Consider the following 576,716-nt stretch of genomic DNA (forward strand, 5'->3'; position numbering starts at 1 on the left):
ATTTTAATATTTCAAGCTTTTCCAGGCAAGGGATTTTTCTCTGTGTTACTTGATTTGAAACAAGAAGCTAACACAAATACCGAATCACCAAGTTGAAAACTGAATTCCCTCCAATCATTTGTATTTCCTAGATGTTTAATGCAGTTCTAGAGGAGAAAATGGCCATAGAAGTTCCTGAGTGAGTGGGCTTCTGGAATTTATGTCGAGTAGAGATTTTTGTTAGGCAAGATTTATTGAGATATGATTCACATGCCAGTACGATCCACCCATTTAAAGTGCATGCTTGAGCCCTGGCTGGCGTAGCTCAGTGGATTGAGCACAGGGCTGCAAACCAAAGGATCGTGGTTCGATTCCCAGTCAGGGCACATGACTGGGTTGCAGGCCAGTTCCCAGCAGGGGACACATGAAAGGCAACCATACATTGATATTTCTCTCCCTCTCTCCTTCTCTTCCCCTCTAAAGATAAATTTTAAAAAACTTTAAAGTGCATGCTTGAGTAGGTTTTAGTGTATTCATAGATCTGTGCAACCATCACCACAGTCTGCTTCAGAACTGCCGTATCACCTCTGGAAGAAACCCCATACCTTTAGCGGCCGCCCTCCCACTTATTCCCCTATACCTACCCCTCCAGCTCTAAGTCACCACTGATGTACTTTCTGTCTGTATAAATTTCCCTGTTCTGGGCTTTAATAGGAATAGAGTCATATAGTATGTAGTCTTTTGCAACTGACTTCTTTCACTTAGTACAATGTTCTCAAGATTCATCCATGTTGTGGCATGTATTAGCACTTTACCCATTTTAACAGCTAAATAATATTCCATTGTATGTATGTATGTGTAATACACCTTAGACATATGCCTGGGAGTGGAACTGCTGGGTCATAGAGTAACCTGTGTTTAACTATCTGTGGAACTGCCAGATTCTTTTCTAAAGCAGCTGAATCATGTCACAATCCTACCAGCAATATATGAGGGATGGAAACAGAAAATGAGGTGCACCTAAATGCATGTATTTTATTTTATTTTTTTAAGATTTTATTTTCAGAGAGAGGGGAAGGGAAGGACAATGAAAGAGAGAAAAACATCTACTGGTTGCCTCTTACATGCTCCCGACTGGGGACCCCGCCTGCAACCCCAGTGACTTTTGGTTTGTGGGCTGAGGTTCAATCCACTGAGCCACACTAACCAGAGCGGAATATACATATTTTAGTGTAGCTATGGATAAAACTCTGCAAAAGCCAAACGTATCAAGTCACTTTTTTGAGATCTAATTAATCCATGTAGGTTTAAATTCAAGCTACTAAGTGGGTAAGACTGAAATGTTTAATATTGGCTTTATAAAGAGGCTTTCTGGAAACACAATGGCTTTCAGAGCAGTTTATGAGCCCACTCGTGTTTGGAAAATACTTCTGGATTTCAGAATTGTCTTTGAGTTCCAACTATTTCAATAGGTCAACTCTATGGATTTGTGTCTGTTGTGCAGGATAAATAAGTTGATTGGTGAAAACAGAACATCTGGCGACTTTGGAAATCCAGGTACTAAAATAAATCTCATATTTTACCTAGACCTTAACAATCCCATGACATTGATTTTTGCGTTTCCTGTTTATCAGAACCAATTGCTTACATTTGGTCTCTTCTCCCAGCAGTCCCAGCCCACTCATTCCCCCTGGTCGATTCCTCTATCATTATTTTGTGGGGGGTTCTGGACCTTCTGGGCTGTGCCTTTGTCCCAGAGCCCAGGGCTGCACTGGAGAAAGTTACCCTCCGGGTGGCAGCCCCTGTTGGCTCAGATGCGTTTAAAATGCACTGGGCTTTTTGTGGACTTCAGGAGCATTTTCTCACCTTCCTTTTCCCTCTAGAGTAGAATAAACATGGAGTTGAGATCCTTTTGCAGCTATGCAGGCCAGAGTTCATTGCCTCAAGCTGTCAGAGAACAGAAAACATCTGCTGCAATTCAGCAGGCCTGGGTCCTCCTCTTTGCCAGAGTGTGGGACATTGTAGGTCCTGTGGCTTCTGTCCTGCTTGTGGACACCTATTTTTATAGGGTGGTGTAACTGTCTGCAGAACAACCAGACTTAACATGCTCTCCTGCCTTTGGCTCTTAGAATTCTCCTGGATGTGTCCTGCCTAATAACAGAGTAGAAGCCCGAGGTCATGTAAATGGCGTGAGTGAGGGAAACAGGTGTCTCCTCTGTCACCGCACTTAAAGCAATAGCCCACAGAAAGCCCTCTTTGGGGGCCCTCAGGCGGTCACTTTTTGCAGAGTAAAAGACATTTCTTTATCCAGGATATGGTTGTGAGGGCGAATTGATTTCTGCGCAGGTTGATACAGTTTTAAGGGAAACCGGTTTATGTTTGTCTTGTTCCAAACCTGGCTCTTGCCACTCCCCAGGATGGGAATGGTGGCAGGTGTCTTCTTCCTGCTCCGTTCTGTCCCTCTCTGCAGGACAACCTTGCCAGTTGCTTTGACGGAGGCTGCAGGAGCTGCCGGGGGTTCAGAAATGATGTCCACGTGGATATGCTGAGGGAGGACTTAGAAAACTTGGACTTGGCAGGTAGCAGAGTGTAGGAGAGAGAAGTCAGCTATCTTTGAGAAACAGACACGTCGAGAGCTCTGTAAGCAGTGGCTCTATCAGTAGGAAGAACCCAGGCCCACTTATGATTGTCTGGTATTAGTGAGGGAGGAATGGGGCAGGGGCCAGACCTCGGAGTAGACAGATTACTTCGTGTGATATGAGTGGTGAAAGCTCTCGTATAAAAATACCTTATCTGCTGCCTTTCCCGGTGCCGGAGATTCTAATCGAGCCACTGCTTCTGCATGCCTCTGTGTGTGTGTGTGTGTGTGTGTGTGTGTGTGTGTGTGTACCGTGTGTATCATGAAGTCTTGATCCCTCCCTTGTGAAGATTTTGGGGTGTCCTAGAATCCCACCTATCCAGGAGGGAGACTCCTTTAAGCCAATTCAGCACATGCCTTGAGCCAATGGGTAGGGATTAGCAGGAAAGGATTCGGAAGAAGCCCTTGATGGAAGATGGAGTCCATAGAGAAAGGAAGAGCCTGAGGAGGGGGGCTTAAGAGAATCCTAGCCTAGGTCACTGTTTTCCCAAGGGAAGAGATTTAGTTGGGGGATTCAGGTCTTCTGGTAAGGCAAGTCCCTCTCTGACAACAGAATGTTCCAGGGCTTCATTGGCCTTCAGTCTTCAGGCCTTGGCCTTGACTTCATGTTTCTCCAATCAAGTGGAGCCCACTAATGTCATTTCCAGGAGCTAGAAACCTGGTATCATCCCGGGCCTCTCCCATCTCCCTCAAGCCCACAGTGAGCCAGCCACTGAGTCCTGCAGGTTTTACTTCCTTAGAAATCACTAATTCTGCCCTGGCTGGCGTGGCTCAGTGGATTGAGTGCTGGCCTGCAAACCAAAAGGTTGCTGGTTTGAATCCCCAATCAGGGCAAATGTCTGGGTTGAGGGCCAGGTCTCCAGTAAGGGGCATGTCAGAGGCAACCGATGGATGTATCTCTCACACGTGGGATGTTTTTCTCCTTCTTCTCCCTCCTTTCACCTCTCTCTAAAAATAAATAAATAAAATCTTCAAAAAAGAATAAAAGAAATTACTAATTCTGCTTCTTAGCGGGTTTTCAGACCTCCAGCTCAGCCTCCCTCCAGTCCATGGCCACCCTGCTGTTGAGATGGGCTTTCTGGAAAGTCAGCCTCTTCATTTTCACCCCTAGCGAAAAATCCTCCCGTGTTGCCTGGCTGCCACTCAGATGAAACTCCACATCTCTTACACTGACGTTCTTTTCTGGCCTCTCTGTTTTTTTGGTCTGACCTGTCCCCCTGCAGCTAACCACCTTCCTTCCAAAGGGATTCCCTGAAATCATGATCACCTGTCTCATGTCCCCAGAGGCTCGTATAGATGCTGCCACCTCTGCAGGGACATCTTTCCTCCTACAGCCATTCAAGACTCAGCTTAGGCATCACCTTCTCCAAGAAGAAAACCCTGACCTTCCTGACTGGTTGGTGTGCTCATTCAAGCCCACAGTGCCCCACGTTCCTCTGTCTCGTGGCCCTGCATTGTCACTCTCTGCTTCCCCCCTCCCCCACCTTTCCAATATGAGTTCTTGAAAAGTGGGGACTGTCTTAGGTCTCCCTGTACCCCATGGTCCAGCAGGTGATGCTGGTACAGAAGAGGGAATCTACAAATACTGGCTGTATAACTTAGCTACTCTTAGGTTATGCTTTGGGTCTCAAAGGCTTTTAACCCTTTGTCTCATTTGTAAAATCTACCCAACCAAGACCAAGTTAAATGTGTCCTCTTTTTTTATGAAGCCTTTCCCTCCTGCAATGTTAGGGGTACTTGCTCCCTCCGTGGAGGGAGCCACTTCTCCCCTGTTTAATAACAGTTTATGAAAACCTTGTTACACGAAACCTTGAAAACTCAAAGCAATGAATGTACTCCATGAACACTCAAAGATGCATCCACTGGGGTTATGAGCACCACGCCAGGAAAGGAGAGACTCGCTGGGCAGGCTGCTTTTCCCTTCTAAGTCACATCGAGCAATTACTCTGCTTGCTTGTAGGGTAGGCCCACTGTCTTTATTCTCTCTTACGATGGGTGGGAATTGTTTTCTGAGGATCGTGTCTATGCCTGGTGTGTTTTATTTTACCACCTATGCCTAGCACAATGCCTCCCTTCTAGAGAGTTTCCAATGAATGGGAGCATGAATGAACGGAGCTGGTGGGAAGCAGCAAACGTCGGTTTCCATTTGACTCTAGCCTGATGTTCAAAGTTTCAGAGGTCTGGCCCCGGGAGCACCTCATGTGCCCAGAACTTCATTTCATGGAGTAAAACCCACTCCACCCACGTCCCCAAGAAGAGAGAAAACCAGACTGCAGTTCTGATGCCCCCTTTCAGCTCAGTGCCTAGAACACCCGAGAGCGGGTTCTGGATCTCGGGGTGCCAGCATGGCCAACCAGCTGAGAGGCTGTGACTGGCAGTGCTGTGGATGAAGGGAAGGACTGAGGCTGAGCTTGTTCTTATTTTTAAAATACCTACAGGACTTAAAACTCCTTCAACTCCCAGAGCCCGCTAGGAATTGCATCTATTTTGGATGGCTTATGTGGCCCCCTCCCTATTTCAAATGAGCTCTGGCTGTTTGTGCGGCCTGCATCTCCTTCCCTAGCTTCTCTCTCATATCCCAAGTGCCTTAAAAAGTCATCTGGAAAGGCTGACACTTGCCACAGAAGTCCCAAATGTCTCTGCATCTAAATGGGCATCTCCTCACAGCTTTGATTTGTGGTCTGCTGAAACAGTCTGCAGACTTTTTCAGATGTGAACAGACTTGGGTGCCCTTTGTGGTTCAGATTCTTGGGTCCTTGGTTGCACCCTAAATGTTGGCTAGGTGGCATTGAACACATACTTGAGCTGTACCAGAAAGTTTTGCTAACTGATGTCAAGGCTGAATTTGAGAAACCTGCACAAAATGGATTAACATGATTGAGAAAGGCTTCTCCTGTTCTTCCCCTGGTCTCACACACACACACACACACACACACACACACTCTCTCTCTCTCTCTCTCTCAAGAGCAATGCTGTAGAATAGAAACACAACAGGAACCACAGTTTTTAATTTCCTAGTAGTCACATTTAAACTGTTGAAAAGAGACAGGCAAAATTACTTTTAACATTTAAATTTAACCCAGTAAATAAAAATGCTGTCATTTCAATGTGTAGTCAACGTGAAAATTAATGAGATATATTACATATTTTTGTACTCAGTCTAAGAAATCTGGTATACGTTTCACACTTGCAGCACATCTCAGTTCAGACTAGCCACATTTCAAGTGCTCGGGAACCACAGGGAACTCGTGGCTCTGTGTCGGACGGCGTGGCTCTAGAATGTACAGGTGGTGTGAGGAAATGGTGATTCTGGGCCTGCCCTGCCTTCCAATTAAGGTGTCTGACCAGCTATATCCAGGTAAAAGAGATGAGGAGAGATGAGTATGTACAAATATACAGATATTTAGTTATTTATTTTTAAAAGATTTTACTTATTTATCTTTAGAGGGGAAGGGAAAGAGAGAAGGAGAGAAATATCAATGTATGATTGCATTTCGTGGGTCTCCTGCTGGGAACTGGCCTGCAACCCAGACATGTGCCCCGACTGGGAATCAAACTGTGATCCTTTGGTTCGCAGGCCTGTGCTCAATCCACTGGGCTACACCAGCCAGGGCCAAATACACAAATATTTATAGAGCTTTAGAGATTTTATCTTAAAAGCATGTTAATATTATAATTAGTCAGAGAATATTTTGGGGGTATAAGTAGTTATATGACCCCTACCTGAAATAGTCTTAATTATTGGGGTTGGCCAAAAAGTGCATTTGTTTTTTCCTGTAAGATAGCTGTAGTAGTGCTTAGTTGTCTTTTACTTCATTCAAAACAATTTTGTTAGATTGTATTGTGATGGGTGTCATATCAGCTTGCATTTAAAAAAACAGTTATCAAAATTGGTGAATTTTTGTAGCCATTTAATGTTGAAGATGGAAGAAAATATGCAACATTTTTGGCATATTATGCTTTATTGTTTCAAGAAAGGTAAACATGCAACTGCAATGCAGAAAAAGACTTGTGCAGTGTATGGAGAAGGTGCTGTGACTGATCGAACATGCCGAAAGTGGTTCCGGAAATTTTGAGCTGATTTCTTGCTGGACGATGCTCCATGGTGGGGTAGACAGTTGAAGTTGATAGTGATCAAACTGAGACAACAATTGAGAACAATCTATGTTATACCACACAGGAAATAGCTGACATACTCAAAATATCCAAATCAATGAAGTTATTGGTGAAAATGAAAAATGTGCCTTATTTTATGGAAAAAATAAACAGACTTTGGCCAACCAAATACTATTTTGTTCTCAACAAAGTATTCTTTGTTCATTTTTCTGGGATTAGTGAGTTTAAACAGAGAGACTTCCGGCCAAGATGGAGGAGGTATAGGTGGAAACACTGTGCCTCCTCGCACAACCAAGTTTAAAGACAACAAAGTTTTAGTAACAAAAACACAACCAAAACACAGAAAATTGAACTGTACGGAAGTCCAACAACAAAAAACCATTCATCAGACCAGTAAAAGGGGCAGAGTCAGTGGCTGGTGGAGTGGGGTTGTGCAGGAAAAATCAGCCAGACCGACCCAGGAGCGCAGGCGGCGGTTGGCAGATCCCAGGCGTGGGGTGGCAATAGGTAGACCCAGTGAGGGCATAGGGCGGCTGGCTGACAGTGGTCACACATTCACGCATGCAGATAAACCAGGCAGAGGAGCAAGCTGTGAGACAGACTGCGCAGGCTAGGGCCCCAGCAACGGGAATTAAAGCCTAAAAGCACCAATTGGCAAAACTCTCGGGGTTGAGGTGCTGGGAGAAGCTCCCAGGCTCGCAGAGAGTTTGTTGGAGAGACCCACAGGGTCCTGGAGAGTGCACAGGCCCACATACCTGGGAGCTGGCACCAGGGGGGCCAGGTTTGCTTGTGGGAAGCAGCAGAGGGGAACAAAATCAGAGAGAGAGAGTGGAACAAACGCCATTGCCCCTCTCTGACCCCACCCCCACATAGAGTGTCACAACCCAACAACTGAGTTGCCCCGCCCTGGTGAACACCTAGGGCTCCACTTCTCATATGTAACAGGTGTGAACAGACCAAAAGATTATGGCTCAAGAACAGCTCAAAGTCCCAGAGCCAATAATTCTAAGTGACCAAGAAATAGCCAAGCTATCAGATGCACAGCTCAAAATACTGGTGATCAGGATGCTCACAGATCTGGTTGATTTTAGTCACAAATTGGAGGAACAAATGAAGGCTAAACTAATTGAAATGAAGGGAAATGCACAGGAAACCAATAGTGATGGAAAGGAAACTGGGACCCAAATCAAGGGAGTGGACCAGAAGGAAGGAAAAAAATGACCAAATAGAAAACAATGAAGGAACAAGAATTCAAAAAACTGAGGAGAGGCTTAGGAACCTCCAGGACATCTTTAAACATTCCAACATTCTAATTATAGGGGTACCAGAAGAGGAAGAGGAAGAGCAACAGGTGGAAAACGTATTTGAACAAATAATAAAGGAGAACTTCCCCAGTCTGGCAAAGGAAATAGACTTCCAGGAAATCCAGGAAGCTCAGAGAGTCCCAAAGAAGGTGGACACAAGGAAGAACACACCAAGACACATCATAATTACATTGCCCAAGATTAAAATGAAGGAGAGAATCCTAGAAGCAGCAAGAGATAAGGGGACAGTCACCTACAAAGGAGCTCCCATCAGACTGTCAGCTAACTTCTCAAAAGAGACCTTATAGGCAATAAGAGGCTGGAAAGAAGTATTCCAAGTCAGGAAATCCAAAGACCTACATCCAAGATTGCTCTATCCAGCAAAGCTTTCATTTGGAATGGAAGGGCAGATAAAGTGCTTCTCAGATAAGATCAAATTCAAGGAGTTCATCATCATCAAGCCCTTATTATATGAAATGTTAAAGGGGCTTATCTAAGAAAAACAAGATAAAAATATGAACAGTGAAAGGACAGTAAACTCACAGTTATTAGCAACCACACCTAAAACAAAAGCAAACCAAGAGGACAGCTAGATCAGGAGTGGAACCATAGAAATGGAGATCACATGGAGGGTTAGCAAGAGGGGAGTGGGAGGAGGAGAAGGGGGAGAAGGTACAGAAAATAAGTAGCATAGATGGTAGGTAGAAAATAGGGGGCAGGGCAAGAACAGTATGGGAAAGATAGAATCTAAAGAACTTGAGATGCGTGGACATAAACTAAGGGGGGGGATGGTGGGGGAGGGGGTGTGCAGGGTGGAGGGGAATGAGGGGGGGGAAATAGCATATCTAATACCATATGTAATGGCATAATCAATAAAATATATTTTTAAAATGAGTTTAAACACACTAAATCTAATAGACAATTTCACTTTCTTTTTTTTCATATTTTCAAAATTGTAATTAGGTGATAACAAATAAAGTAGATACACGGCTCTTAAGTTGGAATGCAAAATGAAAGCCCCTTACTGTTTTAAAGGGGCAAAAGCAAGAAAATACAACCTAAACGTATCCACTTTCTAAATAGTTGTTTGAGGGGTGAGTACATGACATTTAAAGACATTTTTCAATAGAAAAGTGGTTTATGAATGAGTTCATAGAAGATGTAAAACATCAGGGTTTAATAAAAAGCACAGAATTCTGCACAAATTTGCATGCCATCCTGGCACAGGGGCCACGCCAACCTTCTCCATGTTCTTCCAACTGCAGCGCATGTGCCACCGAATCCAGGGCAACCATTTCATTTTGTTGACGTGTCATTTCGCTTAGATGCCCCACATGGTTTATGTCAACAGGAAAGAAGTAAATGTATTTATAAAAAAACAGATAATTAGCATATATTTAGAGCTTGGTCACTTGACATGTGTTACCTCATTCTATCCTGGAAAGAGTCACCTGAACTAGGTTCTATGATTATTGCCATTTTTTGGATGAGAAAACATTCACATTGCTGTGTAAACTTGCCCAAGGTCACCCAGTTCACAGTGTACTCTGGCAGGTGGATTCCGCAATGCACTCTTCTAACCGTATAGGGCACTTCCTTGCATGAGTCATGTAAAATTTACCGTTCTCCAAAACTATCCAAAGTCCCTGTCTCCTTTTAACATGCCCAAGCTAGGCCTTCTTGCTTCTAGGCAGTCTGGCAAAACAAAACAAACCAACCAAACAAACAGAAAAGTGCCTTTTGGAGGAGTGAAATCAGTACATTTTAAGGATTATTTGAAAAATTTGGCCTCATTGCACATGGATCAGGCCATCTGTAAATTAAGAGGTAGAACCTGCTTTGGCATAGAAAGAAAGAAAGGAAAGAAAGAAAGAGAGGGAGGGAGGGAGGGAAATCCTGATCTAAGATACAAAGTTATTAAAAAAGAAGTTAAAGTAATAGTAGCTATTGTATGTCTTAAAATTGATAAAAAGTGAATTCACAACATTATTTAGAAGTCACACCTATGTTGGTAGAGTTAAAATGACATTCCATCAGCTTATAAAAGGCAAGGCTACCCTACTTTTAAAAAATCCCGTCTTTGCCCTGACTAGGTAGCTAAGTTGGTTAGAGCATTGTCCCAAAATGCCAAGGTTATGGGTTTGATTCCTGACCTGATCAGGCACATACAAGAATCAACCAATAATGAAGGTATCAATAAGTGGAACAACAAATAGATGTTCCTCTCTCTCTCTCTAAAATCAATCAATAAAAATTTAAACAAAAGATCATCTTTAATTCATTACTTTTTAAATTCAACCATTATAAAATGTAACTTAAATGTTCAAGTTTGGGATTAAAATTTCTCAAAGTAAAGACAGACCTGGTCTGCCATATTCCAGTGTGACAGGTATTTATGAATTATGCTGGTTTCTGCATCTGGACCTTAATGCAATAAGTGGCTATGTAGGCTTAAAGTACTGTGTATATTTTTGCTTTAACATATAATATAAATTTATCCCCCTCTCATTAAATTGTAAGCCTCGTTCGAGGCAGACTCTACATTTCCTGCTTACCTTATCGAACTGCAGATATTAAAATATGCTGTTGTTGCCCTGGCTGGTGTAGCTCAGTGGATTGAGCATGGGCCTGTGAATCAGAGGATCGTGGTTCGATTCCCAGTCAGGGCACATGCCTGGGTTGCAGGCCAGTTCCCGGCAGGGGACACAATACATTGTGTGTCCTCGGCAGAGGCAACCATACATTGATATTTCTCTCCCTCTCTCCTTCCCTTCCCCTCTAAAGATAAATAAATAAAATTAAAAAAAAAATGCTGTTGTTGCCCTGGCTGGTGTAGCTCAGTGGATTGAGCACAGGTCTGTGAAACAAAGGGTCGCTGGTTCAATTCCCATTCGGGGCACATGCCTGGGTTGTGGGCTGGGTCGCGAGTGGGGGACACATGAGGGGTGGCCACACATTGATGTTTCTCTCCCACTTTCTCCTTCCTGTCCCCTCTCTCTAAAAATAAATAAATAAAATATTTAAAAAATAAATAAATAAAATATTTAAAAAATATGCTGTTGTTTTCCAATTGGAATTGCTGTAATTTAAATATGTCAAAGAGGTTGATGGGAGTTCAGACTGATACTTCAAACTCATCCTTAAAAAAAATTCTCATCCTAGGATATGCTCATTGATTTTAGAGAGAGGGGAAGGGTGAGAAAGAGGAGAGAAACATTGATGCGAGGGAGAAATCAACCTCCTACTTTTTGCATAGGAATACAATGCTTGCTTTTTAATGTTGTCAAGACCCATCCTAGGCAAAGTACTAACTTTTGAACAAATCCTTTGACAAGTTAATAGGAAAGGGATTTTTCCAACCTCAATTTTAGAAAAGAGGATCACTTCAAATGGCAAGATGCTGTGCAAAGCAATCTATAGAACTTGATTCGGCTATTCACTAGGTGGAATGAAGGGGTTAAAATATTTTTTTAAGACTTTAAATTTATTTTTAGAGAGAGGGGAAGGGAGGGAGAGAAACATCGATGTGCAAGAGAAACATTAATTGGTTGCCTTTCACACATCCTTCACTGGGGCCCTGCCTGCAACCTAGGCGTGTGCCCTGGCTGGGAATTACACCGGGACGGCGTCCTTTCAGTTTGCAGGCCCGTGCTCAATCCACTCAATCCACTCAGCCACACCAGCCAAGGCTGAAGCAGTTAAAACTGCGAAGTCTGACAGATATACTGATTCAGCCCTGTTCTATCCAGTAGTGTATGGAGCTGAAGTCTGAAAGTTTTGGAAGTTTTAAAAAAATTAAATTGCATTTAATGCCTTGAGAAGAGCGCTGAGAAAGCAAGTGAGAGGGCACAGCTTTGAAGAACTGCCCATTTGGCCTCTCCTCTCCCCTCTTCCCACCCCTCTCCCACTATTTTAGCTGTTTGACCCGATTAGACAACTTTGGGATGGTAGCCAGATTTCTGCATGCTAACGAGGCCCCTGTTCAGGATTTAGTGCGATTGCATCCACCCCGAGCTTCCTAACCGCCCAGAGGAAGGCTGGCTTCACAGAAATCTCTCAATTTTTGTCAGAGGTTCGCCAGCGAGGAGTTCACACTTGCTTGAAGCCGATGCAGACTCTGAACACCTCTGGACATCAGATTATTCATTAGCAAATTCTTTTCGCCTTCTATCCAAGTATTGAAAGGTGACGCCAGAATCGCGTGTACTACTCACAGAAAGAGACTCTGGCAATACCCAGCCTAGGTCCTACAACTTCAGTCTAGTTACTAGCAGTGGTCTAACCCATTTCTAGAATTTCCTTAAATCTCCCCTACTCCAGGGGCAGGTCTAAGAGCCAGGTCCCACTCGACTCTCCAGCCTCCCTGAGTCTGATTACTACAGAAGTTTCTGGTGTATGTGTGTAACAGAAGGGGTTGTAGTGGGGAACTGCGCAGAGTGACCACCGTGCATTACGTAACGAAAGCCCTGGCTACGGGAGGGAGCGGGCCTGACATTGAGACATTCCAGGGGGGAGGGGAGTCGCTGTCCTGGAGTCGCCAGGAACGGTGGCGGCAGTTCCAAGAAACTGAGAGAGAGAGAGAGAGAGAGAGAGAGAGGAAGGTGGCCGAGATAAAACATTTAGGGAATGAGAATGTTAAAAAGCCGCAGGATTGACAGCATTAGCAAACAGCTGGGCACGTGTAGTAATTTGTTAGACGAAACGGCAGCCTTCCAACTTTTGCACGGGAACAAGGGATTTGCTCTTTGGGGATTATAAACGTAATAGAAAAGCCAAAAGCTAATGAATGAAGTTCAACGGTTTGTTGAAAATACTTAAATATTTATGTCCGGAAGCGCAAACTCTCTGCATTTATTTGGAAAGTAGAAACTCCAAACTAGAATACTCTGCCGTGCGTCTCCACTGTCCTCAGTCCGAAAAAAGAGCTGCTCGCGCAGTACTGCCCCTTTAAGACCTGCTCGCACTCGGGCTCTACAAAAGGGAGTGACCTCTGGGCTTTGACAGCTCCCCTAATAACTACCACCGCGCAGGCCCCGCCCACCTGGCGACCAGTCGCGTCGATTGGCCGGCGGGCCGGTATCCCGTGCTCTGATTGGCTCGCTGCTTCCCCTGAGCGAACCTTTAGAACTCTGAGACAGACAATATTCTGTTACATTGTAGCAAAATGGCGACTGTCATTCACAACCCCCTGAAAGCGTAAGTAAGACTAAAAAATGTACATATTCCGCGTGGTTTCAATATGAAAAAAAAGGCGCCTTCTGCGTGCCGAGCGCTGCCAATGCACTGCGCTTGCAGGCGCCTGCAGCCGCTGCGGGGCTTCTCTCTTTTCTTTCTGCTCTTACTTCTTCACCTTCTCTTTTTCCCCACAACACGCAGAAATGTCAGGAGATGCAATTAACAAGAAGAAAATTGTTACGTTTGTGTTCTGCTTAATTGGCGGACGGAGAGAGAGAAGGGATACCGGCAGCAGAGCCTGGCGCTCGAGCGCTCTGCAGCTGGGGGTTCGTGGGCAGCTCGGGGACAACACGGTCCCCCGAGCGCCCGGCTTCTCCGGGCGGTGAGCGCGGCGCTGGGGGCGGCCGAGCGGGGAGCGAGCGCCGGGCAGGGGCCGCCTGGGTGCACTTGGCTGAGCCTCGTACCTCCGGAGCCCGCGGCCCCCGCCCCGCGGCTCAGTCCGCCAGGGCGAGCGGACCGCCGCAGCTCCGGAGTTTGCAAGGAGCTCTCCTCCTTCCGATCGCTGGCGGGGAGTTAGTTTGTGCAAACCTTCCGGAGTTGGGAGGACTGCAGGGGGAGCAGCGGGTCCCGGGAGCCCTGGGGTCCAGGTGGTTGCCCGGGGCTTTCCTGCCGGGGCACCCCCGGAGCGTGACGGCGCTCCGGGCGGTCGCTGGTGTGTCTGCGGGTGTGTTTGTGGGCGAAATGGCTACAGTAAATTAACGACGCAGGTTAACTTGGGGTTGATTTGGAGGCAGGGAAGCTGCAGGTCTCGTAAATGGTGTTCTCGCCTCCTCTGGGTGAAAAGCCGTGGCTGGCGAAGAGGCAGCTTGGAGCTCCCCGCCTGAGCGGGCAGCGTCTGCTCCCGGCCCGAGCGAGGGGCAGGTGCCTCTGGCCGCCGCTGGGAGACTTTGAGCGGACGCCCAGATCCGGGACGGAGGGGGGCGGGCTGCACGAGGACACGCGGGGGCCAGTCCCTGGGTCCAACAGCCAATTCCTGCCTGCCTGCCTTCCTCCTCCTTTTCATCTTGGCTTCCTTCCTTCCTTCCTTCCTTCCTTCCTTCCTTCCTTCCTTCCTTCCTTCCTTCCTTCCTTCCAGTCCGTGGAACTGTTAAGCCGCCAAGTCCGCTCGCGATCGCGGAGCCGGGGGTGGCTTCGGAAAACTAGCGTCGCTCTGAAAGGGGTGCTATTGGCAGTGATGTTGGCAGACGGGAGCTCTCTCCGGATCACGGCGCTACGTGGGCGGGAGCCCGCGCCAGGGGAGTCGGGTCTTCCTAGTCGGCCCGGAAGCCGCGGGCGAGGGGAGGGGGCCTTGCGGGTGGGGGGCGCGTTTCGTGCGGAATTCTCGCGGGCGCGTGGCATATACCTATCCAGGTTCTTTCAACTCCGCGCACCGTTGTCCGCGCCCCCACCATCTCTTAGAGTTGAAATCCAGGTTTGCACCTTGAAGGAGGGACGGTTGCGGGGGGCGGGGCGCGGTAGGGAGATTCCTGTTGCGAAGGAACGCTCGGCGAGGGTGGAATGCTTTTGCATCAGCTTGTCTCCCTCCCGTCAGTAATAGGAAAAAGGGTAAGAACGTCCCAGGTCTCGGAGTTTTAAATATATACATATATATTAAAGCTACTGTTAAGAGGACATTTGAAGCTGAGGCTGATGAAGGAGCAGCAACCCGGGCATCAGTTCTCGCTCTGAACCGCTAATATACTGCACTTCAACGCCACAGCCTTTACCCAAGAAAGAAATTGTTTTATGGCAGAATAAATGGGCGTAACTTCGCCGCATCCTCGCTTTCCTTGTCGCTCGCGCTGTTACACCGCTGATGCTGTGGGGTTCTACCGAGCCCACAGCTGACTTGCAGCTTACACATTTCCAGCCGAAATCACACAATCAGGTTGATGGCACCTGGTAAACTCAAGTTAGAGAAATCTCACATGTGCGCGGGGTTTGCTTCCTACTGGGAAAGCGGTACCCTGGTTACCCTGGAGCCCGCTTACGCGCGGGCGGGCGCGATGTCTCTACGCTCCAGGGTTCCCCTGCTCGCACCGGCTTTTTGTTTTTGTTTTTAGACTGCAGAAGCGTACGTGTTTGATAAGGATTTCTGTGTAGGGTTGGGTTAGAGGTGGGGGGAGGGACAGAAAGCGTTCTGGTTAGTGGAATTAGTTATGAATTTTTGTACTTGAACTTTGATTAGTAACAGTTACAATGTGATGTTTGTAGTTCTGTGGCATCATACAATCACACACCAGCCTACGCACAACACTCCTGCTGGCTTTTTCTAGGTGGGAGTGGAGTGGTCCTTTGTAATTAGCTGCGCCTTTCTTGCACCCTAACCCCTTTCGCCTGGGGATAAGAGGGTGTGAACAATAACCCCGGCCACCCGAGTCCTCTGCGGTCCTCGGCGCCCAGGACGGTTTTTAAACTCCTATGGCGGGAGCATACGCGTTGTTATTGGGAGACCAACACCATCTGCCTTTATTTTTAAAAACAACTTGTTTAATAAAACATCTTATTTTTCATTTGTTTTTAAAAGTTGCTGATCAGGAAACAATACACACGTGAATAAATTATGCATGGACTAAATTAGAACAAAGCGCAGAGACTCATCAAGCCGAAAGGATGGATGGATGGTGGCTGGGAGGAGGGGAGCAGGGAATATGGTTTGGAGAGTGATGTTTTCTTTTTCATCCTCATGTGTTTCTCCTGACAATGAAACGGAGCCGAATGACATTAGCATTTTCTCTGTGCGCTCTGAGTCTCTTCTCCGCACTTAAAAAAAAAAAAAAAAAGCCAATCCCACTAACGCCCCCTACTGAAACTGGTTACACAAAGGTTTGGGGAATAAAGTGATGGTAGGTAATGTTCTGAGAGGAAAGATCAGGTTTCATGTAACACCTGTGTAGAGCCCTATGTACCCTCAATATGGACCGTTTCTCACTTGTACTAGCTCTTTGCAAGTAGGACATTCGATAATTCAATAGCTCAGGTAACTGGATGGCATACTTCGAATCTCATTGCTTTGGGGTCTTTTTAGGGGCCCAAGCTCCCAGAGCCACCTCTCGGCTTAGCACTTTGGCTTTCTTTCTGCCTGTCTTTGATCTCCCCTCAACTCTCTTTCCTATTCCTCCTCCTTGTACCTTTCACCCTCTTCTCTCTGAAGCTGACAGCCTGGCTTCTCTCTCTGTTGTTGCCTTTAACATCTTATTACTGCCCAACAGGGTGTTAGAGGCAGAAACAGGAGCTGCCTGGACTGATCAGATCACAAAGGGGACTTGGCAGGTGGCCATGCAACCAAGCAGGCACATCTGGACAGATAGAATTTAAAGCATCAAAGAACATGTATGAAGTGTAAATGGGTATTACACAGTATTTTATTTAGCAGCTACACTGTCTGAACCTAGATGTGTGAGTCACTCATTGATTACACTTACAAGCAAGATAAAGGCCGTGTTGTGAAGTAATTACACATGTAGGTAATATAAATATGGATTAGATAAAGGTCTGTGTGTTGGTCACATTACATATTGTGTTCTGGTTGCTATCTATATACCTAGGAAACAATGCTTCTAATATAAATTGTAATCTTACTTGCTATTCTAGTTCAGGTAAACCATGCTTCCCAAATCTGCTATCAACACTTTAAACAGCTTACTTTTATTAAGTTATCAAAACCCTGGTTAGTATGCACTTAACTGGGAATGTCTGCCACCTTCTGCCAGACTTGATTATGCACATATGAATCTATTATTATAACTGCCTGCTTAGAAAAGAATAACTTATTATTGTTTAATTATTCCATGTAAACCAACAGAGCTTTACCTCAAGTAACTATGTGTTTGTAAAGAATGCGACCAGTAAACTATTGTCTCATGCTTACAACTGTGAACATACATAATTGTACTGAAATTTTTTTTTGTAAGGAGCTTCACTTGCCTAGAGGCATTTGTTTATATCTGTTTAGTTATGAAGGACACAATTCTGGAAGAAGTAAATATACTTACTTAGCTGAGGTCAGTCAGCAGGTCATGTGTATAGATGGACCTCAGATCTTCATCTCTATACATTCTATGATCTGGATACATTGCATTCTAATCTAAAGTGGCTTTGTGCCTGTGAAAGTTGTGTAATTGTCAGCCACTTAGAAGCCAGACCTTGCTCTTGCTGTGGCAGGTCAGATATCAGAAACGAAAAGGTAGGGGGGAACACATTCCTGGTTCTAATCTCTTCTTAGCTCTTTGTGAATGAGAATAGGATGGGAACGTTGGGGTTGGGACTTTGCGAACTTGCAGCCTTTTATGGACATTACTTTAGTCCTAACGAAAAATGACCCTCAGGCATTTTAAGCCTACAGATGCCTAAGAACCACCTTCTCCATCTGCTTCTGGTTGCCACTGGGGAAAAAAAGAAAAAAGAAAAAGCCCTAAATTCTCCAAACTTCATTAGCACACATTATTTTTCAGCGGGATGAATGTCTGGTTTTGATGAGATACCCATAAAGGAGATTGATTTCTGCCAGAACCCAAGTGGAGGCATTGTCACAGGGTAAACCTCTGTTAGGAGTGGGGCCTGCAGACCACCTGGGAGACAGCCAGAGAGCACCGTGGAGGGCAGCCACTCAGAACCATAAGTGGACTGAAATTCAGAGGCGGCTTGTGGGAGGAGACTTTTCGTCTTCCTCCGTCTTTTGGGGATAGTGCAGGTAGCTGGAATTTGGATACATCTGAAAAAGATCATCATATCTAAAGCTGTTTAAGAGCCATCTGCTCAGATCAATGCAATAAATAGAACGTCACGGTCGGCATGCTTTGTTTTGAGCAGGCACCAGAAAGGGAAAGGAAACTGAGGCTGATGTTTCAGTTTTTAAAGTACAGCCACACTGATGGTAGTGGCAGTGGGGGCTGGGTCCTAAAGAGGCACCAGAATCCAGGCCTGTTTATTATTCCAATCTCTTGCAAAGTACCTTGTGGCTTTTTGAGTGTACTGAAAGTCACTAGAAGACAGAAATGTAGCCAAATGTGGCAAGCCCCCTGCCAAAGAAATGCCACAACCACTGAAAATAGTTTTTTGCCTAGGCAGGTTTCCCTGAAGGGCCCTGTGTAAAAGCATGACCCTAGGTTTAAGTAGTCTTTAAATATGTAGATACTTCAATATCTACATATTTAAAGATGAAAGATAAAGTGGGCATAGGTGAGTGGATAAAACCATTGTGTGGCCTGGAACTGAAAAGCTGATTGTTTAACACCCAGAGAAACTGATATTATGATTGCAAGTTCCAAAGTTTTCTTTGGTTGTATGAGTGACTGGGGAGAGATGAGGTGCCGTGTTTTTGTAATTTGTTTTTCTTATTGGTCCGGTTACTAGTGTTTCACAGTCTGTCAAACCATATGGATGAATGGAGCTAGCATCATAAAACTGTCACCAGAGGAAGGTTTTTGAAGCCTGTGATTTGCATTAGTTTTAAAGGCAGTGGTTGGAAGGTGCTGGGCGGGGGTGGGGTGGGGAAAGGGGCAGACTTGAGAATTTCTAGGTAGAGTGTTTGTGAATGGTAGTGTGTTGGGGAGATTAGGCTCAGAGCTTCTAATAGCGGGGTTCAAATGGCGCACACGGAGTCCTCCACCACCCAGGCCTCCGTTCTGAGCCTGGCGAACAATGATGGCACATGTCTAATCCTGCTGCAGCCTCCCCACCGTCCCTGAATCCAGAGACTGTGGTCATCTCAGGTTGCTGTGAAATGAGGGAGGTTTTTGCTGTTGTTGTTATTACTCGCTTCGAAAACCTGCTCTTTTTATTAACTGTAATTGGAAGCTCCACCAGAAAAGGTTTTGCAGCCCCCAAACTTTCACCTGCCGTTGGTGTGACCCTGTCTCAAACTCTGACCCTCTTCTGTGTGATTCATTTCTCACCAGTGGCCCGTCTGTGGCAGTTATGATGACTTCAGAGTAATGGAAGAGAAAAGGCTCCGGGAAAGGAAGCTTTGAGCTCTGCTCCCAGCCCTACCACCAACTACCTATGTGATGTTGTACACAAAAAGTCTCTGAGCTGCATATTTCTTGACGTTAAGGTGAAGATAATACGTTAAGTCAGAAACTTTTTGTGGTTCTTATTATGATCAGTTAGGACAGGAAGAGGACAGTCGGGCCAGAGCTCAAACTCTTCCTTGTTTTAAAAGTGTGGTTCTAGCCCTGGCTGATGTAGCTCAGTGGATTGAGCGCGGGCCTGCGAACCACATGATCGCGGTTCAATTCCCAGTCGGGGCACATGCCTGGGTTGCAGGCCAGTTCCCAGCAGGGGACTCACGAGAGGCAACCATACATTGATATTTCTCTCCTTCTGTCCTTCCCTGCCCCTCTAAAGATAAATAAATAAATCTTAAAAATAAATAAATTATACCTTTTTTAAAAAAGTGTGGCTCTAAAGTGGCATTGCTAAGATGGGAGACTCTTCTGCAGTCTCACCCTCTCCGGGCCAGCCCACTTGGGCTTCTAGTCCACAGGGAAAGTGGTCTCCCTTCTCAGGGCCTGGGGCTGAGGACCAGGGGGCGTGGCTCATGTAGAACACGATTTTCTCTTCTGAACACTTTTCTTCTCATTAGCACCCCAACCAGAGAATGGAAAGAGGAAAGAGAAGTGGGAAGACTAATTGGCCTATTTTGCTATTTATAAGCACTCAGATAAAGTTTTGGGTTGTGTAATTACTGAGAATACCTGTCTTTTTCTCACTCCTTTCTTTAAATGTGTCCAGGGAGTAGGGGGGGAACCCAGCAAAAGATTTTTTGTCTCTAGATTTTATTTTTCCCCATCTTCCTGGACCTTTCCTCTCTTCCACTCTGGCACCCATCCCAATTAACATGGAAATAAAGTGCTTATTTCGTTTCCATTTGGGCAGCTGCAGACACCTGGCTGCTCAATGAGCTGACATGGTGGACCTGTACTGATGTCTCACTGAGTTTCCTCTGGAGTACCTGAGTTACTGCTGAGGAAATGGAGGTGCCTAGCAGACCCCCCACAGAAGCTGGCATACCCTGGTGGGTATCAGCAGGTATCAGGAGTGTCTTGATTGGAATTCGCTGCTTCTCCTTCCTTGATATGCCTTTGGAACATCCCAGATTCTTCTGGGGTCACTATGATTAGGCTTTCCTTTGGCTGAAACCTTTCTATAGGCCTAAGGGACGAAGAGGGAGTTGTAAAACCTGTCAGAGAATTCACGGAAGCTTAACTTGTGAGACTTTGGCCAAATGAAAGACAAAACAAAATGGTTACCTTGAACTCCACCAGACAGAGGCAGCCCCTTAGTTTTTTTTCTCTAATTGCAGTAAAATATACATAACATAATCTAACACTGATGACATGTACCATTTTAATGATTTTTAAGTATATAATTCAGAGGCATTAAGTACATTCATAATGTTGTACAACCATTGATACTGTCCAATTCCAGACTTTTCTAAAAAAAGATTTTCATTTGTTTATTTTTAGAGAGGGGGGAAGGGAAGGAGAAAGAAAGGGAGGGAAACATCAATGTGTGGTTGCCTTTCACATGGCCCCCAGTAGGGACCTGGTCTGCAACCCAGGCATGTGCCCTGACTGGGAATCGAACCAGCAACCCTTTGGTTTGCAGGTCGGCACTCAATCCATTGAGCTACACCAGCCAGGGCCAATTCCAGAATTTTTAAAATCATCCTAAGCCCTGGCTGGTGTAACTCAGTGGACTGAGCGCGGGCCTGCGAACCAGATAATCGCGGTTCAATTCCCAGTCAGGGCACATGCCTGGGTTGCAGGCCAGTTCCCAGCAGGGGCCAATTCCCAGCAGGGGATGCACGAGAAACAACCATACATTGATGTTTCTCTTCCTCTCTCCTTCCCTTCCCCTCCCCTCCCCTCTAAAGATAAATAAATATTTTTAAAAAATCATTCTAAACAGAGGTTCTCCCACTTGTAGACCCTGGTCACCCACATTCTAGTTTCTGTCTTTATAAATTTGTCTATTCTAAGCATTTCATACTCATATAAGCAGAAGCATACAATATTTGCCCTTTCGTGACTGGTTCATTTCACTTACATAATGTTCCCAAAGTTCATCTATATTACAGCATGTGTCAGGGTTCTCTTCCTTTTAATGGTTGAATAATATTCCACCGTGTCACCACATTTTATTTATTCATTCAATGATGGACACAAGTTATTTTGCTATTGTGAATAATGCAGTTATGAATATGGGTATATAAGTAGCTGTTTGAGACCCTGCTTTTAGTTCTTTTGGATATATGTTTAGATCTCCTTAATTTTTAGACTTTTAAAAAAGTCTACTTAGTAGTCCTTACTACATTTCTAGTTACTACAGGCAACCCCACCTTATAAATGTAGAGACAAATACTGTCATAGAATTCAACCAATATATTCCCCTCCTTCTGTAGGAATACCATTATTTTGGAGGGAGAATGCCCTGGGAACCCAGGGACTCACTTCTCTCCTCCCCAGCCACAGAGATTGCCTTCGCACTGCCCCCCTCCCTCCCCTGACATCTGGAACGCGGTGGGGGCCAGGGTCCGGAGTCGGAGAGGTTGCAGGAGCTTAGCAGTCCTGGTTACCTGGTGAGTCTTGGAGTGAAGGTCTCCTAGGCAGAGAGGTTTCATCAGGCGACAGGGGGTTGAGGGAGTACCTAGGATGACTGGACAGGCTGAACGTCAAGAGCTAGTAAATCAGGCTTTTCTCCTTACACAGGGAGAAGCGCTTGAGTCTCCTCTCTCCTCCTCCCCCTACACCCAGCCCTGCTGACCCTCAGAAGCCCAAGTGAAATAATAGATGTGAAAACATTTCCGAAGGTGTAAAGCCAGATGTAAGGCGTTACTAGAACTAGTTTCCTGTAGCTGACGGAGGCCTTCTCAGAGAGTGAACAATACCTCATATATTAAACATTATTTTAATGTATTAAAACTGAAATAAGTGAAAGGAATCTGGCATTGCATATCATGTGCAATCATCGTTTCTCAGGAAGTGCAAAGCCTTACTCATCCAGCTGTGCGTAAACAGCCCTGGGATCACAGTGGGATTTTCTCATTGTCTGGGTTTGAATTGGGTGAGACTATGATGAGCTCGAGGGAAGCCTCGTTTTATTTCCCATTGGCTGCCCTGGACTGAGTTCACCCTCAAAATCTGGGGAAACAGAATCCTGAAGGGCACAGGAGCCCTCTTCTGGAACTTGAACTTGGCCACCATCCAGGCTCCTCCTATCATTAAGAGGATTCCTAGGAGAGGAAAGGGGTGAAGGTGGGGCTGGAGCTTCAATCTGCTAGTGAGCAAGGAGGTTATGCTGTTGACACAGGAGATCAGCAACAAGAATTGATTCTTTATACAAAGTAGATAATGGAGAGCATCCTGATGAGGGGGGGGGGCCGGAAGGGAGTGGGGGAGACAACGGTCAAATCAGAATTAAGAGTTAGATCTTGGTTTGCAGCCTTGAAAATGCTTCGGATTCAAGCTTGCCACAAAACTTACAACATTTCCTTTACTTTGTAAAACAAATTAAGTTAAATGTCATTCCAACTCCCATTCTCCTCAACAAACAACTCTTTGCACGTCTTTGTTTGCTGCCAGTTGAGCTCTGTGAGAGCTGCCCCGCCCTCTCTGGAGTTCCGTCATCCTGTCCTGGGCAACGCGGATTGCCAGGCTGCCCCTCGGAACTGAGCCTCACGGTAGCCCCCCTCCTTTCATCTAGGAGCTCCCACTGCAAGGAAGCCCTCTGGTCTGTCTGCTTTTCCTTCCAGACCTGTTCTTTGGCAGGGCAAAGTAAGTGCCTGTAAACCGGGAGCCTGACTACCCACTGGGCTTCTAGGGAAAGCACTGTCAGCTGGGGAGGGCGGCGGGGGCGGCGGTGCGGAGAGGGGAGGCGATGTGGTGCTGGGGATGGGGGGGGGGGGGACGGTGGATGGGGTAGCGGGAGGGAAGAGAATATATTCTCTCCTGCTAATTATTTTCCCTGAGGACTTAGCCATTGCAGAACCATCTATTATCGTGGGAGCGCTCTATGGTGGTTCTGCCCGTGATGAATGCTAAGTGGAAACAAGCAAGAAAAATTAACAGGCGGCTGCTTCTGTCCACCTAATTAAAATGCATATCCAAATGCATAATTCCTTATGTTTCCCCATGCACACACTCCCCTTCCAATCCCAGTTCTATGGAGGAGAAAAAAACACTTTCCCCCAATCATTTCTCTTGATTATATTTCCATCAAGGAAGAACTGGAGGGTTTCCTTAGAATAGAGAAGGGTGGTTCTTGTCACACTTCTAAAATTGCTGGGTTTTTATTTAGATTGAGCCTGAAAATTCTGAGCTGTTTTTTGGTTTAAAATGAAAAAACAAAAACTTTATCTGACTGCGGAAAAAAAGGGGGAAGGAAGGGAGTAGAGAAAGGAAGGAGAAAAAAATAGAGAGAAAGCAAGCAAGCAGAAAAGTTCCCATTATTGCTAAGAGTCTTTTAGTTTTGTGCTCAAAGTCTGGCCTGGATCAGCAATGAGACTTTCGAAGGTCTTTCCTATCTCCTCTTCCTCTCCATTCCTTCCTTGGACTTTGAACTACCTCCCCCAGCCCCCCAAACAAACACAACCCAGGATTTCGTAGAGGGATTTGAGAAGATGCATCTACCTGTGCCGATCAAGTGAAGAGAGAAAAACCAAAAAAGCCTTTGCATTTGGGACGAGATCAGACACAGAGACATCAGAGACCCAAGCAGGGTTTGAATCAAACAACACCTCTCTTCGTCCTTATCTTCCTCCCTCTTTGCTTACTGATCATTTTCTCCCTCGTGGAGGAACAACTTTATTCAGTGTCATAAAATATTTAATAAAACAGCAAACTTAAGTCACTGTGTTCAGTTCAATGTCACTGTCATCTCCGTGGCAGCTGCCCCTCCCCAGCCAGCCCACCCCCCCAGGCCCCTTGACTGCCCTCCGCAGCCGCCCAGCTGTTGATTTATCAGGGCCGGCTGGCTCAGCAGTGCATGGAGATTGCTTTTAATTAACTCTCTTCATTTTCCCCAATCTTCAGGGAGCAGCAGCCCTTTAATGATTTTAATATTTTATCTGGATTTATATCACCTTATTTGTTGTTGTTTGACTTCTGCATTTGTTCTTCCTGAATCCCTCCCAGACTGACATATTTATTTGCCCCTTCCCCTTGCCCCCAGGACCTTTCTGGAGAAGGGATGATGGGTTTTGAAGAAGGCCCCCCTTTTCCGAGCTTTCTGCGAGGTGATCAGAACCTTTGTTTGAGGAATCCCAGTCTCACCCGGCTCAGCTGAAGGAGTTGCTGAGCTTTTTATTGGGGAAAAAAAAGGGGAAAATCTGAATTTTAGAAAGATCCCCCTCCCCACACTTCTGCCTTTTTTTGTGTTTGCTGCCTCTTTAAAAGAGTGAGCTGCCTGGGAGAGCTGGGTCAAAACTGCTCCCTGAGTTCCCTGATCCCTGTGGCTTCAGGCCTGCAGTTCTGGTACCCCCACCCTGGCAGTTCAGTCAGACTGCTGCAGAATGATGGCTTTAGGGCAAGGCTGGATGTGGGTGCAGTTAAGTCCTTGCATCTTTAGATGTGGCTGAGATCCACTCGGGAACTGCTTGGACAAGCAGTTGTAGCCACAGTCTAAAAGAGGCACCAGCTGCCTTCTCTGCTTTCTCCCGCAACACTCAGTTCCCCATCACTGCCTACTCTCCGTGTGGGAAAACACACCACCATTCATCTCTACACCTTCCCAGCTCCCCCGCCAGCCCCCTTTTGGCTGCAAAGTCTGCTTCCCCACAACAGTCCCAGAGAGGCCTGGCAGACAGACTTGTGTGGGGGTTAGTTTTCAGAACAAGCTTGTCCACCAAGTGCCCTTTTGGCATCTCGTTTCGGTGATGTGTCTTTGGGGTTACCTGTTGCTGGGCAACTGCCAACCAAAGTTTGAGCCTGATCTGGGGATTGCAGTGAATTGCTCTGGGTGACTTTTATCCACAGCTAGGGACTCAACTTTACAATCCTACTTCTGGAAACAGGAGGTCGAGAAGGCCTTCTCCCATGTGCCTGTGTGGAAAGAGGTATTAGTTTTTCAAGTCTAGCTCAGCACTCAGCACACAGGCAGGACACACAGATGTTTATTTTGGTGATGAAAATAATCACATCCTCCCATCTCCTTGCACTTACCCCTTTAAGCTGGATATGCGGTTACAGGGATGGAAAACCATGGCTTCTACACCACAGTCTGGTGTTCAGGCTACCAGGTATTCTTTCGAGTGTGTCCTCTTCACCCTTTTGAGAATCCTGTGAAAGCTGTGGGCCACCTCATAGATGTGAACATCTGCGTATTGTTTTATGGGGTTCACAGACTTTGAGGAGCCAATCAGTGGGTACTCTAGAGGTCCACGGGCTCCGGGTTAAGAAGCTCAGAATGAGAGATGTGGGCCAACTTATCCTGAAAGCCTTCTGCTTTTTCTTTTTTAAAAGATTTTATTTATTTATGATTAGAGAGAGGGGAAGGGAGGGAGAAAAACACTGACTGGTTGCCTGTTGTACAACCTCAACTGGGGACCTGGCCCACAACCCAGGCCTGTGCCCTGACCGGAAATTGAACCAGCAACCTTTTGGTTTGCAGGCTGGCATTCAATCCACTGAGCCACACCAGCCAGGGCAGAAAGCCTACCTCTACATCCCTGCTCAGAGAGGGAGCCCCTCACATGCCCACAGTCTCACCAAACTGCTTGTGGCTCCTCCAGCCCCTCCCTGCCCCACACTTGACGAACCTATGCCTGCTCATCTTCCAGATGCTTCAAAACCCCTTTGCCTTGTCCAGGCCCTTGCTGAACCTTGGGTAAAATGGGCCACACCAGCCCTTGGCCCCATGATCCCAAGCATACTCTCCTCTCTTGGCCACTGAAAAACTTAAATCTGGTTAGTTAGAATATAAGGCCATGGAAGGCTGGGACAGTGGCTGCCTGTGCCTTTTCAGCCTTAGGATCTGGCATAGCAGGCATGTAATAAATATGTGCGGAATTACTGAACAAACGAAGCCAGCAAGCAGAAACACTGCTCTGCCCGCCTAATTTGCTCCTAGCCCTTTAGAGTTGCATTTCGCTTCCTCTCCCTTGACTGTGGGACAAGGCTGCAGAATTCCTTTCCCCAAATGCTTCAGTTTCAGGGGTAGGTGGGAGCACTGGCATGAGCGAGGCCTTACCTGCATGTGGCATGATCAGCTGTGATGAACGTCAGGATCACTTCCTCTAGCTCCTGGAGATCATCACTTCCTTCCTGTAGATCTAAAAAAATGTGGCTTTTCCCCCTTTGGTCTTGGGAAGTAAAGAGAAGTCTTTTCGCTTTGTTCTCTTTTAGGGACTAAGTAGCTGAGGGCTTGTGAATAGCCACTGATAAATTAACCATATTTTTATTGGCTGCCTCTATGGCCCATCTGTATATGGGATTTCCTTTAGCTTTATTTATAAATCTGAAGACTTTCAAAAAATTTTTAATACATAAAAAAGATTTTGTTTATTTATTTTTAGAGAGAGGGGAAGGGAGAAAGAGAGAGGGAGAGGAACATTGATGTCTGAGAGAGAAACATTGATCGGTTGCCTCTCGTATGCATCCCTACCAGGGACCGAACCCACAACCCAGGAACGTGCTCTGACTGGGGGTTGAACCAGTGACCTTTCACTTTATAGAATGACGCCCAACCAGCTGAGCCACACCGGTCAGGGCTACCTGAGGACTTTTATGGGTTTTAAGCTGGAGGAGACCAGAAGGTGAGACTTCTATAATAATTTAACCCCTGGGTGTGATCTGGTGAGGATCTACTGCCTGTCCCACTGAGTTTTGGAGGTGACTGCAGTCCCATGACTGTCTTCAGATGCATAGTCTTTGAGACAGCACCTTTCCCGTGTTTTGACAGTGCCAACATCTGGCTTATACAACCTTCCCTGCGACTCATTGTCCCAGCCCTGTTCAATGCAGATCGATTCACTTGACAGTGAAACAAGAAGCGATATTCTGGGGTTTATGTAAGGGCCTTTAATTCTCATGTTGAGAGCGAGAGAAATATCTATTTTTGTAACTTTGCTGTGTCCTCTGACTCCTTGTCCACTCTCCTGATCCTCCACTGTTGGCTTTCTGCAAGCAGATACCACCTGGACAGGCTGGGGTCTGTGTTGGGAGGAAGGTGAAGCTGGAGGTAGAGACAGCCTACCCAAGTCACGTGTTAATTCAGATTCTGCTCCCCTACATATCCTTCAATGCGGAAAGCCACAGAAAATGCTGATAGTGCACGAAATATGGGCTGAAGGAGCAGAATTGCACGAAGGTGTTTGTCAACTCAGAAAGGTCAGACTGCACTAGCACTTACTCTTGAAGGTGGCGCTCCCTCAGTCCCCGTGTGTAGCCCTTCAGTGCAGAGGGTGTGCATGGGGCCGTCCGGTTCCTGGTGCTCATTTCCTTTCTGGGCAGCCATCCCAGTATAACAGATACTTATACATATTCTGTCCTCATTTTATCTAATTACACCCATCTCTTGGGGATAGGGAACAGGTTTGGATCATTTAATTTTAGGTCAGTTATGCACAGGGTAGCTGAGATGAACACTGATCTATAGAGTTCTGTGAAATGGGGAAAGTTCCCATAGTTCTATGGTCCCAGGCACACCAGGGGGCCTTGTTTGCCATCTCAGGCTAGAGCGACCAGTCAGCATCGGGGTGTGGAGCAGCGGGGAGGGATGGAGCTTGACCAGTTCGTAGTCTAAATGCAGGAAGTTTTCCGAGACTGAGCTAGCTCTTACTACCTCCTTGAACAAATAGTATTCTTTTTTAAAATTTTATTTATTCTTAGAGAGAGGGGAAGGGAAGGAGAAAGAGTAGGAGAGAAACATCAATGTGTGGTTGCCTTTCATGTGTCCCCTACTGGGGAACTGGCCTGCAACCCAGGCATGTGCCCTGACTGGGAATAGAACCAGCGACCCTTTGCTTCACAGGCCTGTGCTCAATCCACTGAGCTACACCAGCCAGGGCAAATAGGATTCTTATTTTATTATTTGGTGAGCTGTCAAACTGAGGAGACCCAATAATATAGGTTTCTCTTCTGGCAATCATTCGTTCTCACCCATTACCTGCCTTGAATGTGTTCAGATTCCTGAGAAATAAAGAACAAAATGAGCTCTGATCTATGGAACTGTCTTTATCATGGCCCAGCATTGCCTGGAGTTCCTGTCTCCTTTGTGACCCAGATGAACTGGTCTGGACAATGTGAGAGGGCTGACACGTCTCCACCTTTCTCCGAGGCCTGGAGCCGGCGGCCTTGGGCAGTCCAGCTTCCTGGCATGTCTCCTCCAGGCTCTACTGTAGCTTTTCCAATCCCCAGGAAGGAAAAAAACCTGCTAATTACTCTTTCATTTTTCTTGTGTTTTCTGCTTCTTATTTTGTCTCTTGACTCTGACCTAAGCCTTCTCAATGCTCTCGGAGCCCTACCTAGATAGAAGTCTCATCCACTTAATGTTTAATATCAGGGTTTTCGGCTCCAGCTTCGGTTTCCTGCTGACTTCTTGTCCCTCCGTCCATACCCCACAGACAACCTCCCCCACCCACAAAGTGCACTTTGATTAGAAAGCACTGAAGGGACACAAAGGGAGGGCATTCTACTTTGTCCCCAGGAGGGCCACTCAATCTTGGGAGTGTGGGAGTGGGGAGAGGGAAGGGAGGAAAGGCCCAAGCTTGCAAGCAGCAAATGGTGAGAAGGAGCCGTGAGGGAAGACATGGGGGATGGTGTGAGGTCACCAGGTGAGGAAGAAACTGCTCACTCAAGGAGTGGCCCAGCCCCTGAGGGGCCTGTGAGACAGGAAGAGAGAAAGGAGGTCCCATGGTTTGGGATGTCAGAGAAGGTTTTGGGGAGCAGGCAGCTCTGAGCTGAGTTTGGAAGGATAGCAGGGGTCTGGTCAGACTCAGGAGTGGTAGAGGGTAAGGATGGGGAAGGTCAGGTATAAATGGGAAGTGACCAAAGGTGTCATCCTTTGTCCCCCAGCAGAAAGGACTATCCATCCCAGAGGCTCCCTCTTACTAAGGTCAAACTCAACCCTGTTCCTTGGTTTCCTTGGCTATGTGTCTGGGTCCTTTCCAGGGCACCTTCCACAAGTGTCGGGGACAGGAGACACTTTGGGGGCTGAGCTGTGCTGGTGTGAGCCACCTGTCCCGTCTGGCGCAGGACGGCCCAGGTCAGGGCACGCACAGGTTTGCTCAGTGGGGCAGGACTGTGGGGTAAAGCCTGCGCAAGTGGTGGATCTAAGTCTTTCCCCCTTTCAATGCTTTGGTCACTGCTTTTTAAAAAAAACCATGACCGCAACAACCTGTACATGGTGGAAATGAAGATAGAAGTCCCGTCCAGGGAAGAGAGCATGCTGATCCCCATAGCTCACTCAAGGATCAGTTTCATGGTTCAGATTGATTCAGACCTGGACAATGAGGCCGCAGGTCTCCAAGCAGGGGTTTCCTCTTGAGGGGGGTTAGTTTACAGTGAAGGTGGGGCTTCCCCACCCCCACCCAGGCACACAGGCTCCCAGTTCTCCACCTACACGCTGCCCACTCCTTCCCACAGGAAGGTCCAGGGCCCGGGGAGCCAGCTTTCAGGAGGAGGCTGGGTGTCACACCAGTTCTTGGGGTCCCTTGGAGCCTTGCACTCTTTGAAAAACCAAACACTTCACCCCAGGGGGTGTGGCAAGTGGCGGCTGTGGCAAGTGGCGGCTGTGGCAAGTGGCGGCTGTGTGGCGTGTAGCTTGGATGCTGGCTCAGAAGTTGGAGAGTCTGGGTTCAAGTCCAAGCCCCATACTGTGGACAGGATGGCAAATTCCTCTGTACCTCAGTTTCCTCACCTGTAGAGTGGGAATGATATTTTCTGCCTTTAGAGGGTTTTTGGAAGAATTAACTAAGTTAATATATGTGAAGTCCTTATGAGAGTTGGCCCATATTACCCTCGTGATAGATGTTCGCAGTGACCCTACGTTTTCACCTGTAAAACAATGGAAAGACATACTGGCAGATATTTTTTCCTCACAGTGGCATTTTAAGAAAATTGAGATAAGTAGAGAAGCTCTGATTTTCTTAGAAGAAAGACGTTCTAGAACTCTATGGCATTATTTATTTTTCACTCTGACAACAAGCGAGTTAGGAGAGATGTTCAGAAAAGATTTGTCAGTGGGATACTCTGTCCGGGACTTCAGGTTACTGTGCGCTGCTGAATCGGCGCTGGCCCCCCCCCCCCCCCCCAAGACCCAGAACTTCACCGATGCAGAAACCCAGTGCAAGGAGCGGACTGAGACCGTGATGGGACGGTACTGGCTCGAGCTTCCATCCCATTTCCTCTTCCAAGGAGGAGGAGAGTGCTTCCTGCCTGGAGAAGGGCCACCCTTCGTACAGCTAGAAAAGGGCTTGCAGGTCTTTCCAGCCAAGGTGGGTCGGGGGTTGGGAGCTGGTCTGGCACACACGCCACTGTTGGGGTGGACATCTTGTTCACCCGCGGCCCTCCTGTCCTGGTGTGTGTGTGTGTGTGTGCGTGCGCTCGTGCACCTCCCCAGCACACGCCTTCGGTAGGCAGTGATCTGTGCCTGACAAGCTGGCATTCCAAACCTCAGCTCTTCCAAACACCAGACCCCTATGTTATTTTTAACTGCTGTCCAAGTTTTTCCACATGGGGTAATTGATGGGACTCCATAGCCTAGTCCGACGGAGAACCTAAACTTTGGTGTGTTTCACATCCCTTGAATGGGCATGTGTCTGATACCTAAGCAGAAAACCAATTCAAGTTTTCTGAACTGACTGTTCTAAATCTTCCCTCCTGCCCCCCCCCCCCCCCCCCCCACTCATCCCTGGGGAAAAGAAGCGACACAAAGATAACCTGAGCTTGCCTGATTCTGTGGCTCCAGATAGGAGGGAGGAAGATCATTTCTGCCTGTGACCTTCTCCTCCCCCTCTCTCCGAGTCCCGATAGTGAGGGACCAAGCTGCATTTTCAGAGAGATAACAGGAAGCGCATTGAGGAGGCTGGCACACAGTCTCTTCTGGCCTTCTTTCTCAGCACCCACGTTCCCCAAGGGGCCTAGTCACATTCTCATTGTCCTCTGGGGACAGTCTTGAACAGATGCTTTTATTTAAGAGAACCTGAGATCTTACGGTGTCCAGTGATAATCGAGAAGATTCTCGGTTGCCCATGTCCAGGAGAAAGTGGGCCACCGCACTCTGGCCTGTCATTTGCATTGTGCAAATGATGCATGGTGTCATTTAACTGGCATCCCCTTTCTTCATTCACATGTCTCCCCAGCTCATAAAGCACTTGGCATGTATCTTATATTAGTTGAGCCTGTACAGAAGGACCAGCTACTCTGTAGACATTGGGTGAGCAAAACCAACATGGCCCCTATTTTTGTCTCCTTTTGGGGAGACAGAAAATAACCACGTAAAATTACAGAGTTGGACCTGTGTTATATTGGGAAGTCCAGTTAGATAGAAGAGATTATAGCAGGGGAAACTCTTCTAGTCTGGTGCGTTGAGGGAAGGTTTCCTTGAGGAGGCAACATTTTCTCCCAGGCAGAGGGAACAGCACGTGCAAAAGTCTCGTGATGAGTTGGAGGAGCCAAGGGAGGCAGCTGGGGCGGGAAGGCTAGAGAGAAAGGGAAAGTGTGGCTTGTGGTGCGGGAAGAGAGGTCAGCAGGCGCTGGATGCACGGGCCTTGGTGGATATTTTAAGGGCGTGTGCTGTCTTCTAAGGACCAGAGAGGGTTTAAGTTCGGAAGAGACTTGATCCAATTCACGCTTGAAAATATCCCCCCCTGCCTGCAGCGAGATTTAGCAACTGAGCCGGGAAGAGAGATGAGTGAGTTCTCAGGAGGGTTTTCTGGATAAAATTTAGAAAGTAAAAGTGAGACAGGAGCATGAATGTGAAGGACGAGGCGTTAGCTGCACAAGGCTGTGACAGTGGAGCTTTCCCTTTAACCGAGTCCCTTCTTCCTGTCCTTCCCGGATACCCCACCCCTACCCATCTTTGGAAGTTTTTGATCTGGTGGGTAGGTTTTTCCTCCCAAGCAGCGTCTGGAGCAGTTTGCTTCCCTCAGTTGTCTCTGTTGCTCACTCGGGTTATGCCTTCTGGCTTCTTTGGGCTTCTCGGGCTTCTCCAGTTGTGGACTGAGAGCTGCCTACAGGAGGGGCGAGTGTGACTGACTGATTGACAGGTAGATTCCTGGGTTTCCCCCAACCCACTGAATGAGACTCTCCGGAGTGAGGTCATGCAATCTGATTCGCATGCTGGCTAAAGCCTGAGGACCCCTGTTCACCCAGCACTGCACACACACTAGCAAATGTGGTGACGCTTTAAATGTGTGTGGGTGTGTGTGTGTGTGCAGGGGGGGTGGTTAAATAGGTACCAAGTGCTTTTGAGGCCCAGATGGTCTGCCTTACAATCACGCACGGGAGGAGACGAGTCCCTGCTGACTTCGGTGTCCTAGTCAACATAGTTACAAGATGATGGAGTCAGCCCAAAGCCAGATGTCTGGCTCCAAGCACGCCACTTTGCCTTTCTTTCTTCACACCTCTATTCTCCAGTGGGCAAGGTTAGCAAGTATTGTATTCTTACAATTTCCAGATATAGTTCTTTTTAAAGTCTTAAAAAGATTCATCACCTTGTGGTGGGCTCAGGAGATTGCATCTAGAATGTGAGTATCCAATTAGTACACGAAAAGGTAGAATTATGTGGGTTTGTTGTACTTATTATTACAACTTTTCAGTGTGGCAGGTACCAACTTGTATAAAAGTAGATAGAATAGTACAAAGAACTTCCGCGTATCCAGCACCCAAGTTCAACAGAAAGGGAGCGGGCATCTTTTCACTTATTTAGACCTTGCCCTCTGATGCTTTCATTTTTATGTCCATTGAACGAAACATACCTGATAGGAGAATGGGCAGAAGGAACAGAGAAGCTTTCTGGTAGGAGAAGTACTCCTACCAAAAAGAAAAAAGAAAATAAAACAAAATACTGACCAGAGGGTAGAAGGCTCTTTTGACTCACTTTGCCCCTCAGGAGTACAACTCACAGGCAGAGCTAGTGGTTGGACCTGAGGGGCCACTGGTGGTCTGCTGCACCATCTAGCCTGACGACTAAGGCCTGGCAGAGTCCGGGGGGAGTCTTCCGTCCTCACACAACTAGTGAGAGCCAGGTCAGGAATCTGGGGCCTCCGGCCCTGCCTCCCCTACACACCTCAGAGGGTCTCTTGGTATTTTTGGTCCTGGAGACAGAAGCCCTGTGAAAAACTGTCCAGAGCCCCAGTGGCTGAAGTACCTGGCTTGTTAAAAGGACCCCTGGTGTAGTGGGAGGTGTCCTGGTCTGGTTAGAGAAGAATACACCTGTAACATGAGGACTGGTGGAAGCAAGGTGGGTATGTGCTCTTGATGTCCCATAACTCTGCTTGCCCTAAACTTCTAGAATTCCTAAGGCAAAATATGACAGATGAGTGAGTGCCACAGACTTTTAGGTAAGGAAGAAATCAGTTTCACTGGCCAGCTTCATGCAGGAGTGGAGGGAGCCTCAATGGATGGGCAGGTGTCGGGGAGCTGGGAGAGAGAAGCCTCCCATTTAAGAGGAGAACCAATCTCTCAGCTCGGCTTATAAATTAGGGATTATTTTGCACCCCCTGAAGTGTAAGGCTCTGTACTAAGAGGGGGGGGATACTGAGAAGCCAAGGATACAGTATCTGGGTCTTCAGGAACTTTCTGTCTAGTTGAGGGACAGGACATATGTTGAATATTTATAGAAGTGGAAAACTATAAAGCTGTAAGTTGCAAGTTGACTTTTAAGATAAGCCTGAGGAAGAGTGCAGTGAAAACCAAGAGATGAATCATAAAACAGAACACAGTAACCATATTAATGACCATGTCTTCTGTGTATGTGGCGGTGTGCTGGGTGCTGCAACAGTGCGTCGGCTTGCAGCAGCTTCTGCCGAAACAGGCACACTGATTTCGGCTGCCATCTCCCGAACACCTGTATTCAGCTCTGCAGGCCTGTGCTGTGCGCCTTACCAATGGACCCCTTTCCTTCTCCTAGCAGGCAGGCATATTCACTGTTTTACAGATGAGGACACTCCAAAGAGTTGAAGCAATTTGCCCCAGACCCTCAGGTATGGACCTGAGTCTGTCCGTCCAAATGAACTTGTGTTCAGAAAGAGACAGCGTGCCTAGCAGCCAGACTGGTGGCCGGTAGAGATAAGGCTGGGCAGGTAATGAAGGCCCTGGTTACAAACACCTGTGTGAAAGGTTTGGCGCCGATCCTGGAGGTGTTGAGGAATTATTCCAGGTAGGGCAGGATGGATGTTAAGGGTGATTAATTGGCAGAATAGCTTGAGGGGGGAGCCTGTGGCAGGAGCACTGACTGGCATGAGTGGGGCCTACAGGAGGGGGTCGGGAGGGCAATATGCCTGGTCCAACCAAGTAATGAAAAACCCCACAGCCCATCAAACTTAATTAAAATCAAATAAACACTCCAGCAAAGCCACCTCATACCAAGTAGGGGTAGAGACTCTAGGTCACTACCAGGGCGTTGGTGCTGGTTCCCGTGCAGCTGCAGGGACACGAAGCTTCGGCATTACAGAAGATTCGTAAAACATGAGTGTGCCTTGCGTAGACAGGCTCCCGAGCCCATTTACGGTGTCAGTCCTTGGCTAGGTCTTCAGTGCCCCGGCATCATCCCTGCTCTCACCCGCTTCCCATTTCTTCCCACAGCGGTTGTTGCAATATTTTGCCATTCACCTGAAAACCCTTCCCATCCTCTCACTCTCAGCAGATGACTTCACCCCAGACTTGTTCAAGAGAATCGAAGCCACGAAGCAAGTAACTTCCCTGCCACCTTGCCCTGTGCCCCATCACGGCAAAAGCCACTCCTTCAGAGGGGCCTCCCCTGCACACTCCCATCTGATATTGTTCCTGCATCTTGCTCCTGTTACCCTGGTATTTTTTTTTCCACAGAGCATATACAACCCTCAGAATTATCTTCATGTATTGGTTTGTCCGCTGCCTTTTGTTTGCCTTTTTCCTTAGGATGTAAATTCCATGTAAGTACAGACCCTGCCTGCCTGGAACACTGTAGTTTTCACAGTTCCTAGCACATAGTGAGTGCCTGGGCTATGGAAGTTACTGAGAAATGGAAATGAATGAGTGAATTGCTGTGGCTTCAGCCAGGGCCTAGGATTTGCTCTTCCGCTTTCCTGATTATTCTGTCTACTCCACCTGGATGCCCCCCTTCAAACATATCCTAAATGAAGTCTTCTTCCCCTAAAGCTGCTTATTCCCCTCAGGGATCACTATCATTTAAGCAAAATCTCAGGGTCATCTTTGGCTCCCCTCTCTCCTTGCCCCCCCCGCCCTCCCCCACACATTTAGTCCTGTTGACTTAACCTTGGCAATGTCTCTGAGCTGTACGTATACCTTCCTCTTTTTATCTCTCATTCATGCAACACAAGTGCTCCTGGAGACACTGGCAAAAGCTTCCCAATTGACTTTCCAACCTGTAGTCTGTCCCCAAGCCAGGCTTTGCACAGTTCAGTTTCTGTGTACTTTCAATTGTTCCTACTTACTGTAGAATCCATCCACCCACCTATCCATGTTTCCTTCCTTCTATCCTTCCATCCATCCATCCATCCATCCATCCGCTACTTACTGAGTTCCAACCCTGTACAGCACTGTGTGAGGTGCTGGGGTACAGAACAGATAGTGCAATCTTTGCTTTCATATCAATTTTTAATCCTGCTGGTGGGGACAGATACAAACAACCAGAATCATTCAGGTGCTTTTCATTGGTTCATCAAATATTTATTGAGCTCCCACTATGTGCCAGGCACTGGAGGTGCTGAGGATGCAGCAGTCATGAAACAAAGTCCCTGCCTTCACAGAACTCACATTCTGATGAAGGGCACCCACAGCAGACAGATTCCCAAGTATAAATACTCTGGAGAAAAATAAAGAGAGGTAAGGGGCACGTGTGTGTGCGTTTGCCCCTCGTGTTACAGGACATGTTTAAAGGTGGCTTCACAGAGGACGAGATGCTTGAGCAGAGACCTGCAGGGTGGGAGCAAGTGGCACTTGCAGATATCCGGGGAAAGTGCGTTCCAAGCGCAGGGAACAGCCAAGGCCCTGGCCTGGGAGTGAGCATTGTGGAGTGTGTATAGAGTATGGTGGGTTACAGGGGAGGAAAAGGAATCCATCCCATACAGAAGGACCAGAGAACACTTCTCAGAAGAGGATGCCAAACTCCCTAGCCAGACAGACTTCAGAATTCAGCCTCTCCTTCCACCACCTGTCCACGGATTTTGCGCTTGAATCATGCCCCAGACCACGGACCTTCCACATCCAGGCCTTTGCTTCTCTGACATTCTCTGCCAGGACTTTCCCCTCCGACCCCCACGCCTCTGCCTGATGAACCCTTGCAGTTTCTACTCACCCTTCAGGGTCTGAGCCTATTCTTGGCAGAACCAGTTGCCCCTTGGTGGGTCCCATAGCTTTTTATTCATGCTAGCGGCACACTTAGTGCAGTGACGTCTGGTGAGTGGTGACTGTGCCAGTCCCTGCCACTTGCCAGAGTGCCTCACGAGAGGGAACCATGTCTTAGATTCTTAGATGTTTCTTTGTCTCCAGCACCTTGCTCTGTATTGGGCATACAGTAAGTAGTTGAACACACATTGGAAGGAAATTCTGTGCAAACGAAGCTTGTTTGTTACCAGACCTCTCTATGTAAACACTCAGGCAGATGTGTGTGTCCTTTTCCTACACATCAGTTACCCTTTTTTTTAAGGGAGTCCTGCAGTTCCTACTGAAAGCAACAGGGTCATGAAATTAATTTGTTCAGTGGGGTGCCAGCTTCACTCAGCCTACTCATGGCCTGGGAAGAGTTTTATAAGCATGTGTTTCGCATCCATATGCAATTCTCTTCCCTTTCTTGGTCACCGTCCCCTCAAGAGTTGTGGGTGGTAACAACTGTCAGGTCTTGTGGCACTTGCACACCTCCTGCATCCTTGGAGCAGGTATTTTCCAGCTTGGGGCCTGAGGGGAGGGGAGGTGGGCCCTGGCTGGGGAAGGGTGAAAGAGAGTAAAAATGAAGTAAGATTTCCTCCCCCTTGAAATTCACTAGAGTTTATTTGTTTGTTTGAGAAAGGCCCGAAATACGTGCAAACGGATATGCATGTGCTATGAAATGAATCACATGTCTTCAAAAGAATGCTGTGATCTTTTTCCCTTCCAGGTGGGAGAGAGAAGAAGATGTCCAGGTGTTCTGAGATTCATTTGTTAATTCAACAAATATTTATTGAGCACCTGGCTATTCTGGGGGCTGGACATAAAGCAGTGAAGAAATGGGTGAAATTCTCGCCTTCCTGGAGCTTACATTCTAGCGAGGGCAAACGGGAGGTGATCTGAGTGAATGAGTACTTGGGATGGCCATCAGTCTAGGAGGGCAGCCAAAGCAGGGGGCGGGGCTGGGAGTGTCGGGGGCGGGGCTGGGAGTGTCAGGGGCGGGGCTGGGAGTGTGGGGGGAGGGCAGTGTAAAGGAAGGCAGTGTGAGTCGGGGGGACCACACTGGAAAGTGACATTGGAGGGTCATCTGGGGGAGGGCAGTCAAGGCCCCGGAAAGAGCAGGTGCCAAGATCCTGAGGTGGAAGTGTGGCTGGAGCGAAGGGAGAGAGGAACAGTTGTAGGAGAACCTTGGCTCATCTTTGGAGTTGGAACCTGCTGGAGGGTTTTGACAGCATCACCCTGACTACTGAGTTGAGATTAAATGGAGGGAGCAGGCACCAGGCAGGGGACCTGCAAGGAGGCTGTGGCTGGTACCAGGGTGGTGATTGTACAGGTTGTAATGAGCAGCTGGGTTCTGAACACACTCGATAGAGAGGAATGACAGGGCTTGCAAAGGAATTGGAAGTGGATGTGACAATAAGGGCCGTGCCATGGGCAACTCCAAGGTTTTCGGCTTGAGCAAGTTTATAATTTTGACTTTTGCTTTCTTCCTGCCATTGGGAAGAACAGATTATATCATAGGGGAATTCTTTTCCTGTATTGCGTCAGCTTCTGGTTGGCCATTTACTTTTGGTGGTCAAGGTTCACATGTCTTCTCTTGACGTGTAGTTTAGTGGTGCTGCCTTAATAAAAGCTTTGCAAATAATTACTCTTAACTCTTCAAATAGAAGCCCTGGGCAAAGGGCTGGGTGCAAGACGTCTGGCCTTCAGTCTGCTGACTCAGCAGCTCCTCCAGGGGGTGCCCCTCCTGCAGACCCTGGGTCTGTCAGGTCGCTAATGGAATCTGCTGCAAGCAAATTAACTCCTGAAAAAAAAAGAGCTAACGGATCACTCCAGCTGTTGGTGTCTGCCCCAGGATGGCCGGCATGTCACCATTCACCCCTAGGTCCTCACCCCACATCTCATACCTCCCCAGGGGAGCCCCACTTTCTCTTGCACGATTACTGAGGAGCATATGGGCTGTACTGGAATCTCAGCCTCTCCACAGCAGCGCTGTGGCCTGTGCGTCTGAGAAGGCCATCTGTGCGGCCCCCCACATGCTCTCCTGTGTGGGAGGCCCGAGAGCTGGCTCCCTCCGTGATTCACACTTCTGGGTTTGGGTTGGCTCACCCATTTGCTCTAAGTCGAGGCTGTGAGAAGAGGGGCAGGTAACAGCTATGCTCTTAAGCCTGAGCACAGTCTCTCTTCTCTGGTCATATGTGTATTCTTTTCAAAAATATTGTCTGCTGTGGGACGGAAATTCATGCACCTCGAGGGTCTGTGCAGTCCCCCTGCATTCCTGGCATGCAGTTCTCCCTCAAGCCAGTTAGGACTCGGGGCCTTCACAAAGCAGGCTGGGAATGCTTGCTTCCGGAACTGCCAGGCTGCCACTGTGACCTCCTTCTTCCTCCTCCTCTCCCTTCTCATGTCCCTCACAGTCACCTCATGGATTCCTGAGTAAATTGAAGGTGTTCTGGGGTGTCTGTGTGTGGATTCTGCTGGCTGCAGTAGGGGTGACAGAGAAGAAAAGATCTTCAGCTTCAGAGAAAAGAATTGGGGTGTGCTTTTGTGTGGTTAAATAACCCCCAGGAGCATCCCGTGATGCAGGAGGAAGAGAACCACAGTAATGGAATGGCGTGGGGTCGTGACTGAGGATGTGTCTGGGGTGGAAGGAACCATAGAGGTCTTCCTCCTTACTCTGCTGATGGAGGACATCTGAGTTAGATGTTCCGTGGAGAACATTCCTCACTGAAGCCTTCTTATGTGAAACCCCAAGGAACAGGCCAGGCCATTAGAGACACTCATCAAACCCTTGTTTCTGTCTTTCCTCCCAGTTCATCCAGCTCTTTGATAGCAGTGGTTGCCCTAGACCCTGGAGCCTGTTTGCTGACACTCCCTGCCTAAGAATAGGAGTTACACCAAAGTGCAGGTATCACGATCTGGGGCTCTTGCTGATTGCCCCTGCCTTGTACCATAGATGTCCCAGCTAACAGCACCCAGGTGTTCACTCCTGGTGCCATTTTCTCTCCTGGCCTCACGACCCAGGGCTGTAGATGTTTGCTTTGGACCGAGTTTACACATGGGTTATACACTGTCTCAGTGGAACCCTTTGCCTTCCCTTCCACCCCCTTGGCCAGTGGGACCCTCAGTTTGTTTTAGCTAAAAGGCTCTTTGTAAAACTAAGCTGTGTAGCCCTGGCTGGTGTAGCTCAGTGGATTGAGCATGGGCCTGTGAAGCAGAGGGTCACTGGTTCAATTCCCAGTCAGGGCATATGCCTGGGTTGCAGGCCAGGTCCCCAGTAGGGGACATGTAAAAGGCAACCACACATTGGTGTTTCTCTCCCACTCTTTCTCCTTCCCTTCCCCTCTCTCTAAATAAGTAAATAAAATATTTTTTAAAACCCTAAGCTGTGTAGAAGCAAGGTGAGCCCAAGGAGAGAGCTGCAGGCTGGCATTAGGAAGGCCTGAGTTCTGCGCCTCCAGGTAGCCACGTCTTTTAGACATGACCCAGAGAGGTCTTCACAGACCAACTACTTCTCACATGCAGATTAAGGTGCTGAGCAGACCCACCCTTCTACAAACCATGCTGCCCTGGTCAGTTCATCACTCTGAGCCTCAGTTGCTTTTTCCATAAAATGGGGCTAATAACAATGGTCTCTGGACTCACCGGGGATAAGAATGAGATGGCACAAGTGAAATCCCTTGGAAAAGAAGGTAAAGGATGAACCAATTCTTAGTTCCCTCATTTTTATGTGTGTTTTGTCATGGCAAAGAAATTGTTTGAGATTTTATTTCATTCCTCTCAGATAAAAAAAAAATGGTGAGGTAGGTGTACCCCATCCTTGCTTAGTATAATCAGAGAGATCGTTACTGGTGAGTCAGAAAGGGGAGCTGGCAGGAGCTGGGCCCGGGGCCTCCCAGTTTGGGCTCCCCGCCCCCCTGCCTGCCTGGTACTTTTTTCTATTCCATATCAAAGTCTCAGTTGTACTTTCAAGTCCTATGTAGTCTGGGCTCTGATCATCCGGGGGCTACATAATTCCTATTAATATTAAAGGTGAGGGTTTTCTTAGCCCATTTCCTTTCATTTCTAAATCAGTCTCTGAAAGGAGAGGGCAAAAGTAGAATGGGAAGGATATCTGTGCCCCCAAAGGAACACATCCTGATTTGTTGCAAATTCGGATTCCCTCTGGTGACTTTAAGGTTTGTGATGAGTGAAGTGTGAACACTAACTGATTAGCTGCTGAACTTCAGGGACTATTAGAGAGTTTTGATTTCAGGGTCAGGTTGAAATGACAATTTGATCCTGCTGCCCAGCTCTGCCAAATACCAGGAGTTTAAGCGACGCAGAATGTACGTTTTCCTTCATTGCAGATTCCCAGTTACTGATTTGCTGATCACCACTGTGTCTAGTTGTATTCACACACATATACAAAACAGATTGAAGAGAAAGTTTTACATATGAATCAGATTTTCCTATCGGTCTCATCACTTTGTTACCGAACAAAGGGTCCGAGGGGGGGCAATACTTGGCCCACCGAGGGATGCCAAAAACTGCTACAGAAAACAGGGGCCCCTCCCAAGGACGATACACTAATATCTATAGGGCTCTTCTGTCCGCCGCCAATTGGAAAGATATCTCTCAATGCCAGAGATTTGTGAAAAGGAAACAAAATGTTTATTTAATGCTATTCAGGCCTAATGCCTTCCTTAAAATATTAAAGTCTTTAAGGGTATACACCTACACACACACACAGCGCTCCCTTCTCCCACTGTCCCAACTCCGGGTACCGTAAATCAGGAAAAGAGCACACGTCCATTTTTCAGGTCGCTGGCACTGTGAGCTGTGTCGCCTGCCTGTCCAGGCAGGATCTCCAATTAATCCAAAGTCATGCGGCACCTTTCACTGGCAAGAGTTCTTTGTACCAAGTTCCAGTCAAAGTCTCTCCCGCTTTCCAGGCCACTCGGCCAAAGGGAGCACACCAAAGCTGCGTGGGCCTCTTCTACCAAAGCCGCGCTCCACCAAAAGTGCGCGTCTTTCTTCTTCACCTGGCCGCAGGGATCTCCATTCTGGCAAAGCTGCGTGGTTTTCCCTTTCACCTGGCCAAGAGGGGGTCTGCACTCTGCTGAAACCGCTCGGCTCTCCCTCCTAATGGCTACAGGGGTCTACATCTTTCCAAAACAGGGTGGCCCTCCCCCTCACCTGGCCAAGAGGGGGTCTTCAGTCTGCTAAAGCCACATGCCTCTCTCTCAGGCACTCTCTCTCAGAGAAGCAGCTTCCAATTCCAGCCTAGGTAGCCCCCACTCTGCTAAAGCCACATGGCTCTCAAGCAGGCACTCTCTCCGAGAAGCAGCCCCAGTTTCAGCCTGGTTAGCCACCACTCACTTCTCTCTGGCCAAAAACTTGGCCACAGCTCTTTAACATATCTATGAAACCAGTTAAAGGTTATAGATATGTTAAATGACCATTCCAGAGGTTAGCTGCAAAACTGTTGCTATGCAAAACAGCTCTCAATGACCCTGCTCCATTCGTCCCTTCCCCCAACTGACACCTGGGGGGGGGGTGGTGAGGATATCTTAATATTTCCTCCAATATTCCTGTACACTTTGAGTTCTGGACACCATTCCAAATCTTTTCTGGGCCCCCCCTTGGCTGCACCCTGTATCAACTTCAGTCTTCTTCTTTGTTTTTTAAACTTCATTTCTAATGACTTTGCAACTGGTAAGGGCCCTTTGAGATCTTCCAACTGAAATTGTCTCTATATCTTCACTTAAATGATGGAATAGGTTGGTGACACTTGAAAAGTCCACTCTTTAAGAGGAAAAAAAGAAGATTTTACTAATAGGAGGGATTCCAGCCTAGCAGTTGGCTTTGTGAGTTTGGGTGTCCTCGCCCTTCCTGCAGACCAGGGAGCTGGAGCGGGGGGCGAGTCTGGACTGTGTGGAATGACCGCCTTCCAGCCGTGTTTCTCAGGTTATGGAAGCCGAGTCACGAAGCCTGGTCCTCTCCCTGGTCTGGAGCTACGGCTCTGACTCAGTGTCCGCCCCCTGCAGCTTCAGCCTCCTCTTGTGAAGTGGGTTTCAAGACATTGCTCTTTCTTAGCTTGGCGCATTCTGGATGAAGTGAACAGTGGTGATAATACTGCCATGAAAGTTTGTAATTTTTTTGGTGTGAAAGCCAGCAAGATCGTTTCAAAACCTGTTGGTGTACTGTGCATGGGTACGGAGACAAAAATGCCATAGCTGGGGGGCGGGGGGGAATAATCTGAGTAACTTTTTCATTTTACAGTTTTTAGTATTTAAAAGGTAACACTCTGATTGTAAAGAATGCCCAGTACAGAAGGGGATAAAACAAGACAAAAAAAAAAAAAAAAGAAAAAACCTGATTCTTCCTGATCTGTGGTTCTGCTGACCACAGTTAAGTACATCCTTCCAGATATTTTGTTTGCCTCTGAGAGAAGGGCCATGTCAGAATAGCTCTGAGGGGTTGAATTAAAAAAAAAAAAGGTCAGTTGTAGGGTAATTTCCTTCATTTCTTTGATGACGTGGTAAATTGAGAGAAAGCTCATTCAGGTCTTTGAGGAAAATCCTTTTTATGAACACTTAAATATCTCCAATGAGCCTATAATTTGTGCGTGACATGGGCTCTCTTTAGTGAGGTAAAGAGTGTAGTGTTTGGAGAGAAAGCTATTCTAAATTTTTAGCAAAATGCAGGCTAAAAGCATTTCATATAGAAGTCAGTGTGTAAGGTACTAACGCTGCCTGTGTGAGTGGAGGAGACTATGTGTGTTCTTAAAACATTTTGATCAGTGGCACAGAATTTTTCCAGTTATCTCCAGGCAAAATATTAAAGGTCAAGTAAATGTGTAGTGTGCGAATGTGTGATGTGTATTGACAAACACACATCACACATTCAGTGATAGGCCGTGATCTCTATCAGTGAGAGCAGTAGGAAGTTCGGGATCAGTTCTCTTAAGATGGGAAGACCAGCCAGACAGCACATTGCTCTCTTCATACACACAAATCCTAGCCCTTTCAAGGAAGTTGGTGGGAGGAGAGGGGCCAGGCTACCAAAACAAGCTCTGTGTGGCCAACTGGATCCCGTTTTCAGTTTTCTGCCCCTTCCACTGACTTAGTGGTCATTGGGTGAAAGAAGGGGTTTTGCACCCAAGCCCAGTGAGGTGAGCTTTTTCTGTGGTTCCGACGCGGTGCACACAGAGCCATGCTCAGGACTCTGGCCCTGCCTCACCTGGCAGCCTCCTCTGGGATGCAGCCGTGGGAGACTTGAGGGGCACCCTCCAAAGCAGCGGCTTCTCCACTGCCTCCTCCTCTGCCCCAGTTCCGAAGGCTCATTCTTTTCCAGCAACTTGACTCTCTCCGGAGAACCGGATCCGGGGCTCGGAGCTCAGTGCTCTTTCTCTTTCCTCTGCCCCCTCCCTCCAACTACCTGCAGCAGGCACCTCTTAGCTTCCAGAGCCTCAAAAGGGATAATGTTCTCCTTGAAAGCATCTTTTGAGGATTAATGGATCTTTGCTCCATGCTTTGAAGAGAAGATCCTATCAAGTCACGTCGCTGTCCTCAAAGCTGGCCCTGGTTCCAGCTGGTACCAGGTCTGGCCAATCAGGGCACAGGGCAAGCGGGCCTTGCATTGGCCGCCTTTCAGGGCCTATCGTTTGTCTGCTCATCACCTACAGAAAGGCGATCACCCAAGCAGGAGGCATAGATCCTCTAGTGGACATTTTGTACCTTGTACGCTTTTTTACTTGGAGAAAGTATCTGCAGCAAAATGAGCATCCCTCGGGTGGTTCGTTTGTGGCCATCTGTGACATTTTCTGGTTGAGAAATTGTTCTTTTCTCTCCCCTTTTAAAGGCTTTATAAGTGTTGGAGCAAGAGGAGTTATAATCTGCCACCTCTCAAAGAAGTCCCTTTGCCAGGCTATTTATATGTAAATTGCATGTGATTTGGCAAAGAAAAGGATGTTACCTGCTTTGAGATAAGCATTTTCATCTCAATGAGTTCTTTGTTAGAGTTGTTTAATCACAGAAATGGAAGCTGCAGCCTACTTTTTGGAAAGACCTAGATGATGCTGTGTGAGTTAAGAGGGTGAAGGTTCTAAGGAGAAGGTGGATGAGAGAAAAGAAAAGGTTTGTTTTAAGGACACATCAGACAGGAATAAAAACAAAACAAACAAAAGAACTCCCAAACTAGTCAAAGATGTACTTAGTTGTCTTGTTGTCATGGAGGACAAAGCTGGAGGGCAACGCCAACCAGGCACGTCAGGGTTTTCCGAATCCTGGGACGGGCGTCAGGATGGGATGAGGGACTGAGGATGTGCTCTCCCACACTCCAGTGGGGTGTTTCAAGGGGGGCCTCGTGTGAGCCTTATAAAGTCTTGTTGTTGGGGGCGGGGTGAACGTGTCTCTCAGCACAGACCGTACTAATAGAAATCATTATTTCACTTTCCTAAATCATATTTCTGGCCTCTTGAAAAATCTAGGATCTGGCAAGTCTAAATCTCCATTCCTCAGAAGCAACCATCGGCCGCTGCTGCCCTTTCAGGGAGCTAGTGGGACGGGCCCTGGATCAACGACTGGGACAGATGTTGACTTCTCACCTGCCCGGGCAGTTAACCAGAAAATAACGTGTTAATCCAGAAGCACACATGTGTGCACATGTGTGTACACACATGCCCCTGCAGGATCCAGGCACAGAGGAGACTGCCTTATAGAAAGGTCACACCTCAGCAGGTTCAGGGTAAATAATCTGAGCAACAGATTTGGGAGAAGTTAATTCTGGGGTGAGATGAGGAGAATCAGGTTATCACGGCACCCGAGAAGAGGGAGGTTGCTGATCTGGGTGTTCTAAAAATTGCCTTTCTTTGGCATGCCCACGTGTTTGGAGCAGCAGTATGGATGAGGGTGGCGAGGAGAGGGGGGGCAGGTCAAGAGACTGGTATCTAAACCTCTGTGATGCTCTGGACAGTGCCTGGCACATCCAGGAGCTTGATAAATATTATCTAATGATATCCAGCCACCGACTTGCTGATGAGCTCAACTTAGGGACCTGGAAGAATAATGTCACCATTTCTCAGTTTGCTCATCATTAAAATGGAGACATGTCGAGAGGCATTGCCAACTCACGTCCATGGGGCCAGGCAGGCTGCGCAAATGATGTAGGGACATCTGGATGGGAAAAGCAGACTAGGAAGTGGAGAGACGGGTAAACTGGAAGATCATGCCCATCCAGGGGGATGTTTGCATTTAACTCCAGCTACCTGCCTGGTGGGAAGGCCAGCCCAGTGTTGCCAGGGCTCCTGATTTTTCAAGAGAGGCTTGCAATTTGCATTTATATATGAACTCCAACAACTTCTGATATAACTACTTTAGTTTTCTAAAAGCAGAGTGCAACCAATGAAAACATACTCAGGGGCATATGGGCACTAGTTCTGTAACCTCTTGGACAAAGCCTGCTTGGTGCCTCCCTATCTAGCTACTGTCTCTACTTTGCTGAACCTGGGGAAGAGGAGGAAGAGCCGGTGGAGATGAAGAATGGCTGTGAGGACAAAGTTGGGGAGAAGGTGGGATGTGAAACTAGGACCACACCATGATCAGGTTAGATGGGCAGACATGGCACGTGCCGGCTACAGTGAGGACAGTTGCAGGGCTTGGCAAGAATTGCGCACAGAGGTAGGCAGGAGGGAAAATCCAGTGGAGGTGTCTGAGGGGAAAGGGTACAGGCTGTGGGTGGCAGTGGTGTGGGCAGCAGGTGCAGAGGTTGGGGGCAGCAGGGACAGCCCAGGGAGCTGGAGGGAGCAAGAGGAGGCTTGGTGGACCCAGCGACCAAGACCATTTACCCTCTGCCCCGCTGTAGCCTGGTCGCTGTTCACAGCCCCTCACTAGCCATGCACAGAGAAGTGTTCTGGCCACACTAGAAGCTCTTTGCATTAGGCATCTATTCGGATAAGCACAAAACTTTGGCCCTCCAAACTTGTACTCACTCTTGGGAATATAAGCCTGTCACACACAAGGAGAGGCAGAGTCACACAGCCAATAAGGAGAGAATAAAGTGAGGCTCAAACAACTTGGGGTTGGATCTGGCCTCTGTCACTTCTTTGCCATGCCACTGGTGCAAAATATTTAACTTCTTTTTTAGCCTAGTTGGTCACTTGGGGGTAATAACCTTGCAGGGCCATGTGGATTAAGTGAAAACAAACCCTGTGATGTACGTGATCTGCGTTGTACAGTACCTGGACCATAGGAAGTGCTCAGACTGAGTCTATCGCGAGACAAGTGGTGGCCTCAGCTAACTTGTGGCGAAGCTCTGCATTCCTCATCTCTGCGGGGAGATGACATGGACGCAGAAGTTGACTCCTCCCCTATTGAAAATGCTCCCCTAAACATAAACTCTCTTGCCTGAGCTCCTGCTAAAAACAAAAGAAAACAAAACAAAGCACCCCAAACAAACAGAGGATGTTGTATCCAACTGGATAAGGGTCATTGGCTGAGCTTGGGTGAGTCTGTTTGGTCCCAATAGCACCTGGTTTACCTAACGGTGTTTTCGTTCATCTGACAAACATTTGCTGAGCAGGTGCTAGGTTCCAACCACTGAGAAAGGGTTTGGGCAAATGCTGAGTAGAATATGACGAGTTTTAGGCCTCAAGGTGCTGAATCTAACATGTAGGGGAAGTTGCTATAACACAGATCCCCAAATACAATGGCTAGATAGAAGTTTCACCAAGTTGGCAAAATATGTACATGAAATCAGTCGTGGACCCAAACAAACACACACCCAGGTTTGTTTGTTTGTTTGTCTGTTTGGTTTTTACTATTGTGCATCTCTTAAGTCTATTTCAGGATGTGGGAGGTAGGAGGTAAAGAAATCCAAGACAAGCAGTTTGTCATTAATAAGCTTCTACTCATTTCCCATTGGCTGGAACTTAGTCACATGGCCACATCTACCTGCAGGGAATGGTGGGAAACGTAGTCTAGAGCAGATGACCATATGCTTACATAAAACTTGGGGGTGGAGGTTGTATTAAAATGGAAGAAGGGAGAATCAATACTGAGGGACAGTTAGCGGTTATGATTCAGGGAGATAGAAAAGTATGTGAGTGCTCATAACACAGTTAGGCAAATGCTCCTGTCAAGAGCACCCACTGTAATCCTTCAGTAGAGAAATACGCTGTGGCCCATGTCAGGGGAACTTGGGCTTTGGAATCAGACTTCTGGTCTGAATGCCAGCTCCCTCCCTTTCCTCTGGCACCTACCCAGTGGGACTGTTGTGAGGATTAAGTGAGTTAATCCACATGAAGCTCCTAGGACATGGTCTGATCCAGAGTCAGCGATCAGGAAGTGTAAGGTACTCACTGTTGGGGAGTGAGGATGGGATGTGTTCGAGACAGTCCACGGACTCAGGACATCTGAAGAGCTGCTCATGCATTTGTCACCCCTTGGTGTTACAGCTTCCCTCAGGCCTTGTTTCTCTCATTGCAACTTTGGGTGTTGAACCCTTGGCCCCTCTCATCATTGAGAAGGGTTAATGAAGACAAACAAGATCATCTGAAGGGGTTAGTGTTTTGAGAGAAAAAAATAGAATCAATTTGTGTTTGCCTGGACTGGACCTAAGGGAGGAATTTAGAGAGGATGTTTCAAGGTCATGCTCAGCTTTCTACAGCTTGAGTAAGAGCCAACGAGTTTAGCACCTGGTCCACAGGCCTCTGTTGGAAAAGTAAGTACCCCTCTTGTTGAATGTGTTTCTAGGTAGAAAGCTCTAAAAGTTATTTTAAAAAACACTGCTACTTAGCTAAATAAAAGTAAGAGTGAACAGTGAGGCCTCACAGGGGGCTGAGGGGACTTTTGACCTTGGGGATGATTCTGGTGGCCTTTCTAGGGCCCCTTCAGCAAGAGGAGGAAATGGAAAAGCCACTCCTGTTGGGTGGCGCACTGGCAGGAGATGGGGTGTCCTCTTACCGGGAGCTGGTGTCCTATGATCTACAGAGGGTATCACGTTTTCCATCTTCGGCAGGTGTCATGTGGAGAGAGAACAAACCTTCCTCACTTCAGAACAAGAGCCTTAACTTTCCTTGGCGACTCATGGAGCGGATAGATTTTAGCAGATAAACAGACGTTGGAAAATGGTTTTCTGCCCACTTTCTCTGCAGTGTCTCATTTTCGGGAGTAGCTCTCATAACCCCCTCTTCCACCAAGTCTTATAATTGGATCTCCCAATAATGTAGAAAGTAGCATCGGGTGTCGTGTCTGTCACAGTGGGCACCATTTGGGCTCTCTAAAGGCATCTAATTGACTTCCAGGAAATGGAAGGCACATGGAGAAGGGAACGCATGTCGGCAGATTTGTTCTTGTTGAGGACCCTGCCCATGGCTGTGGAGAGGCCAGCAAAGGTGGGCCGAGGGTGTGAGTATAGCATTTGAAGGTTTGGGAAGGAGCTAGCTCAAGGGCAAGTAGGCGATAGTTGAGGTCCTCCCTACCTGTCATCACCTTAGCTGACCTCTTGTCACCTTGGCTGACTTCTTGAACTTGACCTCTAGGTGTCACAAGAATCTGACACCTGGCCTGCCTGGGTCTACAGGTAGTCATGTCCCAGGGTTTTCACCCATGTCTTCTCCATCTCTGTGGACCTAATTTTTTCTCTCAGTAGTTCCCAGCTGGATCCTCACTGCTCCTTACCACCGGGATCAATCTACTGTCCTTTCTCCCTTTAGAAAGTCCTATTAGAGATGTAGGGGCCATAGAGAGAGCTGTTTAAATCTGGGTCTCCCATTCATGGAGGACTCAGGCAAAATTTCGATGTTATCGCTGCATGCACTTTATGTGTAGTAGCCAAGATTTTCATCAAAAAGTATCAAATCTATAGTCTGTGCCTGGACCACGCCATCCATGGGGCACTCCAAATTAATATTAAAAAAAATAAATTCTGTAATTCTCTTGAGCCCATAATTATTGTACATTGTATTGGCGTTTGTGTGTGTGTGTGTGTAAAGAGTATGACTGGGTTAAGTGTGAGCATTTAAATGTGCCATAAACAATTGTAATCCTACTTTGCATTTCTTCACTTTTTAACAACCTGGGCCTCTCACCTTCCAAGAGGCCCTGTATTCAGACCTGCCAGGTCAGTGGTGAGCAGTCCTCTTTATACAAAAGGACACTTCAGGAAAAATAAACAAACATTTACAGGTTGCTCCCCCCCCCCCTTTCAAAATGAAGAGAGCTTTATTGAGTCTCATAACCCCCGGGGTGGATGGGGCAGGCATCAAAAAATGTTGATTCTTACAAGTTACTCTACTAAGTTGAATAATATTAGTGAGAAAATGGACACTGCTTTTCATCAATGAAAACCTAATATCCGGGCATTTACAGATAGTTTTCTAACTTTTCATTGTGAAATTAGACCTTTGGATGCCTCTGTGAGCCTCGCCACTAAATAGATTAACTCTGTAACCCACAAGCCAGCGTTCCCTCTGTCTCAGTACTGCTCTTGTCCAGCATAGTGCCCACCACATAGTAGGGGCTTAGTAAGTGCTTGTTAAGAAGCAATATGTATAAGAGTTCAGAACATAGAACCTAGGAGGATTGCCTACTCTGTCATTTACTAGCTGTGTGGCTTCGGGCAAGTTACATAACCCTGGGCCTCAGTCCCAGTCTGGAAAGTGGGGATGACATCAATCCCCTACCTCCCTGAGATGGGGACTGAGTGAGTTAATAAATGTATGTAAACACTTAGAGCAATACCTAGTGTTTATAAACCCTATATAAATGTTAGCTATTACTGTGTAGTTATTGAACTGAATCGAAATCCAAGTTTGCCTCTATTGCTAGAACCTTAAGAAGAACCTTTTTCCAACTCTGGCTTCCACTTAGTCACCGTTGATTAGATTTTCTCTCCTGTTACTGTCTGTGAAAACAAATTTGATTTATTTTAAAGATTTCATTTATTTATTTTTAGAGAGAGGGAGGGAGAAAGAGAGGGGAGAGAAATGTCAATGTGAGAGAGAAACATCAATCAGCTGCTTCTTGTATGCACCCCAGCTGGGGACCAAACCTGCAGCCCAGGCATGTGCCCTGGGTGGGAATTGAACCAGCAACCTTTCACTTTGTGGGACAATGCCTGTCTAACTGAGCCACTTGGGTTGGAGCTGAATTTGATTTCCATATAGAATAATTATGCCCTTCTCCCCCCTTCCAAACATTTTTAAAAAGAAAAAAGAAGCAAAACCAAAACTTGTAAATGTTTTTGAGGCAAATCTGGGTCTGTCGATAATGAGTAGAACACTATATTAATTACTTGGGCTGGAGGCTGCTCATCCAGATTTTTCAAAGCTGCTCTGCACCAATTTCTGTGTCTCCCCTTTCATTTCTTCTCATAGTATGGTCTTCCTATTCAGCTAAGGTCTTTGCTTGGACAGGGAGAGCTCCTGGAACAATATTCGAAGTCTGACCTGAAGAAGTCCAACTATTGGTAATGTAACAAGGGTGGTTTGTGTGACATCAGTGTAACCTGGCAGCCAAGGAGAGTGGACTTGAATGTGCATGTGTGAACAATGATGACTTCACTGTACTAGTCAGTGGGGGCAGTAGATGCTGTTGAGTGAGCATGTGTACTGTGTGGTTACTGCATTCAAAATGACTGAGCAAGTAGAGCAATGAATCTATATCAAATTTTGCATTAAGCTTGAACATTTCTCTGTGGAAACTATTCAGATGATTCCGGAGGTCACAGCTATGGGCCACTGGTGATTGGCAGCTTCACCACAACAAGACGCCTGTTCGTGCATCATGTCTTGTGCAGGGTTTTTTAGTGAAACAGCAAACCACCCAGGTGACTCAGCACCCGCTACAGCCCAGACTTGGTGCCCTGTGACTTCTGTATTTTCCCAAGATTAAAATCACCTTTGAAAGGGAAGAGATTTCAGACCATCGATGAGATTCATGGAAATACGACAGGGCAGCTGATGGCGACTGGAACTGTGTGAGGTCGCAGGTGCCTACTTTGAAGGGGACTGAGGTGTCACTGTCGTATGTACCATGTTTCCTGTAGCTTGTATCTTCTTCAGTGGCTATCTCTATTTTTCATATTACATGGCTAGATACCTTCTGGACAGACTTCATACACCAGATAAAATCTGGTTCCAAGAGCTTTGCCCACCTGATTACTCTTTATCACCTTTATTTTTGTTCATTAATTTGTAAAGTTTAAAAAATTGAAATATAGCACATATACAGAAAAGTGCACATATGTTCAATTCAATGAATTTTGACAAGTTGAGCATCCTCGTGTCGTCAACAGCCAGATTGAGAAACGATAGGACAGAAGCCCAGCTGTGCCAGTTCCAGTTGCTGTTGCACCCCCTACCCAGCCCCCAAGGGGAGGCTTTGCTGATTCTAACCACATCGAGTGGAATCTTCTAGTACGCGCACTTTAGTGTTTGGATTTCCCCTTCAGGATGTGAAATTCATCCACAGTGTTGTCTGTAGTTGTACGTTGTTCATTCTCTTTTGAAAGACTTTTAAAATTTTATTTATTTTCAGAGGGAGGGAGAAAGTGGGAGAGAAACGTTGATGTGTGAGGGAAACATCACTCTGGTGCCTCTCCCATGGCCCCAGCTGGGGAGCTGGCCTGAAACCCAGGCAGGTGCTCTGACCCGGAATCAAACCAGCAACCGTTTGGTTCTCAGGGTGTCACTTAATGCACTGAGCCATACCAGCCAGGGCAGGTTGTTCATTCTTAGCACTGTATAGTATTCTATCATGAGAGCATGCTGTGATTTCTTTGCCTGTCTTTCTCTTGATTGGCATGTGGACATTTCCAGTTGGGAACCTCTGCGAGTCACACATGCTGGCACATGTCTTTGGAGACCTGAAGCGCACACACCTCCCAGTGGGATGATAGCTGGGTCCCAGGGTAAGCAGTTCAGTAGATGCAGCCAAGTGCTCTTCCAGAGTAGGAGTGCCAATTGTCTGCTTGATTTTGATGAAGGAAATTATTCCATGTTGAGATATGAGTTTTAAAGCAGAATAATACTACAGTAATTCCATTGATTTTTACCATTCCTATTACTCCCCTATCACGTGTATGAGCTATATGGAACCAGGTAAATCAATTCAAGTTACTCTAAGTGCTTCTTTTTGGGAGGCTCTTGAAAGACTTTTAGAACTACCCTCTGAAATGGAAGGTTTAGAATTTCTTTTTTCCTAAAACGTCTGCTTTACTTTCAAGAGCAGAAAAATCCTAGTCACCATGCTCCCTATAGAAGAAATCCCCCACCCCCCGCCAACAGGCCTTGTACCTTTTACTGAATGAAATTTACTGAGTGAAGCTTTGTGAACCTTTGAGGGAAAATCAAACATCAGTGAGATTACTGATTGTCCAGATTTGCTCCCTGGATCATTCCTCTCGTGATTACAATTACGGCTTCCCCTCTTCGGAATCTGACCAGGCCGGGCAAGTGGAGAGTCAAAAGTACCTTGTTCTAGGAAGTACTGACGTTTGGTTGTAAAAAACCACAGTGCAAGGTGCTTCTCAATGCAGAGAGACAGAAGTCCTTCGTATCCAGCCCCAGGGACCCCTGAGTCTTGAAGAGAATTCAGTTGAATCTGTTCATTTTTGCCCCAAACAGCAAGATAGAAACAACATCTGATAGAATAACAGCAAAAATCTTACTTTACACACTGCTCTCTCGTAAAAATCTCTCACAGAAGCACTCTCGAATCCTTCTGCACGGGGCAGCGTTTTATTTTATTTTACCAACAGGAAAATTAAGACCTGCAGAGTTGACGTGACACAGTGAGACTCTGGAACGATTGGGGGTTGGAGGCCAGACCCAGGCCTGGGATTTCCACCCCTGGGAGCAGAGCAGACCTTTCTTAAGAGGAACTTGAAAGATGATGTGACTGTGTCTGAGTTCATCCTGAGGTCCTTCTGACGGGTGCTTTCACATTCTGGAGCCTGGCATCTTGTCTGGTTAGAAAATGGCCGTTGGTAGGAACGTAGGTTGAGGAATTTACTGCTGTTTTGTTTGTAGTGGCCAAGAATCGAAACTGAACACCCATCAGTAAGGAAATGGCTCAAGAGCTATGGGACCTTCCTACCATGGATCATTACAGAACCATTAAAAGGATTTTGGCCAAGTATGGTAGAGTAAACAAGAGGGAGGAGAGTTATATACTATGTAATTTTTTTAAATAAATTTTATTTTTTTAATTACTGTCTACCTACAATATGTAATTCCATTTTTGTTGAACATATAACCACTCCCCACACCCCACTAGGCGTGCACGTGTGTCAGAGTTGCATGAGCGTGGAGAACATGTGGAAGGGCACAATGGGCACAAGCAGGTTGCCACGGGCTACCTGGGGAGAGCAGGGCCAGGGCCGGGGGTGCTGATGTGGGAGGACAGGGCGTAGGAAAACAGTGTAAGTGATAAAAATGCCTTCTGAATACATTATACACATGCATGTACATGTTTACATGTGTATAAGGTGATGCGTAAACAGTACATACACGCATCAATTTGAAAGGCCAACAAAAGAGTGATGATTCTAATCAGAACAAGAGGATTCTTTGGATCCTTTTGCTTAGCAGGGGTGAGAGCTGGGTTCTGTGGCTGCAGGTTTTACCCCCGGGGCCATTATGTTGCAAGGACATTGGTCAGGAGGCTGCGCCCAGACACGCTGCTGCGCTTGGCAAACCAGTCACCATCACCACCATCTCAAAGTGCCTATGATAATCATAACTACTACCTTGAAGTGACATTTGCACAACTTCTCAAAGTTATGTATTTTTATTACCATGTCATGGATAAGGAAAGCCAGGGGCAAGCAATTCAAGGCCCGTGGTGAGTGAGTGGTACGGACATTCAGGCCCCAGTCTGCCCAGTTTCAGAACTTCTGCGTTTTAGGTCTTATCACAGCTCCGAGTTGTGCTCGGAGCAGCAACATCTTGCTGCTCTTGGTGGTGTGATTGGGCCTGGCCTGCTTTGGTCCATACTGAGATCTCTGCAGGGCCCTCCCTGTCTCCCAGGTGTGGGTCCTGAAGTGTAGGTTTTGCTATGAAAACCAATCAAGCTGCCACCTGGTGAATGTTTCCTGCGTGTACTTGCTGGCCTGGTTTTAGATGGCAGAGCTCTTACCTGGGTGAGGGGAAAATCGCCTGTTCAGGCTTCTGGTCCCAGGGGAGCAGGGCTCAATGGGAAAGTAGGGCATCTGGGCACCTACCTCAGGACAAGGGAGAAGCAAACTGGCTTGTTGAAAAGGAGGACGGTTTTACTAAGCCTGACATCTGGCCCCTGGACTATCAGTAACCACGCGGGAAGTGAATGCTTGGGCTTTCACGGGGAGCTCTCCCTGTTTCTCCTTGCCAAACCACTCCCACCCATGGGCCTACTAAAGACAAAAGAACTAACAGTAGTGGCTTATTTGGTGGCCTGGTAATGTGACTTTCACCCAAATCGCTGAGCCTTTGTGCTGTTGCCAAAGGTACCCCTATGTTGGTACTTAAGGTAAAAAAATCTCAGTTCTGCAAATCAGGGTCACCTGGGGTGACCCCTTCTCTTTTCTTTGCCTTGGTTTCCTCATTTATAAAATGGAGATCAAGTTTTTCTATTGCTTATGATTAAAAGAATGTAAGAGATGTAACGTGTATTTTTAAACAATAAGAGACATATATTTAGAAAGGCGAGGCCAGTTGTGTGTGTTAGGTTTTGGCTGAAAACAACAGCGCTGCTGACATGAACAGTTATTGCCATTTAAACTGAATAAGTCTAGACGTTTCCAGTGTGACAGGACCAGTGTTTCCCACCAGGTGCTGTGTTTGAACAATGGCATTGATGACTTCCAGGAGCTCGCGCGTCACATAAAGGTTAACTTGACCGCAGAGGGTGAGCTGTCTGCACAGACGGCCTTCCCTGGGCCCTCTTCCTCTCTCTCTGAGGCAGATGGCGGAAGTTCTCCTGGTGGGGATGCAGCAGCTGGAACTGAAGTCACTGCCTCCTGCCTTCCTTCACCGCCCAGCAGAAGCCCCAGAGATCCTGGGACACAATGAGGAGAGAGCCTGCAGCTGGCTGTCGTCCTCACTTGAGGACTGGGGACGAGGCCTGCTCATGTCAGCACTTTTATTCTTGGCTCACAGATTGTCAACTGAGCCTCATGGCCCAGGACAAACTCTCTGGTCTTTCAGAGCCTCAGTTTCTCTGTCTCTCTAGTGGAACACAATTGTGACTATGAGTAGCGATTGTCATTAGTTGTCATTGTCATCTTGTCATTAGTTCCTTAAAGGGTGGGACTAGGTCTCCGGAACCTGGCACAGTGCCTGGTACAGAGCAGGAACCCAAGGAAATGCTTTTCATTAACATGGACCCCCTAGAGATCTGTGGCTGGATAGCATGAAAGCTGATCATTTAGGAAATGTTCTTTCTTCCTGTGCATTCCTCTGTCTGTGATAAACTGCAAACTGTGGGATTTGTACACCTTTTATTCCATCTTATGCTTTGCATTTATTTTAGTTAAAAAGTGATTTCCTTCTGGGCACTTAAGCTGATAAAACCTCACCAAATGTTCCTCCCCTGTTAGCATTTTTGAGAGGAAAAGTTGAAATCTGTGTCCTGCTCGGTTCTGCTTAGATATAGGGATAGGCTGACCAGCGTCAATAGCTTTTCTGCCTCCTAGGACTGCTCCTAATTCTTCTTTGCTCCCATTGGGACTATAGAGTCTACTGAGGTCCCTGGACAGTGTGGTTTACCAGGATCTAGACAGATCGAGGGCTGAAGCTCCCAGTAGGCTCCTAGGTACTGATTAGGAGGGTGTCCTTGGCAGAAAAGAAAAAAAAAATCCGCCTAGATGGAATGATAAAGGAATGACATCACAGTAGGCATGGCAACCACAGGGTAGTCATAATCTCTCCACGAGGTGGCCAGAACCCCAAGGGAAGGCCTATAGTCATAGTGTTCCTTCACCCATGAGGCAGTAGGAGCAGGGAGTCGAGTAGGAGGGCTTGCTTATCTGATGGCTAGGCCAGGCCAGAGGTTTTGCTCTCTACTCCGGATCTGCCTCCCTGCTCTGACAGTCTCTCTCTGGAGTGGTGATGTGCCACCTCGAAGCCTTTGCATTCTGCCAAGTTATTATCCTGGGTTGCACTGGGCGTTGCTGGGGAAGGGAGCAAAAAGAGAGGGAAGCACATCTTTGGAGAGGGAAGTAGCGAGATGGAATTATCAGCAGCAAGTTCTGCAGAACCCTGGAGCTCCAGCTTCAAGATCACCTCGGAGCTCTGAGAAATGCACCGTCCATCTCCTGACCCTCACTGGGTTTCTCTGGGCCTTGGCTTTTGCAGCAGATGGTGTTGAGCTGGGTGTAAATCATGTAAGTTGTACTTTTTTCAAGGTCACTTATGTCCAAAGGCCAAAGAGACCAGATTCAGAGCAATGTCCCGATGTACTGTGCGGACCTAAAGCTATGATACAGATGGTGAATGCTGACACCCTGGACAGTTTGGGATGTTGTTTCAGGAGGTCGGTCATCCTAAAACCGTGCGAGGGTTTTAGAGGTTGCAGAGTTCAATAGGGGGCGTGTACCAGGGGGTTGCTATCCTTGGGATTCTGAGTGCCTTGAACCTAGAGGTCATTTTTCTTTCTCTGTCATCGGTGGTAACTATGCCCAGGTCATGCCTGATTGCTGCCTCTCTGCAAGTCACATTATAGCTTGTTTGCATCCCTGTCACCCTTGGGGTCTTAGGAGTGAGGCCCCTGGCCTGGGCATGAGTAGCTATCATGTGGCTCATGCTCCGCCTCAGCCCTGCAGCAGAACCACCCACTCCTGACCCATGGGCCCAAAAGTCTCTGGAGAGGTAGGTGCGCACGCCTCCGAGCAGGTGCCACCATTTTGAGTGAGGGAATGCCTCCTCCTCCTTCCTTCGCTCGCCTCAGATGCGTTCCTTTTCCCGTCCACCGCTCCCCGCCTGGAGCCTTTCCGCTGGTGGTGATTCTTTGGCTGGAGCATGGCATACCCTGTGGACGTGCTGGATGGTTGCACTGGCGAGGAATTGGGAAATTCTGCTGAGGACTATACGTCAGATCTAAGGCGTGGGGACCCTGAGAATCCTGAGTGTCTTCTCTTCTATTACAGTTCCTATCAGCCTGTCAGATGTAGGCGTTGTACCTCTTTATGGTGGAGATCAGACACAGAAAATTCTTGCTCTTTTTTCAACGGAGGACTCACTCACAGCTGTGGCATTTTACTTTGCTGATCGGTGGTGGGCTATTGATGATATTGCGAAAACATCTGTCCCTTCTAGAGAGGGGCTTCAGCAGGTGAGAACTCTTGGGGAGAGAGTGGTTCTGTGTGTTCTGAACCGAATCATTTATGGAAAACAGGAAATGGAGAGAAATGGGATCCCATTCCTGTGTCACAGCGGTACTGATTATGCTAAGATTCGGTGGATGAAAGGAGAGGCCATTGGGTTTTGTTCATTTAAGCCTACAGGTTATTGTATGATGTCTGGCATAAGGGAGCTTGTAGATTGAATAATATCACTATATCAAAAGATTTTCTGATCTTGTCTACAGTTATTAAGTTAATTTATCTATTAAACCCCCCCCCCCCCCCGCCGCCACAGCACTTCTGGCCAAGATGGAGGCGTAGGTAGACACACTGTGCCTCCTCACACAACCAAAACAAGGGCAACAACAAATTTAAAAACAAAGAACCCCCAGAACTGACAGAAAATCAAACTGTATGGAACTCCGATAATCAAGGAATTAAAGAAGAAACATTCATCCGGACCAGTAGGAGGGGTGGAGACAGGCAGCCGGATGGAGAGGACTCTTGGTAAAGTGGTGGCTGGCAGACCTTGCAAGGTGGTGGCTTGTGGACCAGGTGGCCCCACATTCTTGTGCAGATAAACTGGAAGAGACAACTGGGGATCGAGACAGACCGCACAACCCAGGGTTCCAGCGCAGGGAATTAAAGCCTCAAAACTTTTGACTGAAAAACCTTTGGGGCTAGAGGTGGCAGCGGGAGACACTCCCAGCCTTACAGGAGAGTCGGCTGGAGAGATCCGCAGGGTCCTAGAACGTACACAAACCCACCCATGTCGGAATCAGCACCAGTAGGGCCACTTTGATTGTGGGAAGTGGGGGAAGTGACTGAAAACCTGCCGGGAGCAGAGCAAGCACCATTGTTCCCTCTTGGATCCCTCCCCCACATACAGCGTCACAACGCAGCAACTGTGGGTTGCCCTGTCCTGGTGAATATCTAAGGCTCTGCCTTTCACTACATAACAGGCACACTGAACCCCTCCCCCACAAAAAGGCCCAAATGAAAGAGCAGATCAAAGCTCCAGAAAAAACACACCTAAGCAATGAAGAGATAGCCAACCTATCAGATGCAGAGTTCAAAACACTGGTAATCAGGATGCTCACAGAATTGGTTGAGCTCAGTTGCAAAATGAAGGAACAAATGAAGGCTACCCAAAGTGAAATAAAGCAAAATATACAGGGAACCAATAGTGAAGGGAAGGAAACCGGGACTCAAATCAACAGTTTGGAGCAGGAGGAAGAAAGAAACATTCACCCAAAACAGAATGAAGAAACAAGAATTCCAACAAAATAAGAAGAGGCTTAGGAACCTCCTGGACATCTTTAAACATTTCAACATCCGAATCCTAGGTGTGCCAGAAGGAGAAGAGGAAGAGCAAGAAATTGAAAACTTATTTGAACAAATAATAAAGGAGAACTTCTTCAGTCTGGCAATAGAAATAGACTTCCAGGAAGGCCAGGGAGCTCAGAGAGTCCCAAAGAAGTTGAACCTAAGGAAGCACACACCAAGGCACATCATAATTACATTAGCCAAGGTTAGAGATAAGGAGAGAATCTTAAAAGCAGCAAGAGAAAAGAAGACAGTTACTTACAGAGAAGTTCCCATAAGACTATCAGCTGATTTCTCCAAAGAAACCTTGTAGGCAAGAAGGGACTAGACAGTATTCCAAGTCATGCAAGGCAAGGACCTACCCTACATCCCAAGATTACTCTACCCAACAAAGCTATCATTTAGAATGGAAGGGCAGATAAAATGCTTCCCAGATAAGATCAAGTTAAAGGAGTTTATCATCAGCAAGCCCTTATTATATAAAATGTTAAAGGGGCTTATCTAAAAAAAAGGAGATAAAAACATACGAACAGTAAAATAACAACAAACTCACATTTATTAACAACTGAACCTAGCAAACAACTAGAACGGGAACAGAACCACAGAAATAGAGATCACGTGGAAGGTTAGCAACAGAGGAGTGAGGGGGGAAAGAGAAAAGTTAGAGAATAAGTAGCATAGATGGTAGGTAGAAAATAGGGGGAGGTTAAGAATAGTATGGGAAATGTAGAAGCCAAAGAACTTATATGTACAACCCATGGACATGAACTAAAGTGGGGGAATGTGGGTGGGAAGGTGTGTACATGGTGGAGGGGAATAAAGGGGGGGAATGGAACAACTGTAATGGCATAATCAATAAAATATATTTAAAATTAAAAAAAAAAAAGCCTCAGGAGAAGCTGCTCCTTGGCTTCTTCAGTTAGAACTTCTGAAGTTCCTGTTGAAAGCTGGAGAAATTTCCCCTCCAGCTCCTCTTGGCTGTGGGTAACTTTGTAAAGTGAGTTTATTATTTAAAAATTTTTATACTGAGGTAAAATTCACATAACATAAAGTTCACCATTATAACTGTATACAATTCACCGGTTTTTAGTGTTTTAAAGTGTGCAGTTGAGTGGGTTTTAGTACATTCACGGTGTTGTGCAGCCTTCACCACTCTCAATTCCAAAACAGTCTCCGTAACTCCCTGGAGAAATCTCATACCCAGGAAGCAGTCGCTCCTCATTCCCTACTTCCCCCAGTAGTTGCCCCTGGCAACCCCTAGTCTGCTTTCTGTTTAAGTGAATTTCCCTATTCCGAATATTTCATTTAAATGGAATCAGACAACATATGTGGCCACCTGTGTCTGGAGTCTTTAACTTAGCATGTTTTCTGTGACCAATGATAGTGTAGTGTGAATCCACTAGATCATCCCTTTTCATGGCAAGATAATCCATTGTACATTTTATGTACCTATTTATCCGTTGATGAACATTGGGATATTACTTTCCGACTATTATGATCAATGCTAATAGAAACATTCAGGTATAAGTCCTTTGTGGGCATATGTTTTTAAATCTCTTGGGTATATATCTAAGAGTAGAATTGCTGGTTCTTATGATGACTCCATATTTAATTTTTGACCAGCTGTCAAACTGTTTTCCACAGTGGCTGTACCATTTTCCAGTCCCCCCAACAGTGTGTGAAGGCCCTGTGTCCCTGTATCCTTGCTGGCACTGTGATTATCTGCATTTGTGATCATGGCTATTCCAGGGGGGCTGACGTGTATCTCACTGTGGTCTGGATTTGCATTTCTCTAATGTTTAATGATGCTGAATATCTTTTTTTTTTCCTGAGGAGTATCTTTTTGTGTGCTCATTGACTATTTGTGTATTTTCTTTGGAGAAAAGTCTATTCAAAATCCTTTGCCTATGTTTTAATTAGGTTGTCTTTTTGTTGTTAAGTGCATTTATTTTAAAGATTTTGTTTATTTTTTAGAGAGAGGGGAAGGGAGGGAGAAAGAGAGAAACATTGATCAGTTGCCTCTTGTGTGCTCTCAACTGGGAACCTGGACCACAACATGGGCATGTACCTTGACCAGGAATCAAACCAGCAACCCTTTGGTTCACAGGCCATTGCTCAACCCACTGAGCCACACCAGCTGGGGCAACAAGTGAGTTTATTCTAACACATCATTGTTCCTTATGTACTCTAGCTGTATGTGACCAACCTGCAGAGATGGAATTTAGCAAGTTGCTTAAAAGCAGGCTCAACTCTCTGCCTCTCAGGCCACTCCTTGGTGTTCTCTTCTTCCTTGCCTAACCTTAACAGGTTTTCTCTTCTTGACACCCAGTTCTTGTTTTGGTCTCAGTTCCTCCCCAGGTGACTTCATCCATACCCAGGACATCCATTATATATACTGATTACTCTCAAGTGCAGATGTCCAACTTGGACTTCTTTTTGGAGCTCCATATCTGCATGTCTAGGTAGAGCCTCAGCAGGTTCGAAACTTACTACATCCCTTTGCCACACCTTCTTCTGAATGCCCTCTGGATGACCGGCAGCGTTATCCCCAAAGTTAGAAAAGCTGTGGGAAGTCATCTTGGACTCCTTCCTCTGTCTCTGGCACAGCTGCCCTCTTTGTCCCAGGTGCTGTTCATTTGCCCTCTTCAATTGCCCCCTCCGACTTGTCCTCAGCTGCTCAGTCCCTCTCTGACTGCCTTTGTTCAGGTCTTCGGTATCTGGTTTTGAGCTACTTCCTTTTAGTCCTTCTTTCCTAGAATGATTCGATTACATCCCTCTCATCTGGAAAACCCATCAGTGAGTCCTTGTTGCCTGAAGGATAGACTTCCTACTCCTTTGTCCAGTGTCAGGCTCTCCTGGATCTGACCTCCCACTGTCTTTCTGACCTAGAATTCCCCTGCTCGTTCTCCTCTCAGCTCTTAATGTAGTCAGAGGAATTCCTGTGGGTTTCTTTAATGGGTTGCATTCCCTCGAACTTCCATGAGGCCTTGAATGCCATGCTATTGGCATGAGTTTCATAGATGTGGTTAAGGATAGATTTTCAGGGATGGATTGTGGATCCAACATGGCCTAAATTACATACTGCTATGGATAGAGAACATGCTGACTGTGTCTTGGATGTGGATTTTGATTCAGTAATTTATTTATGCAAAAAAAAATGTTCAAACTGAATAGAAATTAAACTGCATTCTATTGCCTTTATAAACCACCTGCATTGCAAATGTGGTAGACTCTTGGAAGAATTCTGACATTTGCCCCATTCATAGCCTGTTGTTACTTTAGCTACTTTTTGAAGCCAAAATGCCGGGATCCACAAGGGATGTCCCAGCCTTGGGACAAGTATAGGCGCACTTTGGGAGCTGAGGGACATAACACTTGGGATCAGACTCGGAGCCAAGGCTGCCAATGGCTCTGGGCCTCCAGGAACCCCAGCATGGCATACCTGTTTAGAGCCAAACCCCGATGACCCCCAGAATGCCTTCTAACTTCTGAGAATGTGAGTCTTTAGGGAAACTGAGTGAAAACTGGAGGAGTGATTCCTGGCCCTTTCTGAATAACTTTTAAAAAATGTAATTTAGCTCTGGCTGGTTTGGCTCAGTGGACTGAGCACTGGACTGTAAACCAAAAGGTCAGTGGTTCGATTCCAGTCAGAGCACATGCCTGGGTTGTGGGCTGGGTCCCCCCTGTTGGGGGCTTGCGAGAGGCAGTCAATCGAAATTTCGCTCTCCTTCTCTTTCTCTCTTCTCCCTCTGTCTCTGAAAATAAATAAATAAAATCTTTTTAAAAATGTAATTTAATTTGGATTATTTTTTAGTGCTTTATGTCTCTCCCACAATTTTTTACCTAGAAAAATTTCAAGCCTTTTGAAAAGTTGCAAGAATAGTACCATGAACATTCTATGCCTTTTGTTTGGATTTCACGATTTACTGGCATTTTGCTACGTTAGTTTCCTGTCCCTCCCTGACTTTTATGCACACATATGTACCCCCACAGGCATGTTTTCCCAAAATGGTCTTTAGAGCCCAGTCTCTTTGTATTTTGGTCATAGTATCAAAGAGTCTGGAGACGGCAGGTGACGTATGATGGGGCCGAGAAAGAAGTGGCTGATTCTCCTTTGGCAGGTGATTTGTTCTCATAGTTTTTAAATGGATGGAGAAGCCATAGAACTAGATCAATGGCCCCTTCTGAGAATTGCTAATCCTCTTCTCATTGAGACTCATCGAAAATGTGAACTTCCAGTATTTTCAGGAAGAGTGAGGTTTAGTTCCTAATGCAACTTCCTCTTCTGGGCATGTTTTGGAGGCTTAAGCAAATACCAGTGTCAAAACTGAAGCCTCGAGCTCTTGGCCCAGTGCTGCTACCGACTGGAGCATGCTTGGATGGTTCTGTAAATGCAAGCTCCTTTCTCTCTCCGAGTCTCAGTTTCCCCATCTATAAAACAAGAGCTTGGACCACATGCTCTGTAAGTTCCCTCCCTGTGCGCATGTCCTAGGACCCTATGATGACAAGGAAGACTCAGTCCTTTGGGAAAATGTCAGAAGACACTTGAGGTATTTGTGAAATGAACCTCAGAAATTGATGGCTGGCTGGGTTTCTGCCAGGACCCTGTCTGGTTTATAGGGACGAGTGTTTTTTTCCTTGGTAAGAGCTACCAGTGTTCTGCCTTCCGGGCCTGGGAGGTGGGTTGGTAGGGACTGAGGAAGTAGCTGGACCGCCAACAACGCTGACTCCTTGTTGGAGCTTCCCCGCCTCTCTTTCCTTTGAGGTTGCCTCCTTGTTACATTTGTCCTTCTCCTTGCTTCCCACGCCCTTTTATAGCTACTTTTGTTCAAGGACATTGCCACCTCCCTTGTTTTGTCCCTGGCCCTCCTCCAGGGTAGATATCTAAGGAGGACAGCGGCAGCCTGAAGATGTTGATGTAATGGGTGACGATGATGCTGGGCCTAAACAAGGCTTCACTCTCATAAGGGGGAGTAAGAGTTACTCACAATCCAGGTAGTTGGTGGGGTGTTGACACTGCTGGCCAGAGGTTCCACAGAGCCTAGGGCAGGGGTTCTGGACCAGCCAGACTTCTTTTATGGGTTCAATTTCCATGTAGGCTTTGAAAACATTCTGGTAAAGGAGACAAGGACTTACATGTGGTGGGGCTGAGGAAAGGAACTGGGGGTTCAAGGTCAGACAGTGAGTAAGGAGCAGAATTGGAGTTTGAGTTCAATCTGATTTTATATCTCTTCCTCTTCACCTCTGTGCCTCTCATTCCTCAAAGCTGATTTATGGACTGATGTCAGCCTGTGATAACTTTTTCACTAGGATAATACAACTAGATTTTTAAAACAGATTTTATTTATTTTTAGAGAAAGGGGAAGGGAGGAAGAGAAGAAGAAAAATAGCAATGTGCAAGAGAAACATAGATCAGTGGTCTCTCGCACGCCCCCAACTGGGGATCTGGCAGGCAACCCAGGCATGCGCCCTGATGGGAGAATCGAACTGGCAGCCTTTTTGGTTTGCAGGATGACACCCAATCCACTGAGTCACACCAGTCGGGACACACTAGATTTTTACTAAAGCTTACTTTATTTAGTTCAGTTGGTCTCAATTGCGATAATGTTTCCCCCAGGGGACGTTTGGCGATGCCAGGGGACATTTTTTGGTTGTTACAACTTGGAATGCTACTGATACATGCATAATGAATACTGGCAGAGCTCCTGCAAAACATCCCGTAGCGCACTGGGACAGCTCCCCTTCCACGCCCCACCCCCACGGCAAACACTTATCTACCCTGCCCAAAGTGTCACTGTGGGTACGGTTCAAGAACTCTGATTGATTAGAAGAATTATCCTTAATCTTCTTTTTTTAAAATATATTTTATTGATTATGCCATTACAGTTGTCCGATTCCCCCCCTTCACTCCCCTCCATCCTGCACACCTCCCCCACCATTCCCCCCTTTCGTTCATGTCCATGTGTCACAGTTCTTTAGATTCTGTATTTCCCATAGTATTTCTGCCCTCCCCTCTGTCTATTTTCTACCTACCATCTATGCTACCTATTCCCTGTACCTTTTCCCTCTCTCTCCTTGTGATCTCCATTTCTGTTTCTGCTTCTGATCTAGCTGACCTCTTAGTTTGCTTTTGTTTTAGGTGTGGTTGTTAATAACTGTGAGTTTGCTGTCCTTTCACTGTTCATATTTTTATCTTCTTTTTCTTAGGTAAGTCCCTTTAACATTTCATATAATAAGGGCTTGGTGATGATGAACTCCTTGAATTTGATCTTATCTGAGAAGCGCTTTATCTGCCCTTCCATTCTAAATGAAACGTTTGCTGGATGGAGCAATCTTGGCTGTAGGTCTTTGGATTTCATGACTTGGAATACTTCTTCCAAGCCCCTTCTTGCTTGTAAGGTCTCTTTTGAGAAATCTGCTGACAGTCTGATGGGCACTCCTTTGTAGAGGACTGTCCCCTTATCTCTTGCTGCTTCTAGGATTCTCTCCTTCATTTTCATCTTGGCTAATGTAATTATGATGTGCCTTGGTGTGTTCCTTCTTGGGTCCAACTTGTTTGGGACTCTCTGAGCTTCCTGGATTTCCTGGAAATCTATTTCCTTCACCAGACTGGGGAAGTTCTCCGTTATTAGTTGTTCAAATAAGTTTTCCACTCATGGCTGTTTCTTTTCCCCTTCTGGTACCCCTATAATTCAGATGTTGAAACGTTTAAAGATGTCCTGGAGGTTCCTAAGCCTCTCCTCATTTTTTTGAATTCCTATTTCTTTATTCTTTTTTTTAAAATATTTTATTTATTTATCTTTTTAGAGGGGAAGGGAAGGAGAGAGGAAAGAAACATCAATGTATGGTTGCTTCTCATGCATCCCCTGCAGGGAACTGGCCCCTGCCGGAAACTGGCCTGCAACCTAAGCATGTGCCCTGACTGGGAATCGAACTATTTCTTTATTCTTTTCTGTTTGGTTGTTTCTTTCTTCATTCTGGTTCACTCCCTTAATTTGAGTCCCAGTTTCCTTTCCATCACTATTGGTTTCCTGTGCATTTCCCTTCATTTCAATTAGTTTAGCCTTCATATGTTCCTCTAATTTGTGACTAAAATCAACCAATTCTGTGAGCATCCTGATCACCAGTGTTTTGAACTGTGCATCTGAAAGGCTGGCTATTTCTTGGTCACTTAGAATTACAGGCTCTGGGGCTTTGAGCTGTTCTTGACTCATAATGTATGGTCTGTTCTCACCTGTTATGTATGAGGGGTGGAGCCTTAGGTGTTCACCAGGGCCAGGCGACCCAGTTGCTGGGTTGTGACGCTGTATGTGGGGGTGGAGTCAGAGAGGGGGGGAAAATGGTGCTTTGCTCTGCTCTCTCTCAGATTTCTGTCCCCTCTGTGGCTTCCCACAAGCAAATTGGGCCCCTCTGGTGATGGTTCCCAGGTGTGTGGGCCCGTGTACTCTCCAGGACCCTGTGGGTCTCTCCAACGAACTCTCTGTGGGCCTGGGAGCCTCTCCTGGCCCCTCAACCCCGAGAAAGTCTTTGTAGTTGGTGCTTTCAGGCTCTGATTTCCGTCCCTGGGGCTGTCGCTGGGGCCGTAGCCTGAGTGGTCTGTCTCATTGTTCGCTCCTTCGCTTGGTTTATCTGCATGTGAATGTGTGACCACAGCCAGCCAGCCACCCTGCGCCCTTACTGGGTCTGCCCGTTGCCACCCCACACCTGGGATCCACCATCCGCCTCTGCCTCCGCCTCCGCTCCTGGGTTGATCAGACCAAAAGATCTTTCCAGCCCGACCCCGCTTCACCGTTGACTCTGCCCCTCTTACCGGTCTAGCTGAGTGGTTCATTGTTGTCGGACTTCCGTACAGTTCAATTTTCACTGTTTTGGCTGCATTTTTGTTACTAAAACTTCGCTGTCTTTAAACTTAGTTATGGGGTGGGGGGAGCACAGTGTTTCCACCTATGCCTCCATCTTGGCCGGAAGTCTTAAAGTTATATTAGTTTTTTTTAAAGATTTTATTTATTTATTATTTTTAGAGGGGAAGGAGAGAGGGAGAGAAACATCAATGTATGGTTGCCTTTTGTACATCCCCTGCTGGTAGTTAGCCTGCAAGGAACCGGTTTGCAACCCAGGCATGTGCCCTGACTGGGAATCGAACCGCGATCATCTGGTTCGCAGGCCCGCGCTCAACCCACTGAGCTACGCCAGCCAGGGCTTAAAGTTATATTAGTTTTGACTTGGGGGCTATGTATTAAATGTCCTTTCTATTAAACAATGTGGCTTTGGCTGGTGTGGCTCAGTGGATTGAGCACTGGATTGTGAATCAAAGGGTTGCTGGTTCATTCCCAGACAGGGCACAAGCCTGGGTTGCGGGCCAGGCCCCCAGTAGGGGGTGCTGGAGAGGCAACTACACACTGATATTTCAATCCCTCTCTTTCTCCCTCCCTTCCCCTCTCTAAAAATAAATAAATAAAATCTTTTTAAAGTACCTGAAACAATGCAGTAGATGACAAGAGGTAGGTGGCAGTGAATTTTAGAATGTCCTTATTATAAAGATAGTTGGCAAGACTATGATCCCTTTTTGTTGTTAAAAATTTCCTAGACTGTGAAATTCGAACATCTAGGAATTACTCTATCTAGGAATTATAAAAATACATTGTGTGTTAAAAATTAAAGAAGGACAGGGTCTTGTGTTGCAAGTAAGGCAACGTTAAAGGGCCCTTGGGCTCCTGGGTTTTGATTTGATTCAGGGTCTACTTAGCACCTAGTACTGTGCCAGGCTTTGTGGGGGCTCAAAATAAAGCACTTGCCCAGGTCAGTTTACAATCTCCATGGGACAAACAAGCATTTGTGAAGCAGCAAGTAGGGAATAAGGAAAGAAAGAACCTGGCATTCAATGGCTAAGTTTAGTCACTTTTTGATGCCCAGGTGAAAACGACCGGGATGCTGCAGGAAAGCATTCTAGATCCCCGGCTTGGGTCTTTGTCAGTGACTTGTACGACTTCAGGCAAGGCACTTACTTTCTCTGCCTCTTGCTTTCATCCTGGCTTCCTATTTTGGGTGAGGGCTCCTCAAGCCCAGTGAGAAAGCCATCTCTGACACCTCCTTTCTTTCCTGCCCCCAAGGGGGTGCCCAGCCCTGTTGGTTCTGTTTTGGAAATGTCTTGCTCTGTCTTGTAAACTTCATACCCCACCATACCACTGTTGAGTAAAAATGAATGAATAAGGGGGAAAAATTTAAAGTGGAGATAATGTTTATCTTTTGTTACCACCCCTGGTTGCCCGTGGTGTGAACATGAAATAATGTTTATTGAAGAACTGTGAAAAATTAGAGGTTCTACAACTGCAAACCAAGGTACTTTTCATTGCTTTTAAAGGAGAGATGGTTAACTTTTAAGCCATGGGTGAAAATCCTTAGAATTTCCTCTATTATATCACATCTGTGGGCCTGGACTCAAGCACACATGTGTACACACATTCACAGAGTACAGTGAACCCTTGAGCAACATGGGGGTTCTGGGAGCCGACACCCCACACACAGTTGAAAATCCTCGTATAAGTTCTGACTCCCCACAACTTAACTTTTAATAGCCTACTGTTAACAATAAGGCATACAAATAACATGAACAACTCATTAACACATACTTTTGTTATATGTATTATATACAAAATTCTGAAAGTAAGCTGGAGAAAAGGAAATGTTATTAAAGAATCATAAGGAAGAGAAAAATACATTCACAGTATTTATTGAAAAAAAATCCTCATAGAAATGGAGCCCTGAAGTTCGAACCCGCATTGTTCAAGGGCCAACTGTATCTTTAAGAGTAAAGGGACTTACTGTTGGGCACTGAAAGTTGGGATGCCAAATGGAAAAATCCAAATGGCCCGAATTTTGCACAATTCTGCAAAAATATACCTCGCTGGTGCAGGAGAAATGTGGCATAAACTGTGGCTCTGGCCCTGCCTGGAGGCCCCAGTGACAACTGACCCTCTCCTTTCACAGTGATCGGGCTGAGCCTGGAGACAGCAGCTGCAGGAGAAAGGGGTTTGGTTTGTTTTTTTCCTCTTTTCCTTTGTGTCTCATTTTCTTTCTCCCCTTTCTAATTCCTGGTTTCTGAATATTGTCTGTGCCGATCGCCCAAGATGAATACAGTACATCCAAGAAAGAAGCAACGGAGAAATGAAAAGAGGGGTCTGGGTTTGTGGAGTACTTTTCAAATATTGTTGAACCTTTATTGTTGATATCTGTGGGTGTACCTTATTCCCAGCATCAGCCCTGAGACTGTAATTCCATCAAGGGCGTGAATTTTCTTTGTACATATTTGCACCCTTTGCAGGTGTCTCACACCTGGTAGGTGCATGTGAATGTTTGCTGAATGAATAAAAGAGCTCACTGCGTAAGAACAAAGTTAACCTCCTGCACCAGTTTTTTGGTTAGTTATGTCTCTTATCTTGGTATTTTCTGAAAGTGGATTCTTCTTCCCTTTACCCAGATCAGGAGAGAGGCAATTTTCTTTCACATCCCCTCTGGGCAACACTTGCTGGTCACCCACAGCTTTGAGTCTCGTCCAGATGCCACTTGAAGACTCAGAAGCATTGAGCCTTGGGGATGGACCCCTTCATTTCTGAGGTGCCTGAAGTTTGCCCCACCACAGAAAGAGGGGGAGTGGGGAGTAGGCAGGACACAGGGAGGAAGTCTAAAGGGTTAACTGGTTAAACTGTGTTATAAAGGCTGGTTCTATAGTTCACAGGCCAATAAAAACCATTATCATCTTCCCAGGCCGGGCAGCCAGCAGCCAGCAACTTTGATGCATGTCTTAGAGAGATAAGAAAAATATAGCCCTTGTTTTGACTTCAGAATTTGGTTTTGGGTTATTATTTGATGTACTATTCAACTTTCTCTCAACATGTGCCCTGTCTCAGACAGCTTTTTCAAATTGTTGTCAGGGGAGGTTCCGATAAGAACCTTTAATTGCGGGGTTGGAAGGGACCTGAGATAAAGGTCTGCTCCTAACTGACACCCCACCCCCGCTCCCCCACAGCAGAGCAGCTCCTAGACCCATCAGCTTCTCAAGGAACTTGCACAATTGATCTCTGAGCAGGGCAGACTTTTCCCATGGCCTCCATGGCCACATCTACTCTGCCAAGAAGATTTTCTAGAACCCTCTCTCACCCCAAATTACCAGCTCCTTACTTAGCATCCCCAGAGTACTGTACACATAGATGGATGGGTTATCTTCACTCTTTCATCTTCTGTGATAGGCACATTGAGGCTTCCCCTGGGTGGGCTGGGCAGAACCCTTGAAGGGAAGAACCAATACTCCAGACAGTTTCCCCTAGGAGCCTTCTTGAGGGCATCACTTTTCAGCTGGGCAGATAAAGGCATCAGGAGGTAGGCTGTGCCCATGCTGCTGTTGTCTGTCTTTTGCCCAGGGATCCTATGGAATCTTCTATGTCCTGAACCTGAAAAGAAGCACTCGTACCTGGATATTGAAGCTTACTTTTTAGCTAATTGAGTTTGAGATGCTCTGCCAGAGAATAATCAGCTTAGCAGGTATTGGGTACCCACATGTTTGCTGAACAAATGAATGAATGGATGTAGGAATAAGGAATGTCAGTCAGTACCAGGTCACTCCTTATGAATCTGTGTATTTAGTTTAGTAAGTATAGGGTGGGACAAAAGTAGGTTTACAGTTGTGAGTATGTGAAACAGTTTATTCTTGTATTATTGTTTATTAATTATTGTATTATTTTCCATATGAACAACTGTGGATGTACTTTCGCCCTACCCTGCATTTTCTGAATGTCTGCTCTGGAAGAGTTGGTGCTAGGGGTCAAAGAGATGTGTCAGACCCAGTTCTGGGCATTCGAGCATGTGTTTCTAGGGGAGAAACTGATTATACGTGGAAACTGACATTCAGGCAGCTTGTTGAAGGGGCATAAAGCGGGGTGGGTTGATTCTGCATGGGGATCAGGAGAGCTTCCGGAAAGAGTGGTTTTTAAGGCTTTCAATGAACAGAAAAGGAAGATTGGTGAGCGGCAAGGACAAAAGTTTTGAAACCTGAAAGTAGCCCCAGCTTGTCACAGGCCAGTCCTGAGAGCCCCACTCCAAAGCCACCTCTCTCCTCAGCCAGGGTGGCTCCAAATCCATCTCAGACAACACCAAGTAATCCCAGGAATTTTTTCCAGGCGTCTGACCCTGGGGCAAGGCTTGGAGCAAACATTCCTTTTGTCAGACTTTGCTCGGCTTCTCCGGCGGGATTTTGTTCTTTGGAGGGTGTGGGACAAAGTCAGGGATGTCTTGAAGTTGGGGAAGTGGATAAGCTCTCAGAGCCAGATCACTCAGTTTCCACAAGATTTTTCTTTGCCCCTCCACCAGCCCTCCTCACTGTCAGGACAAGGGCCACCCCTTCTGAGGCTCTGCTCATACTTTTCCTTATCCTCCAGGCCTTCCTCCCATTTCTGTTTAAATGCATCCACCCTTCCTCAAAGGCCCAGAAGTGCACCTTTTCTGGGCTCCCCAAAGCCTATTTCCCATTGGGAGATTGGCGCCTCCCTGCCTGTCCAGAAATGAAGGAAAGAATGAAGCTTCCTGGTCTCCCAGCTTTATTGCAAACAAGTGTCCAGGGTCAACATAATTTTAACACATTAAAAAGTCATACTAAAACCTCCAATTTTTTATGTTCTTAAGGTAACTGCTTAGTTACATTCCAGGAAGTGAGAGGAAGCCAAGAAGGAATTTTTAATCTTGGGGAGCAGGATTGAGTGCAGCGATGTCTTGGAAATGGAAGGGTCCCTTGGCTCCTTCCTACAGCAGGCCTGCATCCCATTTATAACTGTGGGCAAGCTCCCCCTGTCTGCGTTGCTTATCTCTGCCTCACATTCACAGACTCACCAGGCTGGAGTCTCTCTGGATGTTGGCCAAGCCAGTTGGGAATACATAATGGCTCAGATATGGGGTGGGGGAGTCTACCATGTCCTTGCATGCCACTATGAAGGTCTTCCTTCTCTCCTTCTTTCTCTCCTAGCCTATTTTTTCTGGCATTGGGAATTATCTCTGTGGTCCCACCTCTCTAATATTTGAAAGGAGGGAGATCCAGATTCCACATTCGCAGGTGGCTGTGCTAGTAATTATGGACACCCCTCGGAGAATGGGGAGGAGGTTTGGGTGAACAGATTTAAACCAAGCGCTGTTTAGCTAGCTGTCATTTTGAAACCTGAGCCAAAGGTCTTGTGAGCTTAAAACCTTCCTTATAACGCCCGCCCCTTTCCCTAGTTTACTTGTTTTTCTTTTTTTAATTTATTTATCTTTAGAGGGGAAGGGAAGGAGAGAGGAAGGAAACATCAATGTATGGTTGCTTCTCGTGCATCCGCTGCAGAGAACTGGCCCCTGCTGGAAACTGGCCTGCAACCCAAGCATGTGCCCTGACTGGGAATCGAACCTCAATAGTCTGGTTCGCAGGCCCGCGCTCAATCCACTGAGCTACACCAGCCAGGGCAGTTTACTTGTTTTTTTTTATAACCAAAATTTTGGTTTTGATTTACTGTCCTCTGTTTTGCTATTTGTCCTGGCAAAGATAGGGATGAGAAAAGGAAAAGACTCTGGGAAGATTTTAGCCTGAAGGGAGCAAGGGATGTTGGGAAATTTGGTGAGGTCTTGGTAGGAGAGGCAGATGGTACAGGATTCTGCTGTTGGTGTTCTTGCTCTGGGAGTATCTCTGATTTGGGTGCACAGCTGGGCACCCCTTGAGTCCCAGATTGTTGCAGTACAGTTGTGAAAGTTCTAGTTTTCTTTTTGAAGATGTCTTGGGCACTGACAAAATGGATCCTTTGCATTCCATAGACAAAAGCTGGAGTCGCTAAGGGTTTTCCGGTATGTTTTGTTCCCCCAATGGTTTTAACTCAACACATAAGATTCTGGACCATGGCTTACTTAGCCTTAGGTGAGTTGGGCAGTATTGACACATTGGATTTTAAGAGTCAGATGCCTTTGCTTGTTTTACATTTTAAACTAGGGGTATTTGTATATATGCATATGTATGACACATTTAGCTCATAGCTACAGGCATGGGAGTGGGGTTAGATGATGGATTGGTTATGGGACAAGATGCTGATGATATTTGTTTCTAGGATGGCTGGTTTTGGTACTGAGCACACTGTACATATGACCCAGTGATGTGTATTGAAGGAAACAGTGTTCATTAACAGGGTTCATACCTTGGGGGGCTGAGAGCACTCCTGCTCAGAGCCTTCTTCTCCCACAGACCCAGAACTTCCCTAGTTCCCCAAAAGGCTACAAGCCAAAACTATGCCCAGAAGTTCTCCACATCCGTACCTGTCCATCAGCCGGACACGCAAACGTGTCTTCTCCGGAATGTGAACTTGTGGGTTTCCGAGTCACCACCCTCTTTCAGCAGCTCTCTCCCTCAGGATCTGGGGTGTGCGGTTCTCAGCACCTGTGTAGCAGTTCAGGAAACCATGTGCCATGTTCCCCTGGATCACGGTGTCTCAGAGGCTGGAGCCCAGGGGGGCACGTGTCCCTGCATGGGACCCTGCCTCCAGGAGTTGACTCCCATCCATGTGGGGTCTGAGTCCCTAGCGGGCCCACATCTCTGGGTCCCCCTATTGCTCCTCTCTATGTGGGGAGCAAGACCAGAGGCCCAGAACATCCAAATGCCAACAATCTAGAGGGAGAGAGAGCCTGAACCTCGTTCTCAAGTCCTGAACCAGAAGTCCCCCTACCAAGAGAGTGATTTCTCTGTGTGTCCTTCAGAGAGGCAGAAGTGTGCAGCTCAGCGTTCCTGGTCACAGTTCAGCTCCAAGCATCTTTCACGTGTCTGTGCTTGGCCAGGTGGGTCTGTGTAGCTCAGTCAGCTCTGCTGCTGTTTTCTGCAGGCAGACAGACTTTGTGGCTCTGTCCAGTGACCTCCAGCCTGCCCTAATTTAAATGCTTGGTTGGGAACTTCCTATGTGACTTCACATCTGGCCCTTCCTGTGGTGCATTAGTGTCCGCCATTTTTGTCAGTTCTCCAGCGTCTTTGACCCTCTCTTGGCTGCCATCTTTAGTTAGGGCAAGAGCTCCCAGTGATGGATAGGAAACAGTCATCCAGGGAGGGCATCTGCCCCCCCCACCCCCACCCCATGTCACGAGTCACTTAGAGTTCTTACTGTTAAGTACATAATTTGCCCTGGGCAGTAGCCCTCTTCCTTTCAGGAAGGTATGGCTGTTAACTTGCCTTTGTTGTGTAATGTGTCTTAATTACTGTACCATCATCCAAGCTCCCTGCCTCCAATCTTGCCTGTAGGCAGGGTTGTGGGGGTGTTCCCCTATTATCCAGGGATCCATGCTTTGTACCTCATTATAGTTTGACTTTTGTGAACCTTATCATTTTATGTTAATATTCCTCCTGTGTTAGCCAGCTCAGGATGTTGTAATCAAGTATCACAGATGGAGAGGCTTAAACAACAGAAATGTATTGCTTCACAGTTCAGGAGGCCAAAAGTTCAAGATCAAGGTGTCAGTTTGTTTGGTTTCTGAGAGCTGTTTAGGCTTCCTTTAGCTTTTGGTTGTTTGTGGGAAGTCTGGAGTCCCTTGGCTTGTAGAAGCATCCCTCTCTCTGCCTTGGTCTTCACCGCGTTCTCCCCGTGTACATATCTGCGTGTCCAAATGTCTCCTTTTTTTAAGGACACCAATTACACTGCATTGGGTCGCATTCTAATTCCCTCATTTGCAATGACTAATTATATCTGTAATGACTATTTCTGAAGAAGATCATGTTCTGAGGTCCTGGAGGTTAGATTTCACATTTGCAATTTGAGGGGACACAAGTCAACCCACAATGCTACCTACCCTTCCTTCTTTCAAAGAAAAGTGTTGGAGGTTTACTTATTTATTTTTTGAAAAAGACCTGTATGTTAACTGTCATTGAAAATTGATGTTTCAACATTTGAAACATCAATTTGAAAAAAAATTAAGAAAAAGAACAACCTTCATATGGTAAAAAACTTAAACACTACAGAGAAGTGGACCAGGAAGGAAAAGTAAATCCAAGTCTTCCTCCTACACTGTTCCCCATACAAAGTCAACCACCGTCACCCATTTTGGTAGTTCTGTTACAGAGTAGACCCGGGTGGTGGTGGTGAATGACATATTATTACCAAAAGGATCCCCTCTTTTTCTCCAGGGGTCCCCCCTACAACTAGGTTTACTATTCCCACCACCAGAGGAATAGTAAAAAAATCTCTTAATGTCAGAGATTTGTGAAAAGGAAAGGAATTATTTATTTAAAAGCTATACAGACTTAGAGGAGTGACTTAATGTCTTCATTAAAATACTAAAGTCCTTTAGAATACCCATGGACACACACAGTCCCTTCTCCCTTTGTCCAGTCTGGGGGGTACCGTATGACAGGAAAAGAAGTAGAAATCCATGATTCGGGCTCCTGGCACCATCACCTGTGTCACCGCCACTATCTCCAGTTAATCCAAAGCCATGTGGCACCTTCGCATGGCCCACCAGCAAGCGTCCTTTCACCCCTATTCTTCCAGGCAAAGTCTCTCCTGTTTCCTAAGCTGAGTGGCAAAAGGGAGCACCCCAAAGCCACTTGGTTTTCCCTGGTATGGCTTCCGTGCCTGGGTTTAAATCCCCATGCCAATCTTCCTATGCAGCGCCATTTCTGACTCCTCCTGCCAGGACTCCCATATCCTTCCAGCCTTACTGGGCTGCCATAGTAAGTCTGGGCAGTTGCGGCCCCGTGGCATGGAGCAATCATCTCCAAGCTCTCATGCAGGCGCTGTAACCAGGGGGAGTTGCCTCCCAGTTACATCTTGGGTGGAAGTCACTTCCGTCCCCCTGGCTCAAAGCATGGCCATAGCTATTTAACATATCCGTGAAACCAGTAAAAGGTTATAGATATGTTAAATGACTATACCAGAGGTTAGCCGCCAAGCCGTTGCTATATAAAACAGCTCTCAATGGCCCCGCTCCATGTGTCCCATCCCCCAGCTCAGACTGGTGGGGGTGAGGACATCATGTCTACATTTTTCTAATATTTCCTGGACACCCTGAGGTCTGAGCCCCATTACAAATCCCTGTTTGGGGCCCCCTCTTGGCTGCACCCTGTTACAGTTGCATTTTTTTTCTAGAGATGATATATGATGTTATGAGCATCAATGTACATTGATCATTTTATTTTCTTTCTCCCTTCAAATAGTTACCTTGCAAATGCCCTGTTCACATCTTGCTTTTTTAAATTTAACACTATGTTTCAGAGATTATTTCAGATCATCACTGCACTCAAACCAGCCAAGATTATTCCATACCAGTAGGTACACATCTACATTCTTTTTAAGAGATGCATAGGATTTCATTGTCTGGACATATCATTATTTAACTCCACCTCTCTGATGGACGTTTAGGTGATGTCCAATGTTTGCTGCAGTGAAAAAATTTGTGTATACCTTTCTCTACCCATGAATGTAAGTTCTGTATACGTTTCGCTTCTATCTAAAGTTCTTGTATAATAGTATATAAATTAAGTACACTTAAGAAATATTTGTTCTGCTCCTTCCATGGCCACATCTTTGATATTTCATCATATTAATATGTCCCATCCAATAGCTTGTTCTAAGTCAGTAATGAAAATTCTTGCATGTAGGTCTTTAATTTTGATTGTTCATCTTCGATTATTCTTTAGCATTGGTTCCTAGCAGTAGCTCAGATAATCTTGCAATCATTAAGCCTCTGTACTATTCTTGTCAAATTGTATTCCAGAATTGTACCATTTTAAATTTTTTTGCCACCAGTGTGCCTGTCTTGCTTTACAACACTAGCATTATCATTAAAACAAACAAAAAAACTTTCTAATTTGGCATATGAAATAGTGGCATTTTGTTATTTTAATATTTTACTTATTTGTTAGCTATTCTTATATTGTCTTTTGTGGCTTGTCTGTGTCCTAAGGCCTTTTATTTATTAAGGTCTTAATGCTTCCTATTCTCAATCGGTATGTGTACTTTATATATTAAGGGTATTGATTTATCATATCTGTCATATATGAGGCAAATGTTTTTGCCACTTTGTGGTTTGATATTTAAGTTTTTTAAAACCAACTTTATTGTGGTATAGTTTACATACAATAAAATACTCCCTTCTTAAGTATATAGTTCTGTGAATTTTTGACAAATTCACATGTAACCACAACCCCAACAGAATGTTCTTTTGTCCCAGAAAGTTCCCTTGTGTCTCTGTAGTTTACCCCTTTTCTGGCCCCAGGCACCTGTTGATCAGCTTCCTGTCACTATAAATTAGCTTTACTGGTTCTAAAATTTCATATCAATAGAATCTTACAGTATGTGCTCTTTTGAATGTAGCTTATTTTACTCAGCTTAAAAAGAAGATGAATCCATTTTATTGTCTGGAGTGGTAGTTTGTTCCTTGCCATTGCTGAGAATATTGCATTGTGTGAATATATCACAATTTTTTATCTATTCACCCGTTGATGGACGTTTGGATTGTTTCCAGTTTTTGGCTATTATAAATGAAGTTGCTGTGAGCATCTGTGTGTGTCCTTTTTATGATCACAATCTCTTCCCCTTTTTTCTCTTGGGCGAATGCTTAGAAATGAAACTGTTCGGTCTACAGTAAGTACATTTCTTTACAAGAAGCTGCCATACTCTTTTCCAAAGTCATTGAGCCATTTCATATTTCCATCAGCAATGTATGGGCATTTTGGTTGCTACACATCTTCACCAGCACTTAATATTATCAATCTTTTAAATTTTAGTCATTTTAGTGGGTGTGATAGCTCATAGCTTTTGTTTACATCTTCCGGATGACTAATGATCCCACGTATATTTTCATTTGCTTATTGGCTGTCTGTGCTTTTTTGTGATGAGTCTGTTTGAATCTTTGCTCATTAAAAAAATAGTCTGATTGTTTATCTTCTCATAACTGAGTTCCTAGGGTTCTTTATATTGGGTTGGCAAAAAATATTCATTTGGTTTTTTCTGTAAGATGCCTGTAGTGGTGGTTAACTTCATTCCAAACAATTTTGTTAGCGTGTATTGGGACACCTGTCACATGAGTATGCATTTAAAAAAACTTGCCAGAATTGGTGAGTTTTTGTGTAGCCATTTTAATATTGGGGATGAAAGGAAATACACATTTTTGACATATTATGTTTCAAGAAAGATAAAAATTCAACTGAAATGCAAAAAAGGATTTGTGCAGCGTATAGAGAACTTGCTGTGACTGATCGAACGTGTCAAAAGTGCTTCATGAAGTTTCATGCCAGAGAGTTCTCGCTGGTCGATGCCCCATGGTCAGGAAGACCAGTTGAAGCTGATAGCGATTAAATTGAGATATTAATTGTGAACAATCAACGTTATACCTCGAGGGAGATAGCCGACACACTCAAAATATCCAAATCAATAAAGTTATTGGTGAAAATGAAAAATGTGTCTTACTTTATGGAAAAACCTAAATGGAGTTTTTGGCCTACCCAGTATATTCTGAATATAGGTTCTATGTCACATATATATATATACTATAGGATGTGAAGTCAGCGCTAAGTTTTTTTAAAGTTAAAAAAAAATTCTTTGGGATGATGTCTTTGACTGGTTTTGATAGGGTTGCTGGCTTAACAAACGGAGTTAGCATTTTGCTGGGTGCTTCAGGAAATATAGAGGAAAGAGCCTTAAAATGCAGCACAGGGAGTATAGTCAGTAATACTGTAATAACTAAGCATGGCGCCAGGTGGGTACTAGACTTCTGGGGGGTGGCGGTTTGCTTTGTAACTTTTATAAAGGTCTAACCACTCTGATATACACCTGAAACTAATATAAAAAATACTGAATGTCAACTGGAAATTCCAACCCCTGTTGCAGTCACTCCCCCCGCCGGCCCCCCTCGCATGCAGGCGCATGTGCGCGCGCGCGCGCACACACACACACACACACACACACACAAAAGAATGAAAAAGGTGGAGTTCGATGAGCTCTGTAAGACAAGGGCAGGTGACCCGCTGTTGGCATTCAGTGAAGGAAGAGACCATGGGAAGCCTCAGAAAAGATGACACTGAAGAAGGGCGTTAGTAGGGCTGCAGTGGTGCGCAGCTTTGGGGGCGGCGTTCAATGCTGGTCTGTTGAATGGCGCTCTCCTCAGGGCATAGAGAACAGAACCTGGATGGCACCACCCGGAGTTGTTAGCCGGAGTGGCAGTACTGAAGGAAGTCTGCCAGCCAAGACACTAGCCACTTGGAGGTGGGGGAAGGTGGGTGGTATGGGTAGGTGTCCTGGGTCAGAAAGGGTTTTATTGAACTTATGACAGTTTGTTTTATGTAACTATGCCTTTGTCTCCCCAACTTTTAAGTTAAACTATTGGTTCTATGTCCTCCACACATTGACTGTGGGGATGCAGGGCCCTGGAGAGAAAGGTAGGGGGTAGGGGACCAGCCCTAGTGGACCCCCTTCCCTTGCCCCAGCTGTGTGTTCAGCACCCCGGATATATGACTTTATTAGTCCTCTCACCAATTCAGCAATTGCAGCTTCATTATTTCCATTTTTGCAGATTAAAGAATGAGACGTGCAGGGGGCCTGTCCTGCCCAGCTGGGGCAGGGGCTGGTGAGAGCTGAGCTGAGGCCGCAGCCCGACCTGCGGGCTCCCTTCGGCCCCTGCAGCGCTCTGCCCCACCGCTCTGAGAAAACTCAGTTTCCGGGGAAAGCGGGCAGGGCACAGGAAAGGCATGGGTGCCAGAGGGAGGTCAGTCAGGACTAGATACTTGTGAGTGGGATTGTCTGATTTAGCAAAATCACCCTCAACCTCAGGGCCGAGCTGTGGCTGACTGGCTGAGTGGTCAGAGTTTGCAAAACTTCCAGAGAACCTTTTGCTAGAAGGGCTTTAAAAGCTGCAAGCCGTCATCAGTTTCTATCAGTTGGGGTATTTTCCCCTTCAGGTTGACTTCCATCAGGGTGTTGTTACTGGCTGACACGTTCCCGGAATGACCCTGTGTCACCTTCACTGAGCAGCACTGCTCTGTACTCACACCAAGTCCTGCCACCAAAGGACGCTCTGGGAGAGATTTCTTCACCAGGGTTGTTTTGGCTCCTGACACCCCCTCCCCACCCTCACTTCCTTTGGGAAGTATGGAGCAGAGTACACCAGGGACAAGGGAACATCAGATCCGGTTTTAATCCCAGATTTGGGGGTTGCTCCTCTTCCTTGTTTCATTTTTTAAAACAGCCTGTGACAAACAAGGGTCCTGTGGCAAAGCTCAGGCTCAAGTGTGTCTGGAGAGTCGGAGGACCCCCTGTAGGAAAGATCCCATTGTCCCCAGGCTTATTCTGATCCCTGTGGCCACTCAGAGTGCCCTTATCCTCAGACCCTTCACAGGGAGGCTTGCCTCTGGGCATTAGGCCTCTAGTCCTTTGTTTGGTTGCCTTGGGCCCTGCCTCTGCCAACTCAGAGGCAAACAGGGATAAGGCCACTTGCTGGCTGCCCAGACTCACCCACAGCATGGCACACTGTTCTGCATCAGCGGGAAAAGCATCCACGATAACTTGCATCCTAGAGTCCTCTCTCCCACCGCCCACGAGTTCCCTTCTCCAGCCCGCATGGCCTCTGGGCTCGGCCTGTCCTGCCACCAGGCTCAGTGCTCTCTGCCCACTACCGGGACTTTAGGAATTCAGGAGTGCCTCTCGGTGGCCCTTGGTGACTTCAAGCATTCTGGGTTGGTTATCCTTGCCTCCACCTCCTTTCAGGATTTGCCAAGGATGACTCTTCCCAGTCCCTCCCAACTCCTAAAATACCAGCCCTGCCTCCCTTTCCTGCCAGAAAATGCTTAGCACATTAGCGGGTTTAGCTGCCACAGTTGCAGTCAGTTAGGAGGCTGCAGAAGCACATAGATTTCACTTTGGAATTCTTTCCAGCTGCTTGCTATTTTGACAACACTGGGTGGCACCGTTACCAGGAACCTTCCCACCAGGGCTGTGACAGAGAAGTGGCTTGGTGCCTGGGAAGGGAGAGGGGGTGGAAGTGGGGGTGAGGAGAAAGCAAGGGGGGGGGGTAGGCAGAGCAGCAGTAAGGGACTGTGAGAGGTGGGTGGAGGGTGCCAGGCTCTGTTCTCCCTGGCTGGCCTCCTCCTGGCCCACCGGATCCATACTGGGAATGGACCTCAAAGACCAGCGACTTATTATTAGTTATCGCAGGCTGCTTGCAGGAGAGGTAGGAGGCTCCAGGACTGCCAGAGAGGCAGCGAGGCGGAGTGAAAGAAAGCAGCTGCACCGACCATCGTCTTGGACTCAGGAGTCCTTGTTGGGGTTGCTTCCCTGCCGCTTGGTAGCTGAGTGCCCTGGAGCAGGTCCCGGGCTCCGCAGAAGTCACTGTTTCAATTTGCAGAATGGGAATCCTGTAGCCAGTCCCACCCCCTCCGCATAAGCCCCACCCCCCAACTAGGAGACTGGTATTTGACAGCGTTTTGTAAACCGTAAAGTGACAAACATTTGCGTTCCAATGAACTCCTGGAGGGCAGGGATGAGGTTTTGATCTTCTAATTCTTCCACAGTGATGTCTGGTTTGTTGGATAGAAGATTAAATATGATGACTTCCTGGAAGTTTCTGATTTTCGCCTTGGTTAGTGTGCTGAAGAAAAGTAAGGCTATGGATGTATTAGTTAGTTAGGGCTGCTGTAACAAAATTACACAAACTGGGTGGACTAAACCACAGAGACGTATTTGCCTCTAGTCTGGAGGCCAGCAGTCTGAAATCAAGGTGTTGGCAAGGTCAGCTCCTTCCGAATGCAGTTCCAGGCCTCTGCTAGCTTCTGGTGGTTTGCTGGCAGTCTGTAGTATTCTTTGGCATCACCCACATCTCTGCCTTCATCTTCGCTGGTATTCTCCCTGCCTGTGTGCCTCTGTCCAAATTTCCCCATTTTATAAGGACAGCCTTTTATAAGGGCCTGCCTTGATAACCTCATGTTAACATTCCCAACAACCCCATCTCCAGACATGGTAGGTAAGTTTCTTCCAAGCCCAGGGGCTGGCTGAGGATAGGGAAGACCAAGGTGCGGGGTGCCAGACCTGCCTGTGAGTGGGGTGCTTCTGGCGCAGATGCAGGTAGCTGCTGGGTGAGGAACACTGTTTTCTACCACCATTCTTGGACTTGGGGGTTGTGGGGTGTTGTCTTTGTCTCCTAGCGTTTGTTTTATTTTTACTTTCTGAGGAGCTCCTTAAGTAGTAAAATTACTTCATTTATTTTAGACCCCAATGCAATACTTGTTCCGACCCTTGAGCACCACCTTCCTCTTCTTGGCCCTCTTTCCTGTCCAGCCACTAACCTCATGACACATGACCTACCTTCCTTTATAGCTGAGCTTGGGTATGCAGCTGCCCACGTAGGACAGGTGTGAATGTGGTTCACATCCCCGGTTTGTGCCATCCTGTTTGTCCTGAGCTCCAGCTTCCTTCCAGTAATCCTTCATTCCATGTGTGCCCGGTTTGCTCTGGGTGCTTGAACATCAGCAAGCATGTTGTGAGTTGGTGGGATGGAGAGTGAACGTTGGTGCTGGTCGAGTAGGGCACAGGACACCTGGTGCCCCTGCCTTTGGGCCGTCAGGCTCCACTCCCATTCACTAGCATCTTTCTCGTGACACGCTCTAATTTAGGAAGGGGCTGACCTGGAAGAAGCATCATCAAAGTCACACCCTGAATAATAAGAGGGAATCTACTGAATTCTTACCACGTGCTGGGCATAAGGTTAGGTGCTCTCCATCCTCTTTCTCATTTATTCCTCTCAGTAATCCTGAAGCCGTTGCTTTCATTATCCTCATTTTCCAGATGGCCAGTTGAGGTTTTGAAAGGAAATAAAGGAAAAGGAACTGCTGCAAGTCTCAGTTAGTGAGGGATTCATATACTCTTTTCTGAAATCCAAAGTTCTGCCTCTGAAGGGTTCTGGGCAGTGGCTCACTGGCATCACAGTTACCAGGAGAGACCAGCGAGTACTCAGGTAACTGGCCTCCACCCTGGTCTACTGAGTCAGAAGAGTGAGGTGGGACTGGGGGTCAACATTCTAAACAAGCACCCCAGGAACTCTTGTGTACACAAAGGACTGATGAGAGCCACCCTCTAGGGGACTGCTTCCTCCCCTGTGCCCTCCTTCCTCTTCCACCCAGCCAGCTGGCCTCCGGCCCTTACCGGAGATCCTCAAGTTCTTCCCTGATCCACTCTGCCCTAAGGTCCTTGGTGGGTGGAGGGACCAGGCCGGGTGTCACCAGGCAGCAGCCAGGGCAGGGCTGGGCAGACCTGAACTTTGTTTGGCGTTCATGGTGCTGAAGTTTTCCCATGGCTGAAAGGGAGGAAATAATCCAGAGCAAAATGTTGGAGTGACCCTGGCAGAAATACGGGGTGCTCCCTGAGGGCCTCATGCAGAACACACATCCTGCGCCCCGATTTGTATTCCTTGGTACTCATCCTGCCTTCCTCAGTGTTCTTCACTGTCTCCTGTAGCCACAGCTCTGTTTTGCACCCTCTCTTCAGAATGAAACACCACCACCAAAAAGCTCCCCCTAAAAACACAGTACCTTCCAGCAACCTAAGAACTAAGACATCTGAAGTAGTGTCCTTTCATTAATTTGGCAGTAATTCCTTGCTCGCTCACAAGTTTTAAGTTAAATTCTGTGGACTTCCGCCAAGATGGAGGCGTAGATGGAAACACTGTGCCTTCTCCCACAACCAAGTTTGAATACAACAAAGGTTTAGTAAACAAAGACAGAGCCAAAGAACAGAAAACTGAACTATATGGAAGTCCGACAACAACGAACCGTTCAGTGGGGACCGGTAAGAGGGGCAGAGCCAGCAGCAGAGCAGGGTCGGGCAGGAAGGATCCCCCGACCCATGGGACCCAGGCTCGCAGGAAGCCGGTGTAGCATCGCGGACCCAGTGAGGGTGCGGGGCAGGCTGATCTGTCACACACGAATGTCACACATTCATGCACAGATAAACCAGCAGAGGTGTGAGCAGTGAGAGGGACCCCGCAGGCCCCAGCGGTGAACCGCGTAGGCCCCAGTGGCAAACCCAGTGAGGGTGCGGAGCAGGCTGACTGCGGTTGCACATTCATGCGCGCAGATAAACCAGCAGAGAAGTGAACAGTGAGATGGACCGTGAGGCCCCGGCGGCAGGAGGAGGCAGAGTGGACCGCCATTGATTTTCTTTGACCCTGCCCCCACATACAGCGTCAAAACCCAGCAATTGAGTTGCCGCACTCTGGTGAACACCTAGGGCTCCACTCCTCATACGTAACAGGCACGAACAGTCCAAAATATGGCTCAAGAAGAACTCAAAGCCCCAGAGCCGATAACTCTCAGCCACCAGGAAATAACGAACCTCTCAGATGCACAGTTCAAAATACTGGTGATCAGGGTGCTCACAGAACTGGTTGATTATAGTCACAAATTAGAGGAACATATGAAGGCTAAACTAATTGAAATGAAGAGAAATGCACAGGAAACCAATAGTGATGGAAAGGAAACTGGGACTCAAATCAATGGAATGGACCAGAAGGAAGAACGAGACATCCAACCAGAAAAGAATAAAGAAATAGGAATTCAAAAAAATGAAGAGAGGCTTAGGAACCTCCAGGACATCTTTAAACATTCCAACATCCGAATTATAGGGGTACCAGAAGGGGAAGAGGAACAGCCGCAAGTGGAAAACATATTTGAACAAATAATAAAGGAGAACTTCCCCATCTTGGCAAAGGAAATAGACTTCCAGGAAATCCAGGAAGCTCAGAGAGTCCCAAACAAGTTGGACCCAAGAAGGAACACACCAAGGCACATTATAATTACATCGCCCAATATTAAAATGAAGGAGAGAATCCTAGAAGCAGCAAGAGATAAGGGGACAGTCCCCTACAAAGGAGTTCCCATCAGACTGTCAGCAGATTTCTCAAAAGAGACCTTACAGGCAAGAAGGGGCTGGAAAGAAGTATTCCAAGTCACGAAATCCAAAGACCTACAACCAAGATTGCTTTATCCAGCAAAGTTTTCATTTAGAATGGAAGGGCAGATAAAGTGCTTCTCAGATAAGATCAAATTCAAGGAGTTCATCATCACCAAGCCCTTATTATATGAAATGTTAAAGGGACTTATCTAAGAAAAAGAAGATGAAAAATATGAACAGTGAAAGGACAGCAAACTCACAGTTATCAACAACCACACCCAAAACAAAAGCAAACCAAGAGGACAGCTAGATCAGAAGCGGAACCATAGAAATGAAGAACACACGGAGGGTTAGCAACAGGGGAGTGGGAGGAGGAGAAGTGGGGAGAAGGCACAGAAAATAGCATAGACAGTAGGTAGAAAATAGATAGGGGGGAGGGCAAAAATAGTAGGGGAAATATAGAATCTAAATAATTTGAGACACGTGGTCATAAACTAAAGGAGGGGAATGGTGGGGAAGGGCGTGTGCAGGGTGGAGGGGAGTAAAGGGAGGGAATAGAACAACAACTGTAATGGTATAATCAATAAAATATATTTTAAAAAAAGTTAAATTCTGTGGAGCCCCTGCCCCACCCCTTTTTCTGAGTTGTACAAGGATAACGTGCAGGATGTAGAATTCACAGGCTCTTCGTAGCTAGAGATGTAAGGCCCCTAAGGCAAAATACTCTCAGTGTCCAAAAGGGTGTCTGACATGTAGGTACTCAGTGAATATTTCTTGGCTGAATGAATATTAGAGCTGAAAGGCACTGTCAAGTTTAGCTTGCCCAGGAGGACAAGATGAGCAAACAGAGGCTCACAGAGGTGAAATCACTCACCTGAGTTTCCACAGCAAGTAGGTGGTGTGGCTGGGGCTGGAACCCCACATCAACAGGATTTTGATATTATTGGAAGTGTATCCTATAAGCTTAGAAACCTCTAGCTGGTTCTCTGGTAGGAGAATCTGTTCATACCCCTCTTTTTTTCTGGATTCAGGATCTCAGGGATCTGGAGAGAAGCAACAGGCTGTTTGCCCCCTCAGAATAGACAGCATCCCTGAAAATGCTCGGTTGAATTTCCTAAACACTACCTCATCCTAAAAGTAAATGCTGAACTATTTTCACACACTATTAAAATTTTAATTTGGAAAACTCCTGTCCTTGGAATGCAAACTTTACCAGATCCTGTGGGTTACTAGACTCTGCTTGCCTGTCTCACTTGCGAGTTCCGCTTGTGGGAAGGAACTGGTGGGATTGGACCAGCTTAGTGACTTTTACTATTTGAGTCCGAGATACCTTTTTTGTTGAAAAATGTTCCCTCAGTTCAATGTTCTTCTCCCTGCTCCCCACCGCAAGCAGGACATTTTCATGCTGTAGGGGTGTGTGTGAAAAATGAATAGGATTAACGTGAGCTCAGTCAGGTAGTCCCAAATTTCACCCCATTTCTGCTGCCCTCCGTTTCTGATCTCCCTCCTTCCAGACCTTTCGTTCATCTTTGATCCTCCTCTTTTCCTGCTTTTCACTTTATCCCAGACCTTTAGCCCATTTTCAATGCCTACAGCATCCCTCACCCCATCTCTGACCTTTTCCACCCCTGAGGTTGGGGTAGCGGGGGTCGCCTCAGTGAGGGGGAAAAGCCTGTATCTGTTTCCCATATTACTTGGTATTTGTTAAAAGCTGAAAGTTTAGAGATTTTTTTTAGACATTATCAAAAGGCCCTTCTCCCCAAACTAGCCAAGTCCAAGAGCAGTGTCATCAAAGTTATGTCGAAGCCAGCATCATGCACCCTTTCTGACCTGTCACTAATGATGACGGTAATGAAGTAGTACTCGCTGAGGCTCTGCTACGTACTAAGCATGGTGCTTCCCTAGTGCTTATGCGTCAAATCCGTATAACAATCCTAGGAGACAGGTATTCTAATCCTTATTTTGTTGAGGGGAAACAATATTTTAAGGAGTTTTCCCAGGGCCGCACAATGAGTAAGAAGGGCGGTTACAGAATTACTAAGTGACACAAACTCATGCTGTTTGTGTCCTGAATAAGTGAAGCATTTGCTTCAAGGTCCCAGGGTGTCCAGCTTGTGGGCCTGCTTGCATATTTTAGTGTGGGATGATGGTGGCCTCTGAAATTCCCAAGATCAGAGGAAACCCACTGCTTTGATTGACCCTGTAGTAGGCAAGTGCTCCCATAGGCCATGCTAGAAACAGACCTGAGATGGCCTTCCAAAGAGACAGAGTATTCTGAGGGATGGTAGAGAGGTGAGACTTGGTGCCACATTTGTCCCCGATTTTGCTGCATTTCAACACATATGTCAGTACTGGGCAGTATGGGGACTGAAAAGAGGCCCGTCTAGTCCACACCTTCCAGGACTCTCAACTTAGAGGAGACCGGCACAGTCACGGTTGTAAGGCACCCGAGCAAAGTGCTAAGGGGAGCGGGGAGTTTGGGGGAGGAAATAACATACAAAGTCAGATCACATGTCAGAAGTCCTTTGGTTGTACTTCCAGTTGAGGTTTTCTACACTTCCAGGATAGCGTTGGTTGTAAGAATAGGCAAGAAGAGGCTCTCATTCCCAATGAAAAAAAATGATTACAATATAAGATGTTTTTCCAAATTTGTGAGATTGAACTTTGTTAAAGCAAGAGGTACTGAGTGTGAAGGCTCTTTGTGTCCTTTAAAGCCCTTGGCTGGTGCACGGTGCAAGTTGGAGCCCAGGTGGTAGATGTGGAGAGATGAGTACCAAGGTAAGAACTGCATATTAATTTGTTACCCTACTCCCGCCACTGAGCACAGGATGCAAGGAACCTTCACTGAGGAAATGAGTAGAATCAAGGCTCTGAGAGTTTCGAGGAATGCATGGGTAGTATCACCAAACGTTGGTCAACTAGCAGGATGAGCAGGCAGTGGATGAAAAGGAGAAAATTAGTAACCATGAAGCAGGTGTTTGGAGGGAGGATGGTTAAGCTGAGGGGAATGGAAAATGAAATATTATTCATATATTTGAGGAGGTTATCAGTAAACATACGGAATGCAGTTGGGTCATTGTGAGTGTTGACTTGAGAAACAGTATTGATTAGGTGGTTTGCCACCAAAAAGAATTTATTTGGGACAAAGAAATGGTTGTAACCCAGGGCATGCAGACGTGGCAAGCCATGTGTGCACACTGCTCTGAATGCCAAGATGGAGAAGTACTTCCTGAGGGGAAAAGGATGGTGAAAGGAAGTGCATTTACAACCATGGCTTTCTTGTAAGCGTAGAGTTCTCCCAGTAGGGTCGTTGTAGTGACACATAGTGTTACGACTCTCCCCCAAGCCCTAGCTCCTCTCATGGACCCACCCTCCTGATCGTGATTGTTTAGTCTCAGTCATAATCTTTGTCACTCGAGAGGCACTTGTGGAGGAATTTTCGTGCTGCTCCTACGATAGCTTGTTCTTGTGGGAAGGTGAAAGGAAACAGGCTGAGTGTTGAGAGGGAAGAAACCCTGACTTGAATCCAGAATAGGTGGGAACACACTCGACTGTAGTTCAAGACCAGGGGTTCTCATTAGAGTGAAGAGTGATCTTTTCCTTAGAAACTAGAGACAGGTTTGGAGAAAAAAAAAATCTATTTCCCACACCCTTGCTGTGACCGAACGCGTAGGACAGTGCCATCTGTGCCCTGCTGTTTCTGCACCTTTGCCCTGTGAGTTCAGGCTTCATCTCAGTTTTAGAAGCAGCAAGTTTCTCCTTTCTCAGGGGTGGCCTGTGGAGCCAGGGCCCATGCAAAGCTGGGGCTGCACCTTGAGTTTAGAAGCCAGGGTGTCTCCGTGGCTGGGAGGGACCCTCATTTCGCATATGAAGAAACTAAGGCTCAGTGAAGAAGCATGACTACTTCTTATTTATTTCCCCCAGTTGCTAACTTAACGTGGCAGATAGGGAGGCGCCACACATTTATTGAAGGAGACAGCTAGTTCTGGCAGAGAGATGAGAATTCAATTTTTTTTGGTCACTGTCTTTTTCATGCCATCATCCAGGGTTCTGTGTATTTTATGCCAAAGCCCCTGGAAACCAGTTTCATTAGAGTGGTTTTCAGGAATCTGTTTATTAATATCATCGATTCACTGAGTAGAATCGGATTCAACTCCCTTTGAGGGCTTCCCTCGTGTCATTCCCTAGAAGCGGCACTTTCTCATGCCCCCCACTACTTCCTCTACTTACTGAAAATATAAGCCCCCAAGCCCTTCCTTCACGGTGCTATCAGTTCCAGTGAAAGCAGGCCTTGTGCTTAAATAATCAAATGAAAAGAAAAAAATCCTAACCTCATATAAATGTGAAAGGCTACTGGTTTGGGGCAGCTTTCAGTCCATTTAAATTAGGGATTTCGTAGATTGTTGTTGTTTTGTTGTTTTTCTTGTGGGATGGTATCCAGGATTCTAATGTTCACTACTGCCTTGACTTCACTATCACTTCTTCTGGGGTAATTATAGGTTGGCATAATGTACCTATTGTTCTAGTCCACAAAGAAGCACTGTCATAGAATGATGGGACAGGACTGGTGGGGGGTGGCAGTGTGGATCTGGAAGGAGGATCTTTGTGTTTCTGTGAGTTTGGACAGCCATGCTGCATCTTGAATTGTTTTTCTTACTCCATTCTTTGGGTCGCTACCCACCTGTGCCCTATTCCCCCTGTTCTTTGTGTCTCGTTTTCCTCACCAAGTTGCTGCTTTTGGCTTCTCTGTACCCTTCCCTCCTGGGTTTATCACCAGGTGCTGTCTGAGGGCCCCCACCATAGATGTTGAGCTGGGATGTTGAAGGAAGTATTTAAAATTCTCTGAATGAGATTGTTTGCCAGAATATGACAGGCTCAAGGGCTCATGGGATTGCAGATGACCTCAGAGGTCATCCAGGCCAATCTCGTTCATCAGACATATTTCTGCATCTCATTTGTCTTGTTCAGAGCCCTTTTTGGCACAAAGCTCATGATACTTTCTGGGGCATATAGAATAATGTAGGCATTCATTCATCCACTCATTCATTCATCATAAGCTCACCGAGTGCTTGCCACGAGGCTGGCTCCTCGGCAAGGTGATGAGTATACGGTGATGAGAAAGAAGGGTACCAATCCTGCCCTCGTAGTGCTTCAACCCCAGCTGCCCAGGTAGACAGGTAAAAGATCTGCAGGGGTTATTAAACCCACTTGACCCCAGTGGATTCCAGGGCTGGGTGACATGCTGAGCTCATCTATTGTAGCTAGAAATTAGAAGTAGATCTTAACAGCCCCTGTGCCAGCCATTGCTAGGCAATACTTTTCTTTCTTCCTATAGCGAGCTCTCTTTGACTCCCTTGGAGATTTTTGTGGTAACACCTGTATCACATCTCTCCCTCTCTCCTCCTTCCCTGTCTCACCAGATCCTTCTCATTGGGGCTGGTAGAAGTGTTTCTGACTTCAGCCATAAGCAGTTTTTAAAATATATATTTTATTGATTATGCTATTACAGTTGTCCCATTTTCTCCCTTTCACTCCCTCTGCCCTTCACTTCCCCCCCAACCCACATTTCCCCCCTTTAGTTCATGTCCATGGGTCGTACATATAAGTTCTTTGCTTCTACATTTCCTGTATTATTCTTACCCTCCCCCTTTCTATTTTCTACCTACCATCTATGCTACTTATTCTCTGCACCTTTCCTCCCTCTCCCCCTCCTACACCCCAGTTGATAACCCTCCATGTGATCTCCATTTCTGTGGTTCTGTTCCTTTTCTAGTTCCTTTCCTTTGCTTAGTTTGCTTTTGTTTTTGTTTTAGGTGTGGTTGTTTGATTGTGAATTTGCTGTCATTTTACTGTTCATATTTTTATCTTCCCTTTCTTATATAAATTCCTTTAACATTTCATATAATAAGGGCTTGGTGATGATGAACTCCTTGAACTTGACCTTATCTGAGAAGCACTTTATCTGCCCTTCCATTCTAAATGAAAGCTGTGCTGGATAGAGCAATCTTGGCTGTAGGTCCTTGCATGCATTCATGACTTGGAATACTTCCTTCCAGCCCCTTCTTGCCTGTAAGGTCTCTTTTGAGAAATCAGCTGACAGTCTGATGGGAACTCCTTTGTAGGTAACTGTCTCCTTTTTCTCTTGCTGCTTCTAGAATTCTCTCCTTAATTTTAATCTTGGGTAATGTAATTATGATGTGCGTTGGTGTGTTCCTCCTTGGGTCCAACCTCTTCCGGACTCTGATCTTCCTCGACTTCCTGGAAGTCTATTTCCTTTGCCATATTGGGGAAGTTCTCCTTTATTACTTATTCAAATAAGTTTTCCAGTTGTTGCTCTTCCTCTTCTCCTTCTGATACCCCTGTAATTCAGATGTTGGAACATTTAAAGATGTCCTGGAGTTTCCTAAGCCTGTCCTCATTTTTTTTTTGGAATTCTTGTTTCTTCATGCTTTTCTGTTTGGTTGTTTCTTCCTTCTGGTCCACACCATTGATTTGAGTCCGAGTTTCCTTCCCATCACTATTGGTTCCCTGTATATTTTCCTTTATTTCACTTAGTGTAGCCTTCATTTGTTCATCTAATTTGTGACCAAATTCAACTAATTCTGTGAGCGTCCTGATTACCAGTGTTTTGAATTGTGCATCTGATAGGTTGGCTACCTCTTTATTGCTTAGTTGTATTTTTTCTGGAGCGTTGATCTACTCTTTTGTTCGGGCCATTTATTTATTTATTTATTTATTTTTTAAAATATGGAATGCTTCACGAATTTGTGTGTCATCCTTGCGCAGGGGCCATGCTAATCTTCTCTGTATCGTTCCAATTTTAGTATATGTGCTGATGAAGCGAGCACCCATTTATTTATTTATTTATTGATTGATTGATTGATTGATGCGCCTGTTACATAGTGAGGAGCAGAGACTTAGGTGTTCATCAGGGTGGGGCAACCCATGTGGCTGTGTTGTGACGCTGTATGTTGGGAAGGGTCTGAGAGGGAACAAAGGTGGTTGCTCCGCTCTCTGCTACCATATTTCAATCGCTTCCCCCCCTTCCCACAAGCAAATTGGGCCCTTCTGGTGCTGATTCCCAGGTGGGTGGGTGTGTATGTTCTAGGACCCTGTGGGTCTCTCCAAAGAACTCTCCTATGAGGCTGGGAGTTTCTCCCGCTGCTGCCTCAACCCTGACAGGTGTTTTGAATCAGTGATTTGAGGCTTTATTTCCCGGCGTTGGGGCCCTGGGTTGCGCAGTCCATTCTGCTTCCTAGTTGTTCCTCCTGGTTCATCTGCACATGAATGGGGGACCGCCCAGCCCGCAAGCCACCACCTCACTGGGTCCACCAGCTGCTGCCTTGCCCACCCAGGTCCTCCAGCCACTGCCTTGCTGCGAGTCCTCTCCACCTGGCTGCCTGTGTCCGCTCCTCCTACGGGTCAGGATGAATGTTTCTTCTTGAACTCCTTAATTGTTGGACTTCCATACAGTTCAATTTTCTGTCAGATCTGGTTGTTTTTTGTCTTTAAATTGTTGTTGTCCTTCTTTTGGTCGTGCAAGGAGGCACAGTGTGTCTACCTCTGCTTCCATCTTGGCTGGAAGTCCCATAAGCAGTTTTCGACCAAGCACTGCCAGCATCCGAACTGGGTGATGATGACCTATGTTACCATGAGTCTTGGAGGCTCTGCCTTTCACACCTCACCCTGAAAGGGGAAAAGGCAGCCTGCAGTGCCACCAGGGGACAGAGGGGCCACTGGGTTCTGTGGGCAAAAGCTTACAGGAGGGCAGGACTTTTCAACTTTTTTCCTTGTTTTTTTTTTTTTAAAGGAGTTTATTGATCATACACAAAATAAAGAAAACCTGATATCACATACATAATAAATATAGCAATAAATACCCAGAGCCTGGCCCAGTGCCGCTCCTCCTGGACAATAATTTACCAATAAATACTGCACAGAGCAGGATGGCACCAGGGTTGCGGGGGGATGGCTGGCTGCCCCCATGAGACCACCCTTTCAAATGATTCCCCACTGCTGGGCAGACCCCAGGGTACCTGGCTTCAGCCTTGGGCTGGAGAGGCAGGGTGTGGATGACTCTCTGGGACCTACCCTCTAAATGCCAGGAGAGTGGCAGCGCAGGACACACTGAGTAGCCCTTGCCCTGTTGCCCTAAGATTCCAGGAGAAGTCTCACTGCACCCACTCCCGTTGGATTAAAGGCTTCTGGGACTAGCAGGCTGAGGGGAGGGGAAGAAGGGAGGGGCTGGGACGGGAGGTTGCTGGCAGGCTCACTCCTCATAGTTCACTTGACACCCACGTGTCAAGGCTGCTGCTCCAGGGTGGGGTACAGCTGTGTGTCTCTGACCCAACGGGTACAGCACAGGCCCAGGACACAGACGCTGGAAGCAGGGCAGGCTCTCTGCCTCAAGGGCACACCCCTGGCTAGGAGGGGAGGACTTTTCCACCCTTGGAAAGAACCTGCCTCAGTTGTGCTGCCTGGCAAGGCAAATGTCATAAAATATTGTGTTTTTTATCTAACACTGAAATTTCACTGGGAGTCCTGTACTTGATTTGGTGACTTTACAGGGTAAGGTTGGACACAGGTAGGCAGGGACTAGGCAGTAGGCAGGGACCCGGCATCCCGTGGGGGTGATGGTGGCAGGGTGTAGCTATTGGAGCGCTGTGGTCCTGAAGGATGATGCGACATTTCCCTGTGACCAGAGTATCAAACTGAGACAGGTTATAAGGCCTGAGGTCAGAGGCGTCTGCCATTCCTGGTCTGTGGAGAATTAATTCCCGTGGGGGAGCGGCCCCCACATGAGCCAAGAGAGGAGAATGGCTTCAGTCTTACTCCTCACCCAGTTGTATCTGAAAGTACATTTTGTAAAATAAACAACTACATTCCCTTTGTATATGTTTTTAAGAGTCCAAATTCTTTCCTCCTAGTATGTTAAAACAAACACCCAGGGCTGAAAAGCCGCGTATTCAGGGATCGTCCACAGTGTGTCCCAGGCCTGGGGCCGGCTGCTTGCGGACAAGAGATCTGGGGCTCCATGTCTTTGCTCCCATTCCCAGAAGTAAATTTTAAACAGTAATACCTACATGACTCTCCAGAGCATAGCATGTGAACCCTGGGCGGGCCCTGGAAGGTGAACTGATCTGAGAAAGAGGAACCCACAGAACCGGTGAGTCGTGAGGGCCCTCACCTAACGGAGGGGGAACTGATGCCCAGAAGAGTCAGTAGTGGACTTCAAGCCCAATCCTGTAGAGCAGGACATGAACTCGGGTCCCCTGGCTCCCAGGTTGGATTGTGTTTACTATGACTCTGCTCACCAGTCTCGTTGCCTCTCTCAAATACAAGCATGTTGAAGGCAGAGACCATGTGTGCCATCTGTTTTGTAGTGTCCCAGGTGCTGGTGACAGTCCTGTACACCCAGCTGCTCCTGTTGGCAACAGGCGAGGAAGTGTTTGCTTGCTGGTACCCACAGGCAGCCCTTTGTTGGTGCCACTCTCTTTGCTCCTCAGTAGGAATCGATTTTCCGTGGCTCAGCCCATGCTTGTGTTTTCTCGGCTGTGGGCTCTAGTCTTCCCAAAGGTGGATGCCTGGCGGGATGGTAGCCACCAAGAAGGATTACTCCTGAGGAAGCTAGTACTTCTTACCCCTCAGTAGCTATGCTTCCTTCCCTTATGTCCTTGGAGTATTTATGTGCAATTCTGTTTCCTCCCCCTGTTCTATGCCTTCTTTCCCTGGTTGTAAAGAGAGATGAGGTCCAGAGCCCCCAACATGCGTTTTGTGCCTCTTGTTCAGGGTGGTGTGCTTCGTGCAAACTGGCCTTGTCCAGGTGTATTCAGCCTGGGTGCTGCTTTCCTGGTCTGACCCCAGTGGGCACCTACATCCTGAGCAGAGACAGCTGGACCCACCTAGTGATGGACTCTCTCCTTTGCAATCCTTGGAAGGATTGTTTTGCTCAGAGCTTTGTGATGACTTCACAAAGACAACAAAAGGGGAGCTATGATTCACAGTGAAGGGAATGGTATGTAGTTTCTTAAGCAGTTGCCCGCACTATGAGCACGTGTAACCTCAACACACAGTTCACAGTGTGGTTTGGTGTGAATCACAGGACCTCGGGGGCTTGGTGATGTTTTCAGTAAGGTGGCTGAAGGACAGACCTTGTCTTGGCTCTGAGCCTGGTCTCTATTGCTGTCATCTTCTGTTTTTTTTCCCCCCTCTCAGTTTTTTAAGCCTGTTCGTGTCACTTCATGGCCACCTTGGACTCCTCATGTCCTTGTTTCAAGGCTGGAGCTCCAAGGGTGCGTTTGTGGATGTTTGCCCGAGATCACTACAAGCCCAGATGCCAAAACAGCCCCTGCATCCCCTGCAGCCCCTTTGTGTTTCTGTGGCTGCTGCCCGGGTCCCAGTAGATGCTGGGGACTGAGAGAGGCTATGGTCTAGGGCCATTTTCTCATCTGAGGTAGCCGCCTGTGAGTGCGAAGGAATGGTTGCTCCTTGCACCACGGAGCTGGTGGGATTGAGTTAAACACTCTGGCTTGGGGGGAGGAGGAGAATTGGGGGTCCTGTGAGGGCTACCCAGGGAGTCATCTCTCCGCATTCCAAGTGGAACTAAGTCTGTGGTTATTTCCTTCTCCATTTTATCAAATGGTCCCCTGACTGCATTGGTCCGAGGGTTTTATTAATCATTTGTGCCACGCCTATTTGTATGCAGGCTCAATTGGTAAATACTAGCCACTTGCCTGTCTGCCAATCCGTTAATTCATCCACTATCGATCCATTGATTGATCGATCCATCCAATAAGGGATGGTAAACTTATGTACTTAAAGGGACTGGGCAGGCAAAGTAAATGAGAAAAGTGGGCTCGGTAAAGACAGTAGGCCGTGGTGGGGACGGCGGTAAGCCAGAGTGGAGTTCACTGAGCTGCATGGACAGTGCTCACTGCCCTCTCAGGTTTGCTATGCGGCACCTCTGGCTACAGTGAGCCATCTTTATCTCAGGAGCCTTTGGGTCTGAGCAGCTACTCGGTGTTTGGGTGGGGCCCTTGGCCTCAGCCTGGTGTAGGGTCTGTTGTGCACACTCTGGAATGTGCCCCAGTCAGGGCTTTTTAAGGTTGCAAATGGCAAGAAACGCAACTCAAACTGACTTAAGCACAAAGAGGAATGTACAGGCTCATGTTACTGAAAGATCAGGACTGTGTCTGCCTCACTTGAGACTGGGTCTAGGGATCAACAAGGTCATCTGGGCTCCCTCCACCACCCCTTCGCTCAATCCTGCTTTCCTTTACCTTGGCCTGCTTCATGGGTGTCTCCCAGCAGGTTCAGGTACACAGCTTTATTAACTTTTTCGTACCTGGAGAAAGAAAGTACCTTTTCCCAACAGAAGTTCCACGGTTGCCTTAGACTCCACGTTTACTCTTGACGCAATTATTAAGGCGAACGTTCTCCTCGGCTGGGTTGGGCCCCATGCCTGTCTCTGAAGTTGTGGGGGCAGGAGGTGGAGTGAGGTTGATCTACTCAACTGATGGTGGGATTGAGGTGTTTCCCTGGAGGAACCAGAGGTGTTGTTCCTGGAAGGAGGAGAAATGCCACGCAGGCAAGCAGACAGCCCATGCCCAGCACAGTGAGAATGGGCTGGTGGAAGGCTGGGCCCTTACAGTGACATTGTGAAGCAAGACTCCAGCCACTAAGCAGGACCAGCGCCACCACTCTCTCAGCCCCATTCCCCAGCATGAGTAGTGACCACCCCTGACTTCTGACCAGCTCCATCATGCCCAGGAGGAGGAGGGCCCAGTGCTTGGTGGGTGTAGACTACCTTGTACTGCCTCCTACGCACTTCCAACATGCTTGGGCCTATAAACACCTGAGCTCCCTCAAAACTGTGACTCGAGATTTTGGAATTTTAGGGGAGGGCAGTCACCCACGGGGGTCCTGAAGCGCTCGGAGCCCTCCGAACTTCCGGCCAGATTCTGCTGTTGCAGGGCGAGTTGCCAAGACGAAGGCTTTTCTTTCAGCAGGGCCGGGCTTGGTCTTAGCACGCCACTGCCCTGAGTCCCCAAGGCAGGGGCTGAGGCCATGGAAGAGCCGCATGTGGAATTAGGACCCTCTCACTTCCCACCCTGGACACAGGCTGCTGGAAGGGGAGAGGGACCAAGCTGCATCCTCAACAGCTGGCAGCCCTGGGGCAGCCTCGTGGGGACCTAGAGTTCTCTATTGGAACTTTGGTCCCAGAGCGTAAATCGGGGAGGTGTCGGGTCTGCCCTTGGTCAAACGTCATCCTTGGTGCTAGAAATGCCAGCTCTCCTAGATTGAGCAACAGTTTTCTCCTCACCGTCAAGGATAATTTTAACTTTTTCTTGGTTTGTTTGTTTTTGTTGTTGTTGTTGTTTTTGAAAATATGCCTACTGGAAAGCAGAATCCTAAAAGGCAGATAGAAAAAGGATGAATGGAGTTCATAAAAGGATATACTTTATGAAACTGTCAATAACTAAAACTCTGCTTACAGAAGAAGCAGAATCATTGGTGATTAGAAGGCACCCAAGACCCTCATACCCTATCTGATTTGCCACCACAACCCAGCGAGGTTGACAAGGGAGGGCCATTTTTAAAAATATCTATTGGACAGATTTAGAGATAATAATTAAGAAATTAGTGGGGTCTTGCAATTACTGGGAGAGTTTAGTCTAGAACCCAGATTTCTACACAATTAGTCTAGTTTTTAAATCACCTCACCCTACATTATACACGATGTGCAACTTTTTTTTCCTTGACTAGACTTGGAGAAAAAAAATGTTGATTGAGAGAATAAAGATAATAGGCCTTTTTATTAGGTATCTGTAACCCAAGCTGAAAATAGTCCTTAAACCAAAGTATTGGGTTGGCCAAAATGTTCGTTTTGTTCTGGACTGTGGCTCTAGCAGTGCTTAGTCATCTGGAACTTCATTTGAAGCAATTTTGTTAGATTGTATTGTGGCAACTGTCATGTCAGCATGCATTTAAAAAAACTTATCAAAATTGGTGAATTTTTGTGCAGCCATTTTAATATTGAAAATTAAAGAAAATACATAACATTTCTGGAATATCATGCTTTGTTATTTCAAGAAAGATAAAAACACAACTAGAACACAAAAATAGTTTTGTGCAGCTATAGAGAAGGTGCTGTGACTGAGCAAATGTGTCAAAAGTGGTTTGCGAAGTTACCTGGTAGTAGACATTTTGGCCAAATGATTCCTTGCTGTGGGGCTGTCTTATGCATTGGAAGATGTTTAGCGGCACCCCTGGCCTCTACCCACTGGAAGCCAATAGTAAGAGATAGCTGACATACTCAAATTACCCAAATCAATAGTTAATGCTGAAAATGAAAAGTGTCTTTTATTTTACGGAACAAACTAAACGGACTTTTTGGGAAACCCAATAACTCAATAGAGTTATGAGAGGCTGACATAATTTCTGCCTTTCAGCATGTCATTCATTAATTCACCATTCCATTGATTCATTGATTCCATACTTTCTTTATGAAACAGTTAATGTGTCACTAGTGTATGCCAGGCCTTGAACTAGCTGGCTATGGAGGGTCTAAGGATGAAAGAAATGTTGGTTTCTGTTAGTTTTGCTGCTTACTGAAACACCCCCGGAACTAGAGGTTTCAAACAACAATTTACTTTGCTTCCTTCCCTGTAGGTTAGTAATTTGATCTGGGTTCACCTGGGTGGTTCTTCTGATCTTGGCTGGGCTCACTTATGGTCATTTGCTGCCTAGGTTGTGGGCCTGCTGGTCTAAAGTGGCCTCAGCCAGGATAGCTTATCTTTGCTTCATGCCTCTGCTCATCTTCCAGCAGGCCGGCCCGAGCTTGTTCACATGCCAGGCAGCAGGACTCCAGGAGAGTGCGGGAGAAGCTTGCAAGGTCTCTTGAGGCCTGGACTTGGAACTGGAACAACCTAACTTCCATTGTTTCCCTTGTGCCAAAGCTAGTCAGTGCGGGTATCCTCACATACTGTTTGGCTTCACGGAGGCAGTTGGACGTGGTCTCCTGTCCATGTGGTCTGCTGAGCCCCATCTCCTGCATGCCTTCCCTTGTCACTTCTGCACACCTTACCCTCCCCGACTGCGAAGACCTGCCCAATTTTCTTCTTTCTCTTCTCTAATTCTGTCTACATTTCAGATTCCACCTTCATAAAACCTTCTGCAGTGATTCCAAACTCAACTGACCCCTCAATTATTTTTAGCAGCAACGAGACTTGTAGATATCTACGACTCTCAGGAGATTTCAGTTAGGTACTGAAGATGGAAAAGAAAATCCTTGCCTCACAGAGGCCTACTTTCTAGGAAAATGAAAATAATAAACAAAAGCTACTTCATAGAGTTGTGATGATTAAATGAATTATTAGGCGTACAGTGCTTAGCATAGTGTGTGAGATGTAGTAAGTGCTCCATAAACCTGACATGCCAAGGATCTGATGTGATGTTTAACCCATGCAACAGTAATAAGAGGCAGATTTTCCACTGGCCTAAATTCACACAGCTAATTAGCAGAAGATCTGAGGTTCAAAGCTAAAACTTGTTTTCAACCTCACCTGAGATGAGGATGGAGTCAAATGTGGTGGAATCTAATGACTCATGAAGTTGTTAGAGTAAGATAAAATCCATGTACCTCTGGTCCCTGCCTCAGTTTGCCCATCCATAGAATGGGAAGACAGAAAGAGTCATGATGGGAACTGTTACTTGTAATCTGTGGTACAAATTGATCACGCTGCACTTTAAAATAACACACAAATGTTGATAAGCGAGACACTGTAGGAGCATGCGTTTATGGTAGTCTTAGGGTCTCACGCTTGTCTTCCTTCTGCAGAAAAGAAACTGAGATCTCTGTTTTGGACCATGTCCAGACTAGGAACTTCTTCTGATCATAAATCTCAAACACTTTTGAGTGTTTCTCCTGAGGTCCCTCAGGCCTCAGCATGAAACAGTTTGTCTGCTTTGGACTGAGTGGACCAGACGCTGTGAATCCTGGGGCCTGTCAGGGTCTGCTGGTGTCTGCTCTCAGTCAAGTAGTTCATGTCAGACTGGTTTATTTAGTGACTCCCCTGAATAGAAGCAAAACAACAGCCTAATGGGACTAGTGGGCAGCTCATTAGTTGTCATTTAACGGATCTCAGGTGCACTTTGCAGCAGAACCAACCTCTGGGTTCCTCTTTCAAAGATGTTCACCTCCTAATTCCTGGCACCTGTGAATATGTGTTACCTTATGTGGGAAAAGAGACTTTACATGTGTGATTAAATCAAGGACAGTGAGATGGGGAGATTTTCCTGGAGTGTGTGGGTGGGCTGGACGTAAACACAGGGGTCCTTGTAAGAGGGAGGCAGAAGGGTCTGAGTCTGAGATGGCCGTGGGGCAGTGGAAACAGAAGAGAAGTCGCAGTGATACAATGGAGGAAGGAGCCACAGACCTAGGGATGCAGGCAGTTTCTAGAAGCTAGAAAAGGCGTGGAAACAGATTCTCCCCTGGAGCTCCCAGAATGAACGCAGCCCTGCTGAAATCAACTCTGAATTGATAAATTTGTGTTTTTAAGCCCCTCAGTTTGTGGCAATTTGTTATAGTGGCAGTAGGAAATGAATACACCATCTTTCCATACGTCCTGTTGAATCTACCAAGGTTCCAGCCTGTCAAGGCTCCTCCTCTGAATCCCAATGTCCTTTAAACAAAGGTGGTGGCTGGCAGGCTGCCCTTGACCCCCAGCTGGGGAGATCTGTGCTTGGAGTTAGGCTCCTGCTGGTGGGGATGGCTTTGCCCTGAACCATCCACACAGTCAATGGTTGTGCTCTTTTTTTTTAAATATTTTTTTAAAATTTATTTTCAGAGAGAGGGGAAGGGAAGGAGAGAGGGAGAGAAATATCAACGTGTAGTTGCCTCTCATGTGCCCCCCACTGGGAACTGGCCTGCAACCCAGGCATGTGCCTGACTGGGAATCGAACGGCGATCCTTTGCTTCGCAGGCCCGCGCTCAATCCACTGAGCTATGCCAGCCAGGGCAATGGTTGTGCTCTTGATCACTAACCCTAGTGGCTAGATGGCTGTCTGGTGGTGGGGGGAGGGGTAATCTGAACAAATGCCACTGAGCCTTTTTCTTTTTTTAATACATTCTACAGCTACTCATCTGTGTGGACAGAGAGGCCAGGGGAACAGATAGTACTGTCTGGGAGCTAACTTGGGAGTTATCTTTTCCTGCTGCTGGTCACAGCAGCAAGGGGAAAAGGGGACCCCACATTATAGTAACAACTGCTAATATTTACCGATCGTGCGTAGTTAGGTTATTTCACTGCTTCTCAGTGATCCTATAAGGAGGCTCCTGTCATCATCCCCATTTTACAGGTGAGGAAAGCGAAGCTCAGAAATGTCTCCAGGCCTGTCAGGCAGCAAGCGAACGAGGAGCTGGCTCTCGACCCTGGCATCCTCGTGCCAGTGCCCCTGCTCTTCAGAATGCTTTGCTGCCTTGCATAGGGCATCGCATGCACAAAGCAGGCGTTCCTTACACATTTACTGGCCAAAGGCATGAATGGCTGTCACTCAGATAAGCAGCATTACGAAACCCCATCCACAGGCGGCAGGGTAGACTAGGGGCCGCCAGGAGAGCCAGCTGGACAGCAAGAAATTGACTCCTGCAGGTGCAAAGATAACGCGGAGGTGGCTCTCTCACTCAGGATCTTGCAGCTGGACTCCTGGGCAGGCCTGGATGATTCTTAGTGAATTTACTGGTGTCTTCTGGGCAACAGAGCTCCAGGTTCCCTGCAGGAAGTGGGATGGTGATCGTTCAGGGTCCCCCTTTCCCTGGGGCTCCCCTCACCCCATCTTTGAATGCTTCCAGGGGCCCAGCTGGTGATCCGAGGTGGAAGCTGAGTGTGTGCTTGTTAATTTCCTTTCGTCCTCTCTGAACACAGAAGAGAAATGGAGGGAGAGTGATGATGGAGATAAACTTAGTGCGAAGCAGCAGGGGCTTTGCTTGCCTAGATATTACCGGTGTCCTAATAGATTGGCAGCTGGTGCGGCTGTTTCCTTCCTTTTGCCTTCTTTCACGTCTTGCTTTTGTGAGAAAGGAGAGGATTTACCACTGATGAGCCTCATGCCAGATAATGAATAGAAGGCAAGTGACCCCAGCTGTCTCCCTGCCTCCTGCCATCCCCAGGAATTTCTGTCAGCCTTAGCGGTGGTCTTTGCCCAGCCAGTTCCTGTGGGACGAAGGCTGCTTTGTTAAATTTCCTCATGGCTGCTGTCTGTGGTTTTATTTGGTTTCCTTTCTCTCCAAATCTCCCTCAAGTTATTACTTCATTTGCAGTGCTGGTCAGAGCAAGGCAATTCTATTGATTTTCCTTCTTTCGTTCTCAGTTTCTCCATATATTAATTGGGTCTAATCATGTTTGCCATTCTCCTCTCTTTAGGGGAGATTAAATGTTTGGTGTTTAAAATGAAGGACAAGAGGGCGTTTTTGATAGGAGTGATGACCGTATTCAAATTCCAGTAGTGCACAGATTTTAAGATAAAACCCAGTTTTTTGTTCCAGCAGTCATTATTATTATTATTATTATTATTATTTTAAAGAACATTCTTTGTTCTGGATGTTTTCTAAACAATCTGCAAAATGCTGTAGGAACCATTCACCTGGAGATGTCACATCGATGATTTAAGATTTGGAGGGACTGGAGGTTCAGGACACCTCTCCTGCTGGGTCACTGGAAATGGCCTCTGCTAATTGGACCTTGTCCTGTCAGGACACATCAGACAGGGCCACTGTGATACCCAGGCTCGGTGGGGGTGCAGAGGTCTGAAGGAGCTGGTGCCACTGCTGCTGGGTCCCAGGAGCGCTTTGTTACTCTGGAGAGGGAGGGCCAGCCAGCAGTCACGTGGCCTGCGGTCAGGAGGCTATGCTGAGCTGGGCTCTCCCCGAGCCCAGGAGAGCGAGGACCTGAGTGTGAGCTATTCTGGGCTGTGTGGGGGCAGAGCTGAGGTGTGCGTGAGTGCACACCTATGTGTGTGCATATGTGTATGTCATCCTGAGTCATACACATTGCTCCAAGGGTCACTTCCAGTACTGGAAATGTGCTGAGGTTTCTTTTTCTTTTTTGCCTTTCTAAAAAGAAAAAAAGCCTTTAATCTTTGAACTGTGTTAATGGGGGGATATAAATTTTGTCTTGGGGAGGAGGTGAGGAAGAGCATTCTTCTCCAGGTCCCGCAGGAGGAAGGCTTCCTCCCCTTTTTGGTGCTGCCTGGTCCCTCGGCCCTCCCCCTCAGAGTTTCCTTGTGACACCCCAGCTGTGGAGGTGGAGGGTCTGTGCCTGTGGGCCTGTTTAGTAGAAATGCTGGAGTGTGTCAAGGACGAGCACCTGGTTGGCTCCCGGCTGGCTCTGTGGGTAGGAGCAGCAGGGACATGTTCCCCTCCCCTGACTGGTCAGCGCTCATTGGGGCCAAGCAATGTCATGCCTGTTGGACAAAGTGACTTCAGGCAGCATGAAGCCATCTACACTCCTTCCTCTAACTCATTTCCCACTGCACCTGGCCCTCTCCAGGTCCCTGGTGGCGTGTGTATCTCTGAGCTGCCGGCCTGGCTTGGGTTCGAGTCGCCTCCTGCAGAATGAAGGGACTGGCCAGGAGGTAGCATGACCAGTAGGAAATTAAAGCCTGCAGACTGGGGGTGACCCGTTATCCCATCCTAGCCCTGTCACTGTGACTTTGGTTAAATTCCTTGTCCTCGTTGAGCTTCAGTGTCTTCATCTGTTAATAGTAAAGTGAATGTAGGCGAATGGGAGCCAAGTGTATACCTGCCCAACAGCAGTTGCCAGACAAATGGTGCTGAGATCACTGAAGCCGTGACATTGGCTTCATTTGAACTGCCAGTGCACCATCTGCAGGGTCCCTCCAACAGGCAGTACAGGACCGACCCGACCCTGGCAAAGGGGACCCCTGGTTGGACCTGATAACCTCTGGTTTTATTCCGCTCAGGGGCAGACAGCTTGTTGGGCCCTTGCAGCGCTACCCCAGAGGGGCCCTGTCTCCTTAGCATTGCCTTGGAAGTTAATGAAAGCACTGATGGGGCCTGGGTGAAGAGCTGAGGCTGCCAGACCAAACCTTCAAGCCAGCAGGTCACACTTATTTATAGGTCTTGGAGGGAGGCAGCACCCAGGCCTGGAAGAGGCAGCTTCGGGAGACAGAGGACAGGGGACGGGGAGGGTATATTGACAGTGGTGGGGGCGGGGGTTGTAGAGGTGGAGAGGCCAGGGGTCTTGTTTGTTGGAGAGTCAGGGTTCCAACAGGAAGCAGTAGAGTCAGAGTAGACCGGGGAGTGTTGAATAAGATGGCTGCTTATTAAAGAGTGGGCAGGGAAACATTCGAGAGGATAGTCCACATCCTGGCAGCTAGGTCAAGGACAGAGGGCGAGGTCACAGGGACTGAAGAGGATAGCCCTAAGGAGAGGGCTGTCAGATAGGAGCCATGACCTTCAGTGGGAGGATGCAGCTGCCCACCAGTGACCTGGCAAAGAGGTGACTAGGGGAATAAATACTGCATCTTACTCTTCCTTCTCTCTGATTTGCCACTGATGCCTGCCATTGGCTCAGGCTGCTAGAAGCAGAGGGAAGGGGGTGGTGGTTCATCATACAGGACAGACTCTTGGAGGCACCAAGCAGGGAAAAAATGGTAGAGAGAGAACCTGGAAGGGTCCGTGGAAGAGTCAGCACAGAGAAGCAAGGGGCAGGGCAGAAGTAAGGCTGGGGGCACTTGGGCATAAATGGGTTGGGTAAAGACCAAAGAGTTACCGAGGGAACCAGCTAGAGGCTCTGGCAGAGTGAATAATATTGTGAACTCAGGGAGGCAGACAGACATGGGCCGAATCTTACCCTACTTTTGTGTGGTCTTGGGTAAGCTGTGTAACCTCTCTAAGCCTCAGTTTCATCATCTGTAAAATGGGAATGATAAAGATAATATTTTCTACCTAGTAGTCAGGACAATGAAATACTAAAGTACTCAGCTAGGTGCCTGGTAAACGGTAAAGGCTTATTAAATGAAGATAGAACAGATGGAGGGGTTTACATGAAAGATAGTGCCCAACTGAGCAGGCACTATCTGAGCAGTTGGTTGGAGCATAGTCTGACCCTGAAAGGTTGAGGGTTTGATTTCTAGTCAGGACACATGCCTAGGTTGCAGGTTCGAGCCCCAAAGTTTTGGGAAGGCCTCAAGCTTGAGAGGGTGAGAGGGAGCAGAGCCCTGGGGTGCAGAAGCAGCCAGCTTGCAAAGAGGAGGAGAGGGTGCTTGGTGAATGACCTGCAGGCACAAAGGCCCCAAGGAGGAGGTTGATGTTTCTGGGGTGCAGAGGTGGCTCGAGAAGCAGAGCATCAAGCTGCTACTAGCATCTCCCTCTTGGTTGAATGTGAGGACTAAACCGAAAGCTCTCAGCCCCATGCCTGGCACCTGTACATGCTCCACGACCCTTCGCTGTTGGCTGTTATTATCACTTCAGTAAAAATTATTGTAGAAAAAGATGGCATAAATAAGTGGGTAGATCCAATATAAAGCAGTCCAGTGGCTCAGCCTACATTTACTGTCAGGGCGATGCGGAGTGGAGGGCAAAGGGTGTAGACTCAGGGATTGAGGTGGCCTGTTCAAATACTGACTCTGTCGCACCTCAGGGGATCTGCAGCCCCTGACTTCAGCTGAACCCCAGGGTCCTCCATTGCATAATGGGGGATAGTAATAGCTTCTCTTTCCTAGGATTGCTGTGAAGATGAAGTGCATTACTGTTTCTAAAGCACTTAGAACTGGGCCAGTCCCAGTAAGGGCTACCTGGTGGTATTGTTATTGCTGAGAATGACAGGAGTGCAGTTTCCACACAAGAAGCAAACTGAGGACTCTGCTTCCCAAGAGCTTACTCACCATTGGATCTGGGATGTGTGCTTAAAGAGATCCCAGCACCCAAAGCAGCGTGTGATGGTCCTTAGTGGGGGGCGACATTACTGGAGGGCCGAAGGAGGAATGTGAAGACAAGAAAATAAAATTAGTGCTAACCAGGTCTGGTGTCATCAGTCAGGAGAAGTCAGAGCGGTCCAGTTAGTCTGCCCCCAAGCACTGCTTCCGCCCTTCCCATGCAGGCCTTCTCAGCAGCCTGCACCACCCGAGGACCCGCCCCCGCTAAACTCTGTTGCCTATCGATAAGGAACAGCCTCCTAACCCGCCTGTCAGCTCCTACTGAGCCCTTAAATCTGCTGGTATTTGTTGAAAATCTTTTACCTTCAACTCCTCCCATGCTAGAGAGGCAAGGAAAGGTTAGAGGTCAGAGGACAGGAGCTGGGAGGATGGAGGTGAAGGTGGACAGCGAGCGCTGTTTACAGGATGAACCAGAACCCTGTGTGCCTGGCAACTGGGAGATTCTTCTGGTAAGATAAGTGGAACCCTCTGCAAGGTAATTATGAGAGAGCATAAATTCCCCAGATAACCTGTCCTGGGAAGAGATATTGATGGCTGTGGGGCATGCGCTGGAGGTTGCGCTTGCTCCACCGTATTGGCTGCTCTCCCCCGGCCTTCTCCTTCCCCCTCCTCTTCCTCCTTTGTTGCCTTTCATCTAATTAGCTGCTCTGCCCATCTGTCCTCCCCCCCAGACCTCAGCTTCCCGCTCAGGTTGGCTTTTCTGGACCTTTCTTTTTCGGTTTGCCTCCGGGCTCTCTTAATGATGGCGGTTCCGGAACACAGCACAGCCATATGCATTCCTGTGGTTCAACAGGACTGGTGGACAAGCTGCAGCCCTTATGGGGAAAAGTTTCTGAGAATAGAAGGAGCCCCTGAGCTTTGCTCGGGTCCAGGTCCCCCGAGGGAGCACTAATTGAGTGCCGCCGGGTCAGCTTCAGGCTCTGGGAAGGGCCGGGGCTGTACCTGGGCCAGGGATGGACACAAGGTAGATCAGGTGCTTAGCCTGGGCAGCCGGCTCATCCCCGAATCTGGCTCTGCACATATTCTATCAGTTAGAATATGTGAGATTAATTCTCTCCATTTGGCAGATGAGAGCGGGGGGCCCAGAGGGATGGAGGGACTTGGCAAAGCCCTACGATGACTAAGTTTCAACTTTGACCTGGAACTGAGGGCCAGGCTTGGTTGCCCTATTCGCCCCCACCCCCACCCCGTTCTGTGAGATGATACAATGTCCTCACCAGAACAGCCGAAGGCTGGGATGCTTCTGTGAGCCTTCTGATGGCCCCAGTCCCTTTCTGCAGAGGAGAGGCAGATGAGCCAGGCAGAGAGGCACTGCTGGTAGAGGAAGTCTGGGTGAGAGAGAACCTCTGCTGTCCTGGTTCTCCTGACTTTGTCTGGACTGAGGGGGACAAGGGGGGCTCGGGCACCATCCCGTCTGACTGAGAACACCCTGGGGAGTGGGCCACGCTCTCTATGCCCCCACTGCCCCAGCAGGAGCCCTTTTTCACCCACCAGGAGGAAACAAGGCCTGTGCAACCGTAAGAAGCATCATTCCATCCATTGATGAAAGCATTTCCCAAATGAAAAAGGGTTTTCAGGGAAGCTAGAAGAAATTAATTTTCAGTGTTAAGTTTTGCTTTCTGTAGTTAGTAATCATTAATAAATAGGTAGGGTGAGCTGGTGCTTGTTTTCCTTATTATTAACTGTATTTATGGGTTTTTATTAAGTTGTACCAAGCTGGGATAATTGTAAAACTATTTGCTTGAGCTGTGTGGCTCTGGGGCCTCCCATTCTACTCTCTTTCATTCCAAGGGTGGAGTCTTTTCATTATTTAAGACTTATGCTGTAAACTAAAAGTTGGCAGACGTTTTCTGTAATGGTCCAGGTGGTAAATATTTTAGGCTTCGCAGGCCATGCGATCTGTTGGAACTACTCAGCTCTAACACTGGAGAGTGAAGGTGGCCACAGACAATGCGTAACCCAGTGGGCATGGCTGTCTTCCCGTAAACCTTTACAGACATTCGTGGTGGGCCAGATCTGGCCCAGGGGATGTCGCTTGCAGACCCCTGCTGTAAACAGTGGAGAAATCCCTGAACTAGGAACCTGGGCACCAAGGGTCTAATGTTTTATTTATTTATTTTTAGAGAGAGGGGAAAGGGAGGCAGAAAGAGAGGGAGAGAGATCGATGTGCAAGAGACATGGATCTGTTGCCTCTCACATGCCCCCAGCTGGGGACCTGGCCCACAAACCCAGGCGTGTGCCCTGACTGGGAATCGAACCAGCAACCTTTCAGTTTGCAGGCCGGCACTCAATTTACTGAGCCACACCAGCTGGGGCTCATCTTCAACTTTTGGATTGGAGATGTGGGCTGAATGCTTTCCTCCTAACCTGTATTCTTGCTGAATTGGAAAGGTCGGGGGAAGAAGACAGTGGAGAGTAAAGGCATGTAGGAAGGAAGGAGGGAAGGAGAATCAAATTCTAAGCTGAGTCATGTTCCCCTTTCAGTTGTTGGGATGGGAAGAATAGGCCTCCCTTAAGCAGTTTGGAGGTTTGGTTTCCTGTGTCATTATCTTGGATGTAGAGGTTATGAGGGCAGATTAAGGTATTTCTAGGGTGCACTCACCTTTTTTTTGGTTTTGGTTTCCTTCGTTTCTCAGGATGTTTTTACCATTTCAACCCAGAGCACTTAAATTTGGGGCCATGACCAGCCTCTTGGTCAGCCAGGCTTTGTTCTTTCCTTATTAAGAGGTTTGTGAGTGAATGCCTCAAAAAAGCAGCAGGCCCTCGACAGTTTGCACAGGAGGTGGCCAAGAGAAATTGGGGTGACTCTGAACCCTGTGGCAGGTTAAATGAAACGCAGTGCTTCTTTGTTTGGCCTGATGTCCCTTCGAAGGACGCCTGGAGATCACTAGGTCTGCAGGGCATTTGCTTCTGCAGGCTGATTTTAACCAGCTCTGACAGGAGGGCAGAGGCCCCTAAGCAAGGTCAGGACCACAAATCCCATCCCAGCAGGTGCATGATGGGGAGACAGTGCCCTCCGGATGACCTTCAAGTTCCCATTGATTTCCCGTCAAACAGTGCTCCCCCACCCCCATCCTGCTACTGTCCCTGCCACTACCCGTAGGCTTGGGGCTCTGGAAGAGGACATGGATCACCTCTCTGAAAAAGAACACATGGAAGAGGTTTATTCAGAGGGACCCCTTTAAGGAAAGTGGAGTGGGTACCTTGGGGACCATCTTCTGATTCTACTAGTTTACAGCGCCAACATCAGGCCTGGAATGTCCTTTGGGGACATAGAAAGGAGTGGCTGATGTCCAAATGGCATCATTTTATCCACTTGGCCCCACTTCTCTCCAGGTTTTGGGGTGTGTATGTGGCACTGTGGGGTCACAAGCAAGATTTTACTATGGAATGGGTCCCCAATCCATTATCATGAGTGTGTTGGGCAGGTTCAGAAGGAAGAAGGTGGCAGTGTGAATCTCATTTGCTGTGATTGGGGCCTCTCCTGGCACTGACCTTCTCAGCCTCTGGAAGGTCAGGCTTCCACACCATCCAAACCGTCTGTTGTAGGTGGGCCTGGATTTCCTATGTGCCAAATGCTGTGTTAGGTAACGGGATCCAGTCATAGACAAGAGAAAGAAAGACCCTGGACTCATGGATCTCACAGTTTTGTTAGGTAAAGTCAATCAACAGGCAAAGAGAAAAAAGGAGGAAAAAATTTGAAAGTGTTAAGTATTATGAAAAAAAAGGAGAATGTGAGGTAACAAGGGTTAAAGCAGGAGTGGAGTGGGAGGAGGAGGAGCCAAGGGCAAGAAGACCTGAGAGAAATGTATACCAGGAAGAGGGGCTTAGTATATATGCAAAGGTCCTGGGGCAAAATGATCTTCGTGTATTGGAGGGACAGAAAGAAGTGCAGTAAGGATGGAGTCCAGTAAGCAGGGGGACAGGAGACAAGGTGGAGTGGGAGAGGTGGGCATGGCCAGTCTGTCTGGGTGTCTGCAACAATGGGAAGGAGTTAAGATTTCATTCTGAGCGCAATGAAAAGTCATCGGGGAGGGATTTAAGGAGGAAAATGCCATGACCTGATTTCCATTTAAAAAGATCATTTGGTTGGCTGTGTTGAGAATTGACTACAGAAGTCTGTGTTCTCTGTGGTTGTGTTTAAAGGCCAGACTAATATTCCCTTTACTGGAGAGGCAACACTGAGGCTCTTAGATTCCAGCAGCGAAAATGGGGTCTGAGGACGTGTTTGTCCAAGAATTGTCTCTGATCAATGCTTTGCTTCTACTGCAATCACACCCAGGGGACAGTATACTGGTGCCCAGCTCATAGTTGGGGTTTCAGAAAGGACTCAGTCTATAAACCAGGGAAAGCAAAAATATTTTTCAATCAATGAAGTTTCTGTGATGGACATGATTTTTTTTCCTAGGTATGCTCCACCCTAGATAAAACAGACTATATTTTTTTAAACTTTTGGAAGTTGGTTACATTCTACACATTTTTTAGTCTCTGGAGGAGAGATTTATTTTGTCATGTCTGGATGCCATTTGGAAGGCAAACCTTGGACACAAGAAAAGCTGCAGTCTTCTTCCCCCCCAGAGCACCCCCTTTCCCAACCCCCCGTGCCCCTACTATTTACTGGAAGGAATTGCACTGCTTTTCTCCTGCCTCCAGTCTCTTGTCCTTGGCAGCCCCCTTGTCTTCAACCCTGAGTTTCGTGTGTCATCAGAACACCCATTGGCAGCTCAGAAACCATGGCCAGGTTCAATGTGAATTCCGTCTTGCTTAGGTAGCTTTGCATAATAAGTCCCTGGAAAGTCTTCCCCAGAGTAGATGCCGCAAAGGGATTTATTGGGCCTGAAGGCCTGAACGTCAGACTGAGTGGCATTTAAGTCATGATGGGCGTTTGAGGGTTCAAATTCTTCATCTGATTTGGCTTTGGCAAGGCAATGCCTTTGTCCCCGATTGCCTTTCCTGTGATGTTAGAAAGGTCAGACCACCACCAGAGTGACTGCTCTTAAGGATGCCTTGACCAGGCCTCTTGGATGTTTTGTTAGGGATGAGGACTTCGGTGGGACGAGTCTGCTACAGGTTAGCGCCACCAGGTTAATCCTCGTCATCTGCCTGAAAAAATTCCCCACAGGAACAAAACCAGTCCAGTTCAAGTCAGCTAACTGGGTTTTCCAGTCCTGCCATTACAACATGGCTCAAGAGCCTTGCAAAGGCCCCTTGCTCATGCCCGTGCTTTGGAGGTTGGGGAGCTATCCTTAGATAAATGAGTTTCGTATTTCTCAGAATCAGTGGGGTCAGCTGTCAAGAGCACAGCTGTCTGGATCCTACCTCAAGCCTTCAGAACCAAAAATTCACGGCCCCCCTCCCCACCCCCACGGAGTCTGACACACTGACACAAAGCAAACTTTGTGTTTTAGTGCCCTAGGCCCTTCCGCCTTCTGGAGGGTGGGATGATGGCATTCTTGATAAGCACGACTGGGTCTAAGGACCGAGGGCAGGATGCAGTGACCTTCTTGTGAAGTTCAGAGAAGGAGAATATTCTGTGTCTTATAGAGTGGCCTGAGTATTAGAGATGGAGAAATGAGAACAACTCAAGAGCTGATGTGAACTTTCTGGAGACAATTCAGTAGGATTTGAACTTGTAGGATATTTGTTTTCAGATGTTTAATCTTGTGCGCTGGAGAAGCCAGATAACTTCAGTTTCACCTCATTTTCTTTTCTTCTTTTTGTTAAAAGCTTTTGTTTATATATTTTCAGAGAGAGGGGAAGGGAGGGAGAAAGAAAGGGAAACACTGATGTTTAAAGAGAAACATTGATTGTTTGCCTCTCGAAAGGGGGACCTGGCTCAAAACCCAAGCATGTGCTCTGAGTGGGAATCAAACCGGCAACATTTTGGTTTGCAGGCCCAACCCACTGGGCCACACTGGCCAGGACTCATCTCATTTTCATATGGAGAAGGTTAAAGTGCCCAGACTCCCATTAGTTTGCTAAGGATGGTGTGGCGTTGCAGTCAAGTAATCTATACCTATCACATGCCCCTGAATGCCCTGCCCTATGCTTGGCTGAGGAGCACAGAATATGGAACTCTTAGCCCTTGTCTTCAAGACGCTTGTATTCCTAGTTGGGTGGGGAGAGATGAGGAGGGCAGTTCAGACTGGCCAAACCTAAGTGAAACACTTGGGGAGTTCAGAGAAGGCAGAGATCAAGCCTGATTGGCAGAGATGACTGGAAGGCTTTCTAGAACAGACAGAACTTAGTCAGTGCTTGAATAGGGCAAACCCAGCCAGACCAAGAGCAGGAGGCCAGAATTCTAGGGGGGAGGAAGCATTTTGTCGGAGTTCAGAGGTGGGGCTGTCTGCTTCATATATGCGGAAAGATTAGATGAGGATTCATTCATTCACTCTTCATTCAATCCCCATGGCAAGCTCTGTGCTGGGCTTAGGGATAGGACAGAGTGACATACAAGCCAGGTGTGGTCTGTGCCTTTGGGGCAGGCTTTGGATTTTCGGTGGCAAACAAGCCAGGTGTGGTCTGTGCCTTTGGGGCAGGCTTTGGATTTTCGGTGGCATTCCGCAATGACTCCTGTGTTCTCCTGGATGCCTGAGGTTCCACCTCAGCTGCCCTGCTGCCTCCTGTCTTAGAACAGGTTTGGGTGGTCACCTAACAGCCTTGAAGACATTGCAGGGGTGAGTGTGGTGTGTCTGTGTGTCACATGGAGGACACTGACCTGCTCAGGCCTCAGCATGAGCAGTTATTCACAAAGCAGGGGGGAAGGAGAAAGGAGCTACCACTGATCATAGGTATTTTCCTCTGTGAGTCAGAGGCTCTACTCATTTAATTGTCTCACAGACCTGAAGTAGGCATTATGTTATCTATATTGTGGAAGTAGGGTTTAGGCTTAGGGGGAGGGGGAGTAGCTTGCCTCAGGGCTGGAGCTGGGAGTAAGGGGTGGAGCTGGACTCAGGTCTGCCTGACCCTTTTCACTCTACCTGCCCCCCACATCTCTACCCCCCGTACTTCTCCAAAGTCTTGACAGCTTGGGAGAGGCATTTTGGCTACTATACTGGCAAGTGCAGGACTACAAGCTGGGTTTGAGGGAGGTTGCTTTTTGTCAGGGTGGGTAGGAGCANGGTGTGGTCTGTGCCTTTGGGGCAGGCTTTGGATTTTCGGTGGCATTCCGCAATGACTCCTGTGTTCTCCTGGATGCCTGAGGTTCCACCTCAGCTGCCCTGCTGCCTCCCGTCTTAGAACAGGTTTGGGTGGTCACCTAACAGCCTTGAAGACATTGCAGGGGTGAGTGTGGTGTGTCTGTGTGTCACATGGAGGACACTGACCTGCTCAGGCCTCAGCATGAGCAGTTATTCACAAAGCAGGGGGAAGGAGAAAGGAGCTACCACTGATCATAGGTATTTCCCTCTGTGAGTCAGAGGCTCTACTCATTTAATTGTCTCACAGACCTGAAGTAGGCATTATGTTATCTATATTGTGGAAGTAGGGTTTAGGCTTAGGGGGAGAGGGAGTAGCTTGCCTCAGGGCTGGAGCTGGGAGTAAGGGGTGGAGCTGAACTCAGGTCTGCCTGACCCTTTTCACTCTACCTGCCCCCAACATCTCTACCCCCCCCCCCCCCCCACCTCTCCAAAGTCTTGACAGCTTGGGAGAGGCATTTTGGCTACTATACTGGCAAGTGCAGGACTACAAGCTGGGTTTGAGGGAGGTTGCTTTATGTCAGGGTGGGTAGGAGCAGTGCTAGAGTGATCGAGGTTAGGAGATTGCTGCAATAACCCAGGAGCTAAACTAAATGGGAATGATTGCAGACACTTTCTTACTTTCCCATGGAGTTTCAGGTTGATGTCCGTGCAGTCTAAATCACCAGCCTATGTGTGTGAGAAACCTAGAAGACCATGCCCATGCATGTAGCATATGTTTTACCACTGGATTTCAAACACCCAGGCCATATAGTAGCTGTTGGGAGCAATTCAGCAAATTCACTAGGCAGCTTTCATGTGCTGGTCTCTGTGCTGGATGCTGTGGGTGAATCAATAAAAAGCCATGTAGGCAAGTGCTGCTGGGGTGGTGCCCCTGGAGTTGTTCGTGCAAATCCTGGGTGGCCCTGTGCAGCGTCCTCGTGGAATTTACAGTCTGGTAGGGGAGACAGACTTGAAAAAATAAATTGAGTTGAAACTGACATTGTTAATAGTGGTAGTGTTGTCTCTGCTGGAAGAAGACAGAAAGGATGAGGGAGGAGGGGGATTGGAATCTCTCTCTTACCCATCATCAGAAACATTGTCCTACTTAGCTTGGGCTGCTGAAACAAAATAGCCATAGACTGGGTGGCTTAAACAATAGACATGTACTTCTCACAATTCTGGAGGCTGGGGAGTCTGAGATCAGGGTGACAGCGTGGTCTAGTTCTGGTGAAGGCCGAGGGTTTTCTTCCTGGCTTGCAAGAAGGCTGTTCTCAAGCAGTGTCCAAACATGGTGGTGATGGGGGTGGGTAGGGAGAGAGAGATTTCTCTTAAAATGGTACTAACCCCTTCGTGAGGGCTCTGGCTGAACCATCTTTCAAAGGGTCCATCACCGAATACCATCACACTGAGGGCTGGGGCTTCAACATAGGAATTTTGTGGGGGGGCATAATTCAGTCCACAGGAAACACTGAACTTGGCTTTGTTTCAGGCCAGCTTTAGGGAGGGTGTAGTTATGAGGACAATGAAAAAGTTCCCCCATGTTACCCAGTATTGCCCCCTGCTTGCTAATGATAAAACACTACATCATGGGAGATGGCTCCCCGTGCCGCAGTAGAGTTAAACATGTTTAAATACAAACAGGAGGCAGGTAGCCTGTTGGGGGTAGATGAGTTTTAATGTGTTTGTGGGCAGTGTGGAAGTATGGGAAGCCGAGTGAGATAGCAGAAAATCCAGGTGCCCACGGAGAAAAGAGGGGCCCCTGGGGGAAGGAGTGGAGAGAATCCTGCCACAGGCCAGGGCTTGTGTTTATCTCTGTGTATGTCTGTTTTTGTGCACGAAAAGCTGTGATGGACCAAGGTCACCTTTTATAGTCAAAGGGGACTTGTGGCCATGTAGTGGGAATGGAGAAAAAGTGACAACTCCCTAAGAAATGAAAGAATTCAGCACGTCCCCCCCCCCCCCGCCCGCCCCCTCAACCCGGGAAGAATGAAGACTCTGGGGGGAGGGAGTAGGCTCTGGCGGATGATGAGGTATTAGCCTTTGGACTGGCGTTTGAGGTAAGGCAGGACACTTGTTCTTGGGTCAGAACACAGGACCAGAGGGACAACGAAAGTGAGGGGTCCCAGGTATGTGGTTTAGGGGGCTGGGCCTGGCAGTCAGGGTTGGAATGTACAAGAACAACAGGCCACCTCTTGAGAGAGAGAGGTGGCAGTGTGAGGAAGAAGAGGAGCAGGAGTCTTAAAGGTGTGTAGGGGTGTGTGTGTGTGTGTGTGTGTAAGATGGGTTCTGAAAATCACAGCGAGAGTCTAGTTGGCATTCATTTTAGAGGTGTTTCATTTTTCCACTGTGAGTCCTCTTTGGCCCTGGGAATCCATTTCTCCACAGCTTTGCACAAGGAGAGTCCTTGGAGCACTCTCAGAGCTGGGATGGCTACTTTCATTCCAGATGGGATCCCAAAGGGATCTCACCCCCCAGAACCCCAGACCCAGGCAGCCAGCACTGGTCCGAGCAGCAGGCCGTGGGGGTTCCGGCTCTGGCAGAGAGCCCAGCAATTTGTTCACCTTGCCTTTCCCACTTCTGATTGCAGTCTTGAGTAGCCTGAAGTCAGCTGCTGATGAGAACATCATTCTACTCTGCCTTATGCCAGCCCAAGACATCTATCATCCCGTGGGAAGGGCAGCCCCCTTGGTTGGGTGCAGATGGGCTATGGCTGTGGCTTGGCTGTGCCTGACCTAGCCTGGGGCATGCTGGTCACCTCTCCAGGAAATGAGTCTTTTGCTGCCAGCCTTTCCTTGCTTCCTCTGCCCCTTGCCACTTAAATGCAAATGTCACCCCTGGGATCCTTTCACTGTGGGGTATTTTTTAAAGAACTAGCATATTGAAAAGGACATTTGTCTGTCCCCTCTCCTGTTTAAACTGCTTTCCACAGGTTAGGGAGACCTGACAATTATTTTCTTCTAGAGAGCAGAGCAAGTCTTGTGAAGATTTTGGCTAATTGACTTTTGGAGAAGAGCTGCTTACATTTATCAAGGAGGTTCAAGTCTCTTTTTCTCCTCCCATAGCTTGCAAAAGGCTTTACATTTTGTTTCCAAATCTCTGCCAACGCCCGGTCTGTTTAAAAGTGAATTCCCTGGAGACGAGGGCAGAGAGGGTGTTGGATGTCACATTTTTGCAGCTTCAGTCTTTAATACAGTTGTTCCAGTCCCCAGAAAGTCTTTTCTGTTTACATAAGGGAGGTATTATTCACACAAAGATTACATTTAAAAATACACCCCCAGCATGCCTGTTACTAATAACATTGCATGTTATGAAAGTGGAAAGTATTTAAGATGAAATTAATTTTCACTCAGTGCACCACTTTGTTTGACGTTCTCGTTCCACTCTGTGCGGGGCACAGACTTGGCCAAGCCCACTTTTCATTTTCAGCAAGTTCACTTTCTTATGCCTCTCTTTTGGATTGAAGCTGTTGGAAGTGAGTTGCAAGCATATCAAGAAAAGTCTAGCCCTGACTGGTGTAGCTCAGTGGGTTGAGTGTGGGCTGTGAACCAAAGGGTTGCCAGTTCGATTCCTTGTTCAGGGCACATTCCTGGGTTGCCGGCCAGGTCCCTAGTGGGGGCCATGTGAGAAGCAACCTCACATCGATGCTTCTCTCCCTTTCTTTCTCCCTCCCTGTCTTTCTGTCTAAAAATAAATAAATAAAATCTTTAAAAAAAAGAAAAGTCTAATTTAAGAGGTATTATAGATTTCTTTTGTATTGGCTTCCAGAAATTGTTTCGAAAATGGACACCCTCTTCTTCCCAGTCGATGAGTTTTAGTGTACACTCTTCTTTTATTAGTGTTATCTTTTAGCAGAATTTCTGGGGTTGGAGTAGTTAACATCTTTTTTGGCAGTCTGTCCAAAGATCGTGGGAAAAGTTAACTGTTTCTCACATCGGACGCCTCTCTGTTATGCGTTCTTGTCAGTTCTCATCAGTGTGGCCACGCTGGTCACTGTTTAGTGGAGGGGGGCAGGAGCATCCAGGACACCCTTGCCAGGCTGTGTCGTCCTGCCTGGGCTGAGCTGCCCGTGAAAGTTCTGTTACAAGCAGGATGACAGCTAAGGGTGGAGGGAGCAAAAAGGAAAAAAGACTCATGGACATGGACAACAGAGTGGTGATTTTGGGGGGCAGTGGCATTGTAAGGGGACTAAATGGGAATGGGAAAAATACAATTAAAAAAAGTTCCTTTACACTGAGCCGCATTGCTTTAGCAGGAGACGTTTAGACTGGTGGGACACAGATGTGAACACTTTGTAGGAAATGGTTCTTTATTTTTGATCAATCTCCTGATCCTTGTTACCAACCTTGATTACATCAGCATATGTGCTGTTCCGTTTTATAGCATTTTAATAGGCTTTCATCCCCCTCCCCAATTCAGTTCCAGCTGTGTGACTATTATAATTTGATTACAGTTTGGTTTGCAACTGCTAGGACACTTTCTGAGCACATCATGCCTTCTTTGTGAGAGTGAAGCTATTCAGAGGTGAAAAAGAAGCAAAGGGCTTAAAAAAAAAACAAAAAACAAATCAAAAACAAAAGGAGGGACTTGTAAATAAGTAATTTCCAAAAGATGCTCAGAAGCTAGGATGATTGTGTCCTTCCAGAACGAGAAATTAGCTGAAATTCTTCGGTAGCCTCTCACCCACAGGCTTTTTATTAAAAAGTATAGGAAAATTCATTAAAATTTGCTGTCTTTATTCTTCAAAATATTTTGGTTAAGAAATATATTATTTTTAACTTAGTGACTTCCCCTCCTTGATTTTGGCTTTTCAAATCTACGCAGAACCAAAACAAAGGGACATTCATGATGTCGCTTCAAAATGAGCTACTTGATTCTCCCGCTGGCCCTGCAGTCCCAGGGTTCTTCCCTTCCTGTCTTTTCCTCCTCCCCCCACAAAGGGCTCAGGTTCACCTGGCAATGGTTATGGTACTGCGTTTGTGCTTCTTCAGCCATTTACCAACCTGCCTATTTTTCACTGGTTAGGTATTTGATTTCATGGATAACTTTACATTAAAAATTTTACTTTTTATGAATTTAGTAGGCAAAATGCACATGAATACTGTAACTTCAAAAATTAAAAAAATAGTTATTTTTCAAGATTTTATTTATTTATTTTTAGAGAGCAGGGAAGGGAGGGAAAAGAGAGAGGGGGAGAGAAGTATCCGTGTGAGAGAGAAACATCAATCGGTTGCCTCTCATGCATGCACCTGCACCTGGACCCAACCTGCAACCCAAGCATGTGCCCTGACTGGGAGTTGAACCAGCGACCCTCCGGTTTTCAGGATGATGCCCAACCAACTGAGTGATATAGTAGTCAGGGCTAAACAAATTTTAAAATCACAGTTGACATTAAATATTATTGTATACTAGTTTCAGGCATGTGCTTTACATTTGGTGAGTTTTCATCAATATTACCATGTTTCTTGGACTATAAGATGCACCCCACCCCAATTTGGGAGGAATAATGGTTGTTAATGCTGCTGTTGAGTTCTGTTTATATTTACGTTGGTGAAATGTTATGTTATTTATGTTATTAAATATTTTACCACGTTTTTTGGCTTCAGTTTTTTTCCTATTTTCCTCTAAAACCTAGGTGTGCCTTATGGTCTGAAAATACGGTATATTTTAGACTTTTGAAAGGAATACTATCTTAAAATTAGTAGCATCACCACAGGTGCAAGGGTACCAAAGATTCCGGAATATTCAATTTACTGTGCTTAGTTATTAGATCACCATTCCAGAACACCCAGAAAGGTCTTTCCAAGTTTTGAATTGAATTATTTTGAGTTCAAAATCCAACTATTATTATTTTAAACGATGCTTTTATTTTCCATCAGAAAGTTATTTTTCTTAAAGTGTGCAGTTTTAAGACTGGTGTATGCTCCTTTTCACCTTCTTCCCCCGTAATAGCTCTCCTTTTATGGGGGAACTATGTTTCCTCTGTCCTTCTAGTGTATTATTTGGAATGTTTCTCTTTTATTGTAATGGAAATCTGCGAATCTACGCTGGTTTGCGTTCATTCTGCACTGTCTCTGCTGGCAAATACTGAGAACAATCGTCTAGTGGGGATTAGACGTCTAAGGGGATGTTAATGAGGTTCTCTAGAAGCCAGATGTCTCCTATATACCCTGTAGAAGGTTGTTTTAGAGCTACTTCTACTGTGAAGTGGAACTTCTCGCTCTTTAGAACTGGGACTTTTACTGGGGATTTTGTTGACCTTAAACAAACTGCAAGCAAAGTTGGTTCATCTGGGAACAACAGAGGAATTGGCAATTCCCAGCAGTGAACCGCGCACTAATCCAGAGAAACACAGGAAAGGAACCTTTACGGATTTGGGAGGGGCTGTTGTTAAAGGAGAGTCCATTGGTGGAAATCGAACTTTGGAAGCCTTGTGATTATTAACTGAGTTGTGGCAGTCTCCCATTGGCTGAGGAGGCGAGGGAGAATCTCCTTCCGGCGGAGGTAGTTAAGTCCTGTCACTTCCTGTGGCAGTAAAGCTGCTAGTTTCCTGCCGGAGCCGTACCGTGCACCCAGGACTTGGGCTCGTGAGTTCTCACCTGTAGGCAACTGACTCCATTTGCAATGAGGTCTCTGTTTATTAATTTCCAGATTATTTTGGGGGGCCCTAGGTTCTTCGTAAAAGTGGTTTCTAAGTTTCCTGGTGGGTTCGGTACAGGGGATAGAACCTGGTGGGGTCCTGACACCAGGTTGGATTCTGCCCGTTGGTCAGGCCTTTGGCGCTAATTAGTCTTTGTAACTGCAGATCTTCCCAGGGAGGTGGGTGCGCGGTGTCTGTTTCTTCTGGGTGTGTGTCTGTCTTCCCTGGCTTCATTGTTCCTCTGTCTGTCTCCTGGCAGGCTCGGGGACCAGTTCTACAAGGAAGCCATTGAGCACTGCCGGAGTTATAACTCGCGGCTTTGCGCGGAGCGCAGTGTGCGGCTCCCCTTCTTGGATTCACAAACTGGGGTGGCCCAGAACAACTGCTACATATGGATGGAGAAGAGGCACCGAGGCCCAGGTGAGCCAAGCCACCCCCTGGGATGTGCACATACTTGGGTGCCGGGATTGGGCAGGGGAGGACCATAGGTGTTCCAGAAATTTACGCAGTACTGGTGGGGGTTGGGCAAATTGTACAACGGCCCGGAATTCTTCAAAGAAACTCAGTGGCTTTTATAGCTGTTGGCTGGTGAGGGGCCTTGAAGCCACACTGACAGGGGCGAAGGATGTTTAGCTCCAAAAAGGGAAAAACTAAGGACAGTTATTTCAATCTTTTACATGCGCCTGTCAGTGTAACTTAGTTACAAATTGTAAATCTGCAATCAGATCTAGGTTTGAGACTTAGCTTTGTCATCAAATCTCTCTCCCTGTTTCCTCTTCTCTGAAATGGGGATAACAGTAGTCCCTAGTTAAAGATTTAATCAGGATTAAATGCAGATAGTAGTCACTAAGAAAGCTCCTAACTTCGGTTAGTATGATCTCCAAATGCTGGCTGGCCATTGATATTACTGTTGCCATCACACTAGTCTTGTGGGCTCCAGAGAACAGAGTAAAGCCCAGTTGATGGAGATTTGGGAGGCAACTGTGGGAATGCGGTTTTCTGACTCTATTTGGGTGTATTTTTAAAACTTTTATTATGATAAATTTCAAATCCATACAAAAGCAGAGAGAATAGTAAAGTGAATCTCCATGTATTTATCACCTAGCCTCAACAATGACCGATTTATGGCCAATCCTGTTACATTTACACTCATCTCCCACTTCCTCTCTGATCTCGGGTTATTTTGAAGCAAGTGAAATCTTTTTTTTTTGGTCTGTAAATTTTTCAATATCTATCTGTAAATGGTAAGGACTTAAAAATCAAACCAGAAATAACTATCAAAGCTACAAGTTAACAGTAAAACTTGAATACCATCAAATATTTGGTAAACATTTAAAAAAAGATTTTATTTATTTATTTAGAGAGAGGGGCAGGGAGGGAAAGATCAGTATGTGGTTGCCTCTCATGCGTCCCCTGCCCGGGACCTGGCCTGCAGCTCAGGCATGTGCCTTGACCAGGAATTGAACCCCCGACCCTTTGGTTCACAGGCTGGCCCTCAATGCACTGAGCCACACCAGCCAGGACTATGCACTTATTTTTAGAGAGAGGGGAAGGGAAGGAAAAAGAGAGGGAAACATTGATGTGCAAGAGATACATGAGTCTGTTGCCTCTCACGCCCCCAGCTGGGGACCAAGCCCACAGCCCAGACGTGTGCCCTGACTGGGAATCAAACCAGCGACCCTTTGGTTCACAAGCTAGCAGTCAATCCACCACACCAGCCAGGGCAACATTTATTTTTCCCTGTAGTTTAAATTAGGATCCAAATAGGATCCCTTTGTTGCAATTGGCTTATGTGTCTCTTCCTCTTTTAATGTTGGTGGCACGTTTCTTTAGTAATTATGCGTTGCTCTGATTAATGTTAAAGATGGTTTACATTATTTTTAAGATTTTATTTATTTATTTTTAGAGAGAGAAGGGAAGGGAAGGCAAAAGAAGGTGAGAAATATCTGTGTGGTTGCATCTTGCGTGCCCCCTCCTGGAGACATGTCCCGCAACCGCAGGGAAGTACCCTGACTGGAAATCGAACTAGCAACCCTTTGGTTTGCAGCCTGCAGTCACTCCACTGACCTACACCAGCCAGGGTGCTTGTGCTCTCTCTCTCTCTCTTTTTAGTTTATTTATTTCTAGAGAGAAGGAAAGGGAAGGAGAAAGAGAGGGAGAGAAGCGGAAATGTGTTGTTGCCTCTCGCACACCTCCTACTGGGGACCTGGTCCACAGCCTAGGCATGTACCCTGACTGGGAATAGAACATGCATCCTTTTGCTTTGCTGGCTGGCGCTCAATCCACTGAGCCACACCAGCCGGGGTGAAATAAAATTTTTAAATATAAATACTGCTTTAGCCTTAGTTCATAAAGTTTGATAGGGTATTTTCATTTTCATTCAATTCACTTATTTTCTGATTTCCCTTTTGGTCTCTTCTTTTACTCATGGATTATTTAGAAGTGTGTTACTGAGTTTCCAAACTTTGGGGGGTTTTCAAAGACATGCTTGTTATTTATTTCTAATTTAGCTTCATATAGCCAGAGTATATATTTTGTATGACCTGAATCCTTTTAAATATACTGAGGCTTGTTTTATGGTCCAGAATATGGTCTGTCTTGGATAAGTATTTTCTTTGGTCTGGAAATGTCTGAACTTTCCTATTGTTGATATTTCCTGTAAATAACAATTAAATCAAATTTGTTGTTAATGTTCCTCAAATCTAAATCCTTTGTCCATTTGTTCTATGAATTATCAAGAGGAAGTGTTGAAATTTTTGACTATAATTGAGTTTGTCTATTTTTCCTTACAATTCCATTTGTTTTTGCTTCATATATTTTGAACCTTTGTTTAGGTGCACAAATATTTAGGATTGTTATGTCCTCTTGTAACTGAGCCAAGTGTGGTCTGCCCCTGTGTCACCTTGATACACAACCCAGTGATTAGTGTCGAAGGAGACAGGGTTTTACTGACAGGATTCCAACCTTGGGGGGCATGGCTGGGGCCCTCCTGCTCAGAGCCCTGTTCTCCCATGAGACCCAGCACTTCCCTTGCTCCCCACCAGGCCATTTAAAAAAAATGTCCGAAAGTTCCCCGTATCCTTGTCTGTTCTTAAGTCAGATGTGCAAACAGACCCCCATCCCCTCTGGAATGTGCACTTGTGGTTTTCAGAGTCGCTGTCGTCTGCAGCAGCTCTCTCTTTCAGGGCCTGGGCCCTGTTTGTCCTCAGCATCCACACAGTAGTCCAGGACAGAATGTGCCATGTTGCACTGGGGTCCAGGGAGGCACACGACTCAGGAGAGTGGCCTCTCTGTGTGTCCTTCAGAGACGCAGAAGTCAGCAGTCCCTGGTCGCAGTTCAGCTTTCTAGGTGTATCTCCCGAGTTCGTACTTGGCTCGGCAGTTCCCCGCATATAGCTCTGTCAACTCTGTCCTCGAACCCTTTCCTCAGCCCACGTGGCTGCCGTCCTCACTACCCCAGGCAGCAGGGCGGAATCCTGACCCTGGGCTGGCAGGGCTTCTGTCGTACATACCGGCCCTCTTGGACTCGCTTAGACCTCATGGCTGAAATTCTCCTTCTACTTCAATATAGACCCACACGCCTGCTTCTTCACTACATCAGACCACGTGCCAGAATCCGTCTATCCGTCTCCTTCTTCTTGGCTGCCTCTCTCCTCTCTCTCAGTCTGCTGACCCGGTGCTTCCTACGTAACCTCATATCTGGCCCCTTCTCCAATGTGCCACTTTTGCCACCTCACCCATGTCTTTTACCTTCCTTTGGTTGCTGTCTTTAGTCAGGGCAAGAATGCCCCTTGACACAGGAGCCTCTGCCTCCTCCCTGCTCATCCTGGCCTTCACCCTGCCACTGCCCTGATGGTCAAGTAGACCTTTCACTTGGGGCAGCAGCACAGCTATTAACGTGCTGTCAACTTGCCATTGTTATGGAAAGTATGTTACCTGCTATATCGTCCCCTCCCGCCATCTCCCAACCATGGCCTATGGGGATAGTGTTCAGGGACCCCCGATTTATACCCCGTTTCACTCTTGATAGATTGATGCCATTATTATTATATAAGGACCTTATTTCTACTGATATTCTTTATTCTGAAATCAGCTTTCTCTGATATGAATACAGCTGCATTTGTTTCTTTTTAAAATAACTATAAACATGGTGTATCTTTTTCTGTTCTTTTAATATATTTGTTTCTTTATGCCAAAAGATTTTTATTTTTTATAAGCAGTATGTAGTTTCTTGATTTTTTAATGTAATGCAATCTGTTTTTTATCCTTTTTTCAATTTTTAAATATTTATTTTTAGAGAGAGGGAAAGGGAGGGAAAAAGAGGGAAACATCAGTGTGTGGGAGAAACTTCGATCGGTTGCCTCTTGCATGTGGGGACACAACCCAGGCATGTGCCCTTACCAGGAATCAAACTAGTGACCTTTTGTTTCGTGGGATGACGTGCAACCAACTGAGCCACACCAAGTCAGCACATTTTTAAATTTTAATATAGTTTTATTTTATAGTCATATAAAATATTTACATGGCTCTAAAATCAAATGTCTAAAGCATAGTACACTCAGAGAAAGTGTCTCCTTTTCTGTTTCTTTGCTCTTTCCATAGGTAACTTTCTCTTTTTCTTGTCACTATTATTGTTGTGCTATCTTTGTAACTTTTCTTTAGTTTTTGGTTTATCTTTGCATTTAAAAACTTCAAACATTTATATATATATATATATTTATATATATATATATATATCCCATTTCTTAAGAGAGATAACAGCACATTTTGTGCACTGTTTTCCACTTTTCTGTTTTCACTTAACAGTATATTCCATTGCAGTGTATACTTCTCGCCCCCTCTGCCCTCTTGCTCTTTCTCTGTTTCTCAACAACTTCATAATAGTCCATTGTGTGGATATACTATTGTTTATTCAACCAGGTCCTTATAGATTGATGTTGGATTGTTTCCAGTGTTTTTCTAGTATTGAAAATAGTACAATGAACATATAACCATGCAAACTGGGGCTTGTCCAGTTGTTGCCTTCAATCTGCATGACTCAACAGTTAGTACTTAAGGAAACAGTTTTAAAAAAAATATTTATTGATTTTTAGAGAGGGGGAAGGGAAGAAGAGAGGGAGAAAAGCATCAATGTGTGGTTGCCTCTCATGCAACCCCTGTTGGGGGCACGACTTGGCTGGCAACCGAAGCATTTGCCCTGACTGGGAATTGACTGATGACTTTGATTTGCAGGCCAGTGTTGAATCCACCGAGCCACATCAGCCAGGGAGTGAAGGAAACAGTGTTCATTAACAGGGTTCATACCTTGGGGGGCTGAGAGCACTCCTGCTCAGAGCCTTCTTCTCCCACAGACCCAGAACTTCCCTAGTTCCCCAAAAGGCTACAAGCCAAAACTATGCCCAGAAGTTCTCCACATCCGTACCTGTCCATCAGCCGGACACGCAAACGTGTCTTCTCCGGAATGTGAACTTGTGGGTTTCCGAGTCACCACCCTCTTTCAGCAGCTCTCTCCCTCAGGATCTGGGGTGCGCGGTTCTCAGCACCTGTGTAGCAGTTCAGGAAACCATGTGCCGTGTTCCCCTGGATCACGGTGTCTCAGAGGCTGGAGCCCAGGGGGGCACGTGTCCCTGCATGGGACCCTGCCTCCAGGAGTGGACTCCCATCCATGCGGGGTCTGAGTCCCTAGCGGGCCCACATCTCTGGGTCCCCCTATTGCTCCTCTCTGTGTGGGGAGCAAGACCAGAGGCCCAGAACATCCAAATGCCAACAATCTAGAGGGAGAGAGAGCCTAAACCTCGTTCTCAAGTCCTGAACCAGAAGTCCCCCTACCAAGAGAGTGACTTCTCTGTGTGTCCTTCAGAGAGGCAGAAGTGTGCAGCTCAGCGTTCCTGGTCACAGTTCAGCTCCAAGCATCTTTCACGTGTCTGTGCTTGGCCAGGTGGGTCTGTGTAGCTCAGTCAGCTCTGCTGCTGTTTTCTGCAGGCAGACAGACCTTGTGGCTCTGTCCAGTGACCGCCAGCCTGCCCTAATTTAAATGCTTGGTTGGGAACTTCCTATGTGACTTCACATCTGGCCCTTCCTGTGGTGCATTAGTGTCCGCCATTTTTGTCAGCTCTCACATACACAAGTATGTGCTTCTGTCATACAGAAGTCATCCAGGGAGGACATCTTCCCCCACGGGCTTTGTTGTGAGTCACTGCAAGGTCTCGCAGTCAAGGACAGACACAATTTGCCCTGGGCAGTATCCCTATTCCTTTGGGAATGCATGGCTGTTAACTTGCCTTCGTTGTGCAGTGTGTCTTTATTGCTCTACCTTCCGCTCTGTGGGCACCTCTCTTGCCCACTTCTGGTTTCCCCAATCCCGTCTGAGGGCAGAACTGTGGGAATGTTCCCTAGTATCAGGGGACCAGTGCTCTGTGTCCTGTTACAAACGTACATTTTTGTGTTTGTGCATGGAAATCTATGATGTAGATTCCTAGGAATGGAATAGCTCTATCCAAGGGCAAATGCATACAGTTTTACTAGATAGTCCAAATTCTCCTTAATCGGGTTATGCCATTTTGCATTCTTACCAATGGTGGATGGCATTGGTAGGCATACTCCTAACAGAAGAATATTTTAAGACTGCAGTAGAATGCTCATGGAAGGGTGAAAACCAGAATTTTTGAAACAGACTGGGGGAGAGACTATTGTCTGGGATATTGGAGAGGTGATTTTTATATCAGGATAAGCATCAGCCTCAATAATTTTTAAGGTCCCTCTTCAGATTATTATCCTTTTCTTTTTTTTTTAAAAGATTTTATTTATTTCTAGAGAAAGGGGAAAGGAGGGAGAAAGAGAGGGAGAGAGACATCAATGTATGGTTGCCTGTCACATGTTCCCGACCAGGGACCTGGCCTGCAACCCAGGCATGTGCCCTGACTGGGAATTGAACCAGTGACCCTTTGGTTTGCAGGCTGGCTCAAAATCCACTGAGCCACACCCTCTAAAGCCATAATCCTGTTTCTCTTAAAAAATTCTACCAGTGAATTTAGAAAGTATGGCCTGGTGGTTTATTTGATTCTCTACACATTTTATATGTCTTATTACAGTGCTTTTATATCACCAGGATGCATTTCTCCGTGAGCGGTTTTAGTTGGTGGTATAGTAGGACAGGAAAAATAAATGACCACAAGAAGTGGTTTGATGGGCCGGTAGGCTGGGTGTTCCTTTCCCCCCAGCTCTGGTTTGGGCAGCTGTGCGTGGCGTTGGTAGGACTCTGCGTGTCAAGCCTGCTGCCTGTGAGCCAGCAGTGGGATGACACGAGATGCGGTGGTGGGAGGTTCTGAGTCTGGGCTGTGGACTAGGCTGCTGTGAGAACCTCTATGACCCTGAGCCCATTACTTAATCGTTGTTTTCCTTACTGTCCTTACTCTTTCAATGTCTTATGGTGTTGTCACGATGAGATAGCAGTGAGTGGGGTGCCAGCCTATGACAGAGGAAAAGCTCAGTAAATGTTAGCTATTGTTAACTGTGTCAGCTTTGAGTGTGGTGGGACCAGTGGGAGGCTTGGGAACCCCTGGGCCAGAAGAGAGGCGGGCAGCATTTTGGACTTGAGGTGTGTACCATGCCAGGGCAGTCTTGGTACATAGGACACTGGAATTGAGTCTTAGAGGAGAGTTCATGGAGAAGAGTGGGGTGGGAGGCAGGAAGGGGGTGTTTGCTGAGCAGATAGCCACACCGAGTGCTGTGGTGTGTGCCACGTGCCCAGGAATCTAGACTTTCGAGGATGAGAAGGCACCATTGGCCTGGGATGGTTCCAGAGTGTTTCACTGAAAAAGATGGTCCGTGAAGTCAGTGTAGCTCTTAAAACGCGAAGAGAAGGAAGGGTGCAGAACACCAGGAAATGGCACGGGTATAAGAGCTTGTGAAGTACCTTTTCCACTCCTCAAGCCCTGCCTAGGGGCTTGGAACTCATCCTTCCGGCTCTGTAGAGTTGGTCCGTGTTGGCATTTTTAACTACAAACATTAACGGAGCATCTATTATGTGCTGGGCCCTGGGAATGTAAATATGAGTAAGATTTGGTCTAGTGGGAGTTTCTCAAACTGCAGCTGATGAATTTCTGATGTTGTTGTTTGGTAGCATTGGGCTGGGGCCCAGGCTTCTGCCCTTTTCCATAACTACTGATGCAGTTCTGATGCCCAGTCTCGGTGAAGAACTCCTTTCGTGAGCAGGTGTCGCCACTGTCTCTGTCCTCTAACTCCCATTTCCCTCAGTTCCTCGTCCTCTCAGTTGGCGCTGGTCATATCCGAATGGTTGTATGGATTGGATGGTTGGGGTGCAGGTGACAACTTGTCCAGTTTAGGGACAAAAGGAGAACAAATTGGCATATTAACAGAAGGTAGATTTTGCTTCAAAAGAAGGGTAGAACAAAACTCTATCATAGTAAGAACTGGCCAGTAGTGGAAAGTGTGCCCCGTGGAGTAAGGAGTTTTCCCTCGAGGGGAGGGTTCAGTGACAGCTGTGGCTCCTCCTCTCGGAGGTGCTGCAGGGAGAGCCCTTCCCTGGGTGGGCTGGACCTGCAGTGCTCGGCTGTGGTTGTGGGAGGCGGAAGTTACTACAGTTCATCTTGTCAGATTTCCATATCATTCTTCTTCCCCTTTTTATCCCATTTCATCTTCCGGATTCTTAGTAGCTCCTGCCATGTCTTTCAGAAATGCTCATAACGCTAAGTGTCCGCCTACTGAACTTGGGCAATGCAAGTAGCAAGCGATTGGTCTGTAGTTTGCTGACCATACAGGCATCAGTTCTATTGTGCTGAATTTTTTTTATGGATCCAGTCCCTCAGTTCCACCCCGTCCCTAGCAAGTGTGTGAGTTCCTGTGTGTGAGAGGCGCCTGTGCGTGCACACGAGTGTGTGTTGTGATTGGAGTAGCACCTTGAGGTAACAGAGAAGCAGTTTGGTTCGCTGGGGTGTGTGAATGGGGGGGTAGCTGTGACCCTGGTTCCTAGGGAGGACTGATGTGCCTTCTAATCTCCCTCCTCCCTTCCCCCCTCCTTCATATGCTCCCAGCCCCAGGTTCACTCCTTCAGCTTAACTTCCCCCACTGCAGCTGTGACTTCACGCTCCTTCATCTACCATACACATGGGCTTTGAGTTACGTGCCTCCTGTTCTACTGAGATAAACAACACAGCTCTCATGGGGCTCTGCTCATCCCTGTATCAGCAGAACTCCAGGGCTGAATGCATTGGCCCTATAAAGGCACCCTGGTGCCTGTCAGCTAGGGAGGAAGGCAAGGAAGGGGAACAGGAGTCCCCAGAGAGTTCTTGGGCCGTTTGCTTGTTGAGATGAGGTGGAGGAGTCCAAGAAGACCTCACAGTAAGGCTTGTTTCTATTCTTGTGGCTGAAGAAGCAAAGAGCAGCAGGGACATTGCAGGTGGGAGCCTTGTCATGTCACGTGGGCATGGGGTCCGGACTCATCTAAGTCAGCTGACTTTTAATAATTACCAGCTGACTTTTGTACAAGGCTTCATGATTATGAAGAGCTTCTTGAATGTAAGCTAATGCCCATGGCAGTCCTTATAAGGTAGGTGTTACTAACATCCTTATCTTACAGGTGAGGAGACGGTCCCAGAAAAGTGATATTTCTCAAGGTGTGACAGGGGATGGTGCAGGAATTACAGGGTGAGAGATGGTACGGTCCTGGAGCAAACCTACCAGAACCATCCGAACTATTTCCCAGGGATGCCTTCCCTCGGAGAGGTCGGAACTGACCTCCACTGGAGGGAGAGCAGTCTTACGCTGTGTGATTAATTTGGCCTTCTAGAAATCAGCACCAGTCTGGTGCCCAGCCCTCAGGGAGCTCTGAGCTTCAGGATCCTCCTTCTGTGCAGAAGCCCGTGAAGTTATCAACAAAATTAATTATTAAGTATTGGATGACCCTTGCACACGACACGCCCTTAGCTCAACACCAGAGATTTTCCTGGAGCCTGTAGGCGCCATCACCCTTGGTGGGTGATGGTTTCTGAGAATCAGGAGAGGAGGGTTAGGGACCTCCACCTTGTTCACAGCCTCACAGCCTCGCAGCCTGTGGGAGCAGCTTTGTGACTAAATAGAAAACTTGTAACTCATAAAGAAAATTTGAAGATTTTATTGCTTTAGTGCTTGGAATAGATGCCTTTGATTTGGACTCAAACCAGTAAATGGATAGCAGTGAAAATGAAAAATAAATGAATGGGTAAATAGCAATGAAACTTTTGTTGATGATTATTGTTTTGTTTTGTTTTGCAAAAAGCAAAAAATGAAGCCAGTGTCTCATCTCTTGAAAGGCTCCCAAATGGTAGACATGCGGATTACAGTCCTGATGTTTTTTGAACCCCACGGTTCTAGGGTTAGGAAGTGACCCTCACGTGCGGCCCTCTGCATCTCACAGCCGTCACTCGCAGTGCTTATCTACAGAGGAGCGAATCGTGACCCCGGTTAGAGTAACACCGAAACATACTCTTTCATTTAATTCATTCGGCAAATGTTCACTTTGATTATTCTGTGTGTCAGGTACAGTTCTGGTTCTGGGGACTCAGGAACGAGACAGAGTCCCTTTCCTCACCGGTCCCTTCACTCCAGTGGGGGTGGATTGGTTGGCTTGCTGCCATATTCTGAGGTGCATAAGGTGCATCTTCTTAGCCTAGAAATCATCTAACCAGTCTCAAGCCCCTTATCTCTCTCCCCTTGGCCTCCACCTCTGCCCTTTTCCCTGGGAATAGACGATAGTCAGTGTGGAGAGTCCCCGTTCCTCCAAGGCCTCTGGCTGCCACACTGTCACAGGAGCCACGGAAGTGTTGCAGGGAGGCTCCTCGTGGGTTACCTGGCATGACGGAAAATACCGGCATGGGACTTGATGCTAAAGGCCAAATCTAGAAGGAGCCTGTTGTTGGGAGACAGTGTGGTGCATAAGCCCGGCCACAGGACTCTTTCCAATTTCTCTGTGCGAGCCCCAGACACGTGGGCAGGGAAACACAGGTATGCTGGCTCTGCAGACATGGAGCCTGGTCCTCCGAGTGAATGGTCTTATATTCTGATGGAGGTTGCATGGGGCTCCCTTGGGCTCCAGTGAGTTCCCAGTAGCTACTGGATCGGTAGGAGGTCTGCCTCCTTGATTTTGTTTCCTTGTAATGTTTTTTAATGTAGGCTGCCCATACCTGGGCATACTGACTTCTGCTCCACCTTGAAGGGAACCTGCGTGACCTGCAGAGGGCTAGTTGGTGGGCAGGCAGTAGCTGCAGGTCCATTGCTTTTTGGAACACTGTGGTGAGGTTGAATCTGGAAAGATCCCTCTTGTGGTCCACAGGCCCTTCTGATCATCTGTCCAGGCCAGGAAAATAGAACCGGTTTTGGTAACAGTGATGGCTCTTTTTGTCATGGGCTTAATGAGACAGCATGGTGGAGCAGACAGAGCACGGGTCTTGGGCTCAGATGACTTGGATTCTGCCTGAGCTCTACCATACCAGCTGTGACCTTGACAAGTCATTTCACCTCCCTGGGTCTCAGTTTCCTTGCTCTGTGAATGAGGTCATTGGACAAGGTGGTTTCTGAAGAGGCCCCTTCCAGCCTGGAGCCTTTAACCTTTACACACACTGTCTCTGTCCACAGGCCTTGCTCCAGGCCAGCTCTACACATACCCTGCCCGCTGCTGGCGCAAGAAGAGACGATTGCATCCGCCTGAGGATCCAAAGATGCGGCTGCTGGAAATAAAGCCTGGTCAGTACCACTGGAGCTTGGCTCACCCGGTTGTGGGAGCGGTAGAGAGTTGGCCCAGGGCAAGTGGCTTTGCTCTTTTCTCTGTAGCCTGGAGTGTCCCAGGAGAGTAGTCATGCCCACATGGTGTTCAGAGGTGTGCCAGCTCTTGTGTATAAACATGGACATGTGTCCATTGGAGCCTCTGCCCTCTGGGTGTCTTCCACCTTCCCCTTCCTTTTGTCTCCCTCTTGCCACTGCAGGGCAGTAGAGTGAGCAGGCACAGAGTGGGCAGGCCCAGGATGAATTACTTTCCCAACAGATCAGAAGGAGCTGTAGCTATCTGGGTCGAGTAATACTTCCTGTGGTTCCATGTAAAGAAACCTTGTCCCAGGTTGTGTGTTTGTAAGGACAGTGTGTTGTGTACTGTCTCCCACCTGCACTGTGAATGAAGTGTTGGAGCATCTTACATGAAAGGGCCATTCACCAAAAGTAGAACCATCTTGAGCATGGAACTGGAAGTTGGAGTTAAAAACTTTGCCTGTAGGTGATGCTTATTGCGCTGTGGCCATGCAGAAGGACTTGGTTGGTTTTCTTGACTGCTGATTTGTTACACTTCTGACTAGATGGTGGTCTTCAGACCTGTGTCTCAGTTACAGCACGGCCATGTGATTGCCCTGGGTCTTCAGCTTTAAAGGAACCTCTGGTTTGGGATTGCCGGGGCTGGAATGTGACTCGGTGGTGAGAATGTGCTGGCAAGTAGAGCAAATGCAGAGCTGATATGTTCCCTTTGCAGATGTGGTTCCTCAGCAAAGCAGTGCAGATCCAGTCTCACTCCTGTCTTTTCATGCAGACCATTTGGGCTGTGTTTTCTCTGCAAAATTGCTACTTATGTGTTGTTTAGAATGTTTTCACTCACAGTTCCACGGGTAAGCCTGCTTTGACTGTGTGCTTCAGCCTAGATGTCACTTGTGTACGTTTTATTTGTTACGGGTGGGAGGGTGCCGTATTCTCCAAGCTCTCAAATGGCCTTGCACAACTTACACACCCTGGCAAACACTCAAGGGTAATGACTGAGGTGGTTCTAACTCCCCCGTCCCCCAGACCCCACTCTGCAGCTTGTAGGGGATCCCAGTGTCCTGGAATGGCACAGTCCAATGGAAATCTAATGCAAGCCACACGTGTCATTTTACAGTTTCTAGTAGCGGCATTAAGAAAAAGGAAAAATACAAAGCAAACAGTTCTAGTCAATTTTAATGATTCTGTTTAACCCAAAATATCAAAATGATAATTTCAGGATGTAATCAATATAGAAATTATAAATGAAATACTTTTCTTTTTTTGTATTCATTTTGAATTCCTGTTTGTATTTTACACTATTGTAACTTTTATTGTGGGACTGGCCACAGATCAGGTGCTTGTTTGCCACAAGGAGATAGTGGTGCCCATTTTGGTGAGTGTGGCTCTAGAACTATACTCAAAATAAGGTTTTGACCAGCACAGACATTGCTGTGGTAGAGATGTAGGGTCTCAGGCCTCAGTCCAGACCTGCTGAGTCAGAATCGCATTTGATCAAATCCCCACGACTGGGTCCCCGGAATGAACGTTGAGTTCGAGAACACCAGTTTGGAAGACTTACATGACCGACCACAGGTCAGCATGGCATGACTCCACATCATTTACGTTTCTTTTTCTTCCTAAAGATTTTAATTATTTACTTACAGTGAGAGGAGGAGAGGGGGAGAGACAGATCAGTGTGTGAGAGAGAGATCTATTGGTTGCCTGTCACACGCCCCCAGCTGGGGGACCTGACCTGAAACCCGGGCATGTGCCCTGACTGGGAGTCAAACTGGCAGTCTTTCAGTTCACAGGCCTGTGCTTAATCCACTGAGCCTCACCAGCCAGGACATTACGTTTCTTTATTAAGCATAAAGAACTGGTGATATGAACAATTTTATTTTGGAGGTGGGGCCTCTTTCCTTCCTTGTTCCAGGTCAGTTGATCCTGGTGTCTTGGAGGTGGCATGGAGGCCCAATGAGGTAATTCCTGGTTCGATTCTTACCCGGACCAGTTGAATTCCACCCCTCCAGGGCTTTGCAGTAGGCGCTGTGGTGAGAAGGTGAGCAGTGTGTGAGGGTGGCTGTGTCAACTCCGAGGGGAGGGCATTATTCAGGTGGCTGTGACTAGTTGGATGTGTCTACACGTTGTCGTATGTGGGCCTTCTGGGTATATTTCCCCGTCGGTCAGTAGACACAGTGGTACTTGGGATTCCTAGCTGGCCTTGCAGGTGTATCATGTGGATTAAATGAGCCATATGTAACAGTATTTGCCTTTCCAACCTTTGTAATTAAAAATTTTTTAAAATTTGACTTGGTAATATAGTCACATGTTTTGACATCCAGAATATCATATAGTAGAAAGTAAGACCCACACTCCAAAGAGGCAGTCAGTGATAGTGGCTTTTTGAGATTTTTCCTGAGGATCTATGTGCCCTTCCCCTTCACCTTCTGCGTGCACAACCACCGTGCATTTTGCCCCTTCCATTAAAAAATGGGCCTCGGGTGTTGGTCTTGTCCGTGTGTAGAGCGCTTCCTCATCCCTTTTTTTTTTTCCAGTTACACAGTATTCCTTCATGTGAATGTACTACAGCTTATTTAACCGTGCTGTTCCTAGTTTTGTTGCTAATTTTTCCAGTTTAACCAGTGATGCAGTGAGTACTTTGCATGTGTAGGAGGATAGCTCACATGTAATTTGTTACTATAAAGGCATTTTCATAAATACTACTAATTTTAAATTACTAGTCTTTGTTTTTTGTCTTTGTTCTTAACATTTATATAAAGAGTCTTTGTGAAGAACATTGTATCTAACCAATTGAATGTGATGTATACATACTGGATAAATGTCTTTTATAGAATCACCGACATTTAGTACTGTAAAATGCCTCAAACAGCACAAACTCCAATTCCTTGTTTTACTGAGGTCCAGAGAAGTTAGGAGACTTGCTCCAGGTCACACAGCAGTTCTCTGGAAACGGCAGAGAGTCCAGGTTGCTTGATCTCTCTATGTAGCACTTTTTATGCCTTCTCGAGCTGCTTTATAGGTATAATAAAAGAAACTTTAACAAGGCTTCCCCCCCCCCCCGGAAACTTTGTTTATAAAACAAATATAGTAATTATGAAAACGAAGCCAAGAGAGAATTGGGGGTTTCTGCTGTTGCGAATGTCAGACATTCTTTTTTTTTATACATTATGTTGCTTTCTTTTTTTTTAAAGATTTTATTTATTTATTTATTTATTTATCTCTAGAGGGGAAGGAGAGAGGGAGAGAAACATCAATGTATGATTGCCTTTTGTGGGTCCCCTGCTGGGAGTTGGCCTGCAGGGAACCCGCCTGCAACCCAGGCATGTGCCCTGACTGGGAATCGAACCGCGATCCTCTGGTTCGCAGGCCCGCACTAAATCCACTGAGCTACACCAGCCAAGGCCTGAGACATTCTAATCAGACTAATCAAAGTAGCCTACCAAAAAAAGGGAGGTTGGTTCATGGAAAGGTAAATCCCAGAGCAGACTAGTTTCAGGCATAGCTGAATCCAGGGGCTCAAGCATTGTAGTGAGGGCTCTGTGTCTCTCTCTTTCCATCTTTAACACTCTTCTTTTCATGGGACAGGCAAGGTAGCCACCAGCAGCCCCAGACTCAGCACTTGCCACCCCCAGCAGAAAGGCAAGTCCCCTTTGATGGCTGTGCTGGGGCGGTCCCTGGAAGGGCCGATGAGCTGGCTGGGTTTCTGTTTATTTCACCAATCACTGCCGCTCAGGGGTTGGGGCAGTCTGATTGGATCACCGTCATTATCACCAGTGTCTGGACAGCACACTAATTTACAAAGCCCTTCACAGAGCATTTTCATTTATATCACTTCATTGGTCCTTACCACCAGGGAGGCAGAGAGAAAGAAGGGGTAAAAGTGGTATATAAGCCCATTTTATAGGTCAGGGAAATCAGGCTTCGGACAAAGGCAAGGAGAGTTTACTGCGTTCGTTGCTCACTTATCTGAGAACTGGCAGTCTCACCACTAGTGGGACTGAGGCAAGGAGCTACTTAGCAGTGTCTTGTCCTTTCATCTCTAGACATTTACATTGGACACCCTGGACTCCCAGCTGGCTTTGGACATGCCCCACCCTGGGTCCTACTGTGACGTGTGGGGAGGGAAAAGCAAGAACCCCAGGGCTGGTGGTTTGCTGGCCAAGTGCCCACAAGCATATTGAGTTCCTTTGAAAGTTTTCCTTGGCTTCTGCCCTCGTGCTTGGGCAGAGGCCAAGCTGGCTGTTCCAGATCTCAGGTGGTCAAGGCCCAGCCCCCGAGATGGCCAGAGTCCTGTCGGAGGACCCTCTCTGGAAAGATAAGTGCCAGCCTTGATGTGGATAGTCCCTCAGAAGTGTAGCTATATTCGAAGGTGTGAAAACACCCCAGCTCACTTGGGCTCATCTGTGGCAGGCTTGTCCTAGGGGCCAGTGCGCGAGCTCTGAGAAACAAATGAAAAAAAGCCCCAGGGCTGGCAGATACTTTCCAAACACCAGAGCTGCTTCTCAGATGAACTCGTTTTCCTCCCTTTGGGCCATCAGACCTACTGCTAAAAGCAAAACCCCGACAACCCTGGGCCGGATGTTTGTCATCTCCGTGTCCTGTGCTGAGTCTGTACTACCAGGACAGGCCTGGCCCTCAGGTACACCAGCATGCCAGCCTGCTAGTGCAAGTCGTGAATCAAGATGCCAGGAGGGAGTCCGTGATAGGGAGCCTAAGCCTTGGGCCTCAAAGCATCAGGGCCCATCTGGAAGTAGAAAGCAGAGAAATGGACCACCCTCTTAATAGAGTCAACATATGACTGCATTTGAATTTTTCACACAAGCCAACATTTCAGAAAAGGACCTTCATCCAGGGCCTCCACTGGCCCGTGTGGCACCTTGGAAGGTGTCCCTTCTGGGTGGACAGTTACAAAATGATGCCCCTTGTGGTTGGTTGGTACAGCAGGAGCTGGATCTGAGCCCCATCCGTGTGTCTGCCCTCGTCATTTATCAAATACCATTTCCCACTGAGAGATTCTCCTTTTTTGCAGTATGTCCTTCTCAATCACAGGGTTGACTTGGACAGTCTTTTAAAATGACTTTTGTTTTTATTTCATTTGATTTGGGTTCACAGAGGACTCAGTTTTTATGGTCGGTACTTTCCAGTGTGACTCAGGGCAAAGTCATTGGTCATCGTCCACGGGGAACTTGCTGCGGATTCCTAGTAGGTGTGAACAGTCAGCTGGGTGGACGGATGGAGGCCCATCTTCTTGGGCAGATGAGCTGTTGAAGGAACCGGAGGGAGGGGGAGGCTAGGGATTGGCTCTCTTACACATTGTGATTGGGAATAACTTTTTTGAAGATTAATGCACAGAACCTGTCAGTATTTTTAAAAAATCATTTATTTATCTTTAGAGGGGAAGGGAAGGAGAGAGGTAGAGAAATATCAGTGTATGGTTGCCTCTCGTGTGTCCCCTGCTGGGAACTGGCCTGCAACCCAGGCATGTGCCCTGACTGGGAATGGAACCGCAATTGTGTGGTTTTGCAGGCCCGAGCTCAATCCACTGAGCTACACCAGCCAGGGTGAGTATTTAAAAAGCACATGCTTTTGACCTAGACATTCTGCTGCTAGGAATTTATCCTGTAAATGTGTACTAACAAACAATACATAATGTCCATTGTGGCATTGTTTGTAAGAACAAAAAAGAATGGAAACAACCAGAAGGTCCATTAATAGGGGACTAGTTAAGTGCATAGTACATTCATAAAGTGGGAATACTGTTTTGTTTTATAAAGGAATGAGATGATACATGGAAAGATGTCTAAGATACATTGTTAAATGGAAAGAAAAAAGCAAATTGCACAGGATTATGTATAATCCTCTATGGACAAACCTTGTTGAAAACTGATAATCAACTTGTTCATCCTCGGCTGAATCTCTTTAAATTTATGGAAACTACAAGACTTGAGTTTGTGTTGAAAGAACCAATGAATGAACCTACTGACCCTGATGCTCCTCCACCACCAGCCTCTACGTTGCCCTTTCTCTTCTTTCTCCTTCTTTCCAGCCTCCTGGTGTGTGCTCTCCTGAGCTCCCATTGACAAGCTCTGGGAATCTTGGGGCCTCCCTTGGGCTCCCCCATCAGCACCCTCATCTCCTGGGGGGAGGAGAGGAGTTCTGATTTGTGAGAGACGGAGGGTACTGGCTTGGAGCACAAGTGTCTCAAGGCATGGGTTTCCTTCTGTGCCACACCCTTCCATGGATAATTAGGAGATGCCACAAGCAATTTATCATGCCAACACCCAGCTTGTCCTTCCAGTCTTCTTTTTGTCTCTGCCTGAGACTAGCTAGTGGCAGGCAGTGTTCAGCAACAAAATCCAGGGTATAATGTGGGTTAAAGTTGTTCTTGACCCCAGGTCTGCAGAGCTGAGAGCTCTGGCAGGAAACCAGGTCAGGGCAGGGGGAGGGGGTGTACATTCAGGAATCTTTAGGGACCTTGGAGAAGGTCTAAGGACAGGGCTGCAAACCATCCACTTCCGGGTCAGCATCCCAAAGTGCAGAGGTCATCTGCACTGCATAGACATCACAGGGCAGGGAGTGGGGAGCCAGATCGCTGCTGTTCTATTTTTCCTGGGCTAAACTGTACACTGATGGAGCACCCTGCAGTCCTGCTGTGCTCATCGCATCCCCTCACCAGAATATCCTGTCCTGCCTGTGTTTCTTCACCGAAAATAAAAATGTGTCTGTGTGAGGGTAGGATGGGGCTGTGAGCTGGGGAGAGCTCTTTGGAATATGACAGCGTTCTCAGTGTCTCTGGGCCTGTGCTTTTCTCACGCCTAACATCACCCCTCCAATCAGTCTTGAATAAATACCTCGCAACCTCCTATTTGCCTGGGCATCTGAAGGACAACACATACAACATTATTTCTCTCCACTGACTGACAATGGAGTTCAGTGTTCTCTGCAGCTTGCAAGGGGTTGCAGAGGCAAACGCAAGGTGATTCATGGTGTAGCTGTCACAGTTCACGCAACCTGAAGACCTGGGCAAGGGGCCTGGTGCCTGAGAGCCGCAGCCTCTAAGAGTGGAGCCCTGTCCCTGCAAACCAGGGGCCGAGCTGGCAGGGGAGAAAGGTGGGTAGTAAATATCCACCAGAAGGCGCTGAAGCAGGGCAGACATTGGGCAGAAGCCAGCTGATGAGAAAAGAGGCCTTTAACTCCCCCAATTCTGCCCCCCCCGCCTTTTTTTTTTTTTTTTAATGAAAAGAAAAAGGCTGGGAACAAAGTTCTGCTTGTGTCCCTCTGGATTAAATGTTCAGATCGTCTGCTTAGTTCAATTTAGCATCTTCCAACCCTGGACCTTCTGGTCCCCGTGGTCTAGGGCAGATTTTATCTCTTTTTCAGAGGTTGGGAAGTGGTGGCACCGAATTAGGAAGTTAATTTCCCAGGGGACATTAGTGATGAAGCCAAGGAGAGACCCTGAGGGGAAGCCTGTTGGAACCGGCTCCATGCTGCTCCAGGACCCAGTACGTGCGCATCCTGTCGCTCCAGACCAGCTGGGCCTTTTACTGTGGGCGTTCATTCTGTTCCTGAAATGCACGTATCTGAGGCCTTGTAAATCCTGCTGCTCTTGGGGAGCAAGCACGACTCTTCGCCACCGCAGCTCAATTCCAAAGGTGGTGGGAGAGGAGGCAGCCAGGAATAGAGTTCTGTTTCTTTCTCTTGGTTTTTCTTTGGCAGTCACTCAGTGACTGGGGATGAATGACCAGGGTAATAAGGCTCCACCATGTGCTGTTGGGGGAATGTGAACAGCAGGGCAGGGACCCTGAGGAGACCGTAGCCTGGGGTGCCTGGAATCGGAGGATGCCATAGCCATCCAACAAGTCACAGGGACCCTCAGGGCACCCCCCAAGGGGGCGGTCCAGACAACATGACTCCTGCCTGCTTGGGCAGGGATAGAGAGGCCTATTTGCCCGCCTAGGGTGCCATCCCGATAGCACTGAATTGCCAGAACTCTACAGATGGGAGCAGGCTGCGGCCAACTTCCCCAGCTTTTGAAAATCCTGCATCTTAATTAGTTCCCTACTGCTTTCGTACATGGCCCACATTTTAATAGTCTCCAGGCATCCTCCACGGTTGGATCTCCGATGTTCGGCGTGATTTCTCTTCTGAAGATAGTCCCCCTGACTCCTTCAGCATCCCCCAGTCCGGGACCAACTTAAGGAACGATGATGTGCCAAGCATGTAGCCAGAGATTGATGAGCCTGTCAGTTGGCTCCCTCTGCCCTCTGCCCTCCCCCTCCCGTGTGCTCCTCACAGGGATGAGCCTAGCTGGGGTGGGTGAGATGGGGGGAGGTGAAGGAAGAGATCAGTGGAGCCCTTAGCCAGGTGTGAGCCAATGGACAATGCGACCTTCTCCTGGCCTGCAGAGGAGTCTGGCTGTGTCCTTTCGAGGGAGAAGGACGCTCCAGCTCCCACCCCCATCTGTCAGTGCTTATCTGGCTGTGCGGGGGCGGCGGGGGGGGGGGTTGCCTGAGCTTGGTTGGCTGGGAGAATGGATGCCTTCAAGTGCATCAGGGGGAAATGACCAGTCATTTATCTCTTTCCTGCAGTGTCAGAGCCTGCAGCCATCCATCCTGGAGACCTGCAATAGCAGCTTCTTCAGCTCTTGTTGGCCTCATGAGAGTAGGAGAGTGGGAGACAGGTGGGCAGGCCCCTGCGGCCCCTGCTTCATGCCCTTTCAAGCCGAGACTGTTTATGTATTTCTTTTAACCTTTCTGGCAGTCTGCGGCTAGGAGTTGGTTCTGGGGAGCTGAGCCTGGACCGTTTTGACACTGCAAGGCGTACACTTTGAGGGCAGGTGCCCACTCGTTTTTCTCATCTGTATCTCCAGTGTCTGGCACATAGTAGGTGGACAGTAATGGTTTATTAAAGGAATGATGGAAAGAAAGGTGCCTCGTGTTTGGTCTCAAGCTTGAAGAATATGGCTTAGCTCTCATCACCCCCATTCCACAGAAGAGGGAGCCTGAGCCAGAGGAAAGGAGAAGGGTTCAGCAGCTGACCTTGCCTTCCCATCCAGTTTCCAGCCTGGCCAGTCGGGCCTGTTCCAGTTTGGCCAACTAGACGCTACAGCTGTGTTCTACAGGAAAAAAAGACACGGAACAGGGATCACAAGGCCTGGGGGATCATGTTCAGAACCCTCCACTCACTGGCTGTGTGATTTGGGGCTGTTACCTGATCGCTCTGGCCTTGATTCTTCATTTGTAAAATGCAGCGTGGCAGCTGCTCTGCTGCCTTCATGGGTTGTTCCGAGTTACGTGGGATGGGATGGTGGAGCTTGGCAAGTGCGAGGAGGCGCTCTGATGCCCCCTCCGTGCTGCGCTGCTGGGTGGGCCGAGGGGATCTCCGCCAGTCCTGTTCCTGTCCCCAGTGCCTGTGTTGCACTTGTTGCAGGCAGCTCACTGTCCAGCTGGAGGAGTGTGTGCGCTCTGGCCTGGAATGAGAGTGTATTCTGCCTTGGAAGTTTTTGAAAGGTGCAAGTCTGGTATCTTCTACGCTGAGGAGAGAAAATCCGCATCTGGCTATGGGATCCACCTTTAAGCGGGGGTCTCTTGGCTGATCTGAGAGATGGGAACAAATTCGTTTTTAGATATTGTTATGTATATTGAGTGCATAGGTTCAAGGTTATAACTAATGTTACGGCTAATATTAGTCATGTACAAATTGGTATGCACCTGATATGTACAACAATATTTAAGAAAAGAGTTTGTGTTTTTTCTGTGTCTTGGCTGGGGAAGGCTTCTCTGTGGTTCTGATCTCTGTCCTCTTACAGGTGGCTGGGTAGGTACAGCGGGGTGTGGGGACCAGAGGCTCTTTGGGGAGTGGTCAACTCTCGTGGTGTGGATTCTTAAACAAATGATCAAAAGGGCCTGAAGCATGCAGGATGGGTGATTGGCCCTACTGTGAACCTGTCTATTTTGAGCTTTGTGAATCACAAAACAGGGAGTCAAGCGCAGCCAAGAAAACGGCACCCCTGAGGAATGAGCAGATGGGTTCCTGGGCCTGCCACCATCTCAGGAACCAGGTCTTTGGGTTCCCCCGCTACCCTCCGTCTCTTCCCTTGTGGGGTGAGAGATAGCTGTACTCCCTCCACCATTCTTCTCCCCATGAGTCTGATGGAGATAAATGAAATAATGATTCTTAAGCTCCTTGCTCCTTGTTGTAAGTTGATGCATAAATCCAAGGAAATATGATGAGCTTAACTCCTCAACATAATCACCCAAAGAGAAAACCGAACATTTGTATTTTTAAAGAAAAACTAGAGGTAGGCAAAAAAGAAACATCAAACTGAGTACTGATGATGTAGCAGGGGGGCTGTCTGCCACTGTCTGTGGGATGCCCCTCCCCCATTCGCACTGTAACTGTACCTCCAGGCCCCTGCCTCAGAGAGCACTTGTGATGGATGGACGGATGGATGTGCCCTGTCGGGTGTTTCACCGCAGTTTCCCTTGGGGCTGTCTGTCTGTTGGCAGAGCAGAGCCTCCCGAAAGATGGTATCTCTTGCAAACTCGACAGCTAACAGACAGCTCCTCTCTTTGTATATTTCCCCAAAGAAGAACTGTCTTAATCTGTTTTTTATATGGCATATTTTATTATAGTCCATATATGACTTGCAGGTTCCCAGTCCTCCATCCTGAGCCAAAAGAACACGTGTGAAGGAGTCAGAGGCTCCATGAGCCTGTGACATCCAGGCACTTGCATTTTTAAATGACCTGGGATTTAATTACTCACTGTGCTCCCAGTCTGCACTTTCAGGCTCATCTTGCCCTCATCCTGTTAATGAGCTCAGTGGCTCCAACAGCCCAGTGGAAGCTTTGCTTTTGGTGCATTGGGTGGCAGGCGTGGGGCACCTGTGTCCAAAGCCTGTGGCTTTCATCTTCATCCAAGAGGATGCTGCCTTGTCCACAGCCCTGGGGAGAAAGAAGCAAGCCGCTGCTCTTCCCTAGTGATTTTCTTTCTCTGCTTTTATTTGTGCTTTTCCTTTCCTTCCTTTCTTTTTTAAAAAAGACTATCTGTGCTTCAATCCTTGTTTGTCTAAGAGGTTTTTTCTTATTTGGAAACCGATTTGCTTCGGTTTGCACAGAAGCTGTCTCTAGTGTGATGGATCGTGCTGGAAGTCACCCAAGGAGTATCTCTGTTCCCAATTAGAAGTGGAGGCAGAGCTGCTCACAGGGGCCCAGGGAGGCGGCGGGCTTGGGTGACAGCTGCTCCTGCTCTGGAGAGAGTAACGATCCGTGGGTTTATATCCATGTGTATAAAATCAGGCTAATTTAAAGATGAATTATGTGTGTGTTTTGGACCATTTTCTTTTAATGTTAAAGGTTTGATGGTTCCTGTCAGGTTATGTGGTCCCTAAATTTGCGCGAGGTTCAAAATGAGTGCACTTTTCAAGAATTAGTAAATTCTACATCCAGATGAGATTTATTACAATTGAATCAATGAAATCCCTCAGAGCTTAACAGGGAGCTTGTCTAGGACATACGTTGTATAAGAACTTGGACCTGTTACCCTTTTCCCGCCTTCGCTCTGGAACCTCCTGTAGTCAGGAGCCAGAGAATGTACTGTGTGCTGGTTTGTTCAGAGGGCACTGGTTAGCGTGTTCCTCTGACCTGGCAAGCCTTACCCATAGTGCTTTGAAACCAGTGTTTGCCAGTGGTCAGCTAGAATGCTGTCTTCGAATGGCAGTTGGCTGGGTATTTACGCAGGCAACATTATGAACCACTTTTAATGTTTCCTTTTGGGGGAAGCAAATCAGAGTAAACATTGCTCTTAATGCTATAGACCTGCACTAATACAATAGCCAGTAGCTCCATGTGCCTACTAAATACTTGAAATGTGGCTACTATGACTTGAGATGTGCTGTAAGACACCAGTTTGAAGACAGTGTAAATAAAAGAATGTAAAATACTGCATTCATATTTTATATTGATTACATGTTGAAATGATAATATTTGGATAAATTGGGTTAGAGACAATATTATTAAAATTAATTGCACTTGTTCTTTACTTTTAAAAATGTGGCTACTAGGAAGTTTAAAATTATAAATGATTGCATTACATTTATGTTGGGCAGTACTATACCATTAAAATCAGAGTCATTCAAACTTTAATAATAATATAGCATTTATAGGCCACTTAGAACATTCCGGGCTCCTTACAGGTATGATCTAATTTTGAATCTTAAGTTTTGAATAGAAAAAGCAAAACAAATGTTGATGAGTCTCATTTTCTACTTTGTCTCTCACACTACTTATTTTTGTGGGTCTTTTCAGTTTTTTTTTTTTTAATGTAGTGTATTAACCCGTTAATTCTCACCCAACACTATGGAATAGATAGTCTGATCACACCCATTTAGCACAAAGGAAGTGGAAACTTAGAGGTTTAACTAACTAAGCCTGTGGTCCCTCAATCAGTATATGGCAAGGCTTGGGCTTGACTCCAGGGCTCTCTGAAAGCAGAACTTCTGTGAGCCAACTGAATACATTGGCAGTTAGGCAAGAATGATGCCACTAATTTTTCTGTGGCCTTGGGAAAGCCTCCTTACCTTTCTGTGTTCCCCTTTCCTCACGAAGGGGTTGAACTTGAGATGCTATTGGAAGCGCCTTCTAGCTCTTTGCACGTAGGGAGCCCATTTCACTCTCCCTATTTTGGTTTTCTTTCCCCTCTTGATTTTTCTACTATGCCCGTCTGGTAGGGGACCAGAGGACCAAGTGAGTAGATTGACTTATGGGAGAGCAGGATGGAGGGATAAGTTAGCAGAGCAGTAAGAAGAAGCAGGAGAGGGAAGAGGGGGAAGTTCAGTTGGTGAGAAACCGTGTGCGGTCTGTACTGTTGGGGCAGAGTGAACACCACATGGGGATGTCAGATGGGGCAGAGCCCAGAACCATGCCATCAACCTGCCTGCAACCTCAGCAAAGATCTGCCTTTTGTCCCCAAATGTAAAAGCTATGTGGAGAGCCTAGGAATGCAATGAAAATGTACAAAGGTTTGGAAAAAGGCTTTTCAATGAAGAACCAAAGAGAGGTAAGATGAAGTCTGTACACCTTAGAGATTTGGTGAATGGGTGCTGGAGGCAGATTGGGGTCAAGGCTGGACTTGACCCCTTATCAGCTGTGTGAGTTTAAGCAAGTTCCGCAGTTCCCTAAGCCGAGCATTTGCATCTGTAAAATGGGATAACTGTGCTTACCTCTTGAGTGGTGGGTGGGATTAAGGACTACATAGCAATAGTGGCTGCTGCGTTTTGGGTGTTTGCTGTGTGCCAAGCACCTTGCTTGTACACAAACGTATCGGCAGCCACCAGGGCCCAGCCTGGGCCTGCAAACTTCTAATGGGGATGCCTTAAGTGGAGCTCTTGTCGTGGTCTCAGTGGCATCTAGAAACGATCATTTGGTTGCATTCTTGTTCTACAGTGTTACTTTGATGAAGTTTCTTCTCAAAGCCTCTCAGTTGACTCACTGATAAAATAAGATGATTAAAGCAGATGATCTGTAAGGTTTTTTTTGCTCAAAATGTGCAGTTCTGGAAATAAGATTTATTTAGTGTTCTGAAGGCTAAGGGGATACTGAAATATGAATTTCAAATATATACTTGAGTGATTAGTATAATTTTTGAGGAATGGTGACCAACTGTTGTCTTTTGACTGAGGATTGGATGAGGCAGCATTTATAACACTTTCATTGTCTTAGACTCGACATTTGGAAGCCTTTTCCGACTTGGGAGGAAGAATATGTCATCAGAGCAGGCTCTGAAGTTGTACCTTCTGAACCCTTTAAAGCAAACAGTTGGCTTTTTCAGAAAAAGTCAACTTCACTCGGGCCTTCCCTGCTCTGTGATCGGAAGGAGAACCCCCCACCTGATATTTCCTTCACAGCGCCTATTGTAATTTGTAGTTGTATGTTTATTTGGTATGTAGTGCGTAATGCCTGTGTTGCTTCCTCCATAGTTCTTACTACCACTTGTAATTGCACATTTATTTTGTGCTTAGTGGTTAACGTCCGTCTCTTTAGACTGTGACCGACCTAAGGGCCAGCACTGTCTTCATTTGGCTCTCCTCCTGTGGACCTCATTCCCTTACAGCAGTTGTCAGGAAGCAGATGCCCAGTAAATATTTGTTGAATGACTAGGTGGATGGACGAGTTTTAGAGGTGGTTGATGTGATGGTATTGCTGCTTGGTGGAGTTGGATCCTCTGCTCGCCTCTTTTGGCAAGAGAAATCCCAAAGGCCCTGTCTCTCGAGACTTTAGCTACTCTTTCTCCTTTCTGCCTTCTTCTGGGGCTAGTCGCCATGGATGTGTGTTCCTTCAATTTTGGTGCGATGCGGAGTGCCTCTTCCCTGTGGACTGGTCAGCTTGCATCTGCTTCTGGTGGAGGAGATGGAAGGGGTAGGTAGAGTTCCATTTGAGTTGGAATAAAGCCAGGTGGAGCAGGGCTTGATTGGGTTGGTGATTTTCATTTGCTCCCCCAGATCCACTCTTGTTCTTTTTCACACTGTCCTGGGATCCAGGAAGTTGACCTCAGTGGGTTCCATCAACAAGGATCCCTTGCTCTCCAGTGTCTGGTTGAGGTTGGCCAGTGGGAGGGCAGGGCAGGGCAGAGAGATAAGGATGGAAGGAAAGAGAGGCTGGGCATGTGTTGCTATGCTCCATTCTCTGACCCAGGAGCTCAGTAGAGGGGCAGGCAGGGCGCTTCTGCTACAAGCCACAGCTCCTAGCTGGGAGCTCTGTGATGGTGCCCCCTCCAGGTTCTTGCAGACACTGCCCCTCTGTTCCTCCAGGAATAGCAGTGGTAAGGGCACCAGTGGTAAGGGAACTCCCCCAGGGTGCTTCACCATTTGCTGTTGTTCCCTTACTAGTGCCCACACTTCTGTGAATAGTTCCTGCACTGATCCCCCTACAGATCGGCTACTCATTTGTCTGACTGGTTTCTGGGCCATCATTCCCCCATATTCTTGCACCCATTTTACCTGATACAGGGTAGGGACCACACATCTAACTGTCAGGGGAGCGGGAGGAGGTACAGGATCAGAGGAGAGGGGGGAGGAATATTTTATAATATGATCACTTGTGCCCGAGATTTCTGTTTTTAATGAAACAGAAAAACTCCTCCTTTGGGTTAGCAGTTTGAGGACACATTGAGAAAGGGGATCAGCTTCTCTCTGGTGCCTCTCCTGGGCAGGCCAGCTCTGGCTGCCACTGCTTGCTGGCCCCATAACTTCACGCCCCCAGGTTGTCGACCGAACTCCTGACATCTTCAGGAAAAAAGGCCCTGGTGTGCAGAGGGGGGCCTAGGAGGCATCTGTGCTTGGTCTTTCTCTCCCCTCGCTTTCGAGGCCTTTGCTTCCCCGGTGAGTTGTTAAGAACAGCCTCTCTGAGTTGAAATAGCTTTTCATGGAGCAGCCTGGAGCTGGGCAGCTTGCATGGCTGAGGGGAGGTCACGGAGTTGCCAGATGGGCTGGGCTAGAGGAAGAGATTACCAAGAGGCGCGGCCGGTGTTGGTGTACTGCTTTTGCGTTTTCAAAGAATTTAAATGTTAAAGGGCACGTTTTTGCCACACAAAAGAGCCACGTAGGGTGCTTGGCATCATTTTCCTCACTTTGTAGATGCAAATAAGGGTTCTGGGGTCCTTGGGCCTTGCCCAAAGTCACAGGGCTGGAGAGGGCAGAAGCTGGACAGAGACCCTGGCCGTCTGATTCCACGTCCGTCTGGCTCCCCTGCTGCTCCACCTCTGCTGCCTCCGAGGGAGCGGGCAGGGCTGGAGTCGGGGCAGCTGGGCTGCCACGTCCTGTTCTTCTCGTCCTGTTCTTCTCCAAGGAGAGAGCGCAGGCGGCCTCGGGTCCTGCTCCAGAGCTCTGGTTCCTGCATGTCCTCAAGGGCCATCTCCTGTTCCTCTTGCCACTGTTTCTAGGGGCCTGACTCTGCTTCTCTGTCCTTGTATTTCAGAAGTGGAACTGCCCCTGAAGAAGGATGGATTCACCTCAGAGAGCACCACGCTGGAAGCCTTGCTCCGAGGTGAAGGGGTTGAGAAGAAGGTGGACGCCAGAGAGGAGGAGAGCATCCAGGAAATACAGGTATTCTGTGCCCGCTGAGGGTGGAGGGCTCCCCTGGAGCATCGTCGTGGTGCTTCCAGAGCTCCAGCACCGGCTCGGGCGCTCTTCTCCAGGGCCGGAGCTGCGTCTCAGCCTGCCTCCTGGCGCAGCTGCCGGGAGGCTGGAAGACTCTTTTCGGGTTTTAACTCTCCCAGAAGATGTCGTTGTTCCTCTCAAATCCACTTCTCTTCCCTGGTCTCCCTACTTATGTACTCAGTGTATCTTGGGGCCCAGCTGGGTGCCAGGCATGGTGCTAGGTCCTGGGGGCACAGTGGGGAGCAAAACAGATGGAATCCTCACCCCCGTGTAGTGTGCAGCCATAGACCAGGCTCAAAGCCTCAGTGTTGTTTGCGTTAGCTGGTGCCAGCCGAGTGAGTCCCTGCCTCAGGCACCCTTTCTCCCAGCCTCACACCCTGTCCTTGCTGTATTTCCTTACACTACCCACTCCTTCTTTAAGGCCAGTCAGAAGTCACCCTCCAAGCAGGGTTCGTGGCTCCTGGCCCCCTGTGTTCGCCACCCACTCTTCAGGCTGGTAAGGCTGTCATCAGGCAGGATTATAGTGGTGTGCTCTCCCCATTCCTCGTCTCGCTGACTTGGATCCCTGTTGTTGCTTATAATGTTGGGCAGAGTGTTGTAATAATGTTAAGTAATACAAGTATTAGATAATAGTGTTCATAATGAGATGATTAAAATTACATTGCATTTCGGGAGTGGGCAGGGCTGGGAACACAAGACAGAAAACTACTTGAACAAAAATTTAAAAAATTAGATTGCATTTATATTAAATTTATATATTTATATTTTATGTATATGTAATATATAGCATGTTTATGAATTTCAACCTAACTTAATATTTATATATTCATTAACATTATAGTTAAATTAATAACTTGAATGTTTGGTTTGCCTCCTAAATGCTCCCAGTCTTTTTAGTTCCATCGAATATGCTGCCAAGCTCATCACTGTGCCCTTGGTCTTGCCTGTGTCTGGGAGAGTTAGGTCTCAAGAAGGTGTTGAATGAATCAGTGAGTCTGGCGTTCCTGTGTTCAGATGAATGGTTAGATCTTTTCCATTTGGTTGTCAAGACATGGCTTCTAGTTGTTTCTTCTGTGACTTCACAGAGCCCCACCCTAGTGCAGATCCTTGTTAACCATCACTTTTATTTGTCTGACACCTTGGAGTGATCTTCGGTGCCTTTCTCTTGCACAGAACATCCAGCTCATCAGGAATCCTGCCGACTGTGCCCACAACATAAATCTAGAGCGTAGCCCCTTCTCACCACATCCAGGGCTACTACGCTGCTCCGAGGCACTCTCGCCTCCTGTCCGAACTGTCGGGATGGCTCTCTAAATGGCCTCCCTGCTGATGGCTGGGCTGGGAGGAACCCCTTTAAATTTTCAGTCGGATGCTGGCATTCCTGTGCTCCCAACCCTGCTAGGGCCCCTGTTCTCACTGAGTGGAAGTTGGGGACCCCTCACCTGTCTCTTTGACTCTCCCCCTCCGCTCCAGGCACTCCGAGCCCTTGGTGCTGCTCCTGGAGCTGAGCAGGCACACCCCCGCCTCTGGGCTTTGCTCTGGCTGCTTCTCTCCCGCAGAGTCCTCTCCCCAAACGTGGAGGTTTTTTCACTCCCTCACCTTCTGCAAGTGTTTGCCTCCGTCTCCCTTTTCTCTGAGCTGTGTGTATCCTGACCGCTGTACGTGACACCACGCCCTGCACCAGCCACCCCGCAGCACTGCCGTGTCTTCCGCTGCTTCCCTGTTTCCCTGCAGCTCTTACCACTGCGTACTTTGGTATATAGCACCGTGTACCGTGTTCTAATGTACTTCGTTTATTTTCTGTTACCGTACAGTAGACCGCAGACTCCTCAAGAGCAGCAGTCTTTGTCTGTCTTGTTCACTAATCTGTCTCAAACATCCAGACAGTGCCTGGCAGACAATGGATATTTATTGAGAGGGTGCGTGAGGGGACATATTCCTGAGGGGGCTCGTGCCCTGTCCTTCCCCTCTCCAACTCTGCCTACGCCGAGCTGGCCTTTCATCCTGAGACAAAGTTCTACTTGTGTCACCCCCTTGCTAAGAAGATGCAGCTAAGACACTTTTTGTTTCCTACTAAGTAAATCCAAAACGACGAGTGTGTTCTTTCCAGGCCTCTGCTCTCTGCTCCTAACCTGGTTTTCAGGCTCCCTTGCCGCACTGCTCCTTTCCTCCCTCTGTTCTCAGCTGTCCTCCTTCTGTGCCTCTGGTCACGCTGTGCCCTTTAGCTGATGTACCTTCCTTCCGTCTCCCTGTGTGCCGGGCCCACTCATCCGTTAGGCTCAGCCCCAGTGCCTCCTTCCCCATGAAGCCCTTCTCCATCCCCTCGTAGCCGGAGTCTTCTTGCCCCTGGCATTTAGGGTATCTAGTATTTTTTTTTTTTTTTTGCTATTTATCTATTACCCTCCATTTGTGGATTTTCAGATCTTTGAAGTCAACATCTGTATTTCCTAGTAGAGTATTTTTTCTCGTTTAGTGTAATGGGACTGAATCAGTGAGAGGCGCAGAACCATTGCCCAGAAGCCTCGATGCTTCAGAGCCCTTTCCCTGTCAAGCTGGTGGTGGTGTGAGCTCTTCTCACACAGCGTTGGGCCAGTACTTGGGTCAATTGTGGAATCATCGTCCCCACCGTCTGTGATGTAAACCGAATGTCTGCTGTGTCAGAGCATGGGGCTGCCTTTTCCTGTGCCAGGACTATAAGCCAAATGAGTTTGCATTTGTGGTAAATGGAAAGTTTTGTTGATTTTTTTTTTATTCATTCATTCAACTGAAGTTTATTGAGTGCCTTTCCTGAGCAGGCACTGTGCTAGGTTCTGGGGAAAGAGAGAAACCAGGACAGACTTGTCACCTCCGCTCATACTTGCAGTCCGGTGTGACTTACAGACAGAAAGCAAGTAAACCAATAGAACAGTTGCATTTCAGGATCAATACCATGGAAAGAACAGAGTATAAAGATTCAGTGTAAGAGAAAGAACAGATTCCAGGGAGTGTGTTACACAGGAATTTAACCTCAGTCCTATGGCATGAGAAGGAGCCAGCAAAGTGAGGATTTTAGGGAGGAGCTTTCTGGGTTGAACAGGTAGCTCGAAGGCATCAAGGTAGGTCTGAGCTCCGTGGTGTTAAGAGAACAGACAGAGGGCCTCCGTGGTGGGGGCAAGGCCAGGGAAGAAGGGCTCGAATGCAGTAGGAGGGGTGCGTCCAGACCACTCCAGCCTCCTCAGACGTGCTTTTGATTTCAGGAAGCCATGTGGAGCATTTTACTCCAGGCAGTGAACTTATGTTTCATTGACATAGGCCTCTGGTCTTCTCATGGAGAGGAGACGGGATCCAGGGCCAGTCATGGAAGAAAGGAAATTGGGAGTTTTCTGCAGTGTTCCAGGCCAGAGATAATGGAATCTTTAAAAATAATTCTTAAAACAAAACAAAACACCACCACCACGAACCATTGTTATCACCACCATAAAGACTGTTTAGAGTAACAGGGAGAAAGTTATTTTAAAATGTGTTTGTTTCCCAGCTAATGTCCTTGGACGGGGAATGCTAGTGCGTTACTGGAGGATCAGCTGTCTCTGTAGTGGGGCACCTCTGCCCTTCACGCCTAACACAGGATACCCCTCTCCTTCCTGTGCCCTGAATGCAACCTTTGTTTGTTAGCAACTCTCCTTTCCCCCCCTGCCCCCCCAGCTATTTAGAGAGGCTTCTGGTGTCAGGCCCTGCTGCAGGAAATGCAGACACACTGGCCCTCACAGCGGAGGCCTGGAGACATAAAGAGGGTGTTGGGAAGAGGGAGGGCTGGAGCCTGGGGGAGAAATCGGTTTGCTCCTGGACACTGAGGCTGTGCAGCTCTTCTGTGGGCTTGCTCGGCTGCCTTCAGCGGTCTTTCACTCTGCAGTCTGGAGTCCACATTGCAGGGAATACAGATCTTCATAATGGAAAACGAGGGGAGTCAGGATAGTGCTGAGGTGCTACAGGCCATGGCCTTTAAATTTGAGGCACTTAGAACTTACCATGATTGAGTGACTTTAAGACCCAGAAAGTTTGCAAGATGGCTATATGCATAGTAACAGTAGTCGTAATATAACTATATCTGTTTACCAAAGGCTGCAGAGCATTTGACCAGTCTCCTTATATTGTTCATGTTCCCGCTTCCCAGTCAAGCCAGGATGCAGGGAGGCCAGGAGGCTTGCCCTGGACCCACGTAGCATTTCCCAGGTGTAGGCCAGAGTGGTGTCCAGCACCACCTCTGGCCTACAATAACACCAATAACAGCTTCTCTGTTATTTGGCCCAGAGACTCGGAAGTGCCATCCGCTGATGGCTTCCCAAATAAACCTAGTGGAGCAGCCACAGAAGAACTGTCTAGACCTGCTTTGAGTTCTTTGGGAGAATTTGGTAATTAGCAGTATCCTGACCTCTGTGATTGGAACAGAATTCTCTGGTGAGAAGGCAGTGGGAGGAGGTCAGTGGTAACTCCACTCCTGGGCTTTCTGCTTTGAGCGCAGGCCAGAGGCATTGCCCAGGAGGCCACTTGAACAATGACGGTGATACCACCGGATATCAGTGTGGTCCGAGCTGCTTTTTAGGCCTTTTCATAGCTGTGTGGTTGTCGCACCATCACCACAGAGTGGGTGCTGCAGTCCTGTGTAGCATGGTGCCCACCTGCTTTACTAGCTCATCTTAACACTAACCTCTTCCTGAGCCTCTGAGCTCTCACATTGGGCTTCTTTTTGCTCCTGGACAAGTCATGTTGTTCCCCTCCCTGCCTCAGGGCGATTGTTCATGCTGTTTTCTGTCTGTCTGGAATACTTCTTTTTCTCCCTAACCCTGTCTCCATTGCAAGCTGGTCTTTTCTCTCCTTACAGCTCAACTTTCTTAGGTCACTTTTTTTAGGTAAGCCTTACCTGACCCTCGGGTTAGTTAAATTTCCTTGTATCACCCTCTTACGAACAGTTTGAACTTGCTCGTCACTGTTTTTGTAGCGGTTGTACTTGGTTATCTGTGTTGTTTAAATCTGTGCTTTTCCAAAGCTGTTTGGAGCCTGGACTGTAGCCACTTTGTGGCTTATCTAGCACGGCACCTGCAATTTAGTCAGCACTAGACAAACATTTGTTGGTTGAATGAGTGAATTTCTGTTTTGTAATTGGGGAAAGAGGCCCGCAAAGAAACCACCAGGGTTCCTGACATGCAGTCCAGTGAGTTCTGTGTTCTTTTCTCCCATTCTCCCACTGTGGGGAATGGGTCGTCTATTGCCACAGTCTTTTATCTTTCCCTTAAACCTAGAGATCCGTAGCACCCGCAAAGGGAGTGAGGTGCTCAGGTCCATACAGGAAGGGTACGCCATGATACACCTTGGCATCTTTAGGGATGAAAAAACAAATGGGAAACTCTGAGCTGATCAACCTGACCTTGCTTTGGTCATGGGTTTGCTGGACAATCTTGAGAAATCAAATGAGTTTTCAGCCTCAGTGTGTTCACCTGCAAAGTGAAAATGGGATTCTCTTCTATACAGTATGACCTGTAGAGCTGTTGGAGAGAGTCAAACTTAGGATCTTTAAGCTCCATTACAAGTAATGTTCTGTAATGAAAATAAATGCTTTTTCCCCCCTTACATAACAATGGGTGATTATGAAAAACACATTAATGTCAAATTATGGTCAGATGAACAGGAAGTTACTTATTTTTATCAAACAGGGCAGGGGTCCAGCATGGCAGGGGAGGGAGAAACCTATTCTCATATTTAGGAACAAAAGAAAAATTACACTAAAGAAAGTTTTGACAAAACATCTAGGTCCACATAGAAAATTGTTCCTACCAGAGCATTTTGTTTTTAGAAAACCCTTCTTGGTCCAAAGACCAACTTGTGAAAGGTCAGTGTTCTGGGGGGACTTGCCGGGAAGGGGCGCCAGGGGCTGGGAGAAAGTTGGCATCAGCGAGCTCTGAAACCCTGGGCAGCATGTGGGGAGCCCTGGTCCCTAAGGAATGGCAGCATCTCTACTCTGTTAAAACACAACAAAATGGAATATCCGCCAAATTACCCTCTGGTGGTTATCTGTTTTACGCTTTATTCTTATTCCCTCTCTTCATTTTCTTGTCATTTCAGAGAGTTTTGGAAAATGATGAAAATGTAGAAGAAGGAAATGAAGAAGAGGATTTAGAAGAAGATATTCCTAAGCGAAAGAACAGGACCAGAGGACGGGTAAGCGAGGGTGCCATGAGGGTGTGTGAGAGTGGTCAGGGAAGCCAAGGTCACTCAAGACACTGGTCCCCAGACTCGAAGTCCCGCTGCACCATATCCGTGGGTTCCCTTGCAGAGCACTCAGAGGAAAACCCCGGATGGGCTCTGGTCTTAGGTGGTAGTATGTAAGAGTGTAGAGCTGGCAGGAGGGAGGAGAGGCAGAGGGTGGCCCAAGGGGACGCCGAGGGTTTGGGGAAAGTGGGAGGTGGGGTGGAGGTGAGGGTGGAGAACAAGGAAGGTGGGACAGTGTTCCTGCTGCTTGCTCATGAAAGAAGGCGGAAAGTTTCCTGTCCTTGGGAGTGTCCCAGAGGGGCAGGGTTAGGACGCTTACTGTGGGGTGTATTTTATTAGGCAGAGAGTAGGACCACCGCGGATGGTTCCCAAGCAGGTATGGACTGGTCTTTGGAAGCTGGTGGTCATGGAATGTGGCAAGAAAATGCCAGAAGCCTGGGGAATGGCTGAGGGGAAATGTACGGTAGAAGGAATAAAAATATGAGAATGGCTCTTGAGGTGAGGGAACCAAACCAGGGTGGTGATTGCAAGTCCTGAGATTGGTCCTCCAGAGTCCTCACATTCAAGCCCAAAGCGGCTCTTGGTGGTCAGTTTGGGGGTGGGGTCTGCAAGGGCATCTGACAGAAACCAGGTAGAGAGGGTCCCCCAGGGCTAAATTGCCACTTTTCATGTAGAGAATCGACTCTTGGTTCTGTCTGGCTCCTCGAGGCTCTAGGCAGGACTGTCACTTTTGTCACGGACAAGATGCTGGCCCTGGGTGACCCGAGGGTTGGATCTAGTGATAAGTCGGCCTGCTCGCCTATCCCTGTGTTTCTTGCGCCTTAGTGCAATACATAGCAGAATCACCAGGACAGCCTGTCAGCGCAGATTCCCAAGACCTGGTCTCAGAAGTTCTGACTTAGGAGGTCTGGGGTGGGGTCTGGAAAGCTGTAGGGTAACCAGGTTTCTAGGTCATGGTGCAGGTGGTCCAGCACTGCCCACGCTGTGCCGAATTGCCCCAGACCTGTTGGCGGAAGCTGGACTCACAGTCCAGGCAGAGTGGTTGTCTGATGCCACACACCTGATGTAGTTGGCTCCCAGCTTTCTCATTGATCACCGACTTGACAGTCTTGTTTCCTCTTCTTTTCCTCCCCTTTTTGTTGATTTGCATGTTTGTTTTTTTATGTGTGAAATGTTTGAAAGCATATATACTTCAGTGTGTATCTCTGACATGTCACTATCATACCCAATAAGAACAACCGTTCCAGTATCTACTATCCAGCCCCTGACCATCTCTCCCTCATTTTCTTAAAAAACTGTGTCTTTTACAGTTGTTTTGTTTGAAACTTAAGCCTCTTGGATTCTGAGATGTACCCTGTCTTTTCTGTGCCCTACCACACACACACACACATTTTTTCTCCATGCCATTCGTTTGTTGAAGTTGGGTGGTCGGTCTGGAGGAACTCCTCAGTCCCTAGGTTTGGCAGACTGGTGGTATTTAAAGTGTGGTATTTAAAGTGTTCCTCTTCCTCTGTTTCCTGAAAATTGGTTTGGTTAGCGATCGGATTGGATTCACATATTGGTGTGTGTGTAAATACTGTTTTGTGGGGAGGACTTTCTGAGGTGTGGTGTGTGCTTCGTGCTGCATGGCGTCAGGAGGCGGTGTTGCCCAGTGGCTCCGCTTCTGGTGGCGGCAGACTTGATTAGACGGCGCTTCTGGGTGGTGTCAGCCTTACCCTCCCTTCTCCCACCCCGAGAAGTTCCCTGAGTTTCCACCTGATCCGTTCAGCAGCCATTGATGAACTTGCCGGGACCCATGATTTCACTGGAGGTTACAAAATAATGAATATCTAATTCTGTCATTAAAGGAGGCTTTAGAATGGCCTTAGGAGGCTTTTAGAATTGGGGCTTTTAGTGAACTTCAAGAGCTATTCGCCTTTATGGCCTGTATCACCTCCAGGCCTTCTTCCTTCCCTTCCCTTCCCTTCCCTTCTTCTCTCAGCCCAAACCAAAGTTACGTGAGTAGATTGTGGAAGGGGAAGGGTCTTCACAGCTTCTCCATTCCCAACCTGAACATGGATGGTTGGACTCCCAGCCATCGACTGTGGATGAGGGAGTCTTGTGAGAACGGCAGCCATAGGGGCAGCAGCATGTTCATTTCCTGTGCGCTTACTGTGCCCCAGGCGGTGTGGTAAGGCTCTCTCTACAGTCAGAGCTACCACGCAGAGAGCGACAACTGTGGACCTCATGCTTCGTTCACTGCCCTGGCCACGCGTGGCTCCCGAGCACTTAAAATGTTGCTAGAGTTCAAATTGAAACGTGCTGTAAACGTAAAGTACACATCAGATTTCGAAGATGTAGTATGAAAAGAATACAGAACATCTCCTTCATGTTCAATATTTTTATATTAATTACATATTGAAATGATAATATTTGGCTATATGGGGTTAAGTAAAATATTAAAATTAATTGCACCTGTTTCTTTTTCTTACTCTTTTTTAAAAAACCGTGTCTCCCAGGAGATGTAAGATGACACACGTGGCTCATTGGCGTTTCTGTTGCCAGCACTGCAGCTTTCATTCCTGGGAGCCGGTGTTACTGTTTCCACAGAGGTTAAGGGACTTGCTCAAAGTCACCCCACCTGGTAAGGAAGAAGGCAGGGTTTGAACATAGATCTGTGCTTTTCCCACCAGGTCAGGCATGGTCCCATCTCCAGCATGTGGCCAGTGACCACTTTTTTGAATGACGGAAGCCATATTTCAGCTTTGTGGGAGGCGAGAGGAAACCTGAGCACAGTGAGGGGGCTGGATGGGGCCTGGACCAGCTCCCGGCCCACCTGGTGTTGTCTAAGGGGCAGTTGAATGCTACACATTGTGCAGTGACATTGTGGACATGTCACCATGGTGGGAGCCCTGGGAGGACCTGGAAGAGTGTAGGTGAGCCTGCCTGGGCTGGAGTAGGGTATGAAGCCGCTCGGTTAAGCTGCCTTTCACACGGTGTTTTCAAGCTGCTGCTGGCTGCCGGAGAACAGCCACACCCATTTCTGTGTCAGGACTGAAAGGCCATTTAAGGCCGTGCATCTCAGTGTGTGACCTCTGGACCCAGCATCAATGTCACCTAGGAGATCATTAGAAGAGCAAGACCCCACCGTTCATCCTGGATGGACTGAATTCAAGTCTGCACTTCAGTAAGGCCCCAGGCTGCCTCCTGTGCCCACCGAGGCCAAGCCTGAGGGGAGCTTACAAGAACAGCCTGTGGGTGAATTTCATAACTTCTGTGACTTTTGCCAAATTTTATGCGAACTCTGGACCTCCGTTTCTCCATCAGTTAATGATTGTGTCTATGGTAATTTTAGTCCAAGAAATCCATGCTCTTTAAAGTGTACAAATTCCTACGAGTCATCCACGAGAGTATTGTGGGTCAGTCTGTCAGTGTTTATGGATGCACATGGTGTGGTCCAGTGGTTCTCAGACTTGACCATGCATGTGAAGCACCTGGTGACCTTAGTCACCTGCAGAGTCTGATGCAGTGGGTCTGGGGGCAGTGGGTCTGGTGGTGGGGACTGAGGTCTGGCCTGGTGGAGAAGCCCCATGTTGCTGGTTAAAGTGAGGACCTAAAGCGAGGACCACACTTTAAAGAGCAATGAGATAGAGCAGTGAAAGTTTTTGTGTTTTTTTGGTCTCAGGAATTCTTAAAAATAACTGAGAGCTCTCCGAAAGCTGTTGTTGTGGTAGGTTATAACTAGTGGTACCACTATAACTAGTGGTACTTAGGGGATTAGAAATTAAAACAAAAATGTTAGACTTAACAACACAGAAGCACACAGAGCGATGACATCATCACGCCACGTAGCCTCTGTAAAACCCCACTGTGCGTCTGTGAGAGGATTATAGTGGGCAATTTCAGTGGCGTTTAGTACTACTACGAAAATGGCTTTGACTTGACAGAGTCCCTGAAGGGTCCCAGGGACCCCCAGTGACCCTGGACTATTCCAGAACAGCTGGTGTAAGAGGAGCTCATGCTCTGCGCTGTGCCAGTCGAGGGTCTTTCCATTACAGGAACCGCAACAGCTTAAGCAGAAGTGGGAAATACTTGAAAGGCTGCTGGGCTGTTGCTCCAGCTTTGAGCAGTCGTCGAAGGTTCAGCCCTGACAAGGGCAAGAGAGAGGCGAGAGTTCAGGATTGGGAGAGTGAGGCACCCAGGAAGCTCTGGCCCCTACTTCTCCGTCCTTCATTCTTCTCCCACAAGACTACTTTTTCTGCTTCTCTGTGCACATGGCCCCTGTAGTTTCTGAATCGGTGGGTTCCTAGTTCTGGTGGCCTGTGCTATAACTAGGTCACTGTTTCCCAACTCCAAATTCTTTGGAGTTAGAATCCAGTTTGTCCAGCTTAGGTCAGGTGTCCACTCCTGAGGCAGCCAGTCAGCTGTGATCATGGGAGCAGGTCATGTTGTACAGTTATGACTGTCAGTGCCTTCCACCGTGTGAATGGGACATGTGTGGAGTGGGGGTGGGCGGTTCTCAAAGAGGGAGAACTGATTTTGCGTGGGGTTCAGAGTTCTCTACAACAGAGTCCGAAGACCTTGGTCCTGCTTCTTCTGCTGGCTCTGTGATTGTGGGCAAGTTATGGACCCTCCCTGGACCTGTTTGATCAAGTGCCAAATGGGAATGATATAATTTGCTCAAACTCATGTATTGTCGGATTAATTGAACTGGTGTATGTGAAAGAGCTGTGGATGCCGTGCCCAGCATCGTGCTAAGTGTTGGGGATTCGTAATAAAGGGTGAAATGTGTCTCTGCTCTCAAGGATGCTGGGATTAAATTGAGGACAAAATGCTGATAGCCATGATGCAATTAGAAAGCAGCAGGCCTCACTGTGCACTAACCAAATGCAGTAAGAAGAGTTCAGAGGAAGGAGAGATCAGCTTGGGCGAGGAGGGACATCATTTGCCGAGCACTTCCTGTAGACACAGCACTGACCCCTGCGGTTTCACACACCCTTTGTACTTGTGCAGGGGAGGTGCCGCCGTGTCCGTTTGACAGTGAAGAAAGATAAAACTTAGGAAGATAACTTGTCCAAAGACACATGGCTGGTGTTTGAACCTGTGTCTGACTTTAACGTTAATGCTGTTTTTACTCCTCTGTGGCAAGATGATGATTCTTAGGGGTGTGGGATGTTAACAGGGATAAAGCATGGATTGGATGGGGGTGGGCAGAGAGGCTGGACCCTGACAGGGATCATTAAAAAACGAAGCCCTGGGGACACAGCATGAACTTGAGAAACTAAGGGGATTGGCACTAGATCGCCATTGGACATGTCAGTGGGTTTTAAGATGACAGTGAATGATTGACTGGGGCTTCCTGTCCTTCACTGCTTTTGTCTAGTTGGATTGGGCAGGACAGAGTGGAGGCAGAGCCCCATCTTGCAGTTGAGGACACTGAGGTATAGGGAGACTGGAAGCCCGTAGTCGCCCTGCTGGTCAGTCCTGCAGAATGAAAAGAAGCCCTGGTGCCTCCCCTTCCCACTGGCTGGAGCTCCGTGCTTCCAGTTCCACAGAACTCGTCCTTGTCCCCGGCGGTGTTTTTAGTCTCTCAGAGCGCCTCCTGAGCCTGCTGTTGTCTCGGCATTCTGCCTGACTTGCTCTCACCTGCTTGGAGGCGACTGTGACAGGGCTGCGGGCTGCACATGCCAAGCTGTCCCTGGCTTCACCGAGGGAGCATGGGGGTGGGGGGCAAGGGCAGCTGGAGGGGACAGGCTTGGTGTCATGGGCGCCCCAGGGTGATTTCCTGTACACCTCACAGCTCCCTCTTCGGGTCAACTCTGAGTAATGAGGGTGAGGGGAGGGGTTGCTGGCTATGTGTGTGTGTGCGCGCGTGTGTAGTGGTGAGGGGCTGGGAGGGAAAGAGCAGTGGGAGGGAGGAAAGGGGGGAGGTGGAATTTTGTAATTTGTTTTGGAGACAAGCTGAGGAAGTGGTGGAGGTGGTGACTTGCCAGGTGGTGTTGATTGTGTGTGTGTTTGAGAGAGAGAGAGAGAATAGGAGAATGAATGGGAATGAGAACATTTGAGGTGTTTTGACCCTGAAATCCCTAGGGCTGCTTTTCCAGGCCAGGGCCCTACAAGTCCCCATTTCCCTGCACCCCAGGTTGCTGCCGTGTTTTACTTCTCATCTGTTTTGTCTCTCTCTCTGTCCCCAAAGACCCCAGCAGGCCCTTTCCTTGGTGGGGAGTTCACTGCTGCTAATTACCAGAGAATGACCCGAGGAGGCGAGGGTGCTACACACGTGACCAGTGTGGGGCCTGCAGAGGTTTAAAAATAAACCTCGCCGCATTCTGGCAGCTGCCGTCCCGGGGCTGCAAAGCTGCCAGTTCCCTCTCTAGCTGGTCTCCTGTGCCCTCAGAGGGAGTGCTCATCCGGCCCCTGCCCGGGTCATGCCGGCCCTTTCTGGCGTCCTCCACGGGGTGGTGGTGTCAGTGGTCCAACTTCAGGAAACCGTGAACAGTCAGGGTTTCTGTCGCTGGCTGGAGGCTCAAGGCAGACTGCACAGGGTGGCCTCCTCTGAAGCTCACGCCTGTGGAGGCGGCTGAGCAGGGAAGGGGAGCCCCTCACTCTCCCCAGGCTCATGCCCTGTGCCCCATGCCGAGTCTGGCTGGCTCCTGAGAGACCTGAGCAGAAGAGTGGAACAGAGGAGCTTGGCCTGGTAACTGTGATTATGCCACTTGCTCCAATATGCCCATCAGGTCAGCTGTAGGGAGCAGGGTGCCATCTGTGTTCCGTATCAGTGTTCAGTATCGACAAAGCTGGAACGTTGAGGAGTTGGAGGAAGAGATCCTACTAGCAACAGCAGAGCACAGGAATTTGGTTGTTAGAGGGTTTGCAGTGAGACTGTCCTGAGGTAATTCCTGACTCTGCACTTGGTAGCTGAGTGACCTTCACAAGCTACTTACCCTAATTGCCTCAGGCTTCCGATCTAATGGTAGCACCTCCCCCTAGGAACTGAGTAGGTGAGCCATTTGGGGCAAGTTACCTAACTTCTCTGGGTCTGTTTCCTGGCCTGTACCAAGGGGTGGGTGTTGGGACAGACTTGATGAAAGCTGAGCGAGGAGATGCGGGTGAGGCACTCAGGGCCTCCCAGAGCACCTGCTCAGGGACTGTGGCGATTATCAGAATAACCCGCTTCGTGATCCCCCAATGTCTCCCCAGGCCCGTGGCTCTGCAGGTGGCAGGAGGAGGCATGACCCCGCCTCTCAGGAAGACCACGACAAACCCTATGTCTGTGACAGTAAGTACAGGCGAAGCCGCCTTCCTTCTCCTGCCCCTGCCCTGCCCTGCCCCACCGTTCCCTGTGCTTCCCTGGCTGTCAGCCCCCAGCCTTAGGCTGCTGGCCCCTCCACTGGGGCCTGCACCCCAGCTCACGTGCTTGCCCCCCAGCACAGTCACTGCCTCCTCTCACTCCCTCTGCCCCCAGCTTCCTGCTGGAGGGGAGCCAGCTTGGTGGGGGGGAGGGCTCCTTGCCTTGGGTGCTGCACTCCTCTCGGGTCGAACCCTAACCCTACTTTGTGCCTTCCGGTTCTCTTCTTTCGCTCCGTCTCCTTAAGGTGCACCCCCCATTTCTCAGTCAGTTTCAGAGATTTACAAAGGCATAACTCAGAATCCTCTAAGACATGTACTTAGTTCCTGTGGCTTTTTTTCCTCATTTGTTTCCCTTTAATTTCCTTCTTCTGGTCTTTCTCCTGTCCTACTTAGGGCAAGTTATGACTCTTCCTCCGAGGATGACTTAGTTAATAAGTGGCCCTCAGTCCATCTCCAGCCTTGCTTGATTGATTCAGAAACATCTTTTGGACAAGTGTCTGCCTGGTGCCTGGGTTTAGGGTCCCCAGACAGCTGGGGAGGGCTGAGGGAGAGCACGCTGGAGCAGTGGCAGTGGGCGGATCTCCAGAAACCTCCAGATTTGGGGCTTTGCTGTCAGCCCAGAGAGCTTTTGCCTGTCTCTCCTACCAGAGCACTGGATGGTGGGTGTAAAATCCTCGCCCTGGTTATCTTCTGACTTGTATTGGCCACCATCTGCTCATTCCATGGCAAGCGCCGCCCTCCAAACTGCACTCCCTGACCATCTCCCCTTCCCATCTTCTGTTTCTCTGAGGGTGCAGATCTCTGCTCTCGCACTGAAGGGGTGACAGTGAGAATGGCAGAACAGTGGCTGAGGCAGGGCCCTGGTGCTGTGGTCTCTGTGGGCGTCCGCCCACCTTGCCAGTGTCTGCAGCCTTTGTGGAAGTAGGGAGAGGACCGGGAGGATGGGGCCCAGGGAGTGCTTTGGGGGTGGTGCCACTTTCCTTCCTCTTCGCCGGCCTCTTTAAACTTCAAAAAGTTGTTCTGTGTCTGGTGGGATGACAGCTGGTTGGAGAACATTTTGCTAGAAGACCTCAAACTCCATGACTCCCATTTGGCTCTTAATACACCATGCAGGTGACATTGCTGAGACAACTGTAGGTAACATCTGCACCCCAAAGCAGTTTCATTTTAGGGTGAGGAGAGAGCAGGGCATGGGGTCTGATCCCTCTTGCAATACCAGGAGGTGCCTGCTTTGGTCTGGGTCTTCCTGAATGGGGTTTGTAAAAGCCCACGCGTGCGGACCCTGGGGAAACTGGCTCTGGGCTGGGGAGCATCCTTCAGACCCCACCAAACAGGCCTTCCGACTAGGGCTGGAGCAGCTCAGCTAGCAAGAATGCCAACTGCTTTGGAACTGGGGCTTTGTCCCTAGATTTCTCTCTTTAAAAGCTTTATTTTTATTATATGATTTTTCTCCTACCCTAGATAGTGGAATTACTGCACCTCTCGTTGGATTCCCAGCCAGTAATAATCCCCTGTATTCCCAGGCCTGCTGCGTGCGTCCTCCCTCTCCCACCTCTCAGTCCCTCTCCTCACTCCTTTGTCTGATGTCTGCCTCCACAAAGCGTCCTTTATGGGTGACCCTGTCTTGCCTGGCTCCCTCTTTCGGCACAAAGTGCTTGCGTCACACCCTCTCCCCCAGCTCCGGTGACTTTGTTTCAGGGGCTCTCAATGTCATTTGCTTTTCCTGTTCCCCTCCCCACGGGGTCTTTCCTCCTTCTGTTTATGCCTTTGTACTTGGGAGGCTTGATCACAGGCCTGATGCTGGTTTTCTGGAAGTCTCTGCGGCTGATTTCTTGGCTCTGCCTGCACAGGCACAGCCTCCCTTTTCCTCCCTGGGCAGAGCAAGGTCCACCCTCGATTGCCCTTCTCTTTCTGGCTCTTAGGAAACTGTGTGGCAGCTCAGTGATTAATAGACTTTATTTTTATCTGGTGCCCTTCAGACATGTGATCCTTTGGGACAGGAATGACCTTTGGAGAGGTCACAAGGCCCACCCCGCACCCCTGAACTCAGCAAGGAATGCTTTTAATAACCTCTAATGCATCCTAAGTAGAGAGGTGTCTGGTCACCTCCTTGAATGTCCCCAGGGATGGTGTTACCATAAGCTGACCTTTCTTCCATGATTCTAATGGTGCTTTGAATGATTGTTTTCCTTAATAGGAGCAGAAAATTTTGTCTTCCACAGGCCCCCTTATCTTTCGTGTATCTTTTCCTTTTCCCATCAAACAGGTACATGAGCATTTTGTCTATTCTGGAGGCACTCATGACAGGCATCTCCTTGTATTCTTGGTTTACCTGGAGCCACATCCCATAATCTCTGTGACAGCCTGCTCTGAAGTCCCTTCTGGGTTTACATTTAAGCTTAGCACTCCCTTTGGAAGTAACACCAAGGCAAGTTGGCTCAAAGGGTCACAGACACACTGCCTTATTTATTTCACACATCACTTCGTAACCCCACCCACACCTGTAGAGTGTAGAGGTACCTGACTGCCCGCTGCACTGTGCCCGTGTCAGGGATGCCCCTCATGGCCGGAAGGTGGCTAGCGCCAGTCTGTGTGCCTGCATCTGAGTATTTCTTCGCCTGTAAACCACTTGGCATTTGGCCCTGTGGAGTCTCAATAAAGAGATACAATAATATGTGACTTCAATATACAGGATTCAATAAAGGCAAATTTAAAGACATTGCCCAGTAGTTAAATTTTATTCTCCACAGATTTGTGATCGCTGCCATTTTTGTATCATCTCTGGTTTGATTTGCATAATCCTCACTCCTTCTTTCAAGTTATTTATGAAACTATTAGGCCACCTTGGATCCTACCAGTACCTCTTCCCAGGCTTATGTGGATTAGTAATAGCTCCTTTTCAGATGGGATTGTATTTAACCCTTCCTGGTATATATATCTCTTAAATATAGTTGTCCTGTTATGTTCTTGGTCCAAGCTTCCCGTTCATGGTGGATGGTGGAAATATTATCTTAGCTGTTCACTGCAGGTGATAGATAGTTTGCCTATTGCCTTTCAGTCAGTTGTTGAATTTATTTCATCTCAGGGAACCATTAAATCATCTGAACATGATTTATTTTTTTTGCCCATCCATGGTATGTGTGTAAATGGATACTTCGTTTTCTGGCAAGTAACCAGTCTGTTAATTATCCTAAAAGTTTACCAGGCTTAAGGATTGAAGTTGTTTGTTCTCTTTCAATCTGTCGTGGAAGGAAAAGCATTCTTACCCACAAACAAAGCACTGTATAACTTTGTAGGAGAGGCTGTCGTGTTTGTCGAAGTGTGGATTGGGACCGTTGGTGCAGAGGTAACCGAGGTGTTTATTAAAACGTGGATTCCCAGGCCTCGCACCAGAACCCTTGCACTGGAACCGCTGGGAGCGGGCCCAGGAACCTGCATATTTGGGAGCTCTCGAGGGAAGACCTATGAATACTGACTTTTGAGAGTGACTAGTCTGCTTGAAGATTTCTGGCCGACTGCTCAGCCCTTTTTTTTTTAATCCCTGTTTTTTGCATCTGGAAGTTCTAGAGTCTCTAGGAATCCTCCAGGCAGAGTGCCACTGGCATGCGTCATTGTTTTAGTTGGCCTCTTCAGAATCTTTCCAGTTCTTTCAGCATTGATAAAAAACTCAGCAGTCCCGTGGAAAACGCAGCAATTCAGCACTGGGCGCCGGTTTATTTAATAGTTTTAAATGTTAACAGCATCGTTAGCCCCCTTTTGCATGTGGTGCAATGACTGGAGATAGGCGTGTGGAAGGAGCCCCTGCGTTTGGGTTACTGGGATGTTTTAAAAATCATTTCAAGAGTTCATCTCTTCTTTTCCTAACTGCGCCTGACCCTGAATTTTCTGTTAGTGTCAGCGGGGCAGACTTCTGACGAGAGACCTGCTTTTCCATTTTCTTTGTTCAAGGAGCATCATAAGAAAAATGGTGGTGATGGGTGAGATTCAGGTAGAGGAAGAACATTTTGTTTCTGAGCCCTAGCCACTTACGGCAAGGCACACATTTACCCTTTGGCCAGGCACAGTGGAAAGGATTTGTGAAGCTGTTTTTCTCTTTAAGGTTTTCTTTAAAAATCAATTTTAGTTTTTACAGAGCATTTAAATGTTAAATTTAATCTAAAAGAACATTTAACATGAGATCTATCCTCTCAACAAATGTTTAAGTGTATGTATTGTTGAATACAGGCACCTTGTTGTTGAATACAGGCACCGTGTTGCACAGCAGATCTCTGGGGCTTAGTCATCGCGCTCGATGCAGACTCTGTGCCTCTTCTACCCTTTAAATGCTACGACTTTTGTCTTTTTATAAGATACCTTATAATGGTGGGATCAGGCAGTATTTGTTCTTAACTGTGCCTGGTTATTTTACTTAGTATAATGTCCTCAAGGTTCATCCATGTCGTTGCACAGTGAAGAATCCCACTTTTTAAAGGATGAGTAGTGTTCCATTGTGTGTGTGTATCTCATTTTCTTTTTCATTCCTCAACCAGGAATGAAAGGTTGTTTCCACATCTGGCTTATGTCCGTAGAGCCGCAGTGCACAGAGGAGTGCGGATATCTCTTTGAGCTCATGTTTTCAGTTCTTTAGGGTAAATACCCAGATGTGGAATTGCCGGATCATACGGTAGTTCTATTTTTAATGTTTTGAGGAACCTGCCTACTGTTTTCCACAGAGGCTGCACTGATGCTGCATTCCCACCAGCAGTGCACAGGATTTCTAGTTTCTCCTCCTCCTCGCCTACATTTGATCACGTGTTCCCAGTTTTTTTTCTTTCAGATCATGGCAGTAACTCCTGCTAATGGGCTCTCACAGTGCAGAGTACTGTGCTAAGGATAATAAGCATTTTACATACATTTTTTTCTGTAAATCTTAGTACCAACCTTGAAAGGCAGGACCAGTTGACTTCAATTTCTATGAAAAAGCAGGCTCAGAGAGGTGAAGGGACTTGTCTAAGGTCACACAGCTGGTTAAATGCTAAAGCTGGGATGAGTCCTGGTTTCCTCAAGTCTGGACCCAACATACCCAAGGACATTTCCACACCAACTGCAGGTGAAAATGCCCTCCTTCCTGGAGTTTGGTTTCTCTCTACATGCCTTGTGTGTAAGGTGAGGCCCAGTCCACTCTTGACAGATGGCTTCGTGGTGTCAGATTGGCAAGCTGGAGTCGGACAGTAATTATAATTGAAGTGGAATGAAATGGATTACATAGTGTTGAGCCTTTTACATCCCCCCACCCCCCCCAAACTGAGACATTAAGGTGGATTAATGACAAAAGGCTGAGAGCATGACTCATCTCTGAGTCATGGCCAGTATCCACACATCAGGAGCGAGTCCTCCCAATTCGGCCTTCATGTCAGTAAGAACTTTGGTCTCCACCACTGTTATCCCTCGGACACACATTTTTGATGGTATATGTATGGCCTGTGACTGAAAACGTGATCTCTTCAGTATCATCTCCCGTCTAGAAATCTGTGGAGGTGTGACTCCATCCTGTGTGGCAGTGTCAGAGTAGCTTCTGGGGTCCTTTCCTGCTCCTCTTGGCTGGGGCGTGCTGGAGGGAGGAGGGGCGCGGGCACACAGCAAGGAATCCAGAGGTCCGGTCCTGGTTCCACGCTCAGTGGCTCTGGTGCAGTATTTCCTTACTTGGTGGGGAGGGTGGCTCCCTTCCTGAGGCTCACCTCCCTGACCAGCTCTCCTCCACACTCTGGGCTCCTTTCTTCCCGGCACTGGCTTGACCGTGAGGCTCTTCACCCAGGAGACAAAGTGTTGGCTGGGCTGTGGCGTATCATAGAACCTCTGCTGGGCCCTGGACCAGGGGAGCCACGGGATGGGAGGATTGGTGCGTGGGGCGCACAGTGTGCACGAGGACAGTCCCAGAAAGTCTGCTCAGCTGCAGCCTCCGTAAAATTTGTCTGGGTTTCCCCATACCTGAGTGCACAGAGGGAATCAGAGGACTATTGCAGTCTTATTAAAATTTTTTTGAGGGCATGAAGGCTCCACATTCTCTAAGACTCATGTGCTTTTAGCTTCAAGCTGCAGTGGAAAAGCCAATCACTGCGGCCTTCAGGCTGGCTGCCCTTGTCAGTGAAGGGAAGCCAGGCTCATCACTCAGTTGTCACAGCTATTATCTTGCAGGTCCTTGCGTGGGGTATTGGGAGGAGGAGTGGAGAGGCTCTGTGCCCCAGAAACTTGATTTGTGGAGAAGGGCCCGTGGCATGGGATTGATCTCTGGAGATTGAGTGCATTTGTTATAGCAAAGCTGGTCTGTTTAAATATTTAAATGCCATCATGTCATGGACACAGGTTGTAGACTGTCCCAGCAGGGCTGGCCAGAGGCGTAGCTGGAGAGGGGCTAAACTTTCTCTTTGATATCCTCATTGCCTCGTTTCTCTTTTTTTCGCTGCCACGGCCTGTCTCCCCCTCCCACTTCCCCCACTCCTCTAGCTTTCTGGAGAATCTTGCCCGTTGGCCACAAAAGTTAGGTTTGCCTCTTCTGGGCTGTATCTCATACCCTCTTGAATTATTGTCTCATCCAGTTAGATCCTTGCTCTCAGCTAGCTGTTAACTTGATGCAAACTTTGTGGCAAATAATTCCTATTAAGATGTGGATGACCAGTAACAGGGTAGATAGTAACATTTGTGGAGATTCTTTTTATTAAAGTCTTTTAAATGGAAATAGTATGTGTTCATTGCAGAAAAACCAGAAATTACAGATAAGCTTAAAGGGAAAAAAGAAAAATTGCCCATACTCTCGCCCCGGGCAGCGTTGGCTCAGTTGGTCGGAGCATCGTCCAGTAAACAGAAAGGTTGTGGGTACTGTCCCTGGTTGGGGGCGTATGAGAGGCACCGAATGATGTTTCTCTTTCACCTCTACATTTTTCTCCTTTTCTCTCTCCCTCCCTTCTCCCCTCTCTAAAGTCAATAAGCATGTCCTCAGCTGAGGATTAAAAATGAAAAAAAAATGATCTATAATGATAGTCCTCAGACATAACTTACATATTGTTATGTTGTATACTTCAGGATTCTGTGTCTTTGTCCACACACATGCACGATGTATGATACATACTCTCTCCCTCTATTCAAAATCCTCTATTCAAAATACATGAAGAATATTTTTCCATGTCAATAAAGATTTTGTATGGTGATGTTTTAGGACTATAAAGTGCTTGTAAAGTATTAACATGCCACAGCTTGCTCCATGTTCCATTTGTTGGATGTTGAGACAGCTTAAAAATTTTCGGTATTAAAATAATATTGCAGTTATATCTCTGCATCATGCTTTTGCTGTTTCCTAGAAGCAGAACCGTGAGGCCAAAGGGCCCGATGCACAGCCTTTGATTTCTCTCACTTGATTCCCTGGTGGGGATAGAGGGAAGCAGGTGCAAGGTCAGCCCTGCCCGTGACGAAGAGAGCCAGGTGGAGGAGAAGAAGAATGAACTTTGGCTTTGGAGGGAGAAAACTGAGGTCAAATTCTAAAGAAAATTTTAAAGAAAATCATTTGTGGTGGGAGTCTCCATTCCTTCAGGTGTGCATTGGGGGGCGGTACACAGCTGGGAAAGCGACATGTGATAAGATGTATAAAGACGTTTGCACATGGTCTGGGCTCCGTGGATGTTTCTTCCACCTTTGCCTTTTCCGTACTTCCGCCGTCTCTGAGATAGTTGGAAGGATGAGGCCGATACTGCATTAGGGAGTAATCACACACCGCCAGGCAGAGTTTCACTGAGCGGGCCGTGAGCACTGCAGGAATTTGGTTGGGGAGTGGTCAGGAGGAGAGGGCCAGTGTGTCAGAGGTGCTTTCCTAGGGAGCCAAGCGGGTCCTTAGGGAGTGACCAAACTTTGGCATATATGATTGTGAAAATAACAGGACATCCAAGCAGAAATGTGCAACAGATGTTAATGGATGTTTGATCCCCCAAAGAAAGTGAGGAACTTGCACCATTGTTGTAGGTGGACGAGGGCCTGCCTCAGGTGAAGGTCTGTGGGACACACTGGATAGCCTGGGACCCACACATAAAGCCAGCTCTGGGTCTGAGGCAGCATTTCTGTCACTCACCCAGCAATCCTGAAAGGGAGTGTGCTGGCCAGATCTCCAAATATTTGGGGGCCGCCGCACCTGAGGGCAATTGGTCTGATTTCTTTTTACCTGTCTCTGTTTATCTTCCCCTTAAATGTTGACAATTGTATTCATTATTTAAATTGTTTTTTCATAGTATTAAAACAGAATTATATATTGTCCTTTGACCTAACTAAAGACATGCTAATGTAGAACTCATTAGAATAAGGAGTCAAAAGACAGTGTCTCTAAAAGGGATGATGGTCAGAAGAAGATCGTTCTTGTGTCAGAGGCCCATGATTAGAATCTTTGCTGTGTCACGTTATAGCCATGACCTTGGGCAAATCACAGACCTCTCTGAGACTCAGTTTCTTCTTTTATCAAGTGCAGACAGTAAGATTAACCTTACAGGCTTTTCAAGAGGGCTAAATGAGATTACATGCAAAAACAGCTCCCTTCTTGGTTCGTGTAAACATGCTCGAGACGAATTTATTTTCCTTATGGTGAGTTCAGAAAGGGCATTTATTTTACACCTAAGTTGGGCTCCCAGTTCTGTCCATGCCCTGACTGCTGGAATTGTCAGGGACCAGGGCAGCAGTCCAATAAACTTCATTACCAAAACCAGCTCTATTGAACACTTGTTTGCTAGGCAGTGTGCTAGCACTATACGGGAATGGACTCATTCAGTTCTTACAACATTCAACATTCAGATGAGGTACAAACTATTACTATCCCTATTTTTACAGACAAGAAGACTGAGGTTGGAGAAATTAAGTTACACAGCTAATTAACTGCCCTGATAGCTCACCCTAGAGTTCACCAGAAGTCAGTTATAGCTCTCTAGCAGGGCTGGAAAGAGTCTCCCTAATACGTTCAATGCTTTCATGTTGGGAGTTTCGAATTTCTTTGCCTGGGATCCAGAATCGGGTAGTATTTTGAAATGAAAGGTTTGTTGCTTATCTCTTTTCTTCGTTATCTTCTTTTTTTAAACCAGGAGTCACGTTCACGTATAGTAAATTCCTAAAATTAGCTGAATGCCCTCCCTCAGGGGAGACACAGGGACTTCCAGGTCACTGGCATTTCATGGATCTCGGCTCTGCAGAGCCAGGGTCAGACGAACGTGACTTTGAGAAATTGGGATGTTTCATCCTACCCCTGCCCTAGCCTAGACCCCTGTGCTCCTGTCTAGAAGAATTCAGTTTAGATTGAGTGCGGGCCTGTGAACCATAGTATCGCGGTTCGGTTCCCAGTCAGGGCACATGCCTGGGTTGCAGGCCAGTTCCCAGCAGGGGACGCATGAGAGGCAACCATGCATTGATATTTCTCTCCCTCTCTCCTTCCCTTACCCTCTAAAAATAAATAAAATCATTTTTAAAAAAATAAAAGAATTCAGTTTAAAATAAGCATCAAGTGGCTTGGGAGAAGAAATGAAGCCACAGGAAGGGAGCTGGGGCCGGGACTCGGTGGGTGGGGAGAAGGGCGTGGTGGTGGGCGGGCCTCCATCCCCGAATTGCTCTGCTACAGAAAGAGGGAAGTGACTTCCTTGGGGTTGTGTGGAAGTGTCACAGGGTAGAGCTGAGAATGAGATGCACCCCTGTGACTCCCTGGGCCCAGGCTTTGTCTCTCGGACGCTCATCCCGTAATTGCTTTCAGTCGCTGCTTTCAGTCTCTCGGAAACCACTGGCTCAGATACCCACTGCGTGCTCCAAGTTGGGCTGATGAAAATGTGCCAGAGTCATTAAGTTATCAGTGGGGAAGGCTGCTGCTTCTCCCCGGCAGGAAGGATTCTGCTGTCTGCTGCAGCCGGCTTTGTTCCCACAAACTGCCCCTGAAATCCTCCCCTCCTCTTTCCCCACCCCTCCTCCTCCCCTTCCTCCCCGTCTCCCTGACAAGGAGTGTAGAGTAGGGTAGGGTTGGAGTGGGGGGCATGCTGTAAATACTCTGGGGCAGCACTGGAGGTATTCATAACTCCAGACGGGAGGTCCTGCCTGGAGAATCCAGCTCTGGATTGGGAAGTGGGCAAGCACTATTTCTGCAGCTTGACAGATGGATCCGCCCCAGGGGAAGGAGAGAGAGGAAGGCAAGCTGGACCTTCCTTATTGTCACAGCCATTCCTCTCCATGTGCTCCGTGCCAGGAACACAAAATCCAGGAGCATGCTCGCCAAGGTGAAAAGAAGGGTCTTGGGTTGTGCACAGGCAGGGTTGACGGGTCCCCTGGGTGCTGGCCTCAGAGGTGCGTGACGCAAAGGAGCTTGCCCTGGGGAAGGAGCCTGGAGTGGGAGGATGGGGGCGCAGCCTTCTCTGAATGCTTCAGCAGTCTTGGGGCTTAGTCTGATTCCGCACAACAGATAATTCCTGAGTGAGATTGCTGACGTGATAAAAGGATAGCAGATGGTTCTAAGACTTTATTTTCAGAATGTATCTTTCCCCATCCTCTTTTTCTTAACAACTCCTTCACCCCATACTTAGAGGAGAAAGTACTAGATACCCCCTCCTCTTTTGGGTTTATTTTCTTTGCTGATCCACTTTGATGGCAGTGGTGACAATAACAGCTGACGATGGCTGAGACTTACTGTGAGCCAGGCGCTGTTTTAAATTCTCTCCCATACCCTTCACACACCCCTCATGACTGGGAAGTAGGTGTGCTGTCGGCGTCACCACTGCTTTCCAGGGGGGTGCTGAAGCGAAGAGAGGTTTGCGACTCACCCAGGACCACAGAGTCAGTCACGGCAGAGCTGGGATTTGCGTCCAGGCATCCAGAGCCAGCCTGCCTCCTTACCCACGGTAGACCCTGCCTCTGAAGGCAGGACTGACCCCAGAGCAGAACCAGAGCAGTTGGTGGTGCTGAAATGACCACTGCTGTGTGGCTAACTGCTCTGGCCAGATATCCAAGGGCACCTCAGAGGGAGATTCTCCGCCTCAGGAGCGATTGGGTCCTGTGTTCACTGTGGCAGCAAATACGCTGTCGTGCTGGCTGTTTGGAATACCTTAGTCGCTGATCTCCATCCCTAGCCCCCACAAGTTTCCGGGACCAGCTACATAATTTACGGGACCCAACACAAAATGAAAACAAGAGGCCCTTTGTTCAGTAAGTATTAAGAATTTCAAGATGGTGACAGCAAAGCGTTAAACCACACGTGGGGCCCTTCCGAGCCAGGGCCCTGTCTGAGTGCACAGGTCCCACGCCCGTGAGGCTGGTGAGTGTTTGAGTGGTAGGAAGAGAGGGTGAGTACAGAAAGTGCAGCAGTGATGATTTTCCTTCCCTTCAGGCCGGTCAAATCAGGATTTCCAAGGAGTTTCATTTCATAGCGGTCTGCTGTGGATGCAGTTCAACCGTAATGAATCTTGGAAATCTCTGGTCCTCAGGATGGAGTCATCTGAAGGACTGGGGCTTGGGTCAGCAGCTTCCTTTTGGGGTCAGGCATCTTGCTTCATTATCTCCAATCCCTCCTAACCCTGCCTTTCATACCCCTTGCCCGCCTTGTCCTTTCCTTTAGCTTACCAGCCGGCTCAAGGAACTGCTCTGTGAAGGGACAAGCCCCCGTCAGCCTTCCCGATCCCACAGCCCCATCCACCCACAGCCTCCGTCTGTCCTCCTTTCACAGCCTCCAACTGGGGGCTGAACCCACAGCGCAGGTGTGTGCACTGGCCAGGAATCAAACTGGAGGTCTGTCAGTTTGCAGTCAGCACCCAGCCCACTGAGCCGCACCAGCCAGAGACCTCCTCCCCTTTTTTTGATGCTTAGGTGTCTGCTATTGTTCTGGCTCTGCATGTGTTTTTGCTCATTTGTAGGAGGGGGCTGAGGATTGCTGGGTCACTTGAAGCACTGGACCAGGCCTGGCACGTGGCACACTCTCAGTAGTTAGCAAAGGCCAGGACTGGTGGTACTGGTTCTGCCATCTGGAAACCCTGCTCCCTCCTGTTGCTGACTGTTGTGTGAGTCCTTCTTAAGTAACTTTTAAAAAATCACCTTTCCCCCACCCAGCTCTTAAGATACCAGTGTTTGCTGAAACCTATCCTGTGTTCACACCTTTCATCTGTTTTTCCATAATCTCTCCTCTCCATATCCTTAACTTATATTGCCATCCTGCCAGTTCTATAAATCTTTCCCAAACTCCAGGTGTGTAAGCCAGCCCTGGACCAAACTCATTCTCTTCCTATATCCTCTTACCCAGGTGCCCAATTCAGAAACCTGTGTGTTTTTATTTCTTCCCTTAGCTGACAGTGAGTGCTGGTCAGAGGCAGGCCCTGCGCTGGTCCCTGGAGAGGTAACAGCGTGCAGACGCACAGGGCCTGCCCACGGCCTGTCGTGGGAGAGACACATACTGATACATGAGTAGTTCTAGCAAGGTAACAAACTGGGGTCCTAATTTTGATTGGAAAGACTTCCCTGGGGAAGGACATTTGATCCAGGATTAGAAGGATGATGAAGCATTAATCAGGCAAATTGGGGTGGGAGACAGTGCAGGCAGAGGGAAAAGCTTGTGCAGATGCTCTTTGGTGGAAAGGAAAATAGTCAAGAAATGAAAAGGGCAGTGAGCAGGAGTGGAGAGCTGAGAAGGAAGTGAAATGTGGCATCGAATGAGGCTGGGGAGGTGGGTGGGGCTGGATGGCACGTGGCCAGGAAGGCTGGTAGTCTGTCTGGGCTCCCCCTCGCTGTTTATACCGGCTCCCTTGCACCCAATTCTGTCTCTTTAACTTCTGTCCTGAAATCATTACTGTTCCGCACAGAACATTAAAATGTGAACACTTGTAGTGCGCATGTGTTGTGCAGAAGTTTCTGCTTGGTCACCGGATGCCTCAGTATTTTTGAGGAAGGTGGCCCAGCCGGTGCCTCAGTCAGGCCTGCTCATGTGTCTAGGTAGCATCTGTCAGTCACCCATGGCAGGAGCAGTTTTCAGAAAACTCGTAACTGATCAGAACATTTCAGGTAATTGGAGGATAGACTGTGCAGTGACATCAACGGATGAAATAGGAAACCCCTGGTCACCGAGGACAGAATTGCATGAAGAAGCATGGTGTTCCCATGAATCACATTACCTGGCAGGTTCCTGGAGAAGCCTTTGCCACATTTGATTATATACTCGGTATGGTTGAAAGCATTCTGAGAGACTTGGCTAGTAAAAGCAACCAAGTTAAAAACTGCGGAGCTAACATTGAACTACTTGAGAACTGTGGTCTGTGAAACCAGGTTGTTATTGGAGGCCCCCATCGGGGGAAATGAGTCCGACTTTGAGGCCGTGAACTGGCCTTGCGTGAGGGGCTCCTGAGCCTGCTTGGAGAGGGCCTGCTAGCTGCGTCCGTGCCCCTGTGGCCCCACCCATGGCTCTGTTTTTCAGCCAAGTGTCAAAGGGTAGCTGTGTTCCATAGCTCAAGGCCAGTGCGCTTACTTCAGTTGACCTGCTGTTTGTCATTTTAAAAAATAGTTGTAGCCCTGGCTGGTGTGGTTCTGTGGATTGAGTGTCAGCCTATGAAATGAAAAGGTTGCTGGTTTGATTCCTGGTCAGGGCGCATTCCTGGGTTGTGGGCCAGGCCCCTGGTTGGGGTTGTGCAAAAGGCGACTGATTTATGTTTCTCTTGCACATTGATGTTTCTCTCCCTCTCTTTTTCCCTCTCTCCCCTCTCTCTAAAAAGACATTGTAGGTAGAAATTATTGTGTTTAGCAAGAGAATAAGTAAATATCTTTGACTCAGGCAAAAAATAAAATAAAATTCAAACAGCCTCTTGCCACCTTCAGGTCCATCTGTGCACTGTTGCCTTAAGTGAGGTTTCTAATGTGTAAATCTGAGCAAATTCTCCCCTGACTTCACATTTTCAGGATGAAGTCCTGCCCAGCTTCCTCTCTGGTTAGTCCCCCTCATGCCCAGTTTCGGGTCCAGGGTTCTCCCTAGGTGCTGTGTGGAATGTGCTTTGGTGTCCGAAAGCCCTCGCCTCCTTTGTCTGCCTGGCGGCACCCTCCTCCTTCACCCAAGCCGCAGCTTGCTCCTCCTCCTCTGGGAAGCCACCCCCATGCCCTGCGCTGGCCCCTGTGCAGGCCCCTGTGCAGAGCGTGTGCTCGCTGGGATGTCTGTATCCACCTCACCTCTTGCTCGGCATGCCGGCTTCCTCTGCTAGACTGTGAACCCTTTGAGGGAGGAGAGTGGGGCTTATTTATGTATTTTTTCTGGTGCCACAGGGCTGGGCACTTACTAGGTAGTTAGTAAGTTAAAAAACTTAAAATTAGATTGTTTCTTGAAGAACTGGTGGTGAAAGAATGACATGGTATAAGTAGGTGGGAGGAAAATGAAGCTCCTTCTGGAGAGCTCTGTATCGGGACCGTGGTAAAGGTGTCTGGCTTCCAGCATGTCCATGTGCTCCCTGGATCTTTCTCTTCTAAGAGCTGCACACAGGTCTCAGGGCTGCCTCTCACTGTCCTCTCCTGCCTTGCCATCCATCCAAAAGGGCAGGTGTGTGCAGGGCGGGCAGAGCCAAGCCTAAATATATCAAAATTCTAGCAGTGTTTTTCAGACCTCGGTGTGCATCAGCATCAGCATCGCTGTATTAAACACAGGTTGCCGGGTTCCACCCCAAGAGTTTCTGGGATGGAGCTGAAGAATTTGCATTTCTTACAAGTTCCTAGGTGATGCTGATGGTGCTGGTCTGGGGACCACACCGAGAATATCACTTGTAGCAAAAGGCTTGGCTCTAAAGTAATTGCTCTCTGGTGTTGGGAAAGGAGACACGGGAAACTTTTGCTTGAGTTTGGTTTTGTAGGTTTCGAGGACTGTTAGTGTGAGGTTAATGTGGATAGATAGATCAGATTCAACACACTTACCTCCTCCTCTGTCTCTAGGCTTTCCCACAGTGTTTCTGTGTTCATTCATCAACTATTCAGTGACTGCGTTGTGCAGGTGTAATGTGTGCGGGGCTGCATGTGAGGTGCAGTCATTGATACCGAGATGAAATCGATGTGAAACCGTCATTAAGGGAGGTTCTCTGGTACAGACATAACCGTAATTCAGGGAGTCCATAGAAGAAATGCCCACTTGGATGCGCAGTGAACTCCTCATCGGTGGAATTGTCCCAGGACAGGCTTCTGGAGTATTCGTGGGAATTAAACGGTCTGATAGATAACCAGACTGAATGACCGCCGAGGTCCTGAGATTCTGTTAAGGAAGACAGTGGTAATTGACATAACAAAATTGCACAAATCAAATGCTGTGGAATTTACGGGGCGGGGGGGGGGATCTGCTGAGACCCCTGAGCCTTCCTCACTTAAATACTGATGTTATCGTTCTTATTTTTAATGAACATCTAGTCCTTACCAACAGTATACTTGTGGATGAAATGGACTTGTATCTAATGACCCCATAACTTGGCTATTTGTTAACCTCACATCATTTAAAAGGTTAAATAGAAAAAGCCACAAGCAGGCCCAGAGTGTGCCTCAGGGGCCTCTTTATGTCCCACTTCCTGAGTCAGATGAAAATTGGGATATGTAATGTCATTTATTTTATTTTTTTGCAATATTTACAACAGGGATGAGGAGAGGGAAAGGGAGAGCATGTAAGCAGCCAGGTGTAGGATTTGAATTTATAGTCACTAGGTCCCAGGCTTGAATTCCAGGCTTTCACCTTATTATGGAAGCCCAACCAGCTTCTGTTAGTGGGAGGCAAGGGTGAGAGTCCCTCCTTTAGGAGGGCGCAGCACTAAAGGCACAGCAGACCTTGCTGAAGCCTCTCACCCTTCACTGCCACTTATCGGGCGTCTTTTCTGTGCTGAGGACTGAGCACGATAGCTTAAAATACTATTTACAATCCCTTTATCTGTCCTTCAAGGTAAGGAGTACTACCATTTTCAAACGAGAAAGAATGCACAGAGAGATTATGTGTCTTGTCCAGTTCCACACAGCAAAGCCCCTGGATTAAGTTTCGGTAGTCAACATACCTACAGATGCAAAACGCAGAGTCAGCCACTGGGTGGTGGGTGCAGTACCGCATGGGAACCAGGAGACCTGCGTTCCAGGGGCCCTGCCACAGCCAGCAGGGTGTTCCCAGGCAAATCACTTAGCCTCGCTGGGCCTCACCTGTGCCATGAGGTGTCGGACCAGAGAGATTTCCTGTCCAAACCTCAAAGTTAAAATTGTCGTCGTCATCATTATTGTGTCCCGGCATTGTTCTGATGCGTTGTGTAGAGGTTTACTCATCACCAACAACTCCGTGAGGTAAGTATTATTATTCCATTTTTTTCTCTGTGGAAACTGAGGCACAGAGCGGGTAAGTGACTTGCCTGGGGATGTTCAGCTAGGAAATGAGGGAGCTCTGTCACAACTTCCGTCTTTTCCTTTCGTGGTTTTTCTTTACGTGGGCCTGTGTTGTTACAGTGCTGTTGGTTCAGTCTAGGGTGTGAGGGATTGGGGTCGGGAAATACCGTTTAGAGGAAACCCAGCTTTGGGATGGATGGATGGGAGTCACTGCCTCAGAGAATGGTGGCGGTGGCTACGGAGGTTGCTGACCTTTGTTCTCCCCCTCTCTTCTCTCTTCTCTCTAGTCTGTGGCAAGCGCTACAAGAACCGGCCAGGACTCAGCTACCACTACGCTCACACTCATCTGGCCAGTGAGGAGGGGGATGAAGCCCAGGACCAGGAGACCCGGTCCCCACCCAACCACAGAAATGAGAACCACCGACGTGAGTTCCCGGTTGTTGGGGCAGTTGTGTGAAGTGGGTGGTGGGCAGGGCTGTGGAACATTCCTTTTGTCACCTGTGGCATCTACTGGAAGTGATTGTTGAATTGTCTCAACGTCCTGTAGTGAGTTGGCTCTTTCAGCCCAGTGGCCCCTGTGGGCCAGCTGAATTTCAGGCTTACAGTGAGCTGTGCTCTTGGAGGAAGGGAGGAAGGGAGGAAGGGAGGAAGGGAGGAAGGGAGGAAGGGTGTTAATGCAGAAGAGAAACATCCTTACCTGCCCTTGTCAAATGCCAGACCCGCTCCTCCTCTTCTCAGCTCCCGACGATCCATGCACAGCTGCTTGCCTGAGTTGGGCACATCCCTGGGCTGTGTCAGTTCATATGGATATTCCAGATGTCTCATTGGCCACCAAGAGATGCAGCACGTTCCTGATTTATTGTCTTGGCTGTTACTGGGGTCACAGTTTGGGCACCGGGCTCTCCTGCCTTAGCAACATTGCCCCAGAGCCTGCACGCCCTTCCCTTGAGCACACAGTCAGCACACCTGGTCTGGGGGTGCTGGATATTTGGAATATGGAGCTTGAAGAACCAAAGTGACCCCTAAGATTTGTTTTGTTATTTGCTCGCTTTCCTCAACCTCCACTTACAAATTGGGAAGCCAAAGAGGGCTTAGCACTCACCTTGACACTCCCTCTATTTATCTTTAGAGGGGAAGGGAAGGAGAAAAGGAGAGAAATATCAGTGTATGGTTGCCGCTCGTGAGTCCCCTGCTGGGAACTGGCCTGCAACCCAGGCATGTGCCCTGACTGGGAATTGAACCTCGATCATGTGGTTTGCAGGCCGGCACTCAATCCACTGAGCTACACCAGCCAGGGCTGGTGATAGGTGGTCTTAAAGCGAGTAGTTCAGTGTAGTCGAAGGGATCAGATCTTTTAAAATATAGAGAATCTAGGATTTGAAGGTGATCTACATTTCAGTTGTTCAGCTCACATGTTGATTGGCTGCCTTCACTAAATGTAATTAACACACCTGACCAAGGCCTTTCTTTGGGTTAGTGTGGGTTTTCGCCTAACCCGCACCCCACTTTTCCCTTGTCACATTGTCTTCTGTGTCCGTCTGCTCAGGCTGCCGTACAAAATACAACCGAGTGGGTGGCTTAAAGGACACACGTTTATTTGCTTATAGTTCCGGAGGCTCGGGTCCCTGGGTCAGTGTGCCAGCATGATTGGGTTTTGCTGAGGCTCCTGTCCTTGGCTCGCGCACGGCTGCCCCCGTTGCTCCTTCACACGGGCATCCCTCTGCCTGTGCGCCCTGCTGTCTCCTTGTCTTAGGAAGGCACCAGTCAGACTGATCAGAGCCCGTCCTGACAGCTCCATTCTAATTTTTCTTCTTTAATCACCTCTCTAAAGGCCCTACCTCCAAAATAATCACATTCTGAGACACTGTCTTCAATATACAAATTTGTGGGGGGGACACAGTTCAGCCCATAACACCTGGTTTAATTCTTGTTTTTAATCCTCACTTGAGGATACGTTTATTGAATTTTGTGCCCTGACCGGGAATCGAACCCGCAACTTCTTGGTGTATTGGGACGATGTTCCAACCAATTGGGCCACCTGCCCAGGGCCACCTTCTTCAGCTGTTACTCACTTTCAGGGCTCAAAGCCTTTTGTTGTGAGATTCTTGCCTTCTTACCTACTGTTGTCACAAAGACAGGAGCGGCGGGGAGGGTCTGGCAGAGCTTGCCCACCTTCCCCACCAGCCGTTGTGCAGCTGCGGTGCCGAGGCCTCTGCCTTCTCTCTGGGGAGGTTTCCTTGGTCCAGGCATCCTTGTCTTTGAGAAGGAAAATGTGTGCTTTTCCCCGTTGCCCCTCTTGTCCCTTCTGATCTAAGTGGCCAGGGTGTGGCATTGTCTTCTATTAGGAGGAGGCTGAGATCGATTTCCTTTGTTTTGGGTTGCCATCTGGAAAGGACGTATTTGCCGTGGTTGCTCTCTCTGAAGTATTTATTAGGTTGGCCTTATTTCTCACTCCTCCAGTGTTGGCTCACCTCCTTGACATCTCTTCTGAAATGTCAGGCCATCCATTTAGTTCCTGTGTATGAGTGCTCTACTTGCACTAAAGGGTTTGGAAAGCTGCTCCTTTGTCTGTGTCTCTCTTGTGTGTGCACAGTGACGGTGACTGCAGGGGAATCTTCCTGTGGCCCCTCAGGTGTACTGCAGGCCCTGCGTGGATTGAGACAGCTCCTGGCCCTTCCTGCGATCTTCCCCTGGTGGCTGTTGACTTCCGAGATCTCTCTCTACCCCAGAATTTCCTCACACAACCTCATGGTTCAGTGTCTTCTCCCTCCTCATGTCCTCACCAGGAGGCCAGAGGACTTTGCTTGGCCAGGGAGCTGTGTCTTTCTTCCTTGTAGGTGGAGACATCCTCCTAATAGATCTCATCCCGAAGCTTCTTCTCCTCTCTCTCTGTGGGTTTAACAGTGAGCACACTCGCTCCAGCCCTCTCTCCACTGCTCTTCTCCCCTCGTTGGTGAGGAATTGGGTTCTTCAAAAAGGATCATTGCACTCCTCAAGGGATTTAAAATGTGAAGAGAGGAATAACTGTACCTGGGCTCCTGTGGGGCCTCCTCACACAAGAAAGGTTCTGGAACCTTCACAAACACCTTTTTAATGGTTTCTCACTGCCTGCTTTGTGATTAATCTCAGTTTTGCTACTGGGGAGGGGGCGGAGGCCTTCAGTGTCCACAGGAGCCATCCTTTGCCTCCTCCCCAATTTCTCTGGACAAATGCGAGAGACAGCAGCTTTACCCAGATTCTCTGCACCACACACGCCACCCATCTGCTTGCTGCTCCAAAAGTGCGCTCTGTTTCCCCCCGCATCCCTCTGGTGCACAGCCCCCAACCAGTTTCTCCAGAGCACTAATTGCCAGCGTCATTAATACCCAGTCATTAGCTGCTCCCACTGTTTGGGGTGGGAGTGGGCTCCCATCCATCCTGCCCCTAAATGCCACTGGGGCTGTGTGGTGAATTGGATGTGACAACTCAGCAGCGTCCTGAGGTCTCAGCTTTGTGATCCTCTTTGGCAGGGCCTCTGGAGTGGGGGAGGGAGGCAGTGGAGCTTAATCCCGAGGCTAATCTGCAGTTCCCTCAGGAAATGTCTGGACCCTGGACACCAGTGGAGTGGGAATGCTGACTTTCCCCTCTTCAGCAGAGCTGTAGCTTGACCCAAGCTTTTTGTGAGCCCAGGCCCTATTGGAAAAACAGCCCTACAGAGTCAGGAGTTTTTAGGACCGTGAGCAGCTGTGCTTGCACCAGCAGTGGCATAGAGACCTTTTGACTTTGGTCCTCCTGCTGTCCCTTGCTGCATCCCCCCAGCTGTGTCTCCAGTGGAGCCCATTGCTCATCCCTGCGCCTGCTGCTGAAAGGGCAGAGGAAAGTGCCGGGGCTGGCATTGACCTTCCCCCACCCCCTCACTGCCCTGTGCTGCCAGCTCAGCAGCTGACTGCCATTCCTCCTGTCCTCCCCCCGTTCAGCTGATGTTTGCTGGCCTTTGTTCCTCTCTTAGTCTCTCATTGTCTTCTGAACGTGTGCTTCTCATCCTCCTGTGGGCTCGTGTCCTTTCCTCTGTGCCCTTGCCCATCTGCCTCATTGAGGGGCACCCCGTGGCCTCTTGGAGCTCAGATGCTCCGGCTCGGAAGCTGGTACTTTTCTGACGGGGTCTCCCCCACCTGGGCTGCTGCCCTTTCCTGCTTGTGTGAGGCTGGACCCTTCTTTCTTCCTCCGTTTCTCTTACCACGTTCATCTACTTTCTGTAAATGAAATCCATCCTGTCCTGTGTGTGCATGTGAAAGGAGGGAGTGCTTGGCCGGGTTAGGATTCTGCGAGGTGCCACTCAGGAGCATTCTGTTGTGACTCTTTAAATGCCACCTTGGTGACCAGTCCGAGGGGAGTTAGGGCGGCAGAAGGAGTGCTACGTTACAACTCAAAACTCCTTTGACACAAGGTCAAAACTCTCCTTGAATTTCTTTTTACCTTATCTGTTCAGTGCAAATCTGTTACAAGTGATGTTTCAAAGGTATTTTGGGGGTGGGGGAGGGTGGGCGTGAGCATTTATGAGGACCTGAACCTGGATGGAAAAGCTATGTAAATAAATTCAGTCTGACTCATTCATTTGTCAGTCCGTCCGTCCATCCGTCCATCCGTCCATCCGTCCATCCGTATGTCCGTCCGCCCATCCGCCCATCCATCCATCCATCCATCCATCCATCCATCCATCCATCCATATATCCATATATATCCATCCATCGATCCATTGTCGATCCATCGGTTTAGCAGCTATGTACGGAGTGCTGCCTTGTTCCCTGGCCTTGCGGAGCGCCCAGGCTGCAGTGGGAGTGTGCAGGATGGTGAAGGAGCTAGAGGCTCAAGGGTAACTGTCTCTTCCGTGGGGTAGTTGCGCTCTCAGTGTAGCGGCAGCATCACCTGGGAACTTGTTGGAAATGCACATTCGTGGCTTCAGCAGGCCTCCTGAAGTAGAGCCACGGAGGGTGGGGACCAACAGCCTGTGTTTTAAGAAGCTCTCCAGGGTATTCTGGTGCCACTAAAGCCTGAGAACCACTGCATTAGGGGATTTGCAGAGGCTGCACTGAGGAGGTGACATTCAAGGTAGCACCTGAAGAAGGAGAAGGGATTTTTCAGGAGCTAGAGGGCTTCCCAGGTGAAGGTAGCTGTATGTACAAGGGCAGGGAGGTATGAAACAGCATGGCGCACCAGTCCATTAGTGACAGTTGTATGTGACCGCAGCGGAGGAATGGTAGACGTGTAGGCAGGGCCTTGGTTGGAAGTGTCTTCTGTGTGTAGTCTTCATCCTCTAGGAAATGGAGAGCCACTGTTGCAATTACTAGAGGATAAGAACCAATAATTTGTGAAGAAATCTGTTTGACATACTATTAACTACTAAATGGTGTAGCTCTTTTATTTCATAGCATAAATGAGTATAACATGCTCTCTGTAACATACTTGGAGCTCCTAAGAGGAAAATGTTTTTAAAAAATAAGTATGTGTCTATAACATTTATTTGAAGTTACTTTCAGTTTCTCGGAGTGGAAGCTGGGTTGCCCTGGGTCCTGGAAGGTCTTATCTTCCATGTAGTGGCAGGGTGCGGGGTACACTGGTGTCCCCTGTCTGTGAGAGAAGAACAGGCCTCACTGTAGGGCACCTTTGCAGGGCAAGCCGTGCTCTGTGGAACTGACAGAGGAGAGCGGCGTTGATTAAGGGTAATGTCAGCTGATGAGATAATCTGAAAATTAGTCTGATAATGGGCAAATTATCTAAAAGAAGCACATGATGTCATTGCCACGCTGCTGGGAGAGGTCCCTGATGTTGTTTCCTGACTTCTCTGTCCTCTAATGTATGGCCCAGGGGCAACGAGTGCGGCTTCAAGAGTGAGGTGGAGAATTACCTCTGACACAAGATGAAGACTCGGACCACTCTGAACAGTACCTGGAAATCCATGACTAAAGCTTATACAAGCCACCACTTACCCAGCCTCTATGCAGGAAATTCAGGCCTTGGTGTAGGGGAGAGAAGGAAGTTCAGACGTGGGGCTCTGTCTGGAAAGGGAGCTGCTTCTCCATTCCTAAAGAGCAAAGTTGGAAACTAATGACAGGTGTTCTTTAGATACATTATTACTTAAGTAAACAGTCACAGGTTGCAAAATGAAGAAGAACCTGAAGGGTTGCTATGGCCTTGAAGGTAGACTTGTGGTTAGTTTCTCCTGTGGGTCGTCCACACTTGACCTAGTGGCTGAGAGAATGGCGATGGAATTGGTTAGGCCTGGGTGGGCATCATGCCTGCCACTCTTGGTCAGTTACCTGTGTGTCTATGCTCCTTCGTTACTTCGTCCATAAAGCAGAGAGAATACTCAGAGCTGGACCTCACGGGGTGCTGTGAGTCTTCAGTGAGATGGCGTGGGTGTTTGGTGCCGAGCCTGCACATGGTGAATGCTGATACCCTATCTTGGTGCCGTTTGGACCAACAAAGCATGTCTGTGACCACAGATGGCTGTTCTGAGTCAGGGCTCGTTTGTGACTGCTGTCCTGGATGCTAACTGCGTTTGGGGGAGTCTCATTGGCACCGGCATAAATACCAGAGCCTGACCTGGCCCCGGCACATCCTTTGCTGAATTTCAGATATGGGACACCAGTCCCTGTACGCAAGCTGAACAGGTGCCTTATTGAGAGCTTAACTGTGCATTGTGTGCCCACTCGTGGGGCTTAGTGGCCTTTAAAAAGAAATAACATGGTCTCAGCCTTAGGTAAACTTTTTGTTTTAAATCCTCACCCAAGATTTTTTTATTGATTTGAGAGAGAAAGAGAGAGAGATGTGAGAAATATCAATCAGTTGCCTCCTATACGTGCCCTGACTAGGGATCCAACCTGCAACCTTTTGGTGTATGGGATGATGCTCCAACCAATCGAACCACCTGGCCAGGGCCTTCTTGTTTAATTGGGAAATTAGATAGATGCATGAAACCCAGCGAGAGGAAGCTGTGGAGCAGAATCTAGCCAAGTGTGGCATCCAGTATGTACCATCCCATTTCCCCAGGAGCAGACACCCGCCTGCCACTTGCCTTTCTGTGAGCCTCTTATTTCTCTTACATTTTTGGCCCGATTATGACTGTGTTCAGAATTGAGGAGTCCCATGTCCTGAGAAATGATGATGACCATACTTGCTGATACTTTTTGAATGTGTCAGACACTGAACTAAGAGTGCTGCATTTATCTCATTCATTCCTCACACCGAGTAAGGTAGGTGCTGTATCTCCTTAGAAGACATAGCAGGGTGCACAGAGACTGAGTGACGTGCCTGTGCATGAATGTGAATTCTCTAGTCATATGTCACTTCTTTTCCTGCCTGAGAGGAAAGAGGCAAAGAAATGGTGGAACACCTACTAGGTACTGGGCAATTTATACGTATTCTCTCACTTAGTGTTACAAGTGCACGAGCCACATGTAATTGCCCTTATTTTACGGAGTAGGAAGCTGAAGCTCAGAAAGATCAAGTAACTTTTCTCAAGTCACACATTTAGCAAGATGGGAAGCTGAGCTGTGATTGTGCTTGAGTTGGACACCATTCATTCAATCATGTCAACACATTGGAACCCCAGGTGATGGATCCCAGTCTCAGCCCGGGATCTTTCTCATGGTCCTGCCGCTACTCTTAATTTTCACCTATAGACCAGTTGTCACATGAACCCTGTTACATCATGGCTCTTCAAGAGAAATGAGTCTTAATTAGCTTGGGCTTCCATGACAAAATACCATAGATGGGATGGCCTAAGCAGCAGGACTTTATTTCTCACAGCTCTGGTGACCGGAAGTCCCAGATGAAGGTGCCAGCAGGGCTGGTGTTTGTAGAGAGCTCTCTCCTTGGGTTGGAGGTGGCTGTCTTCTGTGTCCTCAAGGCCTTGCCTGGATGGACATGGCTGGGGAGAGAAGCACCCTCTCTGGGGTCTCTCCTTATGGGGGCACTAAATCACACCCTGAGAGCCCTATCTTCGTGACCTCTCACCCTAATCACCTCCCAAAGGCCCCATTTCCAACACCATCCCGTGGGGTTGGGGCTTCAACATAATGCACTTTGCAGATAGACATAATTGAGCGCATAGCAGCACGTTTAGGCTTTGAAGCTAGTTTCAGCTGTTGGTGATGTTATGGGCCTCACCCCTCATTACACATTCTCCTTGAGACTTTAATGTGTGAATGAGTTTTACTTTTAAAAAAAATCGCACATCTCACTGTTCAATAATTTTCTTGCATCTCTCTCATTCTGTCTCTCACCGTCCTTCCTAGCAGTTCTCTCTCTTTTTGACCTTGTTCTTTGCAATAAAAAAATAATGCCATGCCTAAAGCAGTAATGCTAGGATTCGTCCTTGGTGCTTTGTTTGCTTTTGCCACCCATGTCAGCGCCCCTCCAAAAATCTGTCTCCCTGTCTTCATCTCCCAGCCACCATCAGCTGCTGCTTGGGCCATTGCAGCTTCTTACTGGTGTCTCAGCCTTTGTTCTCCCGCTTCGTAGTCCGTTCTCCGAGGGGTAGTCGAAGTGGTCTTAGGAAGTGTAGGATGGAGGACGCCACGCCCTGCTCTCAGTGGTTGTATCACACTGGAGTAGAACTCAAACTCCTCACCTCAGGGGCCTACATTTCTTCTTCTCAAAGTGTGATCAGCAGCATCAGCATCACCTGTGAGCCAGGTGACTGCCTGTCCAGGTTTGCCCAGGCCACTCCCAGTTAGAGACTGAAGAATCCTGTGCCCTGGGAACCCTCAGTGTCACCCAGATCCAGGCTAAGTTGATTACCCTGCTGGGGGCTTTTAAGAAACGTGGAATCGAGGGCTGTACCCCAGACAGTTGAATCATAATCTGAATTTTAATGAGATCCCTCAAATGTGAGAAGCCCTGGCCTCCAAAGCATGCCAGCCACTCTGATTCGACTTCCCTCAGGGACGTGGGTGCATATGGCCCAGGGGCAACGAGTGCATAGTAGGTCAGTGTCCAGTGGGCCCGCCAGGAGCCACACTGCCTGGGTTCAAAGTCAGGGTGGCCACTTCTAATATGTGACCATAGACGAAGACACTTTAGCTTCTTTGTGCCTCAAGTAACACCTGTGTAGAAGCAGAATGTTAATCTATCCCAGAGGGTTATGGGATGGTTACATAGTAATTTGTGTAAAGCACAGAATTCACAGAAAATGCATGCAATGCAGTGTGTGTGTGTGTGTGTGTGTCGTGCTAGAGCCATGGTTCTCAAGCTTGAGCGCGTCCACATGCCTTGGAGGGTTCGTTACAATGCAGACTGCTGGATCCTGCCCCAGAGGGGTGGATTCTCTAGGTCCTGCATGGGACCCTAGGATTTGTATATTGCATTTAATTTTAATTTCCCAGGTGAACCATAGAGAAATCCAGCTTTTGAAGACTGGTATTCAATCTGTTTCCTTATAATTGTTTTTCTTTTGGATGCATCGGATTAGGTAACTGGCCAGGAGTCAGGCGGCACTGTTCAATCTGATGGACAGCCCTGCTTTCCATTCCTTTCTTAAGGTTCCATTCCTCCTGGGATGAGTACCCCCATGGCTCCCAGCACCTGCTTCCTGGCGTGCTTTCTGGGTGTGTTCCCCATCTGGGCCCTCAGCCCTGGGCTGGGCTTTCCCTCAGCTCGGTGGTGCCTTGATTCTATCTCCATCCTCAGGTTTGAAGCTTGAGGCTCATCCTTTTCCTTTTGCTGAGTACTGTTTTTCAGACTGAAGGACACAGAACATGCTGGTCCTTTGTGGACGGATGGGGTTGACATACCTGAGTCCTGGGGAGGTGGTGGGGAGGAGGGGTGGAGAGTGGTTGGCCTGGGCAGGACAGGAAGAGGGCTTACTGAATTCTAATAGTAATATCCCAACAAGTTAAACAGATAAAGCTTCTCTGACTCTAAAGCACCGAGACGTCCTGCAGTTCTCTGTGGGGAATGACACTACTTCATTCAGGGCCCTGTTGACTCTCAAATTAAACCGTTTCCCCTTCAGCTGACTCATTTGGTGGCAATAACAAGTTGCTGTACCAGGGCATGAACAGACCCACACGACCTTCTGCTGGAAAATTGAAATATCTCCTGTGCTTTCCCTCATCAGCACTGAGAAGAGTAATCAGTGTTGCTTGGTCTTTTCTCGCTCTTCTGGAGCGTCAGTGGCAGACCTGATGTTGCCGGCCTACGTCTAGAGCACGGAGGATAGTCCTGGTGGGTCATGTGACTGTCTGGCTCCAGAACTGGTGATGTGTCCACGCTCCTGGCAAATTGCAACTCGAACCAAATATATCCACCAAAATGGAGACAGCAGTGTGAGCCGGTGTGTTTTCTGTTTGTATAGCACAGTGTTTAAGAGTAAATATTCTTAAGGTGTCTAACAGTACAGGTTTTGTTAAAGATTGAAGAAAAGAAGGTAGGTACAAGGAAGGCTGGAATGCCTAACATCGCGTTTTAACATTTTATAAGGATTCGGTAGCCACCAAAACACACTGGAAAACATGGCCTGTTTTCTCACTCGCTGGTCCAGGGCTCTTGGGAAGAGACTGGACATGGGGCTCAGGGGACTCTGGGGCCAAGTGAGCCTGGGTGATCTTAATTCCTTCCATCCTGGCTTTCTATGAAGTGCCCAAAGGAGCAGATTCCTGTAGAAGGGAGGCCTGTTCGCTTCCTTCCCTGCAGATTTAGCGTCCTCTGCAACGCCGCCGCCGCCCCCCCTCCCCCATTACTCCTAGTCCTCACTCTTTCTGTCCCTGTTATGAATGGGACTAACACACAGTGCCTAAGAATGGTCACTTAGTACTTGGGGAACACTTTGCATCTGCTTAATCCCTAGTCTTTGACTTTCTTTTGCCTGGAAGGTTTCTCCCACCCCCTCTTCTTGCAAAGGCTCTGTGAACATTTGTCCATTCTTTCATTAGGTGAATATTTATTGTAACTCTCCGTCTGTCACTGGGCCAGGGGCTAGGGATTCAGAGATGAAAGGCCTTGCCCCCGCCCTCAGGGAGCTCACAGCTAATAGGAGAAGAGACACCTACATAAATACAAAACAGTGATGAAAGCTTGGGTTCCTCTGGGTTTGGAAACGTCTCTTCTTTCGCCTTATTATAATCCTCAAATAATAGGCCTAAAAGGGACCTGAAGACGTCATCTAGCATATTCTCTGGTCTCTGAATAGGCGAGCATTCAGAGAACCCCCAGTCTGGGGAAACCTTTCCAGGTTCAAAGGCCTCTTCAGAGAAGGCCGCTCCTTTGACCATGCCTTTAACTGTTTCGCTGCCTTCATTGCCAGCTTTCTCGTGTCTTGTGCTTCCATTCAGCTCTGTCTCCTGTTGTCCTTGATAATACAGGGTGTGGTGAGTTAGCTCCGTCTGTAATCCTGAAGATACTAAAGCAGCCCTCGTCATTCCCTTCTTCAGTGGACTGCAGTGGGGTCTGGAGTCGTTCTGCACTCCCAGCCCCCTCCTTTGTCCTTATCCTCCATTCTCACTGTCTTCATTGTCAGAGAGCACCCTGGCCTTTGAGGGAGACGGAATTCTGTCATGTGGTGAGTGGACCCTGATGTCCATTTTCCCCGACAGGCTCCTGGTTCCCCTGCCCTCCCACATTCCTGGGGAGAAAGCGTCATTTACCTTCCTCCTGGAGCCCTGGGGCAGGGCGGGAGTTGCTGTTAGGTGGCCAAGAAGAACCAGCCTGAGTGGGGTCCCAACATTTTTATTCTTTGGATCTGTGGGATTTTTTTTTTCTTCATCTCTTCTAGGGAAGCAGTGAAAAAAGGTGTCAGGCCTTGGAGATAATTTATATGAGTAAACACGTAAGGAGGAGGGTGAGCGAGAGCATGAGAATTAAGGCCATTTATCCAGGCTTTGAGGCTCTGTTTGCCCTGTGGTCCAGCTTTCCTCACAGTCTTTATCTCGACACTTTAACCCTCCTCTCGCTGCACTGCGCATGGGCCTGGCACCGGTCTCTGCCTTCTCGGCTCCAGCCTTCCCCTGCCTCCCCTCCCCCCGTCTCTCATTAAAGGCTGGGTGGAAGGTAGCTGGATGTGGCAGTGGCCTCCAGCTGAGGCCTGCTTGTTGATTCTGAAGGTAAGCCATGTTGGCTTCTATACTCTCTCTCCACCCTCCCGGTGTCCAGAGCTTCCTTCTCTAGCCTGGCCTGTCCAGTGTGTTCTGTGTGGCCAGCCTGGGGCTGCCTCTTCCTCTTTTCCTTGCCCCCTTCCTTTTCTCCATCCTGTGAAGCTGCGCTGTGCACCAGGCGAGGATGCTTTACACTTGAGAGATGAAGTAATAACAGGTGGCAAGACCAGAGGCTGCCAGAGCCCAGGATTCCAGTTGCCATGGAAACATGTCAGACCTCTGGAAGGATGGGAACTGTCAGCCAGGGAGGTTGGTGGGGGGACAGGAGAGAGGGGCGAGGAGAGGTACATCTCCTGGAGGGTTCTTCTCACTGCCCCCAGATTCCCCAAAGGCTGCACACTTAACTAGCAGGCCCCAGGAGAACCGCCGCTGGACTCAGGCTGGGTTAGGACTGTGTAGCAGGCACAGAGCACGGCCATGTATTTGTACACACCAGGCCCTGGCAGGCGGTCTGAGCATCTGCTCAGGATGTGAAATCACGCTTTTGTGGATATGCCATGGAGGAGCCTACATTAATGGTCTGTTTCCTGTTTCCCCAGGACACTTGGGATACAACTCAGGTCTTAGAAGAGCCAGATGAGGGGCTGTTGCTGGTGGCCAGACTGTCCCTGCCACTCAATCTTTTCATGAGTAGTGGGCATATCACAGCAGAGATCAGGCTGAATGGGAGAAAGACTGTTCCTGTCTGGGTGGTAGTTATAGGGAAGATTTGGGGCCTTGTTTGCCATAGATGTGGCCTGATTAAAGTAGAAAGCCCTATAGTATGCGTTTTCCAGAATGACTGCTCACCCTTCGTGGAGTGTGGTGGTGGGGCTCTTTGAGGCTTCGCCTTGCTTCCTCTTGGTTTGATTTATGTGAATGCTGCCTTCCACCTTCTGGGGTTTCCCCTCCTTCTTCATGAACTTTGTTCGTCATTTCCATTCTTTATTACCCCTTTGAGCTTTTTAAAGTTATTTGCCCCAGGTAAATTCCTCAACTCTTAAGGCTCACTTTATTTTTCTCAGCAGCTTCCTTGTATTTCTTCTTACACGATCTCAGCCCATGCACATTAATCAACAGAAAACCGAATCCATCACTATGGGTGCCGCCATTGAGATACCACTCTGGCCTTTGCCCTCATTGTCATCTTGTTCTGTAAAGGGGGACTCAGTTTCCCATAAGCAGAAGCAGAATCTCTATTTAAATCCCACTTGCAAAGTCTGGGCAAGCTTCCTATTTATAGTAAAGTCCTTTTTATAATTATCTCATATATGGCACCAGGAAATTGCTCGCGGCTGGGTCAGGCTGTAGGCCAGTGCAGCCGTGCTGTGAACTTTACTTAAAGAAATTCCTGCACGAGCTTCTTGGATTATCTGGAGAAGTGGTTTTTGTTTCTCGTCTTTGCAGAGCGTATGACAGTAAACAGGGTCATCTGAAATGGATCATTGTGATAGGAACATTAAATTTGAGTTCAAAGGGAATTTCCTCTTTTATCAGGCCAACCTCAATTTTTCTTGCCTTGGGATTCCTAAACAATGAATTAAGGGAATCAGGTTCACTAAAGAGATTCATGAAATATTTTACATGCAAGGTATGGTCAGAAAGTAAAGTTTCTGCCTCTGGAATTCCCAGGAGGCAGAGAAGTGTGATTGTAGCTGAGAGTCTGTGGAGACAGACGACCTGGAGGTGAGTCCTGGAGTCGGCCCTCCGTCTCTGTGGACTTCAGTGGTTACCGCATCGGCCCAATAATCCCTACGTCAGAAATTTTTTTGTGAGAATCATGAAATGACAAGTGTGAAACATCCAGTGTGAGATCTGTTAGTTTTGTAGTGTAACAAATGTTTGCTGCTTTTTCTCAAAAAGCAGTTAAACAAGAGAGGTTGAGTGAGTAGGTGCAACCTAGTGTCCCCTTCTTAAGAGACAATGAAGCACAGTCTTACGTAATTTCCTTGGAAGTTTGTGTGTAGGATGATGGTGTTTCACCTGCTGTAGTAGGCGCTCCGTGGTGTTCTTCCAGCAACCCAGGCCTCAGCCACGCACTCTGTGCACTCTGGGAGTTAGGCACAACACGGGGCCAGATGACTGGCCGGCCTCTCTGGACATGGACCAGCTCTGCTCTCTGAGGACTAGGGAAGTAAACCAGGCAGTGAATGATACTCGGAACAGCAGATAACTCTGCCCCAGGGAAAGCAAACACAATGCTCTGTCCCTGCTAGGAGGTCCCAGGGGCCGTATCGCTGTGCTGCCTGCTTACATCTCTACCGTTTGTCTCACACACTGTTAACTATTTCCTGTGCATGGACGTGTAGGCGTTCCAGAGACGTGTTCCACATGGTCCTTGACCTGACGGCGTAGGTCATTTAATGTGGGAGACAGGGCAGGTGCATGCTTGTATAAACAAGAGAAGCATCCGTAGAAACGTTGTCAGCAGAGTGCCCTCCCCAAAGCCTGACTGGTCATTTCTGGCCAGGGAATTGGGAGAGCTACATGGGAGAAACCAATCCTAAATACCAGTAAGTGTATGAGAACCAGATGCAAAGGTGATTGATTAGTGTATTCTGTGCCTTTTTCCCAAGGTAAAAGAAGCTTTGAGCTCACTATCATGAGCAAGTAGGAACTGAAGCAAAAAGGATTTTGCTGGAAGTGAAGCATAGCTCTTCAGTATCACTTCCTGTGCTGGGTCGTTGCTGTGCTAAAATGGAACTCCCCCGTCCCCGCCCTCCTGGCCTGTCACAGCTGCACACACCAGGGCCTACAAAGGGTTTAGCACCTTTTGACCCCCTTTGGCCAGGTACTTTGTATGGCTAACAAATACATGTAATAAGGACCCTGTTCTGATTTAGTCTCCTCAGAAAACTTCTCTTCGTCAGAGGAATTAATTTCTGTTCCTTTGGTTTTTTTTTTAAAGATTTTACTTATTTATGTTTAGAGGGGAAGGGAAGGAGAGAGGGAGAGAAATATCAATGTATGGTTGCCCCTCACACATCCCCCTCCAGGAACTGGCCTGCAACTGAGGCATGTGCCCCGACTGGGAATCGAACCGCGATCCTCTGGTTCACAGGCTTGCACTCAGTCCACTGAGCTACGCCAGCCAGAGCCCTGTGGTCTTTTTATATAGGATCGATTTCTCAATCTTTGTCTGCTTTGTTCTACTAGATCGTTTCTGAATTTTTTTATTTCTCGAAGTAGTGGAGCCTCTGACTCAGTGGGGCGTTCTACCAGTGGTCTGGCGGTAAAAACTGGAAAGAATTCTCTGGGAGTCCTTATAGTCTTCATTCTACTTCTTCATCCTCATCAGTCACGAGTGATACAGTGGGCTGGAGAAAACCAGCGTCGTCGGTTCTTAAAGGCTTTGTGAAAGGGGGGGAAATCTGACATAAAAGAGAGTCCCCAAGAGAACAGAAGAGAGACAAATGGTGAGACGGGGCCTCCTGAGAGTTTTAGGGGGGTGATATGATACACGTGAGATGATTTGATTTTCATGCAGGAAGCACTTTTACTGTGACTGGCATCTCCACATTTTGTGTCTGGTTTATACCAATCATGAAATTTAACTTTGGTTTACACTCGGCCCAGAATTTAATATGCCCCACTTCTTTCTGTTCACCTTTTGATTCATTTCCGTGACAGCAGCCTCTTGGTAAGGACACCCTGAGTTTATTTGCATCATAGATGTGCCTGGGCTTGCTTAAGAGAGTTCTAAAAATGGTTCAGGTGGCAATTGAGAGAGAAGGAAGAAAGGGACTTCCTTCTGGATTCGGACAATGAAAATTTTATAGGCAGAGTAAAATTTTTGCCGAGGTACTAGTTTTTGGAGATTGGCAAAACCGCTCTGTGTGACGTGCAGATGCCTTTGAGATGCAGTGACTGATGAAGAAAAGCGGACACTTAGCAGGCCCCAGGGTGTGGCCGGTCCCTCTCGCCCCCAAACAGCCAACACTCTTTGCAGAGATTTCTCTGCCTCCCTGAAGATGAAAATCAATGGCTTGAAAACTGATTAAATCATTCAAATAGCAACTGATAAATGAATTAACCCACTATAATGTAATTCTGCAAGCTTTTGTCTTCTGCCTTTCCCAGGTAAGTTTTTCTATTCCTGGAGGCAGAGCAGAGGCATGGAGGAAGCGAAGGCCAGAGGGAATCATATTAAAGTGGGTGAATCCGTTTATCACTTACTGCCTGGATGGTGTTTCTGCTCACATATCTGCTTCCTTTTACAGATTTGTACCCTACGGGACCCTGATTAATGTTAGCCAGTGAATAATGAAAGATAGCGGACAGTGGGTATAGCAAGGAGGCGATGCCCCCGTGGTTTAGGCTGATCCCATAAGTGGAGAGACTTTTCTTCCTAGTCACAAACAGGGAGTGTTGATATGACAGAAATGTCCGCAATGGGGATAGGAAAACGGGAAAATGGGGGTGTTTCTCGCCAGGCAAAGAACCCGTCCAAGGCCTTACACCCAGGCAATAGAAACAGAATGATTTGGGTACTTGAGGATGTGTGCTGTTCTCACAAGGTTCTGGTTTTCAGATCATGGCCCCAGATTTTTCTTCGCTTTTGTATAGGACTTTCATCGAGGGGGGATTATGAGGGTCTTAAGCTGCAAGACATGCTCACTAACTCACTGTTAATCCATCCCTGGCACGAGGTGCAGCTAAGTGTCCAGTCTGATTCTAGGCACCTGGGCTCTGCTGATTAAACCAGTCCTGGCTACTTTCCCTGACCAGTGAGTCTGGACTTTTTTGAGATACAGCTGAAGAAGAGTGAGCACCTGTACCTGCCAAGATGTTGTTTAGAGTCCCCGAGAGCTGAAGATTCAGTGGCCTTTTTAGAAATGACCACCCGTTAATGAGTGCTGCTTTGAATCCTACTCAGGGACCGCAGGAATATCTCCTAAACACGAGCATCTTTCCCAAGGGCCAGGCCTAGGCACTGACCATTCTCTCTCCCTCCAGCCACACCGCTGTTTGTCCTCTGCTGTTTGGGGCCTTGGCCCTAGGAGCGGTTGCTCAGGGGTGAAGTTCACGTGCCCAGTAGGCCTTCTGGATGCTGTGCTCCTCAAGGGTTGCAGTCGGAGGAGCAGGCTTGTTATAAAAACAGAGAGCTGGCAAATCTTGCAAAAAATCAGACAAAACTTGGGGCGGCTTGCAAAACAATGGTTCTGTCACACCGAGGCGGTCACAGAGAAACCGCCCCAGGTTAACAATTTGGTTGTAACGAAACCTCAGATTCTACACTTCCCGTTCTTTCTGGAACAGATTTTGCCACACTGTGGGAGAAGAGGGGCTGGTAGAAATTCATCTCAGCCTAAAATTGGATTTTTTAAAAAATGTTTCTACAGCCCAGAAAGGACCAGACGGGACAGTCATTCCTAATAACTACTGTGACTTCTGCTTGGGGGGCTCCAACATGAACAAGAAGAGTGGGCGGCCTGAGGAGCTGGTGTCCTGCGCAGACTGTGGACGCTCTGGTGAGTGCGGACCCTTCTTGGACCTGCGCCCCTAGACCGGGGCGCCTCTGCCTGCATTGCTCTGCCCTCCTCTGAGGGGGTTGCAGGTGGAGGGAGGGACGGTGGTGGCGGCGGCGGCGATTTTAAGTGGAGGGGGGTTTTCAGGTCATCTGAGATTTTTCTTCTTTGGGTCTGAAGAAACAAAAATGATGCCTTGGGATCCAGGGAAAAGCAAAAGGAGAACATTTGGACTTGGTGTTTGGCCTTTTCATGAAGTGGATATTTCTGTGTGTGTTGTGGACGACCATGCGCTAGTGTGGAAACACCTGGGGATCCGGGCAGCGTTCTCGCTTATGTCGGGTGATGTACATGTAACGAAAAGACATGTTTGTTCTGCGGAACTGCCTGGGCCGCAGTGGAAGAATATGGAAACATAAATACTGGGAGAGCAGCCACATCTTGAATTGTAGGAGTCGGAGACCCCTGCGCTCCTCGGTAGTGGCGTAAATGCCACGTCCCTTGGCCACTCACCCTGCTCTCTGCTGTGGAACGAAAAAGAGACCCTGGTAGGGCAGAGGGCCAGCGTTCTTAGGGCAAGTCGGAAGTTTACTTGGCATGTTTTGAAATTTTCATCTTTAAAACTAAATTTTCATTTTTGAAGAGTAAAATAATGAAAGACCTTGATCTTTTTCTTTCATTCATAAAGTGAGTTCATATTTTTAAGTTTTATTCAAGCTATTGGTTGTTCTTCAGTTCTGACCAAGCCATTACTTTTGGCTGGTTGTAGTTGGTTGGGATTTCTTTTTTTATGTCATAATTAGGCCAAAGAAGAGGTTTCACACTCATATTTGGTTTTGTCAACTGCTGATGTCGTAGGTGGAATACAGTTCAGTTGGGCCGGTGGTTCCAGCAGCCGAGGAGTCGCCGTCCCTTTCCACATTCTCCCCCGGGTCTCCTCTGCTCCGAGTCCCAAGGAAAGGACTGAGGCAGCCATGCCTGGCTTTCCTGTAGTAGCTCAGTTCTTCCTTTGGTTTGTCCACAAACCTTAGGCGCCCCCCCCCCCCGTCCTTTTTTAAATATGCCTTTAGTGTTGTTCAGGATTCAAGACTGACTTGAGTAGCAAATCAGTGATTGAAAAAGGACTGGTTTCCATTGCATACAGCTCGCAACATCTGACGCCCAAGGGCCCTGATGGGGCAGCTGTCTGTGCAGTGCCGTCAGCTCACCTGCCTTGCAAACACGATACCCAGGTGGAACTTTTTACTCTCCCGGTTCCAGCTTAGAAAAGAGGGTCCATGGGAATAGTGGGCTCTGGGGTATAGATATTTAGAAAGAAAATGCAACAAATGAAATTCAGTGTTTTTAAAAAGCGAGTGACCCCTCAGAGGTGGGGTGACCCGGCTGCTGGGGGACTGGTCAGAGAGGGCGGCTTCAGCACGCTCGGGGCAGGCTGCTGTGACGTCCCCGGCCTTCCCTGCAGAGGATGAGGTGCTTGAATTGGATTCGTGGGGGCCCAGAAGTGGGCAGCGGGTTTTTTTCTATGCAAAGCCTCTTTCTTCACAGCCTTTACTCAGCTTTTTCTCACCAGGATGTGTGTGCTTTGTGACACAGGGGCCCCTCAGGCGGATAATTTAGTTAAGATCTGACTCTGATTTTCCTGACATAGTTGGTACTTTGGGAATGGACCAGGTGGCATTGCCCATGGGGTGTGCTTGGTAAGCAGGGCGAATACTTACTTGTCTAGGGTCTCCCTGGGGTCCTTCTCAGGGAGAGTGTGGAGCTTGGGACAGCTGTCTTCCAGTCCATCTCAATTCCTCTGCTTCCTGGGGACAAAGCGGGGTTCCTGGTACTGGCAACAGACGAGGCACGGCATGACCCATGCTGGGAGCATTGGGAGCACTCCCGGGTCCATTTAAAATGTGGGAGTTTAAACCTGAGTTTTGCAGATTTCAGGATGGAAACCCTATTTTTCACTTTGTGCTGAGTTAGATTTGACAGCTGTGGACTTCCTGAGGTAAAAAAGATCTGGGTGTGTGTGAGTGTGTGTGCACGTGCATGCGTGTGCACACACATGTGGCTGGGTGAAGATCACAGTAACATTGTCCAGCGGTTAAAGAAAACGAGGGGCTCTTAATATCTCCCACGTGTCAGAGTTTTCAGCTGCTGTTTGCTTTCAGTGCAAATGACCTCCCTGGTGTAAGGGCGGCCTGGAAAGGGTATGAGAGAATGGGGTTAGAGGCAGGTAGAAATAGGAATAAAACTGAGGGGGGCTCACCCACTGTGAATGGGCCGACAGTAATACCTTCGTAGAGGTGACAGAGTGAAGGACAAACACTGTGCAATGAAACACCAATGGGAAACACCAGAAAAATACCAACCAGACTTAAAAGCCACCAAGTAAACTCATTGTCTGGGGGGTGGAGTGAATGTGTGTGTGTGTGTGTATCTGGAAGAGAAGGAGGACGTGTCTTGGGTGAGACTTCCACTGTCAGAGCTGTGGACGGATATACCGTGCTGGACATGACGCCGCCTCAGGGAGGGAGGAGTCCTTTCCCCTGCAATGTTGGCTTTGTCCGTGCACCCCAAATCCCGGTTGCCAGGTGTACCCGTGAATCTCTTGGTGTGAAATGGTTTATGGTCTTGCTATGAAGAATAACATTGTGATAATATAATAAGAATATTAATAATGCTGTCTGTTGCTTAACCCATGTGCTGATATATTCATCATACGTGTCAGCTCATTTGGGAGGAGAAGGCAGTAAGGAGAAGGAGGCAGCGGCCGCAGCACGCACCACGGAGGACTTATTCGGTTCCACGTCAGAAAGTGACACCTCAACTTTCCACGGCTTTGATGAGGACGATTTGGAAGAGCCTCGCTCCTGCCGAGGACGCCGCAGTGGCCGGGGTTCGCCCACAGCAGATAAAAAGGGCAGTTGCTAAACCCACGAACAGACTCTGGGCAAATAGCCATCACCCTCTGACTTTGGTCGTTGTTCTGGTTTTGATATATTTTTTTAAAATGAAAGACAAGTTTAGGTTTTCTCTTCATCCTTGCTTTTTCCTCATGCCTTCCACGCACCCCTGCCCCCTTCCCTCTGTTTTGAGTATGTACAGCAGAAGCACAAACTACTGAAACACAGCAGAACAAAAGAGCCAAGTAGGCCCTCAGAGAGATGGCATCGTGATACACTATTTATTTTCCAGAGGAGTGGGAGGTTAGGCGAAATGTCTCTTTTTGGGGGTGGGGGGAGGGGATCTTTTTGACAGGAACAGAGTTGATTTCCTCAGTTTTCATATTTATTGGCAAAATGAAGAGAGGAGGAATATTGGGGTTTGGAAACAACCAATTACATTAAATAAATTATTATTTATATATTCTAACTACTAGAAACTGACTTTTTTTTGAGAGAGAGAATGAAGGGAAATCAAAGAAACTGAAGTAATATCTGTTTAGAAGAAGCCACTGGGGGGGAGGACTGGTTCAAGGAGACCCCGTTGGGGGGTTTCCTCGACGGGAGGTGATTGCACTTTCGGTGCCCCACAGCGTGTGTGGCTCCCCACGGCACACCCCTCCCCATGTCTCGTCCCTGACCTTTCCGTCTTCCTCCCTGCTTACAAGGAAACGTCAGCAGTTTCTGAGAAGTCCTGGGCCCCTGTGTGTGGCCTCCCTCCAGCACAGGGGGCCCCATGAGCAGTGCCTCCCGGGTTCCTCCTCTTCATCAGCAAAGCCACTGTTCTGTGGTTGCTGCTTATTCCTCACTTTCCTCCTGGTGAAGGAAGAGCAATTTCCAAAGGCAGGAGTGGAACATAAGGAGAAAGTCATGGACTCAGCAGTGAGAAAACAACCCGAGGCTGCACTTGTAGAAGAAAGAATGATACCTGAAGTGTATTTCCCTCCCCCCTTGCCCCTGTTTACAAACATATAAATTCCTGTTGGATGATCGAGTCTCCTGTATTTCTTCTATTTTTTTTATAGTGCCCTCCAGGCACTTTGTTTTATGTTTCCAATAGCATCTCCTGAAATAAACCAAAGCCACACTTGTTCAAGGCCCCTGGGGCAATGGAGAAGACCGTCCATCTTGTTGGCAGTCCCAGGAATGAACCACTCTGCAGTCCTGGTCAAAAGGTACGTCTCGGTCGACCTGTGTTACCAGGAGGGCAGAACCATCATAGTTGTTTATTTTCCCCTTTCTTTCCCCCCCCTACCTTGTGTTTTTGCTTTTCTGGGGTTGGACCCCTCGGTAGTGGGGGCGGCTCCTGAAGAGTCCTCCACCCGCCGTCTGCCATCTGTGCGCATGTATCCCCACGCAGGCCTGGGCTGTGTGAGAGGACTGAAGCTTGCTTGGGGCTCTGTGTGGAGAATGGGGGCTTTCGGCTCAAGCGTAAGAGAAAATGGCTGGGCTGGTGCTTGACTGACTGCCTTCACTGGCTACATGTGGAGGGGGGGCGTCCAGGGAACTGACTTGGGAGTTGGCTGCTGAACTTGGGTAGGAACGAGGGGACATGGCCACAGGGAGATTGCATGTTTACGCTGACGTTCCTTGCTTCAGGTACCAAGCAGCTAAAGGAAGCATCCAAAATAAAGCAAATTTCTAATTAAGCACAACACTCAACTGAACTAACCTGAAGATTCTGAACTCCCACCAAGTGTGGTCACGTTCTTTGGTCACCCTGAGAGCACAGGTTCAGAGACATGGGCACTGCCATCTGGCTTGGGTTGGGAGATGAGAGGGGCCACCCAGGCAACAGGCTACTTTTAAGGGTCTGGGAAGATCTGCTTTGATAATCTAGCCTTTGCAGATCCTCCTGAATTAGACCTCTCCTTAAAGTGAGCAGCCAACCGAACAAAAGCCAAAGTACAGGACCAAGCAAAGAAACCCACATGTGGGCCCTTTGTGCTTCTCTGGTGGCCCGAGACAGAAAGGGCCCCCACTTGTCTCCTGCTTCAAATGTGTAAGTGCCTGCCTGGGCTTTTGTTCTCAGTTGTGAGAGAGTGAAAGTAACCACCTCACCCGCCTCTGGGATGCTCTGCCTCACCTGTACGTGGCCCTGTTCGTAGCACACAGCGCGGACCTCCAGCGGTTAGCACGCCTGCGTGCACACGGTTGGAGAGCCAGTGTCGGTGGTCCCCCTGGTTTCTGCTAAGGTGATGCGGCCCGCCCGTGCTGTCACTCTTGGCCTGTGGACTTCGTCTGTTTTGTCACTTGGCGCCATGGCATCAGGCTTCCTCTCACTGGTGAAATGGGAGCCTCCGTGTTGATAAAAACATGTCTGACCAGTCTGTACTAGCCTTGCAGTCTGTCCAGTTGTTTATAGTCCTGAAATTCTCAACGACAGCCTACTTTTAAATTTGAAAACAATTTTAAATCTACATAATTAAAAATTATGAAAACCCACCTAATTTCAGAATCTCGCTTGGCATTCTAAAGGGGAACAGAGCATAAAGAACTGTTTAAATTACGGAAACTCCTGTGGGAAGATTTACGTGGGGATGGCTAGTGCTTATCTGTTTCATCTTTACTAGTATAACTTGATCTTCCTTTTCTCCTGTCCGTGATTAGATGTCCTCATCTTCCTCAGTTGGTGTCGCCAATGTGAGCATAGTAATGCATCTTAGTGTTGCCCAGGCACCTTGTCTCACCTTGCTCATAGTATACAGATTCAGAATTTGCATCCTTAAAAAAAAAAAACTTGGAAGGGACGTTCAAGATGATCAAGTTCAAACCTTTCATTTTCCAGTTGAGAAAGAGCAACTCAGAGAGGTTAAGTGAGTGAAGTTTGAGAGAGCAGAGTGGGCATTGCTCTGCAGCAGATGTCTTAAGGTGAGAGAAGGAAACTCAGAGGAGGCAGAGCAGGAAGAAGCTGGCTGTTCTGTTTCCAACCAGCTTGCCAGTTGATGTTGTTGTCTTTATCCCCTTTTTTCTATATAACAATGGCCAACATTTATGTGCCAGACATTGCTCTGAGTCCTCCCCCTGGGATGGTTTAGTTAATCCTCATGACTGTGCTGTGAGGCAGGTGTATATATTATCCCCAGCTTACAGATGAGGAAAGTGAGGCTTAGTAGTAAGGTTAAGAAATGTACTGATGGCTTCACAGCTAAGAGAGTCAGGTTTTGATCCCTAGCACCCTGACTCCAGGATCTCCTATGTACACTTACACCGTTGTTCTGTACTGCCCTTGCATATTCCTGCATATGGGACATAGGAATATAATACTCCTGTGTATGTAATACACATAGGAATACAAAACATTTATTTATTGTTTAGCTATTCATTATAAAAGCGAGAGACATGGGAGTTATTTATTTGATGAAAGATTTGAGAACTTCTTTGGATACCATTTCAACAGTGATTTGTTATAGATTACACACAAGAATGTCACCGTCTCTAAATAAAAAATTATCCTTGTCATCTAGAACTACTTTGGTGCCTCCAGGTTCTAGGAGAACTTTATCTCCAGCTGTTACAGTGATTGGTTGAAGCTCTTCCTGTTTCCTGTCGAGCCCCGTCCAGCAGCTTCCACTGTTGCATGTGGGACGGGAGGTTTTCTGGGAAGCCTGATGCCTCCGTTGGCTACGGTTACGGCTGCACTTTCAACGAATGCTTGGTCAAAGGGGGAGGATACATGTGTGTATATCTCCCTCGATTTTTCTCAGGTCCAGTTGAAGAAAAAGGTGTTTGTAAGGAATGTACAAGTTGCTTTAAGTGGTAACCTTATTAAAGGATTAGCAGAGTAAGCAATTAGATCCTCGAAAGGAAAATTCCAGTGAAAAGTCTGTACAGAATATTATAGAAAGCTTGACTTCTAAACCATCATTTCTAGACATGCCGTCCTGATGCCCATTAGGAACAAAGGTCTCCTTTTGTTTTATCCCTGGAATTGTAGCAGCTGTGTGAGCAGTTGACACATCTGTTGTTGCTTTTGTTAAATAAGTGTCACTACTCAAAACTTAAGACAAATGAGAGTCTTGAAGGTGAGAAAGATTTAACTGGTTTCCCTTGTCCTCGACTCAGTAAGGCACCCACCCAAAAGGCGCAATGTTCCAGAAATGCCATCTATTTTCTGCGTCCCAGCCCAAAGGTAGGACAGTCAAAGATCCACGGCTTTCTAAATTTGTTACAGCATTCGCATCCCCTGGCGGAATTGTTGATGAAAAGGTGATTATGGTTGTTGTCTGTCTGGTGTTTTTGCCTACTTAGAGCAATCTAATGCTTTATTTCTGTTATTGATACTGGGCAGAGAGCAGTCCCTGTAATCACTGTAACACTGGGGATGAGAAATAAGCATTTCATTTTCTAAAGGCCCTTTAAAGTCAGTAAAGCAATTTGCTACTGGTATTTTAGAGAGAAGGATTTAATAAAACTGTGACGTTCACATCAGTAGTAACCCTATTTAAGTGTTCCTGCTTACTTTGCATCTCTCCACGCACCTAATGGGCTGCAGCCCAATACCACCCCTGTATAGCACTTGAGGGAACACGAGCCCGGTACTCGAGGCGAGAACTAAGGGCTGTTTGGTGGTTCTCACTTCATGGTGGAGTGAAATTAATTAATATGCCTCCTGTTACATCTGATGAATATGATCTTGAACTTGTACTTAAGGTTGAGCGGGCTCATGTGTTAGGCATTTTTTCATAGGGGATTTTCTTTCCCTTTCTTTGTGAGTGCTGTTACTTGTATAATTCCTGAGTGAGGCATTTTTGATCTAGTGAGTAGAAACCTGGAGGAGAAATGAAAAGTTCTGGGTTTGGTCTCAATCCCGTGTGATTTCGCCATGCCTCTCTGCCTCAGTTTCTCTGTGCCTAGCACATGGGTGTTTCTTACCCTACCCCAATACATAACCAGCATTCTTTCATGGTGATTCTTTAAGCAACCCTGTGAGTAGGCTAGAGGTTATTTGCTCTCCTTTTACTGATGAGGAAACTGAGATTCGACGGGTCAGGGGACTGGTCTGAAGTGCCGGGGCAGGTGGCATCTGGGTCTTCTAATACTCTGTTCTCAGTCTATACTGACTTCTCCATTGATCACATTTCAAAAATTTCTTGAGTAAAATCAGTAAAGGTCTTTGAGATCTTTCATTCAAGACTTCACTGGATTGAGAGGAGGTATTTGATGCTGTAAAAATAAAACAAATCTAAGCCCAACCTCTAATCACATTAGAATCCTACTAAGGAATAGCAGTATCTAAGTCTTCCTGCTTCTGAAGAACTCAGACTGAGCTTTCCAAATGACCCTTGTTTTGGTGGTGATGTTGGGGTGACAGTGAGGGTGGGAGACGGGAGGTGGCTGGGAGTGTAAACACTTCAGGCCCTTTTTCAGTCACAGGCCTAAGTGCTCCAACACTGACACATTGACTCACATGAAACTTGTGCCTAAGAAAGGTGACTTCTGACCATTTACTCCAATAGCAGTCCAGGAGGAGTCACTCTGCTCCACTGATTCACGGAATAGCTGAGGATGATGGGAGATCCCTGTCAGAACTCAATCATTAGCTAAAAAGCACTGTTAGCAAGTAGGTTTTCAAAGTCTCTCAGTACTGGTCCTTGACCAACGACTAAGACTTACATTTTTAAAAATTTTTGAAATAATTTTTACAAAAACTTTCACAGAGTACAAAGAATCTCCATAGACTCTTTACCTAGATTCTTCAAATAACCCTAGTACAGTGACCACGCTCAGGAAGGCAGCACCGATGGAACATTCCAACCCGAGACCTCTTCAGGTTCTGCCAGGTTTCTCACTGTGTTCTTTCTCTGGTCCATGGTCCAACCCAGGTTCGCCTGTAATCTGTATATAACTTTGATACTTTTGAAGAGTACTGGCTAGTTATTTCATAGAAGGCCCTTAATTTTAGGTTTGTGTGCTGTCTCCTGACGATTAAAATCAGGCTCTGCAATTTGGGTAAGAATACTACAGAAATGATACCGCCGCCTTCTCAGTGCATTGCGTCAGGGTGTGCAGCATTGACTTTATCCATTACTGCTGGCTCAGACATTGGTCTTTCAGCTTAGGTCAGGCTAGTGTATTTATAGACCTTGGATAATAATACTTTCGTTCGTATGTGCTTTGTTTATTTGGCCACTAGGACCTGGGTAACAGCAGTCTATACGACTGCTCAGCCCTGTGAAGGGTAGAACAAAATCAAACTTGGGCCTGATGGATTAATTGTCCAATAGAATTCCTTCCAACCTAGTTGGGAAGGCTAGATACTCACAAGTAGTTGAAGTGTGTAAGTGTCATGGGATGATAATGTGATTATTTTTGCCATGGATCAAAGTAGTCAGGGAGATGCTCTTGGAGGAAGGTATCAGCAAAGACATCTGGATTGACTGTTGCTATTTAGTCTGTAGGCAAGAACGTCTCTAGCCAGAGAGAATGGGGGTAGAACTGAACAACAGGCAAAGCTGGGAATTACAACCCGAATGATGTTAAAATGTCAAAAATCACAATGTGAGAACATGCTTGAGTGTTGTTCTGTGGCATTTTGTTGATGCCGCTAGTATAGTGCTTATGGCAACATATTAAGATTGTATTTCTCATGAAACAGGGTGTGTGTTCCTTGAGGGCAAAGATGGTGTCATTCATGTCCCTCGGACAGTGCCCAACAGTAATGCACCGTAGTTATTTATGGACATAAACTGAGGACTGAGCAGTGTTTCTGAGCTCATTGGTGGAAGGATTTAGCTTAATAAATACTGCTGATGGTGAGGCTGGGGAGGTCATACATACCTGGACGAGGCATCCAGTGGTCAAGTGAGGTAGATGAGGCCCAGGGGGCAGTGAAATGTGTTGAGTAGGGAAGGAGGAGAATGAGGGTGTGAAGGTAGGTGAGGGCCACACTGAAGACGTATGGAGGGATGGAAGTCAGCCTTCTTGAGAGGGACTGAACAGAAGAACAAGAAAATGGCAGGGCATTTCTAGGGGGCTGCTGTTGGCTCCACCAGGAGAAATGAGAGAGAAAATGGATGTTAGGAGCACAAAGCCGGGAACCAACCAGCTATTTTCTGGGTGGCTTAAATGGGCAAAAGAAGAAAGGTGTGTGTGTGTTCCGGGGGGGGGGGGGGGATCAGCGGTGGAGGAAATTGCAAGGGCATGGCGTGTGGTTGTTAGGCAGACTCACCAAAATGATGACAGGTGACCTCTGACCAGAGGCCTTAGGGGCACTGGGAGAGGGTTAGAAAGACTCCTGGCAGGGGTAAAATTCTGATTGGATGTCCAACAAGAGAACACTCGACAGGCACTGTGGGGGGTCTGGGGAAAGACCCAACTGGTTTTATTACTGGAGTGAGTGGGCTGGAGGCAGGTAGAGGAGCAAAGACATGAATACTAAGGAAGAGGATGGGAGTCAGGGAAGGGAGACCAAGCAAGCAGATCTGTGAAGTGAGACGGTGGGGTGGGGTGGGGTGGGGTGGGATTTGGGGGGAAGAAACACAGACAGGGTGAGGGGAGGCCTAGGTGGCAGATGGAAACCAGGCCCTCCTCAGCCTCCCTTTGGAAACATAAGTGGATAGTCCTGGCATCTAACATGGGAAGTCCGTCTAACCCAGTCCTGCATGTCTGAGCAGTGAGGGGTGATCCCATGGGTACTAGAAGGACAGGAGGTGGGTGATGGTGAGTTTCAATTTGGAAGAGGCTGACCTGCTCATTTGATTTTGAACTTTGTTCCATTTCTGCTTGGCTATTTTCCCGTTGAGGCCCCCACCCCCCTTCCTTTCCTCCCTCCTTTGCCACTGCTCTCAGTTCTGGATGGGTACTGTAAGGGCACCCACCTCTGCCCTTAGGAACTGCTTCTGGGGTGAAATGTGATAGTACTTGGTTTTATTGCTTACTCTTTTGTGCCGACTACTCCATTCCAAAGATGGAAGTAACTTAGATTTCATTTCAGAAGCAAAATCCATGTGTGGTTGGTCCCCAGTCAGACTAAAGGGCCCACCCAGTTTGAACTGCCACCAGATTCCAAGTCTGTCATTTAAAATTACTGAGCTAGTTGAGGATTGGAATGGACCTCTTGGCTTGGTTGCTTCTCTGAGCAATTCAGACTCCCTGGACTCACTGGGAACACTGTTTCGGGTGAGGATGTGTGCGTGAAGCAGTGTCCTTTCGGCCTTGGACCCAGTGGGGCATTAGTTGGGGTTCTTTGTGACTGCAACTGGCCTGATACCATAGCGCTACTCATTTCTACTTAGGTGACAGGAAGATAGATTGCATAGTAATGGTTCTCCTGGGGTAATTTAACAGTGAAAAGATGTAGTTTGTTTGGTTTCCGAGTGGAGGAGAAAATAAAAAGATTTCGCCAACCCCCAGTTCTGCCTCTCGCACCACCTAGGAGTTAAAAACCCAGCCCTGCCCTCTCTGTCTCTCGTGTCATTCAGTGACCGGGAGCAACTGCCCCGCCCTGGTCCGGGCTGTTTCCGTGCTGCTGATGTTCAAGGCACGGGAGATACAAGTCTGGTGTTCATCCTCAGTGTGGCAATTCGTTGGTTGTTTTCTTTCCTTTGATTCCTTTTTAATTCATTTCATTTCCGCTACCCCCTTAATTTTATTCTTTCCCTTTTAGGTAGTTGTCTTGTGCTGTTGTTTTTTATCTTTCGTTGCCTTTCCCTCTGCAGTCAACTCCCTGGCCCGGGGACCCGGCATCCTTCAATCAAGCCGTTTCCAAAGAAGGCGAAAAGAAGGCTCGATGATTTGCGCCGCCTCCTCTTCCTCCTCTTCCTCTTTCCTTGCCCAGCCCCCTCCTGCACGTGTGTTTCAGCCAACAGAGGAGCTCGGATCGTGCAAAAGCCCCCTCATCACAGCTCAGCTCAGCCCAGAAAAGTCGGGAATGGCCTCAGTTTGTGCAACACGAAGATTTTTTTTTCCTTTTTAAAATTCTTCGTTACATTTTCTTTAAATATCTGTGAGAAAGTGCCCAGCTCAGACTGGAATTGCTCTACAAAGAAGTAACTGAAAATGATCTGATGGGAAAAAAAAAGAGTTAACTATTTTATTTATTTCACTGTTTAAGAGAAAAATGTGCTGATGTGGCACAGTATTTTTATTTAAAGTAACTCATACTTCAAAAGCGAAAAGAAATTTTGTGAAGACATGAAGTCAAAAGCGTGCTTAATGTAAAATAAAGACCGCATATTAACTCTAAGGAAAAATGCCCCGCATTTATATTAAGAAAATAAAGCTCCACTCTGCTTTCTCAGGCTTTATGAAAAGCCATTCATATATGTGCTTTAGGTGTTTTTGTTTCTGCAAGTTGGATGTGGTAAGTGAGGAGTGGTCAGTTTTCTTATTTAATTCTTCAAAAGTCTGTCGAAAGTGTTGGTGACGTTCTATGATTATGTTAAGCCTTGACTGATATAAATTAGCCACAAAGGCTACCGGCAGTCTCTCTACCCCACCCCCTCAAACCCTCCTCTCCTCACCCCAGGCAAGCCGCATTTATCTGGATGTCAAGAAGCAGCCTGCCTCCTGGATATGGTGTCTGACAAGGCCTGGTTCTGAAAGGAATTCCATCTAGTGATTAAACATATCTCTGCAAGCTCATAGGATTTGAAGACAGACACCTTTGTTTAAAATAATGCAGTGTCTTGGCTGGTGTGGCTCAGTGGATTGAGCGCCAGCCTGCAAACCTAAAAGGTCACTGGTTCAATCCCCAGTCAGGACACATGCGTGAGTTGCCTGCCTGGTCCCCAGTTGAGGGTGTGTGAGAGGCAACCAATTGATCTATCTCTTACACATGAATGTTTTTCTCCCTCTCTTCCCCTCTCTTTAAAAATTAAATATAATAAAGTAATTCACTGAAGGAAAAGGGGGGGTAAAAGACGACAAAGTAAGCAGCAACTGAGATGATACTAATTTGGTCACTTAACAACTAGAGGAAACTGGCAAAGGGAATCTTTTGCTAAACTGGCTTCAGAGACCTGCGACCTGAGTGTTCCCAAGGGCAAGGACATCCGCCCCAAACAGGGAAGCCTCAGATGCAGTTGTTTGTGGGGGCAAAGGAGAAAGGCGAGCACTGTAACCTGTCCTCCTATGGCGGTGTCAGTGGGAGTGAGTGTCGTGGCCTCTGAAATGTGATCCAACATAATGTCTGTGGCCTAATGAGGGCGCTGGTTTGACTGGTTGGGGCACTGGGTTCTACTCTGGGTCTCTTACATGGCCATTCTCGTGGGTTCCATTCACTTCTGAGCAATCAGAGTAATAAATGAACAGTCTCATGCCAGATATTCTTGTCAGCTAAAGTCCTCGAGTGACTGTTGCTGGAATGGTTTGGAACCTGAGAATCTCTCTCTTGCCTTCGAAAGGGGAGTTTGGATGGGCACCAGTATCCCGCCAGCCCTTTCAGGTTTCTCAATCCAGGCCAGACTTCAAGAATGAGATCACTGAGAATGTCTCTGTATCATTTTGTAGCCCTTTACGGTGGCGTTTGCTGATAGGAAATGCCTTCGTTAAAAACGCTAATAATTATAGCAGTTTGTTCTCCAACCAACCCCACAAATTGTGTGTAGAATTGTGATAAAGCTTTGCCTAATGTAGGGTTTGTATCAAGTTTGTGTGAGTTCCTGTTAAATAAAAGCCTGTTTCCAGTGCTCCTAAGGCATCTCTGTAAATTGTGCCTTACCAACTTCATCCTCCTTGAGGTCGACTTTCATACCGTCCTATTGAAAAGACTCCTGAGAGGATTCTGCCCACTTGCTTGCCTGGGATTTGTTGAACCCTATTGTTGTAGTTAGCAGCATGGCCTTAGAACAGTGGTTGGCATTGGTTTGACTGACAGGCGGTAGTGGCATGGCAAGTAGGCAGTGCCCAGCGTTGGTGCCAGTGTTGGCTCTGAGTCCACAGTTGCTGTCACCAACCCACCACCACCACGGCCATCAGCACCTTCTCTATGGCCAAGATAGATTTATGGAGAGCCTTGTGTGGGTACAGAGGTAATAACCTGTCCCAACGTGGTTGTCCCACCATGCCAAGAAGAGTTTTGCACAAGAACGCAAGCTTTAGTGTGTGTTTGGAAAGTGCTGGGTGGTTAATGTTTCCATTCCCTGAAAGCTGCTTTTGACGTAGCCTCCCCAAGCTGCCGGTTGGTTCCGCTGCAAGCTGGCCCCGCTGCGGTAGGCTGCTCCTGTGTGGAGGCGGGCGTTCTGCTGTGATGGGTCCTCCAGGTCAGGGAGAACCAGATCAGTCTTCAGGCAGGTCCTGCCCCCTGAGCGTTGCCATGTTGAGGTCGGGTGGAGGCTGAACGTGTCTTGGTGCTGCTGCTGCTGCTAATGCTCTGTCTTCTTCCAGAACGATCGCCCATGTTGACGGTCATTATGGACTTTGTAAGTTTCCCTAAGCAGTAAAAAGAACTAAAGAACTTTTTTTTTCCTCAAAATATCCTTGTTTGTCTTTTTTTTTATTGTGGTAAAGTACGCATTATGTAAAATCATTTGGACCATTTTCAAATGAGCATTTCAGTGGCATCAAGTACATTTTGCATTGTTGTACAACCACCACCACTGCCCACCTGCAGAACTCCATCTTCTCCAGTTGAGACTCTGAACTCATTCCTCCAGGTTGTCTGTCAAGTATTTTATGTCTCATGCGCGTCTTATTTCAGATGTGAGGGAGTCAGACCGCATTTCATGCAAAGCAGTATGCGAAGACTATTCTCTCGGGCCAGGGCTGTGTTCGTTTTTTGTTGGGGTGAGGACGAGACTATTCTGAAGAAGCAGTTTATTTTCCTTGATGTACCAAGGGGTCTGCAAAATCTGTAAAGACTCAAATAGTAAATATTCCAGGCTTCTCAGTCTGGGCATCTGTTGCAGCTACTCAGGTCTGGGGTTTCAGCACGGAAGTAGCTAGCCATAGACATTGTATCAATGAAGGGGCCTGGCTCTATGTTTCAGTAAGACTTTATTTACAAAAATAGGCAGCTGGCCAGATTTGGCCCGGGTACTGTAGTTTGGTGATCCCGGAGTTAGAAATAGTGATATTCAAGGCATTTTCTAAGCCTCACACCAAGGAAAGAAGAATTTCACATCACCAAAGTGCAGGGCTGGAGGGGCACTTCGCGCTCAGGAATGTGAGTTGTGTTGAGGCCTAGGCACAGAAACATTTCAGGGCCAAAAAAAATCCTGCCACAAAATTTTAGAAAACTATTCAGTTTCCTAGTTTGGGTGCTGAGTCTAAACGACAGTAGTCCGGTCATTACCAGAGAATCTAAATAACCCAGCTCATCTCTGCCCTAGCCATAGGTGACAGTAACTCTCTGAGGACGTGATGACTGATACCATTCACCTCTAGCAACTTACGCATGAAACACGGCGAACTTTAAAATAGTTGCATTCGTGGCTGCCCTGGGCTAAGAAAACACAGCAGAGTGCCCTCTGTATGGCGTAAATAGTGGATGTTCAGTGGGGCCCCGCTTGCAGTGTTTGGGTTAAAGAAATTGTCTCTTTCTGGTGACTACTTTTTCCGCAAGGGCTGTGGCTCCCCGAAGTTGTTGAGTGTGGAGTGGGTATTGAGGGGGTCGCTGAGCTGCAGTTCTTCCTAAGAACTCGGATGCATGGGGCACACTCAGAACTAGGCCTTCCCCTAACCACTTACTCCATATCCCAAAAGAGCCACAGGAGGCGATTTTCCTCCTCGGGTGGCGGGCAGGAGTCCTGGTGCAGGACCTGCTGTCGACCGGAAACCCCTTACAAACTGAGTGTGGGGTGGTACTGAAGAGGGGCCGATGAGCTGGCTCTGTTAGGGGGCAGCAGCCGTGCCAAATTTATTTATTTTTAATCCTCTTTAGCTATTACGGCAGGATGCTCAGTTGTTTGGAGAGGTTCAGGAATGTTTTAGGTCTCGGGGTACCTTTTTGTGGGGTTCGTGGCTGAGTTCCCCAGTCACCTCCACGTTCCCTGAAGCGGGGCAGCGGTTGGGAACAGTGTTCTCTACGCCTGCTCCATTGGCTCCACGCTCTGCCCTCTGATCGCATCTCAGGCGCCCCGATGTCAGTTTTTAGGCAAAGACTAAAAGGAGAAAGATCCTTCAGACGAAAAGTTGGAAAATCCTGTTTTGCATTTCATGTAAACCTGGCGTGAGCAGCACAGTCCCTTGTCTACCTGGCCCTTATGCCAGAACAGGAAATTCTTTGTCAGGAGGTGATAGCAGCAGTCATTGGAGGCTCGGCACCGACCTGGCAGGTACCTTTACGTCGACTGCTGGCCGGGCCGGCCGGACAGGACTAGTCCTCGCTGGGGTGGGTCTGGGAGTCCTAGTGGAACGCTAACTGAAGGGGTGCATGTTGTATGTTTGTTTGTTTTTTTAAGAGTTTTTTTTTGTTTCTAGTGAGAGAGGAAGAGAGGGAGAAAGGGAGGAAAATATCAATGTGTGGTTGCCTCTTGTGCCCAGCCCACAACCCAGGGATGTGCCCTGACTGGGAATCGAACCAGCGACCCCTCGTTTCGCAGCCTGCTCTCAATCCACTGAGCTACACCAGCCAGGGCTGTTGTATGTTCTTAAGTAAGCATGACTCCAGGCTGTGTTACATTGCGAACCCAGTACGAGGGAGGGAAGTACTTATCCACTCCTATTTAGTATCAGCTGAATACTATGTGGCCAGCTAGTAGTATCTGACCACATACTATCTGACACCACCATGTTTGAATTGGCTGAAAATAATTGTGACAAACCCAGAAAGTACAGAAAAGATGATTAACAACGTATTTAAAGGGATGGATAAGAAGCCCTTTAGGAATTTTTAAGGGAATGTAGGGAACAGAATTAGAGGTCACTTAACCATCATCACGTGTATTGAGAAAAAGGCCCTGAGTAGTTGCTTTTGGTCTCTACAGAAGATGGGAGAAGCCTCTTACAGCAAACTGACAAACAGTTCTTTTGACATCAAGAATGTTTGACTATTAACCTGATAGGGAACTCCCTGATAACCAAGCATTTCTCCTGCATGAAGTTAGGGGCATGGGCTAGATGACCTCTTGGGGTCCCATCTAGCCCTGCAGTGCTTTGAATTGCAGCTGGTAACCTGAAAGAGTTAGTGCCTAAGTCACCACGAGGAAGTTGGGAGGCATGGGGACAATTGGTCTCATGAATGCACATTGTGATCATTGACTGAAATGGCCATTTCCACACTTGCTCCTCCTATTCATGTACTGAAGCAATGTCCCAAGCCTGCACGAGGACTCCGATTGTTTCGGTAGAGTGAGATACCAGCTGCAAAGAGAATGTAGTTGCAAGAGACATTTTCCTTAAGAGAAACTAAATAGTGGGGAACAAACAAAACAAACCAGCAAGAAGCAACTGAAAAGGACGGCAAGAGCAAAAAGGCCACAAGGTGAAAATGGCTCTGCTGCAAACTCCCGGAGGTCCACTCAGTCCTCGTCTCATCGATTCCACCAAGTCCGCATCATCGTCGGTGCATGGACCTCGTTCTTGCTCAGAGGACCTGGGTAGCCTTCTCAGCTTGATTGTGGTTGAATGACCTCGTCACTTCATCGTTGTCTCTTCCCTTCTCCCAATTTAGCAGGGAAGAGAGGTTTTATTAGAAGACGTTAATTCTATATTTACAGATAAGACAACAATCTTCCAACACAGAGCAGTGGTCAGGATTTCCTCTAAATAGGAAAGCATTCTGATGGAATAATTCTGCTCCGTGTTTGATTTGAAGTCATGAGGATTGTATTATATTTAGTGTGTGAAGTCAACTTTCTGTGAACCAGAACTGTAAAACAGTTCGGGAGCGGAGTTAACTTTTGTAAGAAGGGGTGAAGGAGGCGCGTAATGAATTGCTGACATGAACACTTAAGCTGAAACTTGTGTTTGGCTGAGCTCTGACTTCACAGAGACTGACGGTTTGTAATCCTGCAAGCTTGTTTAGTTCAAGTAGATTGCTTTTCCTCCATAGATACCAGCCTTTCATCCATAATTGAGAAATAGATCAATACGTTTTGACCACATACTGTTGCTTTGGATAATGACCCTCTGATTATTGGTTTGCTTTATGCTACTGATCAATTAATCAAATATTTATCGAATGTATTCTGTGTTGCAGTACTTGGCTAGGTTTTGCAGGACATGTAAGGGAAACAACAGGGAATTGAAACAACTTTTGGGGATACTTTCTTTGTGCTCACCAGTGGCTTGTTAGAGATGCTAGCTTGTAAAGCCATACGGCAGCCCTTCTGGTTAAGATTATTCCCGTTTCACAGAAGTGGAAAGTGAAGCTCTGGGACATGGAGTTGACGAAGGGAGTAGTGACCTGTGGTAAAAGCCTGATTTTTGCAGCCGAGGGTTTTCTAGTTCTAAAACTCTCTCTGTCGCATACAACATCTTTTTTGTTCTTTGGGAGGAAAGACAGTTGGTTAGCATGTTGTTTGGGACAAGCTTCTATAGTTAGGAGTCAGTGCACAGTATGCCAGAGGGCCTGGCGAGGGAAGTTACCAGTGGGGCGGTCATCACGGAAAGATGAGTAGAATGGGGTCGCCAAGGAGAAGACAGGCCACTGGTGGGTAATTCCTATGCAAAAGCTCAGAGGTAGGTCTAGAGTCAGAGTGGAGATGAGCCGAGGGGGTGGGGCAGGGCGGGGGTTGGGGGCCATAGGTTGTGGGGATCCTGGGCTGTGGGGAGAAGAAATCGTAAGAATGTAAAGAGTTACCACATCATGAGGCCTGAGCCGCAACAAGGGAAACTGGAACGGCAGGAAGCCNCAGTGGGGCGGTCATCACGGAAAGATGAGTAGAATGGGGTCGCCAAGGAGAAGACAGGCCACTGGTGGGTAATTCCTATGCAAAAGCTCAGAGGTAGGTCTAGAGTCAGAGTGGAGATGAGCCGAGGGGGTGGGGCAGGGCGGGGGTTGGGGGCCATAGGTTGCGGGGATCCTGGGCTGTGGGGAGAAGAAATCGTAAGAATGTAAATAGTTACCACATCTTGAGGCCTGAGCCGCAACAAGGGAAACTGGAACGAAGCCGGGTGATGTGAGCTCCAGCAGGAGGAAGTGATGTTTACGTGAGGGCAGCTGAACTGTGCACGTCTGGAAGTTTGGGCTCATGAACACTTACCTCAGGACTGCATCTGACCCCGTCATGGTCCTCTTGTTTGGTACCAGAGGTTCACCCTGCTTGGTACCAGACCTGCTGGTTAAGGATACTGTGGGCATCTTCCACCAAGTATCATCCTGAAACCAGAGGAACAATTGCCATCTCTGCCAGTTTGCATTTATGGAGGAATATCCCGAGTTGGGTATCCTGAGAGGCTGGTTGTTCCCAGGCAAGTTGAAGAAAGGGTTTGTTTGAGAAAAATATCCTTTAGACGATAGGTCACTGAACGTGGTGGAGGAAAAGCAAGGACGCCAGGCTCGGATTCTGGCCATTGGCCTTGTGCTTGTGTGAAAGCTCCTTTCTGTAGACCGACTGGGTACACTTAGCCAGCTTGCACATCGGAGGGTTCGAGCAGTCCCGAGGTTGCACTCCCGGAGTCCTCACTTCCATCTCCATCTCTGATGGTCCTCTCTGCCCACCTGGCTGGCTGCTGAGGCTGGCAGGGGTGTAGCCATGTCTGGGAACATGGACTGTCTTCTCCACGGTGGCCAAGCACGCGTCGGTGCTTCCTGACATGCTGAACGACAGCCGCTGCGCTCTCACTGGGGTCTCCCAGCAGCCTTGTCGCGTTGCTGTCCCTCAGAGCAAACCCCTACTAAGTCCCCACACTCTGTCCCTCAGAGTAGACCCACACTCAGAAGGGCTAAGTGACCTGGCCAGTGCTCCACGGAGGTGGGCGGGCGCAGACAAGACTCCGGATCTTTTTCTGGTACTTAGTGCCAGTGCCAGTTACTCACCTAAAGTGTTTGATGACAGCTGTCTGGGCTCAGGCATGGCTACAAGTGGCAGAGCCCTGGACTAAAAAGATTGGTCCTGGCCAGTGTGGCGTCGTCCCACAAAGTGAAAGGTCGCCGGTTCAGTTCTGGTCAGGGCACAAGCCTGGGTTGTGGATTTGGGCGGTCCCTGGTCAGGATGCCTGGGACCCACAACCAGTCGGTGTTTGTCTTTAAAGTTGTCAATGTTTCTCTCCCTCTCCCTTTCCCCTCTTAAAAAAAAAAACTATTTGACAGCATGAAATTGAAATGCACAATAGAACAATACCCACCTTCCCTCTGAAAAAAGCAAAAGCAATTGGATTGTAGCCCCTGGGTCCACCCTTCTCCCCAACCCCCCACTCAACATTTAGGCACTGCCTGCCTCCGACAGCACTGCTTCACCAAAACCTTCAAAACCCTTCCTCTCTCCTCCATTTGCCTTCACACTGTAACACCGATGTAGACCTCATAAAGCCAACGTACCCGGCTTAGTGTCCACTGACTGTTCATGCATCTGCTAATATCGCCTACAGACTGGTCTGAAATTTCACTGTGTGCCCCACAGAAATCACCTAGGCCTGCCTCCAGTGGTGCCTCGGGTCTGTCATAGGCAGCCCTCTGGGTGGCTTTTGCCTTGTAGAGGTTGAGGAGGTTGGCTTTGAGAGAAGTCCTGCCTGCGGATCGGCCCAGGGGTGAGATCATCCGAGACAGCGACTCGCCCTCTCCATCAATTCCAGGAAACGCCGCAGCTGCTTCCCCCTCTCTGGTCTCTGCGGTGCTAATCACAGCTCATTTCTGTTGCCTGCCTCATTGGGGGGGGGGGGGGGGGGAGGAGTGCTTTATGGCTCCCAAAATGTGAACAGGGAAATAAGGGACCGTTTGCCAAATGAGTCAGTCTCTTGCCACTGGGACTGCCATCCCCCTCCTCGGGAAGGCCCCTGTGCCTCGTTCCAGGTTCCCTTGGGAAGGGGTGGTTTCCCCTCAGGCTCCCCCGCTGGACCAGTTGGGGCTGGCTTTGTACTGCAGGGGAGAGAAGGGAACCTGGGCTCACTGGGTGCCAGCTACTCATGGTGGTAGGCTCTCTAATCTCATTACACCGTGTGGGGCTGGGCCCATTTTGTGGCGAGGGAACTGCCGTGAAAAAAGGGGCAGTAAGTCAGGAGGGAGATCCTGATGCATCCTTCCCGTCCTGCAATCGGGGCCTGAGGGTCTCTGTTCTTGCTGCCTCTCCAGCCTCCTCCGGGAATCCTACTTTTTCTGTAGTAACCGGAGTCCTGCTGGTTCCTGGGAGAGCCCTTCCTGGCTGTGAGTCCTGTGCCCCACTGGCTGGTCAGCCTTGTGGGTTAAGCCAGGGTGCCGATGAAGTCCGTCCTCCCAACAAGGGCCCATGGGCAGTTGCAAAGAGTGCACTGTCCTGACCAGTCCCCCTGGTGCCAGGCAGCTCTGTGCCCCCCCCTCCCCGTGTAGGTAGGTGGTTGTGAGCCTATCGGGAGGGAGTGAAGTGCTGCTTCTCACTCCCGAGCTGGACGCTTTTCCTCACCTGGGACCTCTTTGCCCCCTTACCTTAGGTTGAGGCCGCAGGCGCCAGTCGGTCGACCTGCTTCAAAAGAAATTCAGTCTCTGTCTTTGTAGATATTAATGACTCCAGCTTGGCATTATTAGTCAGATGATCTTGAAAGTTCCAGGGTGGCATTTTGGTGAGAATGTAGTTTTGTTAAATGGCTTTATTTTTTCATCACCCTTCTTCCTGTCTTACCCCCATGGTCCCCTCTCCACATGACTTTAGAGCTGTTACCTCATGGAACTCCTCCCTCCTGGGAGGCTGTGGACAAGGGAGCTGGGTGCAGGGAGGGGGGCACCCAGGAACGTTTAGGCCCCAGGGTTCTGATGTGCTTTCATCCTTCCGAAGGCAGGGTCTCGGAGGAGTCAGCTGGCGAGGCCCGGGCTCTTGCTCGCTTTGGTGGCGGAACAGGAGGAGGGGAGGGCCTAGGAGCAGGATGCCACGGTTCCTGACCACCTGGGTCACCCTCCCAGGGTCCAGGCCGTGTTGTGGAAAGACTAAAGGAGACCTGGGTGGGAGTCTCTGTGTCCTTGTGTGTTTAAAGAAGGGTCTGGAGCCGGTGGGGCAAGGTCGCCCTGGTGCTGGCAGTCGGAGGTTCTGAGTGCGTCCGGTGAAGGACCCAGGAAGATGCTGTCCTGTATGAGAAGCTGGTTTGCGTTGTAACCACAGATTTTTGTAAGCTAGATTTTAAGCCACTGGAGTCGCTTCAGTGGTGGAAGTTTCAGGCACTGTTGCGGGGTCTGTGGAGGGAAGATGGCACCTTGCACCCCTGCTCCCAGCCCAGCAGGACCACTAACCCTGTTTTGGAGGTAGATGCCTCCTCTGTGCACCCCTGCCTGTGAGTCTGAGGACCACCCAGTCCATCCACAGCTTTCTTTGATTGAAGAGGCAGGTGGGTCAGGGTGGGACCGGACATGTTCTGCCTGGGTCTGCGGCCCCTGCGGGGTGCACACCTGCCGTGAGTCCTCGGTGGCTCCAGCTCTGGCTTTCCAGTGGGCGGGCCCCCCTGCCTCCCGGGCTGGGCCTGTTTCAGATGAAGCTGTGTTGGCACTGGGTGCTGCCCAGTCCTAGGCTTTTGGGTGCAGAGAAGAGGCCTCATCTAATCCCATAGAGGACAAAATGCACCCAGGAGAGTATTGCCAAGGTCTCTGAGCTCCCTGGGGGCCGAGCCTTCCAAGGCTCTGGCCTCCCAGCCGAGTGCTGCCCTTCTCAGCAGGGCTTCTCCCTTCCTTTACCCAGGCTCTGTCCGCTTTGCCGTATCAACCCTTTCAGTTCCTCTCCTTTAGCTCTGTGAGGGTGGGGTGTGGCGATGCCCTTGGCCTGGTTTTTCCTGAGATAATTCTGGGAGTGCATGTAATCCAGGATCCTAGATTAGCTGGGAGGGTTGTGGGTCTGCACCCCAGGTCCTTGCGCCACCCTGCTGAGTCCTCAAGGGCAGCCTGGACTGTGGGGACGTGCCTGAGGGTCAGGCTGGCCCTCAGCACAGGTGGGCTTCCCCTGAATTGGGAAGCTGCTGGCCGTCAGAAGGCCCAGTGCTCTGTGGGGGGCTGCTAGGCAGCCCCCCGGCCTCTCGTGTCTGGGAAGGGTGTCTCCCCACTGTCGGTTTCTGCGACTGAGTAGCAGGGGGGTTCCCCACACGGATGTTGGGAGAAGATGGGAGTTTACATCCTGCCTCTGACTCCCCCCTGCTAGGTTGTCTTAAGCAAGTTTCTTTGCTGCTGTGAATAAAACAGGGACAGTGACACTCAAGTGTCAGGTTATTTTAAGAATCAAATGAGGAAGTATGTTCAAAGTGTCTAGCGTCCAGGAAGCACCTTGATAAATTGTAGCTTTTAGTAGTAATAGTACAAATACTCCTCCAGGGAAGACTCAGAGAATTGAGTCTCTACATCTTTTGAAGAATTTGGCCAGAGTTCGGGTTGTGTCTCCTGAATAAGCAAGGACCAGTGTTTTTTCCCTGGGTTCTTATTTTATTCTCTCACCCGTTCCTCTAGCTTCTTCCTTTTTGTCTCCCACCTCTTTCTTTGTCTCCTTTCTTCCTCCTCCAGCGCTCCCCCCAGATGCACTGATTCTTCCTCTTCTCACTTTATCTCTCTGTTTTCACGATGCTGGGGCCTGGGATGACCTCTTTACTTGTGCATGAGCCGCAGTGCGTCCTGGCGGTTCTGAAAGCTACCGCCATCCTGCTGATTTTCTGTGAGTTCTACCCCCGCCATTAGGACACTGCAGCCCCCAACTGGGGGTCTCCTCTCCTGCTGCAGGGTCCCCACCACCCCCTTGCGGTGAGAATTTCACCCTCTTGGATCTTTCTTGCTTTCTATTCCTTGCATTCCCAACCACCATGGCAAGTGGATTCACGAGTCTGGACCTCAGGGAGAGGTCTGTGCCGCAGACACCATTTTGGGTGTCGCAGAGGTGCAGGTGATGGCGTAGCGGGAGTGAGGCTAATTAGGTCAGACAAGGAGCCTGGAATGAGAGATGAGAACGGTCTTGGGGAGGAGGGCGGAGGACAGGTGAGTGTGTGGAAAGGGGAATGGAGAGCACTGGCCCTTTAAGGAGTTGTGCTTAAAAAGAGGAACCAGAATTGGGCCCTCGGGAGGGGTGCGTTCATGTGGGAAGGGTCTCTTTGAAAGGTGGAAGCTCTTCCCGAATTTGTCTGTTGGCAGAACAGTCAGCCAGAGAGAGAGAGACTGACGCAGGAGGGACTAATAGTGGGAGAGCTCTTGGGGAGGGGGGAGGGGCCAGGGGCCAGGTGCAGGTGGCAGGGTTGGCCTTGGGTAGGAGCTGAGAGAGTGCGTTCATGCTAATAGGAAGGAGACAAGTGTGGGGACATAGTGTAGAGAGACGGGTGGCTATGCATGGGGGTGAGAATGAGGAAGGCATGTGAGGTACGGGGTATTTGAGAGGGTGGAGAGGTGCGGGAGACTGATCTGACTAGGGGCGTGCTGCCAAGGTCTGGTCACTTTAAATGGAGACATTTCAGCACAGTGGTGTGTTTTTCTCTGCTTGGGAACAGGCGCAGAGTAGGTGGGTGTCAGGCTTCACTCGAGTTAGGGTAAGTAGGGAGGGGAGAGAGGGGCGAGCAGATCGTGTAGGGACGTGACATTAGGGGTGGAATGGCGTCTGCATACAGCTGCACGAGAGGCCACGGCAGAAGGGGTGGTGTGTGCTGAGAAGCTAGGGTGTGGGGGTCAGTGGGTTGGAACTTCTGAGGAGATTAGAGAATTATGGTATCCTCAATAAGTTGGGATCAAGCTGGCTATTCCTAGCGGTCCCCCTTTGGTTTGGGCTCAGCTATATTCCCTTTAAAATAGTTCAATAGACAGTAAAATAGAAAATGGTGGAAGGCAGGGCTCGTCCTGGGGCCACCGTGCTCACGCGCCGTCAAACGAGTGCGGTTGAATTAGGTCGCAGGGATACTCAGTGGTTGATGGTGACACCGTGGAAACAGTGTCTAAAATCTTCCTTACATCTGTCGGGTGGTTCCACAAACTTTGGGATGGGCGTTTTGTATGTTCCTATTGATACAAAGGAAATATTTTAAGTTCAGTTGGTCATCCAAGCAGCTTTGTCTTGGGGAGAGAGCAAATGTTGCCTTTCTCGAGCTGCTGGGAGGAAGCTACAGCCCCCTGTTTGTGCACTAGACCCCAGGTCTCTGGCAGGCGGAGTTTCCACCAGGAAGCCAGCGTCTGTTCGGGTGCTGGCCGGTGTGACTCACCGCCCACGGCACTCAGCAGTCACAGGGCTGCCTAGAACCCTTCCGAGTATGTTGACAATAGGCCACGAGGTTGAGGGACACAGAGAATTTCTGGGAACGGGGATAAAGGTTTATTTCTTGGTGCCAAAACAAAGCAGAATTTTGCCTTGTATTTTTAAAGTGTTTTTCAGTTTAACAAAAACGGCAGCCCATAACCTGTTGCCGTGGTCCTCACGATAAAAGGAGGAATTGTGCAGGAAAGGCCTGGGAGCCCTCGTTTGGCCAAGGCAGACTCAGGGTCAGAGTGGCTGGTAGACTTGCTTGTGATCCTGCCTGCAGGAACCTCAAGGAGGCAGAGGGTCCCCAAGCGGGGCCAAGATCCCCTACGTTAGAATCGCCTCTGGCACCCGCTAAATGGCAGGTTTCCACCTCCTCTGGGCCTGGGGATCTGCGTGTTTGAAACCTCTCCCCTGGGGATTCTTATGCACTCGAGTCTGAAGGCACTGGATCACCACAAGGCACTGCTGTGGCCTGCAGGGAAGACCTGAGACTGGTCATTCATCTCTGGGGTCCTTTTGGCCAAAGGACAAGGAAAAATTCCTCTTGAGGCAAGGAGAGTGGAAGAGATGGGTGCTTGGTATGTGTGGAAGGAAGAAGAGCAGAGAAAGGTCTTGAGGGAGGTAGTGTGGGCATCCGTGGGCAAGAACCCGCCCAGGGAACCTGGGTCAGACCAGCCCACATGGGCCTTGGCCAAACGGGAGCTTTGGACTTGCCATTCTGGTGCCAGCCATGCAGCTCTGGCCCTGAGGGCTTCTGAGGGCTGGTCCTTCCTGATGGCTTTCTCAAAGGCGGCCCTGGGGGTGCCGAGAGTGTGCCTTGGGTGTGGGGGTAGGCAGTCCCCCAGCCTCTCCGCTCTTTGGTTTCCTCATTTGCTTTGGGGAGCAGAGAAGGCTTCCCAGAAGTGGGGCCATTTAGCCTGGTCTGGACAGATAAATAGAGGTTCCGAGGGCCGGCAGAGGGGGGAAGTGGTATTATATTGATTCTTTTCATACATGAGTTGACTGTCATTCATCTGATGAGAGTTGTTTTGGTGGAGAAGGGGTGTCAGGGTAGAGAGATGAAGACTGAGTGGATATCCCAGAAAGGAAGGGAGTGGGATTGGGGCTGTGCATTTCAAAATTGCCTGGGCATGAGAGGCACCCAGGGCACCCCATTCAAATGCAGTTTAGGTTCGGGAGGTCTGGGCTTGGATGCTTGTGCCGCTGGACCATGGACCACGGACCACACTTTCACTGCCAGAGTGTGGACAACCCGCTTGAGAGGTTTGTCTGTGAATGGGAGTTGAGATTTAGAACAGAGAGATGTTTGTGTGCACAAGTGTGAAGTGTAAAAAGAGCAATTGTTTCTGTGGGGTGGGGTGGGGGAGAAGACACAGGACAAGCGTCTTTCTGTGTGACTGTTGCCCAGCATGCAGTGGGGGTTGGGTCTGCGGTTGTGAGAGGAGCCGAGTCTAAAAAAGGCAGTTACGACCTGGCAGCAAAGAGGCTCATGATGCTAAGGAGCCTCCTTCCTTCCTTGGGCGATGAGAGAAGAGGAATTCCTTAAGAAGGGGTGAGCTGATGCCTCGTAACCGATGAAGTAGAAAAATGATTAGCCACCATTTAAAAAAGCCCTGGTTTAGAAAGGGTCTTTTGCACGGTCTTCTGTAATAACAGAAGTGCGTGGCCAGGTGTCCTGTCTGTCAGTCCAGCTACGAAGCATGGCCACCATTTGGTTTACAGTGCTGGTTATATTGATAAGAGTCTCTCTCTGGCTTGTAGAAAGGGAAGCAGGAGTTAAATACATATTTGATTGATGGCCTGCTTAAGGTTTGAGTCCTTAATTCTCACATGAGACTTTTAACCTATTCAGCTTAATAGCTTCCAGCTCAGAGGTGGCCCCTAGGTTTCTTCTCAGATGCAGACTGAGAATGGAAAAAGCCGCGTCCGAATGCTGTGTTGAGAAGGACCCTATGGTCTCAGCGGGAGGACTGGAAGAGCATGCTGACTTGATTAGTGAAGTCTGCCGCAGGTAGGGGTTGGAAGAGTGGCATGTGCCCCACACAGTTAGCCCTCCCTGGAGGGAGGTCAGATTTCTGGCCATGTAGTCCTAATTCTCTTACACCTGTTCCTCAGGTGCCTTCGGTTTGCTGGTTTTGGAACGGAGTTGATCGCCATGTGTCCTGAGGGGCTTTGTGGGCCTTCGGACAGTTGTGAAGCTTTTGCCTGCATTTGCAGAATACCAGGAAAGGCTCTCCTGCATGCTTCAATATCGACGCGTGTTTTTGTACTGAATAGACTGCGTGTCTTAGGGCGTCATGTCTATTAAACCTGAAGACAAATGCTGGTAACTGGAAATGGCCATTGATTTGCTTTCTCCTGTAGTATCTCAGCTCCCTAATTTATCTAGAGGAAAAAGATAAAGCCCATGTAAAATGAACTCCTCTAGCTTTCCAAATAGTGAATTTATGAATTTGTGGGGTAAATATTTGTTTGACTGTAAGAAAAAAATCGTATTAATCTTAGATAAGAATCTGGCTGGTGGAAAATGGCCCATCAGTTGGACCGAGTAGCCAAATGCGCAGGTCAAGCGCAGAGCTGACGGGGGCTATGGGCTGCAGGTTGGAAGCGCACGCTGAGTTAATAGGAGGCCAGATGGTGCTGGGTTTTGACGTACTCCCAAGGAGCCAAGGATGTTTCTCCTTTAGGCAGCGTTGGTTCCGTGTGCTGTTTGTTTCCTCCTTGTTGAGGGTGTTGAAGGACATCAGGAACCTTGTGGCTCAGAGAACCCGGGCGAGAGGCTTCAGGGGCGGCCGGCTGCCAGCATCACCCTCCTTGTTCACCTTGTGGCTCAGAGAACCCGGGCGAGAGGCTTCAGGGGCGGCCGGCTGCCAGCATCACCCTCCTTGTTCGCCAGTCTCCTGTCATCACAAATCAGAAAGGGAATCTGTGAGAGAATCTAGGGAGCGAATCTGGGGAGAATTGGGAGGTGAAGAAGGAAGAGGATTAAAAGGAGCTCGTGAATTTTTGGGGGGCTCTGGGGTGGGGGCATCTTGACTGAAGCATAGCATGGGAAGTACAAAAATGGGGGCCCTTTCTGTTCTGCTCCTTGGCTCCGCCCCTAGACGATGTGAGTCAGGAACACTTGTGCATGTTCTCGTCTGACAGGGTGGTGGAGGTGTCCGTGGCTGATGGGAAGCTGCGCTTGGATGCCAGGTGCCTTCCTGTGCTCCTCTCAGACTCTCCAAAGGGAGAGGAGGTAATAGGCTGTCCATGCAGGCTGGCCCTAGGGAGGACCGGAACTCCTCCGGCCACGTGGGAACAACTGGCCCACGGGAGTGGGACAGTGAGGTGGGGGAGGGGAACCACACCTCCTCGCCCCAGCCTCTGGCAGAGGAGCTGTGGCCAGTGAGCTCCGGGGACCGCTGTTGGTGTTCTTGGCAGCCGAAGCCCAAGAATGCCACCATCGTCTGCTGATCTACTTGGGGCAGCCACCAGGGCCACTTTTCTGTGGGCTGGACTGATTCCCTCCCGGATAGTTCTTCCCCAGGGTTTTCCAGGGTTAGTCACTGCTGGGTGGTGAAGGCTTGATGTCCTGTCTCCTGTGAGCCCCCCAAGCACAGAGCACCGAGGCCCCAAAACGCCATGAGGGACAGACATCTCGCCCACCGTTGTGTGGTACAAACTGAGGACACCGAGGCCCGGAGAAATCCAGTGACCTACACACGGCCTTAGCAAATGTCTCGGGAACAGAAGGGAGAAAGGGTCCATTGAACAGCCTCATGTGGGACCAAACCGAGGCTGGGCTGCTCTGTTTGGGTCGGCCTCGTGGAAGTGATGCAGTGAGAGACCAGGGGGTTAAGTAAAAAGTCCGGAGGACTAGAGCCTGAAGGCATGAACTTGAGCCCTGGCTTCACTGCTTGCTGACTCTGAGCTGTTCTGAGCCTCAGTTTCCTCACCTGTAAATCAGGAATATTTACATCTGTCTGCTGCACAGGACTGCTGTGTGGAGTCAAGTGAAACCAGGAAATATCAATGTGATGAGTCATTACCAGGGACATATCCAAGCGCCACTTTCTTTAGGCTGAAATACTCACTCAATACTCTGCTCATGTTGATTTGTTGGGCTCCCAGGACGTTGCTGGAATTCTGACATGAGGGCTCGTTCCCGGGAACCTAAATGGGAACCTTGTCGAAGGCGAAGGCGGGAGGTAGGCTCAGGAAGGTGGGAGGAGAGTGAGCAGGGTCAGGGCGAGGTGAGGAAGCAGAGGCAAGACCAGCTTCTTTGGCGGAGAGGACCCCCTCCGCCCCTGCTGTGCAAACAGGCTGGGCCCAGGAAGCTGCGGGTGCACTCTCGCGCACTGTGAGGTTTCACACCTATTCACTTCTTTTTTTAGTCACTGCCACACTGTCACTTAAAAAATCTTAGTTTCCACGATTAGTTCTTCTAAAGAAGATTCATTAAAAAAAAATGTCCATGGAGGATGGAAATGGGGTAAAAATCTCAAACCGCACTTCCACCCTTCATTGTTCAGCTCAGTGCTAGGGTGCAGTCTACTCAGAAGTCCTGTCACATGTCTGGTTTTTCTAGAGCCTTCCCCCCAGGTGCCCCCATCACTGCTCCTCCTCTGCTGCTGTGTTAATTATCTATTGATGTGTAGCAAGTTGTCCCCAAACTGAGAAGTTTAGAACAACAGACATTTGCTATCTCCTAGGTTCTGCAGGTTGGGGGTTTGAGACTGGTGTGACTGGGTGGTTTGGTGCATGTTTTCTCAGGCGGTGATAGTTAACATGTTGGATGGGGCTGCAGGCACCTCAGGGCTCGACTGGGGCTGAAGGAGTCACTTCCGAGTTTCCTCACCTCTTGTCCATGGGCCTCAGCTCCTCCTGGGCTGTTGAACTGAGGGCCTCAGGTCTTTGCTGGCTGTGGGGCCAGACGCCATTCTCTGGTTGCTGTCATGTGGACCTTTTCATAGGGCAGCTCCTAACACAGTGGCTGGTTTCTTTCAGAGTGGGGTGGGGAGAGAGAGAAAGACTGAGCAATCAAAGTGGAAAGCTGAGTGCCTTTTTAATAACTTAGTCTCCAAAGTTTGCATCTCATCACTTTCTCTTCACCATCTGTTAAATCAAGAATTGGGGAATAGCCAACACCTCTTGCAAAGCAGAGGATCACAAAATACGTGGTCGTTTTTTAACAAGCACAACAGTCACCAACATTGCCTCTGGCGATCGTTTCCATCCTCCTCTCACCATTCGATCTCACTTGCTGTGCGGACCTCCTGCCTGTGGCACCAGCTTCTCTCCTGGATCGGGCATTCCTGGAGAATACACAGGGCCACTGGCCAGACCGGAGCTGTGCACGAAACCTCCAGCAGGACCTGCCTTGTAGGCAGCCCGGCGCTGGGCTTGCAGGCAGGGCTCCGATACCTGGGATTGAAGAGCTTCAATCCAAGGTCAGACGGAAAGAACTGGCTTCCAGAGACTTGATCCATCTCCGGGGGCGAGAATGGAAACTGATGCTGGTGATGGGACCTACGTGGAAAAATGACCCCAGATATCAGTGAGTGGAATCAGATAAAGATAATAATCCCAAGACTCTTATGTGGTGCTTTCCAGCGCGAGGGCGATGGACAAGCCCGTGGAAGAAGCACGTTGCGAGAAGATCTGCACGTGAACTCTTTCCTCTGCAACATGGAAACTGCCCTGTCACCGGAGGGGCTCCCACGGCTCCCAGGGATCGCTCTCCTTCAAATTTCAAATTGTCAGTGGCTCAGAGCAGTACGTTCTCATCAAGGAGGGTGGCCATCTCTTCCTCTTCCTTGGACGCCGTGAGGGGTCCTCTCCAGGCTCTCCGTCTCCTTTTGTGACCATGTGGTCTCCGTCTCTCTCACTGAGTTCCTGATGCCCTGTAATGCGGTCAGGCGGTCAGTCACTGTGGCTCCCTTCCCCCTCCCGCCCACGAGGTCTGTGTTATTTTTCCCTCTGTGGCCTCTCCTCGAGTGTCTCACTGAGGGCCGAGGCTCCGTCCTCCATCTAGATCTGTTTCTCCAGCCTGGTCCTCTTTCCTGAGTACAGGTCCGTATTTTCTCATTGGCTCCTAGACACTTCCACGGGGTGTCTCATCTGTGCAACAAGGTGCAGTGTGCTGAAAGAGAACCTTTACTTTCCGCAAGCCTACTGTCTCCATTTCAGCTACCGGTGTTACCAGCTACTCTGTGGCTCAACCTAGGAATCTTGGTGTCATCTTTGACGGAGTAAAATGCAGATCTTTATACTTGTGTGAGGGGCAGATGGTTGCCTACAGTCTACGTCTTCAGTTGAAGGTTTAAAAGGAGAGTCAACCTGAGTTGCTCATATTGGCAACTTTCTTCTTTGACTGCCTGCCTGGTGATGTCTGTGCACGGTCACACGACCAGCGCAGTGCTGATCTGACACTCCTTCTGGGTTAACCTTACCCAGGGCTTCTCGACCTGCAGATTCACTGATAACCCGTCTGTACAGCTCAACTCATTGCCCGAGGGTGGTGGTTTGGTTGGTGAGAATACTTTAGGTTTCTAGACTTCTTTAGATTCCTGACATGGTATTGGACTGTGATTGGCCTAGTCCAGTGGAAAAATTGGCATAAATTTTAGCAGTACTAACTGCTTATTTTAATTTTCTCTTTAGTTTTATTTTTTTCATGTCAAGTTTTAGCGGGCAAATTTTAGAAGGCTTATTTATCCCACTAGCCAGATGGACAATTTGGGATCAATAGTACCTCTCAAGATATTATTTATGGATGGCGTGGACAGAGCTGCAGCGTCATGGGCAGCAGATTCCTGACCTTTCACTTAACAATTGGAAAACTAATGCCCAGGGAGACAAAGGGACTTGTCTAAGGGACAGGATGCTGCAATATGTCTGAAACTTGCTCCATGAAGGCCGGCTTGGTTTTCCTCATTGCTGTATCTCCAGTGCCTAGAAAAGTGCCTGCTATGTTTATTCATTCTACAAATGCTGTTGAGGGAATGAGTAAATGAATGAATTATCTGTGGTCCTCAGTCTCAGTGTCTTACTATGGGCTCTGGGGTTATTGCTGTGGCTCTTGACATCTTTCTAGTGCTGGGCCTTGACCCAACCTGGGCCAGTCAGGTAAATTACATAAATCAGGTCAAGTCTGTCCCATCCCATTATTTCATTTTAAGAGGGTCAGTCACAGTGCTCTTGGGTTTATAGATGAGACTCTTTTGGACCATACTTGACCATGAAAACTTGGGGAATTTCTAGGGCTATTTGAGAATGGCACATGAGCCTTTAGCTGTTCAGCCATGTGCCTGTCGCACGCCTGCATGGATGTGCTTTGTGTGGTGACTGATAATGATGATCCGTGTGACAGTCTCTGGTTTGCCTCCCACATGGTACTGGGGTGCCCTGGAGTTTGACAGCTTGAGAGAGGATAACAGATCTCTGAGTCAAGTTGAGTTTGCTGCACAGTAAAGTGTCTTTTCCCAGCAAAGGGCATCCATGGCTCCCACCATCATTTATTTTTAATGTGGTTTTGTTTATTTGGTCCTTATCCTTTCCACACTCTTTCTTTTCTTTCTCCTCTTTGAAATACATTAAAAATGATGAGGGGGGGAAAGGGAGCCAAGCAGGTGCCCCCAGAGTGCCAGTGTTGTCATCGATTTGCAGATGTCTTAGCACTAGAGGCGTCACCTGGGGCAGATGAGAGGGCTGCCTGTGGGCCGTCGCAGAAGGTTTACAAATCAGGGTTGAGAAACTATTCAGTGGAGAAGCAGCGCCCGGTTAACACACGGGTCGTAATATATGTCTACAGAGATTGACTTCTTGATTGCTGAGGGGTTCACCTTCCTACAGATTAAGTGTGTGACTCAGAGCCTCCTTCCCTGCACCTGACAAGCTGGGTCTCCAAGTGGAGGTGGGTGGGGCGAGAAAGAAGATGAGAATGAGCGGATCTCAGGGAAGAAGATGACTTCCCAAATCAGCTAGTAATATTTTGTTTCTCTTCAAATTACTCCTTAGTATGGATGATTCAGATTTGACTGCACTTTGCATAAATTCTTTAGCGAAAGTGTCTTGTATATTTTTGCAATATGTAAATATTAGAATCTTTATATGTGTACAAATACAGAGTTAGAAATTTGAGCTAAATTATTTCCTAATGAATGCTCATGGAGACTTGTTTTGGTGCTGTTTCAGATTAGAACTGATCCTACATATTTTACATAATACAGTTTCTATAAACCAGGCACCAGACCAAGAAGCGCAGTTTGAGTTTTGCACTGAGAAGCGGGCATACATAGGTTCCCCTTCCCTGAGAAAGTAGTTTTGAAGAGATCAACATTGATAAATAAGGTAATAAAACATAATTAGGTAGTTACAGTTTAACAATGAATAAATAATAGACCGTGATAGTTCTGCAGCTATTTGTATCTGTTTTATTTACGTTTTCAGCACACACCTATCAAGATAATGCAGTTTCCGTTCCTGGTGCTCTAATTTAATCAGTAGTATGGGTTAGCCTAGTCAAAATTAAATATTGGCAATAATAAAGTAAAAAACTCTCTTAATAAGGATCTTAATGTAAGAGACACGTGTCGTAGCAGCTTGTGTATTTCTTTTTGCCCAGGCTTTGTTGAAAATGAGCTGCATCCTCTCACTGTACCGAATATCTATAGAGCAATACTGACTGGTTAGTAGCTTCTAACTGAGCTTAATCAACAAGGGCAGATATTTTCATCCCTAAGAGGTTGGAAATACTCGTGTGTGGGCAGTTGTGTGTGAGCATGTGTGGAACTAGGCAGCTGTGAATATGAAACTAACCCTGCTTTTGCTCGGCTATTTATCTGTGCCTCTCACTCAAAGAGGGCAAAATCCCGTTTGCTCCCCTGGGAACATTCCAGCATCTCTGCACGTGGGTCCTGAAGAGACAGGAGATGTGCCCTTCAAGTGGCAAGGGCACGGTCACTGCGGCCAGATGCCTGCTTTCTCTTTTTCAGAGCCCGGGGGACAGGAGTGTCATGTGCAGTGGCCTCTTGGACAGTCTTCTCCCTCTGAGGAGCTCCTCACGCCCCCCAGGGTTCCCTTCTCCCACCTGCCGAAAGAGCCCCCTGAAGCTGAATCCGTGTTGTCTGAAAGCCCTGTCCACAGTGAGCTCTCCCGCACACGGCAGCCGCCAGTTATGCTTTCTGTTGCAACTTTTAGGGAGGATGGAGGCCAGTTTTGGAAAGGGTTAGGGCTGGATTAAGAATGCCTCTTCACACCAAATTTACTACGGGACCAACTAAGTAAGCAGTCAGAAGATTTACTGAACTCTCCTGAGGGAACAAATTTGGAGGAACAGTTCAGGAAGGACTTGGTTTTTAATGCTCTGGCTAGGATGAGTCACACACCCGCACCACTTTCTAAGTTCATTTTGGTAATTGGAATCTTATAACTGTCCCGTTGAATCATCTCACCCAGGGGGATGTGGGGAGAACTGTTTCCCCTCATTCCATTGGACTATTTAAATAGCAATGCACACATTCCTTACTTAAAGAAAACTGGAAGTATTTTAAAAATCCAGATTTCCAAGCGAGTACATTAGAGAATGATAGTTAACTTTATAAAAGAGATCTTTAAGTAGCAAGTGACTTCAGGTAAATTGCTTTACAACAAATGTGTCTCTTTTTTTATACCACCCTTGAATTGGAAAAACTGTATTTATTATCCTTTTACTTCTAAGGACTTCAGGAATTAGTTCTGGGCAAAAATGAATTCTAACAGTTAAACCTAGAAATGAGCTTCTAGCTCTTTCTTTAGAAACTTCCTTTTGTCCAACAGTGTGTATCATTTCAGTCATTTCCACTATATAGACAAGAGTCCTATTCTTACAGCTTTGGCTGGTAGATAACTTTTCCAGTTTGGGGGGACAGGCAACAGCCAGCCAGCCAACCTGTCCTGGTGGCCCAGATAGGGGATTTAGTCCTGGGATTTTCCTGGGGATTTAGTCCTGGGCCTAGTTTTTGTACCTGCTAATGGCTGGTTGGTTGACTTGGCTTTTTGTGCCCCAGCCACTGTGGCTCAGAAGTTGCATCCTTCACTTTCCCCTTGCACTTGAGTGATGTCTTGAATTCTGAGCTGAAGGAGGCTGCAGTCCAAGCCGAGGCTCATCTTAGTCCTGTGTTTTATGGGCAGGGTGAGGGGGGACTGGCAGAGGCGAGGGGGTGTGAGTGTGTGAATGTCATTCCCTTCCTTTGGGTTTGAAAGTCTTCGGGAGGCTGATGACTCTCTCAAGACTGGAACATAGAGAAAGCCTTTGGAGTTTTTTAGAGATTTCCAACAGGAGTTTCCAAAACCCACTGTTCACTGGTTTAAAACTCTACCACAATATGTCTTCAGAGTTCAGCACAGTGGTCTGAGAGAGCTTGAACATAGCATTGGCTTTCAGCGAATATCTGTGGGGTGTTGTGGGCCGCACATTTCCCCGCAGCCCCGAATCCCATCCTTGCCCGGGGAGGCAGCTCCGCTTGGCTGCCGAGTTGCACGTCGTGCTCTGAAATGTGCTGACCTTCCTCCCCGGGGGAGAGGACACTGCCAAAGAGTGTTGTTATTGGTAGGGCAGCCTTTGCTCTGATCTGTCAACACTCCCTCACGCTGGGTCTTTATTGAGCAGTGACAAACTCAAGAGCCCGAGGTAGTCAATATGGCTGACTACCCTCTCCTTGAAAATTTTCCTTTGGCTACTGTGACGCCATACTTGCCTGGTTGGTGTCTTACCGCTCCAGCCATCGTCTCAGTTTTCTCTGTTGGTCCTTTGTTTTGAGCTTTAAGTAGTTGAGTTCCTCGAAGCTCAGTCTTAGACATTTTCCCTCTTTGCTTTTCTTCTTGCTTTGTGTTCTTTTCTGTTTTCCTAATTTCATTCTCACCTATTCAGCAGAAGTCCTAAATTTACATGCCTAGTTCATACTTCTCTTTTGAGCCCTAAACACGTGTATTCGACTGTCCATCTGACATATTTTCCAGAAGCCTCACAGTCTTCCTAAACTGAACAGAGAGAATCCTACCCCTGCTCCACTGGTCCCTGTATGTAAGTTCCACTGCAGCCCACCTCGTTTCTTAGGTCAGAAAGGTGAGAATGGTTCTCAGCATCTCTCCTTTCTTACTCTCCTGCAGTTCCAACAATGGGTAAGTCCTCTCAGTTAGATCTTTAATATTTCTCAAATCTCCACCTTGGTTTAATCATCCTGTCTCTCTCCTGGTAGCTGATCAGCCTCTGAACTAGTTTCCTGGCAACAGTTTTTGCATCTCTGTATCACCACCCCCTGCCCTGCCCCCCCATTTCCCCCCCCTTTATTGCCCAACCCTCGAAGATACTTTTCTCACCAGCTCCTTCCCTCCTTCCTTCCTTCCTTCCTTCCTTCCTTCCTTCCTTCCTTCCTTCCTTCCTCCTCCCCCCTCCCTTTCTTCCTCTTTATTTCCTTCCTTCCATCTCTTTCCTTCCTCCTTCCCATCCTTTCTTCTTGACGATTTTAAGTTTTATTTGTGTTGTCCTTATATAAAAAGATCTTTTCAACTGTTTATTTTGAAATACTTATAGCATCCTATAAAGTTATTAAATATATTACAGAGAGGTCACATGTACCCTTCAGCCAGCTTTTTCCCCTGGTAATATTTTACATGATTACTTCAATACATGCAGTTGCAGATCTTATTCCTGTTTTACTGGTTTTACACGCCCACACACTGTGCACTATATGTATGTGTATAATCAATGCAATCTTACTGTATGTGTAACCACCACCACAATGGGACACACAGAACTGCTTCATCATCCCAAAGATCTCTCATGCTAAAGTACCTTCCTTAAAAACACAACGTGATCCAGTCCCTTCTTGACTTAAACCCTTTAATGACTTCAAAGCTCCAAATCCTTAATAAATAAGGGCTACTAACACCTGTGTAATTTGGCTCTGACGCACTCACCGGCCGCTTCTTGCCTTTCTCCTTTGCTCACCACGCCTCTGCCCCGGCCTCTTTCTTCCTTTCGGTGAGCCCAGCTTCTCACGTTCGGAGCCCTGGAGGCCCCGCCTGTGCTGTTGTCTCTGCTTGGAACGCTTCCCTCTCCCGCACAGCTAACTCTTCACCTGTCTCAAGATGTTTCCTTGGCATCTCGGACTAGGTTAGGCTCGCCTGTGGTTTATTTTCCTGGCCAATTATGATTTCCCTTCATGGCACCTACCACACAGTTGTAAATAAACAGATAGGTGTATACTTCATTAATTTGAGTTCTCTCTAATTAGAGGTGTTTGGGGTATCTTGATCACCGCTGTATCTTTTCTGTCTAGTGCAATGGCTGGCCTAACAGGTGCTGAGTAAACCCTCATTAATGAACAAATTCTCAAGGAATTATTGTAAGCTGGCTGGCTGTGGCCTCGAGGCCTTGGAACTGGGCAGAGTCAACTTGCTTCTACGGGTATCTGCTCTACAAACTCATCTGCGACCTTCCCAAGGGGGCCCTGTCGGAGAACCTGGGCATGTGTGGCCCACGCCACTCAGAAGCTCGGACTGATATTTTCTCTCCTATTCCAAACCCAGTATTCTCTCTGAGAGACTGGACCGGGGGACAGCCCTGGCTGGTGTTCTCCTTAGACATGTCTCGGAGATGCTTTTGTGAGCACCAGCGGGATGTTCATCCAGGCTTTTACTGCCGGGCATCTTTCTCTTCGGGGTCACTGCCGGTGTGTCACTTGGAGAGGGTTGTTAGTCCAGAGCTGCGGGGGCCTCTAGGTTGGGTGGCAGCTGAGAGGTCCTTGAAAAGCTTTCACATCAGTGCTCTCCTCGGTACTGCTGCCTGCTCTTTGCTAAGTGGCTCCCCTTCCCCCATCAATGAGTCGTTTCCATGCCCACTCTTACTCTCTGAGATAAGAGTGTGGTGTGTGTTTGTGGAGTCCAGACTTGAAGGGTCCTTGTGTTGACGGAATAGACGTATGTATCCCAAGGGACCAAGATGTAACTAGCTCCTTGAGGATTTGGAAGGGAGGAAATGGGGGCCTTCCTTGTGCTGGGAATGGCTTTGCCAGGGGGTGGTGGTGCTACAGGGGGTCCTGACCCCCTGTGTGGGGCATTGAGCTGGTGAAACTAATTAGCCACACTCCCCACCCCGTCTCTAGCATCCTTCTTTAGAAGTACATACTCCTGTGTGCGAAAGGGCCAACACTGTGCACTCTGTAATGGGTGTGGCAGGGCTGGAGCTCTGCGGAAGGGTGAACCCCCTGCAGCAGGCACAGATGTCATTTCTTCTGTGACAGAGTCAGTAACGGCCTTGCCCTGGGTTCTTGGGGCAGACTGACAGCACTGGGAAACCTGGGATCATCATCCAAGTTTCCTTTCCCTGCCAAATAGGTCGGAGGTCATCATATTCTGTGGCTCAGAGCCGTTCTCTCACTGCTGGTGTCTCTCTTTTGGGTGAGTGATGGCTGAGAACAGAGCTCAGCCCTGCGGGCTAGGCCTCAGTATTGGTCCACAGGGGCTATGTGCTCTAAGATTACAGCTTAATGGCCCTCCCCGATCCTGTTATTGGCTTGGCTAATAATGTGATACTTTGGATGGAGAGAGGAGTTACAGCCAGCAACTAGTCCTTTTAAGACAGACCTGGCCATTGTGTCCCCTTTGCTGGGATGGTGTACTTCTTGGCACTCCCTGCCAGGCCGCTTCCCCCTGTGCAGGACGCGGACACAGCGATCTGGGCACAGGCATGGATGCTTCCGACCACAGTGCAGAGCCTCACAGAGCCCCTGAGCTCTGCCCCTGGAAACCTCACAGAGTCTTCCCTTGAGGCAGGGGGAACATGGCTATGGACCAGAGGCCCAGTTAGCTTTTATGTGTTGCTCCTGCCACAGTTGATGCTGGGGCTGGGAGGTAATGATGACTCTCGCCGTGCTTCTGTGTGCCGTGTGCTGTGCAGTGTCCTTTCTCTCTCTCTCTGATCACCGCTTCTGTCCTCATAACTGGCTACAGCCCTAGGGGGACATGCTCTTAGGGCAAGAAGATTTGGATGGCATCTGTCTCTGGTAAAAGGGTTAATGCCCATCCTCTCTTCAGGCCTTGATCTGATGTAACTGTGAGTGGTAGGGGAGTGTGGGTAGGGCTCCATCCAGGTCCTTAGTTTGTTTCCCAACACATGAGACCCCCACCTCCCTCCAAGTTGGGCATAAATGTGTTCTCAATTAGTTGTGATGAGAGATGACAAGTCAGACCCTCTGGCCCAAACACCGCCATTTCTGTTTCTCCTAGGTCACCCGACCTGCCTGCAGTTCACCCTGAACATGACTGAGGCCGTCAAGACCTACAAGTGGCAGTGCATAGAGTGCAAATCCTGCATCCTCTGTGGGACCTCGGAGAACGATGTGAGTACTGGGCTTCCCCCGGGAGCGGGGGTGAGAAATCCGTGGAGCTGGGAGTCCTTTGAGGCGTGGAGGGGAAAGCAGGACTCGCACAATTGGGTTCTGAAGAAAGTGTCCGTTGGGACCTTCCCCTTTGGCCCCAGAACACTTTGGGCCATTGTACTACCAGGACCTTGGTTACCCTCAGGAATAGATTATATAAAAAATGCAGGATAAACACTTGATTCGTTTCCTTTATTAGTTTTCAAAATCACAGGTGGTTTCAATACCTATTCATGATTAAAACACTCAAGAAAATAGAAATTGTAGGATTCTTCCTTAATATGATACCTTTTTTATACCTAGAATTAAAGCCATTATCTTACTTACGGGGAAACACTGGAGGCATTTCTACTAAGATCAGCAACCAGATCAAGATGCCCACTGCCTCTACTACTTTCATCACTTATTTTAGAGATATTATTAGCTAATGCAATTAGAAAAATCAACCAGAAGCATAAGATGGTAACCAAATTGTAAAACTATTTCTTTTTTTTAAGTTAAACTCTATTTCATAAACTATAATTATGTATGTGAAAAAACCAAGAGAATCGATGATACAGGTAACTCAAACATTAAAAGTAGCAGGATATGAAATTACCATGCAAAAATTAATAGCCTTCATATGCACAAATAATAACCAATTATAAGGTATAATAGTAGAGAAACTCTACTTGCAATAGCAACAAAGAAAAAAATACTTATTTCTAACAGTAGATGTGTAAAACTTACATGAAAAAAATTTTAAAACACCTCTGAAAAGATACAGAGGTAGTCTTGAGCAAGTGGAAAGACATTGTGTGATCTTGGATAGAATGAATCAACAATATAGGCCTGGCTGGTGTGGCTCAGTGGATTGAGTGCCAGCCTGCGAACCAAAGGGTCGCTGGTTCAATTCCCAGTGTAGAGCACATGCCTGGGTTGTGGGCCAGGTCCCCAGTAGGGGGCGCTTGAGATGCAACCACACATTGATGTTCCTTCCCCTCTCTATAAATGAATGAATGCATGAATGAATAAGTAAATAAATAAAATCTTTTAAAAAATGAATCAATATTATAAAGATGTCAGTTCTTCCTATGTTGATTTGTAAATTTAATTCCCAATAAAAAAACAGGTTTTTTAAATGGAACTAGATAAATTGATACTGAAGTTCATATGAAAAAGCAAGCATGCAAGAATAGCTAAGAAAACAATAAATTTTGAAAGTAAACTTAGTCCTACCAGATGTTAAAACATACTATAAAGCCTCTATAATTAAAACAATCTAAACAACTAGACCAATGGAATAGAATAGAAACCCCATAAATTGCCTCAGCTACCTGTGGACATTTTTTATAGGATTAAGGATGCACCTAAAATTACTGGGTGAAATACAGACATTTTTATGAATGGTGCCGGGGCAATAGGATGACCGTTTGGGGAAGGACAAAATTGGGTCCACCTGCTACGTAAGAACAATCTTCGAATGGGCTGCAGATCTAAATACATGAAAGTAAAATTACAGTAGTAGAAGAAAACATGGGCAAATTCTTCTTTAAATATAAGGAAAGATTTTCTGTGACTCAAAATTCAGAAGCAATAAAAGAAAATGTGAAAAATTTCACCACATAAAATTTTGCATAGTGGAAAACACAGTAAAGTATAGGGACACTGGACAAACTGGGAGAAAATACCTGCATCATATACCATAGATAAAAGTCTAATATCCCTAATATGTAAAGAACTCTTAACATTTGAGGGTCAAGGGACCAGAAGCCTGACAGAGGATGGGGGAAGACATGGAAGACAGTTCACAAAAGGTACGTAAATGGTCCCAGCATTGTGGGGGAAGAAAAAAAATAGTTCAAACATACCTATAAAGAAATTCAAATTAAAACAACATGGAGGTTCCATTTCTTTCCTTTAAATTGAAAAAAATTTAAAAAGTATTATAATACATTCCATTGATGAAACTGTGGGAAAACTCATACCTTCCTGCATTGTCAGTGGGAATGCAAAGTGATACAACCCTTCTGGAGGGAAATTGAACGATACCTAACACAACTCCTACAGTTACCTATCGACTTGCCAGTCTCACCTGTAGGAATCCACACTAAAGATAGGAGTATACCCATGACACTATGAAAATACACCTGCAGAAGGTTATTCATGTTTGCATGGTTTGTACTTCCAAAATACTGAAAACAACCTAAATGCTCATATGCAGAATGGTTGAATAATGGTAGAACAGCCACACAACGGAGTACTATGCAGCTGCTAAAAAACCTGAGGCCAATCTTCGTGAATGAATATGGTGTGATTTCTAGGATATGTTGTTAAATGAAAAAAGCCGAGTAAAAATATATCTATACTATGCTGCCATTTTTGTAGGAAAGGCACAGGAAAATATCCACATATCTGTTTGTTTGTGTAAAAGAAATACAGAAAGTATAAATAAGAAGCTAAAGAGATTGGTTATCTATACAAGAGTGATAACCAGTGAGTGAGTGGGAATGGGGTAGAAAGAATGAAGAAGTTGGGGGGATAGATGGATAAGGGGGTGACACTTCCCTGAGAATGCCTTTCTGCATAGCTCCGCATCTTACAACCAGGGTGCTGTCTCACATGCCTATGACAGACACATACTGAGAAACAACCAGGATGTGGGGAGAGCCGAAAACGGAATACGAACAGTGACAAGTGACCCTGCCTATAGCATAAATAGATAACAAAACCAACTGAAGGGTGGGGTAGGAAAGAACTAACTTAAGTACCTTTGGAAAGTAGTGTTTGTGTATTTTAGGGCTAAAAGCAGAAATAGGTATACAAATTTTGTACTGTAGTGAGTAAATTTGTTTATCACAGGCATGTGAATTAGTCATTCTGAAACTACATGTGTACAGGTCTAAACTAATATGTATTGTTAATAATGAGAGTCAGGTTTCTCAATGTCAGAGAAAAAATATTCAAATGAAGGGGAAGGCTAAGCTGAACCTGATGGTTTTGGGTTGAAATAGTGGGTATTAGTGGGAATTTCTGATTTTTAATATAACATTATACATATGTTTACATATATCTGTATATATATACATATATGATAGAAACAAAAATAAATATAGATGTGTGCATGCGTACCTACACGTTTATTACTTCCTAACTCTGTTGGCTAGGAGGTCCCAGATGCAATGACAACCCAGATACTGGTTTCTAAATACAGTTGACCTTTTTTAATTTTTGTCACCCAGCTCTTTTTTAAAATATATTTTATTGATTATGCTATTACAGTTGTTCCATTTTTATCTCCTCTTTATTCCCCTCTGCCCTGCACCCCTTCTCCCACTGGCATTCCCCCACCTTAGTTCATGTCCATGGGTCGTACATATAAGTTCTTTGGTTTCTTCATTTCCCATGCCATTCTTAACTTCCCCCTGTCTATTTTGTACCTACCATGTATGCTTCTTATTCCCTGTACCTTTTTCCCTATTCTCCTCCCTCTCTCTTCCCACTGATAACCCTCCATCTGATTTCCATTTTTGTAATTATGTTCCTTGTTTTAGTTGTTTGCTTAGTTTGTTTTTGTTTTTTTAGGTTCAGTTATTGGTAGTTGTGAGTTTGTTGTCATTTTACTGTTCATATTGTTTTAAAGATTTTATTTCTTTTTAGAGAGACTGGTAAAGGGGGGAGGAAGGGAAACATCAATGTATGCACATTCCCTACTGGGGTCCTGGCCCAAAACCCAGGCATGTGCCCTGACTGGGAATCAAACCAGCAACCCTTTGGTTTGCAGGCCCGTGCTCAATCCACTGAGCCACACCAGCCAGGGCTTACTGTTAATATTTTTGATCATCTGCTTTTTCTTAGATAAGTCCCTTTAACATTTCCTATAATAAGGGCTTGGTGATCATGGACTCCTTTAACTTGACCTTATCTGGGAAGCACTTTATCTGCTCTCCTCTTTAAATGAAAGCTTTGCTGGATAGAGTGATCTTGGATATAGGTCCTTGTCTTTCATGACTTGGAATACTACTTTCCAGCCCCTTCTTGCCTGCAAGGTTTCCTTTGAGAAATCAGCTGATAGTCTTATGGCAACTCCTTTGTAGGTAACTGTTTCCTTTGCTCTTGCTGCTTTTAAGATTCTCTCCTTATCTTTAATCTTGGGTAATGTAATTTTGATGTGCCTTGGTGTGTGCTTCTTTGGGTCCAACATCTTTGGGACTCTCTGACCTTCCTGGACTTCCTGGAAGTCTATTTCCTTTGCCAGATTGGGGAAGTTCTCCTTTATTATTTTTTTTCAAACAAGTTTTCAATTTCTTGTTCTTCCTGTGTTCCTTCTGGCACTCCTATTCGGAATGTTTAAAGGTGTCCTGGAGGTTCCTAAGCCTCCCCTCATTTTTTTTAAATTCTAGTTTTTTCACTGTGTTCTGGTTGAATGTTTATTTCTTCCTTCTCCGCATCATTAATTTGAGTCCCAATTTGCTTCCCTTTGCTGTTGGTTCCCTGTACATTGTCCTTTATTTCACTTTTCATAGTCTTCACTTTGTCCTCTATTTTGTGACCATACTCAATTATTTCTGTGAGCATCCTGATTACCAGTGTTTTGAACTCTGCGTCTGATAGGTTGTCTTACTCTTCGCTGCTTAGTTCTATTTTTTGAGGCTTTGATCTGTTCTTTGATTTGGGCCATATTTTTTTTTTGTCCTAGTGCACCTGTTATGTAGTAAGGGACGGAACTTGAGGTATTCACCAGGGCAGGACAATCCATGTCACTGCATTGTGGTGCTGTGTGTGGGGTGGGGTCAATAATGCCAGTTGCTTGGCTCTTGCCTGGCTTTCAGTTACTTCCCCCACTACCCACAAGCAAATTGGGCCCTTCTGGTGCTGATTCCCTGGTGTGTAATTTTGTGTAAGTTCTGGGACCCTGTGGGTCTCTCCAAGGAACTCTCCTGTGAAGCTGGGAGTTTTTCCTAATGCTGCAACCCCCACAGATTTTTACAGTCAGAGGTTTTGAGGCTTTATTTTCCTACTCTGGAACCCTGGTTTTGGCAGTCTGTCTCACTCCCCAGTTGTTCCTCATGGTTTATCTGCACACAAATGCGGGACCACCCAGTCTTCCAGCTGCTGCCTTGCCTGCCCCAGCCCTCCAGTTACTGCCTTGCTGCCAGTCCTCTTTGCCCTGACTGCCCATCTCACCCCTCCCACTGGCCTGGATGAATGTTTCTTCTTTTAACTCCTTGGTTGTGGACTTCTATACAGTTCAATTTTCTGGCAGTTCTGGTTATTTTTTGTTTTTAAATTCCTTGTCACCCTGGCTGGTGTAGCTCAGTGGATTGAGCGCAGGCCTGCGAACCACACAATTGTGGTCCGATTCCCAGTCAGGGCACATGCCTGGGTTGCAGGCCAGCAGGGGGACTCACGAGAGGCAGCCATACATTGATATTTCTCTCCTTCTCTCCTTCCCTTCCCTTTATTTATCTAAAGATAAATAAATAAAATCTTTGAAAAAAAATTTCATTGTCCTTTTGGTTGTGCAAGGAGGCAACGTGTATCCACCTATGCCTCCATCTTGGCTGGAAGTCTCTCTATCGTTGACCTTTGGACAACAATGCAGGATTAGGGATGCCAACCCCTGTCCCCCATGTAGTCAGAAATCCACTGTATGACTTTACTCCCCAAAATCTTAACTACTAATAGCCTACCATTGACTAGAAATCTTACCAATAAACAGCGTCAATTAACACATACTTTGTTTATTATGTATATTACTTATTGCATTATTACAATAAAGTAAGCTAGAGAAAAGAATATGTTATTAAGAAAAATCATGAAGAGAAAATACATTTACAATATGTATTGAGAAGTATTTATGTATAAGTGGTCCCACATATTTCAAATATGTATGGTTCCAGGGTCAACTGCACTATTCTCCAATTAAAGGAACCAGGGATCCATGGAGGAACGGCTGGTGCCAGGGCTGGACTAGGAGAATACAGGGGGGTCGGCAAAAGTAGGCTAATAATAATAACAATAAATAACATAATATTTAATGAATAAATAATAGTACAAGAATAAACTCTTTCGTGACTCACAACTGTAAACTTACTTTTGCTTTTTCCTGTACAAGTGGAGCCTGGAGTGTACTGTGGTACTAGGAAGTGAGGAAGTGCTCAGAAATTGATAGAGCAAATCTGAAGGACACAGGAACCACTTGAAGGAAATCCTAATGACCAAACATGGGACAACAGGAGCAACAAAGTAAATAAGGATAGTATTGGATTATAACTCAAAGAACAAAATAAATGTACATACTGATATTTTTAAATTCGAATATATAAATAAGTGGTGAAGAAATAAACTTTCCCTTAGAGGAGAATTCCAATTAATAAAATGTAGAGGGAAGAGGAAAATCACCGATAGGCAGACATCACAGTTATGGTTGTTGTAAGCAAGAATCATCATTTGATGCTAAAATTAGTAGGCAGAAGTAAGATGAGAAACAGAAATTTACATAATCTCAAGGTATCTCTTCCACAAGCTTACTTATTAATATATTACAAAGAGAAAAGTCATAGCTTTATTTTCTTTTTTTAAAGATTTTGTTTATATAATTTTTAGAGAGGGGGAGGGAGAAAGAGGAGAGAAACATCAATGTGTGGTTACCTCTTGAGTGCCCCCTACTGGGGAGCTGGCCTGCACCCCAGGCATGTGCCTTGACTGGGAATTGAACCAGCCACCCTTTGGTTTGCAGGCTGGAGTTCAATCCACTGAGCCACGCCAGCCAGGGCAAAAGTTATAACTTTACAGTGGAGAAACTGGCAGATACTACCTTAACTATATGATCAGAGTAACATTAGTAGTAATAAGATATATTGGTATCAGTGCCCCGGATATAATGCACTGAGAAAGCATAACATTTCTTTTGTAGTTTTCTTGTCAAATAAATGTACACCCTCAATCTTCTGATGAAAAAATATCAGTCAAAGTCAAATCTAGTGACATTTTATAGAATCACTGGCTTGGGCTCTTCAGAAGTGTCAAGGTCATGAAAGACAAAGAAACGGAGGAACTGTCACAAAGACATCAAGAAGACCTGACAGCATCTGCTCAAGATGGCAATGTAGGTAAACACGGTACTCACATCCTCCCACAACCACATCAGAATTACAATTAAATTCCTGAACAATCATCATTCAGAACTGCCTGAAGTCTAACTGAACAGAAGTCCTACAACTAAGGATATGAAGAAGAAGCCACATCGAGACTGGTAGGAAGGGTGGAGACACGGAATGGGCTGGTGCCACACCCATGTATGGTGAATGAAAGCTGGGAGGGCTGTCTCAACTATGGAGGTCTCTGCTGAGGAACGAGGTGTCTCACCCCTAAACCAGGCTCCTAGGCCAGCATTCCAGTGCCAGGAAGAAAACTAAATTACACAGTTATGGAACTGTGTAATTAACTTTGGAACTGTAACTTTGGAACTTTGGAATTAATTATGGAACTGTAGTTATAAACTCTCCTCTAAGGGAAAGTTTATTTCTTCACCACTTATTTATATATTCGAATTTAAAAAATATCAGTATGTACATTTATTTTGTTCTTTGAATTATAATCCAATACTATCATTATTTACTCTGTTGCTCCTGGTGTCCCATGTTTGGTCATTAGGATTTCCTTCAAGTGGTTCCTTGAAGGAAACTATTTCCCATAACTTATGGCTGTGAAAAGCAGCAGGAGGTGTGGCTGAGTGAGATGAAAGGCTCTGGCTCCCAGACAGTTCCTCTTAAAGAGCCCATGAACATACTCAGATTCGCTCACAGTGAGCGCTCATGCTGTGGCAGCAGCTCCAAAAGCAACAGGGACATTGGGGAGGAATTGAATTGTCTGGCATCGGGACCCAACACTGGAGGTGCAGCCTTCTCCTAGACAAAATGGCTGGCAGAGGCCATTTCTTCTTTTCTGAGCCTCCCCCAAAGAGAGTGGTCAGGTCGGTGCCATATCTGAGTCTCCATCAACCTGGCCATCACTCTTTACCTTGCCCTGGTGGTTCCTTGAGAGCCTACCCCACCCATTTTGCAGGCCCACCCAAGCTATATTTCCATTGGCTTTTCCATACATGTGGCCTCTCGGCACATGCTTCAGACTTTCCTAGAATTTCTCAAACAAGTAGCATCTGGCTCTGGCATGCCCTGTACCTTTCGCTAAGTGGCCCCAGGCCTGGCACTAGCAGCAGCTGGCCTTTGCTCATAGTGTGGCCTCTCTTGTCCACCTCCATGCCCAGCACGAGTAGCCATCTTCAGATTACTTTGTAGCTAAGGCTGCATGGCCCTGAGCAGAACTCTGACAGTGACAGACCTGGGTCTTCACCTCTTGGGAGGCCCCAGACCCATTCAGTGCACAGCTTCAGACCATGTTGAAGCACCACCCTCCAAAGTGACACACTGCAGGGGCAGATTCAGTGGGCATCAGAGCCCTGATGAAGTAAGCCCTATTCTGTTGGGTGGGCCCCTGCGTAGCTGACAGTCCATGGTGACTGGTGGTTGCAGCCAGTCCTTGCAGCTGATCAGCCCAAAGGTAAGTCCTTCCTATTAATGTGGCAACAGCAGTCAAAGCTCAACTACAACCGGAGGGTGTGCAGAACCTGCAGGGTGGGAGGGGAGGCACACCATTCTGGTGAATGGCAGAGCTGTGCCACTGGACTCTATAGGGCACCTATTACATTAGGCCACTCCACCAAGCCTGCAAGAACTAGAAGTTCTACCTAATACATAGAAACGAACACAGGAAGGCTGCTGAAATGAGGAGACAGAGAAAGATACCTCCCATGAAAGAACAGAAAACTCCAGAAAAAAGAAACAAAATGAAGACAAGCAATCTACTAGATGCAGAGTTAAAAACACTACTTATAAGTGTGTTCAATGAACTTAATGAGAACTTAAGTAGCATAAAAAAGGACATGGAAACCATAAATAAGAACCATTCAGAAATGAAGATACACTAACTCAAATGAAGAATAATTTTCAGGGAATCAACAGTAGAGTAGATGAAGCCAAGGGTCAAATCAGTGATTTGGAATATAAGGAAACAAAAAACCACTCTTTCAGAACAGCAAAAAGAAAAAAAGAATTTTAAAAAATGAGGATAGTATAAGGAACCTCTGGGACAACTTCAAGTGTACCAACAGTCATATCATGGGGGTGCTGGAAGGAGAAGAGAGAGAGCAAGGAATTGAAAGCCTATGTGAAAAAATAATGACGGAAAACTTCCTTAATCTGGTGGAGGAAATAGACATAGAAGTCCAGAAAGTGCAGAGAGTTAAAAACGATAATCCCAAAGAGGCCCACACCAAGACATATACTTAAAAGGCTAAAGGTTAAAGGCAAAGAGACTGTTAAAAGCAGCAAGAGAAAAGCAGTTTGTTACCTATAAGAAAGCTCTCAAGACTGTCAGCTGACTTCTCAACAGAAACTTTGCAGGCCAGAAATGATTGGCAAGAAATGTTCAAAGTGATGAAAAGCAAGAACCTACAACAAAGATTACTCTAGCTAGCAAAGCTATCATTTAGAATGGAAAGATAGAAAAAGAGGCTCCCAGACAAGAAAAACTACAGGAGCTCATCACCACCAAAACAGTATATGTGAAATGTTAAAGGGTGTGAATAAAAAATGGCATTACATATACAAGGTCTATCCAGAAGGTATCCAGTCATATAGTATAAAATATGGAGACATTTATAGAAGAAGATACAAGATACAAGAAACATTGTACACAGGATAATGACACCTCAGTCCCCTTCAAAGTAGGCACCTTGGGACCTCACGCAGTTCTCCCAGTCACCATCAGCTGCTGCACTGTGTTTGTCTGAATCTCATCAATGGTCTGAAATATCTTCCTTTTTAAAGGTGATTTTAGTCTTGGGAAAAGCCAGAAGTCACAGGGTGCCAAATCTGGGCTGTAGGAGGACTGAGTTGCCTGGGTGATTTGGTGTTTTACCAAAAAATTCTGCACGAGACGTGATGCATGAGTGGGCACATTGTCTTGATGAAGCTGCCAATCACTGGTTGCCCACAGATGCAGCCTTCTGAGTCGTCTGAATACTGTATTTTGCCATGTATAATGTGCACCCACATTTTTGGCCCAAACTTTCAGGGAAAAAATCTTCAGTTTTAATTTTTTAATTCAATTTTTAATTTTTCTATGTTTAGAAACAAAACTGATGATCGTATTCTAGGGTATTATTTTGCATACAGGTATTGTTATTGCTTTCTAGGGTTAACCTTTTAATGGATACACATAAATAAAAAACTCAAATATACTTATATAGATACAGAATTAGAACTACCCATGTATGATGCATATTTTTCCCTCAAAAAATTTGGGCAAAAAAAGTGCACATTATACATAGCAAAATACAGTATACATATACACATTTGCACTTAGTTTTGTCCTAACATACATTTGACCAGGATGTACAGTCAAACGACTTATTTTAAAGTCACTTGTGGGTGGTGGGTAGCAAAGGGTAAAGGGGGCCAACTACGTGGTGACAGGAGATGACCTGACTGTGGGTGGTGGGCGCACAGTGCAAGGTACAGACTGAGTGTCATAGAAACGTGCACTTGAAACCTGTGTGATCTACGAACCGGTGTCGCCCCAGTACATTTAATTTAAAAAGTCACTTGGGAGAGAATCATAGGGGAAAAGGGGATGGACTCACATGAACAAGTATAAAGGCCACATGGACAATAACTAAGGGTGGGGGGCGGAAATGGGAGGGAGGTGGGGAGCACTGGACGGGGGGCGGGCAGGGCTGGGACTATAAGACAGAAACCTGTACTTGAACAAGAATTAAATAAAAATTATATTAAAAAAAATAAAAATAAAAAGTCACTTGGAATAGTTCTTTCTACGTGTTTATACCACCAACCGATATATAATTAGACGATTTTGTTTCATTTTTCCTTGTTTTTTTAGGGCAATTATGATGTGAGTTTTGTTTTAAATTCTATTGCTTTTTAAAAAATATTTTATTTATTTATCTTCAGAGGGGAAGGGAAGGAGAGAAGGAGAGAAACATCAATGTATGGTTGCCTCTCATGAGTCCCCTGCTGGGAACTGGCCCGCAACCCAGGCATGTGCCCTGACTGGGAATCGAACCGCGATCGTGTGGTTCGCAGGCCCGCGCCGAGTTTTGTTTTATGACTATGTAAAATATTTACTGGTTCCAATTTAAATTTATAAAATAAACAGTATTTTAATAAAACCTAGCGTCTACCCCTACCTGTTTTACACTATCCTCTCATTTTGTTTATAGGTAAACCATTTTCAAAAATTATGTTTTATCTTTCCACGTTGTTTTAATGTAAGCATACGTATGTGCATATGCAGCTATAAGAAAATGGATGTCCTTTTGTAGAAAATGGTGAGAGGCATACATAGTTTCTTCATTTTGCTTTTCCACTGAAGATCCTGGAGATTACTCCGTAGCAACGGACAGACATAATCCTTTTTCCTGCCTACAGCTGCATAGTTCTTCCCTACTTTAGTCAGTCAGTCTCTTACTTACTGCTGGCCCTTGGGGTTGATTCTGGTGCCTGGCTTTACAAATGGCGGTAACGCTGAGGTGTTTTGTTGATCTAGCAGGGCCTCAGGGGCGGATCGAAAAGAATGAGGCCGCCTGGGCTGTAGGGTTCCTTTCTCACGGTCTGCGCATCCCAGAGTGGGGTTCCGAAGCTTCTGGAACTGTGGCTGGGGGCGGGTCCTGCTTCTCGCATACTTGGGAGTAAGAGGTCCTTAAACTGTGTCTCTCACGGGGCGGGGACAGCATGAGTTAGGGTTCTTGGTAGTTCTGACAGGCAACTGTCCTGAAAAGCAGATGGGAAAGAAGAGGATATGGTTCTGGACAACGATGGGCCCCATGCAGAACACACTTAAACCCACAGAGGCCCGGTTTCCCTGCAGGGAAGTTCAGTCTGGGTGTTCTCCCTCCTCGTGTGTCTGGTGTCGGCACTGTAGTGGGGGTCTCGGTGTCTTTGGGGTGTTAGTAGTACTGTTTTTGATAAGTCTCTCCCCGTTTTCTGTCCTCGCCCTAACTTCCTCCTCATATTATCCCTGAATCATACTGTCAAATAGCTCACTTCTGCTTGCCAGTCATGGTGTAACTGTTTCTTTGGTGTGAACCACACTGTCTCGTTTTCATTCCACTTCTCTGAGTGCGTCTTAGTCTCTTTTTTCTCCTCCCTTTCCCTTGAAGTTTGTGTTCCCCGAGGGTCTATTCTTGGCCTTTTTCTCAGTAACTTTTATGAGTCCTTGATTTTTCAGAAGTAGCTTTTCAATGAAAGCTGTGGATTTACTCTTTCCTCAGGAAAATGTACATTTATTCCTACCTATATACAGAGTTGTGAATATAATTTCAAGGAGTTCATGGACACTCCTCCATGAGCACAAGTTCGAGGACATCTCCAACACACCCTGGACTTCCTCGCCCAGGACCATCCTTGCTGTTTCATCCCAAATGACTCCCAAATGACTCCATCTCTAGGGCGTCCCTCCCAGGTGATTGTAGGTCTGTGGAACCTGTCTGTAGCTGAGGTCGCCCTCTCCTTCCGCAGGTCTGCTCCTGTGTCCATGCCCAGTGGGCAGCTGGTTTGCTGTCCACATCACAACCCAGGAGATATTCTTGATTTCTTTCTTATCACTGTCCACATCTAATCATTCACTCTTTTTTTTTTTAAGATTTTATTTATTTATCTTTAGAGGGGAAGGGAAGGAGAGAAGTATCAATGTATGGTTGCCTCTTATACGTCCCACGCTGGGACCTGGCCTGCAACCCAGACATGTGCCCTGACTGGGAATTGAACCGCGATCCTGTGGTTCGTAGGCCCGAGCTCAATCCACTGAGCTACACCAGCCAGGGCTAATCATTCACTCTTAAATAGGATCGAGATCCTGTATTTTGTCCTGTGCCCTGGTCCCAGTCCAGGCCTCCATTGTCTCTCACCTGGATGGCTTAGCCTCTTCTTAACTGGTCTCTGGCCTCTAGAAGCAACCTCTCTCCACCAGGGTATCTATTTTTGCACAGTAGCTAGTGGGGTCTTTCTAAATTCCAAGTCGTATCACTCCTGTTGCTAACTCTTCAAAAGCTGCTTATTGCCCCACTGAAGAGTCTTGGCATAATACAAAAGGCCTTTCATGATAACCCCCTCATCATTGCTTGCTCACTGGGCTTTCCAACTTCTGTATCTATTTTTTTCCCAGGATCTCTGCACTGGTGGGTGCCAAGGTGAAACTTGATACAAAACTTAATTTTGCAAATGTCTTATAAGCTATGAAAGCAGGTCCAAAGATCACTGATTAGAACAACTGAACCTGGAGAATGGGGACCAGATCACAGACATGTACTGAGAAGCTTCTGTGTGCAAGGAAGTTCTGCAGGAGATACAGGGATGTAAGACAAGGCTCTGCCCCAAGGGCCGTACAGTCCCTAAAGGAGTGGACAAAAGAGGCATGTTCCGAATGAACTATTCAGTAGGATAGTTAGATGTCTGCTACATACCAGGCTTGGTAACGTAAAGGAAAATGCAATAAAGTGTCATAAGAAACCGAAAGTACTATGGGGTGCAAGTGGGCATAGAGAACTTCCAGTTGAGGTCGATTAGTGATGTCTTTGTGGGAGGTAAGGGTTTGAAGGCTTGAAAGATGGGTAGGGAATGGTCGGGAATGGTCCAGAAGAGAAGGCTTCAGGGCCTGGCAGAGCCTCCGGGCAGAGGCACCTGCAGGAGCAAAGGTGCAAGCTGTGTCCTTGGACGTACATCACAGCTGGAGAGCCCTGTTCACACCTGGGCTCGAGCCTCCAGCTCCTTAGGTTTGGGGAGCTGAAGAACAGCTTCATTTGCATTTCTCTGCCTTTGCATAATGAAACCTTACAATGGTTCTGAGGTGTCACAGGTGTTACCACCAAGAGTGAATGGTCCTTGCGTGTTTCATAGATGGAAGGAGTGGTGTTCAGAGGAATTCAAGTAAAATCTTCAAATGCGTTAAGTACTTTCTATGTACTAGGCAGTCTTCATGGGAATATAGAAATGCATAAATTTAGTTTTCTGCCCTTATAGAAGCAGGGCTACTGGCTGTGGGTGTTCAGAAGAATAATGAATTTCTTTTAGCTTAGATGTGAGGTGGTAGTCAAGAAAGGCTTCTTGGAGGAGGAATGATTTGAGCAGAATCCTAAAGTAAGGGTACGATTTGCATAGCTGGGGAGGCAGATGGTGAAGGACCAGGTGTGGGCAAAGCACAGGGCATGTTCAGGGGACAGTGGAGACTCTCAACGGGTTCTGGAAAGGGGCACCCAGAGAGGTCGATCTGTGGAGATAAAGCTGGTGGAGTAGGTAGGGCCTAGACGTTGGCCTTAAATAATTGAGTCTGTTTCCCCTCCTCACCACCTACCCTGTATTCCACCAGGACCAGCTACTCTTCTGTGACGACTGTGACCGTGGCTACCACATGTACTGTTTGAGTCCCCCTGTGGCTGAGCCCCCAGAAGGTAATGGCGATGAGATCGACACTCCCAAGAGCAGCCACCACTACCACTCACTGCGCCCTCACTAGGGGCAGGCCTTGTGCTAAGGGCTTTTCATATCTTGTCTCATTTAATCATCACAACCCTATGAGGTAGGTACGACCGCTACCATTTTACAGAGGAGGAAACTCAGGCACAGTTCATCCAGCTGAAATTTCAGCTTGAGGACCAAAGGGATGTTTCCCAGACACGTGGCCGAGGTGGCGGGAGGTGTGAGCTTCCAGGGGAATGGGCTCAGGCCCTGGGCCGCTGGTTAAAGGCGAGATCCAGGAGGGAGGGCCTGGACAGCCACTCAGCCAATCATCTCGGAGCACTTACTGCCCGCTGAGCTGCAGACTCCAGCGTGTTTTCAGGATTGGGACTTGGTCTCTGAATTGTGAAAGTCAAAAGGAAATAGGGCTTACAAGAAGTTAGGGCCTCAGGGGTGGGGCTGGAGGCTTGGGAGTGGTGCTGCTAGTGATGCCATTTTGTTTCCTGCAGGAAGCTGGAGCTGCCACTTATGCTGGGAACTGCTCAAAGAAAAAGCCTCAGCCTTTGGCTGCCAGGCCTAGGCCACCAGCTCACAGCAGGTGACTCGCTGCTGGAGGGGTCCAACCAGAGCCCAGTTCAGTCCAGATCCAGCCCCTGCTCCCCTCTTTGCAGACAGACCACCTGTAAGGAAAACCAGTGATCACGGAGGGTCTGGAGACGTGGGGCCAGGCGGGCAAGGACCTGCGTCCCCCCCCCCCCCACAGGCTCCCACACTCCAGCCAGCCCCTCCCTGCTTCTCCTGAAAAGGTCTTGCCCTCGTGAAGGGCAGCCCGAGTGCCCCATTCCTGTGGAACCCTCTCCCGTTCGCCCTGGCCCCGCGGCCCTCACTGGCGCCCATCGTAAGGGACGGCGTTTTGTGACCACGCATCCGTTATTCACGTGTAGTCTGGTGTTTTCAAGTCCGTTGTGTTGTAAGAAACTCTCACAGCCTCCTGCCTCCAGCATGGACTGTTCATCCTGAAGTCCGCAGAGGAACAAAGGGCTGCAAAGAAGTTGTTACTTATGAGAAGCCTCCCTGGAAACCTCTAGGCTCAGAGCCTGGAGGCCGTCTGACAGTGGAAATGGATCCTTGTTCCGTGGTCTCTGTGAAGAGGAAGAGCTGCTCTCTGGACCCCCAGCTGATAGCCAGTGGCACCATAGCCAGGGCGGTCTCCGGATGGGGCCGGGAGGGAAGCAGACCCACTGAGGGGTGGGAGGAGACATTTCGAAGATAGTTCTGAGGCCCCGCAGTGGCCGATCAGTATTTGTTACCCATCAGGAGTGGTTTTACAAGGGACCAGCTGTGCTGTCCCTTCGCCTTCAGAACTGGAGCACCCCCGAGGTGAGACGGGCCACAGCCTCTGGGCAGAAAAAGGTGTTACGACTCTGCCTTCCACCCAGCCCGGGTCTTGGGCTTCCCCTGGCAGCACTCAAGAACCAGGACGGTGAGTGGAGAGGACCGCCCAGCCAAAACCACAGATGTTGGTGGAAAGGACTGCAGCTTTGAGAGACTCTTCAGTATTGATGACTCTGTGAATTCTTCTTTCTCACGTAATTTCTTCCTTCCACGAAGTATATGTCTGCCCTCGTCTACTGAGACCTGACTGGAAATTTTAGGAGCGGGGAGAGCTGATTGTTACCTGAACAAATAATTGGGGTGATGTGATCATTTATGAGCAAGCAACGCAGCACCCTCCACTTGAGGGCTGCTTTTGTCTCCTAAGCTTCCCAGTGCAGGATGGACGCTTGCCTTTTTTTTTTTTAACGTATCAGAGAAGAAAGCGGTGGGAAGGCTCAGATTGCGAGAAGTCTGTGTTGGAAGTCAACCCCATGGGCTGGCGCGGATCGGGCTGTCTTTGAATCTCAGTAGCAGTGGCAACAGCAGCAGCACACAATAACTGACACATTTCTGGAAAAATCATTTGCCCAAAGGGCAGGTCTCAGTGAGTGGGACCCTTGCGCATGCTCCGCTTCCCTGAAGTCAGCGCCATCTCTGTGGTCCGGCTGCTTACTACAAAGGCCGAGGTTATTTTTAGCCCTTCAGCTCCTGAAGAAGCCCCTGGAGACCTGCGGGGGGGAGGTGGGGGCTAGTTGGGCCACTTCAGCCCGCTGCTGCGTTCACTCTGCAACTTGGCGAGAGCCTTCCTCCCCAGCTAATTGCTCTTGGCCAGTGGACCCACGGCCGCCTGGCGTGGAGCCAAGCTGTGTTGGTCTCCCTCGGTTCTTTGCCGAGTGACCTGTGGCAAGAGACGGGGGTCACTCTGCTGCAGGGGCCTGTGGCCTTGGAGTTCGTTACAGGCATACGTAATGATCTCATTTAAAGGGCCCTGTCCAGATGGGATTTCGTCTTTCTCATAAGACAGTCCCTTCCCCCTGCTGGTTGGCAAACCTGTTCTGGATGCTGGAGGCCCAGGGCGGGTTTGGAGAGCTGCTGCCGCTGTGCCCTGTTGTCACACCGTTTGTTTACTCAGGAGGGGCAGCACATCAGAGGGACGCATTCTCCCCACTGCTCTGGCTCTCTGTCCCCCACCCCCAGACCCAGAGTGGGGTGTCCTGGAAGGCTGATCATTGGTTTTGAAAATCACTTCAACTTAATTTTAGGAAAAAAGTTACCAAAATATTCCCAACTACGATAATGGCTTAAAAGTTAAAAATGCAAATCTGAAACCCAGAACTGTGGCCCTACTACCTGATGGGCCCTCGTTGGAGTGTGTGTAGATCTGTCCCCACCTAAAAGCAGACGTGGGCAGGGAGGCCCTGGCCCACCTCCAGCCATGCCGGCTGCCCTCCGAAGCTGTCCAGGTAGGAATGAGCCTTGCAAAAGAGGAGGGCACTGTACCCTGCCACTGTGGTGGGAGTGGTCAGGCTCTGGATGGAGAGTAGGAAGGCCCAGAGTTCCCTTCTCACCTTCACTCCCTGCAGGATGGGCCCCCCCTCCCTCCCTGGAGAGCTCAGTTTCCCTGTCTGGAAGGCAGGGCTAGCAGAGCCAGGTGCCACTTTCAGGGCACTCAAGCAGACACAGTCACAAGTATCACCTTCTGCCCTGGAAAAAAGAAGGTGATATTAAACTTCTTATTGGTCGTCCTTTGAGCTCCAGGAAATGAGCCAGAATCATAGGGTGCATGTGGATAATTAGGGTTTTAGTTTTGCCTCTGGTGTTGAGTAGTTGTGTGACCTAGGGCAAGTTACTCAACATCTCTGAACCTGAGTTTGCCCACCTGTGAAATGCAGATAACACTGCTCGCCCTGCCTATTCTGCAGCCACGCTGGGAGACCTAAAATGCGTAATGTGACATAAATAATCCCTGGAGAGCAGTGCTTGGCAGGCAGGGACTCCCAAATGATTTCTGTGACCCCTTTCTAGTGGGAGTTAGCCAAGGTTCGATGCCTTCTTAGAAACTCCATTTTGACCAAAGGGTTTTGTGTTCCAAGGGCTGTGCTGCCTGTGGTCAGGGCCACTAGGCCAAAGCTGTGACAAGGACACCGTGACTGCACGGTCTGTCTGTGGTGGGAGGTGAGGGATTCACCCTCCCACTGGGGACTTCAGAATGAAGTTGCTCGAGATGCTTCCTCTGCTAGAGCAGCGCAGCCTGGCCCAGGCCACGGACGCCTGCTGACAGCTGAATCCAGTCTGGGGCAACGCTCACTCAACATTTTCAGGGTGAAGCCTTGCTCCACTACTTTCTAGCTTGTTGGCACTGGGGAAGTGACTTGATCTCCTGCAGCCTTGTTTTCCACATCTGCACAGTGGGGAGGTGTGGCCCGTCCAGCAGGCTATTACAGGGATTAGAGGTGATGCTTGCGAAGATCCTGGCCACGGGCCTGGCATGCAGGTCCTCTTGTCATTGTGTACAAAGGCCACCAAAGGGGATGATGATGGTGCTGTTGACTCCCAGCTCAGATCTTTGGAGCAGCCAGGGTGCCTCGGTTTCACTCGATGTGGCTCCCACCAACCAGAGAAGGTGAGGCTGCAGAGCCCACGCCGGAAGCTGAAACCCTCTGTTTCCTGTAGGTGTGTTTGTAACACTTGGTTCGGGCCTGCAGCAAATGCAGGCAGTGTTGTGAGGGAACAGAGACAAGGCTGCTGCTGGGAGATGCAAGCTTTCCCTCTCAGCTCCCCACTGGCTCACGGAGACACCTGGGGCGGGAGCCTGCAGGTCCCCAGGCTCCCTTTGCGCCTGACATCGCCCCAGGGCCAGGCAGGCCAGAGGGAAGCCTCTCTCCAGGCTCAGCTCACTGAACTGGCTGGCTAGTGGGGGGGGGGGGTGTCGGAGGGGGCCAGATTCCTTCAGAGCTGGGAAGATAACAGACTTTGGGGGGGGGGAGCATTAGGGTTTCTTAGTGATGGCTCAGATGCCCTGGAGAGTCACACTGATGGTGCAGGTTCCTCTTTGTGCTTCGAACAAAGAGCACGATTCCTTTGGCCCTCCCCTTAAACAGTTCAGATAGTTTAAGGAAGAACAATGAGATGATTACTGTTGTTTTCCCAAGGGGGGGCAAGTTTAGGGGACAGGCTGTGCTCTGTGTTCTTGAAGGAAAGTCACTGGCAACCTGAGGCCTGGGGGCTCAGAAAAGAGGGGCCCCTAGTTTCCTCTCTGAGTCCAGGTGTGGGGGTGGGGGCCCCAGGACCTCCACCCTGCCTGCAGGCTGTTCTCTGCCTGTTCTGCAGGTGCCGGGACAGCAGCCCCTTTCCTCTCCCAGGCCCTCCCTGCTGCCCGCTGCGGGGGGCCTCCTCCAGTGTTCCTGCGTCACACCCCGGGGGGACAGGTGAATCTGGGCCAGAGCCACTCTCCCACTCGCCCTGAGGAGGCCATGCAGGCGTGCCCGGCCCTTCCTGGAGCTGCGCATCTGTCATTTGCAGTGGGCTCACGTGGAGAGGGAAAGGAGGAGGAAGGGGGCACCTGAGGAGGAGCCAGAAACCTGGTTTCCACTTCAGGAGGAAGTTCTGGAGGGCATGGGGTCGGGAGGAAGAGTCATTACAACCCTTTTTTTGCTCAGTTCTGGACACCAAGGCAGACCTCTCTTTCTTGGGGGCCCCTGGCCTCCAGCTCCCTGTTGGTTCGGGGCTTCTGAGGGTGACTTAGAAGCAGTGCCCTTCACCTGGCTGGATGTTGGGAGGGTCAGAGGGTCTTCTGGCTGGATCCCAGTGGATTATCCCACTCCCACTGGGAATGTTTCCTTTGACTCTGGGATAAGCTGCCAAGTCCCTCCTGGCCTGGCGGGGCAGAGAGGGGCAGGTGGGAGAAGAGATGGCAGCAAAAACTTGGCTAGATCTGGGCCAACAGCCTCGGGGAGTGGAGGGTTCCCAGGCCCTGCTACAGTGGGTGTGGGTGGGGGCGGGACTGGCCCAGGAGCCTTTCCAGTCCCCACACCTAGGAGGCCAGCAGCTGGGAAGTGAAGAGGGGGCATCCTGGCCAGTCCTGCCTCCCCACCACCTGGCAAAGCGCATCAGGCTCCTCCTCCCCTTGAGTGTTTCCCTGTTTGGAATCTTACTCCCACCCCAAAGGATGCTTTTCACGTCGGCCCAGTTTCATTTGGATACCAGTTGAGGATTGGGGGAGACGGTAGAAAGCTACAGATATTTCCACTGCCCCAGGCCTGCAAGTAACCCACNGAGGCCAGCAGCTGGGAAGTGAAGAGGGGGCATCCTGGCCAGTCCTGCCTCCCCACCACCTGGCAAAGCGCATCAGGCTCCTCCTCCCCTTGAGTGTTTCCCTGTTTGGAATCTTACTCCCACCCCAAAGGATGCTTTTCACGTCGGCCCAGTTTCATTTGGATACCAGTTGAGGATTGGAGGAGACGGTAGAAAGCTACAGATATTTCCACTGCCCCAGGCCCGCAAATAACCCACCCTGGCCTGCGTGCGGCCCTGCGGTTTTTTGGGGGCCTCCTGGGTCAGTGGTCAGAGTGGTGGTTCTGCAGTTCCCTGTGCACTGGGGCTCCCTTCTCCGTGCGAGAAATAGGGCTCAGGGTCTTATTACGATCCTCTGCCGGGGGCCACAGCTGCCAGCCCTGGATGTAGAGCACTGTGGCAGACACGAGGCCTGCAGGCTGAATCTGGGGCTGGGACCTTGTTTCTGCCGGGCAGCAGTGCCGAGCTCTCGCTTAACTGTTAAGGAGTCATTCCATGTGTACAATCCTAAAATTACATACGGTCCTTTGAAGGCAACCTCGAGGCTGATGTGGCCCCTGGTGAAAATGAGTTGGACACTCCTACATTGTAGAAGCTGTGGAACCGATGGGTTAGTTCAGGGCCTTTGGGTCGGCTGGAAGAGGGTGTTTAAAGCTGGGTTCTTCCTAAAGTGGCGGAGACCCCCAGTGGGGGGACAGCTGAGGTAACTGTTCAGAGAGGGAGGAGGGCGCAGGAAGACAGATGTCCGTGCCCACTGCTCAGGGTCCCTGACAGTGGGAGGATGACGGAGTCCCAGACGGATAGAGGGGGAGCTTCCTTTGAGCATCTCAGTGGCCGATCCCAGGAAGGCTCGGCCGTGTAGCGCCCTCTCCGTGCTTCCAGCCCAGGCTGCTGGGAAGAGAGACACAGAGGAAGGGCCTCCAGGAAACAGAGCGGGGGCGTTGGGGCCTTGCCTGGGCTACATCCACTTGGTTGGTTTCCCAGAAGGAACCCTCCCTGGGTGAGGAGGAAAATCGCAAGTGGGTAGGTTCCCAGGGAAGGCTTTTTCTGAGCTGAGTGAACCTGGTTGTGTCCCCTCAGATGGCAGAGACCCGAGGCCACTCTCCAGGGTCCTGCGAGGACGTGAGGTGTACAAGAGAGGTCACAGAGCACGGGAATGCCTTGGCTCCAGTGCCTTGAATGAGGGTCACTGCAGGGTCTCCCTGCTCTTCAGCCCCACAAGGAGAAGGAAGTATTTGTGCTGATGGTGCCATTTCCCAGGGCAGGCCAGAGGAAGGCAGGAACCAGGACTGGCGGGCAGCCAGAACCCTCTGACAGAGATATAATTACAAAGAATGACCTCTAGCCCAGGCAGTGAGCAGAGTGCCCATTCAGGACGGCACCAGCTCAGTCTGGCAAAGAAACACTGCTGGGATGGGGAGGGAGGTGGGTAAGCGGTCCCTGTAGGAAATGGGGGAGGCCCATGAGCCCCTGGGACCTACATTTTCCCTTAGTAACCTCTCCGGGTTATACTCAGACACAGTGCATCTTGTGTGCTCACCTCTCCGTGTGTCTATTATTTCCATCAACAACGTTAATATTGATGATGTCAACAGGAACGTGCCTGTGCGCGCGCACATACACATACACACACACACACACCCTTGCTTAATGAATGAGAGTGAACCTTATGTGTAGCTCCAGGAGGAGAGGGAGAACCTGTTCGTCACCAGGAGCTTCCAGACAAGATGTATGTCTCCTGAGGTCCTCCCTGCGGCTCCCCCAGCTCTCAGCCCTGCACAACCCCTCAGAGTTGTACAGAGCCTTGCGCTTGGAGAGCCATTGGCTGCAAGGTCTCTTTTGTCTCTCTGCCTATCACGCCTGCTGTTTGGGAGGAAGACCTTGGGTAATAATTGGGGACTTGAGAAAAAAAGGTCTTGGTTTTGCTTTCTATTGAAGGGACACAGATTTTATACGTAGTACTAGGGGTGTGATTTGTGTTGACTTTGCCTTTTTGTGTTTAATCCCCGCCCAAAACCTTGGTTCTCCTCTTCCTTATCCTGCCTTCACACTTCCTGCGCCTGTCCCTCCCCTCCTGCCACAGGTGGAGGTGGGGGGGCGGTGGGGGGAGAAACAGTGGCACAAAAGGGAAAGCAAATCTGTGCCTGGCACATTTTCACCATGTAGTTGCAGAGGCCTAAATTAGATACTGGAAAAAAAAGACAAGACACTGCTAGATACTATGTGAGTGAGAGCGTGAAAATACACATCTCAGAGCAGAGGAGGTGGGGAGCAGGTGCAGGAGAGAGGTGGGTAGGGAGGCAGAGTCCTGGCAAACTGATGCATCTGGTCCTATGGAGTCTGGGAAAGCAGAGAAGCCATGCTTTGGCAATACATGGTCAGATGTTTAGGGAGTGTTTGTGCCTCTGGCCAGGGAAGGAGGGGTGTCCATCCTAGTTGCGCACCACACATCTGCTGTGTTTTCCCACTCCAGGCGCTTTCCTCCCTGGAGGACATTTCTTGCCTTCCATGAGGGAATTGCTGGGAAGGCTGGTGCTGGCTGAAACACTTGGCAGGGGCACAGACTTCGTGCTCAGGATCCCATAGGGGCTGGAGAAATAAACCACAGCCTGGCCCAACCTTCAAGTTATGTTGCGGTCCTAAAATCACTCTCTTTCAAGGCATCCTGATCATATGTCCAGTAGCATGCCATCCGGGAAGGTGTATGTGTATCTGGGTCTCTGATTTGGCTGCGTGTTCATCAGGAGGTGAGCAGCCTTAAGCCTCTGGTTTTCCCACCCTCTGGGGGTTGGGGAGAACACACTTGACCTCAGCCTAGTTGCTTTCATGGTTTCCCAAGCTCTGGCTACCCCAGGGTGATAAACATCCTTATTAGGAAGGGGAATGTTGTGAGATGATGAAGGCACTTGGGTTGGGGTGTGACTTCAGCCAAAGGGAACCAGAGCCAGGGTCCCTAAATGGCACTTTTGGACTCCTGAGGTGGTGGGCAGGCAGGTGTCATTTGCAGGGCCTGATCAGAGCTGGGAAGCAATTCGTATGATGGTCTTGTCCAGTCCCCACTGGAGAACATAAAGACACTGGGTCCTCACGCACAAATTGGGTGGATTCCACGCAGTCCCCAGCTGGGCTGTCTCAGCTGCACATGGTGTTTCTGGTGAGGTGTGGGGGTATGTGGGGGAGGCAGCCCAATGTCAGAGATAGTTCCAGTAAACCTCCCGTGCCCACCTTTGGTGCTCCTCAGATCCTAGCTTCATGCTCCACTAGACTCCCATTGTCTGTATTGGCGGCATCAAGAACAAACCATTTGTTCCCTCCCCCCTTTTCTCTGTGCACCTGTCACAGCCAGGTTTCAGCTTCTAGCTATTCCCCAAAGAAGCTGCCCCGAGCTCACTTTCAGGCTAAAAGCTGGGGGTGGGCAACTATCTGCTCTTGTGCGGGCGTCAGCTCAGAATTGGCCTGAAGCAGCCTTCGGCTTCTCTATGGGGGACGCTCCGGGAGAGGCCCTTTGGACAGAGCATGGCTCCCAGCAGGTGAGGATTCTGATCTCTGTGGGGAGAGTTGGGCAAATGAGGCTTTCGTGATACTTGGCTGCGAGTCTGGTTTTCAAGTGCTGGGTTACCCAAAATGCCTTCTGAGGCTTGCTCCACCTATCCATTTGAAAGCCTTTGGGCAAGGTTCTTCTGAACCAAGCCCCATTTGAATGACTTGGCTTCCCTTGGTCTCCTGTGCTGGCAGGAGACAGGGAAAGGTCATCTGACTTGAATCCTATCCAGGCCAGACAGGCAGCCAGCCTGGGACCTGAAGCCCTGGCTCTGGGCCCATGAGGGAGGGACTGTGCCGGCCCGAAGTGCTGAGCTCTGGGAGGGTCCCCCAGACTCCCAGGTGCTTGAGCAGACTCGCAGGTTGAGAACACAGCCTGCTCAGACCCCTTCCTGACTGGATCCTGGCCCACTGGGCCGATGAGGAAATGGAGGCCTCAAGGAGGGACTGGCCTGTCACTTGGCCCCTCCGTGCGAGAGCCAGAGCTAGTCCTCCACTGGGCCTGCTCCCCCTTGTCCAAATGGGTCTTGAATGAGGACGATTTTAAAGCGCAGTTGCCCTAATTCCCCCTTGAGAGCCAAGAAGCAGAGCATCTCTGACAGGAAGCCCAAAGCAATGGATTTTCTTCTAGCTGTCTGAAGCCCCCCTCTTCCCAGGGAGAGGCTAGTTCTGGGGGCTTTGGTGAGGGCTCCTACCACATATAAACCCTGGGGTCCCCCTGGGTGGGCTTTGGGCCTTGGGATGGAAAAGATGGAGGGGTCCTCAGAAGGAGACCCCAGTGCCTCACCAGGAAGCCCCTGCCTCTGCGGGCTTTGTGCAGGGCAGGGGAGCCCTCCGGTGGAGCCAGAGTGACAGGAGGCTGGGAAGGGGTTCGATGAGCCGTCACTGTCCTGTCCCAGCTGCTGAAGAAACCCTGATGCCTCACAGCCTCCGCAATTGCCCCGGATTGCTGTGAGTGGAAGTTGGAAAGGAGATCCTGTATCCAGTGATCTTCAATGGCCATGTCTCCATTTGTATCTCTAGACTTGTAGATAGACGCACACCTGGGGTCCCTTCTTCCAGGTGTGGCCATGAGAGGGAAGCCCTTTCTCCAGCACATCCCCATCATTCCAGCTTGTCTCTTTCACCCCATGCTCCAACTCTCCCTGAGAGCAAGTTCTCAGTCATAAAGAAGGCCAAGGGAGCTGACGTCCGCAACAGAAATGTCTGCTGACAAGGGTTCTCCCTTCAGACCCCCTTGAACTCCCCACTGGACCTTGGGATCCATCACCACATTGCCTCCTGCTGGTTGGACAACTTAGAGGTTTTTGCCTTGAGCTGCTCGGGGACATCAGACAGTCTGGGACTGAGCAGACACAGCTTTCATGAGGCAGAAAGAAGGGTACGGACTCGGGAGGCTGTCCTGGTCTGAAGAAGACACTTCCACTGGCTTCTCTACAGCAACCATGGTGACAGACAAAAGCCCCCACCCCTCCCCGACTAATTCTTTTGACATGTGATGTGACTGTGGTCTCAGTCTGTAGGTGTGTGTCACTCTGCCCCTGTCTTCTGGGGATGCTCCAATCTCGTGTGTGTCCAGTCCCCACGCTCCTGTGGCTCCTGATGTGAAAAGTGCTGTGACGTTTCTGCCCCGTGTAAAGGTTGTATCGAGATCTCAGTGGTTCAGTCTAGGAGATGAGGCTCTGTCACGTGTCCCCCTGCCCTGAGAGGATGCGCAGGTTCTGTGACTTCCCAGGGAGCTGGTTTCCTGGGAAAGTCTCCAGAAAGATCTCCCGGTTGGAAACAGCTCACATCCGCATTTGGACTCACCAACAAGGACTTGCCCTGAGGCAGGGTCAATGGCTTCATTCAGAGGGCTGGCTGGAAGGGCCACCCGTGAACCAGGACCCCTCCTGCTTCGCCGAGTCCTGGCTGGCTTCTGGGAGCGGGGCATGGGGAAGTCAAGATCTGTGGCCACCTTGAGACCCGCATTGGTCAGCCTTTATGTTTGGAGCCCTGGACATCCCTGCCCCTCTGTGGAGCCCTTGCAAGTTCTCAAAGACGAAGTCGCAGGCCCATCCCTTCCGTGCTGTGGTTAGTACCTTGTTCTGTGGTTGGTTACCAGTGTTGATGACCTACGTAGCAAATCTTTTTTTTTTTTTTTTTTGGTCTGCAATTTAGAGAGTGTGTAAACAAATAAAAGTCTTTAAAACTCTTGGGAACTTTTGGTTTTTGCCCCCTCCCCCACTGTCAGCCTTTAAAAAAAATCAATTGCAAATGCATAGATCCTGTGGAAGTAGGGCCTTTCCCTGGTGGGGGGGGGGTGTGTGGCGAGACTACACGTGTGAGTGCCGTGTGCATGTGTGTGTGAGCACATGCGTGCATGTGCATCAGGCTTCAAAGAACTGGTGCTTCCATGTTTGCTAGGAGACTTCGGGAGCAACACATTCCAGGTCTCAGTTGCTCCTGGTGATGGAACTGTGACCCTGGCATCCACACAAGCTCCTGGGAAGCTGCCATCACAGCAGCTTTCATGGGTATCGAGGGCAGCTCAGCCCAGAGCTTCACCTGTCACCCCTCTGGGAAGACGGCAGGGCGTTCTGAAGGGAACCCATGGAACTTCCAGGGGAGGTGAGGCCAGTGATTCAGAGGTGACTCACAGCCGAGGTGGGGAATCGAGGCAGGGGAGAAAGCGCTGCAGCTCGGGACCCATCCAGAGGGCAGCTGAGTCATCGCTCCCTCCCTCTGGGTCAGAAACCACCTTCGATTAAAGGCTGTGAGGTGGTGGGCACCCTGGGCAAGGAGCACAGGGCTCCACAGAAGACACGTCTGCCCTGAGAGTCCCCAAGCCTGCTTAGCAACCACCTTAAAGGAACAGCTTCCTGAGGCAGGGCTCCTGGGCCATGCGGGAATTGGTCTCTCGAGGATGAAAGCTAGGAGTTGGTCGTCCATAAACAAACTTAAGTTAAATAAGTAAATAAAGCTTCTCCTATGTGCTAGGCACTGGGAATGCAGCAGAGAAGACAAGGCCCCACCCCATCCTCATGGGGCTAACAAACCAGGCAGGGAATAATAGCACAGCTCATGGTGGACGGGGGCAACGAGGAACCTGGGGGAGCTGCAACCGGAGCAGGGACTTCCGGTCTCTGTGTGCTTTCAGTGGGAATCTGCCGGTGCCTCTCAGGAAGGCACAGGTGGACATGGCAACAGAGAGATGCCAGATCGCTTTTGGTCCCTCTTTTAGTAGGCGCTCCCCTGCCCCTCAACAGAAACCGTGGGACCTCAGCCTTTCCTTTCTGAAGCGTGATATGGGATGCTATTTCTAGCAGAGGAGCCATTGGTTGCTGCTGCAGACACGGGCTGTTGAGCAGGTCATTGAGCCATCTCTACAGAGGGAGTCACGTCCCCACCCAGGGGCAGAAAGGCCAGGTGGGAGCCTGGTTGGCCATTCTGAGTGGCTCACTCTGGCCGTGGCAGGACTTAGGCACATGACAAAGCCCAGGCAGGCAAAGATCGCACAGACACCCACGCACAGGCCTTTCATCTGCGTGGACGGCTGTGATGTTTCCACTCCGACCCCGGGGAACTCAGCTTTGCATCTGTGTGTCAACCCCCTACCCCACCTTCATTGCTGCGAGCATTTGGGGGGAGGGGGGCAAGAGATACACAGGGGAGACTGAGCCTGGAAGAGTTACCTGACACAGACCAGGCTGGGGAGGTACAGGGACGGGGGTGGGCACACTAGAGGGACCCAAATGATGTCCCAGCAAACTCAGAGCAGAATGGATTTCCTTTGTTTTTCCCTTGGGGAGAGCAAAGAGAGAGAGAGAGAGAGAGAGAGGTGGGGGAACAAAGAAGAAGGGTCAGGGCCGATGGGATGGCACCCTTGCTAGAGAGAGCCCAAGGGAGTGGCCCTGCGGGGGAGCTGTAACATGGTTACCCTTCCTCGGGGGCAGAAAGGACACTGGGAGAGGAGTCAGAAGCTCTGGGTCTTACATTACTGAGGCAGTAGGGTCACGTTTGGGCGTTTGTAGGTACAAGCATGAGTTTCTATAAAGCCAGTCAGTCCTAGACCGAGGGGGGGTTGGGTTTGCATGGGAGCACCCAGGACTGCCCCTGCACTCCCCCAGCTGCACCCAAGCTCACCTGTGCCAGAGGCCCTGGGCCGTCTGACAAAGCACCTCCCCACACAGCCCCTTCCCATGCCATGCTTTAAATGCCAGACAAAATGAAGCCAGTGGGTCAGGTTGTTCTACAACGCTGGTTGGCCAAGGAGATTCTGCAGGGGCCTGGGCTGATGGAAGGGACTTTGGGGCCTAGAGACCTCCCATCAAGGGGGGTACAAGGGTGGAAGGAAGGTTCCTGAGCTCCAACTTTCAACTCTGATTTTATCTTTCAAAAAATGCTGGTTCTACTATTAAAAAAATGCAACAATTTTAAACCATTTTGGGGGCTACATGGTGGAAGGGGCTCAAGGGATGTCCCCTGCGGCTGTGGAAGGCGGTGTGCTGATGGGTGGCCGCCAGATTCCATCGACAGTTTCTCTGCTCCCACCTTTCTCTAAAGGGGGCCTGACCTCTACCCAGCCTTCTCCCCCTGGTTTCTCTTAAGCAGAGCAGAGGAGCATCTGTGTGGTGACCAGGAGGTTTCACTTCCTCCTCCCTTGGGAGGTCCCTGCAGCCTGCAGTGCTCACTTCCCCCCTTCCCCGCACGGGCCCTGCCTCCCCCACGCCCTGGCCTACCAAGGTGTTCTGCTGGCACCTCCCTCATCAGGAGCCTGGGCCAGGCACTGCCTTTACCGGGGCCAGAACAACAATGTGTTCCCCAGGCTGGTGGATTCAGAATGTTCTGGCTAAACTTTAGGTAATTAGCATTGTTAATGCTCGTTCTGTGATATTACAGCTGTGAGCCTCATTAAAGTCTTCTCCAGGGGGAGGCAAGCGGAGATTCAGGTGTCAGCTCTGCTCTGAGTGCAAGCGCCCACCGGCCATCTCCAAGCCTCTGTTCACAGGCCTGGTTCATTTCCATCCCTCCCCCTGCTCCGGCTCTCTGTCTGCTGGCATCTGGGCCCAGCCTGCCTTTCTCAGTTGGGACTCACTCCTGCCTGCCCCTTGCCAGCACAGAAACAGCTCTGGTGTCTGCTCTTTCTCCTTCCACCCCGAGAGAGAGCCATGCCCACAGCGGGGAGGAGAATGGCTGCTGCTGGTCTTCCAGGCCCAACTCAGGTTTGAAAGAAAGGATTCTCACCTGGGTGGGGAACCCGAGCCTACCCTCTGAGTACTGGGGCTTTTCATCCAGGATGGTTCCTTCTTTTACTACCTGCCCCCACCCCCGGCCCGCCCCAAGAGAAAACCTAAGGTCTGGTCCCCCCGCCCACACCCCTACCTCCTGGCTGGATTTCCCAGGCTCAGTGCCTCGGCCCCTCCTCGGAGAGAAACCTGAGTCCCTCTGGCTTTAATTTCTGGGATTCCTGATTGCTGGGATGAGAGGCAGGGGACATATTATTTGCCAAACAGAGAAATATGAACTGCTCTTCAACCCCCTTGAAACCTTGAGAAAAATAATGCCAGTCCCTCTAGGGACTAAATACAGGCTCCACCCCAAACAGAGGGAAAACACAATTCCAGAGGGCCTCCCAGGCACCGTGGGCTGAGGAGGGCCCAAAAGGGGTCCAGACTCTTGGCTATTGCCTGTTTCCACTCCCCTGACACCTCTGGGCCCTCTGTGTCCGCAGAGATGCTCAGAGGGGTTATGGAAGCCATTTTGGAAGGACACAACTTGACCGTCCACTATGGGCGGCAGACTCAGAGGATGCAAAGCTCGCTGCCGGAGAGAGAGCCTCCCACAGGAAGCCGTGGGCACTGAGGGCACCAGGAGGTGCGCCAGTGACTTTTTAGCTCAGAGTGTGAACTGGACAATGTATGGTCCCGAATGCGTACCGGCGGGGGAGCACATTCAGAAGGGCGAGGTGCGTGGGAACAGAGCCTTGAAGGATGTGCAGGACCTTGACAGCGGCGGTCTGGGGCTTGGGGCGGGTTTTCCAACTGGAGAGGCAATGTGAGCAAAGTCCCCGCCCCCTTATTCTAGGGACACTGGACTGGCCTGGGACTCGTGTCTTGGGCCAGGGACACTGAGACCTGGGCTACACCCCAGAACTAGGGCAGACGCTCCCACGGAGCCCCAGCTGCCGCCATGCCTTCCCCGAGGATCTTCTTCGGAAGCTGGGGGCCGGTGTCAGAGGCTCTCAGAACCTGCAGCCTGTGAGCGCTGGGCCGCAGGCCTCCCAGCTACTCTCCTGCCGTTGTGTTTGATGTGTGGGATGAGAGCCTCGCTCCTTTCTCCTTCTCCCCTCCCTCTGTGCATCCTCCGAAAGATAGCTCCTTAAGCTATTCTCAGCTCTTTAAACCTTAGTCTGAATCTTTTTTAAGTGGTTTCTTACGATCCGATCCTCACGGTCCACAGCCACTCACAGCTTCTCCACCCCTCCACTGCCTTTCATCAATGGGCCGAGTTGTGTCCTGTCTAGAATGGCACAGTTCTCCATGCTCCCACACACTTGCACCCACACTCTCCCCACCTATAGCAGTTTTAAGGTCAACTCAGTCCTCTCTCCTCTTTTCTGACTCGCCTGGGGAGCGCCACTCTATCCACAGAGCCCCCTGTCAGGTTTGGTATATTCCTCTCTTGCGGTGCTTGGCACCCCCTGTCCCATCTGTCTGCTTGCTCTCTGCCTTCCCCATCAGACTGACCAGTCTGAGGGCACAGACTCTGTCTTGTTCACTGCTGAATCCCAGTTGCCTTGGTACATGTTCAATGATTGGAAGGATGATGGATAGGGGAGTGAGTGAGTGAGTGAGTGAATGAATAAGCAAACCAGAGGGAATAAAGGGGGTGGGACATGGAGCACAGACAATGGTCTTTGTCCCCCTGGGGCAAGGCCCTGGCACACCCAGCAGCAGACTGCAGCCAGGGGCCCTGGGCCCTGGAGGGGGAAGGTGGCTCTGGTGGGTGGGAAGGACGGGGTGGCTGAGCCCATCTCTCTTTCCTGGGTACACGGCCCACTCAAAACCCGAATCCTTAAGACCCACTGTGTTGTTAACAGGATCTGTGTTAAGTGGGCTGCCCTGGGTTCCTCTGGAAGGAAATCCACTTTGTACTTAAAGAAATAATACAATAAATTATGAACAGGATCTCCGTGCCTCTATGGGGCAAAAAGACCAGCTTTCTCTTTAAAGCCCACAAAGGACCCTGAAAAAATACATTATTAGTTTAGTCCCTAAACAGACAACTACAGGCTCAAGCTGCTGATAAAGGGCACCTGGAAGTACAGGACTTACACCTGGTGGTTCACAATTACCCCTGGATTTTAAAGGCCTCGGTGAGCATTAGGGTCCGTCTTCCTCCAGCTTCGGGGGGCGGCAAGCGGGGGATGGAAGGCAGCTGTTGGGGTGACCTTATAGTTGTGCTTTTCTTGTGCCATAAAATCATGAGCTTTCCTCTAGTGATGCCATTTTAAAAATATACACTATGCTCCTGTATGCTTTTAATTATGTCTTGAGGCCAGAATGACTACTCCTGGGAACGCAGATCCAATTACACAATGGAAGTCAGTAAGAAAATACCTTTTAGTACAGAAGGCATTGGTCTCCACCACGTGCGGGCCCATTTCCCGACTGGAGGGAGGCCCCGGGAGGGCTCATTCCTGCCTCAGTGTGCACTGAGACCGCGGCACAGGGGCGTGGAGGGCAGGCCCATGCTGCCACTCACGGTGACTGTCGTTAGGCACGCTGCAGGACCCCGGGAGGCTCAGTGGCCTCGTCTGTAAAATGGGGATGAGGAGCCCCACTTGGCAGAATCACTGTGAAAGTTAAAGACAATCCCGTGGGGCCTCCCGCCTCTTCCTTCTCCTGCCGCTCTCTTACCTGCCATTTAAGGACACATATAGTGATAACTTGATTTTAAGAGAAGTGAATAAGATCCTGCCCTCGAGACATAAGTTTCCTTAAGAAACCAAGGTGGTACAATAGGGCCAAGGAAAGGGCTTGGGCGTCAGAGGGTCCTGGCTTTGCCTCTTGTTTGCCTCTTGGTGGAGATAATTACATCTACCTTGTATCTCACCGTCGTGGGGAGGCTAGGAGACAACTTAGTTAAAGATTTTGGCCCTGTGCCTGGCACGCAACAGGCACCCACTGAGTAGTCACGTTCTCTCATACTGTAGTTTCCTACTCATGGGGGTGGGGGGAACATGGCAAAGGCCACAAGAGCTGTCAGGTAATGTTCCCTGAGAGTTCGGGGCGGGAGAGGGGTTCCAACTGGACAGAAAGCTAGGAAGGCTTCAGAGAGGAGGTGACATATGAACTAAGATGGACATTAGATAATGGGAGTGGGTGGAGAGAGAGAGAAGAAAATGTGGCCAGTGTGCACAGGAGTCCTAGGTAATGAGACAGGAACCTGGGGCTGGAAGGCCTTCAGCGAGGGAACAGAGTGTTGGGAGCTGCTAATGGGCCTGAGCGAGGGGCATGAACGGCACTGAGCAGGTGCATTCGAGGAGAGGTGAGGGGCCCCTGGCTCTCAGACCAGGGCCTGTTACTTAGAGCCTGCAGGTGGTCACAGGCCAGACTTGCTGGGCCATGTCCAGATACTGTGGGTATGTTGTGGGCACACTGCAGACCACAGTCCCCAAGCCGGGTTTGGGGGTTCAGACGGCGGGGCTGGAGGCCTCTCTCTACCTGTGCACTGAGGGACCCTCCCCTCGTCCACCTTTGCTCTCCTGCCTTCCTCCTCACCTCCTTCACCTGGCTGAGCAGGTGGGGGAGGGCTAAAGGCAAGCGAGGGGGGTGTGCAGGGAGCAGGGCTCTTCAGAGGTGTGGGGGAGGTAAGAGAAGCTGGGATGCAGGTGCAAGGGGGGAGGATGGCATGTGACTCCTTTGGCCTCTCAGGTGCAGCTGGCCTGGTACGGAGGATCTGGACCCAGGGTCCTCGACTCACAACGTGAGCGCGGTCAAGACCCCTGGGTGGCCTTTCTCTCGGCCGTGGGTGAGCGTCCACACAGTTGTGTGTGGGTCTGTCTTCCCGGCTTGCCTCAGATTCTCATAGGGGTCCGTGACATCCAAAAAGCTTAAACACCCCTTGCCAATGTAACGCCTTCCTCCCCCGGGGAAAGAAACTGAGCCCTAGAGAGGGAGAGTGACGCACCGGGTCCCACAACTAGTTAACTGCCATCCAGGGCAAACCCGCCTGTCAGCAGGGCAGGGGTGCTGGGGGCCGGGAGTGGAACCAGAGGAGAGGGGGAGGGGGAGGGGAAAGAAAGCCCAGAATTGCCCAGGGAATTAACCATCTGTGTGTTTTGTAGGGGCTACTCTCCTACCCCCACCCCAGGTTACCTGATCCCCTCCTCCAGGTATTGTTCAAGTACTTTCCCAGGAATGGACTGGGCTGGGCTGGACTGGGTCACTGGGGGTGGTCAGAGGCGGGAGGGGAGGGGATCGAGGGAGATAGAAAGCAGTAGCAAGTTGAGAGGATGTGTGTGTGTGTGTGTGTGTGTGTGAGAGAGAGAGAGAGAGAGAGAGAGAGCGCGAGCGAGAGAGCGAGCGAGAGCAGAGGGCAGAGAGTGACCCTGGGGCACACAAGGTGGGCCAGCCCTCCTCACCTCAGGAAGCCTGCCCAAGGCCATGGGGCTGGGTCAGAGGTGGAGGGCGGCTGAGGGCCTCCATCAAGATTCTACCGAGAGCTGTTCCACGAACATAACTTGAGGGCAGAACCTGCGTTAACACGCCGTGGTGGCTGATCTTGGGGCTTGTCATTGATATTCTTTTTCACTCTTCTTCAGCCTCACCGTCTTTTTCCTCCCCACTCCTGTCAGGTGGCCATTCCTGGCTTTGAAATCACAGATGCTGGCAGCAGGAAGGGCCCTCAGGGACCAGGAAGCCCAGTGGTTTCTGAAACGTGCTCTGATGGGCAGAGGCAGTGACAGGCCCCCTCTCCCACCAGCGCTGTGACAACTGGAGCAGTGCAGCCGTCACTGATGAATGGTCCATCAGAAATTTTGTTGGAGAAATTCCTTGGCTATAAACACATGTTGTAAGCTCCCTGCCCTCCTCCCCCAAATTTATAGAAGGGAAACCAAGGCTGAGACTTAGATAATAGGGAATCCAGTGTTGCCCTTGGGTCAGGCCTCCCTACCCTCAGGCCAGGGGTCTGGTCTCTTTGTTCTCCCTGGGGTCAGTAAGGGAAGGAAGGAGCAGCCTTCCAGTGGAGAAGGGATTGTCCATGTGGTGTGGGAGCCCCATGTGGGTGGGGGGCTCTCCTGCAGGCGCAACCCCACCACTAGAATCCTGGATCATCAGTTACGCCTTCTGTACCTGTCCAGCGTAAGTGTGAGAGGCAGGGACACCTCCAGTTTAGACTCTGGAGGTGTAAGTCTTTGGCTCCTCCAGCCCAGGCGTGTTGGGTGATTCAGTGTCCTTGTCAGTGTGGTGGGAAGCTCGGGCAAGCCCGTCTCTCTCTTCCAAGGCTGAGCAGATAGTTGAAAGCCAGCCACAGCCGCTGAGCTGGGTGCTCCAAGCTGAGGTGGCATCTGGACAGCTGTGAAGGCCTTGTTTGCATATATGCAAATGAACTCCTGGCTCCTCTCTTTCCCAGCATCATCCAAGCAGGCCCAGGTGCTGTTGGAAGAGTCCCAAATTCTGCATCAAAATTAGTTTTTTTTGGTCTCCCAATGTGAAATTTCCTTTGAACTTCTTCCAAGACCCTGTGACCTTTCCCAGTCCCCAACCGCACCACCTGCCAGTCATGTTAGCTTTCGAACCCTACAAATTAGAGCTGAAGAAACATGTTTGGAGACAGCCAGGGTGGTGGACATGTAAGGGTGGGAAATTACAACCCACCCCACCATTCTTTTCACATTGTTTCTATACGTGCTGATTCTGACTAATATGTGACTTGTAGACCAACAGCACATTTGTTTGAGAATCCTAGGAACTAGTTTCAAAAGGTGCAGACCCTGACCTTCAGGCATCCCAGCTCCAGCAAATCTGCTGTCCTTCAACCATCAGAGACAGGATGACGTGCAGCCAGGATGGCTAAACCAGGATGATGCACGCTGGACCATCACTTGCTGTATCGCAATGCACTGAGCTCATTTGCACGCTGAGAACTTTGCAACCCCCTCCCTTGATCTCTTTGTTTTGTTCCCCTCTCCCTCCCACTGACCTCTGCCTCCACTGAGATGGGGAGACGGAATTTGAGATGCGAGTCCCCTGTCTTCCAGGAGATGGGCTCTGTGACATGAGTCTCCATCTTCCAGATGGTCAGCATCTGTAAATAAACCACTTTCCTTTCCACCAGCACCTGCCTCGAGGGTATTGGCTTTTGCACAGGCAGGCAGCCGGGCCTGTGTTCTGGTTACAGGCAGAGTGCAGCCAGGACAGTCATGAGGTGCTGGGTACTGGTCCTGGCTCAGCCACGGGTTCACTGTTGCCTGGGACGGGCCACCTAACCTCCCTGCATGACTGTGCCCCCGATGGGTCAGCAAAGAGAGGGGCTGAAGGTCCTTTCCTGCCCCGACAATCTGCAAATATTTGTGAACCCCTGTGCATTAAGGCTATTTCGTTGTGAATAACAGACACCCACCCAAGGCCACTAAACTGAAACAAGGACATATTAGGAGAACACATGAGTGCCAACGGGTGGGGCCAGAAGGGGAGGAGAGGAGGGTGTGGGGTGCTGTCCGGTCCTGCTGTCTCTTCTCTTGGGTCCTTTCTGGGCAACTGTTTTAATCCTTTCTTTCTCAAGACTGATTTTTCTCTACTCCTCTATGTACTCTGGTGAAAAAATGAATATCCTACAGCACGAAGACCAGGGAAAGTGACCAAGTCAAATGTCTGCCAGGGGTCTGATTCCAGACTCCTGGGGGAGAATATTGAGTGGTTTGGCTTGAGGCAGGTGACCGCCTGTGGCCCAATTAGCCATGGCCAGGAGATCAGAGACGTGAGGGAGCCATGGCTGCCTGAGGCCCATAATCTGATTCAGGGAGATTTTGGGTCCTGGGCAGATACCCAAGGAGTCCACTGCATCCTACTAAGTGTAAGGTGCTGAATTATAGTGAGAGTTTACCAAACTTTTACAACAAGACAGACAGTGGGCCAAGCATATTTCATATAAGATTTAACAAATCAATGGATTAGATGCTATTATCACATTTAACTCTTATAACTCTCCCTGGAGGTGGATCTCATTATTCTGCCCATTTTTCAGATGGGGAACCTGAGGATTGGTGAGGTTAAGGAACTTGCTGAAGGTCAGCAGAGCTGGGATTCTCATTTGCGTCTTTCTGTGCATCAGGTTTATCGTCTCCAAAACAGTAACTTCTATTCAATAGAACTTGGATAAAGATTAAATGATAAAAGTCCAGACAGCGGCTTAGCAGAGTGCATGGCACGTGATAACCACTTATTTGTGAAAAACTGTCCCGTTGGCCTATGCTTGAAGTCTTGTAGGAACTGGGAATTCAGTATCTTTACTAGCAGTCGATTCTACCTTTAGGCAGCTCGGTTAAAATGTTGTTTGTCTCCTGAACTTTGGACAGCCTGGAATGGGACTCTCAGTAGCTTCTATCTACCATCCCTAAGTCGACTTGTTAGGGGCTGCAGTAGGCAGAATCATGGCACCTCAGAGATGTCCACATCCTAATCCTCTGAAGACATGACATTACATAGCAAGGGAGAATTAAGGTTGCGAATTGGATGACCTTAGAATAGGGAGATTAATCTGGTTTATACAGATGAATCCAACATAATCACAAGGGTCTTAGAAGATAGAAGAGGGAGGCATAAGGTCAGCTTCAGAGGGATTTGGTGTGAGAAAGGCTTGACCAGCCATTGCTGGCTTTGAGGAGGGAGGAGGGACGAGGGGTCCAGGAGCCAAGGAATGCAGGCAGCCTCTAGAAACAGGAAAAGGCAAGAAGGTAGATCTCCCCCTAGAGCCTCTGGGAGGAAATGCAGCCTGCTGACACCTTAATTCTAGGACCTTTGATTCTCAGAACCAAAAGATAAAAAATCTGTGTTGTTTTAAGGCACCGTATTTGTTATAACAGCGATAGAAAACAAATACAGGGGCATTCCAGGCAAATCAAGTCCTTGAATTCAGTATCCTCTTCCCCTGAGGGTCTTCTCATCCAGGCCCTATAACTCTGGTTCCTTCAAGGGCACCTCAGATGAGTGTTTAGAGAGTTCAAGCCGTATCAGAACCAAGGAGAGATCATTAAGTCTGACTACTGTTGGTTCACCAGAGGCTTTCCATAAAATTAAGCGAGCTAAGCAGCTCCGAATAGGTGGAGTCCAGGCTGCAAATGCTTATACTTGTATGATGACAGTGATGATGGAGAAGAGTAAAGGCAGGTGCAATCGATCACTCCTCAGCCTCTCCCAACACCCTGCTAAATATCAGAGTAACCTTTAAAGAAGGCAGAGGGCATCAATTAAATCAACAGACACCTTGATGGAAAATAGAAGTGTAAGCACAGGCACCACCTCATTATTTACTCATGGCACATCAGCCTTATTCACCTGGTGGGCTGTTCTCTGTCTACACTAAAGGCAAAGGAGGAAGTTCAATACAACGGTGTGAGGACCTTCCGGAGACCCGCTAAACACCAAATCAGGCTACAGAAAAGGGCTTCACATCTTTTTTCTGGGGTTAACACTTTTGTTGTTGTCTTGTTTTTTTTTTAAACAACAAGTTCCATATAAGTCTGTCTAGAATAAGTTAGCCACTGCCTTTGGAGATGCAAGGGGATGGATTAGAAGATGTTTGGACAGTTCCTGCCATCTTTCGATTCTAGGATCCAAGTGTTGTGATCGTGTCTGCACACGCATGCCTGTGATTTAAAAATATATACACCAGTTACTTAATACAGATAGAAAGATACACTGAACCAGAGTCCCAGTGACCTGAGGGTGTGTGTGACATCTTCAGCAAAAGCTGGGTCAGGGATTAATATTGCTAAGGTCAGCGTGGTCATTTTGGGCACACGGGGGTAATCTTTCATAAGGGTTCACCACTCTTCTGTGTCTTAGTTCATCTATAATGGACTGGCAGAGAGAAATGGGCATTAGAAAATAAAAGGCACTTAGAGTCCCCCCCATGAATCACTTATGGAAGACACCACCCTTAGCAAAGACCGTGGAAATGTGGCTGTGAAGGGCACTTTGCCACTGTTTCTGGATGACTACTGACCACAGAAACAGGGCTGGACCTGCGGGAAGGACTTAAGCCTTCAGGGTGGAAGGGAAAGTGTGTGGGCAGAGGCTGAGCCTGAAGGGGCAGCCTTCAGAAGCCAAGCTGTCCCCAAGCTGTGAGGGATCCCCTTGCCTCCTTTTCCTTCATATTCCCACAATAGGCCAGAGGAGGGTGATGTCCGTCGAACAGGGAGGCAATTAAGTCAACAGAGCTGAGGTTTGGGCAATTAACTTTTAAATATGCAAGTAGTTCAGGGGGGAGAGAGGAAGTGGTTTCTTCTTAGCACAGTCTGCGAAAGATGATGTTATCAAGGCTTTTGGGCAACCAGCAAAAAAGTGTTCAATCCCCATTCTGCCCACACTCAGGGTATGGCAGCTGTGATGGCCTAATGATAGGGGCCTCAGGAGCCCAAAGATGGAGGGAGCTGGAGCTCTCTGGGTCAACTATAAATAGAACCTGTTAAGATCTTTCTAGAAGGCTAGGGGAAGCAATCAGCTAACTAAAGAACAGTGCCGAAGTTTGCCCAAGGGTACACTTTGACCTAGGCGTTTTGTTTCCTTTATAGTCGGTAACCGAGGGGAAGTGTATTTGTGTCTCGCAGGTGTACTTGAATCTCGGCAGACTTCCTGCAGCAGAGGTGGTGGGAGTCAGCGTGAGGGGGAGAGGAAGTGGGGGCCTGCACTGGGGGCAGGAGGACCTGCTTGGAAACTTTGATCCACTGCGATTGAGTTGTTGGACCTTGAATAGGTCCCTTTACCTGTTTCCCGTTCCTCTGTAAAGGTCAAAATACTTACCCCACAAAATCCTACCCTGTCAGGAGGATTGAGAGAGAGAGAGAGAGAGAGAGAGATCGTGGGAGGACAAGCTACTGTCCCAGGGGCAGTGAGGAGGTTTCGGTTCTGGTCCCATCTGCACCACTAACCCGGTCCGTTGTGGTAGGATGAAGGGGTACAACGAGTGCCCCAGGCTCCCTGAGTGACGGCAACTTCCCAGGCCCCCTTCCTGGAAGTTCCGATTCAGAAAAGGTAGGATGGGCCCCGGGATTTGTTTCTTGTCACCAGAGATGTTTGGGAAACACTGGATTAGATTACCGTCTTCTGAACATATCAGATGTTAAATTCTAGGGCGGATGCAAAAATACAGTTTTCCAGCGCGCCTAGAAAGCTGCCTTTTTAACCAGTATATCAGGTGATTCATGTGATCAGGTAGGTTGGGCAAACGTGAATCAAAATGATCTTTGGGGTCAAAGTCTATGACTATTTCCATCCCAAGCTTCTGTTCAGCTCAGAGGCACAGGCCTGGCCATACTGTGTGTCAAAGTATGAAACGCTCGTGTCCAGTTGGTAGAGGCTGGTGCCCCCACCTCTCTGTAGGGTGCCAACCCAGCCTCTTGCTTGGGGTCTCTCCCAGGACCCTGTCCCACCTCTGCATGACCCAGTCATCAAGGGGTTAACATTGCACACAGGGGGTCTCTGCCCGCATTCTGGCTGATGGGTACCTGTGCCACACAGCTGTCAAATAAATATTTCAGTGTCGCCCCTGTTTGCCCTCATTAAAGCAATAATCAAGTCTTAGAGTTTGACCTTGTGAGGGGAAGCTGAAACTGAAAACAATGCTCGGATTTCCTCATTTTTCGCTGCTTTGATGTGGTCTTACTAGCTAGTTCTTTTTTTTTTTTTTTTACTTTTATTTTTGGGTGGGGGTACATCGTACACCTTCCTCTGAATGCCTATTAGACTCTCGATTGCAAGGAGTCGCCCCTTGGCTCATCTCAGTGCAGTAGAAGGTTTTATACTAGCTCAGCGGCTGCGGACCGCAGCCTCTGAGATGTCCCCAGGATGGCCCACTGTCCTCTGTCCAGCTCTGCCCAGCTCCTGGGGACGGGAGTGTCAGTGAGGCACCCACTGCAACACAGGCTGGCTGATCAACCCACTAGCATACACACCACCCCAATGCACACGGTTCTTGGACATTGCTCCTGGTAAAAATGCTTAAAAAATTCTTTTAGGACCATTTTTCAAAAAAAAATGTTTCTTACATAAAAATGCTTGTGTTCTAACGAGGTATTTATGGTGGAGCTACATGGCAGGATGGCAGCGCGGCTTCAGAAATGGAAAGAGCAGACTCCAGAGTCAGGCTGTGAGGCTCAAATTTGCCTTTACCATGTGTGACCTGGAGCAAATTGTTACTTAACCCCCCTAAGCCTGTGTTTCCTCATCTGCAAAATTTGGGTAATGAGAGGACTGCATTAACCTCAGAGAGGCTTCGTGAGTGCAAAGTGAGATTTTGTGAGCGAAGCATCGAGAACAACAGTATCTGGTGTAGAGACAGACTTCAATAATAAATGATACCCGAAGGCAAACTTTCTGTAACGAGCCACCGTGCAAACATTTCAGGCTTTACAGGTCACATGTTCTCTGTCATAACTACTCAACTTTGTCATGGCGGTGTGGGTGCAGCTGTAAAGAACACTGTAATCCAAGGGCGTGGCTGTGGCGATTAATCTTTACTTATAATAACAGGTGGCAGATTAGACTGGCCCCGTGGGCCTAAGTTTTCTGATGCTTGTTTTAAAGGAAGATAGGGATGGCATGGGAAGGCAAGAACAGTGGAATTCCCAGGCCTCCTGGGTCTTGGACTGTGGTTCAGGAATGGGGGAGGCTCTCCTTTACCACTGGGTGGCTTATTGCCTCCTTGGCAGCCAGGACTCTTGCTCTCTTGCCGATTGGGAGCTCCGACGCCTGTTTCCCCTTCCGCTGCTCTGCCACTGCCCATCCACCCGCTCACCCTCTGTGGCCAATGTCTTTTCTTCGTCTCACAGCTGCTGCTTTCTCTAGTTTCCGTTTACTCATGCATCTGCACGGTGGCTTCTCTGGGTACCTTTTGGCTTCTGCTCCCACACTGTTTTCTGACTCTTGCTCTGAACTGTAGAGAATCTAATGGGTCTGGTGAATCTTCATTGTCCTGTTTGTATAGAGGCTTCGTTCCAGATACGTGATGGTTAATTTTATGTCTCCACTTGACAAAGTTACAGGATAACCAGACACTTTGTCAGACATTTTGACTATGTCTGGGTGGGTGTTTTTGGATGAGATTAACATTTGAATGGGGAGACTGAGTAAAGCTGATTGCCCTTCCTCACATGGGTGGGTCCCGTCTAATCAGCTGAAGATCTGAGTAGACCAAAAGGCTGAGGAAATAAGGAACCTGGCCTGCCTGACTGCTTGAGCTGAGACAGCAGTATGTTCCTGCCCTTGGCCTGGCCCTTAACACCATTAGCTCTCCTGGGTCTCAGGCCTTTGGACTCCGACTATAACCTCATCACTGGCTCTTCTCATCTCTACCTTCCCAACGACATATCTGGGACTTCTCATCCTCCATGAGAGTGTGAGCCAATTTTTATAATCTCTCTCTCCCTCTCCTATTGGTTCTGTCTCTCTGGAGAACCCTGACTGGTGGTACAAGATCCCTTTATAGGCTTCTGGCCCATGTACAGGCTGGGAGCCATTGGGAAAATCAGCACAGTGGTCGAAGAGGAGGGTTGGGGGTCCAAGGTCTGCTGCTCTCGGTAAAGAGCTGTGGAAGGACTCCCTTTGAAGGGCTTGGCCACCTGACACACTGTCTTTCTGTGTTGGTTTTCTGTCATCACTTAAGGAGCCACCAGCCAAGCATTCCGTAGCCTCTGACGTTGCATTGCCCGTAAGAGTCACTACCTAACTCTTTAACAATATAGAAAGGCAGCCTGGTGTGGTGGAAGGCAGATGGGCCCTACAAACACACAGCGTCCAGGACCAAGTCACTCAACTTCTGTGAGTCCCAGTGTCGACTCTGCCAAATGCGGATAACGGCGTTTCCTTGAATGACAATGGCAAAAATTAAGTGAGATGATGTGTGTAAAAGTTACCAGCACATGTAAAGTGCTCACCAACACGTTAGTTTCATTTCTTCCTTCTCCCCGACCCATCACAATTCTCTCCATGGTTGCTTTGCTTTGATGCTGCTGGTAGTGCTGGTAGAACTTTCTGGACCTCCTGTTTTGGTGCTGCAGCGTTTCCTGGTCCTGAGACTGGCAGTGGAGGCTTGACCAGCCTCACACCTTCCTTCGTAGGGTTTGCTGCATTCGAGACGCTCCTTGCTTTCTCTGGCATCTCCTCTTCTGTCCTTGGAATATTTTCTTTGGTCAGCTGATGGCTCCAGGGACAGGACGGCGGAAAGCACTGACTTCTGAGGTGGGGAGGGAGTGCTCTCTGGTTTTGGAGCAGCAGCGGACTCCATGGCAGGAGTGATCAAGACCCCTTCGATATCAGCGAGAAGCAATGCTATTTTCCTTTCCATTGTCCTTTTCAATGTGTTTGTGCAGGAAAAGTCTTCCCTTCCCCTCAGATGAAAACGCAGGCAGTTCCAAGAGCTTTCTGCTCCCCCTTACATAATGAAAGTCCCACAGTCATCTCAGTCACACTGTCCCAGCCCAGAAATTCCAACGCTCAGGGCCCTGCAATAACCGAACTCCGCAGTGCAGGGCTGCTGCAGGCAGAAGCTGTGGTTGGGGAAGGGGTTTCTTCTTTCTGTCCCAGTTCCTCCTCCTCGAGCTCCCTGGTCAGAATTAAGGTCCAGCTTGGGTTGGAGCAGGCAGGGGAGAAGGGAGGAGAGAGGCATGGAGGCTCTTACTTGGCCCACAGCAGGGAAGGTGGCTATTTTCTCTCAGATGTGGTTGTGTGGGGAGGAAGCTCCCCATCATTAGGGCCCACCCCTCGGCTCTGCTGTCCAGGGCCGCCCCTCTCCTCCAGCTCATTACCACATTCTTCCCACAATCCCTAGGGACTGGAGATAATTTCAGGCAAGGTCCAAAGTGACCACACCTGCTGTCTCTTTGCACGATTGGCTCACACTGGGTCCAGTGGAAACACTCAGGTGTCCCTGCCCAGACACGTTCGTAGGTCAGTCCCCAGACTGCGGAACTTTCTTCTTCAGCTAGTCCACCTCTCCCTGCCTATTAGATTTCCAGGCTAATCTAACAACGCTGGTCCTCTCTATCCCACCCCTACTTCCCTCCTCCCTCTGCCGCCAGTCACAGGGACTCACGCCAAGCTCTCTGAAAACGCTTTCACAAGTAGCAGGTACCTTCCAACCACCCTCTTGGAAGGGGTGAACTTATAGCACATCAGTCATTTTTTTCCAAATATATTTTCTCTACAAACCCTCTCTAATTTCTTCTTTTTTATTTTGTTTTATTTTTTTATTATTTTATTGATTATGCCATTACAGTTGTTCCATTCCCCTCCTTCACTCCCCTCCACCCTGCACACCCCCTTCCCCCACACTCCCCCCCTTTAATTCATGTCCATGTGTCATAAGTTCTTTAGCTGCTATATTTCCCACACTATTCTTGCCCTCCCCCTGTCTATTTTCTCCCCACTGTCTATGCTACTTATTCTCTGTAACTTCTTCCCCCTTCTCCTCTTCCCACTCCCCTGTTGCTAACCCTCCATGTGATTTCCATTTCTGTGTCTTGGCTCCTGATGTAGCTATCCTCTTGGTTTGCTTTTGTTTTAGGTGTGGTTGTTAATAACTGTGAGTTTGCTGTCCTTTCACTGTTCATATTTTTTATCTTCTTCTTCTTCTTAGATAAGTCCCTTTAACATTTCATATAATAAGGGCTTGGTGATGATGAACTCCTTCAACTTGACCTTATCTGAGAAGCATTTTAACTGCCCTTCCATTCTAAACGAAAGCTTTGCTGAATAGAGCAATCTTGGATGTAGGTCTCTGGATTTCATGACTTGGAATACTTCTTCCCAGCCCCTTCTTGCCTGTAAGGTCTCTTTTGAGAAATCCACTGACAGTCTGATGGGAACTCCTTTGTAGGTGACTGACCCCTTATCTCTTGCTGCTTCTAGGATTCTGTCCTTCATTTTTATCTTGGCTAATGTAATTACGATGTTCCTTGGTGTGTTCTTCTTTGGGTCCAACTTCTTTGGGACTCTCTGAACTTCCTGGATTTCCTGGAAGTCTATTTCCTTTGCCAGACTGGGGAAGTTCTCCTTTATTATTTGTTCAAATAAGTTTTCCACTGGTGGCTGTTCCTTTTCCCCTTCTGGTACCCCTATAATTTGGATGTTGGAACGTTTTAAGATGTCCTGAAGGTTCCTAAGCCTCTCCTCATTTTTTTGAATTCTTATTTCTTCATTCTTTTCTGTTTGGTTGTTTCTTTCTTCCTTCTGGTCCACTCCACTGATTTGAGTTCCATTTTTCTTTCCATCACTATTGGTTCCCTGTGCATTTTGCTTCATTTCACTTAGTGTAGCCTTATTTTTTCATCTAATTTGCGACAAAAATCAACCAGTTCTGTGAGCATCCTGATTACCAGTATTTTGAACTGTGCATCTAATAGGTTGACTGTCTCTTGGTCGCTTAGAAGTATTGGCTCTGGCGCTTTGAGCTGTTTGTTCTTGAGCCATAATGTTTTGGTCTGTTCGTGCCTTTTACGTATGAGGGGCGGAGACTTAGGTGTTCACCAGGGTGGGGCAACCCACGTGGCTGGGTTGTGATGCTTTATGTGGGGGTGGAGTCAGAGAGGGCAATGGCATTTGTTCTGCTCTGTCTTGGATTTTGGTCCCCTCTGCTGCTTCCCACAAGCAAATTGGGCCCTTCTGGTGCTAGTTCCGGGGGGGGGGGGTGGTGGGCTCATGTACGTTCAAAGACTCTGTGGGTCTCTCTGATAAACTCTCCTGTGAGGTTGGGAGCCTCTCCTGCACCTCAACCCCTGAGAGTGTTTTTAGCCAGTGCTTTTAGGCTTTATTTCCCGTTTCTGGGGCCCTGGGTTGTGCGATGTCTCACTGCCCTTTTATTGCCTGGTTTGTCTGTGGGCAAATGTGTGACCGCGGTCAGCCGGCCGCTTTGTGCACCTTGTTTCCTCCCCGCACCAGGTCTGCCAACCGCCGCCTCTTCCTGCTGGGGACCCCTCCCGGCTGGCCGCTGACTCCACCCCTCTTACCAGTCTGGATGAATGGTTTGTGGTTATCAGACTTTGGTACAATTCAATTTTCTGTCTGTTCTGGTTGTGTGTTTGTTTCTAAATCTTTGTTGTCCTTAAATTTGGTTGTGCGAGGAGGTACAGTGTTTCCACCTATGCCTCCATCTTGGCTGGAAGTCCCTCTACCTTAATTTCTAAAAGCCAGACCATTTTGTATTCTCAGCGTGGGCATAGGTGAGAAGTTTGAGTTCTGTAACAAATTTTTGGATCTTTGAGATTTTGTATTTTCCGACACCAGATCAGAATGTCATGGCTATTGTGTCATGGTGCCTCAGGCAAAGTTTGAATTCATTATATTGTTCTATTTACTTCAGTCTTGATAAAATTGTAGGTAGGGATAGACGTTGCCAAAGAAATAAAAACCATGTGGGTCCATGTCCTGCCATGCACTTCTTATTGTCGACAGTCATGTGGTAACCAGCAACTTTGGCTGGAGTCATCAGCAAGCCCTGGGGAATGGACTTAGCCAGACAAGGCGCTGGTGAGTTTTCAGCCTTCCCTTGGAGAGCTTTGTCAGGGATGCTCAGGGTGCTCTGTGTTTCTCTCCCCAGTGGCTTTCTCGCTTCTCCTTGGGAAGACTGATTAAGCCTATCAGGTATGGTTGGGTGGTAAGGAATCCCACCCAACAGTTTGTTGCTATTCATCCTCTCTCACATTCAGAGGACTCATCTCCTGGGGCTGGGGAGGAGAAGGGAACTGGCTTCCCAGGGTCTCTGTTGGATGTAGGTGGCGGAAGTGGAGAGTGGGCATTGAGGAGATGGGAGGAGGAGCAGGAGTGGCTGGCCCGGATGGAGCCATTGGCTGTTGCTGTGGGCATGTTTTCCATCTGCTTTCACGGGTGGGTGTTTATCTTCTTCTGAAAACTCATCTTCCACACAGCAAGTCTGCTGGCACCTTCCAGGGCCAACCCCCACGCAGCCTCTGCGGGTCACTGGGCACAGTAGGCACAGAATGCTGAGTGAGTGACTGAAGGCCAGTGGGTCCATTAGGAGAAGTCACCCAAGGACCTGCTTCACATCGAAGTTGGTTAATGGCACACGTGTTCCCTGCGGGAATTTTTGGTGTCAGCATGACACACGGGCGTTACATAATTATTTCGGTTTGAAGTCAATGGAGAGATCAAATTTAGTTCTCCAGCCAAAACTGCTTTAATGTGCTAATTATAAAAAATTGGGGAGAAAAAGGAAAGATAAGATGACAAAAGTCACCCATAATTCCACCACCAAGATAGTCACTGTTAATACATTTTTAAATCTCTCTACATTCATGCATATTAAGTAATTGAATATTGTTTAAGTATTTTTATATTCAATTTTGTTTCCTTCACCTCATTCCCAATATCATTTAAAGTTTGTCCCTAAATCAAAACATTGTTTTGATTCTTTATATAACATTTTTTTTCTGTTTTAAAAATAGTGGCTGCTCATTGTGGAAAGACAGGAGTTTAAAGGGGCCAAAGAGCATTATTTAACTTCCACCCAGATATAGCTCCCATATTTCCTTCATGTTCTTTCTCTCTGAATTTATTTGTATATGTTTTATATTATTGGCAACCATATACCACATATAGTTCTTTATTTTTTTTTAATTTAGTGAAATAACATATGTGCATGTTTAAATAAAAATGGTGTGGAGAGTTGTGTAAGGTGAAAAGCAGTGCTGTTGTCCACCCCTTGTGTCCCCAGGCCTGTGCCTCAGAGGCAGCGACCACTGGCCCTTCTGGCATTTTCTTCTGGGGCTCACACCGGCCCGCGTCTCCAGCTGACGCCATCTACCACTGTCCCTGCCCCTTGGTGTTAGACGTCGTCCACTAGACTTCCTGTTCTCACGCCACGGCTTGTCTTCCCCGTCTCTTCCATGGTGGTCATTTCTCGGTTGGTTCCTTTCTACTGTAAGCAACAGACATGTTTTTTTTACTCTTGATCTGTCGATCTTAGTTCTCTTGATCCTTCATTTTCTGTAGGAAGGCTATTAACACACCCCACCACCTCTTCCAGCGTTCCTCCTCATCTCCACAGGCCAACTGCTGTCCCCAGCACTTCGGCTTTTTTGATGTCTGCGTTTACACGGTGTCCCGCAACCACAGTTACGTTTTCTAGCTTTCCTGTAGGTTCCTTTGGAAAATTAAGAATCAGGAAACCCTGTTTTTCTCGCTGCGGCTGTGTCCACTATGGTTCCTGGTGGAGTCAGGAAGTGCCCAAGGCGCCTTTGCTGCTTGCACGGCTCTGTTTTACCTCCGTTTTCACTGTCTGTTTCGTCTTTATCAAAGTCTCTCCTTCGTGCCACCTTTTCACCCAATCAGGTATCCAGCAAGTTTGTGCTGTTATTTTGGACCCGTGGTCCAGTCTGGACCCGTGGCCCTGTCTGGACCCGTGGCCCTTGAGCCGGCTGCACAGTCCCAGTGACCCCTCCTCTTCCTCGCTTCCTGCCTTGGTCATGGATTCTGTGTCTTTCTTTATCTAAGTTTCTGTCTGGGTGCAGTACACCAGGAAACTGCCGAACACTGCGTGTAAAGGAGGTAAAGTTTTTGAGTCCTTGTACATTTCTAATATTAGCATGTGGAGTTTTTGGATTGTGGAGAACAGAGAAAAGGCATCTCAAATCAGGTTTTCTTCCTGGAATGAGTGAGCAGGTACGAACGCCCATGTAACTTTAAACGTCGTGGAGCTTCTACTNTCCTGCCTTGGTCATGGATTCTGTGTCTTTCTTTATCTAAGTTTCTGTCTGGGTGCAGTACACCAGGAAACTGCCGAACACTGCGTGTAAAGGAGGTAAAGTTTTTGAGTCCTTGTACATTTCTAATATTAGCATGTGGAGTTTTTGGATTGAGCCTTGAGTTCCTTATCTTTTGTTTCTTTTTTTTTCTCTTGATTCACTTTTTTTTTTTAAAGATTTTTTTTATTTATCATAGAGGGGAAGGGAAGGAGAGAGAGAGAGAGAGAAATATCAATGTATGGTTGCCTCTCATGTGTCCCCTGCCAGGAACTGGGAACTGGCCCACAACCCAGGAATGTGCCCTGACTGGGAATCGAACTGCGATCGTGTGGTTCGCAGGCCCGCACTCAATCCACTGAGCTACACCAGCCAGGGCTTTTGATTCACTTTTGTGGAGAGTTCCTGTGATTCTGTCTGGGCTTTTTACAGAGATATGTCTACCTGTGTGTGTGTGTGTAAGAGTGGAGCACACCAGTGTTTTCTTTGGGGTGGTTGAGGGGGTACTGGATTGCTTTCTGTACCATAGCGCGGTGCAGAAGGGAATAAACTGCCCCACCTATAGCTATTCAGTTCATTCCTCTGCAGTCGCGGCCTTGCTGCCCTTCTTCACACTGGCATTTCTGAATCCCGGCCTCCTCCTTTTGGCCAACTCACCCAGTGCCGGTGCTCTAGGTTGAGGGACCCGTCCCCTGCTGGGTCAGTTCCCACTCCATTTTCAATTTGCCCACATCTTTTGAAATTGGGCCCCCTACTTGCTCTTTTTTTCTTTATTATCATTGAGTGGGGTCTTGGAGAAAGAGGTATGCAATTAATGTACCATCTTTTACTGAAAATCTCTGTATACATTTTTTTAAACAAAAAACTTTATTGCAATATAATTAAAAATTAGGATGCACCATTTGCAAGTACATACTGTATTTTGCTATGTGTAATATGCTCCCGTGTGTAGTATGCACTCACATTTTTGGCTCAAACTTTCAGGAAAAAAAATCTTTCATTTTAACTTTTCAATTCATTTTTTTTACTTATTTATATTTAGGAAAAAAGCAATGATTGTATCCAAGGTATTATTTAGCATATGATATAGTTATTGCTTTCTAGAATTATACTTTTGATGCATAAGCATGAATACAAGAATTTAAAACATTTATATAGATACAGAGTTAGTACTACCCATGTATAACGTGCAACCTTATTTTTCCCTCAATAATTTGGGCAAAAGTATGCATTATATATGGCAATATATGGTAGTTCACTGAATTTTAATAGATGCTTCTGAGTCAGGATAGAGAACATTCCATCGTCAAAAAGTCCCTTTGTGCCCCTTCCCACTCAGTCCTTACATGCACTTCCTCACCCACCACAAGTAGCTAGCACTTTTGGGTCCGGCTTCCTTTTCTGGGTGAAAGGTTTTTGAGACTCTTCCAGGTTGCTGTGCACATCAGTACTGTGTTCTTTTTATTGCTGAGTAATTTCCATCGTATGCAGGGGCCGGCGTTTGTTTATCCGTTCACCTGTGGGTGAACAGTTTTGATGAGGAGATGATGAGCATTGGTAGTCAAGTAGGAGCGGAATGGTTGGATCATGTGTAAGAGTATGTTTAACTTTAGGGGAACCTGCCAAAGTCTTCTCCAAAGTTGCCGAACTACTTGAAACTCCCACCGGCAATGAATGAGAGTTCCAGTTCCTCCACATTTTTGCAATACTTGCTATTACCTCCCTCTTTAATTTTAGACATTTTAGTGGGTGCACAGCAGTATCTCATTGGTTTCACTTGCACTTCGTGATGACGATTGACATTGGCCATCTTTTCCTGCGCATATTATTCTTTTCCTGTGCATAATATTCTATTCATATTAGTCTTCTTTTGTGAAGTGTCTTAAAATCTTTTGCTCACTTTTTAATTGGGTTATTTTCTTTTTATTTTTATAACATACTTTTAAAAATTGTTGTTCAAGTGCAGCCGTCACCATCCCCCCCTCCCCCACATCCCCACCTCCCACCCTCGATCCTATGCCCCCTTTAGGTATATGATTATTTTAGGTTTTGGAGTCAGGTTTTTTTGTGAGATAGCCCTGTTGTGTTTTTGAACCTTATGTCTGCCCACTTTATACTGTATGGTAAGGGAGTCTTCATGTAATTACTGTTTAAAAACNTTTCTTTTTATTTTTATAACATACTTTTAAAAATTGTTGTTCAAGTGCAGCCGTCACCATCCCCCCCTCCCCCACATCCCCACCTCCCACCCTCGATCCTATGCCCCCTTTAGGTATATGATTATTTTAGGTTTTGGAGTCAGGTTTTTTTGCGAGATAGCCCTGTTGTGTTTTTGAACCTTATGTCTGCCCACTTTATACCGTATGGTAAGGGAGTCTTCATGTAATTACTGTTTAAAAACATAATATTTAATATTTATTAGTATTCTGCCACATACATGTATTGTTATTTATTTTAATAGTTTCTTATTGTTGGACAGTTATGACTGCACTTTGTTCTGTGATTGCTCCAACAGCACTAAATGCCTATCCTGGTTTTCTCCTTAATAGATTCCTAGAAGCAAAGTTGCCAGGTCAAGAGACAGAGCATATTAGAGACTTTGCCTACGTCCTGCCCGGCTGCTTCCTGAAAGCTTTGCTCCAGTTCAAACGCCATCAGCCACAGGCAGAAACCCAGTGTTACACCATCACTGCCAGCTTTGGGTGTTGGTAAGTGGTCATTTTAAGTGCATTTCTTAAATTATTAGTGTGGTCAGACATCTTTCCAAGTGTTTATTAGTCATTTATTTTTTCCTGCTCTATGAATTGTTTTTTTTTTAAGTTTGGTGAATTTTTAAAAAGATTTTATTTATTTATCCTTAGAGGGGAAGGGGAGGAGAGAAGGAGAGAAATATCAATGTATGGTTACCTCTCGTGTGTCCTCTGAGGGGAACTGGCCTGCAACCTAGGCATGTGCCCTGACTGGGAATCGAACCGCAATCGTGTGGTTCGCAGGCCTGCGCTCAATCCACTGAGCTACACCAGCCAGGGCTGAATTGTTTATTTATGTTTTGTTTTGTCCGCAAGTGGGTTTCTGAGGCCCGTTTCCCAACTCTGCAAAGAAGCTGCAGTGGGTGGGAGTGCTGGGCACTGCAGTCCGGGGAGGAGAGGGGTGTGTGGGTGGCCCACCAGAAAGCAGGGTGCTGCACTGATGGGTGACCAGGACACCGGGGCACCCTGCACTTGACTTTCGTGACACAGGCCAACGAGTTGGTGAAAGCTTCCATTTCTTTCTGTAGATAGCTAGGGGACAAAACTTCAGGGGTGGGGGTGTGTGGCCAGGGGCTGGTGGCAGTCCCCAGAAGGCAGGAACAAGGCTTGCCTTCTGCTGGTTAAATTGTAACTTTGCTGCCTAATGGAGCCCTGCGGTGTTGTGTAAGGTCATCAGACAGGGTCGGAACGGCTCCCAAGCCATTCTGTTGACAGTAACCTCAACAGGAGAATTGCCAGACCTAAATAACAAGTTTGTCCCTCAGGGTGGGGGTAGGGGTTGCAGTTCTCAGTAATCAAAATGAATGTAAAAATGCCCCAGGCCTGTGGCTGAAAAGAAGTTCACAAGGGTTGTGATCCTCGGATTTCACTGGATATTGTTTCAAACTGACCATGCAGGACGCTCCCCCAACGTTTTGAGCACAGGCCTGACAGTCCCAGGTCTTTCTGGGAGTCTCCAGGGCGTGTCCTACATGTGCTCACACGTGAGAGACCACTTTAAAGCATTTCTGGGTCTCCCTAGGGAGCCCCATATATCAGCTCACAGACAAGTCTGCCTCAAGTATTTCTGGGAACTCCCAGGGGTATCTCACAGGGGCTCACTGATAAGAGCTCCCCCGGTATTAGTGGGGTCCTTAGGTTAGTGTCTCACACCGGCACCCCAGCCTGTGCCTGGCCCCACTATTCCTGGGGGTCCCCAAGGAGACTTGCACCGGAGTTCACAGGTGAGGACTCTGCTTTCCAGTGCAGCCACCGCCTCAGCTCCAGGCTCCCTGTGTCTGAGACCCTCCCTCTGGACATCTGACCGGGCACTGCTGTCTCTGTAGGCGACAGTGTCCCCTCTACTTAGAGCCTTTTCGATGCCAGAGCTGCAGAACGGTTTGAGGCAACGTGGGGTACAGTCCCTCGTTCCCTGGGGTTGGAGGAGGCCGAGCAGGGCTGGCTGTGCCTCAGCGTTTTCCACAGTGCCGGTCGGCAGTTCTTTCTGCTGCTGCTGGTAGTTCTTGAGCTCCTACTGGGATCAGAGAGGCGTCTTAGTGGCCCGGCCCAGGGGACACATCGAAGGACAGAATTATCCTTCTGATGACCGAGGCTCTTTGTTGCTTTGTTAAGTTCATCACATCCGCCTGCTTCTCCCCTGAGGAGGAACCCCGCCCAAGGAGAACCTGAGGCCTTCTTATACAGGAGCGTGTTGTTCAGTTGCTGGTTGAAGGATAATAAAGGGATGCATTACAAAGTAGGGGTCCGTGTTCCTGAAGAGTCCGGAACCAGCCAGGAGAAATGCCCGGCGACAGTAGGAGCAGAAACCCACTTACAGGCCCACCGGGACCCATTTCATTGTCTCTGAGGCCAGGGCCCAAGCAGTAGCTTCCACCACAGCTTCTCCCAAAGACCAAACACCTCTGTCACCTGCTCTGATCTTGCAGCACGTGGCTGCCACCTCCAATCACTCACTTTCATTTTTTGACTGTCTGATGGGCGCATTGCTTGGTGGAAAGTGGGTCACTTGGGTCTGGAAATGGATGTGGTTTTCAGGTCATAGTCTCCCCAGGGCAGGAAGGCAGGTGAGAGGGGTCTGGTGTGTTAGGTGAGCCACGATGGACATGTCCCACCAACTTATCAGAAACACACAGCCTAGGCCGACCCTCGGCTGATGTGGAAACTGTAATCGGGGAGAAAGGGCTGCCATGGCAGCACGCAGGTCTGACACTCCGGGAGCTATTGCCCTGATGTGTGGATTCGATCTCTCCATCCCCGTGGCTATTATATCCCTACTGGTAGATAAAGTCCTTAGAGTTAACTTGTTTGGGTGTTAAATAGTCAGATAACATTACTAACTCTTTCTCATTGGTTGACTAATTGACTCATTCACTAATTATTTACTGAATACCTAGTACGTACCATGCACTGTGAATTATTGGAGGTTATTAAAATGGTATGATACAGTCTCTATTCTTAAGGACGTTGCTGTGTCACAGGGAAGGGGCATGAGACACAGCTCATTGTGAGAGAGCCGAGTGTACTGGGATAGAGAGAAGACCAAGGTGACTCGGGGTGGGGGGTGGAGTGGGGGTGGATGGTGTTGGGTGTATGGTTTCCGGGTAGAGTGAGCCCTGCAGTGAATCCTAAAGATCAGAGAGGGCGGAGCTGGAGAGGCCTTCTTGACCAGAGACCCACCTGTTCTAAGAAACACTTAGAAAACACCAAGTCACGCAGAAAGGCTGAAGCGTAGACTTCAGGGATAGGGGTGGGGAGAGAGGAGGACAGAGGCCTCAAGAGGGGTCAGTTCATAAAGGGTCTGGAATTCTGTATCTGAACTCAGATTTTAGCCTGAAGAGAATTCAGATTTTATTCTGAAGATAGCTGCTGAGGAGTTTAAAACAGTAGAGTAATAGGCTCAGATTTGTGTCTGAGGACAATAAGACAGCCGTGTGGAGGGTAGACCAGAAAGGGCCAGGGAGAACAGACTGAAGGCCTAGACCAGGTGACAAATTCTGAGACTTGAACTGGTGTCGAGGTGGAAGAAGAGAATAGGATGGGTGGGAGAGAGGTGGAGAAGACTGACCCCTCGGCCATGTCTCATCTCCCATGTGATGACAGGACGAGGCAAAGGGGAGAAGAAGTAGATGCTTTGATACGCCGCCCTGAACCCCTCAGGCCAAAGGACTTACTCCTCCAGCTGCTGGAAGAGTTGCCCTTGGCCGAAGACAGGTATCTTGTCCAAGGTCACACAGACTCTTCCAAGATAGCCCGTATCTGATGACTGGTCGACATCCCAGACCCCTTGTCCCACCTCCAGACAACTCCAAGGGTCACCGCAGCTTTGGAGCGTCCTGAAGGGTTGGCTGAAACCTTGGTGGAGACTTCACTGCAGCTCCATGTCTTTTCTTGCAATCCCGCTTCCCTCCCCTGCCATCCACGGGTGTGGGTCCCAAGCGCGCTGTCCGGTACATCTCCTTATGCTAATCCTCATCCAGGATGCTGCTTCAGGGGAAACCTGAGCCTGCGTGGATGATGGCCAGACTCCTGGCCTGGAAGCAGTGTGTGTAGGTGGTGTCATCATTTACTGGTATGTGGAATATAGAAAAGGGAGGGAGATCATGAGGTCAACTTTGGAAAAGGTGAGCCTAACTTCCTGTGACTCTCCAGGAGTTGGGGCTAAATTTCAAGAGGAATGTGTAAACTGCAAGTATAGATTTGGAAGTCATTAGTGTTCCGGGGTTAGTTAAAGTCTTGGATTGGCCCCTATTCTCACAGGAAGCATATACCGAAATTTCTAGAAATGGAAATGTCATGATCCTTGAGTTTCTTCATCTTTGGCTACATCTCTAGCTCTTGGCTTCATTCTGAGTTCCCAATCCATGGAGTTATTCTGGCCTTCATTTCTGCTTACCTAGAATCTAACCCTGGTCTTGCTTCAACCCCACCCTCCAGAAATACCTCAGCTCCAGCCTCTCCTATACATGCCCACTTCAGTTTTAGCCTTGACCCAATTCCCCAAGACCTGGCTGTTCTTCCTGTCTCCATGATTCAGTGCCAAGACTACTGGCGTGAATCCCTCTTAGAATTCTGAGCATCCCAATTTGAAATGTTGCTATCTAGCCGCTGGCAATTCCTGCCTCCTCTAGACTTTCAGCTGTAGATGGCGATGCTTTCAACCCGTGATTATCCGTTTCCAGAACCCTTCACTGTTGGTTAGAGTTTCACCCTGGAGAGCCAGCCATCCTCAGGGGAGTGCTGTTCCACTGCCTCTGAGCATCAGTCTGTATCACACTGGGCCTTTGTTCTGGTTCCTCGATGCCTGTGTGGTTAGCTGGTTCCTCTCTGTCATTCAGATTGTAGCTTCAAATGCCAGCTTTTCAGAGAGAACTGCCTTAGTCACCCAGTCTCCCATAGCCACCCGGTTCTTCTCTCTGACATCACCCTCTTTCACTTTTCCGCATAGCACTTATTACTGTCTGACATTTTCTTATTGGGTTGTCTCTCTGTCTTCCTCCAAGTGGAATGTCGATCTCTAAAAAGGAAGGTCTTATGGGAATTATTGACCATTCTGTTCCCAGCAACCAGAACAGTGCCTGGCACATGGTAGGTGCTCAATAAATGCCTAGAACTGGGTAGGTGTTCAAAAAAAATGAACAACTGGCTGAATGAATCTTTTTTTTTTTTTGGCTGCTGTGGCCTTTTATTAGGTTGAACATCCCCAGATATTGCATCAAGTGGAATTAAATCTGAAGTCCTCACACCCTCTGTCTCCAAGTTTCTGGCATGCTGTAAGGCAAAGCCTGCCTGAAATATGAGCATGTATGTTATGGGATTCCAGACTCATGCCCTGTCTCCTAGGCTACTGGTTCATTTCATCTCTTGGATGATAATTCTTTCTCATTTTGTTTTCTCCTGCACCACTGGCTTGATTGGTGGTGATTAGCAGAAGGTGGTCCATTTATGGGAAACACCTGCTCCCCACCTGTGTCCCCATGAGCAGTAAGGTTTGGACCTTAGTGCAGGAAGCGGGTGGGTGTCCTTCATAGCTGAGTGGGCTTCCAGAATTTTCTCCAGGAGTCAGATCCAAACTGGCACCATATGGGTGACCATCTGTATGTCATTTTGCCAGTATCTCACCGAATACATCTGCCAGCTCGTGAACGAGACCTGGGGAGGCCTAGGGGGCACCAGGAAGGACTGATAGAAAAACTGACCTGAGAAGAAGGCTGAGCCAGATGGAGCCATTTCCACTTTGCACGTCAGGCGGTAATTCAATTGGCCTCCCCTCACTTGTTCATGGACCCAGCAAACACCGGCTCAGAAGACGGCGTTCTTGTCTCGCTCTTATCAAGCCACTCTGAAGAGAGTGGACACGTGTCAAAGGTTATTTTACTCAACCCAGGGATGCAAAGCACACCCTGGCACATCAGAGTTCCCATGATCGGGGAACTAGATGACATGAAGGCTATGTGCATGCTCCGAGTCCTCGCATCATAGCCAAGTCATTCATCCAACACGAGGCAGGCTACGTGGCATGCTAATTACCTAACATTGTTACTTACGTCAGTGATAAGACTCACAGAACCAAGATGTAACACAATTGATTGGATAGGTCTGGGGGATTACATTGGTCAAAAGTGTAGAGGAAACTGAGGTGAAGCTGCGAGTACTGTATTTGAAAACATTTTAAAAAAATATTTTATTTACTTATCTTCAGAGGGGAAAGGAAGAAGAGAGGAAGGAAACATCAATGTATGGTTGCTTCTTGTGCATCCCCTGCAGGGAACTGGCCCCTGCTGGAAACTGGCCTGCAATCGAAGCATGTGCCCTGACTGGGAATCGAACTGCGATCGCCTGGTTCGCAGGCCCGCACTCAATCCACTGAGCTACACCAGCCAGGGCCTGAAAACATTTCTTAGTTCTGCATGTATGATTTATATGTATGATTCAGCCATCTTATCTCCAGTTATACTCACCTGGAGCTGTTGCCCCATGGGGTCATCGGGCAGTTTGCAACCTAGTTCATTATTTTATTTGTTCTCTCCTGAATTCATGCACTTGACACTTCAACGTGCTTTTCCAGCCTTCTGTGCTGTAAGAGGCATAGGGCGTCCAAAGCTGGCTACAATGGCAGCCTCGCCCCAAAGGAACCCAGAGACAGGCAGGGCTGGAAGATGTATGAATAATCAGTGCAGTGAGTACAAAACAAGGAGCCCTTATCCCAGACTCGGGGGAAAGAAGGATCAGAAAAGGTTCCTGCAGAGGGAACCTGAGCCAGACTTTAAGGAGGAATAGAATTTAGTCGATTAAGGAAAGAAAGGAAAGCATTCTAGGCAGAGGCAGCAGCATGCACAAAGGCTGCTTGTGAGCTGTGCAGAACTGTGGGCGCCCCGTGAGCAGGTTCAGTACGGCTGCAGTGTAGACTCTCAGAGGTGCAAGGGGTCAGGTGAGGTGTTTGGACAGCGTCCTAAGGACAATGAGGGCTACGGAAGGGCTGATCAGAGGCGTCAGAGAATCGGACCTGAGATTCCTGGGAGATGATCCTGGCTGGAGTGTGGAAAATGGATTGGAGAGGGACAGAATTGCAAGCAGAGGGCCCGGGCAGGCTGTTGTGTTGGAAGCTACAAACAACTGGAGGGAGGTGGAAAGCTTGTGACTGGGCTGAAGGGATGTAAGTATAGAATTTACAATTGATTGGATGTAGAGGAGGTTGGACGAAAGGATGAGAACCAAACTTCAGTCTTGGGGAAATGAATGGACGGAGGTGTCACGAACAAAGACAAGGAACCCCAAGGAGTAGCAGCTGGGAACACTCCTTCTTCTTTCTGCAGCCTCTGAAGGAGAAGGCCTGCATCAGCCGAGTGGCTCCCAACGGCCTTGAAAGGAAGCTTCATCTACAGGGGACTCTGAAGATGCCTCTCTCATCTCTCCCTAGAAATCAGATTGCTGTTGAATCTTTTTGGGAAGCCTGAGGACGACAGGATGGCCACACTGGGCACTGGGTACTGGGCACAGCCTACACTGAGGTGCATAATGAGACCAGCTGCCTAAGAACTAAAATGAAGTGTTTATGAGCCAACGGAGTCTCTGGACTCTGACTCATACGGGGCAGGAGGAAGAGGCAGAGAACAGGGCTTGGCTGGTGGGCCCTGCTGCCTTTTGAGGGCCAAGAAAATGGGGAGTTTTGAGTGTGGTTAGCTGGAGACCCAGATTCTAGCCACATGGTCATGAAGGAAGCTGAAGAGCTACTTGAAAGGGGTCGTATGCATAGATTATACCAACATAGACTCTGCTTTCTCTGGAAAGCAATTTCAAAGCTACTACATTCTCCACCTGCATTTGGCTAATGACCTGATTAGAGCCACACTAATAACCTTCAAACACTCTCAGGAGCAGCCTTAGCGCTGAAAGGTGCCACCCCCCCTTTCTCCTTGCCTGATTTCATGCTTCTCTGGGACAGCAATGACAACAGCTGTTTATTCCTCCTAGGACCCGAGTTACTTGGAAGAGAGGCAGATGGCTGTGGGCTAATTCCTGAAGTGTACTTCTGGGGACCGTCAGCTCGGGCTCCCAGGCTGACATCCCGCACAGGCTCCAGGTCAGAGCACGAACATTTCCCATGAATATGGATGCTGAAGACAGAGGCGGATTGCTCTATTCTGTAGGGCAAATCTGTCACCCTGGGTGGGGATGACATTTTTGCTGAGATACAGGGTCAGGGGAAAGCATTGTCCCCTGAGCGTCAAGGAGAGATGCTTTAAGATTTAGGATGCTGGCTTCTTGAAGAAAGGAATCACTATCATGAAAGGTGGCGCAGAGAGGGATCTGTGTCTGCCACATGGTCCCTCCAGTGAATTCGTTTCTCTTTCCCTGGCAGTGCCCGGTTGAGAGCCTGGCTGGATGGCATGCGGCAGGAGGGGTTAATGGTGGCTGAGAATTTGCATGGACCAGCACCAGGACAGCTTCTAGTTCTAAGGGGCTAGGTATCCTGGCTCTTGCCTGGGCTGGTAGTGTTTCCCGTTTCTTATTACCCCAATCCCACCCAGGTGCCTGGGTTCAGCTCACACCTCACCCACTCACTCCTTGAAGCCACACCCGATACTCCAGCCCACACGGATCTGACTTACACTACCTGAAGAGCTCAGTCCCTGCTACGACCATCATCTGGGCACTTCATTATATGCCGCCATGCTCGCTCATTGCTCTGCGTGGGTCTCACACACACACTGAGACTGTAAGGGCTCGTGGTCAGGCACAATGCCCTTCATGTACTATTTTCATGGTCCCCTGCAGGACGTGGTTAGTGTTGAGCAGCCAGTATTCCAAGGGAGGGGTCTCCAGGACACCAGTGGGGCTGGTTGTGGTCACTGGGTATGAAGACAGGTCCACAGACTTCCCTGCAGTGTTTCTGGGCATCAGGGCTGATGTTCCTGCTCCTTCCTGCCCGTACACAGCCCTTCAGTAAGCCTGTGGGAGAGGGGCTGCCTTCTGAATTGGGTTTGTTGTCTGGGCGACAGAATTCCCACCCGAGTAGCAGTCTGGCCTAAGTTTGATGGTTTTCTGCTTAAAGATGGAGCAAGTGGCAATGGACAGGAATGGCTCAGGACAATGGTTTACCCATTTGGAGCCCTGACACACTCCGGGGCTTCACTACTCCTGTGCCTTTGCCCGAGTCCTTTCCTTTTCCTGAAAGATTCCTCAACATCCCTCTTGTCACCATCCACTTACAAATGTCTACTTACCCCTTAAGCCTCAGCTCAAATGTCACCAGCCTTCTGTAGTGTTTTCCAACCTCTGGCCCCAGCATTCCCAAATGACTTATAATTCCTTTTACTTTAGCACTGTCCAGAGAAAGCCACGCTCATTTCTGTGCCTAGGCCAGTGGCAGAATCGTGCAAACCCTTTCAGGGGCAGGCTCTGCCTCCTCTGCTTCTGTGTCCTGCGTCTGAGCCTGGCATGTTGTGAGTGTGCAACACACATTTGTGAAATTGAACTGAGTGAATGACAATTGCAGTGGGGAGCCACTGAGATGTTTTAAGCAGAAAATGGATATATTTTGATAGTGCTGGAGGCTTTTGACCCAAGACAGGGATGTTACTGCAAATAATCAAGGCCAAGCTCTGGACCTCCACTAAGGCAGAGGCGGAAAGAATGGAGCAAGGCAGAATTGACAGGATTCAATGCCAGGCGGAGCAATGTCAGGAGTGAGGTTAGAGGTTTACTTTGAGGCGTTAGGATGGGGTCCATGGGGTATGACCAAGGCAGGCATGTAACAGGGGAGGAGGAGGATGTGGGTGCATCCCAGAAGATAATAAACTCCTCCCGAGCCAAAGAAAAATTCAAAGGCCATTTTCTTTTCCAAATTAGTAACACGAGGGTCTTTCAAATGAGGGGAATTAATGGTTGGAGCAGGTAGATGGGCTGCCTGTGTTCTGGGCTGAAGAGAGAAGTACTCAAACTGTGAGACAGAATGCAGGTTTAGGGGAATTTCAAGTATTTGCTGAAAGGGCTGGGGCAGTTTAAGGGGCCAGAGTTCTGGCCCCTGGAGGAAGAGAAGATGCTTTTATCCTGTGCCAATTCCCAGGCCACTTATATAGCCTCTGTGCCTCACTTGACAGTGACACACTCTGACTTCTTCCTCTATTTAAAGCGAGATGTGATTTGCATTTTGAAAGCAATGTCCATCTGTTACTTGGGCTGATGACCCAGGTTAGATTGCCACTCATCTGAGTTCTTTCTGTGTCCCTCAGATCTGGGAATAGCAGTTCAGGGACATGAGGAAGTGACTTTCTTCTTTGGGGGCTATGCTGGGTTCCTTCTAGGGACACCAGTGATGTGGACTCTGGCCAGCAGGGTCCGTGTATTGTGGCTGCAATGAACAAATTCACACAGACTGCAGAAGCCCTGTGGAGAAAAAGGGACGGCATGGCCTCTCTCTAAGTGAGAGAGGGCCCCAACCCCTGCCGAGACAGGCTTTTATTGGTTTTCTGGGCACATTACTTTGAGAATGGTCCTCATTTATTATGCACAGGTTTAGGTGATTACCTTTTATAGATAAGAAAGGAAAGGATGTTGCTAATTCAACGGGAAAAGTGGTTGAACTGCTTATACTCCATACTTGGGAGGTTTAGCACAGATTTTAGGTAGCTACTTTATAAAGATATGTAGTAGACATTTGCTGCCTCAATTCAGGGTGGGGGAGTTTTAGTAAAAAGCAAGCCTCAAAGCACCCTAGGTACAAGGCAGGCCTGATTATCCACGGGATAACCAATCTGTGGGCGTGGGTCCTGTGTGCCAACTGACTCCTGCCAGTTTCCTGAGTCAGGGGCTGGGCTACATTCGCCACTGCCATGTGGACCGGTTCCCTATACACCAGGACAACCTAAGTCCCCTTTGAGCCTTGAGTAGTAGCTGGTGCTACAGATGGCACATGTAGCCAGAGCTCAGTGTCTGGTTCAGGCAAGTGTGTGGTATGAAGACACCTGTCCCTGTGTGCATTTTGTCATCCACATGGGCAACCCAAGATTCTTCAAATAAGACTCATCTTGATTTTTCCTGGCGACATCTCAACTGTTGCCCTGTCATGCTAAGAAAGAACTGCACTAAATGTGTGTGCCTTTCAGAGGTGAAAAGGGGCCAAGTCTGGAAGGAAGAAGGGTGGGAGACAGAGGTCAGAGGGAAGTGCTAAAACCCAGCGAAGGCTACAGGAGCGTGGGACCCTGGCCATGTGTAAACACAGAGAACGCTGTTTCTTCTCCAAGAAATTTTGCTCTAATGTTCCAAACTTAGGCACCATAGAACATTTCAACCTCTCAGTGTATTCGCTCTGAAGATTTTCTTATAAGAATTTCATGTGGATGTGAATATAGAATTCTGGGCAATAGAAAATTATGGATGGCATTGGTTTCACCCCTGAGTTAGAGTTCATGGCTTTGTTGTTACTGTCAAATAATATCCCTGCCTGCGACAGCCCTTCCGTCGGGACCGTCAGTGCAGATAGGCATGAAGGCGACTTTAATAGACAAGCTGAGGCCCAGCCTCACGCACCCGGTGCATCTCCCAGCAGCCTCGCTCTTCAGGTCATGCCAGTGGTTCCAGAAACGGAAGCAAGGAGCCCTATGGACAGAGCTGGTGCTGCCACGAAGCCCATGTATTTGTTTCCACCGGAAAGGCACAAGGCATCCTAGAGCCTTTGGGTTTCAAACTGGGGCCTGTGTTTAGAATTTGGTGTAAATTAATATTACTAATGAAATGTGTTTGATATCAGATCTCCTTCAAAAACCATCTATTCTTCCCAAGGTATCATGGCACCCTGAGGGCCTGGAAAAGGGCAGTTGGACCCATCAGGCTGAGAACCCCAGTTTGACAATGAGGAAGAAGAGCCAGATCCAGATCTCCAAATCTCTTCGCATCATGGCTCTAAGGATAGCAGTGCATTACAAAACTAGCCAATTTTGGTGACAGTTTTGCAAACAGTTCTGTTGCAAATCATTAAAACAGACACAAGGATTTATGCTTCAAGACAGCACCTTGTGAACTTGCAGAGGTGCTCAATCTGCCTGCTGCTTTATTAGTGCATTAGAGGGTGACATTGTCATGTGGGGGGCCCAGGTCCCTTCACTGTAGAGGAGCATCACTCATTTTATTTCTGTTACAGTTACAGGAAGGTGCGATTCCATGGAGACTGCAGGTCCTCTGTGGGAGAATGACACGATCTTGCTTTGGGGACTCAGTACGAGGTGGGCCCGCCCGCATGTGGAGGTGCCTGCCTTTGCGTGGCCAGAGACAGACCTTTGCTGGTTCCATAGGAGGAAATGCTCTAAATAGAAAAAACCGGGAGCATAAAATGAGTGCTGCCTGTGTGGAAAGGGAAGCCAAAGGTGACGGGGGTGCTGCAAATAAAGGAGAATCTTCCTCAACCGTGTTCGTGGAGGCTGAACATGGTTGCGTAAGGCACTTTGCCTTGAACTCTGATGAGGGGTCTAATCACTAAAAAGTCAAAGAGATATCATCACTGGACTGTTACTCCAGGAGGCAGTCCCACCAGGTGGCCCTTGAAGACTGGGATGGGGAGCCTTGAGCCATCCTAGGACACATTTCCAGAGAGCAGTGAGAGCAGAAGTCACTGCTCACATGGGGGCCTGCCCTGCGCAGACCACCACACATGGCATTGGCTTCCAAATGGGGCTGGCTTTTATTCGCTGACATGAGGAAGCTGGTGGAGAAAGGTTCATCCCAGTTGTACTTCTACGGGCAATCTGGGTGCAGCTGGATGTAGACACGCCCTTCCCCTCCCTCTCACTGCTGCCTTCAGGCCACTGACCTGTGGCCTCTGTCTCAGAACCCTCCTCCTTCTGAGGGAACATCCTCAGTGGGCTATTCCATCCTCTCCTCAGCCTCAGTTCCCTCCTCTATGGACCTCCTGGCCACATCTCTGTATTCCCGAGACGAGGACCTCAGTCGCTGATTCCCTGGCCGTTCCCCCCCTCCACCTCTTGTTGTCATTCCACGTCACCTGAGCACTCACCAGGATGATGTTCTCCACCTTCTGCACTGCCCTTTCCAGGTCAGCCACCCCCATGGCCACACGCTGGATGTCTCCCAATTCCTCTGCCTCTGAAATAATAAACTCTGAACACCACCTCCCATTGTTTCACCCCCTTCTCTGCTTTTAGTCCCAGGCAATCCGCTCCCAGCCTGCCAGCCCTACCCTCACGCCCTTTTGGATGGGTCTTAGGTTTACTGACTCTCTACACCATTCCTCCACCCTCATTTGAATCTTCGGAAATACTCAATGCTCACCTCTTCCTCTCCACCCCCCATATTCATCGAGTCACCATGGGGCTTTATATTGAACCACAGCATCTCATGACCCTGTCCCTTCCCTCTGTCCTCACTGCCGAGGCCCTGCCCTGAGCCGTCCTGACATCTCTCTTTGGTCCCCAGATCTGACTTGTTTTCCCTGTGTGCCCACTGTAGCCCTCCACACTCTGCATGCTCATCACGGGTGCCGCTCACTGCTCCAAACGGGGCAGCGATTTTCAGGCCACCTCCTTCCTTATTTCCTCTTAGGGAGCAGTAGTTGACCCTTATTATGTGCATTTTATTTGTACCTGTACCCCTCTGTCTTGTGTCCCCTTGGTTGACCACATGTCTGTATATTCTACTAGATGTCACTTCTGAAGACAAAACCCACATTTACTCAACTCCATAAGCTCAGCAGCCAGTGCAACACCTGCCACAGGGCCAGTCTCAATAAGCACTCACAGACTTCAGTTTCCCAGGGTGTGCCTTCCATCAGACCTGCCCCCAAGGCCATGGACAGTCCTACCTCATTCCCACCTACCTTCTTCGGGGCAGATGCCTTCCTGCCTTCTGCCAGTTTCTCCTTCCTCTGTGGGCCAGGTGCTGGGTGGTCATTCCTACTCTGTCACAACACGAGGCTGGGCTGTGGAGGGGGTGGGGGTGGGAGGGGCAGCAGGGACTGGGGAATGGCACAGAACACTGTGTGAGTGAACTGGCAGAAGTTCCGTGGGCTCGCCAGCTGGTACCATGTGCAAGAGCCAAAGGGAAAGTTCATTTTTTCCTGCCCAAATCTCACTCTCGAGTTCAGTCACGAACTTTAGTGCTAAAGGCTTAGGGGGGAGACATGTCAAAGTCCCCTCTGCTTCCTGCCTGACCAGGGAGGAGGTTGTGGATGCTGTGTGTATGTTTGTGTTTGGGGTGTTGCCAGCCAGTCGGCCTGTTCTGACAGCTAGTAACATGCCTCCGCGGCAGAACAAGAGGAAGAGCCACTGGTCCCATTGGTAATTTCTCTTTTGGTGGGTTCCCCATGTTTTCCCTTTGTTCCTGACTCGATGCATTCATCTGCAGGCTCAGCGAGTTCACTCTGGCAAAGTCTCACATGAATGGAAACATTTAACCGCTCACTAGATCAGCTCACAGTCATGTGCATGTATGCACGTGTGTGCATGCATTCACGGATTATCCTAACCCTGAATGAAGAAACTTTCTCCCAGGTTGCTTTGTGTGGGTGGCCAGCAGAGAGCCAGCAGGGGGGGTTGGAGTTGGTTCGGGAAAATTCTGGGTGGAGCCAGACTACAGCACACAGACCTTTGCCCTGTGGACAACGGAGGTGAGCATTTTGGTTGGAAAGGATATGGGTAGGGCTTTTTCTGGACTTCAAACTCTCTTCCCATGCAGGTATCAGGCATGTGAGTGTTGGTGGGATAGTGGTGAGCATAGCTGCCTTCCATGTTATCGGGCTGAAAAGAATGATAGGAAGCATCTAGCCCATTGGTTCCCATCTGATTCTGTATCAGAATCACTTAGGATTACTCCCCCCTCACAGTTTTATTGAGATTTTATTGACATGTACACTGTATTAACTTAAAGTGTGCCACATTATGATTGGATGCATAGTGAAATAACTACCACAAGATGTTCACTTAACATCTGTCATCTTACATAGTTATAATTTTTTCTTGTAATGACAACTTTTAAGATTTCTTAGTAACTTTCAAATATACAATACAGTATTGTTAACTATAGTCTCTATGCTGTGAATTAGATCCCCAGAACTGATTTATTGTACAAGTAGAAGTTTACAGCTTTTAGACAATCTTCACCCATTTTCCTTACCCAGACCCCTGCCTCTGGCAGCTACCAATCTGTTTTCTGTTCCTGTGAGTTTGGTTTTTTAAATTCCACATAAGAGAGATCATATAGTATATTTGTCTTTCTCTGTCTGACTTATTTCAATCAGCATAATGTTCTCAAGATCCAGCCACATTTTTGCAAATGGGCCTCTTTGGGTTCATCTTGTTTGAGACTCTACTTCTTAGACTTGTATGTCTATTTCCTTCCCCAGGTTAGAGTTTTCTGTCATTATTTTTTCAACTAAGTTTTCAATTTCTTATCCTCTGTCGTCTTCTTCTGGCACCCCCACTATGTGAATGTTGGTAGTTGTCTCAGAGGATCCTTATACTATTCTTACTTTTTCAAATTCTTTTTCTTGTTGCTGTTCTGATAGGGTGCTTTTTGCTTCCTTATAATCCAAATCTCTGATTTGAGTCTCAGCTTCACCTCCTCTACTGTTTACTCCCTATGAAGTATTCTTCATTTCAGTAAATGTATTCTTCCTTTCTGACTGGTTCTTTCTAGTTGCACTTCTTTGTTTCCTACCTCTTTGTGGAAGTTCTCACTGAGTTTATCTACTCATTCCCTCAGGCCACTGAACATTCTTATAAGTAGTGTTTTGAACTCTACATTTAGTAGATTGCTTGTCTCCATTTTGTTCTTTTTCTGGGCTCTTTTCTTTCCTTTTTTAAAAAATATATTTTATTGATTATACCATTACATTTGTTGTTCTATTCCCCCCTTCATTCCCCTCCATCCTGCACACCCCCCCACCATTCCCCCTCTTTAGTTTATGACCACGTGTTTCCAGTTCTTTAGATTCTATATTTCCCCTACTAGTCTATGCTATTTTCTGTACCTTCTCCCTCCTTCTCCTCCTCCCACTCCCCTGTTGCTAACCCTCCATGTGATCTTCATTTCTATGTTTCTGCTCCTGATCTAGCTGTCCTCTTGGTTTGCTTGTGTTTTAGGTGTGGTTGTTGATAACTATGATTTTGCTGTCCTTTCACTGTTCATATTTTTCATCTTTTTTTTTCTTATATAAGTTCCTTTAGCATTTCATATAATAAGGGCTTGGTGATGATGAACTCCTTGAATTTCACCTTATCTGAGAAGCACTTTATCTGTCCTTCCATTCTAAATGAAAGCTTTGCTGGATAAAGCAATCTTGGCTGTAGGTCTTTGGATTTCATGACTTGGAATACTTCTTTCCAGCCCCTTCTTGCCTGTAAGGTCTCTTTTGAGAAATCCGCTGACAGTCTGATGGGAACTCCTTTGTAGGTGACTGTCCCCTTATCTCTTGCTGCTTCTAGGATTCTCTCCTTCATTTTAATCTTGGCTAATGTAATTATGATGTGCCTTGGTGTGTTCCTTCTTGGGTCCCACTTCTTTGGCACTCTCTGAGCTTCCTGGATTTCCTGGAAGTCTGTTTCCTTTGCCAGACTGGGGAAGTTCTCCTTTATTATTTGTTCAAATATGTTTTCCACTTATGGCTGTTTCTTTTCCCTTTCTGGTACCCCTATAATCCGGATGTTGGAACGTTTAAAGATATCCTGAAGGTTCCTAAGCCTCTCCTCATTTTTTTGAATTCTTGTTTCTTTATTCTTTTCTGGTTGGATGTTTTGGTCTTCCTTCTGGTCCATTCCATTGATTTGAGCCCCAGTTTCCTTTCCATCACTATTGGTTTCCTGTGCATTTCCCTTCATTTCAATTAGTTTAGCCTTCATATGTTCCTCTAATTTGTGACTAAAATCAACCAGTTTTGTGAGCATCCTGATCACTAGTATTTTGAACTGTGCATCTGGGAGGTTTGCTATTTCTCGGTCCCTTAGAGTTATCGGCTTTGGGACTGTGAGTTCTTCTTGAGCCATATTTTGGACTGTCTGTGCCTGTTACGTATGAGGAGCGGAGTCCTAGGTGTTCACCAGGGTGGGGCAACTCAGTCACAGGGTTGTGACCCTGTATGTGGGGGTGGGGTCAAAGGAAATCAATGGTGGTCTCCTCTGCCTCCTCCCGCCGTCGGGGCCGCCTGGTCCGGCGCGATGTGTGACCTTGATCAGCCTGCCCCGCACCCTCACTGGGTCCGTGATGCTACCCCAACTGCCTGTGCACCTGGGTCGGGGGATCCTTCCTGCCCGACCCTGCTCTGCTGCTGGCTCCGCCCCTCTTACCATCCCAGTTGAACGGTTCATTGTTGTTGGACTTCCGTATAGTTTGGTTTTCTGTTCTTTGGCTGTGTCTTTGTTTACTAAACCTTTGTTGTATTCAAACTTGGTTGTGGGAGAAGGCACAGTGTTTCCAGCTATGCCTCCATCTTGGCGGAAGTCTCTTTTCTTTCCTTTGAAACACGTTTCTTTGTCTCTTCATTTTGGTAGCCTCCCTGTGTTTGCTTCTCCATATTAGGTAGAGCTGCTACAGCCCCTGGGCTTGGTAGAGTGGCGTTATGTAGCAGGAGTCCTGTAGGGTTTAGTGGCACAGCTTCCTTATTCACCTGAGCTGGGCACTCAAGAAGCATCCCCCACTCCCTAATGGTGCGGGGTACACCCTCTAGTGTGGTTTCGCCTTGATTACTGTTGGCACATTACTGAGAGAGATTTACCCTCAGGATAATCAGCTATAAGGACTAGCTGTGATCACTGACCACTATGGAGGATCAGCTGTGCAGAGGCCCACCCCACAGAGCAGGACTTACTTCAGCAGGACTCTGGTGCCCCCTGAGTCCACCCCAGGAGTGTATTGCTTGTGGAAGTTGTTGGGTGGTGCTTTGACGAGGTCTGAAGCTGTCTACCAGGTGTGCTGGATCTGGGGCCTTCCAGGAGGCGCAGACTAAGGTCAGCCTCTGCCTGTGTTCTGCCTGGGACCACCTAGCATGAGCTACAAAACAATCTGCAAATGGCTGCTACTTATGCTGGGCTTGGAGGTGCCTAGGTAAGGCCAAGCTATGAACCAAGTGTGACTGTAGCTAGTGCTAGGCCTGGGGCCACATAGGGAGAGGTGCAGGGTATGCTGAGGCCAGATGCTGCTTCTTTGAGAGATTTTAGGAAAATCAGAAGCATGAGTCAAGAGAAGTCATTTGTATATAGCAGCCACTGAAAGAAGCTTGGGTGGGCCTGCCCGTTGGGTGGGGAAGGGTCTCAGGGAATCACCAGGGTAGGGCGAACAGTGATAGCCAGGTTGATGGAGACTCAGATATGGTGCCTACCTGTAGGCTCTGTGGGGGTGAAGACTCAGAAAAGGAAAAATGGCCTTCACCAGCACTTCTTTCTGGGAGAAAGCTGCATTTCCAGCTCTTGCCTTGATGCCAGACAACTCATTTTCTTCTGGTATGTCCCTGGTGCCTTTTGAGCTCCTTCCCCAGCACTGGAGCTCAGACGAAGTGAGTTCCAGTAAGTCTGAGTGTGGACCTTTAAGAAGAACTGTCTGGGACTCTACAGTCCTCCATCTCACTCAGCCACAATCCCCGCTGGTTTTCACAGCCAGAATTTACGGGGACTTCTCTTCCTGGCACTAGAACCCTGGGCTGGGGGGCCTGGTATGGGGCTGGGAACTCCTCACTCCTCAAGGAGGACCTTCGTAGCCAAGATATCCCTCCCCATTTTTATGTACCATACTGGGTGTGGGAGCAGCCTGTTTTACTTGTCTTGCCCCTCCTGCCAGTCTCCATGTGGCTTTTGAAATATTTTTAGTTGTAGGACTTCGATTCAGCTGGATTTCAGGCAGTTCAGAATGATGGTTGTTTCATAGTGTAGTTGCAATTTTGATGTGGTCGTGACAGGATGCGAGTACAACATTTACTTATGCTACCGTCTTGACCCTACTGAGTTTTAAGCCTTCTCTATACACTGTGTTGCAGATTTGAGTACCTGTCAGTTATATACTTCTCAAATGTTTTCTCTCAATCTGAAGGTTGTTTTTTCACTTTCTCGATGGTGTCCTTTGAAGCACAAAAGTTTTAAATTTTGATAAAATTTATTTTATCTATTTTTCTTGTTGCTTGTATTTTTGTTATATCCAAGAACATGAAGATTTATCTATATATTTTCTCCTATGGATTTTATAGTATTAGTATCTTTGATCCATTTTGAGTTAAGTTTTGTATATGGTGTGAGGTAGGGGTCCAACTTTACTCTTTTAACTTCAATTTCATTTAGTTTCCAGCACCATTTGTTGTAAGACAGTTCTTGTCCCCATTGAATTTCCTTTGGTAATCTTGTGAAAAATTAATTGATCATAAATGTATGGATTTAGTTTTAGACTCTCGAATATATTTCATTGGTCTGTTGGCCTATTCTTGTACTACCCCAATAATTGTAGCTTTATAGTGGGTTTTGAAATTGGGATTTCCCACCTTGCAGCACACACAGTGAAGGCTGGGATGTGGCTTGAGTGGAAGGGCTTCACTAGATGGGCCGAGGATACACACAGAGAGTAGGGCTGAGGGAATCACGAAAGATCAGGATTCAGGTGACCCAGTCTTTAAAGTTTATACCGCCACAGTATAACTGTGTAACTATTCCTGTTACACAGGAATAGTATAACTATTCCTGTATAACTTTATGTAAGTCACTTGTTATTTCTGGGCCTCTCTTTTTCAGTCTGTAGAGCAAAGTCTCTAAGGCTAGTTGATTATTAAAGGAATTTTCAATTATAGTCTAGTAGGGGTGTTCAACCTTTTGGCATCTCTGGGCCACACTGGAAGAAGAAGAGTTGTCTTGGGCCACACATTCAATACACAGTGACATGTAGTCACAAAATAATCTCATAAGGTTTCAGTAAGTTTACGATTTTGTGTTGGGTCTCATTCATAGCCATCCTAGGCCACGTGCAGCCTGCGGCTGGACACCCCTGGAGACTGTAGCATTTTCAGGCACTCAGTTTCCACAGACAAAGTCTATCACAGAAACACAGATCTTATTGCAAAGCATTCTTTAAACTTTCACTCACTTGGAACGTAGGGATCAGAGAGCAAACATGAGATGATTCTACAGCATCTTGCCATACCAGATAGCAATGAAGCTATCAAAGCCTACCAAAGTCATGTCTAAAAAACTCAGGAGCCAACTTGTAGAGGTTCTTAGTGGCCCAGATTGGAACCCTTTGGCCATCAATAAAGAAAATAAATGTGATGGATTGAAATGAACTACATATCTTTAAATTTATGAGTTTACAGAAACTCTGTTTATTTGCAACTTCTGGATTTTGAGACCTCTAGCTGAGGGAACCCCCAGGGTGAACCCTCCACTTGGCCTGGTTGTCAGGGCTGCACCACGCCACCTAGATCCCTGTGTCCCCGGGTCTGTTCCAGCACTTTGCTTCCAGGTAGCTTTGAATGCTTCATTATTCCATGCTGATCTATTTGGAGAGAGCATGGGAGAACTCTAGAGTTATTGGCAGGGGTCTACGAAGCCCTGCTTGCTAACGGAATAAATAACGCTTCACTCCGATATGCACCATTGCTTCCCTGTTTCCCAGAAGTAGGTTCTGTAGGACGAATAATAATGCCTTTTTTCCCAATGTGCCGATTCTGTGATTGTGTGCTTTCTCAAACAGGGGTTTATGGGTTTGGGGGCAGTTAAAAAGTGATTTTTATGAAAGAAATTGGGGCCCATAGGCCTGAAGAGTGGGTGGTCATGGGGACCTGGCCTTTAGGCCCTGTTCCTCCACCTCTTCTCCTCCTTCCCCCTGGCCCTCGATTATGTATAAAAGCAAACCTTTGAGACATGTACTGCCGACATAGGCAACAATGTGCCCTGTGCTAAGTGTGAGAGGCCGGGCTCACAAGGCCATATATTGTATGATTCCCTTTATGTGACTTTTTGTAAAAGACACAATGATAGGGTCAGAAAACAGTCCAATGACTGTCTGGAACAGGAGTGTGGGATGAGGGGATTAACCACAAAGAGGCACCAAATAACTTAGGGATGATAGAATTACTCCCCACCTTAATTTTTGGTATAAGTTGGTCAAAATTCATGATACTATATCCAAAAAGGGTGAATTCTCCTATATGTAAATTATGGCTCACTAAGCAAACAAAATGTAAACACACACAGTCACTATTGGAAAAACCCCTGCAGTCCCTCTCAGCGCTGATATTCTCTCCTGAGGGAGTGACTGTGGTCACGGGCAGGATATGCAGGAAGAGATACAGGGACCAGCACAAATAACGCCCCTTTTTATTACAAACTCTTTTATCAGAAAATCATAAGCATGTAGTTCTGTAATGTAACAATATCACACTCAAGCTCACCATATGACATTGTAGGTGAAATGTACAAATTAAAACTGTAAATCATTACCCCCATATTATTGCCCTACCAACCACACTCAAGCAGGCATTGTTTTTGCCAGACTCTGCGTATCCAGGGCCTTGTCTCATTTTGAAACTTTCCTTCCTTGATTCCTCTTAGTCCTCTCAACCCAAAAGAGCTTCCATAATGTGGTGGGAGAAGGAGGTTAAATAAGCTTTATTACCTTGGCCAGCCACTTTAGGAACAAGGCACACATGAGTCTGTGTGTGTGCTAGAGGTCCTGAGAGGCCCCTCATCCCAGGCACAGGGTCTGGGTTATTGGCCTGAACTGGAAAGTTTTTGAACAAGAGCTCAGAATCCAGATCCCAGTGAAGCGGCCATGGAGGCTGTCAGACAAGTGGGGATCTAGAGGGACAGCACAGACTTCCGTTTTCCTTGCAGGACCTGGAGGAGGAGCCCCCGCCTTCTGTTCTGCTATTTACTGAGCCTAATGCAAGATTATTGATTGAGGCCGGAAGTGACAGACAGTAAGGAAACTGGGCCCCAGCTGGGAAGAAGAAAGCAAGGAGTTTGTCACAGCAAGAGAGGCAGCTATGGCCCAGACAAAGCCCACCACCTCCCACTTGCATGCAGGGTTGCCATGGGGCGAGCTGCCCAGTGGAGATTCGCAAACGTGTTCCACCTTCGTAACTGCTCAGTGCCTCTCTCAGGGGGCAGCAACAGCGAGTCCCAGCACCTGTTCCACAAGCACACACTTTATGCCGGGCACAGGCTAGGCTCTCTGTAGTAATTCGCAACCACCTTAAGATTTCAACGTTTTATTGTTTTACAAATGAGGAAATTCATGCTCAACTGAGATGTGCAGCTCAGCCTCTCAATCAGGAACTGTTTTTTGTCAGTTGAAATAAGCCAGTCCTGGCTGGGCAAGTTCCAAGGCTCTGAGAAGATGGAGCCCATGTTTTTAAGGCAGAAGGAGCATAGCAGGAGCTTTGTTCCAGATGGAGGTCAAGTCCAGTGACACTCCTACCCCAGGCTTCTTTAAACAAGCTAGATCCCAAAGCCTCTCCTGGGCCAGGCAGACCTGCCTCTCCATGTGTGGTGTCTGGGACAGACCCTGTAATCCCCATTGGAGGCACTAAGGAAAGTCCCAAAGAGGGGGGCTGGGAGTTCATGTGGGGGCTTCTGCTCAGGACGAGAGGTTGAGGGAAAGCATGTCAACAGAGGTCTGTGGTGCAGGAGGGACATGTCCTTCCTAGGGCTTCTTGGATGCTTCTCTAAGCCACAGAGTTTGGAGGTGCCACATCCCGGGAAAAGTCCTAGCTAGGATCAGAGACACACATCAGAGGCCCTGATGGTCTGTTGGAGGCTGGGACCAATGAGCCATCGGAAGCTGGCACCAAGGGAAGGGACAGACAATGCTCTTTATGCTAGATGTCCCCTAAAGCATGTGAGGGGAGAGGAGGCAGTAAGGGTGGATCTCAGACAGTTTTGGAAGGGCATAGCTTTTAGTGTTATAACTGGGAGCCTCCAGTCCCCACATCCACCCTGGACCCGAAGCAGATCTCTGTTCTTGGTGCTCATCAGGATCGTGCACGTACACAGTGACGGCTTGCTAAACAAAGATTCTGGAAATAAGCCAGATGGCTCGGTGGGGTAGGAGGAGTTCCAGGTTCCCTGGAGGTCATGGCCATGATCAAGGGAGATGGGAGCATGTTTTTTTTTTTTTGTGGTGGGCCAGGGCATGGCAGTGGGGTATGCTATAGACCTGACATTTCAGGTGCTGTTATAGGTGTGATCATGGTGTTGACCTTGTGGGCCAGGAAGTCTAGGAGTTGGTCCAGGGGTTGGTAGACACATTCCCTTCCATGCTAATGTGACTGAAGACCCATTCCCCTGCCTCTGAGATCATTTCTACATTTAGGAGCAAGATTTCTGACACTGAAGTGAGCTGCCAGGTGCCAGCCGCACTGTTAATAGGATCACAGTATCATAGTTTCTTTTCATCGTGTTCTCCTCCTCCTCTGGTCAACCTGACTTCCAGGCTCTCCAAGTCCCACTGCTTTGGCATTAGTGGGAGATGAGACTGTCTGTTGCTTGGGAAACTGAGATTCCATAGAAGGAGCACAGTCTACATGCAACAGATGTCAGTCGTGGGACTTTATTTAACAGTGGTGCCTGGCCACTGCTGCTGTTTGTCAGGCCACTTGGTTTTGTGGTTATGCACAGAACCACAGAGACCGCTCAGCCAAGGACCCCCCTCAGCCAAGGATCCCCCCTGACAGGGGCCTCAGCCTTCCAGTGGTACAACCGTCTCAACCTCCCAGGAGCAGTGCTTTGTACCAGAGGTCCGGCTTTCCTGAGCCGTGCAGCATCCTGCCTGGGAGCCATGCCCCTCACTCCCAGGCTGTGTGTGCATGCGTGCATGCGTTAATGGGGCAGGGTGAGGAGTAGGGGTGTGTGTAAATTTTCAGGTACATCCTGCCCAGTGAACCCCCAAACCAAGAAGCCACACAGGTAGCTGCATTATAGTGGGTTCAAGTCATTTATTTTTAGACTGTACCAGCATGTTTGGTTCTGGGATCCAATCACCAAATTCCAGAAAAATAAACTAATGAGAACCACATGCACTATGAGAAGGCCATTCCGACGTGTCCGTGATCATGCGGTGAGTGGGCGGAGAATACGGACCAGGAGCCCCGGGCATGGAGCAGGGCCTCCCTCCCCGGACAGCTGACAGCCCCTGACTCTGAACCCTCCTCGGGTTGGGAAGGGGGCTGAGGCCGGGTCATTTGGACTCTATCCCTCTATGGCCCTGGCCTCTTATTGCTACATTTGCTACTTTGCTACTTTAGGGCCCCTGGGTTGTGCCCAGGGAATGTCTATCACTGGGTGGTACTGATGAGTAGGCTGCTGGCGTCTGCTGTTACCATGGTTACATGAGCACAGGCTTTTCTTCAGAGGGTGCCATGGTGAGTAGTCAGGGGTTCATTTGGCCACTGTTAGACTGTGCCACACATGGTCCTTGCTACATACTCAACTCGGCCAGCCCCTTGGAGGCAGGTGGCATGTCACCTCCTCCACTCCAGGGCTTTCTAGCTCCTGGACCTTTCTGGAACACCTCCCTCCAATACACTTTGCAAAACCTACACACCAACAGCCTACAATCCTTTCCAGCTTCTGGAAAGGTTTCCTAGTGCTGGCTTTTGAAGTCCATGCATTTGGAGCACAATGGGAAGGGAGCATTTTAGGAAAAACAGCCACTTCTACAACCAGCCCAGGGGCCAGATGGGTGGCAGGCTCCCCGTTCAGTGTCCTGTCGGTGAGGTAGTTTGAATACACTAGCAATCCTGCCAGGAGAAACGCCCCCAGAGCATGTCCCCAGCTGTTCACTGGTCCAAGAAGCAACTCAGGGTGGCGAGGGTAATCTCCTGGGTGCTGCCCCGTCCCTGACCTCAGCAGTGGTGGGCCTGGAGCACAGCCAGCGACTGCACGGGGGGACTGGGCCCTGCTGGGTTCCTGGGGCAGGGTGATACCTTTCCAGAAGACCAAAGCATCCCTTTCTGGAAGGGCAGAAGCCCTCTCCCCAGCCCAGGGAGTTCCTGCTGTGCAGGGAGGTCCTTTGGCTGCCGCTGGGCATTTACATGTGTCAGCCTACAAGTTTTCCTCTTCCCATGGAGGCATATGCCCGATGCCTGGTGTCTGTGTGTCTGTCCTGATGGGTGGTAGTTGCTTCTGAGGCTGTCCTGATGCTTTGGCTGTGGGACTGCCAACATATTTGCCCTGTGAGCCTAGAGTGGGAAGGGTTGTGGACCCAGAGGCTGTGCCCAGGCAGGGGAGCTAAGGAAGCTTCTAGAGGCAGGGGAACATGATTTGTTGCAGAACTGCCTTCAAAAGTCTAATCTGGTCTGAATTTTTGGCTATGCAGACCAAGCCGATGAGGAACTGGTCAAGACCAGATTTTCCAAGTGTATTTTCATTCTAGGTCCTGCATAGTAGACCGACCCCGGACCGGCCAACTTGGGCAGAGCAACTCCACGGCACCCTTCACTGGTGACGTGATCTACTAGCAGCACATGGAGGGGGTCACAGGACTGAGTGTGCCTGGTCGGGAGGTGAGGTGAGGGGGTTATTGCTCTGGGTTCAGATCCATCTGAAGTGACCTTAATGCTACTGAGCCCGCTGGCTGGCCCTCTCCTCTGGATGTCCCCAGAGGCGTTAGAAAGTTGTCGAAAGTTGTGTTAGAAAGCTCTGTCTCAAGACTGTTGTCCACTGGCTTTAGGTGGGCCAGGTCTCAGGCCAGCCTCACTCAGGAACAGCAGTCCGGGGCCAGGGACAGGGCTGGGGGTGCCAGTCCTGTCCTGTCTGCAGCTACCGGGGAGAGCAGGAGGCATCTGGGCGCTTGCCCTGGACAATGGGTGGCAGAGAGGCCCCTGCTACTCCGGAACTTCCTTTGTCCACACACCCTACGCCTTGACGTCAGCACAGCCTGGGGACCCCTGGAAGGGAGGAGCCTCCTTTGGGCTGCGTTGGGTGCTGAGGAGCCTTAGCTGTGATTTGGTTCTGAAACAGGAGGCCTGTGTGAAATGAGACAAAAAGGGGGGGGGGAAGGGAGGAGGGCTCAAAAGACCCCGTGACATGGGGGCAGGACCTCATTTTAGTCATCATCTCATGTCTGCCAGGAGCCAGGCTCTGAGCTGAGGTTGTGTGGAATCTGGGTGGATAACACCGCCTTTGGAGACACTCTGAGGACTCAGCGTGTGTCATTCTAGTTTGTACTTCACAGAGAGAGCAACTATTGCCAGTGGGGGATACTGAGGCATGGTGGTCAAGAACCCACAAGGGTATAACCCTAACCAAGACTTCTAAAGCCCACAGGGGCTCCACTGTGCTGACTGAAAGGCTGGGGCCCTGGGGACAGGGCTCGGTAAGCGTCAGACATACCACATGGCTTAGGGTGGGGGGCTGGAAAGGTGGTCATGGGAGCACCCTGGAGGCCGGGTCTGCAAAGGAGCACGTGTGCCTTTGGTCGCCAGTGGTGCATTTGCCTAAGGAGTGAAGAAATACTAGTGATCGATGTTTTGCTTATGTGTTTACTGGTTATACAGTCCCCAGGGAGATTTCTCACCTGTGGCCAAAAATAGATCAAAGGAGGACAGTCATAGCAGGTGGGGAGTCAGTGTCTGAATTCAAAACCACGTTGCTTAACACTGCTCTGTCCGTGGGCCCCCGGGAGTCACATGGTGATGACAATGATGAGAGCAAGGGCTACCATTTTGCTAAGGACCTACTATGCACCAGGCACCTGACTCAGTGCTCTACATACATTACCTCACAACCAAGTGGGCAGGTGGGCATTTTGACACACAAGGGAGTGTAGTAGATCTTTTTCAGGTTTTTGCGGGTGTTGCTTTCTGTCTGCTTTTTTCCCCTGGATGCCTGGCATTGCTTAGCGGGTGACTTTGCTGGGCCATCAGGGGTCCATCTGGCCTTGGCCTAGGCTCTCTGTAGCAGATTGTCCTCCAGCTTCACACAGCACTGAGACCTGGCCCAGCAGGAGCCTGGCCATGCCCATCCTGTGGGGGCTGCCAGCCCTGTGATCCCACACCCCCCGTGCTGGGAACCCTCCCAGCTTCCACCTGGGGCTGCTGGAGGAGAGGATCCCAAGGGCCCCTGAGTTCATGGCCATGTTTATTTTGAGTAAAACATGAGGGAACAAACCAAGGAAAAGGGGCAGAAACAATAAATTAAGAGATCATGAATTTTTTCAAAGAGATGGTCAGAATCGGTCAAACCACGAGCTCTTTCATCTACACTGGTGTTTCTTCTAGCGTTGGACCCTTGAGACATTTGTCAAAACCAGAGGGCAGTGGTACCCCCGTGGACACCTCGTCAGAAGTCTGCGGATGGATGAACTGGTGGATCACAGGCATATTTAACGGGGCTGAAAGAACTCGCAGTGCAGCCAACCCGGAGGTCGCTCAGTGCTGAGGACCACGTGATTGGGACGGGCCGTGTGAGGGCAGGTGGCCACAAAGATGGGGGAGGCAGGAGGCGATGAGGACACAGTGGCTATAACTATGGTGGGTGCTGAGGGTGCACCAGAGAGACAGTGGGGGAGGGGGCGTAACACAGGCTGTGCTCAGGGCCAGCTGGTCCTTCTTGTGTTTGCTGGATGGCAACATCCCCCAGACAGTGGGAGGAGTGATGATGAGAATATATCTCAAGTGACAGTCACAACACCCCACAAGATGTTCTCCTCTGAATGAGTTAGGGACGAGGACCTTTTAGAAAATGGGGTGTCGGCGCACAATTGTACAAGCACAGGAGGGTTGTAAACAGGGGCCTCTACTGGGCTGACCCCTTGCTCTGTGGCCTTTCTCTCAGGTCCCCCTGTTCACCCACCAGGTCTCCCCGTGGTCGCCCTCCATTGCCCTCACTCTTTCTCTTTCACAGTGACCGAATCGCCCCGTAAGGACACTCTGTCCACGGATGTGGAGCGCCGCCTCCTGCCCTCGTGGTCCTCGAGCCCCGGCCCCGGGCCTGCGGTGGGAACGGTCAGGAGGACTGCATCAGTCCCGTGAGGCGCTTGCCCGCCAGCGACTTTCCCTGCAGAGACAGGCGACAGAGAGGCACGCACAGGTGCACACACACACAGAGGGACAGAGACAGAGAACCAGGTAGGTGATTAATTGTGGCCTGAGCCGTGGAGGCCAAACGACGTAGCAAACTGACCCCTTTGGTCTCTGGGTTTGGGACTGCAACCTGGAGACAGGTGGAACAACCTGGAGTCTGGGGCAGGTTAGGGAGGGAGGCGGGCGGCTTGTACTCTTTTGGGGTGGGTGGGAATTTTACTCACCTCACACCAGGCATTTCAGCTCTCAGGCAGAGAGTCTCTTAATGCCTGTGGGCTGTCCCTGAACTTGATTTTATTCAAGCCAGGAAGGAAAAGGTAGGTTGGGAGTAGCAAGATCAGGGAGGGTGGGCTGACCCAGATAGATGCTGGCTAAGCATCTGGTGATGAGACACTAATGAATGAACTAGCAGAAGACCTAGGAATACTGTTTAAAATGCAGGAGAGATGCGCAGGCTTTGGGTCCTCGTGATGACCCAGTTCTGGACAATGAAAGTGGGATTCACCGCAGATCAGGAAACAGGTGAACGGGTGCCACCGTGGGCCCCGGACAGTGGGGGCCATCTCCTATGCTCTTGGCTCTCGCTCTGCGGCGCCCAGGGCCTCCCCCTCAGGAATGCTACATGCCCTTCCCTTACTGCCCAGGTGGCAGTTCTTCCTGCGAGGACAACGACCTGGACTTCAAGGCCTGGTGCACGAGGGACAGAGGGCCTGGGAGAGGCCGAGTGTTCACGTGCCTGGGAAGAGGTAGCTGCGTCCGCTCCCAGCCCCTCTCCAGAAATCACAGCATCAGATGGGGCGGGGCGAGTGGGGAGGGGGGCTGGGTCGCTGTGTCTGAGAAAACGCTCAGAACCCATCCTGTTATTGACAGGGGGTCAGTGACACCCCTGCCATCCGCAAAGGGCAGCGCACAGCGGCTCGGCAGCGTGGGCGGCCGTGCTTACAAGGGCCAGCAGTTCCTCATGTTCATTTCCAAGTGAGTGGGGTGTGAGGCCTCCACTTGTGTACTGGGCTTGGCTGCCTGTAGGCTGGATGTAATTAAAAAAATTGATCAGGCTTGTGAAGCCTGGTGGGGTACTCAATAAACCTGCTGATTGATGAATTGATGGATAATGGGCATATCTAACCAACGGACGCCATGGGTTGTGCTTTTGCGGGATGCAGGACAACATGTCATCTGGCTTAGTGCTCCATGGAGGGACGTGGCCGCCCGACTCAGAATTCTGATGGCCTGGATGGAGCTTGTCCAGACCTGGAACTGCTCTCAGGGGCGGCCGGAAGTCTGTGTCTTCCTCCTCCCGCTTTCCCCCCTTTCTTTCTTTTTTTCACCTCATCACTTTCACCCCTCGTTTTCATGAGTGAGACAAACTTCATTTTTTTCTCCCCACCTTAAAACACACACACACACAAACTCCCCTTCACCAACCTCATCCAAATCTCCAAATATACTAAACTTAGCCTGCAGCAGGATACATTTATACTAAGCCAAGGATTTTTAAATCAGATTTAAAAAAATTCCTAGAGGCCACTGGCAGTGCCAGTCTTTGCCAATCACGAGAAGCAGGGCAGCCACAGTGCTCTCCTCCGTGGAGAGTGGGCTGGGTGCCTCGGGAGCTCTCAGAGGGCAGAGGCTGACCTTCAAGGGCTCCGCCAGCCCTGGATTCTTGGGTACACTCAGCTGGCACTGTCCTTGACTGCCCTTTCTTAGACGGTGCTCCAGGCATTTGTCATTCAGCGGGCTCACCTGGGACTGTGCCTTCTCAAAGCAGGCCTGAAGGCAGAAAGCATGGCTGTCTGTGTGTGTGTGTGTTGTGTGTGTGTGTTGCAGGGGTCCTCTCTGGGGAAATGTGGTGCTGATGAGTCTAGGGACCCCGTGGCCGAGAACTCTGACGAACCTCCTCCACCCCGGGTGCCGGTGTCCATCCCGGCTCAAGGAAAGGTACCAAGGACTTTCACTTTCCCCTTGGTGTGCCTCGTCGCGGCGGTAACCACACACCAAATGCCAGCTCCCCTTCCCCTGGCACTGCCAGCCCTCCTCCCCCAGGCCCACAAACTACACATTATGTCCCCAAATACATAGATTCCAGTCTTGCCATCCACAGCATTTGGGGCTCTGATTCAGCTGGTGAATGTGAAAAAATAATCACTAACGCTTCTGCATAACAGTCTGTCCAATGGTATGTTAAAAGCCCAGAGACAAAGAAGGTGAGGCTTACCAGGCATCCAAGCCCTCATTACAGCTTCTTCCTCATTAGTGAGGTCATTTGGGCTGGAGAGGGGGCTGTGGGGTGAGGGAGACTGGAGGCTCCATTTCTGGAGATTTGTGTTACTATCTATTTGTTTCGGCTGAATCTGACCCTGAGGTTCCTCCATCCTCCATACCTCCCAGTTCTATAGAGTGGGCTGGGCTTGGAGGCTCTAATTAATCTCTTCCTGCCTAAACCCTGGAGCTCAGCCTCACTGCCCTGGCTCAGAGGAGGACCAGCGGCCAGCCCATCAGTCCTGCCCCTCCCCTCCCCTCCCCTCCCCTCCCCTCCGCTGCTTCTATTTCTCCAGACTTCAGGGGTAGGGGCAGGGGCTGCCGATGACCAACCCAGAGAACAGGCCCCGAGGTGGTTCCACCCTCTCAGCAGTCCAGGTGGTGCTCTCTGGCACTTCTCTCTGCCTTTCCCCACTCCTGTGCTCACACATTTACCAAATGCCAGTTGCTACTAAAGGAGGTCACAAGGGTTCCGTCGGCTGGTGGTGGTGGTGGTGGGGGCTCAGTTCAGCCCAGCTGCAATCTGTCTTCTCTGCAGTGACCTCCCGGGTGAGGCTGGAAGGCGGTTACTCATGCAGGATGCAGGCAGGGCTAGATGCCTGGCCTTGGGCTTCAGGGAAGAAATCCTGCAATCACTCTGGCTCAGCAGCTGCTGCCCTTCTGAAGAGCTGCGATTCCTGTAGTTTCCAGGGATCTGAGTGGGATCTGATAGCAGAGGCTACCTGTGTTCAGAGATGAGCTGCCCCAAGGCCTCTGCTGCCAGGGGCTTGCTGGGAGCCCCTGAGCTAGCTGTCCTGCCCAGAGAGGAGAACTGCTCACATCCCCTAGGGCTCTCCCTCATCTTTCCCTCTCTCTGCCTCCAGTTTATGTGATTCTGTAGGAAACACCTAGCAAGGGAAGGAGTAATCCTGCCTTTGCCTCTGCCTGCCATCTAGCACAGTTACAGGGGAAGCTGTCTTTTCAGGGTCTGGATGTATGATGATCCCCATTGCCGGTCAGTTGGGAACCGACCATGGTGCCAGGGAGCTGCAGCTGGCTCAGACTGAGGCCTTGGCCTGGCTACGTGAAGCAGCTGAGGGTGGTGGAAAATGCTATTAGCAGGCGGCCTTTGTCCAAGTGAAAAAATACACGGTGATTGAGGACTGAGCTGCAGAAGGCACATTCCAGGGACATCAAAGCTTTGCCTACAGACAAAGCGCTTTTCACCTTCAAGACCTCTGGCCAAGTTGAATCCAGTGGAATCTGGGATCCTTCTGTTTCATGGACCATGGGCTCAGTGCTGGGCTCACAAACACTCACACGTTCAATTCCCACCCTGGCTAATCATTTTCGCTCTGTGGCCATTCTTGACGGCTAGACGCCTGCAAGAAGGTGGTCATGGAATCCTTTGTTTCAAAAAAGGAAAGGCCCAAAAGGAATAGCTCCCTTTTGGGCAGTGCTTTAAGGAAAATCACCATGCTGAGCAACATGCTGTGGCTCTGTGCATTGTGCCTGCAGATACTGATCCACGAACATGCACCATCCAGGTTACCAAGCCCTGCCGCCACTTACCTGGGAGACTGATGCTACTCTGTTTGGCTGGGAGGAGGACCATGGCTCAGAGAGTAGCCCTGGGGTCAGGTGGCGCATTGGGGGCAGCGGAGCCAAGCCCTAAGGGCTCAGGCAGGACCCTTGTCAATGCGGGTACAGACATTTGAGCTGCTGATGAGATACTCTTGATTTGCCCAGATGACCTAAGACCGGAGTCACAGACCTGAGGCCCCGCAAGGCTACATCCTCACTGCCAGGGGAATCGCCCCCTGCAGTTGCCTCTGGGGGAGAGGGGCAAACAGACTGGAGTGGGGCGTGGGTGGCGGGGTGTGGTTCCACTGGTGCATACATTCGTCAGGTTCATTGAACAGTACATTTTGGATGTGTTCATTTTGCTACATGTAGTTACACTTCAAAAGAAAAAAATTAGAAAAAATCCTAGTTATCATATTTTGCTTTGAAATTCCCCACTTCTTACTTACTCAGCTGCCGTCCGGCTGCCTTTTAGAGAAAGTCGGCGCTTCCCCTCCACTACAAGGGAAAACTGGGCTCTCTCGTCGGAGGAACTAGAGTTCGCAACCGAGGGCCTACGGAACACTGTTTCTGGTCTCCGTTGACTCAAATGGCCACCTTGTCCCCACACACAAGCATTTTCATCCTTGCCAGTGAAAAATGCTGTTTTGCTGAACAGAGCTCCCGAGTGACCCCAGTGGACAGGAAGTGGGAGGCCCCAGAGATGAGCTGTCCTCCCAAGGAGACTGGAGGTCATCTAGGAGTAGATGGTGCTCAAGTTCAGAAGGGACGTGAATGCACAGGATCGCGGTTCTGGGGGAACCTGCTGAGAGGAGCCTGAGAGCCCAGTGGGAAGGTGAGGGCCCCAATGGGGGTTTGGCAGGAGGGGGAGGAGCCAAGGACCTAACATCATCGGGTGACTTTCCTGCAGGTTGGTGCCCCTGGTGCCCCTTCTCCACTGAAGAAGGCACCAGGAGTGATTTCAAGAGGGAGCCTAAGGAATTCTGCAGCATCTCCTTTTCCCATGATGTTTAAAATGGATGGGAGACAGAGCACCACTTGCTTGGGACAGTTTAGAGGTGTGAGAACCTCTGGCAGGAATTGGCAGAAAGATCCAGCCCCTATGGTAGAAAAATACTTAATACAGAATACTTTAAAAAAACCTTTCAACTCGACCTGTAGTCATCCTCTATTGAATTCTGTGAGTCAAGGTGGGCAGATGAAATGGGAAAACCTGCTCTGGGCCACGAGTTGCTGACCCACCGCCACCGGGAGGGGCGAGGCTGTCCCTGGCTTTCTCACTCTTCAGCCGGGAGGGGCAGGAGCCCAGCAGCCAGGCCTGCTCTTGGAGTCCATATTACTCCTGGGTCCTTGCTGAGTTTTCTGATCTCTCTCAGGAGTTAAAGGCATTTTATCTGATTTTAAAATATTCTCTTTTTCAGACTCTTTAAAAGTAAGATAGCACATGCATAAATCAACACCCAAATTTAAAAAATCAAGAAATAGGTAAAAATTAAATTAATAAAAAAGTTCACTGGTTGAAGAATATATAGTTTGTGTACAGTTAAGCTTGTTAAAAATAAGAACTATGATTAAAGTAAAAACAACGGATTCTTCTGCAACACTCACCCCCTTATATAAAGCACAGTGTTCTAAACAAGCAGGGTTTTCCATCCTGTGGAACCTGCCAGCGGTCTCGTCCTCCGAAAGCATCACGCGGACCGCGGCAGGTCTGGACACCTTACTCTAGCCTGCATTGTCAACTATCAGGGCTTGTTTTCCTTTAAAATTTTTTAAATCTACAAAAGGTGAGTTGCCAGTCCTCCCGTCTGAACTAACTTTGAAAGGACCAGACTATCCCCTGATCTCCCAGGGACTTACTCTTTGAATTTCCTATTCCTGCCCAGTGGGGCGGCATCAGTATCTCCTGTACCTCCTTCTCAAGTGTCCTCCACTCAACTCACCCAGACCTTGGTGGTGGCAGGGTGGGGGTGGTCTCATCACCAGGGACGCAGGTTGGCTGCCAAGGACCAGTTACCAACAGTCGCCATTGCTTGAACATTGAGCAGCTATTGTGCGTCAGGCACGCTAGACATTTCATAGACACTTGCCACTTAGGTGTTACATTGTCCCCCACTGGACGGATGAGGACACAGCTAGTCAGTGGCAGAGCTGAGTGGGTTGGCCTTCGTGACTCAGAGTCTTCTCCTTTGTTCTTGACCATCTCTCTCAAGGAGGAGACGGCCCTGACTGGTGTGGCTCAGGGGGTTGGGCGGCGTCCCGCAAAATGAACGCTTGCCCCTTTCGACTCCCCATCAGGGCACAGGCCTGGGTTGCGGGCCAGGTCCCCAGTAGGGGGCATGTGAGAGACAACTGACTGGTGTTTCCCTCCCTTTCACTCTCTTTAAGAATAAGTAAATAAATAAAATCTTTTTTAGAAGGAGGCAGCTGAGAACACTCAGGGACTAAGGACGCCTCCACGTCCACCCACCCCACATCAGTGGTGTCCGTGGGACAGGCCAGGCAAAGCCACCACTTGTGTTTGGAGCCCTGTGTTGTAGGTGCCGATGCCTCTGGGATCGCCATAGCAACCATTCCAGGGAGGAGAGAAGCAGGTGGGATCTTTACCTTTCTAAGGAAGGGCAGGCAGAGCTGCTTTACCCCAGGAAGAACCCAGTGCCTAAACTGGGGTGTCCCGGCTCAGCTTGGGGGAGCCCTCCCTGGGTGCTGTTCCTGGCATCTCTGCCTCCTGTCCTACCCTTTACTTATAAGGCTCTCTGAGAAGGCTAGCCCCAGCCTGTTAGTTTTGGCAGGTGGTGGGGGACCTTCCTTCATGGCCTCCAGCAGTGCAGGGACAAATCTGGCACCAGGCGGGCACGCCAGGAGTGACAGAGGCTCAGCAGCTGTGCCCTGCCCCGGGGCACGATGCCCAGCAGCAGACACCCCAGCCTCCTTTCCTGGTTTTGCATTCCCACTTTTCTGCCTTTTTCTCATTGTGCAGGAGAAATGCCCCCTTTTACGACCCGCTGTCTCTTGTCTCCTTCCTCTAGTTCTGACCGAACAAGGCAGGCTCTCTTTCTACACTCAGCTTGCGGGAAGTCCTTGTTGGACTCTGGAGCAGAGCGGAGCTGGGCCACCCGCTCGCAGGGCCCCTCGGTAGCCTGCCTTCCGGTAGTCTGTGGAAGGCCTGCCTCTTTTTCTCCTCCTCCTCTCCAAATGGACTTTGGCGTCTCAGCTCTGGTTCGCTCCAAATTAGGCAAAGGTCAAAACACACAAGGAAACAGGGACATGGCTGTGTTGCTATTGGCAACAACTCGATGCTACTGTCTTCCAACTAGGAAGTTCAAGTGACCCCTGACTATGGCTACAGGGGTGAGTGCCGCTGAAGTTTAGTGGACAAGACAGCAGGAGGAAGCACTTGCTTGGCAGCGTGTGGTTCTCCCGAGGACCCACAGCGACTCCAGACCTACCCTCCGCAGGGCACTTCTCATCTCCTGCAGACACAGTCACTCCAAACGTGCCCACTGGCTGGGGACTTTGGTCCGGCCAGCTGCCAAGGCAGAGCATTGGAGACACAGGCTGTCACCATGCTGACCGCCGCCACCACCCAGATGCATAATTTCTCCACGAAAGTCCGTGTCCATGTGGACACAGATGCAAAGAGGGCGGGCTCATTTCCCTTTCCTCGCTCCCGGCAGGAATGCAGTTCAGCAGGCGATAACCAGACACGTTTTCTGACCTGAGAAAGTGCAGCAGGGGCAGGCCGAGCTCTCTGGATAGAACTCGGGCCGATGGAATTCCTAGCCCCAGGGAACCTCCTTATCTCCCTACAGACCCTTTTCGTGTGCTGCCGTGATGCTTTTGGTCCCAGTGGGACAGTGGATGGGTGGCTGGCCAGCCTTGTCCCCTACGGAGGGGCAGGCAGAGCTGCCTGACTCCTCCTAGAACCGACTATCCAGACTGAAATGGCCACGTTTCCCGCAGGACTGGGCTGTGGGCCACGGAGGAAGGGCCCCAGACGCTGTATCAGGGGATGAAGCCTGAGGCCGCTGCCATTGGGTTTAAAAGCATCTTCACATGTGGTGGGCATTTCTGTCCTGTTCTGCTAGGGGGTCCAGGAGAAGTGAGTTAAAGGATCAGTACCTAATGACCTCATTTGTGCATTGTCGCTGGGACAAGGGACCCAGTGTCATTGCCGGACCCCTCTGCTCCTCGTCTCTTAGGAAGAAACTACTGTGGGTGCAGAGAAAGGGCAGGAAGAATGCAGACACCAAACAACGGGTGCCTCCTGCTGTCCATGGGAGGAGGGTGTGAAAACAGGAGGGTGCAGACGAGGCCACAGACAGACAGATCGTCTCTTCGGAATTCTGGAGCACCTTCTGTGCAGAAGGATCCCAAGGAGGGTCAGAGAGTGCGGACGCCGGGGTCACTCACCCACTGCTGGAAGGAAGCCACCTCGGGGGTGAAATGCAGCGGCCATTCTGACTCTGCGCCAGCAGCACTAGGCAATTGTGTTTTTAGGAAGGGAAGTGAAGAATAACTTATGCAGCTGAAACCATGAAGACCTGTGGCTTTAGGGGAGCCCCTGCCCAGACACGCACAAGGGCATGCGATCCATGCACAGGGTACATGCAGGTCTGCAGCACATGCAACACACGTACCGTACACTGAACACGGAGGCGTCTCTCTGGCAGGCAGAACAGGCACCCAGGTGTGCAGCGGTGCACACATCCATGTGCACGTTTACACCACAGCCGTGTACGTCAGCATCTCATGCATAAGCAACCACGTGATTGGCTGTAGCGCTTTAACATCGGGCTCCTAGGGTGCCAATCTGTGACAAACACTGTGACCTTAAAGCATTTACCTTAAGATACATATATAAACACTGAATTCCCTCCAGGAAAAAGCCATTTGTGTCCATGGAAATGACCTCTCAGCTTCTGTTTCTGTCAATACTACAAGCAGGAGGAACGTGCACCCCAGGGGTCTGGCTTGCTAAGATCTCAGAGTATCCTCTGCCACCTGCTTCTGGCTCTGCCAGCAGCCCCACCTGGCAGTGGGTGGTTAAAAACAGAAGCCTTTGTCTATCTGGCAGATGGAGCCAGTGAGGGGCTTGGTGAGGCCGTATCGCTCAGGGTGGATCCAGGCAGGCAGACAGAGGAAGGAGATGGTCTCCGGGAACGGGGCTTCCGCAGTGCTGAGCGCGGCCTCCAGAGGATTGGACTTCATGCTCCTATCATGCGGAGAACTACTCCTGATCTGTGTCTGGAAGCCGGAGGCGTCTTAGGGTCCTGCACCTCAGTGCTGGGGCACGTGCCCAATCTTGACAATGTCCGCCATGTTCCCAGTCACTCTCACCACCACCTGCCACCACACAGCTATAAGCCCCACAGTGCCCACAGCTAGGGGACCCGTGGAATTGGCCACAGGGCAGAAACTGTCCTGCTGGGCTCCACAGTCCCTCTGTTCCCAGGGAAAGCAGAGAAACTGGCTCTCTGGGTCAACCTTAAAAATAAGCTGACTTTAAAAATAATAGCCAGGATTTATTGACTAGGTCACTGAGCACTTCACTGTGATAAACAAATGTGCTTTGTGCACATTGTCATATACGAGATACCCACCTACCCATCCTCAACTACCAAGTAAATCTAACGATACCTACCTTGCAGAATACTGTTGGGAATTAAATAAGGTAATAAGAGCTAAGCATGGGCCGCAGATAACCATAATAACAAAAATAATAGGAAGAACTATGCTGGAGCACACACACTACAAACACAGTGCTAAGCACCTTATGTATGTCCCCCTCTACCCTTAGCAGAGACGATTGAGCCGCTGAAGTCACCCAGACAAGTGGCAGAGCTGGAGTAGAGCCCAAGTTCCCCTCGGGCAGTGTCCAGCACGATGCAGACCCCCACAGCATAAGACGATGAGCCCCGAAGACGTGGACGCCACTGCTGCCATGCCCTCGGTTAATGCCAACGTCACTCGGTGCAGCACGCTTCATTATACCCACCGGGCAAGTGAGCAACTTGCCACGGCCTTGCTCCAATGCCAGGTGGAGAAATAGTTTTCAACTGGGGTCGCCTGTCTAACTAGCTCGCTGCGCTACACTCCAGTGGGCGAGAAAGGGACGCTGCTTGCAGTGGGCAAAGCCGGGAGGTCATCTTCAGTAGGGGATGAGAATGCCGCTGGGGGAAAAGGTTGCTGCCAGGTTTTTGACTAAATTTAACCCTGGCTGGTTGATGGTGCTCAGTCATACCCCACGTGGCTGGCTACTGACAGATTTAGGGAAGTCTGGGTGGCTCACGCCAGGCAGCCAAGGCCACCAATTGGAGCCTCTCTAAATAGACTCCTGCTGGGCCAAGACACACCTCTCCACCTCGCCCTGCATCACCGTGGGGTCCTGGGCGAGATGGAAAAGAAGGGGATCCTGACACCAAACCTGAGCGAAGCAGCTGAAGGGCAGGTTGGGGGCTCTCCGGTGGCCATCACCCCACCTGCACCTCTTCCTGGTGATCAGGAAAGCTGTGATTAAGGGCTTGCAAATGACAGGCTCTGCAGCTGTGCGTTCATTACCAAGGAAACCTCCCCCCAGCACCTCCCCACTGGTTCTGCTGCTGCTTACAAGGTTGGGCTGAGTTTTTCACCGGCTGCTCCATCTCCATCTCCCAACCAAACCTGCAGTGATGGAAAGGCCTGGCCTCCATCCTCGCTTGATGGTCTGTCTTTTCCCACTGGGCATGGGGGTTCAGAGGCACCGTGCTTTTGGTGCCAATGAGAAAGGTCAGGGGAGGGTGAAAAGGTTCTCCAACGCTGTGAAAAAGTATGAGCATCCCCCGGATGCCCGAACTTCTCGCCCCTACCTCTTACGTCCAGGAACCAGTCATGCCTGACAGAATTTTAAAGGAGTGTTTGAGAAAATGCAGTAATAATAAACTCTGGGTTTTCTTTATCTTAAAAAAATGTCTTACTAAAACTTCACTGACTTTACTGGGATCACCATGTTTAATGAGAGGCCTCAAAGAATTTGAAAGCAAAAGATGAGGAGAGGAAAAAGGCCGTAAGCTATAATCGCCATAATTATACAATCCCACGATGAGCTGAAAGCAGCCCTGGAGAAGCCCTGGAGAGAGGAGAGAGTTTTGAATCGCGTTGATCCTCAGGACAGCTGGTAAGAGCGTGAGTCTGGAGAGCACTTCTGCCCTGAGTTGGGTTGAAGGCGAGTCCTCAAGGCAGGGCCCGGGAGGCGGGGCCCAGGAGGCGGGGCCCAGGAGGCGGGGCCCAGGAGGCGGGGCCCAGGAGGAGGGGCCCAGGAGGACAGTTGCTCCCCCTCCCACTTCTGCCTAAGGCCTCTGGGGGCATGTTCTGCTCCTGGCCAGGAGAGATGCTTTGGGTGGCAACTTGACGACCTGAAGTCTGCAGCTGGCTTAGCCATCTTTTCTGCTTTCAACAAAACACCTTTTCTGCATGAGAATAATGACAGGCCGAGCTTTTTCCAATGCAGGGCCAGGGCGCCCGTGCCCATGACCACCCTGGCGGGGCTCGGCCTCCCTGTGCCAGCAGGTGCCTCTGCTCCCTGCTCCTCGGCTCGCTGACCTCCCTTTAGGCGCTGGGGGGCGGGGAGCCCCGCTGTCAGAGCTCAGCTGCTGCAGCAGCAATTGGTTTAAAAAAAAAAGGGAAAACACTAGAAACCTCCAAAAGGGAAGAATGACACGTGAAGGCAGTAATTCTGCTCCTTGACAGTTTTCCTGGCTTTGAGTGTGTCATCATCCAGCTTTTTCACCCTCAAGGCAGTGAGTGTCTAATCTGACTCTTAGATCCCTCTCCCCCAGCCTCAGCAAATCCCCCCCACACGACCCATCCTTCTTTCCCACAGCTCATTTATAAACCACGGAACAAATTGCAGCGGGATCCATTGAACAGATACTGAATGCATCAGAGGATTCCAGTTGGAAGAGATGATGGGACCCAGTGCAGGAAACTACCCTACAATAGCCTCCGTCACTCAGCTCCCGAGCGTTTCCAAGGGGCGCCCTGTTCCTTGAGGTGACATATTCCACTGCTGGGAAGTTACTGCTGTTAGACTATGCTTCCCACATCTTCTCCGCATTTGTTCTAGAACAATCGAGAACAATTTCTGGAACAATCCAGAAATGTCCACTCACTCTGGAAGACAAACAAGTATACCTCATGAGGGTTATCGAGTCTCCTTAGGAGTACAACGTCTGTATCTACTTCACTCTCAGCTGACTCGGCTTCCAGCTGCCCCAGTTATGCCTTCCGAATTTTCTCTAGACTGTTCAAGTTCCTGATAAAATGTGGGGGCTTAGCACCGAGACTCAACGTGGCCCAGAACAACACAGAAAGCAGTGCCACGCCCCTCTGTCTTCCACCCATGGCACCTTTGTTACTGCAGCCTAATGTTGCTTTTTTAAAAAAAATGATCACATCCTGCTTTTGCTTCTATTAAGCTCGTAGTTGACTGCAACCCCAGAAACTTGAACGACAGTGAAGGGTTCAAATGCCATCCTGTAGTTGTGAGACTGAGTTTTTTTTAACATAAAATTTATCTGGTTCACTTTTATCCAGCTGTGTTTAGCCCATCATCCCACCCAAAGGGAATACTTTTCAAATACAGTTTCATTATCTACCAAGTGAGCAACACCTTTCAGGTCTGGGCCTTTGAATATGATGGGCGTGCCCGTCCTTTCGCCCCAGGCCTCACAAGGGATGTTGGACCGGACAGGGCTGGGGCTGGACCCTTGTGGCCCCAACCAGAAACTGTCTTTCCCATTGACATACGGCTATGACCCTGCCCTCCTACCAGCCATTAAGACACTGTGGATATATTGTTTTACCTAATTATGGCAAATGTAGAGGGAGCAAAGGGGAGGGGCAGGGGGCAGGCGTGGACATCAGTTTCGACCTAACTGCACTAATATCGGGTCAGAGAGAAGTATTCCCTGGAGCAGAGGGTGTCGTTACGATAGTCATCCTTGTGCGGTAAGCTGATAGGACCCTGTGGGACGTTCCTGCCAAATGTGACACCAACGAGGCCCATTCCTGTTTGGGGCAGTGGCGCCGTTGCTCGGGACGGAATGACTGGACCGAGACCAGGGGCCATGGAAGAACCGCTGCCATTCACCCCTGCCCCTGCAGGGGTGACCACACACGCCCAACCCTGCCCACCTTCCTATCCATTAAGGAACCTCGGAAGACACACTGAAGGGCCTTTCTCTCATGGCCTTCGGGAACGTCACTAAACTGGAAATCCCACTCTCTGAGCTCTTGTCGTGGTCCCTTTACCACTCTGCCTCATAGCAACATTTGCAGGTTGTTCCTACCTACGGATTTGCACCCACCCTCCTTCCAGGCCATCTTCCCAAACCCCTTACAGCCAGATTCTCCTGTGCTGCCTACCAAGGGGAAGACTCCAAGTGGTTTCACCAGGAGCTCATTGTGGGGAGGATGCTGTGGCGGTCTCAGTTCTCAGCCTTTGAAGTCCTTTGACCTTGAGCTCTCTGACTTCTAACTTTCCAGCCTGGACAAAGGAAGAGCTGGGTCTCTTCTCCCTGACTTTGACTCTGGCAGCTTTGTCCCCTTCCTAGATTCCTGCCTAATGCCTGGTGGTTTCTCTCTCCTGCCCCTTGGCTGGTGCTGCTGTCCCCTTGGCATCACAGAGGCGGCTTCTGTCCTCTGCAGAAGTGGGTGTCCTGCCCGCTGAGTGGTCCGAACTTCCTACTGTCCATCCTGCTGAAGGCTCCGCGGTCACCTTCACTCTCCGCCTTCTCACTGGACAGATGAGAGCCCAGAGCTGTCGGAAGTCTGACTGGACGAGTGACAAGGAGCCGGCTGAAATCCCACAACCCCATAAGCACCTTCTGAAGTGAGAACTCCTTCTAGAAGGCTGTCTTTCCTGCGTGGGGGATGGGAGGCAGGCTCCGGATGGCAAAGGGCTGCAGGTCACCTCCCGAAATAGATTCCTGCCTGGCACATGCACACAGTTTGCCCCCAGCCTGCCGTGCGGAGACTGGCAGGGGATGCGATTTGGATCCAAATCAGTGGCTGTAAACACACAGCTGTGCCTTTCTGCCTCCAAGGACTTTGGTTTTCACTTGACTGCTCGGCACATTGGGGTCGGGAGGCAGGAGAGGGCCTGGGTGGGGGAGGGGAGGCAGGGAGCAGTCTGGCAGAGCCTTGCCCATCCCAAGTGTCCCCATGTGTGAAGGGCTGGGTCATCACTGTGTTTTTTTCCTCTAAGTGGCACTCCACAGGGAGGATGCTTTTGACCACTTTTGGCTGACAGGTTGAACCATCAATTGCAACCGCTGGCAGGGGGTTGGTAGGGGGGGAGTCGGTCCTTTTCCCAAAAAGTGGCAGGTCCTAGGGCCGAATTACTCAAAAGGAACAATCTCTGACCCCTTTTGACAAATAAAAACCTCACTCCTCCCCAGAGTTTCGGAAGGAAGCCCCACCCCCCGCCATGTTGAATCACTCCATCATTTCCTTTTCTCTCTATGCTACCAGCCAAGCTGCTTCGGTCATCTTCCATTTTACAGTTTATAAAAAATAGACATTTTCATTTCTCAGCTGAAAAATTGTAATATTGAAGATGCTTTTTCAAACTTTACTTGGAGCCAAGATGAAGAGGGAGGGATAGAGACCGGAGGAGACTCAACCCACCACAGGCTCTTTAACCTCTTTTTGCCCAGTTCTGAGAGAGGAACAGTGACAGGCTGGCCCCGAGTTCTCTAGGGGACCCGAAAGTGGGGAGGCAGGTGAGCAGCAGCGTGATGCTGAGGTCCCCACACACTCGCATGCCACTCCTTTCCACGCCCCACACTGGAGTCCACTTCTCTGCCCAGCTGACTTCACCCCCAGCTCCTGACACGCCAGGCGGAGGGGGTTGCGGAAGTGACAAAGTTGCCCTCCTGGGGTCCTAGCATAGGAGGGATCCCCAGGCAATGCAGGGAGCAGCCTGTGGTTTAGGTAGCCCCAGGTACTCTTAGTTCTGGTGCTTCAGCCTCGGATCCTTGTCAAAAACGTTTAAGTCCACATCCCACACAATTCTCTCCATGGCTTATTTCTCAGCCCCAAGGGCTGGCAGCCACTTCCCGGGCAGGAAGGCATCTCCTCTCTCATCCTGAGAATGCTTAGCTCAGAAATCTCAGGATTGAGAGAAGCACAGGCCTGTAGATACTACCAGCTGGTAAAGTCCATGGAGACTACCCAGTCCGAGCCATTGTACAAAGGAGAAAACCAGTGCTAGCTAGTCCCTAGAGGGCTAGGGACTAGCCTGAGGCCCCACAGCTAGCAGGTTAATGCTGGACGCAAGACACACCCTGCCTGGGGCTCTTGAGTAGTTTCAGAATCCCAGGGAAAGTCCTCGCTGCCCCACAGAGGACGATTTCCATGTTTTCCCTCCCAAATCCTGCCATGAAGTCCACCTCCATCTCTAGGCAGACTGGGGGTTCACTACTACTGGATCTCAGGTCTCTGATGCGTGAGGTGCTGGCAGTCTAGTCCATGACCCGGCGGTCCCAAAGGGGCCCAAGGCCTGCTTGCAATAAAAACCAACCCTGTAAAGATTTGTAGCCAATTTTCCCTCACTGAAGGCTGGCAAGTATTTTTTCAGCTGAGGTCGGAGCCCTCAGGGGACCCTGCTGGGTCTAGGTATTTAAGAGCTCATTCCACCAGACTGCAGAACTGCTCCCCACGACTGGCTGAGGGGGCCTGGAAGCAACCTCCTCTGGGAAGCAGCCGCTAATGCCAGGCTGGCTACCAGACACCACCCTGGGTGTCTGCTCTCTGCCCCACCTGCTGGGAGCAGGGGGGGTCTTCTTGCAGAGCTACCTGGAAGTAGGGGGAGGGGATGAGCTGCTGGCTTTTTTGGCTCTCACTGTATCTTCCTTGTCTTCTAGCTGGGGAGGGAGGAAAGGGAGAGGGAGGGTTGGTAGGGAGGGGGTGGGGGTGGGTGACAGCTGGCTTCCTGGCCTCCATCTGATTTTCCTGCCACGCTCTTGGCAGGCAGAACAGAAACGCCAGTCGCAGAGATACCACTCAGCACATGCCCCTGACCCTTGCTGTTTCAATTCCAAGGAACACCTTGACAAAGCTCAACCGTGATGTTTCCTTAGGTGGGGGAGAAACACACCAGGCCCTGGTCCAGATCTCCACTCTCCTCTGTGGCCCCCGTGGTGCTGGCTCAGGTGCCAATTACCCCATTTCCCATGTTGGGAGCCCCAGGCTACAGCTGACCGAGGCTCTCAAGAGGGCAGCTGAAGGTCTAACCGAGTCCCCATACAAAGTGTCCAGGGGGGCTAATGCCAGCGTCACTTGGAGTTGCCACTTCTAATTTAAGTGCCGCCCCTCCGTGAAACTGTACACAAGGGGCAGGGGACTTTCTCCAGCTTCTTCTCCCCAGGCTGGAGTTCTCACTGGATGACTTTGGCCACCATCCCAAAAGGGACAATGTAATTACTGCTGTTGAGTCTTGGCTAAAGGCCCATTGCTTCCTTTCGCCCCCTCCCATGCGTCTCCCTGGTCCCCTGTGTCAGAGTCTGCTCCTGGTGAGGCCCTCCTCACTCTGGTAGACCCTGAAGTAATGAGCATGCCCAAGAGAGGCCGGGGGAGGGCAAGCCTTGCAGCTCTGGCCACCCTCCCACCCTCGCCTGCCAACCGCTGAGTCAGAAAGATGGCAGAGACCGGCAGGCTGGTCGGCACTGGGTGGTAGGAAGTGGTCTCTAGTTTGAGAGGCTTCCTCCTCCCCCATTCCGTCAGTAATGCCTGGGACTTCCCACCTGAGCACCTGAAGAAGAGAAGGCAGGGGATGCAAAGGCAACCGACAATGGTGGGCCAGCTGTTTCTTTCCTACTGTGGCTTTCACGTGTGTTTGCTTTTTTTATCCTCACCAGAGGACATGTTTTCATTCTTTTAGAGAGAGAGAGGGAGTGGAGAAAGGAGAGAAACATCAATGCGGGTTGCCTCTTGTATGCGCCTGGCCCAGGAATTGATGCCTGGGCTGGGGATTGAACCCACTACCTAGACATGTGCCCTGACCAGGAATCAAACTCACAACCTTTCAGTTACGGGATGACACTCCAACCAACTGAGCCACACTTGACAGAGTTTTGGCTATCATGTTTTATAGCCGCCAGGAAAGGAAGCTTCTCGGTGGACAAGGCCAGGGAGAGACGGGCTCCATTCAACTGTCTAGAGGCCATGTGTGGGGCCCCTTTTGAGAAGCTGCTATGGGTTATAGCTCTTCCAGAGACTGGGGTTCCTCAGGCCAGGGCCACCAGGTACAGTGGTGTGAGTCATTCATTGTACAAGTGCAGCTGAGGGTCAAGTAGTGTCTGAAATCCAGCCTGTGCTTTGCTCGGCCGGCTGTGCATCCAGAGGGCTGGGCCCATCAGAAGGAGTCCTGTTTTCTGACTTCGATCAAGGTGAGATTCGGGCTAGTCGTGCCATGCCACAACTTTCAGGTACATTTGGTTCTGAACCTGGGCCTTCTCCATCGAATAAGCAGTGCTTTATGCAGCCTCCGTGTCTCCACCCCACGGTGCCCGGCACAGCACTTCCCCAGACAATTGCTCTGTATGTTCAGGTTCTGGGTGGCTCTGAGGAATCTTCTGTCGGATGGAGCAGCGCACACAACACTGCCTCTTTGGGGTGCTGCGAGGCCCCTTCTGCCCCCAAGTGAGCATGGCCCCAGCACTTCCGTGAACTGCACTGAACAACTCTCCAGGGTCTCATGTAAAAGGGGGCGTTTGTCACCTTCATCAGGTAATCCCTCCATTCGTGATACACCTGAGACTTGGAAAGAACAATCTGCTTTCTGCACATGTTCCTCCTTTACCAAGAAAAGAAAGGACATTGGTGTGGAGAAATTTTGGATTCAGATTCAGGCCCAATAAGAAGCGAGCTGACCGAGCTAACCAACCGTCCAGGTCAACATTTCTTGCCACCCATTAGTCCTAAATAGCAGCTGGTCTCCCATCCTTGATCCAGGAGCTGCCCAGCTTTGCTCCTTCATGTTTCCATTATCAGCCCCATGACTAGACGGTCTTTTTACACATCTTTCCCAGCACCATGAGAATGCTATTGAACTAACCTTTCATGGAGTTCTATAGTTCACAGTAGGTAGCAGATGAAATATTCGTGTAGAACTTCTTTAATAGAAATCAAGCACTTTATGTATATTATATCTAGAAAATGGCTATCAAATTGCAAGACCTATTGGTTGGCTCATTCATTCCGTTTGATTAGAACCCTGGGCTGTTGAGACAGGTTCTTGGGATCCAGCCTCAAATACCCCAAGAGGGGCCATTCTCTGCGGCCATGGACTGTTGCCTTGAACTCAGCCACCTGTTGTGGGATGAGGTGTCATCCCAAGAGCACAAGGAGAAAAATGGATCAGTGCAAATCCATCTCCATTTCCACCACTGGGACTAACACATCAGACTGTACCACCCACTAGAATCTTCATAAAAGGAGAGCAGGGAATTTAGGGTATTTTTTTTTGAAGCTCAGGCCTTTTATCATCTAGACACTAAACATTTTGGGAGCTTGCGAGATTCTTCTCCTTCAGCTGGCCCTGAAAACGTCTCTGTAAATTCTCCCAGGTGCACACTTCAGACGCTGGGAAGGTATCTGGTGCTTTCTCGTTCCAAATGCTTTGTTAACAGACCTTGGAGAAGCACCGAACCGACGCCACTTCTGGGATGAAGGGATATCCATAAATGCTCTTCACAGAGCTCCATCAAGGTCATTCTCGCCGTTCCTGACTCCTCATGAGAAGCAGCCTGGAGGGGTTTGCATGTCTCGTCTGAGTACCCGTCTTCTTCTCTCACACCCTGGGGGGTCTGCTTTCCCAGTTTGCACTAACAGTCCAAGTTGCTGCACAGCACACTCTGAGCTTGTCAGTAAAATCCCTAGACATTCTCCGCCCACACATCCAGGCTTCAAAAGAGACAGAGAGGAGTGGATTCTGACCATTCTCTATCAGCCCAGTGGGAGTTCAGGGACTTCCCTTTGACAGCCTGTGGCATCTTTTTGGGGTGTGAAGGCACATGGCCTTGGCACACTGGCCATACAGACAGATACCGGACCAGCAGGCCGTGCATTCTGCCAAGTTCGGACTTCTCAGGAGGAAAGACCATAGAGAGAGGAGACCACAGAAGAGAAAAGATGAGCACCCGTGTTTTAACTGCCACCCACTAGGGCCACTATGATGTTTACATCTAGCAAATTCAAAATAATGTTTAAATTCAGTTAAAATGCATGTAGCTATGGTAAGTAAACAACTAGGTTGCTTTCACCCTGGAAGTCTTAGATTTTATATTAAAATAAATGAAGATAGTAATCACACAGTAGTTAGGTTTTACAAGGGCTTTCCTCTCCAGTGGGTGGTGGGCGGCGGGGCTGAGGGTGGGGTGGGGCAGGAAGGCAAGTAGGCATCAGTGGGTTTCTGCCTTTAAGAAGAGAAGTGTGGCCAGTTCCATTTGTGGGCTCCCTGCTCCTGGCTGCCACATTGATTCCCTCCGGTTTAATATTCATAGTGCAGGCTGCGGCCCTGAACTCAGCAGCTTGTTTTTGACAAGTCAGTGAATGAGCGGGACTGAATACTTCCTGTGCACAAAGCCCGAGATGGCATGGAAAGGGGAGATGGGCCTCTGCTGTTCTACAGGCCACAACACAGAATCTCTGCCGTGCACCACGGGGAAGACCCATTCCTGTTCATTCAACACTCTCACCTGTCACCGTGGGGTTGCCTATGTGCCACTGCGCCGGTGTCTAGTCCATCTAAACCGACTGTGCGCAGGGCAGGCCATTTCCCTACAGGAACAGTGAACCTGTGACCTATTGTGACTTCCTCAAGGCCTAGCTCTTGGGAGCACAGGGACAGCGCAGGGATTGGCTTCTCACTCCACCCAGGGCTACCTGTCCTCCTCTCCCTGTCACACTATGCAAATGAGGCTGACGAGGGCTGTGACTCATGCAGAGGCCACTAACACACTCCAGCTAGATCACATCGCCAAAACCCATGCAGCATGGCCGCCTCCTGCACACACAAAAGCCGCCTACACCGCAGCATCAGCTTGCGACCCGCTCCCATGTGACTGCCAGAGTTCACAGAAGGAAATTTGGAATATATTTTTTAGATGTGCTATGGTTCTGAGCCAATTTATTTCATGAGACAGTTCAATGGCCTTCTCCCTGGGCCACTGCAGAAGATGCACAGACTGCGCAGCCCCCGGACTCAGACCTGAAGGTCAAATGTGTAGCTTGAGGCTGGGCAGTCGTGTGTGCGCCTTCTGCAGAGGGAGCCGCCTGGTCTTTTGCAGATCCATCCCTAGAAGTGAAGCTGCAGACACTTGCAAAAAAAAAAAAAAGGGGATATGTTGAAGGGGGAAAGCACTGGGCTCCCTCCCACCCCAAAGGAAATGACAACAAAGGAGAACTGAGAAAACGAGAAAAACAAAAGAAATGTGAGGGAACGAAACCAGCTGAACTTACCACACTGCGAGTGAACTTTTCTAAGGAAGTTCTACGACCTTGCTCACTTTCTGGCTTTAGGAAAAACAAACAAAAAAGAGGTAGGGAGAAAAATACAGAAAAAAAAATCTTCAGCTTATACGTGGTTTCCAAACAGCACAGTGGCAGCTAATGAACAAAGAAGCAAAATGGGGTGCAAAAAACGGGAAAAGAGAAGCAGCCAGAGCTGTATGCGAGGGTCAGTGGGAGAGACAGGAAAAAAGGAGCCCACAGGAAATGGTGCTTCCTCCTCAGAGCAGTGAGGAGAGGGGTGTGTGCTTCTGGGGGTGGGAGGGCATTCATTTTCCTCAGGGATCCTAGTAGGAGCCGAATTAGCTCCGCACAGCCCGGTCAGCACCCTGAGCTGTCTGCTCAGGGCTTCCTGTCAGCACTGCCCGTGGGCAGGGGCCCCTGGTGGCTGTGCACAGGGAGCCTCTGGTCCCCGAGACCACAGGCAGCCACCTGAGGACCCCCAGTGGGGACACAGAGCAGATTAACTCTTAGGACCTGCAGGTGTGTGGGGGAATTCAAGAAGTGGCTGAAGGTCATAACTATCTCAGATTTTTCTACCCAGATGCTGTTGGAAAGTTTACTAATTTCTGTAACTCGCTAATGGCCCCCTGATGGCTCTCATTCTGCATCCTTAGAGTAAGGAAAGTCTACCCATGTTTTTTTTTTCAAAGGGTCTTGGGCTTCAGAAAGAATGTTCTGGAAAGAAAATGCTCTCTCAGTACCCAGGCAGGTGACCCCTTGCAAGGTTTACTCAGGGCAGACTGCAGGAGGTTTAGGAACCTTCCTGGGAACTCTTGGCTGAGGGGCCCCCGGAAGCGGCAACAGGAGGGAGTGCCCTTGGGAGTCACAGCCCTTGGGAGTCACAGCCCTTGGGAGTGGGCCCTTGGGAGACCCACTCCCTGGGTCAGCTGCTCACCACCACCCAGGATGAGAGGGTGTGATGTGCCACTGACCCTCTTCCCAGGTTTCCTTCTTCTTCAAGGACCTTGGGGGTGGAAATTACATTCCCAATACCTGCTCTTTTATTCTAGAGCCCTGTCCCAGGGCTTTGAGCCTAAGGCTGGGAAATTTGGAGAGAATATACACTCACCACAGATACACACACACACAGGGCAAATAATGGAAAACAGGGAGCTAAAGAAGCAGCCAGGTGTCTGTGGGTGGGCAGGATGTTCTGGTAGCAGAGGGGGCAGGCAAAGGGTGGCCCCCTGTCCATGGACAGATCAGAGGGAGCCCTTGGCAGTCATGCCCCCTTCCCCTCAGCTGGCCGCCCAAAGACAAGACATTGCAGAAGGAAACACAACATAAACTACTCGGCCCTGTAGAGCCAGGCTCGTCTCTCTCATTGCACGAGGGGCCAAAGGATCCACGCAGGGCCCTGAGAACCACACCACGTCTCCACTCTGGGGATGGCAGAACTCAGCTTCAACACCGCAGGCAGCCTGGGTGGGGGGCAGGTGCCTGGCTCGAGGCAGGCTGGTGCCAGGCCCTGCAGCTAGCATTCTGTGCCTACCATTCTTGTGCTCTGGCTACTGATTTGCAGCTCACAGAGGGGAGCCATCAGCACTGACTCAGTCAAGTTCCTCTGTCTCGCACAGCCCCTCTGAGCTGCCCTGGATAATCACTGTCACTGGTACTACATTGTCCTGGAGGAGCCGTCAAGACTCAGCTCACTTGCCCCTTGGGAACGTGGCACGTCACAGTGACTAACTTTTTTGTTGGAGATACTAGCACAGAAGGTGAGTCAGGGATGAGGATCAGAAAGCTGTGTCCCCAGACCCGCCAGGGGCCTTGCTCAGCAGAAAAGTGAGGCCCATTCATATCCCCTCTCTCAGCAGAAGGTTGTGACTCGCACATACCTCTAATGACCTGGATATTCGTATCACATGGTGAGCCCATCCCTGAAGTCACAAGATGCTCTAGGCCTACCTGCAAGTGCTGAGTTACAAATCCAGTCCACACCTGGAGGCTCGCAGGGAGAAATGGGGGGAAAGGTGGGTTTTGCCCCCGGTTTTGGAAACAACTGCTGGCATCTTCCAGGGCTTTCTGTCACAAGAACACCCCTTAATTTGGGGGCTGGGAGGATAATTCTAACGAATTTCATTTGTAACATTTCACAGGGAGACCATGAGTTCCTTCTTTGTTGAAGTGACCTCTGATAGCCCCATTGGAACCTATGAAGATTTCTATCCTCTTATGGGAGGACCTGGGGGCACCGGTGTGTCAGCCCCACCCCCTGAGCTGGGCTGCCTTTTCTCTTGGTGCTCAAACCCACAGGGAGACCACATGGCCTCTGGCTTCTTCTGGGTGTGTAGACAGGCCCAGGTCAGTCAGACAGCTAGAATCTTCGAAATTCCCCAAATTGGGATCAGTTCAGGGTCTGGAGCCACAAAAAATTAGAAACACTTACTTTGACGTTCTCCCATGAGATTTGGGCTGGAGATACCAAAAGTCTCCATAACCTTCCTTAAAAAAGTGGGCATCAGAGACATTTGTGGGGGTGTCAGCTCCCTCCATCAGAGCTTCTCCACCTCCATCCTCTGGCAAGAGAACTGGCAAGAGGCCAAGACTCCCATTTTCCATCAAAGAAATGACACCTGATGAAAGGGGGTACAGGCAACCAAGAAAGCTGCGTTTCTGACCATCTGGGTACTCCAGAAGCCCTCTACTGCTTTTCAAACTACCAGGGGTGTCCTCGGGGCTCCCCAAGAGTAGGAGAGCAGACTGTAAATGCTCCTTGAGACTCTGGCGTTACGTGCTACCAACCAGATACGCAGACAGGGTCCTGGCACACGAGGTGGACAGTACACAGAGAGAGAAGGCTGCATGGCTGAGAGGCAGCCCAACAGAGAGGGTGTTGATGGACAGTTACATGCTTGGGGCCTAGTGATGGAAGGCCGGGCGGGGAGAAGAGAGGATGAAGAGGCTTATGTTTCTTGAGTGGTATGGCAGGAAGTCATGGAATTGGGTGCAAGGAGAGACACACTTAGGCACATGTGGGCCTCAGACCAGATCTGGAAAGTGCAGAGGGTTTGCAGGCACACTGGAACCGTGGACCATCTCTCCTGCCTGCCCTTTCCCAGTCCCCACGACCCTCCCAGCTGGTCCTTCCCTCCTCCCAGGGACCCAGCTGCCACCCCTGCGTTAGTCGCCCCTCACCACCTGCATGCGGAAGGGCCCTGGGCCCCCAAATCCAGGTGCCAAGGGCTAGTAGAGGAGGGGAAGGAGCTAGGGTGCGGTGACTTCTTAATTGAAGGAGAACACAAATACTGTGGGGTGGGCAAGGGAGAGGGAGTGGGTGTCAAGGACAGAACAGCCTGAGGGAGCAGGGACTATAAGGTTTTCTGTCCAACGAGGGGGCCACCCCAATCCTTGCATCATTCTCGTCTCTGAGCTGGTCAGGGAGAGACAATCTGTGGGGTGAGGGTTGGACTTGGCAATGAGGGGCTCATTTCCCCAGGGACTCACTGGTTGCCCTGGCGACTCCTGACTGAGCCACTGGGGCCTTAGTGTTTGGTCACACTCCCCTCTGGGTGGAACACGCAGATGGAGGTAACGAGCACATGGAGAGAGGATGCCACACCGAGGACCTCGGCGTGGTGACAGTCCTAACTGTCTCCCACTGGAGTGGGGGCAGATAGAGGAGGGAGAGGAGGAGAGAGAAAGTAAATAAAACCCGAGGGAAGATATCCTCGTTTCACACCAGCAGCAAGCAGCAGGCGAGGATCAACAGTGCTATGAAAGGCAAGCCTGCCCGTCCCAAAGGTACCTTCTTCCTGGCCAGCAGCAGGTCCTGGTAAGCGTTGGACCGGAGGAAGCGGGCGTAGCTGTCACTCTTCATCAGCTTGTAGATGTGCTCCTGGGGAGGGAGGGGGCGGGAGACACAAGACGGGACGGTCAGCTGGCGCTAAAGGGGAATCACCGCCCAGCCAGCCGCTGTTTTAGGAAAGAAACCAACAGACCGAGGGATGCTTGCGTGTACCTAGAAAAACCTACACCATGTTTTTGTTTTGTTCTGTCCCACGCAGAAACACCAAACAAAACGTATCTTATCTCCTAGAATAAAAGATATTTGAGGGTCATGTCCTTGGTGCCAAGTTGGGGCAAAGTTAGTTATTTCATAACTAAACCACAGGCACAGCACTAAGAAGGGACAAACTATTGATGTACCCAACCACTTGAGTGGATCTTAGGGAATTATGATGAGAGAAAAGGCCCCAGAAGGCTACGTACTGTGTGATTCCGTTGATGTAACATTCTTCAAATGACAAGTTATAGAAACAGACCACAGGTTACTGGTTGCCAGAGGTTAGGGATGGAAGAATAAGGAGAGGGGAGGGAAGTGTGGTTAAGAAGACAATAAGAAGGATTCTTGTGGTGGCGGAAGAGCTTGGTATATGGACACATCTCACACATGTGATCGAGTTCTACATAACATAATACACACACATTATACTCGAGTACAAGTAAAATTGGGAAATCTGGTAGAGTCAGGGGAGGTGGCAATGTCAGTATCATGGCCATGACGTTGCACTACAGTCCTGCAGGTGTGACCGTTTGGGGACACTGGACATATGGTCTATCTCTGCAATCTTTCTTTCAACTGCATGTGAATCAAGCAGCATCTCAGAATAAAAAGTTTAATAAAACAAAAACGCCTCGTGCAGTGATACAATTGGGTCAGCTGTGTATGTCAAGGCCACCATCCCATCCTGGAAGGGTGCCCTGGGAACCAAAGCATGGGGCACGTGGGCACATAGGCCGGGCCTGAGGCTCCCATCCAGGAGGGCAGATGCTGTGGCATGCGGCCTTCCCTTCTCCTGGGCTCCTGGAGGTATTTACAGTCTGGCCTTGGCAACAAATTGCACCCTTGACTTCCAGCTAATCCCTATTGCCTCCTGGTCCTTTCTGAAAAAATCTGTCTTCGTGAAGGACAGAGAAAGCCTGGTTCATTAAAAGAGGGAGTCTGTCCACTGAAAAAATGGTTACTCATCAGCTGAAATGGAATACAGCTCAGCTGCATGGGGAAGCCTGGCTGTTCCAAGAGAGGACCTGTGAGGAGGGAGGTGGGATAGTGAGGCAGAGGCTGGCCTGGTGAGCAAGGGTCTTCCCTGATGTCCACACATAGTTCGTCCTCTGAAGTTAAATAAGAGCCTCAGTGCCCGGGAGAATGGGGAGCTGGTCAGTGAGGAAATAGTGCTCAGCTGAGCACTGGACTGGTCATGAAGGACCTCTTTTTGGGGGAATCCTCCCAGGGGAGGGGGGGAAGGGAGGTACATTTTAGAGATACCTGGCCAGACTGTTGGCACACCCCAGGGAAGCTGGGGCATGACGAGGGCTTACCAAGACCCTACCCCTCCCCACCACAGAAGAGAGTGAAAGCAGAAAGCAAGAAACCTCTGAGCCACATGTGAATCCCTTTCCGCCCATCTTCAGCTGGACCATAAGCAGCCCTATTTCGGCATCAGCTTCACTCTTCCTCATATTTACAAAAGCAGGGTGCAACCCTACTAATGGGAATGAGCTCACTGCAAGGAGCCAAGCAAAATTAAATAGCGGCTTGGATCCGAGCCTACTTTGATAGTCCAGATGTGTTCTGATTTAATATGTTTAGTGAGAACATGCCTCACCAAGTGGTTTTCTGCAAATTTCAGACAAAAACCCAGCCCACTCTTGTTTTAGGTTCCTCGAGGGAACAACATGTTTTTATCTCATATATGAACAGAATCCAGCCTGGGGTCAAATGTTAGTGGAACTTGCATTGTTTCTCGGTTCACTGAAATGCTTCTCCGAGTCTAAGGTTCAGCAAGTTTGCAGGCTCGACACTTGTTTTGCTTTACGACTGGATCAATTCCTGCCCTCTGTGGGGAAGGGGAGTGGGGGTCACACTCAGCTCCCAGGAAGTCTGGGGAGCCCATCTCTCTTGGCCCATCCCTCATGGTCTCAGAGCCCAGACTGAGGGCCATCATGGTCTTTGTTTGCGTTTTTTGTCTCTTTAAATGGTCCTAACATTTAAATCTTAGGCAAAAACATTAACCCAGAATAAAAATGTCTCACTGTCTCCTTATTCTTGCCTCAGGCATTACCTCTGTCTGGCCAACATAGCCAGGTGGCTCCTGAATCACCGGGAGAGGCCTGCCGGTCATGCCCGGGCCTTCTCTACATCCCTGTCCGAGGGCACAGGTCCCTGCTTCTTGTTCTGACTTCTCATAGGAATCTAAATCCCCAGGTATATCTCACAAAATACTCCGTTATCCCAAGAGCAGTGAGGAAGCCTCTCCTAGGCCAACCTTGCTGGCCTTGGCAAAGAATTCCACCCCCAATCCAGTTAATTTCTCCAGCCTCATGATGGGCAGGAAAAGTGTAGTTCATTAAAAGAAAGAATATATTAATTAAAAAAGAGCAGGACAAAGCAGATGCCTACACATTTAGTCACAAAAATATTCAGCAACTAGTTATTGAGCATCGCAGTGCCAGGCGCTGTGTCAGGCACTGATTACAACCTGAAGAGACAGATGAGGTCCCTGATGCTGTAGAGCTTAGATTCTGTTAGGCACAACCAACGCACGAAGGTCACTGACTACTGCTGTCCGAGTCATCTCGGGCCCTAGTCACCATTTAATTGTGCTTGGCTCCTTGCAGGGGGCCCATCCCGTGATTAGGGTTGCACCCTGCTTGTGTAAATATGGGGCATATTTGAGCTAAAGGCCACAAATAAGTACAAGTAGAAAGTGTTGTGAATGGGTGTAAATGGGTTGGCCTATCCTGCCAGAGGTGGGGAATTCTTGTCTATCAACCAGAAGGGTCCTCATCAAGGTAGGAAGATCTTAGCAGATGGAAATGGAAATTGAGGGTGGGACAGTGCAGCCTCGCTACTGCATAGTTTGGTCAACCAGAGCAAAAAGGACAATCCAGGGGCAGGGAGGAGGGAGCAGCAGGCAGTGGTGGTCTACTCCCCGGGAGGGGCGGTGGTCAGGGCCCGAGGAGCAGTTTGGGCACCACTGCCATCCTCCCCAGGTCACATGGCCAACTGCAAAGCCAGGACCAAGATGGCGATGGTGCGGGAAGAAAGCAGAGAGTGAGAACATGACCTGTTGGAGGTGGGTTGCATGAGGTGATCGCACTCTGCCAGCCCTGTTGCTAGCCCCTGGCCACCACTAGGACAGTCTCAAATTACCCTCTGCGGGAACAACCAACCAAAGCAACAGTAGCAGATGCAGGGCATGGTCTGAGAAAAACAGAATCCAGAAACCTCTGCAGATCTCCTGTGCCCCCTGCAGGGCGGTGACTCCAGGCCCCCCTGGTCTGGGCCTTCCTTTCCCACAGTCTACAGACCCAAGACTCCTCCGCCCTCCTGTCCTCCCCCAAGCAAAGGAATGGAGCCTTTGATGTACCCAGTTATGGAACTCTGTTCCTTCCTCCTCTCCAGCTTTGGCTTGGAAACACAAAGACAGTAAACGGGGTGGGTGAATGGAGCGCTGAGGTTTTTCTGGGAATGAGAATTAAGATAGGACTCAGGGTCTTTGGCCAGTTCCCAAATGCAATGAGTTTATCACTGCCAGGGACAGCAAGTGTACAAAGCTCTTGGCAGTGACCTCTATTGATTTATAGGGGGTTCTGGTTTGTTTCCCCTGCTCTGCAGACAACCAGTCTTAAAGGGAAATGTATATCCAGAGTCGGCAAAGAGCAAGAGAGCCACTGGTGAACCAGCTGGCCCCCTCCAAGAGAATTCCTGAGGAGCCAGAGGAAAAGGCGTTTACTCTTTGCTTTTTTAAAAATCTTGTTTCTTTTCTTGTCTTTCTTTCTTTTTTTTTCCTGGTATCTTTCTTCATCCCTCCTTCCCTCCTCCCCACTTCCTCCCTCTCTCTTCCTGAAAAAGAGATGATTGAGTTGACCATGAAAAGCAGCGCTACCAGGGCCCACGTCTGTGATCCTGACACCGGGGAGGCACCCACTGCGGGGTGCGGACGGTCCTCCGCAGTGGAGAGACACGTGCTCCCAGGCTCTAAGTCGTACTGACCTTCCAACCACATCACTCCGGGTGCAGTCTCGGCTGCCCCCTCGTTTCCCTCCTTGGGCCTGGCCCTGGGACGGGGAGCTTGGATCGCCGGGGCCACTAAGGTGCAAGTGAACACAGCGGGCATCGGTAGGGCCCCATGACACACGTGGGAGCCGGAGGGAGCGAGCTGTGCGAGCCGTCTCAGAACCACCACCTGGCACAAGCCGATGTTTTGCCGGGACAGTACTCATTTGGAAATCTCCTTTATTTTTAGATAAAACACAATGACCCTCACAAGCCTTGGGAAGGTAATCACACAAATGCCTGTGGCCTTGGGCCCCACTCTTGCTGGAGCAGCTGAACTGCTTAAGGACGCCCCCATGCCTCCCCTTTGCTGCGGGTTCCTAAAGCACCTAGGATCTCATTCCCCAGGGGTGGACACTTCGTAGCTGGAGCACTGCCTGGCTGGCAAGAGTGTCCTTTGAAATCACAAGAATCACTTGTGATTTCAAGTGTCCTTTTTTCCTTTTTTGCAGGCGTGTGTGCCTCATCTCTGCCCTCCATCCCTGAGCTTCCCAGAACAACATGTGGACTTTGGGAACTTGCAGGTCCCGCATAGGACTTGCAGGAAGACGAGGCTGTGGAGCAGACTGGGGTGTTACTATGTGGGGCAGTGGAAGGGGAGCTGGGCTGGTGGCCCAAAGCTTGGATTCAGGTCCTGACTCCACCCTTTTCCAGCCCTATCACACAAATTCAACGAGGAAATACAAGTGCAAGCACAGCAGAAACTATATCCACGTAAGGTAGTAACCATCACTGGCCTTCATGGTGTGGCTGTCCTTGCCAGAGGTGGCTTGGGGACGAGGCCGCAGTCTGAGGACTCCTGGGGGAGGAGGGAATAGGAGCAGAGCACAGCTGTATTATTTTAGTCGCTGTTGTCATTTGCTCTGAATCAGTGCTTAGGTTGAAACAAACCATTTCGCAGATGAAGATGGGAAAACTCTAAAGGGTTAAGTGACTTGCTCAAGGGCAGAGCTAGAATGTGAGCCCTGAACTGTATGACCCCAAAGCTCACACTCCCCTTGCACCGCGGTGCATTCACTGCCCTTGAACTGGGGTGTTGAGGGCAGTTAGTGTTGCAGGGCTGAGACAAGTCCTCCGTGTGTGGTCAGCAGCAGATACATTAAGGGCCCTCCCTGGGTCCTAATCTGAATCACCCTAGTAGTAGATGCAGCCACTGCTCACCATTCACTACCCTGGTGTCAGTGATGGCGACGGACAGGTCCCCCAGGGTGACACAAGCTCTGGTTTCTCACCTCGCAGGGTGTGTACAACTTGTCTTTCACACCAGAAGGAAGGCCCCAACCTGGCCAAGCTCTGAGGGTTCCCTGGGGCCCTTGGGAAGTCATAAGCAGCAGGTCTGTATCAAAGAAATTTACCCAGAAGATCCCCGAGTCCCACTTTTCAAGAGACTCTTGAATATCTTCCATCAAAGGTCTTCAGACCTTCAACGCAGTGAGCTGAAGCCTAAAGAAAATGAACACTTTTCAACACAGGTCCTGCAGAAGGACCGAGGGTGGCACTGCACAGGGGTCAAGACTCGACCTGGATCTTGAGTCAGGGTCTAGTTAATAAACACAAAAGAGGCAATAGAAAGGATACCATGGCCACGTGGACACGCACTTGAGCCTCAGACAGTAGCTGCTTGTCCTCACGAATGCAGCTTTGGATGACAATCCTAGGGTCATGTGGATCTTAAATGAGAAGCCCCCATTTGGATTTCTTTGTCCTTCTAAGCAGGACATGGGGGTCCATTTCCACGTACTGCAGTATTCTAATCATCAGAGAGTGTGAGAGTAAATGAGCATTGCCTCTGACCAAAGGGCAGAGTATATCGATGCTGTTCAACTTCTGTCCTTAGATGAGGGTGTGGCTTCAAAGGCAGCTCTGCACATTGCCTTTTACCTATTCAGGTACCAGGGGTGCTAACTTCGGTGTTTTTCGTTTCCTTTTCAAGGTCATGTGGCTTGGTGCAAGAAGCTCTGTGCTCTGAAGGCTGGACAAGGATGTTGTAGAATTCAGTTCTCTGGTGCCTTCTCTCCAATAGCTACCAGTTTGTGTGCTGATAAACAGAACTCAACCACAAACAACTGATTTGTTCTTTTCAACATGCATCCCTCCCTGTGAGGTTCCTTTCCCCTAAATAAAACCACCCACAGGGTGAAATGAGTAACTTCTGGAGCAAGCAGAGCCAGGGCATTCCTTATTAAATATGTCTGGCATGGGAAGTCTGCCAGGAAGTGTCCTCCAATCAAGGATTAATATCAGGAAACTCGGTGCAGCCTTGTGATACCGGCACACAATGCCACCACCTCCACCACTGGGGCAAAGATGAACAGCTGTCACCAGGCTAGAAGACCTCGGCTTCTGGGTAAATGAGGGGGAACATAAACATGTGTCCCACTGGGCTCTGGCATTTAAACAATGCAAATGTGAGAAGCCTCGCCTTCCTTAATCAAGTTGTTTTTCAATATCTAAGTTTAGGTGATAATAAAACCAGTGGACTAACGGTTTCTTGTCTGCTCCAGGTGGGTACAGAGCTGGGGGAGCATTTTCAGCTCTTGTGTTGCCCTGACCTCATTTTGGACTGGAGGTTGCTTTTGTGATCATTCGACACATACACGATGGCCAAGCAGAGTTTTGGTAACAGACTGAGGTCTGCTTGAGGAAAGGGGCCCTCCTATGTGCCTGTGTATTCCCAGAGTCTACAACATCTGGACCTTACGGTTATTCCAAATTTTGCTGAATTGGCATACTGTAGAAATTCAATTTAACCAGTATTTATTGATCGCCTGTATGTGCTCCCTAAGGTGGTTTGGCAAGATTTTTCAAAGTGAAAAGCCAAGGGACAAATTGCCCCCACCCCCTCTTAATGATAGGTAGAGCTGAGAGTCATTTTGAGCTGAGCTGTCAAGGAAATATATTTTAAAAGCCTAGCCATGTGCAAAGCATTACTTTAGTGTTGTAGGGACTTACAAAAGGAAAAGAAGACCAAATGCCTACTCCCATCAAAGAACTTTTCTATCTAGAGGCGCTAGAGGCTCAGGCACTGCAGACACAGGGTGGGATGGGGCATCTGAGCATCTACTGTGGGTCAGAAAAATAGTGGAGCTTGGTTATCTGAGAAGCCTACGTGAGAACCTTCAAGAAACAAAGCCAATGGGCCAGATTGGTCCGCCTATTCAACTGCCAATCAATTTGATGAACAGATTTCCAATCCAATCCAGTCCAATCCAATCCAATCCAATCCAATCTCAGTGAAGTGTTTGCTTTCTTAGGCCTGTTTTTTTTTTTTTTTTGCTTGTAAAGAATGGTGTGCTCTTAGACAAGCTCTGCCTAGTGGCAAAAAGCCATCGGGCCTTCTGTTTCCTTTGCAATTTCCCTCAGTATAGAACTTCATAGCCCACAGGTCAAGGTCTCCCAACTTGAATGGGAGAATGGATGTTCATGCCATGGGTAGCGGGGGAGAGAAATGAGTTGGATGGACCCAGTGATACAGTCCTCACAGCATCCTTGGATACTCAGAGACTTTTAAAATTGAAGCGAGGTGGCCACAGCAGCAGCCAGCTTCTCCCTCCTGCAGCAGGTGGAGGCTCTGGAAAGAGGGGAGGGCCCTACAGGGAAGCCCTAGGTTCCCAGTGCTTCCTGTGGTTTCGGCCTGTCCTCCAAAACCCACCAGCAATGCCATCAACCACCTGCCCCAAGACTCGGCTGTCTTTCGGCTCCAGCTCTCTCTGCCCACCACCATCTGACTCCAAAGTCTTCGAAGCTTTCCGACTGTCTTTAGGGTGAAAAGTGCATATTCCAAGGATGATGACACTCCAGGCCCCACAAATTTGGCTCCTGTATACTTTTCTGCATTTCCTTCTCCCTCTGTCCCCTACTTTCAAGAGCAGGCATCTTCTTGGGAGAAATTTTTTGACCCAGCTTGGAATTATGAGATCTCAGGGAATACTAAAGCCATTCAGTTTTGTAAGTACACATGCACACATATCTAGCACTCTTACTTATTCAAAGAATTTTCAGGGCTACTAGCTCATCTGACTTTTCAAAAATCCTTAGAGGAAGGTGAGAGAAGAGACTGCCCCCATTTTACAGATGAGGAAACTAAGGTACGAAGGCAAAGATCTTTCCTAGAGACCACATAGCAGGTGGGTGGCAATGCAGGTCCTCTGATGCCCCACAGTTGAGAATAGAGATTTCAATCACTGGCATAAAATCACAGCCCGTTTTTCTTCTTTTCTCCCCTCACAAGACTAAATCTGTGAAATTGGAACAACATAGCACACAGCTGAGGGCTCTGGTCACAGCCCACAGACCTTTATGGAAGATTTGGTCGTGGCCCAAATTTTCTGAAAAGCCAAATGGATCATCAAAACACAAGTGCAAATGCTGGGCTCGTGCTGACAGGGTGGCTTGTGCAATATTTCCACAGGAAGCACACACAGGCAATTAACTTGGCTGTAACAATGCATGCGGTCAAATAAAGCAAATCCTCAGACAGAGCCTGAACCCCAACCCCAGTCCCCATTTCAAATGAGTCCATAAAGCTGGCTGGGCCTTCCTCTGGCTACTGCACTGACCCCTAATAACAGGGTACATGCTCACACTTCCATCGGCATTCCGAGCACTGCAGGGGGCCTCCAAGAACCAATGGGGTCAGCTTAGGAAGCCACCCAGAGCTCCTGATCCAAGGGGCAATAGGGCCTTGGGTGTCACCACCCAGGTTTGCAGATGGGCAAACCGAGAAGAGCAAGCTGGAAGGACTTAAGTGCATACTCCTAGACAAAGCAGGTGGCAGAACACCACCCGAGCCTGCTCCTGGGCTCTGGGCCATTCTCTGTGGACCAGACTTTCTCCAGCTCCCAGCGTACCAGCCAAGCCCGAAACACCAACCATCCAGAGGCAGCGCATTCTGAACAGTAGACCTTTGGCCAGCAAGCTGGGACATCTGGGGGGCGAGTCCTGGCTGGCCCGGGGTTGCTAAGGATTTTTAACCTCCTTTCCTGATCTGGAAGCTTCTGCATCACAGCCGTGCAGCTGGTGCCGGTGGCAATGCTGGCGAGGAAGGGGAAGGCAGTGGGGGTATCACGGGACTGGCTGGCACCTCCTAGGTACTTCCTGTCCCTCTCAGCCCTTTGTAGGTTGGTGTGTTGCTGTCGACACACTCGGACGGAGTCTAGGAATCTACTCTCCCTGTAAACTGAAGACCAGCTACTCCCAACACTTTATCTTTGATCTTCCCGGATTTCTCAAAGCGATTCAATGGTTTTCACGCACAGGGGTCTTCAACTGAGGCCTGATGCTCAAATTCAGCCCAGTGACTATTTGTTAAGTCTCATGAGCTAAGAACAATTTCGAGCATGTTTAAATGGCTGAAAAGAATCAAAAGAAGAGTAATATTTGATGAAAATTATATAAAATTGAACTGCGTCCATAAGTAAAGTTTTTTGGGGGATACCGCCGCACGCACCCTTTATATTACTTACATTGTTATGTTGCTACAGCGCTGCTGTTTTTATAAGGCAGTGACAGAGGCCCCATCACCCACAAAGGCTAAAATTTATACTGCCTGGCCCCCTACAGAGAAAGTTTCATCTTTAACCAACGCCCCTGCTTTAGTGTGAAAGGCAGGCTACAGAATCACCCTATTTGCATAGTCACCCAGTGCACTGAAACTGAGAAGGAAAATACACTAACATAGGGGTTGTCTCTGGGAGTTAAGGTTACATGAACTTCTCTGATTTTTTTTCACCAAACATGCTTAACCTAAGAGTATAAAAATATTAACATTAGGAAAATGAAATAGTAAATATTTGTCCTAGTCTACACTGTGGGTCAGACACTCAGTTGTTGACACGGTTCCCTTCACCTAATCCCCTTGCTACCCCCCTGCGTAGGCATCTCTGTTCTAGAGACGGGGAAAGGAAGACCCAGAGAAGTACGTCACTTGCCCAGGGTCACAGCACCAGTTAGAAGCACTTTGCACATTTATGGCGGAAACACACAAACAGAAGGGGAAAGGCTGGTTTAGGGAAAGGGAAATTGGTTTAGGAAGAGCGTTTTGTTTGCATTTATAGGAGACCAATTTTAACAGAGGATGAGGAACTTAGAGATGCTTAGGGTATCCTCAAGAATAAGGTATAATGTATGTATTTGGAAGTACCTGAGAAGTGGCAGAACACTGTACCAATGGGGGCTGTGACTTCAGAAACTTGTCAGGGCACAACCTGCCAGCCTCCCAAGATTCCCCATCAAATCCTTCTTGAATTAGAGACAGCATAAATGTCAAGAAGAGAGGAGTGATCGAACTACAGTTGTTCCACACAATGGAAGCCATGTAGCAGTTAAAGAACCTGGCAAGATTCACATTGTGGCTGCTGGTGCTGGCAGTGTGATCTTGAGACTGCTCTGCGGAAATGCAGGACAAAGCTAACGAGCAATGGTGTAAGGTACTGATGCTGTCTCATGCACGGCATCCTTGAGAACCAGGATTCTCTACACAGAGAAAGGAGGCACAAATGTAAGAAAGGGGAGATTAAAAAAAATCCTCTAGAATTTTCAATTGGAATAGAAAGTATCAGTCTGAACACAGGATGTGTTTTCACCACAAACAACAACCACGTATTTCAACAGCTCTGTCCGACAAAGAGGCTCTTTGTCTCAGAAACAAAGAGCATCCCCAAGTGCCCAGATTATGGTCTCTAAAAACCATTTCCCTCTTACAGAAACCAAGAACCTTTGGAGAAATGGCTGATTCCAGGTCTGGGGCGGGGCCTGGAATCTCTGTTCTTCCTTATCACTTGGATGACCTCAGACTTTAGGGTCACGTGAGAAGGAACCAACTGGCCAGAGATGGCAGAACTCAACCATCGATAAATACAATAAACAAAGTGGGTTAAAACACATCAACTGTGTTTAAATCTAGGAGTTTCAAAAGATACTAAAAACACAACAAAAACTCCTAATTGGCCACGGTTGGACAATGATTATTTTGAAAACTGGCAACTAAAGGGAAAGAATCAAACATTTACCCTATTTTTCCTATATCACTAGGTAACCAAACGATAGAGGGATTCGATTATTTATACTTGAGCTAATAAAACAAGAATGATAGAATTAGCACACCACCATTTTATAACTCCTAATTAACTAGTGGATATAAGCAATGGACACCAGTGGCTACTAATACCACGGAAACAGAGACCACTAGGCACTGTGATCTCCCCCCGAAATAGCACAATCCAATCTCAGAGGTAGTGTTGCCCACAAAAATCAAAAGTAAATATGATTAAATATCTAAATCAAACCGCTAATTTATAGGAAATACAGATGGTGGAAGAACATGTTAAATAGCACCACGGGGCTATGCTCAAGAAAATCCAGACTGTGGGAGTCCCCACAGCACAAAGAATCCGATTCCTTCATCAAATACATTGTGAGGAGGCGGGAAGAGAAGGGGCAGGATGTAAAAGAAACCTGTAGGTTAGGAAGCACTTATGTGACATGTCAATCTACTGGAATGCATGGCCCTTATCAGAACTCTGATTTTAAGTAAGGGTTAAACACAGGCATTTATGGAACTATTAGAAATTCAAACACTCGCCTGACTTCGATGACATTAAGAGATTATTGCTAATGTGTTAAGATATGATCATGGTATTATGGTAATGCAATGAAATGGGCAGTTTCTTTTTGAGATACATACTTAAGTATTTACAGATAAATTATCTATTGCCTCAGTTTGTATATCTGAAAATATATAATATATATATAAGCAAATATATAAAATATATTTGTATATAAATATATAAATATATATATTTAAATATGCTTAACCCAGTGGTAGGTGAACAAGCAAGGGGTGCACAAAGAGAAAGAGACCAGCATTGTACTGATGGCGGCTGAGGCTGAGAGGGTCCGTAAGGACTGTGGCTCTGCTCTTCCCATTTCCAACCTTTACGCACTTCGTAACAAAACACGAAAATAAATCCTCCCCAATGTCATGCTCAGAGAGCTAACACCAGGCTTAGTGTATCACAGCTCTGATCCGGATGCCTTTCCTAACGTTTCAGGAACGATGAAGAGTTGAGTTTTCTGCTTCAGGCCATTCACCTACGGAGCTTCTCCTGCCTCTCCTTTAGGACGTGGGCTCAGGAGCATATTCACATACACATACCAAAATCTGTCAGCAAAAAAAGATTTCTCATGACAAATGTTTTTGCTTTGAAGCTGAAAAGGGTGTGAGGGGCTGGTGCAAGACATTGAACCCCACAGAGCTGTAAAATCTTCCTTGTACAGGCATTTGGTGGAGTTCACGACCAGGGTGAAAGGAAAGACAGTTAAGAGTGTTGAGGTAAGTGGGTGTGTCCGTCCTGAAGTTCTAAGCAAATGAAAAGGCCAATGCAGATGACAAGGGACACTGGTTGTGTTTCCATGCCATTATTTGCATCGGTGCCTCTGAGTTTCCTAAATTAGATAACACAATAGTCCCCTTGCCCATAGCCATGGGGGGTTGGGGGGGAGTATATGTTCCAAGACCCCTAGCAGATGTCTGCAACCACGTAAAGAACGAACCCTAGTCAACTTCTTCAGCTCTGTTGAAAATACAGCAGCAGCTTCTTCATCCGCAGATGTGGCCTCTCCAGTAGTTTTTATATTTTTCAGCCCAAACCCATTCCTGAATTTGTGTGAGCGTCCCTTGCAGCAAGTGGCTTGGTGTCACTCATTTCAGGGGACCCCTTTCTGAAGTCTTAGTATGGACTCGTGCTTTCTGGTGCAACAGGTTGCCATCAGTTGGGACACAGTTTCTGTTCATGCCCCACCCACAAATGTGATGCCTCTTCCATCTCAACTAAGTACTCATCACACACTGTGGCTGAAACTCTTGCAGCTTGAGGTGCGATGGCAAAATGAGCGTGAATTTCTCGTTCCTTCTCCACAATTTCACGGATGGAGAATTCATTCTTACTGTAGATCTTAGCAACCTCAGCACACTATGCTTTTTCTTCCCTTATTAAGTGGAGAATTTTTACCTTTTTCCTTAAAGGAGTCACCTTGTGGCTTTTCTTTGGCATAGCTGAATTGCCAACATCACAACCCTTGCACTTTGGGGCCATTATTAAGTAAAATAAGGGTGACTTGAACAAAAGCACTGTGATACCGTGACAGTCTGTCTGATAACCCAGGGCAGCTACTCAGTGGCTAATGAACAGGGAGTGTGTGTAGCATGAATACAAAGAAGAAAGGGATGAATCACGTCCCAGGTTGGGGAGGGGGATGGGATGGCATGAGATTTCATCGTGCTTCTTAGAACAGTGCACAAGTTAAAACTCAGTAATTGTTGCCCTGCTGGTGTGGCTCAGTGGGTTGGGCATTGTCCCGAAAACAGAAAGATGGCCAGTTTGAGTCCCAGTCAGGACACACTTCTGGGTTTCGCGGGCCAGGTCCCCAGTGGGGCACGTGCGAGAGGCAATGTCTCTTTCTTCCCCCTTTCCCTCCCTCTAAAAATAAATAAATAAAATCTGCTTTAAAAAGCTTATAAATTGTCTATTTTTGAAGTTTCCCATTGAATATTTTCAGACTGCAGCTGACAGAGGGTAACTGACACAGCGGAGAGTGGAACTGAAGATAAGGGGGACCACTGCATGTGGCTGCCATTTGGGGAGCATCTTGATATTCCAGGCCTTGTGCAATGTGATAAGATACCACAAAGAAAGGCAAAAGCCCTTCCCTCAAGGAGATTACAGCCTAGTGGGGGAAAATAACAAGGAAACGGGCAATTTTGCCAATGGAGGAAGTGCCTCAAAGGGGAGAGCTCCAGGATTGAAGGAAGCCCTCGGGAGGGACCCCTAACTCTATGGCACAATTAGGGCACAGACGCCAGTGAGGCTGGTGAGATAAACAGAAGCCACATGATCCGGGGCAGGAGGTGCCATTTTGAACATTAAGCATCAAATCGGCTTCTTACTTCCTGGTCTCTAACTTTGATTTCCTCCTACCCCCCTGCAGCCAGGGACAGGGCTTAAGGTTTTGCTCTCATCTCCTCGGCTCTCTTGATTTCTCTCAGCGGCAGAGTCTGGCAGAGAGCTTGAACGGTTTGCCCTCCCACGGACATTACAGCGGTCCCCTCCTTCTCTGCGGTTTCACTTTCCGAGGTTTTGTTACCCGTGGTCACCTGTGGTCCGAAAATGTTAAATGGGGAATTCCAGAAATGAACAGCTGATAGGTGTTACAGTGTCACTGTCCGGAGCAGCATGATGAGATCTTGCTCTGTCTCTCTCCACGCCACCTGGGGCGTGAGTCATCCCTTTGTGCATCATCTCCACGCGGTAGACGCTCCCTGCCTGGGGGGAGTCACTCAGTAGCTGTGTCGGTTATCAGATCCGCTGTCCTGGCACTGCAGTGCTTGCCTGTGTTCAAGTCACCCTTGTTTTACTTAATAATGGCCCTAAAGGGAAAGGGTAGTGATGCCGGCGATTTGGACATGCCGAAGAGAAGCTGCGAAGTGCTTCCTTTAAATGAAGGGGGGAAAATTCGCACCTTAGAAGCAAAGAAAAAAGGCGGTTGTGCTGAGGCTGCTAAGATCTTCCGTAAGGAGGAATCTTCTATCATGAAATTGTGAAGAAGGAAACAGAAATTTGTGCTTGTTTGGCTGTTGCCCCTCAAGTTGTGAAAGGTACGGCCACAGAGCGTGCTAAGTGCTTAGTTAGATGGGAAGGCATTCGGTCTGTGGGCGGAGCACCAACGGAAGATGTGTACCAGACTATGGCACCGTGCTGAGCCAATGCAAAGATTTCTGCAAGGAACCCTCTCCTGTACAAGTGACACCGAGCCATTTGCTGCAAGCAAGGGATGGTCACACAGATTCAGTAATAGATTGGACTGAGAAACATAAAACTTGCTGGAGAGGGGTAGAGAGAGAGCGAGTGAGCATATTCTCATAACTTTCAGTACAGTATATTGTTAGAATTGTCCTGTTTTATTATTAGTTACTGTTGACCTCTTACTGTGTCTCATTTATAAATTTAACTTTATCATAGGTATTTGTGTATAGAAAAAGGCACAGGATATATAGGGTTTGTTACTATCTGTGGTTCCAGGCATCCACTGGGGGTCTTGTGAGTAAGGGGCATTACTGTAGTTGGAAACCACTACGGACTCAGTGTAGGGTGGTGGTTATGAAGGTGGGCTTTACGGTTCGATGTGGACTTGACCCAGGGCCCTGTCAGCTCTGCACCCATTTAGGCGACGCCATGTTATGGATTCTACTACTGACTTACTACGGGACTTCGGAGTTTGTAAAAACACGGAGGTTTTCCTGGGAAAGATAATGCATACGTCTGTACCTTTCTATGTAATAACGTAACTAGTCTAGGAGAACAATACTCCTGGAATTGCATTTGCACCTACCTGGAATGGTTTCCACTGATGCCCTTATAAATAATAAAACCTGGAATTTTAACTATCTGCAAGGCCCTGACCTTGTGTTAAAGGGCAGGATGGTAGGGTGGACAAGTGAACACGTTTTAATAGAACCGTTCGAGCAGTTAAGCAAACCTGGGCATCCTCGAATGTGTATCTCCCTCCATCTTTGACGTTTTGACTGGTTATCTCGTAGCTGTGGGAATCCAGGTTGATTGCACTCGGGGCCCCTGGAGACAGGAACTCTTGCCAGATTTCTTCCACCCTCTTGGCCACATCCTGTAGGGGTTGTTTCTTGAGATCTTGGACAGCCAACCAGAACCTGGGTGGAAGTGTAAAGACAGTCAGTTTGGGGGGACTCAGCATCTGGACTCTGCTGGACATGGTCCCAGAAGTGGCTTCCCACGACACCCATTCTGCTGCATCCTCCAGTTTCCCTGCTGCATCTCCTCAGGCGACAAAGACCGCAGGGACAGCCGGAAACACAAGCGGTGCCCCGCTCTTGTGGAGAGCCCACAAGTGGTCTACATTAGAAGATCACTGTGCTTCTGATTACCAAGAAGAGATCTCTCTCCTCCTACATGAAGGTCTCTCAGCCACAGCACGATTGCCATTGGGCTGGATAAGTTTTTATTGTGGGGCCTGCCCTGTGCGTTGTAGGATGTTTAGCAGCAACCTTGGCCTCTACCCACCAGAGGCCAGTGGCAAGCCCTCTCCTAGTAGTGACAACCCAAATTGTTTTCAGACATTGCCAAATGTCCCCTGGGAGGTATGTTCAGCCCTGGCTGAGGACCACTGCTGTACAGCGATGTCATGACAGACGACAGTGAGTTCCTTTGTCATGTGCAGTTGGGATCAGTGTGAGGCACCAAAATGAAAGAAAGATCACGAGAACAGAGAGAATCTGGAAATCACAAAGAACACCTGAGCTGGAAGGACCTAGCCGTTCATGTTACAGATGGGTCGATTCCCAACACCAGGGTCTGGTGTGGTGTATGTGGTTGGCACCCAATAGATGGCTGTGGATCGAGGATGACCTCATCTGTAATAAAGCTGAAGGGGCGTCCACGGGGAACCTCTGCCAAAAGACTCCCAGAAGCGCTGGAGAGAAAACCCTCCCGTTCACATCCATCGCTGCCTGTCGTGGGTCCTTCTGTGTCAGCACGGCAGCAGCCTTTGGGGGGGTGGGCATGAGCTTTTTCCTCCTGGAGCAGCAGCGACCAGAGCCAAAGCTCAGACAATGGCTCCTCGGGGCCTGAGAACCGCTTCTGAGGCTGCCGTGGGGAGGGCTTTGGGCAGGGCCCAGGGGTGGGCCGCGCACTTTGTGCCCGATGAACAGGACAGGCCAGTTTCCCCATCAGTGAGACAGGCCCCCCGGCCATAGCATTCCCGCAGCCATGGGATTCACACATAGTCAACAAAAGGGCAGGAACAAGAGAACCTGAAACACAACATGGTGGAAAGTGTTTTCAATCTGTCATTGAGTTTCACCCAAAGTAAGATGTTCTTGTTGTTTTTTAAAAGGTTAAGCATGTTTTTCTGTTGCTGTTCAGAGACCTGTCTTTGAAGCCAAGTGTGTGGCCCAAAGGCACCACCTAGTGGCCAACTGAGGTAATGCAGCTCTATTTCCACAGAGGCAGAAATCAGGTGCACGCGCGTGTGTGGGTATGTGGGATTCTAATAACTTCCCCGAAGAAACTGTCATGGTTCCCTTGGTGATTTCGAAGAGCATGAGTTTAAGGCAGAGGAGACTGAACAACTTCACTGAGCCGAAAGAGATGAGGAAGCTCAGTCCTGTCCCCATCATGGCTATGCCGCTGTCTTGGGGTTGTATCTTTCTGGGCGTCTCTTTCCTGTAAAACGGATGTGGAGTGGATGGAGAGATATCCAACGTGCTTTTGAAGAACTCCCCATCCAGGTGTAAGTCTGACATGCTCAGGTTCGGTGAAACAATGGCGTGCACAATAAAGAGGCGGAAGAAGAGGAGAGGAGGAAGAAGAGGAAGAGAAGGGGAGAAGGGAAGGAGAGGGGTGACATTCCCTGAAAGTGGTTTTCTCTCTCTGCACCCATGGAGACCCTCTCGGCCTTCTGCGTACCTTGGAGATGACCTGTGTCATCCCTCTCAGGTGACAGCAAAAATGCCATCACAACAGCATTCTGACATCCCACATGTGTTTGCCATCACTGGCTTTGAAAAAGCTTTGTGTCCATTTGAGATTCAGAGCAGGCTTTGGTTTGTGTTTGCTGCCTGCAAGCCCACAGGCTCCAGCTGGGGCCCTGGGGCTCTGAGCCCGGCCGCCCGGTCACACCCTCCCTGAAAGAGCCCTGGAAGCTCGCCTCTGCACATTTACCAATGGCTGGGAGGCCCACAGGGGCTTGTGCAGCTTCTGCCCTTATCAAAAGCCTGCAGGTATCCCTGCCCCAGGAGGACGCCAGCAGGGAGGAGGCTGCCGGCAGCGGTGGCAAACCCAGCCATCCTGCACTAAGCCTCTGGCGGGCAGCAGAAGGGCTGCTGTGACTGGCAGTCCGCACAGGCTCCCTGGTATCAGGGAGACCACCTGTCCTGCCTGGCCCGACTCATCAGAGTGCAGGCAGGCGGCCCACGTGCCTGCATGTGACGGGTGTCCATGGTTGAGGAATGCAGGCTGGACAGTGGGAGTTGCAGGAGGGAGCCTGGGCCCCACACCACCAGGCTGAGCAGCCTCGGACTGGGCTTGCTGGCTCCCTCAAGATCGCAATGCTGATGAGCTCAGGACTGGCTGGAACGAGGGAAACCATTCCCAAGCCTGCCATGAGGTCTGGGCAGCCCCTCCGTTCCTAGTGTACACAGCTTTTCATAAACTAGGATTTTCATGGGTTAGAAAAATCCAGCTTTCAGTTTGTTTGCAGAGAAATAGCAAACTCCAGGCAAAAGGAAGGCTTTCTGTGCCCTCTGCTGGCCAACAGAGACTCAGGGACGAGGAATCCAACTTAGGTTCTGTTTGTCTGGGCCCATCCGTGAGGCCGCCAGCACCACACTACGGAAGCCCAGTTATGGGCCACGGGCCGTAGCTGAAATACCAGATTGTCACAGTGTTGCATGAGGCACCTTGGTCCCAATTAATCATGTGTTTGGTTAGTGGTGAATCTAGTTAGTGGCCTGGCGAACCTTTCCAGGTCTTTCCAGGACTCGGGGCCACTGTCAGAGAGGGGTGGCTCTCCACGCAAACCTGGCAACTCCCCTGCGCTGTGTTTAATTGCTTCTCCCCTCAGCCGACACTCTGTGGAACCAGGATAATCAATCTGCAGGTTAGAAGAACAACCCTGTTCCCTCTGGAGGCGGTACAGCTCATAAAAAATGTACGGGGGATGCTCGTAGCTGCGGGTTTTGATTTTTAACTCATGCCCTGCTGTGTGGCAGAAGCTGTGGAGCCGGGGAGGACAAAGATCTGTGCAGGAGAGATGGAGAAGGGCAAAGATGGCAGGGGACTCCTCTCATCATTCTGGGAAAACGTGCAGAGAAGGGAGGAGAGCGGCATCGGGTAACTCACGGGAAGTCCCTGCTTCAGGACCGAAGGCCCCCACCTTGGGGAGGAGAGGCCACCTGCCTTCCAAAGGCCCCAAGCACACCGTTGTCTCCAGGGGGCCACTCAGTCCAAACAGACCCTGGGCTCAGCCCCAGGTACTACAGAGAGTGTGCTGTCATGTGCTGTGCCATCTGCAGCAAAATGCGCTGGCCATCCCCCCTCGGGCCCTGGAAATGATGCCTCTCCCTCGGCTCACAGGCTCACTCCCCTAGAAGTGACCAGAGGGGACTTCAACTTACATTGTATTGCCACAGACATCTTTCCTTAAAGGAGCCTGGGTGACCCTTTGCTGCTGTGACAGCGATTCTCGTGTGTCTCTTTGGAGTGCCTCTGTTCTGCATTCTGAAGCTGTGATACAAATTCAACCATTTGGCCACTCAGCTGGCACTCCAGGTGCGGTGCAAAGATATAATGACCTCAGTTCCCTGTTACTGGAGAGACGCAAAGGGAGCACAGGGAGACCGACATGCAGAGGCCCTTTGCTGTGCGTCCAGCTGAGTCCTGGTCAGTCTTTCTCTTTTCCTTCCATGCTCCAGTGCCAGTGGCTTGGGATCTTGCCCAAGCCTGGGGAGAAGACACAACCCCAGCATGGCCAGCACCATGGACAGGCAGGATCCCTAAGCCATGACACACGGCACAGCTCCAGGGCCCCCCCATGTATGTGGACCGCAGTGGAGGGGCACCTGGATGAGGGGCAAAAACATAGTCAGCTCTCAGTCCTCTGGCCGGGGTCACGACAGGCACTGAGCCAGTGTCTGAGGCTGGAGGAATGAAGACTGTGGGAAGGGGGGGACCTACCTGGTTATGAGTGACGGAAGGGTCCTGAAGCTGTGTGATCCGAAAGATCTAAAACTGAGCTTCGCCCCCATGTACCCAGTTATGCTGAACGTCACCCAAGTGGAATTCAGACCTCCAGAGAGGACTTGGGAAGCCCCTGGGCTGTCCTGTACATCCCTGGCTCTTCTATATTTTCTTTACCCTCTCTTCCGACATGGATCAGAGGGGACCCTCCTTAAGTCTGGATGTAGGCAGTCGCGTGTAGCTTGGTCAGTGGCACACTCCCATGCGCTCACACACACTCTTCCACCCCAGACTGAGGCTGGCCCTCCTGGCTCGGGAGGAAGTTGCTGGCAGAGGTGATGGCAGGCTGAGGCGCTGAACCCCTGCAGGGACACTTTCCTACATGCATTCGGGCTGTAAATGTATAAAACTGGTCTGAGCCCTCGTGTGGGCGGGGCTACACTCAGAGTGGGCAAAGCAATGCTGAGCCAGGAGCAGGATCTGTGAGGCTCAGGGGGACCAAGCTGGCTTGGGCCCTGGGGCCGAAGTGGCCACGTAGAGAGGCTGCCTGATGCCTCAGGTTGGCCACAGAGGGCACGGCTTCCCCAGCAGGACCCACATCCAGCACAGCCTGCCAGGCTGGTGTGAGCACCACCCTGCTGACCTGATTAAGAATGCAAGCAAAGCTCCGACCTGTGTTTAGCATAATGCCTCAGCACAAGGAAAGAACTCTCGTGCCAGAACCTAAAATCCGATATTCAGCCTTGACTGGTTTGCAATAGGCACTTGGCTTCCTAGAAGGGTGTCAGGACATCAGTTAACTGGCATCTACACGTCCTCCCAAGCCTTCGTGGCCCACAGGGTCATCCAGCTCAGAATGCGTCCTCTCCTTTTTTCATCTATCAGTAGGTATCCTGCATAGTCTTCTACTCTCACACTCCTCCCTCCCTTTTAAGAACACTTCTAAGACGATTCCTAATAGTTTTTACTTGTTTAGATTCATGTGATGATTTAATAGTTTCTTGCGTTTTTTCCTCAAGGACCTACAAGGTTGTTGCAGGCGAAGATCACCCATTTCAACTTCCTTGCATCCCTCGGCAAACCATCGCGGGGCTCGGTGTGGAGCAGGTGTGGAATACACATCAGTTGACCAATGTGAGGGATGGATATGGTCTCTCACTCCGGATAAGTAACAGAGACTTTGCACACTAACACTGGAGTGGGCAGTTTCTTGCCCACACTATGTGCCCTGATTTACAAAAGTTCAAAAATGCCCTGGCTGGTGTGGCTCAGTAGATTGAGTGCTGGCCTGCAATCCAAAGGGTCGTGCTCTTTCCCTGTTAATGCACCCCCTTTCCTTCCTCTCTCCACAGACCTCATGTTTTGAGAGCTTTATTTTTTCTACCAAACAGTAGTTATGAATACGCAAACACATTTTCCCTTCTCCGATGAGCCATAGACCAATAGACACAGTTAGATGTTTCACCGGCATCAAGCGACCAGAACAAGCACCCCGAGAGCTGACAGAATTGCCCCCCAAAGAAAAGCACATTTTATTAGCCTTTACAGTTACGTCTGCAGTTGTTGCGTGGAGTCTATTCTTGCTTTTTGAAATTCTGAAACAAGGCCATACAACCCTGTTTCCTTCTGGTTGGCCGGATATTCAGGACCCCGAGCTTGGGAGGTTGTGAAGGGGGGGGCACCTGAGCTGTCTTTCGGGCTCAAACCCCCTGGGTCGTGGTTTTGATTAAAGGGTGGAGTCACCAAGTCCACTCGACTATTTACTTGTTATTGTAGATATGCGCCCAGTAACTTGAAGAAATGTCATCGGGGCTTAAAGAACAATAGATGCTGGTGTTGGTAAGTGCTCATAGGGTGATGGCAAAGCTGCACATAAGGTTTGTTCGTCTCCATTTCCACCTTTGTCAGATTAGCTGACATGCGAGTTTGACTATAACATTTGATTGAAAAGGGCAGGCACAAAGAGAGGCTGGTCATGTAAATTCTTCGTACACACCCTGCACATAGCTCAGACTTTTGAGAGATTTACCTGAGGTTTTCTGAGCTGAATTCGGACTCCAGGAATCGTAGAAATTGCTCCCGCCCCACCTGGTCCTTCAGCATCTCGTCAAATGAGAAGCCCCATCTCTTGACTCGCTGCTGGCTGGGCTCTTTGCTTTTCGGGGAGAACAAAGGTTTAAAAAAGGATCAATGCCAGGCAAGAACCTGTGTCATATTCTCTCTAGCAAGTCAAATCTATTTTGCTGCCACACGCCAAAGGGAAATTTCACAAATGTAAGTGATAAATTCCATAAAATCTGTACAAACTCTACATGCAGACTTCGGTACACCAATACCAGCCGATGGTGAAAAGTCTCTTTAAGGAAGACATTTAGGTTAGGGTCACCAGCAGCCGTGCCCAGCGGCTCCAGTCTGTCACAAATACAACCAACCCCCTGGCTTGGCGGCTTCCCTGGACCATTCTGGTCAGTTACAGGCCCAACACTGGACTCCATCACTTTTTACTTTTTGTTGTTGTTATAACTGAGGATGCCTTGTGAATCCAACCTTTCATCAGAGATGTTGTCCTCACCTCACACCCCTTCCTCAATCCACAGGGGAGAAACAGGGTTTTGTTTGGAGCAAAGTGACCTCCCACTGGTCAGAAAGGAAACAACTCATTCATGATAAAACCTACTTGCATGTTTAGAAGCAGAATGTTGTGTTCGTTTATTGGTTGAACCTGCACAGTGTTTATGAGATTCTAGGCATTTCACATCTGTCAACTCACGGAGTTCTCACAACTATTCTATGGAACATGTAGAAGCACTATCCCCTCATGACAGATAGGGAAACTGAGGCCTGGTAACAATTTGCCCAAGGACACTCCAGAAAGTGAGGGAATCAAAACTCAAGTCCAGACAGTGCAGCTCCGAGTGCAGCTCCTGCCAGTAAGTCTGTGGTCCGCGTCACATCCGTGTGGCCCTCCAAGGACCAATGTGGGGGGTGGGTGGATGGCTTGGAGGTCTTACTCTTTTGGTGCTGGAAGAGGCAAATGTTTCCTTCAGCTTTTGTCTTTCCGTCTACACTTCACTTGCTGTGCTTATTCCCCTGACCCTCCCTCCAAGCAGCAATAGGGCCCTAGCTCACAAGTCACACGCTGTCACCCCCACGAAAGGAGAGGTCTGTGGATCTGCACGGGGAATGTCGGACCCCAGCTCAGACGGGGGAGTCAGCATGCACAGTTTAACAGGATCCTGGGTGAGTTCAGTGTGCATTAAACTCTAGGAGGCATTGGTGTAGCGATACTTATTTTTCCTCTTTTTAAAAATTGACACATAGGTTTTATTATTTCTAATAGGCATTAAGTAAATGAAATCGTTGTCTTGTGTTAGGGAGTTGACATAGTCTCAATATTTATCTTAGAAAATTACACTTAGTAGATGGACTTCCGGCCAAGATGGAGGTGTAGGTAGACACACTGTGCCTCCTTGCACAACCAAAATTAAGGAAAACAAAAATTTAGAAACAAAGAAACAACCAGAACAGACAGAAAATTGAACTGTATGTACTAGATCTGACAACCATTCATCCAGACCAGTGAGAGGGGTGGAGTTGGTGACCAGCAGCGAGAAGTTACGGCAGGAACAAGCGGCGGCTGGCAGAACCTGGGTGCGGGGTGGCAACCAGCAGATCCAGTGAGGTGAGCTAGATGGCCGGCAGACCGCAGTCACACATTCACAAGCAGATAAACCAGATGAAAACAGGCAGAGAGACAGACTGCATAATCCAGGGCCCCAGTACCAGAAAATAAAGCCTAAAAGCACCAATTGAAAACACTTGTGGGGATTGAGGTACGGGGAGAGACTCCCAGCTTCACAGGAGAGTTTGTTGGAGAGACCCACAGGGTCCTAGAAGGTACACAAGCCCACACCTGGGAAACAGCACCAGAAGGGCCCAGTTTGCTTGTGGGAAGTGGTGGAAGGGACTGAAATCTGAGAGACAGAGAGCGGAACAAGCACCACTGTTCCCCTTGGACCCCGCCCCCACATACAGTGTCACAACCCAGCCCCTAGATTGCCCTGGTGAACACCTAAGGCTCTGCCCCTCATACGTAAAAGGCATGACAAGACAAAAAAATGGCTGAAACAGAAGAATAGATCAAAGCCCCAGAGCCAATATATCTAAGCGACCAAGAGATCAGATGCACAGTTCAAAGCACTGGTGATCAAGATTTTCACAGAACTGGTTGATTTCAGTCACATATTAGATGAATAAATGAAGGCTAAGCTAAAGAATTTGTGACACATGGACATAAATGAAAGGGGGGGAATGTGGGTGGGAGGGGGTGTGTAAGGTGGAGGGGAATGAAGGGGGGGAATGGGACAACCGTAATAGCATAATCAATAAAATATATTTTTAAAAAAGAAAATTACACTTATTAAAGGAAAACAAAAACGTGTGTTGAAAGGTTTGGAAATGTAAGTAGCTCTAGACCAGTGCTGCCCCAAGAACTTTCTGTGCTGACAGGAATAGTCCTTGTCTGTGACCTCCCACGTGGTAGTCACCAGCCACAGGGAGCTCTTTTTTTTTCCCAATATTTTTATTTAATTATTTTTCAAGTACAGTTTTCTATTACTCCCATCCCATCCCACTCCCCATGCTCCCCCCTCCCTCCCATTTCCACCCTTCTCAGTTGTTGTCCATGTATCCTTTATATAGGTTCCTCTAAATCCCTCCCTTATTTCCCCTGAAATTCCCTCCCCTCTCCCCTCTGGTCACTGTCAGCCTGTTCTCTATTTCAGTGTCTTTGGTTATATTTTGCTTGCTTGTTTGCTTTGTTGTTTAGCTTCCTGTTAAAGGTGAGATCATATGGTATTTGTCCTTCAACACCTGGCTTATTTCACTCAGCATAATGCTTTCCAGTTCCATCCATGATGTTGCAAAAGGTAGGAGCTCCTTCTTTCTTTCTGCAGCATAAAATTCCATTGTGTATATGTACCATAGTTTTTTGATCCATTCATTTACTGATGGGCACCTAGGTTGCTTCCAACTCTTGGCTATTGTAAATTGTGCTGCTACGAACAAGGGAGCTCTCGAGAACTTGGTATGTGACCAGGAAACTGAATATTTAATTTTAAAGAATTGAAGTTTAAATTTAAGTGGCCACATGTGGCTCACGGCTACCATATGGAAAGCACCGCTGTGGTGGTACGTGACGCAAGGCCAGCCCGTCGGTGTCTGCACCCTTAGACGTAACCAGCAGTAGCAGGATATTCCAAGTCTGAGATCATGTGCTGAAGCCCAGGAAGCTCCGGGGCACCACTCTCCATCTCCAGCTTAGCCCCGTGGAGTCTCAGTAGAAGACTAAGTCCACCAGGTGAACCAATGCAGAATTTCATGGAAAATCCCTGCCAAAGCACCAAGCTGGGCTTTCTACAATGAACCAAGATGATGAGTGTGGATTCTCTCAAACTCAAGCCACAGAACCAATCCCACTCTATAAAGTTACAGGAGACAAAACATCCTGTTAATAAAGAAATCCCCCTGGGCTTAAGGCCAGCAGCAAATGTAAGCCCCAGAGAGCTGTGGGATATTGTCTCTTTCTTCCAGGGTCATGCTCTCACCTGGGATGGGCTCAGCCACCTGCTCTTTGCCAGCCAAGGTGGCAGGGCTCTGCAGGGACGGTGCTGGTGGCAGCTGCACCCTGATCAAAGGCTGTGCCCAGACACCAGGTAAGGAGAGTCTCCCAGTGTTTGTCATGATTGCCACTTGGACACACACCCACCATTGGTGTCACTACTTTCTGGTACCCAAGCTAAGAGCCCTCACTCATTCCTCCAGGTTCATTGGCGGTGGCAGGGGTGGGAGAAGGGCCAGAATTTTGGGAGTGGTCATTTGAAAGCTTGGGTTGTCATGCTACATGGAGAATCAGAGGCCTAGGGCAGAGGTCGGAACACCCAGAAAGCTGCAAGGACAGCAACCTTCAGCAGAAACCAGGTCTGGAGAGACAGGATGCCCCGGTGTGGTGGTTTGCTAAGGTTACTGCAACAAAGTACCAACAAACAGGGCGGCTTAAAATAGGAGAAAATTATTCTCTCACAGCTCTGGAGGCTGGAAGTCTGAAGTCAAGGTGCTGGCAGAGTCACCTCCCTCTGGAAGCCCCCGGGGAGAATCTGTTCCGTGGCTTTCTGTTAGTGTCTACTTTCTGTTGCTGCCAGCAACACCTCGCACCCCTTGGCTTGTGGGTGCATCACTCCAATCTGTCTCCACTGTTGCCTGGTGTTCTCCCCGTGAGTCTGAGTCTCTGTTTTCTCCTCATACAAAGACTCCAGTCACACTGGAGTAGGAGCCTGCCCTATGCCAGGATGGCCTCGCTTAGTCGATTGCATCTACAACAGCTCGATTTTCCAATAAAATCCTGTTCTGAGGTTCTGGGAAGGACATGAGTTTTTGTGCCTCATTCAACCCAGAATACATAGGTCCCTCAAATACCCATTATGCACCTCTGCTCCTTTTTCTTTGTAGTACATTTGGCCATTGGGACCTATTCCATTAAAAGATTCTTGGGTAAAACTTCTCTATATGTGTGTTGCCTGCATTACTTGAGTGTTTCTAAACATCATCCCCTTTAAGGTTTAAGATCAGATTTGAGCATGTTGCTACTACTGAATGGTCTCTATGGTTATAAAGTGATTTGGAAAATTAAAGTCCCTCCGGACATTCATCCCCAGGTGACTAGCACAATAAATTTCCCTTGGCCCAACTCAAACACATACTCTCTGGAACTCATAGCTCCTTTGGTTTCCATCCATTGTGCAGACATGCTTCCTTATGACATGTTTTTAGGATAGTTTTATATCACTGTTTAGTGTTTTAAGGGTTTATGTCATTGTCTCTCCAGCTGTGGTGTGAGCTCTTTGCTGGCAGGGACCATGCCTCCCATGCCTTTACACTGACCATAGTGCTTTTCACGCAGCACATTCGACAGGAAGAGGAAATCAACAAGGAGTGTGTAAGGTGATGTGGGTGACGTGTCCTTTCCCTGACAGCGTTTGCTAATTGCTGGTTGCATGTCTTTTCCTAGTTGCTGGCTGGATGTCTTATTTGTCCTCCGTGCCCGCTGACCTCACCAAGTTCCTGACTCCCATTGGGCAGCCCAAACCAGCACGCAGCAAAGGCAGGCGGGTCTCTGCAGAAGTTCGTCTTTGGATTTGCTGATCTCCCAAATCAGAACATAGCCCACGGTAGGTTCTTAAAATAGATTTCTTGTATTAAACTAAGAAAAAATGGTTTATGTCACTGGTCATTGAGGGCCTTTGTTCCACGGACAGGAACCATCTCTGGACATTGGCACGGATGCCCAACTGTGCTCCTCCAGGGACAGTCCCTGGCCACTGCCAGCATTTGAGTGGCTGAGAATGTCCACCTGGGAGAAGAAACAGGTGTCCACAGATTCTCCTCATTTTTACTTGTAGCTGAATAACCCGATTCTGCTCGAAGGTGGATGGAACAGTAAGGGCGACCAGAGCAGCAGTTGTAGGGGCAGGTAGCGCCCCCCTGAGGACAAAGTGCTGACAGATTGGAATAAACCAACAGGTCAGGTGACCACCATCTCCCCGAACTATCATGTGCTTCTTTGTTGACTTTCAAGAAAGAAAGAAAGAATCCCAGTGTTATCACGGTGAATCAAGTTCATGTGCTTACCTCTCCCTCTTTTCCCCAATACCAACGAGGTGGCCAAAGAAAGAGTCACTACTCTATCATCCATTCAACGTATACTTTTTGAATACCTACTGTGTGCCAGGCCTAAGCAGTTAAAATAATTTTACTACTGTTCGGAAAGAGAACCAGGAGGAAAGGATGTGGTACAGAATGAGTGGATGGATGGGGTGGCCACTACAGATTAGGTGGTCACAGAAGACCTTTTTGAGGAAGGGACATCAGTGCTGAGTGAGACGTGCATGAGAAGAGGAGTCAGCCACGGGCAGATCTGGGAACAGGAATAGAGGACAGGCAGGAGTCTGGCGTTCAGGGGAACAAAACAAAACGAAGCAGAAGACTACAGTATGTCAAGGTAAAGAAACTTTCTATGAGCAGATGACAAACTATGAGAAATCCCAGGAAGGGATGACGCAGATGAACTGAACTGGTGACAACTGAGCTGGTGACAGCTGCTTATGATTTCAGTGGGTCATTCTGAGAAGAGAGTTGCTGGGTGTCCCCAACAGAAGCCTGGGACAAGCCCAGGCTCTGAGCAGTAGAACTGAAGGCAGGAGCTGTCGGTGGGCATTGGGCAGGGGGCAGGGGGAGCAGACTCAGAAATGAGGACCACGGTCTCCCCATGGCAGAGAGCGTCTCCGAGACAAAGAGGGAGGTGTTTTCTGGCCAGCGTTCAACACAGCACTAAAGCCAGGTGGTGCTGCCGTAACCTAGGAGTGGAAAAGCAAACACAGGGGGAGAAGGCACCTCGGCAAAGCAGGGAGACTTCTAAAGACACGCCAGCTTTGGCCTGTTTCTCTTGGCTTCTGCAGACCTGACCGGGTTCCCTGAAGGTCCCTCAGCAGGAGAAAGAGCGGACTTACTGGGGAGCACTGTGCAGAGGAAACTGAAGCACGTCAGAAACCCCGTCAGGGCTTGGGAGCAGAGCGCTTGGCTGCAGGGACGTCATTAAGGGAAGGTGGGGCTCTGCTACTCACGGACCCCCATAGTCAGCAGTCCCACTCTGAGAGAGGACCCAGCCTTTCAGCCTGTTCTTAAACCGCATAGTGTGGACCTGGAGAGGAACCTCTCGAGATTACCTGTGCCCTCCCATTAATATACTCAGGGGAGGTCACAAGAACTGCTCAGAGGAGAGCCTGCTGGAGAGAACTCTGTAAATCACACCCAGTATTTTCAAACTGTGCTGTGCCTTGGAACTGCCTGTAAAGTTTGCTGAAACCACAGAGACCCAAAACCACCCCAAGGGCAGCTGTATTTTTAATGAGCATCCTAGGTGATTCTGACCACCCTGTGTTTTGAGAACCAGTGACCCACACAATTGTTGAGGGAACCCTTACCAGCAACTGACATAGTCCATCTGGACCAGGGCTGCACACCAGAATCACTTGGGGAGATATAAAAAAATAGCAGTGCCTCATTTCCAGAAATGCTGATTTAATTGGTCTGGGGAGGGAGCTGGGCAATGGTATTTTTTTTTTTTTTTGGAAATGCCCCAGGTAGTCAAACACATACCCAGAGTGAAAAGTGAAGACCTTCATTTATGAAAAGCTGCAGTCCCCCAAATTTCTGGGTATACAAAAAGATGGCTCTGCTCTGATCAGTGAGTGCAGCAATGAAACAATATAAGAAACAATACTTTGCTGATCAGCAACCCCCCAGGAAGCAGGCTACGCTGCAGAAATTGAGGAGAGAAATACGGGAAAAAATGCTGTATCCCACCCTCGGGGGGATGCAAGGGAATAAACATCAGGCAGGCTACTGAGAGAAAGGAGCCAGGAAAGAGTAAGAATTCCTGGACATGAAAAGCAAGGTGGTCATCACCCCTCCCAACACTCGGAGGGAAAAGAAACACTCACTCAAGTATAAACACCACAGAATGGACATCACTGGAAACAAAACCGGTGACTCTGAAGAGTAACTCAAGGAATTCTATCCTTGAGTGTAGAATAAAAAGGGCAATAGAGAAAAGATAAGAGATACGGTTGCTCCATCCCAGAGGCCCCCCAATTTCTACAAAAGGACTTTCTGAAAAGAGAATCTAGAATGGAAAAAAGGCATAGCAGTGATTTAAAAAAATGGGGAGAAAACATTCTGAGTTAAAAAAGATTTAAGTTCTTTGATCAGATTAGAAGGAATGACGTAGGACATATTATTTATTAAAAAGTCAGGTCCACAGAACTTGATACATGTTTATTTTTGAACAAGTGAATAGCTATTCGAAGTGCCTGTACGTGGACAGGACAATGACGATATTTACTTCATTCTTAAACAGACGCATGTGAGCTGTTGAGCACAGCACACCTTAACCTTTGGAATTGCACTGGACCCTGACGCCCTTGGTTCCGGGGCCACGCTGATGTTTGCGCAGTACTTGCTTTCATCACCACCTACGGCTCTGAAACCCCAGATTTACAAAGCTAGGACTCCACTGGAGGGAAGAGAAGGGGACCTAATGTCGGCAACGGTGAACGACCTTAACTAGGAGCTGATGCAGCATCTCTCACGCGTCATACATCCTTGTGCCTCCCTCGAAGATTGAGACCGTCCTGTGGTGGCCCTGCGAGGTCCCTGCAGTGGCGCAGGGTGCCCTGGTGCAGTCTGGGGGCCATGGCGTCAGACTCTACACAAAGTCCTCTCTAGAAAATGAGATTGGGTTGGAGGAAGAGAGAACTTTCTTCGTTGTGTATGTCTGAGTAGTCGAAACTGTTGGAACAAGCACCTATGCCTTTTACTACTTTGTGTAAAGTTTTTCCATTTTAACAGAGAATCCAGAAAAAGAGCAAGTGTGAAAGTGAGGGAGAGAGATATAAAGAAATGAAGGACAGAAGGGCTGAAGGGCCCAGGCAGGCCGCAGTAGACCGCTTGTCTGTGCGTTTCATTCTGACACCAGGAATGTGGGCCCGGTCCCTCTGGGCTCCGGTCCCTCTGGTCTCCGGTCCCTCAGCCAGTGAGAAAACTCACTGGCTGCCCTCACGGTGAGAAGCTCCTGGATGGAGTCACCCCTGCAGGTGATGAAAGAGCAGTGATGGAAACCACGGCCCTGGTGCCCTCTGTCTGGGTCCAATACTAACTCTGCCGCCTACTCACTGTGTGACGAGCAAGTTCACTAACTCCTCTGTGCCCCAGTTTTCTCATCTGTTCAATGGGAAGAATAATAATGTTTACTTATTGTGGGATTCCACATAAGACACGTACTATTACTGTTGCTACTGCCATATATATATAAAACTACTTGGCCAATAGATTCTTATCCTCTGGCAATCTGAGCTAAGAAATGCGAGGGGCTGTCCCTGTTGTGATATCCAAAGGGTCAGAGGGAGGGCAGATGAAAGGCACAAGGGTCCACACAGAAGCCAAACCATCAGGAGGCAGAAACCACAAGTAAAGCAGAACTTAGCGGGGGGCAGTACTTGAGGGATTTCTGTTCAAGTGATCAAGTCAAATTAAGACAGGGGGTCATGTAATCGTATGGTCTCCTGATTGTTTTCCACATCTCTCCCACTCCCAAATATTATTATTATTAAAATTATTTTTATTTTTACCTCCTCTCCATGTCCCATAAAGTGGTATCGTCACTGATCCAGGGATTGGATGGCTCGGCCGGTGTTATGAAGGGGTCGTACTCCACATACTGCTCCGTGTAAGCAATTAAGCTGCACGGGGAAAGCAGAGCAAAGAATGCCACTGATTTCCTGCAAAAACTTTTTTTCTGTCTCACACAAAAAACATTCTATCAGTCTTATCATCCTTCCAAATGAAAAGGAAAAAATTACCACCACTCCCACTTCTGACGAACTGGAATGTTTGCATGTGCCCTTGCCCCCTCTCACTTGGACACACCATTTTGCATTACTGCAGTCACAGCACACGGATGAGCTTCGTATCTTTTTCCCACCGACTGTTGCCCCGAACCTGGGGGCCTCCCTCCCTGGCTACGCTAGCCTTGCGGACGCACTGGCCCACACCCGCTTGCGTACTGCTCTCTGACGGACACAGACTACGGATCTCAAGGCAGGTGGGACACACAGAGCGTGCTACGGTTCCTCCAGGCTCCCCACCCAGCATTTCCGGCTTGAAAAGATGTTAAAATCCTGGCAGGCCACAGGAGTTAATATATTATAAGCATTTCCCCCCCAAACAACTTAGTTTTTCTGGTTATAAATTAAATAGCCACATAAATCTTTGTAAGCAAAACTTTTTCAAAATGCATGGATATAGTTAAAACAATAAAATAATATTAAATGATCTTCACGGACAAAGAAAGCACTAGTGACACTTTTATTTCCTTCTGTCCTTTCTCACAGGGGCATCCACTTTCTACCCTTTGAAGGGTAGAAAAGTTTCTTTCTGGCATTTACCTGTATATTTTTCTCTGTTTCTTTTAGCATTTACCTGTATATTTTTTAAAAAGATTTTAGTTATTTATCTTTAGAGGGGAAGGGAAGGAGAGAAGGAGAGAAATATCAATGTATGGTTGCCTCTCGTGCATCCCCTGCTGGGAACTGGCCTGCAACCCAGGCATGTGCCCTGACTGGGAATCGAACCATGATCGTGTGGTTCACAGGCCCGTGCTCAATCCACTGAGCTACACCAGCCAGGACCTACTTGTATATATATATTTATTTATTTATTTTAAATATATTTTATTGATTATACCATTACAGTTGTTCTATTCCCCCCCCTTCATTCCCCTCCACCCTGCACACCCCTCCCCCACCATTCCCCCCTTTAGTTTATGACCACGTGTCTCAAGTTCTTTAGATTCTATATTTCCCATACTATTCTTGCTCTCCCCCCTATCTATTTTCTACCTACCATCTATGCTATTTTCTGTGCCTTCTCCCCCCTTCTCCTCCTCCCACCCCCCTGTTGCTAGCCCTCCATGTGTTCTTCATTTCTATGGTTCCACTCCTGATCTAGCTGTCCTCTTGCTTTGCTATTGTTTTAGGTGTGGTTGTTAATAACTGTGAGTTTGCTGTCCTTTCACTGTTCATATTTTTCATCTTCTTTTTCTTAGATAAGTCCCTTTAGCATTTCATATAATAAGGGCTTGGTGATGATGAACTCCTTGAACTTGACCTTATCTGAGAAGCACTTTATCTGTCCTTCCATTCTAAATGAAAGTTTTGCTGGATAAAGCAATCTTGGCTGTAGGTCTTTGGATTTCATGACTTGGAATACTTCTTTCCAGCCCCTTCTTGCCTGTAAGGTCCCTTTTGAGAAATCCTCTGACAGTCTGATGGGTACTCCTTTGTAGGTGACTGTCCCCTTATCTCTTGCTGCTTCTAGGATTCTCTCCTTCATTTTTATCTTGGCTAATGTAATTATGATGTGCCTTGGTGTGTTCTTCTTTGGGTCCAACTTCTTTGGGACTCTCTGAGCTTCCTGGATTTCCTGCAAGTATATTTCCTTTGCCAGACTGGGGAAGTTCTCCTTTATTATTTGCTCGAATAAGTTTTCCACTTGTTGTTGTTCCTCTCCCCATTCTGGTACCCCTATAATTCAGATGTTGGAACATTTAAAGATGTCCTGGAGGTTCCTAAGCCTCTCCTCATTTATTTCTTCATTCTTTTCTGTTTGGTCATTTTTTTCTTTCTTCTGGTCCACTCCACTGATTTGAGTCCCATTTTTCTTTCCATCACTATTGGTTCCCTGTGCATCTCCCTTCATTTCAATTAGTTTAGCCTTCATATGTTCCTCTAATTTGTGACTGTAATCAACCAGTTCTGTGAGCATCCTGATAAACAGTGTCTTGAACTGTGCTTCTGAGAGGCTGGCAATCTCTTGGTCACTTATCAGTTATCAGCTCTGGGACTTTGAGTTCTTCTTGCACCATCTTTTGGGCTGTTCGTGCCTGTTAAGTAGCAGGATTGGAGCCCTAGGTGTTCACCAGAGCAGGGCAACTCAGTCCCTGGGTTGTGACGCTGTATGTGGGGGCGGAGTCAAAGAGGAGCAATGGTGTCCCATCTGCCGCCTCCTGCCACGGACCCCAGAGGTGCCGCAGCCACCACCGTCACCAGGCCCACACGTTTCGTTCCACTGCACGGAGTGTGCCACCGCCGTCAGCCCTCCACCACCGTCAGCCCTCTACCACTGGGTTCGCCCCTGGGGCCTGCGTGGTCCATCTCACTGTGCGCGAATGTGCAACCGTGGTCAGTCTGCCCCGCACCCCGACTGGGTCCGGGCTACCTGCACGCCTAGGTCGGGGGATCTTTCCTGCCTAACTCAGCTCCGCTGCTGGCTCCGCCACTCTTACTGTCCCGGTTGAAGGGTTAGTTGTTGTCGGACTTCTGTATAATTCAATTTTCTCTTCTTTGGCTGTGTCTTTGTTCTCCAAACCTTTGTTGTATTCAAACTTGGCTGTGGGAGAAGGCACAGTGTTTCCACCTATGCCTCCATCTTGGTGGAAGTATCTGTATATTTTTAAATTATATGTTTTTATACCCGTTCTTCATCATCAATTTTAGATGAGCATTTAACTTTCTGCTCACTAGTTCCCAACGCTCCTAACATTTACTCCGGTGACCCTCCAAGACTTATAGAATGACTTTTGTTAAGTCAATAGTAGGAATCCACATCACTGCGCTAGTGGTTTACTGCTGAGCAAAGTAACATACTGCTTATTTCAAGTGTTCCTAAAAATCTGTGAAACACCTAGCAGTAATTTTTCCGTAGCTTAAACACATCAGGTAATCAGTCCGTTCTACCTCCCTGCTCCTGAAGTGTTGAATCCTCCTGCTCCAGTCTGGACTGTTTGCTCTACAGGCTTCACGCAAAACCCTCATCCTGAGTCTTCCTTCCTGTTTGTGTTGAAGCCCTTGTTTCCTGGATTCCACGTCTGTCTATTGGTTTTCCTCCCTGGTTGTGTTGAAGCACATCCTTTAATAGTTTCCTAAGAATTATAGTGCTGGCTGTGGAACCCAAGGTTAAAACTAACTTTCTGTTCAAATTTTGAAGGTATTGATCTATTTTTTCTTTTCTTTTTTCTTTTCTTTCCTTCTCTCTCTCTCTCTCTTTCTCTCTCTTCAGTGTTACTATTGAGAAGTCTGGATCCATGTTGATTCTAAACAGTTTCTTTTCTCTTCGGAAACTTAGAATTTTCTCTTTATTGTTATAGTGCTCTGAAATTTCACGATGACCCTTACTGGTTGTTTTTGGCTCCCTGTGCTGAGGACAATATGCAATATATTTCCCACAACATTACTCCTTTGCTAGTGTCATACCGTTTATTTTTCCTTTCAATAATTCTTTGTAGTTACATCTCGGACATCTCGAATTGATTGATGATCTAATTTTCCTAAATCTTCCTTCCCATTTTTCATCTTTTTGTCTTTTTGTCTCACAGATCTTCCAAACTTTCTCTTTATTGTTTTAATTTGAGCCATTATTTTCTTCCACAGTGTCCAGAGTTTTCCATTAAGTTTCCAGAGCTCGTTCTTCTTTATCATAGTATCTGGTTCTTGTTTTATGGACAGAACTTCTCATACTTCTGAGGATATTATCCTATATTTTTATTTCAATTTCTTTAGTAGTTTTTGGTTCCTCCAAGTCCCTTCTTTTGTTTTGTTTTGATTCACTTCTTCGCGTTGGGGTTTTTCTTGAATGTCTGGAAAACCTGTGGCCATCCATTTGTGATTAAGAGTGAGACACTAAAACCTGTTTGGAGACTGTGTGTGTGTGTGTGTGTGTGGACAGGACAAGCCCACTCATGGGCTTCATTGTCCGGTCACCAGGTGGCTTGCCAGTCTTTCCACTAGAGCTCAAAATGAGGGATCTGGCTTCTTTCCTCTGGTGACATCTAGTTTTCTCTAGAGCAGGGGTAGGCAAACTTTTTCTGGAAGATCCAGATAATAAATATTTTAGGCTTTGAGGGCCGGATGGTGTCTGTTGCAACTACCCAGCTTTTTCTTTCTTTTTGTTTTGTTTTGCACAAAAGCAGCCATAGTCAATTTTTATATGAATACATGTGACTCTATTCCACTGTGGTTTAGTTGGTCAGAGTATCATCCAATTAACTGAAAGGTTAGGGGTTTGATTCCTGGTCAGGACACGGGCGGGGGTTCCAGATTTGGTATCCAGTCAGGGCTCGTATGAGAGAGGCAACCGATGGGCGTTTCTCTCTTGCACTGATGTTTCTTTCCTTCTCTCTTTCCCCTCCTTCCCTCTCTCTAAAATCAATATGCAAGTCCTTGGATGAGGATTAAAAAAAAAAACCAGACAGGAAGAGGGTCCAATCAGAAAGGGCAACGGAAAGTAGAGCAGCATTGCGGGGAGGAAAGGAGAAGGTTTAGTTCTCACGAGTTCATTAATCTGATTTGTTTTTTGCATTGTAGAAGGTGAGTGAGNGGTTCCAGATTTGGTATCCAGTCAGGGCTCGTATGAGAGAGGCAACCGATGGGCGTTTCTCTCTTGCACTGATGTTTCTTTCCTTCTCTCTTTCCCCTCCTTCCCTCTCTCTAAAATCAATATGCAAGTCCTTGGATGAGGATTAAAAAAAAAAAAACCAGACAGGAAGAGGGTCCAATCAGAAAGGGCAACGGAAAGTAGAGCAGCATGGCGGGGAGGAAAGGAGAAGGTTTAGTTCTCACGAGTTCATTAATCTGATTTGTTTTTAACATTGTAGAAGGTGAGGGAGGGCAGAGACTATAAAGAAAGAACTCCTTAACTGCAGGTCATTCAGAGACCATGTATGCAATAGAGAATCTCAGGACGAGTGAAGGATGGGAAGGTGAATTCAGCCCCTTGGAAAGAAGAGCATATGCTAAGCCAGGTATAGCAGCCCCCCTAGACCACCGTCTGAAGGCAGTCACCTTGGTTATAATGTTACCTGGGATATTTTCTATTCTGTCACCTAAGATGGGCTGGGAGAAAAGATGAGCAAGAGCCCTGCAGTCTCTGGAGTCCCATAAAAGTAAAGTTGTAATGGTCTCCTTAGCTCCTGTTTTTTTCCCCTTCCCTGAAACTATCATTAGACATTAAGTTCACAGACTTCTATAACCCTAGCAGGTTTTTAATAGACCCTTAGGGTACACAGTCCCTTCCTGTCTTATCTCATTTTATTAATTACACTTCATGATCACAGAGGGTCAGGAGTCAGAGGAGGAAACAGCATCCAATTTCAGGGAGCAGCAGCAATCTGGAGACAGGCAGGGTGATGATAAAAAATCAATTCAGCGGTCAGCTGTGAGGCACAGACGCTCCCTGGGAAGGGTGAGGATGGGCCGAGCACCAGAGCAGATACACAAGGACACAACTTGGTATCTCCGAGTGTGGCAGTCTGGTGTGATTCCTGCAGGGCCACTACAGGTGGGGAGAAGTGTCTGGGGATACCCAGTAAATACAGACACTTTCCAGAACATTTGGAACGGAAATGTAGATTTTTGCATTCTCAGAGTTGGTTTGTCCAGTGCTGTAAGTTTGTCCAGTGCTGTAAGTTTGTCCAGTGCTGGGTGAATAAAGACAGGTTTCCTCGAGGACCTTCATGAAGAAGAGTAAGACCTCTTTTTTTTTTTTTAAATAAAGATTTTATTTATCTTTAGAGGGGAAGGAGAGAGGGAGAGAAATATCAATGTATGGTTGCCTTTTGTGCGTCCCCTGCTGGGAAATGGCCTCCAGGGAACTGGCCTACAACCCAGTCATGTGCCCTGACTGGGAATTGAACTGCAATCCTCTGGTTCGCAGGCTTGTGCTCAATCCACTGAGCTACACCAGCCAGGGCAAGACCTCTTTTATTGAGCAAATTAAATTGTTGAGAGAATGTAGTGAGACATGTGAGCAAAAGAGCCTCTTTCCACAGTGAAATAAGCTCTATGCCTCAAGGCTTATTGTCTGTTATTCATAAGAGCACATCCCTCAGTGAGGACTCCTGTGTTGGGATTAAGGCTAAGGAACTCGGTTATTTGACTTCCGAGTGTAGTAGATCAATGTAAAAAAAAATGAAGTCTGTTTCCCTAGCCCTCGAATCTGGTCTCAACTTGTCACTTGCTTTAGCCAATAAAGTGCAGCAGAAGTGATTGAGTGCCAGTTCCAAGCTTCAAGAGACTGGACATGCTTTTGCTCTCTCTCTTGGAATCCTGCTGCCCCCATGTGAACAAGTGAAACTAGCCTGTTGGAGGTTAGGAGACTGTGTGAGCCCAGTTGTCCCAGCTGAGGTCATTCTAAAGCAGCTGAAGCAAAACATGTGGGACAGCCCAGCCAAGATCACTGGGCTGCCTACCCAATGCACAACTGCATGTGGACACCTGAGGGAGCGCAGCAGAGGCAGCTGGCACAGAGACACGTGAGCAGCAATGAGTTGCCTGTTGTTTGAAGCCACTACATTTTCAGGTGTTTTGTTACGCAGCAATAGCTACCTGCTACATGTGGTCAGCCACAGATTGGCAATGGGAGTTGCTAAGGGAGCAGGAAGGGCTAATGGAGACAAGAAGGTTGAAAGGAACAAGAATACAATCCAACAACTAAAAAGCAGAAACAGGGACTCAAAGGACATAATGGCCTGGGGCTGTGGGGAAAGGGGAGCAGTATGTAACACTTTTAAGACCCTGAACACTGACAGAATTTTAATGTGCAGTGTGAGAACACTGACCCTGAGCCATCCAGAAAAATGAACTGAAACATGTGTCCTTTCTTCAAGAAGGCAAGTGCATGAACCACAATGGAGACAGATTCTCGTTTATAAGAGCGTGGACCAAAAGCTTAAGGTGTTAAGCGTTATTTATCTGGAGAATTCATTTGTGTGTGCAGGGACCGTACTTCCTGAAGCAAAAATCAGGTAACACCTCAGACTGGCTTTTGTAGTGTTCTTTCCAGCTGTAAAAGGCAGCCTAGGAAATGTAGTTTGGTTGCCAGGATGTTGGCACTTCGGAAACATTTAACCACTTGTGGGGACAATGGGGCGGAATAGTTGAAACTGAGTGGACCAGGGAAAATCTGTGAAGAGCCAGCCTCTTCATGCATGGCCTCACCATCCCCAAAGGCACCACATTATTGGTGCCAGAGGAGGCAGCCAAGCGGGACAGACACGCGGACGGCAGGGCCAGCCTTAGGCCGTGTGCAGGGCAGGGCTGTTTAGGAGACTGGGAAGAAAGAGGGAGGGAAGAGGTACACTGGCACAAGCTGCCACCTGTAGGTCCGGCCTCACTCCTCAGCCTGCCCTTTGTCTGTTCTTTAGAACACCATACACCCTGTTCATTCTATCTCATGTACTCGAACTTGTTCCTTTCCAAAGCACTGTTTATCCCCACACTGGATAATGATAATAATCACTCGCATTCATGGTATGTGTGGCTAGTGCCAAGGACTGGACCAAGCTCATGCCGTGGGTTAACTCATTAACCCTGTAAGCTAAGTATTACTGCTCTCTCCCCTTTACAGAGGGAGGATCCAAACCCAAGGGCTGGCTCCACACCCAGCCCTAAACTGTTCTGCTCTACCCCTTTAGTTTGCAGAGTTCCCTTATTCCCTTCCTGACTGGGTCTGGCAGCACCCTTTGACCCAACCCTGACTCCTGCCTTTTTTAGGACTGGACTTTCACAACCACCAGCACTCCCACCTGTCCCCGACATCAATGCCCAGGGGACTAAGTGAAAAGTGGGATGGACTTGTTCTCAGGGGGATGAGGGCTTTCCCTGATGCTTCTGGCTAATTACCATGGCTCACCTGAAGCAGGCCAGGAAGCCAGGTCTTGCATGGAGATGTGTGTGCCCACCTGAGATAGCTCAGTTTTCACCTCTGGGGGGCTGAGCAGTCTGCACACAAGGCCAGCTGCCAGCTCCGCCTCTCTGACCCCCACCCAGCACAGCCCTCAACAGACCAAGGCTCCAGGCTGCTTTACCTCCTGCTAACACCCACTCTTCTCCCCCCTCCTTTCTATCTGGGAGCTTCTTGGCGACTCTAATGAAAAACCCTTGTGTCGCACTGAAAAGTTGCCAGTTATTGCTGCTGGGAACAAAATCCAGTCTCTGCTAGGCAGAGGCACACAAAAGTTTCCAACTGGGGAGGGAAGAGCGGTTGTTGGAATAATCTCTTCCAGGTGAGTAGCCTCTTAAGCAAACTGAGATGGCGCCTGGTGGGGCCCCCCTGACAGCAAGAAAACAGACCGGGACCCTGCCAGGCTCCCTTCCCTCACTGTGGCTGCGTCTCCTCCCTCATCAGCACGCCGGCCTGAGTGGGCCTCCCTAGTGCCAACTGGTTCAGGCTCTTTCCTCACACCCCACGTGTTACTGTAGGTCTTTAGCGAGGAAAGGGGAGCAAAGGAACCAGACACTGAGCTTAATCCACTGGGAAGCTGTACACAGGTAGCAACAGCATCACAAACCAAGGGATTATAGCGTTGTTCCACCAAGGTAATTAACACTCTTCTCAATTGTTGGATTACTTGGGGGAGTCCATGGGGAGATGCTGGACCGGGGAGGCCTGTCAGTCCAAGTGGGGAATGGACCCTATCCAGAGCCCACGGAAACTTGGGAAGTTGATCGATCATTTTGAGAAAGCACCTGGTCTAACACAAACCCAAGCTCCTGGTTATAAGCCCAGGGGAACAAAGAAGCTTGCCCTCCTGCTTGTGACCCGCACTCACATGCTGCATGCACCTGCTCTCTCGTGGCCTCTGGGAGGGAGCCCGAATACTGCAGCACAGCAGTGGACTACCGCTGGAAACCCATGCTGGCAGGAACTCGGTTATCTGACTTAGTGGGAAGCTAGAGCTCGTAGAGCTCTAGCTCTTAGTAGAGCTAGTGGGAAGCTGGACTGCACTGTACTTCAATATGCAGCAGAAATTCTGCACGGTGGCCTTCGTCCTGGTCCTACTGAAGATAAGACTGGACTTTTTCCACGGCGAGACAGATGGAGATGGGACATTGGAAAGTCAGGAGGGAGCCTCTTTAATGTTGATGAATGTACATTGTCAATAAGCCATACCACAGAGCCATGTCCTCCTGTGCGGGTCTCAGGAAATTCTTTTCCTTGAGACACTGCAAGAGCCCCACTTCTACCAAGAGCACGAGGATAAGATAAAGCTGGGTATCCCTTTTGAGGTGAGCGCCAAGTGGTGGACCATGGCTTCATCTAGTCCTCAGAGACCTGGTCAGTCCACTTACATATCACACAAAATGCAGGTTCCTTAGATCTACCTGGAACCACTGAATTCGGACCTCTAGAGCCAGGGTCAGGGATCTCCACGCTTCACCCCCACCCTCCCCTGGACCATCGTGCTCAAAACCACTGGACCTGAGCAGTGAGCACCAGGGAAGGAGGCTCTCACACATGCTCTCCTGGGATCGCAAACTCTCCGGTGCCCTCTGAAGGCAGGCGTCGCTGGCTCCGCCCCTCATGGTACAGCCATTCTTGCCCCTTGTTCACGGAGAAAGTAGCTCATCATTCCTCACACCAAAGAAGGTAAGGTCATCCCAGCTATGTCACCCACCAGTTCCCTTCCAGGACAAAGGCAACCACTGTGAGATTGATTTAAAAAGCAGTTTCAAACCAGGTACACCCAGGCCCCACTTTATGACCTTGGAGTGAGGTGGCTCCACAGCCTGCACGGTCGGCTGAAACTGACTCAAGAACGACTGGTCTCTGTCTGCACTGAGCTTCGGCCACGGCCACCTCCTGAGGCATTTGCCTCGGGGAAAAGAGGAGTATCTGCGATGCTCAATGGGGACGACTTTGCCCTCCCAGGGGACCTTTGGCGATGGGGACAGACATGTTTGGTTCTCACAACCATGAGGTGAGCAGAGGTCAGGGATGCTGCTAAACGCCTTACAATGCACAGGACAGGCTCCCGCCACAAAGTATTCGGCTCAGAATGTCTACAGTGACAACACTGAGAAACACTGGGATAGATATGAGATGCCATCAAAGACATGAACCCTGATCCGGGGACATCCTTGGGCACCTCAAGGCAGAGCACTAATTCAGGCTTTGAGCTGTGGAGGAGGGTTTTCTTAGCCTCAGTTTGTTATTCGTCTGGAAGGAAGGGACCAGCAGGCAAAGGCTTATAGGTTGAGCACACATCCAGCCCCTCGTGTGAGCTGGGCTTAAAGACCCACCTTCCTCTCAGAGCCAATAAATGCTAGCCTTTGACTTAAGCCCTGGATCCTTCAGATATTTATTGGTTATCACTTTAACAGCAGCTCATAGATGAAAAATGTTCAGTTTGCATGCTGCCTGATCAGATTTATTCTGCACAGATTCCCCAGGTGGTCTCCCCTCTTCACTGAGAGTTCAAAGACAGACCATTTAGTTGACAAAATTGAGTCTCCTACGAGTTAGCAGAGTGGAACCAGCTCCTGGCACAGACTGTAGTGCGAATGCTGCGCGGAAGCCAGGCGGCAGGTGCCAGATATTTTCTTTACAGCTGATTCGATGCAGTTCAGTGGTTGATGGTGTGTGGAAGTGGAACGCCTCCCGATGGTTGGGTCACCTCCTGTTTGCACGGCTAACACACAATTTCTTTCCTGCTATAAAGTGAATCTGGGCTTTTTATAGCTGAAAAGGGAGCCATTCCACTTAAATTAATCAAGGGGCTCAAGGCAAAAGAGTATTACGTAGCTTTTAAGGACATTTGACCTTGATTGACAAGGTCCCGAAAAGCTTCAGCAGCAAAACATTGCCTGACGTCACTCCGGGGAGGTCTGCCGTCTTAGTTGTATGCTATGCCCTTGGACCCTGCGGCCTTTTCACCCGTTGGTTTATGGGATGCCTCCTGTCTGCCTCTTGGCACGGGACACACGTATTAGCCATACCCTGTAACGGTTCTCCCTGGTTAAGTTAGAAGACAGTAGTGATTTTACTGAGGGAAACATACCTTTCAGCCACTTTTGACATTTTTAAACAATGTCTGTCAATCTGTGCATTCAAAAACGTTATCTGGGGAAAGACAGAACAGAGGCGTTAAGACCAAACCAGAATTTCTTTGTTTCCTTTCATCTTGGGAACCCAAATCCTGTCTTTCTTTTAAGACCCCAGCACCTCCTCTGGACAGACTTCGACTTTCACTTTGGCACTTCAGCAACCTTTCTGCCCTGTTGAAGATCCCTTACTGCCATCGGGATTCACAGTTCAACCTCTGTCGTACATTCTCCGTACCGTGCTACAGCCGAGGTCCCGATGCCCAAAGGGATGGCAAACTGGAAGGCGGTACTTATTCTACAAAGCTTAGCGACAGCATGGACAGGTGACACACACACTGTGACACCTGGTTTGACTAATCTCCGGTGATCTTCCTCGGCACACCTTTCACACCTACGTCACACCCATGTGCTCAGTGCACTCGACTAGAATCATCAAATAGCTGTTTTACGTACATCTGTTTCCTCATTCCCACCCCAAAATACACTCGCCAAGGGCAGGCACTCAATTCCTTGGGGTCCCCTGCCACAGAAGCCAATAGAACATAAGGTAAGGAGTAGACGTGAAGTTACTTCATTATCAGTGAACCCCATTAAGGAGTGATGTAACTGGCTATTGTCTTCTGACTTGGGTTGACCAGCTAACTCTTCATCATGAACATAACATTTAACCAAATAATACTGAAACAACTCTGGGAGTGGAGCTTACTTTATTCATAAACAGTCCTTTTATATGACAGCCATAAGTCGGTGGTCCTGGGCTAGCTTATTCTGGAAGCACATTACAATTTTATTAAGGACACTGTAACACAAGTCCCTCACTGCTCCAGCTTCTGGGGAGACCCAACCATAGCAGTCACCCATGACATTGGGATAACTCATTTACGTCCTTCTCTCATAACTGCTGGAGGAACTTGGTAGGGAATATTTGCTCTCGGGCTTCCACGGGTTGTTCACACACAGCACTCAAAGGTTTAAGTCACCCACAGATGGGTTGCACTGTGGTTTCCGGGAACTTAAAGCTCACTAACGTTTCAGAGATGAACACTAAGAGGGTTTCAGACTTGCCACAGCTCCTCCTGGGAGGGTGGGAATCAACTGATTTACCTGTTTCCGAATGTCCTCTTTTGTAGTTTTCCTGATTGGCTGACTGGGTATGTGCACAGGGCTCTGCGACTGGGACTCTTCTGTCACCCCATACACTGACTGGACAAGAAGCAAGAAAACAGAATCATGCACCCTTGAGCTAACGGGGGCTTTGGGGGTGAGCTAGGTCAACCACTCATCCAATGCTTCCAATCCCACACTGACATCCCAACAGTAAATGATCAGCCTCCACCTGAATTTCTCCGGTGATGGGAATTCAGTCTCCGAGGCAGCCTTGCCCTATCTGTGGGTCACCACTGCTGGAAGATCTGTCCTTTTATGGAGACGAAATGGCCTCCTTGTATATGAGTGTTTTCCCAAACACTCATATGGTCCATAGACCATCTGCAAAGAATCGCCTGGGGGCACCTGGTAAGGAGGCACATTGCCGAGCCCCACATGGACCTACTGAGTCAGAATCTTTGTGGGTGGAGTTTAAGAATCTGTACTTTTCTCCACTGCTCTGGGTGACTCTGAGGCAGTTTGAGGACACAAGCCAGTTCGAGGACAATTGCTGACGATTATGCACGAAGGTCCCTAGATTCTCCGTTGGCCTGCACACACGATGTGCCTGCCTGGACAAACTTGAGATGGCAGGGTTTCAGATTTTGTGCCTTTAAGGTAAACAGTTCTCTAGCCTCAGTTTCTTCACATGCGTGCCCACAGCTATGGCTACTTTTTAAGCTGTTGTTAGTGTTCAAGACAGATTAAAGACGGTCTTTGCTTTGGGAAAGAAACAAAACCGCATAGGGTATGCAATGCATAGCCAATGAAATCAAGGGCCATTCGCATCAAAAATTTTTACTTTAGCTCAACTAGCGAACCTTTTTAACCTTTTGCGGGTTCTTCAAGCGTCGACATTTTCTGATATCCATTTCTGTGGTGTTCACACAGCCTGGCTGAGAAAAAAATTATCGCATAAATTACTGAGTCAAAATCACCCTTCCAACTCAGCCCAGTGGCACCAGCAGAGCCAGTCTCCATCTTTCCCATTGCTGCATGATTATTTCCATTTTGCCATGTACAATTTTTATGAAGACATGAATGTGTTTCTCTGTAGAGTTCTCATAGGAAATATAAAAGCCCACTGATGTCAGGATACTATGTAAAGTACAGTGCACAGTTTATAAGAGCAAACTTATTATTCGAAGTGACAAGGTCACTTTGGTCACAGCCTTTGTTATTTCACATATCTAACCAACTAAAAACGTTCCAGTATCAGGATGGGGAGTTATTTCTTTAGTTTTGCTCTTAACCAGTTTTTAGGATGGCTGAAATGGTATATTCATTTTAGTTCCATTTCATGAGGGAAATGCAAGATTTATGTTAGTAATACAAGATGAGAAATGCAGTCAGATATCATTACACTTGGATTTCATATTTGTGAATTTGCCTACCTGCTAAAACTTATTCATAACCCCTAAATCAATAGTTGGGGTGTATCCGCGATCATTTATGGACATGGACAGAGCCACACATATTTGAGTTGTCCATTGTGCGTTCCCAGCTGAAGTTGAATAAGGTGACACTCTGCCTCCTTGTTTCAACTCTTGATTCTGTAAATAAGTGTCCTTTCTAAGGTCTGTTTAGTGCCACTCTGCACATTTCTGTGGTTTTTTCCGTTGGCAATTTTGTTGTTTAAAATGGCCACCAAGCACAGTGGTGAAGGGCTGTCTAGGGCTCCTATGTGCCTTGTGGATAAGATACGTGTCTTAGTTACGCTTCCCTCTGGCCTGAGCCATAGCGCTGTTAGCTGTGAGTTCAACGTTCATGAGTCCACAGTGTGCAGTAAGGCGTCTTTAGGCAGAAACGCCCATTCAATAAGGTTATGCCTTGATCAGCCAATGCAATGGTTCAAATTAGGGGTTCAGCAGCGGCTCAGCATTCGCTGATTCAGTGCTTGCAGCCACTTTATGGAATGTAACTGTGAATAATAAGAACTGGCTGCATTTAAGATGGAATATTCTAAGATTTTGAGTTGGACGACAGTAAATCTGGAGATTGCTTATTTGGGCACTGTGAACTTCTGGGGCCCAAAGGTCCCAGGTGGAATTACCAGTCTCCATTCTGCATTTTCATGGATGGGCAATTTATAAAATGTAGAACTGGCATACATTCCGGAAAATCTGCTGAGATTATATGAAACCATGGCAAAACCATTTCACAAACCTTAGCAATTTTCTTAAGAATGAGACATCTGGTGGCTAAAGAGAGTCATTTCTTTCACAAGAAGGAAGTGGGGGAATAAGAAAACCTAGAGAACGGAGCAGAGCCTTCTCACCACTGGCCTGTGGACATCCCAAAAGGCCCGTTCTTGACTATCCAAAATTTTCCTCTCTGTCTTGTCCTTTTTCCGATCGATCCTGTAAGAGAAAGGGAAGGAAATTGGATCTTTTGTATTCTGTACCCTTGCTGCCAGGAGCTGAGTGCACACGGGACAATGGGCACCTGCGTGGTCCCTGCTCTGTGCAGAGCAGTAAAGTACAGGTGGACGAGTCCCCCAAGGGAACCTCAGGAAGTCTGCGCTGGGTGAGGGAGCTTGTTTTAGATTAGACTGCTAATTCCCATACACGTGCAATGGACATGGTGGGCCCAAGGAGAGGACAGGGCTGCTCCGGTCCATCCGAATTGTCATTTAGATGATTAAGAACTGAATCATCCATTGTCAATCAAAAGTGGATACTGTGTACTCAAATTTCAGGAAGGACTAACCGTAGGCTTACAGTGTTTCATTCTCAATTTGAAAGTTAGCTTTAGATTCTGAGTTGGTAGAAAATGTCTTCAAAATGCTGCAATTATGTGTTTCAAGAGTTACTTAAACCGTCTGCCTTTCTAATAGCAGAGTAATAGCCCTAGTGTGTGACAAGATTCCGAAGGCAAGTATCACTGGCCTCAGACGGGGGAGGCACAGATTGCAAGAGGGAAATTGCAGGCGACAAAGACAGATTCTGTGTGCTGATCAGGAACATAGATAAGAGGCTTTAAAACACAAAAGCCTGTATTACTTCATATCCTCTCTCTAAGTAAAAAGTAACTTGGATTAATCTCTGTGTAACCTCTGGTTCTTGGCTCTCCTGGGAGCAATTTAGTTTACTGGACTGAAATAAACCCATACTCACCCTGTGATTTTGGTGATAATTACCATGCACTTATATGGCCCACCATTATAATGTAGTCACAGAGTTAATAAAAAAGTTAATCAAGAAATACCATGTACGCACAAAGTGGCAACCTCCCCTCCTTTACAACAGGCCATGTTGTGTGATTCTAAAAGGGCAGATTAGCTCTTCTTTGCTTCCTGGTGGCTTCTGAGCACACGGGCTCAGTTTCGCCTCTTTCTTACCCACTCACCCACCCTCCTGCTTTCTCCTTCCTCAGGGTCCTGCTGCAGCTCAGGCACCCAGTGCCTGGGGTCCATCTCCTTTAGAGGCTGATGGGAGCACCGGGGCGGGCAGCAGGTGCCGGAATGCCGTGTGGGAGAAAGGCAGGGATTGCAAAGGGGGGGTAAGAGTCACGGCACCGTGACGGCCATGGGACCCCACGATCTGAATGGGGTCATTTTTAGCCGTACCCGTGATCAGTGCCCACCCACAGAGCTGGAGACCTGGCCCTGGGTGATGGGCTGCCACACTGCCCAGAGAATGCAAAGGGGGTCCCCTGAAGACTCCAAGGGGGGCCCTGCTCAGATGCAAGTGGTGCCCCGAGGAAAGGTACTCACCTTCGCCCAGCTCAGCATCCCTATCCCCCCCTTCCTCTGACCCATTTCTTTTGTTAACCCTCCTGATGAAACCACAGACCCCTGGCAGAAAGGCAAAGAGGGAACCCGACCTGAGCAAGTCCATGTCCTGGAACTGAAAGAATCTGGTTGGCAACCATGTGTGTGGGCTAGGGACACTCACTGCCCACTTCTCCCGTTTCCTTAGAGAGGACGGAATTTCCACTACACTCTCTGGGAGGAAAAATAGGGGGAAAACACTCTGCCTTATCTCCTTCTTTCATTTCTCGTACTCCAGGGCAGAAAGAGTGACGTAACTTACCGGAGGATTTGAGAGAAGAAACTGAGTAAGCTCAGGAGGGTTCTTTCTGAACGCCTGTTCTCTGCATGCAGTAAGCTCACCGGGGTCAACTCTGCCCTGGTGGGGGCGCCTGCAGACACCCAGCTCTGCCCGAGGTGGGTAATTTTAATTCCAGGGTGGAGGTCTATGGCCACAGGTCCAAAGTCATGTGCTATACATGTAGCTTTTATCAGTAATAATCTGACATTTCAGACTCCAAATGTCTGACTTCTGTGCCTTAGTTTTGATTGGTTCTGGACCCCTGGGGGTGGGGTGCAGTGAAACTCGGTGAGGGGCTACTTGTTGGCCTCCTTAAAACTAACTACGTTTTCCTGCGAAAACAAAATCTCCAGATCTGCAGGTCTGATGTTTTTCAGCCTCTGAGCACAGGAGAAGAATTGAACGTGTCTTTGGGGAATAAATGCATCTTCCTATAACCAGAGTTCTACACGTGGGAGGAATGCTACTGTCTGTGGGGACACACATTTTTGAAGTTATTTTAGAGTGCCATTGGTTACAAAGATGACCTTGACTTCTACTCAGATGCTCTCATGAGAGCTGACAGTGACTAACCACAACCGGCCAGCCATGGAAGGAGAACTTTGGCAACCCCACGCTCACACCACCTCCGAATCCCAGAGACTTTTTCTCTTTGCAAGGGTCTCCATTCGGTTCACCTACTTCACTTGGGCTTCTGCTTGCATAAAGATGAATTCCCACTTCCTTGCAAAGGCCCTCTGGAGTCTTGCTAGGTTTTCCTAATGAGAAATGAAAATGACCGAGAAGGCATTCATCATCGTAAGTTTGCACACCGACACCTATGCTTATTACAGGGCAGCCATCTATTTTGGTTACTCCCAACAAAATAGCAGGGCCCTGCTTTAAATCCACTGGACATGAACCCAATTTGACTTTGCACCAGACCCTGCTGTATGGAGCATGACTATTAATATTCATTTACATACCCATTAAGTCTGAAGTCTCTGTGGTTCATCTGATGCGTCTCTTATTGTGCATTTTACAAGAACATAACTCAAGCAGCCCTTGTCAAAGCCACCGAAGAGCAGGTAGATGGTTTGTGGTGATGCATGCAGGCTTTGGGGAAGGGACAAGGCAGTCTTTGCAACCTTCTGGACATCTCTGATAGCAAAAGTAAGAATGGGTTTCTCGAGACTCAGCTCCCAGCAGGGGTCTCAGGAGGGGGCAGGAAAGAACCCAGAAGACTTGGCACTAATGTCTTGGAAAGTCCAGGTTCAGTAGTGGGGAAAGAAGGAGGATCTGTGTTTGTGCTGTTCATGAAAGGAGAACCCCAAAACAGAAAGAAAGAAGAGGCACCCAGCGCCACCTTGAGAGGAAGAGAGAAGAAACTTCTCCTCACACAACAGGACAGTGAGGAGGGGCGTTTGACAGGCCCCTTAATGATCTGCCTAATGCTGATGGAATGCCAGGCCGGAGCCCACATTATGCTATGTATTTTCACAGAGCTCATGCCAACACGAATTGATTACTCCTGTTAGTAGATTATTAATATAAAAGGAGCCTCAGTTGAAGATCAACACATGGAAATTCAGTTATTTAGGCTTGGTGTACAAGTACCTAAAAAAACACTGTTCTTTTGATTCTTCCACTGTTTACTGGAAGCAATGCTGGTAGTGCCTAAATGCCAGGCACTTGGGGAGTAATTATATAAATTATGGCACAGCCGTACCATGGAATACTAGGCAGCCATTAAAATGGTAATGTAGATCATTATTACTTCCATGAAAAGATTCTCAACATACTTACAGTACAAGATGGGGGAAAGAAGTGGCTTGCACAATAACGTTTATGGTTTCATTTGGGTCTTTTGTAAAGAAAAAAACGTATGTACAAGAAGAAGCTTTGGGGAGGCAGCTTGCAGCTCCTTTTCTCTCCTTTCTTTGCTGTTTGAATGTTTGTTTTTTCCCAGAGCATATGTAATAATAAAATGACTGCATTTGGGGAACAAAATACTTTTTTTGTTTCTAGCCACTTTTACGCAGAATTTCAATCTGAACAAACATGTTAATACCATGTTTTTCACAAATACCAAAGTACAACATTATATGGCAAGAGAAGAAAAAACTAAATATTACCTCTCTGGACAGTTTGTGAAAATTTAGCCCATTTCCCCCATTCTCAGTGACCCCTATAAAGTTTGGTTTTGGGGAAATATTCTTTCAGCAAAAGTGAAAAATATTTAAAAAATTGTCTGTGAAAATCAAGTTCTCTTGAGACGGGCTCTGTTAATGGGAACGGATATGAGTGTGCTGGTGGGCCTCCAGTTCTTGCACGGAACCACATGTTGTGGGAGGGGGTGGAGGGGGAGGCAGCTGGGAAAGCACACACTTCATATGATAGTCATCTGTCTGCTGGATTGAAATTGATCTTCAGATTCTGCCTCTACTGCCAAGCAAAGGTGACTTGGGTATAAAGATGCAGTTAAAAATCAATCATATATTAAAGTTAAAAAAATTAGCATGTAGTAAATTAAAAATTACTGTATTATGTGTTAAATTTACTTTTTCCCTCTTGGTGTACAGTTTTATGAGTTTGAACACATGTATGGATTTATGTGACTACCACCACAATCAGAACACATAATAGTTCCTTCGCTTCCCCAAACTCCTTCATGCTCTCTCTTTATAGCCACATCTGACCTCCACTCAGATCTCAAGGCAACCACTAACCTGTTTTCCCTCATGATAGTTGTGTATTTAAAATAATGTCACATACATGGGATAGCACAGTTGGTAATCTTTGAGACAGGCTTCCTTTGTGCAACAAGTCTTTGACACTCATCCAAGGGGCTGCATATATTACTTGGCTGTTCCTTTTCACTGCAGAGTAGTATTGCACTATAAGGATGTATCAGAGGTTAGTTAACCGTTCCCCTGTTAAAGGTCATTTGGGTTGTTTGTAGCTTTTGATCATCACAAGTAAGACTACTCTGAACATTAGTGCACAGGTTTGGGTGTGAACCTAAGTTCTGACTTAATAGGATTGCTTGATTGTATGGTAACCATATGTTTAACTTTATAGGACACCGCCAAACCATTTTCCATCGTGGCTGTGCCATTTTGCATTTCCACCAGCAGTGTAGGAGAGTCCAGTTGTTCCACATTCTCACCAGCACTTGGCATTATCAGTACTTTTTATTTTAGCCATCCTAATATGTGAGGTAGCACCTAGCATGGATTTAATCTTAGTGAATAATGAGCATTTTCCATGAGCTTATTAGTCATCTTCCTGTCATCTTTGGTGAAATGGCTGTTCAAGTTCTTGGACCATTTATAAGTATAGTTGTTTTCTGTTTGCTGAGTTTTGAGAGTGCTTTACATAAAGATGCAATTTTATTGCAATATACGAGGAGCTGAGAACAAAGGAGGGGAAATAGAAGAGATTTCCTTTCCACTATCTGGAAAGAACTGGGGTGTGGAAAAGGGAAAAATATGAGCTAAAACCAGTTGCACATATGTTTGTACTCTCCTCCCATACCCACTCTGGAAAATAATCATACTTACTGCTTCATAGTCAGCTAATTCCAGCCTTGCTTTATTCTGCATTGTCCTCTTACAGAGATAGATGGCTGAGGGAAAAAGAGAAATTAAAACACACGGAAAACCAGTGTGGTGGAATCACAAATCCATCCATCCATCTATACATCCTTCCATCCACTCACCCATCCACCCATCCATCCACCTATCCAGCCATCCAGCCAGCCCAGCTGGCTAAGTCCCCAGCACTGTGCTGTGAAGAACATGTTTCTATGTAGAACCCATGACACCCCATCTCTAAGAATCTTCCTGCAGGTCAGGATCAGGCAAAGGCCCTATCTTCTAATTCAGACAACCCTCCTCCGTCCTCCTCACTCTCCTTCACCGCAAACACGGTCCATCAGGGTGTTCTATCTCAAATATAACCATGTGGTAATCCTGCCTAAAAGGCCTGTATTGACTCCTCAGTGGCTTCGGAAGAAAGGTTGGGCTCCTTTGAGTAGCAGATTTGGTTCTTTAAGATCCAGCGCGCTTGTCTCTTCCTCTCTTGCTAGGCATGTGAGACTACCAAACATCTTCAGTTCCAGTCCCCTATAAATGTGTCTGCTCCATAAAAGCCCTTCCTTCTCCCCTCTCCTTTCCCTCTGTCTATCTGGCCACCTCCTACTCATCTTTGAAGGCCCAGCTTGGTGTTCCAGATGCTCGGTGTCACATCCATCCATCCTCAACCATGGAACCTAATCCCAGTGCCCTGTAATAGTGGGATTGCCAGACAGTGCCCTGCTTTCTGCTGAAGGCTCTTCAAGGGCAGAGGCTGTGTCCTACCTAGCCCGGGGCCTGGTCTGCCAGTGGAGTCAATGAACAGAGGGCAATTCAGATCACTCTTTCCAAGTGGAGGAAGGGTTCCTGGCCCTCGGTTGCCAGTTGGCATTCTTCCTCAAACATGACCTTTATAACTTCCTACCTCTGCTCCTTTTGTATCTTCCTTTGTCTCCAGTGCCACATAGACCAATCGAAAAAGGCAAGAGGTAAGTGGTATGAATGAACAATAGAATAATCAGAGGGGAAGGCCGGAGAAGACCTATCTGTTGTTTGACAACTTAAGTACACTGGGACACCGAGTCAGCTCCTGGCTGAATCAAACAACCTCCTCCACGTGGTCTGAAAAACTGACTGACAGCAGCCCAGGATACGCCGGAAGCTCGTGGTTAGCAGCCTACGCTGTCTGCCCACACTCCTGCTCACACCAGTCGAGCTGTAGGTGGATGAGAGTCAGTCGTGTTTGTTCTCAAATCTGCTTAGGTTAGGCATGCCTGTTATTTCACTAATGTCAGTGACCCAAATATTATATATGCTGATGCAGTGAATGTGAAAAGAGAGAGTTGTTCCTGTGAAATTGAATGGTTCAGAACAAACTTGATAAAGAGGAGTTGGCTAAGACAACAGCTGATGAATTTGGGACAGGTGAGATAACAGACAAAAAGTGAGAAAAATGACAAGAATTTTCAGAGAGGTAAACATACAGGTTGTTTCAAAAGTGGTTTTAAATCCTTGATGTGTTTTAAAGATGCCCAAACTGGATGATTTATTTTGAGTGTGGTTTACTTAAGAAAAAACCAAAGTATTGGCACCCATAATCAAAGTGACTCTTTGGTCCTACCTCGAAAGGCTGCCAAATAAATATTCCTTTGTATATCTTACATTAATGTAAAGTCATTAATGTATGTCTATATCGTTTTTCATGACTCTCTATTCACCAGCTTTTTCAATGAACCAAGCAGCTACAGCTCTCCATTGTGTCTGAGGAAGGCACCTCTTGGACCACCAGTTAGGCGGTCTGTGGAACTGGGGGCTGCTTTAACAATGCTGCCTCAGACACATTTTGGATTGGCCAAATGTGAGACTCAAAGAAGTGTGAGTCAGAGTGGGGCTTTATTTAGGCAGAATCATCCTGAGAACTCTGCAACCTTTCTGGGTCAAAATAGGCCAGCTAGGTTATGAAGTCTCAAGTACTATGCAAGGAATGGAAAGCTGGTACCGTTCCTGATGACCATGACTTACACGGTTGCACGCCTTCAGCTCACTTTCCCTGTGGCTGATATCGCATATTAGGGAATCTGTTCACCAGAGCCAGGGGGGTAGGATGTGGCTGTTGAATGGATCTTTTCTTGGCACAGGTCCTGGGCTTGTCTGCACTACCATGGTGCCTTCGACGGGGCTTGCTCTAACTTCCAAGCAATCAAATGACTGCTGGCAACAACAGCCAGTCCTGCAACAGGGCCTCTGGGAGACTGGCTTTAAGCTCAGACGTTGGTCTTTCTTGGATATTTAATTTCTCATAAAAAAATCTTTGTCTTCTTGCCCTCGCACTGGGCACTGCTGCCTGACCGGCATCTCACTTGGATGACCCACTGTCATCACAAGCTCACGGTGTATCACCATGACAAAAATAGAACCTGTTACTGAGGGTGAGCTGGTGGCTGCCAGAGGGATGGGCACTGGGGGACTGGGTGAGAGAGGTGGAAGGATTAGGAAGTGCAAATTGCTAGTTATAAAATAGTCACAGGGATGTAAAGTACAGCATATGGAACACAGTCAATAATATTGTGACAACTATGTACAGTGCCAGTTGGGTACTAAAAATATAAGGGAGGGGACACTTTGTAAAGTATACAACTGCCTAACCACTATGCTGTAGACCTGAAACCAACACAAAGTGATATTGAAAGTAAACTGTAATTAAAAATTAAAAATTAAAATGTAAATTGTCAAGAAATAGAACACAAACAATTTATAGACAGAACGGAGTCACGTGCTACACGTGTGATTAAACATTTTAAAAAGTTGACCTCCTCCTACTTCAACGTGCTTTAAACAACTGACTCCTTTTCCGAACTGTCTTCCCTAGTGACGACATCATTATTCACCTCAATCTCTTCAACGAGGGAACATAGAAAGTATGCATTTCTCTATTTTCCCCATGCCCTGTGATTACTTTCTAGAACAATGGAAATTGAGCATTGCAAGTAACCTTGGCAACCACCAAGTGCAGCTCCCTCATCAACAGCTGTGAAAACTAAAGGCCAAGGAGGTGAATTGATTTACTTACGGGCCAGTTAGTGGAGGAGGTGGAAATAGAACTAAGGTCTAGTTCAGAGCCTTTTCTACTCTGACATTCATTGTCCCACTTGCTTATTTATTTACTCATTAAAATTTTTATTGAATGTCTCTTATGTGCCAAGCCCTGTTTTAGGTGCTGGGGAAATCACCAGAATAGCAGCTACCACGTATACGAAGCTCCCTGAATGCCAGGCACTTCCTGACGTTCAGAGGTCCACTTACTCAATCCTCATAATCATCCCATGGAGTGGGTTCAGTTATTATCCTCACTTCATAGATGGAGAAACCTTTTCAGGTCATTTTCCACGATTGGGGACACACAATGGCTCCCTGAAACCGCGGGATCCATACTAAATGTCTCTCCTTGCCCATGAAGGCTTTTCAAATAAATCTGTCCCTCCCAAACAATTCAACTCTCTCAATCTTTCTCCATCAACTTAAAACCTTTGAACTGCAGATCAGACTCCTCACTAGGCCCTTCTCACCCCCACCACGCCACCTCCCTGGAATGCTTGGAGGGCCTGCCTGGGACTCACTTAAATCTGTGACAGAGCACTAGACACAGAGTAGGTGATCAGGAAATGTTTGTTGAATGAATTAAAATTTCTGGTTCTTTGCCACTCCAAACCATACCTGTTCTGAATTCTTAGGCTCAGTTTCAGATCCTCCCTGGGGAGGGCCGCCGCAGAACCAGTAAGAGGGCACATCAGCCTAGGAGTAACAACGCCAACCACCTACTATGGTGGTTTTATGGACTCCCTACTATGTACCACACACCAGACCTCACCTGCATTTCACTTAATCCTAACAAAACAACACTAGGACACAACCACTATTACCATTCTGCTTTTAATATGAGGTGACTGTGGCACAGAGAGGTTAAATAACCTGCTAAGATCACACAGCTAGTGGAGCTAGTCAATTTAGGGCCCACTGTGCTGAGTTCTTGGTCACTACTTCTTTTCTGACTAAACTGCTTTGGAAATGCTGTGAGTGATTTTGAATCCTGCACCTTAACTTCATCTGATTTGCCAGAATTGAGACATAGGGATGAAAGAATAATTTTGCTTTAAGGAGAGCCTGACATAAGCTGTTACTTCTCTTCCTATATATGCTGCACAACTAAAATGATAAAATGGAGAAAACCCGTAGAGAAAGGGAAATAACGCCTGTTGTATGCAGTGTCAGATGGCCTACGCTTTACACTCAAGTCAATATTTTAATCTTACTCGGGCCCAGTTATCTGGTCTACCATCCTCCCACTTTCCCTGTTGCCTGGAAAAGTGTTGGCTTCCACATTCACAAGGGCCATGGCTGCTGCATGAAACTGAGCTACAATTATTCAAATTCGAAGTCGGGCTTTTGTTAGCAAAATTTCAGCCTCAGAAACATTTGTTTTATGAGCAGGCAAATGCAGCTCCCATTCTGAGCCAGGAGCCTGGTTGGATCCACTTCTCACAGTATTTAGGACCCAGCACAGATCCAGAGGGCCCCACCATGGTGCCTGCAGACAGCTGATGAGACAGCGGAGGGGTCTGTCCTCTGGGTAAGGGCCCTTTTCCGGACTTGGACACATCCTGATTAGGCAACGACTTATCCACCTTCCGTCCTGAGGATTGCTTCCAACTGCTAGCTACCCCACCCTCACAGGGGTAACCCGGTGGGTGTAGTTTATCGCATGGGTCTCCTGGACTGCCCCAACCCCTACACCACCCACTGCAGCTAACTCTGCCTTCTTGTGCAAAGGATCCTGCCAAGAGCCTGGGAGGGGCTGCAGGTCTCTCCTCAGGGGTCCCAGGGCCAAGGAGAGCCACTGTGGACCACCCAGTAGCTAAGTCAGCGATGAGGATGCTGGGCAAAGGGGTGGGTGCTGCTGCAATGATGTCGTGCATGGGGCCAGGGTAGGAGCGTGGGCCTCGGAGCCACTCAGTCTGAGGTCAAATTCTGCTGCCTCTGCTGAGGGTCTGCCAAGAACCTTTCATAAGGAACTGGAACCACCAGCAAATACTCAGCACCAGCTCTGCCTCTGGCATGCACTGGGGGATAAGAAAGTGACCTAGGTGGAACAGTCCCACCACCATGGGGCTTCCAGACAGGTAGCACACAGTGTGACAAGGGTGAGGAGGTGGCCTCAGGTTCTTTATCTGAAGAAGAGGGTCAAAATCACTCCTTTAGATTGGCACGTAAAAATAAAGTCTCCACAGAGAGTATATGGCAAGAGTCCAGTGATCCCTCCCTTTACAAAGGTAACTCCCTGCTCACCCAGCTCCCAGCTTCACCCACTGTTTGTCGTTCTAGGCCAGGGTAACTGCTGTACACCCGTCTCCGGTCTGATTCCATTTTCCCGTAAATTCCAATGATCAAAAACACCAATGAGTTATCCATAAGCCTTAGCGAGTCCAGGAGAATAGAAAGGGTCAGGGGGAGGTGGCCTCTTGACCTAGTCTTCCCAGGAGGGAACAGCCAACAGCCACTGTTCTGTGTCGCTGGGGATCCTAGTGTTCCACGGTCCCACACAACAAACATACTGGCCACCCCTGATAGACCTCTTCCTCCCCCCACTTCCTTCCGATGGCTGCATCTCTCAGGGTCCTCTGCCTTTTTTTCATTATGTGGAACAGGATGTTTATTACATGTCAAGTGCATGACAAAGGGCTAAGCAGGGTAGAGGGCCTCCTCCTCGTGCGCTCCGGTCACGAGACACCAGGCTTTGTTCTCTGCACTCCCAGGGGTGACACTGAGTGTGGGCTGTGGCTGCACTGCTCACCATAGTCAGTGTTTTCAGGCTCCCAGCAGTTCGAAGGCCAGAAGTACGGGGCCTGCAAAAGAGAAGAGGTGTCAGGACTCAGAAGCATGCCAGCACTTACTCGCCCCTGCCTAGGGGTCAGGGTCAGCCCTCCCCTGCACCCAGGACGGGCTCTGTCTCCATCTTCTTCATGCTGACATCATAGCCCAACTCTCTCCTGTTCTTAACGCAGCTGAGGCCAGTCAACATTTTACTGTAGGTGTTGAGAAATGAAACCAGGTAAACAAAATAAATGAGAAAGTGAGAAACTTAGTTTATAGGGCACAAATTTCTTATCCCGAGACTAGAGAAGTCTAACTACAGAAGTCAAACTGGCATGGTTTATTGGATACAAGCCCCAAGTTCCTGAATTTTGTTCCCGCAAGGTCATATAATGAAGCCCTAACCCTCAATGTGGCTGTATTTGAAGTAAGGGAGTAATTAAGGTTAAATGAGGCCATTAGTGTGGGACCCTGATCCCGTAGGGTTAGTGTCCTTATAAGAGGAAACAGCATCTCTCTCTCTCAAACACAACAAGCAGCAGCTGTCTGAAAGCCAGGGTGAGCGTGCTCACCATAAACCAGACATGACTGACACCTTGATCTTGGACTCCCAGCCTCCAGAACTGTGAGAAATGAATGCTTGTTGGGTAAGCCTCCCAGTCTGTGGTATTTTGTTAAGGTGACCTGAGCAGACTAAGATACCCTTTGGCCCTGTCCAAAGAACTCTGCTTCCCAACCCTTTGGTTTTGACCTTGATACAACCCTTTATCCTCTGCCCCAGATCTAGGACAGGATTTGACTAAAACAGTGGAAAATGGGTGGGAAGGGTTAGGAGGCAGGAAATAAAAAGGTCACATCAGGAAGTCAGCACGGTACAGTAGAATGATCGAGGACTTTGCTAACAGGCTGACTTAGGCTCAAATCAGGTCTGTCTCTCAGATTCAGTAAGTGCCCTATTAATTCTCTGAACACCGCAGTTTTCCCACTTGTGATATTGTCCTCCAGATGCTTGTTCTTCAGAATATATGAGGAACTATGGGTAAACTGTCCAATAAATAGTAGGTTCTCTGTGAGGGCTTTTCTGTATTGTTTGGGTGAAGTAATGCACGGCCCAGACAAGAGTTTTCTTGGTTTTCCCAGAGCTGGGGGGAGGTAAGGGTTGCTCCCTTAAAGGTACTCAGTATTTGCATGTGGTTCTAAACTGTGGCCAGAGGATGATGAGACGAAAAGGTTCTTTGGGCGGAGGAACTGGCGGGCCTACCTGGAAACGATAAAAGGTGCCGTCGTCCTTCAAGGTGAGGACGTGGTCCGAGATGGGAAAGACGTAGCCCTGGGCAGCTATGAGGCTTCCCAAGTGTATTGCTTCCCCTGTGGGGACAGGGTGTGAGGGAGAGAAGTAATGAGGAAGCTGTCAGAGTGTGGGGCTACTTAGCTGAAATGTCAGCTGTGAGAGCAGAAAGGCACCCGGAAGGCAACGTCACGCCCCTAGATAACCGCAGGACCGACTGACTGATGGACAATTTCACGATACGACTGCACTGGGCTGGCGGAAGATGTCCACGGTTGGGCAGTGCTGCTCTGTGTCTGGGGTTTCTCTGACTGCCCGCCGTGAGTCTGACCCTGCTTTAACCTCCCCCTACCCCCCAACCAAGACTTCCAGGGGAAGGTGTTCACGGTTAAGATCATGAGACTTGGTGTAGATAAACTGCTACTTAACTGAGACATTTCACGTGAAGTGCCGAGCAGTGTCTGGTGCAGGGTCGGGACTCATGAAGCACTGACAGCTCTGATTCATATTTTTATTGTCACCTTTTCTAATTACTCTCGGAAATGGGTATGCAGCCTCCCTGCCTGTGGAGACTTTGAACCCGCACAGTGTTCCCCGATGTGACAGTCCCTTCTCTTCTGAACACAAAGGAAAACCTCAATTTTGTGGTGAGCTGTGTCGTGGGCAATGGCACAGGGAGGCCAATCTGAGAAAACTATTTATATTTTTGCAACAATAAACATGTTTTGTTAATTTAGCACCAACCATAAATACATTCACATAAATCATTAGGAACTTATATTCATATGTATATTGAGGAGAGCTAAGAAAAACAATACATTTAAATGATTCTACCATGCATGATAATATAAAAGCATTCTTCACAAACATGAAAGTACTCTTACTGGTAAAAACTGATTTTTGGAGGGGGAAATTATCGATCAAGAAGAGTCTTTAGGAATGATTAATTTCACAAGCTCTAATTTTTTTTAAGTGACTTGTCTTGGTTTTACTCGTCGACTTTTCAAGAGGTCGCCTATAATCCAGGTGTTTTGTGTTTTACGAAGCACCTGGCCTGCTTCAGAAGGAACATACACTTGTAACTGGTGGAATCAAAAGAACAGAGTTTTCGTTCACTCGCGTAGTGATGACCCGTGCGCTCTGAGAACCATGGGTCCAGCGCGAAAGGGGTGTTTCATCCCCCGCAGCTGCTCCTTTCCCAGGAAAAGGAGGAACAAACTCCAGTAAGAAGGTGACTTTCCTGTCACCAGGCTGGGAGCTAGAACTCATTTCATTCTTCAGGAAAAAGGGCTTTTGCTTAGACATGTGGCGGACAGGAAGAAGAAAGAGAGAGAGGGGTGGAAGTGAGACAGGCAAGACTTCCCAGGGCCTTTGTGTGTCTCATTTCCACCCTTCTTTTCCCAGCTGGTGAACTGTTCTATTTTTTTAAATGATTTTATTTATTTATTTTTAGAGAGGGGAAGGAGAAAGAGAGGGAAACAGAAATGTGTGGTTGTCTACTGCACGCCCCCTACCCGGGCCCTGGCCTGCAACCCAGGCATGTGCCCTGACTGGGAATTGAACATGCAACCCTTTGGTTTGCAGGCTAGCACTCAATCTACTGAGCCACACCAGCCAGGGCTAGTTGATCTTAACTTCTCCTGCTCAACCACTTCTTAGAAGCCCCAATAGTTGTCAACACATGCCCTTGGATGTCCTCTCAAGGGCATCAGAGTACAACGGACCTTCCAGCCATGATCCTGGTCATTCTGGACCTTTCACAGAAGCCTCTTACACCAGGGCCAGAGAGGATGCCTGAACCTATTCTTCCACTACCAGCTGGTTCAGGGTTCTCAGAATACTACTACTAACTACGACTAACTACTAATACTACTACTAATAACCACGACTAACTACTACTAACTATGATTAACTACTAATACTACTACTAACGACAACAACAATAATAAAATATGTCAGTAACAGAATGACTATTTTAGAAGGGTGAGAAAACAGTGCTCTTGGAGGCGAAGAGAACCCTGTGAAGGAAGGTGGTCCTCAGGTTAGCAGTATAATCAAAAGAAATGTTGACTTTAAATACATGGAACTAAACTGTATTTTAGTCTAGTGTTAGTAGAGACTTATTTAGTCTAGTTTTTATAAGTGGACAGTCAGAAGAAGTCCAGGCTGCAAAAGAAAAACACGTACATGAGTTGATTCAGTTTCTTTTCTTAAAAGGATTAGCATGTAGAGTTTTCCCCTGGGGATGGAGAACTTGACTAGAATTAAGAGTTTTCACTAGTCATGAGAATGGTCATTAATCAAGGGGGTGAAAAAGGCTACTGTCACTTCCATTAACGACCTGCTTTTTCTGGCACTCAGATTTCTGGCAACTGCATTTAATCAAACTCTATGTAAATTGTACTGTTTTGTAGTCGATAGTATATTCGGAGCATCAGATTAAAATACAGGAATGCCCGATCTGACATCCTGACCCCAGCAAGGCAGCACAGCTGAAGAACAGGCACCTAGAAGGGGCACTTGAAAAAAATCTTTAGAAAGCATAGCAATTGGAGGCCATTTAATTTGGGGCCAATAGGTCTGATCCATAAGACCATTAGAATACAGATGTGCAGGTATTTATAAGCATGAACGATGGGCAACAAGAATACTCGGTTAAGACAGGGAGTGAATAAATTCAGAAAAATATTAACTAACAACACATGGGTAATAAGCTATACTTATGTAGAATTTTCATTTTTCAGGAACTCCCTATTTTCTAATTAGGCTATAAAATAAAATTTAATGCATATTTACTAGTGGGAGGACAGATTTGGAAACTGTTTGATTGACCAGAGTTTTGTTGTCGTTTTTCTGGTAAGATTTTCCTAATTGAAATGCACAATTAAAGTTGAAAAAAAATCATTCCTTCACTACTCGCAGAAGCAGAAAACAGAAGGCATCTTGGCAAATAATTAAACATCTTAATTGTGGATCAGGCAATCCAATTTTAAGACCCGGCTCTCAAATGCTGTTCCATAACAGCACTACAACTTATCTTTAATTGCTGTGGCTAATGAGAATTCATCTCATTTCACATGTTATTGTATTGGGCTCTTTGGCATTCTCAGTGGCTGCTCATTTTCTCCAAGGGTGGTTTAAATTTAAAGACAGGTATTCAGTAGAGAAAAATAAATCAATTTCATTTGTAAGAAGAGTGATCCTACATTTTAGAATTTGCATTTATAAGCCCAGTTCTCAGGAGGGTAGGCAAATCTAGTCTGGAACTTGGTTATGGGATGTTTACTGACACCACGGGGGACAAAGTCAGGGTCGGAGGTTAAGTACCTGGGTCTTCGATGAAAAGGTTCTTCATAAGCCACTGCACAATGTCAGTACCTGCAACGATAAAGCAATTCAACTGAAGACCTTGCGGGTGCAAAGCCCCGTGACAGAAGAAACATGTTCACCTAAGAGACTCCTAATTTGCATGAGCACACACCTGGAGAGCTGCTTTTCTACCCAGCAAACTCTTTCCACCCATCACTTCACCTCTACAGTCATAATCCCATCTTTTCCAAATAACCTCTACTCTGATCACTAGAACGATCTTGCGTCCATTTTCCAGGGAGCTCATGGAAGGGGACTTCCTGTGAATGGAGACTTGGATGACTTCCCCAAGGCAGACTGGTGAAGTTTGATCATGCCTGTAGGCCATTTCCTGTGGGAAGAGGTATCTTCAGTTCCCTACCCTTTACTGAGAAGGGCTGACCAGGTTCCTGAAAGAATCTCTAGTTTCTTCCATCCTGGGCCTACCCTGAAAGAAAGTACCCTTGTGTCTGTGGGGAGCACTTTATATATTTGCCTATCGCCTGAGCCCACGGCTCGATTACACTTCCAGACTCTCCTGCGGTGGGCTGAGTTCTGACGCTGGCAGTGACCTATGCCCCCTCTAGACCCAGACCACACAAACTCCTACATGACCTTCCACAGCCCCATACCCTTTTTTTCCCATCTGCTGGCTAAATAGAAAGGTCATCAAGGGCCCTGGGTGGGCAGAGCCACAATGTGGAAGGAGCCTGGGATTCTGAAGAACCATGAAAATTGATGTCCATTTTGGGTCTGACCTGATTGAAAGTTTGTCGTGTTAACTGCCCCTGCCCCCGGCCCGCAAATGTGGGGCTTACCTATTTTGGCATCTAGTATTATCTCAATTAATGTAACATCTTAAGAGTCAGAAGGGACTTTTAAAGCCGATCCACTCCTGCCCCAGGCAGTACATGAGTGCCATCGGCAACACCCTGGACAAGAGGTGCTGTAATCTGCATTTGGAAAACCCTAGAACCTCGGAACTCACAAAACCCCTCCTCCCCAGCCTGTCCCAGTCAAATGGTCTCTGACTTCTATGAGCAGAAATACCACTTCCTCTGCGACTTACTCTCTTTGGCCCCGATTCTGCGTTCTGATACTAGAAACAAACCCAGACCTTCTCGTTCTGTGAGACAGCTCTTCAAATATTTGGGTAGTTCACCTAATACACCGTCAATGTCTCCTTGAGTGCCCCCTCCAGGGGAAGCACGCCCGGGCCCCTCGCTGCTTCCTTGCAGGCTGGGCCCTGGAGCCCCTCCCTGATTTGGTCCCAGTTCCCTTTTGTTTACCTTCCTTTGACAACGTGGCACCTAGAACCAGTGTTTCGTAGGGCAGCACAGTTCACAAGGAAGTAGAGGAGTCCAATTTTCTGGTGAATTCTAAACTTTGGATCACTCCACCTTTGTCATCCCCACACCTCACTTTAAATGAGTACAGACCTTTGAAGGTGGCCTTGTCTTTTCAGGATGGGATGTGGGATAAAAAAAACAAACAGCCTGAAAGGGCAGCATGGGTCTTGGCGTGGGTCTGAAGGTTGATGGGAGGGAGAGGACCCGCCGGTAGCGCCCCTGGGATAGATCCCCAGCGGAAAGGCTGGAGAACTGGCTGAGGGTTCTGGCTACTGTCCTGCACTCAGAAATAAGGTTTCCAGAAATTTGACTGGTTGCCAGAGGGGAGACCAGGTCAGGCCTGAGCGCCTAGACTTTGTGTTTCTCTCCAGCTCTCTGGAACGTCAATGAACCCTGCACAGGAAACTGCCGGGGGTCCCATCCTGCTCTTTCTGTGCGCCCCCCAACCCCCAGCACCAGCCTCCTGACACTGGCCTGCAAACCCCTCACTTCTCAACCTCAGAAGCAGGACTTCTAAGCTTTTCCTGGCTCTGGCTCCGGGCTGACGTCTATGAGCTAAACTTTGCATCCAAAACTCTCCTCCTCATTCACATTCTTTGAGAGCGAGGGAGAGTATGTCTGTGTGCTTGCGCGTGTGGGTCCGTTTCCGCCAAATTATACAAGTTCAACATTTGTCCTCGGAAATGAAGAACAAAGCAGAAATCAAATAAGAACTGTAATCCCAAGTTGGGGGTGGGGGAGAGACTCTAACCTGTTTTTTCCTCAAAAGAAAAATAGTTCTCTTTTGTGGGTTGCCTAGAAACGGGGAGGTTTCCAGCATCAGCAACAGCTCTCCCCGGGGCAGGCGGATTATCTTTCTGCTGAGCTGGCTGAACCATTATTTATCACCTGCCAAGACTGATTACTCACCCTGGGACAATGACAGCCCTTCCTTTCCCCTGTTAATTACTGTCATCATTAATATCCATGTCACTAATTAGTATTCATTCACATTGAAACCCCTTCCTCGCTGTCATATCCGTTCCCCCTCCACCGCACCCCAGCCTGTGGCACTATTGTCTGGATTTCTACCCGCTTTTGGCTTTCTGGGCTCAGTGTCTAGCCTAATTGTCTCCCCAGTCCACCAGGCCCCATTTGCATTCACAGAGCTGAAGGATCCTTCACACACTTTTTTTTTTTTTTTTTGTAAAAACGGGAAAGTCACAAAGGCCCTTTTCCTTTTCTCCTAGCACGGTGGGGACCCCAGGCCTCGGTTTCTGGTCCCGAGCGCAGCCACCGTGACAGTTAGGGTCTCCATCTGGGGACTGGGTGACTGTCCTGCCCGGTGGAGGGCTGCACTGCCTCCTCCTGGCCACTGCCCTCTAGTGGCAGCAGCACCCACCTCCTCACCACCCCTCCGATGCCACGGGCACCCCGTAGTGGTGTCAGCAAACTCGACGGTGCTTAGGGCTGTGGACACTCTCCTCCTGCAGGCGTGGGGCTTCCTGGGCTTCCCAGAACTGAGCCAGAGGGGCTGGCCTCCAGCCTGGTGGCAAGAGGAAACTATTGCCGGTTCAGGCCCAGGAAGAAGTCAGGAAGAAAAATCCGTCATAATACTCTTTCCATGAGAAGACCTGCAGTGCTTACACTGTAGAGTCAGACGAGAAGAGTCTAAATAACCATCAGGAGAAACCATTCTCCTTTTCTTTTCTCTTTCTTTTCATCTTTCTTTCCACCCTTCCCAGCCATTCTTTCCATCTTATTACAAAATGAATTTCAAAACGATTACTTTTCCATTCTGTCCGCAATTCATTGTTGAGCTTTGGAATCACCGGTGGGTTCTGGTTCTGGTCTTAGTCAAGGTGCCCTGCCCAGGGCTAAAAATCACCGTGGAAACCTGGGAGCAGCTGTGGGATAGTCAGCCTCTATGCCCCAAGGTCCTAAAACTCTCGGCTTAACAGTAAGCTGAATCTACCAGCATGCATTTCAGGGGTATCTCTGAAATACACCAGAAAGCACCCAAAACACTTCTTCACAATCCAGTGGTTTGTTAGCGTATTTATGGAAATACTTATAATGGGCAGGCATGTGTTATGTGTCTGTAAGTATTGTATATATGCATTTCAATTATGGCATATATATATATATATAATTATGTTTATTGGAAGGGTCTTTGGACACAACTCAAAAGTTCTGTAGTAGGAGACTGTATAAATAAATTATGGCTCATTGTACAGTAAGTATTTATTGAACACCTATTATATTAAATAGAGAAGCATACTGAAAACAGTATACATCACAAAATGATTTTTACAATAGAAAATATCTACTTGCATTTATATTCTACTAGTCACACTTGCACAGATATACACAGTAGGGAGAAGAAACGTTCTGCGAGTGTACTTAAACTGCTAACTTTAGGTCATCTCGGGGTGGGGGGAGGGTCACGCTATAGGAAATTTCTGTTCTTTACATTTCCTTATCATTGGAGTTCATAGAAGGTAATACATTATTTTGCACTTAGAAAAATACTTCTCGTTTTAAAGAGCAGGGAGGAAAGACCTGGCCTCTGAGACAGACGTGGGGAATCCGGGCTGCAGACTCAGAGAGGAGAGAGCACGGGGAACAGGAACGCCCGCTGCGCCCACCCCACCCGGACGCCCGCTGCTCCCGGGGTGAGCGGTGGCGGAGCGCTGGGGGTCGGAGGCAGGACTCGCACAGCGGCCTTTTCCCAGAGGAGTGGAGAGTGTGAGGCTCTCCTCTGGGCCCTCTCTCTGGCCATCTGACGGGCCCAGAACCTCAGAGTGGCGTTTTGTCGATTCTCCCAGGCTATTCCCCATAGTCCTGGACAGAGGGGGGCAACCTGCCCCACCCCTCACTGTCGATCCCACCCCGCCCCCTCTCCCTCTTCCCCTCGCTTCCTGTTTGCTTCTGCGGAGTGAGACTCAGGGACCTCCCCCCACAGAGACCTCGGAGTGAGACTCAGGGACCTCCCCCCACAGAGACCTCCGAAGTGGTAGTAATTCTACATCAACATAAACTGGATTTGAGTAAGCTGGTAAGATCTTCCAATATTTTAAGGAGTTCTCTTTCTGGTTCAAGGAAGAGACCCTTATTATAAAAGGGTTCTATTCTGGCCTTTGTCTTCAGGGGTTTTAAGTTGGCTCCACGATTTAGATTTCGAGATATTGATTCATGGAACTTCTTCCCCAGTAAGTCAGATCACAAGCAGATCCTACAGGAAACACTCCCTCCCTCCATTCTTCCCGAAGTATTGTATCCGTCTGAGCCCAGACTAAATTATGCAAACTTGATAAACAGACTGGCTCCAGTCACCTGCAAATTCCAAGTTACCTTAAACTTGGTAGCGTATGTATCCCAGTATTGGTAACTGAAGCAATCGATAACTTACTTATCAATCCTCACCATGAGGAAAAGATACTTCCGTTTGAGTAAACGGTTCCGGGAGCCCAGCAAAAGGTAAGGTGGTTCCTGCTCCTCAGTCAAGGTTATGACTCAGTCTGACACTGGATTCTCACAGACCTGCCAAGGTCTCGGCTGCACCTGTGCGTGAAGGAGGCGGCTTTGTGCCAGCTCATCGAGCCTGGAGGTGCCATTGCAGGCCAACGCTCCCGAAAGGGGAGCGACATCCAGAGCGCCCGCTGCGTACCAGGCCAGAGTGCGCACTTGACCCTGTTAGCACATACCACCCTGACAGTAATTGTGTAAGATATAGTAACTGTTATACCCATGAAAAAAATGAAGCCCAGAGAGGCCCAAGGGCACATCCTGGCGCCGATATCAGAGCAAAGGTGGAAACCCATGCCCCCTCCCGCCAAATATTACTTCCACTGCACCACTCAGCTCCTCCCCCTGAAGGAGACATTAATTTAGTGATAATAACAATTGCTACTCTGTGGTATTATTTATCGAGCACTTTCTATATTCCAGACTTTGGAGTAATCCCACTACAATAAGCCTGTGATGTAAGTAAATCATTTCCTTTTTGTAGATAAATTGAAGGATGTTCTAAAGGAGGACAGTTTTTACAGTTTCAGACCTTCCTTTTATGCCTTAGTTGGAAAAAAAAAACCCTTTAAAAATGCAACAATTAGCTAGCAGAGAGCGCAAGAGGCACAGTTAAACTGGGCTTCGCAGAGGGGCGCCGACTCTCTGGCCGCCAGACCGATGAGGAAGGGCCTCGTGGCGCTGCTGGGGCCGACTGCGCGGTCCAGGGGCTTGAGCTCTTTCCAGGAAAGGCGTGGCAGATTGAACGGATACACCCTTGCTCACCGAGCACGTGAAGCGATAAAACAGTGTTTACAGCGTCAGACTGACTTGGGGTCGACTCACGCTCTGGCATTGCCGAACTCCGTGACCCTGAGCAGGTTTCTTGGCCACCACCCACCTAGTCTCCATTTCCTCACGGGCCAGCTGGGGGAAGGAAAGGGTTTTCCTGAAACGGAAGGTTTGTTATCAGGCCGCCTGTCTCCTTGTGCCTTCATTGCCCCAAATGGAAGTGAGGGCAACAATGATGAGACCTGCCGCACGGGCTCGGAGGGTCAAAGGAAAGGCTGCACGGGCGGTGATGCTCCCCCGGTGCTGGCGCACAATTATGGTAACGCACATTAGCTACGGATTCCGTCCATGTTTCGGGACTCTTGTATTGGAGCCAAGGGTCTAACCGAGTCATCCGCATGACTCAGTTCATCCGCATGGCCGGGAGACACAGCAGCAAGGTGAAATTCATGTGTTATTTGTCTGCTTTTCATTCTAGGCCTTAGAGAATCTCAGATGTCTTCTGATGTCTTCAGGAAGGGATCTGCTGACAGCTTGCTGGACGGAAGGAGAAACGAAGGCAGGCGTGGCAGGGAAGCTTTAGGAGCCTGATGGGGCCTCAGTGAGGGAGTGGGTCCCCTTTCTGGTGCTTTTCTGCCCCTGCTCCCCGGGAGCACATTTGCTGGAAATTGAGGGTGGAAAGCCAAACAGGTGCCTTCACCCCACTGTCATTCAGTCGAATATAGCAAACTGAGCATCATCCTGGTGCTGTGACCGCATTAAGCCTTCTTCTCCCTCCTTTTCTCCTCTGCCCCATGGACCAGCTTTCCACTCCCAGAAGGCACTTTACTCTAGAGGCCCCACTGCAGGGCCTTTGCACACACTGTTCCCTGGGCCGCTAACATGCTCCCCTTTCTCCAGTGCACCGCTCCCTCCCACTGACTCCCACAGCCCCCTGGCCCTGCCTCCTTGGGGAAGCCTTCACAGCTCCCCAGGCCAGATCCAGGCCCTCTGGCTCCCCTCTGCAGGGATTGGGTTCCTTCTCTTCGGAGCACTTGTCTCGGTTTGGAATTAGACGTTTATGATGTGCTTATTTGATCAGTGCCTGCCTGCCTCTCTGTCTTAGTTTCCTGCAGCTGCTGTAACGAAGTACCACAAACCGAGCAGCGGAAACCAGGGAAATTTATTGTCCCACAGTTCCGGAGGCCAGACAGCTGACACACAGGGGCTGGCAGGGCTGGTTCATTGAGGGCTGTCTGGGCGAGTCTGTTCTGCGCCTCCCCTGCCACGACCGGCACCCCGCTTCTGGTGGTTTGCTGGCAATCTTTGGCGTTCCTTGGCTTGCAGATGCATCACCCCATCTCTGCCTTTGTCTTCACATGGCCTTCCCCCTGTGTGCGTGCCTCTGAACCCTATTTCTCCCTTTTCATACAGACACCGGTCATACTAGATTAGGGTGCACCCTAACCCCTAACTGGCTCATCTTAACTGACGTGCAGCGACCCTCTGTCCAAATAAGGTCGCATTGGGAGGTACTGGAGGTTGGGGTTTCCACACATGAACTTTTGGAGAGACACCGTTCAACTCACAGCACTGGCTAAACTGCAGCTCTGGGCGGGGAGGGCTGTGTGGTGCCGTTCCGCCTCCGGCACCGAGCAGAGGCCTGGCATGCAGTGGGGGGTTGATAAATGCTTGCTGGTCACCAGTTCTATGCAGATAGACATCACATACTATACATCCATCCATATGCACCTATTCACTGCATTTTAAAAAATTCTTTCAATTTTTTGTGGCCCAGGGAAACCTCATCGCAGACCAGCGCCGACCTCGGATGGGCATTTTGCAGCCACTGTTTGAGATGACAGGTTCGGGGGTTTTTCATCCTTCAGCGTTATCTTCTTTCAAATGTCCCGTTTTTCTTTGTGCAGAAAGAAATCTCAAAAAAATGAATGCATTCAAAAATGCTGGGTGGCAATTCAGACTGTTTTTTCCCCTCATTCAAGGCTGGATGTCAGTGAAAGAGAACAGCGAGTAGAGGGAAGGTGAAGTCTTCCAGTCTCGCCTGCAGGGTCCGAAAGACACTGGCCGCTGCTCTCTGTCTGCTGCCCCTGCTGCTGCCCCACTGGCTTCCAGACCGTGAAGTTCACGCTGTCTTGTGACCGGCTCTGGCCATGTGTGATTCTTGCTTCTTAACAGGATGCCTTCTGCCTCTGACTTGGTTTTGAACAGGTTGGAGGAATTAAATCCAGACACCTGGGGTATGATTTTGAACCCGGAGATACCCAAGCAGCACTGCTGTATCCAGTCTTCAACCAGCCCCCCCCCCGCCCACCCCCCGGCCAGGGCCACCTCCCTGGGGTCCTCTAGCAGGCCTGGCGACCTGGCTTGCCCATCCTCCATGGCCATGTGGCAACTGCGCCCCCAGAGCCCTATGGCCTGCACAGCAGGAAAGACAACCAGCAACCAGCTGATGGAAACCCCCTGGTGGGCCTTCCCCCCAGCCCTTGCGCTTCCGCCTTCTGTGAAATGTAAAGCTTCCGTGTGCATTAGGAAAAATAATAGGGGGCAGGAGACCCGGCGAGGTTATTACAAACTCATAAATCAACCAGAGGCTCTGAGGGTTGTGGTGAGGCGTCTGGAACGGGCTCCCCCGGATAGTTAGCTCGCCCCAGCCCCCACGATTGATTCATAACCTCATAACCCTCCTGCGTCCGAATCCCAAGTCTTCTATCTAATTGTCAGCAGCCGAGTACATGATTTGCAAGAGGATGTGGGCAGTGGCAGATGTGGGGGTGGGGAGAGATTAGTTTTGTCAATCAAAAGCATCCAGGGCGAGGTGCAGCGCGCTGGGGATTTAGCCCAACGACCAGCTTATTAAAGAAAAGGCTGAAGGTGGCTGCATTGATCTGGCCTCAGCGCTGGGGGGGGGGGTGGGGGGGTGGGGAAGGGAGGATCTCAGCCATTGTGGGTGTGTGGGCGGTTCTCTGAGTAGAAGGCAGGCGGCCACTGATGCCTGCCTTCTACTCATTCCACAGGCAGGGATGAAAAACAAATGTGCGGAGCGGTGGCTGTGGTGAGAAGTGATCTAATGCCAGGTGTCCAGTGGCATCAGAGAGCAGTATAAATATTTTGAAGGCTGCTGAGCATTTCCGGGAGGGCTGGAGGGGACCGAGTGGCCGGAAGGCATCAGAAACTCGACTGCCTTCCAACGTTGTCTGACAGGCCTCTCATTTGTGAAGATTTGAATCGAGAACATGGTTCATGGACATTTTATATTTAAATGAATCTGTGGGACTCAGGCTTTCTTGAGGGGAGCAGGAGAGGAGAGTCAAGAGGTAGCTTTGTGACGCCCAGGTCTGCAGACTGTTGTCACTTACCTGGAATGGGATCCGCCCACCCCCAGGGCAATAATACTGATAAATGTCCACTGTGTGCTTCAAGCTTAGGCCTGCAAAGTGCACGGGACGTCTGCGCACACCTTGGGACGGTTGAGGTGTGCCAGCAGGGAGTGTGAGCAGGCTGGGTTCCGAGCAGAGTCTGGGACACTGGGTCTTAGGCAAAGATTGCATTGGCATTGCACTGATTCTAGTTCCAGTTCCCTGGAGCTCCATCCTGGTGGTGTGGACTTGGTTTTTGTAATCACTCAGACCTGGGTTCAAATCCTAACTACTCAGTCACTCTGAGCTACTTAGTCACTCTGAGCCTGTCTACCCACCTGCAAAGTGGGGTCACTCACAGAATCTACTCTAGATTCTGTTTTAAGCATAAAAATGAGGACTTGGCACAGACCTGTGGTGCAGTCCCTGGCCCCAACTGGGGCACACCATCGAATGTGGGTTACTCTCCTTCCTTTGTCACTTAACTGATGCACCCCCTTCGTCCGTTCAAAGTGGAGTCTAGATTGGTCTCCTGGGCAGAGCCCCACCTTAGAGTTAGGCCTTTCTACCCCCTTGTCCCCAGGACAGTTTGGAGCTTGTTCTAACTTGGCTCTCTCAAGTATCTCAGTTCCATGCAGACAGATGAACCCATCCTTTCAAAGATCAGTAAATCCTTCTCTCTCAGCAGAGGATTTACTCCCGGACCAGTTTCCAGTTCTTGATGCCGAACATCTAAACGGACCCCAAGGAACCCCGAGCTCGCTCTCTCTCCGTCTCAGCTCCCGCCAAGCCCTCAGCCTGGCTTCTCCCCTGGGAGTGGCCAGGAGGCAGGTGGCCTGGGTGAGACTCCAGGTCCCCCTCCGGCCAGCTCTGTGACCTTGGGGATGTGCCTTGACCTTCCTAAGCTCTGGTTTCTATAAGAGAGGAGAAAAGCACAGTCTGAGAGCATGAACATGAGGATAATGCTTGTAAAAGGTTCAGCCCCGGGTCCTTTGGCACACAGCACATGATCCGTGAATGTTGACTGCGTCACAGTGATCATGGCCATTATTCTGACTGGAACATTTCCATCCATTTACTTCAACGAGAATAAGATGGCTCTGTTCTTACACAAACAGTGCACTCTCGGGCTACAGGGGCCCTGGCTGGGATATTTGCGGGGTGCTATGGGGCCACGGACCGGGAGCATCCAGTTCCAGCTGACTCAGTGTTGGGAAGCGGTTCACAGAGAGGGAGGTGCGTGGGGTCAGTGGGGACAGTGGGAGAAGGGGGCGGAGGAGCACTGGATGTACATAGAGCCAAGGGCTCTCACAGAGCAGCGTGAAGCAGCCTTACCAGGGACGCCGTGTCACGTGTGACATTTACATCCAGATCGAGGTGGTCGAACAGCATATCTCTGTGAAAGGGCAAGGGGTCTTAGGAGGGCAAAAGGCCCCAGCGTGCGCCGGCTCTGCCTGTGTGTAAAGCACTGTGCTGGACATCAGAGGCTGAGATCCAAGCGTGAGTCAGAAGAACCCAGCTTAAGAGCTAAAGGGAAATGACCTCAGAGCTGCTGAGTGATGATCTCATGGGTTCCCAGCATGAGGATGGGGCCTGCCCGTCCCTCCGCCCCTGTTTTCAATCTGGGGCTCATGGCCCCAGACAGCACTGTGGTGAACCCTCCCTGCAGTCTGCCTCTGGTAGGTGGTATGCAGCTGGGCCAGTCTGCAGCCTCTGACCCTCCACTGTCCGTCACTGTCTGGGGTCCAGAGCCCCTTTCAAGCTTCACTGAGGCCCCCCAACCCAGAAGGGCTTGTGTGCAGCATGGTAGCCCACCACTGTCTCCCCAGCTCCCCATCTCTCAGCTGCTTTGGGCTTCTCTAGGGTCTGCTGACATCTTACCTCCCCAGAATCCCTCACTTTGACTCCACCATGAATAATAGCCCTGAGTGCCGAGGGCAGACAGCTAGGGGGGCCTAAGGGTGCAGGGTTGTCCGGGACCACTAGACAGAAGTGATGGTGGGAGTGAGTGGCAGGAGCTGGTCAGGGGCCTGCGTGTCCTGAGCCTGCTGAGGACTGGCGGGTGCCCTGGATACCCAGAGGCGGACGGGATGGTCATCAGTGAGAGCCCAGGGCATGTCCACACTGGCCCCATTCCTGCCCCACTCTTTCCTCCCTAAATCCTTTTCTTCTTCAGGTCTTTAAATAGGGGATCAGAGTCTGACTTTGGAGGACTTGAGAGAAAAGTGAAGCCAGCCATTGGAGACGGAGGGGGGCTGTTAGTGTCTTCAGGCCAGCCCTCCACACCTGCCTTTCTGGTTTCTGCAGGCCAAGTTCTCGGTCAATAACACATCCACATGTGGGGAGAGGGAGGGGCTCGGAGGGGAGGAGAACAAGGTCCCCGAGGCCTGCTGTGGCTGGCTCCCTCAGTGTCCCATCCCAGTCCTCTCTGTCTCCTAGATAACAAACATCTGATGAACATATTAACGAATGTCATTCAAAATCAATAATTTGCATTTTGGTGTATCTAATAACTAGGCTGTGTTTTTTCTTCCAGAGGTTGGTTTTGATGGGGCTGGTTACTTCTCGGGACTACTTCTGAATCTTGATAGCAAGACAGGCCCGATTATTGGTGTGGGGAGTTGCCTTGCATTTGCTGTGGCAGACTGTGTGTGCTCAAGAACTGGGGGCCAACGCACAGCCTTATTTTAAGTTATTCAGGACTAGAACCTGATACATCAGGAGCCCCTCCCTGACCATCCTGATTCTCCTGGAGGTATTATAGTCCAATATGGCCGAAGCTCCGAAACGACGTTAGAAGCCCAGGTTACGGCTGAGGCTGTACAGCTCAGACTGCAGGCAGGCAGAACTGAAGGCTGGGGTCTGACCGATGTGCGATGAAAACACTGCTCCTCTTTCCAATCCCTGTTCTCAGCATGGCCACGCCCATGCTGATGAGAGAGAAGCAGACCGAGAGACCCAGATTTGGAATGTATTAAGAAGTGAGTTGTATGTTGTTTTGATGGATTTGGATTAGGTTCAGCTGGACATTGCAGATAAACAAAATAAAACAACAACGAAAAATCCCAGCAAGATGACGGTGGTTTAACATAGAAATGTATTTATAAAAGAAGTCTGGAGATGGCTATATGGGGACCCCAGTAATCCTGCGTTAGTGTTTCGCTTCTGCCTTCCCAGAGCTTGGCTTCCTCCCCCAAGGTCACCTTCTGGTTCGAAATGTCCGCTGAAGGATCAGCCATCACATCCCAGCTTCGGGCAAGAGGAGGAAGAAAAGGCAGAAAAGCTAAAGAGTGATGCTCCCAATAGAGACACCTTCCTTTAACCATAGTCTCCAGAAGTCCGATTTTCTACTTACACATTGTGCTACACAGGACAATAGCCCCTCCCCAAAGACATCCATATTTGAATCCCTGGAACCGTGTCTATCTACCTTCCAAGGCCAAAGGAGATAGAATTACAGTAAGGCCCTCAAGATGGAGAGATTATCCTGGAGTATCCAGGTAAGACCGATAGAATACAAGATCTTTATAAGGGAGAGGTAAGAGTGTTGGGGTAGGGGGTGAGAGAGAGAAGAAGAAGAAGAAGGAAAGAGGAGGAAGAGGAGGAGGAGGAGGTGGAGAGGGGTGTGTGTGTGTGTGTGTGTGTGTGTGTATGTAGTGGGGAGGGCACTGGCTAGCTGCTGACTTTGAACTTAGAGGAAAGGACCATGAACCAAGGAATGCAGGCAACCTCTAGAAGCTAGAAAAGGTCAGGAAACAGATTCTCCCCGAGCCCCCGAAAGGAACGTAGGTTCTTCCTTAATCTTAGCCAAGATCCATTTCGGACTCCTTCCTCCAGAATTGTAAGGCAATACATTTGTACTGCATTGTCTTACGCCACTAAATTTCTGGTACGTTGCAGTGGCTGCAATAGAAAAAACATAGCTATTTTCTTACTTTCTATGATTTCCTTGAAATAAGTTTCTACAAATGGAATTTTGGGTCATTTTCAAGCCTTCAGAACCTACTGTACAACTGGCCTTGAGAACACCATGAGCCCAATTCTCCTCCCCCCGAGGGGACCCTCTTGCTTCCATCTCGGTGCCCTAATCAGTCCTGGGTATCTGCACTGTTGGTGTCACTGCTGATCTTCCTGGGAGAAAACGGCAGCTCTCTAGGAAAAGGAGGTTTTTATGAATGAGGTTTAAATGATTTTAGTACATTTATTGACCGTTTGTTTTTCTTCTACTGGGGTACCCATCTTTTTATATTGATTGATAGAAATTTATTAACTATTAAGGACATAACACTTTATCTGAAAATTGTACCATACAATTTCCCCCTCTCATTTGTTATTCCAAATGAAGATGCCTTTAGTGGTAGAATTTTTATTTTTTAAAGATTTTACCTATTTACTTTTAGAGGGAGGGAAAAGGAGGGAGAAAGAGAGGGGGAGAGGAATGCCAGTGTGCGAGAGAACATGCAACCAAATGGGGACTGAAACCACAACCCAGGCAGGTGCCCTGACCAAGAGCAGAGCCCTTGACCTTCATTTGGCAGGACAATGCCCAACCCACTGAACCACACCAATTGGAGCTAGTGGCATAATTTTCAAATATTTTACGTTCAAACCCACCAACTCTTTGATTTACAGTTTCTGCTGTTGGTGTCATGCTTGCGATATTGTCAAGACAGTTGAAGGGATGAGCTTTTGTGAGTTTTTGTTGCATTCATTTGTCCACTCATTCAACAGATACCTCCTGAATGCTTCCCACATCCCAGGCACCGCTCTAAGCCCTGGAGTACCATGGAAAGCATAGAGCTCAACCCAGAATCCCTGAAGCTTTTATGACCGGAAGTACAAACTCAAAACACACCCGACTGTGTTGCAAGATCCACCACACAGCAGACTTTGACCCTGAGCTGAGATCCAGCAATGCCACCCAGAACTCGGATTCCTGGATCCCGGGGCATTTCACACTGAATGGAATCTACATAAGCACGACATGGGAAATGTCTATATAATCTTCATAAGCATGCGAAGGAAACAGCAATGTCCACAAATGAGAAGGCGTGAGATGACACATCAGCCCCAAAGGAACAATCAGCATTGATGCAACTTTTCATTTCATTAGTAAGGTAAATACAGACACTATCTATCTCAGAGGGCTCTTTTTAGAAGCTCTCTGAACCAAGAAGTCCCAGCGAAGGAAGAATTGCCCGTCCTTAGAGGGTTTTCACAGAGAAAGGCTTATTAGTGAGAAATAGCATAACAGGGTTATGGCCTCTCGGCTGGACCCCATCAACTCGAGAAAAGTCGAAATGCCCCTGGGTTCGCTGACTCCACAGTGAACGAGCCTCTGATTTTTTGTTACCCTTTACGTCTTTCCAGCCCCCATTTTTATTTTGAAGTGAAACATAATGAAGTCCCAGAAAACTCACCTTAAAATTAGTGCCCTGTAAGAAATGTGAAGGACTCGAGCCTACGACACTGGGGACATCCCAGCAGAGACTGAACAGGACAGGATGCTTGCCTGCCCTTATCGACCTGGGAGAGGTCACACACGTGTGTCTACATACAGGCCAAGAGGCAGGCTTTTCCAGGAAACCCCCTCACAGGTGGCAACCTCCCCCACCTCCATTTACAGAACCAACTCAAGCCTGAAATATCATGGCTTCATTGCCTGAGTACATGTCTCCAGGAGGCTGGAAGCCACATGAGGAGGGGGATAGGGCCTGGTTTTGCTCCTCATAATCCCTGTCTAGCGCTGAGTGAATGAACGGATGGATGGGAGTGAAGCTTTCACCTAGTCTGTGGGTTCCTGGTTAGGGGGTAGGGATCAGACTCTTAACTTGTGAGAAATGACTTTGGAATGAATAACTTGCAGGCAGTTATTTCTTTTTTTAAATGAATAACATTTTTTATTGTTACTCAATTACAGTTGTCCCTATTTTCCCATTACTCTCCCCTGCCTTACCCACCCTCCCCATCTCCCACACTCAACCCTCCCTCCTCCCCGTTGTCTTTGTCCATGGGTCCTCTATTCCTGTTCCTTGACTTGAGCCTTCCCCGTCTTTCCTCATTATCCCCCTCCCCACCTCTGGCCACTGTCAGTTTGTTCTTTATTTCCATGTCTCTGGTTCTGTGTTGCTCATTTGTTTGTTTTGCAGCCAGTTATTTCTATACCACCTTATATCTTAGAACTAAGGACTATCCATTCTCTTTTGAGATGAGAAAGCCAGCACGTGGCCACCCAGCCTGTGCAGGAGGGTCAGGTGGGCATTAGTGGGAGGAATACGGGTGGAAAAGGAACGGCCCTGTAAACAGGACGCATCTCTGCCTCTTTCACGATCTGGTCTACAGCCAGCCCTGACACTCGTGGCTCCTGAAATGATCTTTCTACAGTCGTGTTCCTCATTCAAAACTCAGCTGGAGGACCATCCTCCGGAGGACCAGCCTCCAGAGGCCAGAAGTTTGAAATCAAAGCGTCACTGGAGATGGTTCTCCCTAGAGGCTGTGAGAAGAATCCGTCCTTGCCTCTCTCCCAGCCTCTGGTGGTTCTTGGCAAGCCTGGGTGCTCCTCGGTTCCAACATCTGCCTCTGTTTTCACGTGGCTGTCTTCTCTGGGTCCTCTTTATAGTCTTAATAAATGAGTTCATTTGTATTTGACCTCCCACGCCTATTGAGTGGCACATTCCTCCATGTATAATATCAGTTGACTTGACCCTTGGATGCCCCTCAAGTCTGATGCCACCCCACCTTCACAGGGGCACCCACTGCCCCCAGCAGGCAGGGCACTCCCGGTCTCCCGGGCTGGCTCACTGAGCTGGACCCGAGTCCTCCTAAAGAGAGAGAGAGAAAGAGAGACTTCTTTCTCTCACTCACTGAACTTTAACCCTTCAACTCCAGGGGCACCTTTCCAGGGCACCGTTTTAGACTTGTCATTTCTCTAGATTTGGTTTCCCCAAGAGTGTAGCAACTAAGAAGAAATTACTAAATCATCTCACTCTTTGTTATAGCATGTAATAAATGAAGGTATTAGGTATCTTTTCATATTAGATGTGTAGAGTATGTTATTGCAATCAGCTATAGCTGCACATTACAGTTATAGTGAGGTAAGAATTCCATCCTTACATCTGATTTAGCCCTTGAAACGACCCTGTAAGGCCGCTACTTTTCAGATGGGGAAACCAGGGCCCCAGCTTCCCTGTGGCATTGGGACAGGTTACATCGTACAGCGGCCTCCAAGGGAGGTGGCGGCGGGAGCCACCTGTGGGAGGGGTGCAGGCCATCAGTGCACTGCCCAAAGAGAATTTAAGGCCGATAAAGAGTATCAGGGATGAACACCCTCTCTCCTTACGGCCCCACTGATGCTGGAGCTGAGCCCAGCCTTGGGGTTTCAAGCCCAGTGCCTGTCCTTCTCCACCCCAGCCCCTTGGAGGGAGGGGCAGGGTGAGTGTAGAGGTGCCTGGAGGGCAGCACCCCACACATTCAGCTCACAGTTGGAGGGAACAAAATCTTTTTTTCCCAAGGGAGTGCGCTGGGTCAGCTCGAGGTGGGAAGGCAGCCACCAAAGGCATCACATCGTAGCTGGGAATTCTGAATTTTGACGGCACCACTTCTCTGCTCTGGGTGCAAGATGTTTCTATGCAGCCTTTGATTTTGTTTGCAATACCAACTATGGCATTTCCCATAATTTTTATTATCAGGCAAATCTTATTCTCCCGCAGTTCCTGTCGCCTGGCCCAATCTGTGACTCCTCATCTCTGAACTGATTTTCACGCCATCAGCCGACTCATCCTGCCCCCCTCCCCCAGTCCCATTCCTTCCACTGGCCCCGCACTTTCTAACTATGAAAATTTCAACCCACTCATCCTGTTGCCTGCTCTTTTCCTGGTTTCACAGGGAAAAAGAGGTGCTCTCCAAGTTTGAAGACAATATCAGTATGATAAAATCTAACTGTACTCATCTTCTTGGCAGAAACAGCCTATTGGCTTAAAGCAGAAGTTACTCAGGGGTGAATCTGGTCCTTGGCTGGAGGCCAGCATTCTGTCCCACCTTGAGTTTCCAATCGCTACTGAGGTGCAATGCACACTGTCACCACACAGAGGCGCTGTGGCTCTGGAAAGCGACAGCGCTTTGGTTGGCAGTGTGTTTCCAGTTAAAAAAACGCCTCCATCCAGAATCTTGATATTGATTTCTTATTTCTTTTAAAGTAATAATCATTGGTGTTCTGAATAACTGTTTACTTTCTTAGTCCTAGAAGTGAAGATCTGAAGCCTGTTTAATGTCATTTATAGAGTTTTCCGGAGGCTAAATAATGAAAGCCAAGGGCAACTTTTGGTTATAGCTGAAGTTACTTGCGCAGGTTTTTCTGAGTTTAAAAGTGTTCCTAAACCTTCAGGTTATGCATATTAAATCAACATGTTAGTTGTGGTGTTCCAACAGATAAGCAGGAATACAATGAGTGGTCAAGGAAAGCAAAGTTTTATATTTATTAAAGGCAGTGGTGGCGGGAGATGGGGGTGTGGGGGGTGGGCAGAGTTAGCTGGAGCAAGCCCGAACCCCGTTGTAAATACCAGGCCTTGTAAATTATGCAGCATTGATGGCTGGTTATTAAAGAAATGTAATTACGCCAGCAGTTCCAGCGTTTAGGGGGCTGTGGATTGGAGGCCTAGCTTCTTCAAAGTATCTGCAGAAAACCGTAATTCCCTCAGCCTTTCCCAGTGTTCACTGGGCGCATACCCCTGCCTGCAGACGGGATTAGTATTTGGCTAATACTGACTTCAAACACTTAAAGGCTGTGGAGTGAAAGACCTTCACAGACAACAGTGCTATAGAAAATAAAGTTCTTCCAGCACCGTGAGGTCCGCATTACCCACATGCTTGCACTCTTCGAGGAGTTAAAAAAAGGGGGGTGGGGCAAGCCCTAGGTCGGAGACTTAGTTCTGCCACTCAGGACTGCATTGTGCAGAGCACTAACAGGTGTGTCTCGAGCTCATCGTTTGCAAATGGAGGAATGTGGCTAAACTGCCTTCTGAGTCCATCTGATGCTGATGAACACCCCCCCCCCCCCCCCAGGTGCACAGGTGATGACCTTCCTGGTCTTCCGGACCATCTCTCCATCTTATACCCCCAGGTGGCCAAGTTGGACCATTTACTGTGCCCAGAACAAAACCTCTTTCTCCTGTTTGTTCACTTTTGCTCAACTTCCCCTTCCTCGGAGATCCTTTCTCCCTCCCCTCCATTTCCAAAGTTTTAATACTATTTCAAGTCCCAATGCCAAAGCCACTTCCTCTGAGAAGCCTTCCCTGATACCATGGGTGCAAATAGTCTCTCTGTTCTTTATAAATTTGCAGAACTTTATCTATACCTCTTTCTGGCATCTGCCATTGTGACAATGATTTCGGGAACCTTTTTGTCCTAACTAAGTCTCCAGGACCATGATTCACCTATGATTCATCGACACCGCAGGGTCCAACCCAGTGGCCAGCACGCAGCAGGAATCCAGGATCTGAACTCAACTTAAACACACTGGTGTCCAGCTGGCAGGACTTGGTCCCTGGTGTCCTCACACTGGTTCTCCCCAACAGCACAGGCAGGAGCGCAGATGGGTAGTGCTCAGACTCTGGAGCCAGATGCCCAAGTTTATAGTCTGGCTGTGCCACTTAAGAAGCTGTGTGAACTTGGGCAAGTTATACAACTTCTCCGTGTGTCTCCTGCCTCATCACTACAGTGGAGAAAATGATAGCAGCCACTTGCCAGCAATGCCCTGAGTATAAAATGAGCTATAACTTGTGCCCTAACTGGTATAGCTCAGTAGATTGAGCATGGGCTGTGAACCAAAGGGTTGCCAGTTTGATTCCCAGTCAGGGCACATGCCTGGGTTGTGGGCAAGGTCCCTAGTACAGGGCATGCAAGAGGCAACCACACACTGATATTTCTCTCTCTTTCTCTTTCCCTTCCTCTCACTCTAAAAATAAATAAATAAAATCTTTAAAAAAATGAGCTATAACTTGTAATGCACCTGAAAAAGTACCCAATGTAAAGCAAGCTCTCGAAAATGCTAGCTTGAAATAGTATTTTTATTATTAATTACCTCAGGACTTCTTGCCAACTAGCAGTAAGTTTCTTTCATGGTAAGAAAAAAAAATTGCCTTGAGGTGAACCCCGTGCCCGCTCCTGTCTTTGGTTCATTTCACCGGCACCCTCTGCAGCAGCTGGGAAGGTCATCCAGCCAGCCTGCTCCCTGGGTGGGCTCCAGCTTCGAGTCTGCAGAGTACGTTTGGCAAAGGCCTGGAGTGCATGGAAAACAGATTAACTTGCTATCGTTCCAGCCTGCCACCGGCCATTTGCTAAATTGCACAATTCGATAATGGCGAGTGCCCTCCCGCCCGCTCCCAGGCCCATCCAGGCGCCAGCCTTGCTTCTTATCTGTGTGGTGTTTCGGCTGTAATTCACCTGACCACTTGTGACATGTATCCTCTCAGCAGATTTGTGCTTTTATCTGCTGGGATTCAAGGACAGAGACAGGAGAGGGGACGAAGAGACTCGAGGAGGAACAAGAACCCAGCAGAATGAATGTGTTTTGAGTCACCTTCCACAAAGGGAGGTCTGGGACATTCTCCCTCAGGCTTAGAGCTCAGCCCTGGGTGTGCCTTCTATCTTGGGTCTGCTCGGTCTGTACCCTGGCTGCACCATTATTTCAGAAAAAACAACCAAGCAGAGCAATCCCATTTTCCTGTCCCGACCCTGCTATCATTTCCTCCTGCCTCCTCTCAGTCCCATTTCCTGGCAAAGTCTGCCCCATGTGCTTCTCCCACGTGACCTGGGTCCCATAAACTGGGGTCGGCTTCGTGTGTGGATGTGCAGCCTGGGGGTGGGGGATGGAGGGAAGGAGGGGGAATGGTGGCGACATGGGTAGCCTAACCCGTCCTCTTGTCTTCAAGCTCTCGTACCTCCTCCAGCCACGTTAGGCCGAAAGCACCACCTTAGATCTGCCCATCAAAAACTTGAGTCCAAAAGGATGGGAAAGTAGGCAGCCCTGTTGCTGCTCGTTACAGATGTGGAAACTGAGGCCCAGAGAGGTGAGAGCAGGAACGGTGAGTGCCCACCCAGCTCTGATAATGTGCCAGCCAGCATTCCAAGTGCTTTGCACAGACTAACCCATGAAAGCACCGAACAGCTCTGTGAGGTGCTGTGTCACATGTATGTTGTTGGTGAGGAAACTGAGGTACAGATTTGCTAAATAATTTGTCCAAGATCATCTGGCTAATGAGCGGCGGAACCAACATTTGAACCTGGCGCCAGCTCCAGGGTCTGGGCTCTCCACCCGTTATTCTGCCTCCCAGGAGCGATTTATCTGCAGGGGCGCTGTTACTACAGAGCCAGAGGGCCTAGACGAACTTTTTGCCTTCAAGTCTAGGCTCCCTAGGCTCCCTACTGTCTGGAAAAAAAGAAACAAACTGAAGATTTTCAGCCTGGCTTCCTGCCCCTTCTAAGTTTTATGCCAAGCCACCTTCCCAGGCTCCACAGAGGCCTTTTCCCAAACACACTTAACCCCAGCCCACGGCGGGCCAAGTGAGGGCGTGAATGTGAGGAAATAAACAAGGGATAGGAAGGACCGAGCCCTCTCAGGCTTACCAGCCAGCAGGCCTCACAGTAGACGGGGAATGTCTGACAGTGACATAAGCAATATCTCACTAAATCTTTCCAGTTCTGCCAGAGCCTGGTGCTTATCACACAATCTAGCTGGCAGGGAGCATTCCTGAAACCAGACACTGGCTGTTTACAATTCATTTCTCCCCTGAATGCAGACAGCACACTCGGGGTGCAAGGCTAGAAGTACCCGAAGGGTTAAGTAGGTTCCTTTCCCTCCTATACAGCGGAGGCAGCAGGAATGGTAAGAGAAATAATGATGTGAGCAGTAACACTACTGAAGGCACTGTCCTGAGCATTTTATATGTATCAATTAACCCGTTTAATGCTCACACCACCACCATGGGGGTACTTACATGATTATTAAACCCATTTTGCCATCGAGGCTCTGAGAAATTAAGAGCCACATAGCTGGCGTTGGAGGCGGGATTTGAATTCAGGCAGACCAGACTGTCCTCAAAGCCCATACTGTTACCCACGCTCTCCAGATGCCCCAGAGAACTGAGAGAGAGAGAGAGAGAGAGAGAGAGAGAGAGAGAGAGAGAGAGAGAGAGAGAGGGATCAGCTCCCGGCTCGCAGTGGGTGGCTGCTGATCTGGGTTCTATTAACACCTGTCTAGTGTTGGGCCTCTCCTGCTGCCTCCTTAGAGCAGCTGTGGAGTTTTACCAAAAGGCCTGAGACACTAAACAGAATGACTCAAGTTTAACTCTTTTGGGGGGGAGGTCCCTTTTAATGGTGGGGCTAACTTAATGAACTTAAAAGGCTTGGAGAAATTAAAATTAAGACCACCAACATCAATTACAAATCTGATACTTTATGAGTTTTAGGCTCCATACACAGTGCTGGCCTATTTGCTAAACGTCTCCCACTCAGAGCTGAAACAGGCGACAAGAAGGAAAGGGGCCTTGGCTTAGTGCCTGCTGCCAGGGCCTGGGGTCGGCGAGGGACAGAAGTATTCAGATCCACATCCCTCAAAATCGAGGAATGCACACAGAGTGCTGTTAACAAACACATTCTCGTGGTGCTCTGGTGTTGATTTACGTTATTTTTACTTCAACGTTACACACGTAAAACAAGAAACACACCTTTTTATGCTTTCAGTTCTTATGCAACTTTCCAACCAAATGACAACATGCGTAAACACACAGACACAGATGCGCACAGTGCACATTCAGAGGCTTTGGTTCTTGACGGATGTCTCTCTGCTGACACCACATGGCCACCCTTGTGCCTCTTAGGTCGAAACCGCAGGCAGATGCCATTTCTGTAGGCTGCAGAGATTAATTCATGCACTTCATCTCTCTTGACCTGAATCCTCGGACTCTGAACAAGATGGACCTCCTCAGCGGAGTCCCGTTAGTCTTGACTTTTTAAATAATATACTAGCTTTCGTAGAACCAATCCAAGTGTACCCTGAAATAAACGACTTTAAAACTTAGTGTCAACCAAATAAGGGTCATTTTGTATTTTCTGCTATGGTGGTAGGTATCGAGATGGAACCAAAGACATCTGCCAGCAAGGTAACCCAGGCACCAGGCTATGGGGCTGCCTCGATTCCCCCCTCGGTTCCATCCTTCGAACTCACTGCGAAACTCCTGCTCCTTCGGCCTGCCATGACTTCATTTAGCAGCTGTGTATCAATTACCTAATATGCCCTTTTCTGACCTTCATCATTAGACTATGGCACTTCACATAGTATATGACTCTGATCAGCTCTGAATTTGTACGATGCCAAATTGATTTATTAACTACTCTAAGAAACTATACTTCTGGTCTATAAAAATGTCCTTCAACTCTGAACTGTCCTGGCGAAGGAGAAGTTTTGCTTTTTCACCTGGTGATGGATTCCAACCCAGCAGAGAATGGGGGCAAGACGGATGTTGTCAGCCGAGATGGTCCGGTGTGCCTTGCCAATATTTAAAGTTAAGTGATGGTAGTTGAGATGATGTCTAGGTTAACAGCAGGGCTGAGGACACGGGCACTGAAATCTCATGGCCGTATTAAGTTACAAGGTGGTAGTTTAGGTTATATATACATTAGGTCTTTCCGGAAAAAGTCCAACCATTGTTAATATAACCTGAATGGTTTGTGTGACATCAGTGTGATCTGGCAGCCAAGGAGGGTGGACTAGAATGTGCATCTATGAACAATGGTGACTTCACTGTAGTAGTCAGTGGGGGGCGGTAGATGCCACTGGGTGAGCATGTGTACTGTGTGGCTGTCACATTCAAAATGACTGAGAGAATAGAGCAACAAATTCATATCACATTTTGTGTTAAGCTTGACCATTCCTCTGTGGAAACTATTGGGATGATTCAGCAGGCTTTCAGGAATGATGCAATAAAAGTGTGGCGCAAATGCTTCGAAGGTGGTTAAGAATCCGTTGAAAGTGATGCACATTCTGGAAGGCCTGCAACAAGCAGAACACCCGAGAATGTTGAATGTGCATGGGCTGCATTCAACAAAGATCGGAGACCGACAGTGCAAGAAGTAGAAGCTGACCTGGGGATTCCCAGAACTACTGTGTCTGAGATTTTGACACAGGATCTCAGCATGAAATGGGTCATGGAAACATCTGTTTCTGCAGCTACTGTTACCAGAACAGAAGGAACATCATGCTGTAGTTGCTAATGACTTGATTCAAACCGCTACCAATGAACCAGATTTCCTCAACAAGGCCGTAACTGGAGATGATCTGTGGGTCTATGGCTATGACCTGGAAACGCAGGCCCAGTCATTCCAATGGAAGTCGCCTGCTTCTCTGTGCCCGAAGAAGGTGTGGCAAAGGTACAGCAAGACAAAGACCACGTTAACTGTGCTTTTTGATTGGGAAGGTGTTGTCCATCACAAGTGCCCCTCCAGGCCAAACAATGAATAAGGAGCACTACCTCGACGGTCTTCATCGGTTGAGAGATTCCATAGGAGGACAATGGCTGCAGCTGCAGACCACTGATGATTAGCGACTTCGTCATGACATCTGCTCCTGCCTCACGTCTCGTAAAGAGCTTTTTGCAGAACATCACATCATCCAGGAGACTCAGGCCCTCTGCAGCCCAGCTTTGGGGCCTTGTGACTTTGGGCTTTTCCTAAAACCAAAATCACCTTTGAAAGGGAAGAGTTTTCGCACTGTTGATGAGATTTGGTAAGACATAGTAGGGCAGCTGATGGTGATCCCAACGGAAGACTTTGCAGAGTGGTTTGAACAGTGGAGGAGATGCTGGGAGAACTGTGTGCGGTCCCAAGGTGCCTCCTTTGAAGGGGACTGAGGTGTCATTGTCCTGTGTACAGTGTTTCTGGTATATTGTTCTACAAATGGCTTTATTTTTCATAGTACATGGCTGGATACTTTCTGGACAGACCTTGTTCATATACTCTTCGTAAATATCAAAAAGACTTTCATAAAAATGGGAAACAATGATCATAAAAATAAAAACACAACATTCAAAAAATCAGTAGAGTTTGCAAATCCTCAGGTCATCTGAGAACCACCGGGGATCTGTAGGTCTCAGGATAAGCAGTCCCATTCAATCTACGACTGCTCAGTGCAAGTCCGCCTTCATGCTGGAGCAACACACGAGGACTCCTCCACATGTTTTTTAAAGAGTAAGTGTTACGAGTGGATCATTGAGCACAAGTCAGTTTATTGAGACTTGGTTTAAACACAACATTTTTTGGGAGCCTCTCTTTTGTGTAAAGCAAGAGCCCACACCTCTAGTTTTCTCTAGTGGGGAGTGGAGGGGCAGACTGCCTAACTGACACCAGAAAGCAAAGCCAACCCAGAGGTTCAGTAGATGGGGGTACCATTTCAAGTCTAGGGCTCCTCTTCCTACAAGGGTCTACCTTCCTGTGTAACACAGGCTGCAACAACTGCTACAATCACGGTAAAGCACAAGGCAGGAAAATGACAATGGTGATGGTGTTCTCAGTCTGTTGAGAGGCCACGAGGTGTTTCTGCCACGAGAGCAATGAGCTACTTCCCTTGAGCTTCAGTTACCGGGGTGGAATTCTAAAGTCATTGTATTGGAAAGGTTGTAGCACCTGTTTCTCACACAAGGGCAGACTGTAAAAGGAAGTAAGGTTTCCTGACCAAGGGGGCTACCCCAGCTCTCCACCACGAATAACACTGACATGCTGGGGTGAGGGTGGCAGCTAAAGAACATGGCACTCAAGGGACAGCACAGAGAGGGACAGGGAACAGCGACACCAGAGTGGTCCAGAGAGAAGCAAAGCTTCCCCTGGACATTAACCAACATGGACCCATGACTGCACCATAGTTCTCTACACAAGCATGAAGCAAAGACTAAGAAGGTCACACACACACATACACACACACAAATGTAGGCACCGTGGGACAATGCTCTGTGAGACACACAGGTGAGGACCCAGAACATTCCAGAAGTTCCAGTGCTTTATCACAGGAGTTCCCGGTGGTCACTGGTCTTTAAGGGAGGACTTGGTATTAGAACCTACAATGCAGTGTGACACAATACAAATCAGTATAATTAATTATGAACAGTATATAACAGTGTCAGTGCAGCAAAAGAAAACTGTGTAGAGTTTTCATCACCAAATGTGACTTTCTCATTCTCATGAGTTATTTTCAGCAAGTCGGAGTTAATATGACACATAGGTACCTGAACAGCACGGGCAACTTGACCATGAAGTCGAGACTGATGCCCACTTTGGGGACTCCAAGGAGGCAGCCGCTGCCTGCTCGCCACCTGCCTTACCAGGTACAGCTTTATGGAAGCCCACTTCCCTGAGTTTGTTTCCTCAACCAATAGACACATTTGCACAGTGGCCGGTTTGTGAGTCCTGGCCCTGAATACGCAGGTGAACACACCTACACAGCTGCACATCAGCCACGAGGAGAGAACAGACATGGTCAAACACACAGGAAACACAAAACTGGAGCCGCCCCCTTAGGCGGAGCTTCATCCGTCTGTGGGATGAATCTGACGGCTGGTGAAAGACACGAGCAGCAGCCTGCGCTCCCCTCACACACGGGTGACAGCTTCTGTGCGGTTTTGGTCCACAGCCGCCTACAGCCCCAGGCAGCTACCTCTGCCTCAGTTCTCACAGGAGCACGCACTCCGGTGCGCACAGGGAAGGGCTGAGCCCAGGTTCTGCCGAGTCCCGTTGTCTTCTGCAGTCAAGAGCCTTCCCCCCAGGCCTTAGGAGACACTGAAACACCCCCTTCTGTTTCCCTTCTCACTACTGTCTACACCGACATGAAAATCTGGATTCAGGCATCCCCAGTGACCTGAAGGTACCTTGACAAGAAGGGGGCCATGCTGAACAAAGAAAACAATAGGGCGGAGAAACTCTAATTTCTGGCAGAAGGACAAGGCAGCAGCCACCATGGGAAGTGAAACCTGACTGCATTTCAGGAAGGGGAGGATCACATGCTGCCACCAGAGGAAGTCCCTTCAGCTAAGGGGGGGGGGCAGGCGAGGAGACCCAATATAATTATGAATGTTTGGGCATCACCAAACTCAGGTCACTGGGAGCTGTGTGTGATAACAAGCACCTGCACGGGTAGAGGTGACCACTGTGTACACACACACGCAGATCTGCATATATACACATATGAATATTGTCTATGTCCTCATACTGAAGGTCTCAACAACCTCCCTTGGGGGGACAGCGCTGTGTCCCCAAGAAGGAAGGCAAGGCTCCAGGTACTGGCCGAGGTGACACCATTCATCATCAGTGGAGCCAGACTCCGACTCCAGTCCTTCTGAAAGTGAGTTCTTTGTTCTTTGCTTTGTTAACATCATTTCAGAAGTTTAAAGAGCTAACCAAATGTAAGGGATTATTCTTATTATTTAGTGGTCATTTCGAGGCAGTTTGCTCTCCTGCTGAGAGTAGACTGGTTAGTCACTTATTTTTGGAAAACGAAAGGTGATAAAACATTGTGAAAAAGTCCTTTCTCACGCCACCTTCCCCCACCCCTCCACGATTTAGAGGCTCCTGGTGAGCAGACTGGGGAGGCAGGAAGGACCCTGCAGAGACCACTTCCAGTTGCCCCCGGTGCTGCCGTCCACCCTCTCCTTAGTGACCCCTCTCCCAAAACTGCAATTGTTTTGAAACATCTATGATCACCCAAGGATTTTTTCCCCCTTATACTGATTGTTTAAAAAAACCTTTTTATTTAGGAGGACAGTTTTATTTTTATGACTTCAGTATCATTACTAAGAAAATGGTTTACCTTACAAATTATTATCTCTTTTTTTATGGGAATGCATTTCTGTCATAACATTCTGCATTTTAAAAAATTTCTTTTTTTAAATTACAGTTTATATCCAATGCTATTTAGTATTGGTTTCAGGTGTCCAGCCTGGTGGTTAGACAATCATGCAGCATACAAAGGGTCCCCCTGATTTTTCCAGTACCCGCCTGGTCCCATACGTAGTTACTGCGATTTATTAACTGTATTCCCTGTGCTGTACTTATTTACATCCTGTGACTATTCTGCAACTACCTGTTTGTCCGTCTTAATCCCTTCACCTTTTCCACCCATCTCCCTTACAATGACCTTGAAACCAGTTTCCCAGCAACCTCCACTTGCCTGGCTCTGCCCTCCTCAACTTCGTGTGAACCCCCTTCCAGGTTCTCCCTTCTCCGGGGTCTCCACTTCCTCTCACTGTTCCTCATGTTGACAGCGTTCCCCGCATTACCCTGCTGGTCACTCTCCTTGTGAAAAGCTGAGATTTGTCATCATTCTCTTCGAATGGATGCGTCATCTCATTCGCAGCACTTCTGACGTGCTCTGGCTTTGTCAGAATACAAGACTACCACCACTTGTCTTAATTTAGACCCCGTGATTCCACCAGGGGCAGTCACAGCCGTGGCTGCCCTGTCATTCCTCTGGCCTTCATTCAGGACCATTTTAAGCATATGATGGACACACTAGCTCCGTGGGCCATAAAAATCCATTACATACCATTCCATTTCATTTGGCCCATCAGTTGGGATCTTAAAATTTGGCCTATTTGTCATACTTGCCCTGTGGGGCCACACACAGAGAAGGTCCCGAGGCAGGCCGGGCTGCCAGGCAGGGCCGTTAGCAGCATCTTGGTATCCCTGGGAACAGCTCACTGGGATTCTGGTTAGCAGCAGGGGGACTGGCTTCCTGAGGGGTGGAGGGCCATTCTCAGGAGCTAGAATCCGCAGTTTAGAGGCAGTGCTGGTCCAGCATAGAAGAAACGCTCTGGCTCCGGTTCCACCCAGAGCGTATCAGACAAACTCGATCTAAACCTTCCCTCAGGCTTCAGGCGGTATTTTTCCATCCACCCCGCACGTCCACCCCTCCCACGGCATCATCCTCCCAGGCATCTGGAGGGGGTTGCTCCGAACTGCTTTCAGTTTCTGGCTCCGAATCGGTCATAACTTTGATGTGTCTACCCCTCCTTGTCTTTATTTGAGTCCTTTGCAAAAGGACTTGACCGGAGTGGATCACAGGGAGGACCCCGAGCCCCATCTCCTCAATGCCATGTCCACATCACTGCTAATTGACATCCATCGTCCATTACCGTTTGGCCCGGGGTAACTGCACCCTGACTGCGTATGAACATTTCTCCAGCAACATTCCCAACCGGACTGGGACAGGCGCCATCAAACGCCTCCCTGGAGTTAAGATACCTGAGATCTTCAACATTCCTTTTCACTTTAGTACTTTTATTACAGATTCAATAACAGACTGCGCCAGCTGAAAGTACTTAAGTGTTGGTTTACTGTCTTGACCATCTGGGGCTTCATTTTGCCTTCGATCTTGTCTGCTCTTTTCTTTTCAGTGGGATCATGGCCTTTGGTAGGACGGATAAGTGTGAAGTAGGTACTGAAGTCACCTGCTTTCTCATTGTCAAGTACAACACTGTATAACTCAATCTCTTTGAGTAGTTAGTAGTTCTATCCCCTCTTTGTCCTTTTGCTGGGGTCTTCTTTTTGTCTCTCCTGACATGTTACCTTTATCCACCTTGCTCTGAGACAGAGGGGCTGCCCTGGGTAGACAGGAGCACTGGGCTCCCTTGTCTCTGGTTTCTGGGTTTAGGCCGTGGGAGGTAGCACCAGAGGAGGTGGGACAATGAAGGCAGTGGGGCCGGCTCACTCTCTGCCTGATTGGCTAGGATTGGCTGGGCTCCACCACTGAGAGCCACTGTTTCTGTCTTGCACCCCTTTCTAAGTAATTACTGTCATCAGATTCCACTTGCTCCTTCTCTTGGCACCTTCCTGTACTCTACCCACACCTTTTAAACGTTCTTTTATTAAAATCTCCTCAGGTGTCCCCAGTGAACTTGTGTTTCCTCTGAGACCGTCGATTTGTCCTGCTCGTCACTCAGATCTGTCTCTTTTTGTTGTTTTTGACCTCTGGATAGTTCATAAGACTCTGATCTTTCTCAGCATTAGCCATCTGAATATCTGCCATTGAGCTTCAGAGGCGTTACGTTTATTTCTCCTTCCCTTCCTTATTTTGCTACATGCATCCTTTCACTATCTGAGCACTTCAGAAAACTTCCTATGCACTGCTGATTTATTTAGGCACTTTCCCTTTTCCTTCTCATTAGAATCGTCTGGGAATGCCCAACTGCCACAGAATCTCAAGGCTGGAAGGGACCTGGGAGTCACGTAGGCAACCTCTTCTCATTTTATATCCCTTTATTTGAGCAACATCTCACATCTATAAAACCACTGTCAATTTTGCTCTTCATTTCTACTAACAAGACAGCGGAGACACCCTCAGAGATGATGGAGTGTGTTGCAGCAACGAGTCTTGTGAATCCAGCCAGTTATCAAAGACTCTCCCATCTGCACTGAAGCTCCTGGGGACAACAGGTGAGGCCTTGGAAAGAGATGGAGTGGAAGTTATTCTTTAGGAATTGATCCGATGCAAGTGGGCAAGATTTAGTTAACATCTCTCTCTGTCCCTCCTCCAGGGAACACATCATGGTCTGATTTTATGTCAGGAATTTGTGTTAGTAATTGTATTTTAAAGTAAAGAGTTAGAATTTGGGTAGAGATAAGATAGCAAAGGTCACTCATAACATTTCTATAATTTAACAATAATTAACAAGATGAACAATGACAACATCAAAATAGTAAAAGCTAATGGAAATTTTTATCAGTAGAAACCCAAATGGAAGGGACACAACGTAATGCCACATTAAAATGTGTACATATTATAACACATTATATATAAAATGTGTTATATTATATATGTAACATGTATATGCACAGGGTGGGGCAAAAGTAGGTTTATAATTGTTCATATGGAAAATAATACAGTAATATTGGTAAATAATAAAAGAATAAACTCATACTCACAACGGTAAACATCCTTTTGCCCAACCCTGCATGGTTTTTATAGAGAAAACACTGCAATTTTTCTTTGAATTTTTAAAGAATAAAACAAGATATTAGTAGTAGTAGGTACTGGTATATCATATTATTGCCACAGATTGAAAATGCCCAATAACTGGATTTTGTTTCTTTTAAAAGAAATAATTGATGATAATTATGGGGACACAATGTAGGCTGAATGCTGCCTTGCTTATTTATAAAAGCCTTCTTAATCCAATTCTCCATGCCTTTTCCCCAGTTGCCTTCGTTTATAAAGCACAGTGTTGTAGACACTCCTGGCTCAAGTCTATTTTAGTTTGAGCATGTGACCAAGATGGCTCCATTGTAGGAGACCTAATTATTGGCTATTAAGGATTTCCTGTAATTTATGGACTCATTCCAAAATGCATTCCACTGAACAACATATTCCTAGACTCATCCAATTTCCTTTTTCTTCCTCATGCTATGGACCAGGTAAACTAATAGACTGGGACCGCCGGGAAGCATGAAGACTGTAGGGTCACTGTTTTAGGAATTTCAGTGAATGACCTAGTGTCAGACTTACTACCTGTCTGCTTGAAATTACATGTATTTCAAGAATCACCACATTCTCAGGACACAGGAAAGAGTGCGGTTTTAATTTACATTTCTTGTGTCAAGTGACGAGTTTAATTAAGAGCCAGGAGACTTGAGTTCTGCTCCTTGTACGCTGCTGGTCAACACACTGAGCGTCTCTACGTCTAGCTCTACGACCTGAGAACAGGAGGATGAAACTAGATCCCTGGTTCTCAAACCTGCTTGCACATTCGAATCACCTGGGAAGCTTTATCAGCTAGGAAAGCCTTGCCCGCTTTCAAATATGTCTGGGAGCTTAAACACAAAACAGGCTGCGAAGCCCTGTAGCTCATTCTAATGCACAGTCAGGATTAAGGACCACAGAACTACGTGATCAATCACCAAAATGCCCTTTTTCTCAGATCTCGCCTTGCATCACAGAATGCCTTGTTGCAGGCTCAGTGCTGGCTCCTCAACACCCGGAGAAGAGAGTGGTGGCCAATCTGTAGCAGATCCTTGCATGCGTGGCTTGGAGATCCTCAGGCAGGAGAAGAGAGAAAAACATCCCATCTGTCTAGGCAGATGAACTGAGGATAAAATGACATCAGACTCTTTGTTCCACTGACACGGGTTTGGTATCCTCTTTGGAAGCGTGCCACCTTTAATTTGGTTTGGCCATGATGAGAGTCTCTTTTCCCTGCATTCGCTCTAATGGTGATGGTGGAGGTTCGCATCGCTGCCAAATGGACTTGTAATGTTATCAGCACCTGCTTCCCAACTTTGGCCCACTGGCGGCTCATCTGGGAATTCCAAATTCTCTTAGTACAACCGGTGTGGCAGAATGAAGAGGTGACTCCCTTGCAAGCACACATTTGAGACTTGGGTGGCAGCTGCCAGGGGAACATGTGGAAGGCTTTGAGCACCACTTCCCCACATTGCAGACAGGCTGCTTGGGGAGCTTTGGAAAGTGTCAGCTTAGCTAGACTGCACCACCTTCTCCAGATCCCCTTTCCCCAATGCTTCCAGTGACCCCCGGCCACAGGACACAGTTAGCAGAGAATGCAGAATGGAAGTGAAGGGGCAGGCATTTCGCAGCTCATACACTTGCAGGCTCACCTTGCTGGGGGGCCAACGGCCAGGCCTGCGACTGCTCCACCTTCCCTGGCTCCTGGGCCAGTGTGTGCTTATCTCTGTGATCTTGGAGCCAGCATGTCCTACAGGACAATTACATGACCAAGGGAGGCTGTGAAAACTGACATGGGTTTCGGTTGGTCTTCATGGGGCCGAGTGTGTGTGGGTGGTCCCATCTCGTCCTTGCTGTCCCTGCTTTACTTCCTTCTTCCCTTGTTGACTGTCTGTCCTGCAGACTCTGAGCTCCAACGTTAGATGACCAGATGTAAAGACAACAGCCTTACTACTTAACCAGTAACCACAATTACATATCATCAAATTCCTATTATCTATATCTATCTATCTATCTATCTATCTAGGAATACAGGGGTGGGCAAAAGTAGGTTTACAGTTGTGAGTATGCAAAGCATAAGAGTTTATTCTTGTATTATTATTTATTAAATATTGTATTATTTATCTTCTTATTATTGCTATTATTTCTTATCCTTACTTATGATTTATCTTTTAGGTAATGATGGCTGGTAATTTACTTACATTTGTCCACCCCTGCACATTCATATGTACACTTGTAATGATAGTCACTGTAAGTATATAAAAGTGTATACACACACAAATGAACACATATAATGCCATAACCCAGTGGTTCTGCTTCTCTGATTGAACCCTGAGTGACCTTTTCAAAATCCCTGTCTGCTCACATTGCTTCTACCTAAAAACTTCAGTGGTTTCCCACTGATCTTGGGACCAAAGCCCCCCTTCGCCCCCCTCCACCCTGATACCATACCGTGCCTCCTCTCTGCTCTGCCACCAGGGTCATCTAGTCCCATGCGGTTACTGTGGTCTCACCCACAATAGGGACAGCACATGCTGTCCCCTCTGCTTGACCCTCTCTTTTCAGCTGTCTCTATGTGGCTAACCCTTTATTTGGCAACTCACCTTTCCTATCTAGTCTAACTCTCCTGTGTGATTTTTTGTTTCACTGTGTATCTCTCCTCTGAGTGTCCCCACATGCATGAGTATTTACTTATTTGGGATTTCTTGTCCAGTGTTTCTTCCTTCCATTGGGTTCTAAGCTCCAGGAGGGCAGGGAGGGGTATTTTTGCCTTCTGGTGTATTTTTTCTATACCCCATGTATTGCTTGGCATGCAATTAACTTTTACTTCCGGCCCAAGAAGTATCCGTGGAATAACTGACTAAATAAAAGATGCTAGACAGATGCAGAAGATGGAGGAGGAGCAGCAGGAAGTGACAGGGGAAGAGATGTGGAGGAAGTCAGGGCTGGGAGACCAGCCAGGCCTGGGGTCCGGCAGAGCCGGCCACTGTGGGGAGCTGGCCCTGACAAGACGCAGCGAGAGAACAGGAATTGCTAAGGCAAGACGGATGTTCGTTGTGAACCAGACACAGTTCCCTTTTCTGCGGCCAGTTTTTGCTAACGACTTTTCAAAGTCACGACAGCCAATATGCTAAAGTATTGAAGCAATCACAACAGTGTTCAACTTCTTTTTTTCTTAAAGTCTGAGTTTCTTTAACATAAAAGGGGAATTTGGAGATGGATCATTTCCTTCAGAATAAATTAGCGAGTGTGGGAGGAAAAACCAACGGACGCATTCATGAATTATGGCTAAGTTTTCACCTTGGTTTTCAAAGCCAATTGAAAAAGGTTTCGCATAAGAAACCTTTTCGGTCCTGATTTCAGTCGATGCATCTGTGCGCTAGCATTTGCTGAGGCATGTCTGAATCTCACAGTCTCTGCATCCAGCTAGTGAGTGCATCACCCTCGCAAGCTGTGAACACAACCCTGGAGGATGGGGTCTGGTTGGAAGGTTCTAGAAGACCTGTGGCCCCCAAAGGAAGTAGGAAACTTGGTTTTAGTCCTTGGTTCCAGCATGAGACCTTGGAGAGCTCACGTAAGCAACTTCTCCGAGTCCCCACTTCCTTGCCTGTAAAGGAGTCAGTCGGGCCAGAGGAGCGCAAAGGACCTTTACATTTGGGCACATGGTGATGCCGAGGTTCACCCTTTCTGGCAGTAGTCATGGCAAATGGCTTTCACCAGACAAATACAACGACTTTTTGGAAAGAATGGTGTAATAGCTACGTTTATGAAATTACTACTTATCTCGAGCTTCCCTGAAATAATGTTTCCCCTGGAAATATTTTACTTCTAAACATTTCCCATAGAAACATTTGAAATCTGAGTATAACATTCTTTTTGCATGGAAATATCTCCAAACTTTCATTTTATATGACAATTATGGGTTATAATTAAAAAGTGTTTGTGCTGGCTGGTGTGGATTGGGCACTGGCCTGCAAACCAAAGGGTCCCCGGTTCGATTCCCAGTCAGGGCACATGCCTGGATTGCAGGTCAGGTCCCCAGTAGGGGGCACGCAAAAGACAACCACACATCAATGTTTCTCTCCCTTTCTTCTTCCCTTCCTTCCTCCCTGTCTAAAAATAAAATAAATAAAATCTTAAAAAACCCCAAAATGTTCATAACTGTCCCAATGTTCTCTTTCTTCTCCCTGTTAAAACTTCTCATCACCCTCATACCTAGTCCTCTTCCTGGTTACCATTATCGCTGATATGAAAGGCTTCGCTTGCCATTAAGAACTATGGCTATTTACACACTCCTGATTTATTCGGCATTCATCTCTTTTAAGAAGCCACTTACTTTTTAAGGATTTTTTTTTGCAGTTTCCCTACACTTTACTGTTCCTACCATCTGTGGATAAGTCTCTGACTACACCAGCCTGTTTATTCAGCATGTGCTCCCCCTGGACCCTAATTTTAAATTCTAGTCTGACTTTTGTTGTTAAGTTGAGGATGTGCAATTAAATTGGAAGAATTTATGAAAATGAATTCAAAAGACTCATTTCATTAGTGTGACACCAAGATTTTTATTCATGTGGGGTAGATTTCAACTTCATTAATTTATACAAAGCACTTAAACTTGAATATCAGCTGCCCAAACAGTTTCATTCTGAGATCTACCACCACTGAGTCTTGAAAAACAGCTCATGTCCAATAACTAACAAAGTCCCTAACCAACTAAATGACTAAGAATCCTATAAATATCGATGGATCCTGGGAAGTAAAAACTGTACCACTCAGGATGTTAGAGTGCATGACAACTCGTTTCCAAATGTTCCCTGGACCTGTGTCAGGCTCTGGGGGTCTGGTGACAGGTCACAGGTGATAGAGTCCTACTTCAGCTCCTGAGGGACATACAAACAGTGGGCGAGGTCCCGTATCTCTGATCCAGCTCCACAATCTGAATCCCTAGCTTGGTGTGGGAGCAGAAATGACGTGTCCAGTAGATTTTCCCAAGATGTTTGGCAGACTTTCTCATAGCTAAAAGGGGTCAATCTAGTATTTTATGCTCTTCCTCAAAATAAAAAAGCACCAATGAAACACGTGAAATAACAAGTACGATACTACTACTAATACAAATAACAGGAAACACAGATTACATACAGCTTTTACTACCGGCAGACACTATTTTAAGTATTTTTATATTAGCTAATTGAATCATCTTGATAATCCCATGAAGTAGATACTATTATTATTATTAACAGCTGTAATTTATAGATGAGAAAACTGATGCACAGAAAGGTTGAGTGAAATGGCCAGGGCACACAGACAGTAATGCGTGGAGCTGGGATGCAGACCCAGGGAGTCTAGCTCCAGTGGCCTTGGAGTCAGAACAAAGAGGATGCAGCAGTGACACGTGCGGACTGGAGACCAGGCAGGACCAGACTGCCCGAGGGACACTTTTGAGGAGAGCTCCTGCGGGGTTTATGTTGGGTTGGCCCTTCGCTCACTGACTTTGCTCACATACAGATGCTTCCCAGTGCTCTGGGGAACTCCCCCAGGTATCACTTGCTGTAAAAGTAGGTCACCATTAGTTATGATTCTGCAAATATTTCCATATGGAAGAAGGTGAAACAAAAAGATAAGGGGTGCTGTCAGTGCCAGGACTGGAAATAGAAGGCAGACAGCCGCTGCTGCCCCAAGATGACAGTGACCTTCCTTCCATCCACTTCTGCACATGCCTGTGACCCAGAGTGAGAAAACTCAGCCAACGGCACACAATTCCTAAGGCTTACCAGACCCCCTTGGAAAGAATGAGATCTCTTTCAGAACATTCAAGAGGAGCTTCTTGATGGCAAAAATGAAAAAGGCCAACTTGTGACGAAAGCGGTCTCCACCCTCACTCACCACTGCAAATGTCTGAGATTGAAAGCAGGTATTGGCCGTGTTAACAAATTAAAGGGCAGTTTGGGAAATGTGCTGCCTTCTCCACTTGTCCCATTGGAATTCTTTGCTTAGCATTAGGTTGAAGACCAAAGCCAGACCTAAACCAGGACACAGGAGGTGGGGGGATCCCGATGGCCCGCTGGGTGACAGCCTGGAGTTTCAGGCAGGGCGAGTCAGTCCCCCAACCCCCAGCTTCATCTTCATCAAAAGGGCCCCACAGAGCTCTGCCTCACTGTGTCGTTGGGAGTATTCAATAAGAAAACACGTGAGTAGTGGTTAACCAGTAGCAAGCTCCGTGCAACAAGGTTCCTTACTATGTGATTTAAGGAATACATCCCAACTGCCTGAAATTTCATTCTCAAGAATTCTTCCACAAGAAACACCAAGGAGACTTGGCCGCTGAGGGCTGAAAGGCTCCCCGATGCGCACGCCATCTGCCAACACCGATTCACAGCGCCAGCCTTCAGAAAGTTTTCCTCCTGTTACCTGGGAAAGGATTTCGAGAAGCTAGGAAGCCTGTGACGTATTTTTAACATAACACCTAAACATGTGAAAAGATGCTGAAGTGGCAGCAAGGATGTAATTTCAGAAGCAATGTATATGACCCCCCAAAACTCTCATATGTTTTTGACAAAACCTTGGAGATTGGAATCATTCAGTTTACGGAAAAGGACTGCCATGAGAGCAAAATGACATGCAAGGTGCGTTCTCAGGCAGGCCACGTTGAGGAAAACAGGTGGAAGTTGAAGATTTCCTCAAAACTACCCAAACCACGTGCCCTCCCCTTAAAGGACTCCTCCTTCGCTTTCCGTTAGCTCTAGACCCCCCTGGGACCCTGGGGAGATGAAAGGAAATGAGGGTCCCTGTGTTATGAGACCCGGGACACAGTTAACACCTTCTACTTACTGAGAACAAAGAGTCAATCAGTGAACTGCAATAAAATGGAAATATACGCAAAAGGCACAACTTAGGCGGCCACTAAATCGTACCATTTGGTAACATAATGGGTCATTTTCTTGATTTTTTTGTTACTTTTAAAACAACAAAAAAAGACAAAACATAAGTTTCATTTTTAAAGCTATTTCTAAAACTCAGTAGCTCTTTAATGCATGGGTTGAAACTTACATTTACCAAACAAAACTGCGACACCTTGAAGTTTTGACTGTTTTCAATTTCAGATATAAAATTTCAGTAAGACTGTAAACTCCAAGTGGCTACACAGAATGGCTGAATGAAAACAACCTAAGCTCTATGTCTTCATCTTTCTGGTCACTGTGCTATCAGTTAGTACTTTAACCTGTGGTATAAGTAGAACTGCTCCTCATTCTCAACTTCTGAGCATTTACTCTCAAAATGAACGCATGTTGCTAAGTGCATGGGTTAACTTCCACGTAGAATGTGAGGTTAAGAATAGGTCATTAAAATGTGCTAATTTGAAGCTCACATATATAGTATAACTCGATAGTAACTGTAGCAATTAAACATAGGAGACCATTCTGCGTGGTGTGGGCCCAGCTCCCAGGACCCACACCCACAGATAGGTTCTCCCGTGGGGAGTCAGGTCTGCATTGTACCTAGACTGCTATGAGACTTACTTTTGCTAACATTCCCTCAGCCTGAATTGAGGCAGAAAATATTTACTGCAAAGTAACTTCCTAAAATCCGTGCTAAACCATCAAGAATGGGTGTAACCAGTTCAACAACTTTCCCTTTTGCATTTGCAAATATAAATATCCCTCTTCTGTGATGAGATTAGCAGCATCATCTCCTTTGTTTTCTGCAAAAGGTAACCACCTAATGTGAATCTGTGCATAGTAAATGAGGACCATCATGTAATGTGCCCAGAAAAGAAATAAAGGCTGTCCAGGCAAGGGCTGAGGCTTTTTCTCCCCTTGAGAGAAAAGCCATGCTGTCCCTTTTCTTCCACAGGACTCGGTAGTCCATGTGAATTTCTCATATCTCATCTACAATGTGGCAGACCCCACGAACCGGGGTCCGCATCAATTAAAAACTCTTAGACCAACAAAATAATTTTGGGGGAGGAGGAGTATTTTAACAGCAGCATTATTTAGAATTGCATGGTGATCACATGCAGCAGAGTGACTGAATGCCTGCATCTGGAGTGAATGGCTCCCACAGCCATGCCCTTGGTTCTGTGAGGATAAATGACCTTCCTTGGGAAGGAGTAAAACAGAAAAAAATGAGGTGAGAGAACTTGGTAATGAAGATGAAGTTCTCTGCTTTTTCGCCTCACAGTCTTGCTTGGAGTGGCATTTGTGACCCACGGAGGGAGGATGTCAGCTCCATGCCCGAACATAACTGTTTGAGGCCGCTAATAAGCCGGATAGATGGTAACTGGATGATAACTAGGGAGCTGTCGGGTGGATCTCATTGCAGGTTTGTTACAGAAGCTTGACAACATGGGGGAAACACACCACACCCAGAGTAAGACAGCCTGTTTGGAAGTACATAAACTCGAGTGGTTTTTCATGGCCTCCTGTCTGCTGAAAGCCCGAAGATTTAGGAGGCAGGGTAAAACCCAAAAGCACAGCCAAGTTAAATTCATCTTCTAAGAGTGAACATGTTCACTTGCCTCCACCTCATGATATACTTTTGTATTCCTTTAAAACCCGTCTCCCTCTCCGTCTCCCAACCGCACATACCCATACACACTCCTGTGTGCATGCATACTTAGTTTTTAGGTGGTTGTAATGATAGTATGTACTAAATACAGTTATAAACTCCAAAGGTTTCATTGTGAAGTGCAGAATTAACACACACACACACACACACACAAGAAATGTCCACTGATGGGTGGATGGATAAAGAAAATGTGGTGTATGTACACAATATTGTTCTATCACAAAAAAGAAGAAAATCCTGCCATTTGCTATGGCACGGGGAGACCTTCCAGGTCTATCCATGATCTCACATGTGTGTGGAAGTTTAAAACAACAACACACAAACCCCCCAAAACCTGATATCATAGACACAGAGGACAGATGGGTAGTGGCAGAGGTGGGAGTGTGGGTGGGAGAAACGGGTCAGAAGGCACAAACCTGCAGTTATGAAACAAGTCACCAGATATAGGGTACAGCATGGTAACTATAGTTAATAATAACATTTGTATACTTGAAAACCGCTGGACGTATATCTTAATAAAAATATGCACATACATAAAAGGTATGAAGTTTAGACATAAAGCATGCACGTCACCACGCAGCTCTGAACAATTCCAGTGTTAAATGTATGACGATAAGCAAAGGACATGCAGACGCACGGCCCAGTCAACGTGATCACAGCACCAGCACGGTCCCGTGTCCCCTCCACGGTCCCATCCCCGCTCCACGGCTCCATGTCTCCGGCTCTTTGTAAGAGCTCAGCCCGCGCTTTGAGTTTCTGTTTTCTTTATCCCACGAGAACTGTGATCTCTTTTTCCCCTCATGTCTGTAGATTGAGTTTTCCATTATTTTATTTAGGATTTTAAAAATCCATGTTTATGAAACAAGTTGGACTGTAATTTCCCTACACCACACTGGCACTGCCTAGTTTGGATACCAGGGTTGAATTAGCCTTATAGAATGAGTTGGAGAATTATCAAGTTTTTTTTCTCTATTGTTTCTAAAAGTTTATGTAAGATTGAATTTATTTGTTTATCAAGTGTTTGCAGAATCCATGTGCAAAAAACTGATAATTTTATTTGTGGGGGTATTTAAAAAATTCACTAAAAGCTTATATTTGTAATACCTTCTCATGTCTTTTTTGTTTTTTATCCTTACCTGAGGATATTTTTTCATTTCTTCTTTAGAGTAAGAGGCAGGGAGAGAGAGAAACATCGATTCGAGAGAGAAGTATTGATTGGTCGCCTCCCATATGCTCCCTGTTGGGGGATCGAACCTGCAACCCAGGCACGTGCCCCAACCAGGAATCGAACTTGAAACCTTTTGGTTACAGGACAACATTCCGACCAACTGAGCCCACTAGCTAGGGCTCATTTCTTTCAAAATATTAGGTTAAATATGTGAAATTTCAGATATTGCCCAGGTTTGACTTACGAAAATGGCCATTTCACATGGTCTGACCTAACAGTTAGTTTATATCTGGGTAAACAGTGATTCCAACATCGCAGTCTTTATGCGCTGGATTCTGCTACTTGTGCTTTCTGCTGACGTTCACTCACGTAGGTCTGTTTCCCTACATTTGTAGTGATTTTGTTTGAGGCTCATATTTAAAGTGTGTTCCTCCAGAGATGAGATGTCATTGCTTCTGCCAGGTACCTTAGGGCAGAGCTGAAATAGAGAACCATATATCTGTGTGTATATATAGATATATCTATATATAGATATATAGATATAGATAGATAGATATATATATAGATAGATATATATATATAGATAGATAGATAGATAGATATCTATATATATAGATAGATATATAGATAGATAGATAGATATATAGATATATAGATAGATATATATCTANTGTTTCCCTACATTTGTAGTGATTTTGTTTGAGGCTCATATTTAAAGTGTGTTCCTCCAGAGATGAGATGTCATTGCTTCTGCCAGGTACCTTAGGGCAGAGCTGAAATAGAGAACCATATATATGTATATATAGTCTTTTTAAAAAAATTGTTGTTCAGGTACAGTTGTCTCCATTTTCCCCTCACCACTCCCCCACCCCACCCATCCCCACTTCACACTCTCAATCCCAACCCCTTTGTCTTTGTCCTTGTCTCCTTTATACAGGTTCCTTGATGACCCTTCTTCCCCTTTTCCTCCCCATTCTCCCCTCCCCACCTCTGGTCATTGTCAGTTTGTTCTTTATTTCAATGTCTCTGGTTATATTTTGCTTGCTTGTTTGTCGTGTTCATTAGGTTCCACTTATAGGTGAGATCGTATGGTATTTGTCTTTTAACACCTGGCTTATTTCACTGAGCATAATGCTCTCCAGTTCCATCTATGCTGTCAAAAAGAGTAGGAACTCTTTCTTTCTTTCTGCTGCGTAGTATTCCATTGTGTAAATGTAACCGTTTTTTGATCCACTCATTTGCTGATGGGCATTTAGGTTGCTTCCAACACTTGGCTATTGTAAATTGTGCTGCTATGAACATTGAGGTACATAGGTTCTTTTGAATTGATGTTTCAGGGTTCTTAGGGTATAATCTCGGCAGTGGAATTGCTGGGTCGTAAGGCAGCTCCATTTTTAGTTTTCTGAGGAAATTCCACACTGTTTTCCAATGTGGCTGCAACCAGTCTGCATACCCACCAACAGTGCACTAGGGTTCCCTTTTCTCCACAACTTTGCCAGCACTTGTTGTTTGTTGATTTGGTTACGATGACCATTTTGACATAGAAGTTCATACCACAAAGAAAACTTTATATGTTTGACTCTTTGGGGTTTGGTAAAACAACAAACCAGCAAGAGATTTGGGATTAGGAATTACCTTTTTCTTCTTTCTTTCACTCTAGTAATAACCAAGACTAGAACCAATGCTCTCATCACCTTCCCTTTGGAGGCCCTTTTCCGTCTGGTTCACCCAGTGATGGTGCTGAAGTGACTGTCTCCCTCTCAGTTTTGTTGCTGGACACCCACATGCATGAGCTCTTAAAATCCAGGCTTGGGACCGACTTGGACTGACAGATGTCCTCTGAGGAGAGGCTGATCCAACAAACACTAGCTTACTTCTCTGGATCCTTACTTTCTGGGTTAGAGCCTCTGAAGGTGTCCCACATGGTCTCACAGTTCAGTGCTCTGTGCCACAGGTTGTTCTTTGGATACCTAGTTGGCTGTGTGAGCAGGAACAGGAGCCCCAGACTCCTTTTGCCACTAAGTGTTTTATCCAGTTTATTGCACAATATGAACTCAGTGAGGTCCAGATGTGAAATGACTTTACTTTTCTCTAATCACCATCCTCAAACATGAAAAGTCATGTCCCCTTTGCCCTTACTTAATGATGTCTTAGATTTTTTAGATTTCTGGTTACTTGCAAGTAGTTCAGTTTAAAATGTAAATGCCAACTTAACTCTTATTGCTGTCCCTTCAAGCAGCCCTGTCTAGAGGGCCTTGGGGTGGAGTAGGGTAAGCTCTACTTCATCTCTCCTTTCTCTGCCTCTTCTTTTATCTCCACTGAGGTCCTTCCTGGACACTCCAGGGGTCACAGGGGTTCTGGGGGTTAGTGTTTCCGTATCTCTTTTCTTGGGCATCACACCATACTACGGTCCCTATTTGCTAGCCCCTTTCACTTGGTTTAGAGGAAGGAAATACTTGGATTTACAGAGTGTTTAGGAAAACTTATGAACAGTGACTCTGTAGAGTGCCCTCTTTGGATTCTCCAATTGACTCCCAACCCCAGCAGCCTGCTTATATACATAAGGATGAAGATGGAAATGTTTTAGACAATGTTGATACTCAAGTGTTAGCTATGATGAGCTCAACAAACATTGCTGTCATCATTAATTTTCTGATACCCTAGGGCATAGGTGGCAAACACAAGGCCTGAGGGCTGAATCCGGCCCTCCACCTTGTTTTATCCAGCTTGGCACCTTGTTTCTACCTGGTGGCAGCACCAAGCTCTCGTTTAATAGTTAAGGAGTAGTTACCTTTATACAGTCCTACAATTACATTCAGCCCCTTGAAGGCAACCGTGAGGCTGATGTGGCCTCGAGTGAAAATGAGTTTGATAGCCCTGTTTTAGGGGGACAGGAAGGGAGAGAGAAAAACATTAGTGTGAGAGAGAAGCATCAACTAGTTGCCTCCCGCACACACCCTACCAGGGTTTGAACCTGCAACCAGGTATGTGCCTTGACCAGGAATCAAACCTTCAACCTATTGGTTATTGGATGACACCCCAACTAACTGAGCCACACAGGCCAGGGCAGTACAAGTTTTACATAAAAATAACTTCAAATTTCCTCTGGTTGCAACTGAAGGTAGAATTAGGCTTTATTTGTATAGAACATGCCTTATTAAAGTTAATGTTTAAGAAAAAACCCCTTCATAGATGACACAGTGACATCTAAATTTGCCTTAAACATTTAGAAATATATAATATATGCCATATTTATTTTAAAATGTTTTGTGTTTCCCTAAATCATAGCTCAATCTGGTACCACTGTGCTCAGTAGAATGAAATGACAAAATCAACTACATAAGGAGCTAAGCTAAAAATTAATGGTCTCTGTGTTTGGGATCTTTGCACAAACTTCCTGCTGACAACCTGATTTTGCTAGTGTCTTCCCCCCCAGCCACACACCCAGTCATTTTAGTGTGTAGAATTCTATGAGACAACAGTTGATTCAATAAAATCAATAGTCATTGTTGCTAACCCACCATCTTCTGCTGCACACAGGGCCCAGGGCCCATATTAGTTTCCTGATTTTTCCCTTTAAAAAGTCTCAGTGACTCTGGGTCAATTACAATTATCTGGGGTTCAGTCTCTTCTTAAATTTTATCTCACCCTGAAACAGATTTTTCAATAGAAGTGTTTAAAAAGACATTCTACAGCACAAATTAGAGGGTTGTGTGCTGTATTTTCACTTTTAATAAAAAAGCTGTCTTTTCCTTCTTTTATTCCACTTAGCATTTCTTCTCAAAGGGAAAAACATCCAACAAGAAAAATGTGAAAAAGATGAATGAATGTGACATTTAGAGTCAGATTTTAATGGCACAAAGGCCAAGAATACCAGAGTTACGCCTTTTGCTTTCACGATATAACCTGACAGGATTTTAGGATGTTGTTACTAAAATGAACTTCATTAGAAGAAAGTAAAAAAAGGCATGCATTTAAAGAAAATGCGTTATAGTTGAGTTATACTTGTGAAGGCAAACACAGCATTGTCAATATTTAATTAAGCTTTGTCTTTTTTCAGAATTGGCCCCTTGGAGGCTATAGCCTTATTTCAATTACTGCCGTCTGTGCTACAGATGGTTTTGGAAACCCTTTTTGGAATTAAACTTATGAACCTGGTTTATAGGGACAATGAGAAAACCAGCTCTGTTTATGCAGAGTCACACCTTATTAAAACCAAGACCGGCACTTTGCATTGGCAATTGGCATTTCCTGGACCTTATTCACTAACCTGACTTCCAATTACTTTTTATTTTTTAGAAAAAAGGAAAAAGAAAACTTACAAAAATCATAACACATTACATGTAAGTATGTACTGTTTGAATTATTCAAAGGAAACATTCACGTTACCATAACGAAGATTTTAAAAAGTATTCCCCAACCCTCCAGGAGTTCCTGGAACATATTATCCTAATGACAGTGTACTCCCCGTCCTTTAGAGGTAACTGGTAGTCACTTCTATACTTTTCTGGTCACTTTTGTCACCTAGTATAGATCCCTCAGTACTATTGTTCCATGGTTTGTTTTTTGAATTTTATGTAAATGGAATCATACAGTATACATTCTCCAGCATTTGCCTTCTTTGGCTCAATGTCTTGTTTATGAGGTACAAACGATGGCTTGCCCCCCCGTTTTTATAAAAACAGTTTCACAGAACCACAGCCACTGCCGTCACTTACACACCCCCTGCGCTGTTTGTATATTACGAGGGCAGCGCTGAATGACTGCAGCCTGGTTCAGGCTGCCCACGGTGTTTGCCACTCGGCTTTAACAGCCTGCCAGCTCCTGATTTAAATATTGGACTTCATTTGCTAATACTCTGTTTAAAAAACTTCGCAGTGATTTTCATGAGAGACATCGTACTTGTTTTTCTTGTAATGTCTTGGTCTAATTTTGGTATCAGGATAATCTTAGTTTCACAAAATGATCTAAGAAGTATTCTTAACTTGTCAATCAATGTACAACTAGTATTGTTTCTCCCTTTAAATCTTTAATAGAATTTACCTAGGAAGCCAATGTGGACTATAGTTTTGATTTGGGGGAAATTTTTAACTATGAATTCAGTTCCTTTAAACAGGTATAAAGTTATTCAATTTAAAAATTTTTGATATGTGAGTTTGGGTGATTTTTCTTTTATTGAATTTATTGGGTGTCACTGGTTAATAAAATTGTATAGGTTTCAAGTATACAGTTCTGTAATACATCATCTGTATACTATATTGTGTGTTCACCACCCCAAGTCTAGTCTCCTTCCATCACCCTTTATCATCCCTTTACCCTCTTCTATCTCGCCCCTCCCCCATTCCCTCTGGTGGTCACCCAATTGTTGTCTGAATCTATGAGTTTTTTTTTTTGCTCTGTTCCTTCAGATCTTTCATCTAGTCCCCCAGCTCCCTTTCCTCTGACAGCTGCCAGTTGGTTTTCTGTATCTGTGAGTCTGTTTCTATGTTGCATGTTCGTTATTTTGTTCATTAGCTCCCACGTACAAGTGGAATCATGTGGTACTTCTCTTCCTCGGACTGGCTCGTTTCCCTCAGTGTGATGCTCTACAGGTCCACTCATGTTGTCACAGAGAATAAGATTCCCTTCTTTCATTTAGAGCTGTATGGTATTCCACTGTGTAAATTCACCCAGCCTTTTTATCCACTCATCTACTGATGGACACTTGGGCTACTTCCAAATTTTGGCTATTATAAATGAGGCTGCAATGAACAAAGGGGTGCATACATTCTTTTGAATTAGTGTTTGGGGTTTCTCTGAATAAATTCTCAGAAGCAGAATCATTAGATCATAAGGCACTTCCATTTTTAACTTTTTGAGGCAAGTCCACATGGCTGTCCACAGTGGCTGCAGCAATCTGCACCCCCACCAATGTCACAAATGGTTCAGAACAGTAATTTCTAACCAGTGTGCTGGAAGAATTTTTAAACCATGCAATACCTGACTACTTAGTCAGTGGCACTGACTTGCTTCCTCTTGGATTGTCAAAAAAAATGACAACAGTCAACACAACAACAGTTGTCTGATGTGAATGAATAAAAATTATACCTATTTTTTGTCAGATCGGCAAAATATATAATTTTTTTTTGGTGTGCCATAGAATTTTAGTAATTAGTTCATGTGTGTCATGAAATGAAAAGGTCATTTATTGATCCCTAGGCCTCTGTCCCTCTGCCTCTCAGAGTTTTTAATGACAGGTTGACAACCCCCCATCCAACACTGTCCTGGTAGTGATTTCAATGTCCAGATATCTCAGTCTTCCGCAATCCCGGCTTCGTAGTTCCTTGACCTCCTCTCTCCCAAAGACCTTGACCTCCATATCATTTGTAACTTACTCCCATGGTCATACCTAACTCCTTGTCACCACCAATACATAGCAGCCTAGATATCCCACTCTCCAATCACCCCTCATCTACTTTTAGGTCTCTTACTCTCTCTCACCTCCAACTCCGAAACTCCTCTGATACTGGGCCTACAATTTACCGCAATCACTATTCTTCACCGTTCCTCATGCATGTCATGTTCTCACTTTCCTTCTTATTCAGTTAAAATGTAATGGTCAATCATCTTGGTTGTTCTCTTGCCTCTCTCTTGATTTAGCACACTCTCATACTTGATATAGCCTTAATGAAGTCATGTGCCCAAATCTGGGGAGCTAAATGTGGCTGCAGAAAGAATCATCTCTCTTTAAATTCATAAATATTCATCATCTCAGGGGAATCCTCAATGCTACCCACCACTCAAAACTCTACTTCCCTAGTCAATTTCTTTACTCTCCTAGATGACTATTTGATGGCTTCCAATCTCTCCTCAGACGTTCGACGTCTTGCCCTCTTTGCTTCCCATATTACTAAAAGAACAGAAATAATTTGAAAACTCCTAAGAGTTCCCACCACATTTCTACACTTATTTTTACCTCTGTGCATCTACCATGACTCCCTTCTCTTCCTATGAATAAATTGTACCTGCTCCTAGCCAAGGCTACCCACCTATCCAGGCATTGCATTTAACCTTTTACCTGATATCACTGATACCTGATATTTCTCTAGCTGATACCACTCCTTGAGCTTTTTCCCTGTCTCTCCTGCACCACTTTTGTTGAGTGAGCCATTCCCATCATTATAAACATATCGTCACCTTCATATTATTTGAAATCCTACAATTCTGACCCCATTCACCCATTTAGATACTATTGTATTTTTTTCCTTTTAAAGAAAATTTCTTCAAAGCTTAATTATCCTCACGGCCTCAAATCGCTCTCTTCCCATTCTGACTTGAACCAACTCCAATAAAGCCTTTTTGCCCTCAATGCTTCATGGAATGTACACTTACCAAGGTCAGCAATAAATTTGATGTTGCTAAAGTCAATGATTGATTCTCATTCCTTATCTTACTTGACTTTTTGACATGAGACATCAGCTCCACTGTTCCTTAAATCATTTTCTTAAAAATTTGACTTCCAAGAAACTATATCCTCCTTACTTCTTCCTTGTCTCCAGTTACTCCTCAGTTTCTTTTGCTGATTTAGGTCACTACCCCACCACCACAGTCAGGATACAGAACAGTCCTATCACGTCCTAAAATTCCCTTGTGCTCTTTCTTTGTCATCACACTCTTCCCCCAACTTCCAATCCCTGGCAACCAAGGATCCATGCTCCATATATAACATTTAAAAAAATGTCCACTGCTCTTTCATTGGTGAATGATCACACAAAACACATAACCCACCCCCAGAGTAATGCAGAAAAACATTTTTAAAACCTCTTCTTTTAGGAGTTTGAGTGAGTTAAAAAACTGAAAAAGCTTTTTGTAGAATTTAGATATCAGACTTTCTTAAAGCTGGTTTGACACTAAAACAATTTCTTTAATATTTCTGTGCTTGAGTATGTCACCAAATTGCTGGTGATCTGGGCTGTTTGTTAATGTGCTTGTTATTTCTCAGATCCATAACCTCTACACAGAAGGGCTGGTCATGCATGTTAAGACCATTCTTGTCAGCAAAGAATAGTTTCTTCCTAGAAACCAGGACCAGAACTCAACTTGAAGGAGCATGTTGAAGGTATCATCTTTACTATTCACAAACTCTTAGATACCACCCCTCTACCCCAGACAGAATCAGGGCTACACATCTCTTCAGTGGCCTTTCCCTGTTGCCACCAAAATCTTGTAAGAAGAATGTTTACCTGTGACAACACTGGGGATCTTGGAGAGAAAGCTCTTGACTGTTCTGATGGGCACACCCCCTGTCTTGTCATCTTGCATCTTTGTAATGATGTCTTCAATCTGAAATTAGAGAAAAGAAGGATTACTGTCTCCCACAAAGTAATAGTAAATGGTATCTTCATGAACAGTGAAAATGCGGGAACATGGATGCCAACAACAGATATCAGGAAAAGCCGCTGTCTGGTCAGTCAGTAAACACAGTAGCAGGATCTTCTGTAGACCATGTGCTGTGGGTGGGAGGTTAGGGGTCGTATACAACAGCATAATGCGTGGTCTGTAAGAATAACCCACAGTTTCACAAGGTAAGGAGCGAGAAACACATAGGAGTCCTGATGGGCTACAACATGTAAGTCAATAAGTATGTGGTGAAATTCCTCCTCTTTCTCAAATGAAGTTGACATGTAGGTTCAACCATATGAAGTTGCTATATTCAACCTAAAACCATGTCAGTTTCCTATAGTTTCACCTAATATAGTAACACACTGCTGTTAGAAAGTATGGACGGGGTGCCTTTGGGATCAGAAAAAGACCCAGCCAGAGTCACATAAGAGGGGAAAAAAAGACTATAAATCAAAATATGGAAAGCTCTGAAATTGAGAGCCTGGAGGACAAGTCTCAGTGGTTGTGGGTGGTCGTGGTGTGAGGGTAGCCACCTTTAGCCAGGCTAATGGAGAGCAAGGACAGACTTCTGTCCTTTAGGCCTAAGGAAGACCACATTCTCAAGAGAAAGGCCAGGGTGGGCTGTGGCCTGGAGCCAGGTGCAATCTTATTGATGAAACCAGATATGATGGGCTGTGGCTGGGCATCTCTGTCGGTTAGAGCAGCGTCCCATTACGCCAAGGTTGTGGGTTCAATCCCCGGTCAGGGCAATACAAGAAACAACCAATGAATGCATAAATAAGTGGAACAATAAATTGATGCCTCTCTTTCTCTAAAATTAATAAAGAAAAGTGTTAGAAAAGAGAGCAGATACTATGTACATACTTTAAAAACAGAACAGAGAGAGGGGATGGACTATCAAGGAGGTAGGCACCTAAACTGGGAAACTTAGGTACAAACAACCAGTGTGTAGCTAAGGATTTACAAGCTTGGGCAGAAATGTCCAGAATAGGATATAGAAAAATCGGTAACAAGGACATAGGGTTTGTTTGTTTGTTTGTTTGGGGAGTAGAGAGGGCACCTGGAAAGGGGGGACGATGATGTTTAGTGCTCCCACACATTTTGCTCCACTGAGCAATAGGGTATCTTGGAAACACCAGGATGGGTTTTCTGAATGCTTCCAGAACAGAGTCACGCGATATTAAATCTAGAAATTTAAAGCTGTAGCTTACCTAGTCTAACATACTAGTAATGCAATTTGAAGATGAGTTTCTCAGTTATATGATTAATAACCTCTTTGAAATAAATAGATAACTCACCAGAGGCAAAGTTGGATATGGCATAACTTAACAACAACAACAACAATAATAAATAAAATATATTAATAATTTATTATGTACTAGTAGTTATTGTACACATAGTATCCTATTTAATCCTCATAGTTATTTCATAAACTAGATTGTACTATTATCCTTATTTTCATATAATATAACCAAGATTTAATGAAGTGTACCAATCTAGGTTATGATGTGGTAACAAAAACTCTCATAATCATAATGGCTTAATAAAACCAAAATTGTTTTTCTCTCATGCTCCAAGTCTATTGCAGGCCACCAGGGACTATGCTAATTGTAGTTATTCTGGGACCCAGGCCCACAAAGCTGCCACCATCTTGAATGTTGCTGGTCATTTTGTGAGGGACGAAAGAAAATTCTGGAGAATCTTGCACTGGTTATTAAATGTTATAGCCCAGAAATTATACAGAACACATTTACTCACAATTCTTTGGGCAGAACTAGTTCCATGGCACCACCCAACTACAAAGGAGCCAGGGGTCCAGTCATCCAGCTACCAGGAGAAAAGAGGAACTGACCACCTGTGAGTAGCATCAGTGACCATCACAGAGGTTAAACAACCTGCCTGAGGTCATATAGCTACCCAGTTGCAGATCTGAGTTTGACCCCAGCCACAGACTTCCAGGCTTCCAACCCCTGGGCTGGAAGATCCCCAGCTGGAAGATTCCAACCCAATAAGATCCCCAGAAACCCAGCCAAGCAGGGAGACCATTCTCCCCTGGATATTTCTGGGTTTTTCTGAGAGGCACCACTAGTGAGAGAGAATCTGAAGCTTCCGACCCCTTAGGCAGAGGATGGATATATCAGCTAGGAAAGAGGGCCATTCTCTAAAGACCTGCACTCTGTCAGATGACAGGAACAGAAGGATTTTCATTCGCATTCAGGTTAACAGCTTTAGCTGGTGCCCTGCCCTTTGTCTTCTAAACTCAACCCAACGATTTAGAGTAGATTGAGTATTACTGATAGTCAAGTGGAGTGATTCCTAGAGAAATGGACATTTTCAAAGTCATCTATGCTTTGATCTAGTATGCTTTGATCCAGTATGCTATCTGAAACCCAATGTATGAGTTACATTGCTGCTTTTTATGACATGGCCGGAAAATCATGGAGAATTGGAGGGAAGCCATTATTTCAATTCAGTGGGAACCCTGACTTGTCATTAGAGGGTAATGATTTCCATTCTGTGCTGATGTGAGCTAGATGGAAAGATGGGCTTTGCACAAAGTCCCCATGATGCTCTTATTCTCTGCTCTGTTTCATTGCTTTATCACACCATTCATCTTCACTATTATTATATGTTTCAGGTATATAACATTATAATCCAACATCTGTGTAAACTTACAAAGCAATCACCCAAGACCTATCCTCTTCTGTTGGCCCACGATGGGCCAAGAGGTATATCACTCAGCGGAGGTCACCGCTAGATCACAAGGACAATCTCCTTAACTGGCCAGAGAGGCGTCGCATCCCAGCAGTGGTGTACCACATCAAAGGTGTAAAAGAATGTTTCATCGGTCCCCAATTCCTGACTCCTCTCTGTCATTAATATACATCTAAATCCTGGCTCTGGCTTCATGGAGGGCAGGGTCTGCTCCTTGACTTTTTGGCTTGGTCATGTGACTCTCCTGGTCAGTGGGATGTCATCGAACATCACAGGGACAGAGGCTTTTAGTATACCTGCACGGTTAAGATCACCTTCACTCTTGCCCTCCTGCATCAGACAGTTGTTATTCCAAGGAAGATGAGAGACATCTGGGGAGGAAGGGACCTGCCCCTAGTTAGATCAGTTAAACCCCAGCTGCCCTGCAGACTCGTGAGCAAGAAATAAATGCTTTTTGTTATATGCCACTGAGGTTGAGGTGGTTTGCTAGGCAGCAAAATTGTGGCTATGGCTGACTGATACAACAGCGCCCTGAAAAAATGCACTTATTAGAAATTGCTGAGGCCACAACAAATACCTGGTAATAAGAATCAGTGAATCTTAGATGATATCCTGGAATCCAACCCATTTTAAGAATGGAGAAATTCAGTCTGCACCATTCACTATCTACTAAAACTTCTTAGGGTCTATACACTCCACAGCTCATTCCACTGCTGTGTCGGGCAGATTTGTGGGAGCTGAGTTTGATTCTGGAGTGAGGGCCACCACAGCAGCAGCTAATAATACTGTTTCTGGAAATTTTTTGTCATGGTTTCTAGAGAAATGCTAGGAGTATAGACATATCAAAAAGTTAAAAGTCAGTCAGGGCACATGCCTGGGTTGCAGGCCAGTCCCCAGCAGGGGACTCACGAGAGGCAACCATACATTGATATTTCTCTCCTTCCCTTCCCCTCTAAAGATAAATAAACACAATCTTCTTTTTTTTTTTAAAGTGAGCTCCCAGGAGATTGTGTAAATTATAATGACAAACATTTTCAGGACACCTATATTATGATCAATACTGTCTTAGGTATTTTCAATAAATTATCTAATTTATTTACTACCCTTAAAATTTACTTAGTAAACATGTTGAAATTGAGGCTTAGAAGGATTAAGGGGTTTATCCCAGGACCCAAGGCTAGTAGGTGGCAAAGCCGAGATTCTTTTTTTTTTTTTAATTTTCAAATTATTTATTTTTTAAAAATATTTTATTTATTTATTTTTAGAGAGAAGGGAAGGGAGGGAGAATGAAAGGGAAACACTGATGTGAAAGAGAAACATTGGTCGGTTGCCTCTCGCACCTGCCCTGAATGGGGATGAAGCCTGCAACTCAGGCATGAGCCCTGACCAAGAATCAACGGACAGCCCTTCGCTTTGCAGAATGAAGCCCACCCAACCGAGCAACACCAGTCAGGGCCAAAGCCGGGATTCTCGCCCGAGTCTTTCTGACTCCAGTGCCCAAGCTCTGTCTATCAAATGTAAGACTTATCTTTGCATCCTTAACCAGTGCCTGCCAGCATGCTTTTTCACATACGGGCACTTAATACTGTTTGTACTGAAGAGAACATTTAGTTCAGTCCTAAGGGGGTAGAGCAGGAAACAGAAATTGATCCGGATAATCAGATTATTAACCATTTCTGAACTGATTTAGGAGCTCAGCATTCTCTCTCTTTGTCCCAAGGGCTTATTTGGATTTATCTTCTACTGATGGATCACATCTTCTGGGTTGGGAGCAGGGAGATGGGGAAGTATCTATACTTCTATTTTCTTGACTGTTCAGGTCTATCTAATTTATGACATCTTTTGTTCCAGAAGAAGAGCAACATTGGTACCCTGACATTCTTTAATATGAAGTTCTGTGGCATTGGGGAGCGCGTTGGACCTACATTTCACTGTGCCCGTCAATTAGCAGGTGACCCTTATCTGACAGCCAAGCGATGCAGAGCAACCACGGGGCCAGCTTGGCTGGTTCTGCCTGGATGGGTCACAACAACCAGCACGCCCTTCTCCGAAGGGCTCAAACCTCTGCGCGGACATGCAGGTATAACATTTTTCTAAACAGCAGGAAAAATGGAAATCATTATACCATAGGGTAAATTTTCTTTGAAAAGAGGAATACTGTGAGACCATAGAGGTAATTCGCTGAGACAGCCACGGGGTACAAGAGAGAGTGAGGAGTAACGATCCTCTCTTTTCAAACTAAACCCACAGCAGGACAACAGGACAACAGGACAGCAGGACAGCAGGCCTGAGGCCCAAGGGAAATGTAGCCTCAGCTTCACTTACTTGCTGTGTTGACCTTGGACAAGTTACTTAAACTCTCCGGACTTCACTTCCCTCATCTCTACAGCAGTAGGTTTGGTTAAGCAAGGTATCTTGTTCTAAAACACAGGAGACTTGTTTGACTTGACAAATGCAAATCTGTGTCTGTGAGGAAAGGGTAGGACAGGCCATCAGACCTCGGGGTTCCCATTGCCTACGTTGCCTATCTTCCAAGTGGATCCATCTCCAATGTTTCCCTGGGCTAAGAGGTATGAAAGGAAGGGTGCTGGGGAGGACCACAAAGTTTTGATGTTTTGAGAAATCCTTTCGGACCAGTGGCATCAGAAGCCAGACTGGGACATGGACTGAAGAGGCCCTGACACTTGTCCTTCTTGACCCGCTGCTGCCTGCTCCTCTCTGCTCATACAGATGACATTTCTAACAGAAATGACAAGGGGCAAAACCATTTTTTTTCTGAAAATTATTATCCAATGAGTTCATTTATTTAGCTCCTCCAATTTTGCCTCAGTGAAAGATTAAAAAATGCTAAGAATAGGCAAACTCTGTTGTCATTCTTTTTCTAAAAAAAGCCACCACAACTTTAGCAAAGAAGGCAGAGTATGCCTCAGGCATGAAGGTCTTTTTTATTGAAGCGTTTCATCTTGACTTTGCAATCAGTTACCTATTTCTAGCTGAAACATTCTAGCTACTAATAACTGTCAGTTCAGCTCCTGTATTTCATTAAAGACCCTTTTGTTTTGGTGCCTGTGAATGAGCGAAAATGACTCTTTGGACACATCTTATCAGCCCGGAGGCAGAAATCAGAACTGGCAAATGATAATCATATTTCTTAATCCAAAACATTCATGCTTCACTGACCATGCTGCATCCCATATGGGTTCCATAAGATAGGGTCATTTCTCACTTTTATTTTCAAAAACACAGCACACTGTGTAAGTGTAAAGTTACACTTGTAAGTGTGTTCAAACGTCCCTTACTAGTTTAGTGGACATTTATTGAGCATCTACAAAGTGCCAGGCATTGTTGTTGCTGGTTTTTTTTTTAAGATTTTATTTATTTATCTTTAGAGGGGAAGGGAAGGAGAGAAGGAGAGAAATACCAATGTACAGTTGCCTCTCGTGAGTCTCCTTCTGGGAACTGGCCTGCAACCCAGGCATGGCCCTGACTGGGAATCGAACTGTGATCCTGTGGTTCGCAGGCCCGCGCTCAATCCACTGAGCTACATGCCCCCAGGGCTGAGGCACTGTTTTGTTACTGTGGTAATAAAAGTAGGTAAAAGACAAAACCTGTTCCCCTTTATCATGGACTAAAACGGTTCAGAAAGATTCAGGGATCTAGGCTCGCCATTGAGGATATGTTAGAAACAGCAGAGACACATACGGGCTCTGAAGGAGCTGGCAGGTGACGTACTAAGACGTGCCACACTGTCAGAGGCCCTCGGCAGGGAAGCCATCAGAGACTCCCTATCGTTTTCATCATTGCATTCAAAAGTCTGATTTCAACAACAGGAAGGAAATGTTCAGATTCCTTGTGCTAGCTTTGACAATGATTAATGCCAGCTAATTTGTCTTCAGTTAAACTTACTGTTGAATCACTGTATACGTCTAGAATGATTTTGATAGAAAGTAAGAAAAAGTGCAACCTCCAAACATGGGGGACTGTTTTTCACACATAACAAGCAATTTGTATATGCTCACTTCCGGGTGAATTACCATGTCGGTCTTTCCCTCTGGTTGCCAGACAGCTGCCCCAGCTCCTGGCATCACTTCCACGTTAAAAAGGGAGAAAGGTGGAAAGAAGTGGGGAGTGCAGGTGCCACTGCACCTGTTCCTACTACCTGGAAAAGCATATTCCCTCCCAGAAGATCCCCGAAGATCTCTGCTTTAGTGTTATTGGCCAGAATAGGGTCACGTGGCTACATGCAGCTGAAAAGGAAACTGGGAAGAGGGTATTTTTAGCTTTTCTAGCCTCTATACTACACGGAAGCAGAAGAGAATGGAAATGGGGTTGGCTTAACCAAGTAACACTGTCTTACTGCAAAGACCCTGAATTAAAGAACATTCATAAGGGATGGTTGGGCAAGCCTTGGTTCCTCTTCATCTGTTCTCCACGCTTCCGCCTGTGTGGTACTCTTAAGAAAAAATACGATCATGTAATTCCCCTGCTTAAAGTCTGTCTCTGTGATTATTCTAAGCTCTTATTTCCTTTAACTCTCTTTCCTCTATATCAATTTTCACTTTAATTTGTACATCTACTTTTTATTAGACTGTTTTTCTTGCCATTTAATCCTAATAGCTGGTGCTCAGTAAATATTTATTGACTGCATGCATGCATGCATGCATGAATGAATGAATATCATGAGTGCTATATTCTTAAAGAATTTTATCTTGGACTCCTGCATGGAATGGGAGGCTTAACATATTAGTACCTTAGGGGTGGTGGTACCTGTCCTTTGTTATTTACATTTTTAAGATCATTCTGCTTTGGAAATGGGTTAGATAAACAGAAGTCTCAAGATTACATAAACCTCAGCAACAAGGTCGACGACGGAATTGCTTCACAGGTAACCAAACACCAGTCGAGCTAGGAGCCAGTGCTCCAAAGTGCCGCGTGTGACGTTCATGACCCAGGGCAGCGCCAGGGTAGCAGGATGAAGCAGCGCTATTTGTTTTGTCTCCTGGAGGCTTATTTTTACGTCTTTAATATTACCACAGGTACTGCTTCATAAATTCCTTTTATGGAGAAGGGATTTTCTCCGTTTAAATGAAGAGAGAAGCCAGCAAGAGTGACGTTCTAGGTCAGTGAACAAACGGCTTCTTGACGATGCTTTAGGGGGAATTACTTTCCCCCGAGCTTGGCTGGACCACTCAAACCTCAGAAGGCACTGCTTCTATGGTATAAGAATCTGTTGTTCGCTTGGAAACATGAGTCAAGCAAGTCCTTCATGCAAACTACAGAGAATAAAGACTCTGACTGCAGAAAGCCAGCTACATTGCAAACGAGGAAAATAAACACTGGCCAGTGAAACACTCCAGCAATATCAGAGCACCTAAAATCTCCTTATGATAACCTCCTCAAATCACCCCAATCTGAGTATGCCATCTGTTGTTTATTGAGAACCATCCTCCCTTTACAGATAAACACACCGATAGTCAGGGAGAGTAAATTGCCCAAGGCCAAAGGAGACTGGTGAATAATGAGATTATTGGTATCGCACCCAGGCAGTCTTGCTCTCGAGCTGGCTCCTGCACCAGCTGCCAGGGCGGTTCCTGGGGCGGCCTCAGTTCTTCTAAGGCTTTAGCCGAGTGGAAGAAGATGCAGAAGACGGGGCCACATCCTATGCTGCGAAGTTTAACACACAGTGTGGAAGGCAGAAGACTGGTCCCCCTAAAAGATGCCCACATCCTAGTCAGTGGGGCCTATAAGTATGTTCTCTCTCCTGGCAAAGAGACTTTGCAGATGTGGTTAAGGTTAAGGATCTTGAGATGGGGCAATTATCCTGGGTCACCCAGACAGGCTTAGTCTAATCACGCGAGTCCTTGAAAGGACTTTCCCCAGCTGTAGCCAGAGAGAGACATGACCACAGAGAAAGGATCAGAAAAGTGGGACTTTGCTGTCTTTGAAGAAGGAGGGAGGGTCCACAAGCTAAGGAAGGTAGGTGGCTTCTAGGAGCCATGGAAGGCCTAGAAAAAAGACTGTCCCCAAGATCCTTCAAAAAGGTATGCAGCTCTGCCAATGCCGTGGTTTTAGGCCAGAGAGACCCACTTCAGACTTCTGTCCTACAGGATTGAAGATGCAGGTATTTGTACTTGTACTTGTATTTGTACTTGTGGCAACTTGTTACACAGCAACAATATAAAACTAATGCATACAGCGACCTCCCACTCATGAAGAGCTGTTTGGAAAATGAGTATATTTTCCGGAATATTCTGCATTGTCTCCAAAACATTAGTGTTTTCTCCTCCTAGGGAGAGAGTGAGTGAGTTTCCTCTAACTCCATGGCTCTCTGTTCCTTCTGAACAGCTTAATGGCCAAACCACTGGTCAGCCAGGAACCACGGCGGCCTGCATGGTGGGAGCGGTCAGCGGGGAGGACAGGAGAGGTGTCTGTCTATAACCTGAAGTTACTGCTCCCATGGCATTTTATACGCTTCAGGTTCTGGTCTACCCGGGGCCAGTTAGATGGGAGATGCCAAGAGCTTCTATTATTGCCAAGAGCTTCTTAAACGGCCACAGTAGCTCATTAACGAACTCCAACAGCACATTCCACATAGAGAAAAGCAAATATCCTTTTTACTTCCCATCTCGAATTTTACCTGGCCACAATCTTCAAGCTAGCCCACTAAGGAGAAGTGTACAGGGAATGCCATGTGGCAACACAGCCCAGAGAACTAGGCCAGCCCCGTAAAATGCTCCAGGTTTGAGCACGAGGCCTTTCACATTAAGTTTCTACAGAAATATTCTAGTTTCAACACGTATACCACTTTCCCCTTACTGCTAGAGGGAGGTCAGTCAGGAGCTTTGCTTCCAAAGAAAAACTGGTCCATTCAGTGTCCTGGAATATTATCATTTTTTTTCCCCTGGAGAGAAGCAAGGAACATAACTCCAGATGCAGATCTGACCCCAAGGTCATCCTGGACTCTGGAATCACTCATCCTTTCTGCCTCTTCCTCCACACCTTCCCCTACAACAAGCTGAACAGCTGAACTGGCAACTGGAGTGAATTTCAGAGCTTGGAAGAGTTTATGTGAATTATCTCCTCCCCAAAAGCCCACCGTGGCTCCCTACCGCTAAACAATAAATGCCAAGTTTCTGACTGTGGAATGCAAGGTCCGCTGTCCGTGGTGTCAAACTGCCTTTCCAGCCGAACTTCCTGTTTACATGGAGATGTTGCTGTCTGCCCCACACGGTCGTCAGGAGGGAAGGGAGAGGGCAAGGTCATGTACACAGAGCCCTGTGGCTGCATGAAAAGGCCCTTCTCCTTCCTCTGCTTGTGGGGTAAGAAGCTGCAGGGAACCAGCAGGTGGAGAGGGGAGATGCAAATGTGAGAAACCTCTTGATTTCAAACCGTGCCTTGATTCTGGACTACCTGACTCCTTAGGCCACCCAGTCTGTAACATTTTGTTACAGCAGCCCTGGCAGACTAATAAGCCCCTCACGACCTTACAGATTACAGAAACTGTCTTCCAAGCCTTCCTGTCCAACATGCAACGAAAACGATTTCCTCTCCTGCTCCCCTCCGCCAGCTCTCCCCTTCTCTCTCTCTTTCTCGACAATCATGACAACTAATTATTTCTAGATTAGACGGTGTTCCACATGCCAGACCGACTGATTTGATATTTTGTGTTTTGTCTAATTCCCAGGAAGTCACACACACACTGCTACAAAGCTCTGGCTTTCTAAAAGCCAAGACTGCGTCTGACATTAGGGCTGGGGATGAACACCGGATTCTTAGACTAGATTCAAGGCCAGGAGGGTCAGGAAGACATTGTTTTCCAGAGTCAAGAGTGAGGAATGCCATGATTAGTGTTGGTCTCTGGTTGGTTCCCAGACTCCCTGTGGTAAGGAATGAACGTCACTTAGGGTACAGGTATGTGGATGGAGAGTATGAGAGGTGACCTAGCAGCAACAAGTCTAAATTATATCTGTATTTAGTATGATGCAGTGACGACAACGATGACAACAAGGTAATTGGATCTTCGGTTGCATTGACAGAAACCGGGCACTGCCTGAAGGAGGTGATCGGATCCCCAACTGCCCTGACTCAGGAATCCCCAGTCTCTTCCAGCCCCAGACTTCAGAGGACAGCCACAAACTGCAGTGAGCGTAGACCACGTGACCTAGATCTTGTGACAGCATTAAATGGCAGGGCAGAGGCTGGCCTATCTCTCAACTGAAGTGAAACCACTTCAGTCCCAGTAAAACCACAGTCCCATTCTGTGAATGCAGCACCCAGAGGGAGGACTGCAGCCCAGGGTCCTCTGTACGATAGGTAGAGATCCCGGACCTGCCATCCTCCAGCTCTAGAAGCACTTCTGGAGCCAAGGCCTGGCCCTAGGAGTCACTTTGGTACCTTAAAATGCAACCAAGTCAGCCTGGAAGGGAAACTTGTTTGCCTATTAGCTTGGTCCTCCCTAGGATGAACGAGCTCATCAGATGAGCTAACTCTCACCAGGGAACTGGACCACCCTAAAGGCCTGGGGAAGGGAGGGGTGAAGGTGAGAGGAGGGGTGGAGTCTGAGGCTTGAGTTCTAAGGCAGGCAGGCCCAGGTGAGGGGCTGCAGGTGAAAGGGGTGTGGGTGGACACAGGCTAAACTGGCCTCGTTGGATCCAGGCTCATGCTGAACCCTGCCTTTCTTTGGGGACAACTGGGCCTGAATCCTGGGAGTTCAGCAGGAGCCTCTGGGAGGTTCTGGCATGTTTAGGGCGGTTTCCAGTTCCAAGACTGCCAGGCCATGAGGGGAGAGAGGGTGTCCAGGAGGGTAGAGAGATGCTGAATGGGGGTGCCATGAGGCTCTCACCTCAAAATCCCTCAGAGTGGCTTTTCTGCATGTGTTTGTACCCTTGTCTGGCACAGGGAGCCAGCTTCCCCTCTGTGGTCTCAGTCACCTGTCCACATTTTCGCAGGAAATATTTGAGACAGACAGTCCTCACTTCCCTGGAATCCGAGCGTATCAGTGGGCGCTACTTGGGTTTCTGGGTATTTTCAGGCCAATCCAAGCCATCACTCCTTCTCCCTCTGCCTTCAAGGTCAAATGATCATTCCATGGGGGAGGAGTGGAGAGGTAAGAAAGGAGAAAGGCTCCCCATCCACCTACCCTGTGGCCTTAACCTTTCAGGCCACCTGTCTGGCCTCTTCCCCAGGTTAGTGTAGGGTTCAAATGAGGCAGACAGCAGCTCTTTCAACAGCTAGGAGCAGCTGTACTTGCTCCAGCTCCTGGGCCCAATGCCCCTGGAGAGGGGTGGGGTTCCGGCATGGTTGGGGGTGCTTTCTAGCACTGAGCCTTATGCAGAAGAACAGCACCATTAAAAATATGGTTTGGGTTTCTCAAAAGTGTCCTTTTTGTCCTCAAGAGCCCTCCTTTTGGACACCAGTTACATGCTGGCTTTGGACATTCTCCATGGGCATTCCAGAGCCTGGGGAGCTGGGAGGTGGAGGGGCTAGGGGAGGGGATTGTGGAGATGGAGAGGAAAGTACGCAACCTGCATTTGCAGTAATGCATGTGCAGTGGAGAGAGAGAGAACTCCCATTTGATAACAACTTCTGACAGTTAAAAAGCCTTTGCCAACATGTAGGTCATTTTGGGATGCAGAGATTTGATGGGCATAGAAATCTGGGGGGTGTGTGTGTGTGTGTGAGTGTTTGTACTTGTTACCTTGCAGGGCTGGAAATAAAACTGAGCCAGTGGGCGTTTAGATTTCAGTTGCTCCTCAGTAGGGAGGAAATGAGAGTCTTTGTGGGGGGTGGGGATGTGATGGCAAAGTTGCTATCCTCCCCAAGGACACCGGACACGTTGGAAAGGGCCCTCTCCTGCGATCTCTCGCACACAGCATGGGTGTTCCCCCGGGGACAAGCCTGAAGCTTTTCAGGGTTTGAGCCCCAAGCCCAGCTGAAGAAAAGACAGTGCACAAATCTAGCAATGCAGGGAGTGGCTGGGGGAAATATGGTTTTGACAGTGGGAACTGTCGATGAGGTAAACACAGCAGTGGGGACTGTGTCCAGAAAACAGAAAGAAGCCACAGAGCTGCCCAGGGTCCTGAGCACTGGCAGCAACAATGATCCCCTCCTGCCTGGGAGGCCAGAGCATTCTCCCAGGGACGGTCCACACCCCTCCTCTGCCCCTCCCCAAGCTGGCTGTCCTACCCTCCAGCTCAGGCAGGAACTGGTCACATCCCCAGCTGTCTGTTCAGAGTTGAACAAGCTCAGGGACGATGTATCAGCAAACACCTCTATTTAATTCAATTTCATGATATTAAGATAGTTTTTTCTCCTCTATATTAAAATTTGCTTGGAATAGCAGTCAGACTACTGTGCATCCTTGAAGCGTATCCCACTCCCAAGGTGGGGGGCGGATGAGGTGGGAGTGGACTTGGGCCTGAGACCCACAATGGGCTGGAGGTCCCGTGCTCTTCCCCACCCCGCCCTGGTGAGATTCTGGTGTGAAAACGCCTGCTGTGCCATCCTCCAGGTGCTCCTCACACCGTGGGGACAGAGTGTGCTTAAACTAGCAAATGCCACTGAACTCAGCCTTGTCCCTGACCAGCTGTGTAACCATGGGCACGTCTGTGCCTCAGTTTCCTTCTGCTCAGAAAAGGATTCCAATGGCTTCTAACAGCCTCTCCAGCTCTTATAATCTCCAAGACGCTGCACTCCAAATCCACAGCTTGCCACATCTCAGGGCACAGCGGAACGCTGTTTTCCCTGAGGAAGCTGGCTTCCTTCCCTGACGCCTCCTTGCCACGGCCTCTGCCCTCCCTCCACAGGAGCAGGGAGAAAGCAGCTGAAAGGTGAGTATGGGCCACGGACTGGCTTCTGGCCCCCACTGCTTCTCAGGAGTCTGGAGTTTGCAGAAGCTATGGCTCATCTCTGCTCCCTGCCCCAGGGTAAAAGGAACTGGAACCCTGCCCTGTGAGGTGAGGCATATGGTGTCCAGCACTGGGTGAGGGCGTGCCTCCCTGCTAGGGTTCCAAATCAGGATTCCAGGGTTGCTCCCCCAACTCCCCGCACCCCCACCTCTGTTCTCCCATATGTCATTTGCTAATAAAGGTGCTGCTTTGATCTTCATCTGCCTCATCCTCTCTCTCATTTGTTCTACCTTCAGATGGGAACCAGGGGTGTTATTAAATGGCTTCTCTCAACCCCTAACCATAACCTTGGAGTTCACAGCGTGAAGGCAAACCTACTGCCTCGATTGAAACATTGCCACCGACTCCCTCTTTTTTTGGCAAAGATTTCAGGACTCTGCAAAGCTCCGACGTAGTTTGCGAGCCATCTGGAGCCTGTAGGAGCTTAGTTCAAGTTGTTCTCAAGGAGACCTGGTTCTGGCAACAGCCCACAGTGTCTGCCACAGCTTCCTCAGCCGCGTGGCAGCTCGGGGCTGCAAACGGCACCTCCAAAGTGAGTCAGGCTGAATGGTGTCTAGGTCTAAGCCAAATGCCGCGCCGAGCGTCCACTCTGTTGACTAACTCACAGGTCCCCTCTGGGTAAGTAAACACAGGCCGGTCTAATATGGGCTGACAGGTGATTTCATGCATCATTTAACTCTTTGCATTGCCCAGTAATAATCAGAATAATTTCACATTTGTAATGGCTTTTTTCTCGAAGGAACAAAATATTACAAACTAGCTGTAAAAGGAGCATTCATCCCCGTAGCCCATGGAGAAAAACAAAACCGGGACTTTGTTAACAAGAATAATTGGACACACCTTCCCTTTCTCTCTTCTGCCTGGGGTGAGTAGCCCTAAAGACAGTTTCTCAAGGCCAGTGGGAGGTACCTCTTGCCCTCTGCTCCAAGGCACCCAAAAGCGGTGGAGGAAAAAAAGGAGGGAGAAAGAGTGAGTGGAAAGGAGAGACTGAGAAACAAAAGGGACTGTATACCCTTGATCTTGGAGCCCTGGTCTGAAAGGCACCTCAAAGCTCCACGTTGGGAGTCCCTGCCTGCCCCTCTGTAGGCCGTGTACCTGGCAGTGCCCTCTATCGGCCCTGTTGTCCGTCCAACACCTGGTGACAACGACTTAGCGGGCAGTCCTGTCTTGCAGGGCAGAAGGCATAAACGAGCTGCTGGGATGGATTTGTTCCCAGACTACAAATAAAATCTGACAAACTGTTATCCTCAGTAGGGAAAGGGTTCAAACCCCAAGGGCAAGCAGCTCAATGTTCTGGAAGAACTGGGTGGTGTTAAGCCCAGGGGCGGATTAGCACAGCCGGCCAGTGCAGGTGCTAAGGGACAAGGTAACAGGAGGACCCAGAGCCCCTTCTCAAGTCTTCTGACCTTCGCTTTTGGCCAGATGGCCTCCTCCTTGTGTCTAGCAGAATCCTAGGCCAGTTGGCTGCCTTGGGTGTATCCCTCTCTGCACACTGACCCTCCACATGGACTCAGCTGAAGGCCCTTGGTGGCCCAGGCCAGCAGCTCTGTCTGCATCATCTACAATAACTTGATTAACTGGGGGCAGAGGAGCCCTGCTCCAAGGCCCCTGCAGACCACTGGCCTTTGGAAAGAGTCCTGACAGAAACTCGTATGTTGTCTGGGAAGATGGAACACCAAACACTTTCAAAATGTTATTGTAGAAAAAAATCCTTGCAGGTGTTTAGCTGAAAGCTGAGATGGAACCCCTGCAGCCCTCTCCTGGCCAGGAGCCTCAGGTCCCATGCAGGGTGACTGTGAGAGGTTTGGAATTCATTCTGACACGTGACACGCACGCAATGTTAAGTTTAGACGTGGGCCCTGTGGATCTGAAATTAAACATCCTATCACTAGCATAGGTGTTGAAACCCCACCACTTAGCTGAAGTATTTGAAAAATTAATGCCCTTGCACATGAATCAGAGTCAGAGAGAAACAGGGCAAAGCCTTGATTTTCTAACCTGCCAATAACCTTCCTGGTATGGAACAGAAAAAGTGGGCTAAGAGGGTATTTATCCTCCTCGGGTGCCCCATTCTCTCCACGCCATGGGTGCTCGGGTGCTGCTGGCCCAAAGACGCACACGGGCTCTCACTCGCTTCTTCCACATTTACCTCCACCCCTCACAGCCGGCGAGGTACACAAAATCACAGACCAGACAAGGAAAGAAGAGAAGCACAGAAGACCTGCTCTGTTGCAGAGGTACTGTTCCTTCTGCAGAGCCACCCTCACACCCACTGGCTGCGTGTTACATGCACGTGGTGAGCACTGCATGCACCCACCGTGTTGGACAAAGACGGACGACTGCAGACAGAAGTGAACTGGGAGTTTGAACACCGCCATCCAGGGCGGGAGCCCCACTGCCGGAGCCACATCTGCACCTGCCGTGCCCGCCCTTCACTAACATTTACGGCGCGCCTGTGGGGAACTGGGATGTACGTGAACCATCGAGGGGTTTATATTCTGCTGTTCCCCACACGGGGGTCTTTACTTGGAAGTTTGCTTCTGAGGCCTCAGACCTCCGAGTTCCTTGTGTAGAGAGAGGCAGGAAGTCCAATGGTCCAAAGTGGTGAGAAGAAAGGCAATTCTTAAGACCCCATTTAGGGGAGAGTCCGGCATGCCCCTTCCCCCTCCTTTGCACCACCAGTGCCCACCGCCCTTGTGGCAGTCCCCACCTGCCCCCCGCCAGACCCCTCACTTACACGCCCCACCCAAAACCTGCTCTTTCTTGAAAGTGCTTCCACACTATGGGGTTTGCCAATCCACTAGGGACAGTTCTATGAACCTATCTGAAGCCCTGTGATTCTAGCACCCTCCTCTTTTTTGAAAATGCAAAAAACCTCTGTGTTTCTAATTTGTTGATACTTGCCTTCCTGATAGAATTTGCACAGGGGCCTTCTGGACGGTTAATGCCAGTGTCGGCCTGCTCAGGAGAGCATTTGCTTGCAGCCGCCCTGTATTTTTCCAAATATTCCCTGTGACCAGGCAACGCAGTGTCTGCTGGCCTGCTGCCTGGCTACCTAGAATGTGCGGGCCCCAAGAGGCCTGGCACAGGGGTGTGGCTGGGGGCTCTACTTGGTTTATTGCTCCTCACCAAGATTTCACTGAACTACCATTAGTGGCAGGAAACAGTATGGGGCATGCACCCCCACGTGTGCATGGGCACACGTGCACGTGTGTGCATGTGTTTGTGTGTAAGTGCACATAAGGGAGTGTGAGCAAGCGAGAGAATTCTTACCGAAACTTTCCAACAACTAAAATAACAAGTACGTGGATGTGTGCGAGTGTTGTTTATCGTTCACATTTTTTGGAGACACAGAGACACTTAAAATGTCTCTGCTTTTTGTTACTTCAATCTCACCCCAGTTTTCCCCTGGTGCCCAACAGCCCTGGGACCCTCCAGGGCCCCTGGGCGGTTTGCAGTGTGTAGGACCGGCTGTCACGATGCTGGTGCTTCCCCTCCTTGGCGTTCCGTGCACAGTGAGTCAGCCTGCCGCCCGTTTCCTGGGGCTCACTCTGCACCAGTCTGGCCTGCCCTCTCCACTTCACTTCCTACCAGGCAATGGCTCCAGGCTCAGCTGAGTCATTGTCTCATCTCCCTGCTCATTCGTAAGGACTCTGAAAGGAGGGAAATCTGTTGTCTTTGCCCAGGGCGGCTGTTTGATACTCTTTCAAAAATATTCGTTCATTGAGTATGTATCAGGGGACTTTCTAGACTGACTTTTACTAATCTAGACAGCACCACGGCAAAGTAGTCATCCCCATCACACAGCGATGCTATAGAAAGGCAGGGAAGTGATACATTGTTGCTCGGGACAACCAGCTGCTGAGTGGCAGTCAGTAGTGGCAGGGGCAGGGTTTGAACTTCAGGTACCTGAAGTCCAAGGCCAGTGCGTGATTGTGCTTCCACAGCGCCAGTCCTTTCCATCTCATTCTAGTTGTGCCAGTGGCTGGTTACCACCTAGACCCTCCTCTTGAAATAAAAAGTGTTACTTTTACAAGAGGGAAGCAAGTGGGCCTGGCTGGTATAGACTGCTCTCCCTCTGATTTAATTATGCTAAGGAAGCCAGATGTTTAAAGTCATTCATGCGTTGTACAGATAATTAAAAACACAGCACAGCACCATTATGCAGCTTATTAAGTTGCAGTACTTAGACGCGACTCACTGTAATTCTTGGGGAAAAGAGGTGGCTGACATTTACTACGGGAGGGCACCTCGGCCAGGCCCCCAAGCAGGCTGCTTCTCCCTGATTATCTCCTGCAGCTCCGACCCCAGCCTGGGAGGGGCATCATCATCGGCCCTGCTTTCCAGAGCCTGAGAGAGGGGTGTAGTTTGCTCAAGGTCACAAAGCTGGAAGGAGCAGATGTAGGATTTGAACGGGGATCTGAATTAAGTTAAAACGGACTTTTCGAATAGGTAACGCAGATACGCGATACAAAATGGAACAGCTAGTAAGGGGACACATTAGGAAGAGGCAAGCCTGCCTCTCACCTCTGACCTCAGCCAAGTCCCCTTTCCAGAGGTACTCACTGCTGTCAGGTTCACGGGGACGCCTGCAGGGGAGTTCTGCTATTGCCATCATTCGTCTGCAGCAATGGCGGCGTACCCTGCAGACTTTATTTTCCTGGAGCGCAGACCCTCGAAGGACATCGTATTCCTTGCTAAGGGTCCAGTAGGTCTCTGAGGTAATGTGTCTGTGTTGATCGCCACTCAGTTTATAATCTTCTGTTCTCACAAACAACGTGGTGATGAATATTCTTTTTCGCCAACCCAATGCTTTGTTCCGATTTTACCCAGTGTCCTGCTTGTCCTCTGTAGCAGGACTTTTCAGGTCCAGGACCCCATCCCAGGTGACCAGTGGTATTTCAGTTGCCATGTCTCTTTAGCCTTCTTTCATCCGGGTCGGTCTCAGCCTTTCTTTGTCCCCTCCACTTTGACATTTGGAAGAGCTGGAGCCAGTTATTTTGTAGAATGTCCCTTGATCTGCGTTTGTCTGACACTTTGTTAGGCTCAGGTCATGCACAGATGGCAGGGATCCTGCAGAAGTGACTCTGTGTTCTCACTGATCCCACTGGGTGGCAGGTGACCATGACTTGTCCTCATACAGGTGACGTTAACTTTAATCATCAAGTCCTGGACACACCCTCCAAGTTTCTGTGCTGTAAAGTGACTACTTTCTCCTTAGTAATAAACAGTGAACCTGTGGGGAGGTCACGTGAAGTTATGTGAATATTTTATTCCTTACGGGACATCGAAGGCTCTTGCCTGAATCAAATCATTGTAATGACTGTCAGATAGTGATTCTTAAATGCTATCATTCCTTCTGCATGTATTACTTCACATTTCCTTCTCCCTCACTTTTTACTTAAGTCAATATGGATCTACAGATTCTGATTTTATTTAATGGGTTACAGTCTGTTACTATAGTTATTTATTCTGATGCTCAGTTGGTTCCAGATTTGGCCAGTGGGAGCTCTTCAAGCTGGCTTCTGTGCCCCTCATTTTTAAAGCATATTCTTACTTCCGGCACAAGATGGTCCAGGCTTACTCTCCCAGCCCCAGCCCTGGACTTGGCCATTGTACAAAGGACACTTGGACCTTTGTAGTGGGGAGTGGTAGACTAGAATTGAGATCTGGAAGTGAGGTGTGCTCACTGCCACGAAGGTGACAGGCAATTGGTATTTTTAAGTGCACACAATGGCAATATAGAATATATTCCTGAAAGTGGAATTTCTGAGTCACGAGACTGAATTAACTATCATTTTTAATATGTTAAGAAGTTCTTTGCAAATTATTTTTCTCAGTATGTCATTTTTCTCTTTATTTTGTTTATGGTATTTTCTGCAATTTAGAAATGTTTTTACTAATAATAGAATTTAATAACATTTATTAATATTTCAACCTATGATTTTTGCATTTTGGTCAAAAATAGAAAGATCTTCTCATCAGGCTAATAAAATTTTCCATTTTTTCCTAGTGCCTTAGTGGTTTTATTTTTTATTTTTATTTTTTAAATTTATTTAATTATTGTTTAAGTATAGTTTTCTGTCTTTTACTCCCACCCCAGCCCACCCCCTCAGTGCTCCCCACCTCCCTCCCATTTGTTTTATTTTTAATATTTAATATTTGAGTCATCTGGCATTTAGTTTGGTGTCAGTTTCGAGAGTGGAATTCAGTTTTATTGTTTTTTTTTTTATCCCAAAGGGGTAGCCAATACTTCCAGTGGCGTTTTTGAATAATTTCTTTTCCACTGACAGGTAACACTGCACCCATCATCTATTGTCCGGTTTGTTTGTAACCATCCCTTCACTGATCTTCCTGACTATTCTGTATTCTCAATCTCTGCAGCTTTACCACATATTTTAATATGGGTAGGGTCAATCCTCACTCAATTTTTTTTGGTCAGAATTTTCAGGCTGTGCTTGATTATTCATATCGGAGCTTAAGGAGCAGCCTGACTACCTCTAAGAGCACCTGGTGGTGTTTGGATGCACGGCAGGACCTCTAGAGTTTAGTTTAGATAAGACCTCTGCAGGTTAAACGGAGAATCTTCTCATTTGCGGAAATCATCTTTTCTTCTTCCAGTACCATTATGAAGTTTTACTTGTATGCATTTGGTACATTTCTTGCTATATTTATTTCTATTGTAAGTGGAATCCTTTCAGTTATATTTTCTAAACAATTTCTGTTTGTACATGAAAGGTTATTGGCAGTGTCTTTGCACTCCACCACCTTAACGGATTTCCTTATTGTTTATTATATTTTTTACTTGCTTTTGTGTTTTACAGTATATACAGTATTATATCACTGCATATAATGATCATTTTAACTCCTGATTCCAATTTCTGTGCTTGTTTCTGCCTCTCTCTACCAGGGCTGGCCAGGAGCTCTGAAGTAATGTTAACTAATGCCGTTGATTAGGTTATCTTTTACTGCAGCTGACATTAACGGCACTGTTTCTATTTTTTCACCAGTGGTTGTATTAGTAGCTCTGGGGACAAATGTTACTAAGTAAGTACAAGAATTGACATGTGTGTGCCCCTCTGTGTAATGTATCATTTTATTAGGAGATAAAAAAAAATCTTATCAAATGCCTCTACAGAGATTTAAAATTTTGACAACACTGTATGAGTTAAATTAAGGTGGTTCTGAATTTTGAAACAGTCTTACATTTTTAAAAGAATAAATCCTGCTTGGTCATAGTAAATTTTTGCCTTTGTGAGCTCTTAGATTTGTTTGCTAGTATCTTAATTAGGACATTTTACAGTGATATTCATCAATAATACTGGTATTTACTTTGCTTTTTTGTGCTCTCTTTATAAATACAGGATTGATGCACACTAGCTTTAGATTCGGAGGCCTTCTCTTTGACATGTACTGAAACAGTGTAAATAATATCAGGCCTATCTTTTCCTTAGGGTTTGATGGAAGTAACCTCTGGAATATTCCGGGTCTGGTGCTTTCTGTAAAGAGGCTTCCTGTCTGTCCAGGCTCTGTACTTCTTCCGTGTTAATTAGTTTAGTTTTTTCTTCTTTTTATCAGGGGTCATGCTTGGTAATTTATATATTTACAGAATGATTTATTTGTATCTATCTTGGTTAGTTTACAAATGATTTATGGCTCTTTCCCTAAAGTTTGTTATTTTTGTTCTAATTTACTGTTTTCTGCTTTATCATTCATATTTTCTTTAGGTTAATCTTATTTTTCTTGTTTTTAGCCTCATGAGTGGAAGACAATGCATCCATTTCCTATCTCTTTTGTCCATAAACTTAAAAACCGATGTTTATGAATTTCCTTTGAGTAACTGCTCTAGGTGACACTGTAGAACATGAAATTTGGCTATAATCACTATCATTAATTTTAAGTACTCTGTAATTTCAAATCAATTCACTTTGGGGGGATTTAGAATGATTAGAGAATATTACTTTTGATTTGGGAAGTTTATTTAAGTTTTCTGTGTGGCAGAGTTGGTCTTTTAGAATGTCCGATGGTTGTAAAAAAGAATGAAGTATTACTAGCTTTTAGGGCTAGAGTTTGATATATGTAACTTTGCTAATTATGTTATTTAGGCCACCTATATTATTATTTTCTTTTGGTTAATTTTATTTGTCAAATCTCCTAAAGTTTCTACCTTTCCTTGTATCTTCTGTGGTTTTGCACAATGACCTTTCATGCTGTGTGTATTGCTGGTGCAGAGACACTGACAACTGCCGGACCTCCCCTGTGGGACACGCACCTTGCCGCCCAAAGGGTCTTTGCTTTTCTCGCTTAGTGCCCTCTGCTCTAAGTTCAACTTTGCTTTATACTAAGATAAGGGCCTTTACTTTACTTTTTTCATTGGCATTTAATAATTTTAATTTTCCACCCTTTTATTCTCAAGTTGCTAAGTCACTCTGCTTTAGGTATATGTCTGGTATACAGCATGGTTAAGTTTATGTTACCATTGAGTTTGAGAATCTTTTTCTTTTAATATGTACATTCAGCCCACTTGTATTTATTAATATGACACATATGTTTGTTCTTAATTCACAATATTTTGTGCCATGTTTTATGCTTCTATCAATTTATCACTTTTAAATCTTATACTCCAGTCTATATTCTCTTTGTTTTATGTGTGTGAGTGTTCCTTGTACCAGTTAAGCAGGTTTGTTTATGATCAATTCTTTCAGTCATCACTTTTTAAGCTGAACCTTATTCAATTATTTTACATTATTTTTTGAAACACTGACATTTAACTTCCCATGTTGAATAGTAAAAATTGTTCTTCTCTATTTTCTTTTCAATACCTGAGTTTTGTTTAAATATATATATATATGTTTACATAAACACACATGTAAGTATATATGTAAAACTAATGTATATATACACACAGGGTGGGCAAAAGTAGGTTTCTAGTTGTGAGTACATAAAACAATTTGTTCTTGTATTATAATTTATTATTACATTGTTTTTTATATAAACAACTGTAAACCTATTTTTGCCCACTCTATACATTCTCACACTTTTTACTTTTGTATATTTAATTATACATCAATTACTTGATTTATCACATTTAAATGGCATCCTTTATCTTCATCTATAAATGGTGAAAATCAACATACAGCACCTATTTCCTTCTCTATTCTTCTTATTACATGAATTATAATATTTATATACATTAAGGGCAGATGAAATACTTATTTTCTGTAAAAAACATTCCCGTGTTTATTTTAGACTTAGTCCAAGAGTTGAACAGATTCAGTGTCACCGGAAGTGCTTTTGCCAGGATTGTTCCACCTCTCAGTGAGCAAGTCTCCCCTTTAATCGTTTTTTACAGAATGACTCATGGGAAACTACCTTCTCTAGGTTCTTGAGTGTCGGACACGTTTCATCCATGAACTTCCTTTTGAGTGGCAGCTTGGCTGTGTACAAGTTCTGAGCCCACACGGTTTTTGTTGGTGGTGTTGGTGGTGGTGGTAGCGGCTTCGCAGGCATCGTCTTCAGTACCTTTGAATGCTTCTGTGAGGGAGCTGTAGCTTGCCTGACTAAAACAAAAACTGTGGCCTTGATATTCCTGCTGGGTTGACCAAATGATTATTTCTTACTTCCAAAGTTTATTAATACTCCTCAAACACAGCATAGCGTTGATGACTCTTTAGCAATTTTTTTCACAGTATACCCTTTCAATCTATAAATTCAAGTCATCTTTCATTTTATTAAAGTTGTATACAATTACATCTTTGATGATTTTTTCTCCTGTTCCATCTGTATAGTTCTTTTCTTTGGAGATATTTTATTATGTATCTTGGTGTCCTCTTTGTCACTCAAGTCTACCATTTTATCTCTAACCTTTTAAAACTGTTATTTGCGTTTTATTTTCTTTGCTTTGATGATCCCGTCCTCCAGATCCCCATTCTACTTCCGGCGATGTTTATATTACATCGTCTTCTGATCTGCGAGGCTCTTCCTCCCTCACTGCTCTGGCGAGCTATGTCATTTCCATTTCTTGTCATCTCATTTCACTATGGTGTCCCTCACCTCTTTATCTTTGTTTTTGAGCTCTTTGGTGTTTTTTTTTTTTAATTTGCGTGAGTTCATAGTCACATTATTTTCTCATTTGTGTGTTAGAATGGCCAATAGTGAGTGTTCTGCATTTACCGTTGGTTTTCCTTTTTTCCCCTCCTTTTCTATTGAAATATCTTTGTAGTAGCATGTCCTATGTTATAGTACCCTGTGCTAGTTTCTTTTTATTGTTGCTCAACATTGAATAAAAGGATTTTTCTTGATCCAGATGCTTGGAAGAAGTTTGTTTGGGGTAAGAGGCAGGATGTTGTGAGTGGGTAAAACTTTACTCTGATTCACTACTAAATCTCTTTACAAATGCTTGTGTACTTATGTGTTATTTTAGCCATTGCTTCTCAGCCAATAGGCTGCAGTCACACCTTACCCACAGGTAGCTTCCTATATACACAGCATAACTGTGCACTTCCTTTTCAGCTTCATCCACTACTACAGATGGAGGTTAGGTAGGTTACAAGGATGCTTCTGTTTGCCATTTTCCCCTGGGTATGGATACTCTTGCCATTTTTAAAAGCTGTGCTAATTTTGGAGATGTGGGGTTTTTTTGCTTTGTCCATATCTCCAGGCTGGTCACAGTCTTCTTCTCTTAGCTCTTCCTGAGCTCCTGCTCCATTACACTTGGCTGGCCCTGCACCATACACTGTCATTTGTGGATACAGAATCGTCTGGCCTCATTGAGAATGGAATTTATGCCTTTGACCTAGTGATTCTACTCCTGGGAATATATCCTAAGAATCCTGAAGCACTAATTGAAAAGAATATATGCATCCCTATGTTCATTGCAGCTTAAATTTACAATAGCCAAGATTTGGAAGCAGCCCAAGTGCCCATCAGTAGATGAGTGGATAAAAAAGTAGTACATTCACACAGTGGAATACCACACAGCCATAAAAATGAAAAAAATTGCATTTTGCAACAGAATGAATGGAGCTGGAGATTATTATGCTAAGTCATATTAAGCCAGTCAGAGAATGACACATACCATATGATTTCACTGATATGTGGAATCTAATGAACAAGATAAACTGACAACTAAACAGAAACAGCAGCATGGGTACATGGAACAGACTGACAGCTGTCAGAGGGGAGTGGGGAGAGGAGGGCTGGGTGAAAGAAGGTGGAGGGATTAGCCAAAGAACACATATGGATAACTCATAGACAAAGACACAGTGTGGTGGTGGCCAGAGGGAAGGGGGGCGCGTACAGGATGGGTGGAGGTGGGCAAAACAGGGGGAGGGGGAACGAGGACATTTGTAACAGCATCAACAATAAAAGTAAAGTTAAACAATGAAAATGTAATTTACGCTTTTCACTCTTCTCTGTTTTGTGATTTTCAAGAGGAAAATGGGGAGAGCTTTCTTTCTGATGACATCTTGAAGTTTAACACGCACCATGCTGTTTTTACTTTTCCAAAGTTATATAGCAGACTCATGTGGGTCTTCTTTCTAGTTTAGCATTTAGAATAGCTGTTTTACAAATCAGCACAACACAGGGAACTGGAGTCCAAAGACACCAAATCAAGTGTTGAATTTTGAGTTGCCCCAAGGGCCAGGGAACGGTTGCAGTGATCAGGTAAAGGAGCTGAGGCTTTGCACAATGGAGTAAAGAGAAGGGGCAGGCAGGCCCCTCGGCACCATTCCAAAGGCCCCAGAGAAGCTTCTCCAGGATGAGAAGTCATTGACCTTTAAGAAAAAAATGATTTAATTTTGGGAGGATATTAATGTTAGATTAAGTTAAAAAGAGATCATAACAGATGAGTCCAGAGAGAGAGAATTAGAACACTTTTACCTCAGCTGTCATATACTTTGCAAAAGTTCCCTCAATCTGTAAGTCTTAAGTAATCCTACTACTGTCATTACTGTTAGTTAGCAACAATGATACCACTGACCGAGTGTTGGTTTTGTGCCTGAGCCAGCGCCAAGCGCTCTCCGAATCCCTATGAGGTGGAACTATCGTCATCCTCACTGAGACGTACCAAGTTTAACTAAGTCGCTCAAGGTCACATAGTCAGTAAGTGCCACAGCCAGCACTAGAACCCAGATCTGCCTGACTAATACATCTTCGACTCTAATCACTATAAATCATCAGTTATCAAATTTATACTATCACTTCAGTGGAGGTCACAGTCTGATTCTAAAAGCAACACCGAATCATATCACCCTATGTGACCTTTCTCAGTTACCTGTTTTCCTAGTGAAAAACTTAACACACTGGGAACTACCAGATGGCCACTTTCAGAAGTGCAGGTTTACTGATTTGGCTTTGGGCGAGGGGAGGTGGGCGGGGAGACAGAACACCAACTAACTGCTTCCTGGATACAGTAAGGGATTATTCTTTCTTCTGTATAACCAGGAATCCAGGGCTAGTGCAACTGGTCCAGCTTTTCCCATCTGGGGGAAGAGACACTTTCCCAGGAATTCTGCTATGCATCAGTGGACAGAACTGTGTCTCCTGGCCGCCCCGCGCCAAGCCACAGGAAGACTGGGAATTCCGTGGACCTCTGTGGAGGAAACGGGCAAGAAAGAAGAAGGTAGTAGTAAGGGCTACTTGAGCTGATCCGCTGGCTCTCCCACACCGCCTGGGAAAAAACTTAAGAGGTGGAAGAACTGCATTCCTTCCCAGTTGTGGTCTCGGACAACTGACATGACCTTGCAGAGTCTTGGTTATTCATGGGGAAAAACAGAGCTAAGTACTGTACCAGGCTGGGTGAGAATATAACGATCTAATGCTTATAAAATCGCCTTGCCTGATGCCTAGCACATAAACAGCAGTCCTTAAACAATACCACTAGGCTCGATAACATTCCCCGTCGAAACTTTTCACTCTTAATTAACATAGGAGGACAGAACACCCTTGGTAAAAATAAAAGGTTTTCTGGGAAAATGCAAGGGGATTTATTTTGTCAACACTGAATTACAGTTTTCTCTGGGGAAGTTATTATTCAGCTCCCTACTGATTTCATGATTTATTCAATGTTTCAGCTACTGACTAAACATTTAGCAGGTACTATACTTCCAATTTATTGCTGGTAGCATTTAAAGAAAATACAACAGAAATTCCTCACACAGTATTCCCCAGCCAAAAAGAAAAAAAAAAGCTGGCAATAATGTTGTTTTAAGTGTCTCCAACAGAAATGTATTTACATTTCCAGATTCCATTATTTCTCTACTCTGGACTGGATCACCCAGCTCGGCTCTCCTGCGGTGGTAAGTGCATTTGGTGATTATAGTGGAGAAATTCCATCTTGGCCGCTGTTTCTCATCTCCCAGACTGACGTCAATGCACGTTTATGACGCTAGTCTTGCTTCAGCAAGTGAGTGTAAGAAATTGCTAAGGACATCCAACTGATCTTCAAATGTAAACAGTTCCTACCAGCAAACAAGTTGGTTGTGACTGGTGGCAGAGTGGGAGGAGGGGCCACAGGGCACGGAGCCTAACGCAGAGCTTCACACAGTCTCTGTTACGTGTTTCCAGACACAGTGGGCCCCCCTCCCACTCGTACACAGTTTCTCTTTCTGTGGTTTTGGTTACCCTCGGTCAACCATGGCCTGAAATAGCAAATGGAATGTTCCAGATGCGAGCAATGCACTAGGTTTTAATTTGCATACTGTTTGGAGCAGGGGAAAACATCGCACGTTATCCTTCCTGGGACATGAATCATCTCGTTGCTCAGCGTCTCCACACTGTAGGCACTGCCCACCCCGAGTCACTTAGTGGGGGTCTCAGCTATCAGATCGGCTGTCTTGGTGTCATGGTGCACATGTTCCAGTCACCTTGACTGTATTTGATATGGCCCCAAAGCCCAAGAGCAGCAACCCTGGCAATTTGCATATGCCGAACAGAAGCCCTAAAGTGCTTCCTTTTAACGAAAAGGTGGAAGTTCTCAACCTAATAAGGTATTTTATCATTTCAAGGAGATGAGTGAGTACAGTATAATAACATATTTTAAGAGAAAGAGCTAAGAGAGAGAGACTACATTCATATAACTTTTGTTACAGTATATTATGATAATTATTCTATTTTATTACTGATTGTTACTCTCTTACTGTGCCTCGTTTATAAGTTAAACTTTACCATAGGTATGTGTGTGTAGGAAAGAATTGTAGTGTAGATAGCAGTTGGTGCTCTCTGTGGTTTAAGGCATCCACTGGGGGTCTTGGAATGGATCCCTGTGGATTATGGGGGGTTATCATATATTGCAGCTAGTTCTATGAAACGTCCAATGCACTGGATTGCTTACAGGAGGAATAAACTCTCTATGTGCCACCTATCTCTCAGTTTTACACACCTTGGAGGAGATTCTCTGAGGAAGTTCAAGGCTAGGCACAGTAAATGTATTCCCTGTTTTAAAATTTCCATAATGTGGAATGACTTCTGTCTGTTCATCTCAGTGGGAAGTGGCTGAGTCAGATAGTGCTGAACGCATTTGTAAAAGACCAGCAGTACGGCAGAGTGTTCAATCCCTCAACTCAGGGTCGGAGGGCTTGGCTTCAGCCTCTGTCCTTGCCACGTACTATCTGTGTAACTAGGGCCTACTCTGTGTTGGCTTCACCCAACAGGTGTCTCGACAGCCTTCTCTCTCACCACCTGTAAAAAGGCTGGACAGTGAACACCCACTTTCTCAGACCTTTAAGTAGCCAAGAACTTCCATGTAACACAGTTCTGGCAAGTGAGACATAAGCAGACATCTGCAAGCCAGAGGATGCCTGGGGAAATTTAACCTTCATGAGCAAAGGAGACAGTATGGCTCATACTGCTCTTTCCCACATTTCTTCATCTTTTGATCATGGTCATGATGCCTGAAGCCAAAGCAACCATCCTGTGACCTTGAAGGAAGGCCAAGTGAACAGCAGAGTGGAACCGTGTCATGTGTGAGCTGTCCATCCCCTGTGGCAGAGATCTGCTTCCAAGCCTCCTGTTAGGAGGACCTCTTCCCCTGAACACTGACATAGTGATTCAAGTTTTCTGCTACTTGGAGCTGAAATATTCCCAGCTGACACAGTAACTGTGGAAGGTCACTTTATCTCCCCTTCTACAAACTGAAGCTATAAGTAGCATACCCAAACACACAGGTAACTGTGAATTCCGGATAAAAGAATGCATAGCAAAATACTCTGTCAATGATAAACTTAGAGACAAGGGAACCGAGCTCTCAGAAAATGTTTGCTTGCTTTATTTCGACTAGTCTGTGTCAATTGTGCTTGGAGATATGGTGGCAAAATGGTATCTTTTGTGAAGTGTAGGCTCTTATGTTCTTAATACTTTCCTTTTCCTTTGCCTCAGTTTATCTCCTTCGTCCTCCCCTCATATACCCATTTACACTCTCTAGTCCCTTTTTCTGCATTACCACGCTGTTAGTTCTTTATCTTCTTGGGCTGCCTTTTAAAGAGCTTAGGAACTATAGATACAAGGATGGGAAAGTTGTATAGGTAAGTGCTCCTCTCTCCATCTACCACCTGGCTCTCTCATCTCAGGAGAAACAGTTTAATCATCAGAGGGAAACATCTTAAGACACTTGTGAGAGAAATGGTAGCAGAAAGCTTAGAGAAAAACCAGTGGGAAAAGGACCTGAACAGACACTTCTCCAAGGAGACATACAAAGGGCCCAGATACATAGGAAAAGATGCTCAGCATCACAAACCATCAGAGACATGCATATTAAAACCACAATGAGAATGCATTTCACACCAGTGAGAATGGGCATCATAAACAAATCAACAAATAACAAGTGTTAGAGAGGATGTGGGGAAAAGGGAACCCTAGTGCACTGCTGGTGGGAATGCAGACTGGTGCAGCCACTGTGGAAAGCAATATGAAATTTTCTTTAAAAACTAAAAATGGAACTGCCTTATGACCCAGCGATTCTGCTGCTGGGCATATACCCTAAGAACCCTGAAACACCAATTCAAAAGAACCAATGTTCATAGCAGCACAATTTACAATAGCCAAGTGCTGGAAGCAACCTAGGTACCCATCAGTAAATGAATGGATCAAAAATCTATGGTACATTTACATGATGGACTATTATGCAGCAGAAAGAAAGAAGGAGCTTCTACCCTTCACAATGGCATAAATGGAACTGGAGAGCGTTATGCTAAGTGAAATAAGCCAGGTGTTAAAAGATAAATACCATATGATCTTACCTATAAGTGGAACCTAATCAACAAAACAAACAAGCAAAATAGAACCAGAGACATTGATATAAAGAACAAATTGATAGTAAGTGAGGGGAGGGGGGAAGGGATAATGGGGAAAAGAGGGAGGGGTTTTCAGAAACATGTATAAAGGACCCATGGACAAAACCAAAGGGGGGTAGGATGGAGGGTGGGAGGTGGGGATGACTGGGGGGGGGAATGGAGAAACCTGTACTTGAACAACAATAAAAAAAAGAGTGAAACCAACTCTCCCTAGGGATGTCTAACTCTAAAGGAGAGATGAGAGGAAAGCAGAGAGGAAAAGCAAGAACAGCCCAGAGTCTTCCCGCATGTCTGTGAGCTGGCAGGCTGCACTGTGCCACTGTGCTGCACTGTGCTAGGGCCAGCCTCGTGGGTGTGACCTGTGCAGTGGCACTGCACCCCAGGCTTGGTTTCACACTCTGCTCTTACCATCTTGAATTTCTCAGTAATGTTTGAACAAGAAACCCTGCATTTTCATTTGGCACTGGGCCCTGCAAATTAGGTAGCCTCTTCGGACTCTGGCATTGGAGGCATTTCAACCTAGAGCTCCCTTTCCAAGCAGACAGCATAACACCATCCCCAGACAAAGAAACGGAGGCACCTGGTGTTGAGGGAGGTTAAGGATCACACCCGCAAGTCGGGGCAGAGCTAGAGGTCCAACACAAGTCGCTACAGCCTCACGGTCATTCAGTGCCAAGGTCATTCCTTTGTTGATGCTGGATTCCTTTTGGCAGGACAGCTGAACTCTGCAAATGTCCAGAAAGTAGGACTGGGAAGCCCCCCAAAAGCAAAATCTCCAAAGCCAAAGAGTATATGCATTGAACTCATCTTGGAGGCTAGCTATGTTTCTCTGCTTCAGTGGGAGGGAGGTGATAGGAGGGAGTCAGGGGAACACCCCGAATGCTCGGTCTTCCTGCTGCTGCCTGTAGAGCAATTACTGTTTATGTGCCAGGGTTTCTACTAAGCCCTCTCGCATTCAATCCGCATAATCATCTTTTTGCTGTAGAGATGTAATTCATCACCCCCCTTGACACATGAGGTAATGCTGTCTAAACATTTTAGCATTTTGCAAACACTTTCACATCTGTGCTTTCACTTTGCCCATACTACCATGTATAGGTCAGTGGGAGCAGGTATTATTAGCTGCATTTGGCAAATACAAAAATTAATTCCCAGAAATATTCGGACCTTGCACAAAGAAACACATTAAGTTAGTGGACAGAGCTAAAACCAGAACCTGGTCCTTTCATCTTCGATGGATTCTTCTCCCAGTAAAACACAAAAAGATAAAAAGGCAAAGCAAACAAACAGAACACACAAAAATGTAATTAACCACTTCACAGCTTTCTTCACTAATGTTTCTTGGCAAAAAAGATGAGTGATAACAGAATTGCATGAGAATTTATTCCAGAGTTTTCAAGGGGTGCATTTATCTCGAAGCTATGGAACGATATTTGCCAGGGAAAATTAGGGCAGAGTGCCCCCCCAACCCCCGCCCCCCAAAACAACCAACCAACCCCTACCAGCCCAACAAAGCAGGCATCTGAGTTTATGCAGAAGCTTCCTACTGAACACCAAAGCGCATCCCCGGCAGACACTCTGCGGGGGCCATCCTAGCGCAGAACATGCAGACTGAACCCGGCTGCCCTCAGGAGCTGGTGGCCTTTGATGGGCATCACACAGTACCCGAGAACAGCTGCTTCTTTTTTCAATTACTGGCAGTCCTAGGGCTGGAGTTGTCTGCTGGGGCCTCTTCAGAATGCTGCTTAGAGAAAATGAAGGAATCGATCGTGACCCTTGCAAGCTTTTGATTCAGCGAGGGAGCGGGGAGCAGAACCCTGCAATTTCCTACTGCACCCTGCCGTTCCCCTTCCTTTTCCCACCGGAAGCCACACCTCCCACTACCACTGCTCTGAAACCAAACCACAGTCTCTCGTGCACGTTCACTGTGCACACCAATGGCTGGAATGCAACCCCACGGTGGTCTGTTGGGGTGACCCTGGGAGCAGCATTGGGAAGGTGGGGCATGTTCCTGCGAGCCTTTTCATCACGAGCACTAGAAACAAACAGGAAGAGGAAGGCGACAAACCCACGAACAACGCAAGGGAAATCACCAGATCACCCGGAAATGTCCATCCTGGGCTTGCATATAACAAGTTTATGCTAGGTTCATCTGAGTGAGAAAAATGGAACAGCTGCAGTGTTTTCTCTTCTATTAAAAAAATAAATAAAGGCTGTCTTGACCTTCAGGAGCAGGATTATCCCACTTTGATGTGAGTGCATTAAACATTAACGATCTTGCCATGTTAGTCTCCCGGACCAGATCTCATTAGCATTTAGCTCTGACATTGGTTCTTGCTGGTGAATTCTTTAAAAACTGTAAGAGTCTGAGATTGTGTGATAAAAATCACATCGCCACCCAACAGAGATTATTAAGGGTCTTTGAAGATGTGAAATGAGCAGAAAGTAGTACATGAGGCTCTTCATCTCAGTTTTGCTTTCCTTAAAATATTTTATGAAGCAAAGAACTGTCCCTTTTGTGATAGAATCCTGAGCAAGGCTCAGAAAGCAGGAGGCGCATGCTCCTTGGGGGCAATCAGGTCTTTCCCGGAGTGAGTGCACAGGCCACGGGCTTACTTCCTAGAAGAATTCTAAGGCGAGTTTGCTGGGTGCCTGGGACACGGCAGGGACCTGTTTGCTTATTTTGTCCAAAACCCCCACAAAAACCTGTTTCGACTTCTGGAACTTGGGAGATAGATGTCTGATTTTTCCCCCCTAAAATTATCCTGAGCCCTGCACATCCTGAATTTTCCAAGATGAAATCTGACCACAGTGGGAGGAGCCTGTCAGACGAACCCCGGAAGGGTCTGGTTACTAACGTCCCCTGAAGCAGCAGCGTGTGCTGTGAAGCCCCAGGGCAGGCTAACTGTGGACACGTGGATGAAGCTGGAGCGTGTAAATCAGGCGCACACGGGTAAAGGTGGACACGTCCCAGTGGCATGGCTCCATCTTTCTCTAAATTTGCTTTAGAAGGGCATTCTACAGAAATGATGCACTCGACTGTCATTTGTCAAAACTTGGTTGAATAATTAGAGGGTAGGGCAGTAGCAGTTTCTTTTCCTCCAGTGCTTGCCCCCAAGAACCAGCTAACAACAGGAATTAGTCTCCTTTGTCCTGACCACACAGAAGGTAGGGAAAACCACCCTCAGGATGGACAGCTGATGTACTGGAGCAAAGGGCAACAGCCCAGGAATCGGCCCACTCCCGAAACACCAAGCTCAGTATTATATACCCAGGGGGTCTCTGAAAGCGAACAGTTTAACCTTTCCCTTCCTAGAGAACAGAGGAGAGAAACAACCCCCCACCCCCCAATACCGGCTGCCACCACCACTGCCGTCCAATCTCCAGTGCCAGGCGTCCTCTCTGGCAGCCAGGAAGAGAGAGCTCAGCAGCCGAGAGCCGCAGTCCTGGCCCCCCACCAGATCCTGCACCTGTCTCTGCTCAGCAGTGCACAAGGCCTTTGGGAACACTGGGGACGGTGCCGAAGGGTCATCAATAATGGATGACCAATGTGCCGTGAAGAGCTGGCAGAGAGGGGAGGGTGGGGAGGCAGAAGGAGAGAAGCTGACCTCTCAAAGAGCAGACACAAGCATTTGCGTGCCCACAAAACTCAGTTTCTACCAAAGTGGGGCAAGGGAAGAGGGGAAGGAATGACACTGCCAGGAAATAAAGGCCGGTCCAAAATGGTAGTCCTGATATCCAGAGTAGGTCTCCGATCACCAAGCCATTCTTTGGGTTAGATATTGATGGTGCAATTTTGGCCAACCACTGAAAAGACAATACCAGTGGTCTGTAATGGTGGGCTCTCTCCTCTGCAGGCTGTGTAGATTGGAGGGGCCACTCCGCTGCCATTGTCACTGATGGTGTTTCTCCACAAAAACATACAGTTTAAAGGGACTTGGTGCTGCTTTCAGTGCATGTGTTTTTTTCCAAGTGCATTAATTAATAGTAAGACCATATTTATCAAGTAACCAACCTAACGTTCACACTACTGCATGAAGACTAGGTTAAGGGAACATTTGTAAACCAAGGGCAAACGTGCAAGCTGCCAACTTCAGTCACTGAAAAACTAGAAAATCCACTGAGTCAGTTCGTGATCCATCTCCTGTTGAGACACAAGTGTGTTCCCTCCTTCGCTATCCGTTTAGTCATTCATTCATTGAACTGCTGTTTGTTACGAGCCGAACACGATCCAGCCAGTGTGCTAGGTTTTAGGGGCCAAATCAAGGTTCCTGGCCTTGATACATTTTTTTTTCCTGTTAATGGCTTACAACCTAAGGAGTCAAGAAATTCAAGCTCCCACCTCCATTTCCTCGTGCCCTCTCTCATTCAGGACTCTGAGGATGTTGGTAGGGAGGCGCTAGCTGGCAGATGACAGGTCCCCCCCAAACAGCTCCAAAGCCACATTAAATGTTTTCATGTCAACTTGTAGAGGGTGTGTGTGTGTGTGAATCTCTGGAGTGTGGGTGTAGAGAGTGAGAGTGAACACATAACACAATATACGGAGAAGCTAAAAATAGGAAGTTAAAATCAAGAGGACATTCCACCCCAGATACAGCCAGACACCAACACGAAGGCCACTCACTCTGTTATCCCTAATGAGAGAGGCTTTTTAAAGCAAAAGATCCTGAGGTTAAATGCAAAAGGCTTGAAATGACTTGATGATTGATACCATTTTGTCCACATTTAGAGGAATGAGTCATGTTCAAAGGTTCCAAGCTCTCTGGCTGCAAGTGGCTTTTCCTTTTTATTTTATTCCCTCTATAACAATTTAAAGGTAAATACTGCACAGCCTTTTTGGATAGTACTCAATAGGAATACGTATATGTGTGTATTTTTTCAGCTGGATTTATATACTACTCATGACTAAGTGCTCTCTGTATGAGAATCCCACTGGATCAAAGGTTGACCTTAATCTTAATCCAGGAAGATCAGGTCCCTCTCTCTTCAAACTGAGGTTGGGACAGAAAGCAAAAGACCAGTTGGATAGTTGGAGGTGAGCATGCAAATGCCTGGAATCAAAGGACCCTTTGAGCCAGGGCTGGGGTAGACCTTGTTGAAGTAGAAGAGAAAAGTAAAAAAATAAAAAGAGGCAAGAATAAGGGGGACCATACGTGGTTTTATGAGAGGAAACTGATGTCACCTCCCAGGCCATAGAGTCCACTATGCTTTATCTTCTGTCCCCCCTTTCTTTTTAGACCCTTCCTTGACTTGGGGGAGTGAATGGGTTTCTATTCCCTGCAGCCAAATGGTCCTGATGGTGATGTTCACTATAACTGTGTCTATAAAGAGTGATGTGGATACTAAACAGATGTAGTGACAACCTACTTTTGAAAAACATGCTCACCAGGAAAAGCGAACAATTACGTGGCACTACTGTATACATGTGGCTCCTTTTTGCAAATGAAGTGTGATGGTTAATTTTTGGGAGTCAACCTGACCGGGCCCTAAAATGCCCAGCTAGTTGGTCAACATTACTCTGGGAGTGTCTGTGAAGGCGTTTCTAGATGAGATTAACCTTTGACTCAGTAGATTGAACAAAGCAGGTTGTCCTCTCTAATGTAGGTGGGCCTCATCTAATCAGTTGAAGGCCTGACTAGAACAAAAAGCCTGATCTTTCTATGAGTAAAAGGAAATCTTTCCTGCCTTCAGACTCAGAACAAAATGTTGGCTCTTTCTAGGCCTTGAGCCTCCCAGCCTCCAGACTAGAACTGAAATGTCAGTTCTCCTGGTTCTCAGGGATTCAGACTTGGATGGGAGCTGCACGGTCGGCTATTCTGCTTGCTGACTCCCACTGCAGATCTTGGGACTAGCCAGCCTCTATAACTGTGAGACCCAATTCCTTATAACAAAGCTCTTTCTGTTTATACACATTCTATTGGCCCTATTTTTCTAGAGAACCGAAATACATTAAGAAAGGTGCTTTTGGCGGGGGTGGGGGGAGTTGGGGGGGGGCATTGGACACAGCCTGGGAGAAGATGGTACCTTCGTGCAATTTGTAACAAGTGCTCCTTGTGGTACGAGGTGGGGAGAAGCAGAGCATAGGTTGGATTTCCAGTCCTATTTGCCTCCTTGGTTGGGCACCATCATGCAGGGATCCGCCTGCACATCTCTCAGTAGTGGCCCTGCAATAGCTGAGCCCAGGAGTTGGCAAATAAGGGCACATGGGCTAAATCCAGCCTGCCACCTGCTCCTGTAGGTAAGTTAACTGGAACACAGTCATGCCCAATTGTTTACTACTATATGTGACTGCTTTGGTACAAACAGAATTGAGAGCAGTTGTAATAAAGACCACATGGCTCAAAAGTTGAAAGTATTTATCTAGCCTTTTGTAGAAAAAGTTCACTGACCCTTGGCTTTGCCCATGTCTGATATTCATTTTCTTTAGATCCATACTCCTAAATAATGAAATAAACCTGCTACTCGGTACGGAATATACAACTCACGTGTTGGACCTGAATGAATACTTGGGCCACTGGGTAAACATTTGCTTATAAACACAATGCAAAAATAAAAAAAACCCCACAACGCAACATGGGGACCTGGTAGGAGTTCACTCCCCACCCGACCCCCAAATGCTGAGCGGTGTGCTCTCTGGGAGAATAAATCAGGTCTGCTGATTCTAAGAATATGTGTGAGTCTGTTTCTATTTAGGGGAGGGCAGGTGAGGAGAAAACAAAAGCAAAGCTGGACCTGCAGAAGCTTTCAAAGCCTCACGCCAATGACAGTTTGAGGGACATTATGCACCTGTTCCTTAGTTTTTTGGAAGATAGGCCTCTTCTGTTGCTTTATTACCTTTTTGTACTGCCTCAGTAATCTTCAACATGCAGATCATGAATAATAACAGGATAAAACCCCAATATTTTTGAATCTTATATGGTAGTGGCTTAAAGTGAGCCAAAATAGATATGTGTGTGGGGGGCACGTTCTGATGGGACTATCTAGTAAGAAAACACTTATTTGAAGCCAGGCGGTGAAAGACAAATATCATATGATCTCACCATTAACAGGAATCTAAACAAACCAAACAAGCAAGCAAAATACGACCAATGACACTCAAATATGGAACAGGCTGTCAGGGCCCAGTGGGGAGAGTGGAGAGAATCACAGGGGAAAAGGGAATGGACTCACATGAACAAGCATAAAAGACACATGGACAATAACTAAGGGTGGGGGGTGGAAAGGGGAGGGAGGCGGGGAGCATGGGGTGGGGGGTTGGGCAGGGTTGGGAATATAAGACAGAAACCTGTACTTGAACAAGAATTAAATAAAAATTATATTAAAAAAAAAGAAAACACTTATTTGATATAACTGTATGCATGTTTTTCTTTAGAGTTTCTTTGAGGGGGATGAAAGAAACTAACAAGCCCAGAGCAACTTTTTTTTTTTTTGGGCAAAGGAATGAGTTAAAATGGGATGAAGTTCTGACAAATGCAGAATAACCACAATAAAATTATCACCAGATATGCTCCAGGAACATACAAGAAAGAGCATTTCATATGAGCTGAGAGCTGTGAGCAAAGTGATGGGCTCAGAAAACACTATAATGTTCTCGATCCATTAGCCCGCATCAGGGTTCTGCCCTGTGTCTTGCAGGACCGTTTGGGACCTCTCTCCGCAGTTCAGGAAGTGATGAGACTCTCAAACCCTAGTGGGCCTTTACAAAGAAATCTCTTACAAGGGTAAGAGTCCCTCCTTCCAGCGGAATGGGATGGTTCGCTTTTATGCTCTTAGGTAGCTACAGATCAGTAATGCATTGCTTATGTCAAGAAAGCTTGAAGTTCAGCCTGTCTTGCCCAAAGAATTCTGAAACAAGAAGTGAATGGAGGTATGTAAGGCCCGAGAGCACTGTAGTTTTGCAAATAGCCTGTAGAGGGCACTATTAAAACAGCATGATGGGGAAAATACAGCAAACTGAACAGAGCCGCAGATAAGGATAATTCTATATATATGGGATTCCTCGGCCATTTTTAACTCCACTCCCTACTCCCCTAGGCTCGGCCTTCCTTCTGCCTTCTTGTCTTTTGCTGGCAGTGGGAGATGTAGCTGTCACTCCTCCTCTGTGTGTGTTGCCAGGAAAAGTGAAGTGTTATGACATCTGAGATACAGGTTCCAGCCCCGGTGCCAGAGGAGAGAAGAGCAAGGCAGACAACAGTTGGAGGTGACCAGACAGAAAGTGTCAGGTCTGTGCTGTGACTTGAATATAAATTTACTAAATACAAGGCTTGAATTCCTGGTAGGGATTCACTTGACTCCATGCTATCAGGAAAAACATAAAGTGGGGGAAGCAGGCTCCACTTCTTCTGGTGTGAGGATCTCTACCCTTTGCTCCCTTCACTCAGAACCGTCTGAATCACGCTGCTCTGCAGCAATGGGCTCGATCAAACGCTCTCTGGTCTCTGGTCGAGACTTGGGTTCAGAGACACCAGATTTAACATGCTACACAATACCAAATTTAAAAGAACATGCTACACAACACCAGATTTAAAAAAATCTTGGTAATTGAACAACAATAAAATGATTTATATTAAAAAATAAAAATAGAAAAAATCTTGATATTATATATATTGCCATTTTATATATACAAAGAGGTCTGTCCAGAAAAAGTCCAGCCATTGTTAATATAACAAGAATAGTTTGCATGACATTGATGTAACCTGGCAGCCAAGGACAGTGGACTGGAATGCACATGGGTAAAATATGACAACTTCAGCCCTGGCTGGTGTAGCTCAGTGGATTGAGCGCGGGCCTGTGAACCAGAGGATCGCGGTTCGATTCCCAGTCAGGGCACATGCCTGGGTTGTAGTCCAGTTCCCTGCAGGCCAACTCCCAGCAGGGGATGCACAAAAGGCAACCATACATTGATGTTTCTCTCCCTCTCTCCTTTCCCTCTAAAGATAAATAAATAAAATCTTTTTTAAAAAAAATATGACGACTTCACTGTACTAGTCAGTGGGTCAGTAGACGCCATTGAGTGAGCATGTGTACTGTGTGGCTGTCACATTCAAAATGACTGAGTAAAGCAACAAGTCTGCATCAAATTGTGCATCCAGCTTGAACGTTCCTCCACAGAAACTGCTCAGATGATTCAGAGGCTGCAGCTGTGGGCAAATGGTGATGGGCAGCTTCACCACAACAGTGCACCTGCTCATCCATCACGTCTCACGCAGAGGTTTTTGGTGAAACACCAAATCACCCAGGTGACTCAGGCCCCACTACAGCCCAGATATGGCACCCTGTGACTTCTGGCTTTTCCCAAAACAAAAATCACCTTTGAAAGGGAAGAGATTTCAGACCATCGTTGAGATTCAGGAAAATACGACGGGGGAGCTGAAGGTGACTGGGAGAACTGTGTGTGGTCCCAAGGTGCCTACTTTGAAGGGGACTGAGGTATTGCCCTATGTACAGTGTTTCTTATATCTTCTTCAATACATGTTTCTATTTTTCATAGTACATGGCCGGATACTTTCTGGACAGGTCCCATCTATACCAGTGTGTGTGTGCAGCTAGACATTTGTGTACAACTATGTCAGGGTTAACAACAGAATGCACCCTGGGGCCTTAGATGAAAATCACTGAAAAATGATCAGTTCCTAAAGCTAAAAAAATAAAAAACAACATCTGTCTTTAAATGACTGTTTCATTATATGCCATACCTGGCCCTGTATCCTCATGCACTCAGTAAGTACTGAGGAGCTCAGCACTTTGCCCCCCTACACCTGCTACAGCGAAGCGATGTGCCTGGTAAAAGAAAACCCTTCTCAGACCAAGGTTTTAGGTGGCCTCACTCTTCATGTCTCCAGAGAAGCTAATCTGTACCACCTTTTTGGCTCATCAGAAAGCTCGGCCTGCTATTCTCAGTTCCACAAACACTTTTCGACACTGGGTTTGTACAAAGAACTCTATTAGGTACCGTGAGGTTATAGAGATGAATGAGACACAGACCGAACCCCTGAAAACTTGAAATTTAGTGGGGAGAAAAGACAAACGAGCAGAACAAACTGTGCTACGTCACTGCTATAAGAGGAGTACTTTAGAAGCACTAAAAAAAGAACAATAAACTTTTACCAGGGAGAGAGGGAGGTGGATTTGAAGACAGCCATGCAGAATTAACAGTTTCCTGAGGTGAAGAAGAGAGGAAAAGCAGTTGGGAGGAAATGATGGTCTGGGAATAGGGCAGAGAGACGAGCAACTGCCCACTGTGGCTCACCTGCTAAACTCGGGGAAAGACAGGGGGTGGAGACTGACACTGGGAGGTCACAGAGGAAGGCCTTGCCAAGGGCGTGAGCTTAATAACAGAGGACATGAGACGTTGAAAAGCTGGACCTGGGAGATCCATTCGAAGAATGAGGCGCTAGACTGGTCAGGGTAGGCAGGACGGGGAAACGTGAATGGGAGCACAGACAGGGAAGACAGAGAGGAGAGTCTCTATGGTCGCCTGGGGAGGGCAGAGTAGGAGGGACATTCCTGCTGCTGCTCTGTCATAGCTTGTTCCTCCAGATGCTGGCCCTCAGAGTCTGTGGAGTGAAAGACCTTAGGCATTTACGAGAGGCCAGATTCAAATCCTTCTCCCCTTGCAGGAGGGAATTCAGCTCAGCCATAAACAAGTCAACGCAGCCATGAAGGCTTCATTGGTGGGAGTGGCTGCTTTGGGTGAAGCAGTGCGAGGCTGCGCTAAGACAGAGGCAAATCGAATGATTCCTATAAGACCCTCTTTGAGGACTGGTTTCTAAAAAAGTGCATTTTCTCCCATTGCACGCCTTGTCTCCCCCTTGCTTCGGCAACACGGATGTACCTGCCAATCAGCCCACAAAGGTGTCCACTAGAAGGGGGAAGCCTATGAGTTTAAGAACTTCTTCAAGTCTGAGACTCAATAAAAGGGTTTACTGAGCAAGGATCAGCTCAGAGGGGCTTCCAAAATGCCTTAACCTGTTAAAAGGACTAGAGTGGGGTGGGGGAGGGGTAGAGAGTAAGGGGGTGCTGGAGGAGGTCTGAAGGAACCCCCCTCCCTGCCCCCACCATCTGCTGGGTCTGCAGTGACCGGGTCATTGTGGAGTTGTAGGGAATGGGGAGGCGGGCGGGACCACCCGAACAGCCGGTGGCCTGATCAAAAGGGGGGACCGAAGAGGAGACACGGCAACAATGTTGTCTTCTTGAGAATGAACCCGGACAGTGAACAGCGTCGCTATGACACTTTGGCTAGAAAACGCTTGAATTGGAGACCAGTCCAATCTGAGCCTTTACGCTCCTGCTGACTTCTTTGCAAGGAGTCATTTCTTCTATTTCCTCATTTTGTTTGAAGAGAGATGGACCTTCCTCTAATTTCTCTGTTCTTTTTCTTATTTGTGATTTCCCACACCAAAATGAAAAGTTCATTCTTTTTGGAATGAAAAGTTCTATTTAACTTGATGGGGAAGAATAGACACATTTTAAATGCCAGTTTTCTTTCTTCCTTTTTTTTTTTGGTATTTAGTCTGAGGAGTGACAGGAAGAAACAGCAGTTCTGACAAGGAGCAACTGATAACTTTCAGCAAATCCATTAATTAGGGTCATGTTTACACTTCTTGTCATCCACTAAACATCTGCCTAAATAGGTTTTCTTAGCATATAAAGTAACCATCTGCCCAGACGAGGTGATGTCCTCTGCTTGAGTTTCACAAGTATGTGAGAACTGCAGGCTTTTGTTTTCTGCCAGGAGAGGCTTTAGCTGCATGAGGAGAGTTGGATGTGGAGTCAGAAGGCCTGGGCTGGGTCTCACCTCTGACGCTTGGTACCAAATGGGTCTCGGGCAGGTGGTTTCTGCTTCAGTATCTGTAAAACGGAACTGATAACTACTTCCCTGGATGCCAGTGAATGTGTAACTTCTATGATATTAGGCATTGAGAGGTTAAACAATTTCTTTTTGTAAAAGATTTTATTTATTTATTTTTAGAGAGGGGAAAGGAGGGAGAAAGAGGGAGAGAAACATCAATGTGCGGCTGCCTCCTGTGCGTCCCCTACTGGGGACCTGGCCCCCAACCCAGGCATGTGCCCTGACTGGGAATCCAACCCGTGACGCTTTGGTTCATGAGCCAGCACTCAATCCACTGAGCTACAGTATTAACCTGGGCAAAACAATAATTTCTTGAGGAACTTTTGCTAAGGGTAGGGGCGGGGAATACTACTTAGCTGTGTTGTCCAAGAAACAGCATGGCATTCAGGCTGCTGTGAAATGGGCAATTCATTGACAGATGGAGCTCTAAGCAACAAAGGACTCATACTGACAATGAGCCTTCAACATCTTAGAAGAGAGAGAGGGAATGCTCACCCCCTAGGAGAACCTGGGAGCCAAAGAAAAAAGAGAGGGGAGCATGCAGGGGAGATCTGGCCTCAGCCAGCACCTCCAGGTCATGTGGGTAAAAATCAACCATCAGACAGTAAAGGGGTTCACGCCAAGTCCTGGGTAGAGAGAATTTAAAGACTGGTGTCAGGTAACACTGCATCTTTTCTAGTTCATTAGCTATGCATTGATTGCAATCCTCCTTTCAAAACATAGGTTTCATGGCTCCATAGAGCCCTTTGCTATCTTCATAGCACTACTATTTCAAGGACTCCCCTTGATTTGGCATTTATAAATACTCAGACCAAGTGGACTTTATCTAAGTCTTAGAGTCAAGACCCAGGTACCCAGAATGAGACAAACCACCAGGGAAGCCAAGTCCCTGTAGAAGTTGTCTTAGCCACGGGTCTACTGATGGGCACTTGGGCTGCTTCTGGATCTTGGCTTTGTAAGTAACGCTGCAGTGAACATAGGGGTGCACGTAGCTTTTTGAATTAATGTTTTGGATTTCTTCAAATATATACACTGAAGTGGAATTGCTGGGTCATAAGGCAGATACATTTTTAACTTTTTGAGGAAACTCCATACTGTTTTCTATAGTGGCTGCACCAGCCTGTGCTTCCCACAACTGTCCCCTTTCTCCACATCCTCCCAAACACTGGGTGTTTGTTGATTTATTGATGACAGCCATTTTGACACGTGCAAGGCGATATCTCATTGTGGTTTCAGTTTGCATTTCTCTGATGATTAGTCTCACTGAGCATCTTTTCACATGTGTATTGGCCACCTGTGTGTTCTCTTTGGAGAAGGGTCTCTTCGGGTCCTCTGCCCATTTTTTAACGGGGTGGTTTGTTTTTTTGGTGTCGAGTTGTATAAATTCTTTATAAATTTTGGATATTGAACCCTTACCAGATATATCATTAGTGAATATTTTCTCCCATTCAATGGGTTCTCCTGTTGTTTTATTGATGGTTTCCTTTGCTGTGTGAAAACTTTTTAGTTTGAACTGCTCATCAATAGATGAATATATGGAAAAGACGTGGTACATATATCAAGGGAATATTACTCAGCCATAAAAAGAATAGACTTTACCATTTGTAACAACATGGATGGACCTACAGGGTATTCTATTAAGTTAAATAAGTCATACAGAGAAAGATAAATACTTTATGATTTCACTTCCATGCGGAATCTAAAGAACAAAACAAACAAGACAGAAACAGACGTACAGATTTGGAGAGCAAACTGAGGGGTGCCCGATGAAAGAGGGGTTCAGGGACTGGGTGGGTGAAAACGGTAAAGAGACTAAGAAGTACATATTAGTAGTTGCAAAGTAGTCACTGGGATGTAAAGTACAACACAGGGAACATAGCTAATAATATGCCATAGCTATGCATGGTGCCAGGCGGGAACTGGAATATCAGGGGGACCACTTTGTAAATTATATGATTGTTGAACCACTATGGTATATACCTGAAACTGATGTAAAATCATATTGAAGGTCAACTGTAATTGAAAAATAAGATAAGAAACGAATCTGAAGGTAAGTATTTAAAAATATTCAAAATAAAATATTCTACTGAATACCTCCCACCCCAAATTCTGTCTTAGCAAGGTATTTCTGGCAGACAGAAATATTTCTGGTGTCTGTGAGACACCCGTGACAGGGCGTGGGGACACGCCACCTTCAGGGAGCCCCCCTTTTGCCAGGCGCTCCTGCCCATGCTTCTGAGAGCTCTCACCTTCTAAAGTGCCTGCTCTCTCCGCAAGTCTCACTCCTCACTTCGTTCTCCGAATCTCCTCAGCCAGCGACTCTCACTGCCACCCGCCGTTCTACGTCAGCCTTGTCTCTCCAGCTCAAGGCACGGTCTAGTCTCCTGACAGATGACTGACTTCCCTCCAGACTGCGAGCTCATCTTTCCACTTTGACTTGGCAGACTCTGGAAGACCACTGGGATGACTCCTCATCCGTCCCAACCAAAATGTGACCTTCTTACCCTGTGACCTGCCCATCACCCGTGGGGGCAGACCCCCTGCCAACTTATCTAAGTATTAGAGGTTGTATTTGGTCAAATATAAAGTCTGTTTCCAGCAATGAATCTCTTTCTTTCAATGGCATAATGGAATGATTTTTCAGTATTAAGGTGTTACTTTAAGAAGCCAAGAGGCCAGAAAAATAGAAGAGCCTTAAAAATAAGAAATGCATTTTTAGTGCCTCTTGGAGGACAATGCTTGACTTATAAAATTACACACATGTAACATTTCTGCTACCCTACGAGCTAAAAAGAAATCTTGGCTCAGGTCTTAGACCAGGGGAAGCACAGGTGTGGGCAGAGCAGGCGGCACCGCAGCCTCTGTGCACCGTCCCGTCTGCCGATCCCTCTCCTCATGGCTGTGGCGGCCTCGGCAACCCCAGCTCCGGCAGAACCTCTCGTAGGGCCCTAGGACAGTCTGGGCATTGCCAGTGGTTAAAGGAACGTGGTTACCTGAGAAGGGTGACACGTGGACTGTCTGTCACAAAGACCTGGAAACTAGTCAGCACTAATCTCCTGTCACCCAGTTACCAAGCAATGGATGGAGAGGGCCGTGGGAAAGTCAGGCACGTTGGGCGGTGAGATGTGACAAGCGGGACCACACTGCCATCACACCCATTGCTCACGGATGCCGCAACTCAGTGGTCTGTGCCAGGGCCAGGGTCCAAGCAGTTCTCTACTCCAGAAGTTCCCAGTTTTCCTCTGTGGGTCCATTTCAAGCCTGGAACGCACGAACGATTCAGGGCACAACAATCTTTACGAAAGAGTGAAACGCCTGGCAGTGCCCTATAAGTGATGATACCTTTCTAACAGCCTCAGTGATTTTTTTAAAGAAGCACTAATTGATATCATTCCAATCCTGCTTAAAAGTCTTCCAATGGCTTCTGCTGCACTGCATCTAAAATTCAAATCGCCGCTGTGGGCTGCAAGCACTGAGGGGTTTGGGTCTCCTCTGCCCACCCACTCGCAGAGGTCACCACGTTCCACTGGCTCACCAACCTCCAGCCACTCTCACATTCTGTTGCCTCGGGGCCTTCGGACAGCAGCCTCTCTCCCACGGCGGGCTTCCTCCGGAGTCTGGCACATGTGTCTCCTCAGGCCCTGTCTCAAAGTGACCTTCTCACAGCAGCCTCGCCTGACTAACCGAATAAGAGGCCTCCTTCCCTAGTCCCTTGACCCCACCACCCCCTTTTATCTTTAATGCAGTGACCACTCTAGAAGTAGACAATCAGTGTCATTTGAATTCCTGAAATAAATGAGCTCCTAGTGGTTTCTCTCGCCTTAGGAATCTGATTTGACTTCTCGCTTTTTAGCTTGCTGTCTTACTCTTTGCACTAGTACACCAATAACACTCCCTGTATTCAGTGCAACCAGTAACTTTCAGCAAATCCACTAATTAGGGTCATGTTTCTAATTCTTGTCATCAACTGAACATCTGCCTCGGTAGGTTTTTTTTTTTAGTATGTAAAGTCATAACCATTTGTCCACTTGAGATAATGGGCTCTACTTAAGTTTTGCAAGCGAGTGAAAACCGCAGCTTCATACTGTCGGTTGGAAGAGGGCTTTCACTACATGAGGAGTCCCAGACGTGGGGTCAGAAGACCCGGGCTGAGTTTCGCCTTTGCCACTTGGGAGCAGAGAGGTCTCGGGCAAGTGGCCTCGGCCTCAGCATTTGTAAAAAGGAACTGATAACTACTTCCCAGGATGCAAATGAAGGTACAACTTCTACGATACTGGGCCTTGGGAGATTAAACAGTCAATTATTTACCTATTTGCTTTGATGTGTCTCTTCTCACTACCTCATGAGCTGCATGAGAGCAAGCACGTGGTGGTCTCCTTCTCCATTTGTGTGTCTGTCCACAGAGTGGAGAACAGTGCCTGGTACACAGTTGGTGCTCACTGTGTTTGTTGAGTAACTACATTAGCAGTTGCTTGTCACAACAGTTCTGGGAGATAAATACCTCCTCTCCACTTCACAAGTGAGGATACAGAAGACTGGCCAGTATGGCCAGGTTAAGACTTGATGACTGTGACATGCACATTCTTTGTACCACGATGTGATGGTTAATTTTACGGGTTGACTTGACTCAGCCCCGGGGGTGCCCAGGTGTTTGGTCAAATGTTACTCTGGGTGTTTCTGTGAGGGTGTTCTTTAACATTTAAAGTGACAGACTGCAGAAAGCAGAGCGTTCTCCTTAATGTGGGTGGGGCTCGTCCCATCAGTTGAAGCTCTGAAGAGAGCACAAATGCTGACCTTCCTCTGAATAAGAGAGAATTCCTCCTGACTGCCAATGAGCTGGGACATTTTTTTCCCTGCCTTTGGACTTGAACTGAAAAACTGGCTCTTCCCAGGTCTTGAGCCTGCTGGCCACTGGACTGGAATCATGCCATCCACTCTCTTGGAAGGACAACTTGCTGACTTTACACTGCACATCTTGGGACTTGTCAGCCTCCATAATTGCATGAGCAAGTTTCTTATAATAAATGTCTGTCTGTCTGTCTCTCTCTCTTTTTTTCTCTTTCCCCATATCCTATAGGTTCTGTTTCTCAGGAGAACCCAGACTAATCTAATAATCCAATATACATAAGTGTATTGGACAGAATATGGAACTTTAAACTGTGAATACTATTATTATATAGCCTCGTTCAGGGATCATTCGTACTACTTCCTTTGCCTGGAAGAGTTTTAATTCCAGAACAGATTGTGTGAGTTGCTTCCTGCCTCCAGCCCCATTATGGCAGAAACACATCTCTCTATTCTGACGTTTGCTGTAATGTCTCACCTCTTCGGTTCTGCATTTATCCACTGCCTCCAGCTCCCTCAAGAAGAATAAGATTCTTTCCTTTTTGGATCGTGTCTGAAACCCAGGTAAGTATCTTTGGTATTTGGGGTGGCGGGGCCATGGGGACTGTGCTGACTTCCAAACCCCTTCCTCAAACAATTTAGGACAGAAGTCATATGTTAATTCTTTCAATGGGCACCAAACACACCTCTAATGGGCATCTCTAGTAGCAAAATCTCGACATCAGTGAGTCCATGAAATAAATGAACCAGTTCCCACTGGTTTGCTCTTGCCCTAACGATCTTGTGTGATCTCTCACTTTTTGGCTTGCTACATGAATATGCCTTACTCTGCATTGATATACCCTGACTTCTCTGGGGTACTTTGGGGAGGGACTCTTTCCCCTCTCTATTTGTATTTCTATACTTAATCTAGGCCGTCACAATCCCTGTCCTCACACCTTCTCTCTCATTTTTAGGTCTTTAACTCCGAACCAACACCCGTCACTAGAGCATGCTTCCTTTGCTTTTATTAATAGCCCAGGGTGTAGTTTTTTATTCTAAATTATTCTATAATTTAGTCTATTCCCAAGCCGTCCACTGTTCATCTGAGACTGTTAAGGACCCCCATCTCCCCTGACCCAAGACATAACTCTTCTTAGTGACTTTGGTGGCTTTGCGGTGTGTCACCGTGGGTCGGCTCACACTATATTTTCCAGAATTCCTTACATTTATATTTCCAGAATTGTGCTATATCTCTCTGACCAGAATGGGCCAGAGGAGACCTTCATGTGTGAAATTTGGAAGACAGAAGTGACACAGCAGCGTCACTAATGTGTCCTACCAACCCATCAGTGGCATGACATGTCCTCCTCAGCCTTCAAGCCTGGCCTCCTCTTTTGCTGCAAGTCAAGAGAAAATTCTCTGCTTTCAAATGGCCCATGTGATTAGGTGAGGCCCACCCAGATAATCCCCTGTTAAAGTCGGGGCCATATAACCCGTCTAATCACAGAAGCAAAATCCATCAGGTTCACAGGCCCAGAGATCAGGCAGAGTGGGGGTTAGGGGCTCTCCTACAATCGTGTCCACTGAACTCGCGACAATCTGGAAGCCTACAGTCAAGACTCGCCCGTGCGCATCGTTCCTGGTGTGAGAGGTAGTTAGTGGCCTTCACTGACGGGACTTCTCCTGTTCCTCTCCTTCCGCTTTCTGTTTGGGCAAACAAGGCTCAAGTTCCCGTTAATGATTAGGTGACAGCAGGACATGACAGAAATGATACATTCCTTTTCTCCTTAAAATTTTTTAATTGCCCTTTAATCACAGAATTAATGTGCATTAAAAACGTGTGTAGAAAATCAGAATAGTAGAGATAGGAGCTGACCCTCCATCACACAAGACAAACGAACCCTTTGTGAGGTGCAATATGAAAACAAACACTGCAGCAGACAAGTAGACCTGCCCAGTGCTAGTCTGTGGCGGTGGTGGGTGGCGTTCATTGGAACCCAGGGGGCAGACTTTCACTCTGGTGGTCGAGGGTACGTTTTCTGTCCGAGGAAATGAGTGCACTTTTGTTAATTAACTAATAGAATGGTTAATCCTGAGGGTGGGAACAAAGTAAACCGCATTAGTTTACCATTGCTGTTGTCATAAATCATCACACGCTACTTGGCTTAAGGGAACACAGATTTATTTTCTCCCGGTTTGGGGGGTCAGAAGTCTAAAGTGGGTGGCAGGGCCATGTTCTTTTTGGAAGTTCTAGACAAAGAGTTCTCGTTTGTTAACAAACAAATGGTTCTAAATCACCCATAGGCCTGAACAGAGAGTGCCTGTCCTGCAGCTAGGCACATTTCCATATACACCCCTGACAAATTCCACTTCTTAGTTGCACACACCAGGGTCAAGGACGTCTTTTGTTAATGTCTTCTTAAGCCGAATTAATGACAGCCTTTGTAAATGGATGCAACTCCATGTACCTGCCATGCTCAATGTTTTCAGGTCTGCCTGCAGCCACCCAGAGTTATATTTTGAGCAACTACAAAGGTGACATTTCCTAGGTGTTCTTTAAGCTGGCTCTGGGGGAAAAGGTTACCATGAGAGATTATACTGGAGGCATTAGAAGTAACTGAAACTAATGCGTCCAGAAGGCAGGAGTGTTTATCAGCTGCTGGTAGCTGTATTTCTTCTCATCTCATCTTATTACTTTAAATCTTAATAGGGTCCTTGCACTGTTCAGCAGCTTATCAATGCTGGCTGCACAGTGTTGTTTATTTCCTATGCATACACCACTCCCCTTCCCTCCTGTCTGTACCCATGCTGTGTTTGCTATTGACCCAATTTAATGCCCAGCTGGAAACTTTCCTCTCAGTTGTGATTAAAGGAAAAAAAAAAAAAGGTGAGAAGTAGAGGTGATCCAGTTACTTGCATATGTAGAGTTCTTTGATTAAAGGAAAAAAGGTACTGAGGGAGGAGGTTGTCTAATGACCCACATGCGTATCATTTCCTTCTAGGCTCAGGTTTCCTACCCATCAGGCAAGCTCTGGAAGCCTGAGTCAGCCTTCTCCAGTCACTCTGAAATGCTCACTCTCAATGACAAGTGACCTCATACATCTCCAAGTCGATTTTCCTCAAGACGTGTCTCAACTGTAGAGCTGCACCATTTTAGCTCTAATCCATCTAATTGGCTGGCATTAACTCTTTTGGCATAATTTCCAATTTAGGGGAAAAAAGGGCTGGGGATGGAAATTGTGCATTACAGTCATCAGGGGGAGGGGGATGGGGCTGGACCCAGGAGTGGGTAACATGGTACAGACGCTGAGATGTAGAGACAACATTTGGACACTATTCCTGTGTTTCGTGGCTGAAATCACAGCAATACTCTTTCAGCAGGCTAGCCTTCCTCCAGGTTCAGTGTGTTTCTTAGTGAGGAGTCAAGGAGGGCTGGAAACTAAAAGGGGTCTTGCGAGGATCGAACCCACCACCTTTGTTCTACAGAGGACAGCACAGAGGGTTCAACGATTTGCTTATAGTCATTCAGCAGTTTGTTTACAGAAGAAAAACCAAAATCCAAGTCTGTCGGTAACAAGGCAAGTAGTGTTTCCATGTAACAGGTTGTCCATCCTTTCTTCCTTGAACGAGTAACCTCAGTCACACCATGTACACAGTATGGTGAGATGAGGTCACTCTTGGCAAAGGCCAGGTGACCCTCCTCTCTCCCGAGCCCAGAGTACACATCTCTGTCCGTGGTTTTGGAGACTGAATGAGAGTGTGGCGGGCAGAGTCACACTCCACCCCACCCCCAATACGTCCACACCTCATTCTAGAACCCGTGAATATGTTGAGTCACATGGCAGACAAAATTAAGGCTGCAGATGGACAGAAGGTTGCTGATCAGCTGTCCTTAAAAATAGGAAGATTATCCTAGATTATGTAGGTGGACCCAATGTAACCACAAGAGTCCTTAAAAAATGGGAGTGGCAAAAAGGTCAGAGTGACGCCATGGGGGAGGGTCTGACTCACTGTCGCTGGTTTTGACGAAGGAAAGGGACCACGAGCCAAAGAACAAGGGCAGTCTTCAGAAACTGGAAAAGGCAAGAAAACAGATTCCCCACAGAGCTTCTAGGAGGCACCCACCCTGTCAATGCTTTGATCTTCACCAAATGCGACCCACGTCAGACTTCTGAGCTTCAGAACTGTAAGACAATAAATTTGTGTTGTTTTTGGAATTCTATGCTGCAGAAAGGAAGGAGCTCCTACCCTTTGCAACATCATGGATGGAACTGGAAAGCATTATGCTGAGCGAAATAAGCCAGGCGGTGAAAGACAAATACCATATGATATCACCGTTAACAGGAATCTAAACAACAAAACAAACAAGCAAGCAAAATGTAACCAAAGACATTGAAATACAGAATGTGCTGACAGGGTCCAGAGGGGAGAGAATCACAGGGGAAGGACTCACATGAACAAGTATAAAGGACACATGGACAATAACTAAGGTGGGGGGTGGAAATGGGAGGGAGGTGGGGAGCACTGGGGGAGGGCAGGGCTGGGAATACAAGACAGAAAACTACTTGAACAAGAATTAAATTTAAAAAAATTAAAAAAAAAATAACTGCTGAATGGTTAAAGAAACATAAAAAAATTAAAAAAAATAAATTTGTGTTGTTTTATGCCATCAAGTGTGTGGTGATTTGTTACAGCAGCCACAGGAAACCGCTACGAAATTGAAATGGCCCCGCACAAATCGACCACACGTGGAAACGCTGTGCTCTTCCGTGGGAGGGGTGACACTGTTCTGCAGCCAGCGCCTTGTGACTATTGGCCAGGTGTGAACCTGGTCGTACCTACAGTGGAAACAGGGGAATGGATACAGCAGTTTCTCACTCACTCAGAAGCGCAGCCTCTCCTTGCCCTGACCTCCCAAACACATTATGGATGCTACTTCTCTCGCACGGTTAACCTGAATCAATGACATGGATTTTCCAACCACAACTTTTATATCCATCAACTAGTATGAGGCTCGGCATATGATAAATGGTCAATAAATGTTTGTGGAACTGAAATTCATACCGAAAGACAATGCCTTAAGTCTTTTTGCAGTACTCAAAGAAATATGTACAGAGCACGTAAGTAAAAGAAAGACATTCTAATTTTTGCTATACTCTGAACTGTTGTGAAACGGTGAGGGCTGGGGTAAGGTATGACTACGTACAAGGTAGAAATCATGGCCTGTGATACATTATGGAATTCTTTAACCACTCCCCCTCCCCACCTGCCCAACAACAAATGAAGATGTATTTTAGGGCCTGGTGGACAGGCAGTGCTGGGAGTCCAAACTTCAGTTGCAACAATGAAACAGCTTGTCACAGCAAACCAATTTATTCTCTTTCTCTGAAAGCCTGGCACAAGGTCTGCCACTGAAACTGCTTTTGTTTAAGACTCAACTATTGCCATCAACCAAGCCAAAATGTGTAGTCATCCTGTGTGTCTGGCTGCAGGCTAATTGTGGCGGTGTCCTCGGGTGACACCTGAAAGGCTGGACAGTTGACAATGAACAAACAGCGTGTCAGAGTCTTTGCCCGTTGTCCTCTCTCCCACACTTTCCCATTGGCAGTTCCTGGGATTATGCCATTTCGTTTCCTCTCTCTTTATTTTCCTCCCTGCCCTAGCGGATTCCATTTGTTCTGGCTGTCACCGGGTCTCATTCTTTTCCACAGACCAGCACTGTGGGCATGGACCTCGTCTCAGACGATGACTGCCTGCCAGAAAAGATGCACATGGGCTGTAATCTTGCAAACAAGAGCACTTTGAATGCAAAGAAGAGAGTGTGGCATAAGGGAACCTGCTCTAACACACCCTGTTTGCTAGTTGTCCAATTCCAGCCCCTCTTCCAGGAACTCTCTGCAGATTTCTGCCCGATGCTGCTTCCCACACAGCGTTTCCATTGCAGCTTTTTTTTGGTCATGTGTATGGGGCTGCAACAAATTCTAGCTCTCATTTTCCCCTCCTTCCAAAATGCAAACTTCCTGAAGGCAGGGCAGGCATGCCCTTTATCTTTCTGTCCTCTAATTTCCCTACAAAGCAGTTTGCATGCTAGGGACTAAGACCGTATTTGATGAATTAAGTTGAAGTTATAAAATGGGGAGGGGAGAGAGTGCTTGAATGGGAGCTCTTTTTAATATGTATTTTCTTGATGAAATTAAAGAAGTGCTCCTTTGGAGAAAAAAATTCTATCCTATTATACAATATCATCTATGAAATGTATTCAAATAATATACATTTTTCAAAATCTCCTAACTAAGGGGATATCCACACATTCTTCCTCAAATGTGATGACCGTAACATTAAAACAGATCTGTCTTGAGTTGCAAATCATTAAAGATCTAAGGAACAAGGTCACAGTCACTGGAGGTCCATCGGGATTTAAGTCACTTTTTAACGTCTGGAATACCTTAATCTCTTTGAGGCTGTGGATTTAGGGCACTGAAGAGTGTTTCTTTCCCCATACACACTCTCCTCTTATCCTGTGTAACAAAGAAGAGCCCCCCAGTGATGGTCAGGCCAAGCTGTTATCTTTAATATTCATCTCTTCATTTAAGGTGGCTCTTGAACTTGGAATCTCCTACCAATGCACAGAATCCTAAGGCTTACAGCATGAAGATCTCCAATGTATTTCTAGTATTTCCCAGAAGCCTGTGATGTTAATCTATATGTGAAGTTAACGGGACCAAACAGAAATATCTATTGATCAGAGCACCTGTGGACACAGCTGCCCAGAGGGCAGTGGCCTGTGATGCTGGCAACAAGGACCATGCTCTCAGCACTAACTCATCAAACGAGAGACTTCAAGCTAATTGTGTCTTTCATTGTTTCAACAAAGCATATTGACGTGCAGCCGATGATAGGACATTGCGTCGAGGACTGTGAGAAAATAAATCAAGAAAAAGAAAACTTAGTTCTGGTTGCCAGAAAGCTTATTAAGCCTTTGGTACCCATTCAGAAGAAGGCGACACAAACTACACAGCAGGTTGTTTACTTAATTCAGTGGAGCAAGTGATGTCATTTTTGAAGTGGACAGAAAGGTAATGATTGCCTACTGACTTGCATATGTTATAGGCAGGAAAGCTAAGGACCAAAGAGATGACATCCATAGCTACGGACACCTCATATCTGGGAAGCCTGTCCTCTAGGACACAGAAACAATTTTTGTGTCATAAAATCAGCCTTGTAAACCACAGAATACCAAACTCCAAATGGACTTTAGGACCCGATTTCCTCCCCCATCCATGCATTCTCCAGCTACTTCCTAAAAATGCCCCAGTTTCTGTCATTGTAATCACAAAAAAAATAACCAGTGGCATGGAATATGGAAAGAGCAGAGGGGCATGGATTACAAGTCCTAAGACTGAATAATTTATTCATTCATTCATTCGTTCGTTCAAGTTTACTGAGCATCTGCTACACACCATGAGAAGGGTACCAGGGACCCAGCACCAGGGATACAGACAGAAGCCATGCCCTTGTGGAGCTTACATTCCAGGAGAAGACAGACAATAAACAAATACATGAGAAAAATATGCAGTATATCAGACTATGAATAATGCGGTGGAGAAAAAGAAAGCAGACATAGGAAATAAGGAATGCTGGGTGTGGCGGGAGGGAGTTGGAAAAGTTTTTACACAGGCTAGTTATTGCAAAGGCATCATTTCAGCAAAGCCATGAAAAAGGCTAGGGAGTAAATCACGCAGTTCCCTGGGAAAAGACTGTTCTAGGCAGAGGGAGCAGCAAGTGCAAAGGCCCCAGATAGTTAAAAGACAGCAAGGAAACCAGTGTCGCTGCAGCAGAGTGAGTTTGCATGGGCGAGAATGGCACATAAGGCCAAGGGATCGTGGGGTTGGGAGGCAGGTCGTAGCCTTTGCATGGATTTCTGCTTTTATTCAGAACAAAAGGGGATTCCCAGGCAAGAGTTTGATCCGTGTGCCTACGCGTTGGGAATGGAGTTTAAAGGAGCAAGGGCAGAAGCAGGGGGGCCAGGTAAAAGGATGTCACAGTGGTGCGGGGGGAGAGAGGGTGGCTTGGGACAGGATGGGAGTGGCAGAGCGGATAGATTCTGGATGTATTTTAAGAGTGAATCCCACGGGGATTCACTGCTGGGCTAAAAGTAGAACACTGTACAAGATGAATATTGGAGAAGTGGATCCCAAGGGTCCAACAGGAGCACCTGAAAGACATCCCTGACACCCAGCATGGGGGAGGCGAAGGGAGCATGTGTTGGCAGGAAGGTCGGGTCTAGCATCCTGCTGTACTTCGCTGGGCAAGTCCCTCAACCTCTCTGAACCTCAACTTCCCTGCTCTGTGTTCAGTCATATCTATTCCCTTTACAGAGTGCTTGTAAGATTCAAGCAAGTAAACACGTAAGGCGGTACCTTTCCTGGTATAAAGCACGTAACACTGATGTTGTGAGGGCCTGTTGGGAGGGTTTGGGCAACAGCTGTTCCACCACCCTTCTTCACCTAAAATCTCTCTCTCTCTCTGAGCCAAGGGTAAATGAATCAGCACTGCAAATCTATGAGAAGTCACAAGTAACTTTCAGTAACTGGTGAATGAAACCCTATTTCAGGGGAAAGTGACTGAAAAATCACATGCTGCTGAGCAGGTGCTAAGTGCACGGATGCAGCCCGTCTTGGTGACCTGTCACCGAGAGTGGGAGGGAGTAAGAAAAACGTCACGGGGTGTGCTGTCCCGTGCCCTCAGGCGGAAACCACTGAGGAGAGGACATTCACTGCCTATCGCACCATGCGGGGAGGTTTTTAAGAATTCTGTGGAATTAAAAAAATAGCATAGAGGAGAAAAAGAGAACTCCCAATACCATATCTTAGGAAAAACTCAGATTCAGGCCTCAGCTTGTCATCCTTGGGTTAACAAGAGAGGGCTGCCCATGGGATCGGTGGTGTTTCTGAAAGGCGACCTCACCCAGAACCTGAGGGGGCTCTTCTGAACGTCTCCTACTACACTTTGGGTACAACAATAACCAGCTACAAGGCAAGCCCAAATCCCAGACAGTTTTAATATATAAAATATAAATACTGTAGAAACAACTGGTAGGATAATGAGGGGGAAATTATCACTTGTAAAAGTTAAGTCAGATCCTTCTGATAAATGTTCCCATGTGTGTATGCGATTATGTGTGAGCATCCGAATGTCAGTGAGTCATCAGTAGCTCTGGAAACTAGTGATAATGACAGAAATCATATTCTATGCTTCAGGGTAGAAATTAATTGGCTAGGGGACAGAAGTACTTCTTTTGCTTACATTAAGAATCACTAATATACAGTGAGCCTGAAAGGATTCAAGTAGTAAGAATATTCTAATGACAGAAGTCTTTCATTCTTCTCCCAGTTCAAGTAATTAGTTTCTTCCCTGGCTTTCAGTAAATCATTTGCTCCATGGAATTGAAATGACAAAAAATATATTTGTTGCTAATGCTCATGACGGTTTACATCTGCCCCCCTTGCCACATCAGCACCCAATCAGCTCATGGGTGATATAAAAACAGGAGGTGGACTGGATCTGGCCTGCAGGCTACGGTTTGCTGGTCTCATCCCCTGGGAGGTAGACAAATGAGCCTGCACTCAGCCTGACAAGGAGGCCTGCTCCCTGGCTCAGCCTTGACATGGTTGAGCCCTGAGTAGAAAGAGAAGCATCTCATATCCCCCAACCTGACATACCTGGGAAGAAATCTGGAAATGAGTATCACCTTAATTCTGAGCCCCAAGCCATGAGACAAGAAGATGTGTCTACAAATTGTTCCCCAATGCCCTGACATTTCTTTGAGAAACTGGTCAAAGAGAGAAGGCTTCTTTCCTTCAACTCTTTTCATTTCAATGGCTGTTTCTTGAATCCTGGCTTAAGTACCCAAAATGTATGAAACAGTGTAATTTGGAGAAAGTAGCACAATATTGAAGGCTGGATAACAAAGGAGGCAAGTGATGTAGATTAAAGATGGCGGCCAACTCTGCTATACCAACTATTAAAAGGTGGGGTCTAGGTTAGCCTCCTTTAAAACTAGGGAGAATTTGTAATTGCTTGACCACTGGCACATGGCAGAAGTGGCCCCCAGGCTTAGGAGACCTGTAGCTTCCACTTCCTTCCTCTTGAAATGCTCACTCCTGGCATAGCAGCCACCAGGCAAGAGGTCTAAGACTACCAGGTGTAGGTGTAGGTGTAGGTGTAGGTGTTCCAGTGGACATTCCAGCCAAGCATGCCTTCCAGCCATCCCCATCAAGGCACCAGGCATGTGAATGAAGCCATTTAGGATCCTCCGGATCATCCATCTGCCAACTGAAACCACCCAGTAACCCCGACTGATACCACAAGGAGCAAATGAGTCTCCCTGCTGAGCTTTGCCGGAATTCCCTGATGCACAAAACCACGAGATATGACCTGATAAAATATTTACTGTTTTAAGCTACTAACTTTGGGGGTAGTGTGTTACATGTCATAAGTAAGCAAAGCAGCAAGTATAAAGAGATGTGCTCTACAAACCCCCACCCCCCAAAATGGTATGACTGAAATCCAGAGAAGGAAAAGGCCCACATGGGCTGGTGTAGTTAGGAAAAGCTATAGGAAGAAAAGTAACCAGAGCCTGGATGGAAGAGGACGGGAGGCTTTGTACAGGCACGGAGCTCCCAGGTGGTCTGCCTTGCCTTCCAGTGCCCCAAGCACCCAGCAGGGAAAGCTCCATTTGAACCACCAGGCCTGTGGCTGAACCAGGTGGAAATATAGCGTGGAAAGAGACACAGGGTCAATGGGCTCAGACCCCAAATCCTGCCCTGCTGGCAGAGTCCCTGGCTTGCCAGTTTTCTGGTGTCTCATTCACACAAAGATGCAGTCCTGTGCCACCACCCTAACCAACCCCATTTCAAACACCACTCATTTGATCCGTCCCGGTGTTTCCCAGATTAGGACATTTCGCCCGTACTTGGCCAACCCTCATGCCCTCAGACAGAGAATTTGAAAAGAAAATTTCCACAGCCCTACAAGACAGCGACCCCCAGTGCCACTCTCCCACGCTGATGTGGCGCATATGTCATCATCTGGATTTGCCAGATGATCCCCTAAGCCACCCCTCCAGCTCCCTCTTTGCAGGCGTCAGGGAGAGGCGCATCCAGGCCGCCCACAACAGTTGCCAAGCACCAGAATGCAGTGTTGAAAAGTTCCTGAAAACATGGAGTATTGAACTACATCAAGGACTCCTTGGGCTGACAGATGGGACCACTGAGATGTTACGATGGTGAATCGTTGACACAAGCCGGCAGTACCATTTCGCAAAACTAGAATTACCTCTGCCCGCTGCATTTCCCTGGGAGAGACTATGCATCGTAAACTAGAAAACTATCTTGAACTTCATGGTTTCAAGTGGTAACCTAATTTGTTTTTGGATACGTGAATTGCTTTCCCTCCTGGTAAGTATTCTCTAATTTCCGTGCTTGAAGACAAAGGATTTGGAAAACCTTTTGGTGAAAACCCCACAGGGGTTGAAACGGAGAGTCATGCACAGGTCTCATGTTGACCTCATTTCATTTGACATAACTGTTTTGGGGGCGCGTGCTTTCCTCTCCCCTGGATAGTACATTATACTTTAAAGAAATGAATCAATGAAAACTTTCAGTTTCAGGTATTGTGGCTTTCTAACTCTACCAATCAGGACACTCGCAAAGGTTCCCTTCAAGCCCACGCTCTGAGAGAGGTCTAGGACGACCAGACACAGCCTGGTCTTCCTCACACTGATCTACCCGCACAGGTCCACGCCTATACTTTAAACACAGGGAAGGACTGCTTTAACTGCTTTGACATAACATGTTCCTTAAGTTTTCAATATTATGGAAGCCAGCCAGAGCAACTGAAATTCCAACAGAAGTATTTCTGAGCACCTGCCCTGTACAAGCCAAGAGAAGTCTAGGATCGCTTGTTTACACGTCTCAAACATGGGGAGCCCTGAAAACAAATCTCCCGTGACTCGTTTGGTAGCCAGACCTGGCCTCACCTGCTGTAAGGCTAGAGACATTCTTTATTCCTACACAGCACGAACATTCCCATGTTGCTCGGAAGATACGGCATCAGTCAGATTTCTGGTATGCCCCCAGATTCTGCTGAGAGTGTAGGCATACAGTATATGTACAGGGTGACCTTTCTAAAATTAGAAATATGCCCAACCCCAAGACTTTCAGCTGAGGGATCAGGCACCTGCACCCACACGAGAGGGGACACCCTCAGTTGTGCAGAGGGGAGAAGGGCAGGGACCGTTGGAGGAGCAGGGCAGTGACAAAGGCACCTATCAAAGGCTGGCAGGTAGCAAAGATGCTAGAACCATATCTGCTGATGGTGACAAGGCTGTGTCATCTGAAGGGTCTTCAGAGAGACACCTGTTAAGGTCAACATGACACCCACTGGCTTTCCAATAGATACTAAGGACCTTAAAATAGAATCTCTTAGAGTGTATAAAAGATAAACTAATTTGAACCTTCGCCGAACCACCAGTTATAAAATTATAGAAGTTACAGTACAAATAAGTTGTCTTATCTCAGAAACTTGGAAAGGGAAGACTGTGGCCTGTCTCACCATTAAACCTGCCTGGGATCTTCTCTGTCTGAGAGCTGGACTTCTGCCACCTGCTGGGGCCGTCAGCCCACAAGCACAGAGGTCCAGGCTGCCAGCAAGTGTCCCCACTCCACACAGGGGCAGTCAGGGTTGTCCTTCGGGAGACAAGGTGCCTCTTTTTAAATCTTCCAATGCTAAGGACCAGGTCAGCCTCAAGCTCCCTTGAGGCATCAGTGCCACCCAGGGAGAGGACCCGCCTGGGGAGGGAGCCAACACAGTAGCAACTAGGGCTGGGGCTGAGAACAGAGACCTGCTGACACCGGGGACCCCTGGATCCAGCAGTGGCCGACATACTGGGCCTTCAGCCACATCCTCTGTGAGCCAAGACATGTCCAGTCAGTTCACATTGGGCTTTAGTCACAATTCCACAGGCGATCGGCTCTAGAAGTCTCCTAAATCCGGGGGTTATGTTTTTCAGAAATGTCAACTTTAAGAAGAGAAAACGAAACAAATCTCTTCCTTCCTCTCTGTTAGGGACTGAATTATGGCCTCCCCGAATTCGTGTGGTGAAGCCCTAATCCTCAATGTGACTGTATTTGGAGACAGAGCCTTTAAGAAAGTGATTAGAGTTAAATGAGGTCATAGAGCGAGGCCCTAATCCAGTGTGACTGGTGTCCTTTTAAGAGAAGGAAGACAGATCAGTCTCCCTCCACTCGCCCCCTCCTTACCCAGACAAGAGGCCATGTAAGGACACAGAGGGAAGGTGGCCACCCACAAGTCAGGAAGGGGGACCTAACCAGAAACCAACCCTGGAGGTACCTTGACCTTGGACTTCCAGACGCCAGAACTGTGAGAAAATAAATGTCTGTTTTGTCAGCCGCCCATCTAGTTATTCTGTCGTGACAGCCTGGGCAGGCTCCCTGACATACTTGCTGTGAAGCTTCTGATGGAGCCAACTCGACGGTTGTCACGCTGTGAGGGCCACCCTCAGTCCTGCATTCTCTGCCACCACTACCCCCAAAAGGGAACACTGTGGCAAGAACCAGCAGGAAATCAGAGCCTGCCCTCCAAACACTGAACACCAGAAGGCACTAGTGACTGGGACACAATCAAGAAAGCAATCCAAGATATTTCCCACCAAATGTGAAGTTACAGTGAGTTAATAATCTCATTTGAAATCACCAGGACTGAAGATCAAAATCCAAATGTAGTTTGTAACTATTATGTATTATGACTCAAAATGATCTCTAGAAGAGATTCACCTTCGACACTAATTAATGAAGACAATTTGTTTAATTCAACTGTAAGAGAAAATATTTTCATGTAAAGCATAGAAGAATGTGGTTTTCACTTTTTGGTTACAAGACGTCAATTTTGAATAAGAAGCATGCACCCAAAACCAGTTATACGATATATGAGATGGTAAGAGAAGAAGCCTCCTTATACGAAAAGATTTGCGTTAGAATCTCACAAACAACGTCTCCGTGTCCCATGGAGAGGGTAACTGGTTTAATGAATGCTGGGAATTTAAGGGTATGGTTTTATTTTTCTCTCATAAACACCTTTGGCGTGTATTCTGTTGGAACTCCCTTCCCTGTGACTAGGCAACATCTCAGGAAGACCTCACAGTTCCAACTACTCTCTTTTTAAAGCAAATTTTATTGTATTTTTTCCATGACCATTTAGTCCTCTTATTACCCCACCCCCCCTTCCCCAATCACCACACCGTTGTCGTGTCCATGAGTCCCTGTTCCTTCTGGCTCAATCCCTCCCCCCGCCCCACCTCCCGCACCCCCCAGCTGCTGTCCTGCTCTATCTACGAATCTGTCTCTCTTTCATTACAGGAACAGTCTTCTTTGTGGAAGCTAAGACTCCCTCACTTAATTAAAGGTCTAGTGATCTCATATTGAAACTTCAATCGGCCAATTCAAGTTACTCTCCTGCTGCTCCATCTTGCAAGACCTCTGGTAGGGAGGGCCATGGCCTTTCCTTTCGGTATCTCCCACCTCTTGCTGCTGCCAGTAGCTCCTCTAGGGTGAACCAGAGGGGAAGTGATGTCAGTGGAGAGGGTGATGAATGTCTTTTTACATCCGTCTGTGCTGCTTGCAATTCTCTCTCAGCTATCGGTGTCATCTGTGTGAGGCGAGCAGTCACATATTGGTACTTACATGGGGTGCAGTGTAGGTTCTTCAGAGGCCCCACATGAAATTCCTCATGCCCATTTCCCTAACACCATTGAAGAACCACTTGACAGGACTTTTGTGATGCCTCCCTCACCCCCCCCCACACACACACCCTACCTCTCTCAGCATGCACTTCTCAGTCTGGGTCTACTACCTGGGTCACCTCCCTAAAAGACTACCTCTGGGCAAGGAATCAGCAATAACTGCTTGAACTCTACCTTTCCCGTGTTGCTTGGCTCAAGGAGAACATACCCATCTCCCTTTGCCAAGTGCTGGGCGTCGAGTTTGCCACTGCTGACACTCCTCTCCTTGCCTAACACTTCCGCGGGCTGAGTTAGCAACTTCCCAGCTACCAATTCTCTGCGTGGGAAGCAGGCACCTGTCTCTATTCACATACCCACCAACTCTCCACTGTGCTCCACTCTGACGGGCCAGATGCAGCTCAGCAGGCATCCACCTGGGGAGGGCGCCGCTCCCCTCCCTTTGGTGCCATGATGCCCACCCTCAGATCTTCAGGTCAGGGCATCCCCCCTTTGGCCTCCTCTCCTGGCGGCACGGCAATGGGAGAGGAAACGCCCTGGCGCTCTTCACAAGGCCCATGACTCTTCCCGGAGATGACTCTCTCCTTCTCCTTCTGAGTCACCAGCCATCTCTACTGGAAGCTAGAGCTGTCGTGGGGGCCGGTAGTCACTGGACCGATTTGACACCTTCTGTTAAACACTCCCCAGCCACGTCTAGTGCTAGTTTTAGAGCATTAGATTCTCAGCCCTCATTTTCAACCTTGGAGTATTCATTCCCCCTGATCACTTGAGACGTCCCACTCAATAGCCTCACTTCCAATTGTGTTTCCGGAAAATCAGCAACTCAGTATTGAAAACAGCTGACCAAATTCAATGAGCGTAGAAGCCAGAAGTGGACCTTGACCAAAACACTGGCCTCCCAGAGATTCCACGCTGACAGTACTGAGTATCACAACCAGTCACACTTCATACATGTAAAGCGGAGAATGTGCTTTGCTATCATATTGTTTTTTGATTAAAATATACAGCTATATAAATATTTAAGTGAAATATTCTTAAATTTTTATGCGATTAAAGAGCAAAGGGAACAGAGAGTCTGGATAAGCTACTTGCTAGGTGCAGAGAACTCTGGGAGATTTACGACTTTGCTGAGGTCGTTTTAATTAGCTATTTGAAACTCTTATTCATTCACTATGTTTGCTTTACCCTCAGCGACCTGATTACAGAGCTCTAACGGCAGCAGCGTCCTCCACTCCTGCTGTGGCGCACTGATGTCTGCAGCGCGCCGGCATTTCCCACACACTCTCTCAGTTGGTCCTTTCGGGGACAAAACACATTGCCGAGCCTACAGAGAGGATGTAATAGATAGAATAAGAGTCGCTAAACCAGATGCCTAAGTTACCACGCAGGTGATAATATCACGTAGGAGGTGCACAGCAGGGAACGGTGGGGACTGCGACAAACCTGACATCACACGCTGCATTCAAAAAGGAAGCAGCTGCTGCCCAGTGCCAAGTGCCTTTGACAGGCGGTTCCCATGTTATCTGATCATCTGACTTTTTAAAAAAGAAAATTTAAAATTTTGTTTTTCGTAAAATCTATGGAGGTTTGAAAACATTGGGTCAAGTTTTTTAGACATCAGCCAAAACAGAGCAGAACCCCTACACATGCAGACATCTGTGAGCTGCCAGTTTGTGACCTTCCTTCGTGACAGATGTTGCTGGTTGAGTTACGTGCTGTCTTCTCCACACGGATGCTTGCTCCAGGCTCCTGCAGATATCTGGGAGAGGGATCTTTTTCCTGAGCTCCTAGTTTTTTGTTGAGCTTCTGGACACTGGAAATAAAGAAGATGACCAAGCTTTCATCTTCTCCTTGGCTTCCAGAAAGTACAAGTGCACATTTGTGGCCCACTCCTTGCAAGCATACAGATCCGGACAGAAAATACAACACTTGGCCCCATTTTATACATTTGCCCTCTTTTTCTTTTTCATTTACCTTTGACATGTGTCATTTTGCTGTATTTTATATAAGCTATAGGTCCACTTTAAATCTTCTTTGGAACAAAGCAAGGTATAAACAATCTTCACAACCACACATGACATGGACATTCTTGGTCCCATGTGGCAGGTGAATATAAATCGAGGCTCCACAAGGTTAACTGACTGGATAATTAACCGACCTTTGAATGGGAAAGTGTGAAGACCTAACCTACCTCTTCTGGCTCCCAGTCTAGGGCTACAAAAAACAAGGCCACCACAATGCAGGCTGCAGGAGCTGGAGAGGGCCTCGCCCAAAGCCACGACATGGGGCCCAGCAGTTCCCTGGGACACAGCAGGATCACGATACAAACGGTGCCCCTGGAGCTGTGCCGGGCCTGCCCCTTCTGAAGGCATTACATCCCCTGTGCTAAAAATAGCAACAACAAATTAATAGGCTGCACTGGAGTCCCAGTTAGAGAACCAGGCTATAAAATCTGGCCAAATAGAATATGTGGGCACACTACATACAGAACACAGTTCAAATGAGCCCTGTGGAAAAAAGATGGCACCTCCCTTGATGAGACCTGGAGAGGCTGTCACCAGAGTGCTGTCTCTTAAGTCTGGGCTGGGGGCAGCTTTATGAGTGAGAGAACACACAGAAATCCTTTGGATCTTCTGTAACCAAATCTCCGGAGAGTGCTCCGGAATGAATCTGCTATGTACAAAACTCTGTTCTGTGCCTGGAATTGAATTATAGCGTGGTTCCAATGTATTTGGATTAAATTATAACTGTATAAAGGCACACGATGTTCCTAGGTCTTAAGAAATTAGTGGTTCACATTCAGTACTGTGCTCATGCTTAGTTTATTTTCTCATGAACAACACTAGAGCAGTGGTTTTTAAATTTTTAAGCAGAACTGGTTTTTTTCCCCTAAATATTTCATGTGACTCCAGTGCTCCATGCCTGGGTGACTGCTGGGAGGGAGCTCTGGGGACTGACCCTGGTGGCTGCCCTTTTTGGTCAGAGCAGGTGCCAAGACAGCCTGACCCCTCCCCTCTCTCCTCCAGGGCGGCCAACCCTCAGGGTTCCCCAGCTATTGTCTTGGTATCGAGTCTGCTTTATTGTGATCCAAATGTCAGGGGAACCTCTAACTTAAAAGAATCTTAGGGCTTGGGTTCCACAGAATGTGACTCTGAAACTATTGCTTTTCAAAGCATATTGTCAATCTAGTAATTGCTGGGGCGATGATCTACGAGGAACAATATAACATCACCAGAATAAATCAGAAATACAGTGCCAGCTAATTCTGGTTTCCACAGCAACTTCTAACATCACTGGCAAGACTCCCACTGAAGTTGGAAGCATCTTCACGGGAAAAATTTTAAAAAGCACCCCTCTTGCTGTTGTCGGCCCATCTCTGCGACACGTCGTTGGGGGCACAGACCTCACCCAGCATCGCTACAGGTCTCGCCCGATCCCCAAACCAGGAAGTTGGCAGTTGCCTGGAGTTATTAGGTTCACCTGAAATTCTAAAACTGAATGAAGCCTAAGATAATACTGTTTACCAGGAACAAGTGGTTTACTATCTAAATTGTAAAACATTTACTGCGTCAGAAGATGTTGTGTATTCCCCAAATCACAAACGGGATGGCAGAGGAAGGCTGTACAAAAGGGGGAACGTGTTACTGACATGAAAGCCAGGAGAGAAATCTACACACGTCTGAATAAGACTCTCCTGACCAGTCATTACTTAGTTCTTCCCCTAGTGAATGTGGGCAAGTAATTCAGTAAGGAGGGATAGAAAAGTGTGAAATGAAAATAAAAGTTTTCCAAGTAAGTAAATGCTCTTTTATATATAGTGTACATGATAGATACTTATTCTGAATGTAAAGTGTGCAATTTTTAGTAACAGAAAATCAGCTTGGAAGCTGCCACTAAACAGGATCTACTGCACAAAGAGTGTTAGTGCCCGATTCCTCGCCCCGCTGAGGCTTCCACGCATCTCAGTCCATCGCTGGGGACCAATGAGGAAGCAACTCCAGAACCTGTCTACACAAATGCAGACGTCAGCTTAATACCCCACTCATTTCATTCTCACTGGATATAACAAGACTTCAGTTAACGGAATAATTATAGCGGATGCAAGGTGCCAAGTCCCCAGCATTTTGGGATTTGTGCTCTAGTTTTTTGTCCTGTCCTCTCCCAGTTTTGAGGTCCTAGCTAAAGGCCAGCCCATTCCCCTTCATGAACAGTCAGTCAGGCCCACATGCCCACCCACCTCCCTTATGGGGCTGCCACACTCTAGGCCACTGTGCACCCCCCCCAATGTCCTGGTGTTGGGTACCAGGCCAGCAGGGGCAGCACAGCCCCATTGCCCCCGAGGCTGCTGAAATTACTCCTAGTCCTGAACCTACTCGCTCCGCTTCAGCCTCTTCTTCTGGTGGGAACGACAGCAAATCTTGACCTGTTTCGCCCATCTCCCTCTGCCTGGTAACTGAACCTGGTGCTTTCCTTGAGTGGCCCTTCAGGGTGTCACAAAACTGTAAAACTCTTGTCCCCTTTCTCAATCTGCATCTGGACTCACCACACGTCATGCAAGGTAACATGATTAAAACACTAGTCGATAACCTTTCACTGCCAAGAAAAGCTCCAAGGCTGACGAGGAAGGTGTGAGGACTGTCTGGAAAGCACCAGCGAGCCCAGACTCACCAAGAACGAGAGCCGCCCCGGGGCTGGATGTTCTCTGGGCAACAACGGATTCTGCCTTTGATGTTGTGGCTCCATCCAGGAGTTGTAGTTAGAGACACAGGGGAATGGTTGTTTCCCACTTGGGCATAACGAAGGGAAGCAGACAGCCCCTTGTGAATTGGGAATTTTCCAGAAATAACAGTGGAGATCCTAGGGTAGGTACAGAAGGGTTTCTGGCAGGCTCAGACTGGACCATAATTGAAGGATGCTGGTCAGCACGTTCCACAGAGAAGCAATGAACAAGACGCGGGGTAGGGACAGGGACCATGGAAAGGACAGCTCCTGCGCTGCCAGGAAGCCAATGGGGCTCCAAATGGGAAGGGGGAGAAGACTGGAAGCCGCAGGCACACACAGACCATCACGCAAAGGCCTGCACCTGGCGGTGTGGAAGAAAGGCTGCTTCTGGTCGTGTCATGCGATGACCTCAATGGACTCGCATTTTCATCACCCAGTGATGTTCCAATCATTAACCTTTTCACGCCAGGGGATAATGGCAGGTGCAGCAGTCTCCGATTTGCGCTTTTTCAAAGACCAGTCTTGTGAATCGAACTGCTAACAGATTTTATCCACCACAACTCTGACTTAAACATCATTTCAGATGATCTCATACTTTTGAGAATATTCGAGGGCTCAAAAAGTTAACTGACCTATTTGCAAAATATTTGCGGTCATGTTGGTTCTATAGAACAATCCCCACTATGCGCACATGTGTACCACAACTGAAACACCGTCTAAGTAAATCCTATCATTATGATCAACAGCCCACACATTACAAAGAAGTTAGTAACGCGGAATGTCACAGGAGGGCCACTGGGATGGCAGGGCACAGGCGCTCTTCCAAATGGAATGCCAGACAGACCTGTACCAGTAAAGACAGGTGAGGTTATCCTGTGGTAACAAACATCCCACAAGTCTTAGTGGTTTAAAACAATAAGGTTTATTTCTTAGCTACACTCTACATTCATCATGAGTTGGCTGGTGCTCAACTTTTCTAATATTCTCTCTAAAGACTCAAACTGAGAGAGTAGCTACCACTTACACTACTTAAAACAGCATGCATTCCATTCACTGGCCAAAGCAGGTGTCATACCCAACTTCATGGCCACATCCAACTCTAAAAAGGTAGGGAAGTAAAATCCTATTGCAGGGGGTTGGCCAACTACAGCCCATCAGGCAGTCCCTTGTGTTTATAAATAAAGTTTTATTGAAACACAGACACACCCATCTGTTTATAAATTGTCTAGGGCTGCATTTACCACAGAGGTGAGTAGCTGTGACCAAGGTTGTATGTGGTCCACAAGCCTAAAATAGCCACTCCTCTGGTTCTCTAGAAAAAGTGTGCAGATCTCTGGCCTTCTGTACTAGTTAGTTGTTACTAGACTAGGCTGTGTGTGGCAACAAAGACCCTCCCAATCACAGAGGCTTACAAAACAAAGATCTATTTTTCATTCATATTACATGTTGGTTGTGGGCAGCTATGGCTTTGATTTGGGTCTTCTTCACAGGCTGATGGATAGTCCCTATCACAATACGCCATTCCCATGGCGCAGAGAAAAGAACATGGCGACACCCCACACTGGCTCTTAAAGCTTTAGCATGGATGTGCATGAGTACATCCCTGCTGTTCCTATTTTATTAGCCTCTGATAGTCACATGGCCCAGCCTGACATCTTGGATAATGAAATGTACTCTACACACCCCAAGAAGCGTTGTGAGCTCCTTAAGTGCAGGGATGTGTAATATTCTAGCAGAGAGGGAACAAAGATACAATTGACCATCCCTAGCACATGAGAAGTCTGGGCGGTTGGGGGGGTGGGGTGGGGCCAGTGCCAGCAGCTGGCACGGGATGTGAAGACGCCACCCTGTTATGCTAGAGCTCATTACTGTGAAAAGAGTTAACAGACTGGATTTACAACAAACCATCGTTTGTCTCTGAGCCTCAGGCTCCTCCCCTGTAAGAGGAGACAATCTGACTGCATCAGTGTCCTCAACCTTTTCACGTCAACGCTTTTTGAGTGTCACCATGGCTACTGCTCTCCTTTGAGTGACTACAGACTGAGAAAAGGCATTTGGCTAAAACTATGACATCCATCAATTATGGGACACTCTTTACTATGCCTAACGGTAATTCTGAGACCATTATGAATGACAGTACTTTTCTCCTGGGATTGGTAATTAACACTTGAGCAGATTCGTACAGGCTAACAGGCAGGAGGGAGCAGACACACTTAGCTTTAAAGGCAGTTTTCCTAGAATTACAGACACCTACATTTATGCCACAGATAGATGTACTGGGATTGGCACTGAATTCACTAGATGGCCATTGTCCAGTGTGTCTCTGGGTCTTTGGGGCTGTCTCATTCAATTGTGTATTCCAGGGACTTAGTAAACAATTGATGCTCATTAAATATTTCTGAATTGATAAAAGAAATTGTATGTTCTATAAAACTTAAAATATTTTTTTACCTTGTCTGTCAGTCAAGCCCACACATCGGAAAAAGAAATGTGAGTAAATCACATGATATGTTTAGGTAACAGATAATGTTTGTGTTTGTATGAATTTGTACTTGTTTAAAATCTCCTTTGCCCTCCAGGCTCTCTGCCCCATGAGCTGGGATCACTGGCCCATAGAAACACAGGTAAATCTGCACTGAAGGAAAAATCTATTCTAACACATTCCCTCTAGCTCAGTATGGAGTCTTCATTACAGTGACACCGTTCACCCAGAGAGAAAAACTAGCGTAATTGAGGAATTGAGCTCAATTCTCCCACCTTGAACAAGTTTCCCGTTGGGGCGAACAATCAGCCTGTAAGGTCATAAAATATTTATGTGTTAAACAGGATTTCAGTTGAAATCTGCAGGCGGCCTGTAGCCCTGGATACAGGCTAAGTTAATAAATGATTGAATTCACACACTTAAAAACAATAATCTTTGCTGGGTATCTGCTCACATATTTGACTGGGTCATCAGTTCTTAATCCTCACACAGCAGAATCACCTCATCAAAACTTTAAAAATACAGGAGAGATGCCTGGCCCTTACCTGATTCTGATTCAATTGCCTATAGGTGTTTTGTTTTAAAGCTAGCAGGTGATTCTAGTGTGTATCCAACATCAAAGTCCCTGGCGTGGATCAATGACTATTACTTCAAGATTAAACGAGACAGTCTAAGGTTGAGAGTCAGAATACTTCTTCCTTCTTTGTCAGATTCTGGGAAACTCTTTTATTATCACAACTACACCATATAAACTTTTTTCAAAGAGAATCTTGTCAATGTTTTTATGTTGTTTGGGATTTTTTGATTACCTGGCTTTCATGCAAAAGCAAAGGCCACTTGCTTGTAAATTCAAGGGGGAGGGATTCTAGGAGAATATGTATACAGAGAATTTGTGGGAGAGGTTGCAAGGATCATGAAACAGAAGAAAACAGGCATTTTTGACAGGTGCTGACCCCTGTCTCCCCACTCGACTTCATGTGTCAGCTCTACCCACCTGTCCCTTCTATGAATCCAAAGGCCATAAAAAAGATACAATTACAATCTGATCCTTCATTCCATTCACATTACAAAGTGAATATAAATGTCAGACAGGTCAGCCCTCCATCAGGTTTCTTTAGGAGGTAAGTTTTACCAGGATACAACTGCTGAGTTACAGCTGAAAATCTGATTAGGAGAGAATCAAAAGAAAAGAGAGTTGACTGAAGAAGCTGGAAATAGATCCCAGAAAGTTCAGGAAGGCAAAGTGGAGCAGTGCGCCTCACACTTAAAATGTGACTTAATATTACCCAGAGATGTTATTAAAATACAGACACTGATTCAGTAGGTCAGGAGCGAGGCCTGAGATTCTAAATGTCTAACAGATGCCAATGGTCCAAAGACCAGGTTTTGAGTGTCAAGGCCGAAGAATTAACCGAAGAGCTAATTAATCTCTCTGCTGGATTCAGATGCAATAAATTGATTTGATTTGGAGCTAAGTAACCAAAGACAAAACTTTTAAAATACTGGGTTGGCCAAAAAGTCTGTTAAGTTTTTTTCCCCATAAAATAAGTGACACATTGTTCATTTTCACCAATAATTTTATTGATTTGGATATTTTGAGTATGTCAGCTATCTCTCACTATTGGCTTCCAGTGGGTAGAGGCCAGGGGTGCCGCTAAACATCTTCCAATGCATTAAGATAGCCCCACAGCAAGGAATTACTTGGCCAAAATGTCATTAGTACCAAGAAAAGTTGCAAACCACTTTTGACATGTTTGATCAGTCACAGCACCTTCTCCATACACGGCACAGTTGTTTTTTTTGCATTTCAGCCGTGTTACCTTTCTTGAAATAGCAAAGCATAAACCAAAAATGTTGTGTATCTTCTTCCATCTTCAATATTAAAATGTCTGCACAAAAATTCACCAATTTTGATAAATTTTTAAAAATGCATGCTGATATGACAGCTGTTACAATACAATCTAATAAAACCGTTTCAAATGAAGTTAAAAACAACTAAGCACTACTTGAGTCACTGTACAGAAAAAAACCAAAAGAACTTTTCAGCCAACCCAATATATTCCTTAAAATATCTGCCTTGTTTTAAGACATCAATTTTCAAACTTTTTAGTCTGTACACTCTTCACGGTCCCAAAGAGCTTTTCTTTGTGTGGGTTACATCTTTATTTATTGTGTTCAAAATTAGAACTTGGGGTTATAAACCTCAGGTACAAACTCAGAGTTATGAAATAAATATATAAATCCTCAATACTATCAAGAGGTTTTTGGGAACTGGAGCCTCAAGTGAAAACAAAGTATAATGGAGCCAGTTTTTATCACAGGCTAACTGATATAAACAGCATGTTGGTAGTCACAAAAACATAACTAAACTTCTAAATAAAGACTCAAAACGGCTCTAATGTTAAACACTGAAGTTAATGTGACCTAGACATACATTTAAGAAAGATGAATAAAAACAAGTAAGATCATTCTTTTCCAGCCCACCAACTTCAGTTCAGGGCTGCTGGTGGCTGGAGCCTCTCCCAGCAGCTGGGGCACAGGTGGGCACCTACCCTGGACGGGATGTGCTCCCATTGCTGGGCACATCACACCCTCATCCACACCCATTCAGACTGGGCAACGCAGACACACCAGTTCACCTGGTGCACACAAATCTGGGTTGTTGGGAGGAAACCAACACTGAACAAAACAACGTTATTCGAGAATATGGCATGAGCCATGGGGATGTAATGCACAGCAGGGTGACTATAGTTAGTAGTCCTGCATATATCAAAGTTGCTAAGAGAGTCCATCTTAAAAGTCCTCATCACAAGAAAAAAAATTGTCTACGTATGGGGATGGATGTTAACTAGACTTATTGTGGTGAGGATTTCACAGTATAGACAAATATTGAATCATTATGTTGTATACCTGAAATTAACATGTCAATTTTATCTCAATTAAAAATAGAGAAAAAATAGTAAAATTAAAGCAAGGGGACTTAAAATACATTAATTTATTTAAAGTTCAACCTATTATGTGTTAACATAAACAATATTTTTAGGATTAGTAGAATATGTTTAGGACTAGTGAGTACAGTTTTCTAAACAAAAAATTTAGTGAGAAGACTGGTACTGCTTTAAACTCTTTGCAAATCTCTTTACTAGCTGGATCGCCATATCTGCTTCCACACTTACTCTATCATGCTATCGCATGTCATGTGGCACCTGGAAATCACCACTCTGCACTTGCAGGAGGGGCATGAAAAAGGAAAAATGTCTGGATAGTGTTATGAAAATCATCTGACCTCATGGGATCCCTGAAAATGTCTCTGCGACTCCTAGGGGTCCCTGGATCATACTTGGAGAACTGCTGGCTTAAGGTAAGGGATTGGAATAAAGAAGGCTTTCACTGACAGAGCTGAGGGTCTGCTAGAGTCTCTTCAATGAGCTCCTGTTTAGTGTTGTACAAGTGCCCGTACTGGGGGTAAAACCAAGAATTCACTGGGGCTACTGATTCCCCTTCCCTCCCGTCAGGTGACTTTAGAATGCATGTGTAAAGCAAGCCTTGGTTCCTTGAAGGTAAGTTAAAAGCTGTATTTGGTCACCCAGATCAAAGTTTCAGAAAAACTTGATTTAAAAATTGGTCATGTCAAGTTTTGAGAGTGCAATGAAGTTTTCAAGGACAAAGGAGCCATTCTGAAAGGATCTGAGTTGGCACTGGAGCACCCATCTCAACCAATCAGAGGCTTCCCTTAGGTGTACTGTGGGGACATGGAAGAGGAAATACAAGGCGTAACACAAGCTTTTGGGGCACTTACATTCTATTTCAGAAAAAAAAATCTTAGAAAGAAAGCTAAAGTGGCAAACAACCACGTACTACATCTTATGGGAAACTGTAACAGGTTAGAGGAATTTGCAGAAAGAAAGGAGGTAGAATAATCAGAAGTAAAGTCTTTCTAGGTGTTTCCAGAGGCATGGGAATGAGAAGATGGACCAGGGAGAGAATAGGGATGGGTGGTCGGGATAGGGGCCGGGCCGCACCTCACCTACCACCTCTACACAATCAGATTACCTTCAGAAATTGATCTTTCAATAAAACAAGTAATAACAAAGGCCAGAAAAGAAATGAAAATATTAGAAAACTGTCTTTATTAAATATTGTGTGTATATTTAGACAGTATTGTATTTTGCTGTCTATAATGCACACCCATATTTTTGGCCCAAACTTTCAGGAAGAATATCTTTTGTTTTAATTCCATTATATACACACACACACACACACACACACACACACACACACACACACTTGTTGGTTATATTATAAAGGAATTTTGGCATTTAGTTTTGAACATGTTATGGTACAAAAAGCCTTATATAATAATTACCAAACACAAGAACAGATACAAGGTATTTCAGGTATTACCCATGTATGATGTGTACCTTTATTTTTCCCTCAAAAATTTGGGCATAATAAGTGTGCATTATACCATAGCTACTGCAATACAAAAAGGAGGGGAAGTAATGAATTAATAGTTTTTAATTACATGGAAGTATTTCTTTTAGAGACACAAAAAAGCACGTTGAAAGGAGTAAACTTCACAAGGTTCAGAGAAAGATTTTGCTCATAGAACTGTGGTAAGGTTGGCCTTGCTTCTTTATCTTTACAATTCTGTTATCATTGTTTTGAATTCATCCTTTAAACAAAGGAATGAGTGGTGTCCCAGGGACTAGAGACACAAACTGTCCTGGAAGCAAACTCACTTAATTCCTCATCAAATTAAACTTTATATTAGCATTCTTCAGAGAGACAGACCTCATAGAAGATGATTGATGGTAGGTTAATTGATTGATTGATTGCAATTATGGAGGCTGAGAAGTTCCATAATTTGCTGTCTGCAAGTGGGGAAACCCAGTAAAGCCTGTGATGTCATTCAGACCACGTCTGAATGAATACCTGAGAGCCAAGGGAGCCAAAGGTACAAATCCTAGCTCCAGGGCAGAAGATGAGACGCAATGTCCCAGCTCAAACAGTGAGGCAGAAAGAAGGAGTGAATCTCTTCTGCCTCTGCCTATCGTTTTATTGAGGCCCTCAGTGGGCTGGCTGATGCCTGCCCACCTTAGGGAGGGTACGCGACTTTATTGAGCCTATGGATTCAAATACTAATCTCATTAAGAAACATTCGTACACAAACATACCCAGAAATAATGTCTGATCTGGGCACCCCGAGGCCAATAAGCAAATACATAATATTAACCATCACACACTTGGTTGTGAGTGGCTCAATCTATGTGTGTAGGAGTCAAATGGTATAACTGGAAGTTCTATAAGGTAACTTCTAAGTAGAGTGCAATATTTCTTAAAGAATAAGTCATAAATGTGCTTCATCTTCTTCTTCTTCTTCTTCTTCTTCTTCTTCTTATTGACTTACCAATCACTGCGGCAACTGTTTAGAATTTAGGCCAACAAAAGAGCTTGCTAGGGAGGAGCATTGTATTACCGACATCATTTAGAAGTATTGGGACGCAGTGGTAAAAAGCTGACAGACTTTTAGTTTGTCATTGTTTTAGAATTATCCACTGGCAATGGCAATGCACGCCTACTGCCTGCACCTGGGGCTGATGGCATTCCTGGCCTCACCTTGATTCACCACCACAGCCTGGGACCCTGGAGGGAGGAGTATGAGTGTGGGGTGCAGGGCAGGGGCAGCTTGCTCTAGGTCCCTCTCTAGCTCTCCCTTATCTTTCCCCCCTGGAGTTACTTTGTGGCTCTAATTGGCTTCCTGGTGTGAGGGAAGGAGTCAGTGGGGTGAATGTTCTGGGCAAACTCCCCAGTGGAGCCCCAACGGATGACTGACACTAAGAGATTGAACAGAGCCAGTCCCCGTGGAGACAGGGGAAGGTGGGAAGCTCAGGCTAAGGAATAGATTGGATTATAAAGCAGTGGGAGCTGGTATCCACCTGGTGACAGTTTTCACAGGAAGTAGTGTGTGTAGGTCGTTCACTTAGAGGGAGGGAGGCAGGGTTAACAGGAGGAAAGTAATGAAAGTCTGAAACAGAAAGCCTACAAAATTTTTTAAGAAGGTAGCCAAATCATAAACAAAGGCATGGGTGGGGGCTGGGGAGTCTCCCGCAGGTGTTACTTGAAGACTTTCCTTGTCTGGTTATCCAGCTCTGCTGCGTTCCCCGAGCTACAGGTATCGATCGTCAATATCTCTCAGGGAATAAATGGGGTCTTCCGAGTCTCAGGTTGGCTCCATATGTTTAGCTTTTCCTAGACTGTGTGGATTTTTCCAATCTGCTAAATATAGCTGCTGTTTCTATCTTCTATATATAATTAGAGTCACTGATTCAAGCCAACAAAAATGTTGAGGAATAAAATTCAAAGTAAAGCTCTAACAAACCTTTGGAGAACAGCATTTCTGGTCCCTGAGATCCTAGACTGTTATTTCTCTAACAGAGTGAATTGCATTCCCTTTAGAGTTACCTCATAGCTCTAGAAACTTGAAAGCCACTTTGTCCTAGACTGAATAACCGAATCTGTAACATCAGATACCAGGGTTAGGAGGTTAGAGAACAAAGGGGCTTTCTTAGAGGACATGTTTAGATACCTCCCCTCCCCAAACAAAAGGAGACAAGGTGGTTCACTCTAAACAATGCATTGAGCTTCTGGTTGAAATGGAAACAGTCTCCAACTCAAGTGATTAATTCATTTAGGACTTGCAAAAGGATCTGGGAACCGGTGGAAGGCAATGAATATATGTGGCAAATTTGCAATGGAGAGCCCAAATGAATCACATTGTCATGTATAATGAGCCTTTGCTTTGAGGTATGTAACCCATTTTCTCACTTGTCATGCCTTTCAATTAAGTCTCTCACACTGCATTATCCACAAAGCTGCTACGGGATGCTCAGATCAAGGGCCACTGCAAAAGTCAAGATTCAAGGAACTGAGATTGACTGGCCTGAATAATATCTGCATAACAAACTATTTCCTAGGTAAATATCAAAACAAGGGGAAATTAATCTAATTTTCCATCTCTGATATTTATGACTATCCCAAACGGTATAACTCAAGTTTTAAGCATATCCCATGATGCACCTTAAATAAATGAACTCCAAGTAATACTGTCCAGAGGTATGTTAAACATTCTTTGAAATAAAACAACTATTCACCCCAATACACTAGAGTCAATTTCTGCCTAATTTTCTTCTAAAAGGAGTTGTCAGTTCTAAGAAAATACATTTATATCTGTGATAAAAATTATCCTTGGGATCTTTTTGCTTTTTCTTTCTTATATACTTTTATACCATCTCCCACTGGAAAATTTTACCTGTTAAAAATGGCAGAAAACACCCTTCTCCTAATCCTCAGCATAATGCAATGATAAATACAAATCTACTTATCATTGAGCACATTTACTTGTGACATTAAAGAGAGAGAAAGTGTGGGCGCCACAGGGTACATGGTGAACCAGCTCCAACAGAGAAGGGAGACCTGGACTGTCAGGGAGACAGCAAGACCTACCCCACCAGATTTCCGGTTGAGAACTGGCAGAGACCAGCTTGATCCAACATGGCAACTAATTTCACCTTACAGTCACCAACCCCTAGCTTCACTATACACTCATTGTAATACATTAGAATACTAAACGACCCACCTTGTGCCATCACAATCAGAAATGAAAAGCCCATATAAGGACACAATTTGGCCAGTGGGCCTCTTCTGAGAAGTCTCCACCCTTTTCCCCCAAAGATCTCAAACATTCCTCCTGCTCACTGAATGCCCTACCCCTTGGTTAAATGAGCCCAATAAAAGAAGCAAAGCCCACTCCGGAGAGGCTGCTCTGTCTGTGGAGTAACCCTCTCTCTGTCCCACTGCTTCACTACTCAACTCTCTTTCACACTAAACTCTATGCTGGCTTGACTTTGCAGCCTTTCCTGCACCAAGCCAAGAACCCACAGTGGGTCACAGTTCCTCAGGTCCCCAGGCTCCTGGAATGCCTGCACTCAGACTCCTGATGTTGGTATAAAGATGATTTTAAAGTGAAAACATGTGAGCTACAAAAGATCCAGAAAGAAACCCTATCTGACCTTCCCTTATCTGATGAAGGCAGAGCTTCCAGAAAATACAGCTGCCACTACCCTCCTTCCCAGGGAGTTCCCTGCAACTTCAGGGCCCAGGCAGACTGACTGCTCACTTCTGGTAGCATCAAAACGCCCAATAAGACCTTCCATATTTTCTCATGGAAGCCCTCACACACTTCATTCCCAAGTCCCAGCCCTTTGTTAAGTTAGTGTACACATCTTTATTTCTGGAGATCCAGTGAGTTTTTCATTACTGTGTAGCATCCGCGTGCACACATAAAGAACTTCGTCTTCTCTCCTGTTACTCTGTCTACTGTTAGTGAATTTGCAGGATGCCAACCACTGGACCCAAGTTGGAAGAGGAAAGTTTTCCCTTCCAGAAAAAGCAAATGAAGCTTTAAAAGGAAATAGGTCATTACTTGATATTTCAGTCTATTTCATTCATCAAGCTTCTGAATTTAAAAACTATTAAGTTAACAGGTGAATATTATTATTAGATTATTAAATATACTAAGTGGTATGGCTGCAGTGAACCAGACACTCTGAAATGCTTCTAGTGGACTGGAAATTCATACAATTTCATGGAAATCAATTTTTCAATATGTATAAAAGAGCCTTAACAATGTTCATACCCTTAGGCATAAAAACTTCACTTCCAGGCATCTAAAGAGATAATTAGAGATGCTCTCAAAGATTTATTTAAAGAGCTGCTCAACACAATATATTCTTATTTTTACAAATACAAAAATTACAAGCAACTTAGATATTCAATAAAATAGTTAAATAGAGTGTTAAGGGGTAAAATAAAGTAAAAAAAAAAAAAACCGTGTAACCTAAACTATGCTTGATTTAGGAGGTCTGTCTGGAAAAAGTCCAACCATTGTTAACATAAGAAGAATGGTTTGCACAACACCTAGTTAACCTGAAGCCAAGGAGAGTGGAAGCCAAGGAATGCGTGTGCATGAACAATGATGATTTTACTGTACTAGTCAGTGGGGGTGGTACATGCAGTTGAATGAGCACGTGTACTACATGACCAATGCATTCAAAATGACTGAGTGAATAGAGCACTGAATCTGCATCAAATTTTGTGTTATGCTTGACTATTCCTCTGTGGAAACTATTCGGATGACTCAGAAGGCCGAAGCTATGGGCAACTGATGATTGACAGCTTCATCACAACAGTGCACTTGCTAATGCATCATGTCTCATGCAAAGTTTTTTTGATAAAACACTGAATCACCCAGGTGACGCAGCCCCCTACAGTCTAGATTCAGTTCCCCATGACTTCTGGCTTTTTCCAGAACTAAAATCACCTAAGAAAGGGAAGAGATTTCAGACCATCGATGAGATTCAGGAAAATATGACAGGGTAGCTGATGGTGATTGGGAGAACTGTGTGAGGTCCCAAGGTGCCTACTTTGAAGGGGACTGAGGCGTTATTGTCCTGTGTACAATGTTTCTTGTACCTTGTATCTTCTTTAATAAATGTCCCTATTTTTCATATTACATGCCTGGATACCTTCTGGACAGACCTTGTCCAGAAGGACAAGGATATGCTTAGAAAGGAATCTAGAAAGAAAAACATCAAAATATCAATAGCTGTTTTCTCTAACCTGGAGAATATAAATGACTTTTTCTTCTCCTTAATGTGGACAAAAACAAACAAATAAATGCAAACCCTATGAGCCCGGTTAGCAAACATTGCCTGGGGAGCTGGATCAAGGGACAGGAAATGATTTAAAGCTTTTTCAGAAATAAAAGCATAAGCACATAATACTGTTAACTGGGTTGGTGGTGGGGGGATTCATATCACTATACAAGTGGATTTGTTTACATCCATACATGTCCAGTGCCATTTGAGCTCCCATTGCATGCAAAATCCCACACCAGGATTTTCTTTCCTTTTTTAATAAATACATAATTTCAATTGTTGGAATTTGCCACAAGTTATCTTTGAATGGGTTAAACACTGAAGTACTAAACCACGTGGTTAAATGTTATAGGAATTTCTGCTGCAAACCATAAAGAAAACACTTCAATAAGGAAAAAATGCAATCAAAGGCTCAACTCTCGAGCCATCACACAATCTTTCAAATGTAGACAGTGCCAGGGATAAAATCTCTAACCTCTTAGTACGCTGATAAGGAAACTTAAATATTTATTATTTCTAATTTTAACAGACAACTTAAAAAATTCCCTGAGGAATGGCCTACTGCTTTAAGTTCATATCGATATAATTAACAACAATAGCAGAGCCAGAAACTAATAACGAGGCTGTAACTTAATTAACAGCAATAGTTATGAAACAAGTGGCACTTTAATAGCTTGAAGAGTCTCTTGAAAGCATTCTGTCGCTGCCCAATTTCTGTGTCTCTCTATCCAAATGAGAGTCACTTCTGATAGCCAAGAAGCATAATCAGTGCTGCATTTAAGCATCAGACTTGCATTTAAGAATCCCCCAGGAAGAAATTTCAGTAAACCCTCCCCCTGGTTAACTCGCAGTTGGCTTGCCTCCTCACTGACTCGCTGTGGGCGAGGGTGGGAGATGACGAGGGAGACTGGCACCAGGGCTGGAGCTCTAAGCGCATTCCGTGTAGAGGTGGGAAATGATACAGAAAGGGTTCCCTCAATCTGAAAACTCAAGACTCCAGCAGAAATGCCAGTATCCCAGGGGCACTGTGGGGAGGAAGAATAAGGGTGCGGGGCATGGATACATGGACTCTTCCAACTCCCCAACGTAATTGTTGTTTTACATTGCAAAACTTCAGCATCGACAGTGAGTTTTCTGTGTGTGTGGATTCATGTTCCGCCACCGCCCTGAGAGTTATCATGAAGTACCCCAAGCAGGAGGCTACAGACAGGGGTGCTAGTGAGCTTTTGAAAGATCGCGATCAAAGTGCACACTGCTAGAGGGGCTTTTACAGATGCTTCAGACACCCCTCTCTGAATCAACACCAGAGAGTTCATTGATTAGCATGAAGGGATATTAGAGATCATTTTTTCAGTGAGGAAAGGAGGAATAGTAGAGAGATGGGTGGATTGGCCTGAAACCTCGAGGTCTGAATGAAAGGGCTGTCAGGCTTGGCCAGCCCTATGACCTGACACTTTCAGAAAGGCTGAGGTTTAGAGCTCCATCTGCCCCACTGTCCTGAGGAAGCTGCTTACAGAGCCGTGTGCCGACGGAGGCACTCACTGGAGCTCCTAAAATGACAGCTGGGGGACTCCTGGAGGTTACAGAACACGTTGTCTGAGTGCTTTTGAATCTGCTTGGTAATAAATGTTTCTGTGTTTGGTAGAATGAGGTCTGAGGCTGGTTTGTATCGCCACACCCAGCTGGTGGAGAGATGGTGAGGAAGAAAGACTTAAGGTCCTCATGCCTGACTTCTCTCATCGGAGGTAAATGACAGCCACTGACGAGAACTGCCAGACTGGCTCAGGTCACTTCTCATCACCACCACCCCCAGGGACTCCCCCCACCACTTCACACGGGGAGGCCTAGCAGTGGGTAAACAAAGTGATGTGGAAGAGTAGAAGCCCTTAAGTTCTGTAACCAGGAGCTTCAGTTGCAATAACCACTAGTTTTCTGTGTTGCTCAAGTACAAACCAGACACTATGAAAGGCCCTAACCATGGTGCAGAGCAAATGCTTAGGGGAAGAAAGGCAGCATGTAAAGCAGAACACCTTCAGTCGGGCCCTTCAGTTCAGTTCTGGAACACCTTCAGTTCCACGATGGCCGTCAAAATAGCACTGGACTAGGAGATAGGAAACCTAGGTTCTAGTTTTCTCTGACAACTTAGGAGCAAGTGCCTTAACTTCTCAGCTGCTGTTTTGTGGGCTGCCTTTGCCTCTTCACCAGAGTTATGAAGCTCATGTGAGAACAGACATGGAAAAAAAGAGTCTGTCAAGTACACTGTAAAACCCAGGACATCATGTATGTTCTGTTCCAGGTCAATAAATGTTAATGACTCTGTATAGACCCAGTGTAAAACTACATATTCCAGGGGTTTCACAAGTAAGCAAAAAGCACAAATTTACAAAAAGACATGTACAATAATGTTTACAAGTGCTTTATTCATAATAGCTCCAATCTGGAAACGGCCTAGGTGACCATCAAAAGGGGAATGGATACACAAATTGTGGTACAGCCATACAAACGAATATTTAGAACTAAAGAAGGTACTAATTACTGATATATAAAAAAAGATGAATCTTAAAAATATGCTAAAAGATTATACAAAGTAGTATATATTATACTATTTATCCAAAATAATATGTACTATTGACTTATAATTCTAGAACTGTATGAAATTCTAAAAGAGGCTAACCAATCCATGAGAAAAATTCCAACTTTGGCTACCTTTGTGCAATTGGCATTACACAGATGTATGCAAGTCAAAATTCAGTTGAAGGGAATATTTATAATTTGTGTATGTCATTAAATGCAAATTTAAAAAAAATATTTAATTTATTTATTCTTAGAGAGAGGGAAAGGGAGAGGGAAAGAGAGGGAGAGAGAAAGAGAGGGAGAGAAACACCAATGTGTGGTTGCCTCTTGCACACCCCCAACTGGGGCCCTGGGCCTACAACCCAGGCACCTGCTCTGACCAGGTATTGAACTGGAAACCCTCTGGTTCGCAGGCTGGCACTTGATCCACTGAGCCACACCAGCCAGAGCTGAATGTAAATTTTATCTAAAAAAAACCCCATAAACAAATACTGAACTCTAGTTATTAATGATATACATGCTGATGTGTTCAGTGATGAAGCATGCTGATTTCTGCAACTTACTTTAAAAGGCATCAAAAATAATGGAAAGCGGGGTGGATGGATGGATGGACTGTGATAGCGGAAACACAGCAAAACAGTGATGGTAAAATACAGGTGGCTGGTACATAAGCACGATTCCTTCGGATTTTCTGCTTGTTTAAAAATTATCCTAATAAGCTGATGAGAAGGGCCCCGATCACTCTCCCCTCCCTTTCATTTTGTCAAGCAATTATAAAATATTAAGAAAATGAGAGTGCATCAACACAGCTGCTGGAGGAACACTTTTTTTTCAATGCATCATGAAAATTGCATTGTCTATAAATCTTGCTTGCTTTCTTTAATTATTGAAGAAGGCACAAAACTCCCTGGCAGTAAGTAGTTCCAGTTGATTCGGAACAAGATATTTTAATGGCATTTTAAGAAGATTTAGAGAAAATAATCCCACTTTGCAATACAGTAAATACTGGACAATTTCTAGAGTTTATGTATCTCTGTATCTGATACGTATTCCCTAGGCAGCACTGGACACGAGTTAAAATGTGGTGGGTTAGTCACAGAGTAAAATGTGCAGAATATGCACATACATCCATCAACCAGCTGCTAACTAGCAAATTAGCAGAGTATATTGGAGCCATTCAACCACATGCTGGGTTTAGGGTTACAAAAAGGCAACTCTGAGCCAATTTATTTTCTCTTAGATATTAATGCCTGAAGTGCAGGGAACAACTACCAAGTAAGCAGTGCCACCTTTGGAAGTAGCAGTGCAGATGGAAATGCTCCAAATAAAAATGATAAAGGAAGTAGAAATGGTAAATTATTCATCTGGTTCCAGATATCATCTAAAAAGATATTATCATAAAAGTAGGGCAATCGTTTCCTTCTTAGTATCAAAGTTTGTTTCAATCATGCCTGAGAAAGGCCCCAACACCCTTGTGTCACAGTGTGTCACCAGTTCCAGTCCCCACTGGGCCAGGCTGGTTCTGTAAGATCTAGCCCAGAACATGCCCTGGGTAGTCACCCGATTTTCATTTTGACTGTGATACTTGCAGATTTCCCTCTCCTATGTCACCTCACCAAACTGGGGTCAGGCGTGACACAGTGTCTTTAGGGCCAGGCAGACCTGGGACGAGTGTCTGATCACTCATCCGTCCAACGTGTATTGATGCTGCCTGCACCCACACTGTGCCGAGTACTGTGTCGGCTTCCAGACACCCATTCACGCCTGCTTATACAACCTGGAATTTTGAGCCTAGACAGCTGGGGCCCAGGCCTTGGGAAATGGTTCCCCCTCTGAAATACAGTCATTGTGTGGGATTCTGTCAGGGGGTCAGCCTGTTTGCCTTCCTCCAAGTACAAAATGGAATGATTGGGAAATTAAAGGCAATGCACACGAAGTGCTTGTCAGAACATATAGCATAGTAGGTGCTCTGGAGAAGATATAAGCCACAGAGCTCGATAAGGATTAGGCTTTCACCCCCATCTGGGCAGCAAACTTCACTGTCAAGCACACCACAACCACAGCTCTCCGCCCCTTTAATGAACCCCAGGCATGGCCACCACCCTTGAATGCTACAGTGAGAATCTCCCTGCATCACAGACACTCAGAAACGAATTCTAGTCACTGTTCTCTTCCTACCAGCACCACAAAAAACCATTGTCTTGGAGACAGGGCTTGCCCTTCACAGGAGTCATTTGCCAATGCTCAAGTAGGATCATGGGACTGTCTCTGCCTCTGGCTGTCAGTCTGCTTCACAGAAGCTTGTGACCCTCTCCCTTATAGCTAACCGAAACCACAGAGGGAGGCACCATGCCATCCCTCTACTCACTCTAAAGGTTAATATATAACCAGCATTGCCAAACATGCACTAAAAATCATTCACTAAATATGGCACTATACGCATCGTGCTTATTGTAAGTATGCAAAGAGCCAACCCAGATCCTGTGGTGTGGATTTAAATTTAAGCAACATTTCATATTCAAAGGTTGTGGAAGTTGCTGATCTCAATTCATTTTTAATTCAATTTCCATATTTATAAATAGTTTCTAAATTCCTACAAACCTTGCATTCCATAAACAATTTATTCACCTGCAACTTGCCTGTACTCTACCCTCACGGGGCTAAATACGAAGGCAGCATTTGATAGCCAGAGAATGACAGATGCTCAAGGCCAAGTGGAAAAATAAAGGTTACCTAGTTCAGCCCCCAAGAAATGTCTGAACCTCCTTCCTCTACATTCCTTCCAAGAAGCTGTCCACTTAATTGCTTACGATACCTTCAAGGATAGCAAACTCACTTCTCTGCAAATTCAGGGCAAAGATGATTGCATTGAAAATGTGGAGGTTCATGTATACCTGAAACTAATATAATAAAGTATATCAACTGTAATTGAAATATAAATTAAAAAAAGAAAATAAGAGGTCAGGATCCCGAAGTGTGATAGTATGAAGATTTTGACTCATGTGGATAAAGACCCCTTTGGGCTGGGTCCCCCTGTGCCAATTCCTCCTGGTTTGGATTGAAGCCTTCAAGCCCTCCAAGGCCACAGCCCATCATTCAATAGTTCAGCATCCTGAGGTCCCCCTAGGCAGCGTGGTCTTTAGTACCTGGTCACTCCTCACACCACCTCAGACACTGCTCACTAGCACCACTCAGAAACTCATGTCGTGTCTGGTGCCCCAGGAAGGGTGTAGGCTGCACACACTACCAGCCTCAGTCTTACCAGGAGCTCTAAGTTGGTTGATGTCACTGTCTGGGCTCCTAAGGTCCTGTTCCAGTCCCTGTTCCTTCTAGTCCTCTCATTACTTCCTCCCTGTTGGATACTCTCCTCTACTGACCTCCCTCAGACACAATTATCCCCATTGTGCCTGCTGGATCTCTTGGTCCGTGGTCAATAAAGTCCCTGGAATTCTTACCCCTTTCATAGAGTAGTCCCTCCACCTCCAACCCCACCCTGGCCCTGCCTCTTCCCCGAGGACATGACTTCTGGGTCAGACTTCTCCGGTGGAGGGTGCTCATTCTGCACAGGGCAGCTGAGGCAGGGCCCGAGGCAGGACTGTTTTCTTGGTTCTTACAGGTTCTATTTCCTGACCAACAGTCTTACAATCTATTTTAAAAGAAACCTAAAGAAGAAAGAAAGAGAGCAAGTTATGTAGCTATTAGGAAGAGAACATTCCAGAAAAAGAAAGTAGTATGTGTCAAGGTCCTGTGGTGGAAGCTCCAAGAACCTACCTGACATCCAGCCAAACCCATTCTTTATACCTTCTTTGTCACACCCCCTCTCTCAGGCAGGCCTTTAGAACCTGCATCACAGTCCTTCTCCCCACCTCTGTCCATCCTGCCCCACGTCCAAGTTCCATGTCAATGCACAAGACCCTTCCAGAAATGCTGTTCTAAGCTTCTGAACCACTTTGATCTTTGCCAGCAAGCATTTGGGAAATGTGTCCCCATTGCCATATCCTGCCCCCGTTAATGCCTAGTATTGCTTTTAAATCACAAATTCTTCTTGCCTCGGTTATGCAAACAGCTTCCTAGCTGTTCTTTTACCTTGTTCTCCTGTTGTCCATTCCTCACTTGACCTCCAAAGTGACCTCTACGAAAAATAAGTCAGATCATGTCACTTCTCGGCTCAAAATTCTCCCTTGGCTTGTTTTCCTTAGTCAGCGTGAACACCAGAGAATTTAGAATGACCTACCATGCCCAACTTGACCTGGCTCCTTGCCACCTAACTTCCTTCATTCCTTCCTTCCTTCCTCATTCCTTCAGAATCCTATTTACATGTCACTTTATCACGAAGGCGTCCTCTACCTCCATCATCCCACCCCACCCAACCCTGCCTGGCCCCACCACTCTCTATTGCATGCCTAACTCTATTTTACTTTCCGTCTCAGCACTTTCATCACAGGACTGGTTGCTCTTTTGTTTACTGAAACTGTTTGCTTATTAGCTGCAATCTCCCCCCACTAAGAGAATGGAAGCTGCATGAGGGCAGGCAGACTTTGTTCTGCTCACTGCTGTATCTCCAGCACCTAGAACAGTGCCTGGCTCATAAATGGACTTACTAATGATCATTGGATGAACAAACAAATAAACTCCAGTAAACACTGGATGAACAAATAAATACACTTGCCTCTTTCTCTTGTTTTTCTAAATCTACTCTTTGACGTTATGGGAACTGTCAATTCCTTGACAGTTAAGTGGAACCACAACCATGACAACACTTTAAAATTAATGTAGGACTTAGTTCAGGGCCCAAGGTAAGTATTTTTCATGTGTTATTTATTTTAACCTCTGAGGCTGCTATTCATCTTATTGCCACTCTGCAGTTGGGGAGCTGACTTCCCAGTCCAGCCCTGACCCCGAGGGACATCATCGCTCAACAATCCTTTAACAGCAGCTTCCCCTCACCTGCCCCTTAGCTTCCAGTGGCCCCACCTTGAAAACACCCACAACCTTGAATCAGTTGAACAGTTTACCTTCTCTGCTCCTATATGCTGGAGGCTTAGCTCTCCTGAACTAAAGAGGAAAAGAAACAGTCAAGCATCATGCTAATTGATCCATAGAGTTATGGTGTCTGTGACATGTGGTTTTGTATGCCAGCTTGGCTAGGCTACAGCACCCTGTGAGGGTATTTTGGAGATGTGGTTAACACCTACAATTGGTTGACTTTACGTACAGGAGATTATTCTCAAGAATGAGAATATTGGGCCTCATCCAATCAGTAGAAAGGTCTTAAAAGCGGAACAGACTTTGCCTGAAGAAGAAATTCTGGCTCAGGACTGCGGCATCTGCTCCCGTCTGAAGGTTTCCATCCTGCAGGCCTGCTCTGCAGATTTCGGAATTGCCAGCTTCACAGCTGCACAAGCAAATTCCTTGAAATCAATCTCTCTCTCTCTATGTGTGTACATATACACACATATGTGTATGTATAGACTTATACACACATCCTATTGTGTGTCTACATGTATATGTATGCTGTTGGCTCTGTTTCTCTAGAGAACCCTGACTGACACAGTCTCAGTCGTAGCTGGGTCTCCAGGACCTCTGAGCAGTTCTTTTCATTGTCCCTGACCAACTATACCCTTCATTCCTCAAAACTCTCAACTAGCTCTGTGTGCTCCCCACTCTGCCCTACTCTCTTTTAGCAGGTGACTTTGTTTTCTGTTTCACAAAGACAGTTAAAACTATTAGTGCTTTAAGTATTCGTGTTGCATGTTTAACAATATGGTAAAGAGAACTCTTTCAAATCCACCTTCACACGTATCAACCTCTCTCTGCTTGCAGTCACCATTGCCTTTTTCTCTTGGCACTGACCATAATCCCCAGAATGGACAGCTATGGCACCACACGACACTCCCCTGCTCCTCACCACAGAAGACGGCTCACCCAAACCAACTCAAACGGACACCATGTGTTCGGCCCAGCCCAGCATTAGCCCTTCCTCTGGACGAATCAGTTCTCCCTTTCCATTTGGATCAAGGATGCACACTTGATCATCCAATCCCAGGACCAACAGATGATAAATAGCTCAGGATGAATCATTTACAGTATCCTATATGCCCAGGGGATTGGTACTGGAGGTAAATCAGGCCAAACAGACCTTTTCCCCAGTCGAGTTTGTCTTATTCCTTATGTATCACTTTGATCTATAAGGCTATGACTCCAGATCCACCAACAGCCACATAAATCACACCAGGAAGAGCAAGAGGTCAACAGACGGGCAAGGGAGGAGAGTTTTGATCATACTGCTTAAGTCCCAGGAATCTCGAAGGGGAGCTTTAGTTGCCCCTGGACTTCCCACTTCAGTGAGCTAATACGCTGTATCTCTTAAGTCAATTTGATCTGTGTATCTGTCACTTGCACGCTGAAGTCCTAGCTACCGTAGGAACCGATTTCCCAGAAACGAGGAACAAGGGCCGTAAGAGATTCTGCCAGTCACCTGGGCAGAGCCAGGGCCAGAATCAGTGTCCTAAACTGCCACACATTTAACAATATGGTAAAGAGCACTGCTGAAGCTATAGCCCCTATAAGCAGACAACCAAGGGTGACTCTGGTGTGGGTGTAGGCACCAGCCTACAGGGGCCAGCCCTAGCTGGCTGGAGGGACCAGAAGGATACTGGGTATCTGATGACTACCAGGGGCATGATTTTGCCCATCAGGGTCAAGATCTGCTCCATCAGGAGAGCATGGGACAGGAAGCCATTAGATGGGGAGCTTAGGGAAGTATTTAAAAATCAGCAAAAAGCATGAAAATATATGGGTGTTTTTAACTCAGAAGTGCTCACATATGATAACACTGTTAGAGGGGCTTGTTGTATAAGATGTTAACATTGGGTTAAGGGTACGCCGATCTCTTTGTGTTAATATTTCCTACAAATGTACCTACAATGACTTCACATGGAAGGGGGGTTGCAGGCAAGGAGCAGTTGTAGAAGAAGAAAAGTGGAAAAAGTAAATAACCCCCCCAAATTCCCATCCTAATTTCTTGTCTTTTTTACTCTCTCTATCCCATCTCTTTGCTTATCCCTAACCCTGTCAGTTCTACTGCGAGCACCTCTCTGAACTCAGCCCTATTATATTGCCACAGTTCAAGCTCATCTTCCATCACACATTGTTGCTAAAACTTCCTTGTTGTTCTGCCTACCTCTGACCTCACCTTGTTCTATTTCTGCCGAACACCAGCATTACCTTTTTCAAATAAAAATTTTATCTCACTTCTCTGCTTAAAATCCTCCAACGGCTCCTTATTATGAAGAGGATAAAGAACACTTTTTTTTTTAGATTTTATTTATTTATCTTTAGAGGGGAAGGGAAGGAGAGAGGGAGAGAAATATCAATGTATGGTTGCCTCTTGTCCGTCCCCTGCCGGGAACCGGAAACTGGCCTGCAACCCAGGCATGTGCCCTTGACTGGGAATCGAACCGTGATCGTGTGGTTCGCAGGCCCGAGCTCAATCCTCTGAGCTACACCAGCCAGGGCAGAACACTTTTTTTTTTAACATGGCAACCCACCTTTGTATTTTTATATTCACCTTTACAGTTACTTGAGATGTTCTTTCTTTCTGGTTCCCCTGGAGAAATCCTGCTCAGTGAGCAAGACGCGGTTAAAATGCCCCTTCCACTGCTGAGCTTTCTCGGTGTCTTCATACAACATTAGGTGCCTCCTCTAATCCCAGAACACGTCTATCTTTATAACGACCAGCGCATGAGTTGTTTTCCCTCCTCTCCAATGAAGTACTTGGAACATAGGAAGTGCTTCTGAATAGCTTGTTGAATAGCTGGTGTTGGGAAGCAGCTCAAAGCCTTTAAGAACGAACACTTGTACTCAAAATGCCAGGGGTTTGATGTGCACCTTAATTTGCTCTTTTCTTCATCCTAATACTATGTGGTGACATATTTTTCAAAATCTGCAAACATCTAATATTATGATGAAAATAAAGTGAGACGATTCATAATTTTTTATCATAAATCTTTTCATGTGTGATTGATCACATGCACTCCGTTAGGAAGGCACACATACCTTCATATTGAAGTCACTTTGTAAACACTACTGCAAGTATTAATTGCTTTGAAAGGAATGCTATATATTGGGTTGGCCAAAAAGTCCAGTTTTTTCTGTGAAATAAAAAAAAAACACATATTTTTCATTTTCACCAGTAACTTTATCGGTTTGGATATTTTGCATATGTTGGCTATCTCCAGCTATTGGCTTCTAGTGGGTAGAGGCCAGGGGTGCCGCTAAACGTCTTCCAATGCATAAGGCAGCCCCACAGCAAAGAATTATTTGGCCAAAATGTCAATAGTACCAAGCAACCTTGCAAAACACTTTTGAGATGTTCCATCAGTCATAGCACATTTTCCATGCACTTCAGAAATCTTTTTTGCATTTCAGTTGCATTTTTACCTTTCCTGAAAGTATATGCCAAAAATGTTGTGTATTTTCTTCCATCTTCAGTATTAAAATGGCTGAGCAAAAATTCACCAGTTTTGATAAGTTATTTAAAAAGTGCATGCTGAGGTGACAGCTGTCACGGTACAATGTAACAAAACTGCTTTGAATGAAGTTACAGACAACCAAATGCTACTAGAGCCATCGTATGGAGAAAACCAAATGAACTTTTTGGCTAACCCTGTATCTAATGGAGAGCAATAGATGGAGGGCATGTGTTTATTTGGTTGGTCTGATTCATTGGGTGTTGTCTCCAGCAGTGCTTCTCAGCCTTCGAAGTGTACAAGAATCACCTGGGGATGTTGCTAAGATGCAGGTTCTGATTCAGGGGGTATGGGGTGGGACTCACTGTCCTCATCTAACATGCTCTCAGGTGATGCTGATGCCTCTGGTCTGTGGACCACACTCTGGGTCCTGAGGCTTTACAGGGCTTCCATCAGAAAAATGGTAGCTCTGAGCACCCAAAGCGATATGAAGCCATAGCTGATAGAGGAGTTTCCTTTTTCTATCAGAGATCCACATAGACATCCAGTTATGTGTTGTGGTTTAGCTCGTAGAAGACAGAGGTCATATTCTTTTACTAGTACACTTTGATATGACATCTAAGTTCTAAAACTTTACCATCTGATATAATATGCTGAACAAGAATACACCAATGAATGTGTTCCCTTCTTTAAACACGCTGTTTTTGCAGGCCAACTTATAACTTGCTGTAGGAGCCGCTAAATGCCTAATTAAAAATGAATTCAGTGGCATTTTCAGTTTTTTTCCCTTTGAAATTTCAGAGACTGAGGCTGATTACTTTCACAAAGGGGGGTAGGCATTGGTTATAGATTTGGAGTGTTATTTATTTTTTGTTTTCCAGAATAAAGTGAAAATTACATCTAAACACCTCTGACTCTGAGGAATTTGATTTTAAGCAAGAAAATTGGACTCTGCAAAGCACTTGTTTCTTCAGAGACTTCAAGATTAACCATAACAGCAGCAAGAATCCCAAATGTTAATGGTTATAAGCACAGAAAGATATTAAAAAGCTCAATTTATGGAATGAGCCTAACTATCCATTAATGGGTCCTTAGTGAAATAAAATGTATGCACAATATTACAGAATACCAGCTAGCAGTAAATATGATCAAATAAATGTATTTATTGATATGGACAGATATTTAAGATATATTAAGTGAAGAAATCAAATTTGATTACACTAAGTATAGTATAACCCTATTTGGGGGGAAAAGTATAAAATGTATGCTAGAGTAACACTCTAAAATAGTAATATTAGGTGTTTGGGGCTGTGGTATTATAGAAGATTTGATTTTTTTTCCTCCAAAATGAACAGTTTTTAAAACTCTAATTTATAATGGGCTCACACTAAGCTAAGGGCCACTTCCCCATATCCCTAGACTGAACTGAGATTATAAAATGCTAAACATCGTTCTTATTTATTTCGGCAAAATATAAATACAGAGGCTAAGCTTGACTGGGAGCTTATTGTCATTAGTGGAGAGTCCTATGTGCATTCACAGTGCCTTTAATTTTAGTTCTCTCCAGGACCCAATGAGACAATAGGGGGAAACCTGGGACTTGTCATCCAAGATAGTTAAGCTTCTAATATTCTTGTGGGGAAGCAAGTATTTTTGTGACAATTCTGATGGATTTGAAGGTTTGGGTCAAGGTCTTGAGGGATGCTGAATTCCTCAGGCTTGCCGTCATCCATTTGTTCCACACAAGCCACGCCTTCTTCCTCCTTGCTGTAGCTGTGATAGGCTCTGAGTTTGTAGAGCAGCTGGTAGGTTATAAGGTAAGCTCAGGACCAAGGTTATTAATCTGATCTCCATGGATCAGAAGGGGGAAGGCCTTTCAATCACTGCAGAAATTAAATGTAAAATTTTACCCATTTATGTACATGCATTTGTGGAAATCACAATCCATGTTTTTCATCAAATTCCAAAACTATAAATTACCCAGAAACAACAACAACAACTGCAAATTACTGATGCCCAACTTTTCAGAAGGAGAAAAATTTCAGCATAGCCATGTTTCTTATATGTATGATAAGAAACACAGAAATTATTTTATGTATCAACTCAAATACACGTAACTAAACAAGACCACATAGAAAATAAAATAAAAAAGGAAGCCTATAAATGGAAACCTAAATAGGAAACTCTCTTATAACCTATTACAAATTTGACCCTTTAGTTCATCTTGGGTGATTAAGGCAAAATCCCAATAATAAACACAAGTTGAAAGTTCCCCAATACTTTATTACAAAATGCTCTGATGTGGTGGTTCTCCAACTTGAATGAGCCTAGGAACACTCTGATAGGCTTATTAACCACCCAGAGTTCTGGAGTGTGACCCAAGGGCTGACATTTTTACAAGCTTCCCTAATAACTGTGACGCAGGTGGTCTTCCCACCACATTTAGAGCAAAACTGGCCTGATGTAAGTAACCCTTCTTTCCACTGCAAGGGCCCCTTCTGGGTGGATTGAAGCAATTACCACTTTGCTTTCAGACTCTGGAATACTTGGCCTTCTAAACTGTCCTTTTCTATTTCGAGACTGGGTGGTATTGCCTTGTCTCAGCTGTTCTAGTCAAACTTCCCAGGCTGTACCTCCATGAATGGCTTTTAAATGGGTCACCGCCCCCCCCACCCCACCTCTGAACCACAACCAACATGTGTTCAAAGCATAGACACCACTTAACACACTCATTAGAAGTTGAACACAAACATTTCTTCTTATAACTGACAGGGACTAGTGATTACAATGAATAAACACTTTAACTCAATATATTAGGAGTGACAACCAGAGATGTGATCAAGGCCTAGCCATTGCAACATCACAGCTTGGCTTTTAATCATTACAAGACCCTCTTTCAGAGAGCAATTTTTCCTGCAACATGTCAAAACAGACAGCTAGATTTCTATGCTGTTCTGTCACTGCTTTCCATAATCAAAACTGGGAAGAATACCTTAGGGTTTTTAAAATTTATTTATTTATTTATTTTTAGAGAGAGGGGAAGGGAAGGGAGAAAGAAAGAGAGGGAGAAAAAAATCAACACGAGAAAGAAACATCAATCTGTTGCCCCTCATATGCACCCAGACCAGGGACCAAATCTGCAACCCAGGCGCTGTACCCTGACTGGGAAATGAACCAGAGACCTTTCGCTTTGTGGGATAATACCCAACCAACTGAGCCACACTGGTCAGACTTTAATTCATTTTTTTAGGGTTGCTAGGCTGATCGTTTGTTCCCCAAACTTATTATGAAGCCTAATGAGAACCTTTCGTCAATAAACTTGAACTCTTGAAGGGAAAGTCTTTATAGAATTCTAAAGAGTTTTAATGAGCGTGCAGTTGAACCTCATTAATGTGGATTCCACAAACACAAAATTTGTTAAAAAACCACAATAAAATTGGACTTTGTGCTACGAAGAAAGGGCTTTTTAAGTAAGTGAGATAAATAGGACTGCTCAGGATATATTTAATGATTTCTTAGTTTTGGAACTCACAGGAAACATAAGAACCACTCATACGAGGTGATTTGTTTACAGTTGTTCCCATAGGAAACAAAACGAGCATTCGGGGCTTCTTCTTTCAAATCCAGAAAGAAGGATTTATAGGGTAATCTTTTTATCCTATTAATTATTATTGATATTATTCATCAGATGCCGATCTCACTATACTCAGTAAATATTAGTCAGTTACCTACAGCCCAGATATTTTGCTAGGGTGCCTGGTGACATAGGATTACAGAATCAATCTCTTTTTTCTTCAAAATCACCCCATATTTTGGTGGTTACTATTATCCTGTTTTTTTTTTTTCTGTCACAGAAGTCTTAACCTGAATTATACCTAATCATTGTGATTCTAACTTACAGTGATGAAGGTTCTAAAATGAAAATATACAAATAAACTGGATCTGTCCTACCCTATATGGCTGGTATCTTGGGTTCTCCTGGATATGAGGCAAATGTTGATGTTAAAATCACTTGTGCAGAAAACATAACACTCGTGGCCTCTGTAACAGTGTAAAGAGTTTAAGTAGACAGTAAGAAGCACAGCAGAGGGAGATCCCCAGAAGGTAAGTCGTCTTGATGCCAGGAGGGCTTATAAGGTACCATTTATCTGGAAAAGTCCCTGGTCCAAACTCTGGCCCTCGGCCTCCCAGACTCAAGACATCGTGTATTGCAGGCAATCCAGACCCATATCTTAGAGGTGGGAATGGAGGACTCACATTAATTAAGCTCAGAGATGCTGATTCATGAAGTCATGAATGAAAACATACTAACTGAACTGGCAATCAGACCACAAGGCTCACACTGGTAGCGCCTATCACTCTGGTATAAACTACATGGGGATCAAATCTAAACAGAAGATTGCTTGGTGATCATGATAGCAAAATAAGAGGAATTAGTAATGAATTTTAATGGCATATCGGCATTAGGTACGGAGTAGGAATGTTACACGCCCACTTCACATCCAAACCTCCCTTTCTTATTCCTGTGAGCACTTCTCCCCAGGGAGCCGCAAACAAGAAGCAGGTTTAATGAAATTGGCCTCAGCCAATTACCACACAGCATTTCTCTTGCCACAGTAATCCGGTACAGGGGTAGTGTGAGATCTAAATGGGCCCAATCAGTGATTTGAAGGTTTTTTTTTTAAAGGGGAAATAGATGCTTTCCATCTCCCACATCTCCCACATTCATGACTGTGTCTGGCTGAACATAGGAGTAAATTCAACTACACAATGATTAAGTGGATTCTATTTCTCCCCCCTCCCAATTAAATAATAAGAAAAGAAGTAGGTGATCACTGTCATCTGCTCAGGGGCTTAAAAAGGTCAGATCTAAAGGTCAATTCTGCTGGCCTTTCCCTCCTGAACATGAAATGACTTTTACAGTTCCAGGAATGATGACCATGTCTAGGTAGTAAGAAGAAGGAAGGCACAAGAAAGGAGAGAAACACTTTGGAAAGCAAAACGTTGAAAGAAATAATGAGCAGACTCACAGCGTGTCTCCTTGGCTATGTCACATGGTCACCCTAAATGCTAGGAAGTTTGGTAAATGTAGTATTTTAGTTGAATCATGAGAAAAAACCCAGGGGCTCCTGTTCAGAAGAAAATGAAGGTGTATAATAGATAACGTGAAGTTTTTGCAGATTTATATACAAATTGAAAGAATCATGCAATCTCTTTTGCCATATAAAAATTACAGTAGCAGTAACAGTAATAAAATAAATATTTTTGCCAAGGTATGACTTTATGATTAGCTCTCTGGGACGTATTGGGACCTGACTTCAGATGAGTGGAAGCAATGAGGAGGTCAGAGGAGCAGGTAATGAGGACACAGCGTCCTTCTGAGGAATCAGAAGCCGGGCACGGTCTTTAGGTATGAGTGAGCTATGAGTCACCTGCTTTCTGCTAAATGTCTCCATTTCAATTTTTGGAGTCCCATTCTTTTTCTCTCAATGCCTGATCTTTCACGTAAGTAACATAGCAAGTCTGTATTATAGTATTACAATGGGACGAGCCATGGGATCAGAGCCTAGGTTTGACGCTCAGCTTCATCAACCTTGTGGCTACAAAGGGTAATATTCTTTTAGGCCAGTCACAGGAATTCTCATTTTTTGGGCATGGATTGAGGCCAGAATTGAAAACATTGAGTCTGTTTCTTTTTTAAAGCCCTCTAGCACAATTATATATACACATATATGTGTATCTATGTGTGTGCGTATATGTATATATGCCAGCATAACCACATTAAAAAATATATTACACGGAAACAGACACTTGAGCCCGCCAAAGCCTTGCCTTCCACAACCACACTCCAATCCACTCCAACTCACTCCAGTTAGCATGATGGTTAAGAAAATGTTTCACTCCACATGCTTTCAAACTCAACTAGGTCACACAACTAATCTCGGGTTCCCATTTCCTTGACAGTCTGTTAGGTGCAAACACTCCCAGTACCAATTACTATTCTTAGTTGCTAGTCTAAAAAAATAGATTCCATTTTAACCAGTACCAATTCCCAGTACCAATTACTGTTCTCAGTTACTAATCTAAAAAACCAGATTCCATTTTAACCAGGCTAAGTGGAAAGAGAGCAATAAAGGCTATTAGGGACTTCCAGCCAAGATGGAGGCGTAGGTAGAAATATTGTGCCTCCTCGAACAATCAAGTTTAAAGACAACAAAGTTTTAGTAACAAAAACGCAACCAAAGCACAGAAAATTGAACTGTAGGGAAGTCCAACAACAAGGAACCATTCAGCCAGACGGGTAAGAGGGGCAGAGTCAGTGAGTCAGCAGCTGGTGGAGCGGGGTCGCGCAGGAAAAAGCAGCTGGACTGACCCAGGCCTGCAGGTGGTGGTTGGCAGATCCCAGGCATGGGGTGGCAACGGGCAGACTCAGTGAGGGCACAAAGTGGCTGCGGACCTCGGTCACACATTCACGAGCAGATAAACCAGGCAAAGGAGTGTGCAATGAGACAAGCCATTCAGCCTAGGGCCCCAGCACCGGGAGTTCAAGCCTGAAAGCACCAATTGGAGAAACTTTTGGGGTCGAGGTGCCAGGAGAAGCTCCCAGGCGAAGCTCCCAGGCTCACAGAGAGTTTGTTGGAGAGACCCACAGGGTCCTGGAGGGTGCACAGGCCCACACACCCAGGAGCCAGCACCAGGGGGGCCAGGTTTGCTTGCAGGAAGTAGCAGAGGGGACCAAAATTCAAGAGAGTGGAACAAACGCCATTGCCTCTCTCTGACCCTGCCCCCACATACAGCTTCACAACCCAGCGACTGGGTCACCCCACCCTGGTGAACACCTAAGGCTCCACCCCTCATATGTAACAGGTGCGAGCAGGCCAAAAATTATGGCTCAAGGAGAACAGCTCAAAGCCTCAGAGCCAATACTTCTAAGTGACCAAGAGATAGCCAACCTATCAGATGTGCAGTTCAAAACACTGGTGATCAGGATGCTCACAGAACTGGTTGATTTTAGTCACAAATTAGAGGAACAAATGAAGGCTAAACTAATTGAAATGAAGGGAAATGCACAGGAAACCAATAGTGATGGAAAGGAAACTGGGACTCAAATCAAGGGAGTGAACCAGAAGGAAGAAAAAAAAATGACCAAACAGAAAAGAATGAAGAAACAAGAATTCAAAAAAATGAAGAGAGGCTTAGGAACTTCCAGGACATCTTTAAATGTTCCAACATCCGAATTATAGGGGTACCAGAAGGGGAAAAGAAACAGCCACGGGTGGAAAACTTATTTGAACAAATAATAAAGGAGAACTTCCCCAATCTGGCAAAGGAAATAGACTTCCAAGAAATCCAGGAAGCTCAGAGAGTCCCAAAGAAGGTAGACCCAAGAAGGAACACACCAAGGCACATCACAATTACATTAGCCAAGATTAAAATGAAGGAGAGAATCCTAGAAGCAGCAAGAAATAAGGGGACAGTAACCTACAAAGGAGTTCCCATCAGACTGTCAGCGGATTTCTCAAAAGAGATCTTATAGGCAATAAGAGGCTGGAAAGAAGTATTCCAAGTCATGAAATCCGAAGACCTACATTTAAGATTGCTCTATCCAGCAAAGCTTTCCTTTAGAATAGAAGGACAGATAAAGTGCTTCTCAGATAAGGTCAAATTCAAGGAGTTCATCATTACCAAGCCCTTATTATATGAAATGTTAAAGGAACTTATCTAAGAAAAAGAAGATAAAAATATGAACAGTGAAAGGACAGCAAACTCAGTTATCAACAACCACACCTTAAGAAAAAAAAAGCAAACCAAGAGGACAGCTAGATCAGGAGTGGAACCATAGAAATGAAGAACACATGGAGGGTTAGCAACAGGGGAGTGGGAGGAGGAAAAGGGGGGTAAGGTACAGAGAATAAGTAGCATAGACGGTAGGTAGAAAATAGACAGTGGGGAGGGCAAGAATAGTATGAGAAATATAAAATCTAAAGAACTTGTGACACATGGACATAAATTAAAGGGGGGGGAATGGTGAGGAGGGGTGTGCAGGGTGGGAGGGAATGAAGGCAGGGGAAATGGGACAACTGTAATGGCATAATCAATAAAATATATTTAAAAAGGAAAAAAAGGCTATTAGGTAGCTCACAGAATCTCAGGGAAGGCCTGGGAACCTGGCTTGGATGCAGCAGATCCAGGAACAACCCTGGCAGGGAAAAGCACTCAACCACATCCCCGACTTACACTGATGCCTGTTATATGACAGCGTCAGTGTAAGTGCTACAGCCAAGTGCTACTTGGTTCTGGATCCTGAAAATTCAGTTGCAGCCACCGCGGAAAAAAGTTATACGGATGTAGAAATCGGCCCCGCACTGCGCATGGATGAGGAAGAATGTGGCTCTCAGTGCTCTTGATAAACATTTAAGAACGTGAGTGAAGCCAACTTGAGGTTAAAGCTGACACGGAAATTGGCAGAACAAATAGAAAGAAACCGGGTCTTTGAAATATCATTGAACTGCTAGATCAAACCCATTTTCCAGTGAGGTGAGTGAATAAATTCGTCATTAGTTATGCCATTTGAATTTGGTTGTCTAATTTTGCAATGTGGGGGTCCTAATTATTTTAAGAGATACACACAGATGTACAGATCGTATCTTTGGGCTAGGGTATTCCCTCCTTTGCACAGCGCTTGAATGAGTACTACAGACTCGTGGCTTCTCAGGGGCCTATGCTCTATTCCATGGGCTGGTTGCTCTCAAAGGTGGTTAGCAACAGAACAACTGGAAAATGTTCATTTGGAAAAGAAATAAGTAAACGTAGACCCCATCTGACACCATACATAAAAAACATTCTAGAAAGATTCAAGGTTTAAATGAAAATTATACCACAAATATATCTAAATAAAAATTTGAAGTCTATGTAATCTTGGAGATATAGAAACAGGAAAACTTAAATCACAAGAGGGAGACATACATACTTAATTATTTGAAAATATAACAAGATACTCAGACCCAAAATAAGACAAGCAACAGAATGGGAAAATAGCTTTATAACACTTGTATATGTAATTGTATATCTTAAGATTCTACAAATTGATGAGAAAAAAAAATAAGCGACTTATTAGACAAAAGCACAAAGTACATGAATCGGTAAATGATCAAAGACTGCACTTAAACGTATGCTAAATTCAAGAATATATGCTCAGTCTCACTAGTAGTAGCAACAGAGAAATATTTTTTATAAAAATTTCACAAATTTATCTGAGAAATGATAATAGTGAAGATGAAGGACGATGAGCACAACAGACACACTGCTGGTGGGGATGTAGTCCTTGCTCATTATTTGCAGACCCCATATTTACAAATGGGCCTACTTTGACCCAGAAATACCATTCCTGCAAATCTATGCCTGCCCCAAATAAAAGCATGCTTTGTAATGGCAACAAAATAAAACACAACGACAATAGGGAACTACCTGAATGTTGGTTGATGGGGAAATGCTTGAATACCTGGATATATCCCCTCTCATACCATGGAAAATTATACAACAATTCAAAAAAATTTATACCTTTACATACACAGACACATTTCTTTTTTTAAATATTTTTTTAAAGATTTTATTTATTTATCTTAGAGGGGAAGGGAAGGAGAGAGAGAGAGAAATATCAATGTATAGTTGCCTCTTGTGTGTCCCCCGCTGGGAACCGGGAACTGGCCTGCAACCCAGGCATGTGCCCTGACTGGGAATCGAACCTCGATCATGGTTTGCAGGCCTGCGCTCAATCCACTGAGCTACACCAGCCAGGGCCACACACATATTTCTTTAAGCCTCTTTTCAACTTTCCATCATAGTTCTTAACTATAGTGCCAGTATTTAGCCTTAGATGGAGTTTACGATCTATTTTGTGCTGCATTTCCAGGCAAACTGATGTGTGTGTATATGTATCTATAGGTACATACACACATCATACATATATGTTTTTAAGTCTGGAGGGTTTTCTGTTGTGATTGGAAAATAATGTGTGTAATATAACCCAAGTTATAAAAGTAAATAACAGGAGCAAAAAAGAACGAAAAGCTTTAGTAACTGCACATACGTCAGCATGAGGAGTGTGGAGAATGGGGTAGAGGCTGCTCAGCAGGCTCCTAGTAGTACTATCTCAGGGTGGAGGAAAGAGAAGCATCAGGTAAGATTTACTTTTCTTTTCATCCTATTTGCACTTATTTACAATGAATACATATTTTTATTTAAAAAAACATTAAAGAGAAAATATATAAAAGAAACTTCAATGGACCATAAATCAACAAAATGCAGACTCTTTGACTCCACCCCGAATTTCCAGTGGTTGTGCAGCGAAGGCCCAACCTGCATTCTCAGGAGATTCCCCAGCTACTGTCTTCTCATCACGCTGTGAGAAACCCAACTCAGAGCTAACATCACCCTTCTAGCTACACAGTCTTCCTGTGGAAATGCAGCTAATGAGGTTGTTAGAGCTAAATGCAGCCATCATCCGATTCCACTCTCATGAAATGGCTCCCACGTCACCTTGATGAGGGTTTCGGGTGTTCTCAAACTCTTTCACCATGCCCTGATTGAAAATCTGTTACTTTCCCACCACAGATGGCTAATGGCATCCATTGTGTGTGGGTTTACCCTCGTTTAACCCTCAGGGGACATCTTGATTTTCCTTACCTGCAAGCTGTCCGCTTTCAGACCCAGGAACTAGTCACTTCATCAGTTTCCTTTCCAGGTTCTCATTAGGAGAAGCTGACGCTATCCAATGAGACCCACATCCCCAGGGTGCCTATTTTTTTCCATTACTAAAGGATGGACGTGGTGACCTGCACTACAAAATCAAAGTTTGTTTTTTCCTTTCTACATTTGTAAAGTCATCAAATGTTTCTTCCCTCTGAAAACAAGCATGTTTTACAGTTTATGTAATTATCAAAAAGAACTGGAACCTTGTTGCTCAAAGTAAAAAATTACAGGTCTCATGAAAGGCACAGAAAGAGGAAAACAGAGAAAAAAGTAAAGTAAATACAGATAGAGATCATTAAGAGAAAGTGAGCTCTAGGATTATTTTTTAAACAATGTTTTCTTCTTTTCTGCCCAAGTAAAAGGTTCCCAATATATCCTACCCAAATAAGCTCAATGTAACTCAAAGATATACGTGCAAGAAATGTAGCTGCTCTGGCTGAGAAATAAACGGCTCATTGTTAGGGCCAGGTCAGCTAATTTCCCACCCAGAATTGGCTTCACCATCAACAGTTACTTGTTTGGCACAATGCCATGACTTATGGTCTCAAGGAGGAAGCAAGGTCATCAAGACAAAGTCACGTTCAATATACTCAGTATTAAATACAAAATAGAGAGCATCAAATAAAAATAAATCTGGACTTAGATAAGGAAAGGCTTTATTTAAAAGAGACTACTTCAAAAGGGGAGGAGAATTATTGCACTAGACAGACTGCTCTGACCATAAGCTCTATGAGCATCTCAAAGGTCAGGCAAAGAGGGCTTATCTTTTAATAGGGAGGAAGAAGCAGGGCTAGGAGCAGCTGGAGAAGGGAGTGATCAGCTGGCACGGTCCGACAGTTGTGCAAGAAGGGTTTTCTCTGCAGCCAGCCGATTCTCAGGAACGGCTATTAAGGGGGGATCGTTCCAGATTCTAACACTTAACCTCAGCGGTAAGCGGTGGCCTGTAGATTTAACTAAAGTTTGATCAAGTCACAGTAGAAGGCATTTTGTCCAGATTGGTCAGCAGGATTCATTCATCCAATCATTTATGAGACAAAGGATGGGATTTTGGAGGGTCTATGTCTGGCCTTGTCATAAGTGAACCAAACGGTCATTCTTGGGTTTTTTGTAAGTCATCTCCGGGAGGCAGCTGCAGTAAGGTGTTTCTCGGGATGAAAAAGGGTAGAGATATTTTTTAACGGTTATTTTTTGACAGAAGCACGGGGCTGAGATGACTGCTCAACACTGCCTGTAGTTAAGAAAAATTCCCCTTTGAACCAAAATATCTTTGCTGATATTTAGGACTCACCTACCCAAACTGTTTGCTATGTCAACTTCAGGCAATGCAGCTCCAATGTATTATCTAAAAGCCTGCCCTTATGCACTGTCTCTCAAGATGTTAATGAGAATTTGAGGATGAAGCAAATGTCGTTGGGAAGAAGGGCCTTCTTTCCCACTGGTTAGTGCTGTGACTGGGAGTGCTTCATGGGAGCCTCTGGCCCACCCGGGGGGACCACGTAACAGAATCCAGTCCAAGGTGGGAAAGAGAAGAGTTTGGACTTAACCTTGGCACATTGTGGCTTCAGGGCATCTCTCTTGATGCATTTCAGAAGCTCCCAGAAGTAATATCAAAGAGGCACCCGTAGATAGCTTTGAGCGGCTATCATTTGCATTTTGAAATGCAAAATCCTGTGCACTTCATAGCTTCCAAGGGGTACTATCCAGGAGTCGTGTCAACAATTGGGAAAGCAGCAAAAAATGCTGGAAGGCTATTTGTTCCTCAGGAAGAAACCTAGTTAACCCCAGGCCTAATAAATAAACCCCTAGGATTGGCACAAGAAGCTATAAAATAATCCAGAGGAACGCTGGTCTCACCAGCCTGGGTCTCCTCTCCACCCCCTCCCACTTCACTCCTTTACCTTGGTAATAAAATACAATTTGTTTACAGACCTGACAGGGACAAATGGCCCAGTGCCTGTGTATGGTCCTGACCTTGGATGTTCTCAGTCCACTCAGAAAATGATGTAAATAGGTCAAGAAGATGCTCTTACTCATCACTTGATGTACAGGATGCCCGCTGACATCATTGGACCTTGGCTACCTCACCATCAGGGAAGTCAAATTCTTTTATCGTTGCATGAGCCAACAAAAGTAATTATTCCGTGGGTTCGTGTCCAGCTAAAGGACTAGAGAATCACTCCTAGTGGGCATGTACCCATTTGAGGTTTTTCTTGTGCCTTCCAAAATTACGAACAGTGACAAACATACATGGGGAAACAAACATTGATTAAGTAATGTAACATGCCTGCCAATTTTTTAAAACTCTCAACCACACCCAGCCGCCCACAGAATCTATTCACAGCTCCCGCTGACAAAAACACTACCTCCGTGGCCTCACATAAATCATAACACAACCAGCCTCCGGTTTCCCCATTATCCTCCTTTCTGATGAAACTCTTGGCAGTCAACACAAGCAATCAGTAAGGTCAGTTTGGCCGAAGTGAGTCTCTGACCAGGTTAAATTAACAACATGAAATAGGACTAGACAACTAATCGTGGGTATTAGCATAATTAGCATTGCTATGGCTGCAAAGCATTGCCCAGGGATTCATGCCTTAGCAGTCATGGCGGTGAGGCCTCGAGGTGGGTAAAGTAACCAGTTTCAATAACTTTTATGCACCATTATACAGACATCTGCATGATAAATGACTACATTGACTTGGTCAATATACTTCTGTAGATTGCTTTTTGAAGAGCATTTACACAAGAAAGAGCTGGGTTATACTGCAATTTTCGATCTTATGCTCTGAAAAACTAACCTAAAAAAATAAATTGCCTAGAGATAGAGGACACACGTTGTAATGTAGGTGTTCTTACTACTGCATGTGCCACGAACAAGAGAAGGGAGACGAGCACAAGGACGTGGAGTCAAGGCTGTCCAGTGTTTCTCTCCTGGATACCTGTCCCCAGGCTCAGCATTACCAAGGAAGGGGCCATGAACTGGCAGCCTGGAGAGGGGAGGGAGTTTTCTGTGACCTCTCCCTTCGGCCTGTCCCCGGACAACTCCACCACGTCCCCTCTCGGATAAAGGGGTGGACGCAAAGCGCAGCACTTTCTGCAATCTTAAGGGGGTTTTGAATAGAAATGTTTTACAATGAAAATGGTGTATTTAAATGAAATCACCCTTTAAAAAATAATTTCTAAAGCCTAGCATGTTGGACTCAAAAGACTCAAATAATTATTTCCCCTAAAGAAGAGAACTTGTGTACTTTTTATTGGCCTTTCATTTTTCTTATTAGATGCTTAAAGACAGCTCATATTTTGTTCTTATTTCATTGGTAGACAAAATCACTCACCTACCATGGGGAAGGCAGGAAAAGAGAAAGCTCAGTTAGGCTTCTGGATTAAATGACATATGTAATATAAAATAAAATACATCTTACTTAGCTCCTAATAGGCATTCAATAAGGCTAATTTCTTCCCCCTCTCCTATTCGTCTTTCTGATAGAATCAGCAGGATTTTAGGCAGGATAAGCCTACAGCACTGAACAGGTTGTGTTAAACACTCAAGGTGGCCTCTGGGGCGTTTTATTCACTCAACAAATACTTAGCATCTGACATTCTCAAGCACTGTGCTGGGAGCTGGAGATTCGGAGGTGAAATGACCGAGGCCTTTCCTCACAGAGCTTAAGATCTAACGAGGAGGAGAGACCAAGAGACTGCGTAGTACACTAATATAGAATATTGCCTAGACCTGGGATACACATGCCTTGGAACTCTGGGTCCCAAGTGACAACAAACCCAAACCCAAGAGGTTTGATTCTGGCTCAAATTAAGGGCCTGTCAGGCAGAGCGTCACAAACGCTTCCCCACAGCGTCACCAGGACAGTGCTGCTCGCGCTGCTCTGCTCTGCTTGCTTCTGGGTTGGCTCCACCCTCAGAGAGGTTCCCACTTTTTAAAAAAATTTAAATTACTTTATTGTTGTTCAATTACAGTTGTCTGTGTTTTCTCCCCACCCCTTTCCAGAGAGGTTCCCACTTGTAATCTCCTGGCTGTAGCAGCAAAAAGCCTGGCACACATTATATGAAAACCTAGAGGAAAAAGAGAGTTTCTTTTTCAAAAAAGTAAAGGTTTTCTAATCGGCTTAAATTGGGTTATGTGTCCTCTCCTGAGCCAATCACACAGTTTAGGAGTAGGAGATTAGCTGATCGCTTGCGCTAACCAGGAATCTACCTCCGGAGCAGAAGGCAGGACCAATGTCAGCCAAACCAGGTGAACTGAGTTAAAGAAGGGTGATTCTGATAAGAGAAACTATAGCCACAAACACACAGAGCCCTTGCCACGTACCAGGCACTTCTAAACCACTGAGATATATTCATTCGCTTCCTCCAATTAACAACCTTAGGGCGTACATACTATTATTATCTTATTACTAAACGATGAGCTTGAAGCACCGGCTGCTTAATAACCTGGTTCCAGTCTGCACTCATGATGAAGTAGTTTGTCTTGGAGAAGGAGAGGGCCCGATGAAGGGCACAAACAAGAGATGCCCAGGATAAGGGGAAGTGCAGGACAGAGTGAAAACCAGAGTCTGCAATGGAGGAATGAAGCCGGAGCCCGAAGGAGGAGTCAGCCAGGGTATGGAGGCAGGACGACAGGGGTTGGAGGTAACGCTGTTGACCAGAAATGGGCTGGAGGGTAAATGGAGCTGGCAAATGAGTGGTCTTGTAACCCATACAAGGAAGGTAGAATGTTATTGCGAGGGCGATGGGCAGCCATGGAAGATTTTATTCAAGACAGTGACAGGGTGTAGGTATTGAGTGTAGGAGTAGGAGGTGTGGGCACAGTGATGGACAAGACAATGCCAGGAACCAGGTAATGGGTTCCTGCATTAAACATTTCCCTTGCCTCATTTTTAATTCCCAGTTTTCAGCAATTTCATGTACCTAAAAACTGTAAGTTCATAACCATTAGACATAGTATAATTGAATATCTATTGACACATAAATGTGTTTATTATGTAACACTTTGGGGAATAATTGCATTTATCATATATATTTAAACTAAAATAGGCAGTGTACAAAAGAGTTGATATGGAATAATTACACTTTGTATTATAAATAATACATGTGTAGAAAAGGGTATGGAAGATTATGGTAATTGTATCTGGGTGGAGAGATCATAGGGTTCTTTTCCTTTCTTTGCTTAAAAACAAACATGTGACTTTTATAATAAGATTAAAAGGCAATTTTTTAAATTGTTGCATGGAAGTTCTAAAGGCATTGCTAATTGGAAACAATTCAAACAATACACAAGTACATTTGGTAAAGTGGGAACCAACTCTCTCATCCCTTAGACAATTCTATTCCTTTCCCAAGAGGAAGAGTAACCACTATTAATAGTTTGATGTGTATCCTTCCAGATCTGGGTTCACATATGTTATTATACATATATATAAATATGAAACATCATATATATGATTTCATGTCATGTCCTTGACTTACCTGATCTATTATTGCCAGACATTTGAGTTGTTTCTAAGTCTTTCTTATTGAAAACAGTACTGCAATAAAATTCTGTGTGTGTGTGTGTGTGTGTGTGTGTATCGCCCCTCTTGTATATATGCAAAGATGATTTAAAATTAATTTTGGAAGACTGTCTGGGCCCGAGGGCATGCTCAGTTTGAATTCTGACAGATACAGCCACACTGACTCCTAAGAGATAAGCCTCATTGATATTCCCAGCAGCCAGCCCTTCATAACTGTCTCACCCGCTCTCATTACACCTAGAGCTTATCCGTTTAATTTTGGTAAGTGGGCAAACAAATAGCATTTTATTCTGCAGCACATACTTTGGAAAACATTGTTCAGTAATTATTCTTGGGATTTGAGTGTTAGCCAGTAAACTGTTTTTATTTCAAAAGTTTTTAATAGTCTTTCCAAAATACTTATCACTGGAAACCTTTGTACAGAATATTAATTCACTTCTTTGACTTAAATGGACTATCACCTGAATTAATTTCCAGATGATAAGTTATAGATTTAAATCAGTAGCCTCCTACAGGACTGCAGAGGAAATATAAAGGTAAAGCTGGAAGAAATGTATGGTGATCCCATAGTACGTCTGCACGCTGGTGTTTGGAATGATCTGTGAGAGGGACAGGAACAGAAATACTCATATATATCGCCACTTTGGAAATTTTTAAAGAGTAGTTTTAAAAGCAGCCTGCTTGCTCACTGCATAATCACACGCATAGAGCTCCAGAGGAGCTATTTCTTATTCAGAGCACAGGAGAGCTCACCAGGAAAGAGAAGAGATACATTAGAGAGATGTTTGGGAATTTACATGAAGAAAGAGAGGAAACCATAATAGAAATGCTGATAGAATCTTGGTGGTGAATATGAACAACTGAGGGGGGCGCGGGTGGCCCAATTCCCAGAGGCGGTACAATGAGAACACATGAGCTAAGCTTTGTCCAGGGCAGGCTGCTTCTGTAGAGGAAGCACTGCTTTGCATAAAGATTATACTATGAATATTTATGCACCATATTCTAGATCTCCATGGTTCTGCCTCTGCTTCTGTCCTCTTTCTGCTCCTGCTGTCAGGATCCAAAGATGTAACAATTATTGAACCATCATGGAGAATCCAAGAAGCTATGCAGGGAGACATAATCTGGAGTCCAAGGTGCTTGAACTTCATGGTTCAAGGTCATGCATTTAATCTCATGTTGATGAGTAGAAAGTTTGGTGGTATTCCCCTTGAATATGAGCATAGTTCTACTCGGTAGGTATTATCCTGTTTTGTGAAGGATGAACCTGGGACTTACAGAGGTTAAGACACCCATTCAAGGTCACATAGCTTCTATGGAGTCAGCCTAAGGATGGTCCCCAAGGATGCCCGTCCTCTGGCAGTCTCACCCTGTGATCCCTTCCCCCTGAGCATGGGCTGGATTTAGTGACTCACTTCCAAGGAACGGGGCAGAAATGATGATGCCACTTCTGAAGTTAGGTTGTAAACAACTCTGCTGTTTTGAGTTTCTGTTTGAGGTGATTATAAAGTGTTGGAAATAGACAGTGGTGGTAGTTGTCCAACAGTGTATAAACACCAAATGCCACTGAATTGTACACTGAAAAATAGATAAAATAGCAAACTTTGTATTATGTATGTATTTTACAGCAAAAAATTTTCAAAAAACAGAAACACTGTAGCTTCTACCTGGGTGCTCTCTGAGAGTCCTCTCTCCGGGGGCAGCCAACTGCCTGGTTGTAAGTAGACCAGTAGGAAGGCCCAAGCGGCAAGGAACTGATGTCTCTGGCCAAGAGCCACAAGGATCTGAAGCCTGTCAAGAGCCACAGGAGGGAGGCCACAGGAGGAAGGTTGGAAATGGGTCCTGCCAGCCAAGCCTCAGGATGAATGTAGCCTTGGAAGAGAACCTGAGCTAGAGGTACCCACTGAAGTCAGTCCTGCCCAACTTGCTTAACCTCAGCAACCCAGAGACAGTAATTGAAGCTATTAAATTTAGGGTAATGTGCTGTGCAGCAATAGACAACTAACTTCTATTAACTGGAAAAGCTGGGGTGTAGACCTGATTTTGCCTGTCAGAGTCTGAGGTCTTAATTCACTTGCTACTTATTCACTCACTCAAATGTGTATATGCATCTATGTACGTGGTATGCGCCATGCTAGAGATAATATATGAGTGATGTACCAACAGACTACTTTTTCCAGACAGGATCTACCTAATGACTTCCTATCATGGGACTGATTTGCCATTTATGCAGAAATGGGCAATTGCACACATACATGTTTCTATCTGCTACCTCTGTGAGCACATAACTGCTCTCCCCTTCCTTCCTTCCTTCCTCCCTCCCTCCCTTCCTTCCTTCTTTCCAGGGTCTGCCTCTCCAATCCTTCTAGAGAAATGGCTTTTCCAGGCTGGAGGCAAAGACACCACAGGGACACCTGTGCACTGGTCTTAGGCCTTGCTGATGGAGTTCAGCTGCAGAAACAGGAGAGCCAGTTGCTTTAAAATGTTCTGTGAAATGCAGGGCATAGACTGGTTGTGTAAGTTCTTCCCAAAGTCTTTAAAAAGGGTGTGTGTGTGTGTGTGTGTGTAATGGGTAAGAACTGAGCTTCTTGGAGCCAAAGAGAGGCCTCTTGCAGGACGGGGTCCGTGCAGGCCCGCTGGAGAATCTGGAGAACAAGGGACACTTTCCTCAATAGACCACATGTGCTCTTACTCTCTTTGGACATCTCTCTTCCACAGAAAGGAATCTAGCAGCTCAGCTAACTTATCTGGCCCTCCCTGTAGCAGTGCAGGGCGGAGATGCCTGGTCTCTTCCCTTCTCACCTCCCCATCGGTGGTGTGGGTTTTATTGCTCTCCTGCTGGTGAAGCGGACTGGCTTGATGCAGGTATTTAGCAGTCTCCACTTGGATAGACAGGCATACATCAAAACGTGACGGACTGGAGGGCTAAACATTTCTCAGTAAGCTAACCGTGGTAATATTGATCATGGAAGAGGTGAATATTCTATTTTCATTTAAACCTGAATCTATCTAGATTTTAAACCAATGTTAAAATGTACCAATGTATACTAGCTCTTAAACCATTTGTCAGGCAGAGGTGTGCACTGTGGCTGACTTAACCCTTAGAGGGTGAAGGGTGAGCAAAGCCAGTTTGACCAGGAACGGCCCAAGTTGGTAAAACAAACTCTAGTGGCCTTTTGGTGGCTCTCAACAACAATTTCTTTTCTCTTTCTCTGTTTCTTTCCCTCTCTCTCTTTTTCTCTCTCCTTCCTTCCTCCTTCCCTCCCTCCCTCCCTCCTCTTTCTCTTTCCGTCCTTCTTCCCTCCTTCCCTCCTTCCCTTCCTTCTGCAAAGCACATTCGCCAGTAAATATATCCTTTTCAGAACTGTCCCTAAATCATACCCCTCTAGTCCTTCGATCATTTCCCTAGGTATGTCTAAGTAGGAAGTCATCTCTAGTCAAGTGTCCCAAATAGCATCTGAGTCTCCTGATTTTTGTGTTAGTCTTAAATAAGCCAACCATATGGAGAGAATTTTTTAAAATCTGATATTCCCTTAAAGATCCAGAGCTACTGAGGTGCGGGAGGCATGGGCACTGATCCTCATAGATGCTTCAGGATCAGAGGCCCTGAGCCACGCAGTCGGAGAGGGGCACCAGCACCATTTCCAGGGAAGTCCGTGTCCCCAGCCCCTGTCTTTGCGCTTTCTCTGACCTCCAGATCCCCCTCAACACCCCTAAGTCTGTCCAATCTTTAAGGGAGGCCAAAGCTTTTTACTTTGTGGCAGATATAAAAAGCTTCGAGTGCAATTACTTTTGGAGGAAATAAGAAGTGAACAAGCTACGTGAATTTAAATAGAGACAAAAGCGAGATAGCAGTCTTTGTTGATGTGGCTGAGGCAAAAAAGAGTCAAAGATGGTGAGAGAAAGGCAAGATGAAGGCAGAGACTCAGCAAGGGGCGCCTGACAGATGAAAACCAGCACCTAATCCACAGCTCAGCCTCCGGCCGGCTCTACCAGGAGTGTGTCGATGATTAAAGCAGCACCTCGCCAGCCTCCAGTCTCCTAACTATTAAAAAAAAGCAGCAATCGATGTTGAGAATCAGCTAGATTCTCTCATTAGAGAAATCAAAGAATCTCACACAAAGCAACAGCCATTTAGAATTTCCTAATTGCAAAAACAGGACAGATTAATTAAATCACCTTAGAAAATCAGATAACTGAAATGTGCATAAGCTGAAAGCACAGTGCAGAAATTATTGTATTTAGAAGGCAGAACCCAGGAGCCTGCCAGATAGTAAAGACTTCAGGCTTTGTGGGCCATTGAGTCTCTAACGCAGCCACAAGCAACAGTCAGGTGTGGCTAAGTTTCCAGAAAACTTTGTTGACAAAGACAGCCTGCAGGCCAAGAGCTATGTAATTTGCTGACCTCTAGCTTACATCATGTTAAGCAGAGACACACCTTTTTGCCACTCAGACCTTGTACATCACAACATCTTACAAAGAGTCAGATTCTAAGTGTAGCAAAATGATAGTAAGAATTGCCTCTCCAACAAAATCCAAAATAACAATTCAGAAGGATGTATGCATCCCTATGTTCACTGCAGCATTATTTAGAACAGCCAAGGTATCCAACCAACCTAAGCGTCCACTGACGGACAAGTGGGTAAAGAAGATGTGCTCCACGTATACAATGGGATTGCCTACACAAAGAATGAAATCTGATTGTTTGCAACGACATGAGTGCACCAACAGGATACTATGTGAAGTGAAATAAGTCAGACAAATACCATATGATTTCACTTATATGTGGGAATCTAAAACACAAAATAAGCAAACAAAACAGCAACAAACCCATAGATGCAGAGAACAAACTGATGGTTCCCAGAGGGGAGCAGGTTAGGGGGCTGTGTGAAAAAGGCGAAGGGATTAAGAAGTACAAATTGGCCCTGGCTGGTGTAGCTCAGTGGACTGAGTGCGGGCCTGTGAACCACATGATTGTGGTTTGATTCCCAGTCAGGGCACATGCCTGGGTTGCGGGCCAGTTCCCAGCAGGGGATGCATGAGAGGCAACCATACATTGATATTTTCTCCCTCTCTTCTTCCCTTCCCCTCTAAAGATAAATAAACAAAATCTTTTAAAAAAAGGAAAAAAGAAGTACAAATTGGCTGTTACAAAGTAGTCACAGATATGCATTATGGTGAGGACTATGTATGGTGCCAGGTGGGTACTTATTGGGGGAATCACTGCATAAGTTACATAAATGTCTAATCACTGTGCTGTACACCTGAAGCTAATATAATACCGAATGTCAGTTATAACTGAAAAATAAAACAATGAAATGAAGAAACTGTCTCAAGGGATGGAGTGATCAACTACATTAAATAAAGTTGGGGGAAAAAAAGAACAAAAACGAATTGCCTCATAGGTTCTAGAAGTGCCTCTAGGCATAGCCCCTGCTGAAGGAAGAGCATAGTCACTCACACTAAGTTCCCTCGAGAAATTCACTCTGACAACAAAAGGGCTCATACTACTGGGATTCTCTCCGCTGCCAACAGTTTCTCGTAACTTCAATGAAAATGTGAAAGGCAGTCGTGTATACAACAACCTTGAGTAATGCATAGGCTCCTTTCAAGAAGAAAATCTGGACCTTGAGCGGTGTTTGAGATTACTTTCACTGCCTGGTTGCTTAAATAAATACACATAGCCCTGGCTGGTGTAGCTCAGTGGATTGAGCACGGGCCTGTGAAGCAAAGGGTCGCTGATTCTATTCCCAGTCAGGGCACATGCCTGGGTTGCAGGCCAGGTCCCCAGTGGGGGACACATGAGAGGCAACCACACATTGATGTTTCTCTCCCACTTTCTCCTTCCCTTCTCCCTCTCTAAAAATAAATAAATAAAATATTTTAAAAAGTAAATATACATAAAACACAAGTCCATGCAAAGTGTTCTTGCTCATAGCTCCTACATAACTCAGAAGCCAAAATAAACATAAAGAGTAAATACAACACAGGAGCAGTCAACTATAGTAATGTCATGCCACGGATGGCGATGCTCGGCTGTCATTAAGTCTGTCTGTGACGTGAACATGTCCCCGCCACAGCCCTGAACTGTAGCAGACATCATCGCACCACCATGGGGTCTTATTAGTGCATACACGTCATTTCCAAGTCAACTCCCCTCTGCCTCCCCTCACTGACGAGGACAGTGCCATGTCACTCAGACCAACAGACAAAATCCCTGCAGCTCAGCAGCAGGTGATCAGACTGGATGCATGTTCACCGTTTTTGATGGGAACCCAAAGTCCCCTGAGGAAGCACCTGGGCATTCGAGTTCCAGAACAACTGCGGCGGGGGCCATGGATCATGCAAGCATAGTTCTGCGGTGATCTCTGCCCTCCTCCAAAAACCTCTCTAGACTTTCTTATTTTCACCATCCAGGGGACACTGGCATTTACTTTGTTCTTTCCTTTGCCTTGATCACTGGCTCCTTCAGACTGGAGATCAAGGCAGGAGGACTATCCTCTGGAAGCCCGGGTCCTAACCTGAGTGACGACTGTACGGCCAGAAATCACTTATCTTCTCAGCCCCAGTTTCCACACCTGCAGATTAGGGGGTTGAATTCCTCACCCACGTTTCCACTGGGTCTTTTCTTCTTACATTTGCAAAGTGTTCTTCTGGTATGTCTATGGAAGGATGGGGAACATCGTAGATGCCGGATTCCTGCCTGAGACAGATTATGTTTTAGTGAAGTCTTGGACGGACATGCTGACCCAGGCATTTGAATAAAATATCGGAGGATGCTCAGCATGCAGGGGGCTAGAAAGGGGGATTCTGAACATTTCTTCCAGTTCAACAACCTTTTCTTGAGTACTCACATGGCTCCAACCGGCGGTCAGAATGTACTTCATGAATTAAAGGGACTTAGGTCTCTGGGGAATTTGGATTTCCAAAGCATTTGCCAAATTCCACTTCAGAGTTTCTCTCCACCACTTAGCGTTAACCTGCTATTTCAGCCTGGGGAAACTTTCATTTCCTATTAGAACAAGCACGTTTCAGGAGGACAAAAGCCCAAGATGGGAGAAGCAGAACCCATGTCGTAGTTCCAAAGTGGAAAATTAAACTTGGATGTGCACTTGACCCGACGAATGAAAATCAAATTCCAAGTAGTTGCAGAGGAAAGTTGCCATGGCATTTTTGCAAAACAAAATTACTACTGAGGATGGAAATTCCTTGGTCCACATTTTCCCCCTTTCTGCTTTTTCTCCATCTGGCAAAGATCATCTGAACAGTTATGAGAAGAGAAAACATGATGTCGAGGGTACCCCTTCAGGGTTTCTGGGAGGAGCACAGAAGGCATCATATAATGGCAGGGGCTCCAGTCCCCCTCCCTTTATGCACCACGGCAACTCTGGGGGTGGCTCAGCTCATCTCCTCCCACACCACAGGGGGCAGGCAATAGTATTCATCAGCCACCACCTAATTACCAGCTAACTAATTAGTGAGGAGGGGAGCTTCCAGGTCCCTGCTGTGTCTTAATAATTAATCCATAAACGGGTTGATCTGGCAGCCCCTTCGTGATCTCTCAGCAAATCCCACGGTGGGCTCTGTTCCCCCAGGTACACAAGGATAAACCCAACTGTCTTCTAGATTTCCTCTCAGTAACTTGCCAGCCCCCATCACTTTATCAAAGGCTGTCAAATCTACCTTCTTAAGGGTCGCTCCTATCTGCCCTCCCTTTTGTATGCTCACTGTTTCTCCCCTAGTTCAAGCCTCCGCAACTCATTCCTCAACTACCAACACATTCTTCCTACTAGGTCACCCAGCCTATTACCTCTTACCCCCAACCCCAATCCCATCCTCCCTTTTGCTCCCCAAAATATCTATGTGAAATAGCTACATACTATGAGAGTACGTCACTCTCCTGCTAAAATATCTTACCTAAATCCCCACAAGAACGCCACCTTTTGGGTGGCATTCCGTCCCCCAGGATCTGGACCTGCAGTGCTGCTTTGGGGAATAAGCATTTGTTAAGTTAACCACATCAAGTGAGCCCACACAAAGGACTCAGCCCTAGGGTTCCTCTCACTGGGCTCACAGTGAGAACACACCTTGCTGTGACGCCACACACCACAGTTAGATGGCGACGACAACAACGGGCTTGCCATCAACTGTGACGACAACTTGATCACTTGCCGCCCAAGAACTCACCTGTGCAAAAGATCTTGTCCATGTTCCCGACTCATTCACCATCCTACTTGATGCTTCGGACATGGTTGGCTTCTTTCTCTTCTTCAGCTCTCCTCTCACTATTTTGCAACTGCTCATTTTCCCTCTGCCTTTCCAATCGCCCTTCTGAGTCTCCTTTGCTAATTCCTCATTTCTTTCCTCACCTTAGGGAACCCATTAGCCCTCAGCCCTCTTTTCAATCTCTACACTCATGTCCTTGGAGATCTGCTTTAGCCTCAAGGTTTTAAAGACCTTCTAGGCTCTGATGATTCTGGAATTCATATTTGTAGCTCTGACCTCTCTCTAAGGCCCAGGTTTGAATATCCAGTTACCTACTTGACGTCTTCATTGGCAGGCAGCTCCAGCTCAATACTCATAACACAGCAACAACTTATTTATACCACCCGGAATCTCCAGCCTGCTCCTTCCTCCAGTTTTATTTACTTATTCCTTCAGACATTACATTAAATAGCATAACTCAGAGCAAAAACCCAGTGACTTTTAAGTAGATCTGCTCTGACCTGAGTTAAAATTGCAACTGCCCCCCTCTCTGGCTTCCTCCTTGGCTGTTTTTTTTCTTTTTTACTATAATATATATCATCTTCTGAATATGCTATTATAATTGATTATATTTCACATGTTTTTTCTATTTCTATCTTTTCCCTGTAAAAATGTAAGCTTTTCAGGGATCTTTGATTATTTTGCTCACTGGTATATATTCAAGCACACAAAACAAAGGTTGGTCTGTAATATGCATTCAGTAAACACAGGGTCAGGCAGCAGTAAGGCCTGCTGGAGTGTGGTTGGCAGGGTAATGATATGGGTACAATAATTTATAGTTTTAACTTGAACATTTTACCTAAAATGTCATATGGTGTGCTTGAGTGTGATGTTATGTTACAGAAGGATATGCTTATGATTTTGTAATAAAAAAGTTTATAATAAAAAGGGGACGTTATTTGTGCTGGACCCTGTATATTCATACAGGAGCTAATAAGGGATGCTCGACTCATCTCTCTCTTCATAGCTCACATCTGGCCCAGCAACAATTGTGAATGGGCTCCATCTCTGAAATGCACCAGGATCTGCCCCTTCTCGTCAGCTCCATTGCTAACATGTATTCCCAATCACCATTCATCTCCTACTTGGATTATCCCAGTAGCCTCTCCCCAGATCTCCCCGCCTCACTCCTATCTTGCTCCACTAGAAGCCATCCTTGGTGGCACACAGGAGTCAGGATGGTCTTTTAAAGCATAAAGCAGATCATGTCCCCGCCCTGCTCATATGTCTCCAATGCCTTTCCATAGCAGATCATGGTCTGCATACTAGCCACCTGCTTTGGCTCCGGCCCACATCTATGGTCTCACTTCCTGCCACCCCTCCCCTCATTCATGCCATCCAGCCTCAGTAGCCTCTTGTAGATTGTTGAACACTCAGCCTTACTTTGGACTCAGAGCTCTACACATGCTCCACACCTTGTCTGGTCACGTGGCTCTCTTTTCCCATCATCAGGCCTCTATTCAAATGTCACTTCATTGGGAGGCTTTTCTTGACCATCCCACCTGCCACTTTCCACCCTAATCAAATACAATCCCTGTTCTTTCTTAATGAATTTTTATCCATGGCACTTGTATTGGCAATAAAACTTATTTGACTATTTGTCCTTTGAGTGTTTCCCTCTTAAGAATGTAAATGCCAAGAGGACAGAAATCTCCGAGCTATTCACCACGTATCCACAGAGTCTAGAAATGCCAAGCACATAGTGGATGTTCAGTAAATGTTGGTTGAATGAATGAATGGAAACCCAGTGAGATAGCACCCATTTCTCTCTGGGGCATGCACTGTCTATGTGGGAAATAATGTGGCCTTGAATTAGAGGGATCACTACCAATGGAATATTTCCAAGGCTTGACCTTTTACCACAGCAGGATTCAGGCAGAAGTGCAAATAGCAGAAAAGGACTTCCACTGTGGCCACGTGGAGTAATTCAGACCAAGCATTGGGTCCTTACACTAATGACTACTTCAGTCTGTGCTTAACTTCTGCAACGGTCTATCAAGCGAAAAAGACTAATAGGAGACAGTGCCTCTGTGGACGCCAATTTAACTTGAAGGATAGTAAGAGAGCCAGTTCCAATTAAGTCCCTCATGGTTCACAGGATAAAATAATCCTGAGAGAATGAACAAGAGAAAGAAAATTATATTTTACCAGGAGATGCCTGTTATTGCCATGTATTTATTTACTTTATAGCCTTTTATTCACTGTGAGCTTACACCAAACCCTCATCCCCTAAGAGCAAAAGCAGGCAAATGGTATTTTTTAAGGGATTAACAGGAAAAGGAGATCTAGAATTTGGCCAGGTATTGATGCTAAGAAAAGGTTCCTAACCTCCTTTGTCTTTTTGCTGGAAACTGAAAGGGGAATCTCCTGACAGAGTGAGCTTAGTGGGGGTAGGAAGATGACGAAGCTCAGATTCACAAAACCCAGGATGAGTTCTTGCTGTGCTACAGGCTCCTGGGCAGCTCAGTTCAGAGAAACTCTGGGAGATCCAGTTTCCTTGTCTGTAGGGTGATGGCCTCATTTCCTTCTTACCATCGTGCAAAAATAAACATACTGTTAGTGAGGAGAGAGAAATTTATTATTCCCTGACACCTAGTAGTGGTGTGACGAGTTCACTATATGTGGGTACAACCTACATTTCTCATCTCAGGGGTTTACAGAAATTTCAAAGGGACTAACGTAAGGATTGAACAGCTGGAAGAGAGGAGCAATCAGGCATTTTTGCATGTTCACTATGTAATCCATACTTTGATGAGCCCACAGCCTGTTGGAAAGCTGGGATCACATCGACAGTAATAAACTGTGTATCTCATATTCTCAGACTCTAGGGTGCACCCCCAAGTTCTCCTCCATGTACTTCTATAACCATACAGGTTTTCCCCACATATGTGCACAAACATATGTCATCCAGGAAGCCCCATACAGGTGCCTAGGCCCCGGCTCAGTGTGGTCTGTGAGGAATAAGGGTCTGGGACACGTCCTGGTGGCTCTCCACTGCCATTGAAGTATCAGAAGGGCCAAACAACTGCTGTTGGGCAGTGACTCAGGGGACGGCTTCTTCTGCCGCAGTCACCTCGGGTCGTCCTGTGAGTGGCCACAATGCCAGGAGCAGAGCCGTCTCCCACAGTCCACTGCGCACACAAGTTCTAAGATGTTGTCTCTCTCTTTCCCCACTCAATCCACAGAACCAAACCATGGTTGAGGGCTGCTCTGAACAGTGAAATCACCAACAAAAAGTACAAAAATGTGGAAAACGTGGCACCAAGTAGAGAAAAGGACACTCACGTACAGCATGGAGCTGAAACGAGCTGAGAGAGGGTGTTGCTCAACTGCACCGGAGCCACGTACACCGAGCAGCTCAAATTTCCCCCCACTCTGTGCCGTCTGCAGAAGGGCAGGAAGCAGCGCGAGCATTGACTTAGGGGCTACGTATGCATTTCAGTGAGTAGCAAACTTACAAATGTGAAATCTGTGAATAACAAGGGTCAAACGCACAGGGTGGGGCAAAAGTAGGTTTGCAGTTGTTCATATGGAAGATAATACAATCATTAATGAGTGAGAATACAAGAATAAATTCTGTGTTTTGCATACTCACTACTGTAAACCAGTTTGGGCCCACCCTGTGTCATTATTGTCTCCATTTCACAGATGGGAAAACTCTGATGAAAGGAAAAGAGCATGGTAACAGGAGGGAAGAGGAAAGAATGGAGGGGAAGGGAAGAGAGGTCAGGAGGTGTGTAAGGCCTTTTTTCGGGGACAATTAATGAGTGTTTAAAATCAGGAAGTCCTTCCTACTGTTGAACTCACCTTTGACTGAAATGTTAAGCCTGTTCTTTGCTTCTCTGCTCACTGCAGCCCAGGAAACAGCTGCTAATCTCTGTATACACGGAGGCACTCAAGTTCACTGCCGACTTTGAAGAAATCTAATCTAAGGAGCCAAATCGCATTTCGATGGCAGAACTCATAACCATTAGTACTAACAGACCACCCATGTGCCCTGGCTTTATCGGGTGACAGAGCCAGCACAACACGCTTGTAGTCGTAAGACAGAGACATCTTTGGAGGAAGTCATCTTTGGATGAGACCCGTTTTGCATTCGTGACTGTGCACAGCAGCATGGCTTCCCCGACACACTCGGGGCGTGTTCAGCAGTGTTCATTTATTTAGGATCAAGTTCCTTAATGTCAGCTGCACATTTAAAAAAATCAATACGAATATTTGAATAAGCTAGGGCATTTACTTAGGCAAATAAAAACCATAAACCAACAACCATGGCTTCACATTTTTCAAACTCTTTAGAGCTTCTGAGGGCTTTCCTGTTCACGCTCTCTTTCTTGAGGCCTTTGTTGTGGTTATAAAGCAGAAAGTCCAAACAGCCAAGCTTGGAAACATTTTCCCAGCTTTGCAGGGCAAAGCTGACTCTCTCCCATACCGTGTGTGATCATTACATCAGTTTTTCTGTATCTGAGCGCAGTGCTTGCAAGAGCCCGAAAGGGGCCCTGTTGCCCCCGAGACAGACATCATTCCCAGGCATGTATGCAGTTCAGACCCCACAACTGCTTCCCCTGCCTCGCTGAAGCTGGGACACGTGTGTTCAGCATCTATTTAAATAGCACTCACTGCCATAGTAGTTAGGCACTTGGATAAGTCCACTGTTTTTATAAGAAAATAGGAAAACAATGTGGATGAAACTTTAAAAAGGTTGGCGCTCAGGCCTGTCGGTGATCGTCCTGCTTGGCAAGCAGAATGGAGGGTTAGAATCGGGTCAAATGGTCTCCAGTAAAAGACATCAGTCATCTGGAATGTTTCTGTTACCCCAGACAGAAATAGGCCGCCTCAGCACACTCCAAGTTGGCCAATTAAAGTCCTTGTGAAGTAAGAAATAAAAGGAGTCGATACTGAGCAGAAGACCTCTCCGGTCCCCACGGAGGCAGACCCAAATTCCTGGAGAAGATTATTAACACATCAAAGCCACTCGCACAAATCCACCTCCTTCCACCCAGGACAACACACAGGCTCATAGTTGGGGGGGTGATGTACTGTGCAGTTATTATGCAAACTCTGGCTGTATTTCATCTGCACAAATGCCCAGCAAAGTACGCTCAGAAAGAACACAGGGCAGGAGGGCAGACAGATTTTGTCTACATTGAGAAGGATTCTTGGTCTCCGTCTGGTTCTGTGGGAGAGAAATGGGGTCAGGTGGTGGGGGCTCTGACCTGCGAAAGAGCAAGGGCACGAGCCAACAGCTCTCGTCCAGGCTTTGGAGCCAAGAGCACGAGGTTCAAATCACCGACACCCTCACCAGCTGCCAAAGGGCCGATCCCCTCTGAAGGCCAACCCCTTCTCAGAAACTCATGTCTCCCATTTATATAAAAGAGACCATAACTATTCTCAGAAGGACTGTTTCGAGGATCCACGCCATGATGTTAGGAAAGTGGTTGATATCTCAGAAAACTGTGTACAAATACTAGTTTTTAAATTTATAATTACTGAAATTTCTTTCATGTGGAACATTTCCATTGACTTCACAATCCAGTCCAAATAATGCAAGCTAAAGAGTGTCAAACACACCCTATTCTTCATTTGCAATTGTCATTTGTGGAATTAAATACTCATACTGACTGCAAAACATGATGTGTTTTTGAGACGTCCTGGATATAATCACTAGTGTTATCAAGTTTTCTATCAGGACATTTTCACAGGATTAGACCTGTCACAAAATGAAGCATGTGATTCACAGAAACACTCAGAAATATACATATAAATATATTTAAGAGAATTTAACATTCGTGCAAACAATGCTTTGTGCCAATGGAGGGAAGTATGTGTCTTCCTGCAATTAGGGAAATAATAAATTTGGCCCAATAACAGAAAAGCAAATGTGACGTTTTTGCATCTACTCCACAAGAAACCCAAGGTGAACTGTATAAAGGCATATACCTAAGTCGTTCCGCCTGTTGTTTCAGACGTGGCATTTCAGGGGCCGAGAGATCTGTGAGAGGCACAGAAGCAGCCCCAGTTGACTTGCGACTGTTACATAACGAATATACTATGTATTCAGGGGAAAGTGCAGATGAATCATACACTCAGTAACTAGCAACAATTACATCATTTTATGGCTTCCTGTAAGTGTGAGTGTGTGTATGTGTGTGTGTGTAGGTAGGTAGGTAAAGGACTTCTATTACATGAATAGGTAATCACTAAAGGCCAGTCCTTTTATCAGTTTATTAAATATCTTAAAGAAGGTATTTGGGAGCCTCACTGACTCTCTCCATAAACTGTGTGCTTGGGTCATTCAATAAATACTTGTGGAGAGCACTGTGAAAGAGAAAAGAAATGAAGGAGGTCCAATTCCTGCCCGTAAGAGGCTTCACGAAGGAGAAAGCCTCTGACCAGGACCACACAGAATGTGTGAGATGGAGCTGCAGAGAGACAAGTCACAGGGAAAAGAAATTTGCTTTTGTTTAGAAAGTTCCTTTCCAAAGAAAACCTTTGACTCCAATGTTTTAGAATCTACAGAGGGTACACACTGGCAGGAAGCACTTTAAACGTGTATAAACAATCCCATAAATGATTAGGTTTTTGCATATTGATCATCTAGAATACGTACCCAGAGGTTACCCAACACCAACAAATATATCTCCCAAGATGAAGAGCCTTCGTCCGCAATCCCACCACACCTGTGGTGGCCAAGGCACATGCAATGTGCCTCCCACAGAGGCGGTTCCAATTCACAGACAGGGAAAAAAATTCCTCACATCCATTTTCAGATGTGAGCACACTCGTTTTTCTTTTTTCAGGTTTTATAAGATTTTTTATAATTGGGCTGAAAAATTTCTATCGACTAGTGACATCACAGCCGTCATACTGTCACAGCGCACTATGCGAATCACGTATTTGGGGTGATGCTCAAGGAAACAAGCCCGCGCTGCCAGCTGCACGCGCATGTAGCACGTACAGTTGCGTGCCGCACCTACGGCTCGGGAACGGGGATGATGGCTGTTACTGCTTCATGCACTTACTCTACTATGTTTTTATTGTTATTTTAAATGCACGTTTTCTACTTATGAAAGCCGTTTTCTGTAAAACAGTATGCCATATTACACTGGTGAATATCCACTTAGGTTTGTCAGTAGTGCTGGTCTAACCCTACTTCTAAGACTTGGCGTTTTAAAATTTATTTTTTATTGCATTTTTGATATTTCTTTTCTTCTCTTCTTTTACACATCTCTGCAGTCTCTTTCTTCACTTGCTGCATGACCCCTCTGTGTTCCAGGTTTAGTGTATTATTCTATGTCCTTTAAACTACACTGTGCCCCTCCCCCATCTCACTGTAAACGAATGTACTGTTTATGTACCAACTCGGAACCGGGTGTTCTGCCTCGAGGTTAAAGATTCATAATTGTTCTTAGTGAATGAATGATAATAAAACCACTGAGAACCATACAGATATAAAAATGTACCTGCAACCATGCCTGCATTACTCGGATTATTTATAGACCTACAATACCAGTAACAGGCCAGACCCAGGGTCCACTAATTGTACAGATCACACAAGTGGCTGCACTGGGCCTCGGCCCTACACGCCAGAGAGACGCAGGTTGTGAATGTAAATGACAGGCGGAAGCTCTGCAGAGACAGAAGCGATTCGGCCACACTGAGCATCACAGAGCAATGACCTCAGCCAGGCTTTCTTCGTCCCTGCAGAAATGGAAAACCGCCATGGAATACTTTATATCTCGCAGTACTTCACGTGTCCTCGTTTTAGGGCAACAAAATGTAAGGCTACCCTAACAGGTCAAACAGAAGAGGATTTCTGAACCTGTAATTGAGAGGGTCTCTGAGGCCAGGAGGAATGCATTTCCAAGATCATAGCCACGGAAGCATTTACCTTGGACCTGGGTGGTCCCCACCAAATATTACGGTGAATGTACTGTAATAAAAATGTGGTTGAAGGAAGCACTAGCTTAAGGTGGTCCGTGGAAAGTGGCCTGAGACTCCATTTTCTTTCTTTCACTCCCACGTGACCTGAACAAGAGATAGTATGAAAAAAAAAAAACCACATCAACGGCAACAACACTAGAGGATACACTGTGTAGCATTCTACTAGCTCTTGCTCATTCTAACCTTCACCAAAAACAGCCATTGGCAGATTTGCCCAGGACGGATTTTCCCTCTTAGACACTAGAAAATCGCTGCGGACCTTACATACCATGTCTGCGTGCTCTCTTGATTTAGTCCTCATTTCTTTGAAAACATCATCCATAGTTTAATTTGCTCTCATCTGGACCAAATTTCTACTCCACTTTTGATGTGGACGATGCTCCTGTCGAGTTTTCCAGAATACCCACCCACCATCTCTCCCTCAGTAAATCAAAAAGCACAGTAGGGCTGAGCTGCACCCTGGCCCCAACCTAGCATTTTAAATTTTGTGCGCTTTTACTTTAATAGAAAAATAAGCTGTACGTAGTCTGAAGAAAAAAATTTAGATAGAAACTCAAACCTGATGTCATTATGGACACAACAATTTTCATTCTGAATTGTTGGGAAAAGCCAAACTCAACCTAATTGCAAAACAAGGAGCAGAAACCAAGCCATCTCAGTAATTTTCCTTTCTTTTTTTTGTGGTGAAATTGTCACTTAGCATAATCTGTGAGTGTATAAACATGTATTACTGACAATCTTTATATTTGTATAATACAGACAAATTGTTGGCAACTCAAATTGATGGTACTGTGAGCGACTCTTACATCCTGCATTAGGTACACAGAGGGCACTCCAAGGTCGGTACGAGAATAAAGAACCTCGTATTATTAGTAGAATTATCAAAGGAAGAGCTTGCTTGTTTTCAAGGTTAGTGACAACCTAATTTCTTTACCATATCATCAAGATATTGTCGAAACAATGCTCCTCTTCCAAATCTGGGGAAGAGGTCTTCACTCCACGTGGTGCAGGCCAAGGTACCAACCACTGTGCTGAAGGAATCAGCTTAGCTCTGCTCCGCCATGGTCCGTGGCGTACCTCAGTTTCCCAAACCCGACACCTGGAGGCTCAAGTCCCAGCAGTATCAATTCAGCTTTTTATTCTTCAAAGGCAGACACGGGTAAGTAATAAGCAATGTGCTCTCTGGCAGAGCTGTGAAGGATGGCGAAAGTAAGTGTCCTGTCGGCACCTGATGGCCAGGAGAGCTTGGCTTTGAACAGTGTCTGTGCAGCCATGACAAGCGTCTAGATCAAAACCTCAGGTAGCAGAGCCTCACTTGGCTCAGTGGCATAATAACCACCCCGCAGAGCAAGTTATTTCATCTGATCCTCACCTAGTCATGAAGGTCAAGGATGGAAATAACCATTTCCTACAGTGAATTAACCAGAAGACCCAACAATGGCTTTCGGAGATGTGATTATTGAAGGGGGACAGATAAAACAGAGTGCTTTTGATTAAAGCAGCGCTGTAGAGACACTAAAGGGATGCATTACAATGTCCATTGCCATCCTCTGACCAGACTTGCCAAAATTAAGACATCTACCTGAATACACATAGTGGTAGGATTATGAAACAGGAGGTCTCCTATGCTCTGGCTATTTTGGCTACTCAAAATACATAGAATGAATTTTTAATTTTTTAAAAGACTTTATTTATTTACTTTTAGAGAGAGGAAGAGGGAGGCAGGAGAGGGAGAGAAACATCAATGTGTGGTTGCCTCTTGCATGCCCCCCACTGGGGACCTGGCCTGCAACCCAGGCATGTGCTCTGACTGGGCATTGAACCAGCAACCCTTTGGGTCACAGGCCAGCACTCAATCCACTGAGCCACACCAGCCAGGTCAAATTTTCAGTTTTTTTAAATTGATGATGAACCTAATTATGCCTCAGGAGAATAGATCTGAGGGCATCTCCTAGACACAATCTCCCATGATTGCCAACTGAGTTTACAATGACCGGAGACATATGAGCATAGCAGCTGCTGTTGGGATTGAAGATAAAAGATACTCAAGTAATGCTCGTTTAACTGAGTAAAATGGATGCACTTGCTGAGGGGCTCACTCCAAACTTTAGAAAAGACAGATGGTGACAAGTGTGAGCTTAGCCATTATGATGCATAGCCTTTCTTACTTCTCTTTTTAAAAAGTCTGTCTCAGGTCATTATAAACTCAGTTGGTTATCAAATGAAAGTGGAGACATGACTCACTGACATGTTATCGAATCACATCAGTTCTGGCAGTTTTAGTTGTCACATAAATAATGGGGAAGAAATAAACTTGGCTTTTTCTCCCATCAGTGAAAGCCCAAACTTCCTTCCTAACCTCCCATTCATTTCTCACCTCTGATTCTGAGAATCCAAGTAACTACCAGCAGAGACGACCTGCGAGAGAACCAACACAGAGAGCGCCTGACCCATCAAAGAAGTAAGTTCAAAGTCGTGTTCATCTCACACTGATGCTGGATGGGTATCAACCCTCATTCGGCAGTGGTTCATAAGCTTTACTGTACATTAGAAGCATCTGGTGGGCCCATTAAAACACTGCTATTCTGCCCCCCATACTCCAGTGTTTGATTCCTAGGTGATGGCTTCCTGCTGGCTTCGGGAGCGAACTTTGAGAATCACTGTTATACTAGAGGATTCCATTCACAAATTACCTATAGGTAGAGCCTCTTCGAATATGGCGATAGCAGCACGGTGGGGAAGGGGAACAGCTAGGTCATACAAAGTTGGTGCGAGCATGAGTCGGTACAAATATTTGGCTGAATACACCCTACTTCCTTTGTGACCAGACACATGCTCTAAACCAGGGGTGTCAGACTCCTTTTCACCAGGGGCCACATCAGCCTCGTGGTTGCCTTCAAACGGCAGAATGTAATTTTAGGACTGTATAAAGGTAACCACTCCTTAACAGTTAAGTGAGAGCTCGGCGCTCCTGCTGGGCAGAAACAAGGTACCGGGTGGGATAAAAGAAGGTGGAGGGCGGATTCAGCCCTTGGCCCTTGTGTTTGCCACCTGTGCTCTAAACGTAGCAGGGGCTCAGAGACAGCCTGCCTTTCCTGTCCCTGTCACGGGGAGTGTTAATGCTACTCACCAATGCTGCTGCCGATACCTGTTGGGAACGCCTACTAGTTCAACCTACACGAAACCCACCAGGTGCCAGGTGCTATTACAAACTGAGCAGTGCTTTCCAGTCCGGGGCGCCTGGATAGAAACTGCTGAACATGAAATCGAGCCTGATAGCCCTCTTTAGCCAAGCGAGCTGGAGTTGAGGGGTCCCAGAAGGCCCACCACGCCTGGGGCCAGCACTCAGATGCAGCCCAAGCATGCACAGGGTCTGGCACAAATAATGCCCCTTTTCATTACAAAAATTTTTATTACAAAATCATAAGCATGTAATTCTCTAACATAATAATGTCACACTCAGGCTGATCATATGGCATTTTAGGTGAAATGTTCAATTAAAACTATAAATCATTACATCCGTATCATTAAGCCTACAAACCACACTCAAGCAGGCCTTACTTCTGCCAGGCCCTGGGTTTCAGCCCTTGAAGAGGAGCAAAGGAGATAAACTTGCATAGCAGCTAAAAGATCTTTGCTGGCAATCTTTGGAATAATCTGTTCCAATGCCAGGGCTATTGGTCTTTGTTCATTTCTCAAAGCGGCATCTTATTTTTGCATGAAACAGTTAGGGGCCAGATTTCTGCTTTATGATTTTCTAATTATTTTTCTGACCAAGCGTCTCTTAGCATTTACCAGATCAGAACAATGTGCTGCATTCCATATGACCAAGTGTGGAATATAAATGTTTAGAGATTAGATTTCCTGGTATTACCAAACGAACAGGATTGACGCTCACATCAAGTACATCNATCTTTGGAATAATCTGTTCCAATGCCAGGGCTATTGGTCTTTGTTCATTTCTCAAAGCGGCATCTTATTTTTGCATGAAACAGTTAGGGGCCAGATTTCTGCTTTATGATTTTCTAATTATTTTTCTGACCAAGCGTCTCTTAGCATCTACCAGATCAGAACAATGTGCTGCATTCCATATGACCAAGTGTGGAATATAAATGTTTAGAGATTAGATTTCCTGGTATTACCAAACGTACAGGATTGACGCTCATATCAAGTACATCGGATGCGCAACGGCACTGCCCCAAGCACAGGGCTGTCTTCTTCTCGAGCTGAAATGCTAAACTCTTCATAGACATTGCGAAGACCTTTCCCCTTCGATCACTTCGTGGGATTGCCTGAGATGTTCACTGTCAAGGTCCTGTCTTGTTGCATATTCCTGCCATTTAGGTAACCTGTTACCTGGTGGCAGTAATACGTAAGCGTCTCTCAGGCTTGAGTGGGGCTCTTTGCAAACCTACTCTCCCCTTTTCTACAAACCCTTCCCTACGAAGGGTTTGTATAGAGTGATACTAGACATCAACCTAGGAGCCACAGACAGAGAGATGGACTGATACGGCCCTTACTTTACCTCAAATATAATTATCAAAAATAGCTAAACTTCCAAACAAAGCATAAAGACAAGTTGTGAAGATATTTTGATGGAGCTCTTAAAGGAAAGAGCTCCATGAGGTCTAGAACTTCTCAAGTAGGAGGAGGTGAGGATGAATGGCCTCTGGTAATATTGCTGATTCCCAGGGTCAGGCAAGTCCTAAGAGAAAGGGGTTTCCCTCCTCTTTCCCTCCTCAGAGCCCAGAAAGGAGGCTGGGCTCTGAGCGGAGGAAGCATATCCTGAGGTGTCACAGGTGTGGGCTCCAACCAGTAGGCTGTGGATTAGCAACCCCTTTGGGATCCATTTCACTACTCCAGACCCCTCCCATCCTGGTGGGAGGGTCCTTTCTCAGCTCTGGGGGGCAGCCAAAGGCTGGGGCTGAACTGTTTTCTCCAGTCCCTGAACTGACAGGCCGAGAGAGAAGTAACAGCAGTGCCTTCTGGGAGGTCCTGATTTTTTTTGGTGATTAGGCCCCGGTCAAGATGGGAGAGCCACGTTTGGGAGTGGGCAGGGGCTGGGGGGCCATGACCATAGATAAATGTCAGGAAGAGTATCAGATGGCTCAGTGTGCAAGGTGCTGGCTGCAGCAGCCATAAGTAAAGTCGCACTGTGAACAGGTGAATGATGGAAAGAAATGGTCTGCCTACCTGTGTCCATCCTGAGATGTGGTTTTTGGTGAGTGAGAGAGGAGAGCCAGCAGACCAGCAGTGACCAGAGCAGTGAGAGTCGGGGAGGAAACGGACCAGCACCTGTGGTTGGCTTGGCACCAGGCTTCCTCTGGGGTCTCCCCAGCTCCCGCTCTCCGGCCCCCGCACAAGCCATCCACGCGTGCTGCTCACAAGAACCGTACCTACCGCCCTGCTTGCAGACACCCTGTTTATTGCCTTTGTCCTGGGCAGAAAAATAGAACAAACCGTGTATAAAGCCACGCCTAGGCCTGCCTTACAGTGCATGATACCAGTCTTAGATCGGCAGCTAAGAGAAAGGAGTGCCATTGTTTGCTGAAAGACACACACAGGGATGGTCACAGCAGTTTCGTTGGTGAACTTTCTGGCAGATTGAAATATTTTTGTGAACTCACCACTGTTCACAGCCCTACGCTGGTTCTTTCCCAGTCGCCTGCTCCACTTCCTAGTGCCTGAATTCCCAGAAGGCTGCAGGCTTGCTCTTTGCTCTTTCTTGGCAGCAAAGACAGAGGAGAGTCTGGCATGTGGGTAAAGGCATGTCAGTGGAAACAGAACACAGCACAGCTGGTTCACGGCCATGTCCTCAGTGGGCCCTGTGCCCTGACTGGACTCCTCACCCCATTTGGTGGCTCTGTTTCTGTGGCCCTTCTCCCAAGCTATGATGATTCAAGAGAAGGTTTGCAGGACCCACCCTCAAAAAACCTAAGTCAAGGAGCAGAAAGCCATCTTCCCCTTCTTCCAGAGACTTCCAGCGTGCGTGGGAAGCCTGCCTTACGTCATTTCTCCCCCTGGGGCTGAGAGAAGGGACAGTGCATCACATTCTTTGGTTCCTTAAATGTGGTTCTCCAAAATGCAGGCTCCCCCATTACCCAGCCAAAATGCTTGAAAACAACTGATTTATTTTTCTGTTATGGGACAGCAAACATACTCTACTTCATTCCAGCCAAAGTGTAGATCGTAAGAACCTACACAGTGACTTTGGGCTCCACACGAGATTTGCCACTTGGAATTTATTGTCTGTTTTCAACTGAGAGCTCCCTCCACAAGATTCTATTAGTCCTGAGATGGGGAGAAAGAGGAACCTTGGATGTAACCTGAGGGAGCAAGGAAGGACAACTCTTAGTGGTACTTCATGGCATCGAGGTACAAACACATTCATGTGAACCCCATGGGCTGAGAGTTCATTCATAACCAGACTAAGACAGAGTGGGCACCAGCACTGCCCATCTTCCTAGGCCAGTCACCTCGACTCCCCATCCTCTGTAGATCATTCCAGAAAACATCTCCCTCCTCCCCCCTCCCCCGCCCAGCACTATGAGAACAGCTGACACTTACAAAGTGTGCACCAGCCCCTGGGCACTGCACTGGCAGTACAGCGACACCTCAGCAGTCCCCATGCTCCACAAACCTCTCACCCAGCGCCATGGCTCAGTGCTCATCTGGCATCCGTGCAGTGCCTTGTTCCGTGCAGAACCACGTTGTGCCAGGATGGCGTACCGTTTGCAAGCCCACATCATGGTCTTCTCCGCGCCACACAGACTTGCTTGAAAGGAGGGATGGTCTTATTCCTTCTTTGTATTTCCCACTGGCCCTGCACAGCCCCATGCCTAGACCGTGATATGCACTCAACAAGGCTTATTGAGTGAATAAATGAATGGATGCATCAAGGAATGAAGCAAGTCATACAGATGCATCCATGCTACTCTGCCTCTCGTGGAAAAAAGGGGGAGGCCGTGAGTGTGACTAACTGAAAATTCTGAAAGTAATAGTATGTTCAGACATACCCTCTCTTGCCTACTTTTCCTGGAATATTTACTGGAATATAAGAGTTCTGGATGTGAGGTATGACAATGAGAGACAAAATGAGGGAATTATCCAGGGTTCTGAGGGGATGGTTGTGAGGGGTGGGAGGTGGGGTGTGTGTGACTCCTGGTCAAAGCAAAGAAGTTGCCAGGGAAACACTTAATAAATGCAGGAGGAAAAGTCGCATTTTGTGAATGGCCATTCCCCATGATACACAGTATAGTCCCTCCAGCACATTTGGAACAGCTCCCAGGCAGGGGAAATCAACTCCTTACTGTTTTCCCCAGGGAACAGGCCTCCCAGGGACCCGAAGGCCCGGGGAACCATGCCGACGGCTTTCCTTTCTGTGCAAAATTAAACGTCCTGAGTCCCTTCCCATTTCATATCCAGTGAGAAAAATGTGATAGGTCCCTTTCTGCAAGAGGGCCCCTATGAGGGCTACGAGCCACCAAGCTGCCACCTCCCGATTGCCACTGTGACCCTTAGACTCACAGCCATGCACCACCTGGTGAATTAGCCTGATGGCTTGGTGGGCACCTGAAGCTCTATCAAGTGCCGAGTCTCTCCTGATCTTGGGGTAGTTGAAAAGGCTCCACGCCTGCAGGAGGGACATCTTAGCCAACAGTTCACATACTCTGGCCAGGTCCACTTCAGGCTTGGCTACAGAGAGTGGTATTTCCAGGGACC

At 47.2% G+C, this 576,716-nt stretch overlaps 2 protein-coding genes, 1 long non-coding RNA gene and 2 other non-coding genes across 12 annotated transcripts in view; 2 read left to right on the forward strand and 3 right to left on the reverse strand.

The window, feature by feature from the left end:
- Positions 1-9,219: 9,219 nt before the first annotated feature.
- On the reverse strand, positions 9,220-9,328 carry LOC118977042 (U6 spliceosomal RNA). The gene has a single exon (XR_005064438.1). It is a non-coding gene; the product is annotated as a U6 spliceosomal RNA (small nuclear RNA).
- A 3,834-nt stretch (positions 9,329-13,162) lies between these two features.
- On the forward strand, positions 13,163-250,539 carry DPF3 (double PHD fingers 3). Of its 4 annotated transcripts, none has more exons than XR_005064363.1 (11): positions 13,163-13,233; positions 120,363-120,523; positions 131,735-131,842; positions 147,874-148,001; positions 154,152-154,247; positions 161,478-161,556; positions 178,253-178,390; positions 195,418-195,546; positions 234,929-235,041; positions 249,508-249,717; positions 250,106-250,189. XR_005064363.1 is itself a non-coding variant. In XM_037031625.1 (11 exons), exons 1-11 carry the CDS (start codon positions 13,202-13,204, stop codon positions 250,174-250,176), a joined length of 1,137 nt encoding a protein of 378 aa, XP_036887520.1. In that variant the 5' UTR covers positions 13,163-13,201; the 3' UTR covers positions 250,177-250,539. The 4 variants fall into 4 exon arrangements, 2 of the variants coding, with proteins under 2 accessions (XP_036887520.1, XP_036887521.1); XM_037031625.1 differs by having other exon boundaries at positions 249,508-249,589; positions 250,106-250,539; XR_005064364.1 differs by lacking the exons at positions 234,929-235,041; positions 249,508-249,717; positions 250,106-250,189 and adding exons at positions 198,263-199,651; positions 207,137-207,893.
- LOC118977034 (U6 spliceosomal RNA) lies at positions 92,072-92,178 on the reverse strand. Its single transcript, XR_005064431.1, has one exon. It is a non-coding gene; the product is annotated as a U6 spliceosomal RNA (small nuclear RNA).
- Positions 250,540-300,302: 49,763 nt separating the features above from the next.
- LOC118976898 (uncharacterized) lies at positions 300,303-310,748 on the forward strand. Its single transcript, XR_005064370.1, has 3 exons — positions 300,303-300,313; positions 305,355-305,366; positions 310,668-310,748. It is a non-coding gene; the product is annotated as an uncharacterized LOC118976898 (long non-coding RNA).
- A 1,813-nt stretch (positions 310,749-312,561) lies between these two features.
- The window catches only part of RGS6 (regulator of G protein signaling 6), a 478,446-nt gene continuing 214,291 nt past the window's right edge, over positions 312,562-576,716 (reverse strand). Inside the window, exons 3-19 of one of the 5 annotated variants that reach the window (XM_037031645.1) lie at positions 446,968-447,067; positions 399,014-399,064; positions 395,660-395,766; positions 394,379-394,430; positions 388,519-388,583; positions 385,658-385,734; positions 383,203-383,284; positions 381,755-381,820; positions 380,883-380,981; positions 379,733-379,794; positions 368,469-368,579; positions 359,255-359,380; positions 352,994-353,180; positions 337,145-337,234; positions 333,346-333,399; positions 321,256-321,322; positions 312,562-312,994 (exon numbers count right to left, since the gene is read on the reverse strand). In XM_037031645.1, coding sequence (XP_036887540.1) covers positions 312,822-312,994; positions 321,256-321,322; positions 333,346-333,399; positions 337,145-337,234; positions 352,994-353,180; positions 359,255-359,380; positions 368,469-368,579; positions 379,733-379,794; positions 380,883-380,981; positions 381,755-381,820; positions 383,203-383,284; positions 385,658-385,734; positions 388,519-388,583; positions 394,379-394,430; positions 395,660-395,766; positions 399,014-399,064; positions 446,968-447,067 — 1,569 coding nt within the window. In that variant the 3' untranslated portion in view covers positions 312,562-312,821. Of the gene's footprint in view, positions 312,995-321,255; positions 321,323-330,411; positions 333,203-333,345; positions 333,400-337,144; positions 337,235-352,993; positions 353,181-359,254; positions 359,381-368,468; positions 368,580-379,732; positions 379,795-380,882; positions 380,982-381,745; positions 381,821-383,202; positions 383,285-385,657; positions 385,735-388,518; positions 388,584-394,378; positions 394,431-395,659; positions 395,767-399,013; positions 399,065-446,967; positions 447,068-576,716 lie in introns of those variants that run through there. The other 4 variants (XM_037031642.1, XM_037031641.1, XM_037031643.1 and 1 more) reach the window with 4 other exon arrangements.

This window comes from Sturnira hondurensis, unplaced genomic scaffold, assembly GCF_014824575.4.
Source record: "Sturnira hondurensis isolate 20B ecotype Veracruz unplaced genomic scaffold, ASM1482457v3 Scaffold0021143, whole genome shotgun sequence".
NCBI classification, from domain to species: domain Eukaryota; kingdom Metazoa; phylum Chordata; class Mammalia; order Chiroptera; family Phyllostomidae; genus Sturnira; species Sturnira hondurensis.

What these genes read in the sequence shown, in the direction of transcription:
- DPF3 (XM_037031625.1), top strand. Translation starts at nt 13,202, where the DNA reads ATGGCGACTGTCATTCACAACCCCCTGAAAGC. An exon ending in AGAGCATCCAGGAAATACAG is followed by an intron (nt 148,002 to 154,151) that starts GTATTCTGTGCC and finishes TTGTCATTTCAG; the next exon opens with AGAGTTTTGGAAAATGATGA. An exon ending in CAGAAATGAGAACCACCGAC is followed by an intron (nt 178,391 to 195,417) that starts GTGAGTTCCCGG and finishes ATGTTTCTACAG; the next exon opens with CCCAGAAAGGACCAGACGGG.